We start from the raw sequence: 576,716 nt of genomic DNA, 5'->3' as shown, positions 1-576,716 counted from the left end.
AAATTTTCAGCTTTATATCCAAATAATAAGACTAGAGCTACTACTTTAAACTACAGTGAGACGTTACACAAGATCGACTCAAAGATTCGACGAATTTTGTTTACCGAGTTTTTGCAGTTTTATCAAGAAAAAAATGGCCAAAAAACCATTACGATCAAATAAAGTTTTTATAATTTTCATAAAATACCCAGACGATTTCACATTTCAATTAAAATGAGATAAAAGAAGAAAAACGAACAAATAAATATTTTATGTTAATTTAATTGAACAAAATAAAAACATATTTTATTGCATTGGGTGGCGACAATTTATTAATTGCAAATTAAAACCAGTTTAAATAAACATAAAGCCCGCGAGCAATATCAATAATATTAACAAAGTTCTGGTTATATGCGCATTTATCGGTATAATTTTCAGCGTGTACATCGGTTCATCCGTCTGAAGTATAGACTATGTTATATTCCACCGTAACAAAATTGTGTACCTATATGGTGTAATATTGTAATAATGTACATACATTTTATGGTATGTCTGTTTTGTTTATAGCAACGCGCTATTTAATAATAATATCGAATGATAATTTTGTCGATCCACAATTTGATTAATGTTTAAACGTATGTATCACACGCAGTTAATTTTATATATACCTGGCAACGTTTTGCATTGATTTCATTGAATTGATTTTTAAAAAAATGAAATCATTGTCCCGTTCTTGGAAAGGTCAATACGCAACGAAATATGTGGACCGTAAACGATCAGCAACTTGATATTAAAGACCTAGGCTGCCTAAGAAAAGTTATAACTATTTAATGTGATAAAAATCGATTTGTTCTGCTCATGTAAAACATAATAGAAAATATTGCTACGCTTGCAACCAAGATTGATAACATTTAAAATACGTTATTAAGAAGCAACATAATTGTACATGATCACTTTCCCGATGTTCTATATCGAATTCGAGAATATGGAGAATTAAACTTTCACTGACGTAGCTTTACTATTTAATCTTTTACTTCATTTTACCTAAATATTTTCAATCGAATAAATTCAAATCTTCTACTTCATTTGTTGTTTTTGCAATATAAAAGCGCATTAGTTAGAGCTTCTTGTTCATTCCTTGAAGCCAATGTTGATAACAGAGGATAGCCACTTGTAACAGGTTCATCTTGGCGTTTCGTGGTGACGCAAATCTAAAATACTGTTTCGATGTTGACAGAACGAATGAAATACCCCTTTGAATGAAACGATCGTCCTCTAATCTCTCGAGTGTAACATTTTGGCTATGACTGACCATTTACAACCCAACAATTTGCGGTTCTGTGTCCCATGACATGGAATCCATGTTAACGAATGAACAGCAACAACATCATTCTGATTCTTCCCTTTCAGTCATTATCGATTACAATTGTGAGAATAGGTCTAACTAGCACCTAAATGTGAGACTCAGAATTTCAGACTGTTTAATGGTGTAGGTGCGATTAAATTCATTGTAACTAATTCGATTTATTAAATTTCTAATGTTTATGGAGTTTCTGAAATGATGAAGTGGCCATTTATGGCAATTAAATATACCGAAGATGGTGTGAAACCAATAAAATTATAAGTTGACACTTCACTTCGTTGCAATTCTTTTCAAATTATTCCATCCAATTCTCATGTATTTTCCTGTTTAGAAGATGGTGAACAATTTTCCTCATCGTGTGCACTTTACTTTACAACCATTTTATAAGATTTATGATGAAAAGCTGAAAGTTTTTATTAGAGATTATACAGTTCCTTTTCTCTCTGCCATAATAAAGGGGTTTTCGTGTATTCATCTCATAACTGAATGGCGTTATTCATGCAAAAGAGGAAAATAATAATTTTTGAATAAAAAGAAAAACGGGAAAATGCGGAAATGGAGGAAGAAAAGAATTTTTTGTCGTATTTAAATAAGATAATTTCGTTGGATTTATTATATGGAGATTCTTTTTTTTTCTCTTAAATTTATGTATGAAATTCTGTAGATGGGGGGGAAGGGAACATTTGAAATCATTTGTAGAAAAAAGAAGGTGAGTCCTAGATAAACGTATAATTTAAGAATTAAAATATTAATGTAGAATTACAGTGCTTAAGTTCCCGTGCAACAATTTCCGACGAAAATTGCTGAATTTTTCAAGATTTTATCACATACTCATGAAAGAAACGAACGAACTGTTCAAATTAAAACTATCTGCAAATTTGAACAAAGAAAAGTTTTGTAATCAACAATTCGATCCTCATCAAAATATATACGAACATGAGTTGAATATAATGCTCGCTGAGTTGCCGAGAAAAAAGTTTGGTATTTTTCCTATCTCGTTTCGTTAAATGTAGTTGCGACATTTGTTGAATATGATATTTTTCGAGAGACCTTCATTTGACGGCTTTGAAAAGAATCTTACGAACGTTGGTGAAGAAAATCTATAGAGAGTTTCTGAATGATAGTTAGGATCTGCTCAGACTTCCTTCCCTTATTTTCGATTAATGAATATCCTAACATAATTTATATAATTTATGGCTGACAATAATAACACGTTTAACGGATGGTCGTAGGGAAACAGTCAGGATTAAAGACCAAATGATCGTTTAGAATAGTATCCAATACTACAGAAAAAACTAGAGAGATCCTTACAAAAAAGGAAGTTTGTGAAAACCATTAAGCGTTCTAATCTCCTTAAATTGTTGGTAGCTGTTCCACATAATCGTACAAAACACCATCGGTAGCACTATTTTTCGGTATGTCTTCCACAACTATTGCTGTTGGAGATTTGAGGTGACAGTGCAAATATGAATTATAAAATTATTAATTTGTGTTCACTTTGTAATTCAATTAGCATCCCACTATTGACCAGAAATCAGAACTACGGAAATGCATAGTCACCGGTACATTAGTACATGTTCGAGACAGGATGCCTAAACTATGTTAAAGCTCATGCCGAAGCTTTGTCGGATATATTAACATCGATAAATCAAAAAAAATATTATGCAATGTCAGACATGTATAATATGACTAGTTCGTATATTTCAACTTTACAAAGCTATGAATGTACAATGTTCAAGTGTTATACATACAATCTTGTCTCCATTTCTGTACCCTTATGCCAAACATACATTCCAATGTAGAGGCAACAGCAGTCTTGACACAGCACTTATTCTGTTGCTTAATTATACATATAAATTTAATTTGAGTCTATACCGAACTATTACACATATCAGTACATAACTGGTATATAATATGCTATATTATAACACATTAAATGAAGTTCCTTAATGACTTTATTATTTTCATCCGTTCAATGTAAACGAACAGCACTTTAGTTCTTCCTCGTTCTAGGCGAAATAAGCTTAAGTGCTGCTTTCCATATCCAGAATATTATAAAGTTTTTGTGTTGTTCGGTGGTGCGGTGGTTGGCGAAAATAATTTTGTATTAATTAAACTTTAGCGAAATTGTTCATTTTGTAACACAGAGAGCAGCCAACGTTTTTGGTTTTTTTTATATACAGAATATATGTAGAGAAATGATGTGTGTGGTAAGATGTTAACTAATTTCATGGAAAATTTCTAAATTGGAGTTTAGGAAAAGTTTAGAAAAGTGCATAACTTGTTGTATAGTCATAACTGATTCATTATATCAGTTCAAATTAAGTACGAAAAGTGTTTTATTTCTATTCAAATTTGCTGTTCTGAATTCTCTTTGGCCAGCAGCTTGGAACGGTACCAATCTTGATATGTGACAAGTGGTAAAACTTTTATTTCCAAACTACAGATTATACACACAAACATTGAGAGTCAATTCGCCAAAATTTCGAACAGCTTATATGGAATCGGGATTCAAGCCGACGGCGATCCAATCGAGCTATGGCTGAAATGAACCGTCGTTCAATTCTGAGAATATCGTGGAACAACTTTTTCCCGAAAAAGTTTTGTTGGGCTGTCATGGCCCTTAGAAAATTTTTCTCCGAAGTGGTCGCGAAAATCGTTTTTTATCAATTACTCCAACATGCGAGATGTGAATAATGTCAAATTGTGCACGTTTATAAAGGTGAATGAGCTGAATATTATTGACCAACAAACGCCGATGGTCGGCACACCCAGCCGCCGCAACAATTGAAAAACCTCGAGAAAACAGAAATTTTTGAAGGACTCTGGGCGGGTGGGAAAGTTAGTTGCAGGAAGCTCTAACCCGGAGTTTTGTAGCTCACTTCAAGGTCTATCTATTGACACCCCACTCGACCATATTCACTGTCCCAGATAGAAATGGAGTTGATTTTTCACAATGTATCTCAACCCATCAAATTTTGGAAAATCATCGAACTTTAAAGTTCCCCAAATAACGTTTTTTCGAGCGAATTTTATTATTTTTAGGTTTACGAGATAATACTAAGTATGTAAAACTAACTTGATACAGCCAGAAGATGTCTCATAGATTTTTTTTGTAGAGGACAGATTGACGAAACGAACCAAAATTCTAAAATTTACCTCATCAATTATTTGAAAATCGTAATTCGATTTTGATAAAAAACGATATTCGCGACCATTTCGGAGAGGAATTTTCTAAGGGCCACGATATTCTCAGAATTGAACGACGGTTCATTTAAGCCATAGCTCGATTGGATCGCCGTCGGCTTGAATCCCGACTGTTCGAAGTTTTGGCGAATTCACTCTTAATATAAAACAAAATAAAATCACGTTCTGTCCTACGGAGGTATCGGGATACTTTACATAATTTGGGACACCGAACTACAACTGAAACTATTTGTAGAGATAAGATTTTAATAGTGTGATAGCCGAAACTTTGTTGAAATTAATGAAGTGAAAGATTCCATATCAAGCACCTAGATGATATTTTTAACGAAAGTAAGTTTTTCGATTGTAAACTTGTTCTTCAACTAATGTTAGATTTTACCCCACTCCTCTTGACTACTAATGAATTTTAGACAACCGATCAATCACTGTAGAAGAGCGTTGGATCGTTATGTTCCATATTTGAAGAATACAACTTAACTACAAGGAACTAACTTACAAAATTATTGTTAAATTAAGCATCAGAAGATTTTATACTAAGTGTGTCTTTCAGCGATCTCAGAATGAAAACAACGAAAAGTAGACGCAGCATCGACGTGAGTCCTTGGAACGGTAGTCAATAATAATAACAACCGTCATATAATTGAATGCAACCCGTTATATCCGTTGCCGTAGCTTCATCATACAATTGACTCTATTTATTTATGTGGTTCATACTCATCATTACAATGGAACATTGTGTATGTATGTGTGTATAATAACAAAAGATTATTATACAAAACCTGCCATAATGAATTCCGTGGCATAACAATTGCGTATTCGACTCTTAGCATCGGGTCCATGATTCATTTTATGCTAATTATAAAGTTTTGTCTTTATGTGGGTGCACTGGAGCGTATGCACCATTTCAAAGCATAAAAGCAGATTTTTTAGGAATCTCATGAGCTGAGGATCCGAACAATTTATTCCATGACTCATTTCAAATTAAATAAAGTTTAAAGTTTACAGTAGCTAAAAACGCAGAAAGGACTATCCTATATCCTATCCATGGTGTAAAACTTTTAATTTGAGTAACATTAAGTAACAGTTACCGCAACGGAGTTGTTTTGATATTATTAATGCGCAGGGTCATAATCAGGAGTTACATATGCAAACCTATATTGTGAACCTACATTGTCATCACACCGAATGTATTACGAAAAAACTGAACGCCCCGTCATTGTTTAAAACAGTTCTTTCATCAACAAATTGCACCTTACCATTACTAAATAAGATAAATAAAAGAAAACTTACATGTGATGTGTGGTTAGATTGCTGATGATTATTGTTTATGTGGTGACTATTCTTGTAATTCCATTCTCGTTCACGATCTCTATTATCCTTATCACGATCTTTATCACGTTGACCAATGTCAATTATTTTAATTGGTTTATCTTCTAATGTTGTCAATTCGGTTATAGCCGACAATTTCTTCTCGTTACGTTTAGATGCCAATTTTATTGCATACTGAAAATACAAAAACAATTTTGCTAATTACACTGATAGAAAAGTTAACGCGCTGGACGTGTACTGTACGTAGTGGACGTGTAAATTGGCTGGCAGACAGCTATTTTTGGATCGAACTTCGGGAACGTTTAGTACACGTGCACTGCGTCAGTAAACGTCCAGTACGTTTGCTCTGGTATCCGAAATAAAATGAAATTTTGATGTACATTATTTCGTCAAATTTCGTTCTTTTTTATTTTAATTTTTTTATTTTTCGTGTTTTTATTCATTTATGTCGTAACTTTTTCTTAGATAAAAATTTTCTCCATGTTTGGTGCTGGGTTTGAACTGGGGACCTCTTGATCTCAAAGCGGTGCTTCAACCAATGTTGCAATTAAGACATACTACATTGATAGTTGTATTGTGAAGCGTTGGTAGAAGTAGGTAAACGTGGAGCACGTTTGCACACAAAGTACTTGTACATGGTATACGTTTACTTACATGACACACATATGAAACTTTGAAAATATTTTTTTTTTATTCTAATTAGAACTATGGTATATGACAATGACCTAATATCGAGAATCGTAATCGTAATTCCTTCTTCTTCTTTTTGCGTAATATTTCGATATTTCAACAGTATGAGATTGGAACTCAGGGAATAAAACGTTTTGAAATTTAAATGACTGAATTTAATATTTCTGTTTTTAAGTGAATCCTAAAATCCTGATACAGATACATTCATCTCATGTACGTAAAGGACTTGACATAGTTGCTATTAATATAAAATGCACAGTGTACGAATGTTAACGCACAACAAGTACGATCTTTTGACATCATACTTACCATGCGTATACAAACATCCTAAACGTGTGCTTTTCTCAAACGTGTTGGGCGTATGAGGTAATTTTGCGATGAAGTTACACATACCAAAATTTTACACGTGTCCTACGTCGACTACACGCGTGAGATGTATGGCACACATATCGTACGTAAACTTACATACGACAGGTTTGCCATACATACCCGACGCATACTATGCATAACAGAAGTATATCATACATATCCGAAGTACACCGCCAAAATCTTTTTTATCAGTGTAGAGTCATTCATTTACAAAGGACAGCAGCAAGTATACAAAAAAGAGTCTGCTATATGTTACTGCCCACAGGTAATAAAAGTGATTGTTCTGTCCAAAGAAACACACTAGCTGTGAAAACAACAGACCATTAACCGCACCAGTTGTGAGGAATGGTCTTTGTGTTTATTTACTTTCAATAGTGTATGGTTTGTTGACCTCACCAGCTTAGTGGGTCTATTATGCAAATGTTCTGCTCGGTTCCGGGAGATGTTACAAACCTCAAAGTAAACTTCATATCGAATTAGAAACGAGATTGGCACCGGTTCACTACTAGCGTGAAAGCCACACGAACGGTCGAGCAATAAAATAATGAACATTCGAATCAAAAAGTTTATTTGCGACTAATGCACACAATCCGTCCTAATAGCATTGTGCATTCGAAAATGTGTCCGTTCAATTGAAGACCAAAAATCACACAACTAATTTGCATAGCCATAATATGCACGATTGTATTTCGTTAACGGCCAAAATGCTAATGTTCGAATCCAATACCGTACACATAAATACAAACAATTTCTCGATAAAGCCCTTTAACTCGATGCCCGTTGTATTATGTGCTTCATATAACCAAAAATATGTCCAAATAAACTGAAAACTTATGTTCAAACCAAATTTTATGAAAATTTCGGTCAGCTCGTCCGTATTGTTATGCATAAATAAATTCAATATATCACGAATCAATAGACTAGTGCATTGGATCGTTTCGCATAATGCTACTGGTATAAAATATACGCTATGACTGTCCAAATAACATTGAAATTACATTAAATTTTCAATTTATGGTTTGGGTTTCCATTTTGGCTGAAATGGAATTTACTTCGAGGTGAAATTTATAAGAAAATGAGAGGAGAAAATTTAACTTTGTGGAACTTTACAAACTTTGTGAACAGTCTTCTTTTTGCAGGAAATTACATAAGTAAAATTAGGAAAGAATGATGGGATTATCGTCTCGCTGGGGTCATTTTTCTCTAATTTAATCAAAATCCATTTATAACATATTATGATGATGTGCTTAGAATTTTTGTTTTATTACAGGGATGACAATGTCACCCACACTGACACATTACATTTAAACACTCCTAACCACACTGACACTCCTAACCCCACTGACACTCCAAACCACACTCACTCTTCTAACTACTCTGACACTCCTAGCCACACTGACAATCCTAACCACACTGACACTTCTAACCACACTGACACTTCTAACCACGCTGACACTCTTTATCACACTGACACTCCTAACCACACTGACGAGGGAATCTAATTCCTATTAAAAGTGAAGCTAGGTAAGTAGAAGAGTCTCGCTTTAATTGAAATCTCCGAACCACTAGTCTTCACTCTACGATTGATTGTGATCTTGAAAAACATAGATTCTTACAATTCCTACATTCAGAGGGCAGTGAAATTTCAGCATGAATTTGCTTCGGCATTTTTTCAGCTGATCTACATATACAATCAAAACTGTTAATACGGTGAAGCCATCTGAAGACGTATTTATACAGTTTTGATTGTTCGTATAGGTCAGCTGAAGCAAATTCACGTTGCAACTAAAATTTAAAAGTTGGATACGAGAAGATGAATGGCTCAAGGACATGCGATAAAAGACATTAGGAGTGAATATCGCGAAAATCGCTTGTAAAATTTGAAAATTTCGAAGAATTCAATTCCCTTAAAAAAGGTCCTAGCGCCTTCGATCGGATACACATTACATCCTCATTATTCTAAATCTATTTGAGACCAATCTTTCTTAATTAGGGTATGAGTTTGTACAACCAAGTTTTTGTCCCCCAAACACAGTGCGACCTCCTGATCCATACATAATTTTCGGTGCGTGTTCTGTGCTGAAAAACGTTATAACTCACAACCTTCCCATGAAATCTTTGGTACCACTTTGTACGAAATCGTATTTGAAAATCTGAAGAAGGTTCACACATAATGGTAAACGTGAATAAATATACGGCAGGTAAAACGCTACGTTAAATTGAATGGGTTATTTATTTCTTTTGAATTTGAAGCGGCGTACTTATAACACTGTTGACTGAATATTGAAGAAACCTGCCGTCTGTAACTACATCATTTATTTATGCAATAGACAAACGCTGATGCAATTAAAATAAGATCAAACAAGTCAAAACAATGGGGGACTGAAGTTTCAATAATTTCGATAGACAACATTATTCTAAGCAAAAAATTATTCTACACAATCGTAAAATTATAAACATTTATATTTTTAATTAATTGTTTTCTGATTTTCAAAGATCAGTCAAACATAAAAAAGACTATACGTCCCTATATGCCTCTCTTTTCTTCTCATGTCATTTTTTCTTAATTCTCTCATGAAAAAGGTATGCTTTTGGGTTGAATTTGGGTCGTAGTCGTAATTGAAATATAAATTAAAAGTAAAAAACTTGAAAATTCGGCAGTAGTGTAGAACAATTTTTTGTTTACAATAACATTCTTAATCTAAATACAAAAAATGTCAAAAGTTCAATGCCCCATTCGTCACGGGATTAATGCATAATGTATTTAGCAAATGGTAATCTACTATTTTTAATCAAATTAAATGCTTATAAATACATTTGATTAACTTTTCATGATGGAAAAGTAGAAAGCATTAGAATAGCAGCATTATTATTGCAATTTAAACAGTAACATTAATCACAAGACATTGGCGCACAACACATGTTTTCTTGGTTTAATTAGTTGATACTATCCTGTCATTTATTCTGTCATTCGCTCTTTCCTGAAATCTAAGAACTATTCCCCGAACAAAAAATTTTTCTTGGAAAAACTGACCTGATGCCAAGTGAAAAATTAGGTCCAATAAAATCGGGTAGCTAAAGTACCACAAATCTCAATTTCAATCTTATACTGTGAATATTGTTTCGGTTATTAAAATTGATTTGTACATCTCGTTATCTCCATACAAAAATATTTTATTTTTCATAACTAATTTGAGTGCCCATAGAATTAAATTTATTAACTTCAACAGACCGTATAATATTACATCAAATTAATATGTTGCCATCGTATATTGTTATTGCATCCGGAAATTGAAGTAGCACACATTTTAATTATCATCAATTATTTTTTATTGTTATTCGCTGAGTAAAATATGCTCAAAGTAAATTGGATATTGTATTACGACTCGGCAGTTTGAATTTAATTGAAGTGGTTTTATTGGAAATTGAGATTTTTTTTATATTGATTTTAAGTAACTGTTTTATCTAATCTTGGTCGCCCGCCCGCCGACATCATTATAAGTAATATTGGAACATCCCACGTAGTTAAGGAAAGAAACGTAAATGGCGAATAAAAAAAGGAAAAGTTCTTAGTAAACTCGGCTCAAGTTATTTGCTCCTTAGAAAAAGTTAAAGTACCCCAAACACTTGACTGAACAGTAAGAGCTATCCGTTCATGCTAATAAATATCAAACGATCCATAAAGATGAAAATTATTTTAAATTAGCTCTCCAAAATGCTAGTCAGAATAAGCGATGAGCTCAGGTCTTTAACTAAGGCAGTACAAGATTTGGCGATACTTTTAAGACAAAATAAGTTCTAGATTTGAATCATTAGAGATAAAGATAAATTTACTAAAGATACAGGAACCGATGTGTTTTTCAGGCTGAGTTTGACAATTGATTGATCGTCATATATTTTTTACAATATAATATCCGTATGTGTTACTCTTCCGAGCATTGACTTTATGCATTGTCCTAAGATAATCTTTTCTTTTGAATTTGAATAAGGTTTGCTTCCGTGTGGGTAGTATAGCACAATGTTGTAATTTTTTTTTAGTTTCTTTCAAAGTAATTTCAGTCGGTTATACTGGCACTGGAATTTTTTTTGTATCAAAATGAAACCGCTTATACAAATAGCAATTTATTAAAAACTTTTTGGTTTTTATTGATTGTTTTCACAAAAAGTAGAAAAAAGTTTGTCGTTCGGTTTATGTTGTTCTCTCGTTGGGAAAATTATCCACTTAATTTTAAAACTTTTATGGTGTGTGATTTAAAGTTTTTATGAGTCGAGTGTATGTATGCCTGTCTTTTAATATGATTTCCGAATCACCGGATATGATAAACTTAAACACCAGATATTTTACGAAAAAAAATTGTCAAATTAAAAGTTGAAAGTTTTTTATGTAAGCACTGAAACTGTGAAATATGGTCTTTGGTGAAATTATTATGTTAGATTTTTGTAAGAGGATAATAATTTTGAGCATAGAAATAAGTAAATTTATCGACTTAATTTAATAAACCTTTTAAAGAATTTATGGTCATTCCTGTTATGAATATTTGTGATTATTGAGAAATTGGAATTATTTTTAATTAAGCTCTTAGTACATTAAATTAGGCAATGAGCTTTAGGTCTGGAGTGTCCTCTTCCATAGCAAAATGATTGTTAATATTAATGAAGTAAAAGATTATCAGTAATCCCTCGAGTCGTTGAGTATCTAGTACCACTATAATGCATGCGTCCTTATCGCTCGATCCGAATTCAAACGTGACAAGTTGTGAGTGTTGAAATTCTTTTGTTGGAACATCCTTACTTAAGAAAGGAAGCAAAACGTATTGCTGTCAGTGCTTACGCTTAGTTACCATACTACAAAAGTGGTCATTAATAAACTAGATATCGCCTCAAATAGTCACTAAAGGATTTTTAACTAAATACATCCATTAAGACAATTCAAATCGATTCTACTAAGCAACGATTCACACACTCATTTCGCGATACAACCAATTTAATCATCACTTCATCATCGATTATATTTATCATCTTTGTTATTTGGTTCGATATATACATAACAGAGAAAAGGGAAATATAGTCGTCCTCTTATCTCGCATCTTATGTCTGTAATAACGAAAATGTGCTCTTAAAAGGGTGCAAATTTCAAGTCAATAAAAAAAGACATGATAAAAATTGTATTTTTCTTTGCTCGAATCAGTTTGATCGAAACTTGAAATTGTTTACTTAAAGATTGTAAGTATATACTTATATTAAGCAAGCATTTTCCTCCAAAAAAAATTCTGCAAAGAATTGAAAAATACATGCAAACATATACGTTGAATGAGAGTGTGTATACCCAATATACATAATATACTTAAGGTACAGAAAGGGTGGTTTTATATAAACACAAATTTGATTTTATATTAGCTTAAGCAATATGTTTCAAACGCTAACAACACCCCTACAACAGTCGATCCCTAGTTTATATAGATTTTACTTCCCATTTCCCGCATAATTTTTTTTAGAGGGTTGATATTCATCGTGATATTCACGCTTATTTACTAGAATTTATTCTCGAATGCTTTATATTCATTAAAATCAACAATTTATTTTCGTAAATTATTTCGGTATTACAGTTAGTGTATTATCGGTTTTATATAATTTTGATGAAAATTTTTTGCTGAGATTGCCGGGGCGTTGGGTAAAGAGAAACACGTACTTATGATTAAGTTCCGTCCGGTACCGATACTTTACGTAAGAGTAGGTATGTCGTCGACTATACGCTTCACTAGGCTTTTTTTTCGAAAATATTATCTAGATACGCATTGATAATTTGGTAAGGAATTCCTCACGTTTGTAATACAATTTTGAATAAAGATGTGAACATCTCGAGCCTATGCCTTCGTCAATCGTAATATAGTTTTTCAAGGACCAAAGCTTTAAAATGTATATGAGTTGTTGCATCAGTTTCTATGACTTCTGCAGACTTTTCTTATAATTAAATTTTGCTAAACTTTATTCGACAGCTATTATGTTTCTAGATTTGAGCGTTGTCACTATGTTGTTTGTCATTGCTTATTGCAAACGATTTCATTGATCTAAATGTCCAATTTAAGAAAAAGCCTAAGAAGAATGTTTAGTAATCGTTGAGTGAACGGCTCGCTGCCGCTATTAAACACATAACATTTATACATTTATTTATTCAATAAACACTGACATTACAACAATGTTTGCCGTTAGACTGTACAAACTGGTCATTCCGTTCAATAAATTTTAAATTGCTACCTAAGATCGGGTTAGATCGTAAGTGTGATTGTTGGCAGGAAAGTGAGCCATATGCAACATGCCCCTTCCCAGAATTCCCAGAGAGGCGACTGCTGGACTCTACAACCCTATGTGAAATGCTAACTATTTATGGGGCCTTTTATTAACACTTTATGCTTTAAAGACAGGTTTTTTCAGGTTTTTTGAAAGTGATTTCTGCTAAGTGAATATATAGAGATCTGTATCTCAATAGTACAATAGTATTTCGCACGATCGCATCGGTCTACCTACTGTACTGGTAGCACCATTAGAATATTGTATATCGAATGATTATTTAAAAAAATTATAATTAACAATTGAATTAGGAAATATGTTTAATAAGCATTGCTTATTGGTAAATGAATAACAACTAAAATAATCTACCAGTCAGAACATTCATCGGATCTGCCATAAAATATGTTAATTTAATCAATCGCATTAATCGTATCGATATGTTGATATAAGTATATATTTCGTATTATAGACGAATATGAATTTAAATTTATTTGTGTTGTTGTTTGTGATAATTTCAGCAGTGCATAAATTATCAAACCGACAGCATTAAACATGTAGATTTTATAGTAAACGTATATTATAGACCGGCATATCTGATATGGGGTTTTCGGTTTTAAAACATTTTGTATATAGATTATAAAACACAAAGGCCTCCATATTCTGGTGGTTGTAGTGGTATATAGTTCGAACCGATATACCTAATATTTATAACATATATTTTTCTCGTTTTTTTTTTTAATTTCGCATTTTGTTTGGTTTGTTTTGGTTCATAGGATATATGTATAACATACACACACAATATCATTTCATAAATTAAAGCCGCCACAGATATAGCTGAATTTAGCGAACACATAAATTTGTTATCGATTACGATAATCTGTAGTGGAGTTACTTAGGATTGTGATGTAGTATAAATATGATTAATGGTAATTTGAGCGATAAAAAAAATAAATTCATAGTCTCAGCTATATATAATTGGTTGAGTCGATATAATAGCATATTAATATCAATCGATATTAATTTATTCGATTTTTCATGGCGGTGTTGTGTTGATGTTTTTAATTTAGTAAATGTTATCGATGGCATAAGCACTAGCATAATGATTGTATATTTTATGCTTAAAGTGAGAATTATTAGATGCCGAAGTCGTTCACAATTTGTTCTCGTAATTTTTTTTCTTCGTTGCTTCATTGTAAACACTTTGTGTTTGAATGTAAATTAGTTAATATTTTGTCCGGCGAAGAAATTTGGATTCTTATCATTTCGAGGGGAAAACCGCTCCGCAAAGTTATGGTACAGAGGAGTCCTCGGAGGAGTCACAATACAAATACACGTCAAGTCAAAGTCGTTGGCTCAGCTTGATTCTCACCTTCATACAAAGTCATGGTACCGCGTTTTTCGGAGTAGTATCGTATCATTTAGTGCTTTCAATTCGATTAACTGCATTAACAAATTTTGATGGATTGCAACACCAAAAAACAATAGATTTTGCTTTTACAGAATAAGTTTTGCCTTCCGTTGGTGATATTAACGCCCGTAGGTTGAGCGTCATCAAATCAAACAAAGCCGAGCAAAAGATCAGATTTTTCTAAAATATAAATTACAAATAGGTCGCCATGACCACATCACTGCTCCCAGCACGAACACGTCGAAAAGCCTCAAAATTTTCAAATATGTATGCGTGTACGGTTGCATGTGTTGTATGTTGTATTCACAACAAGAAATCAGGACTCCTATCTTCGCGAGAAAGTCCAAGGCCTATTTTGATTGCATAAGTCTCCGAATATTTCTTATGTTCATGCTAGAAGCAGAGCTGTACCATGACACTTCAGCTCTCTGTTTTGACGCTGAAACCTTTCTTTTCAACCGATTCATACGTGTCTTAAGAACTTTGTTCTTAGCGCTTTTTCGGCAATAAAATAATGTGACTAATCAACAGTGTTGTAACCGTTCTTAGGCTAGATAGATCGATTCTTGTTCAATTGAACTACTTAACGTTTCAAAGTCACGGACACGGACATTGTCTTTTCTAAGAATAATAACAAGTGGAAACAAATTGAGCCTTTTTTTCAACTTAATATGCAAATTAGTACCTGCTTCTGATGGAATGCCAGTCAATACACTAATGAAGTAGAAGATTTAATGATTTTGTTGCGATAATGTGAATAAGATTGGACTTCAAGTGATAATTTTTTTAAATTGCTTAATGCTAATTTGTTTTCTTAACAAACGGTACAACATTTTGACTTTACAAAACCCAAATCCGCGACTACAACCAACGAAACAATATTAAACCTGGTAGTTATTTGCCTTCTATCAGCGCCACTTTAGTTGTGTAGATTTAACATTCAGTTGATAAGCATCAAATTGTGTTAACTCTATAACAAGTTCTCTAATCATTCATATTCCTTCAAACAGTTATCTCAACAGCACACATACACATAATATTCGGAATGCAATTGAAAAACTTTTTAACATCCGTATGCAATCCAAGCAATATTACAATATCCAAACATCTTTCAACATTTTTCATCTTTATATTCTATTCTACCCAAGTATATGAACACAAAATTTTCATCCTTAAGTTGTGTACTTTTAAAATTTTGTAATATCAAAACGATGTTAGTCTACATGAGAATATTTATTTTACTTGAGGAAGGATATGAAACGGACAATTTAATAAACATATTCGATAGATCCGTTCATATATAATAAATGGAAAAATAAAAATATCCGATAAAATGAAAACAGAAAATTTCGAAACTGATGTGTATAGCAAAAAGGTTTGTATGTGAACAGTTTTTTTAAAAAAATAAATATATTTCCGTCAATATGTCAATAGCATTTCACATCAAATGGGTAAATCGACCTAAAATTGTAGTAGTTGATGCACACAAGCAGATTGTAATTGAATTTATATTACAATCGTGTACGTGGACGAGAATCATAGTGCTAATAAAATCAATGAATTCATTTTCATTTTAAAAAAATATTTCAACACAAAAAATGAATTGCTATTTGCATAGCTCGAGGAGGTGAAACAATTTGGTGGTCGTACTGAAATCATGGTCTTGCGGTTTATACGAGGGTTTATCAGGGGGTTTATATTAAAATTCAAGAGTGTATTTCCACCAAAAACGTGAACAACACTGAGAGAGTCAGGGATAGTATCTCACATGGGTTGGTAAAACATAAAAGCTTTCACGAAAATGTTAAGGTCTCGACATTAGTGAATGAACATATTCTCGGTTCTCCTAACAAACTGTCGACGGATTGTCATTCTAGATGATTATCTGCAAGTCATAGGGAAAGACAATTTGTTGACAATGAGAGTTCGTCGAGAGATTGGAAGGAAGGCTGAGTGTGGATTGTACATATATCGTAAATTATGAAATCCATCACAGACCGATTTTATTTCATTTACTAATTTAGTAAACCGAATTGGAAGCCTCTCAAGTCACTCTTCATAGATCTAGAAAATCAAACCTGGTATTATAGCAATGCAGTATGTAGCATTGAGATACACCTTATACTGAAGTCTCCTTTTATTTTTCTTAACCAATCAAATTTTTCATTTTTTCAATCCAATAACTTGATGATAACTTGAACTTTTTAGAAAGATTTTCTGAAAAATTTTCAGTCAGAAATTCCTCATATAAAAATATTTACCTGGAAATTGAGCTATCACAATCGAACATCAAAGAAAAATGTTTAGTCATTTTTCGGTGAGGCAAAACTTTATTATGAAGCGATAAAGTCGGGAACTTTGAGCGCATACCGAAACCAGATGAACAAACTTTTTATTAAACTTTTTTCTTCTCATTATGGCTGTACTTATTGGAGTTAAAATAAAAACACGAAACTTCGAATCAGATTACTTAGCTACAATTTCCTTGCTTTTGTGGATTTCAATTTTGCTTCAATAATAGGGTGTAAAGAATTTTTTCCCGTCAGAAATGCCTGGGGTCCGACGAATTTACATTTCTATTTTTGCAGCCGGAGAGGTGTTTGCTGGTAGGACTGTTGTGTGCGAAAAATACTTCTGAGAAACTGATAGGATAGTTTTAACTTCGAAAAATTAACTGAACAATTTTCCAAAATTTAAAATTTTAAAAAAAGAAGAAGAATTTTCCGCTAGTTCCCTAAAGAGCTTCACAGGAAATCTAACTCATTTAAAATCATTGAAAAATGTTCACGGGTTGTGACTGTGTTTATGAAGGTTGAATGAAATGATGTGCTGTTTTTCGATCCAGCTTCAACTGAATTTGCCAGCTTGTAGAGAAACACACACTTTTTTATAGTAAACAGTCGAAAGGCAATCCAGACACTGTGTCTTTGCTACGTTGACGTCATCTACATGCGCAAATCGCGTGTAGCAAAGACACTGTTTAGATGACGTTTTTTTATTGTTTACCGTAAATAGCGTGTTTGTGAAGCAGCTGATGCATATGCAAATTTCAATTTAGTCAAATATATGTGTATGTGTGGAAAGTTTGCAGCCCGCACCATGCTAGAACGTTACCATGGAATTTTGCGCATTAGCATAAAATTTGTTTCTTCTACTGACTGGCAGAATGTGACAAGTGCTCAAATGAATTTGACAAACATTCAATTTAAATAAAACCATATGCGCAGAATTTTTCGACTTACCTACGAGAATCGTTCAAAAAAAAGTATATGATGAACATACAAAAGTATAAAGTAATACAATTAAACGAAACAAAGACGAAATTCGTTCATTGTGTTTTTTTGCCGAATGAACGTTTCCTTCGAGTTTTTTTTTGAAGATGAATATGAATATGTAAAACATCACCGTTTGACTTACCTGTAAATAAAAAAGAATAATTTATTATTACAATGTATTGTTGCATTCATGTCTTACGACTAATGTTAAAGAACTTGTGTAAAATTTACTTTTCATCGGACCACAGATTGAACAGACTTATGTAAAATGTTGTCAAAAATCTTAGAGAATTAAATTTTTGTTGGATGGTCACGTTTACCAGACCATTCCACAATATTTTCATTATTAAATTTCAAATGAGACACTACAGACCTTCAGTTTGGATTTTCCGCGAAGTTAGAAGGATGAAGTAAACGCTGTGCCCACCATCTTAAGGCACACCTAGCGTTAAAAAAAAATCTATCAAAAAATATTTACAGGTCCGCATGGATCCGACGAGTGACTGAAAACCTCTTGAGCTTCGTGCTACAAGTGTTTTACAACCATATTGATTCATTAATAAGTTAGATAAAACAAACTGTGCACACAGTTGTTAATCTCTCTAAGTGTGGGATTTATAAACGAATTTCGTTTTTATTTTTCATTTTGTGTCATCAGTCGCTTGTTGGCAAATGATGTTAGTGGGAATCAGCCGTACCAAATGGCATGTTATGAAAATAAAGTTTTTTTTATTGAGTTTAATGTGAGTATAAAATAGTTTTAGAAGCCCAATGAATAACAAAATTTATGGATCATTGCGGTTATTCGTCTTTCAGACTTTATTTTTTACGTGGTGATTTATTGATAGCTTTTTTTTCGACCAATTAATCTTTTTATCTTATTAAACCACTAAAGCATTTAGCTAATTAGTTGTCGCGCATCGAGTCACTTAAATTATTTGTCAAGTTCTTTGAATAGAACACTGAATAAACGTTAACACTATTGAGATACGACAGACTGCCAAACAAGGTCGCCTGAGATCCTAATCCACAAAAGTTTCATCTTGGTGGAAAGATGATATAAAATCGGGCCAATAAACCTTTGATAGAACTTTACATTGAAGAAAATTTTCTGAAACGAAACCAAACACAGTAATGGGATGTGATCAAAGAGTACGTATGCTGAATATGCAAGTTATCGAAAATAATAAGGAATCATTTAGAATATAAAAAGTCAACCTAGCGTTAAAAATAAAAAAAAACGTACCGTCAACAGAGACTGTGGTGTAATTAATTTTGCACTCGATATAGTCGACTAACAAGTTACTGTACGTTGACGTGAAATCGGTCATATTGTTAAATATCATTAGTCAAATAACAATTTTTTCGTCATTTCAATCGCGATAAAACCTTTACCGATGAAATCGGCGGAACGTTGAATGCAACCGGTGAAAAGAAAAGAAAACAACAGAAAAAACTGCTTTTTGCGTACGTACATTAAGGGGAAAGTGGAAAAAGATTCTGACAGGAGTGATTTCATTCGATTTGAATTAACAATTTGCATAAATTATCTGGATTTCGTTGACAGGCAACATTTGCAATTGAATTTTATTGAGGTGGAATGTTTCCTGTCCTGAGTGGTAATAAAATAAGTGAGCGGCTGTGTTTGAGGCTGAGCTAGATGTAACTTTAAAGAATATGGGTTTTCACTTTTTACAGTTCAAAATGAAACTCCGACAAAGTTGTTTATATTTCGACCCACATACAATGCATAGGTTTCCGTAAAGACCTATTCCATTCATCCTGTCCTCCAGTATTCAAAACTTCATAAATTGTTACTGTGTCGAAGCCTGTACTAAATAGACTCATACAAAAACCAACCGAAAAAAGACTGAAGTAATTTAATGTGAATGTAAATCACAGCCCCAGAGTGCTCTTAAAAAGTGTTTACTTAAATCAACAACAAATTAATAACCGACATAATTACGAAAACATAAATTTAAGATTTTTTTTCTTTCAATTAACTTTTAGTCCTACAGCTAACAATTTCACATCCATTTCTCTGCGCTCAACTTATCTCACCATCCAACCGTAATGCAATATAAAAAAAACCTAACCCAACAGAGCCCATAAACAAGAAAGAAGAAGAAAAAAACGTCAACCATCCACCGTATTTTTCATTTTAGTTGATTTTTCCTCTGTACTAAAAATCTCAAACCCGAATGACAAGATAAACAGAATGAGAAAAAAAAATTTCAACCGAGATGAGGGAAAAATTGAAAATTTATCTGTGCAACAGCAACAACAACATATTTTATATATCCACACTTACAAGGGGGTTAGAAACATTTCAAAATTGTGTCCCCAGTATGCTCTTTTTATAAATATAGCGTCTTTAATTAATGTTGGATGTCACTGTTTACCAACTTTAAACCGACAATTTTCTGTAGCACCATGCTGAACTATCTGTAATTTATGAATTTTTTTCCCTTGTTTTTCTATCGACAACAAAACTAAAATTAAACCCTAATAAACTACTTGCACACATTGTGTCCCCCTCATGCTTACATGTATACGTGTAAATATACCATATCGCAGTATATGTAATGCCTGTAACAAGAAGAAGAAAAAAACAAAAATATACCCCTGCTGTGAGTACAAACCATTTTTCGGAAATTCCTTTCCTTGATGGAACATTGTAGATGAACAAACACTACAACCAAATATATGACGATTTTCATTAAACAAATGATAGAGAATGAGCTGCGAAAATGCGAAATCACAGCCAATAAAATTAGTTATTTGCAGACCCAAAATCCAATTAAATACTATTAATCTATTTTTATACGCCGGCTATATCGGACGACGCGATCAACCGTGTATGGCTGTGTTCATTCGGTGCTTGACTGGAAATTTTCAAATCATATGGAATTGACATCTCTGCAGAGTATTGACCCGAGATAAATAAATGTCACTGAATTAGTAATGTAAAAAAAGGGAGATCTGAAGCCAGTAAATGGTCGAATTACCAGACCCATTATGCGAAATTGCACAATAGGTCATCAGGTGTGATTCGGTCAGATTGCAGCGAACTTTTCCAAACTCATATGCTTAAAGTGATAACATTTCTCAAAAAATAACACAATCGCAATATAATCATATCATTAAACAGTCGTTCATACCTAAGGGATTCACATTAAAAACACTCAATGTGACTTGCTGTAATTTTCCTATATTTATTTTTGCCAAAGATTAAGCCTGAAGCGAGGTTCTGATACATACTAGAGTACAAGGAAGGAAAAACCATAAGTATATAAGCACTTAATATCGTCGACATTAAAAGATTGATGACTGCTTTCATACTGTATCTACAGAATTACCAGTCGTATAAAATAGCCAATGCAAGTGAAATATAAAGACTTTTTCCGTTCGTTAGAATTCTTTTAGGTATTATGGATATTCACATAAATTGAATATGTTTTTTTCCACTTCTTTTCTTCGGTTCGTTCCCCATTCGGAAGAAGAAAAAAAAACATTGAAGATGGTATATATTTATGGCTTATCTCCAAATAAAGGAACACTTTCCCATTACATTTTGTTTTGATTATGCTAACAAACAAAAAGGAAAAGCAAACATAATTTTTTATCGCTTCTTTCGAACATGTGCCATGGGGCTAAAGGTAATGAACAATTGGTTGGGTATGAGAATTTCGATTGAGGCAGAATAACAAAATTAATATATTTTATTATGCTTTGATTCGAATCGAATAGACATGAATTAATGTCAATAATATTTCGGAGTTGATATAATGATTATTTTCGATATGGGTATACTATCTCGCTTATATATCTATGTAACAACAATTTTCGGTTATGCGTTTTCGATTGATATCGATTTGAATGTATAACATTGTTGAGAGAAACATGATGCAACCAAATAACAGCTACAGAAAGGTCAATTGAACGTTCGATTTGTTTCTGACGTTTCACAGCGGCTTTATTTGTTCCACATCGTTTTCAATGTTATCAATGTGAAGAGAACTGGTTCGTTAATACAGTGAAATTAATGTGGTACGCATGGAACGAATAAACCCATGAAACAATGGATTCAATAGCGCAGGTAAGCCTGGGCCAAATCAATTGATTCGACTTGAAATAAATTTTGAAAACACTGTCGAATTCCGGGAAACTATAATTTAGCACAGTATAGGGAGATAAAAGTGAAATTCGATATGTTTTCCAATTTGGGAGTTCTTGTGGTGTGCAATCTAGATTTTCATTTGTTAAACAAATTTTGTGTAGATCCATTACGTGAGTTCCACAATTCCACATACATTCACCCATCTTTCTTCTACTTTGACGAAATAGATTTGGCGTTTATACGCGTATATGACGCAATATATTTTACCAAAATCTAGTACTTCGGCCAATAGATTTTAACTGACTAACATTTGTGGATTGAAGAAACATCAAACGGCATCGTACCAGAAAACAGTTTCCAAGATAAATTAGTCAGCTGTATTCAATTATATTCAATTTTCTTTTGGCATACATTTGAAGTTTTGTATACTAAACTGAAAATAACTATCTGTCTGATCATTTTGTTCGACCATCAGAGAGGAAGTAAGTGTTGATTTAAGTTTTCATTATTTGTTATTTTAACTTATTTCCAAAATGCACCGTTTATGATTCCGAAAGTGTGGCCTAATTTTGTGAAATTTATTTTCTAGATTTCATTTGAATTGATAAAATTTGAAACACTATGTATTCAGAGTTCAGAGTCTGAATTTCAGACCGAACTTGATCGATATAATGGCTGTGTCCATCAATTTTGTTGTTTTTGTTAAAGAAATTAAATTTCAATTCTACCAACTTCACTAAATGAAAAACTATGGTGCTACGCTATTAATTCTGTGCGGATTCCATGGAGAGATAAACTTGAATGAAAACGTATAGAAACATTCACGTATCAAAGTATCAATATAAATTGCAGTTTTAATTCAACTGCACAGGATAGATAATTAAAAATGATTTTTATCTGTTGGGATTTCGACGAAAGCTACACATTAGTGGACTATTAGGTCAGCTGATGATAACAGATGTGAAGAATTGAATGAACTATTGTAATGGTTTAAGAAAGTAGAAGTAATGTGAATTTCTTCGCGAGTTTAATTCCCATTTAATTTGATCGAGAGTGTCAAGTAATCTGGAGGAATTCGTTCATTCGTTACGTTCTACTCATAACTATTGAGGATTAATATCTCACGAGCATTCGTAAGTCTTTAAGATTTCCACCTGAAGTTTCCACCATCAGTTAGAGAAAAGGAAGTTGAAATGACCATTTATAGTACGATTGTTATCGATGACAAAAATAAGCGGTTAATCATTTAAACATTATAAATATGCTGTGCATACGTAACCAAATAGTACGCCCTCCAATGATCTCAACTAGTCAGTGTACACACATCGTGGTTAAAGCGGAATTAGGGCAAGACTAACTTCGTCAAAGTTCTCATTAAATTGTTCATGGGGGCGAGCTTGGCTATAATCAGGCTAAAGTAAGGCTAAGTAAAACTAATGATGCAAATGAGGCGACGATGAAATGAACTACAAACTTTAAAAATATGTCGAGTCCTCGACGAAGAGTCCGTGTTTTTAAGACTAAAAAGGAAAACTGGTCGAAGAATAGTCAAGTGGTAAAAATGTAAGAGCTTACTTGAATGAATTTGTCGATGCCGTTAAAGAGCATGACTCGACGCAACCCGGACAAAAACATTCCCAATGACTCAAAGTGTAATTGCAGTGCAGCCACAACGTAAAATGAAGATACCTTTTTTCAGTTCGTTAAATCGATCGCTTAGTGCACATAGTTTAACCTTTTAAATATTGTACAACTTTTTTTTTCTTTCGTCTACTTCAAACAAAAATGTAAAACATCACCTCACTAGGTATTAAAAAGTACCTTTGTAAACACACAAAACGAGTTTACCATGAAAGAAATTTGTTTCTTTTTTTTCATTTTAATACTCAGCACCGTCCATTGATGAAAAAAAAAATGAAAATAAAAAAGCACACAACTCTTGTATTATATACCTTCAAAGTTTCTGTTTTGTTATAAATTCTCTCACAATATTACATTTCAACGTATATTTTCCTGTTAATTCTCGTAAGTTCAATTAGCGTTCTTTTGTCAATTAATCAACAGTCTGTTTGTGTGTTCCAATTGCTTGAAGAAAAAAAAACTTAAAAAACATATGCGCCAGCCAACATTACATATGATAATACCAGCAATTGTTGTTAGTGGTTTTTTTATTATTTAATATTTTTTTATTGATGTTTATCATATTACCTACTTTTCTAAATATGTTATTCATTTCGATGCATGTTTTCACTAAAGGAATATAACTCGTATTTGTTTTACATTTTATTTGTTGTAAAAAAGTATAAACAATTCCAGTAAATAAATTATGAAAGAAATCGATTGTTTTGTGGTATATACCACACGAATTAATTATAATAAAATTGGAATATAATTTTAATTTAACCAGAATATGAAATGCGTACGACATTTTATATTATAATATTTGTTGGGTGTTGCGATGTATACGGACAAATCAGTACATTTTACTACACGACAAAGTAAGAAAATTCAATTGTCTAAGCTGAGAGAGCAGACTCAGGGCTTGAAACATTCATCTGGTATGCGTAGACCTTCTATTGGAACAGGAACAGAAAAGCTAGCTTCTATACAAACAATGCGCACTCAATAAAATGGGTAGGAACATGAACTGAACATCATAAGAAATTCCTGACACTCAGGCCTACAATGGTCCTGTTGTCCATGCCCATACAAAGTAGAGGTTGTTGTACGACCCAAAGTGCTTAGAACTGAGAGGAGTTCTTTGGTGCGTTAATTGTTTATACGAATGCAATTCTTAGCATGACTCGCCTAAATGAGAGACCTCTAGTGGAAGGAGCTTTCCAGCGCGATATTATACTGAATAGATTAGAAGCTGCAACATATATGTTTGATAACTTTTGATTTTGTTGTGATATATGTTTGGTTCAGGACCAACGAAGGGAAAGGCCTACTCGTTGCCAGCGATGCCGTTGTGGCCCGGGGACGAAGACTAGTGTTACGTGACGTTGATTGGAGATGGATTAGAATAAAAATGATTAGGTGTATTTACATCCACCTAAAGAGATTTGCTAGCTGATTGACTGTCGGTCGCTCTACAGATAGCGATGGTTTTTGATCATGAGCGAACATACTTCATTTTGACCGAAGACTTGTAATTTTGCCGTTATTTAACTTCATTGAGTAAGTGAATCATTTCTATTTCGACAGCATTGAATACTGTGCGGAGCGAATGAAAGTGTGGGACATCCCAAAACAGGAAAAGCTAAATTGATCGTAGTTTAAGAGGCACTATTGATTTTGATTTTGACAGTAGCTAAAAAAGTTATCTAAAAGGTAGTGCTGAGTTGTTGAGCAATGTGAATGGCATTCTTGTCCTGTTCTGGAATTTATTTTCAGGTGGTTGGTTTTTCATATTTTTGGAAACTTTCATATTGAGTAGTACTTACGAAAAAGAAGAAAACAGAAACATCAAATTTATTTTTTAGATATTGAAGGGATATTTTTAAAAATTGTACTAACTTTTAGTAGCATGTCATGGCACCACTTATGGCAATAAACTTATTTCGTAAATCAGGGAAACATTTTCGTTTTCATAAATTGTAAAACTTAAATCTCTCTTAGCATACGCAAATGTTTAAGTAAAAGTTTCCAGCATTTTTTCATCAATGTTTCAATTCAGAATTCCAAAAATTTGAATTCTGAATAATTCAAATAAATGTGTCTCGTATGAACGTGATACTGTTATGTCTTTGGCGACAATTTATTTATAACTTAATCTAATTAATAATTTATCCAATACATTACATCAATGGTAATCGGGTATATAATAAGCATTTCAAACTAGCTCAAATTTTATTTCAATGAAAAGCTTTTCATTACCTATTCATTGTTCGAAAGAAATATAATAAAATAAGCAACCTTTTCGATATCAAAATGCATATTTCATAAGCCAAAGCCGTTCGTTTGATATGGAATTTATGTGTCTATACAATCATTGAAAAATAATAAAACAAAAATTCAATCTGTTTCGTGTGTGTATACATTATATATGTATACAATGAACGAGAACAAGGCAAAGGTAGATCGTAGAGGAAAGCAAATGGATATGGGTATGGCTGGCTGGATGGTACTTATTATTTTTACGGTTCAAGAGGATTTCTGCTTTATTCGTAATTTTATGATAGTTCGTTTTTTTCGTATGTGCGAGAAGTTGTTCTGTGTGACGTCGTGTGGCGATGTGATAGATCTTGACGGAAAGGCAGATTTGAGTCAATGTTTTGGTAGGGTTGATTAAATGTCAAATGAATTTATTGGATATTTGTTGAAAACAAAAGTTGATTTGATATGTAAATGATGTAACCTAATGTCAACTACGAATTTGACATAAAAATTTGTAAAATCCAGATTTCAAATATTGACCACAAAAATAATCAACGAGTTTTGAGCATTGGCTCTCGGCTCTAATGTAGCTAAACGTATGTTTTGAAGTACAAGATTTCGACCTTCAACAAAAGGAGTAACAGTTTTATTGATTACATGGTGCTATATGTACGGAAAATATCCGCCAACGAAAAGTTCAAACTTCATTTCGATTCGACATTTTTCATTTCATATAAACTTGCTCGCTGTTTTTATTGATTCATCGAAATCATGATAACAACAATGTGAAGTATGTACATAACGACATTCGATTATCAACCATACAGTCAAAATACCTATCAGCACACATCAAAACGAAACATTATGCAGACGCTCTTTATACGCTCTTTTTTCACTTGTGTGTGCACATACGAATCAGATAATGTAAACTTTTCACCTGATCTTTCCCAAGTGGCTTCATCTTGTGTTCTCTTCCACGTTTCTGATAATCTTCCAGCTTTTATATGTTACGAGCAACTCTCAAAGTACCGCCTTTGTGGTGCATGTAAATCATTTTTTTTCACAACCTTTTTTTTAAAACATGTGTGTTCAATACAAAAAAAGAACTGATACGCATGGATACATAATAATATCGGTAGTTATTTGAAGCATTATGTTAATGGAGGGGTAGACTACACAGACGCATCTAGTCTAAATATTTGCCATTTGCATGTTACTTATGCCATTTCATCTGCAATAATTAGTTTTAAATTGTCATTCATCTCATATATGCGTTCTTTAAAAACGGTCCATGTTATGTAATGTAATGTTACAAACAAAATTTTTCTTACGCTTCTCAGATTTTCCAAAATATTTGAAATTCGTATCGTTTCTACAAACATTTTTGAACAAAACAAAACGTTTCTCTCCACGTTTCCAAAAATTGTTAATTTACTGAAATGCCATTGTGCTATAACGTCAATGTTTTCTCGCGTTGGTAACCCCTCAACAATGCATGGTATACCATCCTTACATTTAACATATCCGTGATATTCATTTCGAATTTAGTAATTCAAAACCATAGTCATTGTGCTACAGTGTTGATTCGACTGTACACACATATATAGTGTTATGTGTATAGATGTTACACTATATCAGTATATAATGCCTCTTGTGTGGCATACATATTAAACACAAAGCCAGCTTCAACTGGTCTAACTTTGTGATGTGAGCTGGCCTATTCTCAGTTCCGTGATGATGCTATATAATTACACCAGATATATTACAATGCTGCAGCATACGCAGGGAAATTGTATTTGGACGAGTTTCGATTCGATTTGAATATACGAGTTTCTGTGAAGCGTTCATTCGCAATATTTAGATATCTCAAATGTAAAAACAGAAATTCGGAAAAGCGCCATCTTTTTGGTCTAAGCAAATAATCTACATTTGGACGTTCAAGACAGGTTGGACTTCCATGTAAGTTTTGAAAAATATGAGATGTCAGTGAAATTTAGACATAAATTTGATTCAGCTGTTTTTGAGCTGGACCACTCATACGGACAAATCTGCTTATACTTGTTTGCTCAAGAAATAGTTTCACTCGAGTACGTGTATGTTAGTGGAAAAATTGCATAAAGACGTATCAGCCGTATTGTTTGTATGAGAGGACCTGCTGTAACAAATTCACGTCTAAATTTAACTGACGTCCCATGTAATTAATGACATGTTATGGTCACATATATCGCACAGATGTAAGCGAGCATAACCTGGCCTTAACAAGAATAAAACAAAATATCTTCGAAATTGGATCCAATTACCCTCTTTAGTCTTTCTAGTCATATATTACTCTTGTTGTTGTCCTAAAGTCCATGTCTACCGAACAAATTCGTAAACATTTACAAAATCAGATCGATTACCGAGCTATAATTTACTGATGCCCAAAAGGGAATTAACAAAAAAAAAACAAATTGCTTAAACATTGAACCATCAAAATTCAAGTTTCAGCTGAGACTATGACATAATTAAATAGAACTTTACACGCCTGTAGCTACCGAAGAACTGATTTAGATTGAAATAATAATTAACTTTAAAACACTTGTCTGGCCTAATTTAGTTATACACGTGTACAGTACACATATATAAATAAATCTTTTTAAACAAATCCAACACAACCAATTCATGATTCTATAAGACCCGTGCACTCTGTACGGGTCAAAAAATAAATACATTTGCTCGTTGTGTGTGCACAACGTGATGAGCACACGCGGCTAGTAATATAAGCAATTTGATATAAGTACAAGTTACATTTGTCGGCTTTAAATTGAAAGATTTGCGAAAGCAAAATTATTATTTTTATTGAATGTGGGACGTGAACTGCATAAACTATAATACGTTTTTATATGGAACACTTAAAAATCATCTCAAGAAATATGAAACATAGGTATGTACCATGGTACCTGAAACAACTCATGCTCTCTCGCTTGAAGATTATTTCAATGAACAAAAGAACAAATGACAAGAAGATGTGTCGAGAGAGTAGATACTATGTAAATAGGACTGATAAAGTATATGAATACATATATCAACCGTTTAAATCTAAGAGGACACCAGCTGCGATATGGTGTCAAGTACGCATAGCATAAGTGTCACAAAATCCTTTCGATAATAAATTAGAGAATTGCCGGTGATAGCCATTTCCCATGTTTTGTATGTGTGTGCACATTCGTGCAAAATTGTCTTCCCGTCACAGGTTCAAAAAAAAAAAATGTTTTCTATGGAGAAGCTCGGACCAATTGCAAAAATGAAACAAATTTATTTGACAGCTGACCAGACATATACTTTCAATTTCTCTTTTTCACCACCGTTCACACTAAGCCGAATGCAATTACAAACGTGACTCTTCTAATTCGCATAAATTACATTATAATAGCAGTTTATATACACGTGCGTAATACACATTGCGCATTGGTCGTAAGAACGGGTTAAGACGATTGTAAAATCTGTATGAACCCTAATAATATTGAAGCAAGAAATTAGAGTCGAAACATTTGGCAACAAAAATATAGGACACAACGGTAATTTCAATCGACAGCAAAGTGACAGACTATCGCAGATAGGAAATAGCCATAACCTACCCTCTAAAATCCAATGGTGTTTTTACGATCGACAAATGTCAATTGAAGTGAAATTGACTTACTTTTACGCACTTGTATCGAAATTAATGGTATTTGCGTTGTGGTTGTCTGTTGTAGTTGTCACGTGTAAAAAGCATAGTGTCCGAAAGTCAAGTTGTGTGCTGATTAAAACTTTGAACTGGTGCGACAAAATCGACTTTGGACAACACAGTTGCCCAAATAGGTGTTATTCCATACATCATATTAAGGATCAGTGATATTGGAAGCTCTTTCCGCATAAAAGATCTATTTTTGCCATGAAATCAATGAAGAGAGATAAAAGTCCGATACATGTGGTGGATTGAATGTTTATTGACAAGAAAATGTTCGAAGCATTCGAAGTGGCCGCTACAATTTATCACATGGTTTAAAAACCATTTCAAATATTTTTTTTTAATCAAGCAACACATAATTCCTCTCTGCACGAGCGCAAAAAAAAATACAAAAGTTATTTACCCTTACCTAACGTTTTTTTTCTTTCTTCATCCGACTCGCCTTTTATTGTTTGTAACAGTTGATATAGGAGACTTTACAAATAGTTGTTATAGCTATGTGTGGCATGGATGGTACAGAATCAGGTAAATGTGTATACGATTCATTCAATACACATACAAACATGGCTCACAAAATATATATAAAATATAAACGTCTATGCACAACCCGCACAACCTTAGGGAATAACGAAAACCGAACGAATCAAAATCATCTCTAGAGCAGCTGTGGTATTCTCATGTGATATTCTCAGTGTTTTGAACAGTGTTCTCTGGGTGCAGGCAAGTACTGTGATTTCAGAGCACAGAAGCCGAAATAATAGGGAAAAAAACGTTTATTAGGTTTACGTTTTGTTTTTTCTGCTGTTGAGAAAATTGTTTATTTTTTTAAAGGGAAGTAAATACCAATCATCCGTTCAAAATGCCCTAAATAGAACTAAATCAGCAAGTGCAATTTGAAGAAAATATCTGTTGTCCTAATTGTTGTGTCTAGTATCTAATTACAAATTTTATCGTGTAAGGAACGTTAAAAGCCAAATAATAATCCAATAATGTTAATTTAAATTGATTCTTTGAATTAAGCTGGTCACAGGGGATGGGTGTAGATTTCTCACGAAAATATACGCCTCCTACATTTTCGTTAATTTCTTTGCGAACGCAGGGGAGAGAAGTCGTACATTTCCGAGAGCGAAACCATTCTAGTAACATCCTAAATTACCTATATTGAGAATACCAGGATGAAGCACCAAAGTCATTGGAACCAACAACCATTTTCAAGTTTCAAACAAAACAAATATCGACTCGGAGCGGCCTCAAATTCTATATAAAATAGTTCCGTAAATGAAAGTTTCAGACCAAAATGAAAAATAATGACAATCGGATAGGAATTGCTTTTTTAGACACTATATGTGTCGATTGTCACACGAGGCCATAGGTAGAGTGTAACAATATACATTTGTGTGTCTAAAAACGCATTTTTGAGAAAAACATTTTCCACAAATTCTTCCAAAGTTAGTGATCATCGAGAATCAAAACTTTTTTCAGGAAAGGCGTCTAATCCTTTCGTTAAAATAAACTTTGCAGAAATGGTTAGACATCTGCTTCCGACCACTGTGGCATACGAAAAACTAAAGATTTGACGTCTAAAATTTTCACCATTATTGATCGTACGTTCTTCGTTCTGAACGTAAAAGTTGGTGTCCAATTTTGCTATTTTAATATACTTAACGTGCCATCGTCGTACTCAAAAGTTTTGAATGAAAGTTTACGCTTGGAATGTGATTTCTAAATGTTTTAGACAATCATTAAGGGATAACCATAATTTTTACGGTGAGCATCTTTCTCACATAATAATAAAGATTTGCATTCAGAGAGTAGCGAATTTTGTCGTAACTCTCCATGAAAATTTTAATTTGGTCGTTGCAACATAAAAGCAAGCTTTTGGTGTAAGAGATGGGCGGAATTTTTAACAATTTATCTTTAAAAAATTTAAGTCATGCTGACGATCGGTGTTTGCGCAGAGTATAGGACTAAGATAAAGAAGAGGTCGAAAATGACAAAAATATTTGTCTGAATTGAGTATGAACGAATGTTTATTGAAAATTAATCAAGAAAATCCTGGAGCAACGTAAATTTTTTTCACAGTAGTACAGTCCAAACCCTCTTTCCCCTACAATACAGGCGTTTTTTGGAGGTCCTCCAGGTCCTCTAAATGTTATAATTCAAAAAGATCTGATGAGAATCGGCAAGAGTTGGGTCTATGATTCAGAAAAGTTATCGCAATAACAAATGCTAAGGTTGCTCTGACGACGATCGCCACTGAAGCTACGGAATGTTATTTGACACAGACCCTGTCCATTTTCCTTTAAACCCTTTTCTAACGTGTAGTGTAATGCGGATAAAACAACAAATTTTAATAAAAACATTTTAATGCAGACAGCATTGGCTAAAACAGCAAAGTAAAAACCAAACATCAACATTGTCGATTCATAGCATACAGACTTCAGGTGAACGAAACTATATTTAAATACGTTGTCGATGTGTACGCACATTTAACATTCGTGGGGTCAGCTTTGCACGTGTTGAACAAAGAAGAAAATTTCAATTGCTCCTCGTGACTGGCACATGACAATATTTTCAACCGACTGTGTGTATTACACAACGTCGAATTGTAAATTCACTTCGTTCAAAATTATTTACCAGAAATCATCACTTTTGATTTCCATCAGAAAAAAAAAATTCTCTCAAAACATTCCGACGTAATTCATTAACATCTCTTTTCGGAGGTGCTATCAAACGCACATATTCTCAAAGCGGGAGTTGTATTAGCAAGTGATAAGATATTATATTCAATTTAACCGAAAATCTCATTTTGTGAACGTTGAAAATTAAAAAAAAATTGTTTAACAATCATATTTACATCAATTACCCAGCCAAATTGTAATTGAACCGTAAAGTAAAAATTATGACTTGATGGTGTGCGCTCGAAATGCTGTAATTTCGAAAACACCGAATCGTTTCGTTTTCTCTTTTCCACCGACATAACAAATCGAAATGCATGATGAATGAGATATGTGAATGGAAAATGAAAAGTTTTCGGGAAAATTTGTGCCACAAACTGTAGAACGTCACGGATTCTTATGTAATATCATGAAAATGATACCTGAGAAATGGGACCTAAGGGTAAATCTTGTCTTTAACAACTTCAATTCTCACATAGCATTTCAGCAAATCTCCGCAGAAAGACGTAATTTGTGAGAAAAACGAAGATTAATTGAATTGAACGAATAAAGTATTTACACAAAGCGGCTGTTTCTTTCTGTGTGTTTCATTGGAAGACGAGACCATAAACTGACACAACCATCGTCCGTAGAAACCGAAAGCAAGCAGCGGTTGTTAATAGAAATTGATAGTTAGTTATAGTCAAACACTGTCTTAGATTTATCGACTGTGAATCTAACTCTAACGGCCCTTTTTTGAGATCAATGAAAATTTTATTGGTAAGAGCGAAATACGATGATATTACTCATACTTTCGTGTCGCTGTCGCCTACGCAATTTCCGTTTAACCTGGAACATGTGGGAGTTATGTAATTAGCGATTTATAAGTCTGACTGAAAATTGCCGATTCAAAACTGATATGTTTGGGTTTCGGACAGGTCATGATCATTGACCAATCCAAGGGATCGACAAAAAATGTAGCCATTTGGTAGATCCTAACGAACACAAATTGTCGTAGTAATGCTATGTGCGACTCGAAACACCAAAAAAGATCTGAAATACAGTTTCAGAATTATGAGAACGGACAATTTCAAGCAACTGCAATAAAATTGATCCTATTCACTTCACATGCGTTACCAACCTTACGTTGCGTAAGCATGTGTACGTACACATCATCACATGTGGAATGAATCCCTTAAACAATATGAATAAATATGTATGCAATCTACAACGCTTCCACAGCGGAGAACATGATGGACTCCGTTCAAATGTACGCTCGTTTCTAGGACTATTTTTTGACATTTGGAAGATACAAAGATACTAAAGTTTCTAAGAACATCTCGAATTATTGCCCTAAATTTAAGTGTGTGAACGCTTGATTTAGGTCATGGGCAATCGTTACCACAACACTATACAATTCAATGGGGAGCAATGTTACAACATGGGAATCACATCGGAAATAGAAAAAATTCAGAGAAATTTTTCTGATGTTACGAGACTCAAGTAGAGGTTTTACCGTAAAGAATTTCTGTTGTTCATTCGTAAAGGATTCATACAAACGTTTCGGTTAAAGTCACTTCGAATGACTGGCAGTACCATTTTAGAGAAGGGTATACGTAAGGGGTTGCGTAATTTTCATTTTCGAAAATAAAACAACTTCTTGAAATGATAAGTTGTAGTAAAAGTTACCAAATAAACTTTTTCTGGACAACCGGAAAAATGATGAGAAATGTGTCACACAAAAAACAATAACCAGAAGTGGTTCTGACCTTTCGGCTATGACAAGCATTTCAGAGGAAAGAAAAACAAATTTGAAAAATCAAAAGGCAGCTGACATGCGGACAAAATGAAACATCTTCTTTGTCGATGGGTTGTGATGAACCCTACTTTTTCAACAACAAAAAAATTGAGTCAGGGAATTGGGTGAATAATTCAAAATGTGTTCGCTCGTCTCTCATAGAAAAAAATAACGATGCATTAGTAAGTACTGCATTGGATACACTTCAGGTCTTCAGGTAAACAAAAACAGAATGAGAAGTTGGATTTGATTTGTCTCGTTTCTGGTTAGTTGACCCAGCACCGACATGGCTCATATATGAATGATAAGACTAAAAAGGCATACCAAATAATATTCTTACCTCTAAATCCTCGTATGTTTTGAATGCTAATATGGAAAAGCCGTCGATAATATCCTCTTCAAGCAATGGTGATTGCTCTTTGGGCTTCTTACGTCGTAATGGTGGACGTGGTGGTTTTTCCCGAACTAGCGAACCATCTTCTTCAGCACTGTCGGGTACCCCACCAACGACGTCCTTTTCTCGCTCGGCCTGCATACGTTGTGCCCGCTCCCGTCTTCGGTTACGCTGTTTACTCCTCCGTTTCACATCAATTTCCATGATTTTTTATCACTCGCAAACCACATACTCACTAGCATTTTACTAAATCACTTGAAATTTTTCCTTTTTGTTGCTTGGAATACTAATAATATTGGATTAAACCACCTTAGAAATTGCAATAGAAACCGTAATATTTTGCTAATTTTTTTTCTTTCTTTTTTTTTGCTAAGGATTGTCAATTTGATTTATTTATTTATTTAGCAAACAAACGTGAGATATTGACGAACATTTTGGCTATAACAGCTAAATATTTCTTTTAAATCTGTGTCTGCCACAAACCACAAACAAATTTTTTTTAAACTTTAGAAGCGAAGTTGGCGTTTTCGACTTCTTTTTATAGGCTTCCGTAATTCGGAAATAAAAACACACTTTTCCTATGCACTGTGAAAATGAAACAAATAAATAGAAAAAATGTAAAACTCGGAGCTACGTGACTAAACGCAGAATTTGATGTTTGTGCACCTCCTTGTTGATGAATTATCCGTGTATTAATCCAAATATATTGTTGGTTAGCACTTTTTCTTTTTTGGTTATTCACTAAAATCCTCCGTTGACGAAGAATCAAACAAAAAAAAATGTTTCACAAAAGTTATCCACCAGAATATAATATTAAAAAAAATCGTAGAATTTATAGAATTTATTGCACCTGGTTGTGCTTTGGTTTTGTTTTATTGTTGTTGTTGCTTTATTCGAAGGCGACTCTCAATGGCCGTCGTGCACTTATTACAATTTTTATGATTCAGGATCACCGTTTACCGTGTACTTCTGATTTCGAATTAACTTGTCTATTTTGATCAAATGAGTTCAATTTTATTCATAAAACATTATTACGGAATTATTCAATGATAAATCTGTCAAAATAGCGCTTTTGAATTGTGTGTCCGGAAAATTCAAGCAAAAGTCAATAGCACTCAAAAAAATGGGTGATTAGATGGTGCTGATAAACAATGCAATTATATTTCTTTTAAAAAAACGGATATTGTATTGCACCAATTGAACAGTAATTTCAGTGAATTGAAAAACATTCGCATAAAGGCTACACACGAAATCGATTTGTGTATCTTAGAGGATTGATTCCAATGAGACTTCTTAAATTGAATGTATGTGTATGTGTGCGATGGTAAGCAAAAATCTCAGCCTTAGCACAACACAATCACTATTTTTCATTGAACAAACACAAAACATACATAAATTTACTGTTGCAATACGTTCACTGATTATTTATGAAACAGTTAACACCATTGGTGATTAATTATCGCCAATAATACACGATTTTAGGCAAAAACATTTACGAAAATTTTGCCAAAATGACATCCAACTATACTTCACGGCAATCTGATGGACGTGTTTTCCAATATTTCCAAATGTAAGTAAATATTCCAGCGCCCAGAACACTGCTACCAACTGACAAACAATCGAAAAACCATCCGAAATAATATGAAATGTCGGGCGTATTTTGTCGGTTTTGTTTGTCTGTGTCGGACGATAGTGTCGTGTTGTACGTACAAAAATATTAAATATTTAAAATGATTTTTTTTTCTCTTTGCATAATATTTCGGCAATCATTCAAAATTCAATATTACCATTCTTCACATTAATCATATAGATACACGTTCAACACGCTATTTTATATCAACTGAAATAAATTTCGAACGAAGAATTCGTTCTACGCTTGGTTTAAATGTGCATGGAAAATATGTAAATAAAAAATATCATCAATTCTCGTTACGAGAGAAGTTCGTTCTGTGTGAGTGTGTTGTGTGCGTTCAACGTTGACAAAGAAAATTCTTTATACAGAAAATTTTTGGTTTTATTCAGTTGGTTGACGAATTCCAGTCCGTTGACACATAATTATTTTGTTATGGTGTTGTGGTACAATTGCTTTGGAAATAAAGTGAGGGAAATTCGAAAATGGTGGGATGACAGAGAATAGGATTGTTTCTCTGGATTTTTTGTTTAAAATTGAATCATTATAATGCAATTGAAATGGCTGTTTATTTCAAAACATTACTTTGTACGAGATATATGTTGAACGTTATCAATTAAACCTCAAGATGGATTAGGCTATAGCATAGCAAAATAACTGTGTTTACAATCGAAATCTCAATGTTAAGCAAAATATTTTACCGATTATTTTACACAGTGTTGGGAATGGCTTCAGGTTTGGTGTATTTCTTTACGTTCAGTGACCTTGTAGAATTTAAAGAAGTATGAATGACACATTTTAATCCTATAATTCTGTGTGTTCGGTATCATTGTAAAGATAAGGGATTTCACTTTAATAAACCAATCGTTCTTGGGTTGCATCCTATATTGGTAGAATGTCAGGATGGTTCAAGTTCGCCGAAAACTTTTGTATTTTTATGTATACTTAACATATAAAACCAGTGTAAACTAGAGCAAAAATTTGTCTGAAAATCCTATGCAAAATAACCAAATTATTGTATATTTGTAAGTTGTTGGGCCCGCACTTTCAAAATGAAGTGCAATGGTCGGAAACATTAGGGGTAACAAAATAACCGAAAAATACTATTACGTTCGAACATTTTTAAGGAAATATTTACAGTCTGCAACTTTGAAATAAGTGAAATAAGCATTTTCTTCAGCTGTTCCATTCATACAAACAGAAGTTCTTATACTTGTTAATACGGGTGAAATAGTCACATGCACGTTCTGTGGTGGTAAAAACCTTTAATAAAGACATAAAAACATGTTTTCTTGTATAAATTCGTCACTTGTTTCAAAGTCATTGACTGTAAATTTAACACCTAGATTTAAGGAAACGTTGGAACATCTTATCAAAGTATTACTGCATTATTTTGACAAAGGCTTCTTGCACAACTAGTGTACCAGTACTGGATTTTTATTTAATACCACTATCGAAGACAAAAATTATCCGCCGACGTAGCTCCATTCGATTCACTTACACCAATATATCCATATGTGAAGTTAGTAACCACACCATGCATCAGCTTTCCTGTTAGTGTTCATATCATCTATCTAAACTTAGGAGGAGTCGACTGGTCATATGGTAAATTCGGGTGATTCCTGGAGAGCCTTTAAATTTTTTGAATAAATTTTTTTAATTTTTAAGCTTTTTACACATGAAACGTATGTAGCCCCGATTAGCTTTTTCTATCCAGTACGGCCCTGCCTCAGGATTAATGTAAAAAATTATCTTACACTACCTTCGTGTAAGACATTGTAGTCGCCACAAATTTCATTCACACTACTTCTTTCACCCTCAAAACAATAGGTTCTTTTCAAGTCAAGTACTTATGTAACGTGTGAACGCGTTCGAACGCTTCCCTGTGGTTATTGACCTCAGCTTCATCTCAGTTATGGAGTTTGTACAGTATTTTTTCTTAGCATTTATTGCGTTCAAATTAGTTGAGGTGTTTTAATCCCTTAAGAAATAAAACATAATTACTTGAGAGGTTACTATACCAACGAATCTATAGTGAAGAAAAATACAGGAAAACAGTAGAAAGTCAGGTACAACCGCCGAACAGACCGATTGTGTATTATGCATGGATGGATTGAGTTTTTTTTTTTTAAATTTTTCCTTCCTTATCAATCCTATACCTTTCAATTACAATTAAAAAACTAATCGTGAGTCGTACGCCGGCTGATTTATGCTCTTAGCTATCAATAAGTGCTGTACTTCATAGTATGAAGTCGAGTATGAAGTTCATACGTGAATGTGCCTCATGTGATATGCTATGACTGGTAACTGGTTTGTTTATACGCTAAAAGTATAGGTGATTTATTATCAGTTATACGGTCGTATTCTTCACACTTCCCAATCTTGCGAATGATAGTTTTTTACGCATGATCACATGTAACGTTTACGGGAACTTTTCTCTATAGATTGTGGAAATTGTTATCGTCACTACCGCAAAAATCAGCTATGGCGCTGCCTTCAAGTCGGTCTTTTGAGATACGAAATTAAAGAATCAAGATCATTTTTTAGAAAATTAAATTTTCGATCACATTGTCCATGAAGATATTGTTCGGTGAAGTAACAGAAGTCAATCATTGAGAGTCCTGTGAAAAAGTGCTCAAATCCACAATCTATTAGTGTGAAAGTTAAAATACGATCCGTAGACGAGTGCTAAATCATTACAAGTTGTTCCTTTACGTAGTCGTGTGTATTGCGTGATCTTGCAATGGTTTTTTTTGTAGAATATCTCTAATCCAACCAATTTATTGTTGTTGATCTCGATTAATAAGCAGATTTTATGTGACATCTCGATTTTGTTCTTTAAGACAATTAATTCCGTATACCGAATAAACTGAAGATATCTTTTACCATTTCACCCCCAAACAATACAACAGAGAGCTTGACTAATCGTTCAGAAGTGAATTGCCTTGTGAGATAAATCGAGAATAAAGTAAAAAAAAGAAGACGTAAATGGGTAATGGGTGGATATTTAAAAAAAATGTGTTTGCATTTATACGTGATGCTCACGAATACAATAAAAATAAATGGTAAGTTATATCCTGGCCCCCCATCGTTCCATTTTTACTAACAAATTTTCCAATGTAAAGAAGGAAAAAAAAGAAAATTTTTACTGCCCAAAACTTCCGATTACTTTGTCAACAGATTTTATGCTAGGAAAACGTTTTTCATGATAAATCAGGAAGAAAATTGTTTTCAATAGAATGTTAAAAACTTTGCTTATTCTTTTTGGAGTTTTTATTTTATGTGTTTTTTCGTAATATATGTATACGTAATAATGGTTGTATATGGTGGAGGTCGTGGAACGGAGTACGAGGAAACTTTACGACCGATTTATTACCCTGTATGCATGATGCTATTTGCGATACAAATATTTAAATTGGGACTTCTTTGCGCATTAGATGTAAGATTGGCCTGTATGATCCCGTAGGCACAATAAAGGATAGCATTCGGTGTGTCTCACACAGCATAAACACATAGAAGCTGTGGGAGACGATGAGGATGTGCGATTTAATAAAGATCAATAAAATTGCAATCTTGACGACATTTATTTCAATAGAAACCACAATTTTTTGTAACATTTCTTGTTTCTATTTCTTCAGCAAGCGGAAGTTTTAATATTTTTTTCATCAATTCTCTCTGTTTGAAAAGACTCTAAAGAGAGTTGGAAGGAGATTGTTGATTGTATCTCACAAATTAGCTTTTTCATTTTGTATACAAATGTAAATTACAATAAAGAATTTGATCTTGAACTTTGTCTGAAAACTTCAGATAAGTGTTGTTCATTACCCAAGTAGCATTTCAGAAAAAATAACTTATTCGTTAGAATAACGTTGGATAACAGTTAAACAACGAAAAAGTTAAAAATTTAAGGTAGAGCAACTATAATTTTTAACTTTTTCGTTGTTTAACGGTTATCCAACGGTTAATTGACGTAGGTTAAACTATAACCGGGCAACAACGGTTGCACAACCGTTGTGGCAACGTTGCTACAACGTTATTTTAACGAATAAGTTATTTTTTCTGAAATGCTACTTGGGTATAAACGGCTTGGTTTATATTTATATTTATTTCAACTTCAAACATTGAAGGCTCAGGGCCTGTACATGTTTTCCTTTAAATCTATTGAATATTGTTGTCAATCAACCAAACTCTTAATCTCATAAATTAATTAATTTCATAAAATTCAAAACGAAAACTTTCCCTTGACTGAAAGTCAGGATCTTATGACAGAAAATCACTTGAACTGTCCGTAACGCTGAGTTCACTATGACTTTTTGAAAATGTTCTACGATTGGTACAAACATAAGGAATAATATTTTACTATGCTGGTGCATGTAATAAGGCTATTACATATATAGGCAATAACCTTTACATCACTCGCATAGTAAAACGTCGTACTACACACGGAAAATAAAGTGATATCTCGTATCACGATGAGTAAAAGTACCTCGGGCTGCCGCCCTCGGATACTTTTTCTCATCTGGATACGAGATATCACTTTACTTCCCTTGCATAGTAATGTACTATTGTCTATCGAGTGTCGGAGACCCACTACAACGTCCGAATTTATTTAGAGCTTAGAAAAAAAATCGAACGATCTGAAAGTATTTCCCGAAGTAAATTTTTTCTCATTTCTCGACAACAGTAATTTAAACGACTTTTTTTTAAAATTCAGTGTTTTTTAGTGGACAAAAAACCTTAGAATCGTACTTTTTCCCCATGTAGGGAAACATTAAGGATCTTACTCAGAATAAATATGTGGGTCGAATAGAACGGATAAAGCTCATGGTTTGCGGTCCCTTGACAATCAATTTTTTTCTTAATTCAAAAATATACTGAAAAAAAAACAGTCAAAGGACCTGATCCACCCAAGTAATGGGGTCTAGTAAAAAATTCAATGAAAATATAAAGATATTAATGGCTTTGCAGGTTTACAATTCACCGACTTGTTCGATGAAAATCATCATTGATAGAAAAATCTCCCCAGAAACCAATGGGAAAACGGCTGGCTAATCAGATTAAAAGCAAATAGTACTCTACTCTCATTCAATTCTATTTCCGAAGAGTCGGTCTGAATGAAATCGGATATTGGTCTATATTAAAAAAAAGTGGAAAAAATAGAACTTTCGACATGTTTGCAGGTTTTTTTTTAGATTTACCAATATGTTTGTGATTGTAATTCCATCTAGCTACTTATATATAGGTTAGTCCTCCTCACATTTATATGAGAAGTTTATAGAGGAGTTTCAATTTCATTTCCACTTTGATTCACTAGATTTGTCAGTGTGCAACTCCTAATTTCAGCTATTTTTACCACTCCGTTCTAACCACGACAGAGTAAAGTTAACCAGGCAGGAGCGCTGATTTGACAAGGGACCTGAATAATCTAGTAGTCCAATATTTTTTGTGAACAAAATTTTTCAATTTATGTCAGTGGTCATTTGAGTTCATTTTCATACAATGCATTAGGTCCCTTATTTGACGTTTCGAAAATGAACCGCTACTGCCTGGTTTATTTTACTCTGCCGTGGTTCTAACCAATCCTTATCTAACTCGGCCAATTCTTTTTTAAGCCAATATCCATTGAAATTTTGCAAACAATTTTGTCAAAAAAAAAAAAACAGAAAATGTTTCAGTTTTGTTCGATTTTTGCGGACCAATCAAATACAAATCATTATTAGCTGCATAGGAAACACAACATTCATCGACAGAAATTCAAAGTAGACTGTGAATATAAGTTATACAAAGTGAATTTAGCATGACTACTCGTAATTAGGTGCATGTCCTAACAACCGCTAATACAGCGGTTATGTAATTGTGCTGTGAAAACAACTAAATTCTGCTTTATTGCGATGTCCCAATAAACCTTTCTTGGAGACTACAAATGTAGAAACCTTTATATAGACAGCAAGTTTATTTCGCCATCGCTGTAGATAACAGATCGCTATCGCTAACAGTTCCAAAAAGGTAAAGAAATTGAATTAAATTCCGCTTTATTGTGTAATAACGTAGAAACAAATTAAGAATCTGAAATGGTTAAAAAATGTATGTATAGATACGTGTAGACGTTATTCAACATTCAACATACGAATTTTCAAGATGTATAACTTTTGGCGTTTTTGCTTTGTTCGACTCGCAAGTGTATGATGCTCGTAGACTAACTTAGCGGCAATTAATCACGATATTCAGTTAACTAGGTCCCACCTTTTGGGCGGGTCAGGTCCCTTGACTGACACTTTTCTAAATGGATCTTTGACGTATTCATGAAAATTTGTCACATTTATTACATAATATATTTACTATATTAATGACTCCACGCAAATGACAGTAAAATTTGACAATTTTTTTTTCTTGGTTTTCTCTCATCGAGGGTAAGGTGGAATTATTTTTGACCACTTTTTGAGCTCTCAATTTTCAAGATTTTCAATCAACCTCAAATCATAAATAATCGCTTCGCTCTGGCCGTAAACTTCCAACTCTGGAAGGGAGCTGTCTATTATTCTGTTTGATTGCATTTTTGGTACATCAGAGTAGATGCACAAAATTCACAAAATAAAAAAGTGCGATAGATATTCGTCTCTTACACTTTTGCGTAAAAAAGGAAGTTCCCCTGTACTTAATATACCTTCACATGGTGACATGGTAAAAAATGTACTTAATTAGTTTTTGTTTCATCATTAAAAATAAATCAGTTTACCAATATTTTCGGTGAATTGGTACCACTCTATAATGGTAAAGGGATTAAAAATATTTGTAAAAGGAGAAATTTATTTGTAGACCGAGAAAAAATAATCACTCGATTTCCCATTCACAAAACCTTCAATCGTGAATAAAATGTCACGACTCGTGTGAATTACGGCCCTCGTTTCGCTCTGGCCGCAAACTTCACACTCGTAAAATTTTTACAATATTCTCTTTGATTCATTTAACTCCATGTATTTAAAAAAAAACTTCAAAAATTAGTTGAGATAATTCATCTTATATTGCCTGTAAAAATTTAACTTTTTTATTAAAATTTCTCGCACTTTTTAATCAAAGTGTGCTAATTTGATAACAGGCGCTTAGCTGGCGTAAGATGTGCTTGTAAAGGGAGTAAAAAACTACCTACTTGATAAATGACAAACAACTTGATAGTCAACTATCAAATTTGATAGTCAACTATCAAGTTGTTAGTCAACTATCAAGTTTTTAGTCAACTATCAAATTTGATAGTCAACTATCAAGTTGTTAGCAATAGATGTTGACACGTTAGAAGATGGGCATCGAATGATGAAATTATTCTTCCTACTAGTTCCATGCACGTCGAAAACAAACTTATATGATTTACCCACACTACCAAACAAAATCAAATTTCATCAAAGTAATCTTTTTTAATTGAGGCTATGATCAACAGTATAAAATCCCGTTTTTCTCGGATAGCTTCCAATTCCTTAGTCCTACATAGCCCATCTTCGAACTTAGCCTCGGGATTTTAATTCCACGTATTTAAAAAAAAGATTCATCCAAATTGGTTGAGAATTACTCAAGTGATCGTGCCCTGAACGATTTTTTGTTACCCACATTTAACGTTTTTCATAGCATTTCATACATTTTCAATCACAGTGAACTTTTTTGTTACCCACATTTTTCGGTATTTTCTGGTGTAAGACCCTGACTTTCAGTCAAGGGAATGATTGTGATAAACAAAATGCATGTTATGGTGTGCATATAACCGATAGAAATATCTACTAAAATAAAGGTTCAGGGCGCCGATTCTCGTATATTCGTAACTCCTAATTTTCGTAACTTGACAGTTGCGTGTACAAAATCCCATAAGAACTATCAACTTACTTTTTTTTTTTTAAATTAAGAAATGCTCGAGAATCTACGCCCAGTTAAGTAGCATGAAAGAAAACTTATATTCATATTCCAGTTTCAGTCACTGGATATGAATTAGACGAAAGGATTTTATAGAATCGCTAAATAGTTATCCATGTAAAAATTTAAAAAGAAAACTTTCAGAGCAATGTTGCCGAAGTCAATAAAAAGTGGTGCTGATTTTGCGGAAAATTCTTTCGTTTTTTTATTTGTCGCTGTAAGAAATGACTAAATTAAATTCGTGTCATGAATAACCAATCCGATTAAGTTTTTCTCTATTTTATGTGATATTTTCTTTTGAATTTTGTGTGTTTTCTGCGAATTGTGTCAGAACATTACCCAAAAGCTTAAAAATTAAATGGAAGATTAAATATTATATTTTGTTTGTTAAAACAGGCACGTACTGCAATTGCAGGAAGAAATTGTGATTTTTCTAAAAAAAAGTCTTTGGTAAAACCATGTTTTTGATGAAGTCAAACTTAAAGAGACGACGAAGGAGGTTTCGTCTATCATTTCATGTGTTATTGTGTTAAGGAATAAGCTGCTAGTGCGTACAGTAATGTCCAGTTAGTGAAGTTGACTGTGAAAATTTTGACAGGTCTACCCATACAATTTATATGTGTAGACTCGTCAAAATTCACTGGTCAAACTTAACGAAGAATTACTGTACACGCTCTGTGTAAATTTTAGCCTGTACGTGTACAACATTATTATCGCTTCCCTCTAGCCACAAACATCGGTCTTGTTGGAATTGACTATTTTCTCCCCTCGGTAAATAATAGTGTTTTATATGACTAGGGATAAAGATATGAAAAGTTTTCGTGTGAATTTTATGGATCCGAGGCGTATCCGAAGTCAATAAGCACACAAAAACGAGACTTTTCATTTTTATCCCGAGCCCGAGTTATATAATAAATTTTACATGCTGAGACACCGCAATTAAAGCATGAGTTGTACTCTAAAAGGGTACTGAAACTTGACAGTGTGTCACACAACTGAATACCCTCTAAAAAAAACCATTTTATACGAAATAGTACTTTATTTGGCAGTTAACGACTATGATCACTTTTGCTTGAAATGCGTTGGCTGAGAGCAAGCTATTGCCAAGTGCTTGGTAGCATGTAAAAAGCGAGAGATTTTCTCCTCTCCGCTAATCTTCCATAGCCTTTCTGTGAAAACCTTTTGTTTAGCTGGGGAAAAATTTGAGAATCGCATTACCTCGGGTGACTTAAACAACATTAAATTCAACAGTCAACAGATAACTATAGGAGATGACAGCTTGTAAACCCTATCGCATAAAATTCACATGAAAAGTTGACTTCATCCCTTGTTATGAATGACTGTTAATTCATTATTTTCCTTATTCTTTAACGAAATCATACAATTCTATTTTTGCTTTTCTTTAAAGCCACTTTCCATCTATCATTTATCGCGGCAGCGAGTTGAGATTACAGCCTTATAATTTTTCCAGCCAGACTAAATGGGAGGATAATGTTCCTTTACTGTTAAAATAATCAGTTAAGAGATAATAATAAGTGAAAACGTTACAATCATGAACGTTTTGATTTAATGAAATGGCTGAAAAATGCATTGAATTGTTTTCTTCTTTATTTCCAGCAATAAAACATGATGACAAGATCACCCATTTGGAAATATTCACTTGGAATTAAGTTTCTTTGCGTCATAGGTATTTTGTTGTCCGCCTATTCGCTGTATGTGAAATATCGCCTAGCAAGAGACTCAGATTACGAAGCTTTGTGTGATTTATCGGACCGCATAAAATGTACAAAGGTTTTTCACTCCAGGTATGCATTGTGTGTTATCTAGTACTTAAATGACTGGATGCACTTTTCGATAATTGCATGTATTTCCGTAACACTACCCTAGACAATGTAGGTGGATTTTTTGAACTATCTTTTGAATTCGAACAGGAAAGTTGAGATCTCTATTTAAATCGAAAATCATTAGTGCATTTATTTACAAAATTATAAATAATCTTATCCAGCCTGATAGAGTTATACAGCTCATTCCAGTGTTACCGTCCTTCCATTCTCGAAATTCAAAAGAAATGCACAGAAATTCTTTTGTTCTCTTCTAAAATTCTTTGAAATTTTCATAAAATTTTGAGAATTTAATGAAGTAACACTGGATTGAGCCATATAAAATTGATTGTATGGAGCTGAGAACGATGATTTTAGGACTTGCAGTATCCCTTGCAATATATTGTAAATAAGCGTTAATTCCTGGAAATATTATCTAATTGAACAGATACGGCAATGGATTTGGCATTATTGGAGAAATGTTAGGAGGCGATGAGTCCATATTCAACCAACCTAACGGAATCAATGGCATTATATTTTATACATTGATAATACTATTAGGTATGTATTTTATCGTTATTTCAGTTATGATTTTAGATTTCGCCTGGTAACATGAATTTAAAGTTATAGTCAATTTAGCTGGTAGCTCTACATCACTATGAAACGTATCACTAAAATTTATTTAGTAACTTGGTTGGAAGCAACTAGAAACTATTTTCAACCATTATCTATTAATTCCAAATTTGGTTAAGTTTTAGAAGTATTATTTCAATTGGACCCATTACTTCTTGATCTAAACATTTTTAAGAGATTGATTACTAAATCTTTTACCTTGTTTATTCCTGAAGTCTCGTTATGGTGATTTTATTTTTTTTTTTAAATCAAACACACCATTTCTGTTTCCGGACATTTATGGTGCTGTCGATAGGGATTTTCAAGTTGATCATTTCGTAGAAGAAGTTTTTTTTTTAGATGACCTCTCCGGATCGGGGTGACTCTAAGAAAATTTTAAAATTTCAAAATCATGACTTTTTCAGAAAATTTTACCCTGGACTAAAACGTCCGGTCGATTTTGATCTAATGGTAGTTTGCAGAGAATTGAAAGATGCTTCAAATAAAAGTATCGTCGGGTCGAAAGGTTGTAGCTGTGAGTCAGAGTGAGGCATCAAAGTCCAATTTTATTGTTTTGTCAATGAACCAGATTTCTTAGATTTTTTAATGAAAACTATGTACTGGTAGACTCTGGTCCTTGATAAAGTATAGACATACAGATCATTGAGTACGTCTGGTCATCGAATGACTACTGAAAGTGTTAAGAAATATCAGAATGTATCATCTTGAGTGTGAACTTTATTAAATGAGTTCATAAACATCTTATAAGACACTAGGGCGAACGTCTTTGGTGGGTCAGGTCCCTTGACTGACTTAATTTTTCAGTTGTAAAATAGAGTACTTTATGCAGCTCACCACTATGATCACTCATGCTTGAATTGCGGTATATTAAAAATTTCCATCGATGTGTTCTGTCGAGATGAAGATTTGACTACCCACGTTAGCGTCGTTCTTAGGTTCAAAAATATGAGTCGTACGAACGAATGTTTTTCGTATCGGATAGTTTAACAATATGGTCCGACCTGAAGTTAAATTATGGCCATTCGGGTGATGAAAGGTTTTTTTGGTTTTTGTATGAACGAGCAATGAAGGCATTTTTACAAAGTTACGAAGGGGTTTTTTCACGCAAATGTGGCCCTGCATTTGGCACAGGCACAGGGCCCTGAACTCATCTTTTTTTGCAATAAGTCTCTCGGTCTATAAACGCCTCTTTTTACTTGTGTGAAATCACGGCAGAGTAAAATAATTAACTCTGCCGTGGTTAAAGTTGTGACCTAGCAACAAGTCATTCAAAGGTGTATTTTTACCCTGGTCCGAGTACCTTTATGCAACCATTCCTTCTCATGTCTATTTAGAAAGCAAAAAAATATTAATATTTTCGCTTATTTCTATTGAAACAAATGACCAAGAACTCAAAACAATGTGTCGATTGCGTGAGATTATTTGGATGATTGTCACTCTTGATCGTATTTACTACAAATTTGTGCACATACCAAGCTCAAACTACAAATAAGTCTTTTTATCAACAAATCTAAATGTTGGAGCGTAAAGGTGTACATAATAATCATGAGTTTCGTTGTTTGAAAGAGTTTTCGAAAATTTCATTACAATTTTCTAAGAGCAAATAAAAATAAATTTGAAATTGCATAATTTAAAAACAAACAAGTATAATGTACAGTGCAATAATAGTGTCGGTTTCGTTCATTTACTTTATATTTTGTTTGGAATGCATAAAAAAAACATTGTATATGCATTTTGGTGCACTGTGCATATTTATATTATTATTATGCGCTACTCTATACACATGCTTGGTGTAGAGAGAAATAAAGAGGAAAAATATTGACGAAATTCTTCTATCAAATTATGCAAATGAAATTGGCGTATCGTCCATGTTTTTCGTACGTATAATATTGTGAAAATCTTGATAACATGAAAAGTTCTTGCCATTTTTGTAAACATATAATTTTTGCCAAGTTTAATTTGCATAAATTTTTTTCTTTTATTTTTTTTACGAGTTTCGTCATCATCATCATTTTGGTTTTCACACAGTATTCAGAAGGAACTTTATTTCTGTGTATATCGTTTGCAACATGATAAATAAAGTGCGAACTATGTTGTAAGTTATTTATATTTGATTCACTTAACCTAATTCAAGATTCCTTCAAGATATGAAACTAAGGTTGAAGTTCAATTGCATAGGGCTTTTATTACTGCCGACTATCTAAATGAATTATTCCTGCAAGTAGCTCAATCGACAATTGACATGATTGTAATGGAGAAGGGTCGACTAAATTGGCCACTCATTGCTTGCATTTTCTATTTTTATTTGTTTGTTTCAAAAATGAAGAAACGTTTATTTTTATTGATTAAACCCTAAATTTGTATCAAAGCATGAAACAAATTCCACCCATGGAGTGAGTGGTTTCTATAATTAACAAAAATTGCCCTATTATATTTATCCACAACCATGAAAACTGGCCTGATTCAGGAGAAAAACTTAACTAAAAACTTAACTAAGGAACAATTCAACAAATCAAGAAATCAATCAGAGTATATATGTTTTAACAAAAAAAATTTGAGGACGGCGGAGCATATTTACAGCATTTTTTAAGTTCTCCCCTTTAACTATTTGGAATCTAGGCATCAATACGAGTCCAACGAGCTATCACACGTTTCTGCAGCTTCAAAATTGGCCGAGATATTGTACTTAGAAATATTGATGTTTGTATGAAAATAAGCAAAATCTACAATTTTCATATAATGAAAATCGCCTAAGTTAGTTAGTTACTTAGTTAGTTCCTATGGAAAAGTAGATCCAACAACTACTAAACGTTTCTATAGATTTTCCTGAAATTTTAGTTATAGGCCCAAAAATAAGAATGGAATTTTCAAAAGTTGGTAAAAACCCATATCTTGGAGCTTCCCAAATTCTAATTTGTATGTGTGTGTGTGTGTATGTATGTATGTATGTGTATTGTATATTTTGATGCATTATTATGGATGGTAATGTGATGAAAGCTGTATGCAGATTTGGGATGTGTTTCTTGTTGGAATTCCTGGGATCATTAAGTACTAGGTCCCACCTTTTGGGCGGGTCAGGTCCCTTGACTGACAATTTTTTCAATATATTTTTTATCGATTTCATTGTTGAACTTCCGAAGCATCACTGATACAAATGCCTACATTTGATCCCAATTTATTTTTACATATTCCTAAAAAATTGTCAAATTTAGAACATTTAGAACAATATCGATTACTCTATACACTGAGCGAAATTTCCCACGTGCTATGCGTATATTATTCGTGCCCTCTGTTAAAAAGTGCGGGCTCGAATATAATACGTCCAAGACGTATTTGGCTTTGACAGAGATTTAAAAATATGAATATGGTGTATTATTAACAGTTTACAGTAGTTATTATACATTTTAGCAATTATTGGTAACAAATGCTTCAAATTTAAAATTGGCTTCTTCGGGAATTGAACCGGGGACCTCTCGATCATGAGCCAACGATCTTTCTAATGTTGCAGTATAATATTGTTGGTTGACAGTTCTTATTGTTGAACCGTACTTTGAAAGCCATAAACGTGTGTGGCGTATAAGTTACGCAGAGCATGTTATAACGTAATGCACACAAAAACTACTTCATAAAAAATGAAAGTATTTTGACGCGTATTTTTCTAATTTACATTTTCTTCGTGTTAAGAAATATAAATATGATCCAAATTCAATGTTTAGGACCAACATCCACTATATATGTTTATCATACGTGATGTGCGTTTAACTTCCATCCCACTCGTAAGTTATTCTCATTCCACGTACATCACCACAATACGTAACACATGAATATTCAAATCTGACAATCGAAATACGCTACTACGTTTTCAACGTGTTCCACGTATAGAAAACATTGTCCATGTATCATATACGTCAATGATGTATATCATACCGTTCCGACGAATTTTACAACAAAATTTGACAGAAAAAGTTCTTCAAATAAACCTTCGAACGTAAGACCGAATGATCTTTGAGTTCTCATTTTTCTAATAAATTTGCAGCAAGATTTTCAATCAACCATAAATCGTAAATAAAATGCGACTCGTGTGAATTACGGCCCTCGCTCCGCTCTGGCCGCAAACTTCCCACTCGTATGAGCTATCTATTATTCTGTTGGATTGCCATTTTGTCAAATTTAATCAGAGTAGATGCGAAGTTTTTCGAATGTGGAACGATGAGAGGACTCTTTCACTTTGGTAATAGTTATTTATACTACAAGAACTGTAAAGGGTGTTTTATGTTCGAGGAATGGTAAATCGAGACGAAGTCGAGAACCTATTTGCCATTTCGAGAACATAAACACCCTTACAGTTCTTGTAGCATAAAATTTTTTATATATTGAGCGCTTAAACGCACTTTATTTGACCAAAAACAAAACACACATTCTGTGTGTATATAAACGCGTCATCTATGTGCCTTTACAGTTCAACTATAAAACTTATATACTCGACTATAAAGCTTATGTATTGGCTTATGTATTTGATCTTTATACGCGAATCGCAAAGCCTTCTTTATATCGAGGTTTGCGGTCAGATAAAGTGCGTTTTTAGCCCCATACGAAGTACTGGGGGCTTATAAGATTAATTTGCCGTTTGTAACATGTTGAATTGGGAGCAGACGGTAAGGGCAAAGCGTTTGTCTATGTTCATAGATAACGAATCCACAATAAAAAAAATGTCCGTCTGTCCGTCCGTCTGTCTGTCTGTCTGTCTGTCTGTCTGTCTGTCTGTGACCCCTATAACTTGAGTAAATCACAACCTTTTTTGAAAATTCTTTTTTTCCCAGTTTGGTAATGTCAAAAGAAAGGCTAAGTTCGAAGATGGGCGATTTTGGGTCGACCCCTCCCGAGCTGGGGCCCAATAAGCGAATTAAGGCTTTTCGATTATATCTCCAGAAATTTAAACGCTACACTTGTAAGCGATACGTCAAATGAAAGGTATTTACAATACCAATCGACAAAAAAAAAGTTCATGGAAATTGGATGACCGACTCGTGAGTTAGAGCCCATGATGTGAACCAGGTACAGGGCGGGAAGCAGTTTTTGCTTGTAGGTCGGCCAAATTTGAACGGATTTCGTATTTTTTTGCTTTATTAGATAGACAATATTAAGCGAGAAATATATAAAAAAAATTTAAAAACAAGGCATCAGAACAGTCGGAGCGTTTGCTTAGACTTAGCCCCGTACGACCCGTAATCCTATTTCGTCCGTAACCATAATACGTCCGTAGCCGTAATACGCCCGGAACCCTAATACGTCTACAACCCTTTAATGCGTCTGTTACCAAAATGCAAGTCAAGTTGGGCATGGTCAAATTTACTGAAAGTGTTCATTTTTAAAATTGCGCATAGCGCAATTACGAAAGCCCGTACGAAGTACCTCTCAAATAAAACCAACAATTTACGACATTATTTTAGAAACCCAAAATTTTTTGCCAACTTTCTATTGGGTATTCAATTATCTCTCAAATGAAACAAAAACTAGCAAAATGGGATGAGATTTACTCGATTTATGTGCAAAAAACACTTAGGGCCGAGTACCGGCCTTAGTCCAAGGGACCAAATTTGAAACTTTTTTCGCCACGTTCTTTTCGGTATTCAATTACCTTCCATAAAAAACTAAATCTAGCAACATCGGATGAGATTTACTCGATTTATGTGCAAAAAACACTTAGGGCCGAGTAGCGGCCTTAGTCCAAGGGCCCAAATTTGAAACTTTTTTTGCCATCATTCTATTCGGCATTCAATTATCTCTCAAATGAAACAAAAACTAGCAAAATCGGATGAGATTTACTCGATTTATGTGCAAAAAACACTTAGGGCCGAGTAGCGGCCTTAGTCCAAGGGCTCAAATTTGAAACTTTTTTCGCCACGTTCTTTTCAGTATTCAATTACCTTCCATAAAAAACTAAATCTGGCAAAATCGGATGAGATTTACTCGATTTATGTGGAAAAAACACTTAGGGCCGAGTAACGACTTTGAGCCCTCCCAACAAGCTCGCGTTGCATCCTACAGAAAAACAATGTTCAGCAACTTTGTTCTACTCGTCAATACCTTTCATTTGATATATCACAAGCAGCTATTGCGTGCGTATTTCGGTAGATATCGTCGAAAGACTGAAAAACACCTATAGGACCCTAGCTCTGGAAGGCCCATTCTCGAACTTGACCTTACTTTTGTCGATACCAATCGGGGAAAAAAAGAATTTTGAAAAAAGGTTGTGATTTGCTCAAGCGAGAGGGGTCACAGACGGACGGACGGACGGACGGACATTTTTTTTATTGCGGATTCGTCATCTATGAACATGACCAAATGCTTTGCCCTTACTGTCTGCTTCCAATTCGACGTGTTACAAACGGCATATTAATCTTATAAGCCCCCAGTACTTCGTACGGGGCTAAAAACGCGACGGTACTTACTAAATTTACAAAACCTTCACTCGTGAATAAAATATGGTAATATTTACTGCATTTTAAATGAAACGACTAATAAACGACCGATAAATTAATTTAAATTTTTTTGGCGTTTCTTCACTTATGTCATTTTTTTCGTCGAACGAACAGAACGCCTTCTCATTACATTTCTTAGAAGGATGAATTCCTTAGGAACGATCAAAATGCCTTCTCGTTACATTTTGTAAAAGGATGAATTCCCTAGGAACGGACAAAACGCCTTCTAATTGCAAAACGCCTTCTCGTTACATTTTGTAAAAGGATGAATTCACTAGGAACGAACAAAACGCCTTCTCGTTACATTTTGTAAAAGGATGAATTCCCTAGGAACGAACAAAACGCCTTCTCGTTACATTTTGTAAAAGGATGAATTCCCTAGGAACGGACAAAACGCCTTCTCATTACATTTCGTTGAAGGATGAATTTTCTAAGAACGAACCGCCTTTGCTTTATATTACCAAAATCGACAAAGCGTGAAAGAAAGACGATTTTTTATCTTTTACTGATTTACTGAAGAGGTGCCAGCGACATGTAAAACATTTCTATCGTATTTTATTATTTTTTATCGGTAAAGTTGAATTTTTCTATCGGTCGAATATAATATCCCATACAATATCACGACTCGTGAGACTTCACAACTCGTATGGGAGTTGTAAAATATTTTGTTTGATTGTTGGAATAATGAATTTAAAAAAATATTGAGAAATATATTGCCTACAAAGAATGATAGTTACATTTAACGTTTTTCATAAAATTTCCTACACTTTTCAATCATAGTGTGCTCATTTGATAGCAGGTATTTTTCATATAGATGTGAGATTGCCAATACGAGCCGAAGGCGAGTTTGGCAACACATCGTGTGCGCAAAACCCCCATTTACTAACATGTTAGTAACAAGATTTTATGCACAGGAGTGGGATCTTCATTTTTTATAAACGTCAATTACCGTCCTTGTGCGCAAATATATATATGAAAATCCATTGACGCACTGCTTTGATCGCACTACTGTGCATAAACATCATTCTTTGGTATTAGTAGACGCATTAAGTTTGTTAGTCAACTATCAGATTTGTTAGTCAACTATCAGATTTGTTAGCCAACTATCAAGTTGTTAGTCAACGATCAGATTTGTTAGTCAACTATCAGATTTGTTAGTCAACTATCAAGTTGTTAGCAGTTCACTAACAAGAGATGTTTACCGGTTAGAGGCTGGACATGTACTGACGAAATTTTTCTTACTACTCATTTCATGCACATTATCGAAAACATACTTATATGATTTACACACACTACGCAACAAAATCAAATTTCATCAAAGTAACCTTTTTCGATTGAGGCTATAATCCACAGTGTAAAATCAGGTTTTTCTGGAATAACTTCCAGATTCTTAATCCCACATGGCTCATCTTCGAACTTAGCCTAGAGAATTTAATTCCACATCGATTTAAAAAAAAATTGTTGAAATTGGTTAAGAATTACTCGAGTTATCCTGCCCACAAGAAAAAACGGTTACAGACATTTAACGTTTTTCATAACATTTCATAAATTTTCAATCAAAGTGTACATGTATGGTTACAGACATTTTTCGCTATTTTCTGGCGTAAGACCCTGACTTTCAGTCAAGGGAATAAATTTCCACTATGTTGGTTCTTAAATTTTGGGATGACAGATGATTCCTCTGGCACTACCTAACTTCCATCTGATTTTTTGATGGATTTGGGTTATTTTCGACATGAGTGAGATGTTCCAAGGTTGGTTCCTAAATTTTGGGATGAGTGATGATTCCTCTGGTACTTCCTAACTTCCATCGTATTTTTCGATGGATCTGGGTTATTTTCGATATAAGTGGGGTGTTTAGAGACTGGTTCCAAAATTTTGGGATGAGAGATGATTCCTCTGGCACTTCCTAACTTCCATCGGGCTATTTTCGATATAAGCGAGGTGTTCCAAGATTGGTTCTTAACTTTTGGGATGAGAGATGATTCCTCTGGCACTTCATAACTTCCATAGGATTTTTCGATGGATTTGGGTTATTTTCGATATAAGTGAGGTGTTCCAAGATTAGTTCCTAAATTTAGGATATAAATTGCAACCAAATAACATAACCGTGCATGGAAATAATGCGGTATCCTAGATACCGGGAAGTCGTCGGGGCGAAAAAGTGGATACCGGGAAATTTAGCCTTTTCTTTTTTTACTGTAAAAATTAGACCTCACCGGGAAATGTATATCAGCGGAAAAATAAGCAGGAAGAATTCAGAACTAACCGGGAAATAGCTGTCACCGGGAAATCGGAAACATCTATCACCGGGAGAACTCACACCGGCGAATATCTATCAGCGGGAAGTACTCACTTGGAAATATCTATAAGCAGGAAGAACTCAGAACTAACCGGGAAATAGCTGTCACCGGGACCGGGAAATCGGAAATAACTATCACTGGGAAGAACTCTCCGGGAAATTTTATCAGCTGGAAGAACTTATTGAGAAGTTTCTACCGACGGGGGAAGAACTTATTGGGAAGTTTCTGTTAGCGAGAATTTTTTTTCTTGTCAGTGTTCAGAGGGAAGTCTCTATATCAAAAGTTTCTACCAACGGGAAATGTTTATCAGCGGGAAGAGCTTATGAAGAAGTTTTCGTCACTATCCCGATCCCGATGAATTATTCTCTTCAACGAACTAAACTATTGATGAGTTCTGGTGAAACAGTTCCAAATAGACCTAAGAATTTAAAAACTTCGCCTGCGGCGCTTTTACTCAAATTAAAGTTTTATTTAGAATTTTGAGTTTGTACAGTTTCAAAGAATGGTACTATTTTTGCATCATCAAAAGTCAATCTTCAAAAAATTTCTTTTTATATATTTAAGTAAATTAAAACAGAATTTGCGAAAGATTGTTATGCCCAACATATCTGGCAAATTAGAACAGAAGATAATATTCCAATGAGTTTATATCTGTTTTATCAAAGGATGGGCTCGTGGAGTTAGAATCTTTACAAACATTCTCATGTACAAATTGATGAGTGAAAATTCATGCAGATGAAAGTCACGAAAAGGTTATAGCGTTGTAAAAACTAATGTTACACTTAAATCTGTACAAAAAGACTAGAAAGGGCTTGGGAAATAATATTTAAGGAAAATCTTGGAAAATTGCAGAAAATATGGGAGAATATTTTACCAAAAGTAGTTCCTGAGAGAACGCAGTCGAAAAAAAAGTTTTACCTACGGACGTTAAACAATTATGTGTTCGTACAACACGAACTGACAAGTACTGTACTGGTGTCGGATTAGATTACGCAGGCAAATTTTTTCCACTTGGGATGCACGGATACAGCAACATAAAACAATTGAAAAATTATTCAATATTTTTGAATGAAATTTATAATAAGTCGTACAAAGAGAATCGGTTTATCTAAAATAATGGCAACAGAACTTTGTTCACAATTTCTAGGAAATATAAATGAAAATATATGGAAAATTGAATTATTGTTTTGTATATTTTACTTATCTCATCCGAAATTGAAATAATGCGGTTGGAGTCTTATTATGTTTGTTTAAAATAGAATAAATAAAAACAACAAAAATACGTACAAAGCAACAAAAACATGGTACATAGAGTGACCTTTGTTTGTGGTCTCTTATTCTGAACCTCTAGATAAACGTACACTCAAAAGAAGTATAGGAACTGTCGGTGCACATTTGAAAACCATTCGTACGTGTGTGATGTACACAATAAAAGATAGACTGTCCATGACAATCTAAATCTATAGCTAAATGAACATTGGTCATGTATTCACGTGTTATCCGTACAATGATGTAACAAGTCCAGCATTCGACGAATGCTTCACATTTGATATTATTTTCAGTGTACGATACTCGAAAAAAAAAAATGTTTGGTATATTTCTGCTGCCTCGACCGACGCGACATTCAAATATCACAATAACAAATAAATTATACGTTCCCACGTATAAATAATAATGCAAATAGTTTTTCGATTTGTTTAAATTGTTTCAAGTCAAATTTTAAACGTTATTAGATTGAGCAAATTTTTGACTACAATGCGTACATATACGCACTTCTTCATCACGAAAGAATTGTTTCATATTATTGTTATCGGAAACACAAAGAAGAACATGACATTTACCACTGAAAGAGTTACGGAAAAAACGCAACTCATTCGAAATCTAAGGAATCAGTTGTCTGACGAAGCAAATTATGACAAAATGTTGGACTTCCGATATCAATTGACAAAAACGATTAATGTTGACTTTCATTCAGCAATGTCGTTTGCATTTAGCAGCCAGACTTACAACTCCCATACCCCATATACAGAATTACCATAAACTTACCACTCTCGCACACCACTCCTATACAACCCTACTTTTCCCATACAGCTCTCAGACAGAGTTACGATTCACAGGAGGGGTACAATGAAAAGACGGAGTTACCATTCTAGCACACTGTTATCATTCTCAGACAGAGTTACAACTCCCATACAGAGCTACAACTCTCACACAGAGTTACAAATCCCACACAGAGTTACAAAACAACACAGAGTTACAACTTCCACACAGAGTTACAACTCCAACTCCCACACAGAGTTACAACTCCAACTCCCATACAGAGTTACAACTTTAACTCCCACACAGAGTTACAACTCCAACTCCCACACAGAGTTACAACTCCAACTCCCACACAGAGTTACAACTCCAACTCCCACACAGAGTTACAACTCCAACTTCCACATAATTACGACTCACACATAGAGTTACAGCTCCCACACAGAGTTACAACTCCCATACAGAGTTACAACTCCCACACAGAGTCACACTTTCACCATTTCTTTCCGTTACATTTCTATATACCTCCAGTTAATGTCAACCTTTTTGTATAAATCTGGTTCAGTTTGTTAATCAGCTCATGGTCCACTCATACACACATATACATTAAGGGCTATTGCAGAGGAAAAACAAGAATAGACACTAAAATCAAAGTATGCCATTTGCCTTACGTGCCATAGCTTGAGCCAATGAGATGAAAGTATTTGCCTTACAGAAGAGCAATTTATTGTTATTTGTACATGGCTGATACGGTTTTACCGCTGCAACGCCATCGTGTGACTATGAAACCCGTATGAAGAAAGAAATGTATGAGTGAACCAGCTGGTAAGCAGGATAAATCAAATTTGGCTGACATTAACTGCATAATAATCTGAAGAAATTATTTATTTGTTTCAAATTTTATTTGTATTTCTTTCAGATTTTAGCCTCAACCTGCATCTTACAAAACTACAAGTCGCCCTGTCATTTATTTCGAATCTGATATCGATTTACTTGGCGTATTTACTCTACTTTGTGTTTGAGAACTTGTGCATTGTATGCGCTACGCTGTATGTCGTGAACATGCTACTCCTCATTTTATCGGTGAAAAGGTACAGTAATCTAGTGAAGAACGTCGATTCAAGGAAAAACAAATAAAATAAAATAAATAAATTTATACAGCAAAAATATAGATAAATTATATCTCTTAATAGAAATGCTCTCAATGCAGCTAAACTAAATGTTCAATGTAATAATAAATTGTCATAAGCAAACTTAAAATTTCTAAATTTATTTTATTTAAACAAACATTAGACAAACCAGTTCTTTTTAAGGTGAGTTACATTGAAATCATATTATCAGATCATCAATTTTTGTAAAAAAAAAAATAGCTGAAAACCACATTACGGGGATAATGCAGAAATGCCGACGTCTTTTCCTAGAGATTTATACTCATTTTTTGTGTGGTTTTGCTATACTTTTATCATGTTTGCCCTACATTTAGTTTAGTACTCCCCTGTACTTACGGGAGAATTAATGTGACTTATAGATTATCGGCTGATTTCTTTAGCTATATACAGTTTCTTAGTCACATTAAGAACTTTTCTTTTGACATTTACATTCAATTTCACCAATGTACCCGAGGGTCAGATAAACTTAGAAAATCCTCTGTCACACGAAAAATATTCGGTGAAAATCCTTTAACAAAATGTAAAAAAATTGTTTAAAGATAATACAATTCGCTGAAATTTCTTCAAAGACAATGACCACAGACTTTAGTCTCGCTTCGTAAAGGATCTTTTGTAGAAATAGTTTCAATCGGTATGGTACTAGATTCTCTAACCTTTTCAGGAGGAACTGAGCTGTGAGTTTGCAGGATCTTAAGAACTCAACACGGGTAACAGCGTTCGTTCGTAAATTGGGTGCATTTTCGGTGGTCATCCAATGTTTTTACCTGTTTTTGACTTTCATGCTATAAGTGAATTTGCAGTTTTTTTTCATATTTTATGTTTTTCATTTTGATTGCTTGCTTCATCCATCCTTCCTTCCTTCTGTGTAGTTTAGATGTTTTGTTGAGATTGTTCTTCCTTAGTTCTATTTTTATGTTTCGGAGCCAAAGGCAAGGGTTTGTCACGAGTACTGAAAAATTTCACTTTCATCACTAGTCAGAAACGACGTTTTTTGCGCCTAAAAACTGAAATGAGACGAAACCACAACATCATTAACCATCGCAAGAATGAAGCATCAAGCAAATACCTCACTTTGAAAAGTAAAGAAAAATTGATCAATTCGATCTTTATTTTGTTAATTTAGAACGCGGCTTTCTTTTGGTTACTAGTTACTATTTTGTGTTCTGGGTCTCTTCTTCAAATTAACGCCGTAAGTGTGCCTAAAATTTGTGAAACAGTGAACCGAAAAATACATTTCAACGCTTCATTGTGTGAAAATGACGCTACGTTTGAAAGACCTCCGCACTTTCCACTTTGAATCTCGACAGCACCTACGGCGTGAATTATCTTTACATCAGTTTTTGTCTAGATGTATGTACCTTTTCCGGTCCTTTTGAACTCATGAACGAAAATTTCTCGATTTTTTTACAATTTTTATACTCAACAATACGACTCTCGCTTCGCTCCCGTACATTTTTACAAATTAAAAATTTCACAATATTTTTGGAAATCTCACAAAACTAAATTTTAAGAAATTTAATTCACGAAAACAAGCACTGTGTGCTTCAAAAAAATGTTATGCCTAGAACCAAAAAAATGTGACTTCGTCGCATTTTTTTTTTCGTCCAATATGAAAAATACGTACCACGGACTAAAAGTCTTTTTTAGCGTATTCTCACACCTTTGGTACGAAACGTACTCTACATTCATGTGCAAGTTGTTAAGAGTCATTTCGCCAAATCGAACAGCTTATATGGAGTCGGGATTCAAGTCGACGGCAATCCAAACGAGCTATGGCTCAAATGAATCGTCGTTCAATTCTGATAATATCGTGGAACAACTTTTTTCCCGAAAAATTTTTGTTGAGCTGTCATGGCCCTTAGAAAAATTTTCCCTGAAGTGGTCGCGATAATAGTTTTTTATCAATTACTCCAACATGCAAAATGTGAATAATGTCAAATTGTGTATGTTTATGAAGGTCTATGAGATGAATATTATTGACCAACAAACGCCTTGAATTCTGACTGTTCGAAATTTTGGCGAATTGACTTTTAAAAACAAAGTTCATAGGTCAACTATTAAAAATATATAAAACTGATATAAACGGGAAATGCAAGTCGATGTGAAAACTTTTAGTTAAGAAAGAGGTGACTGACGAGACGATATAGAAACTTTCTGTGCATTAGCGTTAAATTCGGGTTGCAGCTTCGACCCAGAATTATATGTTCCAAAAATGCATAATTCTGAAAAAGTTGCCATCGAAATGTCTTAAAGAAGTATGTTAAAATGTACCAATTTAATTATTATCGTGTGATATTGGAGTCGGCGAAACTAAATTTTACTTCCTAATAGTCATTAAGCAAAGATTCGTTTTTGGTTTCTCATTATTTTTGCACTATACACAAAATATCATTTAAATTTTTCAGCCCACATTCAATAGCAAATATTTTAAAACATTTTATAAATTTTTATTTTTTGTTTTGAATCCCACCTATATGGACGTATTGATATTTTCCACTGTATAATAACAAACAGAAACCTGCCGTCGTTTTTTGAATTATGCCAAATAATTTTATATTATAAAATCCCACTCGATTTATATTATAGGTTGAATCGCGGTTGTTTAGTTTATTGGTACACATATTATTATGGTATATATTTGTATATAGTATATATATATAAGTGTACCTAGAACTCAATGCTTTATTGGCAAAATTTATGTTTGGTTTTTCAGTACGATAATATGTGCCTTATAAGAAGAAAACATATGGTAATTGGTGTTGAATATTTCGTGATTACAAATTTACAAATTTTAATCATGTTTTGTAGCAAATTCTATTATAAAATTTGTTATTTAGGTGGATCTATTAGATGTTGTGCACCTTCTATGGTGGTAATAGATTGAGCGAACTTCCTTGTTAATGCGGTAACGTTTTAACTTTGACCGGAGCTCTTCAAGGATCTTTACATTTAAGTCAAAACGATTGATAAGTCAATCGAGGATATATTAAAACTCTAAAATTTCCCAATTTATTTCTGTCTCGTTCTTAGTGAACGTAGTTCTAAGTCGTACAGAAAGCTTAAGCGTCGAGCTAAAATGATACGGCAGGGCATACTCCAAAGAAGTTTTTTTCATGGACGGTTGAACTATTTGTGAAGTTTCGTCAGTTTCATACAACGACAATCATATCATAAGAGTAATTCAGGTAGTACGCGTGTTTAACCCTTCTCAATTTTCGATTGAATTTTCAGAGATCTTACGGCGTCAATTATGGAATCTGGTACTTCCTTTGATACAAGTTTATTCTTCCAAGAAGTTCATACAAAATCTGCTACTTCATTTTTTATCAAATTTTATTTTTGAGGTAGTTATTGATAACTGTATCTCGAAGTTTTATCTAGCAAATTTTAACAATAGTTGACCTAAAAATTGCGTGTAAATGATTTCGTTACAATATCATTATTTACAACTTCGAAAGATGCATCATTATATTTTCCACTTAATGTTTAATGTTTTCAAGCATTTGAGATGCTACCGCTTTTTCGCTGTACTACGCAAAAGCAGGCAGAATTACACTTCAACATTAACTGAACTTCAAATTAAAAATGTGAAATAAATTATACGTTCTTGTACAAGGATTTGATAATTAAAATGTGGTTCTGCTTCCATAAAAACCTACATTCTCAGAAATGTGCAAACATAACACAACACTCTTCATTTTGTGTGTTAGTTGTGATTTCTTTGTGGATTGATTATTCCGGTGTAAATAATAAAGAACTAGATGTCGTGGGAGGGTATAAGCAACTTTCAAAATTCAGAATATTAAAATCTAGCTCCTCATTCGCTAAGCAAAATTCGTGTAATCCACACATAAATCACATTACAGTCGATTTTCGATTTTCGATTTTATCCTACTGTGATTAGCAAATAAACAGGATATTGACGAGTCTCGGTATCGCGTTCCCATAGTTTTTCATGACAAATTTATTTGACGCCAATTATACATCCTACTGAATTCATTACAGGTATAAAAATCAGCAAAACGATTTGCTAAATAACGTGCGTAAAACATCAATCAAATTACAGCTGGACGCAAAAACTTAAATCCCGCGCGCGATATGCAATCGATAATTTTAAATATAATATTTTTCACAAATCTATGCTAAATAATTAAAGAAAAAAAAGAATTAACAACTTGCGAGAGAGTGATTTCTGTGTATATATGGCATCTCACATTTCATTTCGATTATACCATTAGAGACTCAAATTGTTTTGGAATATGAGATTATCTGATTTTACAATGATTTCATAAAATATAAGTCATGATAGGTACCTACTCACATGTTGATTGTCTGTAAAGATTTCGCAAAATGGTAAGTATATAGCAAATCAATAATACAGGTGATGTGGTTATACCGATCGCAGTGGCGGCGCCGAATTTAATTTAAAATGTAAAGACATAAGAAAAAAAAAACTTTGTGGTGCGTTCTTCGTACAAGTATTCGACTATTGAATCAACTAAAATCTACTACGTCAATTCTTTTCAAGTATTCGTTATCTTTCCCTTCATTACGTTTTGCGTATTAACAACGTTAGGTGGAGTAAATCGCGTGCGTAGTCGTAGTTGATAGCATAGTAAAAGTATGACTACTTACACGGAGTCATTTGTATCTTTTTCTCTTTTGTCACACATTGGAGAATATAACGAAAACGATAGTGATTTCCATAAAGTTTTTTCCTTGATAAGCAAATGGACAGAGTTATAAACAAAAAAGGGTAATTTCAGATGTGTTTTCCAAGCACACCGAGGGTGTAAAGTTATTAAAACCGAAAATGAGAATTTTTGCCAATACAGCCAAGGACAGTCAAAAAAGTGTATTTTTATGATTTTCGTGTTTATCGATCTCAGCTGTTTTAACAATACAAATTACAATGGCAAAACAGCTGAAATCGATGAAACACGTATAGAATAAAAATCCACTTTTTTGACTGGCCCAGGCTGTACCAGTAATGGATATTTTTTTAACAAACTCGGTTGGATGAATCATGAGCTTAAATACTCGGAGTAAGCATAAGTTGTACTATATTCGATCTTTTTCTACAATTTGCTCGAGTTTTTTAAGTTAAGTCTTAAATTTTGGTCTAATTTTGGGGAAAAGGGACTGTTTTACACTATCCAACGAACCTCGAACTCCAACATGGGTGCCATTTTAAGCTACATTGTTCAACTATGATCTCTAGTCAAAAATTAATAGTAATGGTTTCACATCACACATGTCAGATAATCACTCAGCGATATATGCAATTTCACTCTACTACCTCGAAAAGCAAAAACCCGTTTTAAGGCATGGAAAAATAGTAGATTGTGTATTTGTTTAGAATTTTTTCTTTTGCTAAGTGTATGGTGTTTGTAGATCGAGTCGAAGATGACCTAAAAAATTTCTTCCATCAAAGATTCTTCGAATGGCAATTTTGTGCGAGTTCATTTTGCTTTGTTGTTTTCAAAAGTTTAAGTTTTAAGAAACAGGCGCAGGATTTAGTCTAAAGAAGCGCTAGATTTAATTTATCTAAAAAATTTTAGCTAAAAAAATGATTTCTTACCCGATTTCACCATACACACTAAGAAAATGGAATGATCTGTAATAGACAAATTTTAATAAGTTGAAGCTTTAAAAAGTAACAATTCGAAGCTCATCCTTCTTGGAACAACTGTGAAAATGTTTAAATGATTTCTTCATGTGGTGGAGATCAGCCTCAATTTTAGACCATTAACGGTACCACGACAAATGCACGATTTATGTACGCTACTGATCACTAGAGAGACATATTCATTGATATTTACCCACTCGAAAGCAATATGTTTTAAGATTAAACTCTCGCTTCAACATTCAGAAGAACTAGTAATCCTGGTGTATGTTCATTCATTTAAAGTCCAAAAAGTGAATACATGTTTCAATATCTCTTTACTACTAGTAGGTACATTCTTCATGGAATAACACACATCACACACCATAAAAAAAAAGTTAAACTGAACCGTCCGATCGGTGAAGAATTTTTTGCATTTTTTTTTATACATACATATTATATTGACTGCTGTGTGTTATGATCTAATGGACCAGTGCTTTAGTTGCGACGCGATTCTTGTGCGGTTAACATCGCGAGTTTGATTTATAATACAATATTTTTGTATTTTCGTTTATTTATCGATTGTAGCGTGTTGTTGTTTATACGTCGACCATATTATATCGTTGTCAATGGTGTATTAGATTGCTCTGCTCACTTACAGGTGTTTTTCTTGAATATATTGTCTCGTTTGGATTTGATTAAGAAAGGCTATTTTAAAGTGAATCTTTGAAGTGTAAATGCAATTTGTTTTTCGATTTTTAAGTTATAAATTGTGTTACTTTTGTTGATAAGTTTGTTTAGGAACTTTGACCGAAACACGTTGAGTGATAATTTAAGGATTAAGTCTGCAAATAATCAGTCAATTGAATTTCTGTTTTTAAGCAAAAGATTATTTATCAAATATATTTTAATGCCACTCAGTTTTGTGTTCAGTTCGTCTTAGTTAGACTTTAAGCGAACTTGTTGTTAAATTGGATATTATTTAGAAACATTATATATGGCCTCAGAAACAAAGTACATGTTCAATAATGACTTTGTGACACATCTTAATTTACATATATTCAATTTGTTATTATTCAGATGAGTATATAATGAAATGAAACAAAGAATTAAAACAACCTGCGTACATACCACATCTATATGTGTATATAGATTCGTATTGATATTATTTACGATCAAGCAATCATTTACTCTAAAATTATGTCTAATTCGTTTTGAAAATGATGCAGTGGAATGGCTCGAAATACTTTTCTGGTTATTTGCTTTTTAATTTAATTGCAACACGTGATGAAGTAAGACATATAGGTAATATGTGGTTACTGTAAGGTCGCGCTGTACGTTTTATATGTTAGAGCATCTTTCTCGGTTCGTGAAGTAGGTGTTGATAATGGCTTAATCTTGTAACTGGGCGTCATTTTTTTGTTGTTGTTGTTTTGTTTCTTGATATTTCGGTGAATAACATATAATTTGTGTGACTAAATATCATTACGGTTGTAAAGAGGCTCATGCGATTATCGAGAAACAATTTACGACATTTTGTCGGTTGACTCATTTATAATTGTTATTCAACTGAATTGAATACATACCATTGGATTGGTACACAGTTACACAATTACAAATGCAATATTTAAATTTATAAATCAAATGCTTAATTATCGAGAGCACAACAGGAAAATAAATATAAAACTGAAAGTCCTTCATTGAACATTTAGTCGTCGATTTAACCGAGGGCGTCAACAAAAATATCACCATCAAAACACTTCATTTACTTTTATGGATAGTCGACTATGAAAACAGAACAAAGTTCAATGCAATTCAATATATATGGATATACATGACTCGCATTCCAAATATATATCGAGCTCAGATGGTTCGGTGGCATGAGCATTGAGTAAATTGTGCGCTTTAGGGTCAGTTATCCGAAAAGATCGAATTTGTTTGTTTCAACCTTAAAAAAATGGTCTGTCTTGAAGATAGTGGTACAACGTTACAATTTTTCAAAGTACCTACTGGATATATCAATTATCCTAATAGCATACTTGAATGGAGTTGGTTAGTGGTTACGATGGTTTCATATTAAATTAGGACTAGTATGCTTTCTAACGACCTCTTGCAATAGCCTTTCACAGACAGCAAGCACATAACAAGTAAACGATTATTGTTATCGGCTCTGTTAAGCATCAATCTAGGATTTTTAAGAGGATGGTTTACAATTAGCTATTTGACCGACGTTAGGGTTATGTAAACAATTTGGGGTTGAGGATAAGACAAAGATGTTACATATTTCGGGTAGAAGGGGAGGAGTGGGTAATTTGCAGTTAGTTATTCTAAGTCTTACAAATTAATATTTAAAATCATTGTTTGTCCATTGGTGTGGAAAACATTTTACAGCATCTGACCATATGTATACCCCACATCCTTGGCCTCTTGTTTCTAAAAAGACATCTTCCTTCAGACTCGGTATATTACAGATAGAATCATTCTATTTATTTATGTAAATTCATAGGGCACCATACACGCAAATACTAAGATATTTGTTTGCATTTACCTGAAACAATTTTCAGAATTGATGCAATCTGAAGAAAGTTTGAAGAACATACCTGACCCATTTACGAAATGGGTGCATTGAAGGAAAGTTTGAATAACATGACTGTATAATTTGTGTAATTTGTACGATCTTCTTATTCCGCAGCGATGAAACTTTGAATAAGTATGCTCTTAGAGCGAAAATAGTATTTAAATTAGGCAAAATATCGTAGTTAACATCACTTTCCAAGGAAGTGGATTTTCGGTACAAATTATTGGCTTCGCCTCGTAATAAGTACGTTCAAAATGACAGCCAAAATTTTGGAAACTTTGATAACCATAACCGCAGACTGAAATTAAAATTCAGATGTTTTGAAGTTAGTACGAAAATGACGTGAGCCTAAATTATTTTTCATACCTAGAACCCGTCGAATATGAAAAATATTATTCCAGACCTCGCCTTCGGCTCTGTCTATAAACCTCTCACACCTCTCTCTGTCTATGAAGCTCTACTATTTTTTCACAGGCGATAAGATACAACTGAAACTTCTGGAGCCTTTGTTGTGAAACCCGTTGTGTTTCTTTCGGGAAAAAAATAACAAATTTCATTTTCTGGTGTGACTTGTGGGCTCGCTATCTTCTGACCACCAAACAAAATCATCGATTTTTTAACAGTAGCAGTCGCAGCACGTGAATATTCGATAGAAAATCTTTTACTTCACTTGTTGCTCATCTGTATAATACAATAGCGGCTAGAGCACATCGCTTACTTTTATCGTTGTTTTCCCTAATCGATGAATATGATTATCCGAAAATTAAACAAAAGTACAAAGTGCATAGTCAAACTAAATTTCGAGTATCAAAACATCAAACGTATGCCAAATTGTCCATGTTGTCCTCTCACCATTTTAAAAATTTCGATTCGAATATTACATCATGCGCACCACTTTGTGCTATTTGCCTATTTTTGCGTCTGTTTACATTTCATTCCGTTATTAACAAAATTTACACCTACTACTTACAAATATGGATATGACATAAAAATTAAAAACAACTTTGCCAATTCAGCTTTGATTCTAAACGTAGAACCAATACAGTGGAAATTATTTTTGGACGTGATGTTGGTGTAACATGTTGGATATTTTTTTATTTTGGTTGTGATACGATCTTACTTAAGCGCTAGACTTTACAGAGCCAATACAAAACAACAAAACGTCTGTCCAGTAAATTTGGACTTCGATCTTAAAACAATAAAAAGGGTTTAAAATCGTTTTGTCCTTTTCGTCTACATTTCAACATTTAACAACATTTTTCCAAGACTGATTGTTTTAGCAATTTATTACTAATTCATCAGACTGCTTCTTCAAGCTGGTACCTACCAACTAATGTTGATTGTAGAATCTATCCACATGTTCTCAACAATTTAACAAGTTTTTTTTTCATTCAAAGACGTTAAAAATGTAAGCCATCTCACCGAAAATCAATTACAGGTAATCTGTCGACTAACAAAATAAATCAATTCGTCACATCGTGTCTTTTTACATATAGTTATTAATTCCACCAGTAAGTGAAGCATTCGAAAAAAGCATAGAATATCTTCCACAAAAATTACTTTATTTACCAATTGTTTGATGATGAAGAAGAAGAAGAAGAAAAAAAAAACTCGTTGTGTAATTTGATTAATTGCCAAAATACCTATTTAAATACCATTTAACTGAAAGAAGCAAGAACACCAATTCAAGACCATCGCACCTCAACCAACAACGGCTCAAGTACTCTTTATGACAATGCAAATTATTTTAAATATTTAACAGAAAAATTCAAAACGAAAAAAAAAGTTTTGTATTGTATTGTATGCCGACCGATTACAAGCAATTTGTTTGTTTCAATTTAAAATGAAATGAAATGTAGAAAGAAAAAAAAAACTTATAAGTAAAACATTGACCAAGTGCTTCATTAGGTGAAAAAGTTGGTGTTTGTTGTTCGCGTGAAGAGATTGTTAACGTTATTTGATTTATGTGGTATGTTGGTTATGTTACGATGATGATGATGATGATGGTTTATGGTAACAATTGTTTTTCTTGTGCTTTTGACCTAAACCAGCAAGTATAAGATGAGTATATATCTTCTCTTCTTTTTCTTTTTTTTTGTCTCGATGTTTACCAATCAATTTTAATTTTAGACTTTTTGTATCGCAAAATTCTGTTTAGATATTTGAAAAAAATAAGTAGTGGGTAACTGTTGCTTACTATAATAATAAATTTTGATAGATCTGTAAACAATTAGGCGCTATTAAAAGTACTCTGGTAAAAAAAGTCTCTACCTTCCATAATGCAAATGGAATCGTATTGTGAAACCTTTCAATAAATATTTCTTCTCTGAGTGTATTCAGTGCTGTTCCTATACACACCAATCTTTTTTTTAAGAAACTTTCAAAATCCATCGCAGCATGAAAAGGTAATAATTACCAATTATTAGAATTTGTGTGAGCAAGCCTCGGAGCAAGCGTTTTTTCTCTTCTTCGGTATGACACTAACACATAAATTATTGTTTATGTTTACGTAACTAGGAGGACATTGACTTTGGATATTATGACCCCAACCTCTAGACCTCTAAGATCTAACAGAGTTTGTTAAACAGACGATTAAACTACTGAAATTTTTGTTCCTCGTCTTTATCAATTGTCTTGTTTTACCTGGATACTCTTGTATGTTCGTTTTACATACTATGTTAGAGATATACTTCGGGTGAATTAAGTCCCCAAAATTTAACAGACAAACATTACAACGCTATAAAACAAGGAAACCTTTATAACCTTTGAGAACACCTCGAAAACGCATGTTTCTGTATCCAATCCATGAAATACACCCCACCCCAAAATAAATGATTTATTTCTCTTCAACAAACTTTTGAGATTTCTTTTTAAATTTTTTGGGACTTGTGATCTTTTATTACCTCTTCGCAGTAATAAAAAAAATCGTAAAAAGTTGTTGCCTGAAGGCAATATACAATTTCTTCGATTTATGCCGTGTCACTATTTTTGTTAGGTTACTTGAGCACTCAATTTTCATTTTAACTTATATTTAAAACAACTTCATTAACATCCATCAAAATTTTAATTTACTTTTTGAATCGATAAGTCCACCGGTACGGTGCCAGGCCGATGCTTCTTACTGCAATGAAGACTGAATATTGTAAATTTCGCAGTCTCAAATCAAACATTCGTCGTTACGTGTCACCGACTTGAAGCGTACTATTTAACTTTTTAAACAAAAGCATAGTCAAAAACGCGGGTTCACGCATTTACTCGGCTACTACATTTAGTTGAAGAAGGGCATCTCCAGCTGGTTAGAACACCTCTAAACTCACGTAACGCTACCCATTGTTTGACCCTCAAAAAGGTAGTTTATGAGTGGTATTGCTAAAGTAGATCTTAAAGTCCTCTAAAGAATGAGGTTCTATAATTTACGACAATTCCGATCTAAGTAACTATCGATACACATAAACACATGCGGAAATAACTATACGAACGAGAACATCTTCTAAGAATTATTTAGTTTTCTGAACTAGAAAAACATTATTAGGTATAAGTGAAATCCAGTCAGGGAGTTAGAGTTATATTCGACGTTTGTACGATATTTGTGTATTGAATTTCGTATTAAAGTTTCACTGTAAATATAAAAGCAAGATGGTAATCCTAAGTAAATATTTTGTATTTTAACATTTATAGCTTAAGATCGATGAACAAGCGCGCAATTGAATTAAGAGACTGTGAGTTTAAAAGATTTAAAAGATCTGAAGTGAAATTGAAAGTGTTTACACGGTTGCAGTAAAATAACGACAAAAAAAAACATTTAGACATCGTTTTAAAAGTGCAAAGCGAAAAGGATACGTACCTCAATAACATCAATCAAATACTTATATATCACACAAAGGTTGTTTCCAAGGTAAGTCTCTTTTGAAAATTCAATTTTTCTTTGCTCAAGTAATTTCTTTTATTATGTATCTTAATTACTTTCTGTTGACTCATTTTATTATAAATATGGATTATTCCGTAAAAGTCTTACAGCTTGTAAAGCGGTCATGATTAAAAATTTCTGAACTTAGTATTGGAGAGGCTTAAGTATTGGAGAGTTCTTGTCGAATGTATTCTTCAGAGAAACTCCGCATTGGCCGTCACATGATAATAATTTTGGTTTTTTTATCCGTAATGGAACAATGTTCGAATTGTTCCGTACGAGGAACATGTATTTGCCGGGTAATATTAGAGACTACTCATCTACCAAATCATAATTGATTTTAGACTGTGCGGGAGGGAGGCAACAGACTTTACGGCGTTGTAACTCTGTGGCGTTGGCAGCTAGTTCTAACTACTGTTCTTTTATTACAACAAAGACTATAATTAAAACATTGAAGTCACCGGTTTTGGATTTTCCACCATTATGAGTGGTTAGTTAAACAAACGAAGTAAAAGATTCAATTTTTCTTTAAATGCCACCGAATGCAAGAACCACACCGAATAATTCTGACACGATTCCGGAGCAATTTCCAAATACCTGTTCCAATATAATTTAAATAGTTGTTAACCACTCCTAATACACACGATACAACCGCACGATAAACGCCTCTTTCTGAATTAATAAAATTTAAAAGACTTTTCGTAGAATTTCACAAAATAAAATTTGCGTGTGTTGACGATGCATGTGTGCATTATAATTGGCGCCTGTGCCAACAAGAATGCAACCGCATCAGTAGACAATTTTTAATATCATTTATAACGAGAATCAATCAGCCGTTCATCGTAAAAATATTTCTGTGAGGCCGAAAACAAAAAATTTATAATCAAAATGTAAAACATCTTTAAGCTTCGCATATATTTATGAGTTCAGTTTTATTATGCCTTAGTCATTAAGATAAAACTAATCTTACGTAATATTTGCTGTAAATATCGTAGTTCCGAAAGAACTTTAATACACACGCACATGTATACGTATGTTTGATATGATTTTCTTTCATTGCCCAAAAGCCAAACTATTTTTTTTCGGGGATCGTCAATTTTTTTTGCGATTCTTCAATATTCATCTTCAAATATTTGTTTTAGTCATTAAACAAAATTTTATGCTAATGTCTTATGGCGAAGATATAACGTAGGTTATTATAATGAAACGCCGCCGAAGTTATAGACTTTATATTAGTTTTTCATCGGCTGGTTACAAGCATTTTTGTTTGCTTTTTTATACATTTTTATTTTTGTCACTTAATAGCATTTCAAAACTTTGCTTCTGCAATCTGGATGTTGTTATACAAAACGTCTGAGATAAGAGGAATTGCTGTTTCGTAAATTTTTTGAAAAAGCAAAACTTTTGTCATTCACTCAGAATTGATCGTTGTTCTATCGTAGTTATGAAGGGTTATTATGCGCGACATAATATTTGATTAGCATATCCAATATCGGTTCACGAAATGGAATAAAAGAATTGAAACGAGTACCGAATCACTTTGCGATGAAATATGGAACAATCCTTGGTAAATTGAGACGAACGGAACCAAAACCTGGGCACTACTGTTTCACCCCATGTCAGCCGGGATAAATTCAAGATACAAGTTCGAGACGGATTTTCCTTTTGCATGTTACAGCAATCGAAGTTTTATACTAAAAAGTTGACAAAACTTTCGCTTTTTTACAACTTTTCGATTTCATTCCAGCTGCCGGGCGGTTTAGGCCTACATTGAAGCCGCCTCTGCCATTTTATTTTTTATTTCTACTAGTCGTCGCCCACCTAATCTTAAACAGCTCTTTCGAATGCTAACAAGTGTAAATGTGTAAAATGTAAACGTTGCGTATGGGTCGTCAGAGATAAATTGAAATAAGCGCAATTTTATTGAAAAGACTTTGTATACAAAGATTATTATTATTCTTACGCCTAATCAGGTCGGGACTGGCTTAAATTTTCAAAGTTCTTGTCAGGATTAATTCTGGAGTTTTTTTTTAGATCTGAATTTTTCTGATTATACTAAGATAATGCTTATCTGCCAGCAACTTCCGAGACAAGTCTGCCTAGACTTATATCTGAGACCGTCCAATACACTCGCGGAATTTTGAAAACCGACACATTTTGTGTTTCGTATGGTTTACTGATTTTTTGTGCATTTTGCATGTATTTTTATATGGAGAAAGTAAATTTCAAGTAAAACACAGAAACAGAAAATGCAAGATTTGTTTACCCGAAATGAGTCAGTGATGGTTGCAAACAAAAACATTGCAAAATACTATTCAGTTAAAAAGTTCCTCGCCGAAGTAAATAAAATAATAAATTTGCACCTTGTACACCTAAAGTTGGCGTCACCGAAGACAATATCTCCATAAATAACAAAATTTATATAAACGAAAACCACAAAAATGATTCGATATAAATTGGTTCAAGGATAGCTTAATAAAATACCATCAATGCATATAAGGTTAATAAAATATAAAGAAGTGGCAGCTTCGGTATTATTGTTAAAATATTAAATTAAATCACTTTTATTAAATAATTTACAATTAATTTAAGAATCGTGACCATCTTCATCAGTTTTGTAACAGAATACACAAGCCTTGAACAGCTATACACCGTACACACCATTTATAATTCGTTGTTGAACATCAGGTAAAACGGTCTGTTGTTATGATCTATGTAATGATGTGAATCAAAATGCTAAAAAAAATCTTTTGCATAATTCCACTGCGCTTATGGCATTTTCTGTCTTGGATTCGACGGATTTAACTTATCACTTAAGAAATACCATTTTTACCATATACGTAGTTTGACTTGAGGTCGTAATAGCTAACTAACTAATTTTCAATTCAATTCACATCGTCACATCGAGATAATAATATGAAATATGTTTTTGGGTAGAATTTAAATAGATTTTTTGAAAAAAAAAAGTTACGAATTTTGATCGCACGATAATATAAATGTCGTAACAAAACGTTTGACTAGGTGTCTAGAACTACATACTCTATAGCATGGTAGTGATATGTTATGATAAAATCTTCATCTTTAAAGTATGCAACGAGCGTCATTTGATTGACATTCATCGAAAAGGACCCCAGTGAAAAAAATCGAAAGCAAAGTTGATATCGTGTGAAAGCATTAAGTTCTTTTGTTCACCAACTAAAATTAAAATTAAAATCCTAAGTCGCACTTACAGCGTCAATATTTTCTTCCATGGAAGCCGTAATTTGAATTAAAAGTGTTTTCAATTCATTGTTGGCTTCGAACGAGCCAGTATAAATCGTCAAAAAAATTCTTCATTTTTGCAGTATATTGATGTTGTTTCTGGAGTTATAAGGACGGAAATGTAATATGTGGTCAAGGTCAAGAATGAAAGCTGCAATTATTCGCTGATTAAATGAGAAATGACTAACCATGTGTTATGGACACTGACGTCAAAAAACTAAGGGATGAAATCTGGCTAGTACTTCGTTATATAGCAAACCATATACTGAAACTAACGAAGTTCCTCAATGCTGTGTATCAAAAGTTTTGACTCAAAACTGAAGTTTGTAAACATATGTGACTCGTAGATACCGAGGCAGTATACAGTCTTATTGTTTAGATAATACCTCTGGAAGTTTCACTTGATCATTTATTGTGAAAGCTTTGAGATCCTTTATGTATATCAGTTTTATTAAATATTTAATTTCTCTTCAATATTTTACTCAATAATGTATCAGAACCTGTAATATTTCACTGCACAAAAGGTTATCGATTTAATATATTGTCATATTAACATAAATATTCCCACAATACAGTCACCTCAAAGCTGGGTCACACGTGTTTCTATGGATATTAGCATTACCCTCATAGCAGAAATGCCATTCTATTGCATTAGTAAAATTCATAAATAAATAATTGTAATGGGTACACCTATCGGTAAACTTTTTTTTTTTATGTTGCGAGACTAAAATGATTCAATTGCCATTAATTTAATCTCTTTACAATTTGACCAATTAAATACTTTTTCATGAATGGTAACCACTATAACCAGACAATCGGAATAGTAATAAACCGTTTCATATTGACAAAAAGAAACTGCCAAAAAATTTACAAAATGGATATTGATTTTAAACCATTCAGCACAAGCTCACATACACGAGTCAGGTCATTGTTTTACAGTAGAATAGCATATTAAAATATACATTTTCTACGGCAAATTGGCAATTTATTCAAATTTTGCACAAAATGTGTTCACAGATGTGACAATTTCGGTCAAAATAACAAAATGAATAAACCTAATTTACCATAACAAAAGCTAATGATTTTTTACAATCAGTAATGAAAATCTATGGATCTACCTAGTTCAATCGTTTTGTTAGAAAAGGCATTAACATTTTTACAGTTGATTTTTTTATGCAAAAATATTACTGAAACTGACTCAACCATTGATATTGGAATCGGAAGAATTAACATGATTGTTATTTATGAAACATATAACGTCAGAACGCATTTAATTTGGGGTCGCCATATTACAGGTGGAGAAAAATAAGAAGTCACAATTTCAATCAAATCCTCTTTATTCAATCCACATGCATTACCAATGTTACGTATGTATCAATGAGGATCGTAATCAATTGGACTGGAGTGTACTCTTTATTTAACAACATATTTGGAGTATTGTCATCGTTGAAAATGTGACTTCTTTATTTTCTCGCTCTGTAATTTTTATTTATTTAAATTCAAGCTACTGATTAACAAGTAGCCGTCAAATGATTATAATCGACTCCAGAATGGATTTTAAAAGCACTCAAATTATGCTTAAACAGTTATCATCGTTCTTTCGGCAGACTCATCCACTCAAGTGTTTACGTAATACATGAACAATTGATCCCATTATGGTATACAACCAATACGACTGCTTCACAATTCTAAGAGAAAAATCTCTTTACGATTTGCCCGTATAGATCTTGACCAGCGATTTTATCCTCGAATCTCTGAAATGTAATTAAGCTTAGTACGTTCCCGTCAGAAAGTTAAAATTCCATCTGAAAGCCGGAACCGCACGTCAAGTATGCTGATTTTGAATTGATTACGGTAAAATACAATTATCACATACGCGCGGTGTTCGGCTGTCAAAATTACTTAACTAGAAGTTTAATTCAAAAATTACACTTCAGTTCTATGCTGTTGCTGCTCGGCAAGCCTCGACTTCTTCGTGACAAGTGGGTAATAATTAAATTATTAACTTGTCAGAGATGTCAAACATACCAGTATTGTTATCTAGTTCGTCTAGAATTTCTTTCGATGAAAGTATTTTCAATTGATTGATCTCAAATCTTTTACTTCAATTCTTTGAACAGATTCCTATAAAAAAAACCGTATCAGTCGGAGATCCTCGTTTATTTTTGTCGTCGTTTTGGATTACACCAACGCACTTCAAGCAAAAGTGGTACTCTAAATAGGGTACTGAAACTTGACAGTGCTCCATACAAAATTTTACACTGTTAAAAGAGTGGGGATAAAATTTCATACAAAATACTACTCTATTTGGCAGCTGTCATTAATAGCACTTTTGCTTGAAGTGCGTTGATAACAGACAAAAAGCCGTCCGTAACCAATTAATTACTGTGCTTGCCCCTCGACTTGCCGCTTTTCACTTATTATCTTTTTCCAATATCCGGACGTTTGTACCTTGCAGGCCCTAAGTATACTAATATGATTACATAAGTACAGATCGCATTAAAGAATTTCTTTGTTAGTTTTCGCTATTTGCACCGGGGTGCGAATAGTCACTTCGTTAAATGTATCTATTTTCGTACTTACAAATTTAAAAGCAAATATTGATTTCGTAAAATCATTTCTGTCGGCATGCAGTTATTTTTTTCTTATGTATATTAAAAAGCAAAAACAATTCCATCACCTGTTTGAACGTTGAATAAATGTTTGCAATTGTATTAATATTATATATTTCCTCCATTTGACACAACTTTCGTGACTTTGAAAAAAAATAGTGACAATTATTATTTTTACTCTTTTTTGTTGTTTACTCCAGTTTGAGTAAGTATAATTTTAAAATTGTGTGTACAGTACATACATTGTCGCATGCAATTCTTCCTGCTACTATCGTTCCCCCTGAATTGGTTATAGCAAAAATAGTGGAAAAATTCGTAAAAGGAAAATTTTTTAACAGAAAAAAAAACCTACCAGCCCGAAGTAGTTTCAAACGTTGTAAATGTAAAATTTTCCGGAGAATTTTTTATGCAACAACTTTCGTAAAATTTGAATTCGCTAAGGGATTTTCAAATTTTGCGCCAAATAATCTGGAAACACTTTATCGACTGGGAACATTGACGTTTGAAACTCTAAAAATCTCAAATATGTTCAGAACTAAAAAAATATAGGTTTCACAACAACCACTTTCTTTGACGCCATCATCAATAGTTTATCTCGGATGATGAAAGCCACGGTGTTGTGTGTCTTTTTTACCTCTCATCAACAAAATTTGTTGGAAAAATGACACACCTTAACGTTGTATGATATATTTCTGCGACGCTGCGAAAAGTGAACTTTCTCACGCCTTATTTGGGTGACGACGTGTGAAGGGTCTTTTGTCACTGGTGGCGCTTTAAAAAATAACGAAAATTAACTGGTGCTAACGAGAATGATTAATAGATTGATAAAATTCAGACACAGTTTTGAGAATTTAGACACAACCGAATCGAAAATTTAAATTGCATATGCTCATTTATTACCCCTATTTTTTAAAATAAAAAACAACTAATTTTCAAACGAACAGTGAATAATTCAGAACCTCTTTTCGCAACTTGTTGCGTAAATAACTATTTCTTAACTCAGTGACGAAATGTGACTCTTTCGTTAACTTTTTTGAGTTGTATGCAACTCGATGATAAATGATTTTTTTTTTTTTGCACATGTGTTTATACACCTATCCCCAAAAAGCCTTTATCACTCAGTTGCATAAAAACCTATTATTTTATGAAAATTCATTAATCCACTGAATGACTTGTCATCATATGGATCTTAGGGAAATGTTGAAAAACTCAGTTCTGGAATGATAATTTTTGATCCGAGACGAGGCCAAGGACACTTGACTTATTGTTGGGCCGAATAAGGAATATACTTACCGAGCACCCAGAAAATAGTGTTTGAAACATGGAAAGAAAAATTTTCGATTTTTCTTTAATTTTTCCAACTTGAACATCTCTGATTTTAGCTATACGAAAAAGAAGACTTCATAAAATAAAATTTAAAACTAACTACTTTGAGCATCATAGCGCCCATGAATTATACTCCACACATGAAGATTAAGAAATGAATTATTATAAATAAAACGAAATGTGACACAATTCAACTTTAATGTGAAATTATGTGGAAAATTCTCTGAAGCAAAGTGTTATCTTGTTAAAATGGAAGGAGCTTCTACATGTTTTATGCATAAAAAAAATTCTCTAATGTGTTACAACTTGCTGTCATGACGCATATTATATATAGTTAGCCTCATTTTCACTGCTTATGAACATAGACTGTAAATAAACCCACAGGCAGTATGCAAATTATTTTATAAATGAAATATCGTGTTTAAATTTATATTAGCATAAAGGACTTGACGATTATTAATTAAATAAATTTGGTTTAAGTGACCAATTACTGAGGCTCCCACTTTCCTCTTGAGAAGAACTACACCGAAAAATGTGTAAGCTTCACTTTCTTCAAATATAGGTGTATACCACAAGTATACTTACTTAAAGCGCAATGGGCCAAAAGAAAGGTATGGTCCCATTGCACTTCCAATGTATCCCTATGTTTTGTAAGTTCAAAATTTTATAATATATGATTTTATGTAGTAATTTTCATCATACTGTGGCTTCTGGTAGATCAGTCCCACCGGAACTGGTTAGAACTTCCTTGATTATAGGTGTAACAAACAAAGATATATTTTCAATGGAAACGCATTATGTACAACATTGTGGTATTGTGGCGAGCATATTCACGTTCTTCAATATGACATATGGTTTTCCTGCATGCGGAAAACTGATGTTTAAAATTACGATTATACTACTCCTTTCACGTTTGTTTATTGTGACATCCTCATTGTAGTTGTTCAGTCTGTAAACCTTTTGTAATCGTCTAACGCTAACATTCGTTTTGCTATAGTAGCGAACAAAAGCCAGAACTCATCGCTTCTATTTGTCGTCGTTGTCGATAATAACAGATAAGTATTACCGTTTCTTAGGTTGATACTACACATTTTACTAATCATCAGAGTCTTAAAATGCTATTTTCCAATTGTCGCGGACGGACGAATAAATTTTAAAATGAAATTGCTTGCCCCATCATCAAATCAACACAGCCAATTTATTTAAAGAAACAAATTTTAAATTTAGAAAGTTTCGATGAAATTACAAGCATCTTAGTTGGATCCAACAACTTTTCTACGGATATTAAATGATTATCAAAGAATTTTAAGCTGTTGTATTGAAAAAAGACATGATCTGACTTGTAGTACAATTTTTTTTATTATCAAATTAAAGTTCGCTGCTGTAAGTAAAGTTAATCCCGCGGATACGTTCAGCTACGTTATTACATATTCATTCGTCATCTCGATTGTTTTTTTGTTTTTTTTTTTTGTTAAATTGTAGTGTATACTACGTGTAGACTTTGGCAGATTACTCATACCTGTCTATAAGAACGAATTTTGTAAATCCAATGGAAAACAAGGGAAAGCAAACTTCATTTCACTTAGTCAGTGGAACAATATACAAAGCTCTATCCAATGGATGTCTAAATACATTTTACACATTTTAATGGCTTAATTGCATTGACGATTAAATATCAAAACAGGTTGTCCGTAATTTATGCACTTGTCATTCAATTGAATACTTTTTATTTGTAGTCGTGATGATTGTATTTCCTTGTCCAAACGAAATGAAATCATTGTATTCGCTCTACCAACGCTCAGTGAATAAGATTCGATGCGACAGTAGTGAATAACAAAAATGTAATGAAAATGAAGCGACTTTATTATGCACATTGATGGAGGCCTTGACATAAATCATCAGATAAAAGAGATTATTTCAGAGCTAATGAGTTTTATTTTTGCTTTTGAGTGCAGCCCATTTTTAAAAACTTTTTCGTTAAACAATTTCATTAATTCGATGTCCGAAAACGTACAATTTGTATGTCTAGCTTCTTCAGAATCGTTACATCTATGACCTTCGAATTTAGTGAAAACTAATGTCATGTGTCATGTGTTACTAACTTTTAAGTGACTCCCTTTTTCCTCTATAATTTTACTCTTTGATAGTCATTGGAATACAGAAATTCTGTTCGCCCATTCACCTTAATTGCGAGATTTATTCTCAATTGTAGCAATAAATGTTGTATGTTAGGTGAACCACATAATTAGGATATATTTGAGGCTATTATTCAAAGTAACTTCAGCTCAATATCAGATACTTTGTAGATCGTTGAAATAGAGTGGAGCTGATGAGCTGATGCTGTATGCAAAGCAGTGAATGTATAAACATATTTTTAATTTCTAGCTTGCATGCTGATTCTCATTTTATTATGGTTTTCTCTTTATTATTTGAAGAAACACAACACACATCGAACCTTGATGTGCAATGTGCATAATTTCAAGAAAACTGGTCGAAGGATTCTCTTCCATGGTACGTGTGTTTCACCATGATTATTTTGATAAATGAATGAGTTGTTTTGCAGTCATTCGTTAAGTATTAGAATCGCGAACCCATTAACCGATAAGTGAATTTATAAAGTAATTATATTTTCAAAGTTCACAATGTCAGTTGTTATTCATGTACCATAAACCAGACCAGAGAGCCGCCGATTTTCAGCCGGCCGAAAACGGCGGCTGACGGCTAAAATGCCCGCCGCCGCCGCCGTGTTTTTGGTCGGCTGAATGCGGCTAGCCGCCGACAGCCGCCGCCAGTGGTTTAGGTCGGCTGACTCGGCGGCTGATATATTTTATTTGACGATTAATAAAAATTTTTGAATTAAAATTTATAACAACCATTTAGATTCTATTTTAGGACAGAAAAAAAATGAAAAGAAAAGTTATAAAATTGAAAAATTTCGTAAAAGGAAAAATATCTTTTTTTATTTATTTTTAAAAGCGAAAAAAAGGCTGCAATGCGCAACCAGTAAAAAACGATCTTTTCAAAAAAAATCAAAGTTACAATAAATAAAAATCATCAATTCTACTGCGTCCTAAAGTCCCCAAAATGCAACTAGCGTTTCTCCGTTGAATTGCAATAGAAACCTTTTGTAATAGGTAATCCATTGATCGTGGTTCGCCAGAAGCTTTTCGCATTAATGAGCCCAATTTCTTTACAAATGTACTTGTTTCAGGACCCATGCAACCTAGTGATTCAAAAGCAATAGGTGTAAATAAGTAATTTTCAGTTTTTCAACTTTTTAACTTTTTTTTTCATTTTTATAACTTTTTTTTTAATTTTTTCTTGACCCTAAATAATATAATCCTTTTTCAGATTGGCCGGAAATTCGTCAAAGTGTAGAATAGTGCGTTTTTGAACACTACTTGAAGCGCTACCGAATGTGATCCACGCAACCTAACACATCGACAGAGGACTGAAAATTAGCAGGAAAGATGGCCAATAGAATTTCACTTTTAATCCACTCCACTCAAAAGTATTTTTAAAGAACTATCCTTCCCTTCCTGTGAATTTTCAGTCCTATGCCGATATGTGCGTGGCTTAGAGTAGTTTCATGTCACGACTCGCGATTCTACGCTTCGACGAACTTCGGCAACCTTAAACCTCCAAGAGGGTTACCATAGAATAAAAAAAACTTATTTTTTCATCAAGGAGAACCACTTGAGAGGGTAACATCTGACAAATTCAGACTTTCGTGTTTGAGACCTACCTAAACGAAAAAACTTTCACACTTGTGCTCTACATTGTAGTCTTTAATACTTCAGCTTTTGTTTAAAAATATGTAAGAAAATGTATACTACACTACTACAGCCGCCGCCAGCCGACTTTTTTACCGGCGGCTAGGCCCAGTCGCCGCCACCTCTTTCAGAGCGGCTAAGCCGACTCAGCCGCCGGCCGCCAGCTCTTTTGAGACGGCTAGCCGCCGCCAACGATTTTTCTTCGGCTCTCTGGTCTGCCATAAACAACATTTATCGATGATTACATAAGTTAAATGACACAAACAACACCTATTTGTGCTACTAAAACTGTAAAATGATAGGTCGGATCGAGGTGGAGAAAATGATTCAAAATGTGATCAAGTGCCTAGTTTACCACACCGTCGAAGTAAAGTGAATGATCCGAGGCTTTAGCTCGAAATCTATTTGCATACCGACATGAAGTGACTGCAATTGGTTCTCGTATTAGACGACAGTTTATCGAAAATTGACTGGACAACAAAAAATGGAAAGCAAAAAGTTAAACATTTGATAGTATATCAATGGATTACACGTTGCTGAAATGACTTTGTTGGTTATAATATAGTCGACCATTACCATTACCATTACAGTGACTTTGTGGTCTATATTAATAGTGACATTACGGTACTTCGGTGACTTCATGGACATCGACTACAATCCGAAGATTACAGTCCGTCATTCAGTAATTTTGTGTGCTATGGCTATTTACATGTACCAATCTGACGGTTCGTTGACTACTGTAAAGTGCACTTTACGGGAAAGAGATGTATAAAGCTTATTTTCGACTTTTTCATTTTATTTGTTTACAAAATTAAATTTGTTATGAAAAGTATTATCACTTATCATTAAATTTTAAATAAACCATTTTTTTCTTTCCTACTTCTATAAAAGTTTATTCGGTCTTCTGTAATCAGTTCAGTTTGTCTTTTGTTCAGTTTGTGACATATTGCAGCTGCCACTTAAAATAACCATCATGAATAAGATCATTGCTTTACTATTCATTGCATCGTGTTTAGTCTCTGCTATTACGGCTGGTAAGTAGAGAGTTGTGATTGCATTTACCGATTTCGGTAAATCGCCTCTGTCGGTTATTGCATGTATGTTAAATGTTAACTCGCCCAATGTGCTGAGATTATAGTCGAATTGGAAATATCTCTCGGTAGAGCGATTACTGTGTTGTGTCTTATCGTGTTGTGTTCAGATACAATGGGGTTGATGTGTCAAAATTGTTCTAAAAAAATTACCGAAAATTTACCGACATATTTGCACCTATACAAGGTGATACCTCACAGCAATCACTCTAACGAAAGATATTCCCAAAATGACGGTAATCACAGTATATAGGGTGCGGACCACATTGTGAATAATTGTGGCTCGTCAATTTTACGCACCCTGGATTTTACTTACATAGTAGAGGAATACCTCCAAAAAAAATTCGAGAAATCATAAATTGAAATCTATATTTTTAGAAATTTAGTTGGAGGTAGTCCTTCACGATTTAACTAGAATTCAGTGTGCCGAAAGTTGACGAGCCGCAATTACTTTCAATGTTCGACATAGACTATTTACCGTACAATCTAGTGGATTGTCAAACTTAACAAAGAAGCCAATGCAAATAATTTCGCTTCAATTAGTATCACCAACTCGACCATGTGTCGATGGAAAAAGTTATCATGATGGCTGTAATACCTGTACTTGCATGGGAGGTAATATCGCCTGCACTATGATGGCTTGCCGAGGACTCAATGGGGAACCACTCGAAACGAAACCTGCTCCAGACGACTTTTGGCAGAACTAAATTTGACCGTTATGTCAACAATAATATTGTGTGGTTCTGTGAAGATCGTATACATTTCTGCTGTATCTCGTAGAATATTCGCACGATTTTTCACTTTTCAATTATTAAATTTTTAATCAAAAAACGGAGTTTCTATTGAAATCATGTCCCATTCCATTAAGTTGACATTCAATCGATACAATATCCCGTATTATTGGCCAAATTGATCGGAAAAAGACGAACTAATGGAACATTAAAAAACTCGTAAAACAGCCAAACCGATTTAACCATAAATAGTTTCCAATTTTCCCTGTTTACCATTCCTATACATAACGAACTGTTTTATAAAATTTTGTCGGATAGCTTCATTTCCGTAACTTCCATATATACATCGCCTATTGATAAATTATATCGTTTTAATTATTGCACTCGGTTAGGCCATATACACAATTTTCAAGTTATAAGTCAACACAAAATAAATTACGAGCAGAGAGCGCCATTATATGGTACAATCTGTTATCTTAAATATTATTACAAAAAGCGTTCATTACGTATAGCCGTGTGCAATATAAAATTTCGACCGGCATTTACAAAAACTTTTGAAAATCCAAAAAAAAGTTTAACCTAATGACAAGCCGAATGTAAAATAAAGACGACCTCATCTCTTATATGCCTGCCATTCATAAAATTTTATTTCATTGTATTTGTATAGAAAATGTGAATTTTGTTCAACAGAAAAGCTGAATCATCAATGGCTGTATGGCATAAAAATGCTTACACTATATATAAAAAGCTGTTGTAGGACGACCATGATCTACAAACTTATCGCCTGTACATATATATTTTGATGAAATTATATAAAGTCTGATATTGAGATTATATGAGACAACAAATCGGTTATTACTCTCCAGTTTCTGTATAAAATAAAATGTGTAATTCGATTTCCATTATCCCAAAAATGGCCAACACCATGTCCTCGTTTTGACCGTATAAGGAGTTAAGTTTTGTTTGTTGAATGTGAAACGATTATAAAACATTAAAACGCAGAAAGCAAAATAATAATTATTTTTACGGGAAACCACCTGAAATTGGTAACGAAAATATGGTACATTTTGTGCGCTCTCGCCGTATTGCTTTTTGTAGCCAGGTCGTATTATCGATATTGATGAAACCAATTTAAAATTCCATATTTATCGACGAATTAAATACAATGCATATTGCTTGGGACCGACCAGTAGTTAATATCTGGTTGTATTCTATAATAAGCGAACAATCATACCGACTATTGGTTTATAATCGAAGTCAATCAACGAATTTTTTTCAAATTTGCAGACAATAGAATAGCTTTGCTGCAACTGTTCTGCTGAGAATTGACATACCAAAATAGATTTCGGTGTCTTTATTACATTTTGACATTTTTTGCTTTGTAATTCCATTTTAAAGCAGTCAAAATGAGTATAACCTCGACACGCATCATGCCAATTAGTTAGTGGAAGCCTCTCAGTTCACAAACAGTTGACACCACTACTCAATTAATTTCATCCTTCACAACACAACCTATTTATGAAAGGTAATGTTTTCGTGAATTTTCTCGAATTTTCAAGAATTTAATTTTTTTTGCGATACTTTCGTTTGACAATTGAATTCACAGTCTCGCCCTTCGTTAAAGATACATTTAAAATTATTGGAGCCACCTCCTGTACTCCCTTTTTTGCTTATCATGGCAGCTAAAAGGTACTCTCAACAAGATTTTTCGAAAATATCGACCCATTTATTGCATACAATGACAATATCGAGGCCACTACACGATTGATCCCACAAAAGCCACAGAAAAGTTAAAATGACTCCTACTTTGCACATGCAGTGGTTCACAAAAAGCGACAACACAGTCCTAGATGATACTCTTTAGACTGTGTCCTACATTAGTATTGGACTCTTATTTATAAAAATTTATCGGTAACAACAATGTTCAAATCCAGTGATCAAATATTAAAATAAATCTGCCCTCTTCAGCTGCACAATCGGAAAACCATCGGACATCACCTCACTGTTAAATTTGTAGAGTTCATATAACCTAAAGGTCTCTGTAACGTACATTTTGTTAATCTTGAATGCATTACACCCACTTATGTTACCGAAAACATTTTCAATCGAAACCTGTCAACTTCAAATTGAAATTGTTTTAAATTCAAAGTGAAATAAATTTACATGCATGTCTCTAAAGTGCACGGTAAAATAAATATTAAAATTGAATTAGTTGGTTCTCTGAAATAAATTATGTAAAATAAAGTTTAGGAAATTCCAAGGATTTCTTTTTTTTGTGTTTGAGTTCAAAAACCTAACTGAGCATTTCTAAGCTTTTATGTGCTGCTATGTGCTGTGTGCTTAGGTAAAAGAATTTAAAATTTAGAAATTGTTTGAACTAAAACTTTTTTATGAGAACTTGTATGTTAAATTAGTTGTGTTTAGGTTTTTTTCGGTAAATCGGTAAAACTTCGTTGAACATTTCAACAAAAACAAAATGTATGAAAATTTTGCAAAAATGTTATGCACTGTCATACTTTATGAAAATAATCCCCTCAGTCTGATAAGGTAAGTAATTAAAGTAAAATTGATGATAGAATTTGTATTCATACATAACTGATAGATAAATCTGCTCCTACTGGCAAAAACGAATCCAGAAGATTACGAGTTGCAGAAATTTTAACTCCCGGTGATGTGCTTTCTCACATAAAAATTGGTATACCTTCTTCACAAAATGCAATCTATGTATGAGAAAAAACATTACCTGGAGGTAATTATAAGGTGATTTTTTCTGTGTAAAAGGTTTCATCACTCAAATTTTTTTTACAAACGGCAAGCAGGTCAACAGCATGCTATCGAATCTATTGCTTTATATGTTCTAAGTATCCTTAGCTTGTCTCCAATGTGAAAATACAGGTTAATTTCCAATCTATTACTTCATTTTTTTAAACATGGTTTTAAACGGCACTTTGTTCTTTTTCTTACACACACGGAATTTTGAAAACCGATACATTTTATGTGTCTGTGTTTTACTTGAGTTTTTGATTTCTTCATAAGAATGCATGCAAAATTCACAAAAAATCAATAAACCACAAAACACATAATGTGTCGATTTTCAAAATTCCGTGTGTGTAACTTTTCTTTGGTAAATCTTCAGCGGGTGGTCGAAACATTTTTTTAGCAATACCTTAAGGAAGGAACAACCCAAAAAGTTGAAACTTTGTGGGATTGTTGGCCTATCCACGGCCGTCGACAATTTGAGCCCACTCTGACGTCCGCAATCACCACCCATGGCCAGCCACCAGTCAAAATATGGTCAACTTTCAAATAGTGCTGGGTCTCTGTAACATCATTGTTCTGATGGGCCGCCTACATATTCTGACCTCAGCCACCATCACATATCAAAATATAACCTCAGAAGTTTTGTGTTGCAGGAATTGAGGACTAACTGAAAAAAAGTTGACCTGTACAGCTGGAATAAAAAAGTAAATTTGAACAAAATTCTCGTCCAAAATAGTTTTAGAAGTGTCTGGGGACAATTCTAGTCCATCACCGATCTATTCAGAGGGACTCCTTTCGAAAAATATCTATTTTCATACATTTTTCTCATAGATTTTTATCTATCTTTATTAAAACATTTATAGAGGCACCCTAGAATTGCATACATTTTGAATTTAACAGATTGACGAGGTTTTGCGATCATCTTTATATCGAATATTTGACTTACGGCGTGATATAGGTCAGTCAAAAACCTTTAAAAGAGTAAAAAGCTAGCTAGTCCTTGCGTATACTTCCAAAAACAACTGATATCGTTGTAGGTGACGCATTCTTCACTTGTACGCAACAAATTATAAAACAAAAATTTTACCGAAAATGACAAATACGTGTTCGCTAGAATTGAACGACGAATCGAATGAGCTATAACTCAATAATATCGGAGCGAGTTTGTTTAAAAATTTGAAAATTTGGCGAATTGGCGAATTGACTTTTAAGACAAATTTCTGCTGAAAATGAAGAGTTGCATCGAATAAAAATGGAAAAACAAAAAAGAAAAATTCTTCATAATATGAATTCCACATTTATATAAAAATCAACCCTGGTGAAAGTCGGTCCCATTTCGTCGGGATTGTTTAGAAATACTATAGTAAATATATCTCGAGCTCTTCTATGGACAAACTCAGAATGTATAAAACAAAACTTTTCTTTTAATACTTTTTATTAAATCTAACTGAGGCTGAAATTTTCTCAATCGTTTTCGTTTCGATCGCTGAGCCATCAATCACCCTACTGTACCAAACACTAATTTACATATAACTTCCACATTCCAAGACCCCACTGGACGGACGAGGACATAATCGACATCGATTCTTAAGTCGACTAGCAACATTAATTTATTAGTACCCACCAACTGATTATACGAAACAACTATTGTGTTTAAATTAAATTATGCAAAGAAAAAAGAATTATACTGATCCGAACAGCTAAATCATTCTTTATGTATTAAATATATATTGCGACTTCGTGGAGAGCAGCAAACCATTTTGATTTATTGATCTTAAAAATAGAATAACCCATTCTATTGACACGTCAAAAACATTGTCCAATAATAATAAAAATAACAATAATATGATGTGATCAAGGTCGCGATAAGTTTTCGTGTAGCAATGTGAAGCAATTATCAACTAAAACTTCATTTATAGACAAAGTAAATAATTTCAAAAAAAATCAAAGCTCACACTAAACAAATACACATTCAAAAAGTCAGCCAACACGCTCGTTATTGAACAAAATTAATATTATACTCATTGGCGCGACATTTATGTACAGTGAAGTCTATTTAGAAGATGATTGGATTGATATTTTTTTGCTCATTGTTACTCTTTTCTTGGATGTGTCCAAAACCAGATACGAACATGAATGTCGAATGTCTACCTAACTGCGTGATGAATACTATAAACAACTTATAATTACAAGTGAACATTATAGTCTCGAATTGCTCGCACACCTAAGCACAAAATAAACAGAGAACTACATTTTTCGTATAGTCAAATTTCATTATTATGCGAGATGAAAAAAAAATCTTGAATCCATCCAATATCCGCCTACACCGTCATATATGAATTTTTTTGCCAATTTTTTTTTTATTGGAAAAATGTTTTTATACTTTAAAGTGTGGAAACGATATGAATGGCGAAAAAAATCCGTCTGTGTTTTTAATTAGCCGTGTCCGATATTCATACAATTTTGCTTCGCTTGTTTTGGGAATTTGGTGTGGAGAGAGTGCATATTATCGGTAAAATTGGTATGCCTGAGTCATTCCGCAAAACATTAGGTCGGTAAAATAGGTAGACCGATACAGGAATAGTATTCTATAGTTGGTGCATTGATGGTGGTTTAGTACTCAAGGCTGGTATACTTTGAAAGTCGTATATTCTGGTATTTCTGCAAGAGTAACAAAGCTACCAGATTTTTACAGAAACCCTGCGTAGATTTTCAACGTTTCACCGATTGACGTGTGAAAGGCAAATCCTACATCTCGTACATTGGACGCACTATGGCGTTATTTAAGTCATACGATTTTACGCCTTGCTCGCTTTATTTATTAAGGAGTCAACCATCCATCATGTGTAGTCGTTATCTGAGCAATAAAATACAATCGGAAATGTTCGGTGCATTTATTGTTCTATGTGAACTTATTGTTCTTTTATCTGAACGATATTTCGCCGAGTGTTTCGCATGATATTTGTGCGTTGAATTTTTTTAAAACCTCACCAATGTTTGTTTCAAAATACAGTGATCTTCTACAAAGTTGAACATTCCTATCGATTTCATGGAATAGGTCGATTGCTATGACGTGATGGTAGCATAGATGACATTTGAAAATGATATCTTTAACCGAATTTAACATTTCGATTGTAAAAGTTGAAATTTTATTGAATTAAACATTTAAAGGTGAAAACGATTTTTTCTTTCATATCCAAAATTTCTTTCATATGCCTTCCAAATACATTGTGACTTTTTAATGAGTTCATTGCCGTATAATTTTTCGTTGTTTCTCTTTTACGTTGATTTGCACGTTCATTATTTGGCAAACGACGAATTGCAATAAATTAATATCACATTTATCACTTACATGTTTTATGCACATATTTCTGTACTTTGTGGTGGTGTGGCATGACAAAGAGTCGATGGCTTTTTAATGCTGTTCGGTCCCGTTGTATAAAAAACTTAAAGTTCTATACACTTGTACGATGACTACATATATCTTTGTTTTCTCGTTGTATATCCTGTTCATTGCATTTAATAATCACGACAAGTCTACCACTTTATCAAATACTTTCGGGTGATTCGATCCATAATCTATTACTTCATTCGTTTTTAATGGCAGTTTTGCTATAATAACAAAAACACAAGACATAGTTTATATCTCATTCCAGGCCTCGTTATCGATAACAACTGCTCGATAATGATTATTTCATTATCATTACTATTCGAATCTTTAGATGGTTTTAATAATTCATTTTCCCTACTCTTTAAGCCGGTTGTAGAATTCAAATAAACAATATTTCGAATTTAATATAGTAAATTTGATCTTCACTCATTCATTGATTGCGTCAGACATTTTGAGATTCTTCCGAAAAGACTATCGTACCTTCACACAATAATGTAGATGCATAAACTCATATTACAACAATATTACAGCGATGTAACAATTTAAATTCGCCTAAATCTAGGCTGAGAAAACGAAAGCACTTATAACAACAGCCTAAGTTACAAACTACCTACACCACTCGGTAATTGAAAACGAACATACAATTACTTTCGATTATTTTTTTTTGTAAAAAAAGCCAGCATGCAACATTGCGGCCAGTATAATTCGTATGTTTCTTCTCTCTATATAGACGTTAATTACATATTCACACATCTTTTGATGAAATTGAAATTATTCATGTGCGGAACTACGCAATAGACGATCTTTTTAATAATACGATGTGCTCAAGTTGTTGAAGCATTTATCGAATTATTGTATAATCTACTAAATTTTTACACAAACATTACAATTTCTAAGTTTATGATGAAGTCAAAACCGATCAATTTTCAAGAAGGTTGCAATAAGTAAATCACCAACTGGCGGTTTGCACCTCCTTTGCACGAAAAATTCTGAGCATAATCTGGTATCAGCCTTTTGGTGAAGTAGTTGCGAAGGTTGTTGCAAAATATTCTAAGAATTTTTTTCCTTAAACAACTACTGCATCTGTCTGTAACGATGCTAGTTATAGTTCCATAACTACTAAGTAAAGAAGAATATTAACAAAAGTCTAATTAAAATATTTTGTATTTGCAGTGATGTTCTCCTAAATAAAATTCCACAAAACATAAGCTATGGCAGAAGTTACGTCGCTTCTATCTCCAGTTGGAGATTCAAACATTCTGGCTGTACATGCGTACAAGGGACTTCATTTAGAGCCTCCAACTAAAGATGTGGTAAGGTTTCATTAATATTTTAATAAAATTGGTTGCATTTTGAAAAGCTCTATAATCAGTTCATTCGACGAAAATGTAGAAAATTCTGACAAATTTGAACAATGTGCTGGTGTGAGAACACTTTCTTTGCGGACACCACTAAGACAATTATCAGAGTAAAGACAATTATTTACGATTGATGTGATGGGATAATATATTTTGGCCACACATGCTTGCTAAGAGTGACCATAAACGATGATAGAGTCATTCGTTAATAATTGAATGGGGCTTCCATTTACAGAGAGAAATTCTTCGGGTCACTTTAATACCTACTTAGAAAAGCTTTTTGTTCGGAAATGATTCACAAAATTTGAATCGAAGAGCCAGTAGAGTGATTAAGTTGTATACAAATAGTTTGTTGTTTGAGTGGTGGTAATTTCTGAGAAATTCTTTGCGACAATTTGAATGGAATGTATTTCGGTTTATTGGGAAAGCATACCATGATTGACGGTTAAAAGGGTATTCTACACGCCAGGTATATTTCTTCGTAAATACTGAGAATTAAATGAACGTTTACGATCTTTACAAAGCAGTAACACACGAATTTAAAATTCTAATTACCAACTTACGAAAATGTCTCTTGCAACGTGTATCTTGGGGAATTTTGATTAGCTTAGACTGATGGGTCGGCGTGGATGCTGTTGAACATTTCATAACATTCACCAGTCTGGGTGTGGGAAGCAGTCGATAAAAATGTAAATGACCTACAATGTTAGGACACTAGCTCTTTACCGCTCGTATCAGAAAACTTATAATGAAAATTTCGAAGAATATGAATATGAAGCCTTGTTCAAATCGTCACAATTCCAAATTATTTTTATGCAAATTTGCATTGTATTCACATTTTTTGGTCTAAAGAGTAAAAACTGCGAACTACGAATCCACCTTTTCATTGATCTTGGTTTTATATTGTCAATATATATAAACAAAGCATGATCCCAGCATAAAAAAATAATTTTCCCATCAGCGCCACAGAAACATTTCATTCGATTTTGTAATCGAACAATAAAATCTAAATCTCTACACAATATAATCATATCCATTTCAAATATAAATTAAATCTGAGAAAAAAATTGATTTTATCATTTCTTTAATACACAACACACAGGGAAAATGCAAAAAAAAATAATTTTGTAGTTTACATCGAATATAAACCAAAACGATATGTCTTGGTAATACACATAATATAATAATATCACATACAACTTCACGAGAGGTTAACCATTAAAAGCCACAAGGCAAAACATATTTTACCTCTACCAAACATTAGTTGAAGCTAAGAAAATACAAATGCATGCCCAAGATTTATCGATTATTTTAACCACGTTAAGAAGGCACTACCTTGAAGTGTTTCGAACAGTTGCGCGAAGTCACTCTTTATATAAAACAATTTCTTATTGTTGGTCTGTTTGGAAGAGATTCGGTTACCGACACGATCAACAGTTTCAACAAATCAGGTGGGATCACAGGTGAAATGAACACTTTAGAGTGTTAAGTCTGAGCGAAAAAGTCTTTCGCGTAAAAGATGAACGTAGTTTCAAATTTCGATTAGACGAATCGGAAGATAAAATGCTCTTTCCCACATTTCTACGCTACCATAACTATTTGGTCTACATTTAATCTACATTCTATTTACGACCTGGTACTGTTTGTTTGAAGTCATCCTCTAACAAACGTTTCAGCTCAACAACCATGTACAATTTGTCAGATTGACGCGTGACTTCTTATGCCAACTTTATCAAAAGACACGACAAGCAACAATTATATTACGATCTATTACTTCACTTGTTCGGTACAAAATCTTTTACTTCATTAAAACATTCCGATATATAATACAAATCTATCCAACGCATGTCACTTATTTTTATCATCGGGTATTGTTGTCAATAACAGATGGTTAGACAATGTCTAACATTTCTAAATCTGGTATATGCCGCGTCGTATCAATGTTTTTTTTGGAGACAATTGACAACTAAACTACATCGAATTTTAGAAACTACAAACTGCACAATTAATTTACATCCAACAGAATTATAAACACTCGTTTATCAGTAGTCTTTCTATCGGCTAAAATACGCATCATTCAATTTATTAAATGAAAATCCACCTCTCACCTGAATCATTACCGTTTTTCAGACTGTTCCGAAATACGCCGACCTATAATTTGAAGCCAAAAATGGTATGCAAACTGAATTCAGTCCGTCTAAAATCATTAACATAAACTCTATGGAAATGTGAATTTAATTTAATATTCCGCACCATATTCATTATCGAATTCATTGAAATCGTTGACCATAGATTATGTTCCGTTCATTTGCATAATCAGGAAATAGATGTTGCATCAATTTAAAGAAGTAACTATGAGTGAACAATGAATTTAAACTATTTCTAAAATAGGCCTAAATCCGAATATTTGTGATAACATCTTATACGAGATTCTGAACGTACTAATCACCTGTTCTGGAGAACGATGACAAACATAGACTATGGACTATGGTGTACTTGATTTTATTATACCGATATGTTTGCTGAAAGTCTTTTTTAGCGTGTGAGAGGGTAAATATCGAACGGAGAAAAAGTGTGACGAAGTCATATGTCCTAGGTATGAAAAATATTATTCGTACCACGGACTAAAAGTCTTTTTTAGCGTATTCGATTCCAGACCTCGCCTTCGGGTCTGTCTGGAAACCTCTCACACGCTAAAAAAGACTTTTAGTCCTAAGTACGAAATATACTATTTGATATCCGTCGGAGAAAAAGTCGTACTTTTTTGGTCCTAGGTACAACAAAAAAAAAATTAACTCAACGCATAAAAGATAACATTCCGATCCTGGATCTTATTATAAACCACGCACAACAATGAAAATATACGCACGCTTCAGAATTCGGCTTCAGAACAACCAAAGATACTAAATACATATATGCGAATTGCGAGTGGTCACTTAGCGGATTTAATACCGTCGAAATACCTTCAATATAGTGTATTCTTTATACGCTCAGTGCATGTCGAATTACTGTCAGCCAATATACGATGAATGAGTTTTAGTATTTAGTGCACTACATTTAGGCAGACATATTGGCAGACATATAGAATTGATAGCCACGTAGAATTTATTGCATAAAAAATTATATCTGTTGTCGACAACAATTGGCGTTGAATTATTTATGTAACAAATTGTGTGTTTTAACTAACGAAGTAAAAGATTTATACACTGAAAAAAGTCGGAGATTTTATAATAACAATCACCATTTTTAAATAGCTATTTTGCTAACATCTGAGTAAGTGGAAATTTTACGCAATAAATGTGAAGATCGGCTTTGCCTCGGGTTGACAACACATCTTATGCGCAAAATTCTAGTTTAGGCACAAGGTAACAACAAGATTTTATGTACAGTAGTGGGATCTTCATTTTTCCAAACGTCACTAGGGCGCAAAAGTATATATACCTATAAATACATTTATCTGTCTAGAACGATAATCTCGAGCTTATCCCTCTAGGGAGTTTTTGTTTATCTCGATATATCTGTTCTCGACAGATAAAATATGATATGCACCTATTGCCAGACTGTTATTTTGACGAGTAGGCATTATGGCCCACGCCTTCGGCTAGGGCAATAATGTCCTACACGTCAAAATACCAATCTTGGCAACAGGTGCATAATATATATTACGCACTACTTTGATCGCACTACTGTGCATAAAGATTAATGGGGGATTGCAGTTTTGACCAATTCGACGCAGAACTGTTCTACAGTCTGCCTCCAAATCGTCGATTATAAATAACTCATAAAAACTTCAATCCCCCATTATGACATCTCCTTCAGCAATTTCTGTGAAGCCTCTATCATTCCTTTTCTCTCTCATAATTGTGTTGATGTTTCTAATCTATGACGTTTGTTTGTTGTTGTTTTTTGTCCTCCTGTAGGAATTCCTATCCTGAATCCAATATCCTATTGAAATTTCGTCATAAGTGTTACTTTTTTGCCCCGAGCAAAGCCGGAGGTACTTCAGCAGTTCAATAAAAATAAAAGAAATTCATTGCGACTGAATGCTTCGAATATTTTAGTTTTATTGAAAAAGTTGATTTTTTTATTTGAAAATTACAATCAATTTAATCGTATCAAACTTAAAGGAACGTAATAAAAAGCATTAATCATTGCACTTTACAAGTGTTACATATTCATCGACCGCAATTTCCATATGGAACTACATTCCAAAAGAAGCGAAAATAGCTGCTATTATAGGAATGCTAATAGTTGTTGTTACAGCCAAAATGGAAATACGAGAGCAAAGAGAAAAAAAGGTATTATTTAACTTTCGCTATCGTTAATGGTGTAAATAACAGGCATGAACACCGTGTATATTTACACAGTGCTTTATGGCTCGTAACGACTCTTGTAATATCTGATACCCTATGAATGAAAAATATCAGCTCAGGACTTCTGTATTTTGTAATACACTTGTAAAGTCTATGTTTAGTTACTGTGTGTGATACATCTTCTGCATTAAATTTTGTGTAGAAAAGGTTTTAACATGATTCAACTTGTTGAATCACTACTAGCGATTCACTAGTGCCTCTACCTTGACGTGAAATTTTAAATTTAGTTGTGTTGCGTATTGTATTTTTCTATTATCCTGGTATCTGAATATCAAGATATGATAAGACTACAGATCATTCTACTGTTTCATTTACTGTTTCTAAGTGGATCTTTCGATTCACGCGAAGCATCGAATTTAAATAATTGTTGAGGTTTGGAGGTACGTGTATCGGCATGTGAGTGTGTGTGTGTGTGATCTGGAGCCACTAGGAGCCACTTAAAAAAAACTATCGGGAAGATCACAATACATTGCGCAATAATCAATTATTACTTCAACGTTCTAGTTCATTACATTGCATTGAATACATTTTATGCAATAGTGCACACAGTGTTGCTTCAATTCTTTTGACAAAAAACGGAAACTCTTACAGACTTCTTTTCAATTGCCTGCAATACACGATGATAAAATAGGTGTATGCTGCACAAAACAATTGATGTATGCAATACAGCTTCTGAAGAAAGTATGTATAAAGATGTTGCACAAAATGCCGATGGCATTTTAAATAATTATGAATTAAGAATTGGTTTTTCAATCATACTGTGATATGGGAGAAAAAAATCGGCCAATGAAACATCATCCTTTCTGGACCTCCTTCCCCGCAAGACGACTAATGTTTCCCGATTGGTGAAAAACACCTTATGTCACATATGTGAAGTAGTGTAATTTGCTTACTCTGCTACCTACCTACTTATATCCTTGGTTGATGAATAGTACCATAAGCAAATTAAATCACGAAATTGTTATTGAAAGGCTTGTCTATGTAATGTATGTTAAGTCTATGAATCACAGTATTTTCAAATTTTTATTTTGTGTTTATATTTATATGTTCCCGTTGACAATTCGTGCGATATCTGGATAGTGATCCATTTCTAATCCTTTCGCGAATTATAAATTGACGACTCTTAATTCATCTTTTTAATTTAGAATTTTAGGAGGGTATAAATTAGTTTTACCTCTTACCTAGGTAGTGAACACGTAAACTTTTAGAAGCTGCAATAAAATTGCAACAAAATCATTAAATCTTTTACTTCATTTATGCAGAGTGTCTTCTAATGTTTGATACTTCAATAACAATACTTTCATCACACATTTCGCTATATTAGAGAACTCTAGCCGAAGCTCATCGATTATTCTTGTCGTCTTTGTCGACAGCAGATACTTTTTGGCTAACGTCAATGTTTCATCGTTATATCTAGCAGAGTAATCAGAATAAGCAAAGTTTTGCAAAAGCAATTTTTGCTGAAGAAAATCGCAGATTAGTAGTCTTAGCAGAATATTGTATATTTTCTGATTTTCAGAAGCTTTCGAAGTAGTGGTATCTACATAAAATATATTTATTATACTTACATTATCATATCTTCTTGAGCAATTTCAGTGTCGCTCTACGTTGAGTTGAGTTAATTGCATTCAATTGTCTATACAAAAAAAAAACCGTCTAATTTTCGAAATTCGTCAAATATAACTATTGCATTTAATAATTTGGTTTTTTTTTCGTAAATCAAGTATTTAATCTAAAACTAACCGGCTCTTTTCACTTATCTCATTTCAATTTAGTTACCTCGAATCGCGTCGTTTCAATTTAAAGAAAAATAAGTTCTCACGGTCCAAATTATAGAAATAATTTTTGTGCTTAAAATATTGAATTTAGAAAGAAAAAAATAAAACAACAAAATCTCTGAATTGCATAACATTCTCGTCGACTACGGTATATATGTATAAAAAAAAAAATAAACATACAGAAGTATTAAATATAAAATACTCCATAATCTCCTATCCAAATCTTATGCCAATAAAATCGCTCGTAATGTACATTTTCATGATTGGACTGACCTGGCGTTGTGTAACTTCTGTGTCTTAAATGTTTTTGTTAAAATAATTATTGAGAACAAGAAAATAAAGCAAAGACAATGTTAAATGGTTGTTAATTGTTTTAATTGTTTTTCTTCAATGGTAAAGCATAAAGACTTTTAGTAGTTTTAAACTTTAATGATAAAAGTTTTACAACATGCTTTCTTCATTGTTGTCTACTTAATTCACTTCTAATTTTCGTATTTTTTAGGAGAAAAATTGTTCTTAATTACATTAAAGAAATACTTTGTTGTTGCACTTTAGCTTTTAGTCATGAATAATTTTTATATTATTTTTATGAGGTTAAAAAGCTGTGGCTTTTCTGCATCATATCACAGTATCTTGAACCCGTAAAAATTTCCGTTAGAACTTTATCCCAATGCATATTGCAAGAACTTAATATGATGTTAGTTGAGTAGGTGCCCTTGGCAATTATCCAAAGATACGTCTGTCGAAAAAATTATATATATTGAGCATGTTCACTACTCCCAAGCAGACGAAGTCTTTTTGTTTAGAGAAATAAAATGAGCGAAGTTTGGATAATCGTAAATTTGAGCGAAAAAATATACAGAAAAATCTTTTAAGTAAGTCATATGTTATCGGCAACGATGACCAAAATAAACGGAGAACTCCAAATACCGGTCCTTTGTATACGAGATGATATACAATTGAATATCTTAAACAAAAGAAGTAATAGATTCAAAATATATTGTGATAAGTTTGTTGTTTCCAAAACGTTAGGGGATTTAATCATTTCTTTCATATAATTTTGCATCCCTTCAATGGTTTTCCTTAGGATTTCCAAGGGATTTTACAAAGGATTTTCTACGTTTCGATTAATTCCCCGGATTCACGTCTTTCACATGATTGAACTGGCATTCCATTCGCCGCCTCCTGATATTTAATTCCTTAATTTAAGTAACTTTAGCATAACAATTTTCACAAAGGGTAACCAGACGTGTGTGTCGATAACAAAAATAAATATGGACTAATGTAGTCTTACTAAGCAGCATGATGTTTAAAATAATGAAGTAAAACATTTAAAACATAAATCAACATACTTGAAAGATTTGTTCAGGTTATACTCCCAAAAAAAATCCACTCATGTTTACTTTTTCTTCGTAGTAAACGCTTCCTATATTGCCTCAGAATTCTGTGGTATTTACATCGTACTTATACGAATATTGTTACATAAGACTTTAGCCCTCCCTTGACTTTGACTACTGACGAAAGAACTCAATTCGCAATGGCCAGACCACCTCAACGGGAACCTAGCCAAAAACATTTTCCGTTTCCATTTTACGAACAAAACAAAACATTAATCAAATATATTGAAAAAAAAAACTATCACTTTTTAATATTGCGTGTATATTTAAAATCTCCCATAAGTTTTCAAAATTTATGATGATGTGGTGATGACTGAGTAACATTTTTTTTTTCATGTTTTCGATGTACTTTACATAACTATTTAACATACTTCCATGCTCAGTTTTTTTTTTCTTAATAAATTTTCATTACAAATTACACATATCGTGTAATCCACATACTGTTCGTACGTACGTAATCACATAAATACATGTGGTATGATCTTCATACCTTCAAATGAACTGACTACTGACATTTAGAGCCTATGAATAAAATAACGAAATACTTGCTTATATACAAGTGCACCATCGTAGTGGTATAGCAGAACTGTATGCAGCGTAGTATGTGTTTTGCTATGAGTTTTAATAATTTTCATCTTGTGGTTGAGTAGCTAATGCTGTTATACACCTCTTTCGTGTAGTCATACTCTGTGTTGCATTTAGGCATAGATATGGATATGAATGTAGTGTTGAGTGTTTGAAGAAATAAGGTAGTATGAATTTTAGGTTCGGATAATATGTGTTTTTTTGAAAAAGTGAAAATTAGTTAATTAATAGCAGCATGTTACAATCAATTGAAATTAATTTCATTACAAACAAGATACTGCATTTAGGCTAGTTAGGACTCTTTCAAATACTCTATGTCAAACTTCACGGTAATGTCGTATTTTCTATCAATAATTTAATGGGTAAAAAGGAAAGGAGAAAAGGACATATGATCGGAATATAAGACCTAGTGGTAGTGTTGAGTTTCCGTTGCTATTCATACAGTCCAATATAACGTATCGGTAAAATGCCCAACCACTACTTTGTCTGGTGTACTTTTCGACATTTCGAAAGAAAGGTAGAAAGATCACATTTTAGTTGCTACTCATCTGTTTTCGACAACGACGACAAAAATAAATTGTAAACTACTGAAGTAATAGATTTGGTATCAAACACTAGGCGATACTTTAAACAAATGAAGTAACAAACTTTACGTGTTACGGCATGTTTCATTTTCATTTACATTGCCTAATCACGTAAAGCATTGTACTTACGAGGTTCCAAGTTGTTATTTGACACCCCAATTATCAAATACACAACTTGGAACCTCGGAAGTAATATACTATTACGACTAGATCAGGCAACCTGTTTGCAAGCAGTTAAACTTCAGAATTCAATCTTTAAAACAAGTAAACTACGTTACGAAAAAAATATACCAAACATTCCGAGCCCAATCACACCATATATAAAACAATAATAGGCAAAATAATGGACTATCTCGCAAGGCATTTTATTATTCTCTACTGAAATTCAATTTTAGTTAGTCTATTGCAAACCGTTTGTTCGTATTAAAAAATGTGCGATTGATTCACCGACGAAACTCTGTTCGGTCTATATGTGCGCGCCAAATTTCAATCGCAAAGCGGTTACAATTTTGTTAGTTTGAAATAAATATTAGATAAACGAGATTATTTCTGGACAGTTTCGAACAAGTATTATGATAACTAATTGGTGCGAAACTTTTAATTAGTGTTTTTCAGAAAGAAATCGAATGTTCTTGAGATGAGAATATTTTGTTCATACTACGTTGTCTTCGCGCATAAGAATTCATTAAAATCTTTATCCATCACGATGTTGTTATTTTGAAAATTCATTAGGCCAGTGACAGTGCTAATTAAATTATCTCGAAGCTTACGTTCAGCCCATTTTCACTTACATTTTGTGAAACAAGTTAATTTGAATACATTACACTTTATCTGAACGCCTCACTAAGTATCTGTAAGACACAGTTTTACATAATGTTATTCTTAAATTTTATTTTTGTTGTGCCGGATAAACATTAAAATGATGTTTCAATTGTGTGTTATATAGCAACAACAATAAATCCTTTTTTATTGTAATACCTACTCAATCTGAGTCCATGATCTTTCAATATGCTGTGAATGTTTCGTTTTTTTTTTATTATTTTGTTCAATTAATATGATTCAATATTTTCTTCATAGGCATAGGTCAAGCTAACCGATGAATGAAAATTGAACAGTGAATGGAAATTTGTTATGTTCAGTGTTCATATGGTTTTATGAAGTGTTTTGTGGCATTTATGATTAAATATTTTCGACATATGTTTAGGAGATCGTCCATGAATAACGTGTTGATTTCGGGGGAAGGGGGTTGGACGGTCAACTTATACAAAATCCTATTTATTCACGTCGAAAAGTGTGTACGAAGAAATTGGTGGAAAATTATTAAAAGATACAACAGAAGTTATTAGTGGACGTCTCCCCATAGTTTTATGCTGAAAAGTGAATGTTCGCAAGCATAGTTATTGTGCTTCTCACTAGTTTTTCTTGAAAAAAGTTTCGTATTTCACCTGTAGGTTTACAAGTACACTTGTACTGTAATATTAAAGACTTTACCATGTATAAGAAAGTAAAAATGGTGCCTTATACTAACAAAATTAAAACAAAGTGAATGATTTTTAATTCGACAATCATACAAAACGGTTAATTTCACTCGTAACATCAGTAATGAAAAATAGCAATACTGATAATGAAATAGACTTTGTTGGCACGTTTTAATAATTCTTTCGAATACACTCTGGAAACTCAATTTGTCTCCATACGCTCTTCTAGAGTTTATTCGACAATCTGCTTCAGACCAAAAATCAAATTTCACATGTAAGGAAAAAGACCGAAAAGACCGCAAGACAGCATTATGAAACTTTCATTGCTCATTACAGTTTCAGCACTTCTGTTGGCTTACTTACTTACTTACTTACTTACTTTCGGTCTATCCACGGAAATATTAACGTAAATTACTAGAAAACTGGACGTTATCCTATTTCGAACGAGATTTATAACCGATAACCCTAGACAGAAAATTTGACGTCTCTTTCAACAAAAAATTTCCACCCGGGACATGTACGATATCTTTCCGACTGAATGTTGGTTTTCTTGATTTTGTTTCGTAAATTACTTGTATCAGAAAATTCACAGTTCAGAGCGTCTTCTTAACTTGTATAAATAATTAGCAATTCCGAAAAAATTCCAGTTGAGCAAGTTGGTTGACTTGAACTAAAATCACCGTCACTAATCATTTTCAAGTATCTCTTAGGAATTGTACATTGATTTATCCTCCAATATTTATTATATGCTCAATGTGTCACATCATATCAATTACCTTGTCGTATCGTTATTATTTTCAATTAATGTAAATATCATGAATATCGCAATTATTTGTTGTGACAGTGTACATCAAATTGTGTTCTCGTCTATTTAAAAAAAAACCAGGCCATTACACAAAACATTTTTCAAGCCCTTGCCTTGATAATGTCAATTTTATTGGAACAGAATACGAAACCGAATGGCATCTGTTTCCAACTCTTCAAACAGTCAACAAACTTAGCGTTCTAAGTTTATCTTAGTCTTATAATGGTGACCTCACTACTTCAGTAATGACAGACAGATATACTTATTGACAAAGACAATGGATAGATTCAACATAATATAGGCTGCAAAACATAAGAAACCAGAGATTATTTCGCCGATAACATAACTAAAGGGCGTATCTCCGATATCTCAGAAACTACTGAACTGATTTTGATAAACTTTTAATTCCTTGAAAGGCAGTGAGTAGTTATGAATTTTGAGCCTCACATATCGGCCATATGGTTCGGAAGATATTGTCGAAAAACTGAAAGAAAAACAGTTTTTTTAAACAAAATTTATAAGACATTTGAGCCGATTTTGATAAAATTTTGATACGGCTCAGAAGGTATTGTGGAAAAACTGAAAAGCCTTTAGAGAATACGACGAAAAGTGCTGATTTCACTGAAATTTTGTTTATGCTCAAAATTCATAACTTGGTACTACCTTTCATGGAATTTTTTTTTCAAAATCGGTTCATTAGTTCCTGAGATATCGGAGATACGCCGTTCAGTCATGTTGCCGACGATTTCTAAAATGATATTTTCTCATATTTTCACACTTTGACCAAATTTTTTTAAAAATATTTTCTGGAAAATGTAGGGAAATCTAGGAAAATGTACGAGAATTTAGAAACATGTGGGAAAACAGTTTCCCGAAAATATTCCTGGTCCCTGAAACGAATCGAATGACTGTCACTGATATTTCTGATTCGTCGTGAAAATTAGGAACACACCGGTACCATCAGATCCATGTATGGGCAGCAATGACACTGGACGGACACCCTGCCGTTCTTAAGCCAACACATCGTATCGCATTGTTTATGTGATTTGAGGAGCTTTCGAAAGCTTTGAGCTTTTTTGGATTCCAATATGGAATATGGAATATTTGGAATACAAAAGAAGCTTAATGCTCTCGAAATATCTTTAAAAGCAAAGACATGCATGCGATACTTGTTTCAGCTTAACACGGCAGCACCAATGGGTATATTTGCACATTCGTTCGTTTGTATACTTACTCTAATGTTCATAAATTGACGGATCATCGTTAATTCTCTTAACGTTGTTCTGACCAAATAAGTATCTAATTCTAAATGATTTTATGAAATTTTGTGTTTGAATGTACAGTGCACAGACCTCAAACTGCATTGTAATTGTTATAATATTTCTCGAATGATAAAATGACAAAGGGTCGTCGGAGGTTTATGTGCAGTGATCACAAATGATCGACCCAAACCGATAAAATCTACAAACACGTGCAAAATGAAGATACTAAGAAAAATTAATAGCGATATTGATAAATGAAAAAAGGTTATTGCAGTGACTGAAATATGAATAGTCATCAGTGTTCATTCATTCAGTGTATAAATAATAAACGTTTCGAATTTAATGTGCAATACTGCATTGAAGCAATATGCAATGAAGGTCATTCAACGTTTTAATAACAATGCATACATTAAAATTTAATTTGTTTCTAATTATGTACGATATCTAACATAGAAATAGAAAAACTTTTCACATTCATTGAGCATATAGTAACTTTTGGTCGAAAGTTGCACCTGTGACGTTACAAATGACTATTGGAGCAGACCACATACGCATGGTGTAATACTTAATAATACAAGAAATAATATGCATCGTCCACGTCTTATTAACATTATCGTCGTACGCAATACCCAGATACTATCGACGATAACAACGAGTTAAGATTTCTTTTCTGTAATTTGATTACGAGGAGAGTACTTTTGTCGTACCATTCTAGTACTAAGTGCTGAGATGATATTCTTTTGAACACCAGCTCACGCTAAGAAAGAAAACATTTTCTGCTGATAACATTGACAATCTTCGTATGCGCTACTTCGAAATTGCGATAAAAGCTACAGGGGTGGAATTAAGGCTGCAGTTTTCTAAATAGAAAATACTCTTTTCTACGTAGAAAAGATGGTAGATAAATGTGAAATTCGTCATGTTTTCTGTTTTAAGAGTTGATGTGGTTTGAAAATCTTTTTTATTTTAGTATTTCATTCTTGCTGCGAATACGTGTCTAACCAAAGTTAATTCAAGTCATTCTTACCGCAAAAAATCTAGATTGTCATTTGTTCAGCGTACAAACCACAACATAGGGATGGGAGACGTTCAAAATTATCGATGATATCAATCGAAAGAAATTATCGATAATCGATTAAACATATCGTTATCGATAATTTAATAATTATCGATAATTATCAAAATATCGAAATTCGATAATTATCAAAACATCGATATTTTGATATTTATCTGAAAATTCATTCCCTTGACTGAAAGTCAAGGATCTTACGCCAGAAAATACCCTAAAATGTTTGTTACCACACAATGTATGAAATGTTATCAAAAACGGAATTGTTTGTTACCATTTTTTTTTTGTCATCACGATAACTCGAGTAATTCTTAACCGATTTTGATGATTTTTTTTTTTAATCGACGAGGAATGGGATTCCTGAGGTTAAGTTCGAAGATGGGCCATCTAGGGATAAGGTTCTGGAAATTATTCCAGAAAAACAGGATTTTACTCTGTTGATAATTGTTGATATATGATAATTGAAAATTGATATTTATAATTATTTAATGTGTTGTGTGACATTGTTGGGAAACGTAATTGTATGTATTCATTTTTTTGTCACGACGATGACTTAACCGATTTTAATAAAATTTGTTTTAATCGACGAGGAATATAATTCAAAGATGGGTCATGTCGGACCTAAGGATCTGAAAGCTATTCCAGAAAAATCACTTTACGCTGTTTATAATTGATAATTATTGGTAATCGATAATTGATAATTCCCTTCAATGAAAGGAAAGGGGCTAACGCCATGCCAGAAGATATCCTAAAATGTTTATAACCACACAAAGATAGTTGGAAGATAGGTCATGTGGGCCTAAGGTTTTGGAAACTATTCCAGAAAAACAGGATTTTACTTTGTTCATAATTGATGATTTAATGTCTTATTCCTTTGACTGACAGAAAATAGTTAACAATTTAGGTTCCTAAAATTATACATCTGACATTTGGATGGTTAAGTTCGACGATAAGCTATGTGTGATCAACGCCTCGGAAGTTATGCCAAAAAATATAAATACAATGTAATTAATGAGCAGTATAATTGATATTCGATAATTGGTATTTGATAATTGATATTTTATATTTGATAATTAACAAGCAGCATATATCTAAAATTACATATACACTACAGTGAGTATATAGTATTACAAAAGTCAAACAATTCTAACATTAGATAACTTCGACGAGTGTGAAGCTTATGGCCCGAGCGAAGCGAGGGTCGTAATTCACACGAGTTGCGGTATCATATTGCAATATTAGACAGCTCGCACGAGCGAGAAGTTTGCGATTAGACCAAACCTATTAGACAACTCCGACGAGTGTGAAGTTTGCGGCCCGAGTGAAGCGGGGGTTGTAATTCACACGAGTTGCGGTATCTTATTGCAATATTAGACAGCTCGGACGAGCGATAAGTTTGCAGAGCGAAGCGAGAGTTGTAATTCACACCAGTTGCGGTTATTTATTGCAATACTAGACAGCTCGGACGAGCGAGAGTCCAGAGCGAATCGATGACCGTAATTGACACGAGGTGCGGTATCTTGCTGCATTAGTGAACAACTCGGGTCTTATTGGATTATTTGAACGTATGCGAAGTGACAACATTTCATTTTTGTGGGGTAAAGATATCAAATTGAGGGGTTGTCTTAGATTATTACATCCATAACGTGACGAAAAGGCTTCAAAACACAATAGAATAGAATTTGTCACGTTATAGACGATTAATCTGATATGAGATGAAAAAATTAGTTAAAATAAATTAAGATATTAAAATAGTGTAACATAATTGATTATTTTGGAGAAATTATCAGTCAAGGGACCCGACCCGCCCAACAGGTGGGACCTAGTGATAATATACCGATATATCGGAATACATCGATAAATATCGGATTTTCGGACCGAAATATCGAATTATCGATATCTTGATAATTATCAAATTATCAATAATTATCGATTTTCGATATTTTTTGATAATTTCGGATAAAAAAAGTTGATAATTATCGATAATCATTATCATTATCGTCCATGCCTACCACAACAACTCCCAAATTAGAAAACATGTCGTATTTCCGCTTTCTCTTCATGTACGACTTATACATACATTTTGTTTCACACACTACTTTATTGCCTTCCCCACAGTAAATAATATCTATAAATGACAACACCAATTTTATGACATACTTTTCCGCACTAGTTTCGAAACGAATGATGATTGCGGAAAAACCTACATTTCCGACGGAAGAGATGTCGTATTTTGATTGTCAACTGTGGTAATTATTTCACTTTTTCGCACTGTTTCTGTAACCGGAATTCAAAGCTGACTACCGGAAGAAACAAATGAATTATACTGTTGATTACCACACAGTATAAATTCGAAGTTACGGCCTGAGAACATCCTGACTACCTCTATACACTTTCGATACTACCTGATGTGAATGTTTCGCGCAACTCTAAAAGCATTCGTTTAACCGTTAAGCCGAAAGTCGGAACATTATTTCGTTACTATCATACGTTTAGTTGTGAATTATCTTTATTACTATCGAGACTTGACTTAATGTCGATATATTAAGTGAATACAAGTATACATTTTTCAATGAATGTATTTTTTTTTGTTTCATGCTACAGAGATTTTTAACGTAATGCTGAATAAAAAACTACTTACCTAAAGATATTACCAGTGCAAAAAAATCAACAACAACACATCGAATTGTTCTATTTTATTTTTGATTGCATAAAAGCACAGTGTGAACTGTTTGTAAATTGTAAAGAAACGTTCTATTGACTTAAATTTAACCAAGCGCAAATGAAAAGAAAAAAGCGATTTTTCAAATCAATTGAACTAAAGACACTTTAAATTCACCCCCCAAAACAAATAATGGAATGGTGGTGATTTTATTACTGCCGCCATCATCAACAAATGGCTGTGATGACAACAATGACAATAGCACAAGTGCGCGAAATTACAATGCAACCGAAAATATTTATTATCCGAGAAAATCACAAAATGCAACCAATTCATCATTTTTGTCAAATAAAAATTTTATCCGCCACGTGACCAGAGTTAATATTTCGGATATTTATTCGCAGGTGGAAATTGACGGTGATGCTGAGCCAGTTACCAAGGAGGGTGAGTATCTCACTTAAGTAATATCGGTTTTTTTTGGGTAATATTTATAGATTCGACCACATTATTCTTAAGTAAATTATTATTAGAATCAATAAAAGTACGTAGCTTAGGTAATTTTTTTTACATATTTCAATGACAATCGTACAATTGTGCTAATATGTCCATGAAAGCAGCTAAGTAAATTTGTATTTCGTTCGTGTACGCATATTACGTTCGTTAACATCTGATAGAAACTATTATACAATTAATATTTCTTTTCGGTGTGAAATGACACATTTTAAAGCAAATTGAGGTGCTTACAGTGCTAAAGGTTTTCTCTACAAAGTGAAGCTTGAAATTTCCTTGAAGAAAATAGACTTTATATAACTTAAGTAACCGCACAACTAATCAACTAACCGACGTTCCAAAGACATATAAAAATTTACACGCTATATAACCGCACAGTGTGCGTTAAGATGTATATATAGTTGTTCGTTCGTTCGTTTCATTAATTAATTCAATTGTTCATTCATAATTCATATTATGGTCAACACTGTGACATTTTGCACATTTGGTTGTCCAATATAACATAAAACCAGGTGGCTGACAAGGGAAACCCGTACGATTAAGTGCGTTGTTCAATATTGGTAACTTAGTACGAAGAACCTATTCTTATATCGCGATTGACACACCACTTTCGATTATATTAAAAGAATTCGACAGAATATTTCATTTTAGCTAAAGTTGAAAATATTCAGAATTTATCTAAACTCAGCCGATTTATACACGAAAATTTCTGTGCGCAAATATAATATTTTACTAGGAATGTAAAGTGGCGTTACCCTCCTTAGGGAAAAGTCTTTAATAAATATTATGCACCTGTGTCCAAATGTTTATTGTGACGAGTTAGTCGAGTTAGTGATTGTGATCCTAAGCCGAATGAGCGGTAATGTATAATACGAGTGGAAATCATTTTATATTTCGTATCACGGTGAGTAAACGTACCTCGGGCTGAAGGTCTTGGACACATTTACTCATCTGGATACGAAATATCAAGTTATTTGCTTGATATAGTGATGGGCTATGCCTAATGCATATAACCTATATAAGTTTTGCATGAAAATTATGAGCATATTCACTAACTGTAGATAAGATCTTGTTGCTAACACGTTAGTAAGTGGGGGTTCGTTGCCGAACTTGCTTCACTAAATTCTAGTACGCAAAACAACTAACTAGTTACCAAAATAGTTGTTTCTGCATTTGGTCTGTTTTTTTCATATTCGGTGTAAACAGGTCCAAAGTGAGGGTATGTCGAGGCGTGCATTCACCTCGTGACCGCCAAAGTCAAAATGTTAAACTTTTAGATCTTTGTGTACCGTAAAAATGCAGTTTGTCAAAAACCACCCAGGACAGACAATTTTCTGTATTTCTGTGTAGGAGTCCCTTGGAAATTGTTTTTTATACCTTACGGTAATAATATTTTGAAAAATTTAAAGGGCTACGAATGTCGGAGATTGAGAGATCTTCGAGTGAAGTATAGGCCTTGGGGAGTAATGTCCACACGAATCAAGCAATGAAAGTATGATAAATTTTCTCTAAGCACTACTATCTCTCCGCCGAACTCTTCCTCAAAACTGACTACTGGCTGCGTTAACTGAACTCACCCAATCACGTGCCAGCCTCTTGATCACAAATGTTGGCAGATGAACCAATATTTTATTGTACGTTCAAGCAGAAATTTAAGCATGACGAGCACTTCTAAAACTATTTAAAGGTGATTTTTTGTATATCTAAGTTTTCATCAAAAGTGCTGTCACACGCGGCACATTTAATAAAATTCAATTGCTATGTTTATGGAAATAGAAGAAAAATCTTAACGATTCCTACGTCCATAAAAATTTATAGAAATATTATATTCAAATTGAAAAATTATCAATTCAACTCATCGGCTGTTTCACAATCGTAAAATATTCCATGTTCGACCCATATTCGTTCGCGTACAGAATTGTACATTCAAGTGAATGATGTGAGTAAGTATAATTACACCAGAGGTTTTAAAATTAAATTCAAAAACGCTTTCTTATAATCGTCGAGATAATCTCACAAATAATTTCAATAAGATCCGGAAAATCGAAGTTCCTACATTTTTGTGAAGATTAAAAATTGATGGTTTCATCGAGTTGGTAATTTTTTTTTATTGAAACGGAACTTCTCTTAAGATTTTAAGTAAATTAAACGAAGTGCTCATGGAATATGCCACTTTACACAAAAACGTTTTATTGAGTGGAGAAGAGAAAAACATGTTAGGCATTAAGTTAGCCAGACACAACAAGTAGTTCCACGTGGACAGTCAGTCGCTTCTGTATGTTGTATTTTTTCCGGACATTTTTCTGTTTTGGTGCACTGTCCGCCGATACTTCTACAAGGTACTTCTTGTTTGGCGCAATCGCATGCCTCGCACCCACATCCTTTTAATTATTTAATATTCATCTTTTTAAACAAATCAACCAACTAATTAACTAAAAACAAACGTCATTACCAGCAAAGCAATTCGTAGTAAAGGCTGCGATAGTTATTAAAACCATTGCAAAACGGAATAGAGCTGTACTCATCTTTACAGCACCAATTAAACTTTACAACTGAATTACTATATCTCTCTTACATGGCTATTTATGTCACCCTTGACCGATTTCCGGATTATTTTATTTAACACGGCGTCAAATGCAAGACACGATTTATTTTTATTATAGTTTTTTGTTTTTGAAAATTAATTTCGGTGGCCAGTCGAGTGTGGCGACATTGACGGCGATGCGCCGATTTTGTCTTAATAACATCCACAAACAGTGCAGATGCAGGTAGATAAATAGGAGGATTTTTATGAGTTTGTTGTTGTTGGTTTCGTAGTCCTTAATAGTTATTTGTTCAACGAGGGAAGAATAGTTGGAAATCATATTTGTAGGGTGTTGCAATTCACCCGAGAAAATGCAATTTCCAACTTTTCCCGAGTTAAATACAACGTTTTTCACAACAAAGGCTTCTGAAGTTTCAACGGAGGGGAGAAAATTATTATTTTCTCGCCTGTGTTGTGAAAATTTATTAGATTCATAGATTAATTATAGGATATTTTAACATAGCCCAATCCATACAAGGTGTATACGTATACCGATGGCGAAGCCCGAACTGTCACGGGAAAGGTGTAATGGCATCACTGTGAAGTCAGAGATGTAACGGTAGGCCTGAGATGTCAGAACTTTGAAGTCGGATATGTGACGTCATTGCGATAAAGTCAGACTAAAATCAGAATGGTGACGTATATGAAATTTGAAGTTAGAGATGTGACAGGCAGATGGACACCTCCACTGTTTCGATAAAGCAATTATTGCTACTTAACAAGGAGGCAAATTCCAGTGCCATAAAACGATTTTCTCGAAACGCATATCACATTGAGGTCTATTGAGGTCCATAACAAACTTGTGTTATTCGTTCAATATGTCAGCAAAATCTTTTCTGCAAGCATTTTTAAAATTTTAATTTAATCTTCATAAACAACTCGAAGAAAATTCTTATTCTGATGTGTGTACATCTTGTCTATTTCGTCAGTTGAATTGCGCTGCATGTGTTCATAATATTCCCGACTTTTATCGATAGATCTCGAAATCGTAAAGACCGTACAGAACACAGATGATTCGATGATACTTCAATATTAATTGATTAAGTTTACAGTAACACAGTCCTGACAATCTTAAAACGAATATATTGAATTCGTGTTCGATAAAACCATGAATAAGTCACGTCTCATCTCCATCATAAAAAGAAATATTTTTATGCTCAAATTCAATTGAAACGAAATAAATTTTATGCATAATTTTACTTCTTGCTATTTCGCATTCACAAGGTGTGTTTGTTATTTCTTAAAAAAAAAAAATTGTCGTTCAGGCTTATATATTGTTTTGTTCCATTTCATTTTTATTTTGATGACTTATTTAATGGTGTACAAAATGGTTTCATTCATGGCATTAATTAAATTATCGAACATACACATATTGTTATAGGTAAAAAGTTATATGAATAAAATATTGTAGCAATAAGAAATATATGCTATAAAGAGTCTAGAGTCATACCACCATTGATAAATGTTTTATTTTTTTTAATAAATGGAATTGTTTGTTTTCGTCTGTTGTTTTAAGTTTTATTTATTTACTTATTGTCTTTTTATGTTTTGAACAATTCTATTTTATCTATAGGTGAATAAGAATGACAATGCAATTACAAACAACATGTTATTGGTAGTTTGTAATGGTTAACATGCGGAAATGTACTATCACAATTTCTTGATCTATGTAATAGGTTGAGAATTTTATGTTAGGACATACCTTTATATTTGTGGCTTTTTTTCTCCGTTCGCGGTAATAGGGCTTGGGTATGCTTAAACATTTTTATGATAAAGTTACAACGTTAAAGTTATTGTCGGAGATTGACATATATTTTAAATGTTTTTTTTTTTACTTCTTGTTAGTAAACAAGAAAGTTAAAACTATAACATATCGTTATTGTAATGCTTCATATTGTTTGTTTTCAATTGTTATATACCAATTCTTCGAATATGAAATTTATAAATTTCTTGGAACAGGTCATAAGTACGAAAGTATGACATACAAAAAAAAAAACTTAAACTTGTCTCGAAAGAGTTTACAATGGTAACGAGTTCTAACTTTGATCGAAAGCTTACTAAGCTGCATTGTCTTTGATTGCCAATTAGATTCGGCTGCATGTTCATGATTTCGATATGACCAAAATTCGAGATTCATGATTCCAATTTCACTAAAATTTTAGTTTGGCATAGTAAATGGGCTGTCAGCAGAAACGGAACGATTTCTGACAAAAATGGTTCCACTCTTAGAAAATTATAGGGATTGTTAGAATATCTGTTTTGAAGCAGACAAATTGTTTTTCAAATAAACATGTTTTGGTCGAAGTTTTGATACCACTCATAGCTAATAGAACATCCATAAAACCCGTTTTTGATGAGTTTTAGTTGGGTTTTCTCTTTATGGATTGCAATCCTATTTTAATTGAAACTGTGGGAAATATCCATCCCCTGTGAGTTTTGTCCTCTTTTTTTAAGAAAGTTTCTTTTCTTCACTAATTCTAGTCGAGTCGACATAACACCCGTATCTGGTTGGATTCTAAATAAAATTTGATGGTACGATTTAGAATATTTATTTATTTTCCGTTTTAGTTCGGCTTCCTTTCATAGTTTAGAAGAGTTTCTCGCGTTCTCTCTCTCTCTCTCTCTCTCTCTCTCTCTCTCTCTCTCTCTCTCTCTCTCTTATAGCTGACGGAGTTTGTGATCGCAACATACAGTTACAATACATTTCTCTTACGTGTTGTCCACGCGAACACAACACTAACCCAACCGAATCTAACCGAAGAATTTTAACAGATATTTCTAAAATAATATTTGTTCGCTGTGAAAAATAGAAATAGCTGCGACAAAATAAAAAATGATCGCGGGAAAAATAAAATTATTGGATCACCATCCCGCTATTCCGCGATTGATTTCTTTCTTTTTTGTGAGAATCCCATTTTCCTTTACAAAATGTTATTTTTCAGCAATCATCTACAATCATTTTCCATGTGAGCAGTTTTATTACACGCCAAAAAATATTATAGGCAAGGTTCTCAAAAATGAATTTTTAAACTCATTGAAATGATAGACAAAACAATCAGCGATGTTTATTGAGCAAAAGTAGTAGATTATGAAATGGACTCATTCAGAATTATCGGAACTTTTGAATTTGAGGTAAAATCTTGGAATTTCAGTTGTGGCCAGGGCCTATTTTTGGGAAATCGATTTTCCACAATTTGCCATAATTTGCTAATGGCAAAATCTAGCAAATTTTAGAAAATATTGGAAAATTTTGGCAAATTGCGGAAAATTTTAGCAAATTTAGGAAATCAATTTCCCAAAAATAGGCCCTGGTTGTGGCCCTTATTTAAACTTTCTATTCAGACCCCTTCGATTACTAATATTTATCATTGGGGTTACAATCTACATTGTGTTGCATATTAAAGTTACCAGTGGACTTTGGGTTTGGACTAATTGTTTTTTTTTTTAACAAATTTTAATTCTCAGAAATTTGTAACTTTTATGTGAACAACAATCCTCAGACCTCTTTATCAGACACAACTATAAATCTATTATAACGTAACGTTCCATGCATTAATATCTGTGGATGTATATTTTCAATCATGGCAAGAAAATCGTCCTAGGGGTAATAATAGTTTTGCTCGTCATTAAGAGTACATGAATGAACAAATATGTCGTTAAGTAGTATATAGTTGGTCTCAGCAGTAATTATACTAAATCAAAACCAGCGCAAAGTAATTTAAAACTTACGTTTGACCGTGAAAGACAATGCTGAAATTTACTGTATCAATCGAAATGTTATAATACCGAACAGTTTCGTTCTTCACAACATTCAAGTGAAAATTGCAAAACAATAAAATGAAACATAATATGACGTACAGAGTCTCCATTTCAGCACAATTCATTGTCATCAATGTTGTAAAAAAATGTATATATAAAATTAATGAGCTATTAGCATAAACTCTTTTAGTCATATCATTATTTCGTGTTTGGTTATAAATTCGTAAAGCTTTTTTTTTAAATAAAATATCGTTTGGATATTGCATACTTTATGGCGATATTTTATTTTGTGTGGAAAGTTTGAAGAGTTCATTCCGGTTGAAAATTTAGTATAACTTACAGATAACTTTTGAATTATTCATTTTATCGCTTCGGCGCGGCGTGTGTATTTTGCATATTAATTGCACATTATGTCGCAATAATAATGTACGATTCTGACCCAGGTGTTTCTAACGCGTCCCAGGTCATAAATCATTACGTAATAATCGTAATGTTGATTTTAAAATTTTTAATTAGTTACCCAAGTTATGCATAGCAGTGTTTTTCTCACAATGTGTTGAATATAATATCTCAACAATAAACGCACCGCATATAAGGGGCTGTCCAATAATAACATCCACTATTATTATTTATTATATTTTTAGACACACTTCCTCTCATCGTCGAGTCCAATCAGGGCTTATTTTAAAGAATTTGAATTCTGAAAACTTCTGAAAAAATTTAGAGTTTCAGAATTTTGCAAAATTTTTCCGAAATTTTCAGAATTAAATTTCAGTAAAATAAGCCCCAACTCCAATACCCTTACCATCACGTGTCCCGCTGATATTTTTGTTGATTTTACCTACTGAACAGAGTAGGTTTATATGGTGTAGTGATAACGTAAAACAGGTGAAGGGATAAAGGGATGCAGTTCCTTAAAAATTTCTTCGGACAGTTCGGGATGCAACATTCCAATTACAATAATGTTTTCTGCACGATAATTGTTTTGAATTTTCAGTGTAGTGACTTTGTGTAAATTTCACCTGCAGGTTTCTTGAGAGATTTTCCACAGAGAAAAATAGTGGTGTCTCAAATCGATCAGCATTCTATACACAATATCAATAACCTTCAAAAATTTGATAGGTATAATTTTCATTCAAATTCCATAAATTTCCGCCGTAAGTGCGCTGAAAAAATTCAAAACTGAAATTTTAACGCAACGTTAAATCTCCCCCATTCTTTTGTAAGGAAGAAACTTATTTTCATTAGTTCATTAGTTCCACCGTTTACTCAAAATTCATATTCTATGACGTACTTATATCTACCATGGCAAACAATAACATTAAAACCGCAAGACTAATACGACTATATTGGTATAGAGCGAAAGAGACGTTAAAATGACATTTTCAACGCAATAGTGCTTTATGAACGACCCCATTACACAAAAAAGTTGATAAATTAGTCATACATTGTAATCTAATTTTCCGTTCTTTTCACTTTCAGAGGAAGTTGTTACAAAGAAAAAAACTGAACTCACAACAACCCGTCAAATTGAGACACGTGTAAAACGACAGGTGGTACTTGAAGATGGAAAAGTTGTCCAAGATTCGGGACCAATCGTTGAGACAAACACTACCGAGGACACAGACAAGCAGGAGAGCGAAACAACAGAAGTAAGTTAGAATTTGTATGATCAAACGAAACTAATTTCTTATCCCGTGCAACTTGCATTACAGCGCCGCAAATTGGGCGACGATGCTGTGGACGGACCCGAAGCAATTGAAAATGCACCAGTACATGGTGCATTGGCTAATGTTTCGGGTGGCCTAGTGCGTGCTGTTGTTAGCCGTCCCGATGGTTTGGTGAAGGAGGTGAAAACGAAAACGGTTGTCTCAAGGGAAGAAATTGATGAACGTTTGGAAACCGAAGATGTCAAGATATTGGGTGATTTTTCAGATGAGGTAAGTGTTTTACGTCTTATTCAAACCAGATTGATGCGATCAATCGAATATATCAATCAAAGTGCACTGTACGAAACGTGGAAAAACTAAATCATTCTCTGATCAAGTCATCACCCGGAAACCACAAAACCGAAACAATTTTACTTTACAACATCTTTAACCACGGCCTGGTGTAACTACCATAAAATATTTCTTGCAAAAAATGTTCATGTTAACAAAGAATATCAATTTTGTTCATTTCTAATTGGCCGGTGGCTAAATAAGGTGCTTGAACGACATGAACTTATATTATACTCTCGCAAGGCATAAAGTGTACAACAGATATTACACGATCGACAGTGAGGGCAAGTTGAAAATGTCTTTTCTTTCGATTTTCTCTCTATCCAACGAAATTTAAACGGATAGAGTCGTGTGCATATAATACTTCAAGGTATCTAAAATTATCGCCATATCGATCGAAAACTGTATGTATACACATGCATTATTTATAATAGAGTACCAATCCAGAGGTAATTGGTCACAAAGAACATTATTTTGTTTGTTTTGAAAGTGTTACGTTGATTATGGTTTGTTTGCTTTTAATAAGACATTTTGTGTGAATTTCATTTTCGATTTGAAAGAGGTATATGAAGTAACTCAACATTGAATTTGTAAAGATGGTGATGATAAATGGAGCATTTAATTTAAATTGGGGTCTTTAGAGCAAGAGGAGATAATTCAACAAAAAAATAAATAAATAATTAGACGATTGTTTACGCAAATTACGTAATTCAGTGAAGCTGAAATGTTGTCTTGCTTGATGTATACATTTTTAATTTCACTTTTTCCGGTAGTTTATGAGGAATAATTAGCTATGTCGTTCTGCTGTTACGTTAATCGGACAGATCTAGAGGGAGAAAGTTTTTAACGAATGATAAAAAAACGTTACCCAGACTTTGTGAGAATTAGAGGTGCCAAAAGCATATTATACCATTTACAATAGATTTGGGTGCATGGGTGCAACACATTCGGACGAAATGTTTGATCCTTGGCAACAACTCGTTTACCACTTCTCCTGCACTTCGTACTTTGATATATGGGGTATTCTGAGGGTATTTTTTGCTCGGATGGAACACAGATTGAAATCCTAACTCATATTTAACACGACAGAAATGATTTAGCCCGTGTTAAGTACTAAAAAATATTGCGTTGTAAGTACCGTTTGTAACATTTTTCGCAATTCGTTGCGGTGAGTAAAAGCGCTTTGCCGTGAATAAGAGCAAAGAGTTTGATTATTCCTAAGTATACCACATTAACAGAAAAAGAAGTCCCGTCCGCCCGACAGCTTCAAATTTGAGTACATCTTACCCACATTTGCTTTCTAAGTGAAAGGTAATGGGATTGTGGGAATTGGTTTGAAAATGTGTAGAACAGTGTGAGTCGGAGATACGGTTGACAATTAACTCTTAATTTTTCGTACGTACAATTTTTTCAGAAAGATGCGTGTGGTACGATTTCCACCCTAGGTTTGCGTCTCACATTAGGTATTGTATTTTCTATCTTATATCTCACACTGGTTTTGCGTATCGCATAGAGTAAAGACGGGCTTTACTTTCGTCGTATTACCAACTTTTTTGCACCAAAAAATACGACGATAATGAACGATATGATAGTTTATAATATATGTTTATTATATATGTGTATTATATATGTGTATAATATATGAACAGGATACCGGAGCGGAATATATGAAAAAATGACATAAGAATCGACAAAATACTGAATATTCAGAATTATGCGATTCTGCATATTTCGCATAAAATGAGAATACGATTTTCTCTCTTTCGTTAAATATTGCGAAATATTGTATTCTCAACCGACACTAATGTGTATCCGCCTTAAACGTTTTGCTAAGTAAACAATCCTACTGTGTACTTAAGGTGCTTATCACAACAATCATAACCAGCCTAAATTTAAATCTTCTCTGGAAATATACGATATCCCAAGTTGTCACATTTATATCAAAAATTTTCAAACTAAGTGTTTTCTTCGAAGTCGTATAACATCTGGAAAATTTTCAAACTTCTTAAGAGGGTACAAGGGTTTAGCTTCGGACAAGAACCAAAATTGCGCGAAAAATAGGGCATGTTTAGGAATATAATTCTCAGGATTCAAGAGATGAAATACAACAAAAAGGGGATTAACGGTTAATTTGAATTGAACCTTACTTAACAGAAATGTGTTTTCGCATTTATAAAATTACTTGATTTTCACAATTAAAACACGTCTGCAAGGCAAAAAAAGTTCCACTTTAGGTACATTTTTTCGGCAGTACATCACATAAATTGCTATATCAAAACCGTTCCTTATGTCGCTGACCACGAAAATATGTTTTCGTTTTTAAAATTCCTTTTTGTTTTGACGAAATTAAGTAAAATCAAAAATTTTTCTACGACGGCGCCCATCTTGTTTTCACAGTATTTCGATGTTCCAGATTCTTTTGTTATTGAAGACACAATGAGCATTTCATTTGAATTAAAAGAGGTGGCCCTTAAACCCTTGTACGCTCTTAAATAAGATACGCCAAAAACGTTTTTTTCTTCGATTGTTTTGCATTAATTTGTTCAAAATCACAAATAAAGATACCCGTGTCACATCGTTTGTAGATAACTTAAATTCTAAAATATTTTTCACTTTATAAATTCCCAAAATATGTGATTTGCGCCATTTTCCACACAAATTCCACATAAGGTATTAAGTTTGCCACTTTCATCTTTTCACTCAACCATAGTTCAATGGATTTTTGTTTTAGCAAAAGATTTAAATGGATTGAATTAAATCCTTAATGTACCTAAAATTTTAATTCTACTTTTCCATCGCGTTCTTACAAAGAAAGTCCTGAAGGTACGCTAAGGTACGACTTCTGAGAATCTGGCCATAAAGAACATTATATCAATAATCTCTACCTTTACATTTTCCGAAAGCTTTCTCAAAATTCCGTTCGAGTCCGAAATTAATTTAGTGTCATTCTAAAGTTTGACTTTTCCTCTTGTGAGTGGTGAGCTTATGTAGCTATCAACATAAAAATATGCCAAAGTTTATGCGCATTAATAAAACAAAACAAAAAATTCTCTTTGTAATGCTGACTATTTAATAACAATCTGATAAACACACAAAGGAATCACGCATGCACAACATTAATTCGCAGTGTATTTCAATACACAGTATTGATGAAAAATCAAAAATTTATTGAAAATTTTTTTACGATGCCAACAATACTTGAAAACCATTCAAACCAAGAAAAAGAAGGTGGAGAAGACCAGCATACAAAAATATGTATTTAAAAAAAAAAATCCCCATCGGAACGCACTTCATGCAAACAAAACGATAATAACTTATTTGAATTCATAGGTAGACAAGATATAGTACAGGTCGAATAACAGAGTCAGCTTTTATCCCGATGTGGTATCTGATTTAAATGCAAATAATTAAAACAGATAACATCTTCTAGTTTATAAACCTATTAAGAATAGACGAGCGGTATGTGTGTGTGTCTGTGTATGTTTATTACTAAGGTGGGAGAATATTTTATTTATGTGCCTAACCTCTAATGTTATTCCTGCAGCACCAAATAGACAAGAAAATAGTTCGTTACAATTAAATTAATACCCTTTCACTGGTATTTATGTGTAATGAAATACCTTTCAATGCTACGAAACATCAAAGACGCATTTATTATATCAGATAAGCTTTCACGTTAGATGTTTATAAATGTTCGCACCGTCTACCAGTCTACCTACATATATATAGCATTTCAATATGTTCAATTTCTAAGACAAAAAAGAAAATTATAAAAAGAATACACTGTGAACGAACATCACGAACGTGCAGGCAGAGGGTGTGCTTTATTTTGTTTCGAAAATTCCTTTTAAGTGGTTGTTAATATTTAACAATCTCTTTGAATAACATTGTCGAAATTCCAGTTCCATCTCCAATTAAAATAAAAACGAAACGACGTTTTCTCTGGTAAAAAATAATTAATTGACCACCGAAGCGCTTTACTTAAAGCAGCAAACAAAACAAAACAAAAAGACAACAAAAATGCAGGAATAAAAAAAAACAACGACCTGAACACATATTTTGGGATGGAACGCATAAGAACATGGTGAACACAGAACATAATATATCACTGTTCAGCTCATGTTCATCATTTTAATGTTGTTTAGCGACTTACAAAATTGGCGATATACAAAAGGATGAAGGTGCGCGCTTTGTGTTACACAATTAAATGCCAAAAAGAAAAACGATACAATATTTTCGACGATACTTCAGACACGTCGACATTGTTTCTGGAAACAACTTGTCATCTGCTATCTGCATTGACGACCACAATAATCGATAAACTCTGTCTAGTGTTCTCTTTATATAAGCATCAATGACCCAGATCGGTACTTTCAACAAAATGAAGTAACAGATTCAATTTATAGATGACAAGCCTAGGCCGTTTGTGAAACTTTTTATTTCAGTATTGAAGCTTGCTCTGTCTAAAGTTTTCGAAATGGGAACCCTAGAGGTAAGCAACCTAGTTTCAGATGTCGAAATTCACGACTGTTTCCAGCAACTATTTATTTCTGATAAAACTTTTCACCTGATACAATTTTTCGAAGCTCGAGAACCTAGAAAACATTTGAACGTCGTGAGGAGTCTATCCAATTTTTTTTGTACGCCCATTTTACTCGCCCTCTAGATCTAATTTTCGTGCCGTAAATCAACAAAGACTAAAGGGTTCTGCTTCACCAATAATAACACTGCTAATAACAGCTCATTACTCTTTTATTTGCTGTGGTACTTTCATATATATGCTGAAGACGTTTTTGCGACCTGAGTCTAAATCTCGCTTATATATTAGTATCTCGAACCAATCAACAGATTAATTCGACGATATCATTCCTTAAAAGCAACAGTCATAAGCAATAAACTCTTTTTTATTAAAGAAGAAAAAAATACCATTAGGCGTTGTTATTAAATACAGATTAACCGCAACTGAATCACATCACACTTGAAACAATTTTTAAAAAAATCTCATATATTATTCTCTCAGAAAACAAAAGCAATAAAGCCAGAAGCGGAAAGCCTCTTTTATACCGAAATACTAATCATAAAAAGCCGCCAAAAATAAAATTACCGACAAAGGAGTGAAGTGCTTCATAACTTTGTGAATTGTATATGTGTATGCTTGTTAAGGATATTGAATTATTTTTTTTTTTAGTAAAAAAGGTGTTCTGCACTCAAGTGAAAAAAATGAAAACTCTCAATTTACTCAAAACAATAACGTCATTGTGCACCGCATTGAGAAACAGCAATAAGTGACAAGAGATTTGCGTCGTTGTGTACGGACGCAAAATGTTATTTCGAATAAAGAAAACAACTTCGTTTAATTAAACTCGAAACTATACAATGAATATATTTTGACATCCAGAGGGTTATAGAAAATATTATTGCTGAAGAACGGTAGACGGTATACATATTTATGTACGTGTCGATGTTCGCCAATCTGACAATATATATCTATATATACCAGTTGAATTGAAGATTGGAAACAAAAATGAGACTCGATACATTAGCAATCATATTCCATTCGACATTAATAAATCTAAATTACACGTATGACCAGACAAGTTTCGCTCAATAGAATTCCATTAAATTTTTCTTAAGAAATGTGCGAACTTAATTAACCGAGCCATCTTCACATCATAATTTTTATTTTTTATTTTCTATATAAATGTTACGAATGTACGTACAAAATGTATACATACATTCAAGTAGTCATTCTGAGAATTTATTTCCAGCTCTAGCAAAATTTAGAATTTTTTTTTAAAATAAAAAATCCGATCTAACAAGCTATGAAATCTGCAGTATAAAACATAAAGCCAGCGACTCTGCCACACAAAGCGCCAATATGTATCTTTAAATTAATATTTCATACAATTTTCTGCGTCTTCTTCTTCGTCTTATTTTGATTTATTTTATTTATAGATATTACATTCCCATTGTTACTTTTCATTATTATTTGCCCTGTTTTGTATAATGTTATTACATGTTCTGTTTAAATTGTACGAGCAAGATGTTGAACCTGTGGCAATCAATTTGCTGATATGTTCACTACAGAACTATAGAATACCAATAACAGAATAGTAATTTATGCCAAAAGTTTCGTATGTGAAGGCATTCTATATCACACTCAATATTTATTGTCAACTCGATAAATTAAAGTTTCAGTTTCTGTTGATATGTAGGTTTTTGTTTTATAGCGGGTAGAATGCCACCAGTATATTTATCGAGCCTCTTTCCTCTTTTTGATTAAAGTATTTACAATAAATTGAAACAATAAGTCCTTGTTTGGAGATTTTTATTTTGCCGAATGGGAGGTTCGTAGCCTCAGCTGAAGGCAAGGACTATAATCCCTCGTTTCAAAATAACAATCTCCGAACAATCACGGAAAGTATTTTACTAGTAAAGTCTTTTATTTGGTTTATTTGTAACTTGGATCCTGTATGTTGCTGACTAGTAAAATACTAGTAATGATAAGCAAAAAGCTCATCGCTTATTTTCATCGACACTGTCTCTGATGTTGAAAGATTTCAATATACCACCTTACAACCGAGACAAAACTATAAAATATCAATTATCTCACCACCGCCAGATAGGAGGCATTAGAACACATTAAGGAGAGAATCATCTAATTTTCCTGAGGAGGCAACGCCACGTCACTTTTTTTATAAAAGAGAGTCTGTGAGATCTTTGGGATGTACAATTTTAACTAGTTGAATAACCCTTTTCAACCAATCTTTCCCTGGGAATCGAACCTGCTGCTTTTATAGCACGTCCACCATGAAAAGGTGGAAAATTTTGACAAAGTATGACACATTTGTTATAAGGTATTGTAAAAACTAATGTAAACCCAAAATTCTGAAAATTAAAATGAAAAACCTGTGTTGAATGAAAGTCAGAGTAGCTACACTGTAACCGCAAGAGTTAAAATAATTTGTGAATTATGTAATCTTTTGCACTAATCGTGCGTGGGATATTCAAGTCATTTTATTATGATTGAGAATATTATTTTCAATAACTAAATTGTTCCTTAATTCTACCTTAAAAACACGGAAGAAGAGGACATTTATGTGTACACAACTAACCACGAACTGACACAAAATATATCGATATTTGATTATGGAATGCTCTTCCAAGTCAAACTATGATGGCGTATTGTTCACATGGTGTCGAAGGTTATTGTCGATGAATATCTCCATTCAAAATTCACGATACTTAAATTGAAAATAAAATTTGGTATCAAAGCGGGTGTTGGCGAACAATTTTGTTTTTATTGCTCAGCATGATATTATGTCAATTGAAATGAAAATGGGGGTTGAGCTCTAAATTGACTGATGACTTGCTGGTATTTTTGTGGCTATTGTTGCAAAATCAACGGTCTATAACATGAATTGTTTATCAATATGGTTTGCAGAGGTGAATCTTCTTTCCCTTTTTTTTGTAGGGTTTTTACGATGCCCAAGCTTATGTAATATAAAATTGAATCTGTCTTATAAACCAAAAAAAATTTGAAGATTTTATTTAAATGTAGAAATGACTTCGTAACAAAAGATAAAAAGAAATCTGTACCCAATTATTTAATATAAAAACAACCAAAAGAAAAAGAATGTTGCTTTAGGCCGTTTCGACCTCAGACCTCATACTTTAACGTAACATGATTGTTCAACTGAAAAATTGTCTTACACCGCACTCATATTGTAAATTCTTTTCTCCTCTCTTGAGGTCTATCAAAGACATACCACCTCACTCACTCCGTCCATGCACATGTTATAACCATACCATTTTAGTTGTTCGAAAGCATGCTTTGCGCAAACATCATAAAATTTTCATTTAAGTTGCGCGCGCGTCTTTCATAAATTAACCCAGGTTCATGTGCAAAGAACGAACGAACGCTGTTGTAAATATTATATTTTAATTCAAATAAACTTTTACACCAATGAATCAATTCGAATTATGCACTTTTATGTGTTGTACATTATTTATCAATAAATCCGTTTAGGTTGTGTACAGCATAACCTTTAACAAATCGCTAATAAAAGTGATATTTATGACATAACAAATGATGTGAAAGGATTTGCTGTGAATAAGATAAAATTAACGAAAAGGTTGACATTATACGGCTCGATTTGGCGAAGAAAAAAGTCTGTGCAAAATTTTTGTTGCTTTTTTTGACTCTCTCGTGTGAGGTGTTTCTTGAATGTAATACCTATCTACATCTCCATTCATTTATATTTTAATTTAATTTTTTACGGAGCTTGTGGCTTAGTTTTTTGCTTGGATAAATTTATATTTTTAATTCTTAATTTTGATGTGTCGTGCAGTTGTGTAGGTTATTTTTATGGCGAACTTTTAGTATGCGGATTTTTTTTTATTCATTTCGGAAAAAAAATTGTTTTAGTGAAAGGAAAAACGATTTAAATTTAACGGATAAAATAAATTTTGTTGAAATTGAAATTATTGTATTGCCTTTAATTTACTCATTGCTTGTTCAAACAAGAGATAAAAAAAGTTTTTATTTATTTTTCGTATTGGCGAAACGTTTTGTTTCGACAAGGTCCAGCCAGCTTTAAAAAGTGCATTTTGTAATTTGAAAATAATTGTGGATTTAGTCATAAAACTGGTGTTAGTCGCTGCTTACATTCGGAAGAAACGAAATATTGAAGGTAGGTCTTTCACTTTCAGAAAAGAATGTCCAAATTTATCGTAGGTTGTTACCGTAGCACTTCAATATTTACAGTACTACCTTAGAGCTGATTATGACCTGAAAAAGTACGGAATTTCAAAATTATAAATATTGGAACGCCTTGGTTGTAATAATATCTAATCACAAGTTTTTTAACCACTTCCCTTCATCCCTATTGAAAGCTATTCAGCCTTAAGTTTACTATATACCATAAAAATGTATGCGTCGCAACTTTCTCATAACCAAATCCAAAGGTAAAATAGTGACCAAAAGTTGTTCCATAAATTACTCATATAATGTCAACCGGAATCTATTCGATTAATCGAAGGATTCGTAATATCGTTCTTAAAGAGCACTTCGTCAATGTTCAATCAAACAGTTGACTTTTACTAAATATACACTTGAAATTTTTGCTTTATGTTTTTGGCATTGACCAAAACTTTAGCCATTCTCACCAGTATTATGAAGAAGCAAAAAAAAATTATAATCATTAGCACTTAGTTACAACAGCATCGCATATAATTATAGCAGAGACTTGAAACGTGTTACAAGGTCAATCTAATTATGGATGATGTCCCTCTATTGAATAATATCCTCTTGCGTGCATAAAGCAGAACATAATTAGTTTACCACTGGAAATTGCTTGCAGCATCTCTTTGCTGAGTATCAACGCCATTAGCCATAAAATTAGTCATAAAATTGTACACTTTTTAATTTATCGTTTTTTTTCTGTACTTCCTCTGGAGCTGTTTACGATTTCGTTTCGAAGAAGAAGAAGAAGAAATAGCTCAGAGTTCGTTTCCATCATGTAATAAATATTTAATATTCTTTAAGTTAAAATGAATTTTCGTAATTAAATAATTATTTCATTCTTTCGTTCTTTCTCTCTTTTTTTTAAATATGTATGTAATAATGTTGCTGTTATTTTCATCTACTGATCAATATAACGGTACTAGATGCTGATTAATAAGTTCACCTTAGGTCAACAAAGTATATTGTATAAAACCGCTGTATAAGTTATATTTCAATGCAATCTTCGTTATATTTAATAGTCATTAGCCATGGTAATTAAAGAGTAGTTATGCACTGAGTTGATGTGCAATTTTGATTTTTTTTTTTGAAAGAGCAGTCGGTGTGGAGCTGCAATATTGTAGACTGAACGTTCAGGAAAGAATTTCGAATCAAATTATCTGTCATAGGTCCGAAGGATAATAAATAAAACTCCAATTTAACTATACTAGACTGGGACTGGGTGATAATTGCAATAGAGGGAAATAGTACTTTACGTGATTCTGGTCGGTAAATGCAATTTTTTTAGTACATTTTTCGCATTTACCGACCAGAAGCACGTACGAGACGTACGAGGTTCCAAATTTTTATTTTGATGAGTGGGAATACTGCCCTCCCCTTCGGATCTCGCCATAACGTCCCCACTCGTCAAAATAAAAATTTGGAACCTCAGACATAATGTACTATTAATAGAAGGAAATAGTGGGTCAATAGTGCCAATGGAAGTTGGTGCAGCAGAATTTCCTTGCTTCTCCTGTGAAAAACACCACTGTCTGACTGAGCATTTACAAATGGCTGGTACATCGCTATAAAATCTAATAGACTGATTTCAATTGTTCAAAGTATCGGCTAGTTGCCACTTTGAATCTTTTACTTCGTCAACGTTAACAAATGTTGTATTTTTTAAGAGTAGATGGATTAGATCTCATCGCTTCTATTTGACGTCATTTTCGATACCAGATGAGTATTCTATGAATTTGGCGTGGGAAAATTACACACTTTACGTCTTAAGAGGCTATAAAAGAGATAAAGATAGCCGTCATTCCGAAGGTAGTTTGAAGTGGTTTGCATCTTTTTTATAATTTGTTCCAGTAAAATGATAAGCACACTAAATTTTGAAACGAAATATTTGTTGGTAGAAATTAAACTGACCATCAACCAAAATTAACACAAATCAATTATCACAACCAAATTCAATATTTTTATATTTTGGCCTTCTAGCTAAAAGAAATCTTAGGGTAAGTCAAGGCGGACTAGGAAACATCAAAAACTCAATGAACAGTGACCTGCATAGCTCCGCTTGCTCATCAGTTTCCAAAAAAAAATCTGACTGGGTTGTATGCCTCTAACTCTTGATTTAAGATCTGAGTCTTATCCATATACAAACAATGTTAGTTTTGACGAGCATGGGGCTATGAAAACCTGCCTTTATGATAACCAAATATTTGAGCCTAAAAACAGTTTAGGTTGTAGTACGTTGTTTGTGCGTGTACTCGTTAAACTCAACACAACATTAACGTAGACAAAATCAAACAGACTTTTCATCGAGTTTCAAGTAACACGAAACACAATTTGTTCACATTTTGTACCGTCACCGTTAGAAGCCCAACGACACTGTTTTCTGTTAGTAAAATTTCAAAGGTACATTTTCCATTTTAAGATCTGTTAAGGTCTGTTACAGTCTCATTTTGTGTATTACCTGAACCGCTAGCTACGATAATCCGGGTGATTCGGTTTTGTTACAAACTTTGCATCATGATTATTCATTTCGAATTTCTTGAACGGAACAAGCTGAAGTGATGGTGCATTGACCAACCGATTTTTTTCGACTTGTTTTTTTGTGTGTAATTTAAAAATTGAAAATTATGCAATTTCATTCATTAAATTTGAATACATATTTTGAATACCAAATAAGAAACTTTTTTTTTAACAACAAAATAATAATAATTAGACGTCAATTTTGATTTAAGAAATAAATTGTAGGCAGTGTCATGATGTTATTTTAAATTGGACAAACCGCAGGCCATTTAATAATATTTTCAACTATTCAATGTAATTAACTATTCGTAAATGAATTTTCGAAAGATATTGTAAATATCAAAAAAATATATTCTAAATTCTCGTTATGGACATAAACATAAAGAGAGAAAAAAATATATTCGTAATTAACTAACAACAATTCAATATACGAAACATTTCAATCATGGCATTAGATTGTACGGGTATCTCTTATTTATATTGAAGCAAATTTCAACGTTTTATTATATTCTATGGAAGTTAGCTCTCTTGTACGTTATATACAACAATGTAACATACAACTTAGACATACTTAACGTATCTTACAATTTTCGATTTCAAATACTTCAAGTCATGGGATTTGTGATTTATGATTTTAATTGAAATATTAAAGAAATATTTTGTTAGGTAAAATTATTGTATTAAATGTTGATCTATGCCAAATTTAGAATGGAATTTGCAACTAAAATTGTAGTGAGTGTTTGTTGAGTGATTATCTGATGCAAAGAAGAAATTACATAACACAACTCGCAATCAGAATGAAATGCATAGAATTTTGAGGCGCGGAAGATATGCGGAATTTACATAATTAATATGTAACATACGATAGCATCAAAAAATAACCCAAAACAACAGTTCCGTTCTCTGCGAATATGAATTAAAATTTACAATAAAATATAACACAAATTTAAGCTGCATCAGTCACGTGCGACCCTTATTTTTTTCGTTGGCCAGTTCTTGGAAACATTTCGTCGAGATTTATTGTTTTCAGTTCTTTCAAATGAACACATGTAGGTTTTTCTGCCACAATCATTCGGAGCATCACTTTCTTCATCATGAATTTAATCATACTTAATCATACAGAATTTCGAGATTGCGAGTGGCGAAAATAAACACAAAGTTTATGCATTGGTACGTGCTTATAACGAAATACTTACTACTACTACGATGCGCTACTGTGGTAAAAGTATAGTAAATCTCTGCTAGCACGTACATAACCAAGGCACGATGACTTATGTGCATTTTTAGGTGCTGAATCTGAATAACAGAAAATTTATAAAAATTCTGTAAGTCCGATTTGAATTTATAGTTATCATTTTCAGACTGACTAACTCTTTCATTTTTGTAAGAATTCAATACAGTCAGAGACAGTGTAATTTCAGCATGAATTTGCTTCAACTGTTTTTCAGCTGATCTACACATATACAATCGAAAGGGTTTATACGGTTGACGCTGCTACACGAACGCGCGCGGTAATGGTAAAACTGTACAAAAAGTTTTGATCGTTTGGATGTGGATCACCTGAAAAACAGCTGAAACAAATTAATGTTGAAATGTTACTGCATTAAACTGTTGCTACACTACGACTGTTGCTCATACGCCTTATGTGAAGCTTTTGCTAAGACAAAAGCTACGTTCATTGGTTCCATGTAAATTTACACAAAGATTACAATAAGGCTCATGTGGGGCCTCTTTGTGTCTGATTGCAATCATTTAATAATAAAGGAGATAAATCTAAATGAATTTAAATTTCAGCCTCAAATCTGGATTCTCAGTCTTTTGAAGAAGTTGACAACTTTCTCCAATTCCAAGGCTATTAATTGCTCTGCAGTGAGTTTAATACACTCAGTGTATGGTAGCCAAATATAGTGACGTGTAATTGAGTTCCTCTCCATCACCTTCGAAACTCCGATTGGGTGAGTCCCATTCTGTGACCGGTTATTGCGTCAATGATACGCCTTAGGTTTTCTCTTGATTTGTTTAGTAAGAATTTGATGTTTTTAAGCTTTGGACCATCGATTACGGTTCTATGTTTGAATTAATGAGTCTTGTCCTCAGTGTTCCTTGTGTTTTTCTTTACAGAAGAACTCCATCTATTTTCTATTTTTAGTAGAGCTTTTTATTAAATTCTTCCACATTTTTCCATATTTTCCCAAAATTTTTCATTTCTGAACATGTTTTCCTAAATCTTCACATTAGTGCTGTTGATAATATCATAGAAAAAGACATCCAAGAGACCTCCGAATTCGAATAGAAATATCATATGAAGGAAGTAGTAAAAGATGCTCCCTAGGGACATCCACCAGATATTAGTTTTTGAGTCTCTTGAGACAAAAAATAGGTCAGGCAATTCGTGCTATTGAATTATTGATATTTGGTCGTCTCCAAATGTATCTGCACGTGCTGCATTTTAATAATCCTACAATTGAAGTGTAGCAACATGAAAATCCTATATTTTGCAGAATTTTCAACAGATTTTGTAATATGAATATTAATATAAATTTATTGGTGAGGTCACTGTATTCCACTGTCATACTTCTCAAGATAAAAAAAACTGATTTTTTTTCGTGTTAGAATAAATAAATGTTCAATTGATATCGTCGCCGGGTTGCAACTTATTGAGTGTAATTCCATAAGTTCATACGAACAGGAACACCAAAACCACGGCTTTAGTGAAGCGTGCATAAATTTATTATCGATGGATATTTGAATTATTAGCTCTTGACTCTTAATATTCTAATTTGATTCGAAAATCACTGACACATTTTCGTTCGTCATTAAAATCACTTTGTATACATTTACAAATTTCAACTAAGAAAAATTAATTTAACGAAATCAGTAAGGAAATTCAAATCGCTAAATTTATAAAAAAAAAAGAGAATCAAGATGAGGAGATCAACATTGAATTAAATCCGAATCATTACAAAATAAACCATAGCTGTTAAAATCCATGTAATGATGTAATACAAGTCTTAAGACCAAAATACATAAAATTGTACGTATCAAAATCCGTAGCACAAGATCTGCTGAATAATTCATATTCCATCAAGCAAACATATATTATATAATACCAAGCGAGAGAGAGACTTGGGGAAAAATATGGAAGGAAAACTTAGATTCGGTTATTCGATATGTATATTATATTTTGTTATTTTATGCATGAGTATCCAATTAAGAGTGTAATGGTTTTTGGTGTAGATTTTCGACAAGGTCGTGCTTTAACAGAAGATTGTATATACAATAAACCAACTGAACACGGTATTCGTATTATATTCAGTCATTATTTTCTTATAGAAAATGGTTTATTTTTTTATTTTTTTTCTCGATGGTGATTGAGCATTAAGAGCGTAAAAAATTCTAATGAATCCACATTACCATGCATTGTTGTAACATCACAAGGTGTTTGTTTGAAAAACTTTGTATGGTCCAATATCTGCACTAACAATCTGTTGTCTTCAAAAAAAATAGCCACGTAAGATATAACTCTACATCGTATATTATACATACTGAAACTCTAGCTGAAAATATCTATATAGCACGGGGCATTCATTGATAAAACCGGTGTTATATCCCGATTTATCAAACTATACTTTGCAACGACTAAAGATCTGATTTATTTAAATATTATCCCGGTTATATTCAGCCGTGAAATGAAATACACTGATGTCGATGGTAATCCATAGGGACTGTACCATATTTTACAAATCGGCTAAAATTGATTTGTATGTATCGATCTGCTCTCAGCGATATTCTTTACAAAATTGAAAGCCAAAAAGATTATGTAGAATCGACGATGGTAACAACTTGCCTACTATGTTCCCATCGACTATACCAACATTTTAAAAACGGCTAGTCATCTGTATTAAACAACGACGTGAAAAATAATCGGTGAGACCTATGAGGTCTGTAGATCGTGTCGATTTACATTAAAATCGTATGGAAAGACAAGCTATGTAATAGTTATTTATAGTGTACGCGCTTTGTTTTTCCCTCAGAATTATTCAACTAGAATGTAAATTTGAAAATTATTCTTCAATAATGTGTCAAATACGTCATTCTCCTATTTTGTCTCGTTTTCACTTACACAATAAAATATCTACTGGTATTTAAGGTGAAATCTCCGCAAGCACATCCCCTTAAATGGCAGCAAAGATTTCTTAGCATAGACAAGGTGTCATTTAAAGTAAAGGAAGTAGCAGATTTAATTATTACATCGCAATATATCATTTCTAAAGGGTTAAAAGTGGCAACAATATACCTTCTTTGCTCCAATTTCGGTCAAATATCTTTAGATACCCCGTTTTCAAGCAGTCAAAAAGCAGCGAAAAAAAGAAAATTTTCTTAAAATCGTTTACATTGTAAGATTGCAATATATGTGAGCGAGATATATGCGTAAATGTATACCAGTCCAATTAAATGCACACAAATTGCTCTTATTCCGTAGTTATTGTTAGGTGCGTTTTTTTCACTCAATTATCATCAATTAGCATTTCTCACGTAAAAATCTATAAAACTGTCATATCGTTCTCGTAAAAAAAAGAAAAAAAAAAGAAAAGAAAAAAAAACAAATAAAATGCTGAAGAATCGTGCGATACATTTTCATCGCTAAGTGAGAATGGTTACGTAAAGTGACATCAAAATGATAAAATTTGTATAATAAAATATGAATAATGTGTATTATGTGGCACAGAGAAAAGATCTTTCTTAAGCTTTCATATCTTTTTATATTTAATTTTTATCAAAGAGATAACTTTTTAAAGTATAATAAATATAAATAACAACTCCCGCGTAACCTTTTTTATAATAAAAAAAAATGAGCGACAAGATGACAAATGAAGCAAAGCATATTTCTACTGTCTGTTCAACTATTCGACCGATTTGTATTTATATCATTTTTCGCATTTAATTTGCCAACTAATAAATTACTGGAAATTGGAAGTACGAATTAACATATACTACAAATGGTTAAGTGGTACTACTTCTTGACTTGTGTTACCCCCGGGTTTCAAACAGCATAGTTAAGAGGTAAATCCATGATATATGCAATATTTGTCACAATTCTTCAAAGACAACCTCCATAAAGGCCAACACACATTAGCATCTAGTGTCATCGGGAATACGATATTTCTATTGTTTAAATCATCTGAAATCTGTTAAAACCGGTTATAACAATAGAAATATCTTGTGTGTGTTGGCCTTAACACACCTCAATTTTGTTGACTAGCTGCAAAATATTATTGCATTAATATGCAGATCAAAAATACCATTTCTCATCAGACCATGGTGACAGTGGTGCAATGCTACAAGGACAATATATCAATTTACTCACGAACAAGTCTAGCGAATCATAGTTGCAATGAAATTTCAACTTATCACCAAACTTGCTAACTCGTTGGCAGTCTGGTGAAGCTACCACAAAGCGAACAAAGCAAGATGTTTGCAAGTGTGTGGAGACATGAAAGTTTGTTCAAACTTTCACAACCCAAACATCGTCCCATAATGTCGATAATTTACTTCTTCGAAAGAAGTTAGTGGAAAATTAAAACAGTTTGTAGGCCTAATCGAACCGAGAGGAACAAGGGGTCACCTAGACCACCCTTGAACTGAAACGTTGAAAAAAAAACTGAAAAAATAGACCTAACTCAATAAAATCGAGAAACCCCATGTGTAGTCGCTAAATATAATATAACTTTGTATGTCTCACACCGTCAATCATTCACTAATTAACTCAAGTCATTTATCTACCATTGACGTTGACATTACCGCAACTATATATATTTTAGACTTTCAATTATCAAGTCATTTATCTATCACCGAAAATTTATTTTATCCATTAAATTACGGCTCATTTTATTAGTCACAATCATTTCAAAATTATTATACTGCGCTTGTAAAAATGTCAAACCATTCGAATAATAATTTGTTAATTTAAAATATTTGATGCGGTTATTAATTTAATAATCGGTAGAAGAAAAAAAACACACTCTACACACAGCATATATTAACATGGGTACTTATAAAACCGCACCTTTCTTCACATGTACTTAAAAGCCCCGAGAGGTATATTTTAATTAACTTCACGAGTAAAATAGGCAAGATGTCGTAAGAAATCAGTTCAAGCGTTTCGACGGATCAAAATTAACTTTAATTGAAAAGTCGTTTCAGGGAGTAGAAGAGTGTTAGGTGCAACAATTGTATGTATCGATTTATGTATGCGAATTTTATAGATTTATTATATGCGAATTCTATAGATTCATTATTAAATATATTTGCAGTTGTCTAGAGGTTGTGGTTAGAGACCATTACATCGTTGTGAAATGTTTGATTACTTTTTATGGGATAAGAGAACAAGTTAAATTGCGCAATATTCTTTTCTGCATGATTGTTAAAGAGGTGTAATATTACTTTTGTCATTCGACCAATGACTATTTCAAAGACAAACAGCAAGTGTAGCACAATTTATGGTAGATAAATGTGTTACTTTTGTTTGTCTAGTGTTTCTTTTGTATAGAAAATTTGGCCTGTCGTTTCGGATTAATACCTCTATTTTGGCACCAATTTTTGATGTTCTACAATGTGTTACGGCTGAAATATGCCCTAATGCTTGTGCTTGTGTAGGGTAACGCATTTTGACTGTCGAAAACAGTGATAAAGTGCACTTTACCGTGCATAAGCATGTAATGTACTTGTACAACTACATGATCCAGATAGGTAATAATGTCGTTACGGTCGAAATTGTTTGCGTAATAGTGAATTATAACCCTCGCCCTCGACGCGTACTAAAAACGTTCTACTAAAGGTAAAAACAACAAATATCCAAGCAAGTCGTGAACTATTATTACCCTCTAGTAAATTTTACAAGCACGGAATTTTGAAAACCGACACATTTTCTGTTCATTTGTTTTACTTGAGTTTCTGATTTCTCCATATAAGAATACATGCAAAATTCACAAAAAACCAATAAACCACAAAACAGAAAATGAGTCGGTTTTCAAAATTCCGCGAGTGTAGAGTGTATGACTAGATTGTTGATTTATGAACGAAATTATACCTAGCGTGAATGTTGACTCACTCCCGAAATCTGATTGTAATAAAATATGAGTTAGCTATACAATGACATGGTGTTTATACTGATACACCATCGTGTTCTCTGTGGAAACATTTGTTTCTGCACCACTCCATCATAAAGTAAACCATAGGATGAGTTATATGCTGTTTAGCAAAGGTTTCATCGAAACGACCTTGAAATAAAATTTTACCGAAAAAAACTTCCGAAAAAGTTATTGAACCTACGCCGATAGTTTGATTAAATGAAATCAATAGCAAATGTTAGGACAGTTTCCAAAAGTTTTGTTTTTAGCAAAATTTTTGCCTTATTATATGAGGGTCGAGTAGACAAAGGTTTTTGTACTCAATTTTGTAGATAATGAACGATCTTAATTATGACAAAAGCAACTCTGGACTATAAAACCAACACACACATCAATCATTCTCCGCGAAACTGTTCGGATGCCTAATAATTTTTACACTACATACATTTCAAGGACCCTCTTACGACACGTAACAATATTTTTTTAGCGCATGTTTATGCTAAGTCCGAGCGCCATACTCATGATAAATTATAACCTGTTAGCTTACACAAAACACATTCCACATACTTTTGAACACTCATATGCAAAGATGAAATGCTTCAATGACCTTACTCATAACATCACAAAACAAATCAGCTCATAATCCTATTAATTCTTTGTCTACAATGCTCGTCTTCATGGATCGTTAACGTAAATGCATAAAATTCAATGTTCGTTCAGGTGTTCAGATTATAACCTAAAGCTTCGATTTCATTGTAATAATATTATATACTTAAGTATAATTTGCTCCCTATTATCTCGGTTGTATTATAATATTTTTAAACGAATTATCGACTTTAACCCAATTAAGTCAGCCCATAAAACAAGAGCCCGTGTATACAACAAAGGCACTTTAATTTCCCTCCTTTTCTTCGGTTGTGATAATTTTCTTGATTTTCTCAATTCAACATCAAATAATTTCAGCTCGGTGCTTTTTTTCTATCTTCAACTCGGAATTCGTTGTGATCATGTTCGATACATTTCTGTTATAAATATACCATTTTACCGGTTTCCTTCACTTTAAATTGCCTTTAATCTATAAAACTATATGATACGAATGTATATAATAAACAAATGAACATTGAAGAAGGAAAAAAAACAATATCGTTAAAGCCAACGTTATTTTGCACTGCTGCTGGCTAAAAAGCATGTAAAAATCAAAATCGATCCATCGTATCGGCTACCTAATAACCATCTGTGAGCCCAATTAAGCTAGTTTACTTATAAAAAAGCAATTTTCTCTCAATTTTCGAATGTAACTCTATAAAAAGTATTAAGAATCACTCGGGCTGGCTCTAGTGTGTTTCGGTATTTTCTTTTATTATTTCATTTTCAATTGATTGTTGTTTTACCTGTATGTATAAATACACCAATGGCAAAATAGCGCTGAGCACAAGGAATTGAGTTTGGGGGCATTTCAGACGAGAATTTCTAATGTTTGCATTTTTGTTTGTGTGAGTTTTTTCTAGAAATTTGAAACGCACGAATTGATGGAACTAAGGATAAATGTTCAATTGTGAATAGCGATTTTGGGTGTATAATTGTTTTTTTATTCGGTATGATTTGTTCTTAAATAAGAAAAATCTAGAATTTCGGGTTACATAAGCCAACAACCAGTCTGGTCTTTTTTGTCTTCCATTTCGCTTTGATCTGTACACAGTACGCCAATATATTCCGAAATAACCTGATTGGCTATGAGTTATTTGATGTAGACAAACAACGAGAGACAGATAATAGCAAAATCGAGATCGAAATTTCATCATGTAGATTAATCAAATCAGGAAATTTCAACGTTAATGTACGTAATGAGAGTCGCACGAAGAAAAAGAATGTAGATTTGATGTCGAAAGGTTTTTTTTGTCGTTTTTGTATGAAAAATATTTGTTGGAGCGATTGCTTTACCTACCATTGTATGATTTTGATAGTTGGAATGAAACACAGGGGACGTTAGTGAAATTCAGACACCATTTTGCTTCAGCTGTTTTTCAGCTGGATCACTAATGCACACAAACTATTCTTCTTTATACTGGTTAAATAGTTTCACGTACGCGTGTGGTTGTGGTAAAAGCGTAAAAGACGCAAAATCATGTCTAAATTTGTCTGACGCCCCCTGTAGAAGGAATGTGCTACATCTCCGACGGTTGTTTTACATATCAAATTTATATACATCGTAGGTGTTTTTAAAACGGCTCAGCCGATGTCACTGATGAGATGAGCTGATGAGATGATCTAACAATATGCTACGCAATGGAACGTTTTAAGTTTTCACATCAGATGTAAGAAATGCCAGTCAATAACTCTCAGTTATCTGATTTCCGTTGCTTCCTATGATTACACACTGTCGATTCCACAGCATAACAATGAATAAACAATAATGCTTTGTTCATAGCACAATCAATTCTCATGGATTTTTTTCCTTAATTTTCATGTAAAGCAAAAATTGCTTACAAAAAACAACAACTCGAATTCCATTAGATTACTGCGGTGCAATTAGCTCATCTCCATCGCAGGCAAAGTGCTAAATTGCATCATAATACCTTATCCACTTAAAAGTTTTGTAAAATGATGACTTTTGCGATGGTTGCTCCAAGTAGAAGTATCTTTTAAATCACTTGACACGAATTGTGTGTATTCGATGGCGTATGTGGATGGTATCGGCTTACTGTTGCTAGACTTTCTCCATTGCGAATTTCTAATAGCGAGACATTGTTTCGGTACGATTATTTCTCGTGAAAATACACAGGGAAAATATGGTACGATTATTTTCCCGCTGTATTTCTCGTGAAAATGCATTTTATTAACAATGTCAATGGATCGGTGATTACAGCTTGTATAACTCTTCAAACATTTATTTCAAATTTTCGTGAACTCTTCTTCCCCGCTGAAAAAATGTATTTCTTTCCTCGTAAATTAGTCAACATGTTACAGACTGCAAGCATATGACCAGTATTGTTATCGGTTCTATTACCTCCATCGATCAAAGTATTTTTAATCTGTTGATTTCAAATCTTGTACTTCACATTTTTTAACATGCATTTTACTATATGAACGACAATATTAGCACTTGTCATTATTTTGTTGTCGTTATCGATAACAGATGCCTTCAGATCTGAACTAAGTCTTTCAGCTGAAAAGTAAGAGTTTATTATCTGTCTAGAACGGTAATCTCGAGCTTATCCCTCTAGGGAGTTTTTGTTTATCTCGATATATCTGTTCTCGACAGATAAAATATGATATGCACCTATTGCCAGACTATTTTTGACGAGTAGGCATTATGGCCCACGCCTTCGGCTAGGGCAATAATGTTCTACACGTCAAAATACCAATCTTGGCAACAGGTGCATAATATATATTAAATACCTACTACAAATACACCAACTGAAACAAAGCCAAACGACTTACATAAGGCAGATCTCGCTTGTTCTAAACTATCACGCTGTGATCGCTTCGCATTGTTTGTTTGTTCACGGAAAAAAATAAAATTATTCAAACCAAATTTAATTGTTAAAATTTGGTTCGAATATATAAATATTTGTCACAAATATTCAAAATATTTATGATAAATAATTTTGAATGTATTTCTCCTAAATATTTTAAATATTTGTTGCAAATATATAAAATATTTGTGACAAATAATTTAAATATTTGTCATTTAACAAACGCTAAACAAAACAAATCGACTAGCATAACTTTGCATATTAAATTTCGTCTGCCATTCGATGCTTCGCCAATTCCTACCAATGAATTCGTAGCAGACGCAATGTCGAAAGCGAGTTTTGATTAGAATTTGTGCTCATTTATTTTATTGAATTTAAAAGATCAGCTTTACGAGTCGAAACAATGCGAAAATAACAAAATAACAAATAAAACATAGCTAACGCCGACCCGTACGAAACACCTATTCGTATCAAAAGCCTTTAATGTGAAACTCTTCATTTCTCTTACTTCATTTTCTTCTCTGCTGAAAAACTATTCTTCCTTTTAAATCACTTACATTATCCACTCTTTGCCTTGTTATCATATACAATTAAATTGCCGGAGGCAATATAGACAGCCCCGTACGAAGTCAAATTTCATAAATTCCTATTTAAACAGCTATATACCGCTATATTTACCTATAATTCACTGTAAATAAACATTTCACAGAGGAATATGCTATTATATAGCTCTATATGCCTGTATATAGCTCAATATAGCTGTATATAGGTATATATAGATGTCCATATATGGAATCCCTGAAACCCCTCACACTTAACACATTATTTCCATGTTAACAGAAACTCTCTAAGCATCATTTTTCCCACTTTATATCACTTTTAATAAAATCCAATATGGCCGCCGGCAGCCATTTTGTTAGGAGACCGGAAATAGTACCGACGCTTTACATTCGTTAATACCTTTCAAACAAAAAAAAATCATGAAATTCGGTCAAAATTTACTCGAGATATTGTCAAAATACACCACGTTCACTGTACGGCCGAGTAGCCAGATAAGAGCTCACTCCAAGAGACCTAGCTCACGCTCCGGAGAACATAATTTCATAAACTTTTTTTTCCCTGTTTGGTACGGTCAATACCTATCTAATAAAGCTAAAACAGACGAAATATGTTCAAATGTGGCCGACCTACAAGCAAAAACTGATTGCCGCCCTGTGCCTGTTCCACACCAAGGGGTCTAACTCACGAGTCGGTCATCCGATTTCCACAAACTTTTTTTTGTCGATCGGTATTGTAAATACCTTTTATTTGACGTATCACTTACAAGGTTAACGTTTAAATGTCCGGAGATATCTTCGAAAAACCGTAAAACACTTATTGGGCCACAGCTCGGGAGGGGTCGATCCAAAATCACTCATCTTCGAACTTAGCCTGTCTTTTGACATTACCAAACGGGAAAAAAAAAATTCAAAATCGGATGCGTTTTACTCAAGTTATCGTGCAGACGGACAGACGGACATTTTTTTTTCGCGGATTTGGCATCTCTAGACAACCACAATAGGTTTCCCCTTACTCAGGGAGTCCAATTCGACGTGTTACAAACGTATGCGTAAACCTATAAGACCCCAGTACTTCGTACTTGAAAATTTTTTTATGAAATTATGTTCTCCGGAGCGTGAGCTAGGTCTCTTGGAGTGAGCTCTTATCTGGCTACTCGGAAGTACAGTGAACGTGGTGTATTTTGACAATATCTCGAGTAAATTTTGACCGAATTTCATGATTTTTTTTTTGTTTGAAAGGTATTAACGAATGTAAAGCGTCGGTACTATTTCCGGTCTCCTAACAAAATGGCTGCCGGCGGCCATATTGGATTTTAGTAAAATAGAAATATCTTGGGAAAAATGATACTTAGAGAGTTTCTGTTAACATGGAAATAATTTGTTATGTGTGTGGGGTTTCAGGGATTCCATATACGGACATCTCTATATACCTATATACAGCTATATTGAGCTATATACAGGCATATAGAGCTATATAATAGCATATATTTATCTGTGAAATGTTTATTTATAGTGAAATATAGTTAAATATAGCGGTATATAGCTGTTTAAATAGGAATTTATGAAATTTGTCTTCGTACGGGGCTGTCTATATTGCCTCCGGCAATTTAGTTGTATATGATAACAAGGCAAAGAGTGGATAATGTAAGTGATTTTAAAGGGAGAATAGTTTTTCAGCAGAGAAGAAAATGAAGTAAGAGAAATGAAGAGTTTCACATTAAAGGCTTTTGATACGAATAGGTGTTTCGTACGGGTCGGCGTTAGCTATGTTTTTTATGTAAATTATGAGAAAAAGTTACCGTTTGACTCCAGAAACGTTTTTAAAACGTAACGAAGAAAGTAATACGTTTTGTGAAAGGGGAAAATACTGTGGAGTGGCGCCTTTTCGTAACATTTTGTAAAAGAGAAACTACAATAGCGAACTACATTTTGTGAAGAGGAAAATTCACTGGAACCGTTCCATTAGCCTTTTCGTTACATTTTGTAAAAGGGGAAATCCATAGGAGTTTGGCCTTCTGCTTTACATTTTATAAAGGGGATAAATCTTCTGGAATAAAGCCTTTTGCGTTAAGTTTTGGAAAAGGAAAAAATCGTCTGCAATTTAACCTTTTCCGTAACATTTTGTAAAAGGGAAAATCCTTTAGAATTTGGCCATTTGCTTTACATTTTATAAAAGGGATAAATCCCCTGGAATAAAGCCTTTTCATTACCTTTTGTAAACAAGGAAAATTACTTGGAATCGTTCTGTTAGCTTTTCTGTCAAATTTTTTGAAAGCGAAAAATCCTATGGAATTGAGCCTTTTCGTTGCGTATTGTAAAATGGAAACTACAAAGCGAAAAAAGTATAGTTAAAATAAACATAAATATTCTGAGCTTCAAAGAAGTATTTTTGTTTGTTTTAAGCCAGTCTTCAAAACCGACTTGCTTTTCCTGTGAAACTGTAACATTTTTCTTATAATTTCCATAACAAAAGCGTGATTTCCGTTGTAGTTGGGTGCAAATAGTCCTTATATGTCTATTTGTACCCGGATGAAAATAGTCACTTCGTTCATTATACCAACCAATATCAACACTATTTCTTTAACTATTCTGATGCCCTGAGAAGCGATACTGAAATGAACTTAACATCGCAGAAGAAAGCAAAGATGAAGAACCGCACAAGGTTGAAGAAAAAATGAATTCGAAAACTGGCCTAACCGAGAAAAAACCACCTCAATGAATTACCCCCCACAATTACCAAAGGGCCAAAAAAAAAACAGTGCTCCTCCTGTAAAAAAAAATTTTCACAATCAAAACAAAAATGGGACATGATCTCACATAATGGCGGGGAAAACTGTCCAAATTGTAACGTTCTCTTCTTTGCCAGAAAGACCAAATATAAGCACTTTTGCAAGCAGCAAAGTAACATATATAAAATAAGACGCCAGACAGTTAACACTCAAATACGCTACGTCGCGAAGACTGTACAAGGATTTTATAAGTACCAGATATTTGTCTTACCCATAACCAACCAAAAATGGTGGTGCGGATCAGGCTCATATGAAGCAGACCAGAGAGCCGAAGAAAAATCGTTGGCGGCGGCTAGCCGTCTCAAAAGAGCTGGCGGCCGGCGGCTGAGTCGGCTTAGCCGCTCTGAAAGAGGTGGCGGCGACTGGGCCTAGCCGCCGGTAAAAAAGTCGGCTGGCGGCGGCTGTAGTAGTGTAGTATACATTTTCTTACATATTTTTAAACAAAAGCTGAAGTATTAAAGACTACAATGTAGAGCACAAGTGTGAAAGTTTTTTCGTTTAGGTAGGTCTCAAACACGAAAGTCTGAATTTGTCAGATGTTACCCTCTCAAGTGGTTCTCCTTGATGAAAAAATAAGTTTTTTTTATTCTATGGTAACCCTCTTGGAGGTTTAAGGTTGCCGAAGTTCGTCGAAGCGTAGAATCGCGAGTCGTGACATGAAACTACTCTAAGCCACGCACATATCGGCATAGGACTGAAAATTCACAGGAAGGGAAGGATAGTTCTTTAAAAATACTTTTGAGTGGAGTGGATTAAAAGTGAAATTCTATTGGCCATCTTTCCTGCTAATTTTCAGTCCTCTGTCGATGTGTTAGGTTGCGTGGATCACATTCGGTAGCGCTTCAAGTAGTGTTCAAAAACGCACTATTCTACACTTTGACGAATTTCCGGCCAATCTGAAAAAGGATTATATTATTTAGGGTCAAGAAAAAATTAAAAAAAAAGTTATAAAAATGAAAAAAAAAGTTAAAAAGTTGAAAAACTGAAAATTACTTATTTACACCTATTGCTTTTGAATCACTAGGTTGCATGGGTCCTGAAACAAGTACATTTGTAAAGAAATTGGGCTCATTAATGCGAAAAGCTTCTGGCGAACCACGATCAATGGATTACCTATTACAAAAGGTTTCTATTGCAATTCAACGGAGAAACGCTAGTTGCATTTTGGGGACTTTAGGACGCAGTAGAATTGATGATTTTTATTTATTGTAACTTTGATTTTTTTTGAAAAGATCGTTTTTTACTGGTTGCGCATTGCAGCCTTTTTTTCGCTTTTAAAAATAAATAAAAAAAGATATTTTTCCTTTTACGAAATTTTTCAATTTTATAACTTTTCTTTTCATTTTTTTTCTGTCCTAAAATAGAATCTAAATGGTTGTTATAAATTTTAATTCAAAAATTTTTATTAATCGTCAAATAAAATATATCAGCCGCCGAGTCAGCCGACCTAAACCACTGGCGGCGGCTGTCGGCGGCTAGCCGCATTCAGCCGACCAAAAACACGGCGGCGGCGGCGGGCATTTTAGCCGTCAGCCGCCGTTTTCGGCCGGCTGAAAATCGGCGGCTCTCTGGTCTGATATGAAGTACAAGATTTGAAATCAACGGAAATTCTTCGATCGATGGAAGCAAAAGAGCCGATAATAATACTGGTCATACGCTTGCCGTCTATAACAGGTTAATTCTAAAAAAAAACACAATGAAATTTGTACATCACATTTGTACATGATGCATCACATTTTCGACGATTTCTAATTATTTGCGAAATTTCCGCTACATTGTTTACATTATCGCATCAGTACTACTGCTATGAATTTAATTGTGAATGAAAGTTTTAAATTAATTGTTCATAAGCTCATTAAAACTTGTTTATCGAGCGAATTTAAGCGAATTTATCAACAACTCAACGTATTTTCAATAACTTTATTTAATATTTGAGCTATCTATTCCGCAACGTTGATTCATATACAAATTCTTCACTCTTCACTCTCTACATACTATATACCACCAGATTACCTTTAGTTAAGATATTTTGCCTTTATCCAAATTCAAATCCAAAATAGCCAAGATTCGGAATACACACATACCTGCTACACACGAACGACAACCTGTTGCACAACATTAACATATTACTTTTTAAGATTCATGGTTTTGCTTACACGTATAATACTCATTGCAATTTGAATGCATAAATAGTGTACCGCTTCTTCCGTATAGATTGAATTATGTATACAAAGTCATACTTCTTAGGGCTATTCGTTCCAAACAACAACAACAAAAACTGCTCTAACTCAGTCGGTACAAGCATGAAATGCCATAGGATTTAACTTAGAAATTAAATTTAACAAAAAAAGGCTTACCATTCTATTTGCAATGAATTCCTTTAGCATAATATGCTTTCGGAATCGATAGAAACAGATCAAACGTTTTTTTATTACGAAAAATAATCGAAATAACTTAAATACGTTCCACCATCATCGAGTGCAGCATATGAACGGTCTGCGAAGTCGATTTAACATAGAAAACCATTAGCATGTTTCATTATATTAGTTTTATTGCTTGCAATGAAAGAGATGTAATGATACGTTGGAAAGTTTTATGTGTGCTTTTTTATAATCGATATAAAAAAGTATTGTTTCACTTCCTACTTTATGTCTCAAGGTCGATGTACTTTAAAGCTATATCGATTATATAAGGTTGCTCTTGTGTTAAAGAAGAAGAACCATAAAATTATGAAAATCTTTACACGGATGGATCAATTTCATTTAACTGATTACAAAAATAAATTTAAAAAAAAATAAAATAATTTTTTGTCGGAAGTCTCTGATTTTCTGCTGAAATATTACGATTGGATTATTGCAATTATATATTGCAATTGTATGATTGCAGTGATTTCGGTTTGCTCAAATATGAAATTCGATTCGGGCGTGCGTTACCCAGTTTATACCACTTGCGAGTTTTTTTTTCTTGTTGAGTTAATGACTGCAATTTATTCTACAGCTAGAATTGTACGTCGGTCTCAGACAATGATCAAACAGAGGTCTTTTAATGAAAATTCATTTCCATTGTTGAGCGTATGCTAAAAATCAGTTGCTCAACGCTTTTTCTGTGAACTATGTTAACATCTGACTGATTTTCAAAAAAAAACGTCAAATTAAGGGCGAAAAGAGCAATTTTGCATTGCTCACATCGACAATTTACTATGCTTCATTTTCCATTATAATTCGATTGTTTGCATATATAAAACAATGAAAAATATAACTCTCAATCTAAGCAAAGCAAAATTACTCGTATGTTCTCGGCCTAGACATTATTTTTCGTTCTTTGATTGAGTTTGGGTACTTTACTTGGTTACTAATAGCAACGGATAAAAATCAAGTGTCATACGTGTTTACAGAAACGGTTGGGAGCTATCCATATACGAAACGCCACGCTTTCAGTGTTGCCAATCGCATCTTAAATCAACTATAACTCAAAAAGTATGCTCTCTCGGAAGTTCAAATAACCGACGTCCATTTATAGAGGATATTTGGGGGTCGGCCATGCATTAGACCTTCCAAAAGTGCATACTTTTCTTATATATTGCTTACTTCGACAACAATTTCTTTAGAGTTCTGATTCTTCTATAGTTATAATGACTAGAGTGCTGGAGTATAACAAAAACTTCAGTGTTAGGAATTCTCGACAGTTTGCAATGCTGAATGCTGAAGGCGCAAGAAACATCAAGAGTTACAGAAGTCACTGATGTTTTAGTTGTTAATGATCGAGGTAGTGCTCGGACTATTCCATTTAGTCATTAATCTGACACTCATACTACGATAAAATAGAAAATTAAACCGTTACCGCTACTTTCTTATTACAATGGTTTATCTATCAGCTGGATATAAATTGTTACCACTTCCTCATTATAAATGCTAGTTGTAGGCAACGAGTGCCCCAAATTAAGGCTCAAACTAATTTCATTCGAACTATTTCATATTTAAGTCCGTGTGCTGGCTTATCGCTGTAACGCGATAAAGCACTTAAGCTAATAACCAAACATGAACAATCAAAAAATTCCGGTATTTTATAATAATACCCATCACGTAGTATTTTTTCCGCAATTACCACGGTCAAGTGTACAGTACATATAATATTAATTCATAAACTGACCACATAAATAATGATATTTCTTTTTTGTTTTGCAGGTGAGTCGCCAAAAGGCGTTTTCAAAACATCTTAATCAGTGTCAAGATTGGCTCTTAATATAAAAGTCTGCATTGATTTGATATTCATTATAATGTTTATACGATCGGTGAAGATGAGGTAGGATAAATTACTGAAATATTCGCATGATTGGATAATAATTATTAATACAACGAACTTTCACAAATCTATACTGGTCAAAGTGTATTCATATACAACGTCTATGGTGAATCGCTCTTTAAACATTCTGGTTTTTTACGCATATAATTTTGAAAGAATTTTTCTTTAAAAAAATATATTTTAATTAAAACGTAATCGAAATATTGCGGTGATAATAATTTTTAGACTGGAACGTTCTCAATTTCTTTTTTCTTTTTAATTTCTTAAAATTGTGGACAGATTTCTGAATGTTATAAGTGCTCTGGACCGAGCATCGGTTTCATTTGCCCTACCTTGAATACAATAGATTTACAAAATAATTAACAGAAAATTTACTCTTAAGCCAGCATAATTGTCAGATCTATTACTAACTTTAGTCTAAGGATATTCAACAGATTGATACAACATATTTTACTTTATTAGTTTCATCATACATTTTGCTATATAATAAGATCATATTATAGAGGGCTCATCGTTCAAAATTGTTATTTTTTCAAATTTACATTTTCAAATTTTGCGCCGTATCGTTACTTCTACTATTTTATATACATGGCATACAATGTAAAAAACAACGAATACACTCAACAAAACACTGTTGCCATTTTTATCTACTCCTGATCATGTCCGGAACGATAGCGGAGGACTTGACGCAGTCTAACCCCCAAAAAAAGAACGAAGAAAATTTTTTAAGACGCGTCAACTATGTATTAGCCGAAAATTTGATTTTCTACCATATACCACAAAACCTATTTTATCATATTCTCGCTTCAAAACGAGCAAAACGAGCTATCACTTGACTATGTAGGTTTAAAATTACCGGAGATACATCGTTTTGACGTTGGTAATTTTTCATAAAAATGCACCAAAATGACTTTTTCCAAACAATCAAAATCCTTCAACTTACTCTGTATGTTTCTATCTATCTATCTATCTATCTACCGATGGGCTATCTCGGAAAGTAGTCAGACAATCTCTATGAAATTATGCAGGAGGCTCAGGTTGGACATAAAAATTAAAATTTGATACGCCATTACGCCAGGAAAAATTAAAATCTTGTTTTATTGGCCTCGAAGTGGTTTCTGAGTGTGGTTTTTGAAGATCGGGAACGCGTTTTCGGCTGTGTCTCAGGTGCATTGAAACCTACAGGGACGTGTGACCCTTCAAACGAAAGGTATTCGCCACACAAATCGAACAATAAAATAGTTAGAAAAATTGGTGCAGATCCGGTTGAGCTAGAGTGGTCAGAGTGACCAAATTTTGAGCTACTCAAGCGTAGGATGAAAGGACTAATATTTTTTGCCTTATGAGAGATAGAGAGTTACTTCTTCGGCAAAGGCTCACAGTTTTACGATTAGAACATACGTGAAAAACGTCAAAATATTGGAAATGGGTGTGTCAATTACGTTTTTAGAGGTATTTCTTGAATAGTGGCAGATAGAGAGTTACTTTCTTCGGCAAAGTAGTAGGGGAAGTTGTGGCGATTATTTTGATGAATAGAACGTGGGTTCGCCGAGGCGATTAAGAGGTTCAAAATGGCTGCCGAAATTTTCATCAAAAAATTTTTATTGGCTAAATCGGTAGGTGTTCACTTGGGCATCATTTTGATGAATGTGGGGTCGCCAAGACAAGGAAGAGATTCAAAATGGCGGTCGAAATTTGCATTTTATTGACTATATCTTCACTCGAGTATCATTTTGATGAATAGATTGCGGTCTAAATTGCAGGTTAAGAGCCCAGAGCCTCTAAAATGAATGATATCCCAACAAAAATCTCTACGAGAATAGCCACAAATATTTAGTATAATAAAGTTTGACGACTCGAATCTGAACGAACCGTTTCCATTACCCCATAACTTGCAAAAACTATTGAATTACGCGTTTTCTTTACATTCGTTCTGAAATGTTTTCCACTTAATTTTTCCATAATTTAACCAAAAACCCGATACAATGATATCTCTTACATAAGTGATTTCAAAGATAAAATTTGTGTCCTATATGAGTATATCTGAATGCACATATTATCGAAATATAAGCAAATTATTTTCACTATTTATTATGCAAATAAAATCTACACTGTGGTGAACATAAATCCATTATGATGGAGAAAAAAAAATGTTTTTTCACATTTTATATTAATGCCTGGTGTAAAATATAAATGTAACGTGTTTGTGAATATGAAATTTATTTGCGGTTAATTCAACAAAATTAATGGAATTCAATTGAATATTGCTCGGTTATTTCTGTAATCACGTAAATATCTATTAGCGTGTTAGGGACATACATATAAAATGTATCATAAATTGACATTCATTTCATACATCAATTATTAATTAACGAAATTTTAGTAGAAAAACATGTTTGTTGGATATTTTCCGGGTTGTTGTTTTTTCTCTCTTTTCATTGGATTTTTAATTAAATTAGTTGATGGCTCTTGGACAAAAATTAATAATCAAAAATGGATTCAATTTTATAAATTGGAAAATGGGTGAAGTGAGTTAATTTGAAATAGTAGCAATGGAAGGTTTGGATAATTCTATCTCCAATTTGTTGTCTTTCATTAAAATTAGAAGCTTTGTAAATCATCAAATCAGTTAATCTTTCTAAATTATCGTCTAGTGTTTGAAAAAAATATATTTTTCTGTATACGTGAGAGTGTATTGGTGAGCTATGATATGAATCGGTCGGTAGGGAAAGTAAACGGTCGAGAAGGAAAGTAACGGTTGGGAAGGAAAGCACCAACACACTCTCACTATTACAGAAAAATATCTTTCAAAATACCCCAATACACACTCGATGTGTGTTTTCGCTTGGGCTTCGCCCGCGCGTGCACACACATCTTGTGTGTATTGGGGTATGTTGAAATATACTATTACTCGCAGTACATGACGAAAACGATCCACTCGGCGTCTCGAGAGTAAATGACTTGTGTATTTGCTTGGACCATCGTTACGAATCCATCACGAATTCGTTTAAAATCATTCCACATGGACTATCAAAGTTAAAGTACGTGTACATACGTGTGTAAATTCGAAAATTTTGATATTGCATATGGAATTAATGGAATTAGTCGGAACGGAACTGATAAATTTCATGATAAAAATTTCTCATACAATTCGTAACTTCGGGGATCGCTCTTGCACGGTCAGTATTAGGAGATTGTGTCCTTGTTTGATACTTTTTTTTGCCAACTTTGATGGTTACAGCTCGAGCTGTATAATATTTTACTCTTATCAGCACGTAAAGAATCTGTGGGAATAACTTCCAGGTGGTGGATGCAAAATGCGTCGCTGAATGCCACTGTTTACGATTTTCAAATTTTCTAATTGATTATGCAAAGTAACTGCTAAAGATGAAAACATCAGGTCAAATGTTTGTCAGCTCTTTGAGATGTTGTGAAAAAGATGGAAAAAATGTGTGTATACCAGCTCATGTAAATTAAGTGTGGGTAATTGTTGTTTTTTCTTAAATTCTTTACATTTTTTCGGACGAATTTTTTTATGCTCCATACCAGTACATTGAATATAAGTAATTTATCTACCTACCAGTTCAATGATATCTACATAAAAGTCTTAGTGCTCACAACCTGTTCGGTTCTTTGAGGTATTTCAACCAGTTATTTTTTTTCTTTTTTCTTCAAACTACCTTGCATAACAAAACAATACAATCATGTATCCGAATTCATAATGCATGACTGCAAATCGAATATAATATTATTATTCTGTATCGTTGGATTGAACAACGCCTACGTGAATATTGACTGAATTATTAAATAAGAATTGACTTATTGCGATTTATGATTTCGATCATTGTTTAATGTGAAACTAAAACTAATTCAATGCGACTGAGTTGGAGCTGGGAGAGAGCGCAAAGCAAGATATGAATTACAAATAAGAAACAATTTATAATTTGACAATATCAAAGCTACTAATGCATTCACATTGTAAAGATAGCGGATTCTTTTTTGTGGGACGCTTATCGAAAGCGCTATGCTGCTATGGGCATCAATGGACATTTGCTTGGGAAACATCTTCAGGTATACTTACATGTATGGGTTTTATTATGGAATGGTGCTGTTTTCGTTGATCCGAGCCGCAGGCGAGATCAGTAAGCCATTGTAATGGTATAAACAGCATCTGAAACAACTCTTTGCATGTACATTCGCAATCCTTTAGAACTTCTATCGATAGGACTAGAAGACTAGCAACTCGTAACAATCGAGACTATAAAAATCTGAAGTATTTGTTAGTCTACAGCAAGATTTCTCTATATACGACGAGTGACTCTATAGCTCTTGAGAACTGATAGTTCTACAAATTTGTTACTCTCAATGTTTAACATTTGCCCAGGAGTTAATCTAGCATATTATTCAAAGCGCTTGAGGATTTAAAACTATCCTGAAATCATAATATGTAACTTTTGATGGTAACTCTCTAATTGATGTTGTGAAATGTGTTGCTTCGTCAATCGTGTCGGACAGCACCACCGTTTTCTCTGCTCAATGATCACACAAAAAAGAAGCCATTTCCATCATTTCTTTCATAGAAAAGTAAGGTATTTTAATCAAAAACACGCTCCTTCGCCGGGTAGCAAGTTGAACTTTACCTGAATCCCATATAAAAGTGTTTGTCTGATCACGCCGAGCTTCATCTCAATATCTACACGAATGAATCCGCAACATTTTATTTTTCTCTTGTATTTATGCGTTACACTTCGCATCATTCGTATGTCGTATCGATAAAAATACGCTTTTCGGTACTGAACTATATAAAAAGTAATGTTATGGTTTCTGATACGACAAAGGGCGAAAGTAATAGCGAAAAGCAAATCTGAAAACTTATAAAATTGTGTAATAATGAATCAATGTTTAGGAACAGGAACATAAATCTTTTTGGTTTATCTGTGTCGTCTGGATCGTGATGTCTAAAAAAATAAAGGGATAAAATAAAATTAAAAAAAAAGTTTTTCTTTTTGCAACTCGTCTTCTCGTGAGAAGATGTGAAATAGTAATGCAAAAGAGTTGAGAGCCAATCTTTTCCAATGTATAATGTTACGCTGCTAACTATCACATACCTAACCTAACCAGTGTGTTGTTCAGCTGGGAGGTTTTATTACCGAACAGACATACGCTCAGATAATAAGACCACACTGGAACCACGCATTATGTATAATAAGTTATATTTTGCGATACGAAATTTATGTGCATTAAATCTTGTTCTCATTTTGCTCAAAATCGATTTGTACGCCATCGATATAAATGGTGTAATTTCCGAGTTTTTAGGTTTAGAATTTTAGTTCCCTGATGCTGTCTAATATTAGGTATAAATAATTATTCCGGCTGGCCAGAGCCATAATCGAATCCATAATTTATTTACAAGTTTCTACCGTAACCCCTATACCTCATAACTAAGTACCGTGTCCTGGAATCAGCATATACACCAAGCGTCTGAAATGATTTTAGGAAAAAAGAAGAAGAAACAGTTAGGAGTAGAAATAAAGTCCATTGTTTTTCCACATTTTTAGACCGTCTGCCTTTCTTGTTCTTTAGTTAACCTAGATAACGAATAAAACGAAAAGTAAAATTGTTGTCTAGTTTTCAACTAACTATCGCAACTAGTAAAAAGTACAGAATTGGAAGGAGACTGGAGAATAGTTATTTGTGTATCTGTTTTGGACGTTTGATTTTAGGCAATTTCGCGAGTTGTAGCCCGAACGAAGTGAGGGCTACATGCGAAAGTGCCTAAAATCAATCGTCCAAAACAGATACTCAAAAAAATTTTCATGTAAGGGGTCGAAAACCCGAGAAAAATCTCGAAACTCCCTCATTTTCGGCCCCGACACATGAAAAAGTTCTATATGCGCTGATTTGTTAGTTTTTCCTGGATTTGTGCAAATGAATGCTTTTAGCAAATTGTTTACGCCAATTGAAATCTCTTTTACGATCATCCCTTCATTAAAGGCGAATATATCCGCCCACACCATAAGGCGGTAAATGTTTCTCAAAAAATGTTTTTCAATTTTGTATCTGATTCCATGAATAGATTGTAACGTGTTTAATAAAACTCAAGATTTATCAAAATCAAAATAGAAATCTAATTATTGATCGTTGCGTTTTTCGCGCTACTAAATGTAAACTGAGACCTATAATTCAGTATTATTTTAACTCATTGATTGGTCATGCAAACGGATAAAATGTAAGTGTGTTGAATAAATATAACATTGATATATTCGATCACGCAACGTAATTTTAACAACTATTTCAAATATCTAAGATAAGATTATGATATAGAGCCCGGGGGATTGGTGAAAGAAACTACACATTCTATCATTTCCATGGTTCAGTTTAGTGAAATTAAAAAGAAACAAAACATTGGTCTTAAAAATGTTTTTTTTTTATAATGTTATGGTCGAACAGGACAGGGCCGTATTAAATTAAAGCCGCCTGCAAGAAATTTAAAAACCCACCGTAGGCGAATATGTTATTATTTTAATGTGTTCTAAGAATGGTCCGTCATTTGTAACGTGTAAGTATGGTGAACATCAACTGACACATAACCATAATTGGATTGCTTTCGGGGTAGTTTGTATCACTCTGGGTAAAAAAAACCTAGCATTGAGGATGTAGTTTACTTTCACACACATTGATCCGAAATATGTAATAGCAATAGATTGTGGAAATTGTTATCGTCACTACCGCAAAAATCACCTGTGGCACTGCCTTCAAGTCGGTCTTTTGAGATACGAAATTTAAAAATCAAAATCAATGGGTTGTGATGAAAGTTACAGATTTAGCCGCAAAAATCGACTCCAGCGCCAACTTGTAATTTTCTTTCTCGAATTTCACACGTAATTTCTTCTCAAACGGGAATAATTTGGTAATTTTACTTAAAAAATACAAACTCTACTACCGAGTCAAAACATAAACAACCAGAATACATGTCTTATTTACGACCTTGATCGCAATTCTTCTTCTTCTTAAAATGCCGGAAATCACAACCCATTGTTAAGAAATTAAAATTTCGATCACATTGTCCATGAAAATATTGTTCGATGAAGTGACAGAAGTGACCGACTTGCCGACAGCATCAATCATTGAGAGTCCTGTGAAATAGTCCACGATCTATTATGTTATAACATTCTTCCGTTCAGCAATGCCGATTCAGATAAGTCACTAAATGCTTTTTCCAGCCCGCACACCCTTTTGACTTACGTCGCAGTGAGCTGGAGAGAGCATTGGATAATTTGTAGTTTCATTTATTTTATTCCTCTGTTGCCAAGTGAGTGCAATCAAATGTTAAGACTAATAGGTGATTAATACCATTACTCTCTCTAGCATCCAAACTCTCTCAAAAAATCGATGTAGGGGGGAAAATAAGTTTGAGAAACGCTGATTTTTAATATGACTTAAAACCAAACAACAACAACACGAGCGAACAAAGTAGCAGTGATTCATAAACGTATATACCACCTTAATAATTGTAGTTTGGTTGGTAGGGAGAGTATTGTTAATACTCATTTTCGTCGCTGTGCTAATGACTTCAAATCGTTCTTCATTCTAATGCTACCAAATTTGTGATGGCAGATGTATTCCACTTGGCACACTGCTACACAGTAATAAAACCATCTTCACAATACTCTCTACTACACAACAATCCAGTAAAAGTAAAGAGTCAATTGAGAAACGTGGTACATAAATAATTCTGTATATTTGTAAGTAACGTGCCATTTTCGTTACCGAAAGGTAGTTATTTACATCACCCGGCAACAATGATCATAACTTCAGGAATTTATGGGAGGATGATTAAAAGATGGAGAAAAGATCGATCACTTTTACTTTGTGTAAGATTTGTGTAATGCATCGTAATATAAACATTGTAACGAATATTTTCTTCGTATTTTTTTTTCGTGTGCTATTTGAAGCGTAGAGGGAGTTGTAAATACGTTCTGAAAATATATATCTTGCAAATCGTGATGTTTATGGTCTGAGAAAACCAGAAATCGAATTTGTTGTATGGCATAACTTGGTGTATGGTCTGGTTGTATATGAAATAACAATATGTAATGTTATGTTCATATTTTTCTTTTGAAAACGACGGTGATTGGATGAAGTTCCTTGTACAAAAAAAAAATAGTTTTAAATTCTAAAGAAAGATTACGGACCTAGAGAAATTTATTGTATTTGTGCAGTGCAACTGAATTATTGTTGAAATTTTAATTTCACGAGTTAATGAACTTTGAATAGTCTTAAGTCATTGTTCTATTGAAATAACGGCCACACACAAAAAAATGAACAACAACACACATTCCAGTTAGAATTGAATGATCAACAGTAGATGTTATGCATTCGTATTTGCCTCGTCTGGCACTGCGATTAGTTTTATCCGTTCCAGCTGTTTTTTTTTCTCACAAAAATAATGCTAAGTAACGCATTCACTAAGTGAATTCTTTGCTCGTCATTAATGAATTGTCTTGCTGGTTATGGTGTAAATTGGTCAATTAACTGTTTAGGTCTATTCTGTACCCACGCCCAGCCCAAGCAGTCATAGGAGTGACTCCACAAAAAAAAAACTGAAATCTTTCTAGTCCATTGAGATATCAAATTGATCGTATATTTCAGCGGGCTCTTGCGTCTCGTGAGCTCGTTGTTTAGATCTTGATTTCAATGGAAAATCCAATGTCAAACAAATTGTATTTCCCCTATATCTTCCTGATGTGCGAACATAAATAATCGGTAGGAACGTATCAATCCGCAAACTCGCACAAACTATAAAGACGAAAAATATATTAGAAACGGATTCACAAAAATAAATAAAATGTTTAGACGACAGGTGAATGTTGAATTTGCCGAGTATAACACATATTAAACGTATTTATGTACTACACCATGACGACAACACAAGAATAAACACAAAGAAATATGTATATCTCGATGGATAGGTAGGTTGTACACATTGAAACGATTCAAACACGTTCACCGCTATCACCATACAGTACCATGAAGTCATGAAGACAACATTGTGGTAACTTGTTCCATGTTACACACTTGAAAAATGTGCTTTTATGTTTTATGTTCTCGGTTTTATTATTATTTATTTATATTGAAAAACGACGACATTTTTTCATGCACACAGTATACACAGGTATCTGCGTAATGCACTCTTTATAATTGACAAATTAATGACCATGACCTGAAAATATTTATTTAAAAAAAATATTATCTTTGTAATGTTGTGGTCTTCATGACATACTGATTAATAATGTAATGAACATCATCTCATTGCTTGCATTTCTGTATAAAATAAATTTGATCCGCTAGGTAAAGACTTTCGAAGAGTTTAACATTACATAGTTCCCGAGGCGTTTAACTGTCTTGAGCAGAAGTATCGAAATGTCGACGGAACTCTCCTCTGCAAACAAAGTGATACCGGTAAATATCCCACACAATAATGCGGTAGACCATTATTGCTATAACATAGAAGAAATAGGATTCGCGTGCCAAGAATTGGTTTAGATATCTACTTGTACGGAAAATATTGGTGTCTGTTTAAGGGTTTATGTTACTGTGCGAGGATAATTAAGTAGAAGTAGTGGTCCACTTCTAAATTATATGGTTTGGCGCGTAGAGGCTATTTTATAGATATTTTTTTCAGAAATTCTGAAGAATTTTAGAATTGGCAAGAAATATTTTCGAAAATTTCTGCAAGTTATACCAGTTCTCAATTTTTTTTTATTTAAAAAAGTTTCTAAAACTTTTAGAAACTATAGAGAAATGTAGGGAAGTTGAAAGGTCTATGAGGTTTTCATAAGCGATCATTCATGGGAAATACAGAAATTCATTTAGGCTGAAAATTGGATTCGAGAACAGATTCGAGATTCGTAAGAATATGAAATCCTTCAAGGACCCCAAAACTTTTGTGAAAATTGTTGGGGCCACCATATGAATCTTGTAGAAAAATGTTTACAGAAAAAGGCCCAGTTTCCGCATATGGACGTTAGGACATCCCAATCGTGTTTATAAAAATAAAGTAGTCAGAGTTACATAAGAGTTCAAATTCAAATTCAAACTAAAATCGAACAGTCGCTCATTACACTAGCACCCGGGAACTGTTAGGAACACTTTCGCCAATTTTGCAAATTTTCCACACTACTCCTTATGTACTTATATGGTCCCTTGCTAGAAAGCTTTTACTTACAAAAATATTATTAGGTGATGCTGCTCGAGCTGCTCATCAATCCTCTCAATCTGTCCGCGTGGTACAATCTGTCAATTATTCAACACTATTTTCGATAGGTAACTAAAGTGCGTAGATTTATTTTACTTATACGGATAGACGGTGCGAACAATGTGTGCGTCTAGACTAAAGGAATCGTTGCTCTTAATAAACAAATAAACACAAAAAAACATCGGAGCATAATTAATGGGAGACCAATGCTAGAAAAAAATTCATAGAAAAAGAACCGCATCCAAATCAATAAATTCACCACAATATTTACACTGTAGCAAGACAAAAAGCGAGATACCTAATTTATTATTGTTAAATGGAATCTACTATACGTTGGAAAAAAAAAACTTCTAAAAAACGTAAAAAAATGAAAAGAAACCAATTTGTTATTCAATTTACCACAACTATACATTAAAATTTTTTTTTACTTAAATCTATGCTAAACCAAAAGTTTATAAAGAAGTTGAAAAAAAAATGTTTTGTTTATTTATATAAAATAAAATGTCATGTAGTGTCACTGAAAGCTATTCGCTTTTTCATTTGACATTGTTTTTTTTATTTTTTTCTTATATTCATTGCGGAAACATGAGGCACTTGCCACATTATTCGTATGAATGTGAAGCTTTTTTTACGTAAAGAAAGAAAATAATGAAAAACCTCGACATTGTCTTTGAGAGTGAATGTTTAAATAAAAGTTTTTTTATGCAAGAGTTTACACATAGGTGAAGGTAGTTTTTACATGTGAAACTGATTGGCATCATACTGGACATATAGTATATCTTAGGACGTAGCGTTGATGAGATAACATAGATCAAACAATTGCAGAAAGCGTTCATGTCATCTGCTATGGATAGCAACAATAAAAATAAGCGTTAGGGTCTGGCTGATGTGGTCTTTTGTGGCAAAATGCAAGCTAAAATTTACTGATGTAATAGACTAGTTTCAACAAAAGACTTAGAGATAGTGTGGCAGAATTTGACGTGAGCTAAAGAGGTTCTAAACTACTGAACATATAAACTTTTACAAATTCCCTTAATTTTAAGACATACACGTCCGACCTCTTGGTGAAAATAAAAACCTCAAAGGTTTGAAAAACAAAACGTTTGTTTTCAGGGGTCACCCTAATCTTCCTTCCTTTCTTTCTTTCTTTCTTTCTTATTAAAACAAGGCATCAGAACAGTCGGAGCGTTTGCTGCGACTTAGCCCCGTACGACCCGTAATCCTATTTCGTCCGTAACCATAATACGTCCGTAGCCGTAATACGCCCGGAACCCTAATACGACCCTCTAATGCGTCTGTTACCAAAATGCAAGTCAAGTTGGGCATTGTCAAATTTACTGAAAGTGTTCATTTTTAAAATTGCGCAGAGCGCAATTACGAAAGCCCGTACGAAGTACCTCTCAAATAAAACCAACAATTTACGACAATATTTTAGAAACCCAACATTTTTTGCCAACTTTCTATTAGGTATTCAATTATCTCTCAAATGAAACAAAAACTAGCAAAATCGGATGAGATTTACTCGATTTATGTGCAAAAAACACTTAGGGCCGAGTAGCGGCCTTAGTCCAAGGGCCCCAATTTGAAACTTTTTTCGCCACGTTCTTTTCGGTATTCAATTACCTTCCATAAAAAACTAAATCTAGCAAAATCGGATGAGATTTACTCGATTTGTGTGCAAAAAACACTTAGGGCCGAGTGGCGGCCTTAGTCCAAGGGCCCAAATTTGAAACTTTTTTTGCCACGTTATTTTCGATATTCAATTACCTTCCATAAAAAACTAAGTCTAGCAAAATCGGATGAGATTTACTCGATTTATGTGCAAAAAACCCTTAGGGCCGAGTAGCGGCCTTAGTCCAAGGGCCCAAATTTGAAACTTTTTTCGCCACGTGATTTTCGGTATTCAATTCCCTTCCATTAAAAACTAAATCTAGCAAAGTCGGATGAGATTTACTCGATTTATGTGCAAAAAACACTTAGGGCCGAGTAACGACCTTTGAGCCCTCCCAACAAGCCCGCGTTGCATCTTACCCAAAAACAATGTTCAGCAACTTTGTTCTACTTGTCAATACCTTTCATTTGATATATCACAAGCAGTTATTGCGTGCGTATTTCGGTAGATATCGTCGAAAGACTGAAAAACACCTATAGGGCCCTAGCTCTGGAAGGGCCGACCCTACCATGCCCATTTTCGAACTTGACCTTACTTTTGTCGATACCAATCGGGAAAAAAAAAATGTTGAAAAAAGGTTGTGAATTGCTCAAGCTAGAGGGGTCACAGACGGACGGACGGACGGACGGACGGACGGACATTTTTTTTATTGCGGATTCGTCATCTATTAACATAACCAAATGCTTTGCCCTTACTGTCTGCTTCCAATTCGACGTGTTACAAACGGCATATTAATCTTATAAGCCCCCAGTACTTCGTACGGGGCTAAAAAGTGAAATTTAGAATCGATTTCGATTAAGAGCTTCCGAGCCTACGCTGAAATTGTAGCCTACATTTCTGCGTTTCGAAATTTTTGATCGCTGATATCTTTTTACGAGAGCCCTTTTTGAAAAATGTACGACCACATTTTCGAGTAAAAATATGTCAGCTTTGAATAAAAAATAAAATTGTCTGTGAAAGTTCCATGTGCTTTGAGAAAAGTGTACCTTTGATGCAAATTTGGGACATAGGTACAGTTTTCTCAAAGCACATGAAACTTTCACAGACAATTTTATTTTTTATTCAAAGCTGACATATTTTTACTCGAAAATGTGGTCGTACATTTTTCAAAAAGGGCTCTCGTAAAAAGATATCAGCGATCAAAAATTTCGAAACGCAGAAATGTATGCTACAATTTCAGCGTAGGCTCGGAACCTCTTAAATTGTTGTCAGTCGACATTGCGCATGAGCATTCTCGGAAGAAAATTCTGAATGTTGTAAACCGATGGAGGACGATCTATACTAAGCTACCTCATAATTTATTGACTACAAAGGTTCAGAGCGTGTTATAAGTGTACCTATTGAAACAGTCTAGGAAGGATTGAAAGGACACATACCTTACATAGAATGCTGCACCGAGCAGTATGCATGACTACGTATTTTCAATTTGCTTCAATAATTCCGTAAACTGAGACCACTAAACTATCACACAGACTCACTTTAATAATCGAAATGAAATTTGTGCATCAAATAGCCATAAAAACATTCTACAAGTTTAATGATTGTTCTGAGTTGTTTAATTCCCGGTGAACAGTTTTCACGTCTCACATGACAAATTAGAAATTAATATCTTGAGATTCAAGGGAGTATCATCTATTTCGTCACTAACAGCGTTTGTCTTACAGAAATGCGTCGATATCTAATCACAACTTTCTTTTTACATGTGAGTTTCTTTTCGGTTCGATATATTGGTCCAATTAAAAAATGTATTGTCCGAATTTCTACTCATTTTTTACATATAAATTACCACACACACACACACAAGTTTTGCAAGCGATTTCGATGGCAGAAAATTTGCATTGTTCGATAACAATTAATTTCCAATCTCATCAAATCAAATACCTACAAACAAATATAAATTTTAAATCATTGAACCGAATGCTAACATTAATAACGTAGCAACAATGATCATTTTGATTTTTTTTTTTTTAATATCATAATTGTGAAAAAATTTCATAATTATGCAATTTTCGTTCAATTCAATTGAACGTTTATCAATAAAATGTGAGTTAACGAATTGAAGTGTTCATTGTTCAAAATAAGAAAATACGAAAATGTGTACTAAACGTGAAAGCATGCAATTTATTATGCGACTTCTCAAACCGATAAACCAATTATCGCCAATTTTTGACTATTCGCTCAATATATATATAATACATGACTGTATATCCCATTGATACAATTCACCCAATTGGTCTTCGATACCGTATGAATATTTCGCTGGAGGTACTCGGTACTTTACATTTATTACTATCAAAAGTCCAATTTAAATAAATAAATTTAGATTCGAAACCGTTCACATATAATAAATAATACCAAAAACATTTCGATCGAAAATAAAGGTTTCTGTACGTTACATTATATATACGCAAACACAAACTTTATCTAACTATGAAATGATATTGTTAAATGCTGTGTACGTATAATATTCTGTGTGTAGTATGAACTGAACATTCAATATTAAGTAAATCTAAAGACCACTCAAAATATTATATTTAATTTGTTTAAATTGCCTTAGACCTGTGGATGAATGCATACCTAATCGCGTTTTATGTAATTTAAATTTTGCTCAAGGCGTCGTATGATTGTTAGATGGTAGAGCAAATATTATCTCTCTACCATATAGGTTGTGTGTAGAGTTGTTGTTATTGAATTTTAAAATATATTCAAATGGTGCATGTCACTTTGGAGCAGATTATATTTCAATGAAATGTGAAAAATATATTTTCCAGAGAGTTGTGTTGTGTCTGTGTGTGGCTTTGTTCGTGCGATTAAATTCACCAAAATTCATTGAGATAAAATTTGCTTGAAATTTAACAAGAAAGCAATTTCCCTTACCTTTGATAGAAAACATTTTCTCGATTTTTCTTCAAATTTCTATAACAATCTTAGCTCGCACAAGTCGACCGCTGTGGTAAAGATTGATCCAAACAGAACGAGTAGCACAAGTTTCTACGAAAGGTCAACCCAGCCCAAACGTTCCCGCACTTGAACTCAAAACATATCTTCAATTTTACTAACTTGAACTATCTTCAGAGCTGGGACGTACGTCAACTGCTGACTTAATCATGATCCGAATCGAATCGTTATTATTTGTGTCGAAATTCGGGTCTCTGGTTCTCTGCTACTTGAAAGGAATTTGAATTGAACAACCAATTACCTTCCAGCATATAAATATTGTGAAGCTGATATCAGGGCCTATTTCCGTAAAATTAATTTGTTAAGTCTGCTAAGATTTCCCGAAATTTTCTATTAAATATTTCCTAAAATTTGCTGAAAATTAATTTTCCAAAAATAGGCCCTGGCTGATTATTTAGAATTTTACTAACTGAAATTACTGAGAATGACCGAAAAAAGTGTCGGAACATTTCGCAAAATTTTCGCCAATTGTCAGTAATTTTAGTAAATAAATTTCCCAATAATAGACCCTATTATATCTGGCTTCAAATGTACAATTTACGACGCAACATTTTTAAGATGAATCTTCAATTGGCTTTGACTACGCCCGTAAAAATGTTATATTTTTAAGGATGATGATTTTTCACTCGGACGAATAACTAAGCTGAAACCTTAATAAAATGAAGCCAGTAATTTCAGAAGGAGCCTTCGTCACAAACAGGGACTAACCTAAGGAACATCGTGGGTGGGAATTTTCCCACCCGCGCCTTTTGAATTCCCATCCACGAATTCAATTTTGCCCACACAATAAATTTTTACAAAAACGTGAAAAATACTTTGATTTTATTCCAAGTTTTCGATTAGTTTTAGTTTAGTTTTCGTTTAGTTCGTGACAAGTTGGTTTTAGCGTAACAATCAGGAGGTCGACAGATCCGTACCACTTAAATCCCAAGTCGTTGATTGATGATTTGATTAAGAATTAAGAGGCTGACAGCCTCACCATTCCTGTGTACAAGACTGTCGACCACTCGCCGACTCTAGACAACATGATATTAAAGTTAATATCAGTTAGAAATTACAAAAGTCGACAGTGGCAGCGAAGTTTCCTTTCTATCTTATTAAAATTGTTCAATCATTTCCACGAAAACGTTCTTTGTATCAAATTGTCAGAAATCTAGGATATCTAGCTCATATCCTAGCAGTAGTCATCTGTCATACAAGGAAGCTTGCTGAGTCCTACCCTTTATTATATATTCAATTCAGATTTGATTGTAACGTAAGTCATAGTGAAAAGACGTTTTTCGCAGATGATTGATGCATATATGTTTTGCCAAATGGCAAAATTATCAAGAAATTGCATGCCATTGGTAAGATCTCAAATTATTCTGCAAAATGGGAAAACAAATTAAATGACAACAAAACAAACGCGGGCTTTTTCACCAGAAGAAGGGCTCAGAAGTGGTAGAAAAATGTGTTTCAAATCTCCCTAGGAAAAATTCGACTTTTTTAATCATTGTTTTTGGTGCCTCTAAGTAAGAATTAGTAAGTCATTTCTGCGCCTTTTCGTCGAATTCACGCCGTAAGTGTGCCTAAAATTTGAATTTTAAGTGAACGATTCGATGAAAAAGTGAACCAAAAAATACATTTCAACGCTTCATTGTATGAAAATGACGCTACGTTAAAAAGACCTCTGCAGTTTCCATTTTGAATTTCGACCGCACTTACGGCGTGAATTCCCACCCACGGGAAAATCCTTACGTTAGTCCCTGGTCACAAATACATCTTTCGAGGGCGCCATTAATACAATATTGGATTTTGTGTTGTGTTGACTTTGAATAAATTAATTGAGAAAAATTAACCGACCGCCTTTATTACCTGTATAACAACATTTAGAGGTCGTCCTCACAATATGCAAAATTTAATATTCCATTCAATTCCAGTACCTTTAAAGTGCTTGTGTGTCTACATAATATTGCCGTCAATAAGGAACATTACAAATTTATATGGTTGCGATTATTATATACCCATCTCATAAAATATGTTCAGATATTTATCAATTCCGTTAATATGCAATTCAACCCACTCTCTTTGAATCTACGTCAAAGTTCCAATTCACTTCCTGATAAATATCGTCAAGCGCACGCTTTTCCATATAGAAAAACATTTTTTTTTTGATTTTATACAATTTTACAAACATTTATTGACTTTAATGCAATATTTTGTTTCCTTCATTTTATATTTTGATATAATGACGATGAAATATACATCATGCCAAAGGAAGCATACTGAAGACTAAACCGTTGGTTTTTAAGCGATATGGCAACACTTTCCGTCGTAGCCGATGAGATGATTATTTATTTATTTAACCAACATGTACAAAATTGTCTTCAATCTCATTTATTACCTCTCGTAACATCTCATGTTTGTTCACTTATCGCATTGAAAATAAACAAAATGTGATCTCTATGGAATGAGGGGAATAGATATTGCAATATAGTCAATATTATAGTCTATTTTACGGTATTTTGCTCATTTTGCTCGTTTCGTTTATTATATATTTGTATGGTATATATACACAGCGTAATATAGGTAGAGATATATACTTTTTGAGCTGGAAACAATTTTTGGTTCGAGAAATGTTATTTTATTCGATTGTAGAAAGTAAATGTGGTATTAGTAAACAACGTATCATATCGGCAAAATCAAATCAAGTCGAAAAAAAAATGTTCACATGTCTTTTATGTGCTGCTTATTTCTACATGACAATCGGCGAAAGTAACTGATTGAATAAGATACATTTTTCGTTTCATCATTAAGCCGCGTTATAATCAATTACAAACAAAGTGGTGATTTCCTACTCCATAGCACTTATGGTGCTCCAAGCGTTCACACTGGTTTGACAAAAGCGTCAGATTTATGGGTGCTTTAGTGGCTATCGCTTGATATTGTGTTCTGAGTGTTTTATTTAACTCATGCAACGAAAACGAGTCATCGATGCATCGATGCAACGATACATCTATCACTCTTCTAATATTTTTTATGTGTTCTACTCCCTACTCTTCTCCGGAAATGCCATAAAAAAAACTACAGCTAGTAACCGCATATTGCGCAATTCACAACTCTAATGGTTTTGGCTATAGATTCAACGCGAAATACTTCAGTCTCATGTTAAAGTAGGACCGATCACGGTGTGGCTGAACATTTTTTTTTTTCGAAAGTTCGTAAACATTGGATTTTATTCCTCAGTTTGAAAGGCCAGTTACCCAAGATTTTTTTAGTGTACCTTGAAAATATCTTCTATTTCTTAACACAAGGTTAACGTCGTCTGCTTCAACGCTATGCATGTCTGTACGATCACTTGCATCGAAATCTTGAAGTGGATCCTGTGCAGATCAATCGTTGTGTCCTTTAACAGGACGTTTGGAATCACTGAAAAACATCCCCATCTGAAATGCCTATAAATAAGCAGCTAAATTCGATGCAAGTGATCGTACAGACATGCGTAGCGTTGAAGCAGACGACGTTAACCTTGTGTTGAGAAATAGAAGAGATTTCTGGTCTCATGAGAAAAGTCGCTGACATTGTTTTTGGGTACTCGTCAATATAAAAGACAAAAAAAATTCCTTGCCGATCGATACCTATTTTGTAGTCTCTACAATGTAGATTTATAGCATAATGTCACAGGAAAATGAGTTCTGTTCTCTTACAATAAGTTATTTCACTCGCAGCACCCCACGAAAATGTTACAATGATGTAATTCCAATCGTCAAACGAATTGTTAGAACAAGGACGTAAGCTGCCACTTAGTTGCGTAATTCGTGATAGTTTTGCAAGCGATACGATTGACGTCGGCGAAAAGAATTGCCAAAAATCTTTTGAACGGATTAAAGGATTCAAGCAAAATCTCTTGGACATACATAATCCAAGTATGGACTAATCGAAGAGTAATTGTTACCGAAGCGACTGGCACGGATGGACGATGTTCAAAAAACAGTTTTTCTTACTAAACTAATTTTGCTGTCAACATTGTTAGAGGAACATCAAAAGCTTGCGCTTTTATTATGTCAATGACGGGTGTTACATTTGTAATAACTGAAAACTACATAGGTCAGAGGTTATTATACAAACCTTATTTCTCTATACTAAAGAATAAATTCACCTTCAAATCCGAATAAATAGTCTTTCAAAAGACGATAATTTGTAGTTTTGTCTCTGATTGAAACATCTAGACTCGATATATTATAGGCATAGCCTCGCTTGAAGCACATTCAATTAATCAAACAAACACAATATGATCGTTTTGAGGGCAAATAACAGTCCAATTTTCACAATATTCATGTCATACAACATGATTGCTGCAGACTCGGCCGTAGAATTATTTTTCGTTTGAATGTGCAACAACAAGTCTTTAACCGTATATTGATCGTCGTCATCAATGTGGCCTTTCGTCTTTTCATCCTTCTCAAAAATAACCATGCACGTAGGATCTTCTTCGCGTGAATATCCTTCACTTGCCGTTGAATTCGAAGAAATCAGCGATTTCATGGTGCGTAGACCTTGATCGAGACCAAAAATGTTGTTATTGATCACAATGGATGTTTCCTGTTCAACTATTGATGGTTTTGTTGAAAATACGTTTCCTGACGTTAGATTATAGGAATCGCCTTCTGTTAAGTAGTGAATACGAATATTTTCAGCAGAAAAATACAGGCTGCCACGGCTCTCGTCCGGAATTCTAGCCTCACTAGTATCGATAATCCAAACGCCCCATTCACCATACACAGCGGCAGTGTCGTTTTCAATGTAAAGGACAGTGTTCTCATCGACACCGAAGCCCAAGGTAACACCAATTTTTCTCATAGCAACAATCAGGCGAACAAATCGTCCCCGTGCATCAAAACTGCAATTAACAACCGTCGTCACAATTTCAGCGAAAGAGCTAAGCAATTTTTCCTTACTGAGTGTCTACCAGAATTTTTTGTATAAATCCGAAGCCTTGGAGATAAGCCCCGTTTTCACCGGATCGGAATATGTCACTTGGATCTCTGTCATCTTCGAATTCATCCCCAATGTTACAAAACTTGAGATCTGCGTTAAAATAGTAATAGCCATATGACCTTCCTGCTCCGAATGTATATTCTCCTTGCACTGCCATTCCTGCTGACGTCCCAGCAATAACTGTACCATCGGCAAATTTACTACGAAGTACGGTCATTATGTCCGTATCAGAGCCATCTGATTTTAGCCACGCTCTCGAATGTCGTGATTGATCGCCTCCGTTAAAGAATACACTGGAAATATGAAAAATGTTCACTCCGATGATTCAAGAACAACGGCTGAAGCAAAAGCGTTTGGTTTCATTTTTACTTACACGTCTGCATTCTGAATTTTTTCAATATTTTCTCTACCGAGTGGTGTTTCATAAGAATTGGCAACTTCATAATTGTCAATTGCTAACTCTAACACTGTTGGTTGGAATCCATATCTGATAAACAGATCTCTATATGAAAGCGAACCAGTTTCGTTTACGTTGTAAGCGTCTAATCCATCAGCTAGACTTGGAGCCGCAGAAATTACAACAGCAATACTCGGCGCCTCTTTGTTAGTGGCTAGCCGAAGTTGATTGTAAATGCTGATGCTACTATCTGATGTTGCACCACCGAGCAGAAATATTTTCCCATTTACTGGGTCACAAAACGTTTCGCGTAAAATCAAAATGCAAAAGACCAGCAAGGAGATTGATTTTTCTATTCCCATCGTTTTACGTATCGTTCGTTTGAACGACTTGATTCAGATAAAAGGCAAGCATTAAATTTTTGAATGTACTTAATCTAATCATGGTTCAAATTACCAAGATTATTTATTCGTCTTATGTTAGGCAAAAAACGTTTAATAATCTTTATTTAATGCTCAAACGTTAAACCATTGATGGCGATTCAATAAACTGAGTCTGACATTAAATTAAGATATCACAATCAGACAATGAGACTTATCTAACGTAAGCAATGCAAAAAAAAAAACAAATACAAAAGCCGAGGATAGCATTGGCCAAGTGTTGTAATGGACTATCATATGTATTGGACGAATTTTGGAATCATTCAATCATTAGTTGACAGACGGTGGACAAAGTACAGACCGACTATTATTTATGCAATTCAGTGATGATATATGACGATTCGTAACTTACGCCGCGCCGTCTGTGTGCAATGTCGCATGAACGTATTTTATCGCACTAGTGCAAGATTTCCAAAGGGTTTTATCGCACTAGGGCGATAATAGCCACGCGATACTGAAGTCACACTAAGATTATCTTCGGTATTTATTCGATTTTCTTCATCGCACACGATGTCTTCCCAACCTCGGCTTCGCCTCCATACGATTCTTGTTACATAAATAACTATTACGCACTAGGGCGTAAAAATGAGGTATGTAAAAATAATGATCCCACTGATGTACTTACATACAAACTTATTCCTGTCTTGTGCCTTAGCTGAAATATTGTGCATGCAAAGCTTACGATGTTTTCATTGCATTTGCTCAAAACTTTCATTCAGGAACATGTTCGGAAAATAGCTGTTGAAAAAAAAATCTTCGCATAAACAAACAGCTGGTACAGACATCTTTAGCTTCGTTATGCAAAACCTACTAAAATGATGAATATCAAACGCATACCTCTCCGATGTTTTAGCACGTAAAAGTTCGATATAGTTATTAAATGTGGTCGGAGGGATATCCGAGCTTTGGTGGAGGAGATTTGTTTTTGTTGTTGTTTAGAATAAGTAAAGTGCGGTTTCTCAATTTTCACCAAAGTTGTTTTCCTTTAGATAACTAGTCTACACGATACGTTAATAATGAATCCGTTCAGGCCTTATTTTAGAGAATTTTAATTCTGAAAAATTCTGAAAATCTAAATAACTCCGAAAAGTTCTGAAAAAAATCCGAAAAAAATGAAAGAATATTTTCAGTACTTTTCGGAACTTTCAGAATTTTTCAGAAATAAATTTCTCTAAAATAAGCCCTGAATCTGTTTGAACATATAATTACGATCGAGTGCCGCACTTCTTTACACTAAACGGGTCTAAAGCGTATGTAAATAAATGTCATTATCGGCTCTGGGGTGCCCAATTTCAATTTAGTTTATTTAATCTATTTTAAGTCCCACTTCAACCTTAATTTTAGACCGGTCCAAGAACCATGACCAGATCACCACACATTTTTACTTTTAAAATGATTTTTAGTCAACAGGAAAACTTCGATTATCATTAAAGATTTTTTTTTTCTCATAGGCTTACGTTAATGCAGTCAATAGTGGCAAGGACATTAAGTCAACTCTACTATCAGGTCAGCGACAAATCGTTCCAGTTGGTTCGCGCATCGTTCATCAATCGACGAAAGCACACAAAACTGTTGACACAGAAGATGTTGATTTGAAGTGTCTAGCCCAACCAGATGGTACACTAGTCACGGAAAAGAAAAAGACCACCGAACACGAAGAGTTGTTTGATGAAGACCTACCAGAAAAAGACGACAATTCAACAGGGAGTCGAGAACGTGTCGATCAGAAGGTAATTGGCATATTCCACTGTAATTCATTCCTTTGAAAACTCTTCTCTAAATCACACACAAAGATGATTGAATGATTTTTACTTTCAACCAAACTGATTTACCCTTCAGTCTTAATAGTAAGGTAGTTAATATATTTGAACCTCTTTAGGAATCGTCTCAACGATTTTTCAAGCAACGCGATGAACAAGCTGTAGAGTATGTGGCCGATGGAAAAGTGATTGGCAAGGAAATTAAATACGCGGCAGAAACAGAACAAATGGACAAAGGTAACTTATAAGAAGCGTGCTTAAGCCCTGATATAACAACTTTTAAATGCTGAACTCTGTCATACTATAGATTTGTACGGACCGATGGAAAATCCTTCAGATTGGGATAGTTTGTCAGATAGACTACGAAAAACGAGACGAAACCAGAAAACTTTGCTTCAACAGCATAGAGGTGAGTGCTAGTTACATCCAACACAAATTTTTATCTTCAACTAGCAAATTATCATACTAAATGTTTTGTAGAAGCACTTCTTGGTGATCGTAAAGACGCGCTAACAGAACGGCCTCTGGATTTCGACAAAGAAGAATTAACTCGCAAGGGCGAAACTATCAAATGGCTGGAAAGTCACTTCGGTAGCGAGTCTCGTTCATCGAAAGATTCCAGAGATGACGACATTGAACCGACCAAAAAATCTTTCTTCAACGTAACAATAAAATCGAATGCTACAACGCCAACCGCTGGTACAGCAAAACCGTTCCCAAGTGCCGATTATAATGGAAATGCGACTGCCTTTTCGAATGTCACGACTGCAGAACGAGAGATCAACCCAAAAACGAAATACTTCCAGGGAATATCGGAATGGTCGGAGAGAAAAGATTCATCACCGCGAAATTTCCCGCCAAAAAGTTTCCAGGAGGAATTGAAGGGAACGCTTGAGCGTAATCGAAATCGACAAAGAATCGGATCACGTGAAGAGTTGAGGCCGAGCCGGCTAATTAAAGATGAAGTGGATTTCAAGAGAAGTGCAAAAACAGAACAGAGGTATGGCAGCCGTGGTGACGTGAGATATCGCAGAAATTCAAATGGTGGCAGCGATGATTCTCGGAATCTTAAAGCCCAAAAAGAGGATTTGGGTTACTTGAGCGCGAGAAATGATTCTAAGGAAGAGCTGTATGCGAAATCGTCGAAGAAACAGAATGGCTACTTGCACCGTGAAGATTCTGGATATGTGAAGGATTCACGGGAAGACATACGATATTTAAAGAATGGCCGGGAAGACTCATTCATTCGGGATAGCGGCGAGGATGAGAAAAACTACAAAGACGTCAACAAATCGATCATTCAACGGGATGACTCAGCATATGTGTCGTCTTCGACGTATTTTACTGCTCCCAGATCCCCAGTGCCTTTACAAAAGATGCGAACTCCTGACAGTGGAATTCCGTCACCAGACAACTACGATTCCGAAGATGTACGCCCAACTGTTCCCCAACGAAAACGGGTCTTAGAAAAGAAATTACGACTCACACAGAACGGATATTCACAAAACCAGAAACGTAACGAACCCTCGCCGGATTATTCTCCTCCATCGCGTAGCCGATCCATATCACCACCAACAACACTGTCACAACAATTAATCGGCGGAATGAAAAAGTATCAACGCACTCGTTTCGCATCAGAAACACCGCGGCCCACATCCACACAGACGAGCCAAACACAAACTGCGCCATCAAAACAAAACAAAGTCAGTACGGTAATTGGCAATTCATTGCGAAAATTGGTAGGCAAAATTCGATCGGCTAGTGCTGAACGCAAAATGAAAATGAAATCGAAACGTTCCCCTTCTCCAACAACAAAATCACAACAACATCAACAATCAATGACTAATGGCGCTTCAACGTATCAGCAGTATAATGTAATCGACAGTCATATTGGACAATCCAATCGTGAATCAAGCGTTGTAAGTGGTAACAGACGTGAAAGAACAATCGATCGTAGAGGATCGTCTGACGTTGATATGGCCAGTCCGAAACAAAAGTATTACCTGGGCGAAGACCCGTACGGTGGAAGTATTTATGGCAAAGAAAATCGTTACGATGGTGTACGACCACAAAGGAATCATAGCAGACGATTGCGATCCGAAGATGTAGAGTTGTACAGTCCGTCCAGGTGAGTGGTTCATTTTATTGTTACAAAAAAAAATACTATCAGACAGTGCTCGATACAAGGTATTTCATATCAGGTATGCTTCCATAAGCATAAATTTAACATTTTTTTAACTTGGGGATATCGAGAAGTGTTCTTATTCTCACATTTTGAACGAATGCCATCTGTTTATTCTGTTAAGACACAATCAACTAGAAGTGGAAATAGTCACAACGAATTAATTAGATGAGTGAATTTATTCGCATTAAATGCCTACTACAGTCGACCATATAGACGACCTTCGTTGATTTTATTGAATCGAACAGCAGAAATTTAATTTATTTTTCACATTAACTATTTCGATTACAATTCAAATAGTAGATCACAGCGGTGTCAGAGAAAAACAGTGATTACGCTAGTGAGAATTTTAAGATGGGAGCTCAGTGTCATGTCATACCTGTGCAATATCCGTAAATTCCGATTAAGTTGGACAATCAAAATCTTGCATCTTGTTGTTCGCTGACTGCATTAAGACTTGTTTTCTTGTTGAACATTTTCGTGAATTATTATTAACTTTTGAATTTTTTTTTGGAAAATTGCTTCTTTTGTGCTATGAATCAACAAGTATGTAATCCTCAAGTGGTGCGCAATCTACTATTGTCATTTTAAAAGACTGAATGTCATTGAAAGAAATTAACAGTTAACATACAAGATGCATATTATACACAACGCATTTCGATTATGGTGTATTCTGATGTAAGAGATAAATAAGCGATTACGTATCTCGTTTGCAATCAGATGCTGTCACATGCTGATCCATATAATATAGTCACTTCATGGGATAATGATTCCAGTAATAAATATTTCTCGAAGTGGAAGGATTTTTAATTGAAGAACTCACCTCAAATGCTTCGTTCATAAAAACGTTTTTGCAAATAAAAGCGATAACTGGTTCTTGATTGAATTTTTCTTAATTAGTAGTCGACACGAAGGACTGAATGCTGCGGAATTAATGTCCTTAAATGTAGAAAAAATCCAAAATTTTCTAGAAAACGTTTTTTCCGAAATTAGCAGAATTTTTTCAATTTATATTCAATGGATTGATTCCCGACTACAAGGCATTGCCAACACATCCGTCTGATTATTTTTTTTTTATAAATCTTTTTCCATTTTAATACGTCTCTAATTTACGTATTCCACTATTGCGTTATCTTTTGTCATTTTGCTGTAAAAACAACAAGAAACTCCTACAGCTTCCACCTCTCTATACTGGCCATACAGATGTAAGGTAAATCTATAATTATCACGAAATTTGCATAAATTAAATAAATTAATTTTTCGATCTAAATAAGACGATGTATGCGAATTCTAGCTGAAGACCATGATACATTCTGTGTTCTGGGTATTAATTTGGGTATGAAAAAAATAAATTGCTTTGATGAAAGAGTAGGAATCGACAACAGGTAGTGGAATCGATATGACTAATTCCGTTTGCTTTGATGTAGAGTAATTGTTGGTCGGACTATTGTTTACAATTTTGGAGGCTTTTATATCGTGTCGAATGACTTTCATGAATATAATTGAGGTGAGACAATGAAATGTTAAATTTGAAAATTTTCAATTTGATCTTTTTGTACATTCTATCGAATCTGGTACATCTTTTGTTAAAAACATTGCCTGCTGTTTGATACTCTTCTACTTCAATAGTTTTAATTACACGTTGTTTGCTTTATAAACGGAAACGCCAACCAGAGTCAATTGTTTTTTAGTCATTGTTGGTAACAGATGATCAATGAGTTCAAATAAGGTGCTCCTTCGATGTTTTTTTTTGCGGTGAAAAGATTTCTAATACTCGTACGGGTAATGGTGTAGCCATATTATAATCATGTTTCCAATTTAATGGAATATCCATGTTCCCAACACTACAAGTGGCAAATCAGTTCGTTCTTTTTCTCTCTATTTTAATGAACAAATTATGTAATCCCATTCAACGGCAGTTCTGTAAGTTGCTAATTGCTACAAATAGAATAAAATTTATGGTTAACCTTGTGATTCATTCATGGGTGTAACAATGACATGTCTCTCTGGTCTCCATGTCAACATAATCACTTCAAAGAGAGACAATGAACAATGGTATTTTGAATAAAAAATTATTTATATATGAGCATAACGAGGCATATTTTTATATAGTTCATGTTCATGTTCAAAGTCATAAATAAATATGTGTGTGGCTGTAAAATTAATGCGAATGAGACGAAGAATTATAAAATGCGAATGTGTGTTTTATACTGCTTCATCAACTGGAGGAGATTATCTTTTTTTTTCACTGTTTTGTAGAATATACATCGAATTTTACATTCAAAATTATTCCAACTTATAAGTCTGCGAGTCTGTTGTCTTTACAGTATAAGAAACTCCAAACATTCGATTTCGAATAAATTGTCGTTTTTATGACGATATATTCAATAATACCAATCGCTCTTGTAAAATATATATTATTCCTTTTTGTTACATTGCCAGCATTAAATGATTGAAACGAGACGATAAAAAGCAATATTAAGTGTACAGGAAACTAGTTTTCTGGTGAAACATATTTGTCGAAACATTATTATCGTATACTATAGACGTACATCCATGCAGACATACATACATTCGGTGTGATGGAAATCCCACAGAATATTATTTCCTATGAGACAGTTTTGCGCGATTTAAACGTGGAGGTTGGGTTGATAATAAATCTCGTAGGAATTTGGACAAAAATATAAAGTAAAACTGAATTTATAAAATATGCATCGATTCGGTCGTGTTTTTTTTTCTTCTTCTTCTGTTCTTCTCCATTTAAAATTATACGAAAAAAAAAAAGAATTAACATTCAATGGAAATAAATTCCACTGAGCACTTGTCATAGTATACATTACATTTTGTACAACATTTTATCATTGTATTAAATGAGGTTTTTTTAGCTCTCAAAAGCTCCTTAAAATAGTTGTCTAGTAATGTTCAAATGTGGGCGGTTTAATGAAAGAGTCCCATAAATGAATTGTCCCATAAAGTAGTCCAAAAGTAGCGGCTAAAGGTTTGAGTATATTTTTTGATCGACGGTTACGGAATTGTATCTTAGAATCGGATATTAAAAAAGCACGATAGGTACTTCAGTTTGACATTTTTACCTAGGGTAACGACACCACTCTGCGGGTATGTACCAGTTGTCAACACCTATTGTTCTTTCATTCATTAAAAAAAAATTATCAATGAATAAACAATCGGTGTTCGACTACTGCTATATTTCCGGATACTGCGTCGCCCACCCTATTGCTTGTGAGCAATTTCAATTTTCTTAAGTTTTCTTGAACACAGAAAAATTGTGTCTGCCTTTCAAAGTAATTTTCTTATCTCCCATAACCTAGATCCTAGAAATTGCCCAGACATTTATATCTTGAAGAAATAAGAGGCAGGTAGTGGTTGGCTGAATCAATATGTTCGCACCTTATAGATGATTACGGTAATTGAAATATGTTAATTTAAATCGAAATGTCCTGGCAATGACTGTCATCACTTAGTGTTCATTATGAGTATGGTTTTACTTATCTGTGGGAGCCGTGTTGTAAATTCTTCTCTAACTATCATGTCGGCTTTTTTCATTCCCCTTGTAGCTGAGTGTCCAGACAAGTGCACAATTGACACTAATTGTATTGAGATGTGAAAGATTTTCTAGTCGTGTAGCATCTTAGTACGTCTGAGATATAGTTAAAATCCTACAGTTGAAACAGTCTATTTAACAATAAAGAAAATATAAAAACAGCCATGGCAAATCGACTAAATGAGCAGGCACTACTTTAAAAGCAAAGAAAATTGCTACCCATTCAATCCACGGCAAAGTAAAATAAACCACAACGTAGCTTGAAACGACTTACTTTATGTTGATTTTAATTAATGTTTTTCTGTTAAACTTTTGTTGTCCTCAGAACTTTGGCTTCCTCAAACTACACAACATCGCAAACATTGGGTCGATTCAGCAAAAGTACGAACCGTCTCGCATCAACCACTCCTACCATTCACGATTATCGCAGCACACAAACATTACCGCGAAAATTAGAACATAAACCAGTGCACCATTCATCTACCATTAATGTATCTATTGTGAATGCAGTTAAACCGACACAAAATACTGGACCCGCTAAGCCGGCACGCACATACAAGGCGTTGAATCGGAGCAAAAGTTTTAACGTACACGGTTTGAACGGAACGAACGATCCCAGTCCAATATACATGGAAAAGTTAAATAAAAACTTTTCGCAGACCATGTATAAGTCCAATCCACACTTGAACGAGGATAAACCGCAACTCAAAAGTCCGTCGATCGTAAATCTCGTCAGCCGCAGTCAACGTGATTTAACTAAAATCGATGAAGATCTTCCGTATTCGAGTGAACGTCGTTTAAATGGTTTCAGCCAAAATCGTCAAAATGGATACTCTAATGGCGGATCGGACAAGAGAAACATATTTTTGCGTGGATTGCAGGATCAAGCTCCTGAGCTCTTCAAAACGTTGCACGGTGATGAGGATGTAACGAAAAATGGCCATGTTTACAAATACAACATTGACCGGAATATTCACCGGGAAAGAGAATCATCTCTGGGTTCTCGTTCGCCAATTACAATCAACAAGGATACAGCAAGTATCGTGCGTCGTGGTAGTTCCAGCACCGAAGATTACTCGGAAACGTATAAAATCCATTCAAAATCCGACGATCCGAATCGACCAGGAATCACAAACACAGTGCACAGTTTCAGCAAGAAAACCATTCCGATGAAACATGGTCGCGGTACCGAAACAATTGAATCGAGTGAGAGAAAAACTGTGACCACCAGTCGATATAAGGGTGAACCGATGTCGAATTTGAAATACATGGAAGAACGAGGCAGAAGAGGTTCGAGCGGACCAATAGTCATTGAAGTAAGAAATCGGAAATAAAATTCAAGGCACTGGTGTTGATATATTGAAAGAAAATGAGATTCGGCTTGGTTTCATTTGGTTGAACAAATAAAGTGAAAAGCCGCTTGCACATTATAAATACTGCGATTCTGTTTTTCTTAAATTCTAAATGACTGACTCAAGTGTCTTTGAAAGGAAAATCAAAAGTTAATTGGAACTTTTACTTAACAGCACCATTGTTCTTGCAGGTATAAATATCATTCGAATCAACCGCCATTTATTTTGTGTAACCCAGTATTGCCAGAGAAAAAAATTTCTCAGTTTTTTTTTAGTTATAACCATTCGAGCAGTCGTAACGTAGAATGTTAAACATTCGGATGGTGAATGGTGATCTTCGATCTCGATGTGTAAAAGATAGTCACGTTAAAACCAATTGTTCTTTAACTTCACTTCGATCGAAGATCCCCATTTTCATCCCTCGGTTCGTCGCTTTCACTCAATCAGATAGAAAATTTTTGACCCTCCTATATTTGTTCTTAACCATAATGTAAAATTATCTTCACGGGCTTATCATTCCTACCTATTATATGCAATCTACAATTAAAATTGTGCAAAAATTGGTTGTCCTTCTTCTTTCTTCAAATAGCTGCATCCCCTTGTGCAAATTTCATTCATTTTATTCTTATACAAAATGTAATTCAAATACGCTCTGATTATATCGACAGTGCTGTTAAGTAAAATGTCCTTATCTCGTCTAATTCTCTTGGGTTACAAAATATACAATAAACAAAATTGATTCAGACCAATCGATCGTTAATACAAAAAAAATCCATAAATTAATGTGGGAGTCCATTCATTCCGGTGATTAACAAAATATATCAAAGACTTAATACGCTTCACAATAATAATTTTTTGTTTGTTTGTTTGTTTACAAAACATTACCTTTTTTATAATAAAAAACAAAATATCCAAAAGCATATATAAATGAATTTGTAATATGCAATATGTACACACATTTCCACAGAACAATAATTTTATGAAAATAATGAAAGAAGAAGAAAAAAATAATGAAGATGACAATAACACAATATTTTTTGTTAACAATTTATGAATTTTTAGACATTTAATTAAGGAAGAAACGAAAAGAAGTTTTGCCATTAATTTTTATAACTTTTTCTGTTTTACTTAAAAATAAAAAATAAAATTTTTAATTTTAATTTAAACGTTTTATCTCTTAGACTAATTTTTTATTTTTTAATTAAAATAACCTAATTTTAAAAGTTAAAAAAAAATATTTGTCGTTTGTAAAGTCAAACTCTAACCGATTATTAGTTTTGTTCCCGGTTTTATTTTTATAATTTTAATTATTATAAATAATTGATAATTATTGATCATTATTAATTATTATTCCAACATTTTAGACATTTTCTTTTTTGTTAACTTTTATTTTAATGAATAATTATTTTATTGACAATCAAATTAATACAAAATCGAATAAAATGAATTGTTAGTGCCGTCAAGAGTTTTTTTTTACTTTAAAATCAACACTTCTTTAATAAGGAGAGGAGCATTTCGTTAAAAAGAAAGACTTGCCTTCCTATGGCATTAATAGACCTATAACCCATATTTATCCAGTGGCTATTTTTAGGAGAATGTTTTCCTTTTTTTTACCAATTTTTCCTGAATTTTCCCGCTTTCCGTCATAATTTCCCTAAAATGTATTGGTAGAAAGTGGAAAAATATTGGAAAAGTTGGAAAATTGGAAAATAGGTCTATGCACATATCACATCAGTTTTATGCACGAAAACATCGACTCGCCAAGCTATTTTCGAAAACATAAACAAAGTGACAGTTTTGAATGACAAAAGTTTTATTTTCTTCCCATCGAATAGCAAGTGCTGCACTTTTCTCACTAGAAATGTCAATCGACCAGTCGTCAAGAAAACGCAATTTTTTCATGGTCCATTGAGGGGACAAAATAAGGCAACCAAACACAAAACGCGCATGTTATAGTTATTTGTGTATCTGTGGGCTACAACTCACGAAATTGCCTGAAAACAATCGTCCAAAACAGATACACAAATAACTATTACATGCTAAGGTTGTAGAAAGACACGATGGAGTAAAATAAACCAAGAAGAAGTGCTTGTTTTGACTAGGGACCTGAATTATCTAGTAGCATTATATTTTGCGAATAAAATGAACTAAATTTATGTCATTGTTCATTTGAGTTCATTTTCATACAGTATCTATTAGGTATCTAACTTTACGTTTCAAAAATGAACCGCTCCTGCCCGGTTAATTTAACATTGCCGTTATACCGAGTGTTCCGCAAGAACAATTGGTCGTTAATTACCATCAACTTATGAAATAATGATTTCACAACGTCCTGACACGTATGTTATACCTAAACTAAATTTTATTCCTGTCCATTAACTTCTGCTCTAAAAGCATTTATTCGCATCTTTTGCAGGGAATGTACATGTACATACTTCCAACTATTCACAAAGAGCAAAGACTGCACCAGATACTCAAATACAGCGTATATTGCGCCACCTTGTGATTTTGTCGTAAATCGTATGAATATTGTAGTAGATCTGATCATAAGACGTCTTGTTAAAAACAGAGAGATGATAACAGATGGCGGTAACAAAATAAAGTGCTCTTGAAATATGTTCCCTGCAATAATACCACAATGAACGTAAATTTGTCAATATCATATAAAAATGAGTGCGTCTATGTCTATATGTTCTACGGAGCAATGTATATAAACACTGAAGGTCATGCAAATGCGCACTTACAGCATAAAAAAGTCGTGAACTATGCAACTCAAGATTGAATAGAATTCAAATCGGCGCTATATCCTTATAAATCAGGGACTATTTTTGGAACAACATTTTCTCTTTTCTTTCAAATTTTCCCAAAAAACATTTTTTGACGTAGGAAAACCAGGCAAACATAAGAAAATTGGAGAAAATATGGAAAAATATATTCACAAAATTAGTCCCTGTCATAAATACCTAGGTTCTGAAACAGGGTAAGCTACTTAAGGTTGTGATAGAACAGGATAAGACGCCTCACAGGATAAGACGCCTCATAGGATAAGACGCCTCACAGGATAAGACGCCTCACAGGATAAGACACCTCTGAGTTGAACACCAATATTTCGCGAGCCGAAAAGGCCAATATTTTTCTGTAGCGACGTCTACGTTTATGAAAATTTAATTATTTTGTTCAAGTTTAATTTGTTCACACAATTTGTAATGAGTGTTTTTAACAAAGTTATAGTTGGTGTCACCTGCCTTTGTTATGTAAGTGTCTTTCAGTACCTTTGAAGCTACTCACTAACGCAGCTGACTGGCAAAATTGGCACGGTTCTGTGTTCAGAACTTAGAGTAATTATACCTAGAGATGAAATTCGCACTACGAAAAGCGGTCCCGACATCAATGTGTATGAGATTATGAGATACATTTACGTAGAGCTTCTACCAATACACTCACATTTGAGATTTCTGTCAAAATATTTATTGACGTTGTTCATCGAAACAGTCTTATGCGTTGAATGTTATTTATTTTTAAATTTCATCAGTGAAACTTAAAAAATAAATAAAAATGCGATGGTCCATTCCTGTTCTATTAAAGGGTGTATGTCCCGAAGTAATGCGAAGTAGAAAACATAGTTTTTCTTAGTAATTGATGTGCACATAACCACATTCTTGCATGTTGACTCCCCAGCTTTTTTTGACATAGTTTTCCGTCTGATCAAACCGATTGCAAGAAATGGAAATAAATAATTCTTCAATCAAACAATCAGCAATGTTATGTGTACAAACACACCAGAGTATGTGAAAATCACTTCATGGAAAGTGACATCAATAGAAATAATCACAGATACACGTGTTGGATGTGGTTGCGTTTTGTCTCAATGTTTTGTCTTTACTAGCAATAGGTCGGATCTTCAGAACAAATAAATTAATTCAACTATCAGTCAATTGTTTATTCGAGGGACAGTGCAAAAATGACTTTTGTTAAAAAATAATACAAAAAAATTCCGACAGAATCTGTTAACTTGTCTTGTATACCAAATTTCCAAGCGAATTTGAGATATTGGGGGATCGTAATTTAAATTAAACGTCATTGTTCTTAATCACAGAAAATGACAGTCCAGCTATATCACTTATTTTTGTATCAAAATTTTCACAAGAAAAAAGTAAAAAAAATGATTGATAACTTAATTCAAATTTTATGCGCCGAAAGCCCTCTTAATTAAGAGGGCAAACACATACTACCAAACATTTCGTATTTGATGTTAGGACCACATATTTTACGTAATTTTGTTCGAAATTTCCTTTCTAGTTATAATTACTCTAAGGTTCAGAACGTTCAGAACGGTTTTAGAATATTATGTATAGATAAACACAAAAGAAATAAGAATTGTAGCCCGTAATGAGACTTGTTCCATTGGACTGTAACCTATAGCACACTGTTACGACTGTATCAAGGACTGTATAGTGTATGTATGAGTGTGATTCATTCCACATATTCTACTCCAATTTTCGGAACAAAAATGTCATCGACGCGGAATGAAACGTACTGCTTGAATTATGGTGTATGACCATTTTGAAATTCATCTGAAATTCATTTTGGATATTTTGAAATTCATCCATGGATAAATGTCAGCCGAAGTATTAAAAACCATCTTGTAAACCGGTGTAAAAAATATCAATTTTTGTTATTTAATTTGCATTATTTGTCACAAAAACATTGTCCAGTCAATTCTAATATAAGTTTTGTTTAAATGTTATTTCCGTTCAATGTGTAAAAGTGTTTCGATCGAACATAAAAACGTCATAAGTACGACCAACGTTTTCAATTTATCAAATTTTGTTTTTTTCCAAAATTAATTCCAAAATTATGCAACTATTGCCGAGACATGTAAGTTAATTAATTTCGTTGATTATTTACATCGCATTTTGTGAATGGGAATTCCGTTTATATTGCCAATATGGTACTTACGTTTCAGTATTTGTATATTTCTGCATTTCGATAGTGACACTAGTGAAGGTGTAATCCATTTTTTTCGAATATTTATCTCAGCACACATGTTGTGTGCGAATTAATGCGATCTGTCAATTTTTACCAATGGAAAATCAAATTACAAAAGGGAAAACTAATAATTGTAAAATGCCAACAAGTTGTTTTTGTGATATTCAAAGAGAATGTAAATTGTATTAGATATTTATATTGAGTGTGTCTTCTACTGTGGTAAATGGCATTTATAATACGGTTGTGTAAACAATCTTTCCAGTTTCGTCGATATTTTTTTTTTTAAATGTTTAAGGTGGAATCAATTTGCTCAGGGTTGATTATTGCTTTCTCTTTCGAGACATTATGAATTAGTAATGAAATTATGTGGTTCCGTAGTGAAACGGTTTCGACATTGACAAACGTCACTCGTCTTCCGATATTTAATCGACATTATTGTTTTGAGTTTATGTCCTTGATGTTGTTGTTGTTTGCCTGTATATTTGGTCAGTCCCTAACTCATCAGAGTAAATGAATCTTTCTTGATCTCTGTTCTGGTAAATCTTCTGCGTTAAGATTTGCTAGTACCTTGGTTGTTATTTTGGTTCCACCAAAGAAAATAATTTTTCATTCCGTGAATCTATTTCTGTCAACTCACACTAATTTTTCCACAATTCTAATCCGCAGGTTTTCAAAAGATGCTTGTTCCTTATCCTGAGTTAAGCAGCACAATATTAGCAAGACATCAATCCCATAAAACGTTGGCTTTGAGAAATTCTCGCAGAGATGATTTAGATGCCATTCCGATTGCTGCAAAGAACTTGGATCCAATTGAAAATCGCAACAAAAAGCAAAACAATGTGGCCACATCACTAGAGAATCCAATCGAAAATAACGAGAATCAATGTGCACCTCTTCAACAGGACACCAATCCAGCGGAGAATAGACTCGTTTCGAAATTGAGTCACAAAGTGAATTTGGCCGGTGACAATACAAAACGGAAAAAAGTTTTATCGCTGTCATTGAATCGGGAGAATATAACGAGGCCTACCCAAGCGAACAAAAAAAATTCGGTTGACAGTCGTCATTCGCCATTGAAAAAACGACTCAAAACCTGGGAAATGCACGAATATATGCAGCACCAAACGGGTGCATCGTCGTCAAATGATTACATTTTGCCGAAAGCGTCACACAATTCCGATGAGAATTCGTACAATCAGAGAAAACAGATCACATCGTCGATGGCAACGCTGTGCAACATCGGAAACACATGCTATTTGAATTCGGTTGTTTACACTTTGCGATTCGCTCCTCGCTTTCTGCACAATCTTCATCATGTCTGCGACGATCTATCGGAAATTACGCAAAAAGTGCATAACAAAGGTAAGAGTGCATCGCTCGGCCGTAATGTGGGCGGTATACAAGGATCAAACACGCGCAGCTGGAGCACTAAAGATCTAGCCTCAATCGGTTCGTTTGTGGATGTGCCGAAAACGAATCGTCAAATTGCCACCGAAAAACTGCACGAACTGTACATGCATTTGTATCGTAACGAGATGGTTGAATCCACGGAAGCATTCCACGCTGACACATTCCTCAATGCTGTACAGGATGTTAGTTCCATATTTGAGGGTAATCAACAGCAGGACGCTCATGAGTTTTTGATGTGTGTGTTGGATAGTATACGGGAAACATGCAACTCATTAACAAGAGTCATAACGGAATGTCCGGATATTGTAGCAAATGGGTGAGTCACTTTTGATGTGTATTGTAAACGATGAAGGGTGAACTGCGATTGTGGTCTGGGTGGTAGATTTTTTCGGTTAAAATTTCGATTTTTGAATCATGTGTTTCTCTACTGAATCATGTGACTAACTCAATTTTACTTCTTCGATCCAGCAATGGTGGTTGTTCCCACTTACATTTCTAAACAAAACCTATAACAGCTGACTCAGTTAGATATTTTAACAATGTTTTACGTTTCTGTGCACATGCACGTTCCGCTGATTTTTTTACATTTCTTTAGAGCCGGGGTTAGTATGTTTAACCTCGGTGCTCACTTATACGCTCGTAACATTCAGTATTTGGATCGTGTAATTGGCAGGTTAGAGTAGGTTAGCACATCACGCGATTCGTATCATAGGTAGTAACTGAAGACTCTTTGATCATTGAATGCAATAGGTCACTCATTTCATAGCGAAATTATTCCGGTACGTCAATGCACATAAAAGATTAAATAATCGATGATAAACAAGATTGTGGCGCTCGAATTCACTCTGTATTACAAATCAAAGTGCGGGAATTTTTGTTCGGGAAATTCAATTCTTACAATTCCATCACTAATTGCTGTAGTTAAATCACAGTAAGTACATCTGTGAAATTATAAGAGCCGACATTTTCATTCCATAATACTACAACATTGCTATAGATATCGTCGTGTATATATGACAAGTCGATGTTGCATTCGGAATGAATATGAATTGGATTGAAATGGTCGAATCTGATAATTCCACGATTTAAATTGAAAGATTGATTGTTAGTGACCTGGTTAAGAGGGCAGACTAGGTGTGAAGTAGGCTATATATTGAAAAATTGGTTTTAAAATTAATATAGACCATTTAATAAAAATCTGTTCCAGCAATTAGATGAGCAATATGTTTATCTATCTCTAAAAAATGAAAAACGATTTACAATAAGCAACAGTTGGAAGAAAACCGATTTCCAAAATATGAACGTCGCTTAAAGTTAGGCTATGCAATATTTTTTTGGAAATCGGTTTTCTTCCAACTGTTGCTTATTGTAAATCGTTTTTCATTTTTTAGAGATAGATAAACATATTGCTCATCTAATTGCTGGAACAGATTTTCATTAAATGGTCTACATTAATTTTAAAACCAATTTTTCAATATATAGCCTACTTCACACCTAGTCTGCCCTCTTAATGAGAACATGTAACGTAGCTCATGTGCGAGCGTTTCATCTATCGTAAGCAATGTTACATGTTACAAACCTCGGAATTTTCCATATATTCATGCATACGTCGATATCGCATGTCAGGTACTGCGTCAGGGGAATCAATCGTCAATATTTGCTACATTCACTGCTTAGAGCAATTATCAAAACATCGGCGTTTGTTGAACTTATCAGTCCTTTTTTACGCATTCAAGCGAGTCAATTACCATGATGTTTTTCTTGATTTTCCTGTTTCATTCCCATATGGAATGAATTGAATGGATGTTATATTTTCATGTTGCGGTGTCGTCAATTTTATTTTGTTTAAATGGAGGGGGTAACGGATTTTTGTGTCGGAATTTTTATGGGATGAAGAAATTTTAGATAGGAATTTTCTGCAGCTGATTGTACCACTACAACACGCGTGCGTGTAACTATTTTACCAAGTGCATATTGTTGGTAATTTCGGTAAATTAATTAAATTCAAATTACGAACAATAGGCTCTGACTTAAACGATCAGAACTTTTGCTGGGGTGCGTGGGCCAGCTGACAAATATCTGAATTAAATTCATGTCTAAATTTCACTGACGTTCACTGTAATCCGAAAATAATCTCCGAAATCATCCAAGTGAAGTATGATGTCAAAATCGTCAAAAGTAATTAAGAAATTGCAGTGTATACGGTAGCGCTTGACGCGGATGGAATGCTATAAAACATCCGATTATGTCACTTCATGTGCAAATGTAAGTTTGGTGCAACTTGATTATCATGTCCGGAGCGATAGCGGAGGACTTGACGCAGTCTAACTTCCAAAAAAAAGAACGAAGAACGAAGTTGAAAGCGTCAACTCTAGCGATATCATTCATTTTAGAAATTGTACTTCAAAGACTGCGTCACACTTTTCTCGAAGAGATTTTTGTTGGGATTTGATTTTATGTTGGGTTTGTTGAATAAATTCAATTTAATTGTCCCTATTGGATGTTTGTTCTTGTGAACTTAAGAGGCATCGGTGCTCTGCTGAAAAGCATACATTAGGGCAATTTTTAAATACTGGATTTTAGTTTCCTTTTGATGATATCTTTTCACCGGAATCCTTTTGTGGTAGCTTTCAACAGAAAGTACATTTGGTTGTAGTAGTTTGACTGGCTCTGAGAAACGTGAGGAGTTTACGAAAATTTCGTTACACTGTTCACTTTTCCCAGAGCTACAAACGACTACACCCAAAACTATTTTCTGTTGAAAGCTAACACATTCCTGGTCGGAATTGCGCTCGTACATTTTTGAAAAAGGATTCTGATGGAAAGAAAATGAAATATGAAGCACACAAATGTAGTCTACAATGTTAGCTAAGTACCGAAGCCTCTTAAGAGGCACTTTGCTGAAAAGCATACATTAGGGCGACTTTTAAATACTGGATTTTAGTTTCCTTTTGATGATATCCTTCCACCAGAATCCTTTTTGAAAAATGTACGACCGCAATTCCGACCACGAATGTGTTAGCTTTTAACAGTAATTAAATTTGGTTGCAGCAGTTTGACCAGCTCTGAGAACACTGAGCAGTTTATGAAAATTTCGTTAAACTGCTCACTTTTCTCTGAGCTGGACAAACGACTACAACCAAAACTAATTTTGATTTAAAGCTTACAGATTCGTAGTCGGAATTGCGGTCGTACATTTATCAAAAAGGATTCTGATGAAAAGATATCATCAAAAATGAAATGCGACGCACACAAATGTAGGCTAAAATTTTAGCTAAGTACTGGTGCCTCTTAATAGTTTTGGGAAACAAAAAACGATTTCGCTCTGCAAATTATTTTTGCAGCATATAGGAATCAGGAACTATTTTTGGGAAAATGTTTTCCCACATTTGGTTGAATTTTTCTAAAAAAATATTTATTTTTTGTGGAAAATTCTGGAAATTCTGGATTCCAAAAATAGTCACTTACGGCAACTCCTCATGGAACTCCTCATGGGAGTTCATACATTGCTCTATTTTGTACTGGTCAAATAATTGATTTGAGTTACCAGCCGAACAAATCTAAAATATTCCCTTTTCGTCTGGTGTAACTACAAACATCCTGCCACGCAATTGTTAGTTTTAAAACATTCTGCCAATAAGACTATTCTAATGATTAATTCTACAAGTTACCGGCAAAGTGCTTTTCAATACACTTGCAAAAATAAAAATAAAAAACATCGCAAATTCTGATACAGAAACACCTGTTAATGCATCCAGCTGCAGCATAAAAAAAAAAATTGCTTGGTTCTCTTTCAGTAAAAGTTTTTTTTTTATTAAATCAAATCAAGAAAAGAAAGTTTGAGTAAAAATGAAATTCCTCCCTTTAAAACTTACTTATTTTAGTAATTTTAGTAGAGGCTCTCAAAAGGGTGGCTTGGAAGCCAAGATCGTAATATTTCATGTACATAAAAAAAATATTGAAGCGAAGAGATGTTAGAAAGGATAAAAAAAAACTCCGAAAAAGGGTGGGCGATTCTTTAAATCTACACAAAAATTAAACATTCCCTTGAAGAACTTTAATTTACGCACAACATTAATTGAATTTTCCAAACCTTTTCAGTTATGTAAGTCTACCGGAAAAAATCGAGGTGCAAACATCCCAACGCAAAAATTTTCCCAATATATTTCGCAAACGCAGTAAAGATGATAAATCGAAAACAAATCGAAACGATGCCCCATCGAAAGACAATGATGCAAACAGAGATGCAAACAATCCGAAAAGTGGCTCGATATCGAATTTCGACGATGAACTGATGTGTGGACCTGACAAGGAAAAAAATTTGGAGAAAGTCAACGAGAAAATCAAGACGATGGGCGTCGATTTTTTTACGGAGGATTTCGAAGGGGTCACATGTTCGTCGACGAAATGTTTAAGCTGTGAGACAATAACTGAACAAAAGGAAACAATGATCGATTTGTCAGTGCCTATAACCGGCTATGAAAATATTGACCAACAGGAAGATCCCAATTTATTTATTCAGGTGAGTTTAAACGGTAAAGGAGTTCGTACTGGACATCTTGAATTTATCCCGAGCTTACCATGTGTTTTAATGATTCCATTTTCCCCGTCCAAATCATATTTGTCTTTCATTACAGAATTTGTGCATTACCCGCGAACAATTCCGTGGCGAAAATAAGTATCGATGTGAGGTGTGCACCGGTCTCACCGAAGCGATTCGTACAGTATCTTATCCCGTACTGCCGCGCCTGCTAATCATTCAACTGAAACGATTTTCCGGTGGCATGGAGAAAATCAACAATTACATCCCAACGCCATTCAATTTACAATGCTTTTGTTCGAATTGTTGTGTACGATCGGATGCGGAAAAACTTCACACCTATCGGCTGTACAGTGTTATCACTCATGTGGGTGCTACGCTATCCGTTGGACACTACATCGCCTACACAACATCATTAGATAACTACAAAGACTATTATGACTGTCCGAAGGACAAACGAAAAAATCACCAAAATCCAACATGTCCGGTACCGCCAGTCGGCGGTCAGAATGCCGAGAAAAATCTAGGATTGAAGAAGATTTTATTTGGCAAAAGTAAAGCAACGAGCAGTGGTGACGTTACAAAAAATATTAAAAATTTAAATGGTTCGGTTAAGAATTTGACAAATGGAATTGATAAGACTGCTTCCAATGGCAGCATTTCCTGTCAAAGTGTCAGTTGCTGTGGTATTCTTATGAAAAATAGTCCTGGAACTAGTCTGAGTAGTTTGAACATAAATGGTATATCGGAACATTTGCGACACAATAGTTACGTGGATAATCTGTCGAATTCGTCGCTGAACGACGATTGTGGTAGTTATGGTGGAAGTAATTTTAGTAAAAAATCGGAACCCCTATGGTTCGTGTGTGATGATGATAAAATCAAAACAATGACACAACGCGAATTTGAGGATTTGCTGTCACCGAATAAGAAAATTATGGTCACGCCTTATTTGCTATTTTATGCTAGAGTTGATCTGCGTAAGCAAACGTAATGGCTTCATTGCAATCGATTTATTTTTATTATTTTTTTCTTTTTTCTTTTTGACTAGATGCTATCAGGCCTGGCATTTTAAATTATTTTTTGTTTTATGCATCCGCCATCGTCGATAATCTTGTTCTTTTCTTTTTAGTTTGTTCGCTTCTTTTTACCAATTATTTTGTTTTTTAAATCAATTTGAACTGGTGAAATAAACCAAAAACCAAAAAGAAATGTTCTGTATCGCTAAAATGGGAACGCCAACAAATCCCGTCGGCTTTTCTCTACCATTTTTTAGTATCTCCCATTACGCATTATAGACTGTTGGGATTATCAGAGGGTCCTCTAAAATTTACATTCCAATTAAACATTTTATTAACATTCGCCGATTCGAAAGAACAGTCTTGATCGTAAATTTTTACTAGAAAGTACAGTAAATGTAACAACGAAACATAAATTGGAATTATTGTGGCACTGACGAAGTTGCAGTTATCAGATGAGACAGGGGAGATTTTGCAGACGAAGTCACACTTAGGTCGAAAACATTTTTAAATCTGTCATTAACCCTTTCGACTCATTCTTCTAAATTCTACGGCACCGTAAGGTAAATGACACACGTTCAGTAATTGTATTCAGGAAAAATCTTTCAACGAAATAGAAAAAGATCTAACGAAAATTAGGGCTTACTAGGGCTTGAATCAACATTAACGAAATATCCTTTTGTTGTGACCTAAGTTTTCTCGTCATTGATAACCTGACGACCGACATTTTTCAATGTTGACCTGACAAATTCTACATTGATGTCATTAAGCAAAGAATTACCTAAAAATTGTCCTTGTTGTTTTAAAGGTGAAGTAACACTGGAACACATAAGTAAATAATCTCGTGGAAGATAAGTAGAATAAGAACAGGTTCTGGATAGTGATATCATTTTTTCTTATCTAAACAACCAAATACTGACTTGATCTGAACTGCCGCAAAGACATTTCCTTATTTGGTCACAATTTTCCACAATATAAAGATTAAATAGTTCACGCAGGAACGGTGTTGACTTTCTTCGGTACTGCACAATGAAACGAACAAGTTGATTCTGTTCTCTCAGTGTGCCATTTGAGAAAAATTGTTTTCGAAGAATTTAATGCTAAGATGGGTGAACTGAATTTAAAATCAGTCAGAAATTTAGAACAGAAATTACATCTAGGGTTCGTATTTTTGTAGCAGATATGAATAGGACTTGCAAAACTCTTTTTTAGAAAATATTTTCTTTGTACAATTTATTGTAATTGCTCGTGAGGATTGTATATCTGAACATAGACCAGGGTGGAAAACAGGGAAAAAGTAGATTAGTCTGTAGCAATTGAGACTCTAGAGTTGTAATATAAGTTCGAAAATTTTGTAGAAAGATGGTCGTCGGTTCAGTTTTAAAAAAAAGTGTCGAGAAGCAGAACAAGGAAATCTCTAGAAATTGTTTACGTGACAGTACTTACTGGGGCAGTATCAAGATGATGAAGTATAATACTTTTGTTTCCATTGTGATTTAATCCTAACAAAGTTTGTCTTGATTTTTTTTTTATATTTTCTAGTGTCCGCATACTGTTGTATTCGCATTTTTGATTAAATTATTTAATTAAATTCAATTATTGAGGTGAGGTGAAGTGAGGGAAAAAAAACCACCTCGCAGTTTCATCAATTTAACAGAAAATAAGTGACGAAAGACGGTCCTTATATCCTAAGTAAAAAATTCGTGAAAAAATTTTGAAAAATTCCGACCCTTAACTATTCAGGATGATGTGGTCAGGATACATTTTGAATCTATAAACCAATATATGAATGCAAGTATGGTCCTAGACGACAGAAAAAAAATTGACGATAAGGAGTCGTTACAGACCGTTATAAGTATTAGAATATGGAAACGTCAGAGAAAAACAATGTTTTGTAATAAAATATTTCTATACATGTACCGTTAGAGCCGGGCTGACCAAAATATAGAGTATCGACTGAAGAAATTTTGTGAATTTAAAAAGAAAAAGAAATTTTATTAAAAATCAAGCACCCGATCTTATATGTGACGGGAAAAATCTACATTTTTGTGAACTATACCTTCGATTGGACTATCTTATAATAGTCTGAGAACAGCTAACAAGAAAAGTTAAATTAAACATAAAAAAAAGTTTTCTCTTTTGTTCTTAGTTGCAAGCGTAAACAATCGACAACTTTTTTTTATTATTTGAAATCATTTTTTTAACAAAAACGAAGAGCTTACAATTTATTAAAGTAAAATATCATAAATTTCTTGTAGAATTATTTAAAAGAAAAAGTAAAAAATAAAAGTTTATAGAAAAAAAAACAAACAAAAGTAAAAGAAGAACCCATAGCCTTGACGACTAAAAGCTAAAAAAATGTTAATGGGATATACATAATCTATTTTTCTAATTAACGAGCAATATTTTCAATAAAAATGTTATTATTACAGACATTCTTATAGAACCTATAATTATTATCTCTTTCGTTTAAATTTAAAAAAGAAAGAAAAAAAATAGAAAAATAGAAAAAGTATATAAACACAACAAAAGGAAATTTTTTTCTCTTCCAAATTTAAAATAAAAGCAAAATAGAAAAACAAAATATTTTATAAAAGTCACAAATTTAAATCACAGCTTGAAATTTGGTTACGAAAAGAGTGTTGATCATAAGACAGAGACATCTATTGGCGAACTTTTTACAAAAAACACAGTTTTTTCACATTTTCTTTCCAAGACACATTCCACAAACAGTTTTAGTTGATCCGATTCCGAGCCGAGGTCAATATGCACACGAGAACGTAACCTTTAACTTAAACACTTTGTGCATCGGACAACTGAAATACGACTTTTTGTCGATCTAAGGCGAAAATGAAATTTGATACAAATTTACCGCACGAGTTGTGGTAGGCTACTTGATTATTTGATTGTTCGTCGAGTGTTTTATTGAATTATTTGGTTGTTTGTCTAATGCAGTGGTCCTGTGCACAAAACGTTGTTTGTACCTCGACAGGAAAGTGCTGAAAAAATTCTGACTTGGTACAAAAAATACTATTATCGCTACCTATGTATAGCTATTTTGCTAATTTGTTAGTAAATGAGGTTGTTTTGCGCCCTAGATGTAAATCGCTTCGCTCGTATCGGCAACAAATCGTGTGGGCAAAATACCCACCCATTTACTAACGTATTAGCAACAAGATTTGGTCTACTACTAGTAAAAATATTCATAATTTTCAAGCACAACCACATGAACCGTAAGCAAGGAAATTGTATACTGATAGAAGGTGGATATGCAACAAGAAATGCGAGATCAACACCTCGCGAGATTTTTGACATTAGGCGAGATGAGTCGGCAACGGTAGTCCAGTTTGTCTGTTTTGATTATCAATATTTTTAAAATCATAGCGAAACCTTCATACGTCTTAATCAGTGTGCTAAAATTTTAAAAATGCGGGTAACCAAACCAGACAAACCGGATTACCGTTGCCGATTTATCTCGCCTAATGTCAAAAATCTCGCGAGGTGTTGATCTCGCATTTCTTGGTCGATATCCACCTTCTATCAGTATATAAATTCATTGACCGTAAGTAACACAGACTCTTCTACACAACTGTCGTGTGTAAATCAACAGCGTTTGGTAATTAGATTGTTGCTAAAAACTATGATTATTTTGAACTTGCAGTAGATCATAGCTATTTTGCCAACTAGTTAGTAAATTGGATTGTTTTGCGCAATGGATGTGAGATTGCAGATACGAGCCAAAGACCTCATTTACTAACGTGTTAGCATCAAGATTTTTTTTAACAGCAGTGAGATCGTCATTTTTTTACAAACGTCAAATCCATTTACAAACTACTTTGATAACACGGCTGTACATTTAAAAAATCTCAAATAGCGTACAAATCAGGGCCTAATTTATAGAAAATAGACTCTGGTACAAATAGAAGAAGTAAATAACAGCGAACCATTTAAAAAAAAAATGTGTCATTGGCATCGAAGCTCGGCTTGTCTAAATGATTTATCTCTCCTCTACACATACATTCATGATGACTTAACAAATTATTCAACAAAAACTGTAAGCTTATCAATTTTACAGACTTGGCTCTGAACATTGTCCAATTTAATTCGCAAAAAAAATAAACAAACTTAACACTGAACTGCTCCGAAATCATGGAAAACAAAATTTTTGTTACTGTTGCAGCTATTACGGATATTAGTTACTAAGTATTTTAATTGGTTAAGCCTTTAAGATTGTCTGGAATAACCCAGACAATTATTGGAAATTTTTAAATTGAATGTTAAGATTTTTTGTGAATTAAATTATGCAATGGATCTAAGAGTCGTATGTACAATACACGTTACGAAGGTCTTATGCATACGTGACTTATGGACTTGTGATTTATTATCACTTTGATGTCAATTTTAGAGCAGTTCGATAACAAGAAAAGTCAGAAATTAAATCACTTTGAGGATTATCCAAAAAAGCTGAAGCCAGTCAGATTTCTCAGTGTGAAAAATTCACCTTAAAATGTGGCTTTTCTGGCTAGTTGGGGAACGGTTGCATAAACATTTAATAATAATCCCAATATATTCTGATACTTTAACAACAACCAGTCATGGCATAAACCACAGTACAATTTCATGTTATCGTTATACCATGGCGACTTGTTAAACTTACTATACTTGTGATAATTTGCTTGAATTGAATGTGTGAATTTAAACATCGAAATCAATACGTTTGGAATTTTGTGAGATTCAGAAAATGTTGTGTAAATACTAGAATCACTGTACTAGACTCCGAAATGGTGGTATTGAATGGAATATCTCTTTTTCTCTATCTCTCTCTATTCGTAACCAAATTACAAACATCTAATTCGATGCATGTAAAACGATATTGAGAGGCATTCGCATGAGATTGTGTCTCCAACTATCGCTTCTTTGGTAGGGTAATTGTCACATTTTGGTGCGAAAAAAGGACCTCGACATTGCGACGCCTTTATCGATTATATAGCTATTTTGAACTAGCGTTACATAAAATTCATATAAAAATATATATTTTGTCACAAGTGATTTTATTAACAATTTTTTTTAAATTAATTTTGAAGCTTTTTGAAGAAGTTAAAATACCAAAACCAATATATTATTAATGAAGATTAATTAAAAAAAATGCATTTATGTCAAACATAATAAAAGATTATATAAAAGATGTAGCACTATATTTAACACACCGTTATGGTATTGTAAAAAATAATACACGTAATAATTTTAGATTGTATAAATTGTATAAATCCATATCAGAAAAATGTTGTTTTCATTTCCATGTCGCATTTCTGTTCGACGAACACTTTCGTCAGAGTTTTTCACACCAACCTCTAAGTATGTTTATCTTGTTAGTAAATTAATAAGTAGTGACAGAAAAAGGTTCTCAAGAGAGAAAACATTACATTCCACACAACCATTGCAGTTAAAGTCGTTACGTGTTTGATGTCCTACAGTTTTCATTGTTCCAAAGTGAAACGACGTTGTCAACGAAAGAAACGTAAAGCCCAAAACTTCCAAAACAACTGATATCCCACAAAGAAACCTCTAAAGAGGAATAAATGACGCTGTTCCGATCTTTTCCAACTTCCAAAAAATCTGATATCGCTGTTGTTGACGCTTTCTGCGAGAGTACCCAAAAAAATTTGAACATAAAAATTTTGACTAAATCTTTTCAACAAAAATGTTACCAAAAAGTTTCTGAGAAGTTTGTTCCTCAACAGCTGCCACGCGGCGCCGAACTTTTTAGTAAAATTTTTGTTGAAAAGTTTTACAGTCAAAATTTTCTTCATCAAAATTTTTTTGCGTACGCAGAAAGCGTCAACAAAGAGGTTTTTGTGGGATTTCACTTTGACCATAACACTGCGTCTAGCATCAACATAGAAAATATTTTAAGGCTGATAGTATCAGAATGGGCTCTGCATTCTTTCCACGGTGAGCTTGAAAAAAATTTTATTCGACCTCTCGTGGACATGAAAAGTTTCTAGTGGTTTTTGTAGAGGGCGGCACCACGAATAAGAATCACATAACAAGAAAATATTTCGATGGGAAAATTTTTTAATTAGATCGATTTTTCATTTTTTTGGAACCTGCGGGAAGCTTTCAAGACTGTTCGGACTCCACTGGTGACTCGTTTGATCACAAAAATATAGTTGCTGTTTAGCCTGAGGTCTAAGCTTAACGGCGATACCAATCGCGATACCAACAAACATCTTTTATGAAGCAAAGTCATACAACTAGGTCGCTGCAAATTTGAAAGGCCTTATCACATGTGGATGATTTCTATTTTGTCTCAATAAGTTTGTTTAGTTATTTTACATAATTTGAAAGTTAATTAAGGTCGGAAAATAAATTTGTATTTCATTCTGATATAATCTTTGTTGTTAGACCTGAACGGCCATTAATTTGTCTTCGTATAATGTCTCATTTTTTAGTGGAAACAACTAAAATGTTGCAGAGTTAGCTTAGAATGGCTATTGGAGAAGGTTTTTTAATTTGTGACTTGAGATAGTGCAATTTGCTCATCGCTGCGATTTATAAAAAAACATATTTCGAGTCAAAAATCTTCTTTCGACCTTTATTAAAATATGTAAAATAACTAAACATACTTTTTGAGACAAAATAGAAATCATCCACATGTGATAGGGCCTTTCAAATTCTCAGCGACCTAGTTTAATGACTTTGCTTCATATAAGAGGTTTGTTGGTAGTCATTTATATCATGATTGGTAACGCTGTAAAGCTTAGATCTCAGGCTAAACACCAACTATATTTTTGTGATCAAACGAGTCACCAGAGGAGTCCGAATAGTCTTCGAAGCTTCCCGCAGGTCCCAAAAAAATGAAAAATCGATCTCATTAAAAATTTTACCATCGAAATATTTTCTTGTTATGTTATTCTTACTCGTGGTGCCGCCCTCTACAAAAACCACTAAAAACATTTCATGTCGAATAAAAAAAATTTCAAGCTCACCGTGTTTCGTACAGACTGAGTTAAAACATACGCATACATATCAAAATTTGAAGGCGCTTGGCTCAAAACCAATGTAAAAATAATCCAACTTATTACACTGGATGTTTTGAAAGTAAGTCATTACATGATACAGTATACACAACTTCAACCTTATATATAACAACTTTGTAATAAAAGCAAACTCGCAAGTGTATTTTTTAGCGACCAGCCGAGTGTATCCGAAAAAAGGCGAAAGTTAATTATCACAAAGGAATTCGGACGAAAAGTTCTCAGAACATTTTCGTGCGGGCAAACTTCCATGTCATGGTAGTGGTGGTACTTATGGTAGAAAATTACAATAAAAGTTGCTGAATACACACGAGACAAGTTGACTTATATGGTCGGGATAGCTCAGGGATTACGTACTAGCCTTCCACCAAAATGATCCGCCTTCCAATCCCGTATCAAACAATTCCATATATGTAATTTTTCTAGCGATTAATCGCAATGGTAACGTTGTAAGTTCACTTAAGCTTCACAATTTGGGTAGTTGCAGTGAGTTTGGTGGCTGCAACGATGTATACATACTGAATGATTCGTATGACGTGACCCAAATACGCTGCATTTCTGTGCATAGTGTCTAGCCTACATTAAGATGAGATATCAATTAAGCACTTTTCCTCAGAGAGTATTTGCCTACTAAGGCGGGGTTCTACAGTCACGTTAAGAGTAATAGACCTTTTGCAAATTTTTAGTCTTCATTTAGGCGGAAAAATATTCATGTTTGGATGATTTCTCTGATTTCGGTATCAATTCCATGTAAAAGGTAATACCGTGAACCTTAAAAAATCGAAAATTATTCCACACTTCAAAAATCATTATCGTTGACTATTGGTAAGTTGACGAAATTACCTTATTTACTGAAAATTACCAAACTTACATGATACCATTTGAACCCGTTGAATTTTTGTTAAAGTTACGTTGGACCTTGCAAAATATGGTCGTCATGCAGATTATTGGAAAAGTTGAAAAAGGTTCCAGATGGTTATATGGCTAAGAAAGTGCCTCCAACACACACTTTATTTCATCACTAACCGTTATCCGTTCGTCAGCTAGGACGCAATTGTAATCTTCCTGCACTTCATTTATTCATCTCGTACAAAATGATGTGACGCAGTAGTAACTTCACTTCGTCGAAGTTTAATCCACCATCAAACGATATCGTAAAATTTGGACGCAGTAGTAACCTTCGTGAATGATTTATCTTATTATGACTTTGTATTTATCCAACTGGAAAACCACGGGAAGTCACGAACAGACGAGAGAAAAATGAAGACAAAAGTAGCCGACACGGTAATTACAATAATATTTATTTTCTGGAGTGTGGACAATTTTACTAATACTGAACAACAACATAAAAACAGGCAAACAATTTTTTGCTACACAATTTTGTCCGATTCGACCAAATTTTCATGAAAATGTTAAAAATCAAAAACTCTCAAAAAATTACATCGAATTACACTGTCAATTTTCCTCATAAAAAAGTGTTAAAAAGTGGCCTCCAGCAATGGCCAGAGACCCGCACGAAATGCATTATCATTGAGTATCTATTCGTTGGAAAACTCGCTTAAAATCTGTCCAATGCTCTTGTAGTTTCTGGCCTGCCATTGTGCATTTATTTCGACAGTTTCCAGAGACTGTTTCACACTGTTAGTCGCTTTGTCGAAATAATTGGCACGATCTTTCACAAATTGTTTCAACTCATCGTAATCCTTGGATGAAGACATCTGATTTGCTAGTGGCTTTATGTATCGCGCTAAACGAGAGGTATCTGGCTGTAAGCTGAAAGTACAAAAAATTGTTCATTAATTCGAATTCGAGTACATTTAAGTGCTGAAATGGACGTACAAATTGTAAATGTCTTCGATTCGATCGACCAAAAATGATTTCGCCAATAGGAAACCAATGTCACCGGTTGCAATAGAACCAAATACTATGCTACTGTCCTGTTTGCGTACCCCAGACGATTCATCTAAACTCCACTCCAGGTACCGTTGCATCAACCATATTTCTCGCGAACATCCCAGAGAACCGAGGATCATAACTTTTTCTGTACCGACATTGCTAGCCATGTATCGTTCCCACAGGAAATCCCATTCCTTTTGACCACCTAATCGCATTGCCGTGCAATAAACAACTGAACGGAGATCTAATGGTACTGGATTCTTTTTGTCTGGCTGTTCGACGGTCATCCATTCTGCAAAAAGTTCCTTGGATTTTGTTTCACATTCTCCGACTGAAAAACGGCACGACCAAGAAGCGACCAAAACTTTATGCTTAACTGCGTCCAAACGATTATTGGCCTTTTTGTCAACAGTTAATCCACCAATACTCTTGTAAATGGGTTCAAGTACGCTCTTCATGTAATTCTGTAAATAAACAATCGAGTTAGTCGCAAGCGTACAAAAAAAAGCTTTTGAAGAGTTGGTAGTCCTGAGTTCCGAGCATTTGCAACCTTCAAAGAACTGTTTCTCTTGAGAAGTCAAAACTCTGAAGGAGTTCACACTCTTGAGGAGTTGGCGATCCAACACAGCAACTCATAGACACTTACCTTGAACAGTCCATACTGTGCTGTCCGTCTCAATACCCTATTAACGGCGCTTAGATTATCGAGGGCCGATTTCCACGGAATGTATTCCTTTTCGTGTTTCAAATATTCAACGATTCTCAGTGCTATGCTGTAGTCTTGATCACCAGTCCTACAAAAAAAAAGTATTGAGAACCTTGTAATGATCGCTGCACAAATATGTATGCTCGCAACAAAAGTTGATTACCAAGCAAGATCCAATGCATCGTCAATCAACTGTGCCCGATTGATCGCGCTAATTTGGTTGTAGTTTGGTCCGGCCAGTTGTGCAATCAACAAATTCCAATTGGCCACATCATATTTGACTTTATAGAGACCGGACATCTCAATATTGAACACCACCCATTTGGTTTCGTCCGGGAGATCTGCTACTGTCGCCGGTATGGATACGTGTGGATCGCTACATTTGCACCTGAGCCACGACTTCGGGTGAGTGCTGTTGAAATCTCGTACTTCCGACGTCGTATAGCTGAGTGGAACCCACCAACACTGTTCGTTGTCTGAACGGGCCTGTACCGTGTCGGACAAGTATCGTTTCTGCGTTATTTGGGCCGATCCGTTTGCGTAGTTGCGATCAACTGTAATAATCGGATAACCGGTCTGAAGTGTCCAAGAGTCCATTATTTGCTTAACTGTTATCGATTTGTCTAACGAGCCTTGTTTATGTGCTTCCTCGGTCAAACTTTCCCACAGGTTATCCTTGTAAAGATAGAAGTCGATTCATTCGAATGGATATATGACCTCTTGTCATTCTCAACCTACCTGTTCAGCATTTCCATATTTGTGTTTCTTCAGATAGTTACTAACACCCCAACGGAACGCCTCTTCGCCCAAAAACAGATGCATCATTCGTATTATGCTGGATCCTTTTTCGTAACTAATTTTGTCAAATATTTGCGATATCTCGGCTGGATCACCAATTGGCACTGACACGGGATGACTGGATTTCAACGAGTCAAACTTGAATATGTCCAATGTGTTCGAAACGGACTCCTCTTGGAAGGAATTCCATTCGGGATGTAGATAGTCAACGCCCAGCGATGCTACGTAAGTAGCGAAGCCCTCATTTAGCCAGAGATCTTCCCACCTAAAAAAGTTGATAGAAATTAATGGAACGAATCGAATCTCGATGTACAATCGGGTAAGAAAGTTGCGGCATCATAGAAACGGTGTAATCCCATTTTTACTCACCACTTCATAGTTACCAGATTTCCTGAAATATTAAGCAATTTGTGACTTTACGGTAAAGTATGTTTCAACTAAAAAATATTTACCGAACCATTGATGAGCCTGGAAGATGGTACAACAGATGTTCGTTTGTTAGACAAATGTTAGCAACGACAATAAGCATTTAAATTACTCACCAATTCGTGTGCAATCACTGAAGCAACTCGATGTTGAGAACTAGACGAGGATACATTTGGCGAAAATAGCAACGCTGTTTCACGGTATGTAACTAGGCCCTGCGCGGAAAGATTTATGTTTGAAAATTTTTAGGATTTGAGTAAATGTTAAATTACCCAATTTTCCATGGCACCAGCTGAAAAATCTGGAATCGCAATCATATCCATCTTGGGCAGAGGAAATTTGATGTCAAAGTATTCCTCGTAGAATTTCAGTACCTTGGGCCCAATATATTTTGCGTATTCCACCTGTGAAATAGAGAGGACACTTTTGAAACTGAAATTATAAGAGACAGTCAGGCCCCAGCGAACTTAAAACATAAGTACAATTAGCGAGTGCAAGTCGAGCATTATTTCGTCGTAATACCACAATCGTTATCAACTGGTTAAAAGTTAAGTCCTGGCTTTCTAGCTTGCACAATTTGATGAGCCTTCTCATCCTATACCTCCTCAAACCTGGAAATTTTTAAAACTTTTCCACTTCCAATCCGATAATACTCAGACCTGACTTTTAACTATAGTAAATCTAACACCAAACTTCCTTAGCAGTGAGTTTAAAAAAAAAACTTTTTTTTGATAAAGTTCGAATACTTTCGCCCGAAACGTACCTGATAGACTGCATCGCGTCGTGCCCAAATTTTGAACAACACATCATGACTCATTTTAACGATCGACTCTTTGAATTCAAAGTCATTTATTGAGTATGCCACCAAGTATGTAGACATGGGAACTGTTTCCTGGAAGTGTGACCAAACCCAGTTCGACTTTTCCTTTCTAAAAAGAGAGCTTAGCTTTAAGAAATTATTTCAGACAAAATGCATCTCTTTACGAAGCAGTGTACATTTCATACATGCCTGGTAAGGGATTAGCATTGATTCAAGTCAATTTTTTGCTTACATATCGGTGGTCTCCTTCACAGGCATGTTACTCAATGCATTGTATTTCTTTTCGTGTCCCAAACTGATCTCGAACTTGGCTGAAATGTGAACATAAAATAATCTTTGTGGTAGCGATGGAAGAACATCCATAAATTCCGTCTGATCTATTTGAGGTTCAGGAATCCAGTATCCCGTAGAAAGGGCGACGGAATTTGTGAACTTTCTCTAAAAACAATTCAAATTTGACAAGAAGTACACACCCTTCATTTCCGGTTCATCAAAACATGGGAATGCTCGACGCGCGAACGTCGATTCAAATTGTGTGACTGAAATCCATCTGCAAATTTATGAAATTTCAGCATTTCTCATTTATGTTTACCCTGTAAGTCGTTTACTCACAATCGACTCTGTGTTTTCTGATCAATGTAACTACTTCGGTAATAGCCCAACAGTCCTTGATTCAGTTCCGCAGAAAATGGAATGTAAAGTTCATAGTTTTGACCCTTTTTCATTATATCAGTCGTATAGATGATAAAAAATTCATGATCCGTATCGAAGTCAGTATTCTCGACGAGCATTGCCTTATTGCCATCGTCTGTGAGTTCATTCAATACCAGTTCCTTGGTGTTTATATCGAGATTTCTTGAGTGCAGAGTTATGTTCTTTGTGTCTTCTTCGCAGTTTATCTACAAAAAAGAAAAGAAAATCGAATAAATTTGAGATAAATAACCAGATTTTATTTACCTTAGACTCTAATTAATGCTTTTACAAACGGGATTGTGAAGAGTCAAAGACCGCAGAAAAAATAGAAAAAGTTCGGTGGAAGAGTTCGTTACGTCGGGCAATTTAATTTTTTTTTTTTTTTATTTGTATGCATTAATAACATCACCAATACAATTTGTCATTGAGTAGACGTTGTGACAAGCATTTTTAAGTAAATATGTCTCGTCTTTAATACAAATAGCTTGTCAACGGCTTTTATTCATACTTGATCCCATTAATACAAATCGATTTCTTTTCAATTTATTCAAAGTTAGAATAATAACAGTAGCACTTTATGCGTAAATATGGTTTAACGCTGTTCTCACCTTTATCCAAACTTTTCCGGAAAATTTGAATCCCTCATCGTCTCCGAGATGTGTAATGACCTCTAGCTTATAATGTTCTGGCCTTAAAGCTGTGGGTAGACGATATTTTTCTGAACTTGCAAGTATTGGATGTAGCAAACATATTGCTATCCAATAAATAGGTTTGAGCATATCTGAAAATGACAACAATAAAAAATTCAATTGAATAAACTGGTTATGGTATTCAAAATCCACAGAGAAAGAGTGGGTGTGTGATGCAAAAGTCAATACAATTACAGCGTCTCGAAAGTACCTGCATAACAGCACTTTACGATAGTTTGGCTAAAAGATGAATTGAGTATTATCATCATCTCATTCTCACTATTAATACTGAACCTATTTTATAGAATTCATTTTCCCATTTTCTTAGACAACATTTCCAAATTTCGTAAGTTTTCCCGATTTTTGTCCAAGATTTCCTCATTTTCCAGATTTTTTTTATTTTTATTTTTTGAAAAAAATGGTGAAAAAGTTGGAAAATTTTGGAAAAATTGAAAAATATTTAGATGAATTTTTCTTTCAGAAAGCACTCCAAGATAAATACTCTTTTTTAATATTTTTCGAACGTTACGCTTCCAGCGCCCTGGATTCAACGAAAAATTTTGTAAATGTGGAACAAAGTTTTTAAAAAAGGGTGGGTCTGAAGGGGACAAGTCTGCTTTTCGTAAATTTTATTTTTTTGTAAAGTAACCTTAGTTATTCCAAGGGATAAAAAGTTGAAAAGTAGAGTTTTCGTGTGAATTTTATTGACTTCAGCCTCGCCTCAGATCAACAAAATTCACACGAAAAATCTACTTTTCATCTTTTTATCCCTAGTGATGTAAAATACTAATTAGATGCTTTTGAAACCTAAACCAATTTTCTTGTTTTCCCTCGGTGCGTAATAAGCCACTTTCGACCCTAGGAAAAACAAAAGTATGTAAATCTCATTTGATTTTTATGCCGACTTTTTAAGTTGGTTAAGCCATACAATGTTGAGTGAGTTGTACATTAAGAGGGTTGTTTATGTACCTTACCCTCAATACGTGATAAGCATGGCTATCGAAAGCTTGATAAATTATGTGTACACATTTTGTTACATGATTCAGATACGTAATGGCGTCATTACGGTTGCACGGTGATACCAGTGATACTATTAAAAAAAAGGTCGCTTCAACCGAAGTATTACAGCTACAAACAACAATACTCAAATGTGAGATGTAAATTGGAAGCTAAAGTGTTGTTCTTCCAAAGCTAGTTTGGGTCGGTCAGGTCACGCAGACGTGTTTTGTAGGACATTGAGCAAATTTCACTGGAGTGCAGAATTTGCAACAGTTTGTTTTTACCAGCTGGTGCGCATGCTATTGTATATATCAATAGTGTATTCCTTAGTTTACTCACTTAAACTTGTTTTTTATGAAAAGTCTCCTATAGATACGTTATCTACTACTTTCGTTTGGCTGCAGTTTTGAGTCAACCATAAACTAAATTAATTGGTCCATTTGTGGAAAGCTGGACGGTCTCTACAAGATTCCAATGCAGAAATTTAAGTCAAAACAAGTGGATTTTACCCCACGTTGTTAAGTAAAATAATTATTATTGTATTGCTTCGGACTTTCACCGCAAGATGTCGGAATAAATTTGTTATGCATGAAAACTGCAAAGACGAAGTGAATATGATTGATTCATAAGCAAGAGGTCCATGGTTCAAATCTCGTTTGGTGCATAGAACAAAAATTTGAGACTCGTACTAATACTTGCGCAAGCGCGCGTATACGTACATGTCTCTTATATACAGCCTTAAAGCAGTAATGTACTATTATTTCCAATTTTTCACATCGTCTTTGCAGTTTTCATGCATAAAAATTATTTTATTTTTGAATCAGCAATACGTATTCATCACACAACATTGTCAACATGACATTATAATGATACGGCATGTGACCTCCAATGGGCTGAACGCCGCCAGAATTTAAATGCATGTCAATAGGTCTCTGTATTTTTACAAAGCTTTTGCCAAAAAAATAAATTATTTTATCCAACCAAATAAATGGTGAAGTGGCTGATTTAAATGAATTCGATTTTTAGCGTTAATGCAATCATTATGACCGTGAAATTCACCGTTAGCAATAAATAATAAAAATAGTAAAGTTTATCGATGCATGTTCGATCGCCACACACAGTTGATTGCCCATGTAATCACTTATCCATAATAACCTAACACGCTTTTATCCATTCGACCTTGACATCAATGAAACGCAGTGAAGCTGATATTCTTGATCTTCACGCAAAAAATGTTTACAATCCGCAAACAAACTAAACAACAACATAAGCAATTACTGTCCATACATGTACATGAACTCGGTCAGATGTTCAACATTTCATCATTTGCATATGAAAAACAATGTTCTTTCACCTGTTTGCGGAAGAAAAATCAGTTCATATTGACCGCTTGCTTAATGATTTTAAACAGAGCACACAATTTTATGTGAATTTCAATGAGATTAGAAACTTAGAAATATCTGAGGGAGGCCTATGTGCTGGTGCATGTTAACCTAAACACGTCATCAAAATTTTTAATAAAGAAAGTTTACAAGTCGAATCATAAGGACTTATAGTTCATTTTTGTCGTAATTTGGATAAAAACAATTTCCAATAATCCTTTTGTTATTTCGAAACGAATTTGAAGGGAATAACTGTGGCAACTGCATTTTAACTTGCTATATTTTCTCTGTTCTTTTGTCATCAGTTCTTGTCTGAACGTGTGAACGACGCCGTATTTGATGTTTAGATATTTTCAATAAATCTTACAAAAAAATTAACCGCCCAGGTGCAGATGATTGAAGCCTGAATTAATCAGTCGAAAATAGGCTAGGGTTAGCTTGAATAGACCTAAAACTCACAGTTCTCCAAGTATTTTATCAAAATATTCCAAAAAAAAAAACTGTTAGTTTCAATTAATTGCATCGATTTGAACGTTTCGTTCCATTTTAGGCGTAATTTAAAGTTCTGATTCATTTGTACACCCAGCTGATAAAAAAAAACCTTTTTGTAATGGAAATAACGACCCTGTATGTGAATCGTTTAATGCGGTCTCCCAAAAAATCGCAATAAGTGCTTTCAAGTTCGATGAAAAGCTGTTTTAGCCTCAGATCATTCATTCGGATGCACTACGAGACTAAGTTTTGGTTCTTTATTCTAGGATTTGAACATTAAACGAAAACAATAATAAAAGCAGTTTCGAGCGATTTTTTTACAATTTGTCTGGGTCTGATGGTGGTCACATTAAAACTGTTATTCAATAAACAAATATACATCTAACGCAACGTTAACCGGTTCTAGAAATCAATTTCACTCTTGCACTTTGTTCACTTGATTTTTAAACAAAAGTTCAGATATTTATTCGTCGGAACATTTTTTTTTCTTCGTGTTCAAATAAACTTTAAATTAGCTGGAAACTTACTTCTTGATTTGATTTTAAAACAATTTCATCAACGAACACCGATCAATCAATACAAAAGATAGATACATTTACGAATAAGAACGGCTGTAAGACGTCTTCACAAAACGACCTCTGCGAAGTCAGTAAAATAATCAAGTAACGAGCATCAACTTTAAATTTATAAATCCCCACTTCTCTTGTCAAAATCTCACACAATAGTTATTTACTATTATACGGCCGTAACGTAAATGGGAATTTGAACGACAAGTTCATCAATTTTCCGAATATTTAGGCGACGTGAAATAGTTATTTGCGCTACAAGCGAAAAAAATATTTTCTTTTAAACGTCCGAATCGGAAGCAATGACTTCATTTACACCGGTCGGAAGCATGTACTCGAGTGGAGGATACAAAATTTACGGGTCGAAATGGATGGAAAATATTTTTTTTATAACTTTGTAGAAGTGCGATAGCTTTTTTGTATATTTATCACCTAAAGCAGGACAAGAAAAAAAGTGTTGGCTGTGTGCTAATGACCATCAATTTTCAAGTATAATTACCGTTTATGATCAGATCCAAATAATCAATTATATTGTATACAACAAAAGATGTGATGATACAATTAGAACAGTTGCTATTATGTAAGGTCTCTGACCATGATTTGCGGACGAAAAACCTGACCGTGATCCGCTTGCATGTAAAATAAATTATACCGCAAATCATGATTCTTTTGGACTGTGGTTTGCGGTATAATTTGTATGACGTTTTGGAATACATCCAAATAGCGATCTATATGAAACTGATGGAACTTCATATGAAATACCACAAATCGCGGACACCATAACGCCACTCTCGATCCAATTAAAACATTAAACTTAATTTACGAATCTCTTTAAATATTGATTAACTACGAAGTCAAATGTTCAATCTTGATAATAAAGTTAGCCTATTCAGGAGGAGTTCAAGAAAATGACATACAAAGTTAAAAATTGTAACAATACCACAAATCATGGTCAGGGGCCTCAGTTAATATTTTGCATTTATACTATGAAGTCACAGTATAAACGCATGAACCGACTCATACTTGTAAATTTAGCGACTTATGAAAATTGAGTCATAGTACATTACGTATCGAGTTTAGCTTATATTGTTTTAATGATTTTTCCCACTTACGTAAAACTTTTACATAAAATGTCTGTGAACTAAGCTGTAGATTTTCATTAGGACATGTATGATGAGCTGACAGATTTTTAATTGAATAAATTTAACATCTTTAAGAAATTAATTGTAATATTTAATAATGTAGAGAGACCCGGAGTGTACAGAAAAGGTAACACATTTAACGAACTCAATTCAAATTTTAATGATTTTCTCCCGAATCAAACAACAACGATACGATAATGTTTGTAATCATATCGGGTTTCGAAAATTTGAAGTTCAAACACGTTCGAACCATAGGCACACGTTATAAATTTGTGGTGAGTGAAGTTTCAAGACAATTTTAGATGTTACTCAATGAGATATGCTTTCGAATTATGTAGATTTGTGGAACCTGCCCGATGCACACACTCCATTTATTTATGGAAAGTTGTTTTTAAGGCCTATTAAAAACGGGCGCGCTTTCCTTTTGAGATTTCTTGGCATGTAGATTTTGTTGTCGACATTTAAAATTTTTAGTAAACATTCTTTAACATCAGCAGCTGCGTAGTGTAGACCGGTCTTAAAAATGTTCATGTAAATTTCATAGTCGCAGTAGTTAAATGGCATAATCTTTGAGTTACACTCGAGTGGCATAGTGGTGCTGATGCTAATCTACACCCAGACATGCTATAGTTGTAGCCCGAACTAAGTGAGGGCGACAAGTGAAAGTGCTGAAAATCAACCATCCACAACAGATGCGCCTTCAACGTTTCATTCCAATGGCCTAAATTACGAGAAATCCCTAATACGATAGCAAGAATGCAAAACATTTAAAAATTACCTCAAAAAATGGGTAACAAACATCAATCGTAAATATAGAATGTCTCTGGACATTTCCCATAAAAAAACTTTTAATTTGTACAAAATTCGGCACAAATTTTAGGAACATTAGCATCGAATAGAGTGGATGATTTTCATTTATTGTAATATTTGTTTATGAAAAGATCGTTTTTTTACTCGGTGCGTTATTTTGTGCAGTCAAAAAGGCCTCAAATAAAGACATCTGGACATCCCTCGTACACAAAACCGTCTAAGGACTGAAGTAAATGCAAAAGTTCTTGCCAAAATCTTCGGTTTGACATCGACACTTTGAAACATGGAGACTTGGAGCTTCTCAGAATTTACCATTATCCGTTGTCCCATAATCAATTTATTTAGCTCAAAATTTGCCAGACACTGTTTTTTTTTCGCAAACTACTTTTTGCAACAACCTGAGAAAGCTGTCACCTTCCTTTAAGGATTTTCGATTGATAATATCTTTCACCAGAAATTAGTAAATTAAAAACGAAAACTTAAACAGATATATGATGATGATATAATCAATGTAACGAGCTAAACGTGTGAACCAATAAATTAATAAATCGTGCTACAAAAATCAACGCATAACAATTTTATATAATTAGACCGTGAATTAAATGAAATGTTTCTTGCTAGCTTCGTTTTCCCGAGCGAATATGACGGATACTCCAGTGAGTGTTTTACATCTTGTGGTGTAACAGTAGTAGAAAACGAGTGTGCCATCAGTCCGAATTTTCCCTATTTGAAAGCGATGACCCGTAAAGTCTAGACATTTTTTTGTATTTTATTAATTTGAAGTTGGGGTCATCCATAAATCCCGTTAGCCTTTAAGGGTAGGATTTTTTGACGCTTCATACAAAATTTAAAAAAGAAAAATTCATTGTGACAAGGGAAGGAAGGTGTCTGAAAATCGTCAAAAAAGGCTGACGTAATTAATGAATGTACCCTTAATTCGAAATTAATTCAATTGACTTTCATAATCTAAATCAAAAATAAACCATTTTCAATAATAATCAGTCGGAAACCCTTAGAATCAAAAGTGTGACACAACTCCCTCATCTACCTTCCAATAAACCTTATAACCTTGGAGGTGACGCTTCGATAAGTAAAAAAATTGAATTCGGGTGACAGATATTTACCATTTTGATCAAAGTAGAAGGATCCGCCCATAAATGACGTTCGCACGAGAGGGGAATGATGGGTGTAGGAGTAGGACATAGGCAATCCGTTTAGGACTTGCGTCACGGCCCCAAAACTAACGTAGGGCCATGTGGCCCTGTTTTCATAAATGTACCTGTACGTGATGAAACCGAGAGTATATATTGTGTGACCAAAACAGCATTCTTTGTCAGTAAAGTTGATTGTTTTAATTGGTGCAGAATGTCCACTTCTTCGAGCTACAAAGCGTCGAATTTGTGTAGAGTCAAGCTAATTACATTTCCGATAATTACAGGATTAGTACAAGTGATTTGCGGCCAGTATCACAGCGAAATGAAACTGATAAGCCAATTGAGTGACTATTTCAACTTTGACCATCACATCTTCATCCTCAATCCATCATCGGTCGATGTTGACCAATTCATTAATAAATCGGATTTTACTCCTCGAACTTTATACACCATGGAAACAGTTGACATCAGCCGAGACGAAAATTTTGATAATTTGAACATAGGAAGCAAAAATGCATTCATGATTGTTGTGCCAGAGATCAGTGATTATGATGGCAGCTTTACCATTCTACATGGACTGAAGGCAATTCAACGCCTTCAAGTTAATATCAAAATCGGAATATTTCTGCCGAAAGTCACACCGATTGAACATTTGCATAAATTGTTCGAGTGGTGTAAACGGGAATTGATTGTAAAAATTTTTGCTGCAACTTACACCGATGTAAAGCATGGTCAACCATTCAACATTTTCTCCTTTCATCCATTCGGAGCATTTGAAGTGATAAATGTCACTGAATGCACCAACGAGAGCATTTTTCCCAGTCTCGATTCGAATTTCCACCAGCATCATCTTCGATCACCATACGAAATAGATGATGACCAATTTCTCGGACAATTATGGGATTCAATTTTCAGTCACATGAACACATCGACATTTGAAATTGTTGGCAATTTCTCGGATAATACTATTGACATTATTCCGGGACTGTTTGCACAAGATCGATCAAAACAAACGAATGTCTACATTTTGGATATGTTGACGTTTTTACTTATGGTTCCCGAAGCACTGCCATATTCTGGGTTTTCCGCTTACCTGATAGCCATAACGTCCGATCCATTTTTCGGCTATTTCTCCATATTACTGTCAGGAATCATCTTGCTCTTAATCGTTATTCGGACCGTCAATCAACAAAAATTTATATTCTTCGAAAGCGTGGCTGATGTTCTAAATCTACTGATGAACGACAATGGATTCATAAAATACTCGCAACTAGCTTGCAGCGAAATGTATTTGCTCGTACCGCTTACGTTCGTAGGACTCGTATTTACGAATGCGATTCTATCGGTTTTGCAGAGTTACATCATTCGACCGATCAATCAACCGCAAATAAAAACGGTTGAAGATATTTACGAATCCAACCTTCCAATTCTCGTTTGGAAAGATGTCTGGAAAGATGTCGTTGTTCATGCACTTCAGAATAAAACGAAATTCACAGATTGGAACGATAGAGTTGTGGCTGTTGATTTGATATCAATGCTAGAACAGATAAATCAATTCAACAGATCCGGGTCATTTTTAGCCAATCAAGATGTAGGAAACTTGATGATAAATGTTCAACGGCGATTGAACATGAAAGGCTTTTCCAACACTCACATCGAGATCACCAATGATTTGATGTCATTCGAAGTCGGCGACACATTCCTCTTTTATGATCGGCTAAACGAAATCGTACACCGCATACATAGTGCTGGACTGTACGACTTATGGTCGCGACAATCATTTGCTAGTACAGAACAACTGCTGTTACAAGACAATTTGATAAGGCTACAAGCTCTAGAAAACCCGAAAGAGAATGCGTTAGACTTCCCGTTCTTCATTGTTTACGGATGGGTGAGTTCGGCAATTGTGTTTGTCCTAGAGATCGTTTGGAAGAGCATGGAACGTCTGTGCATGAAAAGCGAATGGAAATGCATTGGTCATGCAGTAAATGATGTGACTGACAATCATTTATGTCCGATTTCTCATATATAATTTCTCATATATAATTTCTCATATATGTACGGTGTTAAAGCTCAAAACCACAGCACTGCTTCTAGCATAGAAGATATTCGGAGGGAAATCAAAGTAGACACTGTGTTCCTTTTGTCAAAACACACGAGGCACCGAAATCGTGTTTCGACAATACTCTCTCTAGCAAACCAATTTTCAGCTCTCTGGTTTCGGCAAAAATTTTCTTTGTTCTAAGCATCAAAGAAAAAAAAGGAAATTTTGCTATATTTATAATAAAGAGAATTTTGATCGAAACCACAGCAAAGGCTAACTTTACTCTGTCGTGATGGAAACACGTTTTCGATGCTTCGTGTGTTTTGAGCTTCAACTCATCATAATTCTTTACTACGAACTACCACAAAATAAGCTGCATGAAACCGCTGCAAATAGGATAAATCAAGTAAATAGGATCAAGTGAGATCGCCTAAAGTGTAAATTTTTTTTTATAACAACAAATGTTGACGAATTATTTAATTAGTTAATTAGCAGAAAAATTGTTTAATTGAGAATCTTTCATTGAGTTTTTGATCTATTTACGATGTTATAGTCATTTGTGTACCTGTTTTGGACGATTGATTTTAGGCATTTTCGCGGATTGTAGGCCGAATGAAGTGAGGCTTACAAGCGAAAGTGCCTTAAATCAACCGTCCCAAACAGGTGCACATGTGAGTTTTCATGCAGAGGGCCGAAAACCCGAGAAAATTCGAAAAATTGCCCTCATTTTCGGCCCCGAAGCATGAAAATATCTTTAGTTTTATAGTTAACGATCCTAAACAAATCATCTTTGCACTGTTGCCATTTTTATTGACTCCTGATTATGAATTTGTTTGTTTACATGGACCTGCTGGTCAACCAGTTGAATCAACAAATGCCCAAATATGACTGCCCCCGACTGTATTTTAATAAAGGTTCAACATGTTTCCCAATTGAAGCTCATACTTATTTCACAGTAACTTTGGCTGCAGGTAATCTACAATAGCTGCCACAGTTGTAGCGACGCGTGCAAAAAATACAGCTGTCGCAACTATTGTAGATTACCTGGAGCCAAAATTATCAGCAACAGGTGAGATTTTCAACTCTTTTTCCTCAGTGTTCATTTATTTATGTAAAGAGGGAGATCTGGGAGATGAAGATCTGGTTGTGGACATTTGAAATTTGTAGTTAGAAGTTTTTAACGTCTACATATAGCTATGGACCGATCTTCAAATTTCGAGAATAGTATATTACGTTACTAGGAGCAAAAAGGTGCGTTTTAGACCCAGGTGGTGAAAGCGTCTGATGATGGAGTGAAGCTATGCGAAGCGCACAAAAAATTCCTATATAAAACTGACATAACTGGGAACGAAAAGTGACATGACTACACAACTGGACACGAAAAGTGACGTGACTGGTAACGAATAATGTAAAGAAACGAGAGAAAAAATTGTCGTTTTGGTGCTCTATCTGGTGAGAGAATGTGCCGTTTTTGGTCCGCTTGAATGAAAAATTACATTTTCATTTAAATTTTATAGTCACAGTAGTTAAATGGCATAATCATAGGAGTAGCGCTGATACTAATCGGCACTCAAGGATTAGATGGACAAATTTTTTGATGAAGTTTACACATACAAAATACAGACTTTTTAACTGTGGCTTTCAAATCTATTCGATAAATAATCGAATATTTCTATCAGTAATAGTGACTCAAATAATCTAGAACTAAGAATTTGAAGTGAAATTATGAGAGAAGATGAATCAATGAAATTGAATCTGAAATAAAATTTTGGTGCCACGACTGGGACCCGAACCCAAAATCTCCACCTTGCCGCGGTGTTGCTCTTACCAATTGACTTACCGTGGACATTTTAATTTCAGATCTAATTTCGAACCGTTGTTACATTACCGAAGCTTGTATATGTATTCGATAAATGATGTGGAACAGATGAAAGCTTCGCTAACCGTCTGTATGTACGAGAAGACATGGAGGTCTATGAAAAATGGTAGTTTCGCGTGTTAAAAGTATGTAGAAGCTATTCCCATATTGCAAGCCACTCCGTAGAAAATACTTTAAGTCACAGATTCGGCGAGAGGCCGTTTCCACCAACCTCTTGTATTTATTTTTGATAAATAAATCAGATGCACAATGTTCACACGGTCCAGCTCAAGATATGCCCTTTCCTAGCGAATATTTTATCCTTTATCCGGTAACCAAACTTACCCCGTTGGTTGGCTTATTACGTAGGAACAAGTTTCCTTATGTTTCAATGTTGTAAGATGCAAGGCAGTGCTAATAATGATATTGAAAGATAAGACCTGATTTAAATGAAATGACGAGAAAAAATACATTGGAGCGAAAGAATCACTTTCGGGAAATCTTATATACTAAAAAAACATGAATAAATTACGATGCTTTAAAAATTCTACTTACCATGAAAGATATACACAAATCAGAAGAAATGAAAACAACTGAAACGTCAAAATAACTGGATGATTATATAGTCGTGTATATTATGTAGATGTAGTCGTAGAAAATTTAAAAAAAAAAGAAAACGAGAAATTGTCCTTTTTCGCCTTGCTCTCAAATCGAGTGTACGTAGTACTAGAAGACTTATTCGAATGACTCCTTTTTGAGATTTGTAAAATTCTCAAAAAGTGGCGTTGAAAGTTGAAATTCGTCACGAAGATGGATGCTGAGTTTAAAAAAAATTGTGGTTTGATTTTAAATAGACCTGAGAAAAAGAAACTCGTTAGAAGAACAGAGCCATAAGACTTTCTTGAGCGGTACAAAATCCTTTACTTGTCTTAAACTTTTGTCAATGAAGAATCAGTTAATCAGTCAATTAGCTTACAGGACAGAATCCATGCATACAGCATACTTCCTCAATATTCAATATTATGGCGAACTATAACAAACAATAGATGTTTGCATCTAGGAGACGAGCCATGCAATTATAGTGTAAGTGATGCCACAACTTCCACAGTCGATTTCTCTCTGAATCAATTGACCACACCTTCTTGAAATCAATTTATGGTGTCAAATTTAGTATGCTTTGCCAAATGCTTTCAGGATTTCAATTTTTCGCCTGACGCAAGACAGTTTTTCGTGTATTCTGTTCAAATCATGCAACTGAACGCAAAGAAACGAAAACTAAATAAATCGCCATCTGCACTCAAACAATTGGAGTTTTTAGATCTCAATGACGATTGTATTCGGCACATCTTATGGAACTTGTCTCCGATCGATTTATGTTCGATGATTTTCTTCATATGGAATGTTGCGCCAATTTGCAAAAACTACAGCTGAACATCGAGGGCCATTTGAAAGTATATTTCAGGTTAACCTGAAACTCTTGTAAATTGATTTCTAGCATTTTCAAGCTTTTCAATCATATCATTAAAATGTAATTTACTATTTTTATGTTTTGAATTTAAAGCGCGAATACGGACTCTAAAGTCTTGTTTTGGTACATCTTCGTGTAAACCGTGTAAACAAAATCATTCACAATATCACAATCTCTCTTCGCCGTTCGGCGAAATATGGTATATGACATTTGAATGTGGTGTATTCTATATACGAACATATTAATGTTATGAATATAATAATTGCATTCAATAAATGCTGTTTGTTAAAATAAAAATATGTTTTTTAAGTAAAAAGGAATAGCTGTGGTATGTAATCTGACTGTGTGGGATATGTAGTCTCACCACAGTCTCAATTGGCTTTAAATCTTTAAGCTTATCTTGACTTGGTGTTTCGTTTACATAAATAATTTACTAATCTCGTCCATCATTTTTTAGGCAAGTCGAAGCTACCGCCAAACAATAACACCAACAGATTCTGTATAGAGTTAATCTAATCAGAAGAAAGAAAATGATGTCGCAGCCAGTTCGATTTGTTCGTAATGAATATCTTCTACTATAACATCTACGTCATAAATGTTGGGAATGCTTCTCTTTGTATAAAATGTGTAGATCAGGGAGGTCCATAATAACATCAATTTACTTTATTTGACCCAATGTCCCATAGACGTGTAAGGATGTCAAAACGTGATATAACATCCCACCACAAATTCTTCAGTCACTGTACAGAAGTCAATTGAGCAACTCATTCTTGAACCAATTATGAAACATTCATTTATAGATGAAATAAGAGCATGCAATGAAACTGAAAATTTCAAAACATAATTTTGTAAGATAACAAGAATATTGATCGATAAAGCACCTAAGCGATCAATTCTACATTTTCTACTAACATTTCTTATTTTAGAATTATTAGCAATACCAATCCAACTTTGATCAGTTCTATCTGACCTGGAGTATGTGATCACAGCGTGAATTAATACCGATAGCCCCCTGATTTCCAGATTCTAATTTAATTTTGTGTTACAGTCGGAGACTTTTCGTTACAGCTGCTTTTCAGCTGATCCACTCATACAAACCAAAAAGTTTGAATTTGGCTCGCATGTACACTTTTGTTTGTATGAGTGGATCAGTTGGAAAACAGTGATCTATTGCCTGGTATTTTACACAAAATCTTTTACTGCATTAGACGAACCTATGATTTTAACAAACTTTTTGTTACTTAAGAGACATCTGTTGTCCATATGATGGTTGTTGGACCAATGAATCGATACGTGAAAATTGATGGAAAATTATTTCGTCTTTATGACTTTATAACACTTGGCTAATTAAAATTGATGTTCCTACCATGCTATACGTGATCATTTTTCGAATTTTCACAAATTTTGAGTCCGGGCTAGTTTCTAGATTGAATATCCAATTACCACTTAGGTTGAGGATACACACAATTTTTATATCCCAGTTTAAAATTACATTTTTCGGTTAGAGAAAGGTTCTTGGAAAATTTAACGATCTGGGGGATACTATTGACTCTCACTGAAAGAATCTTTTTACGGAAGAAGTTACAAGATTCAATATGAGTAACTCTGATGAAAAGTGCGATTATTTATTGAGGCGGACTATTCTTTATTTATATTTATAAACGAGCACTTTGAGTTCAGAGAAACATTACCGGTGATTAGGAGCAGTTTTAGCGAGATGTTAGATTCCAGTGAACCTGTTACTCGTGATAGACTACTTGCGTCATCTATCAAAGAATCTTCAAAGTGGCTGCAGGTTGTCCCATCGAGTCAACTAGGTTTACTATTAGAAAACAATGCAGCGAGAATTGCTGTTGGTCTTCGTTTAGGATCCCAGTTGTGTGAAGAGTACAAGTGTAATTGTGGTACTGTGGTTATGAAGGACGGTTTGCATGGTTTATCGTGCAAATTAAAGAAAGGGATTATTGCTCGGACTATTGCTAAACACGATTCTGTCAATAATGTTTTTGGTCGTGCATTTTCCTTTGCAGGATTTCCCAATGTTTTGCAACCACCTGGTATTTCTAGAGACGACGGTAAAAGACCTGATGGTATGACAATAGTTCCGTGGAGTCATGGAAAATCACTTTTATGGGATGTAACAATACGTGATACTTTGGCTCCTTCATACTTCTGTGAATCCTCTAAGAAAGCAGGGTCTATTGCAGATAAAGCGGAGAGATTTAAGGATAATCATTAAATGCGTCTTAAAGAAAACTATTTATTTACCCCCCTTGCCTTTGAATCATTAGGTTGCATGGGACCAGAAACAAAGAAATTTATTGACAAATAGCAGTCTTTTTTACGCTTTTCGTGAGATACCAGTCTCCAAAATCTTTTTAATAACCTCAATCAGCCTTCCCTAACATGGGTCCTTCAGGCTGAGCTAACCACATAAGAAAGATGTTTGAGAGTTCAGTGTAGTCTGGTAATCTTCGTGGAATCTTTCGATGTTATCGTATAACGCCCTTCAAGCATGAGTGGTTCTCGAAATAGGGCTCTCGATTATGATCACTTTTGCTTGAAGTGCGTTGTATCGTATCGTTCCAAATCTGAATTTGAACTAAAAGACAACATCATCGAGAGCAGAGCTTTGTTTCATTTGAGTAAAAAAAACGAATATTCAGAATTAAGTCTTTCTCATAGGCTTTCAATCGACATCTGAAAAGCCTCTTTTCATGTCTCGTGTGATCACATCTCTAAGGAATCATCAACAATTTGTTCTATACTTTCCGAAAGTATACCACTCGTAGTAAGTCTCTGCTAAGCTGACAAAATTTAATGGATGCCTCTAAGATATGAATTTCGATGAGAATTTCTAAACGTTTATAATATTTGCATTTAAAAATTATCCTTAAGGTAGACTCCTTGCGAAAGCTAAAAAAAACGTTTTGTTTCGAACGATTTGTTGTTATAAAATATGGTATACATAGCCGTGTATATATACGAGTGTTAAATATTGCTTCAGGTATAATTTTGCAAGCCGTTTTGCTGGGTAGAGGACTAGAAAATAGGGATTAGCAATTCTTTTGAAACAAATTTGACAAACCTAACAAGTAAAGCAATGTTTTGATAATTCTCTCTGTAAAGACTATATCTTACGTAAAAATCAATGTTACTCAAACACATGAATAATAAATAGATTTATCGACAGAAAAAATATATTGAAAAACAGAGGGTTTGTGCCAATTTAGATCTGAAAAAAAAACCCTCGGTACAATGTAACATGTATTAAGCTAGGTCCGAATATTATTACAATTTAGTAGGGTCCATACATCATGCAGGGAGACTCTAACAGCAACGGTTATTAAAACATTTTTAAGATATATAATGAAGCAACAGATTTTACGTAACCAGAAGTCATTCATCTTTCTCTTCTCGTTTTTCGACACGTTTTTCGAATCCATAACGCTGCTTATATTACCTGGAAGCCAAAGACGATATGTAGCATGGAAAGAAAGTACCTGGGTAAGGTCGTTCACTGTGGACATTGAAACGAGCGCTCTCGTTATTATATTATGAATATACTTAAAAATGACCAAACTGTTTACTTTTAAAAGATGTTTAGGACTTATTTAGTGCTTATTCGTTGTCGGTATTTATGTAGAGTGTAGAGGGTGTTAGAACAGAGGCACTTTCATTTACTGAAATTATTGAAAATTACCAAAATTTACAAAAAACTGATTTTTTTATTTCAAAAGTATTACTAACTACGTATCACTCTTCTTCCTTTTAACTTTGAACTGTATTTAACATATAGAGCAGAATGTATTTGTAAAACATAAAAAAAATTTGTATGGAAAAAGTGAATTTTTCTTTGAGTCTTTTTCGAGTGATGCCTTGATGGCCATTTCTTAATGTTATCAAAAACGAAATGGCGCAGCATAAACTACAAATAATGAAACAAATGGCCATCCGGGCTACGGATGTTATGAACAATTCTTTCAGAAAATTTTCGTTACAATTCGGTAATTTTCTGTTAATTAAATTCTCAATAAGACAAACTGTATCGAAAACGTTAGTATGCTTGCTAGCAGGGCCTATTTTAAGGAAATTACATTTCCAAAAATTCTTAAATTTTTCCATCACTTTTCGTAATTTTATCTAAAAACACAACAGATTACATCATTAATGTTATTTAACTGCCTTTTTAATATGAGCAACGACAATATTTATTTATTCAAAGCGAAAAAAAAGACTGCTCGCATACGGCGCAGTCAGTAAAAAAACGATCTTTTCAATCAACAAATATTACAATAAATAAAAATCATCCGCTCTATTACTTCCTAAAGTTCCAAGAATACATGCCGCATTGCCTCTTTGTATAGCAATAGAAATTTTATTGTTTTTCATGTCTTCGAGATTAATGATTGCTTCGGAATGAGATTTAACAGAAAACAAAATTTATAAATTTTACGAATTTTTGTGAAATTTGTGAAATTTTGGAAATTTTTGGAAAACATGCAAAACATGCCCTGCTGTGGCCTAAGTGCTTAGGCTACTTATGGAGTCACTCCACTTATCCCACCACTATACACTCTAGCTTTGACACAATATTGTCATTGGTCAACTAAAGAGAGCTCATGCCTCCCCTATATCTTTTCCAGAATCCGAATCGCCTGGCACTCAACTGCAATTGAACAATTCGGTCCTCGTTTCTGTCATGTTAATCAAACGCTCTACTCGATTCTGCATTTCGATCTTCAATTGAAGAGTTCTTTTGCAAATTATTACCATTTCATCTCAGAAGATAAAGGAAATAATTTTTTTCTTCATATTTTGGTAAGTACCACCAAGCACATCCAATTACATCGAAAATATAAGAAAAAAAAAATCCGTTCGAATAGCCATCGCTATGCTTATACATTTTTATGCAGCACCATTCTGCCATCATAGAATTGTGAATTACATTCATCTGAGAGAACCATTCAAAAAAATGTAAGAAAAAAATGCAAATTTGCACACACCAAAAAAAATTGTGAAATCCGACAAAAAACTGAGAACCATTAACACATTTCGTTCGGTTTCGTACCTACTCTCTGTTTGTTTTATTGGGGCCTTTCAGAATTAAATGAAAGGAAAATAAGCAAAAAAAAAATCATTTTTTTAACGCTTCACAAAACTCATTACAAGTAACTCGACGGCGTTACTATGCTAAATAATATCCTTCTAAGAAACGTACCGACCGGCGTTGACACAAATGCATATTATGTATACGCCAGCATAGGTAAAATGGCAATGAAATAAGGAAATTTCTTTTAAGAATTGAACTATATCCTTTATTTCATTAGGTGAATAGAGTGTTATGGTTGGGTTCTTTTTCCAATCCAATACAACACAATCATGCGACAATATCCAATTCATTCAATTTCTGTGATATATACAAGATTCGTAAGGTTACCTTATATCACATAATATATACCCATACTGAATGCACATTTGTCTAGCTTAATTTCACTAATTCAGAGATATTTTTTTAAAGTTAAATAAAAATAGGTTTCTGGCAAAAATCAGGTAAATATTGTTTTTACACCTTTCGGCTTTATATGGTTGGGGATTTTGATTTATGTATCCCATTTGTTAGGATTAAAGATATTGGGTCAGAGGACTTATTTACTGAAAGTATGGACTGTGTATATTATATGACACTTCTAATTACGGGCTAAGCAATACCACCATTCTATCTGTCCAACAAATCTCGATGTTTTTGAGCTAATGTTTGATAAAGTGGGTGTTGATTCTTTAACTGGGAAATATACAGAAACAACTTCCAATTAAACTTTTAAACTAAACAATTTATGCTGTCCGCGCTACAATGGTATTTGAACCGGAGACCTCTCGACCAAACCACGGTAGGTATAAAGGTTTCCATTTCAAAATCTTGTATCATTGCTCATTCATGTTCGTTCGAGTGTCGGTGTTTTAATTTCATATACACTAACTTTATGGTAGTGAAGGCTGAAGGTAGTGAAGTTGTTCATTTTTCAAATAATTAGAAAAATGCAACAATGTAGTTCGACCCTAAAATCAACTCAATAGCGCAGTGTGTAAGTTGATATTTCACATTGAACAATAATGATGTCTGATTGAGTCGATTATTGGGTTGCGTCTTGGATTTAGTACCAATAACGTCTCTCTGTGTTGCATGTAATTTTTCGTTGGTAATGTCAATCAGTCAGTTAGGCGGAAAGCCTGTTGATGGTGTGTGTTGTCTTAAAAAAGAAACTGTAGTCAAATTCATCCTGGACAAAATCAGATATGCGTACCTTCAGACACACTGTCGAAAACACTGATGAAAAAGAGTCTCTTGGTACAATCTATTGGCACGTTCGTAGTAAATAATGAAGCTTCAGGGAAGGTATGACTAGCATTATCACATTCAACATCTACCCATTAGTTTTACTCTATGAACGGTGCTGATATTAACCTGTGCATTGAGCCGTGGATGGCTAAGGTGATCGTTCAACACTCAACATTTCAATGAGCACAATCAAATTAAAATGTTATTGCGACGAAAAAATTGTTCAAGGAACCGCATACATAGTTGATCGAGTTTAAAATACTCACAGTTTCCATTTTTGCTGATTTTTATTTTCTTTAGACCTAAATACATCACAAAACCAGTCATTTCTTTTCGAAATAAAAATTCATCTTACCTGTCATGCAAACGTATAACCTTTTCGTGTATAATTCTTACCATGTGCACGAAAGTATATTTAATGTTATGTAGGCTGTAAGCTGTAAAGCTTCTTTTTGTCTTCTTTCCTCTGTTGTAAACATCTTTAAATTTGAACTAACGAACAGCTGTCAATCGACATATGCATGCATCGTATAGTGTAATAACAGTGTTTACATCAGGTATAGTTACTCTCTTAGAAAAAGAGGACCTGATATTATATCCGCAATATAATGTTTTTTTTTTAAAGAAAAGTTGTAAATTCATTGAAATCTCTACAAACAATAAAAAGAAGATTTTTTTTCTTGTCTAACAAAGCTGAGGACTATCGGTTTAGGTATCTTTTCAATTTCTAAACAATTTTCTTGATTTACATTTTTTTTTCTCCTTTTCATTTCTCTTTGCGCATATTTCTAGTTGCAATCAGTCAAACTAACATTTACCTAACAATAACAAAAAGGATGCTACAGGAAAGAAAACCCGAAATTATGTAAAGGTTAAGGTCGATCTATAGAAATTTTTTGTGAATAGAAGTATAATTAAAAAAACATTTACTTATAGGAACTTATATATATAATAACAAATTGTACAATGTACCCATATTTCGTGTACATAACAATATCATGCATGTTTTGGAATGGCTAATATTTTTGCATTTTTAATATATTATGTGAAAATTTCTTCTTTCTGTCCATTTCTTCGTTTCTCGCTCGCACTGCCACACACGATCAAAATATAAAATTGATTCTCTTTTTTGGCGATTTGTTAATGCAGGACTAATCGATTAATAATATGTCCTTTCTATATAAATGAGCACTCATTAATTTGTTCATCTGCACACACCAAAAAAATTAAAAGAAAAAAAGATATTTTCAAGAGAAACATTTAAAAAATTGAATTTTTATAACTGGCAGGTGTGCCCGATTACTTTTGTTTTTAAAAGTTTTTTTTTTATTTATTTAACAAAGTCAGATTCAATTGAGAGTCCTGCTTAACACATTAAAACCTGAATTTAAAAAAAAAGCAAAATTGTTAGCATCCATAAATATTAAATTTAAAATTATATTTTCCTAGGTGACGATAATAATGGGACTGGCAGATGTGACACAAACAGTCACAGTAAATGCTTATAAGACTTTTCTAAGTTCTTTGTATTCTTCCTTTTTTTTGATTGATCATCAAATTTAATTCACTTACATGTATGATTTTTGAAGAAGCTCGATCCAATGGTCCTGGTTTTATTGTCAACACACTTCATAAAGTTGTGGTCCTTATTGTACGAAATAATAATAAATAAAAAAAATTACAAAAAAAATTTCTTCGCGTGCAGAGTGAAATGTTGAACAATGTCCGCATTTTTTTGAAGAAGCAAAAAAAACCAACAACAGTGGATGGTGTGTACAATTCGATGGAAATGTATTATTGAAGGTAGCAGATGCTTAGCACAATAATAAATTGAAACGAAATAAAATTTAATTGTTTTGCTTTACGAAAAAAAAAATGGAATCAACAAAGGGTTCATGGATATAACATTTTATAGGATAATTGGTTTGTTTGTTTGGTTGTTTTTTTGATTTCCCACCAAAACAAAACCCACATATCGTGGCTTTTTGGCTAAAATTTGTTTTTTTGTAATTATGTGGCTACCGAAGTAGGGTAAGTTCGTTTTTTTTCTCACGACTTTAACTAATTAAAAAAAATCTCTCTAGTTGGAAATTGTATATCTTTAATGAACTTTTGTTTTCGCTGAACTGCCTTTAAATTCTAAGATGCCTTCCTGTATTGGAAGTGTGAATTTTGAAGTAAATCGCAAGACGAGCTAAATGAAGTATGTTGACTAGTCTTTCAACGATCGTATAAAGTCACTTTCGACGAAATTTATTCATTCAAAATAAATGAATGAATAATAGTTTTGTTAGTCTACTATTTTCTATTCGAGGATACAAAGTGACCAATTTAGCAATATAAAATGACAGAATCAACCTCAAAATGAAAATCACAGATACACAAAACAAAAAATAAATAAATTTCGCAGTGAGAGTGAGGTCACTTAGAATAGTTTTCTAAATTTTGCTTATCATCTAAAATTACATCTGGTGTGGGGTCTGTTAGAGTAGAGACGTTCAGTTCACTATGAACTTAATAAAACAATTTTTGCAGGAACTTATTTTGTGGGAATGTCTTAGAAGAACATGTTCTGTGAGATCCATACAACACACAGCGACACAGCCTACAAGAAATGACATGAGTCATTACTTGAAGACATTTGCGGCATTTTTATTTCCGCGGGACTTCGCGAGACATTGATTGGTATAACTAATGAGATGGTAGTCCTTGTCAGGGTCGAACCGGCTAACAAAAGGCAAGATCCAGCGTCCAAAGGACGTGATTCACTATTAATTTCAACTGCATTTATCTCAAACTTCTCCAATAAGCAAGATGTAAAGTAGAAGTCAAAAAATCTATAGTTACGTATATGAAAGACCACTTGCGTCACGATCTCTGTATTATCGTCGTATGCTAAATAATGACCATGTACATACGCAAGCAGTACTATTCATTCCGTTATGTTTCGTTGCAAACAGAAAGTTTTTTTTCTCGGTATTTTGGAACTCTCTTTCTTGAGAAGATACAAGATGTACGTACGCATCTGATGACTACCTTCAACAAAAGGAATTGAGAGGACGCAGTGAATTTTCCGGAAGGGTTATCAACGTTGGCTAGGGAAATATTCATTCATAACATTGTGTTATCAGCATTCACAAAAACTCAATCGGAAACCATACAAACACTGATACTTCGGTTCAAGTGTTGATGTAAGTCAATTCCTGTAAAAAAAAGTGTAAATTACCTAAATTGTAACGTTACATTATCTGTATCACACATTGATTCTCTTTTTTTTCGAGTGGATACAAAATAGAATTTTTTGTGTTGATTTTTAATCTGGCTCGTTCAGTGATCCATGCTTTTATATTCATTATTGTTGATTGCATGGAAGTTTTTTTTTATGACCCAAAATGATTATTCATATTTTATATGCAGTATTCACGTGCGTATGGACTAAAAAATTGTATATTATGTAATGCTTTTGATGTTAAAAGTTATCTTTCAATGCTGAATTTCAATTCAATAAAGAGGAAAAAAAAATTCGCGCCATTTCAATGAAGCGATATTGTGAATTACATAGCCGTGCGCAAGCGAGAATGTATTTTACGAATATTTTAGTATAAATGGGTCGATCCATTGTGTGAAGCGATTAGGCGCCATATATGAATTTTGAAGTAGTAATTGAATAGAATTAAAAATATTTTTTTTTAACAGTAGAACCTATCGTGGGAATTGTTACAATTATGGAACTTTCTCTAATTTTCTTAAATTTTTCTTCGACAAAATTTAGTACAACTTGAAATTTTAGCACAACTTGAAATTTTAGTACAACTTGAATTTTAGCACAACAAGTGAATTTATTTTCCTTAAATGATCTACTTTCATTTGTGATTTTTTTAAGTGTTTTTGAATGGGCTCATAAAAAAAATTTCAGCTAAAACTATCATATTAACGTCAAACATGTTTTGCCGAGACCTACAATATTATATAAGCGAAAAACGTGTTCTATCTGTTGCACTTTGAACGTATTAGTCTATGTATTATTTGCGCGTTTCGTCGAACTAAGTATATAGGAAATAGGAAGTAGCACTTAAGATTGCTACTTAATTATTGGCACGTGGTGCCCATAGTTCATGGTATTGATACAGTATGATTCCATTCTAGACTTCCTATGTATACTTTGACTCTCCATAAACAATAATAACAAAATGAATTGATGGTTTCGATAGAAGAATCTTGTGTTTTCCACGACACTACATATGTCAAAAACTATTGCAGTGATGCAGTTTATAATTATCTACCTTTCATAAAAGTTAGCATAAATCTGTTATTTGAACAATTTTTTAGGGTTTAACACAAAATCTTTTACTTCTTCAGATTTAAAATGCATTTGCTAAGACAACACTTAGCTAGATCTCAGTTTTGTCGTCGTAGCGGCTTACAGATGATTATGATTATAAGTGAAAATTAGAATCGAGAGTCAAGCGGATCCGGAACACAAAGAAATTTCTTGCAAGTCAAGTACTCGTACCATATGAGTGTTAGCTCCTATCTGTAAAATTGGTAGGTACAAAAGTAAATTAAAACCTTAACTGTATCCACTGGAGCTGTACGTACATTACAATTTGACTTTTAGACGATTAAATGACTAAAGCAACAGAGTCTCATTTGTCATGACTAAGTGGAAGTTTGACCGTCCGAATATTTCTCTTGTTTTAAAATAAATTACTCTGTTGCTTGTAAATAATATAAAGTTCGAGTTGTTTAAGTATATACTGATTGTGATTAAAAGCCATTGATGATTGAAATGATTTGGTAAGCAGATTAATTGAGCTATTCAGTTTTCAACTACAAAATAAAAGGTACCAGAGGTAATCCCCAATTAGAAAACATATTTTTTTTAATATTACCAACGATGTTAATGGTCTACGATGCTAACGGTTTACCCCAATTGTGTCGCACTTTACGTAACAAAACTATTCTTTTTACAGAACATCAACACGAAATGTTTTAAAATATCATTTAATAGATTATTTGAAACGAAGACGAAGCCGAAAAGCGATATAAAAACTTGTTATTGTTTGTTATTATGTCGTAAATAAACGAGATGCATTACATTACCCACCACTTAGGTAGAAAAAGCATTTATGCGCAACAGGGTCGCAACACAATTTAAATGAACCCTATTTTCATTATCGTTGGTACATTATGTACACAATATTCAACTCAAAGAAGCAGCACCGTATTCTTTACATAAAATAAAGTATGGAAAAAAGGATTTAAATTTCATCTTTGTAGCATTGTTAGCGTTTTTTTTTTGTATAAATTGTGATTGAAGAAAGGGTATCACTATATAGGTATATTATACACATATATATATATATAAAGCGTTGGTGTCATACTGTTTTACCTGTAACCAGACACTGTTAACAAGGAACAAAACTCTATGAGGCGTTCCATGTAAGTGTTAGAAAATAATAATAATAAAAAAAACGTAACAAAGTTCCCTTTATGGCACATAATTTTTCAATTGAATTATATTCTGTAGGATAGTCGGAATAGAAATAGACTCACCTGACAGTGGCAAATTTATCTTCATGGAGTGATGACAATAACAATATAAAGAAATTGGATATATTTCACGTTATACCAAGAATTTTTTTTATTATTCGATTGAAGGTTCTTCCTTCGCATGCACTTTACTGATGAAATAATCTAGTTTCAAAAAGGGTATGGGACAAATTCATTTGTCCATTTATAATTCAGTGGGATACGACAGCGCGGTCCAACTACCAAATCATTTTTCATAATGCTCGGTAGTTGGATTGCGGAAACAGAAACATAGGCTAAAAAAGCATTTTATGTTCGAGGAAACACAGAAAAGTCAATGACGTAATAGTGCTGGTCGGTCATGATATTTTGCTACTGACGGTAAAATGTTGATTTCACCAGTCGTTGTATTTCTTACCATCGACTCCGCGTACCATCGACTCCGCGTACCATCGACTCCGCGTACCATCGACTCCGCGTACCATCGACTCCGCGTATCATCGACTCCGCGTACCATCGACTCACCGACCATTCGAGTCTCAACATCTTGTCGTCAGTGACAATAATAAAAAAGAAGAAGAATTATTGATACAAGAAAATTGTGAAACTAGCATCTCCGGAGAATGCATTCTTTCGTTGTGGGAGTACTCTTGGTGCATTGACATCCCTATCTATAGTATATCAAAGCGGAAAAGATTTGGCTTGAACCGGATGAAGATCAACTGGGGTACTAGCTAATTAGGACAGTATTTCGATAAGTCGTGACATGTAAAACCCTCACAACTTCGAACATGACTTAAGGCTATGCACTTCAAGCACGAGTGGTACTCTAAATAAAGAAATTTTCATACAAAATAGTAATCTATTTGGCAGCTTGTCACTCGAAGCACTTTTGCTTGAAGTGCGTTGTTTAAGGGCAAAACCTAGTAGGTCAATAAGAGTTTTCTGCATTATACAGCAGTTCAATTCCACAGTAACTTTAATGTGTGCGAAACAGCCGTACTAACTTTTAAATTTAAGAAATTATATATTTGCTTAACTTTTCACAGACTGTAAGGATATCAATAGAATAGTTATCGAATCTGTTACTTGATGGGCTTGAGATTCAACTGATAGCAGATAAAATAAGTTTGTGACAGTAATTAGAATAAAGCTAGACTTTTTTACGCCAGAGTGTCCGTGAAAAGAATTACATTTCACTTATAAAGTACACACGCTCACAAGGGAAAAGGAAGGCTCAGAAGAAAGCTTGGGATTCATACTATTTTTTGTTAATTTTCCCTTCATTTTTACGTGCCATGTGGCCTAAAACTCATAATTTTTCGCGTGAGAACCTTGCGTATGGCCCCCAAGTCATAATCATTAAATAATTTAAATTTAATTAAATCTTTAAAACGTTACAAATCTACGTCGACGCACAGCGCAATTCTTTATACAACGCATGATTGTATTGGTTCGAAAACAATGAAACTTGTAAATGTACACTTTTTAGTCGTACAGTCATTTGCAAACAGTTTGTCACGCTCCAATGTTGTGAACATAAAATAGTAAAATCGAAGCTAAAAAAAGAAGGGAACAAAAATTCCCTGCTCCTCAATTCCAAATCACAAATTTAGATTGAGGTGATTAAATTTAAATCAACCGAAGAAGAAGAAGAAGAAGATGTCTTCTATTTCGGTAGATTTTGTAAATAATTTATCTATTGCCCATGGCAGTCTTAATTTTAGGGACAATGAACTTTAAAATAGAGCGTTTAACTATGTATATATAACTAAAACTGCGGTAAAAATACTACGAAAACACACTAAACCATTCTTAATACACACCGTTTTCAAACAAAACTTGAAACGCAAAACACAGAAGAAGAAAAAAAAACAAGAAGAAAACCAACAATTTGACGACGGGAATAGAAAAATAACTAATATCAGCTGAATGTGAAGATGGAAATGTTTCTTGTATTGTTTGTTACATATTATACACAAAAAAAACTAACATAAGTCCGTGACAAAATAAATATGAAAATTTGTTCGGAAATAATTCATAAATTGTTCACCCATTTCCATCCAATTACTTTACAAAAAAAATATTATAATCAATTAATCAGATCATCGGTATAGTTTACAGTAAACACCAGTCAGTCCTTAATGATGTAAATTACCGATATAAGTGTTTTAGGGACCTTAATGATGTTGCGTTGAAATTTCCGGTGTTATTATTTATCCGCTCTAAGGCGATCGGTTAGTCTCTACTAATGATATAACGTGATTTGGTGGTGTAATTTTTTACACGGGTTAGGAAATCGTTGTCTCGGCTGTTGACAATACGATGTATTAAGACACGCATTTCGGTTATGTATAAAAAGTACAGTTTTCTTTGCACTGTTTTAGTAGCGCAACTGCGCAACCATAAGAAACTAGCTGTCTCTTCACTAATGAGAAAAATAAGCTGTGAGGACGGGGATACACAGAATAAATTAAGTTTCATGAAAGAATAATTTTTGAGAAATTTTTGTAGTTTTTGGCCCAAACAACGCCCTTCAATTCAAGCATGAGTGGTACTCTAAGTAGAGTACTAAACAGTGTATAAAACAACTTTTGTAAATTTGGAAATAATTGTTCTGAATGTTGTATTGCTTCGGACTTTCACCGAAAGATATCAGAATGTATTTTTTTTTGCATGAAAACCGCAAAGACGATGTGGGAAATTGAGAAATTGGAAATAAAATTTTTGACTGAACAGTCCTGTGGTTTGGTTCGTAGACCTTGCTTCATAGATAAGAGGTCCATGCGTCCATGGTTCGAATCTCGTTAGACACATAAAACAAAAATTTTATTTCCAATTTCTCACATCGTCTTAAGCACTTTTCCTGGTAAAACAGTACAACTTCTCATGGACCCAGGTTGGTCACACTAGTCTCCGGACATGTACCATTAGCCGGGCACATATTGTTCTTTTACTGAAAAACTTTGTTTCTGACTCCTGGTACTTGTGCAGAAACTGGTGCCGCGTCATATGGAAACTATTGAACGTTATATCAAACATCGACCAATATCGGCCATTTTTTTCGACAAACCAACAAGTGATTCAAAAATTTTGCTGTTTTTTAAGACAATCTGCTAGCGACTAGATTCCTAGTTTTATATTTAAATTACATTAATGATCAGAAGAAAATTTTTTCTTTCGACATAAAGTTGAGCCATAATGTGTCCATAAAAACTTTTGAAAAAGGTAATGGAATTCAGATCATAAAATGTTAAACATACAAAATAATAAGACTCGGTAGAGAGTGGTTTCAAGTCATCATTCACAGTTAACGAGCGATTCCGTGTATAATAACCGTCTGGAAATATATCTTTTTACACATATGCACGCGTATTCTATCGACACAGAAACTATTTTGGCACAGTTTAGTGTCTTCATCAGTTGCCAAAGAAAACATTTTGAAAATCGGTTTGCGACGACAGTTATTGTGAAATTTGCAAAAGAATTTTTTTTCGGATTAGTTCCATTGTTCCACAGACGCAATGTGGGATAGAGCGATAGATAATGAGAGATAAATTGCTTAAAAGTATATCTGAAGGTTTTCCCTAGTTTGTTGATTATAGTTGTCACGATAACTCTCCCAACATCAAGCGGTGTTGCGTGTATAAAACATAGTTAAGTAAGTATATTTTTGAGAGGGTAAGTTTTACCTCACCTCTAATCGATCAGGAAGCCTAATACATATAGAGTAGGATGTTAAACAAACCGACCAAAATGCCCGTGTATATCAGCAAAGATTTGAAAATTTGTCAATTAGCCAGATGATAATTTTTTTTCCGCAGCATTTAAATTTCTTCTGAACACACAAGCACATAAATCAAAATACCGGTCAATGACATGGCGTCAACAAATGATCAATGAACTCATTTTGTTACATAGTACAATATACCCACATTCTCGACGTAATTAAAATTTAATAATCGTTTTGTAGTTATAGCGAAAGCAGGAAGTATTGAGAGAGAAGAAAAAAACACTGAAAAGGAAACACCGTTCGTCGTGGTTTTCAGAAATGGGAACTGTGACAACTCTTGTACTTTAAATGTAATTTATTTTAATAAAATTGTTTCCCTTTGAATATTCCAACTTCCAACTATTATATTTGTTTCATACGATGGAAAAATTATCTAATTATCTAATTTTTCCTTCTTACCTGTGCTACATATATCAACTTATGCAACGAGATTCGCACAATGCATTTTTGCGAAAATTGAAATGCAATCAGCACCCGAATGTCATTCGTTTCGATACTAGAGCGGAAAAGTATTTCAAATTATTGGTGTTGTTATCATTGTAGATGTGCGATTTTTTTCGCCTGCAACCTTGAGTGACAATTATACACCTAGTCCCTAAAAAGGATTTATCACTCAGCATCGGTTGCATAATAGTTATTTTTGTACCGTAGGCTGAGGGTGACAATACGCATCATGTGCCTAAAAAAGCATTTATCCTCGAGTTATATTCAACGTTTTTCGCAATAAAGGCAAACGTAAATTCATATGTTTCGTCACTTGTTGCGAAAATAACTATTCCAGATTTCGAAAGATATACATCGATGATCATTACCTCTCGGTTTATTACTTTGCATGCCCTGGATATGTGACCACTGAGAATCATAATTCCTCAAAAATTGTAACTTTACAAGAATCATCATTCTTCAGAAATTATCAATCTTTAGTCGTTTTGTATTAATTAGTTGTATAAAAGGACCTGTAACTCTTCAGGAAACACGATAGAGTATTAGGATGTAGCTGCTAAAATATTTCCCTAGGATGGAACAAAGCAAATGTTTTCATGCGAGTGGGAATCTCACAGGAAACTACGTATGTGATCCTAAGGGTTTTTTGTAGCCATCTCAGGATTTTACAGTGGCATATTGTTGTACGTTTCCATGTTACACCATTAATTTAGATGTATAATGCGGCGTTTGATATAGTGCATTCTGTTATCTTATTGAAATACGTTTAGCACTGTGTGACGCTGATGTGTTTTGTATACATATTAACTCAAATAAAATCGACAAGAATGCGATAGGGAATATCGTGTGTATAAAATGCTTGAAACTATAAATATAGAGAGAGATATTTATGTGGAAAAAGTAAGTAAACAACAAATATTTTTGATAATGCAAAATATAAATTGTGATTGAACTGATGCAATGTCTACAATGTTGGAAAATTGTTATTATCGTTTGGATTTGAAAATTTAAAAAATCCAAAGAAAATGTATGCAGAGCAAAAAGGTCGCAGAGGCCACAATAAACACTTTTGATTTAACTTAAAGCAATGCGATATTCTTTACTGCATAGAGAGTTTATTGTTTTAGCAAAATGGAATTTGTCTTTAATTGCTTGACATTGTGTATGAATGGCTGAAAAATTGAAAATATACTGAAGTTACGACCGTCAAGTTTTCGACCGATATTATCAACAAATTGAGCTAAAACATTTAATATTGAAACACATGTAGCGGCTATGTCGTATATATCATTTTATTGAATGAAAGGAAGTGGAAGTGCAAAGGTGCTGTATATGGCGATAGTGTATATAATATATACTGATGGAACTTATCATGTATTTATATTACAAATTTTTTACATTAAGCAATATGCATTTAAAATATAATCAGCTATAAAATATAAGTATAACACCACCACACAGTGTGCTATAATTCCAGTGACAATATTTCCAAGAAAACACGGAATTATGTCAGCGACTGTGTTATCGTAACGAATTTATTTCGCGTGTTGGGTACACATAAAATTTTGTCTCTAAGTAATGTTCAAGATTAGGCAAACACATATATTGGACTTTGCCAATGCGATCGGCAAATTGTTCATCTTCCGAAAATCGGATCCCTATGTTGTCATTTAGCAAGACAACGGTTTATGTCGGTTTATGATAGTGTTAATGGTTCATTTATAGTTCATACCAATGGAGCAAATGGTACTTCTTGTGTTTTTATCTAACTCAGCTTCACCTCGATCACTCAAGAATTAGGTATTTTAGTCAAAAACCTGAGGCGCTGCGCTGTACAGAAAAGTTAACTTTCAGTAAAATGGTTATAATAAATTAAAACGAGTTCGACGAGATTATATTGTAGTTGCGTCGGTAGGTTCCGCAGTATCGTAAAGTTCCGGCAGAATAGTGTTAGTATAGGGACAGTTCCTAGTAAATTAATAAAATCCGTTTTTGTTTTTGATCTCGTAACCTTTCATCGTAAATCATCGTAGAGTAATAATTTTAACGACTTCTCGTCGTTGTTGTCCGTTCGTTAGTGTAACCAACATTTTTCATTTCTTCAAAATTTCCCGAATTATTACATGAATCACAAAAAAATAAAATAAATTTTTAAACAGCCCACTTAATATTCTTATCGCATTTTTTTAGACCAACACTTAAAAATATTTTCGTTTATTTTGTGAAGATAAAGTTTTAGATAAATCAGCGATATCAATGCATAAGGTTCTGGAAAAATTCCCATTGGACTTGTGCAACGTAGCATATAATCAATTTTTTTTTCTTCAAAACTTCAACGACTTCGCTGAAGACCACAACGCACAGGAAGAAGAGGTGTATCGAAAGTGATTGGAAATAATTTAAGTTCGTACTAATTCGAATCGGCCACTGTTGTTCAGGGCCGCTCATCTCCGGTATTGTCTTGTATCTGTCTTAGAATGAAAAGCCTTAATTTTTGTGAATCAAACGATTGACTATCGATCTGAGATCCGCCCCAAGTAACAAGTCGGATCCACAAGTTTCACTCACTCTCAATTCATAGTGTTTTGCATTGCCATATGACGTAACAGTGCTTCAATATGGCCCAACCGGTCACAGCACACGTATTATTATCATGTATAATTGTAACGTATACTTTAAATTGATACGATGACATATTTTAATATCATGTGTCTGTTTATCAATTAGAAACTTATCATTTCGAATAATTTTTTTTTTCGTAGTTATTGCTGGTTGGTTGGTAATGATATTGTAAGAATTATCAACATGTGAAAAAAAAGTTCACCAAAAAACGTAAGTATATAACTTAAATATTTGTTTAATTTTGTCGTCGTTTTTATTTGGAATTAAATGCGTCACAAGAATGTGTGGCGTTTCGAATCAGATAAATTTTGATTGATAAACTCTTCATTGAATTTAAGTATATTCGAAGTAGTAGTTAAGTGGAAAGATTAATGGTAGACATCAAATCCTTCAAAAGTACAAATGTCGAGGTGACGCTAGTGTCTGCTCAGTTCCGATAGACTTTAGCTGATCGCTGGAGCTCTGCTTAACTACAAGAAGTGTAATCAACAAAATTATGATTAAACATTATGAAGGCGTAGGCGTTATAAATCATGCTGATTGTAATAAAGTGCGAACCTTGAACAATGGACAGTAATTGTCTTGGATTTAATTGATTACGATTACAGGCCTCGTTAAAAACTTAAAATCAGAAGTAATTGGTGGCGGTCGTACGAAATCTAGCGTTGATATCTTAATTTATAATGTTTGAAGATGCAACGGTTTTTTTTTAATCTTTATATGTTTTCGTCGTACTGAATTGTACGCGTGCGTTAGAACTGGAGGATGCTTGAGTAACTTCAATGGCTAAATCTTTTGATTTCAAAACGTATTCGATAATTGAGTCTGAATTATTTAATTCGAAAAAATGAAAGCGTTGTAGTCAGCAAGAGCAAGTGCACTTGCATCACTGATATTTGCAGCCGGTGTTTTCTCGTTATCTTTTCGCACAATTTCAGGATTTTTATTCGCTTTCATCAATGGAAGGTCACTAATATAGTACAAATATATGTACTAGTAATGATGATTCGAGTGTATGACGAGGTGTGTAATCAGTGTCACTGTGATCTTGGCGCCTATAGTGCAGGCACATGACATGGAAATATGTTCTCGCTAACTTTAGAAATTTCATTTTCGTTCTTTTTTCTTGTCGAAATATGTTCTTCCGAACCGTATTTAAATCCTGATTTAACGCTTGCGACTCTCTTACAAAATCAAATGATTGAATCAAAGAGCAAATGAATAAAAAAAAAACTATTGTCGCAGCAAGATCAACCATTGGATTGGTTTTTGTTAACGAAAAGAGTGTTGCCATTTGCCATGCCTCAGGAAAGTGTTGTATTCAATCTGATTATCATAAATGACAAATTATTCTTCATTATCGCACTTTTATTTTAGCGACAAATGAATGATTTTCCAGTTAACTTGTTTGTGGACCCCCACGTAGCCTTAAAACGTTTATATGTTGAACATATTTTTTGATGGATTTGAAAATACAAATCTGTCACAGTATGTGTTATAAAATAGTTATTTGCGTGACAATGATTGAGTAAGATGCTTTTGAAACGAGTGAGGTTTGTACAAAACGAGACTGAACAGCGGAAATTTATAGATATATAATTTTAAGCAATTGGGGAGGAAAACACTTTTGAAGTCTGTGGGCATGTGGCTTAAGGTCTGCAGTTACACAGGTCAAATTGTATTATCATACGAGTTGAGATCCAGCAACAGTAAAAAGCCTGAAACTAAAATAAAATCAGTCAGGACATTTTTTACACGGGCTGAATAGTTTTGCTTTCGACCCTTGTTATGCAAATTTCTGCAATCTATTGTACAAACAACAGGAGAAAAAAAATGGAGGAAAAATCTCACTACTTTCTTAAGACAGCGGTTATTGAAAGTCAATATGCACAGAACTTGAAGATATTTTTTTCTGTTGTTCGCAAATTTATCCGACAGAGAGGAAAAACAGAAAACATACAGAGATTAACGAATGCCCAAAGGGATTAACCAAATTCTAACCGAAATATGTGCGTGCACACTATACATACGCAAGTTATGTGATGTAGGTAAATGAAAATTTTTAGAGAAAAGAATTATCAGTCTTTAGTTGGTTCAGGATTATTATTCCATTGGTTCGCTTTATTAAAAGAAAAGAAAGAACGAACCACAACAGCTTTAAATTAAGGTTGTTTTTTTTTGCATGAACAGTTGCTTGCTCGTGAATCATTAAATATTCACTTTTTCGAACCGTACAACACATCCTTCAAAATAGCAAAATCCTCAAACGGCACAAACCTAACAGTAATTATTTTAACAGGTTTTTAACGTTTACCTGACTGCAATATACTGATTCTAGTTGGTCTATTCACAGGTAATAGCATTTCGCAGCTTGCCACTTATTGCTATTTTATAAATCTTGTTTTACATCACTAAAATGTCGACAAATTTGTATATGCAAAAATTCAGGGATTTTACCCTTACTCAAACATTTTCTACATATATAAATGTGAGTCCCACCATTGCAATAATAATTGTGTTTCGAACATGCAGTGTCAACACCAAGGTATTGCACAGAGCTACCTGAGATTTATCCGTTAATTTGACACCGCTAAAGCAAAAAAAGACTCCCACCTAGCAGCACTTCGTTCGATTCGTTCGATTTTAGTAACTTTAAAGAAAAACTCACATAATCTGAACCTTGAGATTATCAATCTAAACGCCCACAGAGAACGTTTTCCGAATACCGAAAAAATTTGATTGTATTTCCCGTGTAATGTAATTTTCGTAGCAAAATTATTTGTTCGAGATATTAATTCCCCGAGATTGTGCCATATTCTTCTTGTTTTATACTTTCTCATCTCATTTTATATAATGTGCATGAAGTGGATGAAGGCTTATCTCATCGCCTCATAGTAGAGAGATTTAAAAATACAATCGCTTTCTGACTCGCAAGGTCAGATAACTCTTTCACATAAGTTAGATTTTGAAATTTTTTAGATAAGGGCCAGGCCAATATTAATACTAAATTTATTGAAGTGGTTCTCCCGAATTTCATCTTAGACTCGGCATGCTGAACACAGTGATATGAAAGTATACCTACTTACATCTTAAATATCGCTCAAGTATCGCCAAAATAATCATTTTGGTCAGAGGTTATATATACGCAGATATATATCGATACTAACAGTTTTGCACTAGAGGGATAAATGCGAGATTATCGTTCTATGCAGATAAAATTTTATGTTATCTTCAGAAACAGATGAACCGCAGATCACTATTATTAAGATTTTTGTTGCGCGAAACGAATCCCAACCTCATTCACTCATACTGTTTCTTCGGTTTTGAAATACTAGATTTGGCACTTATTTATAACAATTCTTATATTCTGCTGAAAAAAGTGATTCGAAACTGAATAGCATCTCCAAGATAGTTTTGTTGGATGAACAAACCGTAGTACCACCAGCCAAAAATTCAAATTGAATTGATTTGTGTGGAATCGTGACTGAGCTGTATAGCTCAAATTCGACTACATCATTTGAATAGCATTGGTACGGGCCGTAGCAAGTCTTCACCTACAGTAGCAACACAAACATAATTCTATGTCAAATACAGGGCCAGAATAAATGAAATTGAATTTTCCTTTTCATACAAAAAAGAAGAAAGAAAAAACAGAGTTGATAGGCATAAAATTTTGTTTATGTCGCTGCTTGGGAGTTGCTATGTGCGGTCAGTTTCCCCATGTTTATTTTGTGTGGTAATCAATATTTCCAATGAGAGGCTTGAGGTCTTTTTAAGATTTGTAACGCTGTTCGGTTTTTGGAATTAAATTCCTTAAAATTCCAAAAAAACTCTTAAGGAATACCAAATTTTAACCATAAGAGAAATTTAAGAATTTTAAGGAATTTAGAAAAACTCAATTCTAAAAATAGATATGGTAACGTTTAAGGGGTGCGTCGATTTTTATCCTCTTTGACAAAGTAGATTGCACAAGTCTCAGGGGTTTTGTAGATGGTCAGGATGAAATTAAAACATCAGTTAAGTGCAATAAAATATAATTATTTATTGCAAATCAAATGAATTTCATAAAATGTTTTTTTAATCAAAAGCATACAATTGAAAATGAAAAAAAAAATATAACCAAAGTAAAACAAGATTATTGGTATAAAAAAATTGAAACGTTAAACAAATAAAAATTCTAAACTTAATACAATTAAAAAAAAATCAAAATTGTTGCTATTTTCCATATAATTTGTTTGCTTTTTTTCTTTCTTTAATTGCTGCTATTTCAATATAAAAAGGTTGACATGTCCATAGTTAAAAAAAAAATGAAGTTTAATGCATTTTGGCTTAATTTTATTATTTATTAACTATGCTTGTTTTTATTATGTACAATGAATTTTAATTTTTTCCCTTTTTTATTTATCCTTTGTTTTACATAATGTAATATAGTTTTTTGCAATGGATAAAATTATTTTGTAATTTCTATTATCGACAGTTATTTTTAAGTTTGCATTTTTCCATTACAAAAACTAAAATTTCTAACAAAAAAAATCGTTTTTTTATGTGTCGCTGTGTATCATATATAATGTATGTGTGTGTATTGTGTGAATGTGTATGTAAGGTGCTTAATGCTGATGGATTATTTTTCATTGTCCAAAAATAATTTTCTGTAATTTTTTTGTTTCTTTGTCTATATAATGCAATATTCATTTTTTATTTATATTTTTTGTTTTTGTTTTTATATAAATGTAGGAAGTGTGAGGTAGTAATTAATAGTATGTATATTTTGGATTACTTTTTTATGATCTTTCGTTTTTATTTTTTATTATTTTTACTTTTTTTTATTTTATTCTTTTGTATTATTGTTATAAAATGTCTGAGTCGGTCAAATACACGTTACGGTTTTTTTCTTCTAAATTGAAAAAGAAAAATTGATGCGGAGGACATAACTATTTCACTGCAGTTTTTTGTTTTGTTTTGTTATGAGGTTTAAATTTATTCAGTTCTATTTTCTTTCAAAATGGCTTTTATGATAAATGGAAGACACAAAAAATGTCCATAATAAATGCGGGGTTGTCTTTTTCTTTGTTTGTTATCGTTCAAGTTTTTTTCTTTTTTTTTTCTTCAATAAAATGCAATTGTAGTTATTAAATGCTCCATACTCGAAAACGAAAAAAAAAATGTCTGTTGGCAAACACACACATTTTTACTGGAGAATTGTATTTGACCTCAAAGCTGTAATTATTATTAAATTCATTCTAGCGTTGTTCTCAAAGGCAAAACCAATTTATATATTTTTCTGAATTTGAATTGAAATGATCGAATTATAAGTGTTTTCGTTTCCATTTTATTGTTGTGGTGAATTAATATTTGTTTTATTTAACTTGGTTGGCAAATCATGATATAATGCATTTTCCTTTTTTTTTGTATCTTAATCTCGAGATTTATTTTAACGCTAAAAACTTTTATTGGTGTTTAACAGATGAACCAAAAAGTTTGTTTTTTCGTTTTAATAATTTTATTTTTATACCTCTGAAAGTGGCTTTTTTTTCGTTTAACAGTCGTCGTCAACCAAATAAAACGAAAAGAAATGAACCCCATATTTAGAGTTCATTGTGAATTTACTATACTTCTTCAAAAATATAATTTTCTATGCGCTAAATCGTCGTTGTCGCACACACTTTACTAAAATAAAACACTTTGAAGATATGTCTGATGAATAGGAACAAAAAGCATAATGTAATTGTCTAAAATAAAACAAAATAAAATAAAAAGATGTTCACTGGTGGCGCAGTGAGATTTCTACGAATATTTGTATGTATGTTATATGGGCATTATTCGGTTCATTTTACCACCGTAAAACTTTATTATTTCTTCATATATTTACTTCTTCGTTTTCTTCCTTTTTTTCGTTTTCTTCTCTCTTGTAACAGATAGTTTTATTACATCTGCACTAAACAGTTTTACAACAGCGGTAAAATCTTAAAACAGATAATATAGATAAGAGACAGATGTTGTATATAAAATACATTTGAATAAGTAAATTTTTCAATGTTGTTGTTGTTTGTAAGTATTGTAATTTTTTGGTAAAATTCATGACGAAAAGTATTAGGACAAAATATTTTTATGTTATATATACACAAATCAGGAAGGAGAGTAGCCGTTTCCATAAAGGGACACACAAAGAAGGAGATTTATTTTTTTTTGAACGCACCGATGCTATCTGATTTTCCAAATTTAAAACAAAAATTTTTCGTTTTAAATTTCACAGGGACTGTGTGATTTGTCAAGGTCTGGGTTTTATGGGTATATTGTGTATATTTCGCCAGTGTTTCTCTATCGCCAAACCCATTCGAAATGATGGTGTTGATGAATTTTAATTGGTATGAAATTAGTGAATAGAGTTAGAAAGTGAAGTTAAGGGTCTGTGTTCATGGGAAAATGATTTTTTTTTCTACCAAATAATTTTTGGATTTTTTTTTAATCTGAGAAATTTGACGAAAACAGTTTATGCAGAAATAGACCCATCCAAGCGAAGCGAGTTAAAATAAATTTTCTCGGATGGAAATATCGACAGTTTTTTCAAAATAATTTCTTCCACTGTTCATTCATTTGTTTAAAGTTAAATTTTCAGAATGAATCACGCTCTATCGTGCGTCAACAGTCGTACAACATTCAAAGTTTTGCTGGTAAAGCCCAACCTTGTTTTTTTTTTTGTTATTCAAGCGCCCCCAAAAAATGCCTACATCTTTCGTTTAAACAGCACATTTGAATTCCAATTTACCTGGAAACTGAGTACTCCATCGCAAAAAAAATTAAGTTTGTTGAATATCGGCTCAAAATAGAATCTTGAATGTGGTCTTCATATGAAGATGTTCTTAGTATGGAGATCTCAGTGAAAAATTACACTGATGAAATTTCTTTTATTTTTTTCATCATTAGGCCTGATCTCACATACTAATGCAGTTTGATTTTGCCAATTCGAACGAAAAACATTTTTTTGTTTCCTTTTGATCCTTATTCAAAAAACTGTAACTTTTCCGATATAATGACAACAGTTTGTCAGAAATAAATGGAAAATGGTTCAATTACAATCAGAAACAAAGATTTAGAGTTAGAAACAAACACAAATTAAAATAAAAAATATTTTCCTTAAAAATTACCTTAGAACATCCGTCGGACGAGACACATACTGGTGCGTAGCCACCGTATACCGAAAATTTGTTTTTTTTTTTAAATAAAAAAAATCACCAAATTTGTCACTCGGAAGTTAGCTCTCCAGATGCGAAATTATAGAAAAAAATCTTAATAAATATTATACTTTTTAAGTATGCAATTTTCTTTTAAAATAATTTTATGTTTGCTATTTATCAATTCAAAAAATAAAATAAAAAATAAATCAAATGGCAATCAAGTTTAAACGAAGATAAATATAAAATGTGATGACCACTTCATCCGTATACACTCATGTTATATGTACTTATGTTACACTTGACTCCATTTAAACTTATCACCATTTTTTTTCTCGAAAAATAAAACCCTATCATCAAAAATAACCTTCGACTGATTCGGCAGAGCTTTTTCATTGGGATGTGCATGATTTTTTTTCTTTCTTTTTGAATTCTGTGTGTCTGTTATTTTCATGTTTAATTTAATTATTGCTTAATTCAACAAATATAAATATTTTTACTTCCACTTTTTTTTTTGTTTGTTTAAATTTTTATTCATAGGTTTTAGCATTATATTTTTTAAAAATTAATTCATCTTTTTATTTATCAATTTCTTCGTACAAAACTAGTTCTTTTATTTTCTCTTGATTTTTTAATTTTTGATAAATATATTTTTTAATATTTTTTACTTTATCCTCAATTAATAATAATATTTTTGTTTTAATATATAATAATTGTAATAATCAATTTTTAGCTTTCACACAATTTTTTAATTTTAATTTTAATTTTAACAATTGTAATATGATTTTTTTTATTTTACTTTTCACTTTCATTATTTTTTGTCTCTGTATAAGTTAAACATTATTATTTTTCCAGTATTAAATGTTATATAAAATGCGATTCAACAGTTTGTTTTCTAAAAAAAAAGATTATCTTCCGGTCAAATGCAATATTGTACATAATATAATTGCGAATATTATTATGAAAAATCAGTCACCAAAAATAGGTTTACCAACAAAAAAAAACGTATAATCAAAACTCATTGATGTGTTCACATATAAAGGCTTGCACATAAAGTATAGTTAAATTAATCAATTTGTTACTATTCTCCTGGTTTTCACTTTCGTTATAATTTAACCGGTTAGAGGTGAATGGACGGGCCCAATATCTGTTCGGGCCCGAAAGTATATGAAATACGGACGGTAATAAAAATCTTCGGGTATATCATGGCACCGTCATTTTTGGGCACTATTTTTTTTTAACGATCCACCGATCCAGCTGAAAAACTGCAGTTGTAATCGGCTTCAGGCGTCAAAATTTTGCTGGCTTCAGGAATTTTATATTAGAAAAATATTGGGCTCCATGTCGAAAAATAAAGTCGCCCGCTCACCTCTACTACTTCCGGTCGAAAAAAAAAAATTTAGACAAAATGCGAGTTTTAACGTTTCTTATGAAAAAAAAATTAGGGAAAAAGAAAAGTTATAAAGAAGAAGAGAAAAAAATCAACAATGAAACAATATTGGACAAAGAAACTACTAAATAATTAACAACATTCACTGTGTTCTTTTATACATCTAAATAAAAAAAATATTTGAGCAAAAAAAATGAACAAAAATTTTACAGCAAACGGCGAATTCCTAGGACCAGCTGTAAACTGTTCCTTTTGCGGAACTATTACGCATATCGCTGTAAAACGGATTGATATATAAAAAAATATTTGTTGTTATAAACAAAATTTTCTTCTTTGCTGTTTTATCGATATATTTAGTCCCAAGGGTGCAAACACTATTTTTCGTTTTTCTGATTGGATGTGAAGAAACAAAAAACAAAAATCATTTCCAAAATAAAACTTTTTAATTTTAAATTTTTATTTTTGTTTTTTTTTTTAAATTTATATTTTTTAATGATTAATACTAAAAAAATGTTTATACTCGGTATGTACAACGTACAAAGTAATTTGAAAAAGAGAAGGATAAAAAAAAGTATTGGGTAGGGGGGAAACTTAACTTAATTTTTAAATGTGAAAAGTCCTTCAAATTTGGCAAAAACAAAATCAATCGTCGTCCACTATATAATCATCGATCTATATTATAATATATATATGCTTCTTCTATGTCTGACTCCCTTTTCCCTAGTTCTCTTCTATTTCATTTTTATCCAAAAAATTTATTTTCTTTTTCTTTTTTTATATAAAATTTTACTTTTAAACAACTTACCTCCTAGATTTTTTAGGTATTAGATTTTTTAATATTTTTTTTTTTTGCTTTAAACTTATAAATGTAAATTTACACTCCCATAATCATCGTTCATCTCTACTTCATGTTTACTTATATGTCGATTATTTATATATTTATATACGAATTATTAGTGTAGGTTTCTCCGTTCTGTTTATTTACACACACTATTTTTTGTTGTTGTTGTTTTAAAAAGAGTAATTTATTTTACAAAGTGAAATATTTATTATATATTTTATAATTAATAGTGTATCCAAATGTATATCCAATGTATACTACAGCATATACTAAATATACTTTTTCAATTTTTTTTTTAAATTTTTATATATATTTATAGTGCTTCAAAAGCAAAAATATTTCATTAAATAATTTGATTACGCTGAAAAAACATATGTTATTTGACACCGATACCAATCAATTATCAATATGACGGTTCTTAGTCGCTCTTAAACTAACTTTAATTTTTTATTAAAATAAGAAGAAAAGAAATGCATTAAATTCAAAAGTAGAAAGAAAAAATTATCATTAACTGCTAAACCGTTTATAATCTAAAGCCATTCTATAACAAAATCACGCTCGGCCGTATTATAAGTTCTTTTTACATTTTTTTTTTTTCATTTTTCAAATCAGAGCGAACAAGGGAAAAAGGAAAACAAAACAGAGAGAAGATATTTTTTTTCAATGAATTAAACTAAAATAATAATAATAATAAAAAAAAATTAAATTGAAAACAGTAAATTTAATCCAAATATCGAGATCTTTGTGCAGCCAAGGACGTGCGAAGTACACTAACCCGATTGTACAATTTCGCTTGAATTTTCCGCAGCGCAATTTTCTCCTCTTCCTCTTTGTTGAATCGTCGACACAGGTTAGCCGCTTCACGTAATATACTTACTTTCGGCGCACGATCTTTATCCTTTAAATTTGGTATTTGTCGCTTCAATTCTTCGAACAGATTTTTCAAACCGATTCGCCGCTGTCGTTCCATATTGTTATGCAAATTGCGCTTCTCAATTGTCTCTGTTTCGTCCGTATCGGATGTGGAACGTTTTACTGGCGATCGATGCTGTGCCGGCTGTTGTTGAAGCTGTTGCTGTTGTTGTTGATGATGATGTTGCTTTTTGCCGCGATAGCGTTTATTGTTTGCCGTACGATCATCACGGCTGGCGAGTTGACGCTTTCGGTTTGTCGATGCCGAGCTTGTGTCAGCATTGCCATATTTAACAAATGAATGACTTAGCGATGCAAATGATTTGCTGGGTGTTGTAGTTGCCGAATTTTCCGATTCCACCGAATAGCGACGTCGCGGTGGTATCGTTCGGACGCCGGATGATGTCTTTACAATACGATTGGATATTTTGTGGGCCACTGTTGTTTGCAGTGCACGTCGATCTTTTGCTGTTGGATTTGTGGGCAACGCCTTTTCACCAACAGACACTACGTCGATTTCCTCTTCTGTAAATAGAAAAATGAACAAAAATTACACTCTGCAAATGCGAAAATTTACGGAATGGCGGTAATATCTGAAACTATATCTAATCTTATCGATACGATAATTGGAACATCTCATGCAGATGTTCAGATAAAATCTAAAAAAAAATCTTTTCTCATACTGAGTAATTAATCTCTCGGTACACACGTATATTTTACACGCCTCGATAATTCCCAATCAGTCATCAATCTTATAAGTGATGCAAATATTAAACAAATTTCCAGACAGAATCATGTTCTATAATTAACTCATCAGGTCTATATATCAGTATTGCTTAAACTCCATTTATTATACGTCTCAATCATACTCGTACTCGTAATGAAAACAAATACTATCTCTAATTTAACTTTTCCTCATAGAAATTCTACTTTTTTTTAGAATTTTTATTTCACACTAACTTTTTTTTTGTTTCGGGCAACACACGCATCTATATAATATAATGTGTGTTTTATCTCCAACTGTTTGGTCTATTTTATAAAACACAAAATCTATGCGTATTCGGTACGCATCTTCGCATGTGGGTTGTTCATCAATTAATTACAAAACGAGCCGTACGGAACTTTGTGTGGCAGATAAACGATGATTCCTCGTTAATGTGATGAGGTCTTACACAATTATAATCGAGTTTGTCTGTCTGCACAAGGACGCCGGGAAATTTAGAAATTTCATTATTTTGGTTTTTAGACAAAAAAAAAATCTCTACTGTTGGGTCGAACGTGTTCACATTTGTTTCGTTGTTGATGCTATACCGAATCAATGGCTGCTGGTTCACGGATTAGAACCATTTTGAAGCACCCGTTCAAACTTTTTTAACGCATAACTTACGGGGTTTGGGCTTTCTAACAACTCGCTGATAATTCTCGATCATAAATAAAAGTACGGATAGATCCAAGGACATACCCGAAATGGTTAATCTGTTAGTAAAATTTATTATACCTAAGCGTCACTCTATCATCGGTATGATTTCATTAAAACGATTATAAATAGCTCGGTTTAAAGAGAGAGAAAAACCATCATAGCACAACTGAAAATTTACTATTTCAGTTCAACACCCCCTGCTGTGCACATTGTATCTGTTATACGTGTCGTACCAAACAGCCACGTTAAAAGGAGCATCATTTGTGCAAAAAAAAAAATTATTATCGTACACAAGTACCGCACCATAAACCTGCCCAGACTGCATGACCATAATTTAATGCATTTACAATTCATTAACCGAAAGTAAATCAATGAGAGCTTGCAGGTCAGTTTGTATAATTTCAATAGATCATATTTCTTTCTAAGGATATGGAGGTTGAATGTATACACATTCACTAAAGACATATCCTGCTGCAAAATGTTGGTAATATTTTTTATACACATTGTTTACGTACATTTTGCGCTAATTCTAGCGTAACGATGGCTGATAATAGGAGTCATATTTTTGTTAACAAAATGCGTACCTCCGCTCTAAAAAAAAAGATATTTTTGTTTTGAGGCGTAGTTGCGTTATATGTGTTAGATTGCAATTTTTATTCAGTAGACTTTGGTATACTGAATTGGACTTATCACCTGGCCCGAGTTAAATTTAAAATTTTCCACAAATAAGATACGCATCTCCGTTTCGAAACTGAAGGAAAGTTGGATTACATATAAATGAACTGTGATCTGTAAAAACCGAAAATATTCCTTTCACTCCCATACGAAAATGCAAAAGATAAAATATTGCGTTCGACAAATAGAAAATTTTGGTTATGATTTATGCGACGATTCCATTCATTCATAACATTTTCCTTTTGCATTTGAAAAAGAGACCCGATACGAATTGTGTGTTCGTTTGGTTTGGTTTATTTTTTCTTTTTCGTAAGCATGACTCATCTAAAAAAGGGTACCATTCTTGTTCTGTGAGTAACTTTGTACTGTGTCGTTTCGAGTGACTAATCAAAATGAGTTTGCTAAACATATGAACATATATACACAATACTCATTGAATGAGTTCGGTGATGATGCAACGTACATTCACGAGAAAAATACATTCACAGCTTAGATATCTTCTCAGAGAAGGAAGGAGCAACAAAAATGTTCGGGAGTTTTTTTTTCTCATCTGCTACATCTCCAAATTCTAGTAATTCAAAGTATATTGAATAAAAAACGATCATGTGATGAATAACACGCAAAAAAACTGAATTTTAAAACTTCTCGGAAGTGAAATTTTGCAGTTTTTTTTGTGGTGCCTCTTGAGTGCCAAAAAATCTTTTCATCTTCTCTTTCGCATGTATCTAATCCATGACAACAACAAAAAAAGTTGCATACTAAAAAAAATGTTGTTATGCGCCTCCTAGCTATTGTATCGTTGATAGGTTCTTTGACTTAGTTAAATTGGAAACGGTTTGCAACTTAGCTGCTACGAATGCACTACTTTGCCATACCACACACTTGTATTATAAACTATATACAGTGTGTGTATTCCATGTGTGATGGATGAAAAAAAAAATTCAAATTAACCAATTCAGAGAAAAAACAACTTTTAAACGAAACCGCCAATAATAATACATAAAATATAATATATAGAATTAAAACAACGATCGAAAAGAACAAAAAATCTACAGGCCATTGGCATTTAAACAAAAAAGAAACTGGTTCGTCAACTAACTACGACTAACTTTTTGGGAAAAGAATGTGGCTTCATGTAGATTAAATGATGTGTTTTAGTGTGCCTTTAATATTCAATGAAAAGAAGAAGAAGAAGAAAAAAAATTGTATATATCTTACGTGTGATGCTAATGGTGCACATTGTGCTGTGGAAAAATTTCTTAACGAATTACTTGATGTGAATTCTATAGTTATTTAGTTTTAGTTTATAACCATTTCGTATTGACAATAATTGCACACATTATTGTATATAAACACATTGCTAACTCAAGTGTAAAAAAGGATTTAGGTTTTGTTTATAATTCTTATTTTATTTTATTTTTTTTTTCTTACTTATGCCCGTATATACACATATATGTATGTTTTATGCCTTATGCACATAAATAAATTGGCAGTTTTTAGCAGATGCCTTTCACTTTAAGTAATGAATCTGTCGGTTAGTTTACGTATATTTTCTTTGCATCTTCTTTCTCCTTTATACGTTAAAATAAAACAAAAAAAAAATTACTTTGGTAAAATAGCACAAGAGTATCGAATGAGAAAGATAACAAGTTTTCTCAAACAAAAGTTTTTGGCTTAGCGAAAATATTTTGTTCTGATTTTTTTTTGGTTATTTCTCTCGGTTCGTTCGTTAAATATATATTTTTATCGATTCATCATCTTGAGAATATAAAGCTAAAGAAACTGGTTCTTCAAAATATCAATTATTCCGAGATTTTATTCGGTTGATTAATGGAAGTTAATGTTTGTTGGATAAGAGGTAGAGAAAGAGAGTGAGAGAGAAAGAGAGAAAAGTTGAACAGGTTGTAAATGGTGACCATCATAATTTTTTATTTTTTTTTAAAAAAATGAGTTTTTGGTGAATGTAAAGAATGTCAATAAAGTTAATTAAAAATTAATTTTTACGAATTAAAAAAATGTTTAAAACGAATTTCGGTTTAACCACTTTATAAATAATTTATTATCCCACATAATATGAGTGCAATTTTTTGCTTTTCTTTTTTTTTTTGAACGAAAAATAACGATGTCATGACATGCCTTCCTATGCCAAATTAATACCTTCATTTATGTTAATTTACATTTTAATTAAAAAAACGGAGCTGCTCACAATATATGCACTACACTAACTAGCTGGAAAAGGAAATATGAATATTTATGGAAACTTGTAAATTAATAAGTAACTAAGGCTAAACGGTCAGATACAGACGAGAAGGCGCGAATTCTCAGAATATTTCAAGAATCAAGAGAAACAACAACAACATCAACAGCAAAAAAACACAACAGATTTTACACACATCACTTTAATGTTTATATTTGTGCAATGTGTGAAACATTAACGTGTTCGTTTTAATGAAGTTTGCGCATTAGTTCTATTAATTACCAGCGAAACACAATGAATTAAAAACGAAGAGAAGAATTTCTTGTGTGCACATCCAGGCTCGGTTCTTAACATTTATACCGATACATTGGTCACGCGATCAAAATGTAAAGAGATCAAGTGTGATGGCTACTATTTATATGTAATACTGTTTCAGCTAAACGAATTTCGTTGCATGAAAATGTTGATTTTGTTCGGTGTCGGTTATATTATATCCGACAACCTTTGAATCATTTTAACTAGAGCCGCCTCTGTATAGACGATTTTTTTTCAATTTGCAAACGTGTAATTACATTTCGTTTGTTTACATCTTTAAGAATAACTTGTGAAGTTAGTTCGGAAAATCCATTTATTGGTTTTATGGTTTATACGGGGAAAATTAGATAGTTATTGCAAAAATACCCGGTAAAAAAAACGAGTAATTGCTTCATAAAATGCTAGTTATACGTGGAAGAGATCTTAACATATTGCTTGCATATTTGATTTTCTCCAACCAGACGCAGATTTTATTCCGCAATCGAAACATTATATTTATGACATAAAATTGACACGCAGTCATATATCGAGATTACGTCGTATGTTTAGTGAGCGATTAGTAATTCGTGAATTCGACTACTAATTTTTATTACAGCCAACAACCATATAGCCACTTATCATTTGTCATTGGATAGAATTTTTTTTTTTTGGCGCAACTCCTAATCACTTTATAGTTTCGGTTTTCTGGTTATTTATTTGGTTCGTTATCTTCCTATATATGTCTGGAAACGAGTTAGACTTGATAATAGAGGATTGGATAAAGCAATTGCCTCGTTTATTTAAAATAAATTAATTTTTTGATCAATGAAAGGAACTCGGCGAACAGACGTAGGATATTATACGACGAAAAAAATGTGTGTAAAGTACAGGTTTTGGGAAAGACAAAAAAAAACTTTTTTTTTAATTAATTCCATATACTCGTTTTCGTTAAACATTAAAAAGTAATTCCCGAAAAAAAGGTTAAAGTTTTATGAAAATAGATAAAATATTTAAATTTAAATGACAATTTTTTAAGGTTTTTTGAAAATATTATAATATGTATAACGTCGTCCGTATAGATATAATTATATGGAGGATATGTTACCAACCGAACCGAAATATTATATATACAGTCAACGACAACAACAACAAATAAAAATCCGAATCTTGTTTATTCCCACAAAAATTATATTCGATTAAATTCTATGACCATATTATCGAGACAATATTATCGAGGTTATTATACGTGTTACGGGGTTACAGTAAATAAAAACAATGGATAAATTGACCCATCATTCTCTGAAATATTGTCTGACAATCACGAAAAGAACCAAAAAAAAAAATGGTAGACAGAAAACGTCGGCAAATTAATTTTATTTGTTTTGTTTAATAAAAAGTAAAACAAACATACGGTACAGTTGAAATGAAAAAAAAAATTCTTTAAAATAACTTTTTTTTTTATCTATTTACGAAGCATCGTTTAATAAATATATATTTGGAGCACTCACAAGCACTTCAAAACAATATGCATATGTTTTAACAGCTCCATTGTATAGTATATATAAAATGTGAGTGACTTGACGAACTTAACATCTATCTTATATACACTATTTGAACTGCATTAGCAGGTGTAAAGTATAAGTGAGATATAAATACTTATATCATATCATCATTCATAAGTTTTCAATATATATATATATATGATGTTCTCTTTGAAACCATTCGTCGTGACCGCATATTAATACTCGACAGAAGAAAATAAAAAAGTGTTTCGATTCAGAGTTTAAACGAATATTTATGTAGAATATTTTTTATGCTATACGTTTTCAGTGGTTGAGAAGATCTCTCGTCATTTTTTTTTCTTTCGTTTCTTTCCAATTTTTTTTTTTTTAATTTTTAGTTTCGTTGTTGTACACTTGGAACGTGTTGCAACACGAAATCATGTTAAAACAGGTTTCAGTTATCGTTTAATGACTTATCAAAACACACTTGGCGCCAAATTGTATTACACACACCATAAAGATGCAGCTTTTTTTCGCCTTTGTGTATGCAGTTTTACGGAACTATTAGTATAGTGGAAAGATGAATATATAAATATATATTGAGATGCCGGCCGGCATAAAAGATAATGCCATATGTGAGATGCTTTGAACAAACAGAAGAGAACAACAAGAAAATAGAAGAGCGAACAACAAGAACTTTAAATTATGTTAAATTAACGGAAGACAACTATTTGAGAACTCTATAGATCATACAGACTAAAATATTCATTTATTTATTTTTTAATGAAGTAGAAGCTGAAACTGAAACCGAAAAAAGTGGGAAATTTCCAACCCAAAAAATTATTACAATTTTATCAACTCGTTCAACTCGATTACATGGCGGCAACCAATTCAAAATCAATTCAAAAAATCTACATTTTTATTGTTAATCTACAAGCATCTCTAGTGGAAAAATGCCTGATTAAAACAACCATAAAATGTATAATTTTTCTGATAATATATTTGCTATTCGACGACGTATAGCCTTTATATAATTCTTTTTTCTTCTTTTTTTGAAATTCTGATAACGCAATTTTAACATCTGAATACACATATAGATGTTGTCTTTTTATACCATTGAAATATTTAAAACATCTTTTTATTCATTCAATAAAATTCGAAAATTTATATATATCACCACGTTGTTATACGCGGAGAATTCTCTTTTTTTCCATTCTACGCATGATACATTTGAATTTATGAAAAACCTTCAAACAGCAGCTGTTAGTTGCTTAGATACGTTTTAATTCCCATATATCAGACGGAAAGAAAATTATATTTAAAACTTAAAACAGCCGAAAATTACGCATGAATTCGTGTGTTGCTATGCGGAAAGCTCAATCGCGAAAAATTTTTGATGTTAATTTCATGTATATAATATACACACGTATCAGACAAATATTGCATTGATATGTTCCATGGTTGCTCGTGATATACGACGTAACTTTATTTATATGTGTATACGAATCATACATATAATCGAGGCACATGTAAAGTGCGTAAGACATAAGAAACAGCTTTTCTTTGTTTAACATTAGTTCGTGTGTAAATAATTCGCACATGCGTTGTTATACAGATAAAGCAAATATATGAGAGGTCACTTGTGATGTATCTTCAGCGATCTTCACAATTTTTTTTTTTCGTTGTTGGAATTTTGTAATAATCTATTTTGTACCTATATATCTGCGTCGAATTGAATTCGGTTCACCTATCGGGGAAATAAGGTGATATACATATACTCAGTTGAAGAAAAAAAAAATTTGTATTTTTAATCAGTGTGTTTGATGATTAAACCACTGACTTAAAAGTAGGTGAGCACAGCTTTTTGATTAGATTCAGTACGCATGGTATCTATTTAGCCGAAATGTAGGTCAAGTGAACCATTCAATCGGCACACGTATTAATCGAATCCATTTGACAAGAAATTACTTTTTTATTTTGATAATAATTTGACTTTCGTTATCAACGTAACGCCGCGATTAGCTACCGGGTGATGTTCCAAAAGAGTAATATAAAAAGCAAAACGAAAAATCAACGTAAAATTTTGTTTCTTTTTCTCTTTTTTTTAACAAAAAATAAATTTTAGGTCAACGACATGGAAAAAAAGAAAAATATTTCCTTATTGCCAAACTTATCTTTCTTCAACGTGTTTATATGGGTGGGTATTTTTAAAACCTGTGCGCTACGACGAGAGCCGTGATAAAAAAAAAATCCAACCGAGAACTGATATCAATTTTATTTTAGAAAATTATAAACGTAAATGAAATAGAAAAAAAAATTGTTACGTTGACGATACAGACTTTTTTTTTCTATTTGATCATGCCATGTCACCAGTTTGATTAAATATTCTGTAACTCTTATTTAAATTATTTTCTACTCATCGTTGTTCAAAGCATGTGTGTTTTTTTTTTCTTCTTCTATTTTTATAAATATTTATTCTAATGGATCAGGAGCATTAGATAGTTTAGAAGTAGCTCTATGGATATATTATTCTTTTTAAAAAAATGAGTATTAATTTCGGAACGGAAGTGAGTACAATTGAGGTAGCGATACTTACTTATCTGTTTTTTTTTTTTAATATTTTATCAAAATGAAATTCATAAAAGATATGAAAATGAGACGTGTACGTTGGATACAAAGGGAAAATGGGCGTTACGTGTTATTCTTAACTGAAAGTTTTTTTTCTTATTTTATTTTGTAAGGCAAATAATGAAAACTCTACACGACTGAATTATCTCTAATCGCCTCTAATCTAAGGAGTAATCATACGTAAATTTTGCATTATTAAATAAAGAAATTTTCTTGTCTCATCCAATTGGCCTCTTAGAAGACACACGAAATGCCGCAACAATAACTCATACGCAATCGAATGATTGAATTTAATTTAATTTTTTTTTTCTGTGAGACGTCTGCGGCGACAAAGAAAAAGAGAGGCGAATACTATGAAGAAGAATAAAAAATAGCCAAGTACCAACAATGTTATCTCAATATTCTCTTTGCCATCCTCTTACATCATATTATTATTGTGAGAGATGCTGAATTTGGTATATTCCCTGTTTGTATGTTATAAACCAAAAAAGAGCACATAACAATAGACCCATGTACTTTTCCATAATGGCTGAGACATAGTAATGTTCGATTAAAAACCCTTTTTCATTTCATTTGGAAATAAATATGAGACAAGAGATTTTGTGGAACATTCGGCAAATAAAACTTTTTTTTTGTTTTACTTTATTTGTATATATGAAGCGATTTCATCTGGAAGGCGCAATCGCCAAAATAGAACGAAATGAAAACATACCAATGTGAATAATGCTGAACGACCTTGAACTGTTCGCAAAGTAATGGGTTTTTATGTATACTAAATGAAACGACGACGCCTTACATAGATATGTGTGTTGTATGTATACATATATATTTCGTATAGTCTTTTATATAATTTAGGTTCTAGCTAGCGCACGTGGGAACCATTTCCAATTGGCGGGGAACTTGTTAACATAAAAAAAAATAATGGAACAATTGACTGACTCAACCAACAATATTTTATATAGTTGATTCTCTTTTTTTTTTCAAATGTATAGTGGCGCGATTTTTTTAGGAATACAATGGAACAAGTAAAAGTTCATGATACTAAAAAATTTTGTATTCCAAAATCGAATAAATAAATAATTTTCGCACATTAGTCGATATATCCATTTAATATGTTAGCTAGGTAAGTGTAAATACCTTTGACGAATTTACACCATTTATCGTAATATTTGGTTACTCCATTAAATCTGAGTAATTGGACAATTTCAAAATGTAAATTCAACATTCTTAACAGCGTAATTTCTGAAAGTGTTGAATAAAATCAATAGCGTGTTACAATACATACAATGGTATGTACTACTACCACATAGAAATTGTCTTTTTTTTGCTTTTCTGGCTAGACGTTTTGTGTTGAAATGGTTTATTCAAACGTCGCAAAAGTTGTACGTAATATAAGGTGGATGGATGGAGAGAGGATTGAGGAAGATTAGGGCTAGACCGAAGATACATTTTTGTTGTTGTTGGTGTTGTTGGATGTGCTTGTGTGTATGTGAAAACATGTGTGACCGTCATTGATATGGTTCGTTTTTCTATTTAATTTTATTTTATTTTTTCGGTTCAATCTTTTTCGTATCGACCGTATTCCTTTTTCGTCTCGGAACAATATATCACACATAGAACGTATACAAAAAAAAACGAACTGTTTATCAACCAAAGTACACACGAAAAAATATGAGTATTTATCAAACAAATGTTTTGGGATATTTTTTCGTATAGAATTTTTACTATCGTATTTAACTTAAACACATTGCGGTTAAGAACGAAACGGATAAGAGGATGAGATAAGAGATTTCTTATTTTATTCAAAAATTTATGTTCTTCAATTTTTATGTGAATGGATGACGGAGAGGGGTTTTTTTGTCAAGAAGGTTCTTCTGCTATCGATACATGATAACAAATATTTACCATTTTTGCTAGGAGTCAAGTTGAATATTAACGATTATTCATGAGCCAGTGGGAAAAAAAGGCGTGAAATTGAGCGTCTGACAGATTTAGGACTATCTATAAATCAATTAGGCTTTTCACAGTTGATTATCGTTACAAAAACAACAACAAGAAAATATGCAAAGTCTAACTGGAGATTATTATTGTATACGGAAAGGCAACGATTTCTAATGATTTTGTAATTGGTAAAAAGTAATAAAGAAATTGCCGGTCTCTTGAATTATAAATACAGCTAACCCATTAGGAAATCATCGTCTAGCCTCAGCTATTAACCATCATTTAACTTATCCAAAAACGGTGCTAACCTCGACACGCACTTTTTGTATTATTTTGGACATAGACACTTAACAAATTCGTATTCAAATTTGTCGCTCGAATTGCGTATTTAAGTAGGAAGGACAGCTGATAAAACTTACAATTCATGTTAAAATTCGGAAATATTATCGTTTTCTCACACTTTTTAGTGGGGGAAATATTTTCAATCGAAATTTCGGAATTTTCCAGAATCTGTTCAGACCCAAAAAGAATCGCTGATGAACAATGAATATGCATATCCAGTTGCCTATTAGCATATATTTACACTTAACACTAGATTCATAGTAAAAGACGACAATTCGTATATAAGTTATACAACATAATGGTAGACCATTTCTGATGTTTTTTTTTGGTGAATGTAAGTACAACGCAATAAACCATTTATATTCGCCGTTTATAAAGTGTCGGTTAGTAATAAAACTACAATCTGTACATTGCTTGGATTGTATAACCAACACAAGGTTGTCCTTAGTTCAATTCGCTCTTTTTTCCTTTAAATTACTTAACAAAGAATTCCGCATAAAGAATATGAATGAATGAATGTGATATACCCGGAGATATGCTTTTAAGAATAAAATGTCGTGTTCGTATGTGATTTTAGGCGAAGACGGGGCCGGTTCTATTATATACGTAATTTATGAAATCTGATAGGAATGGAAAATAAATGGCGTAATCAAAGTGATTCCGTTTTGCCGTATTGCAGTGTGCCCATACTTTCCGTGACAAGAATTTCCTGCAATTTACGGAATTCCAAGACGTATAGTATTATATGCAACTCCCCCTAACTATTAATGTTCTCTGCAGTTGTTACCAATTAGATTAACGAAAATGTCTTATCGTAAATAGCCGACCGATAGTTTGCACTTGTGACAAAGGCAGAAAATAAGTGTTGTCGTTAAATTAGCACCACCAATAAACTAATTAGTACGGGCAAAGTGTGCCATTTTTTTTACCTTATTCTCGGTAAAAATATGTTTTTTCGAACATTTAAACAATCGGTCAAATGGGAAAGGGGAATTAATTTTTCGTTAGTAAAGCCAATCTCTTTAAAGAAAGTTAATTATTAACTTTTTTTTTGGAGAAGCAGACAACAAGAGAAGAAGAAGAAAAAAACACTCCGAATGCTTTTTGGTGTCAATCGGTTATCATAATGTGAGAAACATTCGGCTTAATGAGTTTCTTTAACTCTGTTTCTTTTTTTTCGTTTTCTTTCTCAAAACCAAAATTAATTCCAATTAATCAATAAAATGATTAAATTGAACAAAAAAAATCTATCTTCTCTTTATCTAAAATGAATAAATTAAAAGAAAAAAAAAGAAGAAGAAAAATTATAATAAAGCGACGAACTACGCTTACTATTAATGAAATAAAATAGCCAATGATCTAGTCCCCATGATCAATAAAATTAAAATTCCAACAACAAAAAAAAAACCTATAAAACTATTATATAAAAATTTGGATTGGAAACTAAACTCATCACAAGAATTTATAATTAACATTTCATTCTAACTTCCCAATAAACTATCCAAACAGTAAGTCTCTTAAGAATCACACACAAAAAAAAACGATTATTATAACATACGATACAACTTAGAAGAAGAAAAAAAAAACCAACAAATTTTGTCCAAAAATGTTTTAGTCTGGCCTTCGCGGAGTTTATTACCTTCTCGTGTCTTCCACCAGTCTTTCTTATAAATACGCGCGCGGAAAAAACTCTTTGAACAATACCAACATGAACCATCGCATATAAATAATAATAATAATAAATGAAATGAAAAAAAAAACCTCATTTATACAACACCGAAATTCTCTTTACTCCGGGTATCCATTTAGTTAAACAAAAATGCGAAATAGTATATGTACCAACAGAAGCAGACACACGTGGAAAGGGAAATACATGCCGGACCCACACACTACTAGCGATTCTTATACTTGTGATTTCTCAATCAACTCCACTTCTCTATGTACCAAAATATACGTTCGTACATTATGTGCAAAAACCAAATTACATTCAGCGCAGTGTCTGCCTATCTTTTTTTTTCTCTGATCGTATGTATAAAGCGAGGTGTATGTATATTATACACATAAAATGTATAGAAATTCCGCGTCGAATAAAATTCCCGCCAAAAATTTGCAAAACAACGCATGCGCAAATTTATTTTGAACCGCACCTAGTGACGTCATTCACATCAAATAGTACTATGCTTCATGAGTGTAGATTTGTATAGTTATTTACTCTATACTCTGTTTGTAGATATGTACATTAATTGTACACCATTGTACGGAATATGCGACAGACGTCTGTGCATGGGAGATTTTTTTTTTTTGATATCCAACAACAACAATGCGCATGATATGCTTTGGGCCCATGCTCATTTATATAAAGAGAGGAGAAAAAAAAAGTTGTATAGACAAAGTTCTTAACATTTATAGAAATTATGAACATTTTATGGAGCACTTTCACAACCTTATATCGATTTTGTTGGGTACAGGAATAAAGCTACGATTACAATTTTTTTTTTGTATACTCAATACGATCTGGAATGGCGTAGGTTCAAGGCCCTTTTGACTTTTGAGTAGGCTTTTTTTCCGTCGTGTGTATATGACGAAGAGGATATAGCGAAACGCATGTGAAGTGAATTATTTATTAGTTGGCAGTTTTTTTTAAATTAATTTCTTTTTATATTCTCATGGTTGCTTAAAAAAAAATAAGAAAAAATGAGAGAGAATTTTTATGCAAGAAAATAGTGTTGCCATTTAGCAAATAAAAAAAAAATCGGAAAAAAGCCTACATCAAACTTTCTTTTTACCACCACGTTCACTTCGTGTGTAATGCCATTTTTTTTCTTCTCTCTGGTAATAACAACAACACATCGTTAAGTAATCTCAATCGAATCTCCTCTCGATGAACAATGAATTGGAGCACATGTATATTTCACGTAGGTTTATGTTGGTTTACAATTTCATGTAGACACCATAGTTGTAACGAAAGATGTAATTTGATCTAGCTAAGTAATCAATTGCTTCGAGCACTCTTTTTTTATTTAAAAAAAAAACACAAGAGGAACAGCAAGACAACAACAAAAAAACATAACAACGCGTTTTGATTTTAAATGCAGATAGGAGGAATCAATTATTTTTTCTTTTCAAACAAAACATTCTTTTCATTTTATGAAATGTCAATTTGGTGTAACGGTTTTTCAAATGGTGGGTACCCACCACACATCAAAAGTTAATTATTTTCAGGTGACAACATTTGTGTTACTCTTTTCTTGGAATTGTAACGAAGTGAAATTCCATTGCGACTAAAATAGACTTGATCAATGACGTGTCCAGCGCAAATTAATTTTTTTTTTCTATTTGTGAACCATACAAGCGAACGTACTCTGGGTTTAAATTTAATAATGAAGAAAAGAAAAAAAAAACCCGAAACCGTTAATCAAAAGAACAGCACTCATTCATCGATAATCCATTAAAAAACTATAAATTTGTCGTCATAAAGTTTCTATCGTAAGTAGTTCTCGCTTTTAATTCATAACCCTGCCCAATTTAATCTGCGGTCCATATAAACCATAGAAAATATAAAATAAAAAAAAAAGAATGTAAACTCACCAGAATCAGATGGAGTTTGTACGCCCAGTCCGATAACATCGACGCGATTTTTACTTCTTGTGTAACTGTGATCACTATGTGTTGTTTGACTGTAATCGTAACTAGAAACACCGGACGCTGCATTGCCACCATTCGAATCCGAATCACTTTCATTCTCTTCCATACTATCGTCTCCGTCCAAATCTTCGTAGTCGGACAATGTTTTTATATCTTTCAGAAAATCGCTCAGCGAATCTGCTTTGCCGCCCGGCATTAGTGAATGTAATTTACTGTTTTTCACTTGCAGGCTGGTATCTTCTAAATGCTCTTTCAATAAATTGATTATTTCGGTTGGTGTTTCATTGTCGGACACAAGACTCATTCGGTTCGAGCCCATTGTGCATGCAGACACGTCTGTGGTGTGTTTAAACTCGGGCGGATCATCGTCTAAACTTAACGGCGTGTCCGGTCTTGCAATGTATTCACGATCTTTTAAGAAGTCGTTTGTCGATACAGACGGTACTTTGATGATGGCTGGTTTTGGTTGATTTAGTCGTGAATTAATTAATAATGACTGTCCAGCTGGTATCGATTCCTGTTGAATCTTTTTCGTCTGTATCGTTTGTTGTGTTTGCTGTGATTGTGATTGTTGCTGCTGCTGTGTGTCATTTTGTTGTGTTGCCTTTTTAACGATCTGTTCAGGCTTTGTTTTCACAACATTGTTGCATTGAAGTTTCTCGGGATGTGTTGTACATCGGCCGGACCACATACAGTCATGGTGTCGGATTTGACTTTTCGGTGATAGCGGCGAATCGTAATATTTTGTGAAATCAATATCGCTGTTACTGTAGATAAATTCGGTTGGAGGACAATTCAGTAATGTGTAATTCCAATGATCATCGTCAAGTTCTATATGATCGAACATATTTTTGTCCGGAGACAGGTCATCACCATCGATAAACATCTTGCTGATTTTGATAATCTGGTTATAGCTCAACATTAAACTCGATGAAATAGACGAAAATTTTGTGAAATATTTTCTGTTATCATGTACCCGCACAGTGAATCTTCAACTACCTTGACGTTTAACCTGAAAATTAATTAAAACAAAAAAAATTAATTTTTTTGTTGAGGTTCAGTTTACAATGTTGTGCGAACAGTTGGGAGATAAAGAGCGTTGCAGAAAGGAATTTTTTTTTTAAATGTTTCAAATTACAGTGATAACATTTTTATTAACATTTTCAATGAGAAGTTGATAATTGTTTGTTACTACGTATAATATTCCTATCAAATTAATTTTATCTGCATTTGATTGACCTAATGAATAATCGCTTATTTACGTACAATTTTCGTTCTGTGTGCAAGTATAAAATGTTGTAACTAGTCAGCACAAAAAGATGAAAAATTATTTAAGAAATTTTAAAATGGTTGTTTGACTATACGAAATAGGATAAAAGTGACGAAAGAAGTTAGTTTTTCGCACTAGGTGCTGTTATCGATTCGAATCGCGTATCAATATCACCGCGTGTGTGTGAAAAAAATTACGCGTATCGAACCAACTCATTTTGATAAAACATTTTCCTTAACTTGATAAGATAACACGATAATTTGATTACAAATACGAGTAAAACGTTCATTCATCATTGGACCAACAAAACTTTCCCATTCAATTTCATCTCTAGTTTTAATATTCATTACGGCACTAGTGCCGAAGAGTTGCCAAATTTCCAACAAATTTTGTTCATTTTATAACAGCTATCAAAACGTGACTGGTTTTACAGTGATCCTATATTTCGATTCATTCTAGATAATATATGAATAGGATTACTGTGCAGAAAAAAGATAATCTTCGAATGTATAAAATGTTGTTCCGATTCTATTGTAAATTGGTCTAGACCTATCCTTGAATCCCAAAACCATTTTCAGTACCAACATCACAACCTCTATTTATAGCACACAAAGAACAATAATGAACTTCTCGGAATTTCATCGACTGATACCGTTCGGCGGTTTGAATTTACTGCTAGCGATCCTAGACATAAATTAAAATCAACGTCAATAATTATAATGTGAATTGCTGCGTATACATATAGCGAAATGTGTCAGACGGAAAATAAACACAAAAACCCTTCTCACGTGATTGAATTTAATAAGGCCAATCTGCCGGCTTGAAGAATACAAATTTGAACACCGAGGTGAAATGAAGCTATAAAGAGCTATAACCAATTCGTGCAGAAAACACTTTATGTTTAAAATTGGCATTTTGATTGTTTTGACATTGTCCAGGTAAACTTTATAGTTTCAACGAAACATTTTTCGGCCAAATGTAAATTAGAATCTGGTTTTCGAAAATGACAGATAATTTATTAGTGAATGCTTACCGGCCGCATTTTTTTGTAGGCATAGCTACAGTTAAATGTGAACCGTTTTTCTAGGAAAATGGTCTCTTAATATACATGCGAGCGAGAAAAAAAAAGTCTTTTTGAAATAATCCGCGCGCGCTATTTTTTCGCGATACTCCAATTCGTTGTATAAATTTCTGAATTGGTTGTGGCTATTTATTGTGTAAGAAAAAAAAAACTGCTGAATGTTGTAATACCTTCAACCTTTCAATATAGCATCGAAGTCTTTGAGTATTAGAGATACATTATACTGCACACATATGCTGTCTGCTAATATTCAAAGAATTCATAAAACTTTCAAATATTAAATATGGAACTCGGATTGGAAATTAATGCATAAGAAAAAAGCGAATTAAAATAAGTGCAAAAATATTTTTGCTGCAGGTATAGAAGGACTTTGATATTTGAGATAATTATAAGGTAACGGATAGAAAAAGACTTGGGTTTTTTTCATATTCATATTGATTGTATATAAAACAACCATGCAGCGTTTAATAACGCAAAGCTGTTAGTAATAAAATGCTAAAAGAAAGTGGTTTTATCGGGCAAAATTGAATTTTTATCTCTCAGGTTTTTTTTTCGTATAATTTTGATATACACGCTCGCAACCTGATGCTGATTTAGCCATCAAGTTAATTAACTGTTTATAACAACGTATAGAAATATCAATGTTGTGGTTTTCTACTTTTTTGTCCTTAAATGAATGACACAAAATTATGATTTTGTCAATTAAGTAAAAACGAAGACGTAGAAAGGCTGCATATCGAAAGAATGTTATGAAGGCAGAGAGAGAAAGAGATAGAGTAATATGATGAGTTGGTTTTAATCCATTTAAAATGAAAAATTTAATTTAGAGTTTTGTGTAGCGCGCGGTGTTTTTAGCAACTCGGTTTCCTATTATCATTGATGAAATACGAATTTTGTTGAACAAAGGAAATTTGATCCAATTACGACTTAATATTCGAAATATTTAAACTGTTTTCAATTTCAGATTCAGTTTGTTTAGCATATAATATATAAGTCATGATTTTGATGTGAAGCTCGGATATTTTCCTAAAACCGTATATTTTCAGCGTTAAATTTCGTTATCTACCTATACATCGGAACCGCTGTTTTTTATTTAACCTAAACACCTAAACGTTCGTTAGTTATATATAAAAGTTACTACGTAGCCAGAAACACTTAAGAATTTTAAGAGACAAATACCACCGAAAAACTATTCCGTTGTTGAATGTGCTACTACTGTTTTTATATTCAAAAAAATTTTCTTGTTTTATTTTTTGTTAAATTCGTCATCGATCTATTTTGATTTTCCCCCCATAAAAATTTTCAGAAATGAACCAGAAGTAGGTATAACGATGGTTTGACAGCTGTCAGTCATATAACAATTTATTCTGAAGTAAATAGGTTACATTTTCCCACATATTTACTGTACCGATTTGTGGTGTTCCGTCTCCTATTAAAACGAAACAGAAACAGAGAAATCTCTTCACATATTTCGTACTGTCTGTTACTGAATAAATCGTCATAACCGACCTGATTTGCCTGATGGGTTTTTAAAAGGTAGAACTCGGCACCAATGATTCTCTTCCTTAAATAAAAATAAAAACAACGGGATACGATTGCCACAAGTTACAATCAATCGTTTTCTACCTACTTCGGACGGATTAGTCAAAGTTAACAAATTTTTATTTTGGAAAAAAGGAACCGGCGAATTTAAAACAAAAGGAAAAAAAAATCGAAAATACTTTCGAAGGATGAGCCCAAAGACAAATGATTTTTTTCTGTTCGTTTCCGCTTTACGGGTTTTATAGAAAAAATGGTGAAAATTCACCGAATTATATTAGGAATTAAAGTTTTCACCAGAAAAATATAAAGTTTGAGCGGAACTTTGCAACCCCGATATTATATTGGTTCCACTCTCAAGTAAGCGGTTAGAAAACTTAAATAAATGTTTCCGAGAAACCCCATTATACCGAGTAAAAAAAGTACTTAAAATTCCCTCTACTTTTCTTGTGTTAAAAAATTTCAAAGAAAATAAACAAAATGAATGGCTGCAATAAAAAAAAACGAAGAAGAAGAGTCCCTCAATTTTTCCAAAAATAGAAGAGAAATTGTACAATTGTACAATACAAAATTACCTTCGCTTCACTTTTTTTTCTTTTTGTTTTGTTTGTCACTTTGGTACCTAGGTACTTTTCCCATCTTCTTTTTTTTAAGTGAGCCAATAATAGAAGTCATTTCAAAGAATTTTCTTTGAGAAAATTATAAATGAAGGGCCTACAAATGTTCATCCATCGAACTGTGACAGTGTATGTATCACATTTCGAATGGCACTTTTTGAGCTTGATATCTTTCTAGACTTTAAACCAGATATAATAAATATATTCGGGCTGCGCTCTGCAGTCACAATCTGCGAATAAAATGTAAAACAATATCTGTATTCGTTTTGTGGTCATAGCCAGCCTAAAGTGCAATAAACCGCAATAAACTGTAGACATACTGAAGTGGTATACTAAACTCTGTCTCCACTCCATTCTTTGTATGGATTGAAGAAGAGAAAAATCTTAACAGCATTCACGTCCTTCAATAGTTTAAATATTTATGGTGTCGCTCTGATACCCATCATCACTTTGAAGTTAAGAAGAAAATATCCGTAATGGAAATTAATAAAAGCGACTGTGTTGTTAGAACATTAGTGGCGAACGGTCTTTTCTTTTGTCCAAATATTTTTAATCTGGAAAAAGGACGTAAACTTTGGCTGTTCATTGTTTACGAAACAAAAATTAAAAAATTACGAAAGAAAGAAAACCATAATAATTTGTGAAATCGAAGACACATACCCAAGTCGTAACAACACATTTATGTAAAATAATTTTTTTTATGTAGTAAACAGATAAATTGTAATAAGTATTTTTAATCCAAACCATTTAACCTATTTTTCGAGAATAATAATAGAACAACAATAATAAATATAAACACACAATAGAATATTTTACATATAAAGAGAAAATATAAAGCCTACACACGTACCGGTATGTGTGTTCTCTTTTAGTGTAAAAAAAGTCTAAACAACGAAAAAAATCGACCGACCACTGCATTTTTTTCTATATTTTAATTTTGATCACTGAAATTTAAATTATCGATTTTGTTTCTGCGTATAAATGTATGGGTATTCAATGGGTAAGTCGTCGATGGTTTTTTTTTTCTTTCTTTCAATTTTTTTTTCTCGATTGTTTGAAACATTGGTTTCGTTCTCCGTTTTTTTTTATTGTTTTTAAATTTCTTGTTTCTTTTATTGTTAATAATTCGAAAGGGTGACAGATTTTTACAAGTTGTTATGTAGGTGGAATATTGAAAATGCAACAAATAAACACACGACAGCGCATTTGTACATAAAATCGTTCAATTGTTTAATATGTTTAAATTAATAATAATAAATAAATAAACGTTCACTGCGCCAAAAGACGAAGAAGAACACAAAATGAAAAAAAAGAGGACAAGCCGGCAAACGTATCGTACATATATAGAATGAATATGTTCTATCGGCTTAAGAAACACATTTCAAGTGTGCATGCGCGAAATTCAAATATACTCAAATTCGTCGCGTAATTTAATATCTGCGGAACACTCTCTGAGCACTGCTTACAACGTGTACGTACGAAAGTATGAAACATAGTTGCCACGTAATAATTTTTATATTTGAATTATATGGTCGTGTATGATATTTTTAAAGTGATGGTGTACATTGCTCATTAAATTGAACATTTTTTTTTATCAAAAAATTATGCTAAATTTAGACGTACAGATGGATATATACACATTATATCGAATTTTACATATAAATTTCAATGAGATTATAACGTACCGTCTGGTGGTCAATATCCTTAAAAGGTCAATTGCACAGTAAATGCCGGTCAAAATATGAAACAGCTTTCCACCACAAAAAAAAATGAATTAATGTCACTCTGAAGCGGTTAAATTTCTTTTCGTTTTTACTGTCACTTTCAATATTTTTACTGATTGTTCATTTAAGCACAGCGAAAAAAATTTGTAATTTGTAATTATCCAACCTCTTGCCGATATAGTTATATTATAATATGTATTCGAAAAAAATAATAATGATTTAATGTTCACCTTTCAGTTCAATCGTAAATGTCTGTTTGATTCGATTATCAAAAATACTGATCGGAATTTTTTTTTCGATACGTTGAAAAACATGACACTATTTTTGGAAACTGTTTTTGTATTGTCCTTCTATGTTTTTATTCAATAGAAAAACTAGGAAGCTATTGACTTTGATCATTCAAAATTTACTCCCAAATCTGGGTTTGGTTTGAATGTAACAATATTCAATTGAACTCAGAAAAATATTCTCAATTGATGAGAAACTTCCATACGCACTCACAGCAGAATTAAAACTGAACCGAATACTACCAAAAAATTCTATACGAACCTTACTAAACCGAAGCGTAGTTTTATTTCTAAGAAGAAAAAAAAAATACCATCGCACATTCACGTCATTTGACTTGGTTTGTTGGTGGTTGCGGAAGATGCGGTGGTAAGGAGGGGAATCACGTTTCGTCTGAAATACATAGGTGTTGCCGGTAAAAAATTATTCCCGAAATATGTTTGCAAATCAAATTCATTTCTAAGCAAAAATTCTAATTCTAATGACTCGTATCGATGTTAAACGACATAAACTGTTTGGAATCAATGACAAATTAGGATAAAATAATAAAATGATTTCACAATTTCGCTTTGGTACTACTTTTCGTGCATCACGGCAATTCATTTTTCCATCTCTCTTTTCCACTGAAAATGAAATAGTCTCACGCTCACCAATACTTATACCAATACTAAATCAAACGCCGGCACAATACATCCATATAATACATAATATATAATAAAAGCCTGTTTATATACCAAAGCCGGCACCGGCTATTGAAATTCATTCTGGATAGTTTGAAATGTGCAAACAACAAAAAAAATTGCGTTGATAATGGTGATATAGCTTTGAATTTTGTTGTATCGCTTTTTACAAATACAACGCTTCGTTATTATTATTATGGGTCAAAACTATTAATGCAAATTAATAATTATGTTTAATTTGATATTAGTAGTAGGTTCAAGCATGCAAGCATTGCATATTATACGGGATATGAGACGATTGTTCTGCATTTTTGCTCTGTGGGAATAATACTTATCTTTATCACACTCGGGCGTAAAATGTGTGTATTTTAAGTGTACTGTATAAACCTCTACCGTCAAGGTTTGACGCCCGCCTATGATAAAGTATAACTAGTAATTTACGGAATATGATATCCAGGACAGTTTCAAATAGTCGCCATAGTCGTTGATTCGTTGTTACGGTGATTTGATATCAATTGACAATTTGAATTAAGCAAATAAACGTTTCTCCATTTCAACTGCTAAAGTCGTACAATTTTACGCAAATAAGGTATCTCCATTGTAAAACTTTGACTATGAAAACGGGCTATATGTTCCAAAAGATTAAGTTCATTCATGAAGGTTTGAAGCAAAATTTGAGCCATTCAGTCGTTCAGTGAATATTTAGTATATCTAAGTCGATGGAGCAACTAAAAAATTCTTTGTGATCCCATAACCTGTTCTTCCAGAACATAGCTACACAGTTGCCCTCTCGTTTACATAGAGAAACAAAATTGCAAAATTCTAGAATCACATTCTTATATAGAATATGGTGCTCCTTAGCATGTCGTCGGAGTTAATAATACAATTGAAAATCTCTCCTATTGAACAGCGTTATTTTCAGTCGCTGCAAACAGCAGAACTCCATGAAAAAACGAAAAATTTGACTCTACATTGATCTAGATTGTATTGTTCTTGTTTTCGCAATGTTTTTAATCATTTCACCCGAGCAATAAGGACCGTCAGGTTTGATTTAGCCATGGCAATAGGTTTGTTTCAAGGCCAAATTGTCAAATTTCATCCACAGAACCATAACCTCAACATGTGTAAATCGCGTAGGCGACGTTACTTCATTTGTATGTGACGTTGTTGTGGATACCATTTATTAATAACCAAGTTTTTACCATATAAAAAATGTCTTTAAACGCAAGGTTCTTTCAGAACTTTGTTTAAACATGGCTATTGCATGGTTTCAGCAGCATTGAAATTGTCGTTGTTCGGGTTGTCAAAGTTTGTGTTTACAGTTACTTGGAACAAACATATGTAAAGTAAACTAGGTATGAGTGGCCGATTCAACAAGAGACCTGCCTTTATGGTAAATCTGGAGTTTTAATTTTTGTGTGTGAGAGTTAGCATCAATTTTCACAGTAGACGCCGCGTTGATCTTTTCAGTAGACGCCGCGTCGATCTTTTCAGTAGACGCCGCGTCTATTTTTACAGTAGACGCTGCGTCGAAATTTGTTTCTTATATGTATTTTACTGTTTGGTATAAGCTAGTGCCGCACTAAACGCTTGGATAAGAATAAAAAATTAAATGAATCATAAAACTCAGTGACATATTTCTAGCCAAGACATTCTTTTAAATGATTTTTTACCATGATGGCACATTTTTGGTCAAATGGGGAAAAATGTAGAACACAACCAGATCATCACGACGTTTATTCTCCTGGGAAATTTTTAACAAATACCATTTATTGGCGTCACATAATGCGCGAATCTTGTTCCAACATTTGACGCCTAATGGAAGGGAAAAGACATTTCGCTATTGAGCATTATGTGAATCTAACGTCGGTTAAAATATTCAACTTCTTGGAAGCCGAGAGATATTTTGCTATTTACAATATACCAGACTTGTTCCTCCTCCAACATTTTGCCAAAAAGCATGTTTGAAATATTTGCAAAAAGAAGAGATTGACGGTTTTGGTGCGACTCGGAATTTCAATTTGAAGGAACAAATGAACAGAACAAGTTACGATGTGGATTGACGCTGTAAGTACCCGGAAAATTTAATATAAAAATTGACGAAAGGTAAAGCAAACGCAGCGTTTAATCATTTCTATTCGCTATTCGCTGTATTCTTATATCAACGCAACTAATATCCTAAAATGTATTGTTTATCGTAAGTGTGAAATACGATTTCAGATTGTGCCTTGTAAGATTAGGAAAAACCGATCACCATTCCGGATGATAGCTCCTTTTAGACGTCTTTAATATTACTTAAAGATTATCGAATTGAAATATTTTTTTTGTATCTAGCATACAGCGCATTTTCCATAGGCTCCCTTATTCAATTATGTTACAGTCCGAAGGGACCTGACCATGCACAAGAGTAAATACAAAATTTATCGTTAAGGTTTTATTCTCGTTTCTTTGGTATGAGTCTAGAATAGTAGATTTTAGCGAGATATACTTTATGTACAGGGTTTGAATCAATTCCTAAAACAATCTATGAAAACTGTAGTTTTAATGCACCAGCATTGAAAATAACTATTTCTCAATGCAAATATTGGAAACGCCAACACTTTCCTTCACTGTTTGCCGTGTGTATAGTATAAATGTACAAGACTCGTAACAAGAGTTACAAACTCTCTTTCATTGAATTCTACGCTTCAATTATACATGGCTTAGTTTAACTTTATATACTTTTCATATACCTCTGAAATGAGAGCTCAAATTTATTGTATACGTATACAGATAGTCAGACGCGGCTTCCATTAATGAATAAATAAGGTTTCAGTTTGTCTGGATTTCCTAGAGTTACTACTATTTCGTCTTATGTCCGTGTGATTTGAATCAAATGAAAAGTGATTGTTCATGGAATTCATTGAACTATCCTAAAATTGAATAATTAACCTTGTTTCATTGTTACACATCCACTATTATTATTGATATTTCGAAATGACTATGGTATAGTGCGCCTAATGCTTATGCATACAATATGTTCTCAAATCGAGTGTACATTATGTAAAAGAGTCTCTCTGGAAATTTCAAGGAGAACTTCGTCATTCATAATTCGGAATTGTGTATATGCATTTAACACGCGTACATAATAAAAATGAACTGTAGTGATGTATAGTGGAATACTCACCAAGATTTTACGTTGATCTGGTAGTTTGTTGCCACTATAATTCTGTTTAGGTTTAGACACATGATATGATGACACTTCATATGACTTTATATTAAAAAATGTTAGTCATTTGACTCATCCAAGAGACTGTTTTTAGAATTGGAGATAGTTATTTAGAGTAGATAGTTCTTTAAGACTATACGGAAAATAGTTTTTTTTTAACGAGTGGAAATTTTTCGGTCAGGAAAAAATGTCGTTCTCTCACTCTCTCTGAGTCATGTATTAAGAAGAATCACAATTCGTTAAGACATTAGATTTTATTAAAGCAAACATAAAACCATACCGCTGCACTCTGTCATGACGTAAGACTAATTAGGTATAATATGCAGACTCTTGCGTGGCATTTGCGAAATGATGGGATATCGTAACATATACGTGGACGGATATTACAGTATTCAAAAAATAATCGACGTTCCATGACTAAGATTGATTCGGAATTAAAATTTTTATATGCACGATAAGTGGAATGAAGGGATTGATTATAATCACGGTCTGCAAACTTTGCAAACTTCATCGTTTGTGACCCATAAAACTAGCCAAAATTAATTACACGCTTCACTCATATAGATGAATACTCACTCATATGTATGTAAACCGTGTATAAGCTATTACGCTATAAGCTACTGAATAAAAATGTTTTTGACTATAGAAAAAGTTCATATCTTGGAACAATGCATTGCGTGAAAAAACAGATAGGTCACGTGACTATACGACGTCTGCCAGAGAAATTGACCAAAGTTTACGATTTGCTGTGAAAAAATTTATAGAATTCCTCGACGTACTGAGGTACAAACCATATTTAAGGTTTACTTCGGGTGAAGTGAACAAAATCAATTTGACCAGATCTAATGTTTGATGGTTTCGGTTAGAGAAATGATTCGCAAGGGTCTGAAAGTCTGCCCGAATTTGAATTTTTTATTCTGCACTATCCTCAATATATCATACGAGTAACACAGAACGTTTTGACGAATCTTCAGAGAAACTATTCTAAAAAGCGAATGCTTTCCTATTTTGTTATAAAACGTTTCGAGTCTCAAGAGCCTATCATATCTAACCATAACTTAAATTTGAATTACTAATTCATGCACTAGCATTAACATAGAAAATATTCGAGTGTTGATGAAATCGCAGGGCTTTTGTAAAAATAGATGACTTGTTTTCGTTTTATGAGATGAAACATACAATACAAACAATCTGAAGTCTGCAAATCGACGCGCTTAGTGCGACATCGGCTTATGTCAAAGTATACTTTCATGACGTGGTGCAAAACCTGTTGAGCGGGTAATATATTGTTTACAAATTATAAGTAGCTTCATGAAATTCGGTATACATTGGCATAAGGCGATATTTCATTAAATTCGTCGAACTGTGCTATGCCTAAATCGTCTAAAGTGCCATATTCCCTGAGACATTGCAGTCTGTGAATTTTGCAATTTTGCTGATATTATTAGCTAGCTAATTAATTTCCAGTGATTACCTTTTGGGCAAGAGCAAGAGCTCATAAATTGTTCATAAATTTCAGAATAAAAAAGAGAACTTATTCCTACATTTTTAAACAAACGGTGCTTAAGTCTTATTGTCTGCTAAAAGACGGTGGAAAGTTGGCGCATTTCATGTTTACCTCTTTAATAAAAATGAAACTCGTATAAATTGCGGCCAGAGCGAGTTCACACGTTGAAACCTTTTTTTTTCTATCATCGACACAGATACACAAGATATTAAAAATTCTTTCCGTTTCAAATTCTAGATTATTACTCCAGTATTTTCCATTAATTAACTTATTCCAAGGTAAGTTTTCGGAAATTCGTTGAAAATTACTCAAATTGTTGTATGATAAAGATATCAGACAGATTCTGTTGGAAATATCTTTCAGGTCGCGAGAAAATTACTCAAGCTATCGTTTTATCAAGTGACGAGACAGAAATTCTTTTGGGAATATCTCTAATATCACACGCCCGTTATAGCCCATCTTCGAATTTTACCTCAGGAATGAACAAAGTATGACAAGCATTTTCATCCATTTTGGAATATTTTTTGACAAATATTGTAGAATGTTTATCATGCGTAAGTCAAGGGAATTATAGCAGAAATGCCGAAATTTTTCCTTTTAATATTCTTTTTATCGACATAGTGGATAATTTAGAATTTGGTAATCGATTCCTTTTTTTCTTATTTTTTCTTCTCCAAATCTATTTTGAATCTTCACCACCAAAATTTTTTCTTTTCGAGCACATTTTTTATCAATCTAGTCCATCTCGTATTTACATTTTGAACAGTGTAGACAATATTATGTGAGCAACAAAACGTATCGCTTTTTCTTCGCTTTTCTTTGTTGAGAGATAGAGAGAGAGAGTGGGTAGAGTGTACTGAAACAAAATGACTTGGATATGAAACGAGGTTCCGCTGACATTGAGTACGAATTTTTGGTTGCCTTTTCTTGTATGACAGTTTTTTAAATTTCCTATCATTCTAAAGAAATAATTTCCAATTGAAAATGTTCTACACGTAAAATGGGTGCAAATTAAGAAGAGTCAATTATCAGAATTCCATAATGAATAATCGTGGCGGGCGCCTCATCTTCGCACTGAATCTGGTAATAGATAATCTGTAACATTCAGATTCAGAGCAGGTCCTGTTTTGGATCTGCAATTTTTAAGCTGTAATCTCACTTATGCCGTTTAGATCTCCGTTGACTTTTTAACAATGGAAAATAGGAGGAGCTTACATTGTTTGATCGTAAACGGAGAGCTAAACGGCGGAAGTGCGTGGACAGGACACTAAAGAGATAAAGAGTTTTCGTGTGAATTTTGTTGATCCGAGGCGAAGCCAAAACACACACGAAAACGAGACTTTTCTTTTTTATCCCTACTTGTGTAATGGATTTAATCACATACGCGCGATGTTCGGATGTCAAAATTAATTAACTAGAAGAATAAATCAAAAATTACACTTCAGCTCTATGTTGTTGTCTCGTTTTCGCTTATGTGATAAAATAGAGTACACACTTGTCACTATCAGTCTCGGCAAGCCTCGACTTCTTCGTGACAAGTGTGTAATATATATTACATGCTGAGTGTGTCGAACGATGTGCTTGAAACATGAAAAGTACGATTTTCGTCTCATATAGCATGTAATAGTTATTTACTATGCTGGTGCATGTAATAAGGCTATTACATGCATAGGCATAGGCCTTTACATCACTCGCATAGTAAAACGTCGTACTACACACGGAAAATAAAGTGATATCTCGTATCACGATGAGTAAATGTACCTCGGGCTAAAGCCCTCTACTTTACTTCCCTTGCATAGAAATGTACTATTGCGTAACGATTGAGTAGGCCGAAAGAGTTACATATTAAGTTTTTCATGTTTCAGGGCCGAAAACGGGGGTTTTGCAGAGATTTTCTCTGGTTTTTAGCCCCTTATATGAAAAGTTGTAGAGGCTTCTGTTGTGGACGATTTATTTTAGGAACTTTTGCTTGTAGCCCAATGTCGCAAGTTTCAGCCCGAACGAAGTGATCGATAACGATCATATTAAACTTTTTCAGTGTAGAACTATTGCTTCCTGTTCTTAGATCTTTTTTCCATTAGTTTAGGAAAATTAATTTTCATATGAGACCAGGCTGCGCATTTATTATTTGAAAATGATGCATATGCGAGTATGACCATATAGCCAATAGATCAATAAGTGCATCACCTTGATATTGATAATAATATAACAGCCATTCTCCATACACGGCTGTGTGTTTTGTAAATTCTTTAAATGGCACGCACAAGAACGTACACTTATACATTTTTTTACCGTTTTGTTCAATCGAAGAAATTTCGTTGTTATTTTTTCTCTTTCTTTCCATGTTGCTATACAATCAACATAATCGCGAAAGATTTCAATATAATAACAGTTAGCATTGCTTCTTAATATGGCTAAAGAGTTTCGATAAATTTTTAGTTCTTGCGTAGATTTTGAATCGAAAGGTTAGTAGAAAAGTAAAGTGCGCTTGGGTTGAGAATGGACCCAAGAGTGGTATACTAAAATTAAGTTTCTGAAATATTATCAGTGATTCTGTTGAGTGGTCAATCCTTAGAGAATTTCGTTTAACTCAATCCACTGGGGAATTTTGGTAATATAGTTTTGGAAACCGTTAGGAAATACTAGGCGAGGCATATCTATTTATTAAGATTTGCTCAAGTGCTTCGAATGTTTTTGGTGAATCCTCATTCAGAGGATGTTTTGATTGCTAATTAGAAGATTAGATTATGGAAAACACAAAACGACGACAAATGAAATATTTGGTTTTATCAATAAATTCTTCCTCATCTTTGCTATCTGGCTAGCGATCCTGAAAAACTGAAAATCATAAAAGTGAAAAAAAATTGAAATTGTTCGATGATCAAAGAATAGTTCTGCCCTAAAGTTTTGAAGGCATCCGGAAATTTTCGAAGAATATTTATCAAATTATCGGATAGTATTTTCACATATCATCTGCCGAAACTGTACGACTCTTTCGTTACATTGGACGACTTAGTGCCCCAACAACCATGGACTCGGAAGGTGTTAGAAATTTAATCTAATGGTGCGACGCGACTGACGCAAACAGAATTCCTAATAATAAAAAAAATATGTAAAAATGCCGTATTCCGATGGACCCAACCATTATTGTGTGCTCGTAGATAAATTTCACATTTAGTTCGAGGGTATACAACTATTTTGAAGAAGACATCGCATAAAATGCCATCATCGAGGACAAATCATGTTACTGTTGAATAAATTGTAAACTGTGATATGTCTAACGGTCCGTTCCAAAAAACATAACTTAACAACAATGCGAAAAATTCTATCTTAATAAATATTTGCTTAATGTCGCTTTATTTAAATATTCATAATTTGTTGTTGTTGAAAGACGAGAAAGTGGAACAATCAACAAAGTGTTTGTGCCATCTACAACGATTCATATTTTGTGTCTGTTACGAATTTTAACGGTGTTTTAGGAGTGAACACTATTGAGCTGAACATATTCATTTTATGTACATGTGTAATGTGTACTTACTGAAAGTAGTTCTTTGCTTTATATTTATGATTTGAATGACTCGAAACATTTCAATCCCTTCATAGCAGAGATCTAAGAAATTGTGTGTGTTTAATATTTGATTATTTCACTCGGAGAGTATATTTTACACACAGAAATCGAATATGTGCATAAGTTTGTAGCAACGAATTGCACATAATTTTTTGCTAGTCTTAGAGTCGAGCACGAATCGATAGACTAAATCCAATTTGTCTTTCTTCATCAATTTTGCACAAAATAGTGTTCGACACTGATTGAAATTCATAGAGAAAGATGGTTTTCCATTTGTTTGTATCTTTTGATCGAATCGAATGTGATTTTTTTTAAAAAGAATATGCCATCGATTAGTGACACCACATCATCATGTTAATTTTTATGCAAATCGTTCAGCATGAACTAAGTGTTTCGTTAAGTGGTCAATTTGTTCTGGTGAAATTGCATCGCGTAAAACAATCTTACAGTTACAGAACCCATACTTGTATTGCGGTTGTAGGCCAATTTATTCCATATGATGTAATACCGACGTTATCACACTTGAACATGCGTGCGTAAGTTCTTCAGGAATTTATGGGGTAATTGCAACTAAGTGCAGAATATTTAATCCAGTCTTCGCTTAATTAGCGTAACTTTTTTCTTCCCTTAAGAAGAACAAAATTCCCGTTTATCTAATTATTAGAGAGAACATTTTGATAACACAATTATTCTGTCTTCTCACGTTATTTTATCCCGCTCTCAACTTATTACCTGTTATATAATACCGTACCATTCCACCAACGAAACCTTCAAAAGCTTCGGTTGTTTTTTTTCTCTGAATGTGGGTGGCTCCATTGAATGTTTTTCATTGTAGCTTGCAGTGATTGAAGACTCTACGAGACTCTAGCCTTTTTTCATTGATTTTTGACCTGAGTCTATTCCGCAGCAGTTAAGTCATTAGCACTGCTCAGCGAATCAGTCTTGTGTCGTAAGACATTTGAGTTTTCGCTATTTACCAACCCTTTGCAGATCTTGTCGACGTCTACCCATATTTGTAATTTTTAACTTATTCCCTTTGCTTGTATTTACCAGATATCAAAATGAAACTATCATTTATCATTGAGTTACTGCTCATATGTATCTTAGTGGCATTCGCTGCTGGTGGAGTTGTGGAAAAGGGTGAGTTTTTGATCCAAATTACAGACACACGACCTCTATTTAATTATTATCATAACATCACAATAAAGGTACTGTTGAAAAGCCGAAACAACAGGAAGAAGACCTGCCTGTAATTGAAGACGTTGATGAAGTTGTGGAGGAAGATGATATTACTGATGGTGATGAGAATGACGTTGTTCAAGAAGACGTTGAAGATGTTGTCGACGAAGTGTCGGATGTGAGTAATGACATTGCTGACGCTGCAACAGTTGCACCATTAGCACCATCAGCACCAACGACTAATTCATCCGGGGTCAATGAAAACGATCCGAATCCAATCAATCGATATTGCACATGTTCGGAATCAACGTGTAAATGTTGCCGTGAGATTGGACTGCCTATTTTGCCTGTTAGAGGGCCAGGCTGTGCTACCATGCAATATTTAGAAGACGATAAGATGTTGGTCACTATTCAATATGGAGACTTTGTTATTGCACAGAGACAAATATCAGGTGCGTTCTTAGTTTGATTACCCTATGCGCGAGATCTGTGACTGAAGATCGGAGAACGAAGGATGGACGGAACTGAAGTTACATTTTGTCTCTTTAAATAATTCAATCCTACTAACACAGGCAGACGGGCTACTCCTATTTGTATTCCACTACCGGGTGGTTATTCCCGATTCTGCGGAAGAGTCTACGGAATATCTAGAAAAACTGAAAATTTCAAAGCATGTTTGGCGTTAGAACTACGCGCCGAAGATGAAGTTGAGGCAGCATTGAGGGTATCTTGTTTCCAATTTGGGCCGAAGGGTTTGGCTGTTGCAGAAGCAGAACCGCTTCCACCTGTGAAGGTAGATGATGATGAAGATGACGACGATTTGTTCGGACTGGGTGGTGGAAGTGATGGTTAGTTGTTTACGTGTACCGAAAAACAGGTATATTTTAAGCTGTATATATTTCTAGACGATGACTATGATGACGATGAAGATGGCGCTGGCGGTGGTGGAGGAGGTCTAGCAGGTAATGAACAAATTATCGTGCAGTAAAGTAAAATGATTCATTCAATAGACTTATGAAAGTAGTAGCTTTGCTTGCCTGTGACCTGAGTCTTCAAGCAAAAGTGCTCATAGTAGACAGCTGCTGAATAGAGTGCTTTTTTTTGTATGAAATTGTTTTTTACAGTGTTTCACAGTTGTGTGACACACTGTCAAGTCTTACCCTATTCAGGATATAAGGTAATACTTAATGTATTACTTCTCGGTCCTGGAGTACGTAAACTTTGAAGCAATCCCGAAATCTTGGAAGCAAATTTTTGTTTGATGGACAAGGAACCAATTATTTATCTAACATTTATGTGTCTTTTTTGTCATATAGGCTTGCTAGGCGGACTTGGAGGAGGCGGAGGATTCGGCAGTGGTCTTGTTAGTGGTGTTGCTGGGCTATTTGGGTTATAAACAAATAATTAACAGTTGCATATAATGTCAGTCAGAGTCTAACTTTAATGTTAACGGAACTTTCTTGAATTTCGATGCATTTTTTTGGATGTTTAAATTCAAGAATTTTTTTAAACTTAAATTAGACTCTAATGAGTTGACTTTTCTAGTTGTCTTAAATGATTGGCTGTGGAGTCGACAACAAATTTACCAAATTAATATTAAGTAATTTATTTATTTATTAATTTCTCGTAATTAAAAATTGATCGTAGATGCGAGTCCAGTGGTTTTATTTTTCCGCTTATAGCTTACATGTTGCGTGGCAAATTATTTTGGTAGATGAAATTCGCAGCATTGAATCCAGGATGGTTTGATATTAAATTAATTTTCTGCTGAAATTTTCCAATAATTGGAAAATTCGGCAGATTTTAGCGAAATTTGGAAATTTTCGACAATTTATTTTAGCTAACTATTATGGAAAGTCAATTTCCCAAAAATGCGCACTAATTGTCTTAGAAGTCCTGAATTTTCCATTTTCCGCCAGGAAAATGGTGATGGACAAGTGGCTAGAGAAACAACACGTAAACGCCTGGAGAAACTATAACGGAGCACGACATACTAAGATATTTTGCAAAGCCCCGTCCAAAGACTTCAGTCGGCAACTTCTGGACCTTAACAGACCAAATATCAAGAGAATAGTTGAAACTATCACGAACCACTGTGGTCTCAACAAATATCTCTATGATATCGGTTGTAGCTCCTTAGAATTGTAACGCATACTGGAGCTACGCTGTGTGTTTAATGTAAGAAGTTTTTTCTTGGAAATAAATGAAATTGAAATTGAAATTGAAATATCGGTATTAAGGATAGCCCAAAGTGCCTTTGTGGTCATGGTGATGAAACGGGTGCGCATATCATTTTGGAATGTATCAGATGTCGTCGCCTTAGAGCAACGTTCCTTGGAAAACCTGAACTAACGCAATCGGACGTGGATCTTGCTAATCTAGATCTGGAGAAATTTACAACTTTTCTTCAACGCCGTCGTTCAATGTCGTGAGAAAAGTGTGAGAACGTACTTTGTGCCATCTTCCCGGTCGTTCACTTTCGTCAATTCATTGTAAATTGACTTAGTAACAGTGCACTGTATCTTGATTGTTTTCTTCACAATTTTCTTTAAAATTTTGCTGCGATTCTTCCCTGGCAAGATACCTAGGCGCGTAGCAGGCATTTATCGAAAAAATTGAACTGCTTTTCAAATGCGTGTGGAATACTTTCAGTTTAAAATAAAGGAGATTATTAAGTTATTACTTTAACTGAATTAACAATTGAGCAATTCCGATATAACAAAACGTTTTAAATTAGATTATAACTGAAATGAAAAATTCAAATACGAGCAGCAAGTCAATTTGTGGTAAATATCGTCCCGAAAATTGTTCAGCCTTCAAATGCTCATTTAATTTGCACATTGAAGTGAGTGGCTCAGTCCATGAGATCGTAGAGGATGACCTGCGTATATTTCGAATTGACCGACGAAGTAGCGAAGGCCATTTGAACGGGACGCTGTGAAAATGTCTTGGCGAGTGTGAAAAACCCAAATGGCTGTGTCTTTTTCTTTTCAACAGTGTTAAATTCGTCCGGATACCCAACGAACAACCTCATGCCGTTGTTGACTTCGTTACAGCTGCACTTCTTGTACGATGGAATCGCCGTAGAACATATCGCCATTGACAGGACACTTTGAAATCTAGGTGTCGTCGATTAATTGTAGCCAACTCATCCTTCGACAAAAATGTGTACCCAAGCACCAAGCAGTGATTGGCAAGCACGTATCATCATATTTTGATACGAGATTCCTGTTGTTGAATTCTTCAATCGGCATTGGCTGTGTGGAAATTTGTGTGCTTTGCACCACTTCGACCATATTAGCCAGCTCATTGTGTGCTGCATTTGTATCATCATATTGACTAGCTTAGTCGGACGAAATTGTGAGTGGCCTGAACCTTTAAATCAATCAACTGTCGACAACTGAATACATCTTCTATCGGGAAAGATTCTTGGATCTGTTTCATTGATTGTTTCTATTAAAAAGTAAAACAAAAAATGGATTTTTGAAGTTCAAAAGGTTATTTAGGTTTTGAAAACATAAAGAAATGCTTAAAGCAAGTATGTAATCTACTATTCTTATACTCACCAACATTACGTACGAATGTGCAAGTCACAATAGTAAGTTTTCTGTCGATGGTCCCTCTCGTCTACATTGTTCATATTTTCTGCCAAAATTTGAAGTTTTGCTGTCATTACTTTGTGTGGCAATGTTTAATTAATAATAATGTCACTAGTTGATTACAATCTTTCCGATGACGATGAGGAGGAATCACATAACTCAGATGAGTATCACGGATCATCAGCAAAGAAAAGGTACGACAAGTAACTTTTACCAATGCTAATAACATTGACTGTTCTTACATTGATATTATGTTTAATAGGCGGGTGGGTTATAACGGTTTTACTGGTAGACTGATAGACTAAAGTCACAATACTTTCCTCGTTCTTTATAAGAGTAATTTTATCATTTTTATGCGACCGAAATTGTTTTCAGATGTCTAATTAGTTCGGCAAGCACAAATGGTAATCAAGAAAAAAGTGAGAAGGATGATGTGGAAAACACAGGTCGAGTTCGCACTTTTCCTCATGAACGTGGTAATTGGGCAACATTCATCTACGTTCCAGGTATATGATTTGCGCGGGCCTAAGAGAAATTTTTGTAACAAAACCTTGGTCTATTCTTTTCCTATTTACAGTACCATTCAGCGACAGTATACGTGAAATTCAAAGTCAAATAGCCAGTAGTTGTGAAAAGGATTTGGATGTGCAATTACATTTGATTGAATCAATTCACATAAGTCTAACTAGAACCGTTGTCCTGCAGCACCATTGGATTGATGACTTCAAAAAGTCTATAAGGGAGTGTATCGTTGATTTTAAAAGGTAGAAGATTTTCCTTTCCACTTAAATGGAACCTGAATGCCTGAACGAAAATGCTTTCAGATTCCCTACAAGCATCGATACACTAAGTGTTTACTGCAACGACGATTGTACAACGACATTTGTTGCTATTGCTGTTCCGGATGTTTACTGTGCTCCGCTGAAAGCTCTCGTTGAAAAGTTTGACCGTTGTCTAAGTGAATACAAATTACCATTTTTCTATGAGGTAAAAATTAGGAGAATTCAAAACGGATAGGTCAATGTAATGATTGCAATTTGACTAGCCTTTCCAGAATGAGAAGATCAGCCGTTTCACGAGTAGTCATTAGACATTTTGTCTGATTTATGAATTTCAAGTCGATTGATTTCTATGACAGTCTCAGCATTTCGTTTATGGTTTGAATATAAGAGATGGATTTAATTCAACTCAAATAATTAGGTAAACACAGATTCGTAGAAGGCATTTTCGCTTGATTACCTTTTCATTTTTATAAAAGTAGAAATTTCGTGCATTTCCGAAGATTTGTGTCATCCGCTTTTACATAGTTTCTTCATACAAACAAAGCCTAAAGAGGAACCTGATCTAAAAACACCTAAGCCTGTTTCTATTCCAACTCGGTACCAACCAAGTAAAACCAGAAATCTGACCTAAAGCCTGGCATGCCTAAAACTTTAGATTGAAAGCCGACCGGACTTTAAATGTAATCAAGGGCAGGTCAGGTCAGATTCGATTCCTAAGACTACCTAACCTGACCTGAATTGCAAGTCAAACTATTTTTGACCATGATCGACCAATATTCTAAACAAGTTTGTAGAACTAAACTTCCTCGAACTCTGATCAGTTCGTAATATTTTTGGTCTGTTCGTGCGCAAAACTTCTTCATTATCAATATCTCCAACCTGCATTGCCTAATTAAGATTGCTATGACTTCTCGCATGCAGTGCCACATTATGAGGCTCTCTAAGGCTTAGTAGACTTGACAGTATGATCCAGAGAGTTGAGTTAGTAGTTATATCAATCTCAATCTCATTTATTGTTTCAGCAAACATTTGTGAATGAAAATCCTAAATTTAAAATATTGTTTCTCACCCGCTAGGACGCTTCCTTTCACGTCAGCATATTGTGGTGTGCGGGCAATAAGAAAGCAAAAATTCAAACGGAAATCGACAAACTACAACAAATGTTAAACGAGGCCATCGAAGACGATTGCGATGACTATCAATTCGTTGTCAATCGAATAGAATGTAAAATCGGTAACAAAATCTACGATTACCCACTGCTAAGCTGACACCGGGCAAAATAAAGCGTAGAAAACACTTTCGCAAAACGACTATTTAATTCAATTTTTCTTTTCCGCAATTTTCAATGCAGCAAAATTGCACAATGGTAATCCGTCATTGATTTACAATCCTGGTTGAAGCCCGAATCCCGGACCTTTTGGCTCTTCAGTGAGCGATGTTAACTGACCATGTGGCTCAGATGCGAATCTACCATTTCTCGGGCCGGCTGGTGTTGGTTTGCCATCTTTTAAGGCTTGAATAATTTCCTCTGTATCCTTTCCGGTTAAATCTTCCTGTAAAGAATCGATTTTGGTTCATCGAACGGACACTTGTGTTGGTCAGAAAAACTCACATAATAATCATCGTTCACTGCCATCATCGGTGCATTTACGCATGCACCCAGGCACTCTACTTCGGATATTGTGAATTTCATGTCTTTGGACGTTTCGCCAACGTTAATTCCAGTTTTCCTCTAAAAATTGTTGTTAATGAGTCATTGGGTCTGGATTGTATTGAAGTATTCACATACCTTGCACGCTTCTAAGACTTCATCAGATCCCCTTAGCCAGCACGGGGTTGTGGTGCACACTTGGATATGATATTTACCAGTTGGTTTCCTGTTCAGTTAATTTGCATATTGATATTTAGAGGAATGTAGTCTAATCAACCAAAGAACACTGACCTCATAAACATTGTGTAAAATGTAGCCACCTCGTACACGCGCATATTCGGTAAATCTAAGATCTCTGCAACTTTATGCATAGCCGAAATCGGTAACCAGCCGTGTTGCCGTTGAGCTAAGTCCAATAGTGGAATCATTGCAGCGCGTTTATGGCCCTCCGGATAAATGCTAAGGATAGCATCAGCACGCTGAAAGCATAATTTATTCATCGAAATGATGCGGCCATCGATTCAACGGTATTCGCTTGTTTACCTTTTTATTTTCAGCTGTGAATTCGAACGGGGTGCTGGCATTATCTTCGGGAGTATCACGATGAACGAACAGATTGTCACTGAGGACTGACGATGAAGACTGGAAGTTTCTTACATTTCGGCTCTATGTGAAAATGAGAGGAATTGTTAGACTTGCTGAAGAAGTGACTCAAGGGTTTAAATTGCACTAGATGGGCAATTTACAACAAATACATCCAAACGAAACAATGTTCGTGATCACGACAAATCGCCGTTAATTAGGTAAGTTGGTAAGTAATCAGTTATTCGGAATAGAATCGACAGAGTAGAATCACTAGCAGAACTAGCCAATCACGTTTTGATTGACTGTTTACATTTTTGTCACCGACTAGGTCAATTTTTGTCACATCTTCGTTGTTTCTCGGACTAAAAGTCTGACACTTCTTTCTAATGGCATAACATTTGCAACTTTTAGATACCATGACCGCGGTGTTCAATATCAACATCGGTGTTTCGACTTCCACATAGGGAGTCTGTTCTTGTTACATAACAAAACGATATAAACACCACTTACAGCAACAGCAAATAACCGTTTAGCACTGGACAGCATGGTGTTTTTTTTGCGAATATCGTTCAAGCACACTTTTTATCGTATTATTCTCTCGAAATCCCTGTTCGATGAAAAATATTTTTGATATTTTGATAGTCGAAAAAATATCCACGAGAAATGTCACCTCGAATGTCACTTGTTTTTCAACACATTCGCCACATTCGCCCAGTGTAGCAGCTGTTTGTGATGAGAGGAGGAAAGAGAGTGAGAGAAACTATGCATTAACGTCAAAGGTTTGAAAAATTTTTGTTGTTTGTGTTCGACTTTTTTCGCAACATAATTTTTTGTTGTTTAAAATTATGTTTAGATATGCTTAAGTAAGCTGTACCCATCTTCAACTAGAGACTGACCAAAGAAATGTTAAGCATTAATACAACAATCGAGACTGCAGCTTGGTGAGTAATTTTCTCGAAAAAAAATTTAATGAAACATGGCCTCTTAAAAATCGGACATTTCTTTATCTGGAAACTAAACAGCTATGATCAATATTGGAAATCTTGTGATTTCAATAACTTCTCGCAATGGTCCAATTAAATTTATCGAAATTTTTTACACCAGTTCGTGGTGGTACTGTCCGGATCATATTCAATTTAGTTTGGACTTTTGGAATATTCCATGTGTTGAAAGAATATCCTTAAACAAGTTTATATTGGAGTAATGTGCCACGCGATATTTGTTCAATGCCTGTGAGAATTCTAACAGTTACAATTGCCTGCGTACCTTTGACTAAGGGCTATCTCTGTTGCTTATGTCTGTCGCCCAATGAGGAATGTTCAATATGAAAACGTAAACTACGCAAAGCTGGGTTACTTGGAAAATTTATACAAATTACAATTTGGTTTAACACGCCCCATGCCCCAATTTACTGAATCCTGAAAATGAAAATTGATAAAATCCAACCCATTCTTCGATCCTGTGGTTAATTTCCTAATTGCCCATTTGTCCAAAGAAAAATTCTGAACTTTCCTACCCAATGATCAATCCGAAACTAACGAGTTCCCTTTTACACTGGCCATCAACACACCACTTCCGGCATAACAATCTTGTTACCATGAAATCTCCCAACATTTTTCCATCTGAACCAATCCCATTTCGCGTAATTTCAATGCATTCAATGAGATAGTTTAGTTTAGTTTCTCATTATTTTTGTGCTTCATGGCCAACGGTCATTGGATTTTTTGAAATGAACTTGGAAAACCCGTTTACTCAAACCGTATGTACAAAATATCGTCCGTTCGTTTCAGTTCTTTGTGTATGAAATCAGTCTGTGATTCTGTGCTAACTAAATATGATTACCGTCGTACTGGTTTTGGGAACGTTATTGTCAGCCTCAATGGCTGAAATTGAAGAATTCTATCGATGGAAGGTCTTAAATTACACAAATGTTCCCGACGATGCATTCAGTGATGCCTATTTCAACAAGTACATTCCTGAAAGTAATCTGCCCAATGGTGCTGTTCACCACAATGGACGAGTATTTATAACAGTGCCCCGACGACGAATTGGTGTTCTTTCCTCCCTCAATTATATTGAAGTCGATCACAGGGACAAGGATGGAAATGAACCATTGTTGAAACCATATCCAGATTACGAAACGAACAGATTGGACTCCCTTGAACCGAATTCGAATCGTATAGTGTCCATCCTAAGACCAACGGTGGATGAGTGTGACAGATTGTGGTTCATCGATTCCGGAGTTGTCAGCTCGTACTCATCAACGCGCCAACGAATGAATCAGCCATCGCTGTGGGTCATTGATTTGAAAACCAATCAAAAAGTGCGTCGTTTTGAAATTCCGGATGCCAATGACAATGGATATGCGAGCATTACGGTCGACGCGGAAGCAGAAAATTGCAATGATGCTTATGCCTACGTACCGGATTTGGTTCGAAGAGTTCTCTCAGTGTACAGTTTTCGAGAGGATAGGATGTGGACATTCAAACACAATTACTTCTCGTTCGATCCGCTGCTAGGTGATCTGAATGTCAATGGACTTAAATTCCAATGGGATGATGGGATATTTTCGGTTACACTTGGCACACGGCAAAGGAACGGTTTCCGTACGGCGTACTTCCATCCAATGATTAGCAACAACGAGTTTACTGTGAATACTCAAGTTCTCCAAAATCGGTCAAATTCATTGCGCGAATACCACAACGACGATTTCAATTTGCTCGGATACCGTGGTCCGAACAAGCAATCTACGAAACATGCCTTTGATCCAAAAACGGAAATTATGGTCTATGCAGAGATAGCACGTAATGGTTTGGGATGTTGGAATTCTAAGCTTGAATTCTCCGAGGCTAACCATGATTCGATGGGTCAAAGTGATGTGCTAATGTTTTACCCCACTGATATATCGGTGAGTTGAATTGCGGAGAATTGAAGATAAGCTTGCTGCCAACATGATCTGGTTACGAGCATGAATTTATGGTCTCTTGTCGCCATTTTTCAGATTGACGAGAATGGTGTGATGTGGTCGCTAACGAATTCTTTTCCACGTTGGCTTTACGGTTCACTCAACCATTCCGAGTATAATTTCAGAGTATGGAGGTCACCCGTACAAGAGGCTATAGCTGGAACGAAATGCGACTTACATCGTGCTACTTAATTGACAGAATAATTTTGTTTACATTGAATCGATTAAATTTTTTTAAGCAAAGACCAATTTTGTGTGGAATATAAATCAGTTGAATCCCACTGAAGAACTGAAGACAAGCCAGTATACGACAGATTTCCTTTTTTGGCTTTTGGAGTGTGGTCTTAATATTCTAACAATCTCTCATGTTTATCACTGTTTAGTGGTGGTTTCAAGTCAAAATCTGTTCCTCATTTTCTAAGATTTTTCTGCAGACTTCTCAAGCTTTTATTTGAGGAAATGTAGTAGTGTATGAGGGGTTGGAGCAGAGCTGTCGCCATTAGCAATTAAAAATTAAGTGACAATCAACAGTCTTATTCCTGTGGTCCATACGCGGCTGGAATTACTGAAAATTAAGTCCAGTTCGAATCTGCAAAGGGATCAGATAAAGTTGCCCAAATGACAACGAAGAGATTTTACACAAAGAGTTATTCAGTTCAGGTCAATCGAGCAAGATTGAAAAAATGCACAAATCTCTTTTCATTCTTCGACAACCTTTCACCATTTTAGTACAGTCGTAAATGTCTACAGATGATGATACATTGCGAATGGTAAAATGTTTTTAGTATCAAAAATACTGTAATCGTTCGCTGAGCTTTATGCCATGTCAGACAAAGCGTTCCATCTATTGAATAACATTTTTTTCTTATTCACTTTCAGTGTCGACTTATCGAATCTCCAACAAAAAATGTCTCTGCTAGAAATTGATATGGTGCCCAACGAAAATACCGATTTAAATTCATCTTCATCGTCATCTCCAGCATCGCGTCGAATATCCGCCCGTCGTAATAGCAGCACGAGTTCCGACACATTGCATCGAACGAACCGACGTGTTATTACCAAGCCAAAAAAGAACCTAAAATCAGGCCTGATGAATCCGACAACCGAAAATGAGATCCGTAAATTTTACTTGAATCAAAAGATGTCGAGACTCAAATCGACACTGCTGGAAACGATATTCGAGGATCAAAACGAAGAAGATTCGTTTAGTGCCGATGATGTGTCGAGCCAGGCAACTGTGATTGGTAGCCGGAAAATTAAGCGCTGCCTATCGTTCACGGTCGGCTCACATCCGACCAAGACGCTGGTACAGAAGCGCCGTAAACGAATACAGACTGCGCTCGGTGGTAAACCGAAATCGAAGAAAATATCGATGGCAATGTTCATGAAAAAATTGGAAGCCATACACAGTTCGAACGATAAGTGTGCAGAGGAAAAAAATTGATGTAGGTGAAATGGTTGGGTGCAGGAAATTTTTGTGTTCACAGTCAACTGTAGTTTGATTTTGATATTTTCCTTGATATGGAGGGAGACTTGTTTCAGTTGTTTTCATAGGACGTCAATCCGAATGAAAACGGCTGAATTGAGATCGCCAAAATTATATTATTTACGTTAACTTTGTGTACATATTTTCCTTAAACAATGAAAAATAAAAAAAAAGTTTTTTTATTTGTCCTGGAAAGTATTAGAATTTAAACTACATTCTGTTGTCTACTTTGAATTAACTGAAAAAAGTTAAAAGAAAAGTTTAGAAAATGAATTGATTTATGGTTCAAAGCAGACACATTTAGAATAATTTTGAGCTTAGGTTAGCTGTTAAGTATTGTTTACAGAAAGAAAAAAAAATTACGAAAAAGGACACCATTGTATTCAAATGATCGTTTATTGTGAAGCAATTTCCATATGATTAATGCAAAAATTAGAGCAATGGATTAATTAAATGAAAATATAAAAAAAAAACGTTTGACAGTTTCAATCATTCAAAGTTTGAATTGGCGAACAAAGGAGAAAAGTTTCCTATTTACACAATCAGGGCTCATTTTTGGAAAATTAATTTGCTGAATTTCCTAAAATTTGCAAAGATTTTTTTTTCTAAATTTATAAAAATTTGGCAAATAAGACGCTTTTAGTAAATGAAAAATTTTAAGAAATTTTAGCAGATTCGGCAAATCAATTTTTCAAAATAACAATCACTACGAGAGATTCTGTTCCATAATCCACCTATCAACATCGGACCCATTTCGTCTGGGATATATACACCGAGGGGGAAACCACTCTTTTTTATTGACGTGATTCACATGATTAATATGATTAACCATTGATTAACATGATGACGAATCAGTGATTAACCAGCATTTAACCGGGGGAATCGTCTCAAAACTACAATAAATCATGAAATATGGTGGTTTGGTTAATCATGGTTAATCATGGTTAATCACTGATTAACTGTGTGTTTTTACCAAAATTATGTTGGTGATTAACCGATTAGCCATGTTAATCACAAAAGAGTGGTTTTCCCCTCGGTATACACATGGTTTGAAAGGGGCTTGCCAGGAGACCACAAAACAGGCCTCAGATAGTCTTGAGCTACACATGGTTGCTGGTGGAAGATCTCCGAAGGTGTAAAAATGGTGTTTTTTGGACTCGTTTTATGGACGCTAAATATGAGCGATGTAGGTGAGAGTGGACTCGTTGGAAAGCTGAGGTGAAGTGCTTTCAGGTCGTGCCTAGTTTGAGAACATCAATTGATTATGTTGTAAAAAATGTACAACAAAAAATTTCAAATCCGCGTTTACTTTAAACAGGTACTGGGCGGTTGCTAGGAATCTCGCGCCGCGTCATTCACAATAATTCTCATTTTGACACATTTTGTATAAGGAAGATGTCACTTTGTGAGTTATTGTGAATGACGCGGCGCGAGATTCCCTAACACCTACTGGGCTGGTACTGATGACGGTTAATGTGAACCAAAATGTTAGTTGTAATGCACATTATCTAAGCTTTCCATTGACACCTCAATTTTTCAAACAGAAAATTGACATCGACAGTAGTAGTAGGCCATCTGGATAAAGCGGGATTAAAAAACCACGCCATTGTAATTGCCTCATGAAGACAGAAAGACAACAAAAAATTGCCTCCCTTCGATATTGAAAATATTTCGAGGTAAAACGTTATCTCCAGAATTTACGTTCGCAGTTCAAAAACATTCTGCGAAGTTCTTGTTTGGAATTCTAATTAAAAATTGCAATTGTTTGAGTAAAATACAAAATTCTCGAACCTCTAAAATACGGCTACAAATCATGATCGTCAATTGGAAAGAGAACGGCTCTTTCCATCGGTAATCAATTCAACTATCACCACCAAAATAGTCATTTTCTTATTTTACTTTTCAACAAATTTTGAAATTGAATTTCTGTACTGCGGTATGAAATCGGAGTTCATTGGCAGCACGATAGCACAACTTAAGTGATTACGACTAAACTAGTTTAGAACTACCGAAGAAAATTCAGCCTCAAAATAATTGAGAACAAAAACAGCAAGACTTTTCTACATACATCGTTGCCTCCGATTCTATTGAATCATCTTTCCAGTTCCAACGATGTCCTGTTCATTTTCTTCCATCATCAATATTTACACCGTTCAATATATCATGTGACAAACAAAATCGAAGACATAATTTGGCTCCAAAAGCTATACTGTTTCTTTACGCAGTAGCAATGAAAGTGTGATCAGAATATCAAATAGGTATACGAATTGCGATTTCATAAATTTTCAAGTAATAAAGGGTTGATGGAACGTTATCGTCAGTCAGTACTTTCTAGTTAAAGTGATTTTTTACCTTAAGTCTTACTTTCATCAAATGCAACGTAGATTACATAATGAAATTTCTAAAACGTTACTGATCCAATCATCATCATCATCATCATCATCTTGTCCTACTCATAAGGCACCAACAAATTGCCTCCATCGCACACATTTCAGCGCAAAGGCTTTCACTTCGCTCAAAGTCTTTCCTTGGTCCTTGGTTTCTTCGATTATTGTCCTTTTCCACGCAATCTTTGGACGAATCCTCTTCCTGTTTTCATGTGGATTCCAATCTAGCGCAGCTTTCGCTGTGTCTTCACTGGGTCTTCGTAGAGTGTGTCCGATCCAATTCCACTTTCTTCTCCTGATCATTAATGTAATGTTCTCAACACCGGTTATGCGTCACAAAACTTCGTTTGACATGACGCTCGGCTAAAAGAACTTCAAGATCCGTCTCAAACATTTGTCGACAAAAACTTGAATCTGTGATGCTATCGAGTTCGTCACTTTCCACGTCTCACAGCCATATAACAGCACTGGAAGACAGTTTGTCTTGAAGATACGAATCTTCAGGTTCCTTGAAATTTGTGATGGTCTCCGGTACGGTTACCTTGATCTCCTTCATTGAGTTATATCACGATTTCTAACTAAGTTACGATGTTTAATCATGGTAAATCACTGGTAAATCAGGTTCATCAAAAAGAGTGAGCAACCCCTCAATGATCTCCAAATGATTGTCGCGCCTTTTGGATCCGGGGATCCGGGAACATCTGCATCCACACCACCATCCTTTGTGATTATGCTTCCGAGGTATTTGAAGCTGTCAACTTCCGTTATTTGCTTGCCGTCGATGGTTAGTACACTGTTTCCTGATGTGCATACACGAGGTATCTTCGTCGTTCCGGAATTCAGGCTCAAACCGACTTGCTTTCCGTAGTGAATGGGCCGGTTCCATTGACTGACCTTATTTGAGACAAGTTTCTGAGATAATGTCGTTTATATGTGGAGTTTCAACGTGCATCTACGGAAGCAAAATTCAGAAACACAACGGGGATCGCATTGATATACTAATCACGAAAAAAATCATTTTATCGGGAGCTGGAATTTACGATTTTCGCTCCAAGTGTCTACTTATAAAATACTATTGCAATGAGAGGGTTTATAGAATTTCGGTGCTTTCGGGCTGCTCTTCCGACGGTGCAATTTTGTAGTTCTTTTCTTTTTAATTTTTCTCATTTAGTGACGATAATGAGGTGAAGAATGACAAAGGGTTTCGATGTAATAAAGCAAAATTAACACAATCACTGTTTAGCACTTCATTAATAAACAACATGTCGAACAATGGTTGTAATTACAGGGAATATAATCAAAAAAAAATCTATAAAATTAAAGCCCTATTCTTGACGGCGTTCGCCTCGGTGTAGCACCACCGGGTGTCAGAATCTCCTGCTTAGGAATAAGTGCTTCCTCACGTTGAGCCGCCTGTATTTTGTCCACTTCCATTTGTTGTTGAGCCTGCTGCATCTGTTCCTCCATCTCTTGTAGATGTTCAGCAGCTTGCTTCTTCTTCTCCTTTCCACTGCGGCCGGTTTCTTTAACAGAGAAAAACATGGGACCCAATTCAGCGAGCCAGTATCCATCTACAGATGTTGCGCACTGCATGTATTCCTTAGCGGTCATAATAAGTTCGTGGTAGACAACGTAGTCCGGTGTGGTACCGAGTCCGTACAACGCTGAAGTGGGATGTAAATGACATGGCATTCCGGTTCGCAAATTGACGTATTCACCGATGCCCTTCAGACGTGCAGCTTGGTAGAAATAAGCTGGAATGGAAAGGGAAAATTACATAGGGAAGTGTAGAGATTTTGATTTAAGATTTACGAAAGAACAAATCAAGGCTTGAAGTTTTCAAGATAAAATGACTCAAGTGGATAAATTGAGACTTTAGCTATTACCTGAACAGATACACTTTCTAACAATGTCCCAATCAGTGCCGCATGATATGACAGATAATTTCTGTTGGACTAAAATATCTTTTAATTGCTGGCGAACTTCTCGTACTTTTCTCATTGCTTTGATATGGATGAAATGCTCGTTGCACCAATTGGAAGAATAACTGGAATATGAAAGGTGTAAATCAGCGACATTTCTGATCGGTCCTAATAGTTTGGTTAACTTACCTGTTCTGCTTCCATTGCAGATAAACGTTGAGGTAGGTCAAATGATCCGATTCAGGTACTTGAAACTTCTCCCGAACACCATCGGCTTCCTCTTCCCGCCCTTTCGGTCGATAAAAAATTGATGGCACGGACAACATCGAAACTGAAATTCATCAGAAAAGAAAACATTTTTAAGTTGATCAGCACAGTGACCAACAACATCATTCGCCATACCGATAATTAGCACTTCAGCAGAACATTCCATTTTACACGAAACAATGAGCATTTGACACTGTGGAGGATCTAATGGAAATTCCGCCATCTGTCTGCCAAGTGGAGTCAACGCGCCCGTATGATCCAAAGCTCCTAGAATCCACAGTTGATACAGTGAATTGAGGATATTGTCCTGTGGTGGAGGATCCATAAAATGGAACTGCAGTAAATCTACAACGCCTAGCGATTTCAGTAACAGAACTGTATTGGCCAAATTGGTTCTGTTTGGAATTTTAGGAGAGGGTTAGCTTTGAGCAAAGATTTAAGTCAAATGCTACATACCTTTGAATTTCTGGAACCGTCAGTGCCAATAGTTCGTCCTTATACTGCCGCTCCGTATACAAGCGAAATGCTTGGCCTGGACCAGTTCGTCCAGCTCTTCCCGAACGTTGATTTGCATTGGCTTGTGATATTGGATAGATTTGCAGCGCATCCATACCGATACGAGGATTGTAAACTTTAAGCTTACAATAACCAGAATCGATTACATAAATAATCCCATCTACTGTCAACGATGTCTCAGCAATGTTTGTAGCGACGACACATTTTCGTAATCCTTCAGCAGATTTTTGAAAAATTTTCGCCTGCAAATCAGATGGTAACTGCGAGTAGATGGGCAAAATGGAAAGTTGAGGTGCGTTATCGATTTCGCCGAGTCTTTCTGCAAGCACTTCACAGGTCACTTCAATGTCTTCCTGACCAGGCATGAAGATTAATATATCTCCGATCGTCGGTTGCAGATGGATTTGTAGGGCTTGTTTGACGGACGCGTCTACATAATCTTCGCATGAATTTTTGCTAAAAAGAGTATCGACAGGAAACGTTCGTCCGGGTATGGTGAAAGTTGGAACATTGCCGAAGAATGTAGCGAACTTTGTGGAGTCCATGGTGGCTGAAGTGACGATGAGTTTCAGATCATGACGGCGAGCTACAATCTGAAAACGATGAAAAGGAAAAATTAGCCACAAACACAAAACTCTCAGCAAAAAATCGATTTTTTGTCCATTTTTCTAAACTCTCGACGAACTGGTAGACGATATTAATAAACTACTACCCTGTGAGCAGTGAGCAGCATTTTGAGGTTTCTCTTCCTAAAGAATATCCAGCAAAACCTCATAAATGTTATGCTTGAATACATAGAGTATGGTCTGTGGAGCTGATCTCCTCGTCATTTTTCGTCGAAAGAAAAAACTTAAAAAAGAAATTTTCCTCAAACTCTGGAAATTAACTCTGAACTTATCGTTGTAAGTCAGTGGTATCCATAAAAGGAGAGCAACTAGTCTGTTAACTCAACACTGTAGAACATTGTTTGGTGAAAAAAGATCATTTCAATGGACTACAACTAGAAAAGTAATTACTAGGCCCAAGATTGACAAACAGAAAACCGAACGGGTGCTGTAAAAGACCATTTTAAGTCAGCAAATTCATAAATTACTTTTGGTCTATACATCTCCGACATACCATTCCACAAATTCGTTATCATTTTATGCAGTAAATGCTTTTCAAATACAATTAATGATAAATAAAATCTTCAAACGCTTTGAATGGAATTCGGCTAAATTATTTTATTAATTCCACGTAAACACGATCGGAAATGATTTCATGCGATGCTTACGAAGGCACAAAAATCTCATCAATGAAGGGTTTATGTTTCAGATTTTCATATTGATAACTAAATACGGATGTCGTTCCGGAAACTGAACGCCTCCTGTCCGAAGTAAAACACCAAAGTAAAAGTTGTGAGTCGTCGTAACAACTCCGATTTATCACTGTATTTTGGATCCTATAATCTTCAACCGATTCGAACTCTATCATAAAAATCGTAGTTTAGACGCAATAGGTCACTATTGCAAAATGTTAGTATTAGGGCTGATGACAACGTCAATTCTATAAAATTATAGCAAAAAGAAACATTCTAGGAAGAAACAATTGTATTAAAAACATATGTAGTTTATCTGCAAGTAAATAAACGTAAGGCAAAAAAGAAGTTGATATAATATGACGTCACACAATATCAATACTTATGACGTAATTGAGGGTTTATCTTCTTCAGATGTAAGATTATGTAGATTATGCACCTCGGTCTAAAATGTTTATTTTGCCGATTCGGATAAACCAAAGAACAGAGAACAGATATATCGAGACAAACAAATTTGCCCTACAGGCATAACATCGAGATTATCGTTCTAGGCAGACAAAAAATTATACCAAAAAAACTCTGATCCAGGCACCAGGCGAAGTTAATTAATGAACAAAGATCGATACAAGATACAAGAAAGGTTCTTTACTTCCCAATTCTGAGATAGTAAGTGTGGATATTGCATCCTATCAGAACTGGGGCAGTCAGAAAGACGACGATTTTTAAGTTACAAAATTAGTGAACCGACAGTGTGTTTCAGAAGTATCAAATTTAATTCTTTCAAAAGATTCTGAAAAAAAAAAAAACTTTCTCTCAGATTATATTAGAGAGTTATTACTGTAATGAGCACACGGGACGTATATACAGAGATCTTGATTCACTTGCCTCAACTACTCACGATAAGATTGAGTCGGTTCTAAAAGATAAAATGATCTGCATAATTAAGTCAGATAAAATGAGGTAATAAAGAGAAGTCGTAAACGAACTGATAAGTGACTAAATGCCGCATCGTTCTGATACATATTATCGTAATTGCCAGCGAAAAAAGGCACATTCTGGATCGTGACTACAAGCGATTCAGATCTCGATTTAGATAAGTTTAGTGAAATATATTAGAAAATATGATCATAGTGCAATAGTTCGTATATAATCAATCTGGTGAAAAGTTAAATAAAATTTAAATTACGTCAATCGAATACACGTGCAAAATATACACAAAATGATTAACTGCAACGTACAAATCATTGTATCCATCTTGCTATTAAACATCTTGGCCATCCAAGGTCAACGGCTGATCCCAAATTATGACAATGTGGATTACAAGTTGAAAGTCTTTGATGATCGTTATAGTGATCCACTTATACTGAGCTGTAACATAACGACACCAGGCAATTACACATTGGAATGGAGACGTAACGGAACTCTAATCAGTGAAATTCCACATTTTCAAAATCGCCACCAGATAATTGATGCCGAATATAAATTGATAATCGCTCCAACTCTCGAAGAAGATGCCGGACTATTCACCTGCGGTGTTCCGGCATTACTGGAATCGCATGAATTTAATGTCGTTGCAAATGTTTATTTTCGCTTTAATCCACCGAATGTTTATTTGATCGAAGGAAATCGATTGCAAATTTATTGTCTAGCCTATGGCACCGATCCGGAGATCATATGGACAGTTGGTAATCAAACATACAATGAATCAGCTGGTAATATCATATTACAGGAAGATTGGCGGGGTGTCAAAAATTCGATTCTTGTTATCGAAAGTGTTGCGTATGCGGACCGACAAGTTTACAATTGTACGGCGACGAACATGGCTGTCAAATATGGAAATTCTGGCTATGAGATAGCTGTTGAAACCACATTGGTTCGCATTCGGGAAAAGATGGCACCATTATGGCCGGTTTGTGGAATCGCAGTTGAGGTGGTAGTATTGTTTTTGATATTCTTCATTTATGAGAAAACTAAAACTGAGGAGGAAAGCGAAGAAAGGGCTTATGCAAGAGAATTCGTAGAGAGTCGCCAAAAGAAGAAGTAAATTAGTTTGAAATGTAAACTTTAAAATCGGTAGTTACATAATGCCCTTTGCCTGTGGAGGCCGGATAAGCTGTTTGCAGCACTATAGTAAATTATATGCTAAATTATTTGATAGAATTCTGTCAGTTATACTTTGAATAAAATCGTTAAAATTGCATTCATCTTTCATTTTAAATAAACAACAAAAATTCAACATGAAATTCCAACCAAACATGTTACGCAGTCAGCGATTTTGATGCTGATGAGTGCCAATCAATATTTGTCGCATGCGTCTTCTCACGAAGAAAAATTTGGTGTGTATACTCTGCATTCACAATCATGAACGTGATCGTCTGCATGAAAACTCAGTGGTATATTACGATGTGGAGTGAGTCACGTAGACCCTTTTTTTTCGTCTCATTTCAATGAAAATAACTTACGACTATTTTAGACATGTAAACAACTCGAAGTGCGTTGTTAGTTTCTAAATTTTCCAGATTTGAAAGGTTTGAATGAGTCCACTTTATATGCGAGGCAACTCTTTGATGGAATAATTAAATAATAATTAAATTGTTCCGAAATTTTTGTGTACACCTGCTAATTATATACGAATAGAGTCAATGATTACTTCCGATGATAAATTTTTGTATGGACATATTTCCTGGGTAATGTTAATGAAACTACGACGTAATCTCTATCGAAATCAAAAAATGCAAAATTGTTCGATTTACTATCGATTGAACGATTATCTCACTATTAAAGTTTGGTCCTTCAGAATCATGCCTAAAGTGGCTCTTGCCTTTTTGTTTGTCGCTAAACGTTATGATAAAACTGATATTTTCGATTGATATAAATATTCATCAAATATATTCGATTGAATTGGAAATACAACAAGTGTACAGACAACAACAGAATTAATGTTACGAAAATTGATGAGGTGTTTGGGACCACTGACTTATTTTTCACCATAAACTAACAGAACCATGTACCATATGTTAGCAATTTACTTATTTTGACATACATTGAGCTGTTCGAGTCATTTTCTTAAATATAATTTCTGATAGAGTAATTGCGCTGACTGAATGTATAGATAATTGTCAGACAATAATTATTAATTTTAACGAATGAGAGGTTTCCAGCCATAGCCGAAGGCGAGTTCTGGAAACGAATTCGCTCAAAAAGCTTTTTAGCATAAAGTAGAAAAAACGTTTTTCCTAAAGGACGTTGGAAATAGCAACAAAGTCGTCAGGACAATAGTCAGGAAAAAACATTTCATTAACGTTGAATCATAAAATGATCTGTTTAAAAAACCAATAAATTCATTCTGAACATATTTCTCTTCATCAAGACGACTTTCATCCCACCAAATGTATTCGTCACTGAGTCTAAATATATCGATGATTGAATTCTGTCTACATTGAATCATAATTCTCAATAAATTACTACAAACAGCAAACATACCACCACAATGATCATTAAATCTACTACTTCTTTTGTTTAAGACGTAGACTTGATAAGAAAATCTGTCAGGTTTTGATACATAAAGCAACACTAGCTCATCGTCTATTTTTCTCATTGCTTGTCTATCTAGAACACATGAGGATCCTCACGGAATTTCCTACTTGTATTAAAATAGTCAGTAATGACATTCCTAATATGTAAAATCAAAGGGTCGACGTTGTGCGCAATACCTCAATTTTGCTCTAAGTTTACACTTTTCCATTGTTATGCAAGTGTTAAAATTACCTTTGTGTTATTTTATAACTTCGCATTCCGATTATTCTTAAGCCCATTAAACACAAAGACAACACTGCATAAGTACGAAAAAAATTAAAATGTAAAAATCCAAGTGATTACGCCAGGGCCAAGTGATATACTTCTACAAACAATGCGAATATGACGTTCGGCTTAAATTTAAGTGCCAGCGAACATGTATTTTTGCGAACACTAGCACATACAATGTGTGTCATACAGTAAATACTATGTGTACCACATTATATACACCGATTACTGTCTAGTATTTTCGTATTGAGCGTTCGACTACTATTGAGGTGCGTGTGTTGAATTGTTTTAGTTTTTTTTTCTTGATTGGCTTACAAAGCAGCGATACCTTAAATTATTTCTGAAATTAATTTCTACGACGGTGCTTGATGGCTACGACGTAGAATTCTCGTAGTGATTTGCGCAGTAAAATGCAATCATTAGAAAGTTTAGCATTAGAAACACAAATCCTGACCTATCCTAAACCGATTTATAGATCCCTAGTCAAGTTTCACGTTCTGTGAGAGTGAGCATTGTTACGTAAATCAGTACAGAGCATAACAAGCGATTTTATGGCTTCATAATTCGTACTCGAAGTCAATAAAACCGCCTAAAATTCCAGTTACATTATCATCAGTATTATCTGTTTGGCACGGCGCTCATTCCCAAACATCCAATAATTTTCGTTCAGAGTTGAGTGTTGAGCATTAAGTGTTAAAACGGAATTTTACCTATTGATTACACGTCCTCACCTCACACACGTATGCCTTTTGTTTTCTATCATCTTTCTGAAAGACCCCTTACCCTCATGCAAAATTGACGAGATCAACAGATGCCACGTCAGTGTAAAGTTCTCTGTATCATAATAACAAACTACTCAACGAATATCACGATTGCACTCCGGACATTATAAATATGTATTATTCAGTGCATTTACTAGGCGAACATCCAAACGATATACTATAAAATTCATGGCAGCGTAGTTGTGAAATTTCTGTACATATCTACAAACACAATATAAATAAAATTGCGAGTGTTTACATGGAGACCGGCATTTCAAAATCATACAAAACAGAAACACACGATATACCGACTAGCATTCGACAGAATCACTCGCTGATACAAAGACATAATATTTTAAAGACTTTCTTCTTAGCTGCTATCAGAGTATTTTCGTTACGAGAACGGAGACCGCATTAGCAAAACGAAATTTGGTGAACAATTTTTTTTTTTTTTAAATAGTGTCACTTAATACACTGTGTTGCCGTTAACAATTTACTATGTTTTGAATGTTAACTCGGCGCTATTTTGTTGAACAAAAAACAACCATAAGTGACGACAACCTTCAGTTTTATCTCGAACATTCTATAAATACTTATTAAATTGCAACAAGTGCAACGTTGATTTTATTTTTTGTATATTTACATTTTTCGTAAAAATTGAATGGTTTTTCGGTGGTGTTGAACTTTTATCAAATTTTAATCAATTTACATGTGCTTGAGAGGTCAAGACGTACGGATATATTATCGCTGATGCTTCCTAACATGGAGGTGTTAACATGAAATCAAAGTCATTTGAAAATCATTTGGGAACATTTTTGTTTTGATTACCGAATATTCAATCTTCACCATAAGGTAACAGAAAGAGTTTTGACCAAAAAACCAAATTATAAACAATTTTCCTCAAATGGAACAAAAGAAAAACATTTTACGTACCAGTAGTGTTATTGGAGCTATGAAATGGTGGTCGTCAAACAATAACAATAAACAGACATTCGGCAGTGCTATAGCTGGACAAAAATTGCGAGAATCAAAGTGGTTCGGCGTTGACGAAACGAAAATTTTGTGTGCTGTAATTGAATGCGGTTTTATTGTGGAAACACGTGAGGGACAAGAAAATAATGGCTGGTTTGGTGTAGCAATTTGCAAGACAAGTAAAGGTGAGTAATATTGGTAAACAAACAAAAACTTTTTATTATTAAAAAAAACACAGCTACAAAGTGTGCTTTACGATGCGATGCTAGTTAATGGAATGTGCAGAACAAACATTGTTTAGTGATCAGAAGAAGAATAAAAATGAAGAATTCATTGGCGCCTTGAAAAATTTTTTGGCACACAAAATTATATCACACAAATTCGCATAGTTTGAAAAGAAATCATGAGACTCACATTCAGGGATATTTGAAACTATAAATAAGTTGAATTTATTTTTATTTTTCATGAATGTTTTCTAAATGAAACCTGATAGACGCACATTTAAGCGATAAAAAAAAAATTAATAGTTGTGCCTGTATAGACAAAAATGCTTTGTAAATATAATATTTGTTTGTATTTATTATTAATTGAACAAATACGTGCACGACTGAACAAGTGCATATAAGATTAAAATATGAAATAGAGAAGAGATAGGCTTTCGTTAATCAGTACGTTTGACAATGAAACTAGACGTGCCCAGAATCTAGATGAAATGATAGCAGATAAGGTCGAAACAGATAATAAGCTTACACACGCTTATGGTCGTAACTATGGGTCCGGCCTTTTTATAGGAACATTGTTAAACAAGGGACCTAGCAAAATTTATTCGGAGAAAAAAGTGCGCTTAGTCCTACTTAGGTTCGTTCGCACAATATTGATAGAAATCCTTATGAGAGTGCTCCCTGCTCCTTCCATTTTTCCTTATAAGTATTCCTACACATTTTTAAGTTGTGCCATAAGTTGAAAGGCAACAGTAACAGAACTGCAGGACGACACATATTCAGTTAGATAAGTCACATAAATGATCTCTCCAGAGAGCTAAAATCGTATCGAGAGAGATCATTGGTCAGATGTATATTATCATTGAATTCCCTAACTATTGCAACTCCCTCTAATTGGATACACATTTCACATTTATAAAACTGCTGGCGATTGAAATTTATTTTCATGCTTTTGATTTTTTTTCTCGAGTTTTCGGCCCTTTGCATGAAAACTCATATGTGTACCTTCTTTGGACGATTGATTTTAGACATTTTCGCTCGTAGAACTCACTTCGTTCGGCCTACAATCCGCGAAATTGCCTTAAAAACAATCATGCAAATCAGGTACACAAATGACTATTTTAGCACTGGAAAAAGTGCTCGTCGTTGTTGTATGTCATACAATGCATGATCCTTGAAAGTGCATGACAACATCTTAGGGATCGTTCATAAATGACATCACGTTATTTTACGGAATTTTCGACACCTCGTCGTCACAAAAAAAGGAAGAAAATTAACCAAAATTTGTTAGATCTGAACACCAAGTCCCCTTAACGGTGTGACGTAGTTTGTGAACAGTTTCTTATTATGACACAACTAAATATGGATGGTAACACCATCCAAAATTGCATTACAATTTCGGTTATTTCGTTCAATATCAGCAAATGACTCAACAACAGATGAACGATGTGTGATCTTACTTCGATATACTATAAAAGAATCTTTACTTTTAGCTGAATATACCTTGAAAATGCACGTAATCTTATCGTTTTATTATTTAAAAAACAAAGTCAATGTAACGAATGCATTAAATTAACGAAAATAATCATCAATCATCACATTTATATGATTACTTATAGGGAAATTGGCAGATAAATTTTAATAACTTATATATGTCAACGTGGTTGTACCGTTCACAAAAAAAATGAAAGAAACAAAATAAACAACTGTTCAAATACACTTTGTTGCTTGGAAAATCATAATAAATAAAATTCTGTTCTAAAAATAGGTAGGAACGAACCACTTTGCTGTAAAATAATTTTCGACGTGCATGCACCGATGTGATTCTCGTGACGATTTTAATTGTATTATTGTTTATAATTCAGTTTGTTTACGATTTCTTTGCTTTTTATTATTAGAGTTCACAATAATTTATTAAATTTAATTCAATTTGATATCGAAAATCGATTCTTTGGCTCATAGTATATGTTTCAGGGGCATAGTGTATCAGAGTGTATATGTGGAAAGAATTTAAATAAAAAGTTGAATCAAATTATGCTTTTTACTTGAATGCAAGTGAGCTTATAAGGTTTCTAAAGTGTTATAGAAAGGTTCGGCTTTAGGTTCAGGTGTAGAAAAAAAGCCTTACAAGGTCTCGAGATGGTTAATCTGAAAGAAAGGCTTCGGTAATATCGGTTATTGCGGATGAAATGGAAAACTATGAAACATCACTCTGATCGAGGAAAAATTCTATCTAACAGAGCAGATTCCGATTTTTAGGTTTAAAAAGAAGACAATAGTCGGGGAGCTTGGTTTGTAGGCCTGCTTCAAACATTTGGAATGTTTATTTTGCCTTTCCAATTATTTTTCATTCTGATTTTTAAGCTGGTCCATTACGTATCAAAAGAATGTAACGTCAACTATCTAATAACCAGTCGCATGAACAAGTCTCTACAAAAATTTTATTTCAATGTTTGCAAAGTTAAGTAATTCAATATAACTTGATTGTAATAAAAATCTGCATTCTATGCACATTTTCATTTATGACTACGTTCGCGAATTTTTCAAAGAATTTGAGTGAAGGTAAAATTGATCTCATATCCGCTTTTCGACGCTATTTTTGTAAAATATATACCTCTTTCGTGTATCGCGCTGAATGACAATTTTTGAATGAGGTTGACGCTCTTGGACACACATTCTTCACCACCATACATTCTAGCTACCTGTCTACATTAGTTGAACCAATTTAAGTTGTAGCCGAAACAGTGGAATTACTATATTGTATTGACGAGAGACAAAGTTAAATTCAGTAAAACACTTCCGATTTTAATGGGACAAAATGATGGAAATGGCTTCTTGATTGGAAATTCGTAAGATCACTACTTAAAAGACAATACAATTTGTGGAGTGAGTTTTCTCATTTCAACAAATTGGGGATTCGGTTTTTAGCCCGGAAAGTATGTTTATTGACCTCCCAGGTCAACAAATGTTTGTACATGTATTGTCTAACCGGTAGAATTCCGACATCTTGTGCTTGGGAATTTTAGTCTTAGCAAATGTGGGCATAGGTAAAAAGCACAATAATCATTTGCTTGTGTGGAAAACCAATGAAACGATTTGTTTACGAAATTTTGTTTATTGTTTCCCCTTGCATTCGGTCGTACAATAATCATGAGACATGACAACCATTTGTAAGATATGTAACCTATTTTATACCTGACTAAGAGGGTTAAATTACGATTACGAAGATAGATAACAAGTTGACGTGCGCCTACGAACGAAATCACAACCAACAATGACACAATCCACATTTTTTCCATGATCATCTTCAATAAATCAACGCAATTAGACACAATTCACACACAAAAATACATTGTTAACACAAATGTATTTTAAATCCGCAACTTATACATGATAACGGCAATGAAAGACAATCAAATGTAAAACGTAAATTATAATTTATCGTACAGCGTCTAATCACAATGTGTCCAATAACGTATACGAACAGTGAATATGTTGGAATTTTTATCTGCATTTTATTACTATTTTTCGAATACACACAGAATGCATCCGATAGCTTTAAGCTGCTACTGAGTTAAGTCAGTAAAGCAATCAATGTTGAGAATTGAATGTCATCGTCCGAAAATGTGAATTTGAAAATGAATTGAAGAAAGGACTGCATCCTATATCCCGTGCGAAATGTCGCAGTCATATTGAATGTTTACTAGTTTATCAACTCTCAACCTTAAACTTTCTAGGCTATTTGATAAACTTTCATCTGTTTTGTCTGATTGTCACTTTTAGCATCATGAGTCAGGACATCAGGAGGGATTATTATATTTCCTTGTGAAATATGAAAACAACAAACTGGTATGGGGATGACAGAATCCTCTTAACGAAGCATATAATCGCTCTTCATTTTCATTACATATGTTGCTATCGCAAAAGAAATGCGTAGGTATTAACGACGGAGCTTCGTAACAGTAAATAAAATAACCGACGACGCAAAATAAGTAAAAAAATTATTGGGGTGGAATAAAGTCTAATCGAAGCATTGACTCGGTATTTTTCTTTTTATTTATCTTCTGTTTCGATCTACAGCGAAAGGATTGTAGTTCGATCTAAAAGTGAACTCGTGTCATGCGGTGATAACAGAAATCGATGGTTAATTTACTTGAAGAATAAAACGTTTGATAGTCAATTATTCTATAACAGGGAATATAGAGCATTACCAAAGTGAAAGAATTGCGTTGAGTTATTTATTATTTAAACGAAAACGTAATTGTGGCATATACTAAAGCCACAACCAAAATGTTACACCATATAAAAACTCAGCGATTTATATATATACAACGAATGAAATGTACATAATTCTACGTATAAATAGGTCATATTGGCGACAGCATTGTAATTTTATTAGATTTTCTAGTAGAATTTCAAAGCCAATTTCCATCTCATCAAAGCTAGAGTCGACATTTTATTCAAATTTAATTTGTTTCCACTGATTCAATTTAATTTCAATTTCAATAAGATACAAAAAAATGAACAATTTGAGGTAAATTCTGTAAAATATTGGAATGTGTTAAGTTTCAGTGCAATAAAAAAGAAGTTTCAAAACGTGCTTTGAATCTAGGATTCCGATACTGTTTTAATTTATCGTCTCATATTGGTCGAAGACCAGCTGCCAGTAGTTAAAGATTTTCTTTTGTTGAATTGATATTGGATGAATAAACAAACGTGATACAATATGCTAAACCAGACAGTGTTTCGTAGAGTCTAGAGTAGCTTCAGTATTCTAAAACTCTTGGAAATCACGAAACAAGTGACTAGACACTAATAAAACGTTAAAATCCATGGAGCTTGCTTTTTCGTCTCTCAAAATTCCAACACAGTACAGTTTCCAATCCAGTTCCCTATGCCCTCTTTATATCAATAAAAGTTTTCTCTGCCACTACTTTTCGTCGCCAGCAATATACTTGCCGTCAGTAAAAGTTTAAATTAACGGAACTTAAACGCTATAGAATATCAATGAAAGTGTAAAACAGGTATGGTCTATCACCCGCCCGGAGGACATAAAAATTTGATTTCCGCCATGAAACGCACTCATTTTCATATTATTTTGACACAAATTGTGAGTGCGTTTAAGATGAATTTTTCGATTGGCCATACCTGTTATGTACTTTCATTGGAGAATATGAGATTGATCAGGTTAGATTAGGCAACGTCTGTCGTCGTAAACCTTGATTACTTTTAATTCTAATTAGTTTTAACAGGCTAATAATTTCTTAATGGTCGTAATTTAATTTGCAGATAAAAAACCAAAACCGGAAAACGTCGACATCTACACACTAAAAACGACTGAACGAAGACTGAAGTTGGTGAAAATAACTTTGGCCCAATTGTGGGAACAGGGCTACATAGTTCGCATAAACAACTTTGGCGATAAGGAGAAACCTCCGCACTGCGAGAAAGACATCAAAAGTCAGGTAAAATTAAACAATTAAAAAATTGATAAGAATAAACGTTGCTGACGTCGTCACATTCATTTCGTCTAGGTATCATTCGCACAGAAGGCTAAACAAGAGCTCTGGCATAATTCACAGCATTTTGCGTACTGGTGTCGATACGGTCATCGACAGCAAGACGTGCGAAAGAAACAGGTAAATTGGCAGTTTGAAATTTTGTTTGTCGAAATCATCGTTATCGCTGCAAGCAACAAAAAATTCCGAATCAATTTCTGTTTATACAAAATTGCGTTCTATTTTTTTAATTGCTTTCAAACAAAAGAGATTAAAAATTGAGTGACATTCGTACTACATATATGTGCAGCAATATTTACTGAAGTGACAAACAGTGACGGGTGATAATGTTTTTACTAATCACCTGTTTTGAGTCATTTAGACATTGCAAATAATTTCAAACTTGTTTCACTCTCTGATTGTCTCTTTCAAAACCTTTAATCAATAGGATAATCTTTTACAATAATAAATGTATAGATGGAGACAGTCTATCCAGTGATAGCACGGACTCTAAGCACAAGCCCTTGTCTGATTATTTCATTAAAAATTCCATTTTATTACGAATTTGCGATTTACCCCTCATTTAACTCAATACATTCCGATTAATGTGCCAATCCAATAAACATTAGGTATCGGTATATATATTGAATTACGTACTGGATAGAACTCGGTGGGGTCCAATGACATAAATCGTAATGATCCTGCTTTATGAAGAGCAGAAACTATTTTTTTTATTTATAAAAAAAGTAAGAAGGATTGTTGTGTGAGAGTATCACAATAGCCTCGAATGTTGCCAAAAAAATAACGACAAAAAATTTGAGAATTCAAAGCAATTTTCTGAAGTTAATCAACAGAAATAATCGTGATAATGTTAGGTGTACGTATATTCTGAGCTCAAAATTCGGCGCGTATATTATAGATAAATTCAATTATTTCACTGAACACGTAATATTTGGCTTTTGCTAGTATCTGTACGTATCTTTATCGGTGTTTTATGTCACACCAAAAGAATTACAAAATTACGTCCGTAAGATGCATGTATAAGTAAATGTTATTACAATATGCAGATTCCTTCTGATTCAACTCAATTTTGATAGAATCTACGTATCGCGAAAACATTTTTTGTTTTCAAAATTTGTCATTCGATTAAATACTATTTCTGTTCGGAGGATAATTTGAGTTTGATTTACTGTATATTGTGCCGACACGACACATTTTCATCTCGTTTTTGATTTTTAAAAGTTTTTTTTTTGGTTCTTCTAATTTACAGATGTCCGAATGCGTTAAATGGGGTAGTGTTGGAATGAATGCCGGTATGATAATCTTAATGAATCGAGAAAAATCGCATTCATCACATACATGAGGAGGAGTGGAGAAACCTGCCTGTTTGTCGTTCATGTTTAAATGGTTAAGCTTTTAATTGTAAAAAAAAGTTAGATTTTAAGTTTTTGACACATCATTCCAGCAGTTGATATTCTGGATGGTGTTTCGAAATTTGAAATAAAGAAATTTGTTTGTATTTATCAAACTAACATTAATCGATGCGTTAATTGATGGAATGCTAATTTCGATTCCAATTTATTTTACACATTTTTTATATTATTTTATGGTAAAATATTCGTTGTTCATTGAACAATAGGATTAATTTTAAATCGCTAAAATAAGCTGGTCTTAAATGACGCTAACATTTATGGATTCTTGTTATATCAACATATTCGAGCTTTTAATAAAGAAATATTTTTATTTTGTCTCATGGATTTTCATTTACTGTATTTGAACGAATTTGTCATCATGTTTAGACTGGAGTCGGACTGAACTTACTAATTGTAAGTAAAAGTAGTGATCAGGCTTAGAAACATTAAGAGCCTTAAGTGTAAAACCAGTCATATACACTTAGAAAACAAGTTGGCAGGAGCAGTTCCTTCGCATTATTAATTGTTTTCATTCAATGCTGACTATAACTGCGCGGCTGACAAAACCCATAGTAATAACATATAAAAAGTATAACAGTATTTGACAGTGCTGCACATATGCATTTTTGAACGAACGATTCACGTTGATAATCTTATACCAGACGGTCATTGATTTCAACGGAAAAATTGGATAAATTCGCTCTGCATAGATACACAGTTTTTGAAACGTAACATAGCCTCGGGCTTTAGCCATGCTTACAAACGTTGGAGATCGAAGTCTGTTCCGAATTCGTTAATCTTGAATAGATTAAACCATTCCGAAAAGCTGTGCTTAATGTTGGGTGAAATTTGATAAAAAGAACCGATAAAAAGACAAACAAATTTTCGGGGAACTAACAAGTAAGTGTCAATTTTCTGTGACTCAATTTCCAAAGACACATCGTAGCCGAAAGAGGAACATAAAAATCCTTTTTCATATGGGTCTCAAGCTCGGTCTTATGGATTTTTACTTGTAGTTTCGTATTAAGTCCGAATCACAGTCAACATTTTCGGTATACACATAGACAAGCTCTTGTATCGATCTCTTACTCAAATTTGGATATTTGTTCATCAGAATAATTCGTCGTAATAATTTGAAAGCTTGCATGATGTACAGCATTTAGAGGCGACATTACCAGTAAACAATGGGACATTGAACTTTTGACATTTTTTGTATTTTGATTAAGAATGTTATTGTAAACAAAAAATTGTTCTACACTATTACAGAATTTTCAAGTTTTGTACTTTTAATTCATATTTGAATTACGGCTACGACCCAAATTCAACCTAAAAGCAAACCTTTTTCGTGAGAGAATTAAGAAAAAATGACATGAGAAGAAAAGAGAGGCATATAGAGACGTATAGTCTTTTTTATGTTTGACTGATCCTTGAAAATCAGAAAACAATTAATTAAAAATATAAATGTTTATAATTTTGCGATAGTTTAGAATAATTTGTTGCTTAGAATAATGTTGTCTATCGAAATTATTGAAACTTCAGTCCCCCATTTCGACTTTCGAACGTTAAATTCAAAAGTTTGGTTGGTTTAGGTCCCTTAAATTTTGACCGGTTGGCTGATGTATGACCATATTCATTGTCCGTAAACATATAAATTTGTTCATCAAAATTATCAACAATCACAAAGAGTAACACAAATACACAATTACGAGGCATTTCGTTCGTTCATAGTACTTTCAAACGTCTTTTATGAATGCAGTGTTTAGTGGCTACAGTTTGAAGCTCAACAATTAATACGGAACCTTATTTCCCGAAAGTTATCACTCAAAACCAAGATGCCAATTGGCCAGATAACCACAACGAATACAAGGAATAACAGAATCTTGTAATATTTGTAACGAGTACTCACCTCTCTCAACAATCCAAACAAAACATCCGTCGACAGCGAACGTTCGTGCGCCTCATCCATGATAATTGCCGAATAATTGTCTAAATCTGGTTCACGTAAACTCTCTCTAAGCAAGATACCGTCGGTCATGTACTTAATAACCGTTTTATCGGATGTACAATCTTCAAAACGAATTGCATAGCCGATCTCTTCACCTGTGTATGAAGTTAACATTAATAACAAAGCGTTGAAAAAAGTTCCATTTCAAATTACCTAATTTCGTTCCCATTTCGTCAGATACTCGCTTTGCCACAGACATTGCGGCTACTCTTCTGGGTTGCGTACATCCAATCATTCCGAAGTTGCTGTAACCGTCCTCATGCAGGTATTGCGTTAACTGTGTGCGATTAAGATTTAGATTACAAAAAGTCCAAGTAATGTCCAACAATAAACAAAATCACCTGAGTAGTTTTGCCGCTTCCTGTCTCACCTACAATAATGACCACTGAGTTTTCTCGTATAACATTCAACAATTCCTGCCGTACGGCAAAAACAGGCAAGAATCTTCGCTGCTCTAGAATAGTTTTCTTTCGTGAGAAGTCGGAACCTTTTTCCATATCGCCAATCATGTGCTGAGCAAACTTTTGGCCCTTCTTGTAGTCAGCCTCATCACGTTCGGCATCGAATTTTTCATCTTCATCGTCTCGAGTTTTCTCAACACCCATGATGTTACCAAGTTTCGTTCCTCCAAGCTCCCAATGCTTCTTTTGTGCCTTTCTTCGTTCCTTCTGTTCTCGAAATACTCGTACGAGTGCACTTCCTTTTCTAGCTATTAGTGCCATATCGGATGTTGGATCTTTAACTGGAATCACCGGCTCTGGTTGTTTAGTAAAAACAATTCGTCCGTCCAAAAATGGTGGAACAATGTGATGAACTAATAAATGGACTCGTTCAGTTGCCTCTTCGTCAAAATCTTCGTTTACGTTGATCGACATGACAACACCAGACGTTAACATCCGATTCCTTTCCCACAACTCATTGTCTTTATTGATTTGTCGCTGCTGGGCAGAAATTCGCTTCTTACGCTTTTGTTCCAGTTGCTCCTCTCTCTTCTTGAAATATTCAGCATTTCCCCCAGTAAACGGATTGTTGTCGTCATCATAACCCTCGTCGATATTGTACCACTCACGATCCAATCGGCGTTGTTCCTCTTCCCACATGTCTCGCTCTTCTTCGTTTCCCCACGGCTGATCCTGTTCTTTGCCAACTTGAGGTGTTGCTCCGGATCTTTTACGATCATTTGCCCACGCATTAAATTTATGGGCTGGTGTGTATGTACGAGGTGTATCGTCCTCAGGTTTATCCTTGATTTTCCTATTGCTCCTAACGGACCATTCTGATCGGTCAGCCGACGGATCTTTCGGAGTAGGGAAATCCCAAGCAGATCGCTTCATGGGGTATTTTTCGTCATCGTCATCCCAAGATGTACTGGATGTTGTGTCTTTCAAGTGAAATTTCGGTGTCCTGGGTTCATCTTTAAATTTTGGCGTGTGAAAACTCCTCTGCGAGTCTCGATCTCCACGATGCCTTCGGTCACTACGTTTGCTATCGCGGTCATAACCTCTGTGCCTATCTCTATCACGATATCGGTCCTTATGTCTGCGGTCACGGTCATCATCATCGCTGCGACGTTTTCTCTCTTTCGTCGAAACATACACTCCACGTTTGTCTTTACTTTGATGTTCGATAAGGCGGTTTCGAGCCTTATCGGATACTCCACCACTATGCGTTGGGGTTTCTTCTTTCAACTCTCTGTACTGTCGGTTGAGCTTATGACTGCTACTTAAGTCTGGTGTTTTAAATTGTGATTCACCTTTCGGAGTAACTGGAGCACCTTCATCATCGTATTCAGTGTCTTTGAACGATATTAATCGTTTTGAATCTTCGCGTTCTTTACGTTTTTGAGCTGCTAGTCTGTCCAATCCGAAGAGAGACGGTTTTGGAACCTTAAACGTAGGAGCTTTGGCGTCTTTCTTAGTAACCAAGCCACCGGTCGTAGATTCTGATCCCTCGAGAACTTCCATTTGTCTCAATGTTGGATGTTTACCGAATAGAATGCAACATAAACATTACGAATCTCACGTCTATAACCTCCAATTTCTTCTATTTGTCATTATTTGACATTTGATGCTTGCATTGTGACGATTGTGACTGTAGATTTTTTGTTTTTTCAGTTGGTAGAATTGAATTGTAAAACAGTTCCTTCTGTATCTAAGGGGTTCCACAAATTTGGTATGACAAATGTAGTTAGTTGATGCTTTAGGGTTTTATGAGACAACGTAGCCATGAGGGTGTTGAGTTATTTTACTCCTACTCTATATAAAATACTCTAAATTTTCTGAAATATCCGAAAGTCTCTAACTGGCCATTTAGATAGCAATGTAAATGTGACAGATGCGTAATTACAACTCGAATTTTCATTCATAAATTGCAATTTGTTAATGAAAATTCGAGTTGTAATTAATCATCTGTCACATTTACATTGCTCTCTAAATAAATAGCCAGTAATACCCATATATCCTTAGATGTAGTTCAGTTTGACTGCGCTATTTTCGACCAATATTTGTTTAAAATTTTTCAAATGTAGAAAGAAATGTTCAGAAACGTTCTACAAACCAAGGGTAGGTATATGTATAAAACATGTATTTAAACCATGGCTACGCGAAATAATTGAGCTGTATATACGCGATAATATTATAGTATTGGACTGAATTGTATTCCGCACATTATTTCTACTGGAATGATAATAATAAATGACATTAAAAAAAAATGCTTTCTCACAACTAGCTCTAATAGTAAGTGCTTTAAATTCAAATGAGATTAGGAACTAGGACTAACAAACGCAGAGTAGAATATTTTTCCGTTCACGATATTATCATATGAGAAAGTATGCAACACCACTCATTTACTTAACGTTAATGGCCTGAAGCACATCGACCTCGTTAATTACAGTTCAGGCAAATTATGTTAGAACTGTTTACTTTCGATTGAAACATATCAATATAGGTCTGTTCCAAGGCCATACGAATTGTCAAATTTCATCCAATATTTATATTAAACCCGATGTCTGTGGATGAAATCTTGTTCGTTCGGCCAGTGATTCGTGTTTAGCTCTTTTGTAGAGAAATGAGTCCTAAATGTCACCACTCCCATTTCTCTGACTTGATAATATCAATATTGTATGATTGTTCGGGTATCAAAACGACGGTCTAGATTCGATTGTTTTGTAACCGCCGACGCCGCGTTACGTTAATCTGCATTCATCAAAGTATTGTTTACATCATATCGAGATCGGGGGAACTTTAATGGAAAAATACAATGGCCAAGAGTCAAGACGCATGTTATATCTCTCTACTCGGCCTTGCAGAATATTTTAGAACATCGAATCCACCAAATATTAAAAAGTGCTTGCAATGTAAGTTGACCGGCAGAAGGAATTCGTTCCGATTCCCGTAATCGATGTTTTGTTTTAGGTTTACAAGCGTTATTTACATTCAAACCCGTTCCACCGAAAATGGAGGCTCGGACCCATCTTCAAATCGGACAAGTTCTGATGGGCTACACGAAAAATATTGACTTGGCCAGGAGTCACCTGGAACAGGCGGTAAGTTCGTTTTTTTTTTTGTGATGTGACGTTGATTGGCAAAATGTCATAAATGGATCTGATGTTTGGTTTTACAGTGGAAACTTTCGGAGAACAAAATTACTTTCGACGATGTTAAGTTCGACATTGCTAGTCTACTGGCACAATTGTATCAGCAACAAGATCAAAACATTTTAGCCAAGCCAATCTTACGAAAGGCTATTGAACTGTCACAGCACAATCAACATTGGCACTGTAAATTACTTTTTCAACTGGCCGTAAGTTGCACACTAGCTTCCCCTCATACCGAACACATAATAATTGTCTGGAAACATTTTCTCAGCAAATTCATGCCATTGATAAGGAGTACAGTGTTGCATCTGAATTGCTTGCTGTGGGTGTTGAATCGACGCATGAGACGAATGCAACTTACCTGAAAGTACTGTTTCTACTGAGCAGAGCCATGATTTTAATGATCGAACGGAAAAATAATGACGTCCTGGCGATACTACACCAGGCTAGTGCTATCATTGACAATTCAATTCAGAGCACTCACTTAAAGGAGTACTTAAAGGTTTTCTTTCTGGTGCTGCAGGTATGTAAACCAGTTACTTTAGTAGGTCAATTCAAATTTTCGTTTCAGCAACAGTAGGTACGGTACATTCCTTTTGGAATAGTTCTGACAATATGTGTCTGTACAACCTTACCTACTACTGCCCACTACTGCGGTCCAAGATCTGCGCACACTGTACGATTCTTACTTACATTATTATCTCCTTTCTCCACGTGCAGGTCTGGCATTACTTGTCACTAGGTCAGGTAAAAACTGCAAAGCCGTGTTTGAAACTACTACAACAAAGCATACAGACAATAATGGCGCCCAACTGGCCATCAGACGAAGGTAAATATATTGCGCATCCTAGCTCAAAATCAGCCCTAATCCATCTCGTTCTCAGTTATTTTTAGTCAACAAAATATGGACATTTTCATTTGGTTACCCAAGGAGCAGTTGTACGTTCTTGTGTATTTAGTCACCGTTTCGCATTCAATGATGGCTGGATACATGGACAAAGCATTAAAATACACCGACAAAGCTCTGACACAGATCGAAAAGCTCAAAGTTCAAGAAGACAAGCCCATTCTATCCGTATTTCAAATCATTCTGCTGGAACATATAGCAATGTGTCGACTAGTCATGGGCAACAAATCCATGGCCATAAAAGAGATCTCAATGGCGAGGGATGTTTGCCTAGCATCGTCGAATAAAGTTTTGATGAAGAAACACTCGTCCCAGTTGCACTGTCTGCTCGGATTGTATGCCATGTCGACGAATTACTTTGAGGAAGCGGAAAAGCAGTTTCAAGCCTGCATTCAAGACACAAATGAGCGCGATTTGAAATTGTTTGCTATCCTAAATTTAGCTATTGTTTACCTACGTACTAAACGAGAAAATGACTTGACGGCCATTCTTAATACGGTATCCAACGAATCGCAGTCATCGAGCAGTCAGGCCTTGATGGGAGGCTTTTATTACGTTCAAGGATTAAATTCGTTTCACAAGAGCAGCTTTCATGAAGCAAAGTAAGTTTCTCATTTCTTGTCGCTTGCATTATTCTAATTCTGAATCATCCATTTAACCAGGCGATTCCTGCGTGAAACTTTAAAGATGGCTAATGCTGAAGATCTTAATCGACTGACATCTTGTTCGTTGGTTTTACTGAGTCATGTCTTTCTAAGCATCGGAAATTCGAAGGAAAGTATGAACATGGTAACGCCTGCAATGCAATTGGCATCCAAAATTCCAGATATTCATGTACAGTTGTGGGGAAGTGCCATTTTGAAAGGTAAACGTTAAAATATAAATAGCACACCAATAACCAAGCCGGTCTTTTACGACATTTACTTCTGTCATTTAGATTTACATCGTATGTCGAAGGACGTTAATCAGGAGACGGAGGCGTATAACAATCACCTGGCCTTTTCAAAAAGCTTGCTAGACCAATTTAAGTGTACCAAATTTACTGAACATTCTCTGATTTATTGGTACAGTGACGATCAACCGACCATTATGGAAGGCCCATCAACTGTACCTACAGTCTCAACAGTACCTAACTTTATGTGACAGTCCGACATCAGAATAAAAGCAATTTAAAATCCGATTTATATCTGTTTGATTCCGGAATTTTCCATCGTCCGATAAGTTCTGCTCACACAAAACGGTGAAAGTGACGTCTGGGGTCAATGCCCTAACATTTGAATGGAATTCATATTCGACAGAAATATAGCGAGATTTGAAGATCAACAGTTGAGTCACCAATTTTGGATTCATTTGACTGTACTAATCAAAATAAAATACTTAGCTGAACCATTGGTATTTTACCGAGTTTGATTACGTTCTACCATGTCGATTTATCGAATCGAAACAAAAGTGCATCCAATCAACATATATTAACACACCGCAACTCAAATGACGTCGTGCAGGTGAAGGTGAATGTAAAATGTTATACTCTTGCTGAATTTAGCGTTATATTTAACAGAGCAAGAAGTTAGATTTATACGACAGACATATCTGAAACCATCATCGATAGTCGTATTGAAACTATTGAAGATATACGTATGGCTCTAATCTAGACCGATGATCATTCCAATTTCTCTACACTTTCGATTGTGTTGGAGAGTTTCTGATATTTTTTAAACGACGGTCTTAGAACTAAGGTAACCTTAGTAAGGTTGAATAAGAAAAGATTTTTACTGTTCTATTTTGTCGAACCCCTCCAATTTGTTTTCTCGAAAATGTTGGAATTTTAGAGAATTTTTCAAGAGAGTGCTCTGTACTGTTTTTCTTGGTTAACAAGACATGTTACAATTACGTATCATTTTAACACTTTCAAGTCCGCAGGTGCTGCTGATGATAATTATAATTGAAGTAAAACCGGTAGAAGTAAACGAAGTAGAGCAAATCTGTCCAAGAATTTGACTTGTCAAGGTAGCCAGACATTGAAACATTACAATTAATTTCAACCAAACTTGCGTCTAAATTTGCTTCACCTGTTCTGCTATTTAATCAACGGTTTTTATAGTCACACACATGCGTGTGGTAAGAATAAGGCTTTATAAGCACGCATAGCTGAAGTAAACTTAGACACAAATTCAGTTGATATTAATTGTAGCTTTCATTTGAGTCGTTAAGTGACGACTGTTTGATGGTTCCTTTTGAACGATTCCTTTCCACTTTGGTAGAATTATAATCCGGCAAGTTGTGTCAATTCACTCGCTTAACGTTTTTCGTTTTTTTTTTCTTTATCTCATGTCATTGAGCATGAAAAACTGTGGAACAATTTTTTTGTACATAGAAAAACGCTCTTTCGGCCGGAAAAGCAATTTGTATAAAAAAAAAGTCCAGACAACGGTGTCGATGACGGGCTGAAAATGTGATCCGAGAAATTCTCATACTACTCACACCGTCAATCAGCGAACTGATTTTTTCTGACACAGCTCAGTTCAGTTGGATTTCCAATTGTCCCAATTTTCTACTTATCAATGCAATTTTAAGTGTTTGTTGGTTGGTTTCGTTTTGTTTGTTTTTTTAAATAAAATTGTGTTTTATTACAACTATCAGTATTCAATAGGTATGGTTGTACGCTATACATTTCTTTAAAATATTTAATTTACATTTAAATAAGTTATGTAAGAAAACAAAGTCAGAATACAAAATTGTTGACCATCATCATACCGCCTATTGAAGACAGGCTTGAATTTTTTCAATCCATTCTTGTGCCATACTCGCGTCAAGTGCATAAAAATTGTACGTTCGACGGCTCGTTTTTAGCTGTAGACAGAAAACAAACAATTACGTTACACAAGGCCCACTCAAACCACTGAGACATTCTTACATCAAAAAAGGCTTTTTCATCCACTTTTTTCGTTCCAACTTGGGCAGGAGGAGCCGATTGTACCGATTGTACTTCTGCCAATTCTGATGGTTAAATTTTTATAATTATTTAATTAGAATGTAAATAAGAAGCCAATTAGATGTGAATTGCGGAATGGTAGAGTGGTAAGTAGATTTCAATAGAAAAGGAATAAGCAGAGCGTATGCCTATTTTGGGAAATTGAATTTTCCATATTTTCTAAAATTTGCCAAAATCTGCTAGAATTTGCTAATATTTTCCAAAATTTTCCAGAATTTGCCAAATTTTCTGATAACAAATTCTAGTAAATTTTGGCAAATTGGAAAATTCAATTTCCCAAAAATAGGCCCTGTCTTCAGATCGATCCACCGGACTTATTTTCCCTATTTATTGTGTCACCAGCCATACTTGCGTAGTGGAGGAAACTTTTTTTAATTTTCTTTTTCTTTTCGGATTCAGAGGAGTCGCGACAAGTAGTCAAATCTTTACCATTTAAAAAATAGTCATATCTCATTTTAGATGAATTTTAAACCCAATGTGACCCAATACCATCCACAGGACCTATACCGTTCATGTATCTAAAAAAATTTCCGCAAGAGAAGTTCATGTTGATTTGGTTTTCGATCAGCTTCCAATAACTATCTATCTAGAAGCATATCGAGGAATTTTTTAAAAGTTTTTCTGGGACCTATCTAGGGATCATGAAAATGAGTCCAATGGAAAATGCGTCCAATTACATAAGCCCGGACTTTTCAAACGGTTGTTACTTGACGTGAGACTAAGTGACAAAATGATCAGAAATAATCTGCTCAGTTTAGAATTGACCGTATAGCGACATACAGATAAATCAACAATTTTGTTGATTTCACTTAACGAGACATTAACACATCTGACCGACCCATGAACTCCGGAATTGAAATTGATAATTTTACATACTTCAACCATATCAGAGTGCGCTAATAAGTAATTTCTAATTGAAAAAACATTCGTCTGACCTTCTTATCTTCGCTAGAAATTCGGTGAATTTAAATGACTTTGGTGAAGTGGATATGTTAGCATAGGCATTCGCATTAAAAAGGCAATGATACGGAGCATAAAATTCTTACCGATGAGTCCTTTGTAATTCGAATCCTCCATGGCGTCGTAGTAACGAAGTTGATGTTTTATCGAATCTAAAACGAACCAACGTTGTTTCCATCCTTTCAGTAAAGCGCCCCGTTTATACAAATGACTGCAAGCAAAATGGAATTAAAAAAAAATATACCAACGAATCACAGCATTCGCTTACCCTTCGTGCGTTCGATTTTCGGCAACGTTGCTGCTGAATTGTTCGTAGAAATGCTGACTGGATGTTTGGCCAGTGTTTGCACTCGATGCGATACTACCGTTATCACCTTGTGACCTGGTTAATGTCTGTGGCACACCTTCAACCGCCTTGTATTTGGTACAGTTCTTCGGCACAGAATCCGAACATTTTTCGTGATATGAATTTCCACAGTCCATACACCTGCACGAAATTCAACTCAATTGGTCAAATCGACTGATCATGTTGCCGTTGCTGGTTACTCACCTTAATCCGGTCCACATGGGACCCCACAAAACTCCATCACAGTGATTGCAGTGGGTAGGTGTCGTATATGAATGCTTTTCGAATCTGTGTGGATGGGAGAAACTTTCTTGATGATGGCCGGACAAGCGGCCGCGCATTAAAATTTCTAATGTTGATCTGAAATAAAATCGATGTGTGATGCAATGATTCACGTAACTATCGTGTGCTCTTACCGTTTATGCAGTAAACGACCATGCGAACGTACTAAAGCTGATGAAAATGAAGCGTGTCGGGTCAACGAATCTGAATGAGGTAATTCCAATTTGTCCCAAACTTGTCTCCATTTTTGAGGTAATAGACCACGCTCCGCTTCAGCATGCCGTAGCTCTTCCAACAATCTCGAAAATGCATCCGGATCACTTTTGTCCATGCTGTCATAGCCGACTGTAACGACTTTCCGTCTAAGTTGTTTCCCACATAATTCGGCTTCATCGTCAATGATATCAGTGCTGAGCAGTTCTGGGTCATATGGTGGACCTTGAGCCAATTCTTCATCTACATAAAAGCGCCATAACTCTAACACAGCAACAGAGCTTTGTGGGCGTAGAATTTGTCTATCCGGATCGGCGGTGTACATAAAGTTGTAGAAAATTGGCCATTTTGAATGTTGCCTGTCGATGTAATCGAAAATGGACGAACCAATTTTGTGAGAGTTGGACCCCGTATTACGTATCCCGCCTGGATAAATTGTGTCATCATCAGAACCGGTAAATGTCTCCACGACATGCTTCGAATTCAAAGATCCGCGTTTGTCCTCAATGGCCGATATGCCCAAATCGAACCGTTCCAATTCGCAATCGAAAAGGAACGTTCTGAACCGGCATGAAACACTGTGATATGCAAGGAACCGTAGGTAGAACTCGTTGAATTCAAATGCCAATGGAAATTGAGCTTGAATTTGATGGACCGAGTCAAGAAATTGTAGGAACGTTGGTGCGAATGGCGAACTGGAACTGCTGTTAGGCTTCAAATTACTTCTGTGTCCGAAGCGGTGACCAAATGCTAGCCACTCCTTCTCAATTAAAACGCGAAAACCTTCGATGGTTCTGTAAAATGGATCAAGACAAAGTTGAGCCAAAGATGAGACTTGAGCGGTAACGTCCCAGCCCTCTTCTAGAGCTAACGTGACACTCGATCCTTGCAAGTCTATTAAATCCACAACAGCTCCGGATAATTGCAATAATCCACGAATTTGTTGCAGCCACTCAGACTGTTCAAGCAGCTTAGCAAACGTTTGGTCTGGTTCATTATTAACTACTGATGGAAGACAAGTGCGCATGAGTTTCTTGAACGCACTACGGGAATGACGCACGTCTGTATAGTCAACTGGAATAAATTCGGTGAACATTTCCGATAGTCGTGCCGATTTGGATTGAGATTTTTCACCCAAAAAGTATAGTGGAACTCGTTGAAATGTGTACTGGAGACTGTCCCGTTCATTGATATCTCTCAATTGATTGGCACCGGTTTTCAGCGATGATCTTTTGTTCTTTCCATACAAAGGTCGGGCGGTAAAACTGGAAAACGATTTTACGCTGTGAAATGCAGAGTTAGTTTTCCGATTCGTATCCGGCGTTAAAGTGGAAAAGTCACTTTTTCCCGCGATCTGATGATCCTCAGCAGCAAGTAGAAGCGAGTTTATACTTAAATTTGAGTCGGATAACTCCCACGGATATTTAACTGTCATGGTATGCGGCATATTTTCGATGATCGTAATGAAGTATCGGTCTTGTTCTTGATGGCCTGTTGTTGAATCAGTTGTTGTATTAGCCGAATGTGGATGGCCCTTCAGCATACCCATAACACCTTTTGCATGTGGTACAGCGCCCCGCAATAAAACGGCTCCATTTCGATGACGCCACGTTGGCAACGATATTCTTTGGTTTTTGTAGCAACGAGCCAACGATCGCAGAGACTCATCGGATATACTCGTTGGACAAACAATGATGGCGGGATATGTTCGGCACAAACTGTAATTACAGTTAACGGTTGAAATTCGGTAGCATGATGATGGTTCGCCGAAACCGATTCGTTGCCAATCTTTCACATAGCTACGCTCTTTCAACCGTTCCACATCTTTGATCGTCACTCTAGGCATTGTGTCTACATTTTCGTCGGAATCGTCATCCTCTTCATTGTGTTCGTTCACATTATGCGTGTCCTCAAAATCAACGCCGGACAAAACGTATTTTCGTTTCGTAGCTCCTTTCTGCTTGAAGCCTGCCTTTTTTGCCGTCCTCAAGAGAGTCTTTTTGGCGAATCCTTTGAGAGTTGCGTTCTTCTCCTTGACTTTGTGAGGTGGCGTTTGTGCTGTAATACCATACGCAGAAAATGCAAAATGCCCGAACTCATCGTCCGGGTATCGGGCTTTGTTTAATGATTTCCTAAACGATTCGATGCTTTCGGGTGTCACTTCTTCGTCGAAAGCAACTTTGAGCAATTGAAATGTACACGAACGTAATTGCAAACCTTCGGGTAGTACTTGATCCAAGTGCGGTAAATATAAAACGTTCACGCGTTTCTCTTTGGTTAACGATGACACCGGAAATGAACGAACTATACTCTGTTCGCAGGCCAAAGGATCACAAGGAGATCCCCGAAATACTACACGATAGTTTGTTAGGAACAAAGCACCTTCTGCTGGCAACAATGGTGACGTACCATCTTCACGTCCGTCGGACAGCAAATATACACGCATTGACTCGCCAATAAACACTTCGCCATTCAAAAGCGTCGGTTTTTGAATTTTTGGCTTTTGAATTGGTGGTATTCGTTTCGACTCACGATGAACAGCATCTAAAGTTTCGATATGCATGTGCACTACGCCCGACACCATTGCGTGAAGATTTCGTACATGTTCAGCAGTGCATTGTCCTTCAGTGCACACGGAATCTAGGAATTTCGATACCATCTTCGCTACAATGTTGCCTGTTTCACCGGGATCGCTTTCTTCGAATCCTTCGTCAGAATGGGTGTCGCTGTGACTGTGAGATTCAACAACGCTATTCGAAACACTTGTGTCATCATCCAAATGATGGTCGATTTTTTTCACCTTTCCGCCACTATTCACATCTGGTGGTATCAGTAGCGATACCATTCGATTAGCGTAGTGGATCGCCTGACTATACAGTGTTGATTCTTCGGACGAAACCAATTCTTGTTGCTTAGCTGCATCCATGTTCGGCCATAATCTCATTTGTTCAGCAGCTATTTCCAGTGCGGACGGTTCTTGTGATCGGGACAGTGATGACAGTCGGTATTCCATCATCGATTTTGTATTCGATGGGCTCAGTTTTTCGCGACTCTCATTCGACTCACCACCCATCCTGTACGGATAGTTGTTGTCCAGTGACGGTGTTCGTGGCAAATACAATGCTTTAATTTGCGTCTGAACGTCTTGGTAGAATGCTGCCTCCCAGAATTGTTGATTCTTCCATACGGGATGGTCCTGTATGCACGTATAGGCGAACTGAATCACTCCGGTACACAGTTTCCTGCAAAATGCCGTTGATAATGGCAACAGTGCAGCAGCGACACCGTGTTCGTCCATCGTTGTATCATCTTGTAAAGCACGGTTCATTAATCTGGAACATAAGGCGAAAGTCAGGCAACATATTGAAAATTTGGTAATGTTGAGTATGGGTCATGCAAATAGGATTGTTCAGTATGTTACGAAGTGGCATTCAAAAGCACGAGAAGTTTAGTTAATGCCGGTCGATAAATGTAAACGTGTACCTTAGTAATTCGCTTTCAAGGCCTCGAGTCTCAATGACTTTTTGATAAAATTTGAGATAAGGAAATAAAGAATGTTTCAACGAGCTATGGTTGCACTAAACGTTCGAGGTTCAAAGATTTAAGTTGTTTAGTGTCTACGTAGGCAATGAAGATACAAATGTAATTTATGAGAAGCCAATAACTTACTTGACAACTAAATCAAATTGTTGATGTTCAAGCACAGCCTTGTTCCCTTGCACCGTTCTAGACAATTCACGGCACAATGTCAAACGGGCATCTCGCTGCTTCAGGGTTCTCATCACAGCTGGAAAACTTTTTCTCGCATCAGCAATCTTATTGTCGAATATACAGTTGACACATGTTTTAAGTACTTCTAACCGACGTACAGTATTGTTCACTATTGAACGACCGTCTGATATGGTCTGCAAACTTGGCCCGGAAGGAACGATACGCGGAGGAGTGCGAACGCCAAGGAAGCGCGACTGTATTTCACTTTTTGACAGCCCTTCGTTGATGATTTCTTGGACTAGCTGACCGTTGATTTGATTCATTGGCGGTTGGTGGATGCGCGAATAGGCGCCTTCAGGTGGTCGAAGCACTTTTTGTGTGTACACTTGTGAATTAGGATTTTCGTTGGTGTATAATATCTGGGCTAACTCTTGTATGTGAACTAAAATCTGGAATAAGAAGGAAAAAGAGAAACTTTGTTACCATTCTCCACCTTCAAATGACTCAATCACCATACCAATTTCGGATTTTGATTTTCCGTTCGAGTGAGATCGGTCATGGCACTATATAACTCGTCCCATGCGTCGCATGGTCTCCAAGGTGGTCCACGTTCCGTAACGAAACCGGTAAAGAACATACTATCAAGTACACGTAGCAAAAAATCACAATTGACAAGATCCCGAGCTCCCAGGAAGCCGGCTTTGTGAAATGTTATCACCGGTTTCGGATGGATCCGTATCAGTGTCAAACAAGACCGATATCCTTGCAACAGTTGTGCGAACATTCTCATAAACACGGCACGAATTTCTTTATCTTGCATCAGCTGAGATTTCGCATTGAGTTGAGTGGATGGTGGTTGAGTGAATGCCATATCGGCGGTGCTTAAATGCGGTTGCAAGACCATTGTCAAAGCATTTTGAGTGGCATCCCAAATGGCTGGCGGTAGCGTCGATACCGGCGGTACCAATGATTCGGGGATGTTAATGGATCCGCCGTCAATGTCAGCAACGATTACATCCAATAAGTCCGTGATTTCGGTTTGCAATGAACTGTGCACACCCATGATGAATGGAGTTGGAGTGGATAGAACTTCGACTAATGGTGCCGGCAAGATTGGAATGTAAACGTGACTGTAGCTGAAATTGATTGAGAATTAGCGTTAACATTTATGTCCTTCTTCCTGCTAAATCAACTAACCGAAATGGATACATTAGTGCTGTCAGGGCTCTGCAACTTTCTGTTAGCCTGGTGAAACTTTTGGAGTGGAACAAAATCTTGTGTTCGGTCATCACCGCACAAAATAGCAGCATTACATTTTTGATGCCTGCAATGTCAAAAAGTTTGGTTATCAACATAGGAGGTCTCACTTCGTTTTAAGTTTGAGTTAATGAACAATGTTCCAGAGATGGATAGGACGTCAATTAAGTATCAGTCACTGATTCCATGACAACAGATGTTGCTACCGATTGCAAGTGTAGTGTGAAGTATTCGCGAAAGAACCGTTTCACCCATTTTCATGCTAAATATGAGAAAATCATCGACGGTCTTTGTGTGAACTTTTCATGAAATAGGAATGGGAAACGAAGCACTGCATTTCCATGTAAGACCAACAAAGCCAAATTCTTTTGAATATAAACGATTTGTCACAATCTAAATTTGATTTTAAGCTCCGTATTCATAGCGGCATCATTTTCCAAGCACACTTTCCTTGCCGAATAATTCAGCTCATAAAATTTGATAAAAAATGATCACTCAAATCACATATTAACACAGAGTCCGTACACACTATATAGCACCCATCATAAACATATTTTCATTAATCTTTTCAAAGTTTCACGAACCACGTAACTCGAGAAATTTCGGGGAAATTGGCGAAAATATTTTCACGCATAGAGGCCACTAAACTATGACATGGACACTGGGTCACACTGGTAAATATTACCGTTCCACATAAATGCACAATTAAACTAGCCATATGAACGTTTAGATCACAAATGCAAAGGACACAAACTTACCTAATTGCTGGAATAGAGAACTAACGGATATTCCAGTGACCGGTAAAGATGATGACAATGGAGGCTGCATTGCTTGTTTGTCACCTGCACCGATTGAAAATCTTACTTGTGGACCACCAGCATTAGGTACCTGGAAAAATTAGAAAACATTTCCATAAAGAGTCTCGACTCCACACACCGCGAGCGCAGTTTCACTTACTTGAATGCAACCTAAAATGTTGCCAATCAACGTTTCCAGTGGGTACGACAAGCTTTCAATGTAAACCGTATAAATGGTGCCCAGACAATTCCGGAACGTTTCCACATAATCCAGTCGTGACACCAGTACCAAGCACTTTGGAGCGTACATAATACTGTGATGTGTTATGGTGGCTGTATTGGTGGATGCGGCAGAACTGATCATTGGTCGACCGGGTGTAAGATTCTCCTCTTCTTCATCAACAGGTTTACTCGGTGTTATCGAAACGGTCTCATTGAAGCACAAACAAGCGCAATAATGCCGATTTGCATCGATGTCGGTGAGAACCGAAACGAAAAATTTCGGTTCCTGTTTCTCGGTGGACAGACACCATCCGAGTGGTTGACAAAACCATTCTATGCCTTCGATAAACGGTGTGTCCGGCCAGTCCTTTTCGGGAAAACGTTGCAATATTTTACCCGTACAATTTCCACTTCCTAAAAGTGTGAAAATGTAAAGCCCGTTGAGGTTATGTTTGTGTGTTTATTTACAGATGAATGGAAAACTTACTCTCTTTATCATGATCATATCCGACAATCACAAAATAATCTGCTAGCCGAGACATTATATTTGGTTTGTTGTTTCAGGAATGTGTCCACCTAACGATTTTTGTCCATCATTTTCGGTCGGTCAAAATTAATCAGTAACTTTCTGAACTGTGATTGTGACTCTTAACTCACACAGTCGGACAATGTAATGCAATTTCCTCGAAAAACAATTAAATTTTTTCATTCACCAGCTGATAACAAATTTGTTTTCATTTCCAACCGAGTCAGTAGAAGACGAAATTCGGATTTGTATTTTGAACCGCACCCCAAAAAAAATTATTTCATTTTCAAATTAATGCAAAGAATCGTTAAAACTATCGAAGATTCATCGGGTATTGAACTTGGAATTGAATTAACCTTTGGGGTTTTTTCAAACACTAATTCGACAAACTAAAGTTTGTACTGTCTCTACAGAGAACATATTTTTTTGGAATAAAAAAAATTCCTGTAGTTGTTGATCTTTGACAGCCTTATTTTGACGTGTGAAAAGTTTATTAAGATGAAGTTGGTTGTTAGAAAGGTAATGTCGCGAATCGAGTATACATTTGTAAATTACACTCGCGGAATAAAATCAAAACGGAAATGTGAAATGCAGCAAGCTACTCATTTGGGTGATGTGATGTGTTATCTATAGTTCCCTAACAAATGAATAAACGCTTTTCAGTATTTATTTCGTTGCAAGTGCGCATATCTAGCTAAAAATAGGAAATGCCTAGAGCATTTGGAGAAACAATTACAAATCATACCACAACTCCGATCTCCCATATTCGAAAACAAAGTGCATTTCACTATTCCGAGAGTGTAAGGAATATTTTTGAAATATTTTTCATGTGTTCGGAGTGAATAACCTTTTTTGCCACTTAAAATGCCTTACAAAAATTACATTTTGTTATCAATTTCACTCACTCGTAAGTACGTACTCTAATCATCCGTTGCAAAAGCGTAACTTTAAAAATAATGAATTTCTACTTTCTCAGTATATTCTCGCTGTTTGGAGAAAATAGACATTTTCTCAACTCACGCCGTAGGTCCGCTGAAAATTCCAAATTAAAAGTGTGAAACCCAAACCAATACCAAACGCAGCATTAAATATGTGTAATTCACGACATTGCCATATCAAAGTGCGTTGAAATTAATTTTTCAGTTCACTCGTTCATGTCCTGATTCACCTAAAATTCAAATGCTATAGCGCACTTATGGAGTGAACTCAGTGGCGTGTAGGAAAACTTTTTATGCAATTCGAAAGACAATCTACCCATGCCCATCTAGTGCCTAAAAAATCATTTAAGACATAAATAACTATTTCTAACCTAAATTGTCACTTAGTTTTCGTCTTGAAAAATGTCACAACAAATTAATTTACTGCCCTCACTCTGCTGCGGCCGCAAACTTCTCTCACTTCCCTTTGGCCGTAATTCGATCAAGTTGGAATTTACTGTTTCTCCGCGAGGGGAATAACCGTTTTTATCGTCGAAACAATCATATCAATTTACTCCACCATTTTTGAAAACCAAAACAAAGTGACAGCTAAAAATAGTTATTTTTGACATCGAGTGCAAAGTACTTTATTAGGTTGCAGTCCATGAGCCTAATCAAGTACTTTGCACTGAGATTCATACAACGTTCTGTGCAACGGATGGATCTAAAGTTTGCAGTTTTCGAACATTATGATCTCGAGTTGCATAAACAGTTATTTGTTCGCCTAGGGGACCAATTGGAATTTCATTTAGAGGGTGTAGTAGCTATTTTTTCCGTCAACAAAACGCCGTCTTCTCACCACATTTAAGTGGAGAAAATAAAGTTATTTACGCCGCACGTATGAAAATACTACTTTAATTGTTATGCAACCCTTGAGCTAATTTCGATTACACATTGTTATGAAAAGTAATCCGCCCATTTGAATGAAAAAAATGTCATTAAAAATATAACTCTGTTTTCCTCTAGGAAATAACCTGCTTTAAAAGCTGAATAAGGCCCTAATAGTTGACACAAATGATTATGCATGTCCGCAACGCAACGCAAACATGTAGAATACTCCATCCAAATTACATTTTAACAGATGAAGCGCAAAGAGCCAAATTAAAAATTGGCAGCAAATGTAACGCAACGAAGATGAAAAAACAATTCTTCAGACATTTTACCAATTCAACCAGAGCCAATTAAACTGCTGTGAACGGTTGATATAAAGACACTTTAGTTAACACGCTAAATTCAAACACCCGCCGAACGAACATGGATACCAAAAAACCACCCGTGAGTTAAATTTTTATACAAAATAGGGCAGAATCTAAAAATTTAGTTTTTGATGGTTTATTAATTTTATCTATTATTTAGTGTAGCCCGAATAGCAATGCTCCGTTTAAAAAATTCATCAGAGATTTACACCGATTTACAGAACGACCCGTTCAAACCGATAATTCTGATGTGAAGAAACACATTGCGTCATTTAAGGTATGCTCAATTATTCACAGTTTCGATTTTTAAATTTTATGATGGACATGCCTATCAAATGCAAGGTAAAACATTCGTATTCAAATAAAATCGAAATTTGCACTACACTTCCGTTAGGCATCTTGCATAAAGTACGTCACGAGTAACGACTATTTGTATCTTTTTATACCACACTTCCATCTTTCCATATCTTACATCTCTTTCGCACGTATAACAAGTAACATACTTTATGAACGATCCTTAACCAGAATTTACCTTGACAGTACGCTTTCATTATCAAGTTGCATTCAGTAATTTTACGCTGATGTTGGATGATTTAGTGTGTCTTGAAAAATGAACTTTTTTGCGGTCCTAATTGAGCTAACAAAAGCAATAGAAACAAACGTTTCGTTAATTAATTTTACTATGCTGGTGCATATAATAAGGCTATTACATGTATAGGCAATAACCTTTACATCACTCGCATAGTAAAACGTCGTACTACACACGGAAAATAAAGTGATATCTCGTATCACGATGAGTAAAAGTACCTCGGGCTGCCGCCCTCGGATACTTTTTCTCATCTGGATACGAGATATCACTTTACTTCCCTTGCATAGTAATGTACTATTGCATCAGCGTCACTTTTTCGTTTCAATTGTTCTGTTTTTCTGTACAGTCTCAAAAAGTCGAAACATGTTTACGATGCAAAATAAAACACATAACGGCAAGCTGTTGTATTGTTGACATGTTTGTCGACTTTTTGCGAACACAACGAAACAACCAGCTGAAACAAGCAGCCGAAACAACAAAATCTCGCATATTCCGACATTATCAATATCTTATAACAGGAGAGCTTAAGAACCAAGGCAACTACAAGAGTAGAACTGTAAGATGGTATTTAAGGTCGAAAAACGACCTGACAACGAGATCCAAGACACTATTTTACAGTTGCGTAATTAAAGAGAGGGATTCTTTTGAAAATCCACCTATCATAATCGGACCCATTTCGTCTGGGATGGATATATACATGGTTTGAAAGGTCTTTGCCAGTAGACCTCAAAACAGGCCTCACACAGTCTCGAGCCACATCTGGTTGCTGGTGGAAGATCTCCGAAATTGGAAAAATAGTGTTTTTTATCCGAAATTTTAGGCCGTTATAAATAATCGTTCTGGGTGAGAGTGGGCTCGTCGGAAAGCTGAGCTCAAGTACTTTCGAGTCATGCCTAGTTTGATTAGATTAATTGATATATGTTTGCAAAAAATGCAAGAAATTTTTTTCAAAATCTGTGTGAACTTTAGACAGGTCTGGGCTGGTACTGATGACGCTTAATGGGAACCTAACATGCTAGTCGTAACATACATTGTCTAAGCTTTCCATTGATACCCCATTTGCAGTGCTGGTGATTGCTGGCGAGTTTTATGAGTAGCGGTTGTGCTAACATAAAATTCTGTTATGTCGGCAATCACCAGCACTGCAAATGGGGTATCAACGGAAAGCTTAGACGATCATGCCCGCACGTTAGTATAAGCGGGCGTGACGCAAGTCCACTACCAAAAATGTTTTAACAAAATTTTTTTGAGGACGGCGGAGCATATTTACAGCAACTTATTGAATTCTCCCCCTTAACTCCAACGACCCCCAAACTTAGATATTTGCAATCTGGGCATCAATACGAGTTCAACGAGCTATCACACGTTACTGCAGCTTCAAAATCGGCCGAGATATTGAACTTCGAAATATTGATGTTTGTATGAAAATAAGCAAAATTTCGTATTTTCAGATAACTCAAATTGGCTACGTTAGTTAGTTAGTTAGTTAGTTAGTTCCTATGAAAAAGGACGATTTCGTAACTCCTAAACGTTTCTTACGATTTTCCTGAAATTTTGGTTATAGGTTAATCTCGGTCCCTAGATCAAAATAAGATTTTAAAAAATGGGGGTATGCAAGCGTTTTTGGGAGCGAGGACTCCCGGAAGTTTCCATACAATGCCATGTAACAGCGTGTTTTGTGTGTGTGTGTTAGAAGTAATTTTTTTTTCAGCTAGTAATTATGAATGTTGGAAAAAGTGCTTTGATGGATTTGGGTTATTTTCGACATGAGTGAGGTGTTCCAAGGTTTGTTCCTCAACTTTGGGATGACAGATGATTCCTCTGGCACGTCCTAACTTCCATCGGTTTTTTTGTTGAGGAAACTACTTTTAGGAAAATAGTTCAAATAGAGAAAAATATGTCCTAAATCATCTGCCACTTGTGACGCAATTTTTTTCTAAAATTTTCTATCTTAAATTTTTTGGTTCAATTTTTTGTTGATTACACTTTTGCGTTGAGGCGCAAAATGCGTCACCCTCAGCGATATCAGTTATTTTGTAAGTAGAATCAAGGACTTGAGTCACACTTTCACCCTTTAGGGTTTTTTGGCGGATGTATGTTACAACTAGCATGTTAGGTTCACATTAAGCGTCATCAGTACCAGCCCAGACCTGTCTAAAGTTCACACAGTATTTGAAAATTTTTCTTGCAAATTTTTGCAAAGATATATCAATGAATCTAATCAAACTAGGCATGACACGAAAGTACTTAAGCTCAGCTTTCCAACGAGCCCAATCTCACCCGGAACGATCATTTATAACGGCCAAAAAATTCGGATATAAAACACTATTTTTCCAACTTCAGAGATCTTCCACCAGCAACCAGGTGTGGCTCGAGACTGTGTGAGGCCGGTTTTAAGGTCTACTGGCAAAGACCTTTCAAACCATGTATATATCAATCCCAGACGAAATGGGTCCGATTTTGATAGGTGGATTTTCAAAAGAATCCCTCAGACTATATGATAATGTCATAGCCGAAAGTTCTTTTCTCTGTTTTAACATAGGGTCATTGCGGAGAATTCAACGTTAGATAAATAATGAATGCCATTGAAATATTTCGTAAGCAAGGAATAAAAGATTAATTACCTTCGCACACATTTTATTCACAAATCAAATTTAATGAAAACTCTAAATGTAGGGTAGGCGCGGCATCACCCTAATTGAAGAATATTTTATTAACTGCAAATTCGCTTGCACCAAACATTTGAGTAAGTTCCGGTGTATACTTTTCTATATCCATAAGGACACGTACAGTAATAACTATAATAACTGGAAGCGCATGGGCTGGTTGTTTGTCTTGGTTTGCTTGGGCAGTAGCGGTAGTAATATGTAGCGGTTGTTGAACTGACTAAAGTAGCCAAAATTAGAGCAACCACGAAGAGGTTTTTCATTTTTTTTTAAATCGTGTGTATCAATCTGAGTCACTTCGAATACTCAACTGAACAAAAAGAAAATTGTGCTATCGTCAACTTTTGAACTGTTAGTAATTATAACGTGAGGACAACTTTTCTCTGACATTTTCAGCCCCGTACGAAGTACTACTAGGGGACTAAAAGGTTTAAGATGATGGTTGTACCACTGGGAATTCCGAGCGAGAACAAACGGGAAAACGTTTTTCAATGTCTAAAGTCCTAACGATGACAAAACCACAATCACAGCACAGCTTCTAGCATGAACATAAAAAATATTCGGAGACTGATGAAATCACAATAGACATTGCGTTTCTTTCGTAAAGATAGATGAATTGTTTTCGTTGTATGTGTTATTATTCATGCTAGGAGCAATGCTGTGCAACAATAAAAATTTTCTGTGAAGAGCATATTTTGGATAAATATGGATTGATTTTGAAAATAAGGAATGCCGAAATAAATCTTTATTCGCTTTTCTGTAATAAGCTGATTATTAACTCAAAATGAAGAGGCTGCTATCACTTGATTTGACGAAAAGAGTTAAAATTGAAAAGATTTTTATTTACATTTTAAAAATCTCCGAGAAATGTGATCTTTTTCCGCATAATTCCTCGTATAATATGAAGTTAGCAATGAAACATTTTCGCAGAAATTTTCAATTTAATCACAAATTTTCCGATAATCTGACACGTTTAAAAATTATATCACAAACTTTGTGATTTATCGCATGGCAAACGTCAATTTTCGGAAAGTCGTCGGTAATTTAAAATATCTTTACTTTGCTAGGGAGGGAATGTGTCTTTTCCCTCACTAGGGAAAAGTCTTTCCCTCGCTCGTTAAGTAAAACGCTGTACTGTACACATGCAATATTTTTGTATCTCGTATTACGATGAGTAAAAGTACCTCGGATTCTTTTACTCATCTGGACACGGGATATCAAATTCATTCACTGGTGAGAGAGAAACATTTATTTAACGTAAAAGGTGCTGCTTACATAACATAAGTTGCTTAAATTAGTAATTTAATAAATTACACAGCATATTGATCAATACAATTGACGTCAATTGGCGGTCAAATTTTCATCTTACATTTATTGCATTAGTACTGTATATACAAGGGTCAAAGTCACGCCCTAGGCGTATCTTACATAATATGCAAACGATAAAAATTAGAGGTAGAGGCACAAGGTGCATGGATACGTACGGGGTTAACGTCGCAGCGAACTGATGTGGTGCAGTAAGTGCTGCATTTACAACTGGTAACTGAATACACAGTAATTAAAATTAATTATGTGATTGCATACAGCTTGGACATTTTAATTGAATAGAGAGTTGCTGTAGGTGGCTTATGACAACATCAAAAACGTCATACAGTGAGAAGTATTATTTGTATCATAATTTTGAGTTGCATTTTCTAAAATTAAAACATGAGAAGCAGGAAAAAGTGAAGAAAACAAAATTTGTTTCCTCATTTGACCTTAGAAATATAGTTCTTGCAAGATACCGGAAGTACATTCAAATCTGGTCATTTCAGCCATAGAGGACTACACAAATTTACTGTATTTTGGCAGCCTTCGACTAAATGTCGGACACATATTGCTGTTTTATTCATAAAGTTTATCAATGAAAGAATAGTCGTCCCATTAATGGCACATGTCCAGAGGCTTATAGAGAGAGACTTCATTACATTTTTGTGAAATTGTTTCCACATGTGTCGCACCGTAGTGCCAATCTATCTTACGTTTTCCACTTGCAAAATGGCAAAAGATTCGCCTTTTAATTGAATTAATAATTTCTTGCAGGATATGTATGATAAATGCGACAACAAGAGCAGTGTAAACGAATTGTTGTCCCAGGCATGTGGTTTAATCACCAAACTGTACGTAAAATTAGCAGAATACGTGTACGCCAATGAGCGGAATTACATCCAAGAATTCTATTGTCATTGGAAACAAATTTTGTGTCATGCGGATCCAACATCGCGTTCAAAATATTGCGAGCGCAGCCTTCCCGAAATGTATAAATATTTACGAAACAATTTTTAATCGAATTACAACAAAAAAGTACATTTTTCTTGTAGGCACACTTCTCTCACACATTTACGCTCGGCTGAAAATCGTATGGAACAAATTGCGATTATAGATGTTCTGTCTCTTTATTGTGAATACGCGAACCTGCAAGACATCGATTATGATCAAATCGCAATCAACGGTCTTCGCGAAATTGCCTATATTGCGAGAAAAAAGTCACCGAAGGTAAGCTGTAAGGATGGTAACTATAGGTCGGGGAAACGAATACCTGTCATTGTATTGATACATATAACATGCCAAAGGTACAAAACTTTATTTTACCTGGAAAATATACTAATTCCAGTGGTGGCGCCATCTAATATGCAAAATTACTTCTCTTGATCAAGTGATGCAAAACAATACAAAATCAAAGGATTATATTAACACACCTGTTTTGAAAGTCGTTTACCTCTCGAGTATAAGCGAGTCAACGGTTTATTAAACGTTGCCAAAAATGAACGGAGGCAATTACAGTGAGATTCAATATTAAGGTTACCGTTTACGACAAAGACACAAGCTCTCTTGAATGACAACATTCGCATTTGGGGTCACCACAATTATATGGAAAAATTGAAGTGATGTCCAGTGCCGGACTGGCTCAAAAAAGCCCTTCGGGCGTTGTATGGAGAAATTTTTCAAAAAGCCCTTCGTCGTCATTTATCCATACAAAAATCAAAAGGCCCTTCGGGAATCGCCCGAACGCCCATAGGGCCAGTCCGGCACTGGTGATGTCCTTGACCGACCCAAAAATGGGTAGAATTGAGAGGCCACAGAATGTGACTGGGTTAATAAATTGTTGAGAACAAACCATCAAAAAAAAATTGTAACTCAAAATATATCTGTCCAAACCAGATAGATTATGGGGGAACTAAGACCTGTACTTTATTGATGGCTGTTATAGACATTTTGCTATTTATTTTCACAGGCCACACACAACTTCCTGAATTACCTTAATGTCGACGGGGATAAAATCTTCACTATTAAACCTTCGATAGCATCAGCAGTAAATTTTCAGTTGGATGCCCTATATCAGGTATGCAGAAACTACACATAGAAAAACATGAAAAGAAAAATGCCAAAGCATTGAACCGTTTCTACTTATTTACAGTTACAAGAAGTTTGGCTTGATTTCAACCTAAAGGATTCAAGTATTGCGTTTGTGGTTTATTCTTCAACGAGTGAAGATCTACTCTGTTCTGGCACCGCTATTAATCCTGAAATTCGGCACTTATTGTAAACAATGTGTTCTTTATCTTTCGTTGAATTCGATTTTCCATTTCGTTAATCATTTTTAGACTTGACGGAAATTATATGCTTCTATGCAAAGGATTTAATTTAACGCATCCTGTTGGTTTTCGAACGCCTGACACGCCCAAAATTGTGTTTGCTTGCCGGATGGCAGACAAAGTTAAAGTAAATTCATTCAAGAGCAGCTTCAACATTGCAGTAGGCGTCAAAATTGTTTCATTCAACGCGCTTCAAGCAAAATAAGTGATCATAGTGTCTTACTGTTGTGTGACACACTGTCAAGTTTCAGTACATTATTTAGAGCACCACTCATGCTTGAAGTGCGTTGTTTCATTACATTCACTAATAATTTAATTTATATTTTAGGAATACCCGAAATACGATGCTCAATCTGGAGATGGTCTTGTGGACATTTTTAGCGACCTGACCATACCAGAGACGGATTGATTGATTTTTGTAATGACGATATTTATTCTTTTAAAATAGAGACAAACTACAAACTTTAAGTCGCCCTGTAACGAACTATTGGTTTTTTAGTTGAAATTTGCATATCTTTGAAGCAAACTATTTATACTTATACAGATGAAGAATAAAAGGAATTAATGTCTAAAACATTGAATTGAATTTCATCATTTCATTTTAAAGGCAATCCTGACACAACATTTAGTGGTAATCCATTTATGTTCATTGATCAGCCTCGGTTGATTCGACAAATACACACTTGAAGAGTGTGTAGTCTCGAAGATTGAAGACGCTCTCGTTTCGATAAAATTTGGGTGATAAATATAGGTCCGTCAGAAATGTTCTGCATATGAATGCCAAAGGAACAAAGTTTTGTCTATAGTGAGCCGGAAAGACTAGAGGCAACGCAGTTCAAGCATGAGTGTTACTCTAAATAGAGTACTGAAACTAGACAGTGTATCAAACCAATTTTTGCACTGTAAAAAAATCTGAAAACTTTTTTCATACAAAATAGTATTTGGCAACTGTCAATCGAAGCACTTTTGCTTGAAGTGCGTTGCTTATCTTGGTGGTTCCAAGCATTGATTGGGTTATATTGGTAGCATTGTTTTCACTAGTACTGTAATATCCACGGCTCACAGTCGTGCTACCACCGGAATTCGCTAAAATCTAATTTTTGTTCATTTTTCTCAGGGCATGACAAAATTTGCATGTGGAGCTAAGCCACGAAAGATTTTTGTCATTAGTCAATATAAAATAGCAAACCAAAATACTGAGGGAAGAAGACACCTCATTATGTTAGATGCAACAAAAACAATTTTCCACCTCTTCAAACATAATCATTGGAATCTACTTCGTAGGTCTAGTGTACATTTTTACCCGATCTACGACTATGTTAGTCGTCGACTATGTCGTAAGCAGAGCTTTGACACCTTTGAGGACGACGACATTATCAGAAGCTTATTATGATGCCATTTCACTGCTGTGATGGTGAATAGTTTTGGCACTATTGCTGTTAGTTTATTGTTTGTAACATTTGTGGAAGCATATGGTACATTAAATGCATTATAATCGAAGACGACTTGAGGAATTCTTTTGAAAAACAGCCGACTGAAATCGGACGCATTTTCTAGTTGAATTTTTTTTATGTGCCCAGAAAGGTTTTCGATTTTTTTTTTTAAATCTTCGAAGTCGGATGTGATCAAAAACCGAAAACATGCACTTTTCTTACAGAAATTTCTCCAGTCACAGGGTCATGTGGGGTGACATTAGAAAGGGAATTGCATGTACTTCTGGGTAAATTAGGTCTTATTGGGTTTAAAATTCATCCACACAGATATATGTGCAGTAGTAGTTTTCAACCGAAAAATCACTGAAAACTTACACTTTTCTTACAGAAATTTCTCTAAGTGCACGAGCCGTACAAGGTCGTGTGGGGTGTCTTTAGAAAGATAATGTTATGTTGTTTCAGGGCAAACATGGTCTTATGGGGTTCGGAAGCATCTACGATGAAATATGAGAAGTTAGAAGTTAAAAGTTTTGTACAAGAGAAAAAGAACTCATAAATCATAAGTTTTACGTCAACTCATAATTATAGGTGAAACTCAGAATCTTCCTACAAAACTCCTATAATAGTTATTTATGCTACAAGAACTGTAAAGGGTGTTTTATGTTCGAGTAATGGTGTGTGCGTGCGAGACGAAGTCGACAAACTATTTGCCTTTTCGAGAACATAAATAGTTATTTATGACATCGAGTGCAAAGTACTTTATTAGGCTCTAGATGGGTAGTTATGACACTTCAGCACTTCAAGCGAAAAAGTGCTATTTATGACAGCTGCCAAATAGAGTAAATTTTGTATTAAATTTTATCCTCACTCTTTTTACAGTGTAAAATTGTGTATGGAGCACTGTCAAGTTTCAGTACCCTATTAGAGTATACCACTTTTGCTTGAAGCGCGTTGACAAAACACATCACATTTCAGTCATACAAATTTAATGCGCCTATATACTTGGATGCGGAGGAAAGCATTCATTACATGAGGGATCAATTGGTGATACGAGCCGAACTCACAAGTGTGTTTTTAACACGACAGAGTAAAGTTAACCAGGCAGGAGCGCTTGTTTGACTAGGGACCTGAATAATCTAGTAGCCCTTGATATTTTGCGAATAAAATTTTTCAATTTATGTCAGTGTTCATTTGAGTTCATTTTCATCCCATGTATTAGGTCCCTTATTTGACGTTTCGAAAATGAACCGCTCCTGCCTGGTTTATTTTACTCTGCCGTGGTTTTTAAGCAACGAGGTTTGGAATTTTCGTAATTCATGCACTTGTTTCGAAGCCTTCAGGAAAAGCGTAATATATATTATGTATCTGCGAGGAAATCCGTTTATCGCTGAGGAGGAAGCTCCTCCAAGATAAACGAACTTTCCTTCAGAAACGTAAGACATTTTATGCAACAAAGCAAAAAATCAACAAAAAATATTTGGTATTACGACGTAATGAACTATTTATCTTTCTGGACGTACGCTCATAAAATATATTTCCTAAATAGTGCTAAAATACAGTAAACGACATCTCAAATGTCTCACTGTCATTTTTTTCAGAGAATGTCATAGAGAATTTGCAATGACACAATAAAACTCTCAGAAAAATTTGACAGTGAGACATTTCAGATGTCGTTCACTGTATCGCAACTTCGTCGCGTATTTCCAACATCATTTAAGTAAAACTTTGTTTCTAACTTATGGACTCCGGCTCGTGCTGAAAACCTCGCATTCGCTAAAAAAAGCCTAACTATAACATAACTTGGGATAAAAATTAAAAGTCACATTTTCGTGTTTTTATTAACCTCGACTGACCAACAAAATTCATACGAAAACTCGACTTTTCAACTTTTTATCCCTTGTTACGTAAATGACGAATGGCTCATATGAAACTGAAACTGAAGCTATCTCCGAACTTAATATATTTTATGTCGAAGTGTTTTGGGTGTGGTTGTTGGAGCTGTATTTATAATTAAGATTGAAGGTTCTCCACAAACAAATATGATAAATATTTTCAAAAGTGAAGAAGACGGCTCAGAGTAAAAGATTTTCTTCAAAAAGGCAAAAGTTTCGACTTTGGTAATTTCTTTCGGTCCATCCAGTATTTTTCACAAACTTTTTGAATTCGGTAATGTTGTTGAGAATTTATAAAGCTACATTTTCCCAAATAAACAATTTTTAAACTTTTCTGGTTCTCTTGGTATTCAACGAAAAGTGTAAAAAAAACACGGATTTTTGGCTTTGAGCCGCCGCCAAAACTAATATCTCAACTTGACACCCTAACTTCATCAGAGTACTAAACTATACCGAAAAACAGTTCGACACGCTCCTGACCTCACCCTGGATACAGGCTCTACAGTGTCTTCGAAAATCCAACTATTTTCGTCAATTTTCAACTTTTTAACTTTGAAATTTCCTGTGAATGAGAAAACTTGGCACGGTAGACAGTGTCGTGTGGCACGTGATTTCCAAACCAGAGTCGTTCAATAAATCAAAGTTAATTCCATTGACTTTATTACAATTAAAAAAAAATATAAATTTGAAACGGAATTTTACAAAGTAGCGATATTATATACAAAAACAAAACAGTTGGAAACGGCACGCAAATAAAAAAAAGAAAGCCATCGATGTAGTTCAATTTATCGAATTTATTTTTTGTTTGTTGGAAACGAATTTCATTTTGTAGACATCTCAAATAAATGTTTTTTTCTCCTATCCTTCCTGACCGAAATCTTCGGTAAACTTTTCCAACTTTTTTAGATCATCATCGTTAACGGTTGGCTTAGTGCTGGCCAAAGATTTCAGCATGTCACTCTGAAATGAATAGAAAAAAAATCCGTTCCAATAATCCAGTTGATTTCACTTCCTTTTGCGCTTTGTTCTTACCATTGTTACTGGCGGCTCAAATAACTTATCTCCCGGAACATCCATCCAAGTCATTTCAAATGCGCCTGCATCTCCTGGTGAACATGGTGTAACTAAGTCATCCATAATCACCGATTTGTCGAGTGGTGACGGACCACGAACATGCTGAAGACACCAAACCAAATTTTGCAGTTGTTAAACGGAAGGCTCTTACCATCAGTGTAACAGAAAAATTTACCTTAAAATGAGTAGCAGTTTGAACCTTTCGTACCGGTTGCATCAATGCATCTCTAACAATAATTGAGATATCAGCTCCTGAATATCCTTCCGTTTTCCCTGCTAATGTTTTCAAATCTTGTTCGGTGAGAACATGCGATGTACTGCCCAAGTGGATCTTAAACATCACCAAGCGTGCATGCTCCTCCGGCAACGGTATGAAGATACGCTTCTCAAAGCGTCGACGAATGGCCGAATCCAGTACCCAGGGTATATTTGTAGCGCCAAGCACTAAAATGCCATCCATGTCATTTCCGACGCCCTGCATTTGCACTAAAAATTCCGTTTTAATACGTCGAGCACTTTCACTTTCGTTGTCCGAGCGGGATGAACACAAAGAGTCTATTTCATCAATGAAAATGATGGACGGTTTATGTTGTCGTGCTAGCTCAAACAGATTCTTGACCAATTTCTCTGATTCACCCAACCATTTCGATACTAAATCTGAACTGGATACAGAGAAAAACGTTGAATTATTGGCCTCAGTGGCGACTGCCTTTGCCAGGTACGACTTTCCGGTACCGGGTGGCTGTGAACAATTTGATTTAATTAATTATTTGCGAAATGGTTTCCGAGTGTTGAAATTATTTACGCCGAATAACAGGATTCCCTTCCATGGAATTCGTTTTCCTGTAAACAAGTGTGGAAATTTAATCGGTAGAATCACCGCTTCTTTTAAGGCTTCTTTTGCAAGATCCAATCCTGCCACATCGGACCATTTCACATGAGGTTTCTCAATAACTAGAAAATAATATTTGAACCATTGTTGTTGTACATCGGACTCACAAATTGCTTACCAATGGCTCCTTCCAATTTACTTTGGAGCTTCTTCTTCTCGGGATCATCGGAATCGGAATCACTATCACCGCTCTTTTTGTCGTCTCTGGAAATGGAAAAGTTTGTCGTTAAATTTATGGACACGAACATTAAACTGTAAATCAGCATAGGTGTGGTTAAACCAAATAGGTGTGTGACGAATGTCAGACGTTTTTCTGAGAAGAGAAATCACTCCAAATTTAGTTGTTCTGTCCTGAAGTAAGGACTCAGGTATCAACGATCTCTCAATTTTCTTCGAATTAAAGCGTTTTTCTGAATCATTGACCAGTTTTACCACTTTCGACTAGTGTCTTTTGGGTCGAAGTTTATAGCGTGTAAATCAACTACTGATCTATGGGATTGGTTGCGCTTCACATGTCTGCAGTGTAAAGAACATATACTTGGCGCTTTGTCTCAATATTTCAAATAACAAGAGCACGGTAGCTATCTGGTCTATATTCAGTGTTACGGTGTTTTTTCTCCTTCTTCGACTTGTCTATTCGTACGTGTGGTGCGACCCTGAGCGTTTAGTAAAGTGAAAGATAAACCAACATCGGAATCATCATTTCAATTAGGACACCACTTGGCACTTGCTACCTCTATGATGTATAAAAATTGGTAAGATTGGTCGAAGATAAGAGAGTTTTCAATTAGAAATCTGATACCAGTCTGTTTTAGCTTGAAATTAGTTCAACAGGGTACAAACCATAATCTGTTTTTGCATATGGGGCGGTCTGACGTTATTCAAAATTTTATGGTAATAACATTATGACGGGTGTTGGTAACGAAACTAACATTTTCTGGTGAATGAAACTACTTCACCAGACGTCGAAATAAAATTTCCTTAATGTACCGATTGTAAGTTTCAGTTGATTGTAAATTTCTTGTAATTGCTGCCTCTTAGCGCGCAGAAAATATTATCGAATTATCAACCGTTGAATCAGTAGTCCTTTTTAGTATCTTTTTCTTAAGCTAAGATGCAAACAGCGCGATCGATAAGATATTGATTCATAGTTTTAGTTTAACCGTACAGAAACAACCAATCATCAGTTATCGATACCAACGAAAGTATTAAACACTGGGCGAAACTTTGAGCCGAGGGGTCACTTTGATTTATGACTTTATTTCATTGATTTATAACGATTTGTTGCTAAGTTACGATGTTTGACCTGGTTAATCACTCTCATGATTTGTACCGCGATTCGCTTGATGTTCCAAAATAATTAACGATCAGCTGTCTTCATTTCGACTTTAATTCGACGATTAACTTTAGGTGGATCTAAGTGCACTTACCCCACATTTTTAGGTTTCAAACCATTGCTGACCATTGCAAACCACGTCCTGATTTTTTTTATTCATTTCTTAACTCTGAATTTTCCCGTTCGATTGGACGAATTTCCCAGTCGTAATTTGTTTATCTTCGTACTTCAGAACGAATTCTCACAAGGCAGCGAAAGATGAAGTCAAATCAATGGAAATGGCTAAAGTAACTGTAAACCTTCCCCCCGCCCTATAAAATTTATCTGCAATTTCATTCGGTGCAAGCGTATATGAAGCAGCTAGGACAGAAAAGTCCACACATAATCAGAATGGTGCACAGATTTTAAGTCAGTCACTTCCTCAGAGTAAATGAGATTCCATACAAACTGTAGATTTCACAGGCAATACATTAATACACCGAAAATTCTATTTAGAATGAAAGCAACATGAAACATCGATAAGAATCCGTCGAACGAAATAATCTTACGATACAACCGGTTAATGCCCTTAGATTGTGTATATCGATTTCACGATCATAGGGCAATTGAATATCACTTTTACTCTCACAACCGTAATTGTTTCTGTCTGAATTTAATGTCGAATTTATCACAATAAAAATGAACTCACTTTGACGAGCTTCCTCCCTCTTTGACTGGCTTTTTCTTGCTTCCTTTCTTCAAATACTCCTTTAGCTTTTCAGCTCTATCTAGGTACTGGAGACACTTAGCCCGTATTGATTCCTTGGCCTTTTCACCCTGAGCCTCATCTAAAAGAAAAACAGTTTGGTCGATTCACATTACTGCCGTTCGATAGAGGCGCACAACAATAAAATCTATCACACACATTTGATGGCATGAAGAAAATATTCAACGCCATGTTCGTACAATCTCAAGGCTTCTGCATAATTTTTGTTTTTGTCCTCCTCGGTGGCTCGAGTTACTAGATCAATGGCTTTTTGCAATGTACTTCCAGCTGCCATGTCTGTAAAGTGTCGAAAACAAAAATAGATTCAGAATTTTAATCGTTTTGCGACCGAAAAAAATGTTTTTAATTGTATAGCTGATTGATGAGATTTTACGTTCTTATGAAAAACCATGATGATGACTAATCCATGCATACCGATGTATTGACATGGGTGTTAGTTGTGTATTCTGCATTTAAAATATGAAATGCAATGCAAAAAACGAAAATACGGAAAAATGTTGATCAAAAAAACATTCGGTCAAACCATCGGAAACAGATGATTTTTCTCATTAGCAGAAAGAAATTCCGACGAAAATAATACCATAAAATCATAATGCAGAGAATGACGTAAATAAAGCGATTTTTTCCGTGCAATTTGCAAACAAGTTTCAACAAAAATGTACTTCTTTGTACGCAATGCAACAAACGGGATTGAATAAGAACATTTTGACACATGCTTATGGTAAGTGTCTTGAAGCTCAATATTTTTCAAATTGTTGTTAAATTAAACTCGACATTACCTTGTTTTTATTTGTGTTTGAATGTTCGCATTGAGTTTTCACTTATAAAGAATTCTTGTCGATGATGACAGCATCGTCTGTCAAATTGTTTTTTTTTATTTAATTTCGTTTTTCGTTTCGTTCGTTTCGTTAATTTCGGTGCGATGTTGGTTCCACCTCTTGGTCATGCAGGTAACTCGTCGAAACATCAAAATTTAAATTACTGGTGGAGACTAAACGATGCTACACTACTATTGTGCAATGTGTTCAACCCCCATGAATTTTTTTGTAGCAAATTTTACGTTATACTTCGACAAGGCCGCTTGAAATGCCATCTACGTTAGATAATGCCATCCATGTTAAAATGAATGAATGAACGAAACATTTAACGAAACTTAAGTGAGGTTACGTCTAAAAGTACCGTATCTTGTCAAATCTGTGTTCAGGAAGGAACAAGTTAATACACACACAGAGATATAGATCATCTTCAAGGCCGTTTGAAATGCCATCCACGATAAGAAATGCCATCCACGATAAGAAATGCCATCCACGATAAGAAATGCCATCCACGATAAGAAATGCCATCCACGTTAAAAAAAATCTCATACAAATGAATGAATGAACGAAACATTTAACGAAACTTAAGTGAGGTTACGTGTGAAATAGGGTGTAGCGTTTTGCAACCTTTTTTTTAATTTTTTAAGGCCTGCTGGTAGGCTCGATACAGAATGGTCCCCTGATCACGAAAATTACACAAAATTACACGAAAATTACGACATGACTATTTTGCTTTCCAGTCAATTTTTTTTAAATTTTAAAGTATTCCAAATTGAAGCGAGTAGTTATCATATACTTAAGTATAGTTTCCACTTAAAAAGAGCACTCCGTTTAGCCTCCGTTTAGCCTCCGTTTACATGACAGTTGTAAAATAGAACAAAAGAACTGTCACGCAAACGGAGTGGAAATTGAATTTATTTCAATTTTGTACTCCGTTTACGTGACAGTTCCTTTGTTCTATTTTACAACTGTCATGTAAACGGAGGCTAAACGGAGTGCTCTTTTTAAGTGGAAACTATACTTTACACTTAACAAATTTGTGTCAACATAGTCGGCAAAACTGCTCTCACCATGGCTCTGTGACCAAAAATTCGGTTTTCAAAGGTGCGCATTAAAGCTTCGAACTTAATTTTTTTTTGTTATTTTCGTGATCAGGGGACCATTCTGCATCTAGCCTACCCGCAGGGCCTAAAAAATTAAAAAAATGTTGCAAAACGCAACACCCTACTGAGCCATTGCAATTTTCAACTATATTTTCGAATTGCCGAAGTTTTCAATTTGCTTTGAAAATCGATCATCATGAAGTTTGGTCACATGCCAAGGTCAAATTTAAACAAATTGACACTGCAGCGCAAGCGCGTTGAAAATTCAAAATTGAACATAACTTTGAATAAACCCCATTGTGATAATCTTTAAAGCGCGTCGGAAGCGTGTTGCAATTTATTAGTTCATTAGTTCATCCACTCGTTCACTCATAATTTTACAGCGGTCTTAGAGCGCGAATTTCGATTTTTGATTTTTCACCACATGAAAGTTTTTCAATAATCTAAGGAGTGGTTTTTCGTCGTCTATGGACCCATAAAATATTTTGTGGACCGGTGGTTACATTGAATACAACACACATTATACAATTGATAATTTTTTTTCTGCCTTTTGGAATCTATCTGTATTTATAATGGAACACAAACGCTACGATTATCATTCTTCCACTCATTTTCTGAGTTAATATCAAAGGAAATAAAATTACCTTTTTTTTGGACATGTAATGCCGTAAACCAACAAGAGCATCAATTTCAAATCTATAATCAGACCAATATTAAGTTACTAAGCTGTTGTATTGCCAATATTGACGTATGGCGCTCCGATTCGGCACCAATCTGCTAGAACTCACATAAAAAAGCTACAAATCGAACAAATCAAATGCTTGAAATTAATAAACGCAGATAACGAAATTATTCAAAAATCGACGACCATTAAGGGTGTGCCGTATTTTAATTTTTAAGAAAAGCTTTTTGACAACGCGTTTAAAATACTCGGAGCGTTAATTTCAAAGTCCAGAATTGACTTCATTTATTTTTTCATAAAAAGGAAATCTACAGCAAAAATGATCCGCATACCTTCAGTTTGTATTCTTAGGAGCTACAATAATTTTCTATTATATATCACACGACCATATGCGGGTACTAGCCAATCAAAAAATTTCGGACAAATGTGTGAACTGTAGTGATGTGATAGGTTTTTCAGCTGATGAAGTTTAAGCGGTCATGTTTTCTCATCGGATAGAAGGAGGCAGTTTCCAGAGAAATTTGACGCACCCTACTGAGTTATGGAGTAAAGTAATGACACCACTAAGAGTATTTTCTTCATTTCATTTATTTAAAATTAATTTTCTTTTACAATTCATAATTATAGCTAGAGTCTAACAAAAAAATCGAAGACGAAACTACAGAAAAACAGAAAATTAATTACAGAATCAGATATTGGATGAAACTAAGTTTGCAACTAATGTTATTAAAAAAAAAAAATATTTCGTCAGCGGTATAGAGATTTTAAACGTTATTATACTTTAGAAAAAATAGGTGGTTCATTTTTCATGAATTTTACTTTAAAAAATATTTTACTACTCAAAACAAAACCAAAAATTGACTAAGAGATTCACATAAAATTTGTTCGTTTTTTTCATTTCATATTTTTAATTTGTTGCTTTTTTTACGTTTATGGTCATTTAAATGTAAAGAGATAAAGTAATACTGTTTCTGGATTTATTTGAGACTTTGTTACGTTACTGTGTGTAGGGTGGCAAACATTAAACATTGATATTATTTCTGTAAACTACGATACTGTGTAAGTGTGGCACATGTGAAGGGAAATTTTATAATCGTCGCACTTTATGTGTCTTCTTTTAATGTAGGTCGAAATAAACTTACGCAAAATGATATAAATTATCGAAATCAAACAAAACCCAAACACTTTATCATCCCTCTCTCTCTCTCTCTCTCGCTCTCTTAAATTCTATCAATTCAGCTACTTTCTGTGCATATTCTTGGTATCAGCCCGTCTCAACACTTCAGCATAAGACAATTCCAATTTGCGAAGTTTATGTAGATCTTGCGATGCAGTGCTAGTTCTTCGTCGGAAATCGGGTGTCTTACCGACTGGGGTACTCTGATAGGTTGTATTCATTGTTGACGATGTCGATGGTGATTGCATGGACTTGTTGTAGATGGTCATCGAGCTGCCGTTCCATTCGCCGATGTTTACGCTTGAGTTGGCCAACGAACTGGATGGCATCGATCGATAATCACGTCGCTTTTTGCCGCTTGCGAAATAGACTCGCGGAGGGCTGGGAACTATTGGCGATTCGGATCTGTCCAATGGGGTGCCACGAGATCGGCGACGATTCTTCTTTCGTACATTTACACTAACAGCTAAATAGTCTAATGGCTCGCGTTTCAACGGTGTCAAGATTCTGCCGTCTGGAAGAACTTTTCCGACTGGTGGATTGTTCTCTTGGCCACTTTTCTGGACATGCTTTTTGACTGTACTAATTATGGATTGACGTTCTCGTTTCGTTATGCATTCAGACATTGCAACAGATTGCTCAGAAACGACGGATGAAATAATGCTCTCAGTATCGTCGGGAATTGGTGGCAATTCCTCAGCAGCTGGTGTTACCGGAGGAGCCTTAAAACAGGGATTATTATCGTCCAATAATGGCAACTTTTCACCCTCATCCTTATTTTCTGCGGCCCGTTTGAGAATGGCAAAGATTTCCTTAAACAATTCACGATACTCCGGTCGATTGCGGAATCGCGAATCGATGGGCATGGTTGCATCATCATAAATGCTGAATTTATCATCACCATCAGCTATTGTGCAAAGGAAATTCTCTTCCGTCTGGGTGTGTTTATTGCTCGTCTCATCGGAAAAGCCCGAGCTCAACGTTTCCGCTTCCGAGAAATCGGTCGGTGTACGCAAACACATCTTTCTCGGTCTCGGATCATTTTGTGCTTTCATTTGGCGACAGCGTTCATCGTCCGTATCTTTTGTGTTGATCGAACTGAAATCACCGGATGTTAGTTCATCTTGAAGAGTTGGTTGACGTGCCCGAATCGGTTGTCGTTGAACTTCCAGCAATGCTTCGTATTTTTCGACAAGTTCGCGGTATGGATTCGGACTGGGCGCCGAGTCGTGCAAGGAAATGTCCAACGTTGACGGCTGTAATTGTAATAAATGGGATTTCAATGTCATTCTGTTTCGGTTTGTTGGCTGAGTGATGAGGCATGGGTTAGTGACAAAATAAAAATAAAATAAAATAAAAATAAAATGATTTTTCATTAAAAATTCATTTTTATTAATTGAATGGTGTTACACATGGTGGTGTTGTCTAATTTACCTATGTAAAGAACTTGCATTCACTCTCTCACACTTTCGCTTAATTGCAAACTATTTTTTTTTTCTAAAAGTATCACAACCATTATATCGTAACCATGTCATATACAAACTACAAACCTAATAATCTAATTTATTGATTTAAAATATAAGTACTAAGTGCGAAGAGTAAAGGTCAATTATTAAGTTGCATGTAAGTTCCACAATGGAAAATTGTTAACATTTTTGTAAATTAAAAAAAAAATAATTTCTCTTAAAAATAAATAATAAAAAAAACATTTTTTCTCTCTTAAAAATAGTTTCAACAAGTCATAATGTCATGTCAGTTTCATACATGTTTCGAAGTGCATATCGCACGCGTAAAGATATCTAAATAATTTTTGCGAAAATAGTCTATCGAAGCGCGAATATTTTCGGTCAACCACGATGCACGGGATATCACCTATAACGAAAATAATAAGATGGTCGTTTTAATTTTTTTTTCATCGATTTGTGTCTACGGATATTTCAATAGCACAAGTTTTACTTTCTCACGAAACATATTTGTTTTGGCAGTTCAACTTAAGGACCTTGGAGATGCTGACATACAGAACGTATCCTGACACTGTCCATATCTTCCCAAAACAGTTTTGTTAGCGTTAAATCGAATCTCTATTCTGGATGTCGAATAACAATAGTCCACTGAAATATCTTATCTCCAAAACTAGTTAAAGGCCTTAAGAGGCATGGATAATTAGTTGAAATTATAGTCGATTATAGTCGGGTTGTTCGTATTGTATCTTCGCTTATATCCTTTTACAAGAATCATTAAAAAAAATGTTTGCCGACAATAACCACTACCAATGTGCTAGCTTTCAACGTAAATTAAATATGTTTGTGGCAGTTTGAGTAGTTCTGAGTAAATTGGTCAAACGACTACAAACATAACTAATTTTAATTTAAAGCTAACACATTCGTGGTCGTTATAATTACGGTCGTTCATTTTTCAAAGAGGATTCTAATGAAAAGATATCATCAAAAATGAAATACGAGACACGCAAATGTAGGCTACAATTTTAGCTAAGCATCGATGCCTCTTAAGTCGAGCTTTAAGTACAGTTTCATGTAATTTAAATCCTAAAATTAAGCAATCTTTTGGCACTCACGTTAAGCGTATTACTCTTACACAATAAAAATTTATTTCAATAAATAATTCCTGTATCGATAGCAACAAGTTATGAAGTTGAAAATTGAACGACTCATACTTCAATCTCCTAACCTTTGACTTGGCATTATGATTCTTAAAAATGTTAAAATGTGTAAATTTAAAAAATAATCTTCGCATTAGCTAATTTAACACTGAGTTCGATATCTGCATTGGTTAACTCTTCAGTTAGTGACATTTCTTTCAAGTTTGTTTTCGTGCTAAATGACCATTTGTAAGAGACACGAAAGTTTTTAGATGTCCCCAGACATTCTGGCCACAGTAAGAACGTTACTTTTGTGGCCTTAAGTGTCTCGAAGGACATATATTTTCTGAAATTTGCTTTTTGTATGTCAGACCAGAAATTATTGACAAAGTTCATTAAGTTACACTAACATGGAATAGTTTCAATGCAAACCAATAATTTTTGTTATATGACCTAATAAATTGTAATAGGTCCTTCAAAACCTCGTGAGGATTCACCTGTATTCTCCTAGTTTAAAATATTTCGATTTAATGTCATACAGTCAATTTTCGTTTACATAAAAAATTTCGAATTCCGAATTTTGATTCATTGACTGCATCTTACGACCAAAATCTTTGGCTGACACGCCATTCTTTGATGTCACTTTCAACTATTGAAATACAACGAATCCTGTATGTTAAAGGAACAACGGTAATGAATGGCAAATAGGTTAATCTTTCAGTTTTGCCATTCATTATGTTCTATTTAAAAATTTTATTAGGTTCTCTAACCCAACATTAGAACAAAAAATCTATGTTCGATCGTTGCGGCCTTTTAAATTAGGTCGTACACTTCTTTCAGATACGGATTCAGCAGCCTTAATTCAACAAAAACACCGATAAGAACGCATTTATAGTCTAAGTGACTTGAGAGACATGGATGCTTACATAGAGTTATAGCTTACATTTGCGAGTATGTATTAGAAATACTTTCGGTGATGTGTCTTTACACGAATCATTATTGAAAAATTAAAGACTGTTGGCAAATCGCTGATTTTTCTCAGAGCAAAGTGATAGGCTTCAAATGGAGGCTTTTCAACGAAGCATCGATTGTTCATAATAATATTCACCATCTACCGAGTTTTTGTTGATTTAAAACTGTCGGCAGCACTGAAAAAAGGAAGTCCTTCCTGCTACTTGTCATTCTGCATAGAGAATTTAACGAAATGCATCATGTGGGTAAGAAGATACGGCCTAATCTGTAAGGCCGGTTGACCTAGTGTTCTGCTCCAGTGCTTAGTGTAAAGATGCCTAGTAGGTTAAATTTCTTATTTTATTCAATTGTCTATTTTGACTTACTCATTTTTATTTATCACAGTTTTATATCTAAGTTTTATCTTAAATTCTATAAGTAATTAGCCATTCTTATTCGATGATTCTCATGAACGAAATTAGTTGTCTTTAGAGTCAATGTTATTTGTCATTCCATCAAATTCTATTTACACATAGAGTCTCTTGTCGATAGCTTTATATACCTTCAAATTCGAAATTTACGACAAGTATACAAGTGTGCTTAACTAAAATGGATTCCTCTCTTTTTGTCATTTTAAATTGTCCACCACACTGACTTTACCTTTGCGTCGATATAAGTCTATGGTTTTCCGTGTCATAGACAAAATCATCAATTTAATGTTGCTTAATAAACGAAGGAAACACGGAAGAGTTGAAATTTTTTTTCAACTAGAGATGAATAATTTGTATCACTAACACCTCTCTGGTATTGGTAGTCGTTTAGTTGTCACAATTCTCTAATTAACTGATAAATATTCCTGACTCAGACTGTTTTTTTTTTTTTTTTGAAGTCTTACATTCATATTATAATTGCGATACATAAACATTGACGCATTGGATTTCAATGAGAACCGTTTAGCTACAGCCAATTTACAAGTCAAATCCATAGAGTTATACTCGACAGGTGGCACAGATGCTAATTCAACTTTTCAATTTTGGATACGGTTAGCAAGACTTATCAGTTCTTGTACTGCTTTACTAATCAAGTTTGCTTACGATTATACAATTCTTGATCCAAAAAAACATGATAATTTCATGCGGTTGGATGTCGTCATAAAAAGTCTCACCTATGCATGTCTCAAGTAGAACTTTTTGGTACCATTTTTTGTAGTGTCATTATTACCAATCAATCGGAGACTTAGGGTTCGTACCACCCTACAATTTTTATCTAAACTATAGAAAACAGGACTCAGAACCATTTTTGTGAAATTATTTCTTCAAATTTCACGAAATTTTCAGAGTCTGTTGACTAATAAAAGAATAAAAAATTTTGAGAAAATATTTGTAGCAAAAGTAGTCTCCCAGGATGAGTGAATATATCACTAAATATTCTAGGCTTTTGTCGTAAAAATTGCAAATTAATGATTATTCGTCTAACCTAAATATCCACCGCATTGCTCACTGCGGAAAAAGAGTTGAAAATCTCACCTATAGCTGGTAATTTTGGCTCTAAGTAATCTACAACAGCTGCCACAGCTGTAGCGCCGCATACGAAAATGCAGCTGTCACAAATAGATTACTTGTAATCAAAATTACCATCGACAGGTGGGATTTTTTTCCCTCAGTGCAGTGAATACTTGTACCCATTCCATGTGAAATATACTTGAAGAATACTTGTTTAGTGTCAGTTTGAATAAATTTTTGATCAAATCAAAGTATTAAATCCGAATTATCGAATCGTTAAGCAAATTGTCTGTGTCATTGTCTAAGTAAATATGTATGTTGTAGCAGTGCGTCTGAAGTAGTGCGTAATAGTTATTTACATAACTATAGGGATAAAAGAGTTGAAATGTGTGTTTTTTGCTTGTACTGAAAATCTTGTTCCATGCTTGTATTAAGCATTATTAAGCACATCTTAGCTAGTTTCATTCGGTTTCTTTTAACTTGTTGAAGTATTCACATTTTGCAAGCATTGTTCCAATATATTTTTCATGAGGCTTGGGTACTCATCTTTAGCGGTATTCAAACGTATAACGACCAATACGATAGATAAAGACCAAAGTAACTTCAAAGTGAGTTAGGAAAACCGTTCATCAATAAATACAAAAAAAGGAAAAAAAAAATAACAGCCACATAGTGAACGTCGTAATGTATAGTATAGTGTTAATAAATAATAAAATATTTCTAAAATATAAAAGTCTATGTACAAACAAGTTAAGTAGAATGTTAAATAAAAATTAAACTTAAAACATTTGTTTAAAAAAAATAAAAAATAAAATAAAAATTATTTTGTAGATAAGATCCTCTACATAAAATTTAGATGATCATATGTTGGACAACTAATCATTCGATAAATAACAATTGCAGGCCACTGCAACATTTTCAACATCCATCGAAAAATCGACATTTTCTTAAATTGAAGCCATAATTCAAGCAATAATGTATCTATTGAAACTGGCAACTCATGCAGATATTTTGCGGTATTTGTATTTGCACAAATCATACATTTTGCCTAAAAATAATCAAATTTGCTTTGTTGCATTATAACTAAGGTTTTTAAACAACTTAAAAAAAAATTGTTAAAAATTTTTATTAACATGTTTCATGTTTGAGTGTATAATAGTGAGTGTACAGTGATAGTTTTGTCAATTTCATTTTTGTTTAATGATGAATTTTGAATTTAGACTTCTTGTTAGAAATATATAGGACAGATTTATAAAAGGTTTTTTAGACAAACACACATCAGCTCAAATCCCATCACATTTGGTTAAATATAATTCTTCGGTGAATTTACACAAATAGCCGAGAGAACAATCAGCTTTTTTTTCAAATCATTTTTTTATTGGATTTCAATGTGCAAAATTAAACAATTCTACAGAAAAATTCTACCACAAAGGAAACATTTGATAAAAATATTTTTTAGTCATTGAACCATTTAGTGCTATAATTGAACACCATTTTCATAAATAAATGCTGTCTCATGATGTCAGTTTTTTTTTTTGAACCGTGGACCGTTTTAATCAAAGGAACTATTTTTTATATTGCTTTGCAATTCAAGTTTAAAAAGACGAATCAATGAAGCTAACGTCGAAGAATCTCACAATAATCGAAAATTGAAAGATCGAAAGAAATAGAAAAGTTTCGACCCAATTGAATGTTCTCACAATTAAATGAATCATGATTCAACTGACAGCCAACGTTCAAATAATAATTATTTACATTTTCGAGGCACACGAAGACTTAATTGTCTAAATGACTTTACATGCTGAGGGGTGTCGAAAGCGCTTGGTCTGTGTTCCACGTGTGTTTGCATATAAAAACATGAAGTATTTTCTTTGAGCTTTGTAATGTGATGCAAGAAATAGGAAAATTGAAGAGTTGAGAGTCTTAAGAGTTATATTTAACGACTCTGCAGGGAGTAGAGCTTTTGAATTATTATTTTTCAGTGAAAGCAGTGTATGCAGTATCAATTAACAATTACAGATGAGTTTTGTGTGTATAAACAATAGTTGATCGCTTTACAAAAAATTATAGTGTTAACAGCCGATGGAACCGATTCAACATAGATCATCGAATGCTTATTTATGAACACATAACAAGAGGACAACGCTCAACTATAAACATTTAATAATACAATATCGCGTCAGGTAACGATAAGCATTTTATCATGATATCCCCTGAAACCCGATGTAACCTGAAACCAAATATGACGGGAAACCAGATATAATCTGGAACCCGACATGACCTGAAACCCGACATGACCTGAAACCCGATATGACCTGAAACACAATATGACATGAAACCTGATGTTAACTAATTGTTTGATCAGGTTGATCAGAAAAGAAATTTTTATCTACATTCGCAATGGACAGGCTTAAACACCTGAAACGTCAGGTACAAGTGGCTTTCCTTATAAGATCATAAACTTTTTAACGAGGCTCAGATTTAAGAGGAATGTCAGTCTCTATGGCTTTTTCCTGCTCCTGCCCAAGGCTCTTGGGCTAGGGGAGTCCCTAATGCATATCATTTCATTTCAGCCAAGTAGTAAGATATCGATTTATTCTAACTGTGCGATCATAATTAGTTCGGGTTTCTTCTGTCGAGGTGAAGTTATATACAAATTCGACGCTTCATCCCGAGGTTCTTTTATTTACCGGGATCAAAGACTTACATTTTTGTCGTGTACAAAATTCGATGACATTTATAATTACTAAACTCTAAGGAGAAGAAGAAAATTCGTTTTCATCTGCGAAATATCTGTGGTTGTCGTTGGAATTCGCATGCCAATCAATTTATTTTGTCTTTCAAAGTATTGCTAATAAAATGCTTTTAATCTTAGGGATCTCTTTGAATACACATACACCAAAATGTATTAATGGCTTGTGCGGAATACTATTACTAATTCGCCTGGTGCGGTATGAAATGGTTATTATTTTATTGCGTTAAATTATGCAATTTTACGATATGAATAAAGTTGCTTGCATTTATCGTAGGATTTCAAAATAAATTCGTTTTCATTAAACGACAAGGTCTGATCAAAAGAGATTCTGTAAGCAACATTTATTCCACACAATTACACATCGAAGCCACTAAAACACCACCAACACCTTGTGTTTAACAAATAAAAAAAAAACTCAAACAAATACGAAAACCAGAACAAAGTATTGTGAGGATATGAAAAGAAGTACAAGCTTACCGGAAATGAAAGCGCATTGTGATATGTTTTCGGTCCCATTTCGTTGCTCATTAAACTCTGATTATCACCGTCTTCGGTTCCAGCAATCGAGAAATTGTCATCACCCAGTTTGTTATCCATATCGTCATCGTTAGCATTTCGGAGGCATCGTATGCACATTTTACCACGGCTGCAACAAGCAAAAAAAAATGTGAAAAAAATGTACAAGCGAAATGGATATCAGGACAATGAATCCTTTGAACTTACCGCACTTCGTCCAAAATAGATAACTCATCATGCATCGATTTGATTTCTTCTTGGGTTGCTGCTTCGGCCAGTCGACTTTGGAGCTCGTTGTTTTCTTGAACTACATTGAGAAAGAAAGTTTTTATTGAGACTCTGCATATTCAACGATAATTGACAGTTGTTAAATTGACTAGAAGTTGGAACAGGGTTTCAGGTCAACATATTCTCCTCCTGACCCAGTGTGACGACATCGACATGTAATGTACACTTTACCACCCGATAATTGTTTATGAAAATGGATCTATTCTAATGAATGCCGGCAAAAATCAACGTTAAAGATGAATATTACTCACTGATTACATGCAATTGCTCCTCCAATTCGGTAACACGTTGTTGCTCGTTAAGGTATTGTCTCTTTTTTCCTTCCAACTCATCTAAAACCCTTAAGAACTCTTCGTTTTCGTTTTGGCTTTCGTTGAATTTCTGAGTTCCATCGATTTCGTCGGAACGTTGTTCAATCATCGACGAACTGGTTACATTCGGACTATGTGCATTTCGGAAAATACTTTCTTGATCTGATTGGTTCAGCAAAGGCTGGAATTTGAAAGACGATACGCAATAGAGCGATTCTTTGACTCGGATGATTTCAGCTTAATTGGAAAATGTTTTTCGACTTACGTTATATGAGCTAACGTCGCATGGAAGTGATGTATTCAGTTTTGGTTTTAGCAGTTCTGTTCTCTTAATTTCATCTTGTTTGTTTTGCTCCTCGATAATTTTATCATTGCGCCGCTTTTCGCTCCTGAATTGCTTCGATAATTCCTCGATTTGGCGATTTAATTCTTCACAACGGGACTCTGCTGTTTCTGCGTTCGTTGTTAAGCTAAAGAAGAAAACATTGAGGGGACATTTGAGATAATTTGCGCAAATTCTGTCCTAATAATAACTACCTAGAGGGTCAATCATTCCAATATTAAACTCATAATAAGAAAATAGAAGGTGGAAATACACTTACGTCTTGTTTTCCCTTTTTAAAGATGAATTTTCAGTTGTTAGCCGATGAACAGTCCTTTCCAATTCAAGAATACTCAGCTCGAGATTTTCGTAGCATCCCAATCGGGACTCATTTACTTCACGGAGAGCGACGTTGTGTTTGTTGAGATACTAAACCGAAAAAAATAAAAGAAAGGACTGATTACTCGCGCATAGTAACAAGCATCCCAATTTATAAATATATTCCGTATTGAGAGCAATTTAACTTTTAAACAAATTTTGTTGTCTTAAATGGATACATGTGTGAACATACTCATTGTACGTTTTATTGGAAACTTCAAATTTTCCATTAATCAAGAAACAAAAGCTACATTGCGCTGCATTCCCTTAAAAGACAGTCGATAACGATGACAAAAATAAACGACAAGCACTGGTTTTAGTGTGGGTATATGCAACAAAATACGCGTTAAAAGAAATTAAGTAGAAGATTTCGCATCTCTTGATAGTTAGTTCGAAAGAAGTAACAGATCCAATAATAACACTAAATCCGATAGTGTATGGTCAGTACATTGGATGTTATCACTGATGCAACAACTACAGGCGATACCTCATAAAATAAGTATTTAAAATGAGTAAACTAACTTTGTAACTGTGTTGATTTTATAAGTCGTAACCAGAAGACGGTTCGAATATATACCACGGTTACATACACCATGAATTATGATCGATTATATCGTTAATTCGATGGATGACTTTTACAGTTTACAGCGAATAGTTAAAGTAAAAATTGTAGGTTCCTATTCAAAACTTAATAATAAGCCATTTTAATGGAAGTTATAGCTCATATATCCATTAAAAACCGTTATGTTAAGTTATGGGATTTAAGGGTATTGTACAACGTACATGAAGGCGGTACAGGCTCCGTCTTTAATTATTTAATGATTAAAGAGATCGATTAAATCGACATAGGTTCATGCACGGCCTTAATGATCGGAAATTTGTGTGTTTGTTGGCTCAATGCGAATTGCGTGAAGCTGGAGACCGGATGGAAGTGTATATCTACTTGGATGATTTGGTCTTTCCTACAGAAATATTGATATTTGAATAGTATGAATCGAAGCTTATTCCAGAGATTTCTGTATTCTACTATATGTACGCCCGATAAAGAAATGACCTGCCTTTTAGTGAGGTGTAAGCATACCTAACATCAACGAACGTTAAGTCGATTTATCTTGAAAAACATTCATGCATCACCAATCCCATACAGATGTGCAGATGTTAATTTAAAATGTACAAAGAATTGAGAGAAAGAGCGGTCAAGTGTTACTGATACAGAGGCTAATACAGGTGAGGCTAGGGAAGTGATTCTTGGATTTTTAGAAGGTTTATAGTGAAAACTTTAGAGAATCTCGGGAGTGAACAGACAACCATTTGGTAATAAATTATTAAGTGAAATATACTTGATGTCGAGATGACCAAACTTTATCGATAATATCTATATTGAGCACAAAAGACATGAAATCAATTTTTCTACCACAGAAAATATACAGACAACATTTTGCAAACAATTACGTACTTGACTAATTGGTTCTCTTGTATAAAAGATTAAAAAAAAAAACTTCGTAAAATCTACCATATGGACACAGAAGACTGTAGAAAACAGAATTCTTGATCTTATGATCAACGAAAAGAGTTCATATGAAAGCGACACCTGGCCACCTTTATTATTATTTGTGTACAAATTGTTGATTATCATCACCGAAACGAACTTTTATTTAAGAGTTAAAATGCGTAACAAAACAAAATGTATACAAAGTGCACTGCACTTTACCGAAAAATGTAAAACGCGCTACATAATATTACCGCCGTTGATTTAGAATTTCTTCAAAAAGAATTTGGTTTTTTTTTTGAAAAAGTTTTGTTAATTTTTACGGATGTTATTCAATTTTATTTACCGAAACAATCATGCAGAACAAAATTGAATTATGGATTATTTGTGGCTATGATGGTGTGCATTAAAGGGGTATGGTACCATTTCTATCATAGTCTCAAACATCAGATATATACAAATATTTAATTGACTACACATAGCATGGGATAAGATAAATGAGAAGGAAAAAAAACTAACATTTCTGATCATTTTGTCTGTACTCTGTTGTTTTCATCGTACGTATTTTGTTGAATTGTACAATGATACATAAAAAAGCAGTCAAGGTGAATGAACGTTTATAAAAGTAAATCAGTTGTTTAACTTAGAGCAATTTAATCTCTTACCGAGCATTACGGTGCTTCCAAGACGTAAGAATTTCAATTATTTAGTAGTGAGGTTACAATGCACTTAAATTGAAAAAGAAACAGTAGAAAGGGGTCTTTAACAAAGTGCTTGGCTTGTCCAAATACTGTACATGCACAAACGATGATATTCATAAAATTTCACATGAAACAATGAAACTCAACTGAACCTAAAACTCTAAAAATTAAAATTTCTTTCAAAGTCACTCATTTCTTCTCATATAATTAACTGAGGTATTTCTTGATTCTAATTCGGAGACAAATTAAATTAGAGCCTATGCTAAAACAGATGTCATGTCCGGTGCCAAGTGTAGCATGAGGTGAGCCTGGAGTCGAACTCGTTAGAAAAAACCCTTTTAATATAAGTTAGTAACAACATTTTATCTAACGGCTGCCGGAATATCCAGCGAGTTAGTTGCACTGGGTATTTTCAAAAAATATTTAATAGAAGAAAAAACCCACAAATTTTTCTTCAAGTTAAACTGCGGTGAATCAAACTATTAACTCTATCGCACACATGAATGATTTTCACAAACTTTTCATAGATGAACGAACAAACATCTCTGTTTGTGATGATGTGTAACTTTTAGGAAATTTTTTTCTCTTTCATTATAATGTACAAATACAAAACATCCATTTGTACAGTGTGTGTTCAGCTTGAAGATCAGAATTTCGGTTGATTTGAATTTCACCCAAAGTGTTCCATTACAACAGTAATGTATTGTAGGTGCTTCAAGATTCAAACAGAAATGAATCTGTATGCTGAAGCGTTCATTTATTTGATGTCTCTTTTTTCTGTAACGTTTTTTCTTTTATTTAACTTGTCACTCAAGTTGTCAGTTGGGAAGATTGCATAATTACTGAAAGGTTCATTCATATCACAAAACTGGTTTTCATTCAGTTTGTATATCTACGACTGATAATATAATTTGTGATCAAAGACCCATGAAACAGTCGAATGCATACACCAAACCATTTGGCTATTTACTGAACCAACATATAATTAAAATGCGAAAAAAATTATGTCAAACGAACCTCGATTTCTAGCAAATGATCGTCTATTAGTAATTGCTGCTGTTTCACCGTCCCCTCAAGCTCCTTATTCCGTTCCAAAAGTGTCTTTCCAAGTTCCGCGGCAAGTTGAAGATCTGCAACAACAAAAATTTGGATTAAGATAAATTACGAGTCGACAGATTAAAAATGAACTTTAAATTTGCATAATCAACGAAATAATGAAAGGTGTCGGCAACATTTCTGTACGTATTTACAAAGAAGATTGAATCGGCAATGTTAGGCGAAAAATAATTTTTGATCAATCATCATGTTTCAATGTGAAAATTACTTTCGTTTAATGAATAAACAAAAACACTTTCAATTTTTGTTAATTATTTTAAGTGATTATTTCTTTACTTTTAAATCAGCGAGAGGTATGCAAGTTGTTTTGTGTGTGTGATGTAATCGACGATTTATAATGGAATTTAGTAATGCAAACGTTTTATTCTCAATTCAATTAATTTTTTTCATCGATGCTGTAATGTTGTTCTTTTTATAAGGGTATGAGATAAGTTGAACGAAACAAAAACCAGTGTATCTGAACCAATGAATATCAAAATCTGAGAAGTTAGAAGAATAGAATTTTTTGATTTGTCGTTCCTACTTTATGTAAAAAATAACAATGGGAGCTATGCAATAGTCTAAGATATAACTGAATAATGTACAAATTGTTGAATACTATCAATATACAAGCAAGTCTACAAATAAGGGGCAGTTCAATTACTACTACCCGAATTACAGTATAAACAGCACTCCTAGTGAATCAATTGAACCTTCCTTAAAAGACAAAATAAAGTGAAGAAGCACTTGAAGAAAAAACGAAGGTTTGCCTGCAACGATTGTATCAAAATATTGTTCCTAATAAATTTAAGCTTAAAACGCTTCAGTTGGGGACTGGGTACCGAATGTCTTACATTCAGACTGCACACTGATACCAAACTCATTCTACTTGTTGAACATTGTATCGATCGATTTCGTATATAACTGGAATGAAAATCATTCGAAAACAATCGTAGCTGAATAATACCGATCTTATACGTCACGAATGAACTAAATTGATACTAAGATAGAGGATTAGCGAGGGCGTTGAAGAAGTTTAATTATTATCGAAGAATTAAAAGAGCCTGGTTTTCGTTTGCAACGCATGTAGCACGTAAATGACAACATTTACTGATTTGTAACTTTCATTGCCTTCAAAATTTATGTTAATTATTTCGCATCAAAACAATTAATTCACAATAATTGTTAAAAGTGCAAAAAAAGAACTTAATTTTTGCTGGCAATTACCAATTTGTAAATTTTCGAATTTTGTAAATACCATAAATTAATAAAAGAAAATTAAATTGTTCAGAGTCTGTGGTATAAAGGAGCTTCCATTGATTCGCTCCAATAATTCTGAAGTTAATTTTTTTTTTTTTTTTTAAATAAATCTCTACGAAAAGACGCATAATAACAATAAATATTTCAATAAAATTAATATGTTTACGATAATACACAGCCATTGGATTCGTATAGATAGGTTGGCCAATTTTAATATTTGTGTAATTTTGATTTAATGTTTCCATAAAAATATGTCTTTGGCCCAGATTCATTCTGAACGTTTATGAGATGTAAACAAACCTTTAAAACAAAACAGAAAAAAAACCTCACATCTTGTGATTGACGAGAATAAGTTGTCCAGTTATAGTTAGTCGTTTTATCGAGTTCTCATCTGAGATGCAAGAGAACAAAAGAACAAATTTTCAAAATTCAATATGCCACTTATGTAGCAATTTCTATTCCGTGTAAAGAAACTGTTATTTCACCATAACCAAATATGTGTGGTATTCTACCATATAACCTTATGTTCGGAAATGTATTACAAAATTATTTACGCGACCGCCCAATTTTATTCTTAGTGACAATATAACGTCGTTTTCGTATTTATCGATCTGTAAAAATTCAAACTTAATAATTTACGGTTTTTATCAAGAATTCAACTCACACATGAGTTGAATAGAAATAAGGCGTTGAGTGGTCTTTTTTCTCTCTAATATCGGACATGAAGCTGATATTTCAAAAAATTCATCACTTTTATGGATTCAGTGTTTCAGTCAATCATTCGCCATTTTTAACCACAATTTAACCGATTTTCAAATACAATGTTAACAGAGAAAAATTGTTTGTTTATGAGATTGAACTCATCACTCTTACTGTGAGTGAATTTGTAGATTATGTTGAGGTTTTGCAAGCACCCTCTTAACAATCACCTATGCCTTTAGCAATACACAGGACGGCTTCAAACGTTTCAACGAATGACGAAAGACGCATGTAAAAAATTAGTCACAACAGAAGAGAAATTATGATTTGTTTCCAGTGCAGATACTATTTTTACAATTTTTAACTCTTTGGCCGGTTTTAGAGGAAGGTCTCAACTGTTTTCTCGGTGATTATTGTGTTGCATTTCGAAAGAGCTCTGGCGATAGTGTGACGATAAGTGCTCTTATAGCCAATGATGTGTAACGTTATTCACGTTAAGTTTGAAGAATAACAAAAACTCAGTTGCAAATATGTCGAGATTCTAGTTTACGTTTCAGCGATACACGAATTTCTTGTTGTCATAAAATCAAAGAAGTATCAAAGGCTAAAGTGTAAATTGTTGAACAAACGGTCGGTTGTGTGTACATGTATAGAGAGCCTTTGCAAATAAAACTCAACCGATTACATCAAATTTTTGTTGAATTTTGCATAATACACTTTATACGGTCATTGACTGTAGGAGGTATCGTGCAAACGCAAACTTATAATCGCAAAACTAAATAATACATAAAATGCGTTATTGTGATATGGTCACATGTATAAAAACAAGCAATTTTGCAATGTATAGCATACAGTGGCCGATTAAAATGATGAAATAACATCACAATTTTTAAGACTTATTATAGTTAAACGGTATGTTAATCGTTGAATCAAAAAGAGAGAAAAAAAAATGCTACACGACTGGATCTTAACCAGCAATTGAATCTCCAATTGAATGCAAAAAAAGAAAAATGAAATTAAAAAGTTTTTCATATCTATTATCGGAAGGATGATTTAATGGTACATATTTAGCGTGTTAAGTACGAAAAATATGCTCAATATTTTTAAATGAAAGTTTGCATGTTGGCTCTTTTTTTACTTCTTCTTTTTTTGCAAAATTGAATTCGTTTTTAAAAAGTGAATTAAAAATATTTTTTTTATATTTAGATTTTCTGTCTGCTTCACATTAAATTATGTTGAGGTGAGGTGTACATAACAATAAACAACTTTTTTTTTTCGTATTTTAATTTCTTAATGAAATGTGCGAATTCTGATATGTTTGTTTTCTTTCAAAACTTTTTATCGTTAATTGTTTCACTTTATTACAAACGACCATGAAAATGTGTGCAACTTAAAGTGTTAAATGGAGCTATTGCATGGTAAAGAATCGCTTTGAGGATTTGTGTGAAGTGATTTCTTTAAATGTACTCATGCTGTTGGACAACTCTTCCCTACTAGCTATTCACTGTTTATGGTTCTCAAGACTTATTGGTATGGGCACCGCAAAAAATCTAAGAAAGAAATTTGAGTTTGCCTAAGTTTATTGCAACAGTTGTTGCGATTTGGTATAAATCCGGCAATGAACTTGATGTCTGAAACCAAAAACGTTTAATCTACAAGATTTTTGCTGGAAATGCTAAATTGTACTAGAAGCAAAATTTACATTGACGATTAGGTCACCTAAAGAATAAAAGCGAATGTAATGCGTTTTTTTTGTAGCCCCCATTGCTATATGTCAACTATTTTTATATGAGTACAATGACGGAAAATGAGACTATTGTGTCATATGTATGAGAATTATTTATATTTCATTTATGAAAATGACTTGATTGTTTCGTAGACAATATTTAAGCAAACCATAAACAGATGAGGGTATAACGTTTGTTAATTGCTCTGAAAACACTACTTTGAAGTTATTTACCTCAAAACAAAACAAAAATTGACGTGACTTGCGATTGTGGTGCTCGGACTAAATTAAATTAAATTTCTAACGTAAAAATAAGAATTTGGTTCCATGGAACAGAAATTTAAATAATTTACTGCAACTTTCCAAAAATTTACCGAGATTTACTGAAAATTCACTCAATTCACCGAAAATCCAGTTTAGTAAATTTTCCTGTAAATTTTGATAATTTTAGATAAATTTTGGCAAAATTCAGTAAATTCGATAAATAATAAGTCATGTCTTGAAGATACGTCTATAAAGCTGGTCATGGTTTAGATGTTAATTCGACACCATATCAGGTCAATCAGGTCTAATTCAACGAGATTTTCTAATATTGAAGTTCAAACAACTCACTTTGACATTGGCCTAACATAATATATCCGAATAAAAATATTAAATTATTTGTTTAACAATAACAATGCGAAATATGAAATGCATAACGAATCTTAAAATTATAATTATTTATTGTTCGAGTTCGGTTCGAAATGGGCATGGAAAAGATTTATTTAAATTCAATCTCAAATCATAACAATCAAATGTAATTGCACGTATTTCATGTATATATGTGCATTGTATATAGATTTTTCCTTTACCCATAAATTAAACGAATAAATCGATTAGTATGTATTTATTGACATGCTCCTATTTTATTTGTTTTCATTTTTCAATTTCTAAATTATTTATAAAAATCTATCAATATCCGAAAAGAAACTTAAATTAAAAAAAAAGAATAAATTTCACTGCATTACAATTCGTGGATCTTCATTTCCTCCTAAGGAGGTACATTAGTCGTGACAGATCTGATGAAGGAGAAAATTGAATGGGCATTGCAAATTTGTATGCAGAAATTAGAAATTCACTTGATTTATCGTCGTTATTTTTAAGATCTAGTAAGGTCACATTCACTCTGAAAATATATTAAAGAATCAGAGCAATAGTAGCCATGTTCACGAGCAGTTAAAAAATAGTAGATTTACACGTCAAAGGGCCTAAATCGCAGACTAGTCAAAACAAATAATATCCAAAAAATTGCGTGTTATATTGTAAATCGTTGACATGTAAAATACGTACTTACTTGGAAATTGTTATTTTGACTAGCATATCATGGCCCTTTTACCTCGACTCGGTGCTAAAAATTTCCCACTAGTCAAAGCAACAAATTTCCAATCAAGTACGTAATCTACTCTTATTCGTAAAAGAAACTTGAGTTAAAGTTTCGCTGCTGTGGATAAAATTTCACTTTTCCTCACGTTTTTGAGTAAAAACCACTGTATCATTTCAGAATGCATATAATAGGATATGTGATGGAAATGGTGCTTCTTGTTGGAAATTTGTTGGTCGGAGCAAAGGGAACAAGAAGAAAATTCTAGTAATCTCGGATATTTTATGTTTATATGAGTGAAATTTATGAAGAAGACTTATCCCGAAAAACTCATTCATTAAATGGTGTTGTCGTTGCGACATATTGTAGAAAATAGCTGCATTATACGTTGAAAAAACAACTGATTTTTGAACCCAATAGATAAAGGTCGGCACATTTAGAGAGGAAAAATAACTTTTCCACAATCGAAAAGTAACGCGTCTGTTATTATTATTGTATAACTGAATTTAAATAAGAAACAAGCACCAACGTTATTGTGCATCTTCATGTTATCATAACAATTTGCAGCGTAATAAGTCTGAAGTTGAGATCGCCATTGTCATGATTAATTTTAATTAATTAAATTTAATACGATGAGAAAAAGAATGTGCGAAATGAATGTCATTCTATATTCTGATGTGAGTGTGTTTTTTCCGTGTATGGTTCCAAGGGCAATTTGCAAGTTTCTGAATTCGCCCAATTATTTACAATTTTATTTTTACATTCAAGAAATCGTAATTTCCTTTAATTTTATGGGAATTTTAATCATTCCGTATCACGTCAATTCTTTTAATGTATCATAGAAATTGACGAAAACGATTTTTTTTAAAGGAAAAAACAATTTTCACCGTAATTTCAAGAAATTTTTAGATTTTATATTTTAAATAAAAAGTAAATAAAAAGAATTTGTAATTTATAAACATTCAACGTTTCAAACCTATAAACTCTCTTTTAATTTTATTTTTAATAATAAAATAAAGTAATTTTTTCGTTTCAAACAATGTTATAGTTAAGTGAGATTTGAAAGCAAGTAGAATTATCATTTTGGTGATCCAACTTTAATAACGATCAAACATTTTTATAGTTCTCAATCACGATTTCTGGTTTAGACAATTTTTTTTCTTCATAGAAAATTAAATTATTAAATTATTAAAAGAAATTTAAACGTACCGAACATGAGAGAAAATGTGTTTCGTTGCAATATTACGATAAGGTTTTCAGATTGTTAATCGTGCCGATCGATAATTTCATTTAATTTTTTCTTCATTCGAAATCATCTGAATTTTAATCTAACAATTTTTATTGCGGTTTTAATTTAAGATGAGGTGCACTTTGTTTGACCAATATAAGCAAACAAGGACAATATTGAATTTGGGTGGATATTTAGTAGTTAGTCCCCCTCTTTGACGGAGCGACGGTAGTTGTAGTTAGTTGGCGAATAAGAAGCATGTCCTTTCGGCAGAGTCTACTATTATTGGCAATTCATTACTGACAAAAATACTGAAATCGCATAAATTATTGAAAAAATACCGAAATTACTGACAAAAGTTCCAATAATACACTGACAAAAAACAGTTGAAAATCTTACCTGCAGCAGGTTACTTTGTCTCCAGGTAATCTAGAATAGCTGATACAGTTGTATTTTTTGTATGAGGCGCTACAGCTGTGGTAGCTATTCTAGATTACCTGGAGAGTTACCTGCTGCAGGTAAGATTTCCAACTTTTTTGTCAGTGTAGGCCCTGATAACGGATCATTCATAAATTACGAAACGCTTTCTCAGTGCTGTCATCAAAATAAAATCCTGTGAATATGTGAAATAAAAACTAGAGCCGCGTATTTCTTGAGTTATTTAAGATTTAAGTTTGATGGCAGCACTGAAAAGCGTTACAAAATTTATGAATGATCCCTAAGACGTAGCACGTCGATAGATGTATCAGGGCTGATGGATGTCAGCATCGCTATGAGCGTCTGCAGAGAACAAACATGGCACTGCTCCAGTTCTATGCTGTAAGGGTGAACTTGGATGACTAATAGCTACTGAATGTCAGACGAGCTGCGAGCTGAACAGGTCGGCAATTATTATTCTTAAAAATAAGACATGGCCCCCGATTTGAGTGGCAAATTATGAGTCTGAGAGTTACAAATATCTAGACCAAATATTTGTACAGAACAAAAAAAAATTTGATTCAAACAAATTGAGCCGCTTTTCATGCAAACAAGTTTCATTTTTGTTTCTAAAGAAAATTAATATTCAATTGAAAAATTCAATAAATCAACTAAATATTGAAATTCTTTTTTTTTGTAAGCAAATATTATAGGTAGTTATTTTTCACACCTTTCGATCTACATAAAGAATTACACAAGACAAAAGTGGTATAATAAGTTGTTATATTTCAATTGAAATATTTGGAATTCAATACGGAGCATAAATCATTCAACTCGTGTTTTTTCTTTCTAGATTCTATAACCCGATAAAATATGCAATGTAATGTACATACTTCATTTCATTTCATGCAATTATTTTCAATGAACGCCACCAGGTATTATATTGTATTTAATAGAAACCTGTACAAATGTGTCTCTCTTTGCTGGAATTATAATTCGGTTGCACATTTGGAGTAGACAGACATATATATATATGTACAAAGTTACATGGTTGTGGTACTCGGTGGAATAAAGTATGTTGTGTTTTTAGTTGACAGATGTTTTATGTAGAAAATAACTTTTTTAAAGCCAGAAAAACGACTTTTAATAAATAAATTCTTTTCTTCAATATTTGAATAAGGAATGGATAAATATTGAAACCAAGTACAATAAATGAATATGAATGTGCCATGCCAAACGAATGGAATGAGTGAAGTCTCTGTTTTAACATTAGTCAAAGACGGAGATTATGTGCATTTATCATTACTGTAAGGAATGAAAAGATGACGCTTGCGACCCAAATTTATTAAAAGTCGATTGAAACTCAGCTTAATTTATGTATGTGGAATAAGACGTGCAGTGTGAATAAAAAGATTCAACCTTTCCAGAATTTCCAATTATTCAAAATTGGTTTTCCTTCGGCGAAATTTAAATTTTACATCAATGATGTTTGGAAACTAAGAGAAAAATTGAGTTTTGTCTTAAACTATGCTATGTCGAAATAGATAATGTCATGATGCTTATTAAACTACAATAGGGAAGTCGTTTAACAGGTAAGTAAGCTGCAACGAATGAAGTACTAAACTATGGAAAAATCTGACGCCTCCACAACAGGAAAACAATACACTTCGCCAATATTTATTGGGAACCGCATCATCTGCTATCTACAGTAATGACAAAAATGATGAGCTTTGACAAGTATTTTCTTATTATAGCAACGAAAGAAGTAACAGATTTAATCATCATATGATGACACGTTTGTCGTTTAAAAAGTTAAGCGATAACATATCACCAAATGAGTTCGAATCGAACTATGTCCGAGCGTCAGCACTCGTAATATTTGTAATATTAATATTGAGACAAATTACAAATTGAAAAAGAACAAAACTACTTCCTCAGGGTTTACATATTTTAATCTCGATTTCAATCAGTTATCTAACTTTTTATCTAAATTTATCGTTTTCATTTACGAAATAATTTGACACTGAATATCGTATCTTGAACGCACGTCTCTATTTTGTACTCGAATTTCACCGTTCGCGTTGAAACCAATAGAAAATGAAGACAAACTTTCTGATGGTGTATGTGGGTGTAGCAATTGATTGATTCATTTAAGTAATTTTGACAAGCGTGAAGGGATTGTAAAAGGAGCATACGGCAAGGAAAGACTATATTGGAATAAACTATTATTATAGCATAAGAAGGTAGAAGCAACGTCTTCATTCTTCACGAGGTCAAATAATTACCTCTGACGAATTTGTTAATCTTGTTGAGTCTTAGAGTACTCTAGAGAAATTACTCTAGAGACCCACAGTTCTCGTGAAGCCATACCTATCTAGGAATTACTCTTGACGAGTGGCAAATCTTTGTCTGCAACCGTACATAGACAGACACCCCCACCGTTTCACCGTTTCCATAAAATAGCTAGTGCTAATTCATCATCAAAACTTATAAAATCGCTTCATCACTAAACAGAAAATCTGGGAAATCAGTGATCAAACAGATCATGGAACGTCTTTCATTTATGAAAATCTCACGTGTAAAAGTTCAAATTGAAATTATTTTCGAGTTTAATTTTAAGTGTCGAACAAAACTACCTACCTATAATGCCCATGTAATTTAAAAAAGGTATTTACTTAAAGCACATTTCATTGACTCGATATTAGGAAGGAAAAAAAGAGTTTTACTCGGCATTACGTAGTCGATAAAGTAAATACCAATTATCCGCGATTTATTTGCTTTAACGTTGGTAAATTGATGTTGAGGAATAACTAACATAATAATACGAAAGACAGGTTTTGTGAATGCATTTTTAACGTAGGTTAAAATACTTAGCATCAGAGTTTTACATTGAATGATGACGGCGACGTAGAATCGGTCGGTATATATACATGAATTCATAAAAATTATAAACCATCTACATCCATATGCATAGTCAGATAAGTTTATAATATTTACCATTGGGTTATGGTTAGATGTGTGCTTTTTTCTTCGGTTCGAAAAAAAACATAATTTATCAAGAAGATGATTTAGATCAATTTGCTGCGAACGAAACCATCTTTCCAAAAATACAAAAGTTGAAAGAAAAAAACATTTGAAGTTCAATGAACACAGCAGAAAATAGATTCAAATTGCGTTGTTCTTTTATAATTTAAAAGAAAAATATTTTCGAAGTCAATCATTCCCGCGTCAACCTACCTAGTCATAAACGAAAGGCTACAAAACACTACATCAGGAATATTATTTTTGTATTTTCACATTGCCAATTATTGAGTAATTATAACAGTCACAAATGTCAACACCGAGTTCTTTTCCTGATTACGGCAAACGTATACATTGTATATATATATATTTCAACTAATGAGCTTTGCTCATTTCATCTACCTACTTGTAAAACAACAAAAATATTTTTTTATTGATAAAAAAAAATTAATTACAGTAGGCTTTATAGAAAGCGAATAATTGGGTGTGTTGAAGTTGATATTCGAAATGATTTTAAAAGAAATAAATAAATAAAAAAAAGAAACCAATAAATTAATAAAAACAAATGGAAAATATATGTTAACCTTCAGGGCCTCTTAAGCATTCCAATTCGATGGTATAGTCCCAACAATCGAGACTGTTCAATCGGGATATGGGTGCTGGTGTCAAATCCGTTTCCCAGATGTCTTCATCATCTTTGGAGGATGATGATGATAGCGATGTTTCTGGTGATAGTGACGACGAGCTCATTTTTAAGCGCCTTTTATCGATTGTATTACGGTGATTCATTAAAAAATTTAATTTTTTTTCGTTTTTTTTAAATAAATAAATTGATATGATGTTCAAGATGAATTAGCAAAAATTATCTTATCAACTCAGCTGGTTATGGTTATCACTAATTTTATGAATTTTTATAGACACAGTTTCGATAAGCTATCACTTGGCTTCTTTAAAGTTTTTGATAAATCCATTGGAAACCGATTGTAACTGCATTTCTTATAATATGCAAATCAGTAACAAATGAAAAAAAATGTAACCAATCAAATTCACACCATTCGAGTGAACAATTTATGAAAAAAACGAAGACAAAAAAAAAACAATTCAACAGCTCTAACACTAATATGTTAACGACTTTTCACTCTATGCACTTAATAAACCTTTTGGTGCGCGGCAACAAAAATCAAACCGATGAAGAAAAAAATGATGGCTGGAAGTGAGCAAACAATTGAACCATGACAACTAATGTTCTGCTATACAAATCTCTATTTTTCACCAATTAAATTATATTTCAATGAAGATGTCCAAAAACTTTTTGTGAAATTAAAATCGACTTCAAATTGTAAATAACAAGAATGCCGCGTGAAACTCGCGTTAATTCCAAATATTTATTATGAGAATTTCGGCGCCTATTTGGAGTAAAAATTTTTGAAAATTTTATGTTTCTAATTGTTCATACTCTATGATGACCTAAAAGTCATCACTGATTGTTTAACTGATATTAACTAAGAAATTGTTATCTATTGACACTAGAATAATTTGCATCTTTTGATCATTAAAAAAACTCTATTTTTCCATTTAGATCATAACAAAACATTTAACCAAGATGCTCAACATTTATATGTGCAACAAAATAACAAAACGGCACCAACCGATACACATTCACTGAAGATCGAAGCACGACTGATTCAACTTTAAAAGTTATTGCCTTCACGTTTGGATCGCTTGTAAATGAATATAGTTAATAACATTTGTGGTGAACGTGCAAATACAAATGTAAAGATAACCGGCATATCTGCGATATTAACCGAATTCTGTTTGGTTACCTGTTCGGTTTTCATTCGGGTTTCCACATGATCGTGATGGTAAAATGTTAATGAAACAGGTGAGTGAATTAGTGAATCGAATAATATTGTATTGGTGTCTGCATTTTCTGTGGCAGTACGGAATTGTATGGTATGGCAGTAATGTTGGTAGAATTATAATTCGCTTTTTAAATCTAAAAGAAATTTTGGGATTTAATTATAATCGTTGATTGTATTCTGATCGAAATAAGTACGCGAAAATGTTTTTTTTTTGACGATGGAAGACTAGTATCTTAAGTCATTTTACATAGAGCGGTTATTGGCTTTTCCATTATGATTGGCTCTTCTTTGTGGGGGTAAGTGCTTTTACCTCCCACGAGAAAATTATAGAGGATTTAGCATACTGCCGTATGCCAATTTTGTGTTAATTTTGAAGAGCTTTCGAGTTTTTTAAGCCTTTTGAGAATTTCACTGAAATATTGGAACTTTCGATTGAATACACTTTCGGATATATTTTATTGATCAAAAATTAGAGATTAACGTTGACCCACAGAACTTTTCTCGGTTGGATGCTGGCCGATTCTTAAAATCGACTAATTTTTACTAGCAGAACCTTCTGAAAATCGAATTTCTACTCATAACTCCGCTCAGTTCACGCGTTCTAACTACACCTAAACTTCGAGTTAATTGACAAAAATAATCTGGTATCGAGTTAATATGGCTGGTTGATAAAAATCAAAAAACATCTCGATCCTTCCTGTTGTGATTCTGCTACCTACTACAAAAAAAATTAATCAATAAATAATTGACAGTGGATAATGGTAACAATCATCATGATACGAAACCTATACGGTAGTAATTTTGACTTTGTCACAACGATACTATGGTTTTTGCGAATGGAAACGTAATTTTTGCTTTGCATTCACCGGATGTCAGTAATTGAATGATGGATTTTATGAATGAAAAAGCGAAATTTATCTTAAGACACAGCATAGAATATTATGTATTATTAAAGACATTCCGATTGAGTTGTATATCACATTACATTTTTTTCGCTGTTGTTATTTTTTCCATCAAATCGTAAATAATAATTTTTTTCTTTGCGATTTCATGAGTATTTTCGCAAAGTCATATATTTTTACAAGAGCAAAATATGAAGAAAAAAATTAATCATTTGTCGGTCAGTTTACATAACTTAAAATATTTATCGTGGTCGATGGTTCGTTTTCTTTTCCAACTCATGAAGTTCGAAACGTTTTGAAGGATTATTTTGAGAAACAGCCAGCAAAAATCAGACTTATTTTTGTTATGTCTATAATACAACTGAAACTAATCTAAGATATGGGCTCAAGGAGTATTTCTGGCGAATGGTAATACTGCAGTATTTACACTGACAAAAAAGAGTTGAAAATCTCGCCTGTTGCACGTAATTTTGTCTCTAGGTAATCTATGTTATCTGCAACAGATGTATTTTTGTGTGTCTACAGTTGTGACAGCTATTTTAGAGGTTACCTGAATTCCTGGAGACAAAGTTACCTGTAACAGGTAAGATTTTCAACTCTCTTTTTTGTAAGGTAATTGCATTGCCATTTAAAGTTAATCTAAAAATTGAAGTTCTTCTTCAAGAAAAACCATGGGCCTTGCGCCGCTGTCGAAAGTTATTACTGAAGATAAAGACATCCTACCTGTTGTCAGGGAGCCAAACTCTATTGAGAAACAGTCTAACTGATCTGGACCTGATTTGGAAACAGGTTTTTCAGTGGATTGGACATGTATTACTAGGGCTCCTTTCTTTATATTGTTATGTAGCAATCAATGTAAAAATACCTAACGCTGAGATGTCTATGAAGCAAATTTAATAGGAATTAACGAGGAAGGTGAATGTTTAAAGTAAACCTTTATTCCTTTTTACAAATTCGAGTATTTCGACTTTTGACCTCTGTTTATTTTCATTTGGTCTTCTACCCAGTCATCACAGAACGGAATCATCAACGATACAAACCAAAAACACTCTATAATCGGTATCCACCATTACAAAATAAACAACATAAAATTTCCATAGTCAAGTTTGTTAAATATGTGAAATTATACTGGCATAATACAATCTCCTGTAGAAAATAATCATACCATCAGCGATGAACAATTCAATTTTTTTCAAATTAAATTCTCACCTTTTGTTATCGTAAAATAGATCAAAACACTTTTCTTAACACGGTGTTGTTTCTTACAGGTTTTCTCACTTCTCCATACAAAAAATAAATAAATTTCAGAGTTTTAGACAGAGCAGTATATTATGTTGCCAAAGCATTTTTACGACAATTTTGCAATAAAAAAATTTGGTTTACAAAAATATTGAATTTCGCTTTTATTTTCGCATATTTTAATTTTGATTGTCATTAGTAACATTTCGTTTTAATTATATCTGTAGTTTCGTACAAAAAATCAGCGGAGATTGCCAGAGTTCTTTGTGAACATAAACTCTGTAAACATCTGTCCGTCGGAGCAAGGTGAGAACTTATCGTGAAATAGATTGACTTACATATAATGAGACTTCTTGACTTTAACAGGTAAGATTGCCTGTTATAATGTTAGAGATAACTTAGTTCAAAAGCTTAAACCCTTTCAGTTAGGTTTTGGGGTTAAAGGAGGAGCGGAGGCTTTGGTTCATGCGGTACGTCAATTTTGTACAGCTGATCATGGTGAGCCGATTGCTTTAGTTAAGTTTGATTTTGGTAATGCCTTTAATAATATGTTTAGAAAGTTTATGTTAGGTGAGGTGAAGGATATTTGCCCAGAGTTGCTTCCTTTGCTTCAGCAGTCGTATAGGCTCATTTCGAATCTTTATTTTCTTGATGAACCATTGTTCTCGAAAAGAGGATTCCAGCAGGGTGACCCTTTAGGCCCTCCAGGTTTTTGTATTGGTATTATGAGAATGACTCATTCTCTTAGCTCTAGGTTAAATGGGTGGTATCTTGATGATGGTTGTGTTGGTGATGTACTATCAGTAGTACTAAGTGATATTAGGAAGGTTCTGGCTTTTTGTGAATTGTCTGGTTTGCCTTTGAACGCGAATAAGTGTGAGGTTTTCTTCATTAATGCTTCTGGGGACGATGAGACCCGCATGTATGCTGAAATTTCTGCTATATTGCCAGGTATTAAGAAAGTTGATGAGTCTACGCTTGAAATATTAGGCTCACCAATCTTTGAGTCAGGGTTAGAGAGGATGTTTTCGTCTAAAATTGAAGCGATCAAATTAATGTGCGATCGTTTGAAATTGATGGACGTCCATCCGGCTCTTTGTGTTTTTAGGAAGTCGCTAGGCAGTTGTAGGTTCAATTATTTGTTGCGCTCTTCTAAGGCGTTTCTGTTAGTCGATCGCTTGAAGGAAGTTGACGAGATCTTCCGTTCAACGCTTGAAGCCATCACGAATGTTAAGATGGGCGATTTTCAATGGAGTCAGACATCTCTCCCTTTGTCCTTTGGAGGTTTAGGGATCCGGAAGGTTGAGGACCTGGCATCCCCAGCCTATTTGTCGTCAGTGTATTCTTCATCAGAATTGTCGAACCAATTATTGGAGAAATTTGATTTTAAAATAATTGATGACGCTATTCTAGGGTTAATTGAGGTAATTCCTCGAGATTTTGTTCCACATAGTGATGAAAATAAAAAAGGTACAAAAGAATTGGGATATTCCGAGGATCATGGATAAGTTTGGTTGTATGTTGGAATCTAGTGAGCCCGTTACTCGTGCAAGACTACTTGCGTCATCTACTAAAGAATCTTCAAAGTGGCTGCAGGTGGTCCCATCGAGTCAATTGGGCTTATTATTAGATAACAATACAGCTAGAATTTCCGTTGGTCTTCGTTTAGGCTCTCAATTGTGCGAAGAACATAAATGCCTCTGCAGTAAGATGGTTAAGAAGGATGGATTACATGGCTTATCTTGTAAAAAAAGCGGAGGATGGATACCAGGACATGATGAAATAAATAAAATCTTTTCTCATGCATTTTCTTCAGCAGGTTTTCCAAATATAATACAGCCTCCTGGGATCTCTAGAGATGACGGTAAAAGACCGGATGGTGTGACTCTAATTCCATGGAGTCATGGTAGACCGATACTTTGGGATGTTACCGTTAGAGATACTCTCGCCCCTTCTTATGTAAATGAATCTTCAAAGAAGGCTGGTGCAATAGCAGATAATGCGGAAAGACATAAGCATAATCATTACCAACTTTTAAAAGAAAATTACTTTTTCACTCCTATTGCATTTGAATCACTAGGTAGCATGGGTCCAGAAACTAGAATATTTATAAAGAAATTAGGATCATTGATGCGACGGGCTTCCGGTGAATCGGGATCTATGGATTACCTATTACAGAAGGTTTCTATTGCCATTCAACGAAGGAACGCTAGCTGCATTTTGGGAACATTAGGAACGAATAGAATTGATGATTTTTATTTATTGTAAACTTGTTTTTTGAAAAGACCGTTTTTTTGCTGGTTGCGCCTAGCAGCCTTTTTTTTCGCTATATTGAATAAATCTAAAATTTCGATAAAAAAAAAAAAAAAAACTTCTTGAATGCTCAAAATTTTATCCCTGTTACCGTTCAAGCCGTGAACTACTGTTTTTAACATTGTGAAACCAGATGGTTCGTTGTTCATTACACGATAATTATGTAATGAGTAGGGTAAAACATCTAAATACCAACCATCCCTCTACGAGCCTTCCCCCAATTACGAGCCCAGTAACAGAAGATGGCACCAACATTATAAAAAGAAATATTGTTTTAATTACGAACCTCCCCTAGTGGGCTCGTAAAAGCACAAAATAAAATCAGATTTCCTTGCCGCAAAAATCGATATCCCGACATAATCGGCGATCCACTGGATGCAAAGTCTGATGTTGTTGTGTATTTTGCTGCGTCTAACTCCGCGCGTCAGTTCTAATTTAAACTGAAGGTAATTACGATGACAGAGTGAGCGGGTCGGGTGGTCGCTTTGCATAATTAAAACGACTTTGGCAATTTATTTGAAAACTAATAATGGACGAATTTAGAGTATTTTGAAATATGTATCAGTTGATACGTTGTAGGTAATGTCAAACTCATGCTTGATGATTTCGTCCGTGAAGTGAAAGAGTCTTTGCAAGTTTTCTGACAATTTTTGAAAATTTTCCATTCATACTTGCTGGCATAATAATGACTTGTGTGTGATTCAGTCTTGTCGAAATTGTTTTGGTTACAATGCAATCTTTTGGATGGTCTATTTGCATTATGCACCCTCCGTCGTACTGTGATGATGTGATAATAGGAGTCTATTTTCAATGGATGACTAAGGAGGTATTATATAGAGAGACAAAAGTAGTTAGCATTAATGTTAATTGCATATGGTTGCATACAAAATGGTTTTTCTCGCTTAAGAAATTCAAGATCACTACCTCCTGCGGTAAAGAAAAACTAATTGTTAAGGTGTTTACTTGAGTCATCAGCAGTCAAGCGAACTGACTATTTAAATTAATTTGAAAACTAACCTGTGCCGGATTAAACAACAACTTTTCGAAGTAAACACCAATACCAATTTTTCTTGAATAATTCAGCTCCGTTTTACTCTATTGTGAGACTATGCAGTGATTTTCTTCATGGCTCAGTTGCTCAGTATCGCACATTCATCAAAACCACTGGTAAATAAACGATGTCAGATGAAATGTTCGTGTAGCTCAAATATACTACACATTTATGCACAAGTTAGTTAATCGTATCTCGTCTGTATGTTACCAACGAACCGATTTTTTTTCTTCTTTTAAAATATAATTTATATTCAAACCAGCAGAGGTATAGATGAGATTACATGATATATTGTGAAAGATAATTTTTTCCACGATTTTATGAGATGAGAATGCAAGAACTTCCTCTAGGTACACTCTGGGTTACATGGCTATTCTGATTTCATTTAACGAATAACCTCCATCTATCGTTTTACTGTAAACAGCGTACACATTATCATCACTAAGTAAATTAGTTATGCATAATGGGGTTATTGTTATTAACATTTCTTGATGTTAAACTTTTCTTTCTTTATTGCTTTATTGTATGTAAAGATCGGCTCAAAACATATTCTAAAATAATAATCTTGTACTACGGTGTCTTAAAATGATTGCTGACTGATTCACATCATTTCGGCTCAACTATTTTTCACATTTATATACACGGATTAATAACGCAAATGCGATAAAACCAACTGTTTTCTACCAATGGTTTGCCAAAACAAGAAACAAAATCAGAGTGAGTTAATCTTCGAATTAACAAATAAGATCCGACATTCTTCAAACTTTATTCGGGGTCGGATAATTATAAAATGTTCGATTACCTTTTACCATCTTCATCTATCAAAGCAATGAAAAAAACAATTTGGAATTGCCAATGAATCAAGAAATGTCTACTATAATAGATGCTCAAATCAGATCTAATATCTGGACGCATTCTCTTCCATAAAAGATGTTTCAGATATTATAAGTAATTACTCGGTTCTTGTAAGTTATTTTTAATCGATACAAAACACGATTTTAATCAAAAATTTGTTCTCCAAAATGCACCGATTTTTTTATAAAATTTATTTATTTATTTGTTTATAAAAGACGACACCCATTTTTCCCTATTCTACAGCCGCCAAAACTGTGACTGAAGCCGTTCGCAGCTGCTATTAAAAAAAAAATTGTCCGAGCAACTTGGTAGCTAGAACAATATGTTTGGCCACATTTTCAATCTAAAGAATATCTTAAAACAGTTTATATTTAAAAATATTGGGTCGGTTATTTCAAAATTGGCGGCTGCACATACCATAGAACAATTTTTTTTTGCGTAGAATAATGATTTACGGCAATTAAAAATAACTTACAAAAATTGCCTCGACTAATCGACATTAATATTTAAGCAGCTAAATACAGAAAGGGACACGTAACATTAGTGAATCATAATAGAAATAAAGTTTCGGTTGTAAAGTCGGATTATGTCATTTATCTTCCATGTGTGACTATTTCATACATTACTCGTTTCTGTATATAAACTCTAAGCCATACGTTATTCTGGTTGTCTAGGGATATAATTTTATTACTCTTCTAGGGTAAATTTTATTTCCGTTTTTTATTTTGAAGAAAAAAACCAATGACCCGACGGAGATTCGAACTCCGAACCTCCTGCATATCAACAAACTACGCTAACCATTACACCACCGAGTCTTCTAATATACCAGATATGCATACTCTAATGTTGCAGCGTGGGACTCAATTTATAAAGTACATAAGCAACATGTACTACAAAATTTCGTGTGTGTGTGTGTGTGTGTTGACGCCATGTGTTTTTTTTTCGTTTAGAACGAAAAAAAAATCAAATTTTGACTAAACGGATTCTCTTCATTCAAAACTTCATTGTTTTGTGTTTTACCGAAGGATGTCTTTCGTAATTAGTTTTTCAATTGGACAAATATCTGCTGAGAAATATGCCATTGCATACGTGGTGTATCAATATGTGAAAAAGCGTAAGGTCTCAGTGCGCAGCAGATATTCGTTCGATTGGAAGTTTACTTACGATAAAGAGATCAGAATACTTTCTTTGCAATTTATTTTGATAAAACAAAAAAAAAAAAAAAAAAATGTTTGTTGCGGGAAGAGAACTCACGATCTTATGCATAAAAAGTTCACGCTCTAGCCGATTCGGCCATTGAGACTCATGATTACATTTGATTTTGTTGTCATGAAACCCCGCATGTATGTAGAACATAAGCAATGACCATATATGTGTTAGTGACTCTGTCGCAGGTAGTCTGATCATTTTAAAAAGTACATAAGTATTTAACATGCACGACAAAATGTCGCGAGTGTATGTGTGACTCGCATAATTTATTTAGAACGAAAAATAATCAAATTTTGACTAAATGGATTCTTGTTATTCAAAATTACGTTGTGCAGCTTTTTATCTCAGGATTTCGGTAACGCAATTAGTTATTCGATTGGACAAATATCTGCCGAGAAATGTGTCATTGCAAATATGGTGTAATCAATATGACAAAAAGGCTAAGGCCTCGGTGCCCAGCAGATATTTCTTCGATTAAAAATCTAGCTACTATACTGGAGATCAGTTTATTTACTATTTTTTGTGATAGAAAATGAAAAAAAAAAATGGAAAAAAATGTTTGTTATGAGGATAGAACTCACGATCATATGCATAAAACAGACGCGCTCTAGCCGATTCGGCCACCGAGATTCACGATGATGTTTCGATTTGTTGCCATGATTTTGTTTAATTGTCACACATGATGCCTTTGTATACACATAAGCCAAACCTTTCAGTGGTGTTTGTATGTCTTCGAGTTTATATACAGAAACGCTGAATGTATGAAATAGTCACACATGGAAGATAAAATATCGTATTGCTATGTGAGAAAAATCTCGAATCACTTCTTATGTACATATTGCATACACACGCGTTCGCTTCGCTCACTTGTTATATACAATATGTACATACGAAGTAATTCTCGATTTTGTCTCACATAGCAATAAAATACTATAATTTTCCTTTACTAGGGAGGAAAAATGGACTTTCCGTCCCTAGGGAAATGTCTTTCCCTCTTTCGTAAAGGAAAACGTCATACTACACTCGGGAAATAATTTGATATTTCGTATCACGATGAGCAACACAAATATTCCTTCCCTTGTATAGTAATATACTATTTTTTTGATAATTTCACAGATAAAACACATCGTCAGACTATTCGAAACATTCATAAAGAAACGCTTTAAAAGTCGCCTATTAAAACTTCATCCCTCTTCTCCAACAGATTTTGAACATTTTCTTAAATATAAAAAAAACGTTTTTAGAACTGAGCTATTTATGGGTCAGTTATTTATCAGACACAAAATTATGCTAAAACAACTGAAGCAAGAATAAATCAAGGAAATCGACGTATATAATTAGTTGCGACCGAAGTGCTTACTAGTTGCGTTTTTTGTTCGTGTAATTGCAATAACTACCTCCAGGACCCGGTGAGTAATAGACAATTTTTTTTTCAAACCGAACATAATGAAGCTCGCCGCCCGCCTATAAAAAGCATTATGCACATATTCCATTCATTATGTTAATGAAGTCATGGTAGTTAAGTAATTTAGCAGACTTCAATCTTCGGTTCATAAAATGCAACTTTAGTTCACTAAACACAGCTGTTAAAATTAGCTAGGTTCAAACATTAATTACATATAAATATGAAAATAATGCGGATAGATTTACGTTTTTTTTTTTTTTCATATATGCACTGGGAAACGATTTTTTACATTAACCAGCAGAATCATTTTATGAACAATGAAAAACCGACTGAAAGTCGCATTATATCCATTACTTACAGTCAGTGAATTAGTCAGTGGCATAATCAGTTATATTGCTACTCGTAATATTTAAGGAACATTGGTCAGAAATTTTCGAAAATATTGAATACTTAGACAGACATCATATTGTCTATAAGGTGTAATTAAACACCATCTGAGAATGGTGACTCACAAGTCTGATTGGAACGTTCACAGTTGTGCTATGTCGTAGTGATGGTACAAATTTTCATTTTCAGAATGAGATGAGGATAGTGATTCGAGCCATCAACCTGTACTGTATTTTCTGAAGCCCAGACGAGATTGAACTTTCAATTTCTATTTTCAATCATTTGAATTTTTACTAACGCTTCCTGAAGGAAGCATAATTACAAACAACATTTTCTGTAAAGTATGTCGCAAATACATAATAACGAAGAGTAACCAGTTAGGTGTTAGGTGGAGAAAATCAAGCAAAAATTAGCAAACTAAATTGAGAGAAAAAATGAACTGTTTGGAATTTTTTTGTATATTTATGATGGGTTTCAGGTTGCACCGTACTAAGTTAGAAGTACCGACGCAGTACAGATTAATAATTGTTCTAAAAATTCAATTCTGCGTGTATATTTCCAGATATCTCTTAAAAACTCGATAAAATGTCGAAGGCTAAATAAAATGCACATTGCAAAAGGACCCTTGACCTTTGATTTACAAATAAAATCGATCCTTTTTTAATGTCCCTTTAAAATGTGTCCCATGGGTTTACTTCATATAAGCCGGTTCCCCAGTCTATGTAATATCATATCAGCCCGAGGCTACTTCCAAAATATAATCATTCTAAGTCAATTGTGTTAGACAAACCTTTCGGTTAATTCAATCCATTCATAATTTTTAGCGCATAAAACAAGTGTGGGTTATGGTCTCAATTCGGAAGCTTTGTGGAAATGAACAGAATGGAATAATAGAAAATTTCCAACCATATTGAGTAGAAGTAAATTGTAAACATGTATACAAAACATGCTTTAACTACTTAATACTTATAGGCAAGAAACATTTTCATACGTTTTTCTACATTATTGAAACAATGCAGCCAAGAAAACCTTTTTTTCAATCCATTCATTCCTTTTCTGAGTACACAAAACATATTTTTTTCAGTTGATGGATGCAACGAGTGAAAAATTTTCGTATCATGTTGCACAGTAACTATTTTATCTGGTTGTGTATGAAAAACGATCTACGAGCAAAAGTTTTGTTTATTTTTTTTTCACTTACATTCAACCATTTCTGTATTCATAAAAAATATATATTTGAAAGTAGGTGAGTTATTTACAAGTAAAAGTTGATGGAAAAAAAATTGTTTGCATGAATTTGTAAACGTGTAGCTGAAAGATAGTGAATTTGTAAATATTAAACTTCTATTAAGTCTGTTTGAAGAGAGGGGTGTAGGCATGGGAAATATTTCTACTGATCGAATAATTAACGGACATTCATTGAATATCAATAAATCCATATCGATCAGTACATAGCGTACAGAGTTGTCGATATAATCTGACATATCAAAATCAAAAGATTCTTTGGCTCCTTTTTTCGGTTAATACCTATCGAGCCGGTAGCACCGACAAACCAGTAGAGAGACATTCTTTCAAAATTTGTCTAGACAAAATCGGACCGGTTTTCTTCAGGGGTGACTTATCCCTAGATGGGTGAGTGAAAGCCTAATGGAAACATTTCTTATGAAATCTTCATTACTGGAAGTAATTTTGAGCTATGTAAAACGTGAGGAGCAAAAAGGTGGTTCATAAGTAATGATTCGGTATAACCAATCACCACCATCTTTATCGTTATTGTAACTGACTTGTGAGTTCAGGATTCTCCGACCTATTAAATGCAGTATAAATTTTGATTTTTTTCTTTACACCACCGTTTGCTCCCACTTGATCATATCGTTTTTCCAAACTCATATCACATTGCTTGATATTACTAACACTGGATCTGATATATTCGTGACATAACGAAGCGTATTTCTATAGATAAGTTAAAAGAATAGTAGCGATATCCAATGTTCTAACGTTCAAGCACCCACTGTTGTAAAGTCTGAGTCAATATTTCTCTCAAGCTTTGATTGCCTATAACATTTCACGTTGATCGAAAAATTGAGTAAAACTCCATTTACGATTTGAATTTCACTACGAACGAGTAAAACCGAGATTAAATTAGGTAAAATACACAATTTGTATAGCGACGTCTACGTCCACGTAGAATTTCTGAAATGGTTCTATAGACCGGCTTTAATGTTGTTAAAATGTAACTCTGAGTTTATTGACTGATATGATTAAAAACCTCCAAATTGACTACGACTACCACACACCAGAAACAATGATATTATTCAAAAAGTTACTTCCCTATTTTTCGATGGTGTAATTTTCACCAGCGACACCTGAGACACATTTTAAGTCGATTAAGTTCAATATACCATAAAACAAAAGGAAATATTCGACAACACCATATTGCTTATTGATATTGATACCCCATAACGTTAACGTATATATCGAATAACGGATATCTGTTTGCATGCAGTCAATTCCGACATACCATACTGTCGCTTGCAATCAATTCGTACATATCTTTTTGTCCAAGCGCTAATTTGTACTCTATAAATATAAATCATGTCTGTGTGTGATATTTAGGTGAATATTAATCAATTAATATCATGCAAAAACAACTCGACTTTATATAGTAATTGTTAGTTAATTTCGAGATAGAGCCATTAAGAATTGGATTCACCGCTAAACGAAGTGCATGTATATAACAGTTTGATGAATGTGCTGTGCATTAATAACAGTGTGCTCTATCACGTTTTCTTTGATTATTTTATTTGTTACCGATATAAAATTCGATTTTCTTATTTTCGTTTTGTTTTCATGAAAATGGCATTTAAAGTTAAACGATTAATTTGCCAGACACATACCTTCATTGTTTATCTTTTCCAGTTTAGAAATTTGTCTGAGTTTTTAGACAGGTAAGAAGTAATGGTCTTATAAATAGCTGCATACCGTGTTGCTGTAATATGAAAAACACTTCACCCTAGGTTTAGCTGAATGCAAATACTAAGGCTCGGACTGATACCCGAAAGGCTTTTTGATTTGTATAAGCGAAGGACAATATACAAATTTTCGTCTTTCAACTCCTAAATGACTTTTGGGTAGCCAGTCCGGCCCTGACTTTTATATCTAGCAAAAAATCGCAACAAAAGGATCTCAATTTGTGTTTGGCCTTTGTTTAGTAAATTACAGTGGAAGCGAGTGAAATGTAAACACGAATTTGCTTCATCTGTGCTGCTCAGACAAACAAAACTGCTACTCATACGTCTTTATAAGGTTTTACCACTACCACGCGCGTACATGTATAACTATTTCATTAGTAAACAAGTATGAGTTTTGTTTGTTTGAATGGACCAGCTGAGAAACCTGTGGTGTCTAAATTTCACTGACGTCCCCTGACATTTTAACAAAAAAGAGTTTTGAAAAGCGTTGGAAAATCGGATCGTTGGATTTATTGTAGGACAACAGGGGTAAATATTACGAGCTCAAAAAACTACTGATTTTATATTTCGGTTTAGTTTTTGAGAGTGAGATTCGATCTCGCTGTCGATTTAATAGCGATTTAAATTACTAGCACATTAACATAATCAAAGTAAAACTTAAAATCTAATTAGGAAATTGTATATATAAGCCTACCATCTAGCATATACTGCGAAGAGTCCTCCTCCGCTGCTGCTGTTGTGAAATTCGATCCATTTAATAAACTCATTTTATTCCATTAAATTTTGAATATCCAACTTCAGTTTAATATCGCGGGCGTGATTGTAGCAACTTAAGTGTTTTTTCTTTTAAATGTTTCCAATAATTGAGCACTCACATCAAATTCACTTATCACTTCAATGCAACCGTTTCTACCAGTTTCTAAATCAAATATTATTTTGAAATCTCACATTAGCCACTTAAGAATCGGATTAACCTTTAAAAAATTTACGTTAATTTGTCATTCAACTATCACAGACAAATGTATGCCTATGTCAATCCATGCAAAGTATTACAATACAAATAGATTTTTTTATTTCGCTTCCATTATAATGTTTGACCGCGTCTACATTTCGACTGGTTTTTCAATTTTACCTCTAAATACATTATTAATGTGTGGCTGTGATGAATATATACTTTACTAAATTCAAAATTAGAAAATACAAAATTTTTGATTTGCCAAATAAATATTTTAGAAATATTTTCGTTGTGTGAGATGACATTGTCGAATGGTCAGGGTCGGTCCGCTATAAAGCTATACATTCTGATTGTAATTTTCAATGCAGCTGATGTAAGTAAGTATCTCTTTCGTATTAGGCTATACATGCTCGAAAATGAAAGGAATTCGATCGGTTAAGTGAGTATTATATCAAAAGATAGACAGATAAAGTTTGCTTTGCTCAGAGCCGTACAGTTTGTTTTGCTCAGAGCCGTACCTAGATGATTTATTTGTCTAAATTGTCTAAAAAAACACAAACTTTTGCATCTGCTATAATACAATCAAACAGTGAGCTCTGACTAGTGTTCTTTTATTTAGCAAAGTACACATTGAAACTACTGAAGTAAAAGATTTTGCATCAATACATTGAGAATGTGTATACATTAGATCGAAGGAAGTAACAGATTGGATGGATTGGATGCTGGTCATATTCTTGCCGCCTGTGAAACGTTTCCTCTTGAGCCCCGACTGTCAATTAGACGAAAACTATTGTGGATCATTCACCTGATAAGTTTTTAAGCGAAAATGGAATTTCAAGGGTTGAACTCCAAGTGTCAATTTGGATGAATAAAATTTGGGTCGAAATAACACCGGTCTCAGAAATTTGTTTAATCCAAATGTATGACGTGTCGATATTTAGAGCGAGATGAGTTTGGCGTAACCTTTTTTTTGGACTGTTGATATTTTAGTAGTAGTCCCTCAATTTTCGGTATATTAGATAAAACTTTCGTAGTGGAGAGTCATTGAAAGCGATTATGTTCAAATCTATACCGAAAAGCGAACTGCGAAAAGCAGAGAGAGACTTTTACGGTTTACGATGAGAGACACATAGAAAATGATTTTCAGTTTGATTCAGCTGTTTTCATTCAATTGGCACACAAAAATGTAGACGTGCAATCGTGCGTATAAAGATCGTACCAATCATTATAATGTGTGCAGTCGGCTCGTAGAGCTACATAACATCAAACAGCTGAACGAAAACATTATAAACCAACAAGATGAAATCGTTATTTATGAGTCTTCGTCAATTGTAATATTCAGCAAAACAACTTAATTTTCAGTTCCTTCAGAAGAAATACATGCTGTCTACATGATAATCAAAACAAACTGTTTCATAACATCAATTATACGCTTTTTGAAGAACCAGAAAAACGCATGCGTAATTTTTTTGCTCGCGTCATTTTGTCTTTGCAATGAATTTACATTAATTATTTATAGGTATACCGACTTAACTCTTTTTTGTATCTACTTTTGAAATAAGAAACATATAGACGTATAATTACTTAAACCAAGGTGTACTGTGTAAATACACGTATACAGTACTATAGGATGATTGTTAATATCTCTTTCAGAGTATTGAACTGTGCTAAGGTCGTTTGTAAGGAGGCAGTGAAAGAATTGTAGATGTAATGTAAGCACAATGTGTTTGTAAAGTAAGTTCTGTGTAGAGCTCTGTATCGACTGTTAAGAATAATTTTCAGTTTATATATGAATTCATTCAGATGCTTAATTTTAAAATGCAAAACTCTCCTCTGTACAGTATTCGGTAATCACAATGGAAGAAAAATTTGTTTTAAATTAGTATTTTGAAAAGACGTCGATAGATCACATGTGGCTTATCTAATTGACACTTTAATCACTCGTTTAAAACTGAACAAATAATTAAAATTTTGCTAATGGCAGAGTCGAACTAGATGCTCAATGTTACACCGTGCAAAAGGTGATAAGGCCCATTGTTTTTGGCAGTAAGATTAAAGCATATTGAACACTGTGCTGGTCGTCGATTTATTAATTAAAAACCTAATTTGCTTATTAAGAGTACAAGGAGCGGGTATTTGTAAAATGTAACTAAAAATGTATCTCCCCTCCTCCTAATTAAACGGTTCATCTCTCTAACTAGGAAGATGTTAACCCGAGATTTGAATTTTCGTAATTCTGCTTATTTGTTTAAAAGATCTAGTGACAAGCTTTCACCTTATCACGGCTCTAATATATGCGGCACGACAGACACACAACAATATTTACAACGATCGAATAAATGCGCGAAACTAAACTCATGTGCAGACAAACAGAAAGATTGAGTTGTATCGTAACTGAATATCAATACGCTTGAAACGTTTGTTGTATATAAATTTTGATTGTGTGGTGATTATAATGACTTTTTAAAAGGGAATGATTATGACTTTCAATACACCGAAAATTAAGTGATGAAGTAATAGTTTACTATTGAAAAAAGTTAATTAAGAATGAAGTTTATTCGCTACTGCATTGCCATTGATAGGAAAACTCTCTTTATCATCACAGCGCTCTGACCGAGCCAGAAGCTTACTGCTAAGGTTTCGACATTTTTTTTTTTGTTGAAATAAAATCAATCTTCTTTCTCTGTTTCGTCTTGTAAGATCGATGCTTTCAAAATAAACTTCACAAATTCACATTGACAATTAGCCTCACCACCCAAACGAGATTAAATATAAAAATACTCCCGCGCTATCTACTTACAGCCCTCTTTGTGGAAACGATTATTCACTTAATGTATTGTGCAATTCAGCTTATTTTCAAACCGGTTGTTTAAATATGAAGGAAGCTCACATTAAGTCATGCGACAATACTGGTTTGCATGATTAGGGGAGGCTCGCTGAAATGAACCCGGTGAATGCAGTATAGAATTTGAGAATAATAATTTATCGTTTCTATGTTCGGCTTGTGATAATGGAATAACCTTCAACAACAGAAGTATGATATGATTACAGCACAGCTGTTGTAGTTTCTGGATGGAACAGATTTTGATTTCTTAGCCATTTAATGTACGCAGTGACGGTATTTGAGTTTCTTTATGTGCTGGGCTCAGAGACGAGACACTTTTGCTAATTTGGCTCTTCCCTTATTATCATTTTGCCGGCAGACTACCGAAAACTAACGTGTCGGAAATCGTACACGTTTTTGCTCACGTTGTACGTTTTTACCAAACGAAGCCGAATGGATAAAATTTATCGTCACAACATTCACAATTGAAAATTGGTCCATACTCCAAGGTCACTCTTCTCAGCAATTGTTAAAAACTTTGTTTTCTATCGAATTTAACACTACACTCGATAGTCAACCATTAAAGTGGCTAATGCGTTTATAACTTTCTAACTTTTTTTTAAAAGAAAATTCTCTTGAACAGGAAACGGAAAATCACACCCAGACAACTCATGCACATAAAAATTATGTGTGTATTCAATGTACCGAGCACACACAATTTTTGAATTCTCGAAAAATGACCGAAACAGACTGACGATTTGAATGATATATCCATATAAACACTTCGGGCAACGTCAACTTTATAAGCGAAAAAAAAATCAATAATTCCAGTGTTGGTTGCACCATATTGTGAATGCTATACACAGATCTTTTAACACTTTTTCAGCATACAAATTATTGCAACATAGAGTTAATACGTGAAATATTATATTACTCATATTATGTATTCCGAGTTAGTTGTATAAGTTATTCATGTGTTGAAGTTGAGTAGCGTTTTAGAACAACCAAAAACAATGATTTTTTTTAACTTTTGTCATTCAAGACAAACTGGGTATAGTTGTGTGAAAGACATTTCGTCACCAATCGAGTGTCACTGGGAAAGTGTTATCCGACCGACTCTTGCGTGATTTTAGTGTTATTATCAGACAGTCTTAAGCAGGTACGACGGTGTAGAGTCCATCTCTTGATTTTGCAAAATCAATCGACCTTGACCTCTTGCCATTCTCAATCGACACTTCGTTTATGCTATAATGGATCACACAAAAAACGACCACATTGATTGTAATACTGCGAAAAGATTGACGGCAATAATTTGTAAATTTACAGAAAATAAACAACAAAACTTAGGTGCTCACTCAGAAAATATTACATTTTTATTTTTAAAAAAACCACTTCGCGTCGAAGAGTTTTATTCAAACTGACTCACTGTCTGAGTTTTAAATTTATACGCAATCGAAAATGCATATTGTTTTCGTTTGTTGTAATATGCGCTATATACGTGATATTTTGCTTCTGTGTTTGTTTGGCACACAACAATTTAATAGGGGAGGTTTGCATGCTCAAAATATCGATTTTGTTTCGGCAGTGCAACTGTTTTTCTTCATTTATAAAACGGTCTTATAATGTTTGATGATGAACGAATTAGTAGTCTACGCACCGGGGGTTTCACAATGAATTTTTCACGTAAATATAACCATTGAGTTCGTTATTGTGAATAGTTCATATTTTTAATTGGACTGGAACACGAACACTCTCGATTATTAAAACAGACTTTGTATGGAAGATAAATTAATTCGAAACGACAGAAACGACTATGATGAATATTTATCATGCATTCAAAATTGTTAATATCGTTACGCTCTTTGATGGAATCATTGAATGGCAACTCCCACTCTATGACGCCTTTGCTGGTGCTAATCCAAGGAATAAACCGAAAACCTTCGCTTTATCGGACCATCCACTCGGGCACTCCGAAATATTACAGTCTATTCTGTAAGTGTTTCTTTGTGTACGACAGTACGACATTGCTCGTGTGGTCATCACATGTACAAACAACTAATTCGCACAAGGAGTCATTGTCAATTACTGTTTAGTAAGTGTATGTCCTTACAGTTGAACAATTGTAGGGCATTTTCCGTACCTCTTCTGTGTATGCATCTACGCATCCCTATAAAAAATGAGGATTGACTCACAGTTGACTCAAATTAAATTAAGTCAATTATGTCACCAACGACATAAGTCATATGTGGCACATAATAATTGACTCTTTACAGCACTCGTAGCGTAAATACTAATTATACGATTTCCAAAAAATTGCATCCCCCGGTTCTGTATCGAATGAAAATGCGCATGTCACAACATATGACATAAAGGAATATCGACCAATGAATCATGAAAAAAAGCATACTTGTATGACAGTGTGTGCTGTACACATTGAGATTCAAACAATTAATGTATAATTTCCGGTACAGTTTTTTTAACGGTTACCATGAAAACAATCAACTGATTCATTTCTCACAGAGAAATCATTAAAAACGAGTGTGAAGACGAATTTTCCATTGAAATTGTGGCGATGAGCTCTTTTCTTTTGTAGCAAAATGGTCGTTTTATAACCATCCTTGGTAGATTTCTTCCTCCAATTACAGACATGGCCTATTTTTGGTAATCCGTAAAATTCTTTCAAATTCTCAAATATTTTTTTCAAAAATTTCGAAGAACTTTTAGGAATTAAATTACCAAAAATAGGCCGCAAATACTATCGAATTTATAAGATTTGATCACAATAATATTAAATTTAGGTAAATATGGGTTCTAAGTAAAAATCTGTTACTTCAAAATCTAAACACACACAAATAAATTTATGTCGAACATGTGGAATTGGTCTAAAAGCAAAACGCAGCTGTTAAGACTGAAGAAAATGTACAGAAAATTTAGGTAGTTTCCCCAGTTGTATAAATATGTTGAAGCGTATATTTCGCTATGAAAATAAGTCACCACTTGCGAAATGGGGATAGTTTATGCTGACAAGATCTATGATAAGGGAAAAGTTCATCTATACCTGCGTAACCACAATTCATCAGTTGGTGGAAATTGGTTAGAATATATACCATTCTTCGGTGCCATTGATTCCCTAGCCGTTCTTTCATTCCTAGTCTATATTCCGTTATCAAGTTCGTTTAAATTTGATCAATTGATAATTCAACGATAAAAAAATGGTTTGCCTCAAAATACAAAGAAATTGTGCACGAAATATCATGGTAATGAAGCAATAAGTCAAAGCAAGAGTCGGAATGGGATTTTTGCAGAAATGGAAAACTTACAAACAAATATTATAATTTCCATTTCATGTCGTATATTTTTGCATTTTATACTTCCGTTTTATTAAAACCAGCTTATGATGAAAATCTGATGTTTTTTTTCAAAAGAAACGGAAAAATAACATAATCCATGCGTAAGCTTTTGTGTTTAATTTATTTATCTAAGCGATAAATATTATCACCTGTCCACTGAATTGAACATTGGATTTATTTGAAAAGTAGTCTTTAAATGATGAAATAATGTGTATTGTTAAGTGAATTTACAAAGAGAAAGTTTATCTGGCATAGCTTTTTGAAAGAAAATCTTGAAAATTTTAAAAAATTATTTTATTTTCAAATATGTCACAGATTCAACAACAACAAAATCGAAGATAAACATTTTGCTGTGACATGGATTAATTCGGATTCTATAATTCATTTTAACACTTTAACGTTCGTTTTATTCATTTAATTTATTCAACCATAATTAACTGTCTCAAATTTGATGACTTTCATTTTCAAGAGATAAATATTCTAAAATTATCTTTTGATTAACGGCAACAGTTTTTAGACTCATACGTTTTACCCACCCGGTTCACTCATACAATCACACACCGGCAATGCGTACTTATACAGTTTTCCACTCATACGCGCTATGTTCGAATGTCAAAATTACTTAACTAGAAGAATAATTCGAAAATTACACTTCAGTTCTATGTTGTTGTCTCGTTTTCGCTTATTTAATAAAATAGTTTATTGCATTCGCGGTGTGATTCCCCGAAAAATTACTTATCTAGAGCGCTAATTCATACATTAATAGGTTGCTGTCAAAACAGTCATATGTTGTTGTCTCGTTTTCGCTTATGCAATAAAGCATTGTATTTCATATGGAGTAGGATTCTCGCTGTCGCTCGAGGATCCTACTCCATATGAAATAAAGTACTATTATCACATACGCGCGATGGTCGGCTGTCAAAATTACTTAACTATAAGTTTAATTAGAAAATTACACTTCATAGACCTGAGTTGTTGTCTCGTTTTCGCTTATGTGATAAAATAGATATATATATATATAAAGTTGTGTGTTTGGATGAGTGGAACACCTGAAGAAAATCTAAACAAAATATTTCGTTGACATTAACTGTATTTCTATTTATCCAACGCACTTCAAGCAAAAGTGCTATTAATGATAGCTGCCAAATAGAGTACTATTTTGTATGAAATTTTATCCCCACTCTTTTTAGAGTGTAAAGTTTTGTATGGAGCACTGTCAAGTTTCAGTACCTTTTCAGAGTACCACTTTTGCTTAAAGTGCGTTGATTTATCCTTTAAGAACTATGAAATATTATCTCGGATTGAGGCAGATAAAATGAGGACTTATATTAATACATGCATGCATACTACACGAGTCGTAAGATTTAAGGTGAAGAATTTTCATTTAAAATTAGTGTATATAATTTACCAACGGCAAACAAATTGAGTATAAAAACGGTTGAAGTTGAAAAGTGTAAATATTTAGCAAGTAATCCCTAAAAAATTTAAAAACTTTGTATGATTTGGGGAACTCAATTCATTCGACCATATAAGTCGCACGGGTATTCCAGAATCAATAGTTTTCTAGCTGGAGTTTTTCTCTTTCACACTTTTACTTGTGTAAGTTTGCCATTCATTAATAAGTTATTATGTTTCAACTTTTACGTAATGACAATGCCATATGGCAAAGGCGACATAGGTGAAAAAAAACCAACAAATTGATGTGAATTAACTATGAATGACTCGGAGAATTGAAGTTGATTTTTAACATAAAAAAGTTTCTCTGTATGTTTAATCGATGGGTTCAAGGGGAATTAATCCTTAGACAAGCTAATAAAAAACGATAAACTAACAGTAAATTGAAATACTGTAAAACATGTCTAAGTTGACCACCCTCTTCTTACATGATCATCATGTCATGATGGGACCATAATGCGAAATTTTCATCTCCTCGTTCCAAATGAATTCAAGTGGTTCGAAATCGGAAAAGATTTGAATTCTTTAAGGTCAGTGAATGGTAAAGGGGCCGTTCATAAATTACGTAACGCTAGAGGGGGGAGGGGGGGGGTATGATGCAAGCGTTACGGTTCTAACAAAATTGGGTCAAACTTGACCCTTTTAGCGTTACAGACCCGGGGGGGGGGTCTGAAAAATGTTGATTTTTGCGTTACGTAATTTATGAACGGCCCCAAATCGGATACGGGTCTAACGATGGGGTTAAAAAAACTGTAACTTCCACCTACTTGCTTGGTATTTAACTATTCAACATTGAGGTCGTTCAGAAGCTACGTGCAAGGTTTAGGGTACAAAACGTAAAATGTTTCTGATTTAGAGACAATTTCATTGATCAATGGGTGCTGTAACAGACCGGTAGAGGTGTTTTGAAATTGTAAAACAATAGGGGGACGGGAGTCTCAGAAGAGGAATATTTTTGTGATATGTAATTTATGACGAGTCTGTTACTACCGTACACAGCAAAAAAAAAACTTTAGAGAGGCGAGTTTGTGAGAGAAAATGTATGAAATTCTCTCACAAATTCACCTCTCTCAGGGTTTTATGCGTTGTACAGCTGATACGAGGGGCATTGCGAAAGTTTCTGGAATTGGGTATTTCTGATGCAGCAAGTCATTTGAAATTATTATATTTGTAAACTAGATAACTTTTGAATATAGTTCGCTTCAACGGAACCTACAAATCTTTTAGGGACTCCCAAGTAGGACCCTCCAAATATATACACTGCATTTTTGCGTCTTTAAGGACTTACAAGTCGATTTTACCCAGGGCCGGACTGGCTCCCAAAAGGCGCACTTGTGCGATGAGCCAAAAGGCGCAAGAAACGGCAAGAAACGAAAACTTATTATTTAGAAAGAATGTAAGCATATGCTTCCTTTCAGCTGTTACTTGCACAAATACTATATATTATTTCGGATACAGTTTGTTATGCTACAGTTGAAATTGTTGAAAGTACTAAATTGTATACTAGGCGAGCAGAGCGAGCGATTTTTTTTTTAATGAACCGTTCAAAGCTGAAATTTTATTGAAAACTTGCTTTGGAGTACAATTAAATTATTAGAAAATTTTTTAGTATTCCTGTGAAGAATCGCCAATATCAAATCACAAAAAAAAGAAATTGCCAAGAAAAATCGACAAAGTGTAAGGAAACGCCAGAAAAGAGAATAAACGCTAAGAAATGTGAAAAAAGCTACGAATGGAAAATTTGTCTTTCTAGCGTTTCTTCACACTTTGACGATTTTGACAAATAAATAAATAAAAAATGGTCAATCGACAAGAGGAATCACCAAACGCAGAAAAAATCGTCGAGGTGTGAAAAAATACCAAAATCATTTTTTTTATCTTCACGTTTCTTCTCACTTTAGCATATTTTATTCATTTACAAAACGTAAGCGTTTAGTGCGATCCTAGCAATTTTATCCTTCTATGCACATCGTACAGGGCTTATTATTGGGAATTTCAGTTCTCAAAATTCTAAAAATTCTAAAAATTCTCAAAATTCTCAAAATTCTTTAAAATTCTTAAAAAATTCTTAAAATTCTTAAAATTCTTAAAAAGTCTTAAAAAATTCTTAAAAAATTCCCAATAATAAGCCCTGACATCGTGAGATCACAGTAATTTTATCATTTTACAAAATGTAACATAAAGGCGCTTCGTAAGATCCTAGCAATTTTATTATCTTTTGTTGATTTGCTAAATCACCAGAAAAAACTAAAAGTGTGAAGAAACACCAAGAAGAATCGACGAAGAAACGCCAAGAATGGAAAATTGGTCGTTCCTCACGTTTTTTGGCGTTTCTTCACAATTTGTCTATTTTTCTTGGCGTTTCTTCACGCATTGCCGATTTTTCTTGTGATTTAACAAGTTAACAAAAAACAACGCCAAGAAAAATCGCCAAAGTGTGATGAAACGCCAAAGTCTGAAGTAAATTCTGAAGAATTTTTTTTTGCGATTTGACTTTGGCGATCTTTTTTGACTGTTTTTTAGGCATAGGTAAATCACAATCATGTGAAAATCGACCAAATGGAATTTTTCGTTTAAAATCCCAAAGTTTCTAACTTATTAACGTCGTAAGATTATTTCCTTGACTGTGAGTCAGGGAAAATGTTGGTCACAAATTGTTCACTATTCCTTGGAGCGAAGCGTCTGTTGCAAGGAAAGATAGTTTGTGTTTCCGTTTCGTTGGACATTGCGTTCCTGTTCGATAAATCTGACGTTCCCTAATACATGCATGTATGATCAAAAACCTTAAATGCAAGAAAATGTTTGTCAGAATTTAGCAATTCTTTGATAACACGATGGAGATTTAAATTTCCGATGTGAAGTTCGAAGATGGGCTATGACGGACTTGTGACTCGGAGTTATTCCCGACAGAAAATTTGCCTCGTCACTTGATACCTTGAGTAATTCTCAACATATTTCCAACTTTGTTATTCGACGAGGAAAACATCTGAGTTCCTAATTATTCCTAAAAAAATTCTCGAAATGATTTCTTGGTGTTTCTTTGTATGGAATAAAAACGGATTGTTCTGTTCAATGGGTTTCATTTTCAATTAAGGTAACCAAAATCGAAATTCAGACAGTCAGTCAAAGAATCTGACCCATCCAAAAAGTCCTACTTCTTGTTGAAATTAACAGTTCAAAATTTTTGGAACCAAATTTTATCATAATGATCAGAGAAGACTCTAAGCGAAGTAAAGAGTTTGTACTGAAGAATGAACTTCTTATTATTTTTAGTAGTAGTAATATTGGTCTTTTCATCTGGAAGATTATATAATTATATTAAAAATATATTTTTTTACCAAAAGTAATAGAGTAATTACCTCTATCAAAAAATGGTTGATTGATAAAATTCCTGAGGTTCGTTAGATTGAAATTGTAATCACATCGAAATTTTTATTTCCAACAAAGATAGCTTGAGTAACTATAAATTACTAACGTTCAACAACTCGCAGATCGTATAATTGAACTAGGAGAATCAAAAGAAATTGATTACAAGCTTAACTTCAGATCACTTCAGTTGCCGAAACTATTGTCAGAACTTGTGTGCAACCTCTATCGTGTGCAACCGCAGCTAATTTTTGTGCAACTACACGTTCTGTCAAAAATTAGGCTTGTTCAAAATCAAGTAGACGAAGTATTTACACGCTTAAATTAGCCCCTACGACGCAAGCACCTAAAGAAAACTCATTTATTGCGCCTGAAATCGAAGGTGAAACTGTATTCCGTTGAAGGTTTAAGAACTATTTTCATTAGCGCCGAAGGCGAAAATTTTCGCGTTTTTGAACGAAAAAATATAAAAATTACAATTAGCGCCTTTTACAATTCATAATATGATAATCTAGACAGGCGATACAATAGTACATTTTTTTTTTGAAAAGGCGCAAAATCCAAAAAGCGCACTTGTGCTTTGCCTAGTTGCCATATATGGCCAGTCCGGGCCTGATTTTACCGATGTTTGACATTATCAATGACAAATATTGAACTTAGATTGATAGAACAGTGTATACAAGTGGTATATAAGAGCTTGCAATTGAATCACTCAACTATTTCAGGAAAAAAATAGAAAATAAATATTCACGTAAAACATAACCTCAACGGCGGCGCCACTAAATAAGTTGTTTTTGCATATCATATGTAATGAGACTCTTTTTCGTAGGGCAGAACTTCTTAGATTAGAATTTTATTACACCTAAAGTTTACACCAAAAAATATCTTCGTACATATATCAGGGAAACCTGTAAAATACCTGTAAGACCACCTATTACGGCGACGATCACTAGATAAAATGGATTTTAGAGCTCATCTTGAATATTGTATAAATCATTTTTCAGTCATTTGATAGCTGAGAGAGTAGTTGACAAAAAATTTCGTAGAGGTAAAAAAAAAGTTGCTGATGGGGTGGATCTCTGTGGGGCCAAAGTCTCCAAAAGCAGAGTTTTCCATTTTGTCATAGAACGAGGCTGTATGAATGGTGTGAGTGTGCTTGAATAATTGTCATTGTCATTGTCATTGTCATTGAAATGGACCTAACTTTGAATACAATTACTAAAATTACTAAAATATTGAAAAAGTAAAGTAAAATATACGAAATACGGTCCGAAACATACAGCAATTTCAACGCGATATATGTGTTTGAAGAAATATGATGACATCGTTTTTTACAAAAATTCTCTTCCAGAGACTAAGGTTCTTTTGTCAAACTTATAATAGCCATTTTACTTAAAAAATGGTAAATTTTAAGAATATCCTAACTTCAGTAACTTTTGGAGTGCCCTCGTGCCTCGTATCTACTTAACAAACAGAGGAAACAGATTTTATCAACAAACTCTAAATCGTTTTCATATGGCCAAAATAACCAGTAAGAGCCACTAGTATCAAAAGTGTGCATTCTACCTGGTAAAAATACGATGTGTAGATTAGATTAGACTGGAAAGCAGAAACCTAGATCAAATTTCCTTCCTACCCCAATTTTCCAGTTTTCAGCAGAGAGTCGTTATGGCGTCTTCCATCCTGTGATGGTAAATTCTCATCGTGGAGTTAATAACACTCATTAGGTGTGTAACACTGTAACATGCATATGATACACCCGAGCAATATAAAATACTATCACATCATGTTTAATGCAATAAATAAGTTGTAATAAAGAAAAGTTTATTATTATTTGTTTCCGATGTTGTAGCTCAACTATTACTGCATTTCATTGCAGTTCAGACGAAAGTCATTACTTTTGAACTTTTACTTATTGTTTTTTTTGGTATTTACATTACGATTTTCAGTTTATCTGATGAAGAAGTTGCTCAATTAATTGAAGGATTTCATTGAGTGATTAATGTTTGTAAATGAATTTATTTATTTATAATTTATTGTATATTTATCAAAGTAAAACGTTAGTTGATTCCGAGAGAAAGAGCAAAACAAACTTTTATTGGTGTTATGATACAAAATAACCTCATACCAGTATATATGGCCGTACGTTGCCAGAAGATTAACATCGAAATGCTTTGTAGATTGATAGCTCCATGGGATATATCTGCAATTGTTTTGAAAGCGCTGTTCTAAATTTTCACAGAAATTTGGAACAGTTAGAGAGACTGTTTGTCTCTTAGCTTTGTAAACATTCAAATTGAATCACACAATAGTACATTTTGTACCAACTACAAGTCGACTAAAAGTCTTTGTTAGCGTGTGAGCAGTTTCCAGAACGAGCCAGAATCGAATACGCTAAAAAAGCTTTTTAGTCCGAGGTACGAACATCATTTTTCATATCCGACGGAGGGTCCTACGTATGAAATAGTCATTTGTGTACCTGTTTTGGACGATTGATTTTAGGCAATTTCGCGGATTGTAGGCCGAACGAAGTGAGGTCTACAAGCGAAAGTGCCTTAAATCAACCGTCCCAAACAGGTGCACATGTGAGTTTTCATGCAGAGGGCCGGAAACCCGAGAAAATTCGAAAAATTGCCCTCATTTTCGGCCCCGAGGCATGAAAAATATATTGGTCATGACCAAGCTCTATACGTTGTTTTCTTAGTCGATTTTAGATTTTTGTAATTGCTGAGTGTTTCAGAAGTTTCAGCAATTGCAGTTTGCAGTTGCCGGTGGGAATATATTTTTGAATGTCATTTGCAGAAGAGAGTTGAGAATCTCACCTGTGTTGCAGGCAAATTTTTCTCCAGGAAACCTAGAAAAATACAGCTGTGTCAGATGACATGTTACCTGCAACAGGTGAGATTTTTAACAATTCAGTCGGGCGCCAGTTTTATATAATAGTGCCGTTGGTAAATTTATTTATCTTGCAATTGAGTGCCATTTTCTTCAATGGATGCGAGGGCAATTGTTCTTTTTGCCAATAGGAACACTGATAAAAAAAAATCGTCAACATACGTTCAGTGTGAATGAAATGGCTGGCAGAAAGTATCATTTCTGCCTTACTTAGGATATGCATATTCCAACGTCTGATTTGTATATCGTACATGTCCGATGTATAAGCACTATTCGTGTCACTCGTATGTTTATGCGTCGAACATGTACGATATACGTGTCAGACGTTGACATATACATTCCGAAGTAAGGCACAAATGAAGCTGTATGCCAGTCATTTCATACATACGCAGACGTATGTTGACGAAATTTTCTTATCAGTGAAAAGTAGGGCTCGGAACAGATCAGATCAATCTGAATTTTTTTCAGATTGATCTGAAATTTACCCGATCAGAATCTGATCTGAAAATTTTGATCTGATTCTGATCTGAAATCTGAAGACTTCTATCTGATCTGATCTGATCCAATCTGAATGATCTGAAGCGATCTGAAGTCCCAAGAATAAAATTTGAAATTCCAAAACTTGCTACTATTTTGCTAATATTTTTGTTTTTTTTAGTTCCCCTGCACTCGCGGAGCCCAGCAGTTCAAGAATTTCTAATAAATTAGCATTTGTTTAGTAATACTGATTTTCAGGTTTCAGATTGATCCGAAAATTTCCAGATTCAAATTTTCGGTTTCCAGATCAGATCAAATCTGCTTCCAATTTTCAGATTTCAGATCAGATCAGATCAAGCCGCCAGAGATCTAGGTCTGAATCTGAAAGTTTCAGATCGCCTTTTTCCAGATTCAGATCAGGTCAGAACGATCTGTTTCGAGCCCAAGCTGAAAAGGAGGTAATGGTCCTAGTTATAAGTAAGAACTCTGGATCATATCGACACACCGTCGATCATTATTTACTTGAATAAACTTTATTGTTGAAACCAACACTTGCTTTCTGTTTCACTTGAAAGTGGGCATGATAAAATTATCTATTTACCTTATTGACCAAATGAGATCTAAGTTCTTTTAAATATGGATAGTTTAAAAACTTATCGATTCTGAATTTGGTAAACGGAGAGCTATAATGTCCATAATAATTGTTCTTCTCAACGGCACAGTGTTCCGCGGCTAATTATCAGAAAACGTTTTTTGTTTTTAATTTGCAATTACTATTTAACCCGTACCTGCAAATAACACAAGCGAAAAACCATGCAATTCTCTCTACCTATTATCAATTATATTTTTATGAAATGTTGATTATTTTCCCACAATTCCAATTCGCATACAAAAGTTGATTTACCACACCTTGCTCTAATAATGGTCAGATTGTGGAACTATGTCGTTTTTATTTATGCATCATTCTCCGACTCTCGATTACAAGTTTCATTCGATTATTCAATCTCATCAAAAGCGGAAGAGACTTTTTCTTTTTAGTTAAAAATTTAATTGGCATTAAGATATTAACTGTCTAAAATACACACGAATATGCGACCATTACCAGCAAAAATAAGTTAGAGAGTGTAGGAGTTGGCCGTTCTAACATTAAAAACAGTATAAGACAATTAATTGAAATTAAATCAATGTGTACAGATAGATAGATCTAATTCACTTTTCGCATAAAAGGCAATGTTGTTCGATTATAAAATGTACCGTGTGCACACGGAACATACTACGCGTAATGTAACTTTTACAGTCGAATTTTCAATAACAAATATTGATATTCTGCATTTTATTCAAAATCATACCTGCGGCAATATTAGGTCCATAAATGGATCGAAAGTGAAAGATTAAGTTTGCCAATTTATTTTGCATTGTGAAAAGTTAAAAGTGTTTTTGTTAAAATGAATCGAAAATTAAAATTTAGATTCTTGAATCTGATTAAATTCGATAAAATCAGACACTAATTGTGGCAAATGATTCGGTTCAACTTGTAATAAAAAAGCATTTTTATAAATTCATTTCACCAAATAAAAGCGTAATAGGTCAAGAATCATTAAAGCTTGCGACAATAGTTGCTTCTATTACTTGTATAAAAGGTTGTGTTAGACTAATTTAACTAAAAATTATGAATGAACGGAAAGATAGAAAGAAATTTTGATATTCGCGCGTATTTTTCGTAATGGAATTAACTGCTTATGTCACAATCAGGGATTTTGTATGGCGGAAATGGCAACATTGGTACAAATTTTTGAATAAGAAATTGCACAACTTAATAGAAGGGGATTTAATTTGAAAAATATTTTTGGTTATTTCAGTTGAGTGCAAAGGTTACAATAGAGTCATTATAAAGGACAATGTTTCAATCAGTATTAAAATGAATCGGATTAAAAGAAATGTAAAACGAAAATACACTGAATAATTTTATTGGAACGGAAACAGACTGTCCATTTCTTATTGTAATTATTTAAATTTCAAACGATATCCCATACATGTAGTGGCAAGATTAGAAAAATTTTTGTTGTAAGCGCGCTCCACTCGAAATTAAAATTTCGATTCATTGTAAAGCCACAAAGAGGATGAGACTGTGGGGAGGTTAGCCCGTTTTGTTAACATATCTAAACAGCCAGGTGCTGGATATTCTTTCCAAATTCACCAACATTATCGAAGAATCTGGTTTGTATATCACACTGACAAAATTTTTTAGCTAACTTCTGTTTACATCCCCTATATCCAGCATAAGTTGAACAGACCGCTCCACACATATTCTCGTATTGCAGTTATTACTTAGGAAATCAGAACGCTTTCAAACGAACTAAGGAGCTAACCCAGAACATTACAAAGCATCAAAAGAATTTCTCCAAAGGACAATGTCGTTATAGTCTATTATTTAAGGACGAAAATGCGGCGAACGTTTACAACTTAGTTTTTAATATATCCGCTGCTAACAGCATTTCTTCGGCATGATATGGAGGGAGCCTTCTTTATTTAGGTCTAAGAATCAAGGCTCCCTCCATAGCATGCCCAAAAATTTCTTTTAAAAGTGGGTATGTTAAAAACTAAGTTGTAAACGTTCGACGTATTTTGGTACTTAAATACTAGACTATCAAGGCAAGTATGAAAAAACATCTTAATGTGTTGAGGATACACATAATATTCATTTTGAATCAAGCGTGTATCAGACTAATGATTCTGTTGTGTCCAATACTTCACTTTTTTTGGTAGGTTGGGAGTTACTCAAAACCTAATTATAGCATCATACTTCAAAATTTTCAATTTAATAAATATTTTGCGCATTCAGCTTAGGATCAAAATCACCAACTCGTCAAAATCTACATTTGGACATAGGTGCATATCATTTTTTACGTGTCGATGCAAAGATAGACCCATGCACCCTCTCCGAGCTGATGCATAATGTTAGTATTACCATACAGAGACATATAAAAATTTGTCAAAGGCTTTAGGTATTTAGTTAGACTGTGGTCTACAAACCAAAAAAAAGGAACTTGTTCCACATAAGATATCCACAGTATTCAGCATCACATACAAATTATTTGTATGTATCGTAACGTTCGAATGTGGAACAAGTTCTATTATAAACGTTTGAATAGTTGACTTCTTATTTTCCTCGGAAAAATCCGATCCGTCTGTACCGAAACATAGATTTCATTCCAACACAAGATTTTCTTATACGATGACACATTAAAGTAAACACGACAAACACGACTAAAAGAATGTTATTGATAAATTAACGTTATGGTTACACCTTATTGAAAAACAAACAAAAAAATGGTAAGAAAAGCGGTCCTATTTCAACCACCCGGACCCGAATGGTCGTTCCATTGATTTGACTGACTGGCATCACGATGTAGTGAATAAAATGTCACATCATTATGCAAGTTCAGTCCGGGATGACTTCATTTTATTCCAAAAGTGACCTCAGCACTCTCATTGAAAAAATGTTTGAAGAAATTATTATTCATCACGTTTATTTATACCATTAATACAATTTGTTTGTAAGTTAAATTTGTCATTTGAATAAGCCGCAAACCAGTAAAGACTCTAAAAGCATTATTCAGAGTCAACACTTTACGGACGGTATTTTTTGTCGTTTTGTTTTAGGATTATTTTTTAAGTTAATTTTAATTTGAAGAATAAACTGTCGTCAGATTGAAAAAAAATTTGTTAAGATTGCAACGGTCCTAAGGTCTTTATTCAGGCAATAGGTTTCTAATGTATTATCAACTAATTTACTGAGTTATCGAATACCTGCATCATCCGAGTTATACTTATACTTATATAGTATCTGGCAGAGCACTTGAATTTGCACAATTTTTTTTCGTTTTTATTGTAAAGGTGTGATAAATGACTTTTGATCTTTTTAACGAGATCCACAAACGTTGACAGGTGTACAAAGTCAGCTTTTTACATTTTAATTTTAATAAACTTTCAACGTGGTAACGTGCTCTATGTGCAGAAAGAGTTTACCGAAGGAAGGTGCGAATTACCTGCCCCGGGTATAAACAATATGAGCTTCAAATCATATTTGTGTATGGTTGACCATCTTTACCTTTTGTGAATCGATGTTCAACCATTTCTGTTGCGTAAAAGACATGCGAAAAATTTCTTGATATATTTTCAGACTGATTAATTTCTGTACAGTACTATACAGTACCCTGCTGTGCGACCTCAGTTGCATAAATAACTATTTTTCTGAATAACAAACGCCTGTAGTGCCTACTCGCATGCACTATACCTGCCTACAGTTCGCATATACAATACGTTTTTTCGCAATACAAGTCTTTGTAATATGTAAATCAGATTCCTAAAAAAATTCTTTAAAATTACATCGCGACTGGCAATGTGTAATTGTAAATTTAGAGCAGACGAATGGGATCTGTTCTTCAAAAAAAAAAAAAAAATCAAATGAAATGGTGGGAAAGTTGGGAAAGTTCGTTGAGTTGAGTTGAGAGTGGAAAATATTGCAGTACAATTTTCTTACCTTGTTTGGTGCCTTTTTCCAAATCCAGCAGTAGCATTTCAAATTCAAATTCGAACTCTTTGTATGAAGCCATTTTAAAATCTGTTTTGTTTTGTTCTACCGCAAAAGATTTGAGCACATTCCGTTTGAATCGGATCCCACCTTTTATGTCTTCATTGTAGTAAAATGTAACACCAATTTTCAACTCAAACACTTTAAAATACAAACGGTTGGCACGATTAATTTCACAAGGCACTTCAATAATAACATTACAGCGTGTTATCACTGTTTAAGAAACAATAAACTAGTTAATCATAGGATATTCAACCGCATATGTTAGAACATTATTTTGAATTTAAACAAAACATTAAAAGTATTAGGCGATTGTTGCGACGATCCTATCAGTACAGTTATCTCTTCACAATAAACGAAAAACAATTACACCGACTGTAAGCTTATAATTCGTTATGAGGTTGGTAATCTTCAAATAAATATTTATTTAAAAAAAGACGAAACACATGCATAAGATCGATGGTTTAACAAATTTTTTTCATTTGAATATATATCTCTTTCGATCGTTCGTAAGTAACCACACCGATATAATGTTGAAATGTTTGTGTGTGCGTACCATGGACTTGATTATATAAATTGCCAATATTTCACAATGTGTGAGATGAACGTGTTTTGGCATACCATAGAACCGGCTTTTAAGGAATTCTCTTAGTCAAGTTAAACGGTCGCAGAATTCAGAATTTTCTTTTGTGAAATGAATGGAAACTTTGGACGCTGTAACTGGAATTATTCATTTTGTTAGTGGATCTTTATGCTTTTGTCACATTCCTGCGTGGAGGCTATAAAAGACTCGTCCGATTGAAGTACTTGTTCAATTGATATACTCGTAAAGTTACAGATTCATGCTGATTGAAACACTCGTGAACTGCACGAGTTGTGTAGTCAGACTTATGAAAAAGGTGGTGAAAACGTACAGTCACAAAATGCATCGACACGTAAGTAGGTCTCTTTGGAACCAATTTTTTATCTGCCATAGTCAACGATTACTGTCTCCGATCCACCCTAGGGGCTTTTCATCCAATTCGTCTCCAATTAGTTTTATATTGAAAGCTTTCGTTGCTTGCAAGCTTACACAATTTTGTTTAATCCTATGAACTACAGTCAGAGGCAGTAAAATTTCAGCATGAATTTGCTTCAGCTGTTTTTCAGCAGATCCACACAAACAATGAAAACTGTTTACATGACTTTATACGGTTTTACCACTACCAACGTCGTATTTAAACCGTATTTAAGTAGAATTGGAACAAGTACAAACAGTTTTGATTGTTTGTGTGGATCAGCTGAAAAACAGCCGAAGCCAATTCTTGATTAAATTCCACTGTCTCTAACTGTAGCTCGAACGCCCACCTCACACCATTTGCGGTTGCCTTGATGAATTTGTTTATTTCGTGTAATTTATTTATTAAGGAAAAGCAAAGGTTTGTGAGTGGAATGCCCACGATAACAATTTCTTGCTAAAAGCTCTCGCAGAGTCTCAAAAGCTGAATGATGCTAATCAGGCAGATAAGCAATGTGCTGCGAACATTTGAATACTTGGCATGATTGGCATAAAGAAATGTTTCGATATTAATACAGACCAACGTTTCAACTGAAAATTGACAGAGACAGGGACTAGTTTTGGGAAATTGTTTTCCAATATTTTCTCAAAAAAAATTTTTTGTCGGGTCTTGGTCTCGTTGGCATTCTTTCCATATCGAAACTTAAATCTCATTTTAGTAACTAAAACAACGCGCCATTCACATTTAAAATATCTATAATATTCATTTGCTGTAGTTATACACCATACTCTCAATCCAAGATTAAATGTATACCTTAATATAACAAAATTTGTTAATGCTTCAAACACATTCTCCTTAAGAGATTTTCACTTTAAATTAAAAAAAAATATTCTCGCAACGCACAATTTCTCCAAAAGGGACAGCACTCCTCCCTTTCTCGTTCACGTTATACACAAAAGAAGAGTACGAAAAAAATAATAGAAAAGAAAAATCGAAAAGAGAACAATGAGAAAATGCTTCCAATTCAAACAATTTTCGCTTAAAGATAATGCTTCTGACTCGGGCCCTGAGAATTGGATCCGCCTCCTGTTGGCGAGACCACGGTTGATTTCCTCCCTGATCTTGATTCTGATTTTGCATATTGCCAATCAAACTCCATTGGTTCAATGCAGCTGCGACAATGGCCGGATTCAATGTGGCTGGATTCAGCGGCAACGGATTCAAGTTCAAGCCTGTATTCGACATTCCGAAACAATTAGTCAAACTCCTGAGTGTTTCTCTACTGTACCTTCTATACCCAGAGCATTGTTCATATTCTGTCCTTGATTCGGTGGATTCTGTCCCTGTGAATTGATGCCCAGATTTTGCAGATTCGGCATGTCCAAATTGTTGCGATTTTGATTGCTCCACACACTGCTCGGATGCATCTGTTGGTTTTGCATGTTATAGCCGCCACCACCACCATTACCACTGCCACCGTTTCGATTCTGTTGCGGATAGATCATATTGTCCTGGTTGCTCATGTGCTGATTTCCTAACAAAAAGACGATATGGCCAAACATTAGTAAATTATGCATTCAAATGAGCGAACACACTACCGCCGCCTCGTTGATAGGATGAATGGCCATTGTTGTTATGGTATGCTGATCGATCCTGCGTTTTTGGAGCCGCATTCGACACAAAGACGGACACACCTGAAAGGAGCGGAAGAAAAGAAATTTACGTTGTTGGGTTCCCACATTCGTCACACAAATCACAAGTACCTTTGACGATGTGATCTTCTCCGCAAAGTGATTGCGCCACATCCGGATCGAGGAACGTCACAAAACTAAATGCTCGAAATGGCTTCGGAATAAAAACGTCGGTGACTTCACCAAACTTGGAAAAATACTCCTTTAAGTCGTCGGCAGTCATATCTTCTGTGCATCGTCCGACGAATACTTTTGACGGAAGGTGTTGTATGTTTCCCTCCTTCGAACTGGGCACTTTCACTTCACACCAACGTCCGTCGATCATATGCCGGGTGGACAGTGCCTTCATTTGGCCCTCATACGAACCGAACCGAATAAAGCCGAAGCCCTTGGATTGGCCAGTTTTCGAGTCTTTCTTGATCTGTGCCATTATAACATCTCCGGTCGATTCAAAATATTCGCGAAGACTTTCTTCCGTTGTCTTCCACGGCAAACCAAGAACAACCAGGTCAGTGCAACGTAAACGACTTTCGATGCGCTTTGTCTTGGCCGTTGAGTTTTCCAGAGCGTCATCTCGTTTCCGCTTATTTTCTATTCGAGTAGATGCGATGTCGTTGAAATACTGAATTTTACGAAAGCTTTACGAACGTGAATGCGTACAAACCTTTCGGAAAGACGCACAGATACACCTGCGATCCCCATCCGTCTTCTCCGGGTGGTGGATGCAATCGGCCTTCAGTCAACCGAATGCCGCGAATAGCGTTCGTCTCTGGATTTCTGTATTTCAATCCGGACGTGCCCGGATACTGTGCTTGAAGTGTGGACAGCAACAGAGTACCATCATCTTCCGTTGGTAGTTCCATTGGTTCGTCGTCTTCATCTTCAGCCACTTGCAGATATTCGGACATGATGTCTGTGTGCATACGGGGAAAATATTCATTTGTTAGTGGCAAAAGGGAAGAACGAAACGGATTTTGTGTTCGTTTCTTTTTTGTCGTTGTTTGGTGTCAGTGGTAGTCATTGTCGTCTGTTCTTTTTTTTTAGTGTTGCTTCAAACAATCAATTATTTCCAACAAAAGCAAAATCAATTTTTCATATTTTTGTTTTCTACCAACAAAATCAGTCACGATTTTTTGGGGGGGTTGGCTGTGCCTCGAATCTTCTTACTAATCTTTCTTTCGTCATTTTTTCCCATCAACAGCAATTATAGCAACAATATAACAACAACAACAAAAACAAAATAAAAAATCTCAAATATTCTCCACAGTCCACAAAGGCGCGTTTCTAGGCGATGTGGATTGATAATATGCTTTTCGGAAGCTCTAGTGCATGTATGTTCAATTATTCATCAAATGAAAACGTATAAGCAAGCAGTCAGTTCTTCGTCTACAAAGTTGTATACAATTATCGAGTTTATTCAAATTGACAAGATATTTTACATTTATCCAATTATTCAAAACATGAACGAACATTTTCAAATCACACACATAAAAAGATCATCAAAATTCGGAAAAGTTCACATTGCAGCTCGCTCGCTCGCTCGCTCTCTCAATCTTTCTCCAAAAAAGCCATATACTTAGTGTACTTTAAAGTGATTGATTTTCTTTGAAATGAAATGGTTGAACGAAATTATTCAGATGAAGAAACTTTGAGACGCAAATATGATAATAATATTTTGCAGCTGTTATCAATGTGTGTATTCTTAAAATCGTTTCAATTCCAACGAAACGAGAGGGAGGGAGATGATTTTCGAAAACACCTGACCCATCTGGATCAGTGCTATAGTTAGGCAATGAAAACAGATCAATCGATTCGGTCGATCTGGCAAAGAATTTAATTTTGTTGTGACACAATATTGTCATTTTCCAGACAGTTTACTCAACGTTTGACGGCCAAACAATCTCCATTTTGGTCGTTCCTTCACACACTACAGGTAGGTTGAGAATACGTATAATAAATGGAAAAACCGTCCCCGGTTAATTTCTATGCCTAAACTAATGTGTACTCGCAACAACGATTTATGCACATATAGTTTAGCGATAATGGAAGGATAATAATGTATAGTCACACTCATCGTATATAAATATAAAAATGAATAAAAAAAAATATTTAAAACCAAAAAGCACTCCCAAACTCAAAAATAATTCACAAACCAAAAAATGAAAAAATTTGCACTCCTCTCGTAAAGATCGCTCGCTCGCTCGGTCACACACGCAGTTTTATTTTTGCACTTCCAAACACTGCACACTTTATACAATTTTATATTACTCTAAATGGCCAATGTTTCCGTAAAGTTGTTGATTTTTTAATGAAACCATCAAGAATTTTTCGTATCTGTTCTTCTCAACACCAAAATATATTGAAAATTTTTGTAATACGCCAAGATGGTGTTCCGTGTTCCCAATACGAATACTTGCGGAGAAATGTCACCACGATACGGGGAGGTGTGAGCAATCGCCGCACAAAAGAAATGAAAATTCATCGAAGTGAATTTACCGTGTGTGTGTCAGTTCATTTCTTGACACTCCACTGTATGTTTTGATCGCCGCTCATCTTCTTTTTGACAAGTACTGTCACTTACCATCATCATAATATCCATCTCAGTGTCACCACTGGTGTTGGTTACATAAAATTTATTTTCGTTTCGATTGTTCAAGTAAATCGCAATTTATTCGAAAGAGTCGCACATTAGAAATGTATGAAATTATTGGCGAAGTGATGTTGTTGATAATTAATTCTCAGTTTAATATTCAGAATGTTGCGGACAGCGTTGTCAACCCTTAACGCGACCACCGCTGCAAACAGTTGCAATGGGAAGCTGTTATTGCAGGGCTTTGGTGGCACTTTTTCACACTTCAGTCGTCCGAAGACAACCGAAACCATGGCCGTGGTCGATCAGAACAATCCAATAGCAAGGAAACCCTACTCTCCGTTCGGCAGAGATCAGCCGAGTTTGGTCGAATGGTCTGTGGCACGATTGGACGATCTGCTGAATTGGGGACGAAAAGGTTCGTTGTGGCCACTGACATTCGGTCTGGCTTGTTGTGCCGTTGAAATGATGCACATCGCTGCACCTCGTTACGATATGGATCGTTTCGGTGTCGTTTTCCGTGCATCACCTCGTCAAGCCGATGTTATTATTGTTGCGGGAACATTGACCAATAAGATGGCACCGGCTCTGCGAAAAGTGTACGATCAAATGCCCGAACCGCGATGGGTCATCTCAATGGGCAGTTGCGCCAATGGTGGAGGTTATTACCATTACTCGTATTCGGTGGTGCGAGGCTGCGATCGAATTATACCTGTCGATATCTATGTGCCGGGATGTCCTCCAACTGCTGAGGCATTATTGTACGGAATTTTGCAATTGCAGAAAAAGGTGAAACGAATCAATACACTTCAGATGTGGTATAGAAAGTAAATATTTGTAAATACAGTTTCGGTCCAAAACTACCAAAAACAAAACAAAAATTGTTGTAAGTAAACGAGAAATGTTTTAATTATAGACGTTCAGTTTTCGAATTTAGTTTCTACGCATATCATCATCGCTCTATGGTGAAACCTCTCTTCTTGAACGATATCAATAGCAAGGAGGAAACAACTTGATGAAAAGTGCTGTACTTAAAAGTAAAATAATATTTTGACCCGAGATTTGACCCCACATATATGGTAAATTTAAAGTTTGTCACGTTTCAATGACGTCCCAAATTATATTACGAAAATCAATTTTTATCCGAAGAGCCAGATAACGATTTTAAGGAAATAGAAAATCAAATTTGCAAGGGTTTTTAAGGTCTACGAAGATAACAACTTTTCCTTGAGCGTTTTCTATTAATCTTGCCAGTTAGCAAATACATGAAATACAACAGCTATTCATTTTGAAGTCCTCCTAAAACATTTATTTACCAAGTTGTCAAAACCATTATATATGTTCATTCTGTAGGTAGTGCCTAAATCTAGCTGTACGATTTCTTAAAATTTTAGGAATATTTTTAACAGTTGAATTTTCCGAATAGTTGGTGAAAATTAGAAATTTTGGACTATGGAATTGTACATCGAAAAGTGAGCTTATTGCAGTTAGACAAGTTTTTATTAGGAAATTAGAATTTTCACAAACTGATGGAATATCAAAAATTCGGCCGTCCAAACTCAATCGCATATGCCTCGTTGCAGCCAATACAACGCTTTCGTACATTTGAATGCCTCGCTCCCGACTTCTATAATATTATTTATATTTTTCAAAATTGAAAAATTAGAAATGTTTCATAGCAGAATTTCTGAGGCGAGTGAGCACTGTATTTGTGCTCTTAAGAATCAATAATAGAGATTTTGGAAACAAAAAGAATTGCAACGCTAATCCCACCATGAAAATTGTAAAGCCTAAAGGCCGATTCGAAGTTAACGACATGCAATTCATATTATGACTCTGATCAAAAATATACGCACCACATAAATTTGGTAAAAATCTCTAGATGCGATCCTAAAAATTAGTGTCATATCACCCTCCTAAAATATGGAATTAAGCAATGCAGTGCGTTGAATTAAGTTAAGATGTAAGATGGGCTGTACGTAGGGAGATAAGTGGGAAGGTGAATACAGGAAATTTGTTTTTTAATGTAATGCTTTAAGAACACGACTCTGTCGTGTTTCAGATGCATCCATACGTGTCAAATTTTGAGACTCTGAAAAACGGTCGCCTTTTGTGTGCAAAAAATAGGCCATCGAAGACTGTATCCTGTCATGTGGTACTTGGTGAGTATTTACCCTAATCGTTAAAAGTCTCAAGGATGACCGTCTTCCATTGGGCGATTTTATGGGCTTTACATTATACCTACGATTGAAAATAAAATGGATAATACAGTTTACTTTTTCTACATTTTTCGCAAAAACACTAACATGTACCGTAAAAGACTCAATATTTGATGCAATCACTAAATGTAAGTCATTAAAGAGCAAGCATTAAATTTAGCAGTAAATCACACAATTGCAAATCTTAAGACGAATCTACACTAGGCTAAATTGTAGCCTACATTTCGGGGCAAAATTATTATTATTTTGATGATAATTGTGGACTCGCATCCTTTTTCGAAAAAGTACGACCATCGTTTGGTGTTAAAATGTGATAGTTTTCAGCAAAAGTTTAAATGTTTGTGGTGATGTGACCTAAATCCGAGAAAACTCAAAATATGTGTCAATTTTCGTGAAATATTGAGTTTTCTCGGACTGAAAATAATAATAATTTTGCCCCGAAATGTAGGCTACAATTTAGCCATGTGTAGATTGCTCTTAATTCAGAGATCTATTCAAAGCGTACTGATCACAATGTGTATGATGAATCTAATGATCTGTGGCGCATACCTTTCTGCTAAAGACCTTCGTTTTAGTTGTACAATGGCAATGAATTTTGATAGGTAATGGTGTTTCTTCGTTTCCTTTCATAGTGTTGCTATTTACCTGGGTAAAACTATTTTATTTTATCAAATTAAATTATTCACATTGGTCTCTGGATTGTGTGTCGTCTATGTACTTTGCCTTCCATTGATGACTCAAAAATGTATAGGAAAGTCAGGAGAATTGTTGGTCTAAGATTTTTAATCGTCGAGAAGTGAAGGTATAAAGTGGAATTGAGAGAAATTTGATTGTGGTTTGAAGCTTCACGTTGCTATTATTAGAAATAAAACAACTGAAACTTTCAGTCTGAAAGTCAATCGATGGTTATTCTTGTAAATAATCCATAGATACTGTTTGATTTGGGGTCGTTGCAGGAGATTTTAGATAAATAGAAAAAAGAACGTTTAGCCATTCGTGCATTTGTTTAAACTATTTATACTACTATTGGGGACAGTTGGTAAACAAGATCACTACGCGAAGCTTACATCGTTCAATAATTCACTTAACGAGAAATTAGCGTTTTTCAATTACATTTATTTTCTATACCACATCTGAAGTGTATTGATTCGTTTCACCTTTTTCTGCAATTGCAAAATTCCGTACAATAATGCCTCAGCAGTTGGAGGACATCCCGGCACATAGATATCGACAGGTATAATTCGATCGCAGCCTCGCACCACCGAATACGAGTAATGGTAATAACCTCCACCATTGGCGCAACTGCCCATTGAGATGACCCATCGCGGTTCGGGCATTTGATCGTACACTTTTCGCAGAGCCGGTGCCATCTTATTGGTCAATGTTCCCGCAACAATAATAACATCGGCTTGACGAGGTGATGCACGGAAAACGACACCGAAACGATCCATATCGTAACGAGGTGCAGCGATGTGCATCATTTCAACGGCACAACAAGCCAGACCGAATGTCAGTGGCCACAACGAACCTTTTCGTCCCCAATTCAGCAGATCGTCCAATCGTGCCACAGACCATTCGACCAAACTCGGCTGATCTCTGCCGAACGGAGAGTAGGGTTTCCTTGCTATTGGATTGTTCTGATCGACCACGGCCATGGTTTCGGTTGTCTTCGGACGACTGAAGTGTGAAAAAGTGCCACCAAAGCCCTGCAATAACAGCTTCCCATTGCAACTGTTTGCACCGGTGGTCGCGTTAAGGGTTGACAACGCTGTCCGCAACATTCTGAATATTAAACTGAGAATTAATTATCAACAACATCACTTCGCCAATAATTTCATACATTTCTAATGTGCGACTCTTTCGAATAAATTGCGATTTACTTGAACAATCGAAACGAAAATAAATTTTATGTAACCAACACCAGTGGTGACACTGAGATGGATATTATGATGATGGTAAGTGACAGTACTTGTCAAAAGAAGATGAGCGGCGATCAAAACATACAGTGGAGTGTCAAGAAATGAACTGACACACACACGGTAAATTCACTTCGATGAATTTTCATTTCTTTTGTGCGGCGATTGCTCACACCTCCCCGTATCGTGGTGACATTTCTCCGCAAGTATTCGTATTGGGAACACGGAACACCATCTTGACGTATTACAAAAATTTTCAATATATTTTGGTGTTGAGAAGAACAGATACGAAAAATTCTTGATGGTTTCATTAAAAAATCAACAACTTTACGGAAACATTGGCCATTTAGAGTAATATAAAATTGTATAAAGTGTGCAGTGTTTGGAAGTGCAAAAATAAAACTGCGTGTGTGACCGAGCGAGCGAGCGATCTTTACGAGAGGAGTGCAAATTTTTTCATTTTTTGGTTTGTGAATTATTTTTGAGTTTGGGAGTGCTTTTTGGTTTTAAATAATTTTTTTTTTATTCATTTTTATATTTATATACGATGAGTGTGACTATACATTATTATCCTTCCATTATCGCTAAACTATATGTGCATAAATCGTTGTTGCGAGTACACATTAGTTTAGGCATAGAAATTAACCGGGGACGGTTTTTCCATTTATTATACGTATTCTCAACCTACCTGTAGTGTGTGAAGGAACGACCAAAATGGAGATTGTTTGGCCGTCAAACGTTGAGTAAACTGTCTGGAAAATGACAATATTGTGTCACAACAAAATTAAATACTTTGCCAGATCGACCGAATCGATTGATCTGTTTTCATTGCCTAACTATAGCACTGATCCAGATGGGTCAGGTGTTTTCGAAAATCATCTCCCTCCCTCTCGTTTCGTTGGAATTGAAACGATTTTAAGAATACACACACTGATAACAGCTGCAAAATATTATTATCATATTTGCGTCTCAAAGTTTCTTCATCTGAATAATTTCGTTCAACCATTTCATTTCAAAGAAAATCAATCACTTTAAAGTACACTAAGTATATGGCTTTTTTGGAGAAAGATTGAGAGAGCGAGCGAGCGAGCGAGCTGCAATGTGAACTTTTCCGAATTTTGATGATCTTTTTATGTGTGTGATTTGAAAATGTTCGTTCATGTTTTTGAATAATTGGATAAATGTAAAATATCTTGTCAATTTGAATAAACTCGATAATTGTATACAACTTTGTAGACGAAGAACTGACTGCTTGCTTATACGTTTTCATTTGATGAATAATTGAACATACATGCACTAGAGCTTCCGAAAAGCATATTATCAATCCACATCGCCTAGAAACGCGCCTTTGTGGACTGTGGAGAATATTTGAGATTTTTTATTTTGTTTTTGTTGTTGTTGTTATATTGTTGCTATAATTGCTGTTGATGGGAAAAAATGACGAAAGAAAGATTAGTAAGAAGATTCGAGGCACAGCCAACCCCCCCAAAAAATCGTGACTGATTTTGTTGGTAGAAAACAAAAATATGAAAAATTGATTTTGCTTTTGTTGGAAATAATTGATTGTTTGAAGCAACACTAAAAAAAAAGAACAGACGACAATGACTACCACTGACACCAACAACGACAAAAAAGAAACGAACACAAAATCCGTTTCGTTCTTCCCTTTTGCCACTAACAAATGAATATTTTCCCCGTATGCACACAGACATCATGTCCGAATATCTGCAAGTGGCTGAAGATGAAGACGACGAACCAATGGAACTACCAACGGAAGATGATGGTACTCTGTTGCTGTCCACACTTCAAGCACAGTATCCGGGCACGTCCGGATTGAAATACAGAAATCCAGAGACGAACGCTATTCGCGGCATTCGGTTGACTGAAGGCCGATTGCATCCACCACCCGGAGAAGACGGATGGGGATCGCAGGTGTATCTGTGCGTCTTTCCGAAAGGTTTGTACACATTCACGTTCGTAAAGCTTTCGTAAAATTCAGTATTTCAACGACATCGCATCTACTCGAATAGAAAATAAGCGGAAACGAGATGACGCTCTGGAAAACTCAACGGCCAAGACAAAGCGCATCGAAAGTCGTTTACGTTGCACTGACCTGGTTGTTCTTGGTTTGCCGTGGAAGACAACGGAAGAAAGTCTTCGCGAATATTTTGAATCGACCGGAGATGTTATAATGGCACAGATCAAGAAAGACTCGAAAACTGGCCAATCCAAGGGCTTCGGCTTTATTCGGTTCGGTTCGTATGAGGGCCAAATGAAGGCACTGTCCACCCGGCATATGATCGACGGACGTTGGTGTGAAGTGAAAGTGCCCAGTTCGAAGGAGGGAAACATACAACACCTTCCGTCAAAAGTATTCGTCGGACGATGCACAGAAGATATGACTGCCGACGACTTAAAGGAGTATTTTTCCAAGTTTGGTGAAGTCACCGACGTTTTTATTCCGAAGCCATTTCGAGCATTTAGTTTTGTGACGTTCCTCGATCCGGATGTGGCGCAATCACTTTGCGGAGAAGATCACATCGTCAAAGGTACTTGTGATTTGTGTGACGAATGTGCGAACCCAACAACGTAAATTTCTTTTCTTCCGCTCCTTTCAGGTGTGTCCGTCTTTGTGTCGAATGCGGCTCCAAAAACGCAGGATCGATCAGCATACCATAACAACAATGGCCATTCATCCTATCAACGAGGCGGCGGTAGTGTGTTCGCTCATTTGAATGCATAATTTACTAATGTTTGGCCATATCGTCTTTTTGTTAGGAAATCAGCACATGAGCAACCAGGACAATATGATCTATCCGCAACAGAATCGAAACGGTGGCAGTGGTAATGGTGGTGGCGGCGGCTATAACATGCAAAACCAACAGATGCATCCGAGCAGTGTGTGGAGCAATCAAAATCGCAACAATTTGGACATGCCGAATCTGCAAAATCTGGGCATCAATTCACAGGGACAGAATCCACCGAATCAAGGACAGAATATGAACAATGCTCTGGGTATAGAAGGTACAGTAGAGAAACACTCAGGAGTTTGACTAATTGGTTCGGAATGTCGAATACAGGTTTGAACTTGAATCCGTTGCCGCTGAATCCAGCCACATTGAATCCGGCCATTGTCGCAGCTGCATTGAACCAATGGAGTTTGATTGGCAATATGCAAAATCAGAATCAAGATCAGGGAGGAAATCAACCGTGGTCTCGCCAACAGGAGGGCGGATCCAATTCTCAGGGCCCGAGTCAGAAGCATTATCTTTAAGCGAAAATTGTTTGAATTGGAAGCATTTTCTCATTGTTCTCTTTTCGATTTTTCTTTTCTATTATTTTTTTCGTACTCTTCTTTTGTGTATAACGTGAACGAGAAAGGGAGGAGTGCTGTCCCTTTTGGAGAAATTGTGCGAGAATAATTTTTTTTTATTTAAAGTGAAAATCTCTTAAGGAAAATGTGTTTTGGAATAGAGCGAATTGCAGACATTAATTTTGTTATTTTTAGAGTTAAGTTTACTTTTGTAATTGTGATGTAAAATTACAAATTCTCGTAATCATTTTAAATTGGATTTTTTAATGTTTTGGCTGTCATAATTCGTTTCGTTTGGGACTCTCGCGTATGTATTCCTTTAAGCATAGGGGTTGGTGCATTTTCTGCTTTTAACAGGAGAATGTTCCATTTCGAATTCGAACACAAAAATACCTTGACGTGATGAGTGCTGAGAAAAAAACGTTTAAAAAATGAAAATAAAACAAATTGAACAACGTTGTTTTGGATTTTGGCAACAGACAACCCGACAAGGTTTCCCGGAACTGGAAGTTCACAGAGGGACAAAATTAGGGTAGGTCGATTTTACCAACTTTAAAATCCACATCCAGTGGCTTGTGTAGCTGGAAGAAACAAGGCTTGTGGCATCATTACTTTTTCCGCACACTTTTCAGTATCCCACGGATGACTAAAGTTCGTATGAAAAATCGGTTTCCCATTTAAAAATCAGATTTTCAAATGCACGGTGGGATACTCAAAAGTGTGCGAAAACGAAAAAGTAATGATGTTACAAGTTTAGTTTCTTCCAGGTACACAAGCCACTGGAAGTGGATATTTCCTTCGACTCAAACTAATTGCTGACAACAAAAGCTTAGGCTTCTGTCTTCTCGGCAAACCATCCCAGCTGGCGTACCACAGGGCAGTTGTGTATCAGATTGTCTTTTCCTGGCTTATATCAATGACATGCCATCTCATCCAGGCATCAACAAGTCACAATTCGCAGACGACTCACTCTTTTACCGAACGCACAAAGATGTTAAATTGGCACAAATAACTTTCAACTCGTACATGCATCGCATCTACGATTTCTTCAAGTGCTGGAAATTAGCTATCTGTGAAAAGAAAAGTCAACTGCTCAACATCATTGGTCGCTGTTCGGATACAAGTACCAGATTACGGGCCGACGCAAAAAACATGGAAATCACAATCAACAACAAGAAAATTGCAAAAGTCAGTGAAATGCGCTATCTTGGATATTGGTTTTCACAAAATGCTACATCTAAGTGTCACATCGATAAAGTGATCAAGAAAGCTAATATCGTCAACTCCAAAGTCAAACATTTGTTACGCAGCTCACTCATCGTATCAAACGTCAAAACAATGCTTTACAAAACAATAATCAGACCAATACTTTGTTACGCCTCACCGATTTGGGCCAACCCATCACTTACATCTTCAGCACAAATGGAACGTATTCGACTAGCTGAAAGGAAAATTCTTCGCTCGACTACAAATACGAAACGTGAACGAGGCACCTTCCGGTTCGCAAACAATTCGACTTTATATCAAAAAGCCAAAACTCCAAGAGTGGATCGTTTCATTGCTGACAAAGCTCTCAATTTTATGGATCGTTGCTCCGAAAGCGAAGATGGAACCATCAGTAGCATTGCGAATTTCCGTCATCTTTCCAACCCCAAATATTTACCAGTATCGTTTTGGAACAAGTGGCGTAATGATGGATCTCTTTTGAACAACAACAACCAACTCTTGATTTTCAATAGGAGTCAACGCGGCGCCCAGCGGTCAGTGTACAGTACGAACCAATGAGTGACAGAGTTATGGTTTCTGTGTCTCCTTAACTTTGTTTGAAATTTCTTGTCTACGTCTCGCGTTAATTTTTCATTTTCTTTAGTTGCTGAACTATTGCAGTACATTTTTGTTTCAATCCTTTTTGCGTGCCTAAGTCACTTGTTTATTTTGCTTTCATGTGCTATATTTTGAAATGGTAACAACCCAACATAAAATAGCTCATTACATGTTTAAGATTTATATTTGTTCTTTAGCTACAAATAAACGAACTTAAAAAAAAAAAAAAAAGCTTAGGTAGATATCTTTCAGAAAATAATTAGAAAATCGGCTGTTAGGAATAGGTTTCTTCCAATGTGAAATGAAATGCCAAACCGACATTTATTAGAGCCATAATCTTGACACTATTAACAATGTTTATTTATTTAAACAAGCGAAAAAAAGACTGCTCACAAAGGCGCAGTCAGTAAAAAAACGATCTTTTCATCAACAAATAAATCTTACAATAAATAAAAATCATCTACTCTACTTCTCCCTAATGTTCCTAGAATGCATGCCGCATTTCCTCTTTGAATAGCGATTGAAATTTTCTGTAATAAGTAATCGGTGGAGCGCGGTTCTCCTGAAGCTGCTTTCATTAATGACCCCAATTTGTAGACAAATTTTTTTGTTTCTGGGCCCATGCAACCTAGCGATTCGAAAGCAATAGGAGTGAATAAATAATTTTCTTTTAGATCTATATAATGGTTATGCTTCAATCTTTCTGCCTTTTCTGCGATTGACCCTGATTTCTTAGAAGATTCATTTATGTATGAAGGAGCCAACGTATCACGTATTGTCACATCCCATAAAAGAGACTTTCCATGACTCCACGGAATTATGGTCAACTCTTTTACCGTCACTTCTAGAAATACCTGGTGGTTGCAATATAGTTGGTACTCCTGCAGAAGAAAATGCATGAGAAAATATTCCATTAACATCGTCATGTCTAGGTGTTATTGCTCCAGTCATATTACAAGACAAACCGTGCAAACCGTCCTTTTTTACCATTTTACCACAGATACATTTATACTCTTCGCATAATTGGGAACCTATACGAAGACCAACAGCAATTCTCGCGGCGTTGTTATCTAATAGCAAACCTAATTTACTCGATGGGACCACCTGCAGCCACTTTGAAGATTCTTTAGTAGATGACGCAAGTAATCTGGCACGTGTAATAGGTTCACTAGATTCAAACATCTCGCAAAACTTACTCCTAATCATCGGGGTATCCCAATTTTTTTGCACCTTTTTATTTTCATCATTCTCTGGAATAAAATCTTCAATTAATCCTAAAATGTTATCGTTAATTATATGAATATTAAAATTCTTTAAAAGTTCATTTGACAAATCAGATGAAGAATACACAGATGACAAATAGGCTGGTACTGCTAGATCTTCAACTTTCCGAATACCTAACCCGCCGAAAACTAAAGGAAGAGAAGCCTGATCCCAAGAAAAATCCGATATCCTAACATTCGCGATAGCTTCGAGTGTTGAACGAAAAATCTCATCAACAGTCCTCAAATGATCACGCAACATAAATGCCCTAGACGTACGCAACAAATAATTAAACCTGCAGCTACCTAAAGACTTTCTGAAAATACACAAGGCCGGATGAACATCCATCAACTTTAAACGATCACACATTAACTTAATCGTTTCAACTTTTGATGCAAACATCCTCTCTAAACCTGATTCAAAAATTGGCGACCCTAAAATCTCAAGTGAAGACTCATCAACTTGCCTAATTCCTGGTAGTAATGCCGATATTTCAGCAAACATTTTAGCTTCCTCTTCTTCAGAAGCATTAATAAAATATACCTCGCACTTATTCGTGTTCAATGGTAAACCTGACAACTCAAAGAAAACTAAAACTTTCCTAATATCATCTAAAATTACTGATAGCTTATCAGCAATTGTACCATCGTCTAAATACCAACCATTCAACCTAGACGAAAGAGAATGCGTCATCCTCATAATACCAATACAAAAACCCGGGGGACCTAGAGGATCACCTTGTTGGAATCCTCTCTTAGAAGCAAAGGCTCATCGAGATAATACAGATTCGTAAAAACAATGCAATTGTCAAAATAACAAAAAAAAATAAGTTGTGGCATAGCACTGTCTCAGCTTCGGTGCTTGGTTATAATTCTATCGGAGGAATTCGGTTCGAGTTCGGTTCATTTTGTTCGGCTTAACCGTTGCTTGGAAGAAAACTTTGAATGGTCATAATTCTAGTACAGACCTGATTTTTTGTCACTTTGCTAACTTTAAATTAACCTTCAAAAAAGGATTGGAATTAGAATAGAGATCCACACTAAAAAAATCATTTTTCTCCTTTTTTATTAATAATTCTTTTTCCATGAAAATTATTTTCGGTTTCTCCATAACGCAAATCAGTCATCTTTTAATTTGCCAGTAGAAGCAGTAGAATCACTTGGTTTGTCGTTCGTATTTGAATCAACTTGTTGACTGTAATCTTCATGATCTGAATAGTTTGCTGGTTCTTCGCCAGGTTTGAGAAGGCAGCCAACGTATTCGTATGTTTCTGTGAAGATAAACAAAATTTAATCACGTGGACAATGTTCTAAACAGCGGATAAACAGTCAATTAATATTAAATTACGACTTTCGAATTGTGTGTGAACTTATAATGTCAGTCGTCCAAGGACTGGACTTCAGATCTATAAAAGAAGAAACAAAAACCGCTGTCCCGTGAAGGATTCAAAATTTGAAACTAAAGATTATTAAGTGCTAACGTAAAGACGAAATATAAAATTGATTCGACTAACGATGAAAGGAAGTTAATAATGATGATTGTAAATAAGGAACAGTTTATAAAGAGAGAGTGTTAAAAAAGGAATTGTAAAGATTATCTCACATATCAAAGCTAAATGAGCCCATCCACACGAACAGTAGCTTTCTATAATAGATATTCTATTATTTATAGAGTACGACCAATATACTGACTTTTGAATTGTAATTCCCATTCTTGCACTGAATCCCGTTCCTTTGAACTTAGATCGCTGAGATCATCATAGCCTTCCATATTAGCGTTTGTAACACTCAACGTGGCTAAGTCTCTAGATACATCACGGCCGCCAAACGCGGCATACGGTCCACCTGTAATAGCAATGAATTTTCATATTTTGTTCGCTGATATTTACAACGCAAAGTTATTTATCCTCCCATAATAAACGATTTTTATATGCTATTATTAGCTATTATCATTCCTTATACAAATTTGCTTAAGATAAAAAAGAGAAAGTTGATGTCGCCACACCCTACGGTGCAAACACAGCTTGAGAACCAAAACGATGATACAAAGCGACGTAAAAAAAGAAAGAAAGACAAACAGAATATCACCAGTCCTTATCTTCGATTCGAAATTTTATGACAGCAAGACAAGAAAGTAAACAAAAAAAAAATTGATAAGCAAAACGACGACGTTGTCTTCATGTGTTAGAACATTAACATTTTACCTGGCCCATAAAATCGCCTTCCTTTCGTTACATCATACACACGGCCATTTATTGCTAACAAAATTCGACCATCTGGCGGATTTCCATCGAACTCCTTCAACTCCTGAACTGTAAAATCTTTTCGAATTTTCGGAAGTTGTGATATTTTTGGTGCGCGCGGTGGCGTCACATTACTAGAACTTCGTACAATGCTTAAGAATCCTATTAACGCAATATTTAAGTAATTGTTCTTACCTATTTCTACTTGTTGTTTCTCCCATGGTATAATTTTGATTAACTCGAATAACTCGAAGCTGAGTAAAATATGACAAGATGTTTCAAATGCTTGTTGAAAGTTGTTTCTGAGCAAATACTCATCAGAAAATAGTTTCGAATGCACAATGCAGAAAATGAAATCATAGAGAAACAGGGCCGCAGCTAGAAAGTAATATCAGTACGAGTTATTTAAAACATCAGTGTTTCGAATGTAGGCGGATTTCAGATGTTCAAATAACCGATTTTTATTTCCATCACAACAATTTTTTATTTTATTTTGAGTTTGGCTCCTTCCTGTATCATTATTCGAAAATCTTGGTAAGATTTAAAAATGATAGATCGAGAAGAGCACCTCAGTAATTCTCTGTCGTTATATCGCAATATCGGTCTAAATTCATATATTCCTAAACTGCAGTCTCGTCCAAACGACGTAAAATGGCATTGTTGTATTCCTGGGTGATTTCAGTTTTGTAGAAAATTGGAGTCAAACCTATGTGTAAAATTCCATATATCTTTTGCTCGGTGATGATATCATATATGCAGCTAATTGATCTCTAAATACTACATTTTTCTCTATATTGAGCACTGTATTCTGTCGGACCTTTGATCTCGACAGCACATTTCATAATTTCCAATCATGTCTGTTTTCGTTCAGAATTAATCATGTCCACTCGTCAATCTTATGCAAATCTTTTCCGACACTGGTTCAGAATTAAAAAGGTCAAACAGCAATCTTACGCTGGCTTCGACGGAAACTTCAGTTTGAATGATCTGAAATTCGTCACATTTCGCCAACAATTTAAGACAGATTGCGTCGAAATCATCTGGCAGAAACGTCGGATCGTCGTCCCAGTGTCAGTTTACTAGTTTTTCGTATTGTATGGCATCTGCTTCAAGGAAATCTTGTTCATCTCTTTCAGGGAAATCTTGTTCATCTGTTTCCATGAAACCTTATGCCGAATTCGTGGATTTCTATCTCGGACCAACGTGTTGCGAAGGGAACACTGTTTGATAATCAGGATGTACTTGAATCGGATTTTCGGCGTTTGTGTGAGGGACGTTTATCAGCAAACGAGTCAGTAAATCAACAATTAAATTATAAAATAAAGAAAATGTTCAGTGTTATAACACTAAAAACCTGAAGATGACATTTTTCGCAGATGAGTTCGATACGTAAAATTATTCTGGATAAAATCTTGCACCAGATAAAGAGGATTGCTGTATCCGTTATTGAATACCTTAATGATCTGCACCGGAATGACTTCGTCAGTTGTTGTGTTCTCTCGTACCTTATGATCCCTAGCCCTACTCACGTTAAAAAAATTTGGTTCAGATCCTTCGGAGGAATGTCGATTTCGTTTCTTTATCGAATCCTAAACAATTCTCTAGAACATCATAATTGACAAAAAATTGTTTCCGAGTCGCGCAACGCAATCGAAAATGCATGCGTTTATCTGCGTTACCATGCGTTTCTATGCGTTTTCATGTAAACTTCAAATGCGTTGCGCGACTCGGAAACAATTTTTTGTCAATTTTGATGTTCTAGAGAATTGTTTAGGATTCGATAAAGAAACGAAATCGACATTCCTCCGAAAGATCTGAACCATTTTTTTTAACGTGAGTAGGGCTAATGATCCCATTCTTTAATCTAGAAATTTAGTATAAAGACATTCCATTTAGAGATATAAATCCGAAAGTAAACATGTCCATTTCGAGGGGCAAAAGTAAACTTTGGCTCTAGCGCTAGTCACGGGTTCAGATAAATAGTTATTTGTGTATCTGTTTTGGATGTTTGATTTTAAAAATCTCGAAACTCCTTCATTTTAGGCCCCGACACACGAAAATGATATGTGTGAAGTGGTCCAACTCAGAACAGTCAGCACAGTGTTTTCGAACAGTTGAGGCTGCGGGTACAGTTGAGGATGCAGACCAGAATTATGTCATAACGAACTGAATGTGAATGTTCGTGAAGAGAGTGAAGCGAAGCGAAACGAGCGAAATCATTTCACACGAGGACATTCAAACTCGTGCAATCATGACTCCCTTACTTGACCAAGTATGTAACATACTATTGCACGAATGCAAATTTTATTTTCGTTTATTTCTGGTTGTACGAATAAATCCTTCATCACGATCACGAATCTGAGATATACATGAGATCGTTTTATCGAATGCAAAAAATTCACGATCTTTCCGCTGAGTTGTGGGCATCTCTATTTGCCTCTATTTGGCAGGAATTATTGATTTAAAGTTAATATTTTCAGAATTTAAAATTCAGATTCAGTAAAAAAATTGTCTTGGAGTCGCTAGGAAGCACTTACTGAAACACCTACAATTTTATCATGAAAATTTTCTTTGGATACATTTTATTTGTACTATTGATGCTCGTTGAAGCAAGTAAGTAAGAATTGAATTCAACGTTGTTTTGCGAAAATAAGAAGGTCACGCAAGAGGAAAATATCATATTAAATATGACATTGATAGCGAACGGTCTGGAGACTGTTTCGAACTGTGAAATTTTGCATCTTTCGATGCCTCGACACGACAGTGGCAAAGACACCTTGACGAAGTAGGTCGTATCTTTATTAATTGTAAATAGCGAATCATGATATTGATAGTTGTCCATGAATCTTTCACTATCCATCTCAGTATATCATTTCAGATTCTAAATCAAACTGCAAAAGTTTTGTCGCTCAATTTCTTGTACGAGGCGTGCCAGTACTATGCTCAGCGGGTGATAGTCTATGTGATGTGCACTGCACCTGTGTCCACAATGCAACTTATGGCAAATGCATTGATTACCCAACCGACGATTCCAAAATATATGTACCTCAACCAACGCCTACGAAAATGTGCACTTGTGACTACATGCGTCCGAGACCCAGTAGTATGACAGTGCCAGTAACACGCGGTATGTATGAGCTCTAATATTTTTTTTTTCTGTTTTTTGTATAACAGTCGTCCCATCTGTCCATATTGCAGAAAACTGTTTATTACAGTACGTACCTCTATATAATCAACTGATCTCACCATTGTGTTCAATCTTTTGCAACGACGATTGTATCTGCGCTCACGGCTTTGAATCAGGAAGTTGTGTAGCTCCTTTTTGCGTATGCAACGGAAAAGGGCCTTTGAACTAACTAACGATGTTTACCTAAATACTGATACTAACTTACAATGTAAGTCTTACATATAGATCTAGACAATAATTGTTTGGAAATAAAGAATTACGAAAGGGGTTTCACTTATTACAGCGTAATTATGCAAATATTCGTTGAGATGATAACGCAAGACGAGAAGTTTCTACAATGAGAAAGTCCGCATAAAAACATCACTAACATTTCATCAACATGCAATAGTTAAATGTCCAAAAGGAACATGTCACATTATATACTATACAGGGAATTATAAGAAATAGCATCACCACACATAGCTAGGAATAAAAAAAATGAAAAGTCGAGTTTTCGTAGATTTGAGGCGAAGCCGAGGTCACTGGTTTTTACATGATGAGGGCGTCGAAATAGTGTATGTTTGTTTCAAGTAGGCTGACTCAACGCACTTCAAGCAAAAGTGGTACTCTAAATAGGATACTGAAACTTGACAGTGTACCATAAAAAATGTTACACAGTAAAAAGAGTGAGGACAAAATTTCATACAAAAAGTACTCTATTTGGCAGCTGTCATTAATAGCACTTTCGCTTGAAGTGCGTTGGCTGACTTCCTCATTAGAAGTTTTTACAGTCTCAATGAGACAACATCGAAACGGAGGAAAATGAATTTTTGAATAAAAATCGTTGAATCTGTTACTTCAATTGTTCAAAACTTCAACTAGATTTTAACAGGAAATTTTCTTCTTCATTTGTCTTGACATACATGATACATTTCACTATATCAACCGTTTGTTTAAGTTGCAGTCGATATAAAAGTTTCACATGACTCAATTATTATGTTATCTAGTGTGTTTTTCGAACGGGTTTTATTAGATTTGTCGCAGGTATTAGGTTAATTTATCGCACAAATTGCCTGTATCGACATTGGTTATGTATGAAAGCGAATCGAGCTTGATATACGTAATTACCATAACCTATTTTTGGAATTAAATTTTTGATACCTAGTTAGACCTGGTAGGTGACACATCGATAGAAAGTGTTTCACGGTTGCCTTTACTCTACATTTATGGCAATATAGAAACTACAGTGATGGAATAATTTCAGTGTGCCGATCTAGCATCAGTTGGTGTCTATTTCATTGTTAGTACGGTCTGTATTTATCGTTTGTTACCTGTAACTCACACATGCATATAAAGAGAAGAGCAAGATAAACACAAACTAAACAAACGTTACAATGATCACCAGCTAATACAAAACCAGCTGTTGCTAGATCGGCACACCGAAATTATTTTGTCACTGTATGGTCTCGACTTTGCCTTCGTCTTTCTTCAAAGAGTTTACAGAGTTAATGTAGTTCCTTCAAATAGTTATTGGAGCTAGCGATAATTAGGCAATTAATGAATTAATGAGATGAAATAAAGAAATGAAATGAAAAGAAACGTCTTCATGATTAGATATGGGTGCACGTTTAAGACACAGGTGGTTTGTTAGATTGTAACAAAAGATAACGGCGGAGTTGTAATTTCATATTCATTCTTTATTCCATAAAATCCTTAAAACATAGATAAATTTATAAAACTCCGAAAGCCGAACAAATATTTTTTTTTATTTTATAAAGTGTGCGAACATATTTTTAGTTGTTTTTCATTTTATTTATTCAATTGGTTTTTTTAAGGTAAAAATGTTATATATTGTGTTCGGTTTATTTAAAATTTAGAATTAAAAATAAAAGAAAAATTGTACAAAAAAAAAACGTGGTAAAGTGAAAGTCTGTCTCTCGTAGGAATTTAAAAAGTGGCAAAAACAAACGTTGAATGAATTTAATTTTAATAAAAAAAATATTTTCCTTTAAAAATTAAATTGTTTTCTATGATAAGAATAATAATGCTACCACCATATCTACCGTACATATATAACATAAACCTTTCGTTTTATCATTATATATAATCTTTACAAATTTTGGTTTAATTGCAGCAGTAGATGTTATTACAACAAAAAAGCTGATAAATCGATCTCCTATCTAGCGTTTTCTTCTTTTTTTTCGCGGCCATATAAATGTTCTGCCGTTTTAAGGAAAATTAAAGCGTTGAAGTCATTTTTGAATCGAAATGTTTTGTAAAAAAAATTTTGGTCGAAATTTCTTAAAATTATTTTTTTTTAAATTAAAAAAAACCTTAAAAATTAATAATAGTACAAAGTCGGAATAAAAGTAAGTCCTTACACCCATCTTTTCAGTTATGATTATATTTTTTGTTAATTGAAAACTGAATTACAAATCATCTTCAAAATATAAATGAATTTTTAGGCAAAAAATAAGAGAAAAATTTTGAGGTTAAATCGTTCCACGGTCAATAAGCAAACGGCAAACTGAGACATTGATTCAAAAAATAATTGGACATCAAAGATGTGTTTTGCAATACCTTCATTTGAATCCAAATCAAAAATAATATTTAAAAACAAAATTGGGTGAAGATATCATCGTAATTAGAGGTGAGACAAGTAATAATTTTTTACACTGAAAAAAATCATTTTTTTATTTTTCTGTTTTTATTTATAATTCATTTTCCATAAAAATTGTTTTCGATGATATACTAGCTCCGAATGTGTTTTATAATGCAAATCAGTCATCTTTTGATTTACCAGTAGAATCAGTTGATTTATTGCTAGTATTTGAATCTTGCTGATTGTCATCTTCTTCATCTGAATAGCTTGCTGGTTCTTCGCCAGGTTTGAGAAGACGACCAACATATTCGTACTTTTCTGAAGGAGATAAAGAGATGTTTGAATTTTAATTGCATTGGCGGACGAGAAAAAGTACTTTTTCGGACGCTAAAATCGGTTTTTTGCAAAAGATACTATTCTGCCTTTCTGGGAGGTTTAATGTTTTGAAGTGTAGATTATAATTCTCAAACTTCCTACACATGAGAACAACAGATATAGCAATACAGTGTCGACATGACTTACGAAAGAGTCAGGGATAAACTGTTCTAAAAATCGATGTACCCAGTGTCCACACCTTTTACTCTTTTTTGTTAGAGTTGTTCACCCGCCATATAAGGCTGATAGCAGCTGAGATTGTATTTCTGCATTGTCAATCTATTTGTAAGACTAGGACAAACATCGCAATGTCCAAGTTACGACTATGCATTGTAAATTTGTAAGGTCGCTAAAGGAGTGTTCTTCTTCTTCGTAACAGGAGAGATTATCTAGCGTTCGAGTCTCGAATACAACCAATATACTGACCTTTGAATTGTAATTCCCATTCTCGCACTGAATCCATTTCCATTGAATTTAGATCGCTGAGATCATCGTAGCCTTCCTTATCAGAGCTTACAACACTAAATGTGGCTAAGCCTCTTGAGGCATCACGGCCGCCAAACGCTGCATACGGTCCACCTGTAATAGGAAAGAATTTTCATTTTTCGTTCATTGATTAAACGTAAAAATATATCCTCCCAGAATACAGCTCATTCAAGAGGTAGCCTGACGAGGGATGATTTTTACATGATGTTAGCCCGGACACAATACGTTGCTCTCCGCGTATTTAGCATGTGAAATATTACGACTTGAAATATTTCGTAAAGCAATATTTTTGAAAAGGTTATCTCTGTCTATCAATCATAAGAGGTCATTGGTGCATCCAAAAACACCAAAAGCTTTACTTGATCAGCAAAATGTACCACAGTCGATAAACTGTGACAAATTTTCTTCTTGAAACTACGCATTACTCGAACTGCATTTTACTATTCTAAGGAGGTTTACGAGCAAATTAAGATATTTTACGCTAGGAAAATCGAGAGGAGTGGCAAACCCATTAAAACAAAGATAAAGAACAAAAGATTTTACAGCTCGATTGCTCTAATATAAAATTGAATTTAATATTTTAGCAACAGTAATATAAGATGCATTGGAGTAATAAAACGTTTTATTTCAATGAAAAATGTGAACAATGCAGAATTTATACGAATAAATATATACCCGCGGAATATATAACACGACATAAAAACCTTTAATAATTCAATAACTTTTTGTATTCGCTCATGCATCACAGCACAACAATCATCGAGGGAAAGTTTTTATCACATTTTCATACATTTATGATTCATCATCAACGATCAATTTGTATAATATAGAATATAATCGATTCGATTTAAAAAAAAAAGTGTCGACAAGAGGTGTACATTTTGCGTCTTTATTGCAGAGAAGTTCTAAAAATTCTGAAACAATTGACTGTTTTGCATTGATTGGTGAGATGGAATTTGTTTGCAATGTCAAGAAACGGTTACATATTCATCACATAACATCTCAATTATCAGAGAGTGGACAGACATATGCTAATCTCAAGTGACTAGACCATATATGAATTTGAATAGAATAAGGGAACGGAGATAAAGCTACAATAATAATATTAAGAGACTAGTTGAAGACATTTTTATGCAGTCACCAACATAGTCCTGAATTATTTGTTGCTCGGTTATAAGATACAACTACCATAACATGTGTTACATATCTTGAGAAGAACTATGGTTCATTTGTTAACAACCTTTTTTAAGTAAGCTATCAGGTCTACTAAAGAATCATGAATAGGGATATCAATTAGTGCAGATTACTGTGCATTGATGAAAACTTTATTACGAAAAAGTTACAAAATTTGTAAATTTGTTATTTTAGAGATTAAACATTCACGCAAATTTGATCGACAGCACTTTGAACTCAATTCTTTCGATCTTTCGTCACATTAGAACCATTGATAGAATTTTACAGGAGATTTCTGCAGAGTTAAGTTGAAGTACATTGGAGAGAAGTAGCTCTTGAAAGTATTCTGAGTATTGGATTTAAAAAAGTATCGATGTAAGTGGTCCAGTCATTTTTAAAGTACAAGCAGTATAATCGTCTAGTTAATTACGTGTATATAGCACCAAGGATCAATCTCAGATTTTATTAATGCAACATCGAGATTTTGCAAAACATGTTTCGTTCAGTTCGATGGTTTTTACTTCATTCTGGATCTGTCGCATTAGTTTTGGAATACTCATATTGCGAAACACGATTGTTCCATTTGTCAAACAATCAAACACGGCAAAACAGATGTTGGTTGGTTAATCGAATGAAATTCACAAATGAACGAAACGTTTTAGTATAATGAAAACAGATTTTTAATGCCTGGGGCGTGTTCAGCATTACCATGCTGATGTCGAGAACCGAGATTCGTGCTGCCATCATGTAGTCATGGATTTGTTTCTGATTGAATGTATCGATTATAATTTCATATGTAATTAGGGATGTTATTAGTTGTGTCATTATGATGGGATTTTAATTGAATTTTCAAAAACAATAAAAATCTTCCGATTCATTGAATGGGTTTAAAATTCAGCACAAAACAAAAAGCTATTAAGTCACGACACCCGTACGAGCACTTATAATTTAACAATTCTAACTAATACGTGGACTTGCAATTAGAATGTATATGTGCAATATTGCCTATTAGCCACTCAGGACCGGACTAGCCATACTGGCCGATCGGGCTAAAGTCCGATGTTCCTTTCAGAATTCTTATCAAATTCCTTGATTTGTGAGTCGTTATTGTGCGTTCTTGTTCTATGTGTCCGATTTGGCCTTTTATTAGCCAGTTCGGTCCTGTGAGACGCTAAATATATACCGCCATTTTGACCTAGACCTTCGTAGCTACAGTTTATTTAAAAAAAAAAACTTAGATAATTGATCCGGCAGTTGTTTTATAATGACGGAAACTTATGATTTTCAATAGAAATGCTTTTGTAATATAAATCGAATTGCATTTTATACGATACAAACAGAAGTCGTCGTATACATTTTTCATGACGATGTTGTTGTTGTTGTTGTTGTGAGAAATTACAGTCTCACTTGGAATCGTATAATTTTTTAATTAAATTAAAATGTGTGTTTGTTTCAAGTGCTAGACTATTATACGTATGTAACGTTACACACATATGTTAACTTTGGAAAGAAGGCACTGTTGAAACAAAAGACAATGACAATCTGTATTGATATTATTATGTTGCGTCATGATACGAGCATTACATCGTGAATTGTCTGAATAAATGATTATTTTGATGTTTAATAATGGAATGTGCGGAGGTAAAAAAATTCACAATTTCCTTGAGTATCAAATATCCGCTTAACAGAAGCAAGAACAGAAATGTTTAATGTTTCGCGAGATGATTATTTACTCTACAAAAATACAAAATTAATTTTTGCGATAAAAACAAGAAATTTTTTGTTTAAAAATACAGCGAAAATTTATAAATTTATTCTTGTGACTCAGCAGCCGGTATATTTATTTATGACATAATCCACAATACAGTCACGTTAAATTTTCACTATATGCAAATTACAAGCATTTTAATATGAACTCCGTTGCATTTCTACAATGACATTCCGATAAATTTTTTATTAAATTAAAAAAAAAAACTAGATAAAGTCTCTAGTTCACCTGGCAAGGCATAGATATAAATGTTTTTGTAAAAAGACATAATGTCATCAGTCCTTATCATCGATTCGAAATTTTATCACAGTAACACAAGCAAGAAAAAAAGAAGTGAATAATGAAAATGATAAGCAAAACGACGTTGTCATCATGTGTTGGAACATTACAAATTTTTACCTGGCCCATAGAATCGCTTTCCCTTTGTTACATCATAAACACTGCCATTTACCGCTACCAAAACGCGACCATCTGGCTGATTTCCATCGAACTCCTTCAATTCCTGAACGGTAAAATCTTTTCGGATTTTCGGAAGTTGTGGTTCTGGTGGTGCACTCGGTGTCGACACATCACTAGAGCTTCTCACAATTTTGTACAACAGGAATGCTATCAATCCTATTAACGCAATATTTAAGTAGCTACCCAATATTTCATTTAGTATTCCAGAGAGGAAACTAGATGAATCTGAATCTTCAGCCATTTATTATTACGCACTAAGGACAAAAAAACGCAAGACGCACACAAAAACGCAAAACGATAAAATGAACTGAATTAAAACAACAAAATAGTTTAGCGATGAATGAGTTGACAAAATGAACTCTTTACTCAGCTCAAAGTTTGCATACACACAACGCCATCTGCACATTATGGAGAGAAAGACAACACAAACTAAAATAATTTGAAAATTAGGCGTTCGTAAAAGTTTAATTGACACTGTAAAATATTGCGAGTTAGTGCATGACGGTGTGCTTTCAAGGCTTGCATACAATTAAAAATATATCGCTTCGCAAGATAAGAAAATGTAGAAAAAATCTTCTGTTAATCATAGAATCTCTCTGCACTAATTATTTTATGCTAAGGTTCCTCCACAATTTGTGATCGCTGTTGTCGAACTTAGAATATAGCATTAAGACTATAGAGAAAAGGTATGGCCGCTCAGCCTATTTATATTCAATACAAACACGTTTACAAAATATCTACATCCTCCGGGCAGACATCTGACTGGTTTATACTTCCGTTGGAATTTAAACATTCGTTGTATCTTTAAGCATCAATCCTCGACATTATCTGGAACATAACGTTGACTTAAGATCCTTTAAAAAAATTTGACTACAGATTTGTGTTGGCACGCGCCCGATTTTAAATTTTCCGAAACGACATATCTCTGTCGCCATCTAGATTAACGAAATTCATCGAAACCGTTAAAAACGCTGACAATTGTGTCAGCTGACTTTTGTTTATCAAGAAATTGAGATTTTGATTTCCTGGACTCTCAAAAAATTATTTAACGCTGTGTGAGTAGAATTTGGATTATTAATTGGGATATTTATCACTTGTTGTAGAAAGTGCCTCATACAATCCGATTTTCTTTGTTTAATCTAATTATCTACGTACTTCAGTGAAAATCACTAGGAAACGAACATGAAATTACATTTTTGTTACGCCATGAACATTTAGATCAAGGTGAAAATATTGTTATGAATTTGGACTTGCGCATCTTAATATCACTAGACAGTCTCTTATGATTTTAGGATTAAATACAAATAAATTTTAAGAGTAAAAGAAATATTTCCCATCTGTGTTACTCTTGAGACTGAAGCAAACCAAGAATTTGACAAAAATTGCAATATACGTTTGTTTGTGTAGCGAAATGAATTGTTAGGGCACAACATTAGAATATGAATTTTCTTGAGTTTCAACGGTCAAATCATATTTGAAACAGAAATAGAATTCAATGACTTGAGCGTTGAACTTGGAGCAATTCATTAAATTTTAGACTGAAGCGTATTCAGTGTGCATGTGATATTTTCACAGTATTTCAGTATGATCAGTATTCCTTGAGCCAAAGTTGGAAATAAAATTGATTTGTGAGTTATATGATCGCGATAATGAGTTTTCTTGTATTGACACTCGGAAAGTGGAAGTGTTTTTAACAACGAAGTTCATTCTGCACAGTTAATTGCAGTCGTATTAAGTAGTGAATAGAACTGATAACAAGAACTACGATGACAATGCAAATTGTCTATGAAATGTTTATGTTTTTACTTAGTAGAATGTTTATAGATTGCGTAACACGATTTTTCGGTTGTTCTAGATCGTCAATAATTGTGAAAAATTTACTTATAACGTGTTCTAACTATCAGTGATTAGAAGGGCATGACAACATATAAATCAGAAGATCTTAGGAGAATAACGCAGAGGTTCAAATAGGGATTTCGTGGGATGATAGGCACTCGTATGCGCTCGTAGCTAGGTGCAATCTGAAACTTTCAAATTTTACAATTTAAAATTTGAAAAGTTCACCTCCAGGTTCTTTAAACATCTAAGGAATGCAAAGTTGAAAAGACACGTTTTCATCTTTCAGAATTCTTTTCACCCCTAGTTGTGTAAGCGACTGCCACTGCTGGAATCATGTTACTCAATTTTGTGGTCGACCCACAGTTTAGACGCGAAAGTAAATTTTTTATTACTCTAACTGAAGAAGGTTCGTGAGTTCGCATTTAAAGGAATGACTCACTTCTACATTTAATCCAATTGATCCAAGAAGTGTGTCGTTCCTCGCTTGTGTTATATATCCCATCCAACACTTGACACTTACACGAACTACAAAAATCATTTCACATGCCTTTCTGCTTTGAAACGGTGGTTGAAAAAAGTCTGTCCTAATCGAAAGTCTCTACAGTCGATGGTAAAGAAATGTAAAGAAGTAAACTTCGAATAGTTTGATAATTTTGAGCCGTATCCCATCAATCAATAAAAAAAATCTTTGGCCATTGTATGTTTCAGTGCATTAGGAGAAAGTGATTTTTGGATTTTGCCTTGATGATATTCTACGAAACAAAAAAATGAGCTTCAGAAGAGGTATATCTCAAGTTCTAAATCATCCTCTGGGACGAGGCATGATTTCCTATAGCATAACATGGCCCACAGCCGCATTTATTCAAGACTTTATGGATAAACGAAATATCGGTGAGTAAATGTATTTTTTTTTGGCGATCTTCGGTCAATCATACGAAACACCCACAGGTCAGCCCATTTAATCAAAATAAGTGAAATCATAGAGCTTTTTAGATGAAATCAATTGGAAGAAATGCATTCGATATTCATTGTACGGATCATTGTTCATCGCACCAACACTATACTGTTGGGTTCGGATAGCTCACAGAATTTTCCCGAGAGTGACCCTAGCGTCGGCAATCAAAAAAGCTGCTCTGGAACAGATAACCTATGGCCCAATATCCCTATCGGCATTTTTCCTTATCATGACTTACGCTGAAACAGGGAGCGTTGATAAAGCCAAAAACGAGCTTCAGGCTAAATTTTGGGATACCTACAAAGTTTGTCACCTTTTTTATCACAATTTTTTTTTGGTCGTTTCTAAATTTTAGTTACAACTGTTTTTCCATTTTGCATAGATCGCTGTGTGCTTTTGGCCGGCAGTCCAAACGATAAACTTTTCTATTATTCCGGATCGTAATCGCTTGGTTTTCGTTAGTTTCTGTGGCTTACTTTGGATAACATTCCTAGCGTATGTCAAAGATCATGGAGATCCTCTGGAAAAGTTATTGAAAAATTCGAAACAGAAATCTGTTGAACCGTCAAAATAGTTACTCACTCCACTTTGCTCAAAACTTTCTTCTTTTTTTGATAGATGAAATTTGTAAATATTTCGACCGAACTGGTTGTTATTGTTGTTTTAAACGAAATTATTTATTTTTTTTTAAATGAAATTAGTTTTTGTTAGCGTGCAGTACAAATCATAATATAAATTGTTACCGAAAGTCGAACGTTTGTAGATGATTTACGAAATATGTTATTACCATTCCGCACACATAAAATTAAGAGTCAATTTGTCAAAAATTTCGAACTAGTTGTATGAAAGAGGAAAACAAGCCATCGGTGATTTTTGGAGTAATTATGGAAGTAATTTGGAAGTAATTATGTTTTCACACCAGAAATCATGAAAAAATGGTCTGCACTAGGGTGACCAAAATAGTTTTTGTTGCATATCACCAACAATGCGTGATGCATTTATCTGAAATTATGGTGGTTGGCAGAAATGTTGAGGACGCAAGATTTCGAAATTTTTTGTGTATGTGGTGCAGTTGCTATTTTAGGGGGAAAAAATTCAAACTTTCGGAGAGTGTTTAAAAAAAAAACTACAATGATAGACTTGGAAGATATGGGTGTCGTTAGATAGACCTCTACTATCCATGAAACCATAAATCTACCGCGCCACGGCTTTCGTTGAGCTTCAATTTTAACACAAAAATTCTCTAGAATTCCAATATTCTTAGCGTCTAGTCTAATTTTTCTGACGAATTAGACATTTTTAAGGCAGGGTTGGAGTTACTGCCAACTTCCCGCTCGGGAAATTTCGTTTAGGGCCTACAAAATTGGAAAAAGTCAACTAATTCAATTTTGTCGTATAAAAGTTCATCTGTACTTCGGGTGTCCAGTATGGCCAGTGCGGCACTGTATCAAGTGTTTACTAGCATATTATGATCATATTTTGTACGTTAGCCACTTACCGGAAGGATTTGGAAATATGTTAAATTTTTCCTATTGGCGAATTTGTTACATTAAAGTCCATAATTCCCGTACTTCTAGTAAATCCGAAATCCGATTATAATGAGTCAAAATACAGAAACAAAAACCAACTGATAATAGCGTCTAGTAAGGGTTATAAAAACAACTTCCGGGTATATTGTTTAGAGTCGGGTCAAATCGAAAATATAAACCTCCTTAAACGCAGTTCCTTTAATAAATTGTATCTAATGTGCTAATGTGCATAAGACCTATCAGTGAAACAACGAGTTACCCCGGGTGAAACTGTCGGAAACGAACTATCCGAAGCTGTCTATCTGTACATCTAATTAGATCATGAAAAAAATTCAACAGAAAACTTACACAGGAACAAATTTAATTGCTACCGTCCAATCAAGTATCAAGCTACGTCATCCGTTTCATTGCTACTGTTTCATGAAGGCTAAGCATTATAAGTTGCATTTGTTTTTCTCCAAATTATTCTGCAGTTCGTATATCGATGATTCACCAAAACTGCAAAACCGTTTGAATCAAATAATTTATTTCACTAATTTGTCTCCTTGAAGCATTTAAAACTATACAAATTGACGATTTTTAGTAGACGTCGTATCCGTACATTGGTCCTTCAGAAAAAGCTCTTTGCATATCCGTCGAATTCCTACGTATTCTTCTGCCTATCGGCTCTAAATCTGCATAGCACTTTGGGAAGACTCTTTCTATAGCTTCAATCGCTTCATTTTGGGTTACCTTTCGGACAGCAAGTACACTACTCAAAGCCTTTGTTTTGACACAGTCCTGCGAGAGAGGAAAAATATGCAATTAAGTTGCGGTAATTTGCGACACCAAATTGTATGGTTTTTACCTGATGTGCTCTTTGTATTTTAAACATCGATGCGTCTCCCTGAAGATAGGCACTCATAAATGAACAATGTGTTAAATTGGCAGCTCGAATTTCGGTACATGCTAAATGATCGATATTTTTGAAGTCTAAATCGTTGTTACAGTAGTCGAACATGTGGATCATTTCGTGTGTCAATATGCCTTGTATCATGCCTTTATTCGTGGCTATGTTTTGGCACACAACTATTTGATTATATTCCGGATCGTAGCCACCACTGACCGAAGGATCACAAACTTCACAGGTAATGTGTCGACGCAAATCGATTGGACATCCCGAGCTTTTCAGAGCTCCCATCATGAGCTTAACCATTGGACTGTTACGGACACAGTCGACAACGTTACGTTCGCATTTCATTTTGCCTTCATTTTCTCTGCCCGCAAAGCCCCATATAGCTTTGAACCAATGCGGTTTGAACGTACCACCTCGGCGTTCAGGATATCTGTGTAAACAAAATTGAAATTTGTTTTGATTTCTTTGCAATATTCTATGGGTGAGCAGAATTTCAGAGAATCATCTGAGATCAATCAAACATTTCTAAAAAAAAATCGAAAAATTGCATCAGAATGTTTCACATCGAAAATTCCGCGTAAAGTAAGCAAAACTGTTATATGTACAGGTCATATCCCCATTTCGGTTTTTCTTCGCCAGTATCGGCTGTTGCCTCTGGTGTGTTTGAATTACTGTTCTTTGAATTATCCTCAACCATTTCAACTACTTAATGTTAACACATAAAAATCCACAATTTTTATCGAAGATACCGATACACTCAGCTGAAATTGACATCGGCACATCATTTTTTTTTGGCTCTGAGCACACATCAGCTGATTATGACATACAGTGAAAACTTAGCCGATTTGAATCGTCAGCCAAATGAATGTGAGCAAAGCATGTATGTGAATCTGTGGAAAAAAACCTCCGAAACTTCGAAGCTTTTCTGCTGCAAAATCATTTTTTAGTAAAAGTACAACAATAGATGCGAAATAGTAATTTATTCCACCGAGTGATAAATGTTTTTTTAGGCGCTATATGTGTAGATTTGAGACAGTAGGCCGAGTGTGACAATACTCATTGTGTTCCTAAAAAATCGCCGAGTTGCCTATACAACGTTTTTCTTTTAAAAAAAGCAAACGAAAGTTTCTCGCTCTGTTTAGGCTACAATAGGCGAAAAAGTCTAAAACCCACCGGCCAAGCAGACATACAAATTACTATTTCGTTTCCAAAGTGTAACGGAAAAGCTACTGTGCATACAAGGAATCTTCGGAGGCTTGAAATTTTGATTTTTTTCGCAATCAAACAGGAATGGCCGATTTATCTCAGTACTATTTCCTACAGTCAGAGGCAGTAAAATGTCAGCAATAATTTGCTTCTGCTGTTTTTCAGCTGATTCACACAAATAATCAAAACTGTTTATACGTCTTTATAAGGTTTTACCACTACCACTATCAAGCAGCTTTAACTGTTTAAACAAGTCTAAACAGTTTTGATTGTGTATGTGGGTTGTGGATGCAAATTCATGCTGAAATTTTACTGTACGATACTTTGAATATTATTTGATTGCATTCTTGAGATATTAACTCAACGAAAACTATTAATAGAGAACGTTAGCTAAACGGCCGCTAACGCTAATTTCCAACGCTAAATCCCCCGCTAACGCTAAAATCAACGGTAATGCCCTGTCAATAAATGGCACCATTGTGAATGCATACACATGGACGACGAAATTTTCGATTTATTTTTCATTTATTATTTTAAAAGGTCATCCGGATCAATATTTTATTACTGCAATCCGTAGATCTAATTTGCAGTAAGGTAGCGACACTGTGCTGGAAAAAATCTATTCACTTTACAATGCGCTGTTCGACGACAAACATCCTCCGCTACACAACAAACACGTGGTTAACCTGCAATTGAAACACCTGAAATTAATTTTGTGATTATTACTCCCACAATGTGATCGGATTAACATTTTATCAATGGAATTAGTAGATCTGACTTGTAGGAAGCAAGCGGTATTAAGCTGGAAACGTTTTTTATTCTCTTTTTAATGTTACAAATAGTATCCTCCACACGACGAACATACAGTTGGAAAATGTGATTCGTAAAACGTTTTATTGCAATCAAAAGTGAATAAAACTTTTCCAGCTTTATTCCGCTGGCTTCCTATAAGTCAGATCTACTAATTCCATTGATAAAATGTTAATCCGATCACATCGTGGGAGTAATAATCACAAAATTATTTTCAGGTGTTTCAATTGCAGGTGGTTATGTTTGTAGTGTAGTGGAGGATGTTTGTCGTCGAACAGCGCATTGTAAAGTGAATAGATTTTTTCCAGCTCAATGTCGCTACCTTACTGCAAATTAGATCTACGGATTGCAGTAATAAAATATTGATCCGATGACCTTTTAAAATAATAAATGCAAAATAAATCGAAAATTTCGTCGTCCATGTGTATGCATTCACAATGGTGTCATTTATTGACAGGGCATTACCGTTGATTTTAGCGTTAGCGGGGGATTTAGCGTTGGAAATTAGCGTTAGCGGCCATTTAGCTAACGTTCTCTAATGTCTCAGCTCATTAACGCGAAGAACGCATGAACTCCGTTTTGGTTTCCATTCTCATAATGCACATACGCAAAGAGAATATTCTCTTTCTCTCTCTCTCTCTCTGCGTCGTCATTTTCTCTTCAAAATATCGGTATAAACGAAGCTCTGCTACACTCGCTTACGTCAGTTGTCTGAAAGGATCCAAATTTTGTGATTAACTCACACAAAGAAAGCATGACTGCTGTCTTAGCGAAAAAAATATAAATCCTATTCTGATCAATGATCTATAGGTATGGTCTAATGTCAAAATTTGTATGGAGCGGAGGAAACAGCGATTTCATATAAACAAGCTCATCTTTCAATGAAAATCATCGAAAGGTGATTTTTTTTCATATTAAATCGCTATTTCCTCCAATGAATGTACAAACCAGGTATGGTCTGTTCATACAAACCGGAGTTTGACATTCGACCATACCTTGTGTTGACGTTCATTGATTTCCTCCGGCTCGTATGGACGGACCGTACTTGGTTTGTATGTTAATTGATTTTGAACCAGCGGCTTCCAAATACTTTCTATGTTAACACTAGGAGCAGTGCTATGTTCGAAGTGTTTAAACTGCATGCAAATTCGAAATACATATCACAATAAAACACTCTATATGTACAACAGAACATCAAAAATCCGAACAGAAATATGTTTCGGGCAACACTGGTAACATTAGCGACTTTATACCAACAGCACTGAATCAGTCGATCGGTACATAGCCACTGGTGTATGTGAAATACATTTTGCTTCAATCAGAACACAAATCTTCAATATTCCGAACGGAAGACAAGTGAATCTACTCCGAGGATATTCCATTTAATTTAATCGAAAATTATCAGACACATTCTGTAAGTATTTTCGCGTAAACCAAGTGAAATGAGAAAATTTAAAGCTGAAAAATGATTGCATAAAAGTGATGAAAAATCTATTTTTCTCGCGATTGTGGAAATGTGTATGTGTTATATATTCAGTGTACTTGGAAAATATTAACATGACCTTTGTGTATGTTAAAGGTCATTTCAAGTGCAATCATTTCCACATTGATTGGCGAATTAATTGAATTTCCTTATCAAATTTGCAGCAATTGCACAAATTTTCACGTTGCAACAAATCAATAACGATGTCGTAATCTGTTAATTTTCAGCTCCAAAATGCCGATCAAGAGCATCTTCGCCCGTCAAATTTTCGACTCCCGTGGTAATCCAACCGTTGAAGTTGATTTGACCACCGAGCTGGGATTGTTCCGCGCTGCTGTGCCGTCCGGAGCATCAACTGGTGTCCATGAAGCTTTGGAATTGCGTGACAACGAAAAAGCCAACTGGCACGGAAAGGGTGTTCTTCAAGCCGTCGGTCATATTAACAAGACTATTGCCCCCGAACTGATCAAAGCTGGTCTTGAAGTGACACAGCAAACTGAAGTCGATGAATTTATGATTAAATTGGATGGAACTGAAAACAAATCCAAATTCGGTGCAAACGCTATTCTTGGAGTTTCATTGGCCGTTTGCAAGGCCGGTGCTGCCAAGAAGGGAGTACCACTATACAAACATATCGCTGACTTGGCTGGCAACAAAAATATTATTTTGCCAACACCTGCATTCAACGTAATCAACGGTGGAAGTCATGCCGGTAACAAATTGGCCATGCAAGAATTCATGATCTTTCCAACCGGTGCTACCTCTTTCACTGAAGCCATGAAAATTGGTTCGGAAGTGTACCATCATTTGAAGAAAGTCATCAACACCAAATTCGGTCTCGACGCCACTGCTGTGGGTGATGAGGGTGGATTTGCCCCAAACATTTTGAACAACAAAGACGCTTTGTTGTTGATCCAAGATGCTATTGAAAAGGCTGGATACACCGGAAAAGTTGAAATCGGTATGGATGTTGCTGCTTCTGAATTCCACAAGGAAGGGCTCTACGATTTGGACTTCAAGAATCCGGCAAGCGACAAAGCCCAATGGTTATCGCCAGAAAAACTTACAGCTCTATACCAGGAGTTCATCACCGAATTCCCCATGGTCAGCATTGAAGATCCCTTCGATCAGGATCATTGGGACGCCTGGACAAACATGACCGCCAACACCCAAATTCAAATTGTAGGTGACGATTTGACCGTTACGAATCCAAAACGCATTCAGACTGGCATTGAGAAGAAGGCTTGCAATTGTTTATTGCTGAAGGTCAACCAAATCGGTACCGTTACCGAATCGATAAAGGCTCATTTGTTGGCCAAGAGCGCCGGATGGGGAACCATGGTCTCACATCGATCTGGCGAAACTGAAGATACTTTCATTGCTGATTTGGTCGTTGGTTTGAGTACCGGTCAAATTAAGACTGGTGCACCATGCCGTTCCGAACGATTGGCCAAATACAATCAAATTTTACGCATTGAAGAGGAATTGGGCGCTGCGGCAAAGTATGCCGGTAAGAGTTTCCGTAATCCACAATAAATGTTCGGTCGATCATAAAAACTGCAAAACTGTAGATTTTCACGCGTTCGGTCAAATAAGTTAAAGTAAATTATTGTTAGTCCATCGGATATGATCCAAATTATATATTTTTGAGCAAAGGTTATCAGTCACGCCACATCGTAACGATAAAGAGTTGTTAGAATCGGACCGTTCCTTATATTTACTTTTAAAATTGTAAATCAGCATGTTGAGCTAGGGTTATAAACCCTGTCGAATTTATTGCAAATAAAAGTTATGTGAAAAATGTTAGCGTTTTGTTAGAGATATTCAAACCAAAAGCCGAAAGGCATCGAATCTGTCTGAAAATAAGGAATTGAACCTTCCCCACTCGCATATCTACGGGCCTGTTCTCAGCTCAGACTGTCAACTGTCAACAAACCACAACTTTTGCAAAAATGTTAAAATTCATTTTGTCTTCATAAAACCATTTACAAATCCCAATTAGGTTAGTTTGGTTGCGTCGATCTCGTCTCTACAGAAGGAAAACTACAATCTGTTACAAGGGCTTAACCTCATTATTTGGAATGTTCCAATTCCTACAGCTGTTATAGTTCAGTTGGCATTCGAAATATGTTCAACTTCCCAGTAACAAATCAACAAAAAATCGAAAAAAAATCGATTATGTGATCTTTAATCCGAGACCGACATACATCACACAATAAAAGAACTCGACCACTTATTTCACACAATACATTTCATTACATAATGTGTTGTGCTATATCGAACCTTCTTCTGCAGTGAGCTATAAATACGAATTCGCAAAACAAAGCTGATCCTAATGGCATGCATAGTATTTTATAAATAAGCATGAAAAGTGAGTGCATCGTAGCGCACTTGTGTATTAACAAAAGAATTGTTGTGAGTAGGACATTGCCAAGTATTCAGTTCAAGGGCCAACGATTTAGGTCGATGGGTCAATATACTGAGTCTCATTCACTCATTGCTAGTCAATCAATTTTAGTCAATGACGCTAATACTTTCACTTTCAATGAATGAACTGGACATTTCGCGAATAATTTTCCGGAAATATGAATGCCTAACAATAGGGATGATATGGATAGGTACACCGAGATTAGCAAAGGAGGGTCGACAATTACATATTAAAGTTATTTTGTCCTTATAATTCGTAATGTTGCATTTCGTCATTCGCTTAAAAGTTGACTGTGGCCGTTTGTAGACTTGGTTATTGGTACCTGGCTGTACGTTACATTAGTGTACCACAAATGAGTATGTGTAATGCGTTGTAGTGTGATTTTATAGCAAAGTTAACTTTTTCATTGAACGGACATTTTATAAATATAAATTGGTTTGAGCTGCCCCGGTAGCTGATATCTATCAACATATTCGATCAATGGAATATCTCGAAACAGCGTAACATAAAAATATGGGTCAGCTATTTCGTAATTTTTTGTGTGCGGCTGTTCGTTTCGATGTTTAACATGTTTAACTTATAGTCGGTCCATTTTAATGACACCGTAGAACAATTTGTTAGCTAGGACAATTTTAGGCATCGATTGAAAAGCTTGTCAGAAACTTAATCAAAATTATCGTGTCCTAGATGTATGTTCGGTTTATTTGTATAAGTGTCGAACGGCCAGAAGAAAAAATAATTTGGCATTAAGTATGACTACGATTTTACTTTACAGGCGTAGAGAAGACTCGTTTCTTTTTTAAGTGACTCGAAATAAACTGCTATCGATCTTGATAGAACTGAATTTTGTGCAGTAACGTGTTTCATTAATTTTCTACAAGAAAACAATTCAGATGCTCAACTTAGAATGTTATAGCAAGGAATTTGAATGTGTGAATTATTGGATAGAACAGTTACTTCGGTTTCCCTTGTCTGTCCTTCATATTTTCCCTCAATCAGATAGAATTTAGTGAAAGATAATTTTTATGGGATTACTACAGATCATTTACAACGAAGTCGACAATTTTATGATAGCACGGTCAAGTGAAAACCAAATCCTTAAATTGGCTAGATTCTTTAGCAAGCGATTTATTATATTTGGATGATAGTGTTACAATCGAAACTTTACCTCCTCGAGTACAAGTTTATTATTAAATTTAATCACCAAGAATGTCCATGCTCAAGATATTGTTCACCAAGTACCCACTGGTGCGAGGTATGGTCTCGTACAGTTTAATATGGCCAACTAGTGCGCTGATTCAACAAACAATTGCTGGCAAAACATGGGGTAAGAGTGGCCTATTTTTAAGGTAAAACATACAAGTGATCCTCATGATCCAACCACTTTATACTTACCTAAAGGATGGTCCGTCATATTTATATTCTTTTTCCCAATTTGTCATTCGAACAGAAAATTATGACTGGAAAAAATGTGTTCGATTTAGTCTATACGGAGGGTTAGTTGTCGCTCCTACATTGTATTGCTGGATCAAAATTGCAAGCACGCTTTGGCCCACAACTTCTTTTAAAACTGCCGTTTATAAGGTAATTTTAATAAACGAAACACTAAACAGTTCACTTCAATCCAACAGATCTTGTATATTGGCTTGAGGCAAATGATTAGATTATTCATTGTGATTAAAAAAGTGGTAGAAACTGAAGAAGAATTAAGCAACTGACTCTTCGATGTTTTTACTAGATTAAGATAAAGATAGAAAATAAGAGATCAGAAGCGATTTGTCAGGTTAGGATGGTCGGTTCAAAGATCTTTTGATCCTATATAATTACTTCCGTTAATACTCATCCCACTGTCATTTCTCTTTGAACACTTTACTAAGCCACAAAGCATTTCAGGCTATAGTTGAGACGTTCTCATACACTCCGTTTGCGATGACAGCCTTCTATTTTGGGATGAGCATTTTGGAGAACAAAACTATTGACGAGGCAACCAACGAAGTAAAGACGAAATTTTGGCCCACATACAAGGTACAAATCTTAATCCTGCTGTTGCTTTTATGATTTTAACTGAACTTACTCTGTTCCAATAGGTTGCTGTATGTGTATGGCCATTGGTTGCAATGGTTAACTTTTCATTAATTCCTGAGAGAAATCGGGTGCCGTTTATCAGTATTTGTAGTCTGCTGTGGACATGTTTCCTGGCTTATATGAAGCAATTAGAAATGATGCGAGAACGTGAACAGGAAGCTCGGTCGCATCAATGATTTATTAACCGTGTAAATCATAGATTAGACGTAAATAAAATTTGTTAAAAAGCCTTTGTAACTAACTTGGAAGTCATTAAATTCTACCCGATATTTTGAGCGTACACGTCGTCGATCCATTCGTCTACTCAAATGATGATGCGAAGAAATCGTTCAACTTTGAGATGAAGAAGGACACAAAGTAGTAACCATCTACTGTATCATTTGATTCAATGCAATGTTCAAACTTATGTGCAAGCACCTCATAGTATACTTACCCCACCCCATGCAGATCTTGTGGTCTGCGATTCCGTGGATTCTGAGGTGTAAAGAAATTACCCGATTTGACACCGTTCTTTCCCTTTGTGTTTTACAAATCCTTTATTTATCTAAATTTTTAATATTAATCGACAACCTGAGCTCCGAAATGAGCAAAATTAATCGAATAGTGCCGAAGGGAGTACCAAAAAATGGTCAAGTAGAGATCTGAAAAGAAGTTTTCTTGCGCCTAGGTCTGAGTGCAGCTTACACATTTTATAAAAAATTATTGTTCACCAAATGAAAGGAGAGTTGAATAAAGAAATGGGAAAAGGGCAACGTCTGAGCAGTGTAGAAGTAAGGAACAGATCTTGGAAAATAAATTCAATCGTCCCATGAAAGGGTGTCCTATAGTGGATACATAAATGACCTCGTCACGTCGTTGTCAGTATTAGTGGCCTTCCGTTTCATGTGGGTCTGCTACTGTAAAGACTGTGAGGTTAAAACTATAAACAGGTCTCACACTCTTCCACAAAAGGCTAACGTCTTACGTCGACCCTTAAAAATCAGATTTACTCTACTTAACGAAACTTACATAAGCAGGAGTATACGGTAGGTAAACATAGAAATTGCAGCTTGATGGAGGGTACATATAAAAATGGACTTTGAACATTGAGAGAAAATTACAATGTCAGACATGAACGACTAAGAATTTGCTTTGGTGGATTCGAATAGCTAAGCCAAGTGTTATTTGATTAATTTGAACAATTTTCTTGATAAAAACAAATTTTTTACTTGAATCCAATGAGACAAAAATGCATTCCCATACGTACACATAAAATTCTTAAAATTCGGACGCTCAACATTATTAAATCAACACAAAAAATAATAAGCAAAATAGTAATAATACAAAAAATTTGTATAATAATTTACACGTCACACGTACTTAGGATTACCCTTATCGTCCCACTCCGTTTTCATTTTCCTGAAAGCGAATACCATATACAGACCTGAAATGAAAGGTTCATTGAGCGAACTCTGTGTAAGAGAAAAAGCAAAAAATCGACAACTTACTGATTGCTTCCCATTCCGATTTGGATAATGTACCACATTTCGTATTCCGGTCGAATTTCCTGGCGACATGGCTGTATTTGTCATCACCATCATTACCCTTATAGTGATGATGTGATGGATACGTTTCTAAAGCGTTCATTCGTTCCATCAGTCCTTTACCTGTTCGAATATAAATATGAAATTGTTAAAGACAAAATTACGACCGTGATGCTACACAGCAAACGCTTACCATTATCTAAATTCCTCTTGTAAAAGTCTTCAAATCGCTCCTTCATAACAAACTCCAAGCCGAACTTCCTTGCCAACTTGATCAGCATCGGAAAGTGAACTAGAAACTCTGGACAGTCAACAACGCCTTCCAATTGGAAATTGTATTTGGCTCCAAACAATGGAGGACATTCACTATCGCACAAAAACGATATTTTGTAAACGTCATTGCCGAACGAACTGGTTCCGTTCTCCCTTTGCCTCCGGATAATTTCATTTGCGTCCGGAATCGTTCCGATAAAGTAGCCACCTTCAGTTAAACACTCGGCAGCGTTACGAATCATGCACTCAGCTTGCTTGAGCGACTCGAAACAATAGTGGAACGAAAACTGACAACTCACCAAATTCAGTTTGATTGATACGTCTTTGAATTGCTCCCGAATTCGGTTTCTTGTACAGTCGCTGGCAAAGAATTCGGCTGTGAACATTTTCTGAAATTTGTTCCGTCCATGATGTGTTCGCTCGGCCATTGAGTCGTATCGCTTTTGGCATTGCTCCACGCTAATATCGGCGATATCCGTACAAATCAAATGGGTGATGCATCCTTTTTCCCACTTCAGTAAGTCGCCACCCTTTCCGCAGCACATGTCCAGGACTTTCAGTGGTGCACCATGTGGAGCGTTGCTCTTAATTTTCGTTAAGTACTCATTTATCAACATACTTTTGATCCAGTTGTTGAAATTCCTCATGTAAAATATATTCGACTTCGATCGCTCGTACAATCCCTTCTCTTGTAAATTATTGTAGTGACTTGCCACGATTTTACTATGTTCACTCGAAATGTTCGCTTTTTTATTGGGTGGCTCGGAAAATAAATCTGAATCTGTTGTCACAACAGCGTCCGATGCGTTGATATCACTTACTTCTTCGTCATTTTTTGTCTCGAATAATATTGACTCATCCACACTACTTTTATTAACAAAGTAGCTGGGGTCGTGAACATCTTCATGTTCTTCGTAGTTTACGGGTGAAGACATTATTTTCCGAGTGGTACTCCAAGAGTCAAATATACTGATCCACAGAATGTATTTTGGTTTTTGAAACGTTTAAGTCACTGACAGCGTCTTTCAAAATCATATCAATCATATGCTGAATGAGAGGTGAAATCCTTTTGACAGTTGAAATATAGTCCAGACGTATAGCGCGCAAAGTATTTGAAAATGAAGAAGAAATAATATATCCGAAGTGGACCGGAAATGACACGGAAATCTTACATTAGACAATGAAAATGTTAATATTCTCAAATAAATGTTGATTGTAATTTTCAACCATACTGACATCAGACTCAAATTATGGATTTAAAAATCGTTTAACACCATTTAATAGGGCTTGTTTTTTGTCAGCAATTTATCTTTTGCTGAATTTGGCGCTTGTGTAGTTTTCAGTATACAACTTCACGAAACGACCGTATTCAGCTATAAGAATAATGGTGCCGCTTTTGTAGTATTCAGTATAAACTACACTGACAAAAAAGAGTTGAAAGTCTTACCTGCAGCAGGTAACTTTGTCTACAGGTAATGTACATTATCTGCCACAGCCGTATTTTTTGTATGAGGCAGCTATTGTAGACTGCCTCGAAACAAAGTTACCTGCTACAGGTACGATTTTCAACTATTTTTTGTTCTACAATGTACAATGTCTTAAATGTAGCCATCAATTGTAAGTGCGCTTCATTTTGAATTTGCAGCGGACGTACGGCGTGAATTGGTATGGTATGTTAAACTTTCAGGCCCACTATACTCTGTAAAAAAAACTCTGTGTTTGTCCGTATTCAGCTATGATTTTTGTATAATTCTATAGAGTTTTTTACTTCGTTATAACACAAATGTCAATGTGTTGATACTGTATTGTATACCCTCAGCATCAACTGTGCTGACTTCATATTAAAATAATTTTCGCTACAGAATGAACTGTTCAAAAACTGTGTTAACTGTCCGAAGTAAAACACTTTATCACATTTAGTCATAAAGCTACTGACTGCTCTATCTTTTTGAGAACCAAATTCACTGCTACGCCATTTTACCAGAGTGAACGCATTTCACCAGTAAAGACCACAAAGAATGAATAACCAACGATGATTTCATATACTTCAGGGAACTGTTGTGTTTGTCCGATTCAAAATCTAAAAATCTGACGATGATATTTATTTATGTACTATGCAATTGTTTAAAGCAAGGAAGCTCCTATTTATTTGGGGACGAAAAAACTTTGATATTTAATTTATACAAAACTCCTGTTGGCTGCTTAGGGCACGTCCGTAAACTTTGGGGAGGTCACGCAGATACAGATATGCGGATGTAAAATCATAAGAAGTGGTGTGTTCCATCATTTAAAGCTTTGAGAGCTAATACATATAGAAAAAAAAACTTTTTGCCTTGGACTATAAACTCACCACTAACGAAAGTCACCATTGATGTGTCAGCTGTGTTGACGGTTGGTAGAATAGAAATTATAAACACCGCGCCGGTATGATGCGGTAGCTGTCAAGAGTGTCAACCGAACAACGCTCATTATTAACCTATTGAGTAAATTTTATTTTGCTAAAATCAAATTCAATAATGATGGTCAGATAACAAATATTGTAAATTGTGAATCAAATACGCTCAAATTAAATACGTGAATGTCGGTTTCCGATTAGTACGTGTAATAATTCTAATAATTGTAAAATGAAATTATGTAAAATTAAATAGTAACTCGGTACAGTGCTACCAACAATACATTGTTCAAAAGAAATTCGACGCAAGCGCAGAACATTTTGGACTTAGAAAAATTTTTTGGACTCGGTAAAAAAAGACTGAAAAAAATTTCAATCACTTGGTAGAGTTGTTCGAAATTTTGTGGACTTAGAAAATTTTTGCTTTGTGATCGAACAATGAGCATCGAAAATCCAGACGTTGGCCAAACTATGGCGACTGTAAGTATAACTATCTTAATGCATTTATCCATCCGAACAATTTGTTGTAGTTTATTCATTCGAATAGGATCGTTTTATTATAGTTTACATATTACAATTTCCTTTCATACTTCAGAAAATGGCGACTCATGAAATTTCTAAGTCCCACGTCGCCCATGTTGTTCGGTGTTCGTGTGATGTATTGAAAAATAAAATTTCAATTTTTTTAGATAACTTTGTGAATATGGCATGGAATTAAGAAATTTTCACATTGAAATTCGTTTCATAAAAAATTAGAAATTCGCAATTTTCATAGTATTTGACGCTATTTTTTTGCCCATGAACATTTTGTTCTTGGGTATCAATCTGAATTATAAGACATGCGGTTAAATGAAACTGAAATCTCTTCAATTTTTACTATTGTAATTACGTAAGATTGATAATGCTTAAATGTAATGAGTATTCTATAGTGTCAGCCAATATTTTTTGATACACGATGGTTGGCACACAGTTTATACTGTAAGCGGAGAACGTTGCCTCTAGCACAATACATATCTGATAGAGTGTGTATGTTGTGTAGCTCTCATCCATTTCCGTTACTCATAAGTCATTTTCTACAAAAAAATTTACAATTTCGACTAATTCAATGCGCTGTATTATGCATTGGGAAGTGGTCTCTTATTCTGTTCATTATTTCGACTATTGATGCAGTAAAATTTCGCTAGGACTTTAATTGATGAAATGTATCGGTGTGATCGAACTATGAAATGAACTTTTTGAATGTCTATCCTTCAGGCGTGTGAAATTTGTATTTCCTGCCAACAAGTTCCAGTCTAATAGGCTGACCTTAATTTATACTTTGTTAATTTTTGGTCTTCTATTAGCATAACTCGGTTAAAAGTAAGCGATGTGACGCTTTATATTTGGTTTAATTGAAAAAGCTGCTCCAGTTGTTCATTGTTGGTGTGAGCTTCTTTCCGAATTAATTTTTTTTTTTCTTGAATATTTGTACCAACACACAAGTGCTCTCGCAAAGATATATTAACGTGCAAATACGCACAAACAATTTATCAATGATCAGGTCAATGGCAAACCCATCAAATTATGACTTTATCATCAGACAATTGTTCATTTGGCATTTATGTTCCCAAAAATGACATTTCAAACAAAACTGCAACAAGTCCAAATTGAACGAGACAGATTTTTTTTTATCTGCTCACCAGGGTTTGCTTCGATTTCAATGTTTTATATTCTGCTGCGTAGATTTAAAAAAAAAAAGGAAAATGAACGATTGAAACATTTGACTTCAATTGTATGTGTAATGTGTGTACATCATGCATTGAAGGCTTTTAATAAATTCTAACCTTAACATCATTCCAAATAGGCGTCCAGCGTCTTACAGTATAGGTGCGAGTGTATATACACTATACAAAATCAAGGTCCCATTGAGCAGTGAGACTAAATAATTAAAATTTTCACCCTAGAAGGTATCATGCTTGTGACGAAATTAGATGGTGGAATATTCAAAGCTCTTGAAATGAATCTTGGAAAGAGTTGACAGAATTCGCTAAATCTTTTTAAATGAAATGGTGTACCTGTTCGAGTTGTTGTACTGTTCCAGAAAGTACTATAAAATTTTAAAAGAAGTTCCTCTCGAACCCAATTTTCATTTACAGCCGTTGTTGTGAGCTTGCAACACAAAAACGTAAGAGTAAAGTTTGCGCGGTTTTCCTGTAAAAATACATGCAACTCCATGCAATGTAGGCAACACTTTATTATCGTCTCGAACAATGTTTTCTTTGCGCATCTGTACGAAATTTGAAAAAAAAAATCCGAAATTGATTTCTGTTGGACGTGATTGAAATGACATTTTACTTCTCTATTTTCTCACACTCACCCTCGTCATCTGTTCGTAACCATCTCATACATTGTCTTCGTTTCTAATCAAGGACAATCGTGTTGAGGGAAAACCAATGAATGGTGAACAGCATGTGAACGGTGTTCGGAGCAATGGCCATTCGTCAAATGATAAGCACCGCAGCAGCGGTCACCACAAATCCTCCAGCAAAGACAAACATCGTGACAAGGACAGAGACAAGGACCGTGAACACAAAAGTTCGGACCATAAGAGTTCCAAATCCAGCAGCGGTCACCACCATTCGAGTAGCAAGCATTCGTCGAGCAGTAGCCGTCATAAAGATAAGGACCGGGACAAGGATCGTACCAGTTCGCACAAATCATCGAACCGTGATAAAGACCGTGATAAGGATAAGTCGAATGACAAACATCGAGATAAGGACAAAGATAAGGAACGCAGCAAGGACCACAAGAGCAGGTAGAACATTTTTATTTTCTTAGTGTTTTTCGTGTAGATATTTGTTCAACCGAACTACTTTACAGCAATCGTGATAAGGACAAGGAAAAATCATCGTCAAACCGCGAAAAAGACAAGGAACCACGTGACAAAGATAAAGAATCACGTGACAAGGATAAAGACAGACATAAAAGTTCCTCTTCATCAAAACACAAAAGCAGTAGCAGTTCATCGAAACATCGTGATAAAGACCGACATCATAAATCTGGCGATCGTGACCGAAATCGTGATAAAGATCGGGACAGGGATCGTAAGGACAAAATCAAGGACGAGCACAAAAATGATAAAGCGGAAATCAAACAGGAGCAGTTCACCGAACCGGAAATTAATGACATTGACATGAAAGACGAGCACAACAATCTATCACAGGCCAGTTCATGTGATTACTCGCTGTCACAGTTTCGTCCCGATGAATCGCAATTTTCGATTAAAGCTGAAGCTGACGATTACGATGAACCAGTTCATTCGGTCCATGAAGCTGACCCGTTGGCAGATGAAGACGATGAAGAAGATATTCCCATTGTAATTACTTCATTTCCGACAATGGTTCATCACCAGAATGTTCTAACCATTTTGTTCATTTCCAGGCGAAGCGTAAACTCAAAATGATGAAGGAGGAGGAGGAAGACGACGAGGAGGATGTTCCACTGCTGGCTCGGAAGAAAGTAAAGACTGAGAAAATTAAGAAAGCTAAAAAGATGAAGCGTCAAGAAACCAGCGACGAAGAAGATGATCCTCCCAAAAAGAAGAAGAAGGAAAAGGTTTGTCCGAATTCAAATTCTAAGATGCCCTGTTGCTGTATTGTCATCTTTTTCTTTTCATTAGAAGAGCAAACCCATTAAGCAGGAAATTCAAACCTCACCAACGAAAACTGGTGGCCGGAAGAAGAAAGACGAAGAAGAACAAGAGGTCTGGAAATGGTAAGTAAAATTCAAATTGTTTGTTTACCGGTTAGTTGTACAGGTTATGATTGTTGGTTTGACATAAAGACCGGCATTATCTGTATTTCTCCATCTGATTTTTATTATTACAAACACAAACCATATTCTGTGGTGAGTAATTGTGACAGTTGTCTGCTTCAGCAATATGGCGCTGAATTCGCTGAATGACATCTGACATTTCGTTTGAACTGTCAAATCGAATAGTGTGCTCGTTTGGATGATATAACGTCTCCAGTATATACAGGACAAACATTTTTGTTTGTTTTTTTGTTTGTCCCTATGACCACCCGAAGATGTGCAAGTGCTCTCTTGCTACTTCTTCATAGTCAAGTCCATAGCAATAAATCGCAAACGTTTTTGCGTACGATTAAATCGAATTTGTGGCTATGTCGAGTACAGCACACTCAGGGGTCTGCGATGATGAGGTTAGTTTATTCACAATCCTTTCATTGATCTTCGATCCACATTAGATTGATGGTGTGCTGACTAACACATTTTCAAATTCCAAGCAGCGACAAATGTTTCTGATTTAAAAAAAAAGTTGAACTGAAGTTGAGTTGAGAGCTTCTCCTGCAATTTTGCGTAAATTTCCAATGTTACCGACGTATCTTCAAACCTAACAACTCAGAGGCAACGTCTACATTTCGTTGCTGTTGTGTAACTCTGAAAAGCATGAAATGTTGTGCTTGTTTGAGTGTGGGTCATCGACCTCAGTGTAAGAATATCTAGGTCATATGTCACACAGTATTTGTCTTCGCACTTTTGTTTTTGAGCACTAGTAGGACCCTAAATGGATAGCCAGCCATGGAGCATATTTCTAAATTTCGTTCGGCTTTCGGCTCGAATACTTTCGATTCGGTTCAAATTTGGTGAACCAGCTTCCTTAGAACCCGGCTACCGCTAAATGACAATGACCGGAACAAACATTTTTCGTCGTTTCAAGGTATCATGTCCTAATGATTGACATCAGTTCCTGACGTTTTGGTCTAAATGAAAAATTTTCGTTCAATATTTATCTGAGCTGACGGAGGCCTCTACTTTCATCCCTTCATTTCAAATCTCATTTCCCCATCGATGCTTTATCAGTAGTTTAAGCAGCGCCAGATTTTCTTACAAACGTACCATCTGAATTTCGTATTTTTTTTGTCCAATTCCAGGTGGGAGGAGGAAAAAAGGGAAGATGGCGTCAAATGGAATTTCTTAGAGCACAAAGGTCCCGTATTTGCACCACCGTACGATCCACTTCCCGATCACATTAAATTCGAATACGATGGCAAAGCGATGAAACTGTCCCAGGATGCGGAAGAAATTGCCTGTTTCTATGCCAAAATGTTGAACAACGACTACTGCACCAAGCAAATATTCAACGATAATTTCTTTTCCGATTGGAGAAAAGCAATGACATCCAGGGAACGCGAAAAAATTACGAAACTGAAACACTGTGATTTTAGCAAAATGCATGCATATTTCCAAGGTATATCGGAGAAGAACAAAAGTCGCACGAAAGAAGAAAAGGCCGCCCTTAAAGCGGAAAACGAGGCATTAATGAAGGAATACGGATTTTGCACAATTGACGGTCACAAAGAGAAAATTGGAAACTTCCGTATCGAACCGCCTGGACTGTTTCGTGGCCGTGGCGAACATCCGAAAATGGGCTTGGTCAAGAGACGTGTCATGCCGGAGGATATATTAATCAATTGTTCCAAAAATAGTAAAGTTCCTCAAGCGCCGCCGGGCCACAAATGGCGAGAAGTGAAGCACGACAATACCGTAACGTGGCTGGCTTCGTGGACAGAAAACGTTCAGGGCCAAGTGAAATATGTTATGTTGAATCCCAGTTCCAAGTTGAAGGGTGAAAAAGATTGGCAAAAGTACGAAACTGCCAGACGGCTGCACAAACATATCGACAAAATTCGAAACACGTACAAAGAGGAATGGAAATCGAAAGAAATGCGAATTCGACAACGTGGTGTTGCACTGTACTTCATTGACAAATTGGCGCTGAGAGCTGGTAACGAAAAAGACGAAGACCAGGCGGATACGGTCGGTTGCTGTTCTCTGCGTGTGGAACACATTGCACTGCATAAAACTATGGGTGACAAAGAGAACGTAGTCGTGTTCGATTTTCTGGGTAAAGATTCCATTCGGTACTACAATGAGGTGGAAGTGGAGAAGCGAGTGTTCAAGAATCTGGAATTATTCAAAGAAAACAAAAAGGAAGGCGACGATCTGTTCGATCGTTTGAACACTGTTGTGATGAACGAGCATTTACGAGATCTAATGGATGGCTTAACGGCGAAAGTGTTCCGTACATACAATGCTTCGTGGACACTGCAAACACAACTGAACGAAATGACCGATCCGAACTCATCAATTCCAGAGAAATTGTTGTCGTACAATCGGGCCAATCGAGCGGTCGCTATTTTGTGTAACCATCAGCGTGCTGTACCGAAAAGTCACGAAAAAAGTATGGAAAACTTGAAGGAGAAAATTAGGGTCAAACGAGAACAGCTGGATGACTTAGAAGTCGAAGTAAAGGTAAGGAGAATTTTTCCCTAATTTTTATTTGAATAACAGTTGGACGAACCATTCACCATTCAGATAAATTTGAATACGGGGAATTGTTTAAACCAGCAAACCGATCGGACATTTTTTACATTGCTAGGCGATGTGTCGGAGTTGAAAAAAAAGATGTTTGTGGAGAATCGTTCAAAATTTGAATATTTCACAAGAATCCCATGTTTCTATCTCGGCTATTACCGCCAATTGCAATCAAAGATTTATGACTTTTGAGCATATTTTCAAGCTAAAGCTTTTCCCTCAAAATTCTCCCAAGGAGTTCTCTCTGAAACCTCCTGCATGATAAATTCATTCTTGATCTTCATTGTCCCCCTTTCGTAAGAAACCCTCTGCATGATGGATTCACTACATCCTTGATATTCACTGTCTTACTTTCGTAAGAGCTCTGCAGACATTCGTTATAAAATTAACCGATCGTCCAATCGGCAATGTCCGCATCATGACACTAATCTCTCTGTTTTCCACAAATTATCTTAGGATGCAGTTAAAGCGGCCAAACGAGGTTCGATGAAAGAGAAAATGCAAGCCGACAAAAAGAAGAAACAACTGGAACGGTGTAGGGAACAAATGACTAAATTGGAATTACAAGAGACTGACCGCGATGAGAATAAAACAATTGCATTGGGTACATCAAAATTAAATTATTTGGATCCAAGAATTTCAGTTGCTTGGTAAGTGATTTTCCACGATTTTTCGTTTTCGTAATTTTATTTGGTAAAAATGGCCCTATAAACCCCAGGAGGGAGTCAACAATCCGTATTTCTGTAGCCCATTTCATGTTTAGCGTTTCTATTGCAGTAAAATCGAGATGTTTGATCAACAATGGCAATATTCTTTTTTGTTTTTTTTAGGTGCAAAAAGCATGGCGTTCCCATCGACAAAATTTACAACAAAACCCAACGGGACAAGTTCCGTTGGGCTATAGATATGGCCACCGAGGACTACCACTTCTAGAGCAATACATTTATTTATGTATGAAATGATTTCGAGGCCAATTTATGAAATATTTTAATTTTTTTTTCTTTTTTGTATGATAAATTATTTATCGGAATCATGTTAATGTTGTATTTTAGCATTTTTCATTTATTTTATTATACATAAAAAAATTGAATTTGCAGTCTCTGCCAATTTATACTAATTAATAACAACCAACAACAACACAACACTTTACACAGTTTTCTTTTTGCGTGTGGTTTTTAGTTTAGTATTCCAATTATTTAATTTTAATTTTAAGCATAAAAAATTGTTCTTAAGTTTTTTGGAATAAGGCAATATGTAATTGTGTGATGATGATGAAGAAGAAGAAGAAAAAAAAAGAAAGAAAGAAAAATTGGCAGGACGGGAACGGGTTCATAAAATTGTATCAAAATAAAACTGTTTTTCTATCTCTTTCCGTCATTTCTTTTTATTTATTTGAAGCAGAGCGCAGGTCAGTGGAGTCAGTATTGGTTGTCTGTATTTTTAATTAATTAATTTTTAATAAACGGAACGGGATAGAAACCAAAATGTTTTGATCGAAGGTAATAGCCTTGCTAAGGCCGAAAGAACACGAACAATGTTGCTTTTGCTGAAATCGACAATTATCCTACGTTTTCCATTATTCGACGTGCTAATCGGATTAGAATGGCAAGGTCGAAAACACACGACTACGATCGACACTTATGCTGTCTGTTTGAAGTATCGGATTACAATGGAAAACGAACCATAATTGTCGATCTCAGCAACGTAAGATTCGTTGTGTGTTTGCGGTCTAAACGTAGAAGAATTGTCCGATCTCAAGTAGCTAAATCTACTCGTGTGTTTCCGAATCTAAAGAACAAATGTGAGCAATTGAGAAATTGACATGGTACCTCTCTAATGCCGTTTGATTTACTCTTTTTTTATGATTTTCCTTTCCAACTGAATCGCTGAATAAACATTGCAGATTAAAAATTAAATTTTTGTTTCATAAAGGAGCGACACTGTCTGTGATCATATTACCGCAGCAGAGGCACAGAACATTGCAATAATGAAAAAATTATCGTGAATTCCGCTCCATTTCTTTCCACAGCATTTTCCACTTCATTTCGCATTGTCGTGAGTTGTACGATACGATAAAGAATGGAAATATGATATGCTTCGGTTGTGAATTTTGTTGGGTCGGATCGGCAGCAAATCGTGATTCCTATCAGTGTCACAGAACGGGAAACAAAGTTTTTCAAGAAAACAAATTTGTAAGGTTGATTAAGGGTTGTTTAAAAAAAAGGGCGAAAGAATTCTCTACACCCAGAGGTGTTAGCCGTCCAATACTTTCCTCCAATTGTTCAAAAGCAGTAAGAGTTGTAGTTGGTGCCAGAGGCTGTCTCTTAGTCGGCGCTACGGCAAGGAACGTATTCAAGGCTTGAACTGTCAGGTTGAATCTGAAGTTGACTTGTTGAGAGGTTTAACCGTGAATACATTCCTTCCTATAACACTTGCAATTTTCAACATAGACAACACCAACTGCAGATCTACGATTGGACTATATTGTCGAGTTTACTACTGCACGACTGCCTGTATGATCATAATTTTTGATTAAATTTCGATAAACAGTTGTCGCAAAAATAGGTCAAAGATTTAAACAGAAATACTTCTGCAAGTGGAAATTCTAACAGTTGGTTTTATTTGGCCAGTAGCCTGCATTTTGGTCGCCGCCAATAGGCCGGTTATGCGTGTGTGTGCGTGTGTGTTTGTACAGTACGTGTATATAACATGATTAAGTCTAATGTCGCATATTGGGAAACTATTCATTCCAACATTCAGACATTAAAGCACTTATACCAATTTCATTTAGTGATAAATTTTAGTGAGTTCATTTATTCGATTATTGGGACAAACAAAACGCACGAAAAAATTGATGGTGGACGAAAATAACAAAACAAAAACAAAAATTGATGAAAATGAGAGTTTGTGTGGTTGAAAATTAATTTTAATTTAAACTTATCTAGGAAAAAGAACATAGAAAATATTTTTTGAAATAAAGAAAGAAGAAAGAGATGAATTCGAACCATTGGTTGTCTATATATGATATGCAATAGAAACCACAGTTAGAATGTAAAATATAATTTTTTAGTTATTAGATGGTAAGTTTAAGTGATCTTAGATGAATTTTATTTTTATTTAAACGAAAATATAATTTTTTTTTAAACAAAAACGGAAAAAATCGCTAATGAAAAATGATTTTTCGGCACAGCATTCATTATAAATAATCAGAAGAGAGATGAGAAGAACGGCTAGAATCACAATGATGGATGGTCACTATAAAAACTAAATTATTGATGAGAAAGTAAATGTGAGATTTTTTTATATATCTGAATTTAAAGAAAGCAAAACAGAAAATGTCAAATGAGTAGCGCGCCGAATATATTATGTATAGTTTCGATGGGAAACGACGAATCGGAATTGAGAATTATAAAATGCTTCTAATTTTTGTACATTTATTGATAAAGTTGTAGTAGCGTAATGGTACTATGTTGAAAATGTGTTTAACTGAGCGTACAATTTGTTCGTTGAATATTCTAGTACAATTTTGGGGCAACCATTTACAGTTCGAAATTGTATGTGAAAAAGCCTAACCATGTACTAGACCTTAGCTTTAAAGTTGTCCGGAAATTTCAAATTGACCTACGACAAGAGAATTATTTTAATAAATTTCACTTAAAAAAATCACCAAATTTAGTACATTTTTTTAATAAAATTTAGTGAAATTATTAGGCACTACTTACGAAATTTCGCGACAATTCAGCAGTAAACGTATTATTATTTTATCTCTTCACATGACAACTTTAGGTTCGTCTGTCAGACTGAACTGGAAGTTTAGAAAGTAAAGTTTGAATACGTTTACTGTTACAGCACCGATATATGCATCGGAAAGCTAGTGCGGTTGACTATAAATTACAATTTTGATCTATTGCCTACGTAAACATTTAAGGCAATTGAGTTAATTTTGAATGATCTGAAATTGATGCCTGAATGCAGAGCTTGCGCAGGCCTGATCTGTTGGTGTTAATAAACTAACAAAAGTCATTGCGTTCGTGATGTATATTTGTATCAGCAAATCTTTCTACCTCTGTTATATTTGAAATGGTAGCATAACTCTATTTCTAATAGTCTGAAGAACTTAAAGGAAACGGTAGAGCAAACGTTGTAGTTAGTGACGACTTTGTACGATGAACAAAAACTGTGAGCTTTTCATATATTCTTATCAATTTCCATTTTCTCAACATTTTATAACTAATTGCCTTTTACGTCGTCTCAATACAGTTTATGGTTCTACGATAGCCACTTAGGCTAATCTCATAACATGTGAAATGTATTCAAATATGTGGGCTATAAAAAATGTGAATTCTATTGAAGAATTAAATTATCTCAATTGCTTAAAATGAACAAATTGTACATGCAGCGCAAAAAAAAATCTTTCAATTAGGTAATTCAACATTTAACATACACAAAATGCTGATGACCGACCTATTATATAATTAGATAAATATAAACTGATCTAATAAATAAGACCAGCACACAGCACTCTTAGGTATTTATAAAATATGAAGAAAGGAAAAAGCGTTTTAGTGTTTGATTTGTCTAATAATTAATGTGAATTCATCATTAACGAAAACAAATTTAAAATATTTTCCCACTCGTTGTGTCCTTTACAAAAACTATTATCTTATCGAAAACAAGTAAGAAAAAAACACCTCCCATACAGTATATGGTTACATAATGTTGTAAGAACCGTGTCAATATACCAATTCCACATTCCCACCTTCCACAATTATTTTTTTTTAAGTATTCGAGCATTGATACAATGCAATTTATACGGCCGGAGAATTTTTAATTATTTTTGTTAAAGAATCCTATTCAAAACAAAGAAAAAGAAGAAGAGGAAGACGAATAATTATCAATACGAATAATAATTCATTTCCAATTAAATAAATAAAATTTTATCATGAACAAGAATTGCGTTTTACTGAAACATTTGAGCATACCCAGGAACTATATAACTTCACCGAACAAAAGTTCATCTTTTTATCTTCTCTTGTGCATCGAAAAATATAGACAGTATGAAGGCTGTGGCCTCTCTTGCCTATCCTTAAGAGGTAGTGCAACCTATCCCTCCTGACGAACTCAAAGGGGAACTCCTAATAGCCTTAACTACATCTCCTACCTCAGTCGGTGATATCTCGAAGTCTATTTTCACCTCTTTTTTCACCTGCGGAGCCACTGACTCATTTGAGCACAAAGCTCTCAATGCACCCCTAATATCTCCTTCACTCACTTTCCTAGTCGCAGTATTAACCACCACACTCTCCTCGTCAACAAACTTAAAGCTAAAAGGGATCCCCTTAGTTTCTACAACTTTAGACAGAGCCTGGTTAACATCAGTACACTCTGCAAAAGCAACTAAATTCTTCCTGATAACATTTATGCCATCATTCCCTTTAGACTTACTACTAAGAACGATATATGGAAAAGCCATCAGCTTCATCCAAGAATCAAGGTCGTTCTTTCTAACTAAATCCTTAATAACACGTGTGAGCTCCTGACAAGTTACAATCCTAACCGATTTCTGTATCACACGAGTCAACGGCACTGACAATCTACACTGATAGAGCAACAAGCCAAACTCACCTAAAACATCTGAAACATTAATCTCAACAGAAGGATGAAGCACTTCATCCTTATCTTTCGAAGACACGTTGCTATAAACAGTAGCACGCTCATGTACAGTTACAATTTGCGGGTGTTGAAATATCTAGAATTCAATTTTGTTACCAGAACCAACAGCAAACACATTGATTTACAACGCTTCGCTTTTGGCAGTGAAATTAAATTAACAAAAAAACGGGGTTTCAGGCAAAGTAACATAACGTAAAGGCATGTAAGATCACTTAGAACGCTTTTAAGGAACAGAGTCAATACTATGCCCGTGCTAGTTCCTCAAGAGCCAACAGAATCTTATAAATGAATTTCCGCTTTCATTGTGTATCATAGAGTATTGTCCAGCTATAGGAGTTGTACATCAAAATGTAATTACTCCCATGAACCAAATTACAAACAAAAATACGCTAAAATCTTGATACCATTCATAAAATTATCTCCAATGCAATATTACGTGCGGTGTAACCAATTAATTCTTTTTTCGTCGGTGAATTGATACCATATTTTGATATGTGCAAAAAAAAATCAACAATTGAACACATCGAGAGTTTTTCGGTCTATATTATGCCAACATAAACACTTAGCAAAAAAAAAATGTTTTTAACCAAATTTGAAGCGTGATAAGTTCATTCAACTATATTTTGCTTTTTTTATGTAATATATACCAACAAAATTTAACCGTGACGATGGATATAAGACTAGTATAGTATATCCATTCTGATATATTAATTAGTTTAAAAACAAACAAAATAAGAAAATTGAAATAATAATTAATCAGCTTTATGCTTTTTGTTTTTCTCTTTTAGTTTAGAAATTTGATTAATATTGTACAACATTTAAAAGTGTCGCAAAACGTAGACCTACTGAATGTTAGAAAGTAGATTATATATCTATGGTAGAATTGATGGAGAATGGATTTACCAGGGCGATTGTGTAATCGAGCCCTTCACACATCATTTGTCCTATTTATCAAGGCTGAAGAGGTCAATTTTATTAGATACGCGGGAACACGCCGCTTCTAATGTTTTTACTAATGTATACTATGAAAATCCGCGGGTGTCACCCCAGTAAGCAACCCGAGTATACAGTGTCACAGTCTTGCTATTTATCTCGCTGGACAACACAGCGCTGAGTAAAATATAGTAGTTACTTATACTTACGCGAAGTAAATTCGGAGGTGAGGGCAAATAACAGCTGTGATCGAATCATAGAGTTACACTCTAGAGATGGGATGGTGGTGCTGTAATTTTTAAACAAATATTTTCCCATGTAATTTGTAATTTTTGGGTTTAGATTAGCATCGGCGCTCCCATGTGAAAGTCATATTGATGGCAACACTGAAAGCAATTTTACGAAATTATTTTCAGTCCATCAATGTCTCCTTCAAATGTCCAATCTTACTAAGATTATCTACTAAAAAAAGCTAAAGATGAGTCCTTTACTAATATTTTATTGCAATATCAACATATTTCAATGAGATGTACAAATATTTTTAAATTGACATCATAAAACGACTAACCCAGCAAAATAGCCTTAGAATATATTTTCTGATTGAATTTTGTTGTCTATGGATATAGTATGGCATTTGTTCTCTCATTAGTTGTTCGTCAAGCGAGCCACCACCATCGCCACTGGTCAGAGGTGGGCTTTGATTTTAATTTTTACAAGTTACAAGTTACACGTGCATTATACCAACTGTTGTTCCGAAACCGTTCGGGAATGTTTCTGTTTTAGCATCCAGTAGATGTAAGATTGATAAAATAAATATTGAAACGCAGTAGAAGGAGTTTCATTTTATTTCAAACGGAAAACCCCTGCTACGTAAAATCAGATACTAAACTAGCTAACCTTAATCTATTGCATCAAGTATGTGTCAGTATTACCAAGGTAGTGTTTTAAAGTTAAGATACATGATATACGTAACTTTAAGAACCATCGTAACTTGTTAATATTTAAAAATGACAACTGTTAAGTTACGAATTCTTAAATTCATTAGAATCTGTGCTCTAGCGATTCCACCAGTTGTGCTGTCTTTAAATATGACAAAAAGAATGTTTAGTCTGTTGAAGTAAAAGACATGGAAATGATATGTTACATGTTGAAAATTCAAACGATCAAACGAAGTAGCAGATTTGATACCGGTATTTTGATACGATTCCTTCCCTGTTATTGTTGATGTTATTATTGTTAGAATCTTTGTTCGTGTTTCATCTTTACTTATTAATAGTCTTCTTTACAGTCTTTTGTTCATTCAGTGTGATGGGATCAGTGTGGAACAACAATGTATTTTAATTAATGTCGATTTAGTCTGCTTCCAGCATTCATCATTGTGCTTTTATTGAATATTTTCACTAAAGGTCAGGCGACGATTCTCGTATTTTCGTAACTTGTTTCGAGAATCGGCGCCCAGGGAAACTTGTGTATTGAAATTATATAGCACAATCAATAAGAGTACAGTTTAAATTTTGGTTTGATAGATTTTTACGTTTTTGTTGGATAAGTCTACATTTAGAAACTAAGCCGTGACATCCGGTGATCGGTTAAATGTTAGTCTTAAATTATCGTTCAAGCTCTCTCAAACATTTCAAATAAGAAGAAATCTAGCACATAATTCGATTTTGTTTTCTACAAAAAGAAACAGCAAATTGCAACTGGTCGTGGTAATTATATGCTCAGGAATTCTAATTAAACTTGGACTCAAATTTAAAGAAATGAAAACGAATACAAGAGAATTGTATACGACTAAATTACATAAAGTATACACTTTTATTCACACCGCTGGTATATGGTTGATATATACTATTAAAAGCGAACTCCATAATGGCCTGTTTGGGTGAATCGGTTTCCATGATAACACAATGGACATATTACTGACCTAGACCCAATATACGCAATGTCAATAATCATCTGATACCAAGTAGATGAAGTAATATGAAAGTCAGGAAAAGAGTCTTTATTTATTCGATTGTCTACTAAAAATACAGTGAGTGGCTACGATGAAGAATAAACGTAAACGCCGTGCAAACAAATTGCAGCGACAACGGACCGATGAGACTAATATTCCAATAGGAGGTACGTTCTTTTACAACTTGCATACAGAACGATGTAAATCTATCAAGTTTTCAAGGTATTCCAATGAAATATCGGAAATTTCCAAAATCATTTTGGCAACAACCGAATCGACCGAATAAGAATCTGGACGAATGCATTGTGGATAGGAATGAAATACTTAATACACGCACTGGACAAATAAAAATTACATCAGCACCAGACACCAATTTGTTATTCAGTTTGTTTAAAATTTTAAAGCATCAGGACAACGAACATGCAGAGGCAAAAATTGGTGAATCGTCTGTGGGAAGTCATAGGGAAAGTAAAACCAAAACAATTGCTGAAGACGAAGACAGTTACAAAGTGCTTAAACTCTTGGATGACCCGTTAATGTCGCCGGAGGAGGATTGTCGTGGTTTGAAAAAATCGCTGAAGTCTTCAAAGAATTATTCAGAATTACTTTCCGATTTGGTTGTAAATTTGTGATTTGATTTTCGTTGGAACATCTTACATGGATAAAGTAGACAAAATTTTACACCGTTTTCGGTTTGTTGACTAGATCATTTGTGTATCTCACGGTTGTTATTTGAATAGAGTTCCTAGTTTTATTATGACACATTTTAACCAAACAGTTGATGAACACGATGAACACACGTTATTTACTTAGGATGTTACTATTTTTAGATGAAAACACAAAATGAACACCGTTAAAGTACAAACAAAAAGTGTAATACCTCAAATATATTTTAAATTATTTTTAGGAATGTTTCAAATCGTGTTTCTTTTACCGTCTTGCGATGAAGATGAAATCAATTTTTCTAATTTTTCGGTTTGAAAGCAAGAAAAGTGGACCGATATAATATTTATATTATCAGTACACAGCTCTTGAAGGAGATGTTTCGGCAAGAAAGAAGTTTTGGTGATTTCTGAATGAATTTTTGCCTCAAAGTTTAGATTTTCTTTAAGTAAGGACAAATCTGAAAAAGTTGGTAAAAATTTGTCTTCCTTTTCTTAAGAATAGATTGCGTCGGTAAGACGAAGTTTCAGCACCTTCCTTTATTTGAGAGCTGACGACCTTCCTTTGCTTCCCAAGTGTTTACAACGCTCGAGAATTTATAACTCGGCGTAGGGTAATCTGGCACACAGTACTTAAGACGACACATTTTTCAACTACGTAAAAGGTGAACTCGCACAAAATTTCCCGTTACCAAAATTTTGACAGGGATAACAAATATTCATAGCATTAAATTTACGTGTGCGAGGTTGTGAAAAATGGATGTTAAAAATGTCAGTTTTTTGTTTCGCGTGCCAAATTCCCCGATGCCTTCCTTGCTTCTTCTAAATTTGGTGTTTCATAATTTAAACGGCGCTTTAGACGATATACTGTTGAATAATTTGAATAAATTTATGGCTCAAAATTTATTGAAACAAGGCATCAGAACAGTCGGAGCGTTTGCTGCGACTTAGCCCCGTACGACCCGTAATCCTATTTCGTCCGTAACCATAATACGTCCGTAGCCGTAATACGCCCGGAACCCTAATACGTCTACAACCCTCTAATGCGTCTGTTACCAAAATGCAAGTCAAGTTGGGCGTGGTCAAATTTACTGAAAGTGTTCATTTTTAAAATTGCGCATAGCGCAATTACGAAAGCCCGTACGAAGTACCTCTCAAATAAAACCAACAATTTACAATATTATTTTAGAAACCCAAAATTTTTTGCCAACTTTCTATTGGGTATTCAATTATCTCTCAAATGAAAATAAAACTAGCAAAATCGGATGAGATTTACTCGATTTATGTGCAAAAAACACTTAGGGCCGAGTAGCGGCCTTAGTCCAAGGGCCCAAATTTGAAACTTTTTTCGCCACGTTCTTTTCGGTATTCAATTACCTTCCATAAAAAACTAAATCTAGCAAAATAGGATGAGATATACTCGATTATTGTGCAAAAAACACTTAGGGCCGAGTAGCGGCCTTAGTCCAAGGGCCCAAATTTGAAACTTTTTTTGCCATCATTCTATTCGGCATTCAATTATCTCTCAAATAAAACAAAATCTAGCAAAATCGGATGAGATTTACTCGATTTATGTGCAAAAAAACACTTAGGGCCGAGTAGCGGCCTTAGTCCAAGGGCCCAAATTTGAAACTTTTTTCGCCACGTTCTTTTCGGTATTCAATTACCTTCCATAAAAAACTAAATCTAGCAAAATAGGATGAGATTTACTCGATTTATGTGCAAAAAACACTTAGGGCCGAGTAGCGGCCTTAGTCCAAGGGCCCAAATTTGAAACTTTTTTTGCCATCATTCTATTCGGCATTCAATTATCTCTCAAATAAAACAAAATCTAGCAAAATCGGATGAGATTTACTCGATTTATGTGCAAAAAACACTTAGGGCCGAGTAGCGGCCTTAGTCCAAGGGCCCAAATTTGAAACTTTTTTCGCCATCATTCTATTCGGCATTCATTTATCTCTCAAATAAAACAAAGTCTAGCAAAATCGGATGAGATTTACTCGATTTATGTGCAAAAAACACTTAAGGTCGATATTTGAGCCCTCCCAACAAGCCCACGTTGCATCTTACTCAAAAACAATGTTCAGCAACTTTGTTCAACTCGTCAATACCTTTCATTTGATATATCACAAGCAGGTATTGCGTGCGTATTTCGGTAGATATCGTCGAAAGACTGAAAAACATCTATAGGGCCCTAGCTCTGGAAGGGCCGACCCTACCATGCCCATTTTCGAACTTGACCTTACTTTTGTCGATACCAATCGGGGAAAAAAAGAATTTTGAAAAAAGGTTGTGATTTGCTCAAGCTAGAGGGGTCACAGACAGACGGACGGACGGACGGACGGACATTTTTTTTATTGCGGATTCGTCATCTATTAACATAACCAAATGCTTTGCCCTTACTGTCTGCTTCCAATTCGACGTGTTACAAACGGCATATTAATCTTATAAGCCCCCAGTACTTCGTACGGGGCTAAAAAGTCTGTATGATAGTGTTGGTCTCGAGGGTTGGATACAGCACAAATAAATATTGGGATAAGTGTAAATTCTTTTTTTTTTACTTTTTTTTCTTCTGTTTTTGTCTTACTGTTGTGGGCCAACGAAATTATGTGCAAATTTTTGTATAGGGTTAACATTGAATGATGGGAAAATAAATGATGAATGAATGAACAAGTCATATAGACGTCTATACGTCCATTAATTTCATTAAGTAAACAACCAAAAAAGCTCGTCTAGTGGTTAAGCTTTTTATTAACTTGGGATTTTCATTAGCTTTTTACTGGTGTTTCCTGTTATAAATATTAAAAAAATGAAATTGAATCCACGCCATTAGTCGTATAAATTTATACGCCAGAGAGAGCTTTTTCTCCTTTGTTACGATCTGTCAGTTTTTCTATTTTGCGATTTAGTATGGAAATGAAAACTAAAATTGTTGACATTAACAAAATAATAAAATAGTAAAAAATATTTTCACACAATCTGTTAATGCCAATCGATTCCAAACACATTTTAAAACATTTTGGTCCAAAAAAATATGAAAAACCACTTAAAACAGCAAAGATATCTCAATATTAGTTTTCATTTCCATACTAAATTTGGAATTGTATGTGACCAGCTGGTGCAAAATAACGTATGTACACCAGTTCGGTTTAGCGATTGTACCTGGGGCTTGAGACAAAAAAAAACAGCTATGATTAGTCGTCTAATTAATACTATTAATTTCCTAAACGTTTTCAATGTTCACCATTTTTATCTATGCTAGTTTGATAAATTACTGTCTACTGTTCTGTCTCATTTTAGACGACGACGTGCTATATTCTGACTATTGTGCTTCTATATAGTAGAAACTAACTCATTAACTTTCACATAAATTCTACTAGACGAAAGTATAATAGTAGATAATAGTAGATTAGAGTCCTCGTTTGGAGATATTTTACCGAGTGGAAAGTTTATAGTCCGCACAGGACAATATGGAAACAAAAGGGGTTCTACGACTTACATTCTATACTGTATACGATGGACAGGAAAAAAAACTTTCCCCTACATCAGCATGTATTACAGTTATATCCACTTCCCAATATATTATTTGACTACATCCAGTAAAATATTGAAGGGATCGCGCTAGAAGAGTACACCTTTCAAAGCAGCAAGAAAAGCAGAATGAATAAAACAGCAGAAAATTAGGAACCACAAACTCTGATGAATTCTCAGTATACACTACTATACTGCTTTTGGTCACAAATGGATCAATTCATCTAATTAGACAAGGTGTCTTAGAACTTAGATGGTTACTCAGATTATAATACATTTGGAGTGGGTATGATGATGCCCTGTACCTAAGCCACGTTTCGAATATCTGTGCTTCTGAAGTTAGACAAGGTTAGGAATTGGATGATTCATTTAGGGTATTACATTGATGGTAATGGTCAGTAATATCAATGAAATAACAATAATACCTTTCAATGACTTATTGTACAGGAAGCTGTTTCACTGAAACCGCAACAAGCCATCACAAGTGACTAACCAGACATAATACAGTTTTCTTCAATTTAACGCGATTTGCGTAATAAAATTAGTTCTTCAGAGAAACAACAACAACAACAACACCGCCTCCGAAACAATGCAAAGCGATCCGTTAACGGCTTTCACTGATTGTCGCATTTAGATGTCATGCACGTAAATCCATAGCCCATATCCAACCACATCTTATCACCGAAAGTCATAATCGATTACAGAACATACACAAAAATTTTCAATCGTTTTTTGCAGCGGTGCTCTAGGCACTAATGCCCTGATATACTCGAATACATCCATTTGGACTAATTCACGGCGATACCAAGCATCATGGTTGATTAACCAAATGATTTTCTAACAAAGAGAAACAAATTTACCTGTTGAGAGATAGAGGCATGAATTGTGTTATATTTTGTATTGCAGTCCGAATTTCTACAAAAAAAATAAGTGAAAAATCAACACTTACTTAAACATGCAATTTTCGGTTACCACAATCAGTTTCAAATCGTTGGGTATAAAAGAGATACTATTGATAATATTGATTTCAGTTTCGTTGGAACAGTCGTTAGTGAATTGTGGATATACAGTGCGCGAAGTCAATTAATAATGAAGGTAACGTGTTCCATCCAGTGAAATTTAGGATTGACATTGTGCATATTGTTCAGATTATATATATTGTGCCTTGAACTAAGTTTATAAAATTCTAATGCAATGTGACTCAAGTTCTTCCTTTTCTAATTTAACTTACAGAACTTTTCAACATGGATCTTAGCCATGAGCACTATCTTATACAATCAGGTGATGTGTTCGGATTATTCGAATGATTTTGAAGTGTTTCACTCGTCCGGTGGCGGAGCTAAATCACAATCGCTTTACCCCGACCCGGCATTCAATCATGATGATTTTGATGATGAAAGTTCCGACGCTAAATCCATTCAGAAACGGTTTGCCACGCACGATCTAAGTGATTTCGCTAGAATTTCTTCGACACCCGAGTTTACATTATCCGATTTGTATGTGTCGCCAGATGATGCTGAGGGTCGTTTTGTCCGAAGTGCTCTAGGACCGAAAAATGATTATGTCGATAGTTACAGTTCATTTCTACAGAAATATTTTGATAAAACTGACCAGAAGCAGTCCGAATATCATGATGATGATGAAGGTAACGAGAAAAACTCAAAGTATCGACAGGTTCCGAAAGAAGTTGAACAAATCGATAAGGAACATCATTACGATAATGCATACAATGATAATGAGTATGATCGAATTAAGTCATTATCTCAGAAACAAGAAGCTGAAATCAAGCAGAACCCAAAAAATTGTAAAGTGGTTGTGAAGGGTGAGATGACATGCAGTACTTGTAAGGATCCAGTTAGTGGTGCACATTCAGAATCATGTTCGTTCAGTTCTGCTCCTGCCGATAAGAAATACGCTTACATTAAGCAACGAGCATACAACAGCAAGGACGATGAAAAAAAGAAGAAAGACGAGGACAGCGAAGAGGAAGATGAAGATAAACCGGAAGAAGATTGGGAGGGCGACGAAGAAGCAAGCAATCAAAATGAAAAGAAAGTGAAACCATCAACCACACCAGCTCCACGAGGACGTGGCCAACGACGACCATTGCCGAAAAAAGAATCAGCCGCCTATACTGCACCGAAGAATCCACCACCACAGCGCCGCCAACGAAACCCGAATCAACGGAGATATAGCGCCAACTACAAGGCTGAAGAAAGCCGACCACAACGGGAAGTTATTGGATTGGACCCATTTTTGTACAAAAATGACGATAAATCCGATCGCACCTACGAACGATACTTCTCGCATGTATTTCCTGAATCCAAAAATGGCAAATTGCAGAGACGCGAGGACACCGATGACAGCGGTGAAGTAGAGTTTTTGCCGAACTATGATTCGAAGAAAAATGTTGAGGACGTGCTAGCAGAATTCAAAACAAAGGATTGGTCCCAGTGCAAAAAGGAGAGCAAGGGAGACTTAACTTGTTATCAATGCAAAGACAATTTTGGCGTGAAACATGAAGAATGCATGTTTGTATCCGGATCGTCTCCAACACGCTTGGCTTATACCGAAACTAAAGAATACCATGACCCAGAAGGTGTTACTAAGAAGGACAACAAAGGCTCTGGAAGCGAAATCGTATCAAAGACTTCGTTCGTGCCAGATACCAGTAAGACGCAGAAAGTGAATCGCAAATTGATTGTCAGAAAACGCAAAGCTAAGCTCCAAGAAGATAGTGCTAAGACGACAAAGCCAGTAACAACAACCACTACCGAAACTGCACCGAAACCAGAAGACTCAGTTGACCAGAAGGATGTTATCACCAAACGAACCATTAAGCGTATGGTTTCTTATCATTATGAAGATCACAGCCATCCGGAGCCAGACGTTTTGGTCTATGAGCATAACTTATCCCACATTTTGTAATGTGTTGCAATGCTGTTTTTTCCGTTCTCTCTGCGAAACTATTTCTTTGACACTCGAATCAATTTTGTCACGGAATCGTTGTTTTATAAGAGATATTATAATTGTATACCTAACGGACAATCAATTGAGCGTTAAAATATAACAAAATTTAAATTGAAAACGAAAGTAAACTGTGACCGTTGCAATAGTTTCTTTTTTATCTGTGATGTAAATAATCAAATGATTTTTTATAATTTTAATTTGATCTTGAGTTGGTGCTTAAAATTTACGTTTTCAAAATTTCGCTATTTACACCGTAAATCATTTAAGAATAATTAATCGGATATGATCCACTAACTCTTTTATGTTTTAATTTAGATATTTAGACAAAAATTCAATGTATAATTGTAGCGTGTAAGTTATTTGGTTTATAAATTCTTTTTACTAACACTCCTCTACCCTTTCTACCCTATTTTCGAATTGTAAGAATTCTAATATTATACTAACAAGCAATTGATTTAAATGGAATTTATCTTTTTCATATTTTATGTTATAACCATCATTTTACCGTACTGCCTCAAATGTTTTGATTTTACTTACTACTAACAAACCTTTGTGAGTTTTATAACCAAATATAGAGATGTAGGATTATAACTAATGCGGTTTCATGTGGCTATTTTCTGGATAGTTCTCAATTTTTTCTGACATCTAGATGATCCTCTGATGGTTTCCATGTTGAAGCCCTTCCGAAGTTGATACCATTAACCATTATCGGTTCGACACCTATAGGAGGTTGCATTGGGAGAAAAGGATTGAAAAATATCTGCAATGTGGATAGCATGAAAATTTCCGTACGTTCGCTATAGTCGGCTTTGCATCAAGTTTGTTAAAGTAGCTATTCAACCCCTGTGCATCTTCCTAGGGATCTAACAATCTTCACATCAAAACTATCAATTTTCTCAACAGTCCTAAACTATTCATCTACAACTCTTATCATGAAACTATCACCTCTTTCACACAATAAATCTTTTACAGACGACAAACTATCGACTCTACTAATACTACTGACAAAAGTATTTTTAACTGATTCAATTCAATTCAATAATGGAAGCTTGAATATCATTTTGTCGTAGCAGTTGATAACAGATGTTACATTCGAAACGGTGGAAAATTGCGAAGGCGCTCCTGAACAGAATGACCACAAAAAACTTTTCTCTCTTGATTTATATGACCGAAAAAAAATGAATTCCTTACATTTAAAAGTTTTCACTATGAAAGCTTTAAGAGACCGTTTTTGTCGCCATCTCTCGCCTGTTAATTAAAAGCTGAAAAATCTCTATCTCTTTTCTTTCGATTCAGTCTGCATTTTTATGTGGAATGTTTATTATTGTTTACACTCGGTGTATCAAATAGAGATATAGCATTTTATTTAACGTTTCCAGTCGTGCACGAATTGTTGATAGCTCAGCAGTGAACTCCACTAAGCAGAATTAAACCTTTTTTTTGATTTTAGAGTAGAGATTCCACAGTTAAACAAGTTGTTGCAAATTTATCGTAATTGAATTTTGAAAATAAAATCTAAAACAACAATGGCACTAAGCAAATTAACTTTCGGAAAACTGCTCGAACTGGTAAATCAAATTTATTTTAGTGGCTTATTTTGACCTAATTCTGTATGAGAAACATAAGTGAAACTCGCAAAATTTACATCATTTAAAAACAGTTTAGATTTTTTTTAGAATTCAGAATTAGGCACATGTGTGATTGTTTGCTGGAAATAATGTACGCAAAAAAAATTAATCCAATTCTGAAATTTCGTTGAGTATATCGCGCTTGCGGCATGAGAACGATTTGTAAAAGCGTATAATCGTGTATTTTGACCAAGTAATAGTTTACGATCAGATTTTTGTTTTTGTCTTGAAGAAGAAACACAATTAGGAATATGTTCGATTTCTATTGGAATTTTGTAATCTATAAAAGCTAAGAAAGTTTGTAACAAAAAATCGTGCCTGTATGCGTGAGTTGTGGAAAATGAGATGTTTTATCAAGGACTCTTGGCGATTTTATGACACACCTTCCTTGAAAATGAATTAAATTTTCATCATTACAACATTCACGTGGAAAATTCGTATTCAACGCAAAAAACGCTAGAAAATGTCCTGACTTAGGCGAAAGTTTGTGAATTGTTTTCAACCATACGAGCAAACAAGATTACCCATTTAGTATCATACTTCCTTATACATTTTCGACTGAGGACTCTAAGATGCAGACTGATGTTGAGTTACGAAATTTATTGCCTTTATTGCAAAAAAACGTTTTATAGAACTCGATGATAAATGCTACACATCTAGTGCCTAAAAAAGCATTCATCACTCGGTTGTATAAATAACTATTCTGCAACGTCGCTGCGAAAAGTGAACTTTCTCATACCTCATTTGATAGACGTGTGAAACGTTTTTTTTAATGGTTAGTGATGAAAAGTAACTATTAAAATATTGGAAAATCATTATGACATCGAGTGCAAAGTAATTTATTAGGCTCAAGATGTGTAATTATTTTAACAGGAGACCGTAGGCCGTGCGTCTTAATACATATCGTGAGCCTAATATAGTACTTTGCACCAAGATTCATACGACGATTTATGCAAGAGGAATCTGAAGTTTCCGAATTTCGCACATTATGATGCCGACCTACATTAATATATAGTCGTCACAAATTTGGGAGCGTCTCAGCACTTATAGATCGATAGAAGTGTAAGCTTCCATTAACTTTGAAAAATAGCAATGCCATGACAGAGGATAAGTGTTCATATAAATGTCAATTATTTACAAACAGTAAACGATTGCAAATTTTCATTCATTCTATAACAACTGTTGTTTAAAGTTTTACCTAAAAAAGATAACTACCCAGAGATTGCTGTTTATTTTTATGGTACAGTCAGAGGCAGTGAAATTTCAGCATAAATTTGCTTCAGCTGTTTTTTCAGCTGATCCGCACAAACAATCAAAACTGTTTATACGTCTTTATTTGGATTTACCACTACGACGCGTGTGCGTGTAAGCGCTACAACCGTATGAACAAGAATAAAACCTTTTTTTGTATGTGTGGATTAGATGAAAAACAGCTGAAGCAAATACATGCTGAAATTTTACTGTCTCTGACTGTAATTATCTTTAACAAATGATTATATTTGTAAGTTAAAACGGAAATACGGCACAAGACCTCAAAGAATTCATATCTCAGGAAATGACATTCTCAGTTTCAATTAAAGTAAAAATTGAACAATTTTGCCCATGAATAATAATCTTTAATAAAAAATTGCGTCAGAAACGGCGGAGATATAAAGATTAAAGAATCAGTAAGATTCTGGTACACATCGTCGGCTAGTATGAAACGGTGTTCATGTTTTCGTATTATTTCTTAGAATTTCATACTATTCATAAACATGTACCTTGGAAATTGCCTCCTTTCTTTAACTTACGATTTACCTCCAGAGACTGGAAATATCATTTAAGGGATATAATTTCCAGGCAAACCGTTTTTATTTCAATTGGTAAGCGATCTAAAATATATGGATAGAAAGAATGAATAGTGAGTCTAGTATGAGCCTCATGCTATGAGAACATCTCATCCAATAATTGGTAGTAGATGCATTTTATTACGTTTACTAGTGGAGTGGTTAGTCAGAAGAGGTGACTAATTTATTTTGTGTTCATGGCTGAGCAATAAACTCAAAATGTTTGCTTTGCTAATCTAATCACTCTTCGAAACAAAACAAACCTGGCCCAACCCGGGCAACAATGCTAGCCAAAAAGTATTTTCGTTTTTTTTTTCTTTTATAACAGTGAGGTAACTGATGACACTCCAGTGACTTGAAATTTAGACTCGCCTATCATTATGAGAAATAGTATCAGAACCGGCGTAGGATACATGAATAATGATGCTCATTCAGTTTTTGTGCGTGATTTTGTTTTGTTTTAATGTTGTAATTTTCGAAACCGGTTCGCTTGTATAACATTAGCTCATGAGAATGTTTCTATATTTAAAATTGCTACCAAAATGAATGTGGGAAGTTATTAATTTCATTAAATTTATTATGTTCATGATCTTGACATCATCATAAATAGAAAGCATACATTTTCTAAGTTATGACCTCATTGACTCCGTCATCCAAAATATTTGCTTCAGTTATATCAACAAGTGAAAATGAACCGACCGGTTATCGAGCCTCCAATCTTTTCATAATAAACCATTGTAAGGGTAGGAAAAATTAGCGGTTAACTATCTTTACGAGTTTTTAATTTCCTAGTTTATTGTGCCCTGTGTGTTTCAATACGCATTGGTGTTTTGCCCTTTGCATTGACATAATAACTGGGCAAAATACAATTTTTCGATGATTATCGCAGTTCTCAAGACGTTGTAATTCTTCCAGGATCAGAGCCAATAGGCTCTGGAATTAAGTTCTCCAAAACTTTTTTTGTTTGAAATGAGAAATAATTGATACGGAGTTAGTTGGATGGCTCGGCATCAAAAACAACTGAAAGTCAAGAAAACCGAACATAGTTATTGATCTTAGGAGTAAATATTAGCGAAAATCGCTTATAAAATTTAAGAATTTTTAAAAATTTAATTCTATTAAAATTGGCACTGTCAGGGCATTCCTTTACATTCAACCAACCAGTGCATATTATTGGTAAATTCATTTACAGAATTTTTTTAAATTTACCTAAAATTTCCGAAATTTACCAAAAATTCCGAACAATAAATTCGGTAAATGAATTTACCAATAAGCGCCTATCAACTTAACCTACCAATACGACGTTATGTTACTTCTAAAATGTCAAAAAAGCAGTCCTACGTAATCCATTTCTATCATAATAATATTGATAATATTGATAATATTATTTTCCGCTTTAAGTGAAATTTAGCCAAGTTTCCAACGTTCTAACGTTCCACGCATGAAAGTGTCATTATAATCAACTTTGATAATCTTATGCTGCAGAGACTCGATTTTATAAAAATAGTTTTCCTTTTATTGTATCACTTTTATGACATAATAAACTCATGAATGGCAAATATATCAACCACATATTTATGTTGTTATACACATTCGTTATGCATTCAAAAAGCAATGACATCATCGTACAAAACACTCATCACATTATCTGGCGTTTAATACGCAGAAAACTATATGAAGAATCTTAATTTGATATGGTACTTACATCGAATCGAATGACAAATATGGATGATTATATCGGCGAATGTGTACACATTACTTCATTAGTTTGGTTTAATTGGAATTGTTTTCACGTTTTAATGAAATGTTATGATCCAAAATAAACACACAATGTCATTTCGCGGGAAGGACCAATAACAAAGATTTTGTTGTTGTTATTGTTGAATAAGGGTAGTAAGTGGGTATATGAGTCAAGAATAGATGTTTCCATGCATCAAGGCTGGTCCGTTGTGCTGTTTTGAAAGATAGCATCATATTTACTTTTTTCCTTTTTTGTTCACAACAGTGGGCTTATAGGCTGCTGAAGTAATAGATTTTGATCTTGATAAATTTCTGGTAATTCTATAATGTAAATTTTAAAATTTAACGTGAGTGGGAAAGTTAATCTACTTAGAAAACTAGCCCCTCATTACATAATTTATTTCTTATTATGTCCGGATTGAATATTACACTTCCAAAAATGAGCATCATGATTCTTCATGAATTGGTTGAAGTGGTTTAAGCTGCTTGGAATATTTCTAAAAAAGATTGCATGTCAATGTTAAGAAAAATATCTTCAAATATGAATTTATTGAAAATTTCGTCGTAGAATGACCTCGTTGCAAAGAAATTGATGTGTATGTGTATGGTATCCTGGACTAACGGCTAGTCAGAAGTTATTATTTTATTGAAAAAGAGTCAACTTGCATGTTGAAGGTGCGTTCAAGTTTCGCCGGGGGTGGTAAAAACAAACTTTTTCAATTATTGGTGGATCTAGAAAACGTTTGTAAAATCTATTATTAGATCATTTACCTCTCTACCAATATCGACATTCAAAAAGTATCAAATACTCGTTCTCTCAGACATATCGCTATTAAAAATTTCGAAATTTCGAGGCTGCCGAGAAAAGCCAATCTTACACAAATTAACCTAGAATCAGTTCTTCTAATCGTTGCGATAACCATTTTTACTCAAAGTCGTTTGTAATCCCTCAAGTCCCTCAACGAGAATATGAAAAAGAAAATCGAAGGTAGTGCCGCGACCCTATTTACATTATTTTTCATCACACCGTTCCAGAAACGTTACAGAAACACACTCATTAACATCTCATCATCTTGTCTTACTCCGCGGGGGAGCACAAGGCATCAACAAATTGCCTCCATCGCACAAGTTTCAGCGCCAAGGTTTTATCCTATTAACATCTACAACAAAAATAATAGTAAAAACCTAATCAGTGTAACCTTAGGTTAAAACAATTGAAGTAAAAGACATTTCATTAAGCTGTTGAAAATAGTTAGATCGAAAGAAGTAACATGATGATGTTGTTGCGGTGATATTCTTGTCTTGTTTATTCTTGTATTTAACGGAAAGCTGGTGTGGTTGACTACAAATCATACTAAATTCGATGCATTGCCTAGAGGAAAAAAGTAGAAAAGCAATCAAGACTTCTCGATGATTTCTCAAATATTCAACATTAATCCTGAGATATATATGCTATATGGATATATCATTTATCACAAGATCAACATCGTTTAAGTCTACCTAAGAATAGTTCTTCGATCTGAATAGTATAGAAAACAAGCGTTCTTTAAACATTAAACATTGATAATCCGAATATTGCAGGCCAGACTTGGCCTGTGGATCTGCCTTGGGGCTATTTTATGCAGTGAGTTGTTCCACACGTCCAGTCAAAACCGTTTCTACTGGTTATACCAATAATAAAGGTAGTGGCAAATCTGTATAAAGACGTATAAACAGTTTTGATTGTTTGTGTGGGTTAGCCGAAAAACAGCTGAAGCAAATTCATGCTGAAATTTTACTGCCTCTAACTGTATCGACCATAAAGTGAAAAGAAGTATCAATATAATGTAGTTTTTGATTATAATTTATTAGTTCTCAGGGAAGAATACAACAATCACGCATGTTTATTGAACATTGTTCAACCTCTTCAATATTATAAAACTTTAAACTTTCTTTAGACAAAACCTACACCTATAGTGTCAAAGCAATCAATCTCAACTTACGTACGTACGTTCCGTAAGCCGCATAGAATTATAAATTCCATCTGTTCATCCCAATTATCTAACATTATGTCTTGTCAACGTTAATAGTGTAAATGCATGTTAAACGCTGACAGGGAACAAAGTTTATGTGGAAAGAATTAGAATCACAGCGAAAATGAATAATGACATTCTGTGAACCACTGGTAAACCGAATCAGAAATGCGCTGAACGTTTTTGTTTTAAGTTGATGTTTTTTTTTTATCGGTCATTAAGTTACCATTACTTATTCCGCTTAATTTTATTATCGTTTATCATAGGAAACAAAATAACGAATTTCTATTTTTATTTTTTTAGGTACTTACCATTACCTGTTTGGGTCTGCATTATAACAGCATGGAACAAAGCGATATGCATACGATTCTCATTACTGCTGGTACATTCGTAGGGTACACCATCATTTTAGTTGGATTGTTCGCAGGTAACTAAAGGGAGATTTATTAAGTCGGATCCTATTAGTCGTTCAATGAGGGGAGAGCCGACGTTCAGTACGTCTTTTTAGTGTGCCCTCTAATGAAGTCATGTCATCTAAGGGGAAGAAGGAAATTCATAAAAGAGACACAGAGAGAGCAAATGTTGATAAAAACTAATTGGGAGTAGCTATCCCCAGTTTTAAAATTTGGTTCTGTTCCTCAGGCAAAACTAATTGTTCTCACGTACTTTTGTTTAATTTCTAATAAATACGTGTTAGTCACCTTTCAATTGAAAAAGCAAAGACAAAATGTGCTATTACGTCCGTTGGCCTAGCTACACTACTACTGCGATGGTATGGCTACGGCAATAAACCATAATTCCAACTGGCTACAGTTAGGATCATACCACCACCTACATTTGAGAAAAACACTTCTATTAGGGCATGTTGCCCGTTCAACGTTCATCTTTATTCTGACTTTTTTCTTTACAAGTACCTCGTATTTATACCCTGATTCATGACCACCTTTGACCAGTTTCATTTTAAGAGGTTACTTGATTGAAGTCATTTCATTCAGTGCTAAAAGATTTTGTATTCTTCGTCAGGCAGTAAACGGAGGAAGCAACCATCACAGTCATAAAATGAAATCAAGTAAATAATGACACATTTACAAAAGCAAACACGTAATACGACATTACGTGTGTGTCATGTGTTAGTTTTCAAGTGGCTTCTGTGTAAACGTCTCCACGCACTCACGTCGGTATTTCGTTTCAACAATACTGTGTGTTGCTAAAAATTGGCGGCGCTAGAGACATTACTACGGAAAATCATTTTATAAAAATAGATCCGTGTAATTTTTTGTCTCTTTCCCCCAAAGATTTTTTTTAAATAAAGACGGCAGCAATCACATCACTGAATGCATCTTTTCTTTTAGGATACGTGATGAACACTCCAATCAACAAACGTATCGATATTTTCTTCAGTTTAATTGGAGCAGCCCTGTTCATTGCCGCCGGCGTGATGGTCATTCAACATTGGGAAAATGGATTTAAAACTGACACAAGAAAACTCGCATTAACAAAAGGTTCTTTGGCAATCATAAATGGAGTACTGTTCTTCTTGGACACCATTCTTACATTCAGAGATTAAACTTGACAAATTGTAATTAATTTTTGGAGGCACATCTTTTATAAAATAGAGACAAATCAATTTTATTAACTAAAAAAAATATTATTGCGATGTTTGGCAATTGGAAAGACAAAAGAAAAATCGAAATTTCGTAGAACTACTACTGATTTGAGACAATATCTAAACTTTTTTCAGAATTAAGGCCAGGGTCTCAATTCTCATAAATTCGTAACTCAAAATATTGCTAACTTGACAGTTGCCTGTGTAAAATCCCATAAGAACTGTCAAGTTACGAATTCTTAAAGTTACGAATGAGAATTGAGGCCCAGGGTGTAGATTCTCATGCCGTTCGTAACTTTAAGAATTTGTAACCTGACTGTTCTTATGGGATTTTATACATGCAACTGTCAAGTTACAAATAATAGGAGTTACGAACGGCATGAGAATCGTAGTCCAGGCCATTACATGCACGCACCTTGCTTTATTACTATATTTCAAATATTTGTATGTTTTTTTTATATATTTTGTAAACGTTTTTATTGTATTAAAATACACTTGAAAAGGAAGAAAGATTTTCGTATCGACAAAAAATTCTATGAGGAGATTTTTTAAGCGTCGCGTCATCTCCTTTTTTTAGCACCATAAGCTTCGCTTATGTCATACACATGTACATGGTGCCGATTCTCGTGAATTTAAGAATTCGTAACTTGACAGTTGTCACGGTAATGTTTAGAAGCACGTGGTCCATACGATTCGTAACTTTTTTTAAGGTCAAATTATGAATAATTAAATTCACGAAATCGGCACCCTGTTGTTGAAAAATGGTTGAAAAATAGAATGCAGTCCACTCTGGTTGAAAAATGTGTGGAATTACATTCCACAGTTTATATTTTAATGGTATCTTAACAAATATTGGTACTTATATTTCACCAAAGTTGACTGTAATTCCACACATTTTCCAAACTTAGGTGGACTATATGCTATTTTTCAGTGTACTCCCCTTACTTTGGATGCTTCTAGCTACTACAATTAAGAGCAATGGACCCTTTGCAAATTTGTAGCCTACATTTCTCTGAACCAAAATCTTTTTTTTTTTGGTGTTACTTTTAAAGGAAAAATTGGTTTGTGAGTCATAATTTAACCCACTAGGAGAAACCTGTGCAGATAACATAAATTTACACACTCTTCAAAGTTTTCTCCAAGTGGGATAAGTTATCACCAACATACCATTTTTTTCTTTAAAAGTAACACATTTTTGGGTGCTTTAATGGTTTACTTTAAAAAAAATGGTTCAGAGAAATAAAAAAATAAAAAATTTCGGAATTTTCGAAACAAATTTAAAAACGAATCCGCCTATTTCATTGTATCAGGTCTGCGTTTTCGTACAAAACTGGCCTAACGTCACCCTGAATCCACGTAATACACACTCGTTTGCAACAAATACTTATTTCGAAAAATAATTATCGTTTTCGTCAACTTTGTTTGAACGTTGTCTAGTTCAAACCTAAAACTAATTGGTTTTAGGTTTGAACATCCGATTGCTGCAATTAGTGCAAAGGGAACAAAGGAAACACACTTAAATGCCTTCTGCCACATAAGTCGGTTTATAAGCTTTAATACATTGTATTATTATATGTGGAGCACAAGACACCTCCTGTTTAACACCTTTGTCAGTACATTACACAAAAGTACTCTGTAAAAATCGAGTATTTCAATTGAAGTTTAACGAATGCACGATTTTAGTGTGCAAATTGAAGTTTTAAGGTATGTAAATGGTGAATTCTCTCTATAATAATGCGTCAAGGAAGTTACTCGGTTCGTGTACATTCGTTCATTCGTCAACGAATTTTAGAAACCTCATGTAGGTTATTTATTTTAGTAGTTATTCAACTAGATTTTTCTCCGAAATGAGAAGATAGCTGGATAGTTGATGTTTTAATTTTAAACTTTTTGAAACATTTTCTATACCATAGTAGTGCAGTAGTGCAGTAGTGCATGCATGTTTTGTTTGCACTGGAAAGTTTTTTCGATTTCTCGAAATTAACACTAAACATTAAGTTTTGTAATAGCTTATAGTTATTTACTAAGGTTGAACCGTCCAGTATCTTGATATTTCCAAGCAACAGAACAGGTTCGGGTTTACATGATAAATTTCAGGTTGACCAGAACCTGAAATGTGATTTGAGGCTCAAATAGGGTCTGAATCTAAAATTTCAATTTCGGGTTCAACCTGAACCTTACCTGAACCTGAAATGTTTCAACCCGAATCTGACCTGAACATAATTCGTATCCGAATCAGGTTCGGGTCAGAATCAGGTATTTTATATCATAAGTCGCATACGAAACGATCCGAAACTGAAAGCTAATACTTTTGTCACGCTTTGAATTAATAAAATATTCTTTGTGCCAAATTTCTAATTTCCACAATCGAAGCAATCAAAACCATCTCATTTGCATACGAGAAGTGGTAAGCTTTTTCATATGATCTCCAAAAAATGCCCCTCTAAAAGTATTTATTAATCCATCACCCATCACTATTCAATTCGAAATGATATTTACCTACTTATGTATACCAAACCAATACAGTTAAACGTTTTAATTCACATGGTGTCTCATGGTACTATGGAAATTATGCCGTATATTATATACGTTCATACAACCCACAGTGTATACTACCTACAATTAGGGAAGTATTGCAATAGTGTTACACTTGCTTGGTGCAATTGTACACAAATCCCTAATATCGTATACGAATACACATACTCCAACCCCACCGTCAAAATCGTGTTACGTGCATGCGCCCTTACACATTTTTCCCTCGGAAAATCGATCCCAGCTTCAAAATTCATCACCACTACTACCCGTATATTAGAGAACATTTCCAGTGCTAGACAAGGTTGATTTTCGTCTGTTGTGCATCATATCATTTTTTATTTTGCAATATTTATTCATTTTCACATCAGAAAATCCAAAAAAATAATCAAAATAAAGCCAAATTCAGTATTTGATTGTCCTATTTAATGTGTTTTTGAGGAATTTGTTCAAGTGGTGTGCTACTTATTTGGAGAATAAAAACGGAATTTCTAGGACTTTTTGTGTGAAATTTTCCCTTCAGTTCAGAAAATTTCGGGATCGGTTCGAATGGAAAATTAGTTTTTTTTTTCGTTTCCATTGTGTATTTAAAAAAAAACGTAAAATCGGTAAACGGTTAATGCTGCTATAGTGACTTTGGACCATTTTGGAAATTTACAATTTTTATACCAGTTTGGATGGAGGTAAGGCATTATAAATCATTGATTGTATAAATTAAATTGCAGTGTAAAAAAAATCGTAAAAATAGTAATGTGAGAAAATGACACGAAAAACTTGTGCCCCACCCTCATCACAACAGATTCCGTATTTTATTATGTATACGTTCGGTGTGTGGTTTACACTCAAAGGAATTGTGTGAAAAATCGATCTTACAATTTCCTTTCGATTTTGTATCCGCTTTTCCAAATCATTTTCCCAGTGGTCTCACATTTTAACGCAAGAAATTCGGTACGGTCTCAAAACGTAATACTACCCAGTTCACAAATCAATTTGCACACATAAAAAAAATCGCGATAAGATGGCGGATCCGCCGGTAGCGATTCACGAAGAAAAATGACTTTGATGGCCGCCATTTTCGATTTTTGTTATTACAAAACCGACACGAGTATCTGTCGATCCTAGTAGTACTCTGATCGGCACAATTCAAGGTTCACCCAGAATCGGGCACAAAGGTTTTTCTTTTTGAATTCAATCGCTCTTCTTGTTTCCTTTAATTACACAATTGCGATTTGTGTACAATTAAATTTTTGTGTCGTGAAACCTAGTTAAAAGTAATGATATAAGTTTATGGTTAAGTGAATGAACGGGTGTAGGTAGTTCCGTTCGGTTTTCGCATGTGAATTAAAAAGTTGCTACACCCAGGTTTTTTTTTAGCAAATTGGTATGATTTATGTAACTGAACTTAGATTAGATAAGCATTCGGTTTATGATTAATATCAAGCATTTTCACTATGAAAGCTATTCGAAAAAGCTATTCTATCCGAATAAAAGTTTATAAATCAGAAAAACGAATGTCTTTCGAGAAACATATTTTCAAAGGCGTTGTTTCCATTAAGTACTTGTTATTTCTCGCATGTTTCATGCATGCCATTCATGAAAATTTCTGTTAAAGCAGTCAACAAAAAAAAACTCCCATTCCATTGTTTTAAACTGAGGCGGAAAATAAATGTTTTAGTGTAATAATTCAAGAATGACACGGCGAACAATCGGTCTTTAGTACTATTGCTGGTTCTTCTAGGAAACCGAGGCTTTCATTTCACGCCCTGCAGTATGCCCTGTTTAAATCTTTACCTGAACGTTAACGCAAAAAATCTGCCTGATTTTTTATTAACGGAATTATGTTACATATTACGAGCGAGTGTGCAGTGTAGTAACGTAAGGTCTTCGTGTACAACTCAGTGTCTAGAAGTGAAAATTTTTATTGCCTTTTCTTTGTGAAGAAAATTGTATGAAAATCGGCGATAGTTTTTTGAGTGCACAATGTGTATTGCATCTGATGCGTAATAGTAAGAAGCATTCATCGCCTTGTTGTATAATAGTTATTTACACATTTTGTGATTAAGAAAGCATTCATCGCTGAATTCCATACAACATTTTTCATAATAATGGGAAAAAAAGTTTTACTTTTCATCATTGAACTGTTAACCTATTTCATATGCCTTTCTATAAGCAACTTTGATATCAGAATGAATGAATTTTTCGAAATGGTGTACTAAAAAAAATATCTTTTTCTGCACTAGTGCGTTAAGGTTTTTTTTGTTCTCGAAATTTATTGCTTTTGAAAATTGTTCAGAGAAACTAGGGCTTCAGTACGATTGATCGATTTTCGTTATACTCTGAAAATTTAAACATAATTTAAAGGTTATGTCATCATTTACTTATTTCTCTTTAGTATTTTTTGTTACGTGTGATGAAAAGTGGAATTTTTTAGGACTAGTAGCATGCTTGTCCTAACGAGCCGAAGCCGGCATTTTGTGTCTGACAAAGTTGCTTATTATAATCTTCAAGCGATTTTTTTTTATTTATATTCTTCGAATGCTAACATCATTAAAAGACAAATGATTGCTACGTACGATATGAGTACGTTAACTTTTCATGTTTCGTTTATAAAACTCCTTTTTCTGGAAACCTAAGTAGTTTCTCTTCTGAACTATTTTAAATTTATCATTATGTTATATCCGAATCCCATTTAAATAGCTTGAAGCAATATCGAAATTCGAAACTGATAATAGACTCTAGACTGTAACGAATTAGCTGCTGTGCAAATTTATGTATTTTTGGGACTTTTGAACATTTCACTCATCCTCATTTAATCGATCCTTGACTAATCTGACCTTTCCACTTCGATACTCCCTTAATTACATTAGAATTTCTTGGATAATTGAATCTATAAAACGACTTCGGCGTCGTTTATGAAATGTATCGAGAGTATAAGACGGAACGAATTTTGAAGAAATTGCGGTAGTTTGTGACAGGCAAGGAGGGAGACGTTTTTGATGGAATAAGATATCCTTTTGAACAATAACAAAAATCAGCTACATGGAAAATGTAGTATGGCAGGGTCTATTTTAGGTAATTAAATTCCCGAATTCTGATTTCTGTTAAATCTTGTAAAGTACCATCCCATTGCAGTTAATTGGTTTAGCTCAAAAATATGAAAAAGCGAAAAGGACAATAAGTTATAGAAGAATTAGTAGAGTTTTGCGAGTTAAATTCCCCTAAAATAGGCCCTGGTATGGAGTGACTATCGACAACTTTGTAAAACACTCGATGTAATGGCAAATAATTAAATAACATGGAGACTGGTATGGTTGAACTGCTGGATGGGAGTACTATTTTGAATGAAAAATGTTTCCAAATTTTTTTACAGTGCCAAAATTTGTGTGTCCAGTTTCAGTACCACTCATGCTTGAAGTGCGTTGGATGAGCCCCTATCATTTTTTGTTAGATTTTATAGACCAAATAGAGACAGCGGGACAAACAAAAAACGCACACGAACGTATTTTTTGAACGACACCTTCTCCGAGCAACGCCCTTTACTTACTGAGAAAGTTATTTCGTTTCAGAAAATGGATAGAATGAATGACTTATGTACATGGCTATCTTTACGTCTGTTTTTTATTTAATTTGATTTCACGCTAAAATAACAAGATACGCAAGAAAGAAAAATAATAATTCTCGTTGTAGAAAAAGACTGATTTGTTACTAGTTTACATAATAGCTAAAACTAGCTGGAATTATAAAAAATCACTTCGTATATATTGACTTGCAGTTATACTCTACTCTTCCTAGTTTCGATTCGTTTTCCTTGTGCAACCCTTTTAGGTGTTTTTTCTTTGACACAAACTTTTCTTTCTAACATAGCGCTTGCTGTAATTATAATATTATATGGCGAGTCTTTTGTTTCGAAAATCATCTTACCATGGAATCACGTATTTACGAGAAATAATTTCTAATTGCCAAGAAAGCCTTAAAGTTGTGATAGATGCAGCTTGCGAATTTCTGAAAACAACATTAGTCTGATTTGTTATGTTTTAAACGAATAAAGCCCAAATATTAGGTTTGATGGATTCTGTACGTAACTCCACGTGCGGGTACTGCTTCGTTTTAAAATTTAACGACTCCATCAACGGTTTCTGTTTTTTTTTAAATGAATGTTCTAAGGGGTCGTTCAAAAATTACGTGACCGGAGTTAAAACAGGTTTTCAAAAATGGAGATTATTACGCTACGTAATTTCTGAACGACCCCTAACTCGTATCACGACGAGCATATTATGTACCTCAAGTAAATGTAAAAAAAATTCTTGCCTTCTTACACAAGCGAATTGGATTAGATTTAACCTAATCTGCAGATGTAAGCATTCTTAATCGTCGACATAATCCGCGAACTTTTGCAGATGGCTATCGAAGATAAATTAGGGTGATATAACGTGAACATGGGACAAAGTAACCGTTAACACGTATATATAATGAGCCAATTCTCAAAAGTGTTTTAGAATGACTACGTTTCGCATTGTTATCCTCAATTGTGGCTTCAATTTACCATAACACTTTAAATCGGATTATCGCTTTTAAATATCGTCCACTGTAAACGGACAATTTTCATTGAAATCAAAAATTCTAGATCGATAGTGTCGGAGAGATAGAAATCGAGAGAACACATCCCATGAATGAATAAAAAGATTCAAGGGAGTGCGCATACTCTGATTAATCGAAAATTGAATTGTAATTAATCAGGGATTCACCAAAATCAATGAGAATTCTTGGTTGAACCATAACGATTGGTAATTAACTTCCAACGATTGACCTAGTTAATCACTGGTTGATGAGGTTATTAAAAAAAGGCGTTAACCCCTTGTGAGGATTGTTACTGATGAATAGGGGTGACATAAAAGCTTCACATCACAAAATCGCAACGCCTCGGACGGTATAAAATAAACTTTGTGAAGTGCCTATGCCTAATTTACCCAGCAGGACTACAATTTTCCATGTCACAATATTTGCTGCGATTACTGAAAATCTAGAATCAATTTCAAATCCGTGATGCTGTCTCTCTTACTTACCCTAATCACTCTCTACTTTTCCCTGTTTTTGTCATATAGATTTTGCATTAGGAATTTTCTCAAATTTGCAATCGTTGTTCTGCCATTGTCTGTTGTCATGTCAATTAACACTCGTCAGCCCTCGTTTCATTTCTAGGTAAAAGTCGAAAAATAATCATTTTCAGTTAGTGTATAGAGCTGGAAATGTTGACGGTCAATATAGTGTATCATTCTACGTGTAGCTTCTTGCCTTAGATTTAAATTTCCCATTTCTAATGACATGATTTTCCTTTGTTTTCAGAATATTATACAACAAATTGATATTCCTTAAAAACGCTTCTATGACCACACAAAGATAATTTGTAAAGAAAACAAAAACAAATCCGAAGAGTGATTACATCCAACTTACGGGCTAAAGAATCGAATTTTTTAGAAAAACCAACAAAAAAAAATTAAGAAACAAAAAACAAAAATTTTTAAAAAATCAAGAAATACGGCGTACCTAAAAAAGGACAATCACACGAACGAAAGATAAAGACGAGATCAACAGAATCAGAAGCGAACTATTTCCAAATCCATCCAAAATCACAATGATAGCAAACGGTTTAGAAGCAAGTCAACAGAATGGCCGTTCCGGGTCAATTGGTAGCGCACAAGACGATGCCAAAACAAATTTAATTGTTAATTATTTACCACAAACGATGACACAAGAGGAGGTGAAATCCTTGTTTTCTAGTATTGGAGAAGTGGAAAGTTGTAAGCTGATTAGGGATAAGGTCACTGGTGAGCTATCTGTTGTGTTCTGATTAATTACGTATGTTACTTTCGATGTTTTTTTTGTTCATTATTGCTAATATACTAATTAACTTCCCTTCCCTGTCGTATCTTATCATTAATTCTGTCTAATTTCTATATAGGTCAAAGTTTAGGTTATGGTTTTGTTAATTATCAAAGAGCAGAAGATGCGGATAAAGCTGTAAGCACATTTAACGGTCTCAGACTGCAAAACAAGACAATAAAGGTACTAGCGATATGATGTTAAAACATTGCACATTCACTTCATTCATAATTTTGTTTCTGCACAGGTATCATTCGCTCGTCCCAGTTCCGATGCAATTAAAGGTGCCAATCTGTACGTATCAGGTTTATCAAAAAGCATGACACAACAAGACTTGGAAAATTTATTTACCCCGTTCGGACAAATAATTACATCACGAATTTTATGCGATAATATCACAGGTAAATGTTTGAATGAAATTTCGGCCATAAAACGGGTTTCGGTTTACGGAACAGTCTGACAATTACCCTGTTTAGGGCTGTCCAAAGGTGTCGGTTTCATTCGGTTCGATCAACGAGCAGAAGCCGAACGAGCAATTCAATCGCTAAATGGTACAACACCGAAAGGAGCTACAGAACCAATTACAGTCAAATTTGCAAATAATCCGAGCAGTAATTTAAATAAGGCGTTACCACCGCTAGCTGCTTATTTAACGCCGCAATCAAATCGAAGATTCGCCGGTCCAATTCATCATCATCCAACTGGACGATTTAGGTAAGTGATTAGATTTTTTTTATCTGTAATAGGCGTCGTCTTAAACTGAATTGAACTGTAATTATTATCGATCCACAAGAGTCGAGGTACGAGAATTGCTTGGATCGATAATTGGGATTACTGGTTTGACGTTTCCATTCATGGTAGACACTTTCTTATATTCCTTCTAATTTTGTCTGTAAAATGAGGCAGAGTCTCATATATTTGAAGTCGGTTTACACCAGTTTACCCTCAAGGAAACGCCGTATTTCATGCACAACTAAATAATTCTTTCTTCCTTTGTTTTGACTTCGCTAATTAAGATCAGAGATGTTATTTTCCGTCTCGTATTGCCACAAGAAAGGACGATTTTTTCGGATTTCGCTTATTGAGACTTTAACAAATCCAATACTCGCATACTGTAAACTTTCAGAAACGGCTAATCATATGTTATCGATATCAATGACAAAAATAAGCGATGACCTCCAGCTAACGAGTTCTTATTGTACTAAAATGTATGTCAAGACCAATGACGTAATACACTTTGTGGTAAACACTACAAATTAAATAGCCTCAATACGAACAACACACACTCTACGGATAATAGCGGCAGAGTCAAAATGACCCAAAATTATATCGGCTAAATTTGAAGTTTTTGGACAAAATGATGTATGGACGATTTGTACATTATCAAAAATAAGGGGCACCTTCCATACATCACTTTTCGATTGGACCACAGGTACCACCCGGACCCACCTCGAACCACTTGCAAAAATCAAGCAAAATTTCGACTCTGCCGCTATTATCCGTAGAGTGTGTGTTGTTCGTATTGAGGCTATTTACTACAAATGAAGCAATAAAGTAAATCCTAATGTGCTGCTTGACGGTTCAAAAAGGTTTTAAAAACACTTACAAAATAGTTGAAAACATAAAGAGACACACACTTTTATGGCACCAGTTCGAAGTAATCAAAATCAAAAATATTTCCGACCAGACCCATTGCAATCAATTGTTATATTAAATGTTTGTATTTAACGATTTACTTACATGATAAAATTACTTTAGATTTTCGCCTTTAACTGGTGATCTGCTGGGTAATGCCATTCTTCCAACAAACGCCATCAACGGTTCCGGCTGGTGTATTTTCGTTTACAATTTAGCTCCAGAAACTGAAGAAAACGTTTTATGGCAAGTAAGTCAGCGTTTCTAACACAACTTAAAAATTATGTATTCGTTGCACTGACCTAAAACTTATTCTTTCCATTTTTTTTAAAACAAAGCTTTTCGGTCCATTTGGTGCTGTTCAAAGTGTCAAAGTTATCAAAGACTTACAAACCAATAAATGTAAAGGCTTTGGCTTTGTCACTATGACGAATTATGATGAGGCCGTGGTTGCGATTCAATCTCTAAATGGATACACACTCGGCAATCGAGTGCTTCAGGTAAGCTTTAAAACAAACAATACGAAGAGCAAAGCTAACTAAATGTAATTGTTTTTAAGTAAAAATTTGGAAAAAAAAACATTTTCTATTTTAGAAAATTAAAAAAAAATAAATTAAAAAATGAAAATTTGATAAAGCAATGAAATTTGTTAAAAAAAATAAATTTTTTAGAAAAGAAAATTGTTTTTAAAGTTGGTTTAAGAAGAAAAATGACACCAAATGAAAAAAAAAACAATTATGGAATTAAGGTTGTCGTATATATAGTCAAAATTTTTAAAGAAAAAAATGTGCGCACTGTATTAGTAAACGAATTTTTTCTTTAAATTTTTAAAGAAAAAGTACAAATTTGTAAAATAAAAAGATAAAATTCAAAGATAGTAAAAAGAAAAACGATTTAAATAAGATATTGCAATTGTAAGATATCGTAAATCCTCAGCTAAGACAAGTAGTCCGAGAAAGAACAATATTTTTGCATATTGAAAATAACCAAAAGAAAATAAAATAGAGAAAACACCCAACATGAAACTAAAAAGTTCTTTGTTCAAATCTTATTTGAAATGATAACTTGGTCGATAGATTGAACATCCTTGATTTGCGAATCTATATTACAGCAAAGAGGATTGCACATTTAGACCGTTATAAATTGGAATTTTGTTTCACGCGAATGTAGCCTTCAATCGACCCTCGAAGTCATTGTCAATCTGATTTTGACAAGAATTCTGACTTTCATTCAAGATGTATATTTGAATGACCTCAAAAATTTTGTTCCTTCGTAGACTAAAAACCAACTTTAAAAATGATCGAAACAAGAATTTAAGACACACACAAAAAAAATGATATACCATTCGAGATCAACGCGGAAAAAAATATTAAATAAAGTAAAAAATTAAAAGAATTTAGTAAAAATCATTCAAAAAAATTGTTTAGAACAATAATCATCTTAACCAAAACAAAAAAAAATCTTAAAAAGAAAATTGATAGTTTTTGCTCTTTCTTAATGTTTGTGTAATTTCATTGAAAATATTAATTAAAATTAACGAATAAATGAAGAATTGTAAAATATGTGTTCGTAAATTTGGTTTAAATAACAGAGAACAAAAAGAAGCTAACTATAGAATTTCTGTCAGATAACAATTTATTTAAAACAAAACAATTCTACATTAACTAAACAACTAATCAATTTTACTTATTTCTTATAATTTTTAAAATTAAATTAATTTTCACATTTAAAAAAATTCTTCTCACATTAACATTATTATATTTAGTGTATGAGGAAACAGAAAAGAACTACTAAAAGAATTAATGAAAAAACTGCTTTATTAGGAAAATTATTGAATAAACAAAAAGTATTTTAAGGTTAAAATTTTATTGAAAAGTAAAAACAAAATCTGCAGATAGTTTGACAGAAGTGACTCTTTGATTTTGATGAAAGCACTGAACCAAACACTAGAACAGATTTTTATAACGGAAAATCGATCTCAAGTATAGAATTGCGACTCAATTCGACGAAACTTGGACTACTTCATCGAGGACTACTGCCTGTCACTCCTTAAAATTCCGTTCTCGTGCTTGGTTCAGAGCTATGCTTTTATTCTTTTTTCGGACGAAGCAGACATAACAAATCAGTATAATGAATACCCCACACACAATAATAATAACTAAACTTACATAACTAGGGAAGAAATAATTTTAGAAAATATTTGTTAGAAATTTGTGCTCATCCAAAGCAAAAAGCAGAGGCAAACACTCATACGAAAACATAATTTCTCCTATTTCTCTCGAGTTATGTATATTATGCTTTCAATACTAATCAGACGAAAGAATGAGCGTACACATTGATGATGTAGCTGCCATGTACACAGGTCGATCGCACGGGTGTCGTGATTTTCCTGACAAAAAATTCACTACTTCTCAATCTTTTAATGACTACAATTCATGTCCAAAACCTCAGAACTTTGAGTGAGTGAGGGAACGAACAAATGAACCTAAAAGTATGGAGACAAATAAACGCTGCGCTTATGACGTAATGATTTTTTTTCAACATCCCCGCGTCATTTTACCATCAAAAGTCCATCTCACAAAATGCGCTACCGCCCAATGTATCTCATTGTATTTGACACTTCTATCGTGCGTTGTGCATGTGAAATTAGTTGTTTTCTTATTAATTCATTAAGTGTAACTGCGTAGATTACGCTGTATTTTACTGCTGATTTATGATTTAAACATAAAAAGAAACAAATTGAAAAGAAAATTAAGTTTAAAATACCATTGATCTTACCTGATAACAAAATCTCGCACAAACTATCGATTACGATTACGTTCCCCTGTTCTATTCGTTAGGAAAACAGCAAACCGTTTTAAGGTAATTAGTTTTTGAAAACCAAAACCCAAAAAAGATCTTCCCGAAAAGAAATTCCATGGAGATTTTTCATCCATTCTCTTTTTTACGCATTCGACGACGGAATAGAACAGTAAACCAATTTAAGAGAAAAAGAAAATGAAAAAGCTAAACAAAAAACAACAATTTCCAAAAGTAAATCAAATATTTTTTAACTTTATATAGCAAAATTTTTAAATAGAAAGAACAAAAAAAATTGATACACATCACTTTCACCAAGTGAATAAGATATAGCAATGATTTTACGCTTAAAAAAATGAATAAATTAAAATAAATTTATAGCTGTAAGGGAAAAAATAAAATATAATCTTGTGCAATATTTATATAAAAAGCAACTTAAAATGATGACGATAAAAAAAAATGGAGAATCTACAGCATTAATTAAAAACGTTCCTCATACACGAAAGCATAACGAAAAAAAGAGAATTAAAAACTTTTATTGTTATTATAATTAAATTTAAACAAACAAAAAATATTATATTTGATGCCATTGGAGCCATAATAATCTTAACTTTTATCTCATGATGGTAATTAATTTCATTACGCACATAATTTCTGTTTTCAAAATATTTCTAAGTTTAAATTAAAAAAAAAAATTGAAGAAAACAAAAAATAAAATGTTAAATAAAAAAAATACTAACGGTATGAGACTGGAATGATAGATAAAGTTTAAAAAAATAATATGCAATTATAAAGCGACGTGATAAGATTTAAAAAATTTATATTATTTTCCTTTATTTCAAATCATTTAAGGTAAATGAAATGGAACTCCTCCAGTTCTGACACTGAAATGACTGAAATAAAGGAAAATGTTAGAAAAAAAAACGATGAGATTGGAAGGAAAATTGAATGGAATAAGGTAACATGGTTGTAATATCAGTTGGAAATTACTTTTATTATTTAAATAGATAAATGAAAAGAAAATAAAAGAAAAACATTTAGATGAAAAAGTAACAAACATAAAAATGAAATTAAACAGTGTCAGTATTCACAAAAGAGCAAAAAGAACGTTTTTTGGAAGATTTATTATTAAAAAAAAAAAAACAAAACAAAATAAAATACTCGCTTTCACACGAACATTTTTAATTAAAAAAAATTACAAAATTAAAAAATATTTATATCTATATATTTAGCACACGTTTATTAACATTCTGTAGTGTTTATTCCTATTTTTTTCCCTGATTATTTGTGAGTTTATGATGTTTGGCCAAAGCTCTAGTCCAAAGAATATATTAAAGACGCAAACCGGTGTGAAATTTAGCAATGACTCAAACCATTATTGAAAATTCACAGACATTTGCAAAAAATTGCGGTTCTAAGAGAAAAGACGATCAAATGCAGACGAAATAAAGTATACTTTCAGGTAGGCCCAAGAGTAGTCAGCCCCATGTTCTTGTTTGTCATACGAAATCAAGTGAATTTTACCACTTGCTACCTGGCGGAGTGGCCTTTAGAAAGTTGATTTTATTTAAAGCAGACAAAATTCTGAAAAGCGTTCTGAAAGTTCTTCTTATTTGTTCGACATCAAATCAATTAAATTGAGTAGGGGAGGGCCGGACGAATACATCTTCTTATAGTAGACTTAAATCTTATTTCAATCTTAGTCTTTGTTATGCTAATGATAAAAAACTTCTCATTATTTAGCATGAATGTTAAGAACTCTATATAAGATACGAAGACCAGATGACCATTTGATGCTGACTTCATTATTTGTAGTCTTTATGGGTTACCGGAGTTGAAAACTTTAAATGAGAAGAATGCTGTGGCTGTCTCGTCGTATTACTTGAAAAGATGCATCCTTTAAAAAATTCACTTTCGACCAGAAAATTGTACTCGTTGTAAATACGTACTTGACGTACTTGAATCTCGTCTTCTATTTTTCTATGGAAAACTAATTTATGTTCAAGAATTTTGATGAATTTTCAACAATGACTCAATTTTTCGCTAGATTTACCACTGACCTGGGTCGTTGCTTAATTTTATGGACTGAAAACTTTCGGTCAATGTCTTACTCATGATTTTCTTTAGTATTAAATTGTATAACCATAATGTATAACGTACATGTACTTTCTGTTCAGCGATACATTAACTTAAACGTAATGGATTCATATAAAAACGTGTTGCATATTCTCGTTTATTGTATATGTGCATAAAACAAAACTTAATTTTAATTAATCAACTTAATGTATTAAAAAACTCATTGTATTTGTTTATTGAAAAGAAACTCACTATTATAAAACGTATTAAGACAAAGAAGAAAATAATTTCATTTTTTTATTAACTTTTCCGCTTATAGGCTCTCTCTATATTAAAAGAAAAAAAATACTCAATATATAATTGATGTTCATTATATTTATTGCAATTATTGATATTATAAAGAAGAAAGAAGAATAAAAACTAAACATAAAAAATATTTAGAATTATTTCAATTTTTTTTTACTTTTCTCCTATTTACTTATAAAATATACTTAAAGAAAACATATACAATATTTATGTAGAAAACTTGTTATGTGTCCAATTTCCATCCATTGCATTCCAATATAAAAGAAAAATAAAAATAAAATAAAAACGCGTAATAATTATTAAAGAAAAAAAAGGAAAAAATAATCAATAGTTAAAATTTCATTTCATAAAACTAATGAAGAAAAAAAAAACAAGAAAAAAACTAACGAATCAATAAAAATTTTACTAAAAATTACATTTGCCGTTGAAAACCCTAAATAGAGAAGAAGAGAAAAAAAACCCATAAAATCATCAATAACAAATACAATTTTTGGTAACATTTAAAAGCTTCCATTTTACAATGTAAATATTAATAAAAAAAAATGATAAAAAATATACACACCAAATACAGGGTGATACATATACATATATAAAAAAATTCGTAAGCAATACAAATATGGCTGACTAATGAATAAAACGTACTATCCAAACTATAAAATATAAATAGTGCAATTCACGGGCCATTCAGAATGGTAAGTATTAAAATGAAAGAGAAGAAAAAACCACCATCACTCATACAAGTTCCCCAAACACACACATACACACTCAACCAAAAAAAAATCTCATCAATCTATATCATGTTTGCACAAAAAAAATCCAAACGAGAGAATAATTTATTATTCTAATTTTTCAAATGAATCAGTTCGGACAACGCTAAATGATTACCCTGTATTAAAAGAACAAAAAAAAATCTAATTATGAAACTTAAAAGGAAAACAAATAAATTTTTTAATGTTAAATGTCTCAAGTTATTAAAGAAAAAAAAACTTATTATTAACAACACCATCTACAATATATCGACAGAAAAGCTTTTTCTATGAAAATTTCACCACTTTTTCCCCGCCCCTATTTTTTCCCAATATACTCATCATTATTAATCGTCTCTCCTCCTATATTCTTTCTTATATAATTCCTTGATCCCACCTCACCCACGTATTATTATATTTACATTTATATTCAAAATATATTCATATTTAAAAGATTTTTACTGGCCTACAATTATTAATGAAAAAAAAAGAAAATAAGAAGACAAGAAATGAAAAAGTCATTAATTAGAAAAAGTTTTTTTTTATTTTAAAAAACCAATATACACATAAAAAATATAAATATTATACAAGACAAAAAATAATAATAAAAAAAAAACGATGAACAGCATTGTATCTACATCTACAATATTTGTACTTTTTCATGTTGAAAATTGATACGATAAAATAAAAATTCGATTAAAAACTACAAACCGATTTTCGTATAATGATCATGGATGTCCGAGGCGAATATCTTAGAAGTTTATCGATCTAAATAATGTCTGCATTGGTAAGGTGGTTAAACGCCAATCTAGGGGTTGATATTCCCAATTTTCAACTGATTTTCAATGACTTTCTGAAGACTTTCATAACCGCTTTTACTGAATTTTCAAGGAAATTCACAGATTTTTAAGGATTTTATTTTTACGTTTTGAAAGTTTCCAAATGCTGTTTGCAAACGAAATCTAAGTAAAGGTAGGTTTCCTATGGGATTTACTTTTTTACATGTACCACCTAGTTTTCAAAAATTTTGAAAGAATTTTCTAGTTTTTTTTTTGTTGACAATGGATTTTCCACGTTTTATCTGCCCTTCGAGCTTACATAATGGTTTGGACCATTTTTCATTTCTATGACGATATTTATATCATATATGTGAGCGCTCTAATTTTTGTGCCCGCCCAGCCCGAGGACTGATCTGTCGCTCGTCCGATACCTGCATCTTCACATGAAATTTCTCTCGCTTGATGTCTCTGCTGCTGTAATTATTATTAACATGACGAGGGAAACTTTTTTGAAATTCGAAAACTGTGTTATTTCCTTAGAAAGTTGGAGAATATCGAAATGAACCAATAAAATATACTTCGGACTATCGGGCGTTGTCGGTTAGCGGGCATCTGAAAGTCAAAACGAAAATTCACAAATCGATTAAAAATCGGCATTACAATCAATATTTCCAAATTACGTCGATTCATGAAACTCAAAGAATTGTATTTCCTTCAAAACTCCTTCGTTACTATACGAGGGAAGTAAGTTGATAGCACGTTATGTAAAAGCACCTCGGGCTGAAGCCCTCGGATGCTATTACTCATCTGGCTACGAGATATCAAATTATTTTCCGAGTGCACAATAGGGCTTTACCTTACTAGCGATGTTGAGGTAAAGAGTTTTCCCTAGGGATGGAAGCTCCACTTTACCTCCATAGTAAGGCAAAATATTTTACTCGATTCTGTGTTGGAAAATCTACTTTCCCGCTTATAAGGTACAAGCGATAACTACACATTTGTTAAAAAAAAATTAGGATATTTTACGATGGTAAATTAAACTTTACATCAGCTTGCCACTCGTCCTCGGCTCGTAGTAATGAATTTCACACTACCGACACAACTTTCATCACTGGTCCCTCAGATACTATTCAATTCCTAAAGCACATATTCAAATGTTTCTGTAATAAAGTGTTTGCACCATTATTGCGTATATAAATCACGCAAACGATGTTACAACATAATTAATCTGAAAATAGAGCTTGTTACCGCTTTAAATTTAACATTAATTGTTCAATTGTGTTCTGAAGAATTGTAACATTTTTCAATGGTTTACTATTTTTTCATAGTATGTTCAGAATAGCCATTAGTCATGCGCACGATATATAATACACATAACTGAGAATCTTCAAAATAATCGATAAAAAGGATGTCATATCAGGACTTTCCTGTCAATCGTTGAAGTTTATTCCGAGTGTAGTAAGAGATAATAAATAAATTGAAATTTGTGAGAAAATTGTGGAAAAATGGGTTGGTTATTTGAATTATAAGTGCTAGAATTGATTTGTAGTGAACTGCGAATGAAAATTATTGAAGAAATTTAGGCATATTGTCTGTAGTGATAATTTAGTCGACTTCACATAATGATAAATAGGCGTTTCCCATGGAAGTATGAACAACAATAACAACAACGTCCGTTTCTTTTACAGGTGATACTCGTTGAATGCCAATTTACGCCACTTATCTGCTACAAATGGATAAACCGATACTTTTACTGCTTGCAACTATTTTCATTTGTTTTTTCTCTGGACAAGGTAAAATTCAAATTCGATGCCAAAACATTGAATTGATTTTCTTTTTTTGCTTCTCGATCAGTGTCTTGTTCAGAAGATGAGGAACGATTGGTGCGCGATCTGTTTCGCGGATACAATAAATTGATTCGACCCGTTCAAAATATGACACAAAAAGTGGACGTTCGATTTGGATTGGCATTTGTTCAGCTCATTAATGTGGTAAGTACAGATTGTAGATGATTCCGATTGTTTGGAATTTTATGCCAAAATACTTTTACAGAACGAGAAGAATCAAATTATGAAGTCGAATGTTTGGTTGCGTCTCGTCTGGAGCGATTATCAATTGCAATGGTGGGTACATTTAGTAATTTTTACCATTACCTAATCTGACTCTATAGAAGAGAGGTCCGACTAAATTTATGTGAATTATCGGTGATGTGAATTATCGGTGAAGTTAAGGGAAGTAAGAATTATCATCATTCTCACCCTGAGAAGAAAACCAGTTGGAATTTTATGGACAGCTCTGTAGAATTTTTCTTACAAAGAAATACCGTCTATGAACAAATGTATCACTTCTCCACTTAGTCCAGGATTCACGCCAAAAAGTGTGTCACCACTCGGGTCCTCGGTGACGTTGGATAAGTCTTAAATGAAGCTACTAGCAATAAAAATCTAAAGTTAAGAAAATAGTCAGTTTGAAGTCGAAAAATAAAAGGGACATGACGTCAAAGAGACCTATCATATTGTCTTATTGAAATATGAGTGGGATGGACAACTGTAAGAGGTTTAGTGGTAATCGAAGCAATTACAATTTCATCATTTCTAGGGACGAAGCTGATTACGGTGGAATCGGTGTTCTACGCTTGCCGCCCGATAAAGTTTGGAAGCCGGACATTGTCTTATTCAATAAGTAATTTAGCGTCAGCAACAAATTACATTTTAGACTAAAACTCAAATCACTAATAAAATTTCAGCGCCGACGGCAATTACGAAGTTCGATATAAATCAAACGTGCTAATCTACCCGAACGGTGAAGTGCTCTGGGTTCCGCCAGCCATCTATCAAAGTTCGTGCACTATCGATGTCACCTATTTTCCATTCGATCAGCAAACTTGCATCATGAAATTCGGTTCATGGACATTTAATGGTGATCAGGTTTCGTTGGCACTGTACAACAATAAAAATTTCGTTGATTTATCGGATTACTGGAAGTCTGGCACATGGGACATTATTGAGGTGCCTGCTTATTTGAATGTGTACAGCGAGGGAAATCAACCGACTGAAACAGACATCACATTCTACATTATAATACGGCGGAAGACGTTGTTCTACACAGTGAATTTAATTCTTCCAACGGTTTTGATCTCGTTCCTTTGCGTGCTGGTGTTCTATTTGCCGGCCGAAGCTGGAGAAAAGGTATGCCGAGCTTTCAATTGATCTAGGGCCATTGAATTGCACTTGTAGTTTTATATGCTAAGAGTTCGCACAACGAAAAAGAAGTCGGGAAGTATCTGGACAGATCCTTGTACATATACTATTCCTATTGTTCTACTAGCTACTAGATTCCTCCTGGAATATAGGGACGATAATCTTTCATCAAGAATATTTTTTTCCTTTATAGGTCACGCTTGGTATCAGTATTTTACTGTCACTGGTTGTGTTCTTGTTGCTGGTATCAAAAATTCTTCCACCTACATCACTTGTGCTTCCATTAATAGCCAAATATTTACTTTTTACTTTCATCATGAACACTGTTTCTATATTGGTAACAGTTGTCATTATTAACTGGAATTTCAGAGGACCCAGAACCCATCGGTAATACTCAATTCTCTTCGGATTCTCTCGTGTAATATAACGATGAACCGAATCGGATTTTTTTTTTGTTCAGAATGCCAATGTGGATTCGTACAGTCTTCCTGCACTATCTACCGGCTATGTTGCTAATGAAGCGTCCGCGAAAGACTCGCCTTCGTTGGATGATGGAAATGCCGGGAATGAGTGTACCACCGCATCCAAATCCGTACGGATCACCAACCGAACTTCCGAAACATATCAGTTCCATAAATGCCAAACAAGCGAAAATGGAGGTTATGGAGTTGTCCGATCTACATCATCCGAATTGTAAAATCAATCGGAAAATCAACTGCGGTGGAGATCTGGGTGGTGTTACGGATTCGTGCCGGCGTGAAAGCGAAAGTTCGGACTCAATTTTGTTATCGCCAGAAGCGAGTAAGGCAACGGAAGCAGTGGAATTTATCGCAGAGCATCTGCGCAACGAAGACCTTTACATTCAGGTATGGGCATTTTGTTTTCAGTGTTGTAGGTATAGTGGAGCTGGTCTAAGCAACTGAATTAAATTGCAGACTCGTGAAGATTGGAAATACGTTGCAATGGTCATCGACAGATTACAGCTTTACATATTTTTTATTGTTACAACCGCCGGTACCGTTGGCATTTTGATGGATGCACCGCATATTTTTGAATATGTCGATCAAGACCGTATTATTGAAATCTATCGCGGCAAGTAAATTAATTTGATTGATAAGGTTGATAAGGTATACCATATTCATATGCCAAAATGGCATTGCCAATTCACATCATCAATTTAATGAAACTCAAAGTTTTATTTTAAAATGACACAGTTTAACCGAGTGGTAGCTCACTTGTGTAAGTTAAATAGCCGACCAATACAAACGTATAACAGCACTACTATTCTCGACGGAAGGGACAAGCAGGTAAATCCACTCATATCTCGAAGGGAGAATAGATGCTTGTAGGTTTATATTGAGACTATTTATTGTAAGTAATTTGGCATGCACTACATCGAGTAAGTATGCCACACAAAACGGGTAAATGCTGCCACACGATTTTATTAGTGAAAGTAGCCTCCCCCCGTAATTAACTAACTTATTATTAACGTAAGGTCGGACTGTGTTTATTTGTTGACTTATATGATATTTGATGGTGGTTCTGAAGCCGGATCGAGTTAATATGGCAGTTAAGAATTTAAAAACTGATTTGGCTCATTATGCTGCGAAGTTTGCTTTTCATCTACATTATAATCACCCATGATGTACGGTCACTCGAAAATATCTACAAAAATCATTGCATTGAAAACCCGATTGAAGCACACATTATTCGCACTCAAGCAGAAAATAGCCAGAAAAAAATACAATTTTCACCTAGACATATTCAGTAGAAGAGGGATTAGACTATGACGGTTATTTCCATCAAGGTCGACAACATTATATGCATCTAAAATGCACTGATTTTATTCAACGACACGTAATGGACAGCCGCCAAATATTTTGCGGTGGTCATGTTGTCTATTCAGAGCAATTAAAATTCTTAGATTGAATAGATTGATCAATAATTGTACCATAAAACAATTATCAAAACATTTCTCAAACACATTTCCTTGATTATAATCGGAATAAAGGGATACCAATAAAAGTTTCTATCTTTTCATTCATTTTGTTCGTTCCATTCGTTCCACATGTCATAAGAGCATCGACTCTCTGAACACATTTATTCCAATTCCACAAGCATGTACGATTGAGTGCAACACGACTCTCTTTCCGTTATATTTTGTAGACAACATGTGGAACGAAATGTGGAACAAAAAAAAACCGAATATTGTAGGACGTCAAACACATAAAATGTTTAATTGCGATGATTTAGAGGCTGGTCGGTGGTTCTCTAAAGAACTGCTGTCTTATGCAGATATTCATAAGTACAATTAGTGGTTTAATGAACCGAAAATTAAAGTGCCAGACGTTAGCTTTAAAATTCAATCGATTGTCTAAGCAAATTGAGAAATGGAAACATTTCATTCGAACTAATCAAAGTCATATAAGTTATATTTAATTTTTACAGTTAACAGCGACACGGTAACTAACTTAATAAATAAATAAAATCCCGGTAGGACTAAGTTAATATAATTTTGTGTAGTAGTGGAACTTTTGTTCACAACAAAATGTGTGGTTCAAAAAATGAAATCATCGAAACAATTATTTTTTTCGGTGAAAATACAATTATCTGTTAAGGATGAAGTAGACTACATCTCTAGCTCCGTTAGCCGGAGTTCATGTTTACCTCAATCTAGCGGATAAAATAAATTTCGCAACTAGCTTCGAAATTGTTGTTTTGACTAGTCGAATTGTAGTCCCTGTCTTTGGCTCTCGCTACAAACAGTTCCCACATGTCAAAACAAAAATTTTTTGAAGTCGATGGCGGTATGTAATATTACTTATAAATGTTGGCTCAAATGAATTAAAAAAAAATATGAAAATCACCAATTAATGAATAAAACATAGATCACGAAATATAACAGTTTTAAATACAACGACTTAGTCTGAACCTTAAGCTCCCATCGGTACGCATTCAGCGTCTCATTATATATATAATACAGATGCACGTCGGGTGATTGGTGCAATCGGATGAGAACGCATGAATGCATTCAGTATACAATTTCAAGTTACATAAGAATTTATATTCGAGTTTTTAGTTCATGGTTTGGTCTTGAAGTTCAGACGAAGCAGTAGTTGTAAGCAAATTGAGCGACAACGGAATGAAAGCCAAAACTTTCTTCGGCAATTTTCACCAGCTGGTTTTTGTTTTATTCTGATGCTTGCATTAATATATAGCTTATGAAGTTTCTAAGGACATCAAACAACACAGTTAACAATCAAACTAATTTAAATAGAAAAGGCTTCGGGATATATAATTTAATGAGTTTTGTGTCATATAACCCATATTATAAAAGCGTTTGCTATATATTGACCATTTTGTACATAATGAATGCAATTTATAGCAGCTGGTCAAAAACCAGTGCATGGCAAGTTTTGGCTTGTTATTTCGACGTCGCCACTATACAATGATGTAATTAAGTTTTTTGTTACGGTACTCGAATAGTTAATTAATTAAAATCTATAAAAAAAATTTCTACGAGCGCTAAATCGAGTATCTAATAGCTGTTAAAACAAAAAAAAATATATGAAACCGAAACGTTAACATTCATTCAAATCCATCTAATTTGATCGCTAAATCAAAATCTGAAACAATTTCGTTAACAAAACATTTTTCATACATAAAGTTTAAGGAAGATTTTACATGTTTTTTGTTACGGATCCATAGCCGGTATAGAGTGGCTATGTTACAATATTGATAAATAAGACATATTTACACCAAATAAACAATACGCGTGTCATAACAAACACTAAAAAGTATTCGTAAATAAACAAACAAAACAAAAAAATTAGCAAAAAATTGTTATGTAGTCGATCAAGTCGAGAGCATAATTCAAACACAGTTTTCCACAGCGCGCTACAAATTCTTTAACATGGCAACACCACTTTCGTGACGAATGTAATTGAAGCACTTCAATTCCTGACCACATACGCAAGCAAAAAAGAAAGAGTCTTCGTCACATAATAAACTAAGGCCTCAGAACTGGAGAGATCACTAACCTGATCTGTCTAAAAGGCCTCTTCAAATAGTTTTGTTTTCTTGTTTGCTTCTATTTTCCGTTGAAATATTTATATGATCGATCAGTCGGTTGCGTAGCACTCAATTAAAGGCACTAAATAATTCACCTTCACGGCACTAAATACTTCACTTTCATCCTATGCGAAGAATTTACGAATTGTGCAAGTAATAAATTATAAAATTAATTAATTTTTCTTACATTAATGTCAATTCAAGAACTGCACACTTTACGTGTCACAACAAGAATATTTCGTACAGTCGTGGAATTGATATCACTATCAGAATCTTTGATTTGCCCTCGATCCAATTAATTTTATTTAAGGCACATGTGGTCCCCACGTCATCATTCTTAAAATTGAAGTTATTCCGTATACTTTAAGATCACTCGTGTGTTGAAAGTAAGAATGTGCAATACGGTGAACAAACTGATATTGTCATTGTAACATGAAAATTCAATTTCCAATGTACACACTTGTGTAAAATTGGTTTTATTTATTAGTGGGATCATTTTTAACACTGTTAGTATTTCGCCAATTTTTGAAATCAAGAAAAGGAAGTTGTGTTAGCAGCGTGATATAAGTTGTTTGTTTCTTAAGTTATTCATAGTTCTAATTCAAATATGTCTTCTAATTTAGTGTAATTTATTGCTCAATTTTCTCAATAAGTATTTATTAAAAATTACGATTAGGTTGACAATGGAAATATTAAAGAAATGATAAGTTGATATCTCCTTGCAGCGATATCAGCTTTCTTATTTCTCTGGAAAATATGCATGCATAGCCGATTGGAGACAGAGCGATAGGATTGTAATAGTAATTTTTTCTGTACTGTACTGAGCGTTGAGAAGACTTTCGATGATGAGAATGTTAACCTGTTACTGGTCAAAATTGATAGAATTCTTTTGTTCTAATGTCAATTTTCATACTGTACGTACTACGTAGCCCCTACGTCACTCTCTAATTGGCCAGTTACGAACAGATTGAAGTACAAGATTTGAAATAAAACTCTTGAAAATACTTAGATCGAATAAGGTAAAAGATCCGATAGTAGAAGTAACATACCCCGTAAACGTCAGATAGCAAATTAAAAAGAAAATAAAGTTACGTTTATAAAACGCTCAGTGTATTAGTATTTAGAAGGTGCTGACCGTGAACAGAATGCTCACTTAAAATGTTCAAAAACCTTACAGGTCGGAGTATTTTGTTGTTATTACGAAAATATCGTATTCCTCTGAATTAGAAAGAGTCAAAAGAGAGAAATAGCTAAACGTCTTCTTATGTCCACTGATGTCCACTTAACGCAGTCACTCTCTTTTCAAAAAGAAAATGAAAACTGCTCTATCTTTCCATCGGTATAACGTAAACGGTGAGCAAACGGAGTGAAGTGCGATCCTAGTTTAACAGATATGACGTTGCCTCGTTCTTTGGCGTTGTGTTAAATACAATCAAATACAATACTCTGAACTTGCCCTATAGCGGAACGTTTAACTTATACTCAGCTTTAAAAGGCATTAGGGAGTTGCCGCAAACGACTTATAACTTACAAGTCAACTTATAAATATAAGTTATAAGTAAGTGCGCTATAAGTTATAAGTCATGCGGTTATAAGTTCTGTAAAATCTGTCGCAATTTGTAAAAAATGGACAAATTTTACAAATTTAACAAAATTTGAAGCTTGACTTATAACTTATAAACGCATGACTTATAACTTATAGCGCACTTACTTATAACTTATAATTATAAGTTGACTTGTAAGTTATAAGTCGTTTGCGCAAACTCTCTATTAAGTCGTAAGGAGTTATAAATTCGAAATCTTCTTTTGGCTATGTATTGAAAATAAGCTTGACAACACAGGCGATGGGAATTATGATACTAACTTTTTACGTGTGCATTTCCCTTGTAAAATGTCAAATATACATTACTGCAGCTTTATTGTTATATATTTCGTTCTGTTCCATATGCTCAATTTAAGACATTCACAAATTTATAGATACGTTTACCTAATCGATATTATATTGTACAATGTTATTTACATTTACGTTTTATTAATTAATTGCTCTAATTATACCTTCAAATTTTTAAACATGGTTAGTCTAAGCAATGCAACAATAAAATGAAAAAAGAAGAAAGAAAATAGGATGAATGCAATTTAATAAACACAAAAATGTTTTAGAATTTATATAAAATATGGCTCGTATATCCGCAAATTTCAAATTTAATGTAAAACAAAACCAAAAAAACATAGGATAATAATAAATTTAATGTAAAACATTAGTTAAATGCAATCCATAAAACCACTAAGCCATTTGTTTTCAATGTATTAAGCAATCGACTTCAGTCCATAACTCTTGCATTGACGCTACATATTTTCGCTTCAGGAAAAACCAAAATACAGTATTTGTACGGGAATTTGCCTAATTTGTTATAGCATCGTTTCATGCATATACATGAGACAATCAAATGTGTATCGAGTTTTGCTTCAGCTGTTGCACCAGCCGATTAATTCAAGCAAACACACTTCTAATAAGTCTAAATGGTCTAAATATACGGGCTGCATAGTCAAACGTGTGTGGTAAAATAGTACAAACAGTGTGTTTGTTCGAAGTGGATCAACAGGTAAAGCAGCTGTAGCAAAAAATAAATAAATTTGGTTGTGCCTACCTGTATAACTGTTGAATTTTCTTATGAAGACGAACTCTGCAAGAACACACAATTCGTCAAACGTGCCCGTTGGCTGAATTGAAAGAATTTTGTTTTGTGTGAATATAATTGGAAAATCCCAATGGTTTTTTTTAGGTCTTTTTTCTTTTAGAAAAAAACCCTATTGTGGACACTTCATCTGTCCGTCTGTCTGTCTGTCTGTCTGTCCGTCCATGTGTCTGTGTCACAAATAAAAAATGAGACGATAACAGCCTTGATTCAAAATTGCAATGCTACTATGAGCAAATCAACACCAGGCAAATAATAATTATTTGTTATCTGATAACCAATCGCTCATAGTTGGCATTGTAATTCGAAAATTTGGTAGTTGACTACCACGGTGATAGTTGACAACCGAATTAATTACCAGCGAGATGTTTACTTTTCGAGGGCTTTGCACCGACTGATGCAATTATTCAATGAAAGTAGATAAGTAGGTATGGCCAGTCCATACAAGTCGGAGCACATACGGATTTGCATGGCGCCACCTCAAACGAACTCATTTCTAGTGGAAATTTGCGCTAGAAATGAGTTCGTTTGAGGTGGCGCCATGCAAATCCGTATGTGCTCCGGCTAGAACAAATTTGAACGTTTGGCTATACCTATCTATTTACTTTCATTGCAATTATTCTGACTGCTTGTCTATTTCCACACGAGAATTTGGTAGTTGGCTACCACGATGATAAATTGCAATGCTACTATGAGCAAATCAACACCAGGCAAATAATAATTATTGGTTATCTGATAACCGATCGATAATTAGCATTGCAATTAGAAAATTTGGTAGTTGGTATCTGACAACCGAACGTAATTATTCTACCTGCTTGCCGATTTATAAAACGAAAATTTGGTAGGTGGTAGTTTTGGTAGTTGATAGTTTTGGTAGTTGATAGCTCACAGTTAACATTGCAATTCTAAAATTTGGTAGTTGGTAGTTGGACTACCAAGGCTATAATTGACTACCAAACGTAATTTTTGGGGAAGAGATGTTTACTATTCGAGAACTACGCACCGACTGACGAAATTATTCTACATGCTCGCCTATTTGTAAATCGAAAATTTGGTAGTTGGTAGCTTTGGTACTTGGTAGTTGCGAGCTGGATTGACATTCAAAACTGCAAAGCCACCATGAGCATATCAACACCAGGCAAATAATAATTATTTGTTATCTGATCACCGATAGCTCACAGTTAACATTGCAATTCGAAAATTTGGTAGTTGGTAGTTGGACTACCAAGGCTATAATTGACTACCAAACGTAATTTTCGGCAGAGATGTTTACTATTCGAGAGCTGCGCACCGACTGACAAAATTATTCTGCCTGCTTGCCTATTTAAAGCTTGAATTTTTGGTAGTTGACTACCAAACTGGTAGTTGACTACCAAACTGGTAGTTGACTACCAAACTGGTAGTTGACTACCAAACTGGTAGTTGACTACCAAACTGGTAGTTGACTACCAAACTGGTAGTTGACTACCAAACTGGTAGTTGACTACCAAACTGGTAGTTGACTACCAAACTGGTAGTTGACTACCAAACTGGTAGTTGACTACCAAACTGGTAGTTGACTACCAAACTGGTAGTTGACTACCAAACTGGTAGTTGACTACCATACTGATAGAGAGGTGGTAGAGATGTTAACTGTTTGAGAGCTGCACACCAACTGATGAGATTATTTAGGCTGCTTGCCTATTTATAATTCGATAATTTGGTAGTTGACTACCAAACTGGTAGTTGAATACCAAAATGGTTGTTGAATAGTTGAGTTTGGTAGTTGAATACAAAATTGGTAGTTGACTACGAAACTGATAGAACGATGGTGGCGATGTTTACTGTTCAACAGCTGGATATCGACTGAAGAAACTATTCTTCCTGCTTGCCTATTTGTAACTCACGTATTTGGTAGTTGGTATCTCGAGAAGTGAGAAAATTGAGAGAATGAAAAAAGACCTCACTAGGCTTATAGCCGGTCTATTCTTGTTTCATTTAAAATGGAAGTTGGTAACAGGCGGTTAGTCTAGAAGTAAAAATTATTTGACCTGTGCCGTTTTGTTGCATTTTTTAGTTTCTTGATTAATTGAATGATCAACATAATGTTATGACAGTGTAAGCGAGAGTAATTAGGCTGCAGAATCAATGAATGACCACACCAGAACTGACCACCTGGAGAGAACGCTTTAGATTCAGATGAAGGTATTACGGCCAGTTAAGTGCTGACACTTTCGCGATATCGGGCTCAACCTGCAAAGCCTTTATCGTTCGAATTTTCCGGTTCCGAAACCGATAATCAATCCGTCCAGCGCTGGTACTGCTGTACTCTACTACGATGAGCAGAGCAAAGAGACATTCTAATTTAGACGATGACATGTCAGGTAATTCCGCCGAATTTCACATATTCTTTTTCCGAATCGGCTGTTGATGGTGAGAATGATCATTCCATTGAGTCAAGTGCAGTAAACATGCATACAATAGACGGTTTCAACCCGTCAACATCGTGCGTACGGTATTGACTTTTGCATGGTTGTGATCTGAAGAATCTGCACAAAATCTGTTGGTTAACTTGTTACAGACGGCTGTCATCTGTTATCCACAACGACAGTAATAATAAACGACAACCTCTGACTGAAGAGTTCTTATATAGCAAATAGCAAGTTCAAAACAAATGAAGTAAAAGATTTCTGAAATCAATCTATGAAAATCTTCGATCAAATGAAGTAAGAGATCAGATAGTAAAACTGTTTCTACGCTTGCCGTCTGATTAAAGAAGTTAAGACTGAATTGAACAGCAAACAAATCGCCCTGGCTATCGAATCGTTACAGAGTTCGGCAGCGTCTGTCCATTGTGTTACGTTGGACGGAGCGATGAAGCTTGCACGCGAGGATGCTGAAATTCATTCATATGTGGCGGAACACAATCAAGAAGAATTCTTCGGTTAATAAATGTTCAATGAAGAGTTGGCCTTTGTAGAACGCACAATATGAGAACGAGACACAAACGTGTAACACAAACAGCCATTCGTAGTATGTCAAATCATTAACTGAGGCCAAGATGATTTTACAGTATAAGAACAACAAGGAGAACTACATTTTCTGTAGAAATTAAACAATATCATTGCATGAAAATAATCGAAGATTTTTTTTTATCGAATAAAGCAGACATGGTGGAAACACTATAAAAATCATTCTTTTGTTTGAATTAGAGCAGGTGCGTCTTCACCATCGACCGTGTTTATGGATTCTTTCTTCTTACTTGCACTTAGGGAGGGGGTGGTATGTGTAAAAGGTATGCATAAATGATTTATTAGTAACTCTCGGGCTCAGTTTTCATGATTTACTTCGAGCGGAGCGGACATGACTGTGTGTGGGAAGGATGTATTTCGAGCTTCAATTGAAATTGATTAGATCCTTCATCATATGTAAATTTTCACGTGTAGAATTTTCCTTGTAAAATACTCGTGAAACAGTTCCCTTTTCATGGTCCAAAATGAAGGTTTTTGAAAACCCACATAGTTATTTTAGAAAAGAAAAGAAGAATCCACAACGAGGTCAAAATATCAGGATCACTTGAATCCGATCAGATCCTTCATTAAAACTTTATTTCGATTGAGGAACATCAATGGAATTAAGAGAATGTGTACATCGACTTGAATGATTGTAGGACTACTTACCTTTACAGAACTCAACGACGATTGCGAACATGCCACATTCTCGTAACTAATCTACATCCCTTTCAAAAATCTACTAAACGGTTTTTTCACCCCTGGTTCGTTAAAGAACTGTTAATTATTTCAATTTCGTGCGAGTTTAATGAGTACTAGGTGGCGTTGATTTGACATGTGAATGACATTTAGCTAAACATCAAACTGTATACGAATGATTGTATTTTCATTTAAGGAGCTACATCAGCTACATCAAAAACATAAGATGTTGTTGAGACACATCTGTGCTCGCCTAAAATCAACTTTAGTTTTATTCATATCAATATTCAAGCGTGCACTATGCTGTTTCTCGCGTAAACGTAGAGATTCATTTTCAGAATGCGAAATGTTGAGTTCTGTTAATGTTGTATCCGAAAGTTCATCAACAAGGCGCAGGAGTGAGGTTACAAATTTTAACATAATTTCCTCAGAATTATTCCGATAAAAATGTTTGTCATAGGCCGACCGAGATTGGAATTCTTGGGATGATGCACCACGAACGGTTGATGAACATATTGAACTGTATCGACAGAAATTATCTTTACAAAATTCACCACCAGCGGACCAGACCAAAGAACCGGATTTTTTTCAGGTTGTGACCGATATTTGTTGTTTCCGCTAAAATTCAATAAAATTCAATGTGGGAATGTGTCTGTTATAGGATATGACACCGAAAATAATCAAACAACAAAAGGTCTTGCTCCAAAGTGACAGCGACATTCCAACAAATTTTTCACGGCTACAAGCAACGACTGCAAATATACCGGCCATTGGGGCTGACTTGGAAGACTGGACGGACGACGATCAGCCGAGTGTTGCGTGGGAGGAACTGAATGATGAACACACCAAGCACATAATAAGAGAAAAGCGAAAAGAATTGCGTGCTCAAAAGCAACAACAAAAACAAAAGGCGTCGAGTAGTTCGATGAAGAATCAACCGATTTTACTGGCAGAAAGAATAGATTCTCGGAGATCCTAATTTGCCGGACATTATTTGTGTGATTGATTCAAAGTCAAGAACGGATAGAAACTATTTTACGTGCACCTACTACACAAAACAATGAACAATTGAAACATGAATTTGTAACACGAGTGATGTAATTGAAATACGGCTTCAGTATTTTTTAATAAATTTGTTCAGTTTTGCATACGTACGCAGTTTAGGACATAAATGGCAATGCGACTCTTTTCTCTTGTTTCGATCAATTGGTTGAGTTACCATTTTTTTCATTCATGTGGATCAGAACCTATTTATTTGGAATTTTAATTCTGAGAATTCCGAAAATTTCCGAAAAAGTTCCGAAAAATAATTAAAGAATTTTCTCGGAATTTTCAATATTAAAGTTCCGAAAAAGGACGGAATGGATGGTGGAATGTTGTGTCAACCAAAACTATATGAAGAGAATAGCAAATTGAGGTTGAAAGCATCACTGAGATGTTTTGAACTCTTTCCAATACTAAAACATAGAATCCTGCAACTCATAAGTTCGTAGGAGGTAAAAATTCAACTCCATCATTTTTGAAGATTGTTCGCAGTCAGGAGTTTTCGAGCAGCTCATAATTAGCCACAATTCCTGCTTTGTATCGTGGTTTCTTCTAAATTTTTATTGCACGTTACTAATTAGGATTGGAATCGTGCACTACTTTTTGTTTTGTAAAGTTTCGATATTTACAGCAAAAATGAAAAGTTGCTTCTTGCAACTCCACTAATTGTTTTCTTACGACATCGACAACTAAAAATTCTTCTGGGAACCAGGGGTCTCAAGTCTCAAATAAACCCGCGCTAACGATAAATTTATGATTAGCGCGGGTTCAACCAATGTTTCTGCTTCAAAGAGGATATTCCAGACGTTGTTGTTATATAGTGTACTTGCAAGGAACAACTTTGCCTTTGAACGCCATAAGAAATTTTGCGAAATTAGCGTACGACTAGCGCAGCCCAACCTGCTTCCCAGCTAAATCAATTTAGGATCGGCTAATTGTTTAATCTACGTGCAAAAAATGCAAAACATAGGGGTGCGCTTGGGCCGACTTTCGGGTGACAAAAACTGAATTGTGGAGCAGTGGCACAATGTCAATAACTCCGATGAACACTGGCCATATAAAAGTACCGATAGAACAAAGTAACAGCCGGACTTTAGGTGCACTCTACACTCAAAGCTTCCGACCGAGTTGATTTCCAGATTTTCTTTTATTTCTGCTTGGTTTCGTCATAAACATTTTCATTGTCTGTTTCAACTACATTCGAGTTGTGCGAAAAACCTCGGAATATTACCGTTTTCCTAGCATTCGGAGACAATAAGGTTCCATCGGCAAAATTTATTTGATTTATGACAGTCGACAAGTAATAGAAAGAGAATAGGTCATACAAAAAACTCAAGATTTCTATTTTACTTTTCTTTTCGCATCAAGCTTAGTGGTACACTCTGCGGTGTCTTTGCGGTTGAAGAGACATATTTCGTTCTGGAGTTTGGTATCCTAATGCGTAGGAAAATATTTTGTCCTTACGTCCCGCTGAGATTTGCTAGGGTTACAAACAGCACATTGAACCAAATAACACTGCTTACTGCACTTCAAACCGTCGGTAAAATACTGAGTCATCTTACATTGACGACTGCAATGAACGATGAGCTCATACGCTGATGGTCTTATTGTTACTTAACTATTGCTTAAAAAAAAAGAAGTAAAGAATTTAAGAGGCATCGATGCTCAGCTAAAATTGTAGCCTACATTTGGGTGTCTCGTATTTTATTTTTGATGATATCTTTTCATCAGAATCTTTTTGGAAAAATATATAACCGCAATAACGGCGACGAATGAGTTTGCTTTTTATAAAAATTAGTTTTTGTTGAGAAACATGAGGAGTTTAAGAGGCATCGGCGATTTTTAAATACAACGAATGTTTTAGCTTTCAATAGAAAATACATTTGGTTGTAGCAGTTTGATCGGCTCTGAGAAACGTGAGCAGTTTATGAAAATTTCATTAAACTGCTCACTTTTCTCAGAGCTGGTGAAACAACTACAACCAAATATATTTTCTGTTGAAAGCTAAAACATTCGTTGTCGGAATTGCGGTCGTACATTTTTCAAAAAGGATTCTGATGGAAAGATATCATCAAAAATGAAATATGAGGCACACAAATCTAGGCTACATGTTTAGCTAAGTACCTCTCAACGAAATTTCCATAAACTGCTCAGTTTTCTCAGCGCTGGTCAGACTGCTGCAACAAAATCTATTTTCTGTTAAAAGCTAACACATTCGTGGTCGTTACTGCGGTACTATAGTTTTGAAAAGGATTCTAGTGGAAAGACATCAACAGTAAACTAAAATCCAGTATTTAAAACCGCCAAAATGTATGCGTTTCAGCAAATCATCGATGCCTCTTAACATCAAACACTGAGGAATAGATTAAACGAGGCCGTTATGATCGTAGCGTGAATACTAGCGACGATGCTGCCGACGGGATGGTCTTTTGAAATAGATCAAGCTGTTCATGGAAATATAGTCAGTTATAAACTTGCCCTGCGGAACTTGTCTTTGCAACTACTTTTGTAGCTACTTCAGGTGGTTCCCGTTCGAAGCCTTTTGAAGTAGTTACAAACGGTGCTACAAGAAACATTTTCCTCTTGCGAATTTTTCAGCTACTTCAGTCGGGTTTGCACCTTTCCATGTATTGTTTTGACACATCCCACAAGGCAAGTTAAAATAAGTGGTCTCAATTCTATTTCCTTTTATCTCATCAACAGTCTATTGTTTCCAAGAAGTGACTGAGTGAATGGTCTCAGTGACAGCTCAAATATTTGATTTGATGTGTTCGTTTAAGAGCGCTCACCCACTGGCAATTTTCTAGCCTACATTTGTGCGCAAAAATATTTGTTTTTTGATGATTTCTCTGAACCAAAATCTTTTTTTGAGAAAGTAAAACCATTAAAACATGCAAAAATGTGTTACTTTTAAGAGAAAAATTGGTTTGTGGATGATAACTTATTGTACTTGGAGAAACCTTTGCAAATGTGTAAATTTATGTGTTTTGCAAAGGTTTCTCCAAGTGGGTTAAGTTATCGACCACAAATCAATTTTTCCCTTAAAAGTAACACATTTTTGCATGCTTTAATGGTTTTACTTTCTCAAAAAAAGATTTTGGTTCAGAGAAATCATCAAAAAACGAATATTTTTGCGCACAAATGTAGGCTAGAAAATTTGCCAGGGGTGAGCGCTCTTAAAAACCTCACCAACAGCCTTTTACAGCCAATAACAATGGGACATTGAACTTTTGACATTTTTTGTATTTAGATTAAGTATGTTATTGTAAACAAAAAATTGTTCTACACTATTGCCGAAATTTCAAGTTTTTTACTTTTAATTTATATTTCAATTACGACTACGACCCAAATTCAACCCAAAAGCATACCTTTTTCGTGAGAGAATTAAGAAAAAATGACATGAGAAGAAAAGAGAGGCATATAGAGACGTATAGTCTTTTTTATGTTTGACTGATCTTTGAAAATCAGAAAACAATTAATCAAAAATATAAATGTTTATAATTTTACGATAGTGTAGAATAATTTTTTGCTTAGAATAATGTTGTCTATCGAAATTATTGAAACTTCAGTCCCCCATTGCAGTCTGGACCACCCGCTTAATTTGACTTCCTAACCATGCCTCAAAGTATGCAAATACTCTGTGAGGAAAGGTAAGTGCTTAATTGATATATCGCCTAAATGTATGCTAGACATTATGCACAAAAATTCATCGTATTTGTGTTACGTTATACGAGTCAGTCATTCAGGGTGTATATCGTTGCATCCACCAAACACACTGCAACTACCCAAAATATGAAGCTTGAGTGAACTTGAATCGAATTCCACGCTCTATAATGTAGTCTAATACGTAGACCACAGAGTGGAAACATAAAATTTTATTTTTAACAACATTTTATTTCAGTTTTCATTAAAGTTTACACATTTATTGAATAACATCATTAAGTGGGACCTTAATAATTGGTTTACGTAATACAATAGATGGGTCTCAATTTTTTTTTTGTTTATTTATTTTTTTAATTTTTTTTTTGTTTAATTTGATCAAAAACTATTTCATTTTCTAACATTTAATAAATATTTTCCAAAAAGATTTCTTCAATAAAAAAGTTATTTCAAGTGAAACCAATGACTGACAGAAACTGTTAGTTAGTCAAAGATTAAACTCACATTTACTTTGGTTTTCGACATGCAAATTAACTTACGTAATTGCTTTTACCTAATTCTTCATCTTCTTCTGTTTGTTTGTTTGTTTTTTGTATCGGTAATCGTAAGATTACAAGTCCCATGTCCTTGGACAACGGAGTCAATGTAATCTACATACTTTACTTCCAGCATGCCTTTATCAAAATATTACATGGAACAGCCTATTTATATATGTGTGTTAGGCTAAAAAAAACTTTTAACCTTGTCATTTTTCTCAAATTTTTTGTTTTTTATTATTTCTCAGTTAAGTCCATCTAACAACTCAGTTAAAAGTCTAAAATATCAAAACGTTATTATTTAATACAAATAGAGTTTCAGTTAATAACTTTAAATAGTTTTTTAAAAAATATTCGAATTTCTTCGTATTTTTGTTGTTTATTGATGTTGTGTTTACATTTATTTAGTAATATAATATAATGGATTTTTCATTATTTTTTTTAAATTGTAAATATATAATTTTTTGATTGTTTTTTCGGTTAACATTGATTTTTTTATTTATTTTATTATTATTTTCTGACCTAATGCTAAATTGCACAGTACTATTTCTGAAGATTTGTTTTTAGTTTTGACACCTTCAACTAACACTATGAAAGATTTTTTTCTTTTTTCAAACATTTACGTTAAACATTTTTTTTTCATTTTTTAAATAGAAGATATGTAACATTAATATTGTTTTGTTTTTTTTTTCTTTAAACTTAAAATACTATTTTTTTATATTGTCGGAGTATTGAGTACATATTTTGTTACACTTTGAAACATTTAAAAAGTTAAAGTTTTTTCAATAAAAATTAGTTTTGCAATTTAGTCACTTCAATTGCAATAATCAATTTCAAAGCTATCACTAGGGTGTAGTAGATTTTAAAAATATTGTTTTTACTTTCTTTCAAAAAGCCTGGGGTCAGCATCACAGAATTGAACACAATCATCCGCCGAATCTCAAAGACAGATTTGATTTTCTTTAGACTCTATTAAAAGAAATTGAGTTTGAATAGTTGGCCCGACAATACGATTTTTGTTGCCTGATAGATTTTTGGTTTCATATTTCATACCACAGTGAATTTTCGCAAATATTTAATGAATTTTCACGATTTTTTCGGTATTACGCAAACCGAGAAAAGGCTTCGCGGAAATACACGAAAAATTGTAAAAATATTTTCTTTTTATAGATTCACGATGGTTGATTTAGCAATTGTAGTTGAATATTAAGTAATAATTTGAACTATAGAACTAAAGATTGCTTAAGTATTTTGTAAAACATTTCTAAAACGATTTTTTGGTTGAACTTTTTTTTGGCAACCTTGTGTGCGTCAGATTGCTGATAAATTTCCATAAAAAAACAAGCCAAAAAGTACATCTTCACAGTCACAAACAGTGATGTAAAGTACACTTTACCACACGCTAGGATGAAAAATCATTTTTTTAAACATCAAATTAAATATCTCAGGAGTATTTATCGCATCCAACGAACCAACCATCTAACAAAACTTTATTTTTTTCCTCAGTAAAAACGAATTTAAAAAAATCAAATTTGTCCATGAAAATCACAGGATGATTCTGTACAAAACCTGACCCTAAGTTTGAATTAAAAAACACTTTTTAACATCCGCTACATCCTAATATTCACGTATGTTGTCCATATAGCTCTGGAGTTTTAAAAAGAATTAGTTTAGTAGTTTATTGTGTATCAACGTTTACACACATTATGTTGATTTTTTCAGCACTCTAGTCTAAGGCCGTCTGCTGAAAAAAGGAACACTAGCACCGCGGTGCACATTTAACGCTTTTCTTGGAAAACGGATTTTCACAGTTCCCCAACGTAACAACATAATAATCCGATGAATAAAATGTTAAAATTAATCCATTTTGGCTTCTATTTGTAGTTAAATGAATAATAATTGACCTTATATGTGGATATTGTCGTATTGTTTAAAATTAAATGTGTAAAATAATCAGAGCATATTTACCAAGAAAACGGTAGTGAGATTTCAGTTCTAATAATACATAATAGGTACAACAAATAAAAGAAGCGAGTCCAGTTAATGCATTTATAACTTGTTTGCATTGTTTGTGATTTCAATCCAATTCACTCCACATGAGATGTTAATTTCCAAGTATGCATAATGTTACATGGATTGAAATCACAGAACAACGAGCAACGCTGGAACACAAGCATTCTTATTCTATAAATTTTCTGTGATTATCTGTGATTAAAACTAACAATAAAGTCGAATGCGAAGAGATTGAAAAAAAGACCACGAAAAATAATCTGAAAAACGTTTTTCCTGGTGGGTATACCTAGTACAAGTGCTTCACGGAAATGTAGGCAGCGTAACATTTTGCTGTTTGCACCTCGATTTCGAAATCACCAAGTTTTCATAATAATTGTTCTTTCTCAGGTTGTCATAATATATTTTCTCTATCGTCTTGAATGTCATTTTTGCACTAGTTTGATAAAAACATTTTGTTGTAAAGATTTCGGCAAAACGTTAAAGTAAAAAATTATATCGAAATAGTGTTCTACGCATACGAGTTCTAAAACTTGCCTGCGGTCCATATAGGCAACCTTTTAGACGAATTATATATAGACCGGAAATTACGAACAAAATTACGTAAAAATTGTGTTCCCGACATGAAAAACGAAATATTTGATAGTGTAAGAATTGGTGGGCAAAATTGGTGGGCAAATTAGCGCGAGGAATTCTAAATTTTTTGCTACACAAATCTTTTGAATAAAAAAAAAATGGGAACGGTTACCTTGAAAATGAAGTTGGAAACCTGTGATTTATTCCAATGAATTCATAAATACGCAACAATTCACGGAAAATCGATTTTCGAATTTACACAATTTTGACACAATTCATGAAAAAACACTTGAAATTTCAAACCACTCCTTTTCTGTGCTCTCCTAATAAAGGCCACATTAAAAACAAAATAAAAACAAAACTTTAAATTCGCGTCGCGATACTGGATTTTCAAAATACTAAACTGACAACTACCAAAAAAGTCATCGCCTACATTTTGTTGGTGTAAAATTCTACGTAAAACCGTACGAAATATGCATCTTATACAAAATGATGTTGGGGACACATTTTACCGTACGAAATTCCGATCTAGTAATGATTAGTCTAAGGGCAACTAAACCTCACATCTAATGCGTAATAGTACATTACTATGCAAGGGAAGTAAAGTGATATCTCGCATCCAGATGAGAAAAAGTATCCGAGGGCGGCAGCCCGAGGTACTTTTACTCATCGTGATACGAGATATCACTTTATTTTCCGTGTGTAGTACGACGTTTTACTATGCGAGTGGTGTAAAAGTTATTGCCTATACATGTAATAGCCTTATTACATACACCAGCATAGTAAAATTACTTTTTACTCTTACGACACATATGCAACAAAAATAACTACTATATCTCCCGCGTATTAATGCGATTTACAATATAAACAGCGAATTACAAGATGACCGGTATAGAAAACTATGCAATACATGAATGATTGTAAAAAAAATTCCCTGGCGAAGACGGAGTGAATGGTCCGATACGAAGTCCAGATATCATTTTACAGTTCTAGTAGCATAAACGGTTATCCATCGACTTTTTTTTCTTCCTAATGAACAAATTTCGAAGAAGTGAAACAATACTTTTCATTAATAGTTTTGAATGAAATGTGGAAATAGCTTGCGGTAATTTAATATATTCTCAGAATGGTAAACAGTTTGCTCAACTATGTTGAAGTTGCTCTTAGAATAGAATAGCTTTAATAAGCATACATAATTTTATTAGGTGTATTCCCGTCTGAGTTTATCGAGACAGATAAATTTAAGTCTTTAACCAACTAGCAAAGAATTATACCAACGTTTTAACCAAACCCAACATAAATACTTTGGCGTCGAGAATCATTTGCATACATAACAGTCTAAAGATTCGTGTAAATTTTGTTAATCCAAGCAAAACTGTGATCAATAATCGCAAGATAACAAGATCTTCCATCTTTTTTATTTATATGTTTACGTATCATGCTTTTCCTACTAATTCCATCGAACATCCTCATAGGGAAATTGTACGTCACATAAAGGTTTTACTTCTAAAAAGTCCTATGTCACAGAAATTGAGAATGATAAGGAAAACTAAACAAATAAAAAGAAACAGAAAATGTAAACATTATACATAGCCAAGCGATACGTATATAGCCTAATTTTTGCAGCAATTTTTCTTCATTATTTGTGAAATGTCGGTATCAAAACATGTAAATGTCTCCAAACTAAAATTCTGTGTATCTTTTTCCAACCAATGAAGTTACAGCAATTTCAAAAGGTTTATTAACCTTCTAAAGCCTTGGAAAAAAAGCTTTTACTCACATCGCGAGGTAAATTATAATTTACTTTGCTGTTGAAAAATAGTAGATTACATACTTGTGCGGAAAATCGTTGTTTTGAAGAGGGTGGAGTCAAAATAACGATTTCCACCCGATTATTTAGTTTATTTTACCTATTAAGTGCGGCGAAATTTAATTTTTCTTTTGGTGGACCCCCGCGAAAAATGAATTTTCGCAGCACAAAGGAGGTAAAACCATTTACCAAAGTAGAATGCCGTACAAATTGTGGAAATTGGTTCTAGTGTGATTTTTATCATTCATCCCATATCTATGTAGTGCTACGTACTATTGCGGCATGAATAATATGGAACTATCGCTTCTTGTGTGAATAAATGTTGGTCGGTTATTTTATACCGAATGAAGCCAAGGACTCTATATAATCTCATTAGTCAAAACAACAATGTCCAAACCACTTATATATACTCGCAGAGTCCAGCGGAAGTTAAAATTACCGGAAATTGCATCAGATGTTTTCTAATTTTTCACTTCAATTACTTCGATTTTGCATTATGGTTTGGTAACCAAATATCGACTTCAGACGAGATTTTGGCTCTCGACTATTTTGTATGTTTGGTGTGGTGTGCACGTATAGAATTTCAAATTTTCCAGGTGAAATTTTGTGAAAAACAAACTGGAAAATTATGTTGGAATTGATCAAACATTTTCGAGTTAAGTAAAGTGAATTATAGCAGTAACTTGAGTCGTTATTCTTTCGGCGCTACTCAATGATCCTTAAAAAAAAACACTTTCCCATAATTTCGAGAAGCTGGAACCATTGGACCAATTTTGCTCATCTGCGAATTGAGCTTGTCAATATCTACCAGGGATTTGATTTTTTTTTTACATTTCAATTCGATTATGGTGAAGAAAATCGAACAAATCTCATTCAATGTTACATGCAAATTGGAAATTGTAAATTCTGTAGAAAAGTCTGTATAGTCGCGCACCTAATTAAATGGCAATCCGCTTTTCTTCTTCCAATGTTTATGTACTTTGATTCTACTTTAAGCTGCCTGCCTCCTAAAGTGTACAACAAAATGTGTATACGAAAAAAAAGAAGAAAAAAGACCAATTGCTCATTTATTCCGTTTCTTTGGAATTGCTCTGTATTACGGTTACATTTATCTAAATATATTGCTGTATCGGAGAGGCGGTTATGTATATATATATGTGTATATATATATCGACGTCACCATACCAAATAAAAATATATTTGTACATACAATTCAATGATGAAGACATTCGAATGTGTGGCTTTTTCGCTATATACTTATATTTGACTATATAGTAGGATATGTTCAAATTGCGATTATAACGTAGGTATATATAACCGTACATACAGTTATATATAGATGTTCTTAGATATCATTATTAAGATAAATGACAGGGGTTATTGAATGTTTGGGTTTAGTATTTAAGATTTAGAATGATAGAATTACCATTGTGTATACACAGTTACAGCGTTGGAATTATATAAACCAAGAAAGTTGTTGAATTAAAAGCTAAATGATTTAGTCGCTGATTAAATTATTTTTATTACAAACATTTTCCTTTATTGCAATTAGTATCATCCTCAGAATGTGGTTGAACCGCTATATTTTTTGGTGAATATAAGTACTTGAGATTGAGCGACATATCATATTAAACATACCATGCCTGTTGAAATAGTATATAGAGACTTTGTGCTGCGAAAACATCGACAAAACCAGCGTAATGTAAAATGTTTGACAGGATTGTGTGTTTTAGTGTTTGATCAACGGATTTTACATGTCGTTAGTGGTTGGTTTATCGTTGTAGTCAAACGCCGTGTTGCACCATGTAATAATTTCCATATTTAGACAGAACAAAAATTTCATATTCGAATCAACAACAACGGCAATTCAGTTTAATAAGACATAACAGCAAGGGTCGCAAAGGTTTTAGTTTATATCAGCATAGACCCCTTTATTAGTAATCAATTGATTGTGATGCGGATAATTCCAAATAATTCTCAATAGCGCTTAGACAATTCCCCCCCCCCCAACAGTTAGTATCTTGAAAAGCGACAGTCAAATTTATGCTTTCAACTCAGTTGGTAATATTGATTTTATTTGCTGTTATGTCGGTTATTATCCAACAAAACGAAATAAAATCTTCTCAAAAATAATTCCAAAGTAGAAGAAGCAAAAATGTCAAGCAGCGTGCCTGATTATGTATCGTTGATGTTATGTAATTTTTTTTCCCTTAATCCTGAAGGCATTGATGCCATTTGATTTTATGATTAAATTTTATGGTGTTTGTACGAGCAATCAACAAGAAAACCCTAATTATACACAGTAATCTGCGGTAATTTGTTGTACATATATGCCTGTTGCTTCTTTTTGAATTACCGTTTGAATGAAAGTCGAAGAAAAGCCAGTTTTCAATAGATGGCATGATATGAAGACATCATTTTTTTGTTGCATGGAATATAATTCCTTATCAATTGGAAATAATATCGCGAGAAACGATTTAATAGGTAAACGAAATAGATCGGTGTGTGATACTACATAGGTACTGTAGAGAGTCTGTTATACATTTCGAAGAAATCTATCTAAATCAGGCGAATTAAAAGAAGTTGGCAATTCCGTATGTATTCTGTTTTTCTCAATATAGTTAGGGGCCATTCACAAAGTGCGTTTGCTAAAATAGACGTATTTCAGATAACTCCCGTGGGTTGCCACATTTCTTGGAATAAATTAGACTAAATTGTATGAGATTAAATGAGGTTAATCTCTTTCGGATGTGTCGCACTTCAATTTAGTCCATTAAATCGCATTCGTTTTAGTCCATTTAATCCAAGATGCACGCAAAATTGGAAAATTTTCGGAAAAAAGCGTGCAATTTCTTCTAAAATCCCATCTCCCAATAAGCGTGCGTACTGTGTGCATGAACCCTTACGTAAAGTTAAAAAGTGAACCTAAAATATAATGAGACGTCTAAATGAACCATCTCATTTTTATAGCCACTTGAAAAAGTATAAAATTGAACAGTAAAAATGATTGTTGGAGCCATTAGACCCGTTCTAGCTACCAGCCTTACCCAAGCAAATATGTATTTTAGATATTCATTGATATGATGTTTATAAACATTAATTCTAAGGCCTTATCTCTGATACAAAAATCCATATAAATGTAAAGTTTCAAGTCTCAAATAAATTGTGGTACGCGTATATGCCAATTCAGTCCAACGATACTATCAGACACATTCATCTTTTCCAATCATTGTCTTATTCCGTTGGTTCCAACAAGAACAAGACTAATATAATTTGCATAATATACGACAGCTCAGCTTCAATACGACTGTATTGAAGTTACAACGCGTAAATGTAGAATTACATAGAGTACACGTACAAAAACGAAAATGGAGCACACGGATTCTTCAGTTTAAAATTGATACACTTTGTGTATGTGGCAGGAGAAGTCATTGATTTAAAAAAAAAATTAAATCTTGTCTCAAACATCAGCAAGAGTTTTGCAATTTCTTTTTAAAAAATTAAAAATCCTCATCGCTTACGCATCTGATTTCTACCAGCTGTACGACTGGATTGAAAGGTAGTTGTACAGTTTTACAGTAAGAATATCTTGATGTAAGCCTGTTCATTTCATAAACGTTTTGAGAAAAGTTTACAATAAGATACTAACACGCCATGAACTACTGACTCATTTTCAAAGGTTGCAACAAGTTAGAAGAAACAAAAACAAAAATTTATTATATCGAGCTGGGTCTGTTTTTCGATTGTTTATTCAACCGATTTAACCTAAATTGAATTTTTGAAAACCCGAAGGAACGAACCTAATGAACTCGTTTCCCAAATCAGAGACACACCGTACTGCACATGTGTAACAAAAAAGCTCTGATATTGTTGGAAATCAGACCTGTAGCTAGATAGAAAAAAATGATATATGGTATTGTTCCAGGGTACAAACTCAGAAGACTCGTCCACTTTTGTACCGGCTGGAAAAGATGATTTCTCAAAAAAACCAATAAAATACGATTTTTACACATTTTATTGAAGAGACTATTGGATTTATTCCCTTGCGAGTTATTCACAATTTTTTTCTTCTTCGCCCTGCCGAAGAGGCAGTACTTCGGATTAGCATTATCAATATAAATAAATCTTCATGATATTTCCATTTTACATTCAAATTCGATTTTATTTGAAAAATTTAATTTTGTTTCACCCATAAAAAGTGTAAAAAAAAGTTATATGACTTCATAATTTATAACACCAGGAACAAGAATTAAAACGCCAAGGGCGCAAGTCTTTAAACACGAAATATATAGAAAGTATATACAATTATCGTTTGTTCCCAATAAATTCGCATATACCACCGTTTAACCGTCAAAATAGTGTACGTATATAAATATATACTTTCCATATCACTAAAATTGGAAATAAATGAAATATAATGACATAAAATATGTGATGGAATTTCTACTGCTTTCCAATATTGGATTGGTATAAGATTCTCTTCTACATTTTCAACCAAAACACTTCCTGATCACTAATAATCATTTTATAACAATCACAATGAGACATGCAATTATATAGTTGATGGAAAGCAGTTTTTAATATTAAAAAACAAAGAATATTGAAAACAGTTCTACAAAGGAGTGTGGAACAACATCGATTTTTGTAGTACTAGTCCTACGTTTTTCGAAATTTATAAAGTTAGGACCAGTTCTCGATTGCATGAAACCATTTTTTTTTATGAAATTTTGTTTTATACAAAATGTTGCGGCTATCAGACGATACCAAAAATATTTGGACAAAAATTTTCCGATGTTTTTTAGTGATCCAAAAAAAGATCGGGAGATCGTTACATTAGCATCTGAAAATGAATGGTAAATTCAAAACCTCCCCGATTTTTTCGGACCACTTAAAAACGTTGGAAAATTTTTGTAAAATTATTTTTGGTATCGGTATACCGGTGCACGCTATACTCTTTGTAATAGACCATCGCTGAAATAATCAATAAATAAAATTGTGACACAGCCAATGTCATTCATTTAAATAGTTGATATTGCAATAGACTTTCACACTGGCGAAAACTGTTCAGTTAAAAATTTCACTTTCAGGTTAATAAGAATTCAAAATTACAATATACATGAAAAGATCGACTTTTTACTGGCTGCGCCACTATTGTGAGCAGTCTTTTTTGTCGCAAATATTTATTTAGTGAATAAAATTAGACATTATGTGTAAAAAAAAAAAAAAATTACAATCCCATTCTAGTTATTCATTCCACATGCATTCCACAATGTTACGACATTTACGTATGTACAGTATGTAGATGTACTAGAACATGAATATCGCATGTACAATGTACATTGTACAGGTGGAATAAATAGCATCAATTGGATTTGTTTATCTTCCTCCAATTCAAATAATTTCTTTGATTCCGTTGCATTAGAAAAATGAACGTTAGAAGAATTAAAAATCAGAACAAAGACGAATACCTTTCTGCCAGTGTGTACCAATGCTAGGATGTAATTGATTCAGCAGTGATGATGAGGGTGGTGACAAAAGTATTTTCAGAAATTCCCCTACGTCCGACAGTAACTCATTCATTTTTTTATAAATTTTATTTTCGGTTAGGGTAGGTTTGCCTGTAGAGTCGCCACGAGTGTTTCTCAGTTCTTCACTCTTTGTATTTTTTTTATGAAATAAATTTTATGACTTGACAATAACAAGTCAATCAATGCCTTCTCTAGCAGGTATCCTTTGGAATTTACATGTAAGTCAGTCAGTCAAAATGTAGAATAGTGTTTGTAGAATACAAAGAATGAGGGTGTAAATTTGACACATAGAGCTGAGAGTTTGTTTGCTAGAAAGAGTATTGAATCAATTCAAGACCTATGAAATGGCATATAGATATCACTCAAAAATCTATTACATATTTCGCGCCTCTGCAGGTCTACGGAGTATTGCTGTACACTATACAAGGAATGTAAATATACTATTTTCCCAAAAGTGCATCATCACTAATCCTAATTTAGACTAGTTCTGAAAAAAGAGACCCAAATCACTCTACATCTAATACATCAAAAGATCCCTAAAATATTTGTTACTAACAGCGGAATATTTTGAACTAAAAAGAATTGAATTTTTCTCATTTTCGAAAATTATTTTTAACATCTGTGAATGTAAGGTAGAGAGGAACTATTTTCATTCATTTTGTTCACTTCTTTCTCAAAAGCATTTAAAGCGGATTTCAAAGTATTTACAGGTGCAAACATTTCGCCTACGGCACACGAGTAAATATATGATGTTCATGTTCATCCACCAAAGCAATCCTAAAAATGTTAAACGTTAAACTATATCCCATAGATAAATTTGTAACTTGCTGCTTGTGGTTACACATAAAGTAGAAGGCTTTTCTGTATAGTATTATGTATGGAGCTACACTATTTTTGCATCACTAATCTGATTTAAATAAAACTCAACTCGACGATGTTATTCAATGGAAGGTCCATTGGAAAAAGGATGAATGGTTTGCAAAAGATTCTGGTGAAGTTTTTGAAATGGGACAACGGATGTATTCGAAAGTTGTTTTATTGTCCAGTCAAAAATAAACTTGATATCATACGAACAGCATAGTTTAGTTCATCACCCCTTTGTTAAATAAAGACGTGACAAGATAGAGGCTAAAGCTAAAACTAGCAATACAAACAGACTGGAAATAGAACGTGAAAACAGCGCATTAATACGACTTGTACTTGTACGAAAAACAGTACCTAGATAAACTACACAGAGATGGTATTTTTACCGTGACCTTTGTCTAGAGTTCTAATGCAGTAGTTCCATCCGCTATAGACACCACATTCACCACGGTGTGGGTAGACGAAAAGATGGACAGAAAATATATTATGTCAAGCCAACGCATTCACACAACTTTTCGCTATACACCCAGACAATTTTTCTTGTATTGAATAAAGATTTGTTTTACCACCGTCCGTGGTAGAGATGGAATTGTCTACATATACCCTCATTTTCAGTGGATTGACAAAGTTTGTCATTTCCAAGTTGTTCCATTCTTAATTCGATGCAAGTAACTGCAAGCTTTTATCCTGTATCGTTAGGTCTGTTACTTCTGTTTTCTGTTGTTTAAACTAAGATTTAAGAAACTTCTCAACTTTCAACAAGTCGAACTAGGAAAAACGAAGGCCTGAATGTGTCACTGTCAGTAATGTGTTTTATTGACAGGTGGTTCTGAACAGTTAAACAATTAATGCTCCCTGTGGTTACATTTCGAATTTCGTTTTCACAAATACGTTTCAGAAAATCATAGAAATGTAAATGGCAAAACAATTTTTTGTTTTGCGCGTTATTTGTGTTTTTCCTGTATTGTGGTTGAAAATAAAGAATTTACAATTTCTACGATTACCATCCAATTTAAGTGTATATATTTCATAGTCTACACGGCAAAAATCCATATAACGGAAAAATCTAGTTACCATACGAGCGGTTGGAACTAGAGATATGCGTTTGAACTCGAAGAAATGGTGTCATGCGTCCAGAAGCAAATGCTGAGGAAGTAGTATACAAAATACAAAAGAGTAAATGTCCGGTGAAAACACGAGGAAAATCCAATAAAATGTGCAACTGGTGTCACTCGATTTTTGAAAAAAAAAATCCTGAATTTTCCCAATAAAGGAAAATCTAGGAAAATGTTTTTTACCAAAAATATTCCCTGGTATAACCACTTCAATAGGGTGACTTTTCTTCAATAGAATGTAATGTGCGAATGTGGAAAATATTCGTTTTAATTCATCGACTTGTGGGAAGTTTGTAGCCGTATAAAATACGAAAATGTCAAAGACAACCTGGTATGGGGGTGGGGGAAAAGAAGATAGTAGTGACGCATTTTCGGGTCGCAAGCATGAAAAATTCAATAGACTCAGACGATAAGCTGAATCAATTTATAAATCATTATTATTTTTTAAATGCACGGAATTCAATACGTGTTCGAAGCATATAATTTTAAGATGAGATCTCCTGTATTTATATATTCACAATTTTCAACAAAGGATTTTCCCAGTTTTGTGTACAAACTTTGATTGATTGACATGGGGTATAAACCATCAGAAAGTGGAGGAAGTGTAGGCTGTAACATTTTTAATAGATTTTCTTTTTGCAAGTTTGGTTGTATGATAATGCACATCGTCGCTAGATTTGTGCGCCGTTTTTTTTTTTTTCAAATAAGGAACAGATAAAGTTTCCCAAATGCGAATAACTAGTGCTTCAATCAATCGTCACAAATACAAACGCTACGAACAATCGAATTGTAGTAACATCGCAGCTATTTATGCATAAATTGTGATTATTCAAAGAGACCCCACCACTTCCAAATACCACTGTTTACCTATGGAGTTTTGGATTAGACAGGCAGCACTGGAACAACTTTGGAAATTCATAAGTTCAAGAAATAAACAAAGCGAACAAATGTCTCTTTTTCTGAGAAAAAATAATGTTCAATGAAAGAGAGTCGAAAGGGAATCTTATTTAATAGTGACCGAGCAGCACAACACTTGCTAGAAAACATAGCTAACGCCGACCCGTACGAAACACCTATTCGTATCAAAAGCCTTTAATGTGAAACTCTTCATTTCTCTTACTTCATTTTCTTCTCTGCTGAAAAACTATTCTCCCTTTAAAATCACTTACATTATCCACTCTTTGCCTTGTTATCATATACAACTAAATTGCCGGAGGCAAATTTCATAAATTCCTATTTAAACAGCTATATACCGCAAAATTTAACTATATTTCACTATAAATAAACATTTCACAGATAAATATATGCTATTATATAGCTCTATATGCCTGTATATAGCTCAATATAGCTGTATATAGGTATATATAGATGTCCGTATATGGAATCCCTGAAACCCCACACACATAACAAATTATTTCCATGTTAACAGAAACTCTCTAAGTATCATTTTTCCCAAGATATTTCTATTTTACTAAAATCCAATATGGCCGCCGGCAGCCATTTTGTTAGGAGACCGGAAATAGTACCGACGCTTTACATTCGTTAATACCTTTCAAACAAAAAAAAAATTCATGAAATTCGGTCAAAATTTACTCGAGATATTGTCAAAATACACCACGTTCACTGTACTTCCGAGTAGCCAGATAAGAGCTCACTCCAAGAGACCTAGCTCACGCTCCGGAGAACATAATTTCATAAAAAAAAAATTCCCTGATTGGTACGGTCAATACCTATCTAATAAAGCTAAAACAGACGAAATATATTCAAATGTGGCCGACCTACAAGCAAAAACTGCTTGCCGCCCTGTGCCTGTTCCACACCAAGGGGTCTAACTCACGAGTCGGTCATCCGATTTCCATAAACTTTTTTTTTGTCGATCGGTATTGTAGATACCCTTTATTTGACGTATCACTTACAAGTTTAACGTTTAAATGTCCGGAGATATCTTCGAAAAACCGTAAAGCACTTATTGGGCCACAGCTCGGGAGGGGTCGATCCAAAATCACTCATCTTCGAATTTAGCCTGTCTTTTGACATTACCAAACGGGAAAAAAAAGAATTTTCAAAATCGGATGCGTTTTACTCAAGTTATCGTGCAGACAGACAGACGGACAGACGGACAGACAGACGGACAGACAGACGGACATTTTTTTTTCGCGGATTTGGCATCTCTAGACAACCACAATAGGTTTCCCCTTACTCAGGGAGTCCAATTCGACGTGTTACAAACGTATGCGTAAACCTATAAGACCCCAGTACTTCGTACGGGTCTAAAAATAGAAATTTCTTAGATCAGAAAATCAATTTTCTTCAAGGTATTTTCGAATCAGTGAGAGGCTGAACTTATTTGTGTTCATATCTCCCCGACTATTATTTACTGTCTGTGTGGGAGTTTAATGTAAATACTTTAGGCTCATTCTCGTGGAAAGAAACAGTAGATAAAATTGGAAAACCGAAATTGAATTATGAAATTTATTGAAATTTGCAAACATCAATTACATTCAGTGTATAGACACAGAGAGGAACTTGCGTCACACTTTATTTAGCGCACGAATTATTTGCCGACTAATAAGTACACGAAAGGTAGAAGCAATGAACGCTTGCCTGCAAATCAACGCTATAATATTCTATTTCTCGAGTAATTGGACCCTTTTTGATTAAAAAGATTTTGATGCAAAATATTTCTACTATACAACCGATGGAGCACGACCCTTTTGTTTTACTCGGGGTTTTCGTTGTGTGTATTACGAAGGCAAATAAAATAATTATGCTAATTTCAAAAGTTGTTCCATTTATGTGTTACAGTGCAATGTATCTAAGCTTCTGTATTTATATAAAACTGAGCTTTCCACCATGGATAATTTGCAGATTTTGCTTTTTTTATTGCTAATTTTAACCATTTCAAACAGGCGTTAACAAGGAACCCTAATAAAATTTGTTTTATTATCCGTAATTTAATGCTTATGAATAAATTATTAGTTTAAAAAAAAATACAGCTTTCACCAATGCATCTACAACAGCACTAGACAGCTGGCAGAGGGCAGAGCTTCTTATATTCGGAGTAAAATTTCATTAAAACAATGAAAAATTAACACAAATTCTTCATCAGAAAAACGTTCAAAAGTCTCAAAAAATCAGTTCTTCCTTTATAATTGAAATGAAACAAAACGTGACTTCGAGGCGACTATTAAAACTTTGTGGTAGAAAAAAAGTCCAGTTTATGTTTTTGTCTCACATTTTGTTGTACTTTTTGGGGTAGCAAAATTAGCCGACAAATTGTTGACACAGAATTTTTCAACCCAACAATGTACATCACGAATTTGAAAACGAGTTTTCCGTCTCGAGAATGTTTTATTTAGTCGGTCGGTGTATGAGGAAGGCAGTCACGTTTTCCTTTCATTTTGTTTTCTGTTCATTGTTTTAGTAATATTAACAAAAGTAGAAGTCAATTTTGAAGATAAGTTGGACGTCAAGCTTGAAGAAATTTGAATTCAGAATTATTGTATGACTCGTCGTACATAAATAGTTATTTACATAACTAGGGAGGAAAAGCTCAAAAAGTTTCGATCAGTTTATTTGCTCCGAAACGTGAGGTAAAGTGTCTAAGTAAGACAAAAACTTTTATCATTGCGTCAAATGATGCAAATGGCTTCTTATGTGTACACAGACCCCAGATTAGTAAATTTCACTCTAGCAGTGCCACTTCCATCATTTGGACATCATAGATAGGTAACGTGCTATTGAAGTCTCAAAAGTACGAAGAGACAACGAACTTTTGGGACGTTCAATTTTCACTAGGATAAATGAAAGTTACACGCTACGAAAGTAAACCGTATACGCGGTTGGCATCAATATCAGTCTCAAATTACAAATTATAAAAAACGGCCGGTACACACTCAGTGAGTGTATTTGAGATAGCAGATTTTAACATTATATCTCAATACACACGAGGTATATAAGTACGTTAAAGTGTTAATTTGCGGTAATATAATTGAGTGTCAGCATGTATTTTTGGCAAGTACTTTAAGCTTTCTAAAATGAGCACTATTTGACGAGAACTAGAGAGATTCGAACGAAATATGCTTGATCTGTATCACTACCACTGAATTTAGCAGATCCCTCTGTTGCATTTCGCAGAAAAAGGCAATTTCTCCGAAACTGCTATGGTACTCAAGTTCAACATTTCAATTCAAAATAAATCATGAGATTTGTAAGATTCATTGAGGTGAATACCCCCTTATCTGGTTTCATATGGACTGGAATAATGGAAAAGCTTCCATTCGTATAATTTCAATGAAAGGTTAACTAATTAAATGATAAAACAAAAGCCTAAATTTGTCTTTGTATGAAGAGATTGGTATACACATAACTTGGAATTCAACACAATTTTTGTTTGATTATTCATGCTTTATAAACAGTTTCAGTTGCTTCAGGCATGTAATTTGAGTGTAAGTTGTTATTGTTGCAAAAAATAGGTATTTAATAAATGAAAAAAAGTACATTTCTGGTTTGAAGGCTCAACTGTTTATGTTTTTACTAAATTTTCTTTTGATTTTCGTAAAAAAAAATTCTTTACAAAAGTCTAAATCAGTAATTGAATTACTTTTTCATATATGGATGTTACCTTCCTACTGATAAAACAATTTTATTGCCTGTCCCATACGAAAATTGGCCTTTACATAGCAGGTCACCCTGAATAAAGAATATTATCGTATCATTTTCGGTAACTGGTTTTCGATATATGTAGCTGTATACCTCGCCTTTTCAAAAGCAAAATGAATAATAATGTCTGAAACGCAAAGTTTTCGACACTTGTGTCCTTCCAGTGCTCACTTATGGAGCGGAAACGTTAACTTTAACGAAAGCATCCGAAGATAAATTGAGAGTGACACAAATAGCCATGGAACGGAGTATGCTTGGAATAACACTCAGAGACAGAATGACGAATCAATGGATTTGACAACAAACCAGGGTCGTTGATGTCATGGAAAGAATAGCATCTCTGAAATGGAGCTGGGCGGGACATATTGCAAGACGGATAGAGGAACGTTGGACCAAAAAGATCATGAACTGGCGACCATATAAAAGACGAGCTGTAGGTAGACCACCAGAGAGATGGACAAACGGAATTAAGAGGTACAAACTGGCAGCAAATGGCAATGGATCGTACGAAATGGAAAGAAGTTGGAGAGGCCTACATCCAGCAGTGGATAGAAACAGGCTGAAAAGAAGAAGAAGAAGAAGATACCTCGCCTTCGGTTCGGATCTACAAACTCTACTTGCCTAAACTATTGTTACAGAAGATAGTTGCTCCAAGAAAAACTTACTTGTGAGTTTGTTTTTATCACAAAAGGCTCATGTAATGAATTATTTTCGCAGCATCCGATGTAATCTACTATCCAATTCATTCCACTATTAGCCAAGAAATTGGTTTCTTCCAAATAGTGGATGTACAAAATGTGACATCTTTTAATACATCGAATCTTCAACATTTTAACATAAAATACCTGAGAACATGTCCTCCCTCGTGCAATATTTATCGACATTCTTAAAACAATTTCCCATAAGAAATCTACCAACTCATACATTAATCCAAACAAAGTTTCAAGTAAAATATTATTTGCAGAAAGAATTTTGTCACAAGTCCCTTGGACACGCATAGCACAAATTTGATTCGTCAATTAGAACCAATACTTTCAGTTTGACCTATAACACTAGGCCTTGCGCTCAACAGTAAACGCATTTGAACAAATGTTTTTCGTATCGGATGCTATATTACTGTGAGATAATTTTAAAACCGTGGCCTCAGAAGGGAATGATTATGTACATAGACTCTCATGTATACATGTCGTGGCCGTTTTATCAGGATTTTTATCAAACAAAAAGGCAAAAAGAATTTATTGTCTAAAAGAAGCCTGATTACCTTCAGAAGTTGACAATGTCTAGTATAGTCACAATATCAAAATAGAACACTTGTTGCAAACAGTATGTTACGTCACTAGAACTAAAACGGAGATCGTAACTAAATGGGTTTCAAGTACATGTGGGCGTGAAATACTTTAACCGACTTAACTGAACTTTTAGACCGTGGGAAACTTTTCGGTTTCGTTACTAGAGCCTTAAACTTTGATAGGTGGACTGAAAAGCGAAATTTTCTAAAAATAGGCTGTGCTGAAAAGGGGGCTGTGCTGAAAAGGGAAATTTCTTTCCAAATTCTAGAGTCGGAATATTTGATGTATAACTGCAATAACATTTCCGCATCACAGTTTTATCCAATGCAAAATCAAACTTATGAACGAACATGGATTCATATTATCTTGTTTTCCAAAGCACCTAGCCTAGCATAGATAACAGACAGAAATTTATAGCGAGCCACGACAGTGTAACATGTCACTTCTCATTGTACAACTGTTAGAATGTCAAATTTTAATTATTTTTTTTTAATACAGAAAAACTGGAAAATACTTTATTAGAAAGCTATGCATGACGTGCATGACGTCAGGTAATAACTACTGTATCTGCTAGGTGCTTCGCATTTCCACGCTTAGAATAGATTCGAGGCGTTATTCATCTTTTCGCCATGATGTTGTATCGTTTATGTCAAAACCACCCAAACTGAGAACAATACAATATAGTCCAAATTGCTGAGATCGACAACCAGCGTCGAATATGTCAACGGAATTAAAACCTACAACGCTACTGTTACTATATGGTGTTAGTTATTGATCTTAGCTATTTGCTGTGCGCATCTGTTCTCAGTAAATATGAATATAGCCTGCATTGCCGACACACCACTTGCTATGAGCAATAGTGGCAGCGACAGTAGTTGTATTGATTTGGTACAAAGTGGTTCCGCCACTACATTATTTATCGAAAACCGTGAACCGACCTCGTCAAACTTTATAAATGCTTTTGCCAAAACCGAATAAATGGGAAAATCACATTATTAGTATACCTACCGCTCACCACAGACTAACAAATTGGAACTGAATTGAAACATTGATTTAAAACTTAAAATGCGCTGAGTATTATTTTACAAATAGGTCCTTTAACGTCGAACATAACGACGAATCACACGTATCGGTCGAATCATCCTCTTCTGCTTTACCAAACCAAAAGCTAGATTTGGAGGAAGACGACTTTTTTACACGAGACTCCTTAGGCACTGCTCCTTTGCTTGATGAACCTTTTCGCAAAAATCCTTCGATTGCATTTCCAATCACATGAGGGTCAACAAAGGATGACTTATTGTCCCATCGCAATTTACTTTTCGGTTTTTTTGTCTCTTTACGACTATCCTCTTTGTCCTTGAATCGATCTAAGACTTCTTTCGAAAATGAAACAGTCGCGCTGTTGGGTTTCATTGACTTTTTTCGGGCCATTGGTTGATGTCGCTTTTCAAACCAACCTGATAGTGCGGCCGTATTTTTGTCGCTAGATGCATTCGATATCAATTGTTTGGCATTATGGAGGATAGACACGTCGAAACTGTTTGATCGATTGGATCGAGACATACCAATTGAATCTGGTGCTAATGTGTTAGATGATTGTTTCGGTGTGATTGGAGTTTCGTCTACCTTATTTATTTCTGTAGCGGAAGAAGTTAATGAAGACATAAGCGTCATAAGATCGTTTTTAGTCACGACAATTCCAGATTTTTTCAGAAAACTAGACGATGCACTCGATACTGATGGCGAAATACATGGGTTCTCTGAGGCCCTTCGATTGGCTGGTATTGGAGTAAGCGACGATGCAACGAAGTCTGAATATCGACGATTAGAATATCTTTTTGGTGAACTTGAGCCCGCCCCTTCAACAGTCTGAACCTCACAAACCTTTTCACTGGAAGTATTCCACAATTTCATTCTTGCCTTTCGCGCCTGCACAATATCATCCATTATATCCAATTGCAAATTGTGAATGCTGCCAATGGGATCAGTTGCTGGTGGACCTCCAGACGTTTGACTTTCTCTGCGGGACGACAACGTGCCTCTAAGCACCAAAATATTTCGTTACAGACGTACATGGTTGAGCATTGTGAGAGAAAAAAAAATTACCTGCTTCCAGCTGGAAATGCAGCCACAGATTCACGGCGACCTCGCCCGAATACTGTTTGAGGTACCTTTGATATTGTAACCACTGAATGACGACGCCCAGATGGTTGAGGCGCTTGTGATAATGTGGCTAAAAATGCAGCTTCTCGCGGTGTGGGTCCAGATCCCTCTCCTCCTCGCTCCGACAAACGTCTGACCTGGCTGGCTGTTATACCTTCTGTAACTTGTTGGGAAGGTAGCGAGTGTTTCCGTGTTTCGCGAGGATCGCGCCATGGTGACAGTAAGTAAGGATTTACTGGCGAATCTATATCGAGACTGTCACGTGGTGTTGATTTTCGGGTCGGTACTTCTTCTTCTTCGAAATAGTTGGCGGATTCTTCCACAACGATTGTGGGTTCTTGATTGCCCTGATTGAAGGTGGGTGTAAATGAGGAGCGACGAAGACGAAAGTGATCTGTAATGAAATTTGTAGAGAAATATTAAGATTGAGACAAATGTTTGGGCATTGTTGGGAGTTATTTCAAACAATATGTGCACTGCCAATATAGACATGAACTAAGATGCTTGTTTTTTACTTAAAACTTGTGTTACCCTCTTTCCTTTATTTTGAATTCAAGTATTGGAATGTTTCAAATTGGCATTTTTCGGCATTAAATCCAAAATCCAAAATGTTCGCCAGCTTAACTCGGGACTTAGCCGAATATTATTTTATATTCTTTTCAAAAGAAAATCCAGCCGTATTTTGTTTTGCTCGCAGCAGACTTTCTTATTTACATTTTGCAAACACGTTAAAAATCATTTTGCTGTAACATTTTTGTGTGTTAGACGGGATGTGAGGCGCTTAAGTCAAAACGGAAACCTATAATCTACTATTACACGCTTGAGAAAACACCCGGACAAACTAGTTTCTACTCCCTAACCGTGATAAATTGAATTATTCATGGGTCGGCGGAGAAAGTACTTTCTTAGTTAAATGTGATTTGAATCATAATTATGAAAATGAATTAGCTTTCAAATTTAGTGGTAAATGTTGTCATAGACGAAGCTTTTTAATCAGCTAAAATTTCTCTGTGGAAACGAAAATGTTCATTAGACCTCAAAGTCGGTAAAAAACGTCTTTCGTATTTCATCTGCAGTTAGAGATAAACAACATAGTACTCGATGATGATTATTATTATAATATAGATATTCAGTCGTGGCTGTTATATATATGGCTGTTTTTGACAAAACTTCTTCCTAATATATTGAGAAAAAGAGAAGAAAATTTATGTGAAAATGAGGGAAAAAACTTGATTTTAATTTGCTGGGAATATAAAATATTCGTTTACGTGCCGAACTTATCTAATTTAAATTGACTACCACTTGGAAATACTTCTCATTGTCGCATTTGTTTCATAATTAACTTTAAACTCGATTGAAATTCTAGATGAATCATTTCAATCGGTGCTAACATCATATTTGCGCATAAAGTACGTATTCCTTGAAACAATTACCATTGATGTAACAGGAACATCACGTGCGCCTTGATAACAGCAAATTTATGTTTAAAAAGCTTGCGAAATCGTTTCAGATTTATGGTATAGTGGATATATAAAACCCGTCGTCGTCGTCTTTTTTTAATATTCTAACAACGTAGTGAGTATTTCTTGTTCACAATGTTTTCATTAACAAAGTTTTTTCCGCGTTGGAGCAATAACGTGAAATTTTTAGACCCATACAAGGAGGGCGTGTTACCACACCACGAACATGTTTGTTCTGTCAACCTATATTTAAAAAAAAAGGAATGACCACATAGTAGCACATAGGTCGTGACGTAGGTCCTTTTAGAAAAATCATTTTTTTTTTATGTAAATAGTCTTTATGCCAACCATTTCCTTAAGTAATGATTACCGCTTCTCAATTATAAATATGGTTATAAATTCCAAAAGCAGAAAACCTTACTGTTAACAATATTCGAGGAGTAGGATTTGTGAGAGTAGCGAGCTGTACTCACTACCTTTAATCTTCGGGCGTTATAAGTCGGGGTAGGGTAATCTCGCACACCACACAAATTCATGGTGTGCGATATTCACATCTAAGTGGTGAATCTCGCACAGTCATGACTTTCGTTACATGTCGTAAAAGGACGCATACTATGATCGCGTGTGCGAGATTCCCCGACACCTATAAGTCGTAGAGAGTTTATTGCTTTAGAGTCATTTATCTGTCACTAAGATTGCTACGAAACGGGAAATTGCATCTGTGAAGAAATTACAAATTCATTAAAATCATTACAATTTCAATAGTTTTCGTTTAAATTCAATAAACGGAATAAAATATGAAGGATAAACAATTAAATTAGTATACTTCGTAACGATCGCCACCAATGAGTAATAGTTGTTTTTATATGCCTAGAACGGCAATCTCGATGCTATGCTCTCTAGGGCAAATTTGTTTATCTCGATACAATCTGTTTCCAGCAGATAAAATAGCGTATGCACCTCTGACTAAATTTTTATTTTGACGATTTGGATTATGTATTATGCCTTTCGCTCGGTGGTGCATAATGTACTAATACATCTCTCAAATTTTAAATCCACTTTACGGAGCAGCAAGTGAGTTTCGAATATAAAGTCCACTTTACGGTAGAGCAAGTGATCTTTCACATGGTCGATATATAAAACTCTATTTATGCTACTAAAACTGCAAAACGGTATCTTGGTTCTTGACAAGGTTCTCGACGTCGTCTCGAATCGTTTACTCCATCTCAAACCGAGATACCGTTTTACAGTTTTAGAGGCATAAATATATATTACATAACTTTAACTATGGATAAAGATTTGAAAATCTCCAGTTTTCGTTCGTGAGGTTTGTTGATCAAAAGTGAAACTGATATCAGCACTAAACAAAAACATAGCTAACGCCGACCCGTACGAAACACCTATTCGTATCAAAAATGTCGTCAAAAGAATTTAAATGGTTTGAAATTCGCTGGTATCATCGTGTCAAATCTATGAACACATACATTATGACAATGGATTCTAAAACTCTTAACAATCTTATCTTTATTACAAACAGTACAGTTGGTATTGTCATAAATGCAATTAAATCTGTCACTGCCTTTGTTTCAAGGGTTTGATACACCAAATCTTTTACTTTTTTAGATTTGATGTACTTTTTGCTATTGTAAGTAATCATTGCCCGGAGCTATGCTCTTATTTTTGTCATCTTTATCGATAACAGATGACTTTCCGTTTCTACGAACTTTCCAAACAGTATTGACTTTTACCCCTATTGATTACCAGCGAAATAGTATTTGTGACTAAAGTAGATTTCCCTTATCAATTTTGAACGCAAAATATGACCTTCTGCATTGAAAAATACACAAAAAAAATGAAATTGGTACTATTATTATGTATAGAATTTACTATTTCTACAATTTACCACCTCCGAGAACAAGAAGATATTCCAAATTCTACAGGTAAATAACAATGTTGTGACGTATATTTTTAAGGAAACCTGAAGAATTGCGTGAAAAATGAATTAATAAACCATATTTACGTCGCAAATTTTCCAATTGCAATCAACAACACGTTTCGATTGATTCTTCGTTTCAACTATAAAGCTTGAGTAGTAAGGAGTTTTCAGTTAAATCTCGGTTGACAAAAGATTTCTTGAATAGAATGTCATTATTCATTTAAGGAAGTAATTCCATTTTGTGGTTTGTTTTAAAAGCTATTCCATTGTTTCTGTATAGCGTGTGGCAATGCAAAATAATGAAAGACACGGAGAAATCTATTTTATAATTAGTGTATATCACGAAAAGTTTTGCTTCGGTTTCGTGGAAATGGTTTACGAAAGCTTTGGTCCATAGTCGATTCGCGACAGAGGAAAATGAGAAATAAAAAACATTTCGGCATCGTTCTGATTTGTTACTTAAGCACTACTCAATCGCTACTGAAGAAAACATTTCGAGTTCATATTAGTTCAAGATTGAATAAAACAAATAAAATAAAATGAACTTTAAGGTACTACCTTCTCTTCCTGCTACAGTTTGTGACTCACATAGCTCTGATGAAAGTCACGTCCGCAGAAGGGGCTTCGAAATAGATCTCACACGTATATTGGGATTTTCCGATGCAATAATCACTGATTATTTTCCAGTTCAAGAACTGCGGTAAAATCAGCTGTGCAGACTACAAAAAATTGAAGATAATGGTGACTTCGCCTCATCTGGGACTTGCGTCACATCATCTGAACGGCCGTGGATGATTGCCATTTCCAAAGGCAGGGCAAGTATTATTTAATTATATTGACTTATACATTTTGGTTCTTTTCCAGAAACTTGATATAATAACATCAAAGTTTTCGAGAAAAAAGCGAAACAAATTGAAAAGTGCGAACATTGAAAAATTTCGTTGTCAAGAATGTTTTCTTTATTGGTATCCTTAATCATGTATATTCGTTCGGAGCGAGTCACTCTTAAAATGTTTTTTTTATGTCAAATAAGAAAAAAGTTGAGCGTTGATGTTTAGTAGGATAATCGTATGTCGATTTAAAATAGATTGGTGTAGCTAATTCACTCAGAAAACGATGAGAATGTGTTTTCATAAGAAATGCTTCAGACACATATATTTCCGTGTTAGAACAAAGGTTAACAAATGCGGTGACTTTTCCACTCATTCGATTCCTTTTTCAAGTAACAATTGTTGACCGCACGCAGAGTTCGTAACAGTCATCGGCGGATATAGACTAGAGACGAAAACTTTCCCTATAACTAAATTGCCAATTACGTTTCCTTAGCAATTGAATGTTTAAAGAAAAAAGAAATATATACAACCAACACAACGCAGAAGTAACCATTTCAGCGATAAGCAGCGAATCTCGTCGAGAATGAAAGAAAGATAAAATATATCGTCGAATGGTTTCAGGTTATCCAATCAATACAACTTGATCGATACTAAGATTGATTGCTACAAACATATTTCTGTGGGCTTGGTAAATAATTGATTACATATCGGTACTACATTTAGATAATTTTGATGGTGGCAAAACTTGTGGGAAAACTAGTTTTGAGAGAAATGTTTATTTGTGTTGTTGGGGTTGATGAAGTTGATGGAGGCCAGTTAAAGAGACCCTTTTTGCTTTTAAATATGCGGCATTTAAGTGTAGCAGCTAACTATTTGGAGCAACCTAGAACCAACATAGACAAATGTTTATATGCTTAGCCGTCCTGTTCATTCGAAATTCATTTAGTTCACTAAAAAAATCTTCCAATTGCTTGTGATGATGTTTTTTTTGTCATTTGTAAGAGCCTGATTTACTGTGGGTGTTCACTACTCTGTAAAATACTGAAAAATCGAACAACGAATAACAATAGAATCTCGTACCCAAACACACAAATATTCAGACGGTATATCCTTCTTGTTTCTTTATAAAGGCTCTCTTAAGACCTATTTGCACACTTGGCGGTGAAATGAAACTCCAAGATAAAAAAATGACACACTTTATGTAAGTGCTTTCAATTTTCAAGCTAAAATTTTCCTCTTACGATGAAGTGAGTACTTCTTTCTGGTAGTTTAATTTTAAAACTTTACAAAAAGCACTTTCTAATTTCACCATACGTGCCTCGCGTAAGATCATGTTTTAACGGTACTACTATTTATTCCAGCAAAAAGGTGATGGCATGAAAATAATATGAAATATATTTTCGAAAGGCGGTATATAAAAGCTTCTCTGCTTTTTTTGTTCTATAAAACTATACTACAAAAGCAGATGTTATGTCATCGTTGGTTTACATCTTTCTTTTGAACTACAATACTGCTTTTGAGGTGACATAATTGACGAGGTATTTTCTTGTGTTTCTACTATATCCATTTTAGGTGATAAAAAGTCTTAGCTGAATTTGGCATGCATTTCTTCAAAAAATAGATTCTCCGCAATGTAAAGGATAATACGATTTTTTGTTATATTGAGTGTATTTCTGTAACTTTTCAGTGATCCCGTATGTATTACATACACATATATAGAAGAGCGCCATGTGACATTAGCGAATGATAAGAAAAATTAAGTTTCATTCATTTCTCCGTTCCGAGAAGGCTTTGGCTTACGATGTTTATTCGTTTTAAACTATCAAAAACACTTCTATTGACATAGTCCATAGAGGTAGACTACCTAGAGGAATTATGATTGTTCATTTTAATTTGTCAGTTTTGTCTATTGAGAGGGCCCTTGACATAGTCAGACTATTTAAAACGCTAATGAAATACACCTTTGGTCCAGTCTAACTATTCGTTAAGGCATATAGAGAAATAAGCCGAATATAACGCAAATCGTCTACTTTAATCCATAGGAATCTATTTACGCCTAGGGAACTGAATAATCTAAACGATCACAACACTGCTCATAGAAAATATTCACAGCAGGCACTGTGTTTCTTCTGTCAAGTATAAATGCCCTGTTTTCGTTATATAAGTTAAAACATACAATACAAACAATCCTCATCACTAATACCTCCAAATTTGACACTTGTCAATTCAATGTACATGCTAGGACCAGTTCTATGAAACGATACTAAAACCAATGTTTCATCAAGCATAACGAAAATTCAGATTAAATTACCATTGTACTATTCTAGGGTACGACACCGGTTTCGAGCCAGGCTTATTTGGTTTCTCATGTCAATAAAACGTAAACGTAATTTGTTCTAGATGGCCCGTAGCTGGTGGGGGTCTCGTAACCGGTTTCGTCCTATATGTTACTTGAGATTTGTTAATAGAAAATCTGTGGTAAATTATACACTTACAATGAGTGATTTAGACGATCGAGTTATAAAGTATTATTATTCGCGGCCAAGTATAGCAGCGTTGTAATGTTTGTTTATCTTTACTTGATATTATAAAAGTGTTATTGCCGTAGACCTGAGATAACGCTCTCAGATATAAGATATGTGTATAAATGCAGGATCAACAACTAATGAATGTTACATGATATTATTTTCGCAAAAGAGACCTCAAAACGACGGCTGCTGGTAACCTAAACAACACTTTGAATAAATGATCCCTACGGTAAAAAGACAACATAAAATTTATATCAGAAAACATATTTTTCCACAACAGAAAGAATACCACATTTACGACCGGTTGCGCGTGGACAGAAGAAAGAACATTGGTCGTTAGAATAAAAAAAAATGGAAAAAGAAAAATTACGGAAACAATGCTAAGTGTACATATGCGTTTGTTTGTATATCCATATTAAATGTGCAAAAGATGTAGCGCGGCCACAATCCTACAATTTCTTAGCCTGCAAGAACCTGAGTATAATGATAATGACCATACTAATGTCTTTATAGTTGCTGAATGTTATATTCGGATATTTTCTCCTTTTTTTCATAATTTTGTTAGATGTTAAAGACGTGAAAATTCAATTATTCTTTCATTCAACGTTTTACTCCGAAATTTTTCTTACTCTTTGGGTATGTGCGGGGGTTAATGGGTCTTGTATAAAATCGTTTATACGTAAAATAAATGGTTATATAACATTTATGGATATATTTTATTGAGTTGAATGTTGGGCAGAGTTTCTTAATTAAATTCAGAAAGTTATTAGGTTGAAATATATTTTATGGCTGATGGCTGTGATCTCCAATCTATTTCTGTGTATCTGGTAGCTATGTATAGTCGTTTTATTGGTACTGTAGCTCACCCTCGTCATCGTCGACAATCAGGAATAAAACAACTATTGTATTGAGGCTGGTTGTGTCGTAATAAATCTTTCCGTCTACCGTCTACCGTGAGATTTCTAAATATTTCATTTTAATTCCAAGTTGTAGGAGGATAAAAAGTTGTTTTCCATATATAATAGCACTCAGGCTGTTGACGTCTCAAATTGAAGATAGGAGGCTAGGGCATTTTTAAGCTGATTTCGAAATTAATGTAACGAACCAACGTTAGATCAATCGAAAAGCCTACCCTTTAGTGTTAACAAATAAATTTTATCAACAACTATATCGTGTTGCATCTATGGTTGTAAGGATATTTGAGCTTAGTAGTTATAAGAAATTGATTGATTGAAACGAAGAACCCTTTTCTTGAAGATTAATATTCATTTCATTGAAATGTTTTTTTTTGTTAAAGAAAATACGCACATCTAGAAAAACTACGCCAGCAACATTTTTCCTTTTTAACACACGTTACTCCCACATTATGTATTCATGTTTCTTTGAAATTTACTTAATATGCCGCGCGTATATTCGCACGAAAATCTAGTACTTCAATATCTATAATGCATTAACGAATACTATTTCTGGGCAGAATGGATTGAGTTAATATTCTCTCACTGAGCTGTAGATAATTTTCAGATTTGGTTTCTTTTCCTTAGGCGATGTAGCTCAATTCAAATGTGTTGTTTGTTTACTGTCAAATATTTCGATACTGCTATCGATTCACATTTTCAATGGCTATGGGTACTCGTTTAATACTCGTAAAAATATGTAAGTTCTGAAGGAACTGTCATAAACTGTAAAGCAAAGCACAATTTTTCACCATGCCTATGCGAAAAAAAAAAACTTTTAAATTGTCTCAGCGTACTTCTGCTATCACCAGAGAAGTGATAAGCGGCACTCTCCAAGAAAATAGGGAGTAAAAAGAATTTGACATTTTTATATATATAAATTCATACTCAAACCTACATAATTTTGTCGTTTGTTTATATTTTTCATAGTTTAAATGACATTTGCATGACATTTAAAAAGCATCCTCTTTTTGTATCTATTTTTTTAAATTATATTAATTAACTCGGTGGGTATTTTGTTAATAATTAGAAAAATTGCATCGCTGATACCGTTATAAGTTAAGAGTCAATTCGCCAAAACTTCGAACAGCTTATATGGAATCGGGATTCAAGCCGACGGCGATCCGATTGAGGTATGGCTCAAATGAATCGTCGTTCAATTCTGAGAATATCGTGGAACAACTTTTTTTTCCGAAAATTTAGTGTTGGGCTGTCACGGCCCTTCGAAAACTTTTCTCCGAAGTAATCGCGAAAATCGTTTTTATCAATTACTCCAACGAAATGTGAATAATGTCAAATTGTGCACGTTTATGAAGGACAATGAGCTGAATATTATTGACCAACAAACGGCGATGTTCGGCCCACCCAGCCGCTGCAACAAGTGAAAAACCTCGAAAGTTAGTAGCACGAAGCTCTAACCCGGAGTTTTTTTAGCTCACTTCAAGCTCTATCCATTAACACCCCACTCGACCATACCCACAGTACCAGATAGAAATTGAGTTGATTTTTCACAATGTATATCAAATTTTGGAAAATCATCGAACTTAAAGTTTCCCAAATAACGTTTTTTCGAGCAAATTGTATTATTTATTTATTTAGAATTTTTTTTTGTAGATGACAGACTGACGAAACGAACCAAAATTCTAAAATTTTACTTCATCAATTATTTATTTGAAAATAATAAATCTACCTCAAAATTGTGTTTGAAAGTATCTTCCTATAATATCTATTCTGTCTAACCAAAATACGTGAATTATAGAAATTAGAATTTCTCGATAATTTGCATCCAGGCACTATATCCACTTATATTGAGAACTGCAACTTTTTTTTACATATATGTGAGTTGGTGAAACAGGAACTAATCCAGCCAAAAATAAAAATTTCGGGAAAAAAGTTGTTCCACGATATTCTCAGAATTGAACGACGACTCATTTGAGCCATAGCTCGATTGGATCGCCGTCGGCTTAAATTCAGACTGTTTACATTTAGATAATCAAAATAACTTAAAACTTGCAAATAAAAATATCTACATTTCGTTTGTGGGGGTGTATAGATTTAGTCGTATACCGAATGACATTTTGGAAATATCTCAGAATTATTAGACGAGGCTTTGGAGCAAAGTTATTTTTAAACGATGCAAAATTACATTTATAACATAAAATTGTTCTACCACATGCCTCGAAGACGTTCACTGATTTAATATCTTAGTTTGAAAAAAGTGTTTACAGTAAATTTTTCAATTTTACAATTTATAATGAAGACGCATGACACAAGAAGTCTTTTTATTGAGACAATTTTTATAAATTAAGAAGAAAAGAGAGAGAGAGAGAGAGAGAATAGCAAAATGACTATACTTTTAGTATATGAAAAAATATGTGATACAGTCGAAGAAAAATAAGAAACTGGCAATACAATCCAATCAATGCTATTTATCCCACATGCATTACCAATGTTACGATATTTACGTATGTATATGTATTATAACTTGTAAATCGCTTGTGGATTAAATAACATCGTTTGGATTGTATTCGTTGCCACCTGGCCAAAAAATGAAGATTCTGTCCACTAAAATTCCAGAGCACAGAGTGTTCACATTCTGTTTACAAAAGAAATTCAGGTGTACAGAGTGTTCACATTCTGTACACGGAAAAAGTCAGGTGTACAGAGTGTTCACATTCTGTGTACACAACTCAAAATGTGCACATGTGAATAAATGATACACAGTTCGAGTACAGATGTGAACTATTTTGAGCACGAACTGTGAATTTTTCACAGTTTGTTAATATTTTGTGAACAGAAGTCGATTCTAATTTATCGTTTTACCCGAAGGGTGAAAAAACCGAAATCTATTTTTCTTCGGCTGTAAGAAGAAAAATATATAATTTTGAAATAGCGTAAAACTTTTTGGTGAAAAAAGCATTTTTAACAAAAAATAATTAAATATAGCATCGCCTAATTATATGTAAAATCGAAAGAATAATTTCTGATGTAAAAGTATACGGTCAGCACATTCTAGCTGAGCGAGGTGTCGCTTACTTTCTTTCTGGTACCACCAGGTATCGGTTATCGATTTTAGCGCACTGGTCTATTGAAATTCATGGATAAAGAAAATTATCACGAGCGCAGCGATAGATTTTTTTTTTCATTTTATACGAAAAATAGTTTATTTCCAAGCGCTCTCAATTGTTTTATTTCAGCGCTATGAGCTTTGCCCATTTAACCCATAGGCTATTCTCACAAACGCCACTCCTAAAATCGGATTCTCTACTGCACTAAAGATTTTAATTTTACAATGTTCCTTCAACAGCAAATAATATACATATGCTAATGCTATGTACATATTATTGCACGAGAGACTCAAATATTTACTAAAGTATGCGGTGCGGTGCATGTTATTTAATATTTCGCCGAAGGTGATAAAAGATATGTATGTTGCAATTTGTTAACTGAATGTCTCATTTAAACAAAATGTCTGCTGGTTTATTTTACACCTTTGCCCTAGCATTTTGGCAGGCCTTTATTCGAGCAAATTAATTTCACAAATTTTCTCAAATCTCCGCGAAATTGGTTATCATTAATTTCAAATTTGTGTAAATTGAAGAAGACTAGCGAAATTATTTGTGAAATATATGGGCCATTTCCCAGCAGTAGGAGGAAAATATTGAGTTGTGGTACTGTCGTACATTCTGATTGTAAATAGTCAGTTTTATTAAAAGTAGATATGAAAGACACACATCAATAATATCTACACGCACGGAATTTTGAAAACCGACACATTTTCTGTCTGTTATGGAGTTTTTGATTTCTTCATACAAAAATAGATGCAAAATTCACAAAAACATCAGTAAACCACAAAACAGAAAATGTGTCGAGTTTCAAAATTCCGTGCGTGTATTAACAAAATTTAACTAACTATATATATGGTGCAGAATGGGCCGACCGACGGCATAAGTGCATGAAGGACTGAACAACTAGTCACCAATTTCAAAATTAAATATTGGTGGACCAGCTATCGGCAATAAACGAGGTGAACCCATTGTCTGTGGTGTGAAATGGACCATTGGAGCATAATTTCGAGGTGTTTCAACTAACTTTCCGTAAGTATTTAATGCCCTTTAAAAGTGGTTTTGTACACGAGATCGTGTCTCACCCGTGCTCAAAGCAAATTTTTATTTCAAATCCAATCGATACTAGTGTATCTCAATGTTCGAAAAAAAAACTTAATCGAATGTGTCGTCGAGGAACACAGCGTTTAATTAAGGGTAAAAGTTCAATTTGAGGTTTCTCATTCTCCTGTGCTTTTTACGGAGCATAGGAAATATTTCCGATCATTTGCATTCAAAACGTCTGCTCAAAAAGTACAAAATGGATTTTGACTTAAGACGTACTTCTGAAGTCGATTTTTTAGCTGGCATTATGGCTGCATTATATATACTGCATAATGTAGAACATTATGTCATAATGTAAGAAAAATCGACTTCGGAATTTAGTGCTAAGTTCAAATATAAAATATTAAAAATATCAAAGATATTTCTGAGACTTTCAGTGTAAGTAGCATTAGCGAATAGAAAATATTTCAATTAAATTAAAGTTATATTGTCGATGGGAAGAAACGGGAAAGACGTCTGCGTATAGAACCTCATGCTTTTAAAACATCCTCTCTGAGAACGAGTTGATATATAGTTGAAACTAGGAAAAACCTCAGAAATATGTGTAGTGTATGTGCAAATACGCAGAAAGGAATGCATTGCATTCATATGATTTTTTTTAACTAACTAAAAATTTAGGTGGCAAAGGATTTTCTTTAAAAAGAAAAATTGTCAGCGATGCCAGATGATTTTCCACAACTTTCAAGAGTTTCCTGGAAATTTCTATGACTCTTTTTAAGGCGCTTGCTTTGGGGAATTTAAGAATTTTCTTCCATAGATTGTCCATTTTCTGAAAGGATTTTTTCCAGCAGCAACGGATGCTCCACATTTATCCGCCCCTCGGTGGTCAGTTTACATTGTCAAAGTTTCAAACAACTTATATCCACAACATACTTGCATACAATTTGGTTCCAAATAGTCACATTATTCGTTACAGCAAATTGCCGAAGGCAAATTTTGCAGAAAAAGTTGTCTGCTATATAATTTGCACTAAAAAAAAGCTTACAAACCCTATTTGGCTCTCTAAATCGTATATTAAAAGGAGGCTAGAATGACACAAACAAAAAATATATATATATAGGATGTGTATGTGTGTGTTTGTGTGTAAGTATCCACATAATATAGATGTAGCTTCCATAAAAAACTAATCTTCCATTTCTTTTTCCACTAAATGAAATTCCTTAGCTTACGTGTATTTTATGCTTACAAAGGCATTAGTTTAAATCCTTTCAATAAAAAAATGTGTATTATATATTAATGTTACAATATTCCAAAAGGGGTATAACCATATTGAACTAAAGAGGAAAGTATTATGTATATTTTCTGTGTCATATAATTTTTTTTTGTCAATATAGTGATTTATTTGGATGTAAAAGTCCTATGCAGCGAATTTGTACCAAAAAAAAAAATGAAGACGAGCAGGAATGGGAAATCAATTTGAGCCGGGTTTCATAGAAGATAATTTGGCCAACACATTCGGTCGTTTTCTTATTAATTTCTAGAAGCTAGATCTTTCCTCGAAATTTACTCTTCCGCACTAAAAGAGCTCCTTGAGTATCACCTTTTCGAAATAGAAAATGTGTCAATTTTAGCAATTCTTGCAATTAGATTTCATTTCGGATTTTCAAAGAAATACAAATGTGTCGAGTAGCTTCAGCTGTTTTACTAGCGAATCTGATTATATGCCTGTATATAGGTTTAACAGTAGCACGTGTGTGTCGTATTAAGAGGAGTGGATATTTCGTTGAAAAGCCTTCATTAGGGCGTTTTTTGAGTACCGGATTTTCGCTGACATCTTTTTACAAAAATATTTTTGGAAAATGTTATACGACAATAACCACCCGCAAATGTGTTCAATAAATAGTTATTTATGCCACCGAGTGATAAATGTTTGTATACATTGTTTTCATATGTGCCTAAAAATGTATTTATCACAGAGTTCCATACAACATTTTTCTATAAAAAAAACCAACGAAAGTTTAAATTTTCTTCACTGAGTTGATAAAAATAGATTTGTTTACGGGAAAGCTCGGGAGTTTATGCAAAATCAAACTGTTGATTTTTCTCAAACTCATCAAACTGCCACAAACAAATTAAGTTTATATTGAAAGCTAACACATTTGTGTAGGTTATTGCCACCTTACATTTTTCAAAAAGGATTTTTGTAAAATCAGTGAAAATATAATATGAGACGCCCAATTGTATTTCATGTCTCTGAAGCACACACAACGAATGTGATTGTATGCAAAGGACCAGCTGAAGCTTGACACAAATTTCGTTGACATTAACTTTACTTTCAGAGTTAAGAGCGCTCACCCATTGGCAAATTTTTAGCTTATTTTAACCAATTTTTCCTTTAAAAGTAACACATTTTTGCATGCTTTAATGGTTTTACTTTTTCAAAAAAAGATTTTAGTTAAGATAAATAATCAAAAAACGAATATTTCTGCGCACAAATGTAGGCTAAAAATTTGCCAAGGGGTGAGCGCTCTTAAACTCGTTTACTTCATCAGCCTTAGTAGACGTTGTCAGGAGATCAAATAGCCGTCTGCAAACGGTTAAGAAAATTGAAATATTTTAAATGAAAACGACCACTATTATCTTATGAAACTTGACACAGTCTAAGAATGTCGAAATGTTAGTGTTCCAGAAAGTAACTCAGAATCTCATTTTATATTAGTGTGCTTTGGTAAAATATAGACTACATTTAGGCGTTGAAATAAGATATCGTATCTCTTTGTACAAATATCCTTTTTGCAGAAATATAAAGCAAAAGTAGATGTTAATTTTGACTTAAATGCAAAACGTGTTTCAGTGACTTGAACTCCTCTTAGAAATCAAGCAATTTATACAAAGTTATTATATACTCCTGAGTCTAGTTCAAATCACAGAAAGCTGTTTTGTATTTGTATTAGGTCCAGACTAACATGGTTTAGACCGAGATTGTAATTTTAGTTAAAAAGTTTAAAAAAAAATGTTTTCGAAAAGGCTTCGATGGGGTATAACTTCATCAATTATATTACGGCATATGAACCGGCCCGAGCAACATAAACTTGTAAACTCTGTTGAAAACTTTACAAATAATGTTGGAATGAAGAAGGTTTCCAAAATTAAAGAGCCCCAAGATTTATTGCTCACATAACTTCTTTCTAAATAAATTGTATTTTCTGTAGTCATTTCAATTATTTCCGACACTCAAACTATTCACCACATTCGTTCACTTGCACTTTGTGCAACGTAGAACTTTCTAAACGAATTGTAACAAAAATTAGTTTATGAAAACAAAGATTTGATTTAGCATTTCACACACATGCATTGGATTGTTGGGTTTAACGAGAGAATTTAACAGAATTGCGATGTTATGTGGAAACGCTAGTTTCATTTGGTATATATAAAAGCAACACTCCGCCGAATCGTTGTATGTAGCTCTATGATAGATAGCTATTTGCTCAGCAAGGTAAATGTTATGTGGAATGTTTCTTTTCGAGGACGTCTTTTGTAGCCAGAGCGTAAGAGAGCTACAAGTAACTTTCAGTACTATTCCAGAGGTAAACGAATCACAAGCTCTTAACAACTAACAAACGAGGTTTCATATGAGGTGAGAAAATTGGATAAGTTGACACTTGCGTCGTGAAATAGTTATTTACATAAAAGTCTTTTTTATGCCCTGGGCATAAATTTAATATTTTTTTTTGTGATCTAGGTCCTCAGCCAGAAAAGTTGGGCTACAGCTCGCGACATTTCCTAAAACCTACCGTTCACAACATATACGTAAATAACTATTACTTATCAAGAACAAAGACCGAAAGTACTTTTACGTGATACGTATGCTTGCCGAGGTGCATTTATATTCTTTAGCGGGGCAAAAGTAGCAATTTTCGCGCCAAGGTGTGTCTGCTTACTGGAATAAGCTTTACTTATAAATGCAGTTGTTTAAAAGCATTGCGAAAAAAACGAAGCAGATTCAACCATCACCTTTGACAGTAAAGTTTTCTGCTGTTTCTCTTTCTTTGTAAAGTATCAATTTTCGTCGTTCTTAACGTTAGGTACTTACCCATACCGGCCAGGAACTTTGACAGTTTATCCAAAGTTTCTTCCAGCTTCCCGTTGTAGCCCCTGAAAGAATTAAAAAAAAATGAAAACTACGTTCGGTAATTTATTGATTATTTGTTCTTCACTCTATTTATTCTTGTCTGACCTTCGCATTGAACTAGTCAAATTAAACAAGGCATCAGAACAGTCGGAGCGTTTGCTGCGACTTAGCCCCGTACGACCCGTAATCCTATTTCGTCCGTAACCATAATACATCCGTAACCGTAATACGCCCGGAACCCTAATACGTCTACAACCCTCTAATGCGTCTGTTACCAAAATGCAAGTCAAGTTGGGCATGGTCAAATTTACTGAAAGTGTGCATTTTTAAAATTGCGCATAGCGCAATTACGAAAACCCGTACGAAGTACCTCTCAAATAAAACCAACAATTTACGATATTATTTTAGAAACCCAAAATTTTTGCCAACTTTCTATTGGGTATTCAATTATCTCTCAAATGAAACAAAAACTAGCAAAATCGGATGAGATTTACTCGATTTATGTGCAAAAAACACTTAGGACCGAGTAGCGGCCTTAGTCCAAGGGCCCAAATTTGAAACTTTTTTCGTCACGTTCTTTTCGGTATTCAATTACCTTCCATAAAAAACTAAATCTAGCAAAATCGGATGTGATTTACTCGATTTATGTGCAAAAAACACTTAGGGCCGAGTAGCGGCCTTATTCCAAGGGCCCAAATTTGAAACTTTTTTTGCCATCATTCTATTCGGCATTCAATTATCTCTCAAATGAAACAAAATCTAGCAAAATCGGATGAGATTTACTCGATTTATGTGCAAAAAACACTTAGGGCCGAGTAGCGGCCTTAGTCCAAGGGCCCAAATTTGAAACTTTTTTCGCCACGTTCTTTTCGGTATTCAATTACCTTCCATAAAAAACTAAATCTAGCAAAATCGGGTGAGATTTACTCGATTTATGTGCAAAAAAGACTTAGGGCCGAGTAGCGGCCTTAGTCCAAGGACTCAAATTTGAAACTTTTTTTGCAATCATTCTATTCGGCATTCAATTATCTCTCCAATGAAACAAAATCTAGCAAAATCGGATGAGATTTACTCGATTTATGTGCAAAGAACACTTAAGGCCGAGTAGCGGCCTTAGTCCAAGGGCCCAAATTTGAAACTTTTTTCGTCACGTTCTTTTCGGTATTCAATTACCTTCCATAAAAAACTAAATCTAGCAAAATCGGATGAGATTTACTCGATTTATGTGCAAAAAACACTTAGGGCCGAGTAGCGACCTGAGTCCAAGGGCCCAAATTTGAAACTTTTTTTGCCATCATTCTATTCGGCATTCAATTATCTCTCAAATGAAACAAAATCTAGCAAAATCGGATGAGATTTACTCGATTTATGTGCAAAAAACACTTAGGGCCGAGTAGCGGCCTTAGTCCAAGGGCCCAAATTTGAAACTTTTTTCGCCACGTTCTTTTCGGTATTCAATTACCTTCCATAAAAAACTAAATCTAGCAAAATCGGATGAGATTTACTCGATTTATGTGCAAAAAACACTTAGGGCCGAGTAGCGGCCTTAGTCCAAGGACTCAAATTTGAAACTTTTTTTGCCATCATTCTATTCGGCATTCAATTATCTCTCCAATGAAACAAAATCTAGCAAAATCGGATGAGATTTACTCGATTTATGTGCAAAGAACACTTAAGGCCGAGTAGCGGCCTTAGTCCAAGGGCCCAAATTTGAAACTTTTTTCGACACGTTCTTTTCGGTATTCAATTACCTTCCATAAAAAACTAAATCTGGCAAAATCGGATGAGATTTACTCGATTTATGTGGAAAAAACACTTAGGGCCGAGTAACGACCTTTGAGCCCTCCCAACAAGCTCGCGTTGCATCCTACACAAAAACAATGTTCAGCAACTTTGTTCTACTCGTCAATACCTTTCATTTAATATATCACAAGCAGCTATTGCGTGCGTATTTCGGTAGATATCGTCGAAAGACTGAAAAACACCTATAGGGCCCTAGCTCTGGAAGGGCCGAACCTACCATGCCCATTTTCGAACTTGACCTTACTTTTGTCGATACCAATCGAGGAAAAAAAGAATTTTGAAAAAAGGTTGTGATTTGCTCAAGCTAGAGGGGTCACGGACGGACGGACGGACCAGAGCTAGGGCCCTATAGGTGTTTTTCAGTCTTTCGACGATATCTACCGAAATACGCACGCAATGGCTGCTTGTGATATATCAAATGAAAGGTATTGACGAGTAGAACAAAGTTGCTGAACATTGTTTTTGGGTAAGATGCAACGTTGGCTTGTTGGGAGGGCTCAAAGGTCGGTACTCGGCCCTAAGTGTTTTTTTGCACATAAATCGAGTAAATCTCATCCGATTTTGCTAGTTTTAGTTTTTTTTTTGAAGGTAATTGAATACCGAAAAGAACGTGGCGAAAAAAGTTTCGAATTTGGGCCCTTGGACTAAGACCGCTACTCGGCCCTAAGTGTTTTTTGCACATAAATCGAGTAAATCTCATCCGATTTTGCTAGTTTTTGTTTGATTTGAGAGATAATTGAATGCCGAATAGAATGATGGCAAAAAAAGTTTCAAATTTGGTCCCTTCGACTAAGGCCGCTACTCGGCCCTAAGTGTTTTTTGCACATAAATCGAGTAAATCTCATCCGATTTTGCTAGTTTTAGTTTTTTTTTGAAGGTAATTGAATACCGAAAAGAACGTGGCGAAAAAAGTTTCAAATTTGGGCCCTTGGACTAAGGCCGCTACTCGGCCCTAAGTGTTTTTTGCACATAAATCGAGTAAATCTCATCCGATTTTGATAATTTTTGTTTTATTTGAGATGTAATTAGGTTCCAAACAAATATTTTTTTTATTTTTCTTCGGTGCAGATCATTATTATAAGATACTTTGCATCGTATTATATGCCAAAAAAATGTTTTTTTTTTTTTATAGAACACTTTGAACACGCAAAAAATCATGAAAATTCGAATGGGAATACACTCCGGAGTGTATTTCGTTTCGTCAATTCGTTTTTTTCGTTATTTTTTGGGTTTTCAAAATGGTCTATAAAAAAAAGTAAACATTTTTTTGGCATATAATACGAAGCAAAGTATCTTATAATAATGTTCTGCATCGAAGAAAAATAATTTTTTTTTTTGTTTGGAACCTAATTGAATACCCAATGGAAAGTTGGCAAAAAATTTTGGGTTTCTAAAATAATGTCGTAAATTGTTGGTTTTATTTGAGAGGTACTTCGTACGGGCTTTCGTAATTGCGCTCTGCGCAATTTTAAAAATGAACACTTTCAGTAAATTTGACCATGCCCAACTTGACTTGCATTTTGGTAACAGACGCATTAGAGGGTTGTAGACGTATTAGGGTTCCGGGCGTATTACGGCTACGGACGTATTATGGTTACGGACGAAATAGGATTACGGGTCGTACGGGGCTAAGTCGCAGCAAACGCTCCGACTGTTCTGATGCCTTGTTTTTATTGCGGATTCGTCATCTATGAACATAACCAAATGCTTAGCCCTTACTGTCTGCTTCCAATTCGACGTGTTACAAACGGCATATTAATCTTATAAGCCCCCAGTACTTCGTACGGGGCTAAAAATTGTCAGATGAAAGCTTCAATTAGCAATAAAATTTCCTAAATAACCATCGACAGACACACAAAACCCATTTTGATACAAAGGTTAAAATTGGAACATGAAACCTGCAGTGTCGTTTCTGTCCAATTTCTTATCAAAAATCTTGGTGTTTCCCTTTTCGCATAAAAAAAAGAAAGAAAATTTCAAATTCCTTTCCAGTAACCTGAGACTAATGAACTCTTATAGTAACGTTACAATTTCAATCGAACGTTGGGAAAACGCGTCGCCCATTGCTATATTATAGCCAGTGTTGTTTTCTAAGTACACCCGGGGAGCTGTGTCACATTTCCTTTTTAAAGATGATTAATTAGTGCGAAATTTTTGTGTTGCTCGCAATCGCAGAATATATATACAGAACAGCTATAATGCAGACCCCTTTTTTACTGAAGTTGAAAAGACTAATGGTGACCACTATTGTGACATTGTAAATTGCTGTCGGCATAAAATCAATTACATGACACACGATATTAATAAACAACGGCATTAGTGATGTTGAACAAATAGTAGCTATAGGCGATGCCGTTAAGCAATTTATCTTTCGTGAACGGGAACGACATGTTTAAATTAGGCTTCAGAACGTAAATGCACAACCTGGATCACATTTTGATGATATGCGATGCGTTATACAATCTTCGTTTCGAGTGAGTAAATAAACCTTAAAATTTTCTAAAAGGAACATGCAACGAGGTAAAACTCTCGCTTGTTACATCTATGACGAAAACGGTTATATAATTTAATTAATACGTAATACGATATGGTATAAAGGTATATATATTCGCATCGCATGAAAAATATCTTGTGTGGTGAGGGAGTAGTGTGGATCATGTCACAGCTTTACAATTAGCTATATTAAAGACATAATTAACATCGAATATGCTATTACTTTTCCAATTAAATTAATTAAAAGCTGATTCTTTTTGTAAAAAACTTTGAATCGAGTAGAGTAGCGTTTAACGAGTATTATCCCGGGAACCAGCTGGGTTACAACTTGGCAAAATAAAAAAAAAAAACAAAATCTGCATTTTATTCGATTTTTATTGCAGTTCGTTCAGTTTTTTAAATGTTAATTGTATTTTTAGCTAAATACCTTCGATCCAATTTTAAACAAGTGGAGATGTGTGTATAATACGCGAGGCAATTTTGAAAGACTTTCAACTTCAAGCGCACGAAGAACGGAAAATTTGAAGACGCCATTCTTACCTTATGAGTTCATTAGAATTAAAACTCGGATAGATGTAAAATCTAACGAACACAAATAATATTATTAACCAAACAAAATCTTTCACAGCCAGTCTGGGTGCATATGATCAATACAACATTTTCAAAAGTGGATACAAAATCTATTACTTCAAGCATTTGTTACACACCTTTTGCTAGAGCTCATTGCTAATTTCATTGTCGTTGCTGTCGATAATACACATATCGGTTAGTAAAAGGTTAGTCTTGATATTTCACCTTGTGGAGGAGTGGGTTTTGCAGAATCACCAAGGATAACAGTACTGAGTGAGCATTGCTTTTTTAGGCCTCAGGCAGAGTAAGAGAATAATGTTAATTGTCCGGGCAACTGAAATACGACATATTTTGCCATGATTTTTTGTTATGAAATGTCAGGTTTTACCGAGGCGTGCGGGAAAAAAATTCATTTCTTTACGATTTATCCATTCGATTGAACAAATTTAATATGGTAAATGTGAAGTGTGTATGTTTTCAAGTAAATTGATGTGTTTTGTCTATTTCAGTTGTCCGGTGCACAAAACGTTGTTCGTACCTCGACAGGAAATGGATTTTTTCAGCACATGTTCTAATTTTCCTGGCATGGTACGAAAAATGCTATTGCACCGAGATTGCAAATTATTATGCCGATTGGCATAACACCATTTTTCTCAGCTCAGTGACATGTGAAACTTTTGTTGTCTTTTTTGTGAAAAGTGTTGTATGCAACTCAGTGATAAATAACTATTGCTTAACTCAGTGACGAAAAGTGAAGTTTTGTTTAGAAAAGCGTTCTTTCAACTCACTGACGAACAGTAAAACGTTCGTTGGCTTTTTGAAGAAACCGTTGTATGATGCAACTCGATGATAGATAACTATGAGCTGAGAAATAGTGCTTGAAATGCTAATTCTTGTGTGAAGTTTACCGATCCGAGGCGAAACCAACCATTCTGACATTATTGTACATTATTTTGCTCAAAAAGTTGAGGTAAATTCAACTTTGAGAAAATTCTTCTACAAGCATGTAGTGTCAGTGGATGTCAAAATAGTTATTTTCCTTTCGCCCCCGGCTCCTGCTCTCATTCATTAACAAAGCCTTTTCGCAGAAGTAGGAACAACGTTTTTTCCATACGACTTTAGAAATACGAGACGAAGTCTCGATATTTTAACACTTGTTAGGAAAACACACTTTGGTCATATTGCGTCCCACGATCACTTCTATTTTCTTCTCGTTGACGTCTATTTCATTACCTACTTTACACGATGGTAGGGCATCACCGATAGACCCTCCTGATTATTCCATATTGTGCGAGTCTAATTTTAAATAGATAGGTAAAGGCATGTGCTCAAATCAAACATTGTATATAAACGTCCCCCCTCCGGTGTGGAATGAACAAAATGCATATATAAACCGAAAATTCTAAAATGCCATAACTTTTCACATAAAAACACTTTTGTGCTAATAATATAAGGGAGGACCAAAATAAAAAAGTTATTGCAATGAAAGCGCTGTGGTATTTATTTACCGAAACGGCCATTTTAGTGACCCAATTATCATTTGAATTATTTCCGAATGAAGTAAGTGAAAATATTATATTACGTAACGTATTTTTGCCTCGTTTGTTTTATTCTGTTGTATGCCGTATGTGAATTGTATATTAAAGGTAGACTCTTATAAGGACATAATATACCATTCTCTAAATACCAACACTACCATCGTTGCTCAGCTACATCTTAGTTCTGTTGGACGTACGTTTGTTATAAAAATCTATATCTGTGCAGTGGCCTGTTGTTTGTTGGTTTTCCTGACAGGAGTCTAGTGTAGACTGGGTAGACAAGTTTAAGAATTTGGACTCTGAACTTTTTTCAAATTTGGGAAATTTCAGTGAATTTGCGGATATTGTTTTAAGGATTTTCTAAAGATTTTCAAGAACTGTCTAGGTCTATCCGCCATTTATCTTGGAATTCATTTGAAGTTCGTGTGGGTGCACCTGTTCTTTAGGTTAGCTCAACGCATTGTCCAGTGGACATCATTCGAAATAACGGTTACTTTAGAAGGAGGATGACAATGATGAATAGTTCTTGTGTTTATCTATATTGTTGAAATATCCCGACCTCGTCAACGCTATCAACAAAATGTTTTTCTTAACGTATGCTTAAGCGTTTCTCAAACTTGTTTTGCCCCCTAATTCGATTTTTTCTTTTTGCTAGAGAGAGAGAGAGAGAGAGAGAGAGAGAGAGAGTTTTGGTAAGGACGAGGTAGACTTGTCGTTGTTGTCAAACTAGATGTTCGAAATCAGATGATATAAATGATCTGCCTTTCACAAACTAAAATTGGAGGGAATATCTTCCACGCAAGTTTTCAGACATAAATGATCCGCCTTTCAAATGGCACTTTTTGTGTGAAGTTTATCCCGTGACGAAGATGAGAAACCATTTCCAACATTTGTCCTATTGACTTATTCTACCTACAACCTTCAGGTAAAATTTGCTGCCCTGAATTAAACATGATTCTACAGCTTACTTTTCAATACATCTATGTCGTTTTCCTGTAATAGCCAAGGCGTTTACTTGATGTAGCTGTGGGAAATCACTTGCTGCATGACCAGCAGCAGTACTTGGTTACATTTGTGGTTATTTTGATTTCTGTAGTAAAACAACCTTACCCCATAAAGTGAGAAAGGTTCTATATTTTAGAAAAAGGATTCTGATGGAAAGATATCAGCAAAAGTAAACTAAAATCCAGTATTTTAAAAACGCCAAAATGTATGTTTTTCAGCAAAGCATCGATGCCTCTTAATGTCATGAAGTAGAATCGCGCGGATATAACTCAGAAGCAAAGTCACATATTAGAAGAAAGAAAGAAGAACAATGTTGAAGAAGAAACTCACATCGGTGGCATGCATCAAGTACTTCAGGCGGGTGCAGCAATTAAATACTTGGCAGATTACGCAAATTTACATAATTCAAAAACAAATAAACTTTCAGTATATAAGGCTTAACAGAACCGCAACGCTAGAAATAAAATCTATACGACACGGTTGTATATATTTTAAATTCAGTTTTATTCGCTTATCTCACCAACACCGAATAAATTTAACATTTTATTGCCATATCCGAACTAAGATAATTATAAAGGAAACATCAGAAGAAACAACCATAAAAAGATTTTAACTGTTAAATTAAGATCTATATGTAAGTAAGACTCTCTCTCTTTCTCACCGCTCCATGAAGTAAATTTCGGTCTATAAAATGTTTGTGTTTCGGTCTGAAGTCAAGTGTAAAAGCATGTTTATTTTACAGAAAAAAAAGTTACAGAGGAAATTGCTTTTCGAAATTTATGCGGAATCTGTAATCGATGCCAAATAAACAAATAAAATCAATATCTTATTACAATTTTATTTTTATTTTTATTTTTGTATACAAAAGAATTTAATCTATTCGGTTTTCGGTTATATATCGGTAAATGTTGATTCAGTATACTGTTGTTTTATTGATCACATTGAGTAATTGTTATTGCCTGCGATCCCTTGGAGAAATGACAAAATTCACCAGGTTAATTCAATAGAAAATTCTTTCGCCGAAATTTTAAAATCAACATTGTGAGAATGGTTCTCACAATGTACGAATTGTAGAACACGTTCATTTTTGATTTTTTTAAAAATAACGATTCTGAAATTACGTTTATATGCCTGCGGGAGCTAAATCGAGTTTAAGTCCCGCTACTCATCCAGGAAAACTTGTTTAACTTCCGCTGAAACATAAAAGAGTATATTCAAGTCGGAGGGAATATTTTATCGTGTGCCCCATTGCTGACCGTTATATATCAGTTTGTCCCCTGCGAAATGATCCATTACATGAAGAATATTTTAAGTTGATTCCTTTTTGATAATCAACTTTCGCATGGGGCAGGTAATGAGTCAGAGTACATTGGAACAGGTACGTAATTAAATAATTCTTAAACAACCTTCTGATGTCTCACTCTCGTATGTTTGACAAATGTAGCTGTATACCTCGTCTTTGGCTTATAAAGGAGTTTGTTCCTCAAACACTTGTGGGTTTGTTATCAAAACAAAATTGTTACTTCATGTAATGAATTCATTTCGCAGCATCCAACGTAACATACTATTTGTTGTAGCCCTTGCAATGTCACACTAGCTAAAAAAAAGGTGCATAACCTATTATGATCACATTTTTCAACGTTGGTCTTGCTCTCGGGGGTGCAACACAACATTTCATCGAAAATTTAAATTTGCAATCTTTAACGAAAGAATCGAGTGGTTTGTTACTGAGGCGTACATGTTCACGACGCAATGTAGTAAAGTAAGGCAGACAGGAGTGGTTTATTTTTCGCGAGACGTAGAAAGAAACTGTTGACATTTTAGAAATCAATTGCAAACTTAAAAGATTAAAATTGGCTCGTTCGGTATGTGTTTTTATGCAGGTGGAAGCACAGGGCTTTAAGGGGTTATGAAATGAAGTTTCTCTATGTTGCACACATCATAATGCCAATTATATGTCTATTGTATTTAATTTATGCTGCGTGAAGTCCCTTTTCACCAATCAATTAGCGTAACCTTTCAAATAAAAAACTTGAATTTGTATGTTGTAAAAAAAAAAAAAATCAAAATCCTTTCTCGGAACCGGTGGTAAACCAGTTGTAAACCAATACATGAACAAGTCTATTCGGTGTAAATTCGAATTTACAAAAAAAAAATTGCGGCTTGTCGATCTTGTTATTGAACAAAATCCACGTCTGGAGGAATTGTTAAGGAATCGCTAAGAAATCGGTAAATCGGTCACTAAGCAAAAAATGCAGGTGAAAAGCAATGAAAGGTATGTAGTGATCAGAAAGAATTAGCAGGTAGTTTACGAAAAAAAGTCTAAACCGTTCCCCTAATATACATTCACCACTTTACTAGTACCATTTTGCTACTATAACAGTCAAGCGGTACATTTTACATCGTCCACTAGCCAAATCAATATTCGATTAAAAATTGTTAGCTGAAGGACTGAATTAAATTTTTGGTGGCATGCAAACAAAACTGATGCACGTCTGGCACAATGTATGTAGCACACAATTTTTTCGCCTAGAAAACCAATCTAAATAACTTTCTGCAGAAATCTAAATAACTCTGCACCCACTCTTCAATTCTAACTGAAAAGTTAAAATATAATCCATGGTACCAATACTTCCCATTCTGAGAAATAGCAGCGCTGTGATAAATAAAAATCAACTGAAAACATGTCATAAATATCTGAGCTTCCAACATGATGCACAAGTTGTGCTGGCTGAACAGATATGCTACATTCTATAAATAATAGAAGAGAAAACATTATTGAATAAGGAGAAACTATTTTCCATTTTCAATTTTCCAGTTATTGTTCTCTTAAAGTTTCATGCTACTTTATTGTAACAACATTAATGCCGTAGAGGAAATGGTTGATTCAATAATGTAGCCTTTTATACACTTCGGTACTGAAATGTGATTTTTATAGTCCAGCAATAAAACTTTCCAATCATCTTATTCATAAAATTATGTGCCTTACACTAATATAGTATGTGCGATGGATCGAGGATCAAAACTTTAGGAGTTTACATAATTTTTAACCTTCCCTAGATGTCAAATTAATAGTTTTTTACATGAATAGGGATAAAAAGATGAAAAGTAGAGTTTTCGTGTGAATTTTGTTGATCCGATTCGTAGCCGAGGTCAATAAACACACACGAAAACGAGACTTTTCATTTTTATCCCGAGTTATGTAATGTATTTTACGTGTTTACGCATTTACATTGCCTAATCACGTATTAGTATATTACTTCAGAGGTTCCAAGTTGTTATTTGACAAGTGGGGAATTCCCCACTTATCAAATACACAACTTGGAACCTCGGAAGTAATATACTATTTAGCGAGTTGTGACTAAGTTCGACAAGTATGTTGCGTTTGTCATTGCAATCAGATACCCACCACAGACTAAACAATGGAAAACGCAGCATATCGCATCAACGCAAAATTGCGTATGTGGTTTCGGCTTTGACTTAAAAATCCTTAAACAGGAAATTATTGAGTGGGCTTAAGTTGTCAGGAATGTGTTGTGGTGTGAGTGTCTGCCTAAAATTGAGGCAGACAATTACTCAGTGGAGAAAATCAAATGACGACTTATTAAAAATATTTTTCCACGAACTATTTCGCTAAAAGTCGACTCAAAACTGATGTTTCTACAACTATACCGGAAATTAAGCAAAATTTCCGACAAAGTTGTTCAAAGTTTAGCTTTCAGTCAGATCGATCCTATTGGACTCGATTCAGCGGTGACTTGCGGGAAACGATAATAATCGTTTAGAAACAAGGATGTGATACATATTTTAGAGCTTCTACTGAGTTTTTTTTTTACGAGGAACTAAATGCTGAAATGCATTTGTTTTTAAGTATAAACGTACTTGAAAGGAATTTAATCTTCCTACTTCTACTTAAAAATTTTCGAATGATTTATGTATACATACATATACATCACACAGTAGCGTTTAAATACTGAAATTATGCTCGATTCTGGTATGTTACAAACGTGTGTTCAAGTAGAACGTATTTATAATATAGCTTTTAAACAGATAAGCTCGAATATAAAAGCCTCTTTACGTATTGTTAAATTATTTATATTACTGTCGCATGTCGGTTGAAAGCGTGGTTGTCAGATTCCCGAACAATGTATGATGTTTTGCCTGATGATCGATCCAAGAAACAATCACACCTGTCACACATACTTTTGGTATTGTTTGTTACGTTATACAGGGGAAAAAAACGGATTCAACGATTGACCTATTTATTAACATAAAATCAAAACCATCGAATTGTGTATGATAGAACATCAAAAGATCTGAAGAATTTCAAGAAAAGGGAAGGTGAGTGGGTTGAACTGGCGAATAAACGCAGAGTGAGTGAGTAAATCCTTTTTTCGTAAATATTTACTCTTTCGGCATTCTAAATCTGCGAAACCTTTGGAACGGATAATCTTAGTTCATTTAGCTTCACGTTATTATACGTATTCGTCGGTACAATACTGAAAATACTACAGCAAAAAAACTTTTGAAACTAACGAAGAACACAACAACTGAATGTAGAATATGAGAGAATAAAGGAAAATTTTACAGAAAAAACAACAAAATTCAAACAAAATCATTCAATGAAACTTGTGATTCCAACGAGATCAATAAAACGTTGCATACGTCAGCAAACTGTGATCCTTTGCAGCAGAAATTGATGCAAGACCTTTTGATACTGTCATTCTTCCCTTTCATTACTTTCAAATACTAATGGAAGGCGTATTATTGTTTATGTGAATAGAGTCATCGTAGACATTATATCGGTTGCGGTAGAAAATGTTTTTTTTTCCCTTTTGGTGTTCTTGTGATGTTTACCGATTTTCAACGTCTAATAGAGTTAAACGAATATATTGAGAGGCCAAACCACAGGGGCGGATTAAGGTTTTAAGCGCCACTGGTAAACGCAATTTAAGCTCCAATTTTCCTACTTGCTATTCATATATAAACAAGGTGGTAATAACGAACATTACTGCTTGTTCAAGACGAACCTTACGTTATGGACACAGTTTTTCCTCTTTTGCCACTTACATGGTGTAAAGTAAGAACTGTAGTTCCAAATGTTTCACTTTAGACTTCACCATTCATGTTTCCTGGCTAAATAATTTCTTTTTGAAAATGTTTGGATTGCATACTCTAACATGTGAATTGAAATTTTCACTTAACTCATGGTTGCACTCGTATGAGATTAGACAGATTACAAGCGCAGCAAATTTATTTTTAACGAATTTCCCATAGGGTAATCAGCTTCTGTCAAACCAAGTTGAGAGCACAGAATGCACAACAAATGAAGATGAGATAAGGACCTTTAAGTAATTCATTTTGGATTGTAAATTATGGAAAGAATTATACGGAAAATCGTGGAAGTTAAAACATTTTCATTGAGAGACATGCAAAAAAAAAGATCCAATACGGTTCCAAGCTTGAAAATTTGTTTGCAAGCCAAATTCAAAACAACCTCACACTCTTTCGTCAAAATTGAATCCATATTCAACCGAAAAGAAAAATTCTTGAGTGAGTGGCTAACGTAAAAATTTTAACTGCACAAACAATCAACAATTTGCGGGAAAAAGTTCATTTTTCTTCACTGTTTGAAACAACAATTAAGCGGAACTTTACAGTCTTCCGTAAAAACAGGCAAAGCATGATTTTATGAATTCTCTGAACGTAGATGTTGTTCGCAGTCAAACACACCATTATAAAAATGCTGTTCGTAGGCGAATAGCTTCAATAATAAGGAAATGCCATTTGGTGGCGCCGGCGAGTAGATACCACTTTTTATGAAAACAATTTTCATAATTAGGGAAATAAAAGTTGAGAAATCTAGTTTTCGTGTGAAATTAGTTGATCATTACGAAAGCTAGGTCCGGACGGATGAATTCGGACGATTCCTCATGGCATTTGGTTTTTTTGTATGAAAGTTTTTAATTTTTTTTTTAAATGTGTTATATGGAACCTCCGAGAGCCAGTGCGGACCCGATGAACGCCCGACTTTTCATTTTCTCCCAAATTTTTTATTTGCATTTTCAAGGTACCAAAAATATACTGAATCGATAGATTTAAGGTTCTTGGCTGTGATGCATGAAATAACCTATTTTTAAGGTTTTAGCCTTTCATAATCAGTCACTTGTTATCAACTGAAACGACTGAAGAGATCCGTCGAGTTGTGGTTCATTTTGGCTTATATAAGCAATAGCTTCCTAAAACTAATGAAATAAACGATACTCTATTGTATTGATACTTTTTTATTTATTTATTTATTTATTTATTTATTTATTAAGTCAACGGCCAATGAAGGCTAACTGACCACAAAAGATGATACATAAGTGCAAGAATTCGATTATCATTAAAAAGTTCAATTGAAACAAGATGAGCTAAAGCTCTAGAAAAACAAGAACAAAAATCGATGACATCCAAAATAAATCTAAATAAGGTTCAAGTATCACAAAAACAATTTACAACTCAAATCAATTCGATGTCACACTACAATTTAAAGAAGCAAGAACTTCAATAACGTTGGCACAGCACACAGTCTTAGGCAATATAGTACGTTAAACTTTCGCAAAAAATGCTCCATAGTCACTCCGCTAGACTTCTTGCAAATAAAATCACGAACACAGACGTTGGGAGGCCACAAACTCGAAAGCATCGTTGCGCCGTAGTAAGTTTCAGGCAACGTAATTTTGAATTGAGGAAACCTCTTAGAACAAAATAAGTAACAGTTTTAATGATTATAACGCGTTACGCTATAGCCGTTTCTATAAGGTTAATAAAATGCGGAATGCTGGATTACAAGGCAGTGGAAAATGAAATATAGGAACCAAAATTCGTTACGTAACGGAAGATTCGCGAGTGTGAAAAAAAAAAGTTTTAATCATACTCGTCAACAAACACTATTATACTCTATACACCAAACTATGTTCTCCTTCTTGATGTGAGGCTTTTGATCCTTGGCTCTACAAATATCACATTTGTCTCTTGTATTTGTCTACACCTCACTCCACCTATGCTGTATTTTCAGTAAGCTTTGTTATTTAGTAAAATTCGAGAAAAAAATTGGATCGGAAATTACTTCCAATTATTTCGATTTAGTTTTATTGATTAATATTGGAAACTATAATCTAGCGAAATCCATGTATTTACCGGTCTTAAAAATTGAATCCATAAATAAATTAATCAGAAAACATTAGCACATACCTCTCTTGGTTGAAATGTGTTCAGTTTCCAATTCCAATTATATCCTTTTTTCCACTTTGATCAATAAAATGTTTTTGTTTGTAAGTGTTAACTGTAACGTTCCGTTGTACAGATAATATTCTACGCATAAATTTGTGATAAAATTTTCACTAAAATTTTGTTCATTATCACTTCGGTTTGGCACGATGCTATTTCTCAATTATAAATTATTATTCCCTCTTACAGCATCAATCCTCACGTTTATTGAAATTTCATTACAAAAACAATAACACTGGTCACAGATTAACTATACTGGTGCTGGATGTAAATAGATTAACTCGTAGATTACATAAAAAAGAGGAAGAAAATTTCCGATTTCGTTAGAACCATACAATAGTCCCTATTCTCATCTATTTAAGATGGTTTAAACGCCACATTAACCACCAACGATAAATCTTTCATTTAATTTCGATTTATATGATTGGGAGAAAAGTCTCCCTTTTTTAGTAATTTTTTTTTTTTAAACCAATACACACTTTTTCCACCACTGCTGACGAATGAAGAAATGATATAAAAGCAAAAGCAGTTTTCGAAGGGAAAATCAACAGGCTGTGTCTTTATATTACACTGAAGGCGATATATATTAATAAAATGTTTTCTCACAACAATGTGCTTCGATATATATATATAGATATGATGATGTATAATTCTGTAGTTAAGGGAATGAAAATTGGCCACAAAGTGAAATCAAAAATTTCTTTTTTATTAGAAAAGGAAAATAGAAGAGAGATTAACGAATTAATCCGCAATCCTTAAAACGTTTCACCTCTGTTAAGCGAGAAAAAAAAAGAATTGTTGCTCTATCTGGCATTCATATGTGTAAAATGATGTGTTACGACTATTGCCCTTAACAAAGTGTTAGACCGTGTTTATAGACCAAAATTTTATTTTTATTTGATTTGAGCAGAAAATTGAATTTTTGGTAAAAAATCACGCGTTAAAATTATCTGACGATTGTCTGTCGTCGACGAAATTTCAATGTTAACTGAAAATGGTCGGGAACAAGTTGCTGTATCAGAGAAACTAGAATAAGTAAAATACTTGTATCAAGTGCGTTTCGATAAACGCATGCGTGTGACTGGAAGATTCCAGTTTATGTCGAAATGTACAAAGCACACAATTTTATTTTTTTTTGTTTTAACTGAGAGCAGGGGAAATTGTACTGGTTAAAATTCAAATTACTGTTTTCTTAACGTTACAAAAGATTAGTCTCCTGTAATGCACATTGCACATATTTTTTTTTTTTATATTTTCGTTTATTAATACATAACTACGCAAGTCTTTATCTCCACAATGACGTATGTAATATAGGTTAATTTTTGATAAAATGTAAAATGTAAAATTCAAGGCAAAATCTCAATAACAGACAACTCCTTTTATGAACTTCAACATCCATTGAGAACCTAATGTTGCTGTACAACACACAATTTAAAAACTGGTCATGTAAACATAATGTGAGCGTTAAACGTGCTTTTGATTCCCATTGTCATCACGAAACAAAAATTATAGGTTGTCAATCAAAGCGGAAAGTAAAAATAGCTCTACGCCTGAAGGCATTCATTCATACATATATATGGATACCATTCTTCGATCACAAGATAGCACTATTTTCTTTACACTTCAGCCATACGAATAATAAGAGTTTAACAGCCCATTAGCCTAACGAGTAACGAGTAGGCACGTTCACCGAAGATACATAATCAGCCGATAATAAAAAAATTTCCCAAAAATATCGATATTCTGTCAGAAAATCGGAATGGTGGGCATTGAATATCGACATTGTATTTATCCAACTATTGATACTTGATGAAATGTTGTCATAACGTGATTAATGTCGATAATTTGCCCTTACATACATCGAAGGTGTAAATAAGCTTAACTCGTTTTTGTAGCGGGTGTTCAAGGTGACCTTGAACATCCAACAGTGACATTGTTAATCTTTGAACAGGTGGTAAAATTCATCAAAAATCTAGTGTCTTCCTGACTCGATAAAAGAAAAAGATCCATGAATTATGGCCATCATTCACTTAACATAAACAATGTTACCTCAAATGAAGTAAAAGATTTTGTATGAAACACTTCGCAACACTTTTTAATCAAAAGCATGTGTCGTCCGGACATAAGATATAAACCGAATTAGAATGATTGTATACGTTCAACAAACTGTCGTTCAGATTGGAATGTTTATTCAAATTATGATGCAGATATTTGCATGTATGAATAAACTTGAATAATTTCCTTTCTTACGAATCGATGTCAGTGTTCGCTATTTGTGAGCATTCATTCCTCTCTAAGAATTCTCTTTCTGGAATGTTGGTTAAAACGCGATGGCTTCCATTAAATCGGTGTACTAAATAAGCAATTTTTGACATATTTCTCCCTGATACTAATCTATCATCCGAAACAATAAAATCAATTTCCTCACAATCCTTTTCGTTGTAATTCGGTGAAGCTTGGTGAGTTCATTAAAACAGAAAAAGAATGGGAATATTGATTTGATATTGGATACTTGTATTCACCGGAATGCGAGATAGAGTTATCAACTCCTCCCCTATAATCTGGCTAAGTTATTGAATTTCAGGATTACACGGTTAACTATCGGCTATCCGTTTCAATTGTAACCAAAAACAAACTAAAACAAAATTTTTCCGGCAGTTCTTCTTAAGTCGTGTAGGAATTTCCAACCATTATAAGATCTATTCTTAAACGGGGATAACGAAAAAGCCAAATCACGTTAGAGAACACAGACATGTTACGCTATCATTTGCATTTGTTATCGATAACGAATTCAGGAATAACTATCAAGCTCTGACTATATGCAGTCCTATATGAAGAAAAAACCTTTTGTAGATGAATGAAGTAATAGTATGTTGTGTTACAAGTATTGTAATGTTAATTTTTTCAGCACTAGACCTAAGTTTTCCTTAAGGAAAATTGGGTCGTGTGCTGAAAAAATCTCATTACAATACGTGTAACACATCATGCTTTGTGCCAACCGAGAATTGAAATAGACAAAAGCACAAAAAATCATATTTTCATTGTAAACAGTCACTCTTCAAATTTGATCGATCACATTGCTTTGCATTTTCTCAAACGAATGCTGTAACAACTCATACAAATTCTATATCAACACTGCTTTGAGTGTTGTAATATCACATCAAACGGGTGCTGAAATAACTCACTTTACAACACTAAAATGATTGCTGAAAAGAGTCGTATTTCAATTCTCGGTGGCACAAAAGATTATAAAATCAACCTTTTGAAAATACTTAGATCAAATGAAGTAATAAATCCAATAGTAAAACTGCTGATATGATTGCCATTTGTTAATAACTGAATGCAGAGAAATATCAAAAAGATTTTGTGCCACCGAGAATTGAAATACGACGGATTTCAATATCGATAACTAGATTGAAATGTCCAAAATTACAACACCCGTTTTCATGGCTTATTACAACACTCAAACCAGTGTTGAAATGAAATTCGTATGAGTTATTACAGCATTCGTTTTAAAAAAATGCAAAGCAACGTGATCGATCAAATTCGAAGAGTGATTGTTTACAATGAAAATTCTGAATTTTTGTGCATTTGTCTATTTCAATTCTCGGTTGGCACAAAGCATGATGTGTTACACGTATTGTAATGAGATTTTTTCAGCACACGACCCAATTTTCCTTACTCGCTCCGCTCGTAAGGAAAACTTGGGTCTAGTGCTGAAAAAATCAACATTACAATACTTGTAACACAACATACTATTGTGTTATACAGAGATTTTCAGAAAACCAGCAATCGTGGTTTTTTCTATCGCAATCTTCAATCTTCCAGCACAATAGCATCATTACAGTCAACAAAATTTTGACTGTAAGATTTATCCTGTTACAGACGGCAAGCATTTGATCAGTATTATTATCGGGTTAAATCAGCCCCGATAAACTCTGATTGGAATTGAGCTAAATGTAGATGATCTCCTGCATTCTTTAACTTGTATCTATGTTCTATTGAGCTATCTGTAATTAATAGCGGTAACATCTTTCGAATCGACGGGAATTTAAAAAACAAGGACAGGAAGCTATGAGAAATTTGAGCGAAAATTTCGAAGCAACAACACTCTAATTATAAGTATTGCTCAATTGCACGGTAATAAAATCAACAAAATTGTGGTGGTTCAAATTCATTGCCTCTACGAATGAACATTTATATGAAAACCAGACAATTTACCACTAATTCCGACCGGAATACCATCAGAGTATGAAAGTATAATATTTCAACAAAACATACAGCCAACGTTTTCTTTACACAAATTACTATGACTTACACTTTTATTGACATCGTTAACGTTTACGAAAAGTTAAACACATCCAATTCATACAAAAATCGAATGAAAACTTAAAAGATGAAACACTGTCGTACAATCTGTACGAAAGTATTACGATCCATCCAGCATACCACACTGAGTGTTACATATAATATATAGATGGAAAAAACTAACAGAATCCTACTTATAACGCTTGCGGTGGCCTATTACAGTAAAAAATTTGATAAAAGTTTCTCAAAGTAAACGCTTGATCTAATTATGTAGGTACATAAAATGTAGCATTAAGAAAAGCTTCGAAAAACGCCTTGAATCAGTGTTGTGTGACGCAATTCCCCGATTCCCTGATACTTAAAACAAATGTGAATTGCTTGAGTAGCTTCGATACGGAAAACGCTGCTTTAGTAAAATGGATTGAAGTAAAACCTCAATGATAGAAGAATATCTTTGAGCTGGTCCACAGGAGTGTCTATACTTGTTTTTTGCGGTTCCTCGCACGCGCGTGGAAGAGGTAAGACCATGTAAAATCGTATGAGCAGTTTGGTTTGTATGAGTAAACCATCTGATAAACAGTTCATGTCTAAATTACCCTTTATTTAGTTTGTTCATCTTATTTACAACGCCAAATTTATCTGGAAACAAGATTTAATTAATTCGGTAGAGCTAAGACCATGATATTATCAACGTCTCACCCAGCCTATGTCATTGGGCAACAATCTTTTAAGCGGAGTTCTAGATACCAGGGCATAGTGGAATTTTTTGCAATGAAAAAGCTGACAAGCTTTCTGACATTGCATCGGACACAATTTCAGAGGACATGTACCGAGGATCTAAGGAAGCCAGGAAAGAACTAGTTCCGCAGTGGATGTCATAAGATCATCAGCAACTCCGGATGGCCTATCTACGTTTGACCGGCAGTGTCGAAGATATGATTAGCTCCAAAGCTTACGAGATCGGTACTAAGGGTGGTGGCTATCACGAACGATCACGAGCCACTGCAGACTTGATACCCTGATAGCCTCTCAGATCAGTGTACATATCCTTACAGATTTTCCGCTTTACACCGGCCTCCAAGGCCTTAATGACCTTAATAACGCCTTAATGACCTTAATAACGCCTTAATGACTTCCTAATAAAAACCGGGAAATTTCCCTGACAATCGAAGCAAGGACAGGGAGCGGGAAACAAGGGATCTTCGATCTGGGTTTCTGCTTCTCTTTTGCGAAACCTCCCACAACATCTAATCAAATAATATTATCAACTAAATAGATGTGTAATCGGTTGAAACTCATGTATTTTTCGCGAATATCAATTATCAATTCCACGTAGTAAATCTGCGATAATTCGACCGATTTAAATGGAACAACAAAATTAGCACAGAGTTTAATTCATTCTGCAATTGCTGCATAATTTAGCAACGGTTTAATGGATGCTAATGCATGGGGAAAATTATGACTATATCCACCCGTTTTAGGCATAACTTGCTCAGCCCAAAAAAAATTGATTTTAATACAAGAAATTTCTAGGAAATTTCATAAACAGATAACTCGAGCTGGCCAAATATTTGTGAATAAATTCGCTAAAATTACAGCTAATTACTGGTGAATAAATTCTCGAATGATAAATAATGCCAGTTTAGTTTCATCTCCTTATCAAGAAAAATACAATGAGCAATTATTATTAAAATGTTTTTGAAAACTGGATCATATGAATGAATACCATTACAATTCAAAGCCTGCGGAATGCGAATTTGGGCTCTAATGATTGTAGCCAGAAAAATACCCTCACATTATGTTCAAAGTGACGCAAGTCTATGTGTTTATGCTTGCAAAAAAGTAAAGTAAAGAACCTATTATTCATATTATTCATATCCTATTTTATAAACAATAGATTTTTACATGACAAGAGATGCAAAGAAGCATTTTCGTGTCAATTTTGTTGATCCGAGGCGTAGCCGAGGTCAATAAACAAGAAAACGAGACTTTTCATTTTTTTATCCCGAGTGGATGTAATGGATTTTACATGCTAAGCGCGTCGAAAGTAGAGCTTGAAAAATCTTTCCAGAAATGTTCAAATTAGTAAAACGTACTGCCTGACCTCAATTGTTGTGGCTTAATCGGTAGAGCGATCGAATTACAATGACAGTGGCGGATTGACCATACTGTAAATTCGGATGTTTCCTGAAGGGCCTTTCCGACACTGCACAATGGGGAGGTTGTTGCATCGAATCCAGGCAACGTAAACAGCAAAAATAATTTTTTAATTTTATTCTAATATTTTCAGTTTTACTAATTTATAAATATTCTTCGGGAGCTTCATTAAAGTGTTAGGAACATGGCTGTAAGCTGTGTAACTATTCTCAATATTTTAAAACAAAAGTCGTACGTATATGTTTACACGATTGGAACCCATAAACCGGAACAATTTCTGTGCACGAACGGCGAAGAGACAACCCTCAATATTTATATATATTTATATGTACTCGACTGTCGAATGGTCGTTCCCATTGTAAGTGTATGTAAATTTATCCTTCCACAGACGACAATCATATTACCAGAATAATAATTATCAATTCTGTTACTTCTTTTGATCTAAAGTGCTTTTAACAGATTCAAACAAAATCTTTTGAAACGTGAACTTCTGTTGGCTAAGTTTATCGCATGCCGTTACTGTCGATAACCGTTTTGATATAGGATTTTAATCGAGAATTTATTTGTTCGATTTTTGAGTTTAGTTCGCTGGCTGAAACTTTTTATCGTTCCATCTTCGAAGAAGGCATGAGTACCTGCGTCACAAATTGGTCTTAAAGTTTTTCGGTCCTATACTATTTCACAAATGTATTAAAATGTTGGGAGAAACAGTATGTGTACCTTTTTTGTGCACCACAACTGTTATCTGTTACTCGTTAGCTATGTACAGAACAAATGAAAACAAAACAATGAGGCCTGTTTTGAAACTTTTTTTTTTCGTTTTATTTTATTTTTACCTTCGCTCAAATACTCAATGTTCCCATATCCAATTACATTTAAATTATACAAGTTGTTTTGAGATCCTATTTTTAGAGGTAGGACACCGTACGCATGCTTCTTTAAAACTTTACCTGCCTGACAATTTTGCCCGTACTGCGCAGCATCATCACCCATATCACACAGGAGGACAAAAGGTCCAGATCTGTCTTCAGTTCACCTTGAAAGGAATTGGATTATAAAACGTTAAATGATTTTGTGCGTTGTCTTTTTTTTGAAACTATTCAATTAGTATTTTGGTTAATTTGTGCAGAAATAGAACAAAAACAAATAAACGGAATTGATTTCAACTTTAACATTCATTTGCTGCGTGTGTTATAATCAAAATTTTTAACTTTTAATTTGAAAATCGTTACAAACATTTCTGTATTCAGCTTTGTATTTGGCGTTATTTTTTTTTGCGGAGATATTTTGAATTGCAATTTTTTATAATCCAAGAAAATTTATGTGAGTGTACCACACATTTTAAAACATTTTAAACCACCCCAGAGACATATATAATAAAGTGAATTTAACAGATTTATTCACCGAAAAGCATTATATTTTCAGCAGTATAGTATAACGTTCACATACTCATTACATTTTATGAACAACACAATATATATGAATGTCTGAATCCGTAAGCCTGTTGCTTGCAATATAGTTAACAACCGCACTTTAGGGAAAATTTAGTTTTATGCGATATTTTCAATGAATAAACTTGCGTTTTGAAGCTGAATAAATCTCTCAATTGAAATGAGTTTATTGAAACGGTTGTGATGGTGTATTGGTGTAATCTTTACCTATCATTTATTGGTGACTTTCATTTTCGACTTTTTTTTTCCTGCCATCATTTGCCGAGGTGTCTATTGCCTGCAAAAATTTACCCAATTTACTATCATTACCATGAAATATCAAAAGATTGATTTTTATGGCTCATTTTCAGAATGGTTTTTCACATTTTTTTTCATATCCTCTTCTCCAAACAAACTTTTCTGGCTGCTGAGAAATCTTTTATTGATTTTATTGCTTGTCGACGACACGATATGGTTTGGTATAGAATGGATATTTTTAGTTACCCTCACAAACAAACTGTTCCACATTTAGATTTTGTAGGCTGTGGTGCTTCTTCATTTTGATGTAATTTTGAGAAGTTAAATTTTTTTTTTGATTAGATTAGGGTTGTGCTTTGTTAGCATGTTGCGTGGATTGATAAGAATATTCAGAGTTGATTGGATATAGATGAAAACATAGAAAAAGGACAATTTCATGGAACATTAATAATATTCAATGGTAAAAGAAATTTACGATTCAGTTAATTCAGTTAGTACATTTTGGCACGGAGAAAAAAAAAAGTTCGCGAATGTTAAATGACGCCTAAAGTTTCTTCCTTGCATTATTCAGGCTACTTATTACAAAAAGTAATTCACGTATCTCCCAGTGTTAATCTGTGGGGAAATCTTGAACAAAAAAACCGTTTCTTATCTGCCATGTAATTAGTCGTAATTGAATTCCACTAGTATATTGACGACGCAATTTCCATATATAATACATTTACATGACGAACGAAAAAGAAAAGATTTTATAAATCGGATTTTATCGTAAGTTAAAAGAGTCTAAAAAGATGCATCCAATTTGAACGAATACAACTACAAGAACTGAAGTTAGGCAAACCAATTGATTAGTCCATTACCGAAATCATAATAATCCCCTAATGTGGTTGCATCGGTTGCATCCGATTTGCACTATGTTCCTATTACTATTTAAGACCTTGGGGTTTCTGTACAACGATTGACAAGACAACTTCAACTATAGATTGATGTCGATAAGTGAGATTTTATCAAACAGTTATCGCTAGTGTCAAATTATAGTTTAACACCAATCATTTGACATACGTTTCCGCACTTGTATCTTTATTTGTCAATTATTTCGACGTTTGTCTGTTGTAGTTGTCAATCGCAAAAAATATAGGGTGCACATCGTTGCACAAGTTCATTTTTGTAACGCATGTCCTAAACTTAGGACTACGGTGCTACAAAGATTGACTTTGTGCAACACACTGAATAAGCTATTTTTGCTTCGATATATTTTTTGTCTTGAAGCAACGCACTGCTGGCATGAGTGGTACTCTAAATAACCATGGCTCTCAAGTGAGAAAAAGTTTTATAAAAGAGTACCCAAAAAATGAGCATTGCTGGTAGTAAAGGAACCCTAGAGGATACAAAAAAAACCCCGCCGCAATGTCTGATCCCTTCTCATACAAAATTTTTTGAATTTCGATTTTTTCCCGAATTTCGTATGGGCTTATCACGAAAGTCATCAAGCAAAAAAATGTTTTTTTGAAAGGGGTACCCACAAAAAGTATTGTTAGGAGTGATAAGAGTTCAGAAGACTCACAAGAACCGTTTCACTACATCTGAGCTGATCCGTCGAAAAAACTTTTTTTTTATTGAGAAATAGTGTACCAAAACTTGAAAGTGTATCACGTGTCACACAACTGGTAAAAAACGATTTTATATAAAATAGTTCTCCTATTTGAATCACTTTTGCTTGAATGCGTACCGCAACCTTCACACAAGGTCGACATTTTTTTAGTTTGCTCTTTGTGCTTGAAGCACTATTATTCTTCTAAGTGAGCTTCATCTTCCAAAACTAATTAAACTGGGAAAATGGTTGGTGGAAAATTGAATTTTTCCATACAATTGTAAAACTGACCCAAGGTCTTTTCAAGAAACCCCTCAGAATGGATGCCATTAAAGACATTTCGTTGCCAATTGATTTTTTTTAATTTATTTTTATTCAATATAGTAAAACTCGTAAAATGAATAACAAATTAACCGACGTAGCCGTGTACATAATTTACGTTGTTTACGCGGCACAGATCCGTTCAATTAAAATCAACGTAATTAAAGGGGTGATATGAGGTCAAAAAATCATCGAAAATGGCTGACGTAATTTGTCGATGTCCCATGAATTTTTGCATTGTTTTTCTTTTATACATATCCTTCTATTCCAACATTATTATCCATCCAGAATTTATGACGGATTTCATATTTCCGTGTTCCATCTGTGTATAGAATAAAAGTATATTTGAAATATGACCGTACTCTCTGTGCGGTAATGTTAATAATAAGCTACACGTTATATAAATATAACGAACGAAAATCGAGCCGTACAAAAACAACAAAAAAAAGCTCGACGAATACAGAGGGATAGATGAGTTCTACTGTAGAAATGCTATGAAAACTCTCGTTAATATTTTTTTCGCAAACATAGCCATTCAGTAAATCGATTGATTATATGTCTGTATCCGTCGGTGAAAAGCTGGTTAATTTTTACTTTTAAGTGGAAAGCGGTACATGTATTTATATACATAACATGCGGTCATAGTGCATTAGATGTAGATTATGTAGAAGGTGCCATGACTGAAATGTTTAATAAAATGTTGAGAAAAGTGCGTTGTTTCAACGAACTGGAGGTAGTAAAGGACTAGACAGGCAGTTCTGCTTGGTAACGATGAGTGGGAATCCGAAATGATGTCTCATTCGGTACTAAAAAAGTGTAAAAAGAACAAGTCCAAAAATGTAAAAATCGATTCGTTTTATGTCCACGATCTATATTTTTCATGTTGCTGCTATGGACTAGAATGATCCCACTGGATTATTTGGGGAATTCATAAAATTATTTACGCAGAACACTCCCAAGTTAACACTTTAGCCTCTTTAAGCGCCACACATACCTGCACCTCTGTCTTCAGCAACCTCTCGATCTAACATTTTATTTTACCGTTATCTATTTCAGAATTGAATAAACGAAAATCAAAAACATGCGTCGAGCATCTTTCACTCCTGCCTTTAAAGTCAGTGTTGACGAACCGCTCATTGTCGTTGATGAGACCGAAGAAAATGAAAATACAGCAAGCAACAAATCATTCGATGACGATGAAGACAATGACAAAGATTCACCAGACAATCCTTATCTACTTTCACCATGGCGTGATCCGAAGGAGACCCGAAAACATTCTCTTCCCAATCTCCAATGCACCACCGGTATACTTGCCAGCCAAGTTAGACGTTTATCGGATGGCGGTGAAAATGCACCGTCGGCCAACGAGGTGGCATTTTTGGCAAAGTTATCTCAGGCATCCACTTCCTCAGGTCGAAGACATTCAGTTGTTACAATGACTAGAGTAAATCCAATTGTTTTTGGCCGAAATCGAAGAGAATCATTTGCAGCATTTAATACAGGCGAATGGTAAGAGTGTTGATCTAACAGAAGTCTTTTTACGAATCTAAATCAATTGCCAATTTTTTTTTTGTTCGTTTCAGTGGCGATTTTAACTTTTCTAATTTAGCGAAGCATAGAGGTAGCGTTCACAATTTACAACTGGACATTATGGATGGGATCGTACAAGTTGGGAAAGTGTGAAAAAGTTGAAACACTAGCAATGCATAGTTTTAAGAGCTTACAAATGAGCGATCGTATAGCGATGATACAATATAGTGGAACTTGTCGACAATCCTGTTTCCTGAATGTAAGTTTACGCTCACTTGGTTTTTTTACAATTAGTTAAATTTATTCATTTTTTGCTTTAACGTGTGAATTAACATTGATGTTACTGCATTAAAATACCTTCGGAAAATCCACCTACCCAACCACTCATCACTCCTATTGAAAGTTTACATTCTACTAACGCACTGCGTTGATTCTACGATTTTTTTAGAATCTACTGTCATATGAAAGGGTGACGTTTCTTCTTGTTTGAAGTCAAAAAGGGCCTCGGGCGAGTGCATTTTGCCATAAGCCTGTTCACAAAAGCGTTCCGGCCTAGGCTCAGACATTCCGGGATTTTTTTTTGTTTGACTCGACTGAATGGAATAATTGAGCCAATGATTTCTAGTATCAGTTATCGATAACTGTAACTGGATCAGTGTTACGTCGACCTGATTTACCCGATCTTGATAATTATGAACTCGTAAATACAGGTCCAGTTCAGGTACATCCTGAAATTTTAGAAAAAAAAGTTCAAGTGAACACAAACCTGACCATGCGATTTTTCGATCGAATTGAGTTCATTGCATACTCAAAAGGATGTTGAGTAGAATTCATCAAGGACTCATCACTTTGCTCAAATAGAACGTTAGCGTTCGTCAGAAGGATCTCGTCAAACACGTGTTTTAAGAAAATTCTCCAATTATACGGTGTAAAAACTCACTAAACTGCACAAAAAGCGCTACAATTGGTCTTTCGATAGCACAGTGCTATTAGCACTGCTCCTAGCATTAACATAGAAAATATTCGGAGGCTGGCGAAATCATTGTAACCTCTTTGTCTCGTTGTATGAGCTACTTGTTTACAAACAGTTTTAAGCTGTAGCTCTTATCACTAAAGCCACCCACCAAATTGGACGTTTGTTAATTCAGTGTTAATGCTAGGAGCTGTGCTATAATCTTTCTCAAAAGTTTCTTTGTTAAAAGCATAGCGCTTTAGTGTACGAATTGAAAAAGTAGTTTCATTCACACAACTATATTCAGTTCGTAGATTTGAATGCTTATAATGATTTCCATGCATAAATTCTTTCGCTAGAATTTATATTTATTTACCGGAAATTCCAGTGACAATCGGATCACTTATAAACAAACATTGTACACCATATGTTACACAAACAAACTTTTCTGTTCGAGAGCTTTTTAATTAGACATATAAGATATACGTCGCTTGTGGTTATGCTGCCTGTTAAAGTTTACTCTAGAATTTCTCGCCTTGTTCAGCATCATTTTTACAAGTTATTTTCATTTTCCTTTAAGATTTTCCTAATTCAGATTGTGTCTACCAGCCCTGAAGAAAATTTTTTTTTAACAGCACAAATATGCCGCATGCGGACAAACGATGAAAGTTTCCTTTTTTCGTTTCTTCAGTAAAAAAAACCTGCAGAAAACAAAAGCAATAAATTTACAAAAAAGACCGATGGTTCTGAAACCATTAATAATATCGTTTAACAAAAAATGAAAAAAAAAAAAGATTTTATATTTATTAATAAATATATTTACATTTATGAAAGTATAATTAACAAATGAAAAAAAAAGAAGAATTAACATTATAAAAGTATATTTACAACATAAAAATGACATTAAATTAAAAAGAGAGAAGAAAATTGAAAATGAAGAAGAAAAAACATTAAAATAAACAATAATATTTTCATGTTAACAAATTTTACAAAAAATTTTTTGGTGTTATTATATATATCAAGTAATAAAACATATATTTAGTAAAAAAAAAACAGAAGAATATAGAACTTTAAAAACATTTTTTGAAATATTATGTATACATGTATATAGAGAAGTAATAATAATTAACAGAGAAAAAAAACATTAAATTAAAAAAAATAAAAGTAAAAAGAAAGAGAGAATGTATTTTTAAGGTTTCACATACTCATTTCAAAACTACTGATATTTAGATAAAATGACAGAAAAAAACAGAAACTATTCTATTTATATGAATGTTAATTTCATTAAAATATTTTGAATCTTAAACCAGTTTTTAAATGCGAAACCAAAACGAAGGATACCTTAAGTCACTATTACTTCATTGACATTATCGTTAAATCCACGGCAGAGTTCAATCAGAAAATTTATTGCTGTCTCGTGTAACGGACCAGTGGAAACGACTGAAGATGGTTAGACCACGCTAACCTCTGACCGCCACTTTATCCGGAGGTCGAAACATCATTTTATCTCCACTTTCGCTTCACGCGATCCATGGGAAAGGGAAGAGTAATTATGATCTGTTTGTTTGTTTTGGTGTTTGTTCTGCATATTAAATAACGCCACCCCTGGAATTAGTATGTTTTCCAGGTAAAATAAAGTTTTGTTCTGGTCGATTACAAGGTTAACTTTACTCTGTCGTCTTAAAACTCATTTCCCCGGTACTTTCCTTTATTTATTTATTTCTTGGTTTTAATGCCTACTTAACAAAGCCGACCAATCACAGTTTAACATTAATTTTAAATTCAGTCCACCCATTCAGTTCCGTTTCCTTGTCCTACACATCACATCAACAGTTAATTCTGACTTCACGTCACGTCAATATAGTTCAATTTAGTTCAATTCAAACTTTGAGGGCCTATTTTAAGGAATTTATTTACTAAATTTACCGAAATTTCCAAAAATTACCAAAAATTACTAAAATTACCAAAAATTACTAAAATTACCAAAAATTACTAAAAATTACCAAAAATTACTAAAAATTACCAAAAACTCACCAATTTTCTTTAAAACACAAAATGGCATTGCCACGGTGTTTGTTTCATCATCAAATTCAGACAAAAAACACTTCAACTATTCAAAACTTTATTATTGGCTTATGAATTTTCTGTGTTTGATTTTTAATGTCTGCTGCTTCGAATACGCCATGAAACCAGGGTTGCTGATGTGCATTCATATTTTCCTTTGGGCGTCTGTTTTTCTTCTCATTCCACACATTTACAGCATCGGCGGGATTAAAATTTTCCAACGATCCCATATTAGTGTTCACACATAAATAGTTAGCCAGGGTCTCTTGTGAGAATGCTGACCGGTCGGGACTTTTAAATTTGTTGTAAACGTCTGGGAAATGGGTGCATTGTTAATACTTTTGATACAGCACACAGATATGCATTGTAAAAGACTTACTGATCAGCCGTTCGACATCAGCCGAATGCGGTTTAGCTGCTGAGATTCGTGCCAAAGAAACTTTTATTGATTGGAGACCTTCGGGCTTAATAGCGATGACAGTCGCGTTTGCAAATGACCTACTAGCTTGTAGATAATAAACGCTCGCTGATTAGGGGTAAAGAGTAGTGCCCCATTAGCGTTGTTCGCTTTTTTTATCAATTGGACATCGTACAGTGAGATTATTCTTCCATTTGTGACCACTTTATCAAGGAATAATTCTTCCCAGCCGTCTTCAACAGGTGTAGTGCTGCAGCGCTGTAATCGTTCGAATAAATTTTTTTTTTTTTCGATCGACATCAACCAGAGTAATGTCATCGGATTGACATCCTTTCTGAAACGCTTTCACTAGACCTAAGACATCGGTTAGAAACGTGATGAAATGCAAAGTGTCGTAACTGGTCCAGAAGTTTAAGTGACCCTGGAGATTGAATGACTTGAAATAATGTGCAGATACGCGCCAATTTCGCAGTACAGCGTTTAACAATTTGAATACATATTCAACCCATCTTATAGCAAAATATGCAGGGTATCTGAGTGGTTTGTCGAATCCTTTCTCTTCAGCAACGGCGAGTAGATTTTGTGTTCGTTTTCCTGAAGTTCCGAAAAGTTTTGATAATTTTCTTGCGCGTGCGATGAGCATAGCAATGATGTTAATCAGGCTCACCGATTTCCAGGCCAAGTTTGTCTTGTGAGGAACACACCATATCGATATCAATGGTAAATTAACAGGTGATGCATCTCGTAATCTTTTTAACTGTGCCACTAGTCCATTTAGACGGCCTAAATGAAAAACAAATCAAAAGATTAATGGAAATTTTAACTATTTTATTAGCTCCTCTTAATTACCGGTTCGGAAAGCCCGTGTAATATAATTACGCTGTTAACTATTTGTCGGTAATATACTTGATATGTTTCATGTCAGCACGGCCCCTGCACCAGTGTAAACACTGCACATATTTGCAATGTATATATTGATAAATGTAAACATTTATTGATACAAAATTTCCCACGTAAATCAATGCGCAAATTGTGTAATGTAAAATAAATCCGAGATTAATCATCTACTCAATTTACGGCAGTCAAACTTCTTTCTGGGAAATTCTTGAAATTCTTGGTATATTTCATTTCCATTTCGTACATAAAGACCAATGAACGCTGAAGGAAAATCATCATTAGTTAATTCGAAACAATCCTAGTTGTTGCGTTAAAATTCAGTGGTCAGATCAATAATTAACAAAAAAAAATGAAATATTTCATTTTCGCTCTTTTCTTTGTAACATTGGCTGTGTTCTTCGACCAAAGTTTTTCTCAACCGTCTGCTGCCGAGACTGAAATTGCACAAGTCGACGAGGCTAGAATCGTCAAGCGTGGCCTTTTCGACTGTCCACAATACTGCTGGGGTAAAGTTGGTAAGTTGATTAAATATGCTGCATTTTACAAAAAACGATGTTGAAATTTCTGTCTCAAATCTTATAATCGTCATTAAGTCGCAATATTTAGTCACGACATGGTAAATACACAGGCAATGGATGTATTTACTATGTCGTGATTTAGTGAATATTCTGTGCTGTGTTGGCAATTAAATTTATTTGTTAATTTCATGTCATAGAAAGAAGAAATGCGCGATGCACGAATCGAAACGATCACTATCAGGGAGCACAAGCAATTTATGGCGTTTGTTTCTGTTGCAAATAAGCTTTAAGTTAAACTAAAAATATTTAGAAAATAAAAAATGAACAACTAACCATCACAGTCATAACAATTGCAGTTTTGATATAATAATTTCCACCGTTCAACAAGAGAAGTTTGTTTTGGGCCTGTGAGGCTTAGCGAATATCCCTTTAAATTATTGATCTCTGTTTGATCGTAGATCGACAAATTGCTTCGATAGTTTCGTATTTGGAAATGAGCTTGAATTGTGAATTTATAGTTGAAAGTCTTAGACAGTGTTAATATAACAAACAATCACTCAGGACAATGCTTCAGTGCTATTTAATGTGAAAATATTGACCGAGGTCGACTTTAAAAACACAAGAAC

The 576,716-nt window shown here is 34.3% G+C and overlaps 37 protein-coding genes and 6 long non-coding RNA genes across 74 annotated transcripts in view; 24 read left to right on the top strand and 19 right to left on the bottom strand.

The window, feature by feature from the left end:
- LOC119083411 (autism susceptibility gene 2 protein homolog) overlaps window positions 1-36,005 on the bottom strand; it is a 178,601-nt gene extending 142,596 nt beyond the window's left edge. For all 3 annotated transcript variants that reach the window (XM_037193132.1, XM_037193148.1, XM_037193139.1), the window contains exons 1-2: window positions 34,412-36,005; window positions 5,840-6,052 (exon numbers count right to left, since the gene is read on the bottom strand). In XM_037193132.1, the coding sequence (XP_037049027.1) occupies window positions 5,840-6,052; window positions 34,412-34,669 (471 nt within the window). In that variant the 5' untranslated portion in view covers window positions 34,670-36,005. The remainder of the gene's footprint in view (window positions 1-5,839; window positions 6,053-34,411) is intronic.
- Window positions 36,006-36,127: 122 nt separating this feature from the next.
- On the top strand, window positions 36,128-58,512 carry LOC119083430 (vitamin K epoxide reductase complex subunit 1). 2 transcript variants are annotated; one of them, XM_037193163.1, is made up of 4 exons: window positions 36,128-36,167; window positions 45,609-45,796; window positions 46,260-46,372; window positions 58,186-58,512. In XM_037193163.1, the coding sequence occupies exons 2-4, from the start codon at window positions 45,618-45,620 to the stop codon at window positions 58,401-58,403; spliced, it is 510 nt and encodes a 169-aa protein (XP_037049058.1). In that variant the 5' UTR covers window positions 36,128-36,167; window positions 45,609-45,617; the 3' UTR covers window positions 58,404-58,512. The 2 variants fall into 2 exon arrangements, with proteins under 2 accessions (XP_037049058.1, XP_037049050.1); XM_037193155.1 differs by having other exon boundaries at window positions 36,128-36,227.
- Window positions 58,513-64,534: 6,022 nt separating this feature from the next.
- LOC119083356 lies at window positions 64,535-175,652 on the top strand. Of its 5 annotated transcripts, none has more exons than XM_037193098.1 (11): window positions 64,535-64,701; window positions 70,297-70,513; window positions 90,644-90,783; window positions 107,226-107,265; window positions 115,157-115,326; window positions 115,390-115,614; window positions 167,345-167,623; window positions 167,773-167,890; window positions 167,961-168,062; window positions 168,134-169,781; window positions 173,723-175,652. In XM_037193098.1, exons 3-11 carry the CDS (start codon window positions 90,682-90,684, stop codon window positions 174,729-174,731), a joined length of 3,693 nt encoding a protein of 1,230 aa, XP_037048993.1. In that variant the 5' UTR covers window positions 64,535-64,701; window positions 70,297-70,513; window positions 90,644-90,681; the 3' UTR covers window positions 174,732-175,652. The 5 variants fall into 5 exon arrangements, with proteins under 5 accessions (XP_037048993.1, XP_037048980.1, XP_037048987.1 ...); XM_037193085.1 differs by having other exon boundaries at window positions 64,536-64,773; XM_037193092.1 differs by having other exon boundaries at window positions 64,536-64,802.
- Window positions 75,231-82,931, bottom strand: LOC119083404. The gene is made up of 3 exons (XR_005088857.1): window positions 82,920-82,931; window positions 78,993-78,999; window positions 75,231-75,260 (listed from the first exon to the last, which is right to left on the bottom strand). It is a non-coding gene; the product is annotated as an uncharacterized LOC119083404 (long non-coding RNA).
- On the bottom strand, window positions 109,503-109,902 carry LOC119083399. The gene is made up of 2 exons (XR_005088856.1): window positions 109,784-109,902; window positions 109,503-109,712 (listed from the first exon to the last, which is right to left on the bottom strand). It is a non-coding gene; the product is annotated as an uncharacterized LOC119083399 (long non-coding RNA).
- Window positions 164,256-166,002, bottom strand: LOC119083389 (cyanophycinase-like). Its single transcript, XM_037193109.1, has 3 exons — window positions 165,430-166,002; window positions 165,017-165,349; window positions 164,256-164,958 (listed from the first exon to the last, which is right to left on the bottom strand). Exons 1-3 carry the CDS (start codon window positions 165,813-165,815, stop codon window positions 164,331-164,333), a joined length of 1,347 nt encoding a protein of 448 aa, XP_037049004.1. The 5' UTR covers window positions 165,816-166,002; the 3' UTR covers window positions 164,256-164,330.
- A 3,664-nt stretch (window positions 175,653-179,316) lies between the features above and the next one.
- Window positions 179,317-188,827, top strand: LOC119083340 (ubiquitin carboxyl-terminal hydrolase 1-like). 4 transcript variants are annotated; one of them, XM_037193061.1, is made up of 5 exons: window positions 180,099-180,223; window positions 180,405-181,464; window positions 185,250-185,670; window positions 185,786-186,155; window positions 186,291-188,827. In XM_037193061.1, the coding sequence occupies exons 1-5, from the start codon at window positions 180,103-180,105 to the stop codon at window positions 186,680-186,682; spliced, it is 2,364 nt and encodes a 787-aa protein (XP_037048956.1). In that variant the 5' UTR covers window positions 180,099-180,102; the 3' UTR covers window positions 186,683-188,827. The 4 variants fall into 4 exon arrangements, with proteins under 4 accessions (XP_037048944.1, XP_037048935.1, XP_037048956.1 ...); XM_037193049.1 differs by lacking the exon at window positions 180,099-180,223 and adding an exon at window positions 179,317-179,404 and having other exon boundaries at window positions 185,786-188,827; XM_037193040.1 differs by lacking the exon at window positions 180,099-180,223 and adding an exon at window positions 179,339-179,627 and having other exon boundaries at window positions 185,786-188,827.
- A 6,201-nt stretch (window positions 188,828-195,028) lies between these two features.
- Window positions 195,029-210,851, bottom strand: LOC119083328 (aminopeptidase N-like). 2 transcript variants are annotated; one of them, XM_037193027.1, is made up of 15 exons: window positions 210,775-210,851; window positions 199,692-199,864; window positions 199,003-199,289; window positions 198,864-198,940; window positions 198,623-198,701; window positions 198,334-198,499; window positions 197,843-197,974; window positions 197,687-197,785; window positions 197,597-197,612; window positions 197,514-197,535; window positions 197,085-197,409; window positions 196,510-197,021; window positions 196,287-196,434; window positions 195,584-196,104; window positions 195,029-195,517 (listed from the first exon to the last, which is right to left on the bottom strand). In XM_037193027.1, exons 2-15 carry the CDS (start codon window positions 199,860-199,862, stop codon window positions 195,283-195,285), a joined length of 2,790 nt encoding a protein of 929 aa, XP_037048922.1. In that variant the 5' UTR covers window positions 199,863-199,864; window positions 210,775-210,851; the 3' UTR covers window positions 195,029-195,282. The 2 variants fall into 2 exon arrangements, with proteins under 2 accessions (XP_037048922.1, XP_037048913.1); XM_037193018.1 differs by lacking the exon at window positions 210,775-210,851 and adding an exon at window positions 203,173-203,334.
- Window positions 210,852-239,236: 28,385 nt separating this feature from the next.
- On the bottom strand, window positions 239,237-262,124 carry LOC119083291 (myc protein). The gene is made up of 3 exons (XM_037192988.1): window positions 261,570-262,124; window positions 255,321-256,389; window positions 239,237-241,258 (listed from the first exon to the last, which is right to left on the bottom strand). The coding sequence occupies exons 2-3, from the start codon at window positions 256,297-256,299 to the stop codon at window positions 240,543-240,545; spliced, it is 1,695 nt and encodes a 564-aa protein (XP_037048883.1). The 5' UTR covers window positions 256,300-256,389; window positions 261,570-262,124; the 3' UTR covers window positions 239,237-240,542.
- On the top strand, window positions 260,856-273,682 carry LOC119083302. Of its 3 annotated transcripts, none has more exons than XM_037192994.1 (6): window positions 260,856-260,884; window positions 271,910-271,996; window positions 272,065-272,487; window positions 272,608-272,883; window positions 272,941-272,997; window positions 273,352-273,682. In XM_037192994.1, exons 1-6 carry the CDS (start codon window positions 260,866-260,868, stop codon window positions 273,429-273,431), a joined length of 942 nt encoding a protein of 313 aa, XP_037048889.1. In that variant the 5' UTR covers window positions 260,856-260,865; the 3' UTR covers window positions 273,432-273,682. The 3 variants fall into 3 exon arrangements, with proteins under 3 accessions (XP_037048889.1, XP_037048896.1, XP_037048901.1); XM_037193001.1 differs by lacking the exon at window positions 260,856-260,884 and adding an exon at window positions 269,657-269,753; XM_037193006.1 differs by lacking the exon at window positions 260,856-260,884 and adding an exon at window positions 270,460-270,531.
- A 1,980-nt stretch (window positions 273,683-275,662) lies between these two features.
- Window positions 275,663-277,723, top strand: LOC119083266 (U6 snRNA phosphodiesterase). Its single transcript, XM_037192951.1, has 5 exons — window positions 275,663-275,828; window positions 276,010-276,140; window positions 276,212-276,398; window positions 276,459-276,621; window positions 277,493-277,723. Exons 1-5 carry the CDS (start codon window positions 275,740-275,742, stop codon window positions 277,682-277,684), a joined length of 762 nt encoding a protein of 253 aa, XP_037048846.1. The 5' UTR covers window positions 275,663-275,739; the 3' UTR covers window positions 277,685-277,723.
- Window positions 277,714-279,342, bottom strand: LOC119083273 (NADH dehydrogenase [ubiquinone] flavoprotein 2, mitochondrial). The gene is made up of 6 exons (XM_037192964.1): window positions 279,163-279,342; window positions 278,611-278,733; window positions 278,359-278,546; window positions 278,206-278,293; window positions 278,029-278,148; window positions 277,714-277,969 (listed from the first exon to the last, which is right to left on the bottom strand). Exons 1-6 carry the CDS (start codon window positions 279,196-279,198, stop codon window positions 277,799-277,801), a joined length of 726 nt encoding a protein of 241 aa, XP_037048859.1. The 5' UTR covers window positions 279,199-279,342; the 3' UTR covers window positions 277,714-277,798.
- A 75-nt stretch (window positions 279,343-279,417) lies between these two features.
- LOC119083251 (L-dopachrome tautomerase yellow-f2-like) lies at window positions 279,418-281,860 on the top strand. The gene is made up of 3 exons (XM_037192925.1): window positions 279,418-279,593; window positions 280,443-281,560; window positions 281,654-281,860. The coding sequence occupies exons 2-3, from the start codon at window positions 280,487-280,489 to the stop codon at window positions 281,807-281,809; spliced, it is 1,230 nt and encodes a 409-aa protein (XP_037048820.1). The 5' UTR covers window positions 279,418-279,593; window positions 280,443-280,486; the 3' UTR covers window positions 281,810-281,860.
- A 4,862-nt stretch (window positions 281,861-286,722) lies between these two features.
- LOC119083233 (pre-mRNA-splicing factor ATP-dependent RNA helicase PRP16) lies at window positions 286,723-306,230 on the bottom strand. Of its 3 annotated transcripts, XM_037192895.1 has the most exons (8): window positions 304,507-306,230; window positions 304,319-304,442; window positions 304,067-304,260; window positions 288,136-288,788; window positions 287,815-288,074; window positions 287,602-287,743; window positions 287,377-287,537; window positions 286,723-287,244 (listed from the first exon to the last, which is right to left on the bottom strand). In XM_037192895.1, exons 1-8 carry the CDS (start codon window positions 306,127-306,129, stop codon window positions 286,808-286,810), a joined length of 3,594 nt encoding a protein of 1,197 aa, XP_037048790.1. In that variant the 5' UTR covers window positions 306,130-306,230; the 3' UTR covers window positions 286,723-286,807. The 3 variants fall into 3 exon arrangements, with proteins under 3 accessions (XP_037048790.1, XP_037048797.1, XP_037048806.1); XM_037192902.1 differs by lacking the exons at window positions 304,067-304,260; window positions 304,319-304,442; window positions 304,507-306,230 and adding an exon at window positions 298,641-298,926; XM_037192911.1 differs by lacking the exons at window positions 304,067-304,260; window positions 304,319-304,442; window positions 304,507-306,230 and adding an exon at window positions 293,261-293,390.
- On the top strand, window positions 290,524-291,692 carry LOC119083257 (neuroplastin-like). Its single transcript, XM_037192938.1, has one exon. The coding sequence runs from the start codon at window positions 290,712-290,714 to the stop codon at window positions 291,534-291,536; it is 825 nt and encodes a 274-aa protein (XP_037048833.1). The 5' UTR covers window positions 290,524-290,711; the 3' UTR covers window positions 291,537-291,692.
- Window positions 294,102-302,498, top strand: LOC119083283. Its single transcript, XM_037192975.1, has 4 exons — window positions 294,102-295,214; window positions 300,540-300,715; window positions 300,785-300,889; window positions 302,019-302,498. The coding sequence occupies exons 1-4, from the start codon at window positions 294,962-294,964 to the stop codon at window positions 302,109-302,111; spliced, it is 627 nt and encodes a 208-aa protein (XP_037048870.1). The 5' UTR covers window positions 294,102-294,961; the 3' UTR covers window positions 302,112-302,498.
- A 1,108-nt stretch (window positions 306,231-307,338) lies between the features above and the next one.
- On the top strand, window positions 307,339-309,847 carry LOC119083220 (MAU2 chromatid cohesion factor homolog). The gene is made up of 8 exons (XM_037192889.1): window positions 307,339-307,520; window positions 307,579-307,709; window positions 307,787-307,966; window positions 308,032-308,283; window positions 308,481-308,589; window positions 308,645-309,269; window positions 309,330-309,532; window positions 309,605-309,847. The coding sequence occupies exons 1-8, from the start codon at window positions 307,424-307,426 to the stop codon at window positions 309,808-309,810; spliced, it is 1,803 nt and encodes a 600-aa protein (XP_037048784.1). The 5' UTR covers window positions 307,339-307,423; the 3' UTR covers window positions 309,811-309,847.
- A 1,418-nt stretch (window positions 309,848-311,265) lies between these two features.
- LOC119083209 (myotubularin-related protein 13) lies at window positions 311,266-320,458 on the bottom strand. The gene is made up of 12 exons (XM_037192881.1): window positions 319,935-320,458; window positions 319,386-319,861; window positions 319,187-319,316; window positions 318,369-318,495; window positions 317,689-318,307; window positions 317,130-317,620; window positions 313,382-316,792; window positions 313,170-313,325; window positions 312,888-313,106; window positions 312,706-312,830; window positions 311,582-311,664; window positions 311,266-311,517 (listed from the first exon to the last, which is right to left on the bottom strand). The coding sequence occupies exons 1-12, from the start codon at window positions 319,987-319,989 to the stop codon at window positions 311,425-311,427; spliced, it is 5,985 nt and encodes a 1,994-aa protein (XP_037048776.1). The 5' UTR covers window positions 319,990-320,458; the 3' UTR covers window positions 311,266-311,424.
- Window positions 320,459-322,052: 1,594 nt separating this feature from the next.
- LOC119083196 lies at window positions 322,053-329,610 on the top strand. 2 transcript variants are annotated; one of them, XM_037192869.1, is made up of 8 exons: window positions 322,053-322,225; window positions 322,307-322,423; window positions 327,484-327,698; window positions 327,762-327,936; window positions 328,676-328,783; window positions 328,859-328,983; window positions 329,046-329,220; window positions 329,335-329,610. In XM_037192869.1, the coding sequence occupies exons 1-8, from the start codon at window positions 322,205-322,207 to the stop codon at window positions 329,350-329,352; spliced, it is 954 nt and encodes a 317-aa protein (XP_037048764.1). In that variant the 5' UTR covers window positions 322,053-322,204; the 3' UTR covers window positions 329,353-329,610. The 2 variants fall into 2 exon arrangements, with proteins under 2 accessions (XP_037048764.1, XP_037048755.1); XM_037192860.1 differs by having other exon boundaries at window positions 322,063-322,225; window positions 329,046-329,196; window positions 329,365-329,610.
- Window positions 329,611-330,020: 410 nt separating this feature from the next.
- Window positions 330,021-330,224, top strand: LOC119083188. The gene is made up of 2 exons (XR_005088813.1): window positions 330,021-330,081; window positions 330,154-330,224. It is a non-coding gene; the product is annotated as an uncharacterized LOC119083188 (long non-coding RNA).
- Window positions 330,225-332,991: 2,767 nt separating this feature from the next.
- Window positions 332,992-337,336, bottom strand: LOC119083180 (vacuolar protein sorting-associated protein 4B). Its single transcript, XM_037192843.1, has 8 exons — window positions 337,209-337,336; window positions 336,568-336,705; window positions 336,352-336,490; window positions 334,446-334,531; window positions 334,241-334,389; window positions 333,611-334,177; window positions 333,394-333,537; window positions 332,992-333,321 (listed from the first exon to the last, which is right to left on the bottom strand). Exons 2-8 carry the CDS (start codon window positions 336,701-336,703, stop codon window positions 333,220-333,222), a joined length of 1,323 nt encoding a protein of 440 aa, XP_037048738.1. The 5' UTR covers window positions 336,704-336,705; window positions 337,209-337,336; the 3' UTR covers window positions 332,992-333,219.
- Window positions 337,337-340,002: 2,666 nt separating this feature from the next.
- Window positions 340,003-397,437, bottom strand: LOC119083084 (cerebellar degeneration-related protein 2-like). 3 transcript variants are annotated; one of them, XM_037192715.1, is made up of 8 exons: window positions 396,885-397,437; window positions 353,036-353,148; window positions 349,731-349,879; window positions 349,394-349,598; window positions 349,069-349,309; window positions 348,737-348,836; window positions 348,491-348,659; window positions 340,003-341,462 (listed from the first exon to the last, which is right to left on the bottom strand). In XM_037192715.1, the coding sequence occupies exons 1-8, from the start codon at window positions 396,955-396,957 to the stop codon at window positions 340,269-340,271; spliced, it is 2,244 nt and encodes a 747-aa protein (XP_037048610.1). In that variant the 5' UTR covers window positions 396,958-397,437; the 3' UTR covers window positions 340,003-340,268. The 3 variants fall into 3 exon arrangements, with proteins under 3 accessions (XP_037048610.1, XP_037048614.1, XP_037048602.1); XM_037192719.1 differs by lacking the exon at window positions 396,885-397,437 and adding an exon at window positions 377,714-378,105; XM_037192707.1 differs by lacking the exon at window positions 396,885-397,437 and adding an exon at window positions 363,409-364,501.
- LOC119083155 (NADH-quinone oxidoreductase subunit B 2-like) lies at window positions 395,838-403,142 on the top strand. Its single transcript, XM_037192803.1, has 2 exons — window positions 395,838-395,843; window positions 402,379-403,142. Exon 2 carries the CDS (start codon window positions 402,380-402,382, stop codon window positions 403,043-403,045), a length of 666 nt encoding a protein of 221 aa, XP_037048698.1. The 5' UTR covers window positions 395,838-395,843; window position 402,379; the 3' UTR covers window positions 403,046-403,142.
- On the bottom strand, window positions 398,670-402,069 carry LOC119083102 (TAR DNA-binding protein 43-like). Of its 4 annotated transcripts, none has more exons than XM_037192733.1 (6): window positions 401,778-402,060; window positions 400,289-400,537; window positions 399,697-400,215; window positions 399,529-399,627; window positions 399,231-399,467; window positions 398,670-399,165 (listed from the first exon to the last, which is right to left on the bottom strand). In XM_037192733.1, the coding sequence occupies exons 2-6, from the start codon at window positions 400,530-400,532 to the stop codon at window positions 398,810-398,812; spliced, it is 1,455 nt and encodes a 484-aa protein (XP_037048628.1). In that variant the 5' UTR covers window positions 400,533-400,537; window positions 401,778-402,060; the 3' UTR covers window positions 398,670-398,809. The 4 variants fall into 4 exon arrangements, with proteins under 4 accessions (XP_037048628.1, XP_037048649.1, XP_037048636.1 ...); XM_037192754.1 differs by having other exon boundaries at window positions 398,671-399,165; window positions 399,532-399,627; window positions 401,893-402,069; XM_037192741.1 differs by having other exon boundaries at window positions 398,671-399,165; window positions 401,893-402,056.
- Window positions 403,143-405,426: 2,284 nt separating the features above from the next.
- Window positions 405,427-406,428, bottom strand: LOC119083147 (NADH-quinone oxidoreductase subunit B 2-like). The gene is made up of 2 exons (XM_037192794.1): window positions 406,274-406,428; window positions 405,427-406,215 (listed from the first exon to the last, which is right to left on the bottom strand). The coding sequence occupies exon 2, from the start codon at window positions 406,212-406,214 to the stop codon at window positions 405,549-405,551; it is 666 nt and encodes a 221-aa protein (XP_037048689.1). The 5' UTR covers window position 406,215; window positions 406,274-406,428; the 3' UTR covers window positions 405,427-405,548.
- Window positions 406,429-406,545: 117 nt separating this feature from the next.
- LOC119083126 (TAR DNA-binding protein 43-like) lies at window positions 406,546-409,916 on the top strand. 3 transcript variants are annotated; one of them, XM_037192766.1, is made up of 6 exons: window positions 406,546-406,815; window positions 408,058-408,306; window positions 408,380-408,898; window positions 408,968-409,066; window positions 409,128-409,364; window positions 409,430-409,916. In XM_037192766.1, the coding sequence occupies exons 2-6, from the start codon at window positions 408,063-408,065 to the stop codon at window positions 409,621-409,623; spliced, it is 1,293 nt and encodes a 430-aa protein (XP_037048661.1). In that variant the 5' UTR covers window positions 406,546-406,815; window positions 408,058-408,062; the 3' UTR covers window positions 409,624-409,916. The 3 variants fall into 3 exon arrangements, with proteins under 3 accessions (XP_037048661.1, XP_037048669.1, XP_037048677.1); XM_037192774.1 differs by having other exon boundaries at window positions 406,566-406,700; XM_037192782.1 differs by having other exon boundaries at window positions 406,569-406,815; window positions 408,968-409,063; window positions 409,430-409,815.
- Window positions 409,917-413,809: 3,893 nt separating this feature from the next.
- On the bottom strand, window positions 413,810-415,297 carry LOC119083165 (membrane-associated progesterone receptor component 2-like). Of its 2 annotated transcripts, none has more exons than XM_037192816.1 (4): window positions 415,187-415,297; window positions 414,953-415,131; window positions 414,441-414,593; window positions 413,810-414,019 (listed from the first exon to the last, which is right to left on the bottom strand). In XM_037192816.1, exons 1-4 carry the CDS (start codon window positions 415,210-415,212, stop codon window positions 413,868-413,870), a joined length of 510 nt encoding a protein of 169 aa, XP_037048711.1. In that variant the 5' UTR covers window positions 415,213-415,297; the 3' UTR covers window positions 413,810-413,867. The 2 variants fall into 2 exon arrangements, with proteins under 2 accessions (XP_037048711.1, XP_037048721.1); XM_037192826.1 differs by having other exon boundaries at window positions 414,953-415,125; window positions 415,187-415,280.
- Window positions 415,298-417,509: 2,212 nt separating this feature from the next.
- On the top strand, window positions 417,510-418,445 carry LOC119083174. The gene is made up of 3 exons (XR_005088811.1): window positions 417,510-417,604; window positions 417,870-418,118; window positions 418,190-418,445. It is a non-coding gene; the product is annotated as an uncharacterized LOC119083174 (long non-coding RNA).
- Window positions 418,446-420,192: 1,747 nt separating this feature from the next.
- Window positions 420,193-425,351, bottom strand: LOC119083027 (membrane-associated progesterone receptor component 1-like). Its single transcript, XM_037192665.1, has 3 exons — window positions 424,961-425,351; window positions 421,561-421,713; window positions 420,193-421,077 (listed from the first exon to the last, which is right to left on the bottom strand). The coding sequence occupies exons 1-3, from the start codon at window positions 425,259-425,261 to the stop codon at window positions 420,938-420,940; spliced, it is 594 nt and encodes a 197-aa protein (XP_037048560.1). The 5' UTR covers window positions 425,262-425,351; the 3' UTR covers window positions 420,193-420,937.
- A 928-nt stretch (window positions 425,352-426,279) lies between these two features.
- Window positions 426,280-438,547, top strand: LOC119083054 (mpv17-like protein). 4 transcript variants are annotated; one of them, XM_037192699.1, is made up of 5 exons: window positions 426,280-426,648; window positions 437,314-437,492; window positions 437,616-437,749; window positions 438,059-438,190; window positions 438,253-438,547. In XM_037192699.1, exons 2-5 carry the CDS (start codon window positions 437,375-437,377, stop codon window positions 438,424-438,426), a joined length of 558 nt encoding a protein of 185 aa, XP_037048594.1. In that variant the 5' UTR covers window positions 426,280-426,648; window positions 437,314-437,374; the 3' UTR covers window positions 438,427-438,547. The 4 variants fall into 4 exon arrangements, with proteins under 4 accessions (XP_037048594.1, XP_037048587.1, XP_037048572.1 ...); XM_037192692.1 differs by having other exon boundaries at window positions 426,281-426,648; window positions 437,286-437,492; XM_037192677.1 differs by having other exon boundaries at window positions 426,281-426,648; window positions 437,277-437,492.
- Window positions 427,568-428,562, top strand: LOC119083043 (mpv17-like protein). Its single transcript, XM_037192669.1, has 3 exons — window positions 427,568-427,750; window positions 427,853-428,118; window positions 428,197-428,562. Exons 1-3 carry the CDS (start codon window positions 427,627-427,629, stop codon window positions 428,386-428,388), a joined length of 582 nt encoding a protein of 193 aa, XP_037048564.1. The 5' UTR covers window positions 427,568-427,626; the 3' UTR covers window positions 428,389-428,562.
- On the bottom strand, window positions 429,851-431,048 carry LOC119083018 (mitochondrial inner membrane protease ATP23 homolog). Its single transcript, XM_037192660.1, has 3 exons — window positions 430,844-431,048; window positions 430,191-430,668; window positions 429,851-430,123 (listed from the first exon to the last, which is right to left on the bottom strand). The coding sequence occupies exons 1-3, from the start codon at window positions 430,933-430,935 to the stop codon at window positions 429,923-429,925; spliced, it is 771 nt and encodes a 256-aa protein (XP_037048555.1). The 5' UTR covers window positions 430,936-431,048; the 3' UTR covers window positions 429,851-429,922.
- LOC119083009 (enolase) lies at window positions 433,467-435,543 on the top strand. The gene is made up of 2 exons (XM_037192648.1): window positions 433,467-433,668; window positions 433,965-435,543. The coding sequence occupies exon 2, from the start codon at window positions 433,972-433,974 to the stop codon at window positions 435,271-435,273; it is 1,302 nt and encodes a 433-aa protein (XP_037048543.1). The 5' UTR covers window positions 433,467-433,668; window positions 433,965-433,971; the 3' UTR covers window positions 435,274-435,543.
- Window positions 438,548-439,387: 840 nt separating the features above from the next.
- On the bottom strand, window positions 439,388-441,318 carry LOC119082998 (mRNA cap guanine-N7 methyltransferase). Its single transcript, XM_037192637.1, has 3 exons — window positions 439,967-441,318; window positions 439,738-439,896; window positions 439,388-439,673 (listed from the first exon to the last, which is right to left on the bottom strand). Exons 1-3 carry the CDS (start codon window positions 440,979-440,981, stop codon window positions 439,600-439,602), a joined length of 1,248 nt encoding a protein of 415 aa, XP_037048532.1. The 5' UTR covers window positions 440,982-441,318; the 3' UTR covers window positions 439,388-439,599.
- A 1,143-nt stretch (window positions 441,319-442,461) lies between these two features.
- Window positions 442,462-451,949, top strand: LOC119081751 (DNA topoisomerase 1). Of its 3 annotated transcripts, none has more exons than XM_037190942.1 (8): window positions 442,462-442,918; window positions 444,847-445,232; window positions 445,298-445,793; window positions 445,859-446,032; window positions 446,100-446,191; window positions 447,370-448,750; window positions 449,270-449,463; window positions 449,644-451,949. In XM_037190942.1, the coding sequence occupies exons 1-8, from the start codon at window positions 442,877-442,879 to the stop codon at window positions 449,744-449,746; spliced, it is 2,868 nt and encodes a 955-aa protein (XP_037046837.1). In that variant the 5' UTR covers window positions 442,462-442,876; the 3' UTR covers window positions 449,747-451,949. The 3 variants fall into 3 exon arrangements, with proteins under 3 accessions (XP_037046837.1, XP_037046828.1, XP_037046846.1); XM_037190933.1 differs by having other exon boundaries at window positions 446,097-446,191; XM_037190951.1 differs by lacking the exons at window positions 442,462-442,918; window positions 444,847-445,232; window positions 445,298-445,793; window positions 445,859-446,032; window positions 446,100-446,191 and adding an exon at window positions 446,397-446,637.
- Window positions 451,950-452,877: 928 nt separating this feature from the next.
- LOC119082990 lies at window positions 452,878-469,464 on the bottom strand. The gene is made up of 3 exons (XR_005088765.1): window positions 469,455-469,464; window positions 455,104-455,112; window positions 452,878-452,907 (listed from the first exon to the last, which is right to left on the bottom strand). It is a non-coding gene; the product is annotated as an uncharacterized LOC119082990 (long non-coding RNA).
- On the top strand, window positions 462,615-465,061 carry LOC119082053. Its single transcript, XM_037191386.1, has 2 exons — window positions 462,615-462,661; window positions 462,800-465,061. Exons 1-2 carry the CDS (start codon window positions 462,656-462,658, stop codon window positions 464,492-464,494), a joined length of 1,701 nt encoding a protein of 566 aa, XP_037047281.1. The 5' UTR covers window positions 462,615-462,655; the 3' UTR covers window positions 464,495-465,061.
- Window positions 465,902-473,854, top strand: LOC119082911. The gene is made up of 3 exons (XM_037192570.1): window positions 465,902-466,104; window positions 472,046-472,169; window positions 473,095-473,854. The coding sequence occupies exons 1-3, from the start codon at window positions 466,063-466,065 to the stop codon at window positions 473,307-473,309; spliced, it is 381 nt and encodes a 126-aa protein (XP_037048465.1). The 5' UTR covers window positions 465,902-466,062; the 3' UTR covers window positions 473,310-473,854.
- Window positions 473,855-476,152: 2,298 nt separating this feature from the next.
- On the top strand, window positions 476,153-488,409 carry LOC119082491 (ELAV-like protein 3). Of its 2 annotated transcripts, none has more exons than XM_037192016.1 (7): window positions 476,153-476,563; window positions 481,224-481,705; window positions 481,840-481,943; window positions 482,008-482,161; window positions 482,249-482,474; window positions 483,519-483,645; window positions 483,734-488,409. In XM_037192016.1, exons 2-7 carry the CDS (start codon window positions 481,513-481,515, stop codon window positions 483,935-483,937), a joined length of 1,008 nt encoding a protein of 335 aa, XP_037047911.1. In that variant the 5' UTR covers window positions 476,153-476,563; window positions 481,224-481,512; the 3' UTR covers window positions 483,938-488,409. The 2 variants fall into 2 exon arrangements, with proteins under 2 accessions (XP_037047911.1, XP_037047904.1); XM_037192009.1 differs by having other exon boundaries at window positions 482,237-482,474.
- A 3,094-nt stretch (window positions 488,410-491,503) lies between these two features.
- LOC119082150 (acetylcholine receptor subunit beta-like 1) lies at window positions 491,504-499,651 on the top strand. Its single transcript, XM_037191554.1, has 9 exons — window positions 491,504-491,610; window positions 491,790-491,894; window positions 491,956-492,092; window positions 492,154-492,224; window positions 492,700-492,783; window positions 492,848-493,289; window positions 493,495-493,688; window positions 493,762-494,167; window positions 494,237-499,651. Exons 2-9 carry the CDS (start codon window positions 491,804-491,806, stop codon window positions 494,399-494,401), a joined length of 1,590 nt encoding a protein of 529 aa, XP_037047449.1. The 5' UTR covers window positions 491,504-491,610; window positions 491,790-491,803; the 3' UTR covers window positions 494,402-499,651.
- Window positions 499,652-503,929: 4,278 nt separating this feature from the next.
- On the top strand, window positions 503,930-504,907 carry LOC119082738 (receptor-binding cancer antigen expressed on SiSo cells). Its single transcript, XM_037192322.1, has 3 exons — window positions 503,930-504,160; window positions 504,218-504,349; window positions 504,419-504,907. The coding sequence occupies exons 1-3, from the start codon at window positions 503,933-503,935 to the stop codon at window positions 504,734-504,736; spliced, it is 678 nt and encodes a 225-aa protein (XP_037048217.1). The 5' UTR covers window positions 503,930-503,932; the 3' UTR covers window positions 504,737-504,907.
- A 22,673-nt stretch (window positions 504,908-527,580) lies between these two features.
- Window positions 527,581-544,990, bottom strand: LOC119082322. Its single transcript, XM_037191825.1, has 3 exons — window positions 544,927-544,990; window positions 528,958-529,408; window positions 527,581-528,892 (listed from the first exon to the last, which is right to left on the bottom strand). The coding sequence occupies exons 1-3, from the start codon at window positions 544,928-544,930 to the stop codon at window positions 527,929-527,931; spliced, it is 1,419 nt and encodes a 472-aa protein (XP_037047720.1). The 5' UTR covers window positions 544,931-544,990; the 3' UTR covers window positions 527,581-527,928.
- Window positions 544,991-549,108: 4,118 nt separating this feature from the next.
- Window positions 549,109-572,814, top strand: LOC119082948. Of its 2 annotated transcripts, none has more exons than XR_005088753.1 (4): window positions 549,109-549,242; window positions 570,768-571,220; window positions 571,295-571,500; window positions 572,774-572,814. It is a non-coding gene; the product is annotated as an uncharacterized LOC119082948 (long non-coding RNA). The 2 variants fall into 2 exon arrangements; XR_005088752.1 differs by lacking the exon at window positions 549,109-549,242 and adding an exon at window positions 567,136-567,434.
- The last annotated feature ends 3,902 nt before the right edge of the window (window positions 572,815-576,716 follow it).

Source organism: Bradysia coprophila, chromosome X (assembly GCF_014529535.1).
Source record: "Bradysia coprophila strain Holo2 chromosome X, BU_Bcop_v1, whole genome shotgun sequence".
Lineage (NCBI taxonomy): Eukaryota > Metazoa > Arthropoda > Insecta > Diptera > Sciaridae > Bradysia > Bradysia coprophila.
Note: the sequence above shows the minus strand (reverse complement) of the source record. Positions and strands in the feature narration are given on the sequence as shown.

Coding starts and splice junctions, on each gene's coding strand:
- LOC119083328 (XM_037193027.1), bottom strand. CDS start 199,862: ATGCTCAAACCTATTTATTGGATAGCAATATGTTTGCTACATCCAATA. Junction 198,941..199,002: donor CAGAAAACACAGAGTCGATT/GTGAGTAAACGA, acceptor ATAAATTTGCAG/ATGGATTTCAGTCACACAAT. Junction 196,105..196,286: donor CACAGTATGGACTGTTCAAG/GTAAGTGTCTAT, acceptor GTTTATTTACAG/AATTACATGAAGAGCGTACT.
- LOC119083340 (XM_037193037.1), top strand. CDS start 180,103: ATGTGGTTCCGTAGTGAAACGGTTTCGACATTGACAAACGTCACTCGT. Junction 180,224..180,404: donor GTTGTTTGCCTGTATATTTG/GTCAGTCCCTAA, acceptor TCTAATCCGCAG/GTTTTCAAAAGATGCTTGTT. Junction 185,671..185,785: donor ATCCCAATTTATTTATTCAG/GTGAGTTTAAAC, acceptor CTTTCATTACAG/AATTTGTGCATTACCCGCGA.
- LOC119083220 (XM_037192889.1), top strand. CDS start 307,424: ATGGCCAAGAGTCAAGACGCATGTTATATCTCTCTACTCGGCCTTGCA. Junction 307,710..307,786: donor GGAGTCACCTGGAACAGGCG/GTAAGTTCGTTT, acceptor TTGGTTTTACAG/TGGAAACTTTCGGAGAACAA. Junction 308,284..308,480: donor TTTTCTTTCTGGTGCTGCAG/GTATGTAAACCA, acceptor CTCCACGTGCAG/GTCTGGCATTACTTGTCACT.
- LOC119082491 (XM_037192009.1), top strand. CDS start 481,513: ATGATAGCAAACGGTTTAGAAGCAAGTCAACAGAATGGCCGTTCCGGG. Junction 482,475..483,518: donor CATCCAACTGGACGATTTAG/GTAAGTGATTAG, acceptor AAATTACTTTAG/ATTTTCGCCTTTAACTGGTG. Junction 483,646..483,733: donor AAGAAAACGTTTTATGGCAA/GTAAGTCAGCGT, acceptor TTTAAAACAAAG/CTTTTCGGTCCATTTGGTGC.
- LOC119082998 (XM_037192637.1), bottom strand. CDS start 440,981: ATGTCTTCACCCGTAAACTACGAAGAACATGAAGATGTTCACGACCCC. Junction 439,897..439,966: donor CAAGAGGAATTTAGATAATG/GTAAGCGTTTGC, acceptor ATATTCGAACAG/GTAAAGGACTGATGGAACGA. Junction 439,674..439,737: donor ATCGGAATGGGAAGCAATCA/GTAAGTTGTCGA, acceptor CTTTCATTTCAG/GTCTGTATATGGTATTCGCT.
- LOC119082150 (XM_037191554.1), top strand. CDS start 491,804: ATGCCAATTTACGCCACTTATCTGCTACAAATGGATAAACCGATACTT. Junction 492,225..492,699: donor AGCGATTATCAATTGCAATG/GTGGGTACATTT, acceptor CATCATTTCTAG/GGACGAAGCTGATTACGGTG. Junction 492,784..492,847: donor GACATTGTCTTATTCAATAA/GTAATTTAGCGT, acceptor ATAAAATTTCAG/CGCCGACGGCAATTACGAAG.
- LOC119083102 (XM_037192733.1), bottom strand. CDS start 400,532: ATGTCCGAATATCTGCAAGTGGCTGAAGATGAAGACGACGAACCAATG. Junction 399,628..399,696: donor AGAAGATCACATCGTCAAAG/GTACTTGTGATT, acceptor CGCTCCTTTCAG/GTGTGTCCGTCTTTGTGTCG. Junction 399,468..399,528: donor CTATCAACGAGGCGGCGGTA/GTGTGTTCGCTC, acceptor TCTTTTTGTTAG/GAAATCAGCACATGAGCAAC.
- LOC119083283 (XM_037192975.1), top strand. CDS start 294,962: ATGGAACAAAAGAAAAACATTTTACGTACCAGTAGTGTTATTGGAGCT. Junction 295,215..300,539: donor AATTTGCAAGACAAGTAAAG/GTGAGTAATATT, acceptor TTTAATTTGCAG/ATAAAAAACCAAAACCGGAA. Junction 300,716..300,784: donor AGAAAGACATCAAAAGTCAG/GTAAAATTAAAC, acceptor CATTTCGTCTAG/GTATCATTCGCACAGAAGGC.
- LOC119083233 (XM_037192895.1), bottom strand. CDS start 306,129: ATGGAAGTTCTCGAGGGATCAGAATCTACGACCGGTGGCTTGGTTACT. Junction 288,789..304,066: donor TGTTTGGATTGTTGAGAGAG/GTGAGTACTCGT, acceptor CATCGTTTTCAG/ATTGTAGCTCGCCGTCATGA. Junction 287,538..287,601: donor CTGCAATGGAAGCAGAACAG/GTAAGTTAACCA, acceptor TTCATATTCCAG/TTATTCTTCCAATTGGTGCA.
- LOC119083009 (XM_037192648.1), top strand. CDS start 433,972: ATGCCGATCAAGAGCATCTTCGCCCGTCAAATTTTCGACTCCCGTGGT.
- LOC119083266 (XM_037192951.1), top strand. CDS start 275,740: ATGTCACTAGTTGATTACAATCTTTCCGATGACGATGAGGAGGAATCA. Junction 276,399..276,458: donor TGTATCGTTGATTTTAAAAG/GTAGAAGATTTT, acceptor AAATGCTTTCAG/ATTCCCTACAAGCATCGATA. Junction 276,622..277,492: donor AATTACCATTTTTCTATGAG/GTAAAAATTAGG, acceptor CTCACCCGCTAG/GACGCTTCCTTTCACGTCAG.
- LOC119083147 (XM_037192794.1), bottom strand. CDS start 406,214: ATGTTGCGGACAGCGTTGTCAACCCTTAACGCGACCACCGGTGCAAAC.
- LOC119083356 (XM_037193073.1), top strand. CDS start 107,019: ATGGTGGTGATTTTATTACTGCCGCCATCATCAACAAATGGCTGTGAT. Junction 107,266..115,156: donor TGAGCCAGTTACCAAGGAGG/GTGAGTATCTCA, acceptor TTTCACTTTCAG/AGGAAGTTGTTACAAAGAAA. Junction 169,782..173,722: donor GAGTTGTACAGTCCGTCCAG/GTGAGTGGTTCA, acceptor TGTTGTCCTCAG/AACTTTGGCTTCCTCAAACT.
- LOC119082322 (XM_037191825.1), bottom strand. Junction 528,893..528,957: donor GCATTTCCAGCTGGAAGCAG/GTAATTTTTTTT, acceptor TTTGGTGCTTAG/AGGCACGTTGTCGTCCCGCA.
- LOC119083155 (XM_037192803.1), top strand. CDS start 402,380: ATGTTGCGGACAGCGTTGTCAACCCTTAACGCGACCACCGCTGCAAAC.
- LOC119083430 (XM_037193163.1), top strand. CDS start 45,618: ATGATGACAAGATCACCCATTTGGAAATATTCACTTGGAATTAAGTTT. Junction 45,797..46,259: donor ACAAAGGTTTTTCACTCCAG/GTATGCATTGTG, acceptor CTAATTGAACAG/ATACGGCAATGGATTTGGCA. Junction 46,373..58,185: donor TACATTGATAATACTATTAG/GTATGTATTTTA, acceptor TATTTCTTTCAG/ATTTTAGCCTCAACCTGCAT.
- LOC119083126 (XM_037192766.1), top strand. CDS start 408,063: ATGTCCGAATATCTGCAAGTGGCTGAAGATGAAGACGACGAACCAATG. Junction 408,307..408,379: donor TCTGTGCGTCTTTCCGAAAG/GTTTGTACACAT, acceptor CTACTCGAATAG/AAAATAAGCGGAAACGAGAT. Junction 409,365..409,429: donor GAATATGAACAATGCTCTGG/GTATAGAAGGTA, acceptor TGTCGAATACAG/GTTTGAACTTGAATCCGTTG.
- LOC119083273 (XM_037192964.1), bottom strand. CDS start 279,198: ATGCTGTCCAGTGCTAAACGGTTATTTGCTGTTGCT. Junction 278,547..278,610: donor TCACAGCTGAAAATAAAAAG/GTAAACAAGCGA, acceptor TTATGCTTTCAG/CGTGCTGATGCTATCCTTAG. Junction 277,970..278,028: donor CAGTGAACGATGATTATTAT/GTGAGTTTTTCT, acceptor GATTCTTTACAG/GAAGATTTAACCGGAAAGGA.
- LOC119082911 (XM_037192570.1), top strand. CDS start 466,063: ATGGCACTAAGCAAATTAACTTTCGGAAAACTGCTCGAACTG. Junction 466,105..472,045: donor TCGGAAAACTGCTCGAACTG/GTAAATCAAATT, acceptor TTATTTTTTTAG/GTACTTACCATTACCTGTTT. Junction 472,170..473,094: donor TTTAGTTGGATTGTTCGCAG/GTAACTAAAGGG, acceptor CTTTTCTTTTAG/GATACGTGATGAACACTCCA.
- LOC119083302 (XM_037192994.1), top strand. Junction 272,884..272,940: donor ACTGGGTGGTGGAAGTGATG/GTTAGTTGTTTA, acceptor ATATATTTCTAG/ACGATGACTATGATGACGAT. Junction 272,998..273,351: donor TGGTGGAGGAGGTCTAGCAG/GTAATGAACAAA, acceptor TTTGTCATATAG/GCTTGCTAGGCGGACTTGGA.
- LOC119083018 (XM_037192660.1), bottom strand. CDS start 430,935: ATGGTTGAGGATAATTCAAAGAACAGTAATTCAAACACACCAGAGGCA. Junction 430,669..430,843: donor CCGAAATGGGGATATGACCT/GTACATATAACA, acceptor TTGTTTACACAG/ATATCCTGAACGCCGAGGTG. Junction 430,124..430,190: donor AAATACAAAGAGCACATCAG/GTAAAAACCATA, acceptor CCTCTCTCGCAG/GACTGTGTCAAAACAAAGGC.
- LOC119083257 (XM_037192938.1), top strand. CDS start 290,712: ATGATTAACTGCAACGTACAAATCATTGTATCCATCTTGCTATTAAAC.
- LOC119083054 (XM_037192699.1), top strand. CDS start 437,375: ATGTCCATGCTCAAGATATTGTTCACCAAGTACCCACTGGTGCGAGGT. Junction 437,750..438,058: donor TTAAAACTGCCGTTTATAAG/GTAATTTTAATA, acceptor AAAGCATTTCAG/GCTATAGTTGAGACGTTCTC. Junction 438,191..438,252: donor AATTTTGGCCCACATACAAG/GTACAAATCTTA, acceptor CTGTTCCAATAG/GTTGCTGTATGTGTATGGCC.
- LOC119083043 (XM_037192669.1), top strand. CDS start 427,627: ATGAGCTTCAGAAGAGGTATATCTCAAGTTCTAAATCATCCTCTGGGA. Junction 427,751..427,852: donor TATGGATAAACGAAATATCG/GTGAGTAAATGT, acceptor AGAGCTTTTTAG/ATGAAATCAATTGGAAGAAA. Junction 428,119..428,196: donor AATTTTGGGATACCTACAAA/GTTTGTCACCTT, acceptor CATTTTGCATAG/ATCGCTGTGTGCTTTTGGCC.
- LOC119083084 (XM_037192707.1), bottom strand. CDS start 363,613: ATGAATCACCGTAATACAATCGATAAAAGGCGCTTAAAAATGAGCTCG. Junction 349,599..349,730: donor TTAAAAAGGGAAAACAAGAC/GTAAGTGTATTT, acceptor TTTCTTCTTTAG/CTTAACAACGAACGCAGAAA. Junction 348,837..349,068: donor GGAGCAATTGCATGTAATCA/GTGAGTAATATT, acceptor TTCTCAATGTAG/TTCAAGAAAACAACGAGCTC.
- LOC119083165 (XM_037192816.1), bottom strand. CDS start 415,212: ATGGGAGAAACAACAAGTAGAAATAG. Junction 415,132..415,186: donor GAAACAACAAGTAGAAATAG/GTAAGAACAATT, acceptor CATTGTACGAAG/TTCTAGTAATGTGACGCCAC. Junction 414,594..414,952: donor AAGGCGATTTTATGGGCCAG/GTAAAATGTTAA, acceptor TTGCTATTACAG/GTGGACCGTATGCCGCGTTT.
- LOC119083291 (XM_037192988.1), bottom strand. CDS start 256,299: ATGTTGAGCTATAACCAGATTATCAAAATCAGCAAGATGTTTATCGAT. Junction 241,259..255,320: donor ACAAACTCCATCTGATTCTG/GTGAGTTTACAT, acceptor TTCTATTTACAG/AAGAGGAAATCGACGTAGTG.
- LOC119083196 (XM_037192860.1), top strand. CDS start 322,205: ATGGATACCAAAAAACCACCC. Junction 327,699..327,761: donor GAGCGCAGCCTTCCCGAAAT/GTATAAATATTT, acceptor TTTTTCTTGTAG/GCACACTTCTCTCACACATT. Junction 329,197..329,364: donor AGAGCAGCTTCAACATTGCA/GTAGGCGTCAAA, acceptor TTTATATTTTAG/GAATACCCGAAATACGATGC.
- LOC119083027 (XM_037192665.1), bottom strand. CDS start 425,261: ATGGCTGAAGATTCAGATTCATCTAGTTTCCTCTCTGGAATACTAAAT. Junction 421,714..424,960: donor AAAGCGATTCTATGGGCCAG/GTAAAAATTTGT, acceptor TTCCTATTACAG/GTGGACCGTATGCAGCGTTT. Junction 421,078..421,560: donor ATGGGAATTACAATTCAAAG/GTCAGTATATTG, acceptor TATCTCCTTCAG/AAAAGTACGAATATGTTGGT.
- LOC119083389 (XM_037193109.1), bottom strand. CDS start 165,815: ATGGGAATAGAAAAATCAATCTCCTTGCTGGTCTTTTGCATTTTGATT. Junction 165,350..165,429: donor AAAATTCAGAATGCAGACGT/GTAAGTAAAAAT, acceptor TCATATTTCCAG/TGTATTCTTTAACGGAGGCG. Junction 164,959..165,016: donor AAAATTCTGGTAGACACTCA/GTAAGGAAAAAT, acceptor TGTTAATTGCAG/TTTTGATGCACGGGGACGAT.
- LOC119081751 (XM_037190933.1), top strand. CDS start 442,877: ATGAGCATCGAAAATCCAGACGTTGGCCAAACTATGGCGACT. Junction 446,033..446,096: donor AAAAGAAGAAGAAGGAAAAG/GTTTGTCCGAAT, acceptor TCTTTTCATTAG/AAGAGCAAACCCATTAAGCA. Junction 449,464..449,643: donor CCAAGAATTTCAGTTGCTTG/GTAAGTGATTTT, acceptor TGTTTTTTTTAG/GTGCAAAAAGCATGGCGTTC.
- LOC119083251 (XM_037192925.1), top strand. CDS start 280,487: ATGATTACCGTCGTACTGGTTTTGGGAACGTTATTGTCAGCCTCAATG. Junction 281,561..281,653: donor TTTACCCCACTGATATATCG/GTGAGTTGAATT, acceptor GCCATTTTTCAG/ATTGACGAGAATGGTGTGAT.
- LOC119082738 (XM_037192322.1), top strand. CDS start 503,933: ATGATTGTATTTTCATTTAAGGAGCTACATCAGCTACATCAAAAACAT. Junction 504,161..504,217: donor CAACAAGGCGCAGGAGTGAG/GTTACAAATTTT, acceptor TGTTTGTCATAG/GCCGACCGAGATTGGAATTC. Junction 504,350..504,418: donor AAGAACCGGATTTTTTTCAG/GTTGTGACCGAT, acceptor TGTCTGTTATAG/GATATGACACCGAAAATAAT.
- LOC119083209 (XM_037192881.1), bottom strand. CDS start 319,989: ATGTCTCGGCTAGCAGATTATTTTGTGATTGTCGGATATGATCATGAT. Junction 318,308..318,368: donor GCACTAATGTATCCATTTCG/GTTAGTTGATTT, acceptor AATCAATTTCAG/CTACAGTCACGTTTACATTC. Junction 311,518..311,581: donor ATGAAAAAGCCTTTTTTGAT/GTAAGAATGTCT, acceptor TTCTGTCTACAG/CTAAAAACGAGCCGTCGAAC.
- LOC119083180 (XM_037192843.1), bottom strand. CDS start 336,703: ATGGCAGCTGGAAGTACATTGCAAAAAGCCATTGATCTAGTAACTCGA. Junction 334,178..334,240: donor AGGGAATCCTGTTATTCGGC/GTAAATAATTTC, acceptor AATTGTTCACAG/CCACCCGGTACCGGAAAGTC. Junction 333,322..333,393: donor TTGAGCCGCCAGTAACAATG/GTAAGAACAAAG, acceptor TATTCATTTCAG/AGTGACATGCTGAAATCTTT.